The sequence below is a fragment of the Engystomops pustulosus genome, chromosome 11 (assembly GCF_040894005.1).
Source record: "Engystomops pustulosus chromosome 11, aEngPut4.maternal, whole genome shotgun sequence".
Classification (NCBI taxonomy): Eukaryota; Metazoa; Chordata; class Amphibia; order Anura; family Leptodactylidae; genus Engystomops; species Engystomops pustulosus.
This window is the reverse complement of record NC_092421.1, coordinates 25755894-26278218: the sequence shown is the minus strand read 5'-3', so window position 1 is coordinate 26278218 and position 522325 is coordinate 25755894. Positions and strand designations below refer to the sequence as shown.

The 522325-nt window shown below is 42.5% G+C and overlaps 2 long non-coding RNA genes across 3 annotated transcripts; one reads left to right on the top strand and one right to left on the bottom strand.

Moving 5' to 3' along the window:
* Positions 1–85727: 85727 nt before the first annotated feature.
* LOC140105611 (uncharacterized) lies at positions 85728–86400 on the bottom strand. The gene is made up of 3 exons (XR_011850610.1): positions 86275–86400; positions 85906–85940; positions 85728–85816 (listed from the first exon to the last, which is right to left on the bottom strand). It is a non-coding gene; the product is annotated as an uncharacterized lncRNA (long non-coding RNA).
* A 54561-nt stretch (positions 86401–140961) lies between these two features.
* On the top strand, positions 140962–502295 carry LOC140106223 (uncharacterized). Of its 2 annotated transcripts, XR_011850737.1 has the most exons (4): positions 140962–141010; positions 398419–398520; positions 490364–490426; positions 501847–502295. It is a non-coding gene; the product is annotated as an uncharacterized lncRNA (long non-coding RNA). The 2 variants fall into 2 exon arrangements; XR_011850736.1 differs by lacking the exon at positions 490364–490426.
* Positions 502296–522325: the final 20030 nt, after the last annotated feature.

Here is a 522325-nt window from a genome sequence, read left to right as displayed (position 1 = left end):
CCTCCATACACAGCACTTGATCTTTATTAGTGGTTGCATTTGGTATTACAGCTCAACCTATTAGTCTATCAGTTTCATATCATTAACTCACTGTAGAAAATACAATCTGAAGGCTTATTCAGACTGCCATTTGTATGGTCTACAAGAACAGCATACTTTGTTAACTGAAATTGAACACACACTATAGGGAAGGGGAGAAAAAAGTGGTAATGAAGATTGCCAGTGCAAAGAATCCACAATAATGTAATTAGCCTTCCCTGTAATACTACTCATGGGGCTTGTTGGAAAACATTAATCAGAACCTATCTTTCAACCCCCAAACAAAGAGGGGTGAAAAAGACCAACATAAACAGCCGGACAACGTTATTAACCCCTAGGGGACTCAGCCTCTTTTGGCCTTAAGGACGCGCTCCCATTTTTCAAATCTGGCCTGTGTCACTATAAGTGGTTATAGCTTTGGGGATTTTGAGATTGTTTTCTCATGACACATTGTACTTCAAATTAGTTTAAAAATTTGGATGAAATCTTTTGCGTTTAGTTATGAAAAAAAAACAAAAATTGGCAAAAATTTGGAAAAATTCTTTATTTTCAATGTTCTAAATTCTCTACTTTTGATGCAGATAGTCATAGCACCCAAATTAATTCATAACTTACATTTCCCAAATGTCTGCTTTAGGTTGGCATGGTTTTTTAAGATTCCACATATTTTACTAGAATGTTCTGAGGCTCAGAATTTAGGTATCATTTTTCACATTTTTTGTAATATCACCAAAACCCGTATTTAGATGGACCTGCTCAACTTCTAATTGACACTGAGAGGACTAAATAATAGTTAGACTCATAAATTACCCCATTGTGGAAACTACACCCCTCAACGTATGAAAAACCACTTTTAAGAAGTTTGTTAACCCTTTAGGTGTTTTATAGGGGTTAAAACAAAATGGAGGTGCAGTCTGCAAATTGTAATGTTTTTTCACAATACACTCATTTTGGGTGGAAAATTAAACATTTACAATGGATTAAATGAAAAAAGGCTCCACAAAGTTTGATACCCAATTTCTCCCGAGTACACGGATACCCCATATGTGGTGGTATCCTGATGTATGGGCGCACGGCCGGGCAGAGAAGGGAAGGAGGCGCCATCCAGATCAGATTTGCTATGTCACATTGTACAGGCTATCATTTTTTTCTTTTTTTAATGAGGACCTATAGGGGCTTATTTCTTTTGCCACATGAGATGCACTTTTCTGGTACGTAATCTTGGGGAATCTATAGCTAATTGGTGAGATTTTATTAACTCTTTGTTGGTGGAGGAAATGAAAATTATCAATTTTTGGGAATGTTTTTTTTTGGGCTGTTAACCATACCATAAAAATAGTATATTATTTTTATTCTATGGGTCACCACGATTACGAAAAGACCTCATTTATATAGATTTTTTATTTTTTCCCATTTTTACTGAATAAAAAGTAATTTGGCAAAAATGTTGTTAATTTTAGCATCACCGTCTTTCATATGCATAATTTTTTTATTTTTCGCCTCACAAATCTGGTTAAGGGCTTATTTTTTGCGAGAAGGATTGTTCTTTTAAGTGGTCTTATTTTATAGTGCATAACATTTTTTAAATTACTTTTTATAGCATTTTTTATAGGGTATTAATTGAAAATTATCTTTTTTTTGGAGCTTTTTTGGGTTGTTTTTTTTACGGGGTTCACTTTGCAGATCTAATAACGATTCTGTTTTATTATGCAGATTGTTACGGACGCAGGGATACCACATATGTGGGGGTTTTGTGTATTTTATTTAATTGTACTGAATAAAAACTAATTTGGAGAAAATCTTGTTCATTTTAGCATCACCATCTTTTCATATGCATAACTTATTTATTTTTTGGCTGACAAATCTGGTTAGGGGCCTATTTTTTGCGAGAAGAGTTGTTCTTTTTAGTGGGCTTATTTTAGAGTGCATAAAATTTTTTAAATCACTTTTTAGAGCATTTTTTATAGGGTATTAATTAAAAATGATCTTTTTTCGGAACGTTTTTGCGGGTTTTTTCCTCCGGCGTTTACCGTGCAGGTCCAGTAATGATTCTGTTTTATTATACAGATTGTTACGGACGCGGCAATACCAAATATGCGGGGGGTTTTGCGTTTTTGTGGTTTTTATACTTTATTAAGTGTTTTTATGGGAAAGTGACATTTTAGGGGCTTATATTTTAATGTATTTATTTTTTATTTATTATAATGTGTAGTGTTAACTGTTTTTCACCTTTTTTTACTTATACTTACTTGAACTTGAACCAGTGATGCTCTGATCACTGGTTCAAGTTCAATACACTGCTCTACAATACTATTTTATTGTAGAGCAGTGTAAACTGTCTGAGCAAGCTTGCTCATGCTCAGACACTTTACAGTCAGACCCGGAAGGGGTCTGGCTGCCATGGAAACCGGGCAGCTCCGGGGCACATGCCAGTCCTCGGAGCTGCCCAGAAGTGGATCGGATCCCCCGGTAAGCGGCACGGGGGATCCGATCCACAGCGCAAACACCCTTACACGCCGCGGTCATGCTTGACCGCGGCGTGTAAGGGGTTAACACCCGCGATCGGAGTCGGCTCCGATCGCGGGTGTTAGCGCAGGCTGTCAGCTGTGATAGACAGCTGACAGCCGCTGCTTCTGGTGCCGGCTCCGTTCGTGAGCCGATGCCAGAAGCAGGACGTTATAGCACGTCCCCGTGCGCTTAACATGTAGCCACGGGGACATACTATAACATCCTGGTGCGCCTAGGTGTTAATAGTACAAAGTATAAATTTTATTGGGTCAAATGACAACAAAAGTGGTTTAAAAGTGAACCCACTATGGGAGGGGACACAAGCAAGAGTTGCATCGCAGGCAACCGATCATAACACCTAGATGAATAATATGTAAGGGCAACAGTGGCCAAATGGGGATGTAAAATCAATCATAATGGGAAGCGTGGAAAATAAAGAATTGGTAACCTAAAAATCAATACATATGAATCCTTGCCCAGGATAGCAGCAACCCCGACGCGCGTTTCGGCTGATGAAACAGCCTTCGTCTGGGGGTGTCGTCTGACACCATTACCATTATGATTGAATTTACATCCCCATTTGGCCACTGTTGCCCTTACATATTATTCATCTAGGTGTTATGATCGGTTGCCTGCGATGCAACTCTTGCTTGTGTCCCCTCCCATAGTGGGTTCACTTTTAAACCACTTTTGTTGTCATTTGACCCAATAAAATTTATACTTTGTACTATTAATAACGTTGTCCGGCTGTTTATGTTGGTCTTTTTCACCCCTCTTTGTTTGGGGGTTGAAAGATAGGTTCTGAAGAACAGCATACTGTATGCTGTAATTCATGTGACTGTCCTTACAGACCTACCATTATAGCATGCACTAGAAAGCCCAATGTGGATTGAAGTAGATTTCCAATCTATGTGCCAGTTCACTTCTGCACCCTTATTAATGTTATGCTCTTTTATAGCAGAAAAGCGTAAAACAAACAAACTAAATATTTCTATTCCCCATAGAGTTCTATACATGGAGGGGTATCATATGTTTATTTATTTTTTTGCTTAAAAAGTTATGCTGGATGCAACATTTGACAGAACCTACCACAACACTGCTGGGAATTCAGCCTGAGAATTTTATGTGTTTTCAGTGTTAAAGTACAACTGTAAAGTATTAAAACTTACGCCTAACTCTGCACTTCGCAAAAATAATCAATTCTCAAATTGAATGTAATTAGCTATCTGCTATCACCTTGTCCCCTCAGGATACTTTCCTTTTCTCATGCTTTCTTGCAACCATGGAACACCTTATAGGATGGCTGGAGAAGAGAGGAGGCTTGTTGGTAGGGGCAGTAGTAGAGGAGTGCAAGAAAATAGGACCTGGAGTGATGTAACAAGCATGTGACTCATCACTTGTTTTAGGTCGTCCAATTACAAACATGCTGGCCTGATTCATATGAATGTCCTCAGTGCTCTGGCCTCAATGCCCTTAGCTGATTTCACAAACAGGAAGTGCCGCCCACTTCAGGAATAGATTTTGAATATGATTTTAAAAGAATATCTCAGAATAGGAACAAGAGAGAAGCATTATATTGGCATCTTTGTAATTGTTATCAAAGTCTCTTTCCAGTCTCACTCTCTGTGCTAAAACTATTTTTTGGTCAGTAACTTTACATATATCAGATGGATAAGTTTAAACTGAAATTCAACAAACTTTGAACACTTTGCTTTCGGTTTGTTGACCATGCATTTATTTAGGTTTCCTTTTTTGAGAAAATGTATTTTAAAAAATCTACAACATAGAATAGCATAATATAGCATAAACATCCAATTATAATAGACAGGAGGGGCGGTGTTGTCAAGGCTTGTTAACCAGCATGTGACCAGGAATTGTGACTCTTACACCACCTCCACAACAAGTAGTCATGGAGGGATGTGTAGTGGGCTAGAGTCTCTTGATATATCCTGTGCAAGCAGACTTAACATCAGATAGGGACGGGATCACTATAATGTCCTATATTCTGGGAGACTCAGAAAAAGAACGTTAAAGAGAACCGGTCACCAGGACCCTCCTCCCACAAACCACACAAAGTACTGTATAGATCTCTTTATACATGCCCTACTGATGACTATCCATGGGATTAGAGTTACCATTACTCTCTAAAAAAAAACTTTTATTGATGTCCACTGTTACTAAAAATGCAGTCATGGAAGCAGTAGAGCTCCAGCAAATAATGGACACTGACGTTGCTAACTCAGCACTCCTCGTGAATGAGGGAGTTGAGAGAGACATTGGCCCACATTTACTAAGGGCCATGCACCATTTTTTGTCAGATTTTGCACGTTCTGTTAGGTGTCGCACGCCCCATGTTAAATGTTCACCGAAAAGAATAGGTGCACTCTGTCGGGGCAGTGTAGGGGGTGCCAGATTCATGAAGAATGTGCGCCACAAATCCTGAATCTGGCGCAAACTACACAGGCAAACTGCACATTTGTTTTTAGTAGATGTGGGCCATTGTGTTCATTACTGAAGAGTATTCGTGAGGGTGCGTTGAATCGGGTGGTTTAGAGACACTGGCTGTGTGACTCTCTGAAGAGAAATCAGCTCCCGTATTTTCTCCTTCCTTAGGAATTCTCTTCAGTAAGTCACGCACACCCAACATCTCTAACCCCTTCATTCACTTCTCCCTCAGTATTTCTTTTCAGCGAGTAACACACAGCATCTCCCTCATTCCTGAGGGGTGCCAGGTTAGCAGCGGAAGTTTGCGGTAGCTTGACTGTATTCAACACCCACTAACTCCCTAAATGGCTGGATCTTTTAATAAAAGAGGGCATCAATAAAAGTCTTTTCTTAATAGAAGAATGGTTGCTATAGTCCCATGGATAGAACATGTATAAAGACATCTAAAAAAAGGTTACTATGTGTGGGTTGTGGGAAAGAGGGTGCTGGCAACAGGTTCCCTTTAACTGAAGGTACAGGCGGTCCCCTACTTAAGGACACCCGACTTACAGACAACCCATAGTTACAGACAGACCCCTCTGACCTCTTGTGAAGCTTTCTGAATGCTTTACTATAGTCTTAGATTGCAATGATCAGCTGTAAGGTGTCTGTAATGAAGCTTTATTGATAATCCTTGGTCCCATTACAGCAAAAAACGTTTAAACTCCAATTGTCACTGGGGCCAACATTTTTTTTGTCTGTAACTACAATTATAAAATATACAGTTTCGACTTACATACAAATTCAACTTAAGAACAAACCTCCAGACCCTATCTTCTACGTAACCCGGGGACTGCCTGTAGTTTATGATGTTGCACTATATCTTTGGAAAATTATTGAAGCCAGAAAGGGAAATCCCAGGGTGACGGTAAAGTTCAGGGTTTTGTTTCTGTTTTACAAAATATAGCGGAACATAAGTGTGATCCTATACCCTCCTGACTCTCCACCTTTTTTTAAATTTTTTATAATGGAAATAATAATGCATCAGCCTGGGTTCTATTAAAGTAACAGAAGACTGATAACCAAAAGACACATGACTTACTAAGTGTAGAAGGTCACTGGTAGAGTGGATAATTCCTATACCACACTAGATTATAATCATACAAATGTACGGTCACACGGATATTAATGTAGAAAAATATGTATATAAAGATGTGATTACAATCCATATGCAGTTTCTTTACATTTTGTTAATAATTCTAATTTATTCTAGGTAAAGTAACAACGTTGCTACCACTCCAGCCGGCTACAGGTATAGAAAAAAATGTAGTTAAAAGACACAATAGTAAGTGAATTGACTGCCCTGCTGAGTCATATGATCCAGAAGTTTATCACACCTGCGTTGCAAAATTGCCTTTTTGCCTTTTCTAAGCATTTGCATTGCAATGCAATTGTGTGTTTTAACTTAACAGAGGATTCTGTTAGGAAACCAGGTAAGTCCTAGGGGTTGGGCTTTGGTTTGCATGCATTTCGAAAAACGCCACATGACTTGTCTGTGCTGCTCACTCCTCATCTCTCAGCCCCCACCTTTGTGCTCCTGTACAGCTCCTCCCTCCCACACTGATGTCAGCTCACCAGGCTGTGAGCTCTGTGAAGGAGCAGGAGGGAGGAGCAATACAGGAGCACAAAGCTGGGGGGCGGGGGGCTGAGGGCTGAGGAGTCTGCAGCACAGACAAGTCGCTTGTTTGTTTTTTTTAAATGCATCCAATACAGAGCCAACCCCTGGGACTACACAGAGGATTCAGGAGTCAGAGTGCAGGGTAAGTTATAACACCCAATTATATTGTAATGCAAATGCTTAGAGAAAGCAGAAAGGCAGATTTGCACTGCAGGTGTCATGGGCTTCTGTAGACTTTCTATACTGAAAAGGAGGTCCCTGGTGACAGGTTCCCTTTAAGCAAAATAATACAAATCGAAACAGGAAATATGTACATGAAAATTAATTTAGATTCATTAAATCACTGTGAGAATTCATGCCGAAAGGAAATTGAGTATTCAAAGTGACAATCCAGAAAGCTTTTCCATTTCTGACCTTCCGTAGCCAATCTCCTCCTCTCGTACATCTGAAACTACTATGATGACACTCCTGAAAGATTTTTGTGTACTGTAGATTGTGCTGTAGATGTGATTTGTTCTGCTATATAGCGTTTCAACTTTCGATCAGTGCTTCCCATGTATTCATTTTAGCTGCAGTACATGTACTAGATATACGATGTGATCATATTCACAATTAATAAATTAATAATTACAATTGGTTCAGCTTGCACCTGCGCACTTGAAACTGCCATGGAAAGTAAGCCAAGTGGCTCCAGGGGAAATATAATATTGATTAAGTGCTAACACTCTACCTAGAGATAAAAATGATAAAAATAGGTATTTGAGTGTTATTTAGTGGTGTTGTACTATTTATTATTGATATACAGTCCCCGGGTTACGCACAAAATAGGTTCTGCAGGTTTGTTCTTAAGTTGAATTTGTATGTAAGTTGGAACCGTATACTTTATAATTGTAACCCCAGTCAAAAATGTTTTGGTCTCTGTGACAATTGGATTTTAAAAAATGTTGGATTGTCATATGAATCAGGATAAACAATAAAGCTTCATTATAGACACCTGTGATAACTGTTACAGCTGTTTATTGTAGCCTAGGACTAAAGTACAATAAACTACCAATATCCAGTGGTCTGTTTGTAACTAGGGGTCGTCTGTAAATTGGGTGTTCTTAAGTAGGAGACCGCCTATATTACAATTCTCTTTATGTAGAAGTTCAGCCCTATTTTTGTGTGCCAAATTATGATTGTAGCCTTTGTTTGGGTGTCGATATTACTGGCATGAGTGAAGGCCGGCTCTATAGAGCCAATTTTTTTGGCTCTAATACATTCTCCTTTTGGCAAGTTTAGGGATTTGGTTTTTTTGAATGAGGACTGTCAATAGTTCCCCTTTCACTATTAGTTTTTTTTCCCTATGTTTTTAATTTGTGGAGGAGGGCATGGGTTGGCATGCGGAAACGTGTTGCCTGGTGTAGGCTTCCAATATAACATCTGAATGAATTTCGTTTATGATGGAATCACTTATGTTAATACATAAGTTCAAGGAAATACTTATTCCAAAGAACAATTGGTATGTAAATACTCTATAATGAACAGTATATCTTTTACAGACACTGACCAAATTGAATATATAACGATAATAAGGAACATAATTTTGGAATGGGCTATTTTCATGGAAGATGTATTGTTCTTCATACCACGCCATATATATATATATATATATATATATATATATATATATATATATATATATATATATATATATATAGTGGCCAAAGAAGGAGAAAAAATTTTAACCCATAAGGCATCCTTTGCATTAAACAAAAAATTTTATCTGAAAACACCTAAATAGCAGAAAATGCAAGTTGCTCCCATAGAGGAGGAGGAGACTGGTCAGCATTTGAATACTCGGTTTCCTTTTTGGCATGATTTCTTGCAATGATTTAATGTGTATATAAATTTATTTTCATGTGTATTTTTTCTGTTTCAGAATTATCTATTTTTTTTTTTTTGCTTAAATGTATTTTTTGGTATACCAGTTTCTATGGTCATATGACTCCGTGGGGCGATTGTTATTGTGTCTTAGGTGGCTATAATTATACATGTGCCAAACATTTTTTCAGGCTACGACTAAGAATCAAGGGGATTTAAAACTACATTTTTTTTTTATACCTGGAGTCTACTTTGCTGGAGTTTATGTTTATAGTTTATAGTTTTCTATGGATAAATACTGACCCTGGCTCAGCTTCCTTTATCTCCATGCAAAGAACGCTCTCAGCTGCAATGAATTGGGGTGAGCTGATTTCTCTATTTTTTTTTTCTATGTTTCTACCTGTGTGCTCAGTTTGTAGCTATAACAACCTCCACATTTCTCAATAATGGACTACATACTGGGGCACATTTATTAAGGGTCCGAACGCCGCATTTACGCCGGGTTTCGCGATTTTATCCCATTTTGCCCTGAATTGCCCCTGAGTTTTTGGCGCACCCAATCGGTTTGCGTCGCATCGCTGCCAGCTTGCATGCGACACAAATCGGGGGGCGTGAACGTCGGACAACTGATTCGGACAAACCGCAGAATTTAAAAAGCAAATTGTGTCGCAAGATCAGCACTCACATGCACCGGGAAGAAGAAGGTGAACTCTGGTGGACCTCAGCGGGGGAAGCGACACATGCAGGAAATTGGACGCACAATTTTACTGAATCGCGGCAGACTTGAATCCTTGTCAGACAACGCACAGCGGGGATCGCAACGGGTAATTAAATGTGCCCAACTGTGTGGGAATTTGTGCTCAAAAAGCCAAAATCAGCTGAAGTGCTTTGATAAGTTTATTGTGGATTGTCTCTAGTGGTCTGCACCGAACCCTGACCTGTATGGGGTAATACCAACTACTGACCCCCTCCGGCACCACGGCTGAAAGGAGTATTTGATGTGCCTGCGCTGTCACAATCCATTCATGCCCTTGGGGTCATTTAGTACAGAATATGTGAATACCCTTAAAATCACTTAATTTACACTGTAGAAAACATGCATAAATACCCAAAGAAAAATATAGTACAGCCAAGCATTTTGATCTTTTTAACCTTTTTCTTACACACATAAGAAATTTCCCAAAAAGAAACAAGTGACTCCATTAATCAAAACACTGGTACGCAAGTGAATGCAGCCTAATACCCTAATTCTGAACACCACTGGTATAGATACATTGATAAATTCTCTTTATTCACACCTGAACTATAAAGCTGGCTGCCTAAAGCCACCACTAGAGGGAGCTCAGTATATAAGCAAATCAATGGAAACTGTGAAAATGTCATGTCATGGCCAATATGTCACTGCCTAGCAAGCGAATCAGGACTTGCTGGCTAGGCAGTAATACCATGACACGGAGGAGGATTTCTCCACCTGCAGGCATTGACAGATAACTTTATGGCAGGCACCCTTGAAAAGTCATAGGATAGGACTGATGTCTAAGGGCCAATTGGAATACCAAAATGAAGATGCTACAATGTTGAGGGTTCTTTGCTTTTTAATAGACCCTGGTGAAACGTCCTCTATTTTTCTGCACTGTCCTTTCATGGACCACTAGTCAGTGATGAAGGAAGTCACTTCTCCAGCACAGAAATACAGAGAGGGAACTAGCTGTCAGCTGATATTCTGCACTAATCCATTGGAAAACTGAACATGGCCATTACTTATAGTTTATACTTAATAGGATAAAACATTTTTATGGTAAACACATGTTTAATGTTGATTTCTGTCTTTCATGGTGTAATAACTCATTCTGTACAGAGGATGTCATTTCCTAACACAACCAGTAGGTGGAAGAGTTTAGCTTATGATACTAAAAACTACGTTCTATTCAGAGAAGAATTTAACTACAGCGTACACATTTTTAGAACATATTCATATGTGAATATACTAACACACAGATATCTAGACTTTCTTCAACTTTTAGATAATTTGTCATTATAGGTAAGTACTTAAAGGAAATCTACCATCAAAATGCATTATACACCAGGGACACTCATAGATCGCGGTCTCATATTTATATCTTTCTAAAATGTACTTTTAAAATTATGCTAATGAGTCTGAGGGATGATCCTAGCCCCACTGTGATCTGGCTTTACAGGATGTTACACTGTCTCACCCTCCCCCTGCTACATTTTCTTCATATAAGTAGTCCAGATTTGTACATATTTTAGTGGAAATGTTGAATTGTCATGTGATTTTATCATATTTGGTTGCAAAGTTACATGAAGGTGGTTGCGTGTATTAATTATAAAGTTATATTTGTATACATGGTAAGCCGTGCTTTATAAAGAAAAATTAGATTTGGACAGGATTGGAACTTTTTACTTTGTGTGTCATATTTTTAACACATTTGTGGATTGCAAACAACTATGGTGTGGCATTTGGGTTCGCATTTCTGTGAGTGTAAATTCTTGTTGATGTTGTTTGTTGTGGTATACAGGAATCTGCTCACTTTGACTTATCATTTTTCAACCCTGTTTGGGCTTAAGTCTCCGCTTTGATGTTAGTTTTGTATGAAACCGTATGTTTTGGTATGAGCTGTCAATTGTTGACCATAACAAATGCAATCATAAGTCTGTCTGCTTTCAAAAACAATTAACCTTAGCGGTGGGGGTAACTAGGAGAGGAAAAAAAATATAGTATATAGCCAGCCCCCTGCCCCAGTATATAGCCAGCAGCGGGGGAAGCCGGAAAGGTGAGTTTTTGATTTTTTTTTTTACTCGAGTATAAGCCTAGTTTGGGTTTTCAGCACTTTTTTTGTGCTAAAAAACTAGGCTTATACTAGAGTATATGTGGTACATATTTGGATAATCACACATATATACACTTTTAAGTGGGCTCCTTAGTCAGGGGCGGACTGGCTATTGTACCCACCGGAAATTTTCCCGGTGGGCCGGTTGGTCCGGGGCCGGTCCGCACTCCCTACAACTTTTAACATAATCTATTGTACCTGCATTAATTAGCTCGCAAATAAAATCCAATATCCAGACAAGTCAGGAACAATTCATTATTCTTTATTTAGGCACATGTTTGAAATCCAAAGCGGGGAATCATGCTGACGCGTTTCGGACGGACTAGTCGTCCTTACTCATGGCCATGATTAACGACAGCTAGTCCGTCCGAAATGCGTTAGTGTTGTTCCCTGCTGGGGATTTTAAACATGGGCCTAAACAAAGAATAATGAATTGTTCCTGACTTGGCTGGATATTGGATTTTCTTCATGAGTTATACCGCCCGTACAGAGGGGCGATCCGTGCCACACTAGGACTTTTGTGCTTGCTGGATGGTGAGCTGATTTCTATCTCATATCCACTATTAATTAGCACACATTAGCACATTAATTAGCACCGCTGCTTCTGTGTCTGTGTATACATGTGTATACATGCAGCTACACAAGTTGCTCAACTGACGTCATTGCGCAACCTGTGTAGCGCGGAGGAGCGCTGACACGTACCGTGTCAGCTGTCAGGTTGCCTGCCTCCATGTAGCTCCGCGGAGGCGCGGAGCAGTGACGTCACTATCCCGCGCCTCTACAACAAGCTACCGAAGACCGCCCCAAAGAAGAAGAGGTGAGTATTATGTTTTTTTTTTTTAATTATAAAATGGGGGCATTAATTAATTCTATTTCTGGGGCGGGCAGGGGGCATTAATTATATGTATGGGGTGGGCTGGAGGCATTATTCTATATCTGAGACAGGCAGGGGACATTAATTATATGTCTGGGACGGGCTGGAGTTTCAATTTTTTTTTCTGTAATGTGACTAAGGATTATCAATAAAGCTTCATTACAGACACTTTACAGCTGATTATTGCAATATAGGACTATAGCAAAGCATCCAGTGAGCTTCACCAGAGGTCAAAGGGGGCAAAGAAGTCCGTCTTTAACTACGGGTCGTCTGTAAATCGGGTGTCTTTAAGTAGGGGACCGCCTGTACTGGGGTGGGTCGGGGGCTTAAGGGGGTTAAAGGAGAGAAAGAAGAAATACATTATCCTTAACATTACAGTGTGTTACATTATGGGGCACTATTTGCCTGGTACTAATATTTCAGGGGGCTCTATTACAGTATTTGGGGCGCAGTATTGGTGGTAGCAGAAGAAGGGACAATGGGAAAGTGCAGAACATAAGACGTCTGTGTGGTAAACTCTGCAGAAAAGCTCTGTACCTGGAGGAAGAGACAAGGTGATGGTGGAACTAATGGAGAACATGAGGAACGAGAACAATCCGAGGAGACGTCACCTGATGTCACTGGATGCAATAGGTAGGGATCTCGTGTTTTCTGTAGCTGTATATGAGAAATACCTATTTTTTTGTAGTATTATAGTAGTTATATTCCTGTATATAGGGGGCAGTATTATAATAGTTATATTCTTGTACATAGGGGACAGTATTATAATAGTTATGTTCCTGTACATAGGGAGTAGTATTATAGTAGTTATATTCTTGTACATAGGGGCAGTATTAAAGTAGTTATATTCCTGTACACAGGGGGCAGTATTATAGTAGTTATATTCCTGTACATAGGGGGCAGTATTATAGTAGTTCTATTCTTGTACATAGGGGGCAGTATTATAGTAGTTATATTCTTGTACATAGGGGGTAGTATTATAGTAGTTATATTCTTGTACATAGGGGGCAGTATTATAGTAGTTATATTCTTGTACATAGGGGGCAGGATTATAGTAGTTATATTCTTGTACATAGGGGGCAGTATTATAGTAGTTATATTCCTGTACATAGGGGGCAGTATTATAGTAGTTATATTCCTGTACATAGGGGACAGTATTATAGTAGTTACATTCTTGTACATAGGGGACAGTATTATAGTAGTTATATTCTTGTACATAGGGGGCAGTATTATAGTAGTTATATTCTTGTACATATGGGCAGTACTATAGTAGTTATATTCTTGTACATAGGGAGCGGTATTGTAGTAGTTATATTCTTGTACATAGGGGGCAGTATTATAGTAGTTATATTCCTGTACATAGGGGGCAGTATTATAGTAGTTATATTCTTGTACATAGGGGACAGTATTATAGTAGTTATATTCTTGTACATAGGGGGCAGTATTATAGTAGTTATATTCTTGTACATAGGGGGACAGTATTATAGTAGTTATATTCCTGTACATAGGGGGCAGTATTATAGTAGTTATATTCTTGTACATCGGGGGCAGTATTATAGTAGTTATATCCTTGTACATAGGGGGCAGTATTATAGTAGTTATATTCTTGTACATAGGGGGCAGTATTATAGTAGTTATATTCTTGTACATAGGGAGCAGTATTATAGTAGTTATATTCTTGTACATAGGGGGCAGTATTATAGTAGTTATATTCTTGTACTTAGGGGGCAGTATTATAGTAGTTATATTCTTGTACTTAGGGGGCAGTTTTATAGTAGGTATATTCCTGTACATAGGGGGCAGTATTATAGTAGTTATATTCTTGTACATAGGAGGCAGTATTATAGTAGTTATATTCTTGTACACAGGGGGCAGTATTATAGTAGTTATATTCCTGTACATAGGGGGCAGTATTATAGTAGTTATATTCTTGTACATAGGGGGCAGTATTATAGTAGTAATATTCTTGTACATAGGGGGCAGTATTATAGTAGTTATATACTTGTACATAGGGGGCAGTATTATAATAGTTATATTCCTGTACATAGGGGGCAGTATTATAGTAGTTATATCATTGTACATAGGGGGCAGTATTATAGTAGTTATATTCTTGTACATAGGGGGCAGTATTATAGTAGTTATATTCTTGTACATAGGGGGCAGGATTATAGTAGTTATATTCATGTACATAGGGGGCAGTATTATAGTAGTTATATCCTTGTACATAGGGTGCAGTATTATAGTAGTTATATTCTTGTACATAGGGAGCAGTATTATAGTAGTTATATTCTTGTACATAGGGGGCAGTATTATAGTAGTTATATCCTTGTACATAGGGGCAGTATTATAGTAGTTATATCCTTGTACATAGGGGCAGTATTATAGTAGTTATATCCTTGTACATAGGGGCAGTATTATAGTAGTTATATTCTTGTACATAGGGGCAGTATTATAGTAGTTGGCTTTTATTTTGTATATAGAAGGCAGGATTGAATGTGTTATTATAAATGTGTTATTGTAGCATTGTTCCTGTACATAGGAGGCAGTATCAATATATTATTTCTCTGAATTGTACATGTATGGTGCAGGGGAAAGGTATTTAAGGCAATGTGCTGTCACTAGAGATGAGCGAGTATACTCGTCCGAGCTTGATGCTCGTTCAAGTATTAGCGTACTCGACACGGCTCGTTGCTCGGACAAGTATTTCGCCTGCTCGAGATTGAGCATTTACTTAAGAAAACACAGTGAAGAACAGTGAAGAATAGAATGAACACAGTTAACACAGGATCATTTAAGTGAAAAACACACTGAAGAACACAGTGAAGAACACATTGCAGATGTTTCCGTAGATCAGCTAACTTATCCGAAGATACGTGCGCCACATTGTGAAGAACAATATGTGTGAAGAACAATATGTGTGAACAACACATTGCAGGAAACTACACTGCCTGTAAACCTATGGCTAGAATTATATGTCCATAAAACCAACTCCACGAAGTGTTACATTACCAGGATTCTGCTAATAATATAGGTGTCCCTTAGAGATGAGCGAACATACTCGTCCGAGCTTGATGCTCGTTCGAGCATTAGCGTACTCGAAACTGCTCGTTGCTCGGACGAATACTTCTCCCGCTCGAGAAAATGGCAGCTCCCGCCGTTTTGCTTTTTGGCGGCCAGAAACAGAGCCAATCACAAGCCAAGAGACTCTGCACTCCACCCAGCATGACGTGGTACCCTTACACGTTGATAGCAGTGGTTAGCTGGCCAGATCAGGTGACCCTGGGATAGACTAGCCGCTGCCCGCGCTGCTCGGATCATTCTGTGTCTGGATGCCGCTAGGGAGAGAGCTGCTGCTGGTCAGGGAAAGCGTTAGGGTGTTCTATTAGAATAGTGTTAGGCAGGAGTGATTCTACAAGAACCCAACAGCCCTTCTTAGGGCTACAATAACGTTCTACTTTTTTTTTTTTTATTTGCTTGTGGCTGGGCTTGCTGGCATTAGTAGTGCAGCTAGTACCATATTGTGAGGAATTTGCTGGGAGACCTGCGACCGTTGTGTTTAGCTCTTAGTGACATGCATATCCACCTCAAACACCGAAGTGGAACAATTTATTAGGGGTTTGAGTAGAATTAGGCAGAGTCTGCTGATTTATTTTTTTTTTAGCTGTATTTCATTTTATAGCTCAAACTCATCTTGCAAAGCAGTGTGCTCTCATTGTAGGCTACAAAATAGCCAAAGGAGAACCCCAACGGCTTACTTAGGCCTACAATAGCGTTATATTTTCCTTTTTTTTGTTTGCTTGTGGCTGGGCTTGCTGGCATTAGTAGTGCAGCTAGTACCATATTGTGAGGAATTTGCTGGGAGACCTGCGACCGTTGTGTTTAGCTCTTAGTGACACGCATATCCACCTCAAACACCGAAGTGGGACAATTTATTAGGGGTTTGAGTAGAATTAGGCAGAGTCTGCTGATTTTTTTTTTTTTTTACCTTTATTTCATTTTATAGCTCAAACTCATCTTGCAAAGCACAAAATCCAGTTGTGTGCTGTCAGTGTAGGTTAGAAACTAGCCATAGCAATAGGATAGCATCGTTTTGTTAAAAAAAATAAAAAACTAAAAAAAAATAAACACAAATTTTTTTTTTTCAAGTTTACACTTTAATTTTGAAAATGTTTAACCCAAGGGCTAGGGGTAGAGGACGAGGGCGTGGACGTGGGCGTCCAACTACTGCAGGGGTCAGAGGCCATGGTCCTGGGCAGGGTGAGACACCACCTGCTGATGGGGGAGCAGGGGAACGCCGCAGAGGTACACTCCCTAGGTTCATCATGTCTCAAGTTACTGGGACTCGTGGTAGAGCACTGTTGAGGCCAGAACAGTGCGAAGAGGTGATGTCGTGGATTGCGGACAATGCTTCTAGCCATTTGTCCACCAGTCAGTCTTCCACGCAGTCCACCCATGTCACCGAAATCGGCACTCCTCCAGCTCCTCCACCTCAGCCTCCTTCCCCCCAGTCTGCCCCCTCCCACCAAAATTTGGCATTTGAACCGGCATACTCTGAGGAACTGTTTTCTGGACCCTTCCCACAGTCACAAACCACTTGTCCTGCTGCTGCTGAGCTATTTTCCGATGCCCAGGTTTTCCACCAGTCGCAGTCTGTGGGTGATGATGACATTATTCACGTAGTGGAAGAAGTGTGTAAAGAGGTGTCGGACGATGAGGAGACACGGTTGTCAGACAGTGGTGAAGTTGTTGTCAGGGCAGGAAGTCCGAGGGGGGAGCAGACTGAGGGATCGGAGGATGATGAGGTGACAGACCCAAGCTGGGTTGATAGGCCGGGTGAACACAGTGCTTCTGAGACGGAGGCGAGTCCTATAGCAGAACAGGTTGGAAGAGGCAGTGGTGGGGCCAGACGGAGAGGCAGGGCCAGAGCTGGTGCATCAGCGCCAAATGTTGCCCGTAGTCAAGCTCCCGTGGTGAGGGCTAGATTTTCAGAAGTCTGGAGGTTCTTTAAAGAAACACCGGATGACCGACGGACTGTGGTGTGCAACCTTTGCCAAACCAGGATCAGCAGGGGTTCCACCACTACTAGCTTAACTACCACCAGTATGCGCAGGCATCTGAATGCTAAACACCCCACTCAATGGCACCAAGCCCGTTCACCTCCGGCCGGGCACACCACTGCTCCTTCCCCTGTGTCATCTGCTAGTCAGCCCCCTGCCCAGGACCCCGGCCCAAACACCTCCCATGCGAAAACCCCATCTTCGCCTCCACGATCCTCCACAGCATCCACCAGCGTTCAGCTCTCCATACCCCAGACGCTGGAGCGCAAAAGGAGGTATAGCGCAACCCACCCACACGCCCAAGCCCTCAACGTCCACATCTCCAAGTTGCTTAGCCTGGAGATGCTGCCCTATAGGCTGGTAGAGACCGAGGCCTTTCGAAACCTCATGACGGCGGCCGCCCCTCGGTATTCGGTCCCCAGCCGCCACTACTTTTCCCGATGTGCCGTCCCAGCCCTGCACAAGCACGTGTCAGAGAACATCCTCCGTGCCCTGACCAGCGCCGTTTCTGACAAGGTCCACCTGACCACGGACACGTGGACGAGTGCTGCCGGGCAGGGCCACTATATATCGCCGACGGCACATTGGGTTAACTTGGTGGAGGCTGGGACCGAGTCTGACCCTGGGGCTGGTCATATACTGCCGACGCCGAGGATTGCGGGGCCTACCTCGGTCCAGGTCTCAAAGGCCTACTATGCCTCCTCCTCCTCCCACCCCTCCTCCACCTCCTCCTCTGAATTACCATCCGTGGGCATGGCGCCATCAGTCGGTAGCTCTAGGCACAGCAGCAGTGCCATCGCTAAGCGACAGCAGGCGGTGCTCAAACTGCTGAGCCTAGGCGATAAAAGGCACACCGCCCAAGAGTTATTACAGGGCATCACGGCGCAGACTGATCTGTGGCTGGCACCGCTGAACCTGAAGCGAGGCATGGTTGTGTGTGACAACGGCCGTAACCTGGTGGCAGCTCTGCAACTCGGCAGACTGACACATGTGCCATGCCTGGCCCATGTGTTAAATCTCATAGTTCAGCGTTTCCTCAAGACATACCCCAATCTGTCTGATTAGCTCACGAAGGTGTGCCGCATCTGTGCGCATTTCAGGAAGTCCAGCACAGATGCTGCCACTCTCAGGGCAGCGCAGCGCCGCCTCCAACTGCACGCTCACCGACAGCGACGTGCCCACGAGGTGGAATTCAACACTAACCATGTTATCCAGAGTTTACCAGCAGCGCAGAGCGATTGTAGACTGCCAGATGTCAACTTCCACCAGAACTGGTAGTCAGGTCAGTCAGCTTCCTCAAGTCTACAATGAGGAGTGGACGTGGATGTCTGATATCTGTCAGGTGCTGAGTAACTTTGAGGAGTCAACACAGATGGTCAGTGGCGATGCCGCCATCATCAGCCTCACCATCCCGCTGCTTGGCCTGTTGAAAAACTCTCTGGTCAGCATGAAGTCGGAAGCTTTGCGCTCGTCACAAGAGACGGGGGAAGAAGATTCCCTTGTTGATAGCCAAAGCACCCTTAGGTCTGTTTCTCAGCGCATATCGGAGGATGTGGAGGAGGAAGAGGAGGAGAATGTTGGCGAGACAGAAGAGGGGACCATTGTTCAGTCCTTCACTGTTCAGCGTGTATGGGCAGAAGAAGAGGAGTTGGAGGAGGAGGAAATGGGCAGTCAGGCCAGTGAGGGGAGTGAATTCTTGCGCGTTGGGACTCTGGTGCATATGGCAGATTTCATGCTAAGCTGCCTATCCCGTGACCCTCGCGTTCAAAGAATTTATTCCAGCACCGATTACTGGGTATTCACTCTCCTGGACCCACGGTACAAGCAAAATCTTTCCACTCTCATCCCTGCAGAGGAAAGGAGTGTGAGAATGCATGAATACCAGGCCCTGGTGCACAAGCTGAAACAGTATTTCCCTTCTGACAGCGCAAGCGGCAGAGGGCGTACTTCTGCGGGACAAGTAGCGAGGGAGAGTAGGCGACCAGGCAGCTTGTCCAGCACTGGCAGGGGTACGCTTTACAAGGCCTTTGCCAGTTTTATGTCACCCCAGCAAGACACTGTCACCTGTCCCCAGTCTCGGCAGAGTAGGGCTGATCTTTACAGAAAGATGGTGAGGGAGTACGTAGCTGACCATACCATTGTCCTAAATGATCACACAGCTCCCTACAACTACTGGGTTTCAAAGCTGGACATGTGGCACGAACTGGCGCTGTACGCCTTGGAGGTTCTTGCCTGCCCTGCCGCTAGCGTGTTGTCCGAGCGGGTTTTCAGTACAGCTGGTGGCATCATCACCGATAAGCGTACACGCCTGTCGACTGACAGCGCTGACAGGCTGACGCTTATCAAGATGAATAAAGCCTGGATTTCTCCGCATTTCCATTCTCCACCAGGTGAAAGAAGCTGAACCTGAATAATGTATGCACTCCTCCTCCTCATTGTCCTCCTTCTCCTCCTCTTTGCACACTAAAGCAGAGGAAACTAGCTATTTTTTTGCCAGGGCCAACTGGCTCTGGCTATAGTACTCTATGTATTTAATTTTTCTGGAGGGCCAACTACCCTGTCCTCTGTTTTAAACAATTTTTGGGAGTGCCACATACAGGCACTCAATCTATGTAATTTTTCTGGAGGACCAGCTACCTGCTCCTCTGGTTTGAAAACTTTTTTGGACTGCCACATACAGGCACTCAATCTATGTAATTTTTCTGGAGGACCAGCTACCTGCTCCTCTGGTTTGAAAACTTTTTTGGACTGCCACATACAGGCACTATCCAAATTAAATTGTCTCCATAGCAGCCTCCACACGTCGTCTTTTTAGCTGCCTTCACACGTTGTCCCCATTGCTACCTCCACACGTCATCGCCATAGCTGCCTCCAAAAGTAGTCCATATAGCTGCCTCCATACATGGTCCCCTTATCAAACGAGCTGTGTCAGGCAGAATTTTGGATTGTTTTCATGGCTTCCATGTTAACTTTGTCGCCACCCTGCTGTGTAATCCAGAAAATATACTGGCAAACTTTTGTCATTTACCAATATTATTTCAGCGCTTCTTGCGCATCTGTTTACATTCCCCTCACCCGCCATAACCCAAACTTATAAGAACGCTACTACACTTGATCTTATACAAAAGGTTCTTAGAAGTGCTGTTTGGGGAGTAGCCTAGAGACAGGGGCTTGGATTGGAGAAAGCTCGCCTGGCAGCGGAGCGCCAGCTCCATCCCAAGATCCAACTAACATAGTTTTAACTGCAGCACCTTTAATCTACTACTAGTTCACTGCCTCCATACATGGTCCCCTTATCAAACGAGCTGTGTCAGGCAGAATTTTGGGTTGTTTTCATGGCTTCCTCATCAAACTTGTTAACTTTGTCGCCACCCTGCTGTGTAATCCACAAAATATACTGGCAAACTTTTATCATTTACCGATATTATTTGAGCGCTTCTTGCTCACCTCCTTTGGTTCCTCTCTGCCACCCATTGGTTTTAAGCCTGAGTCCATTTGGGGTATGTTGCCAAGACACTCTCTAGCCTGCCGCTGCTGCCTCTGCATGGTCCCCTATAGTGTCAGGGTCAATTATTGCATGTTTTAGATGCTATCTAGCCTCATTCGGTCACTCTGTCATGGCCATGCTGTTGCCCATAATTTTGGCATAATGGTGCGATTAAGCAGCCTCAGAGGCATCCATGCATGCTGCCCCTGCTGTTTCCTCTCCATTTCCGTGGTGTTTCCATCCTTTTCTGAGGTTCCCAGGTGCTTGGCCAAGCTTCCCTGTGCAGATCCTTGGTCCCCTTGAAAAATGCTTGAGTCTCCCATTGACTTCAATGGGGCTCGTTATTCGAGACGAGCACTCGAGCATCGGTAAAAGTTCGTCTCGAATAACGAGTACCCGAGCATTTTAGTGCTCGCTCATCTCTAGTGTCCCTCACTTCACTTCCAAACTTTTAGCAATTCATAACTTTTCTTCTAAACAGTTCAGGTCTCCAAGTCTCAATATAATGCAACACTTAAGTGGGAATACAGGTGGGGCCACAGTCTCTTTTAATATCTAAGTCTTATTTAATATCTAAGTCCCGGGTCCATGGTGTGAATCCTGAACAAAAGCTTTACCTCTCTGTAAATTAAATTTATTGTTGCTCTTGAAATGTTAAAAAGTTAAATCATCATATTGTATGCATCTAGGTAAAACACCGAGGACCTGCCTCAAAATATTTGAAAGTTGCATCTCCAATATTGGCCACTAGATGGTGCTCAGTAATTGCTATTTTCACTAGCCCCATTATTCCAGAATATCATTTTCATTGATTCACGTAGGAGAGTTCTGGTTCCAGTAAAGTTAATGTTCCCCTCAGTGATGGTAAATCCCCTGAGAAAACAAATTTGATAAATTGAGGATGCACCTTTTTTTAAATTTGTATCTATAGCATTATGCTTGCTACTGGTTGCCTTCTTAAAGGGGTTTTCCCAGGAAACAAATTAGGTCCTATCCACGGGCTTCCCCATTCATCTCTATGGAGCTGACAGAGATTGACAAAGCCCTATTACACAATCTCTGTCAGCTCTATTGAGATGAACGGGACAGCCAGACCTATGTGCGACTGTCCAGACTCCATAGGACCATCTCATCACTAAGACCCCACCGATCAGCACAGGATAGTACCTAACTTTTTCTTTGAAAAACCCCTCAAAAAGAGTTTTACAGGGGTTTTCCTCCGAAGACAGGTTAGGCACTATTCACGGGATAGGGCCTAACCTGCTGATCAGTGGGGGGCTCCGTGCTGAGACTCCGTGCTGAGACTCCCATAGATCACGAGAGCGAGGGGTCCATTGGACCCCTCGTTGCTCCGTCAGACTATTGGAGCTGACGGCCGCTCATGACCGTTATGCTCCATTAATCTCTATGGTGTCTCTATCTCCATTAATCTCTTTCGCTGATGGAGATTGGGGAGTGTGGTGCGCGGCGCTCGGCGATCTCCATCAGCTCCATAGAGATTAATGGAGCAGAATTATTACACGCGGCCGTCTGCTCCATTAGTCTGAGGAACGGCGAGGGTTTGGTCAAACCCCCCATTCTCGCGATCTGCAAGGGTCTCAGGACCGAGCCCCCCCACTCATCAGCATTTAATGGATAAGACCTAACTTGCCTGCGTGGGAAAATCCCTTTCATACGATAAGAAAATAAAGTGTAATTAACATAGAAACAATGAGGTTTGGGGGAGTTTTCACCAAAAACCTACATACGAGCCCAATGAGTTCTATTATGGGGATTTATCAGGGTTTATCAGCAGTGGGAGGGTATTGACCCTCATGATATACTAACTCACAGGTGAATGGGAATGAGCTGCGGTCAGGCCATGTCACAAAAGGATCCCCTGGCAGTTGTGGCAGTGTAGAGGGATAGAAAGTCGTGTGCCAGGAATTTTCAGTTCTCCGTAGCTCGTTTACCAGAAAACTTTCTACCATACTTCATATTTCAGAGGCTGCAGTACAGCTAGACAGCCTGATACATTGTAGCAAACTTCCAGAGGGATGAGAGAGGAGCGTGTATTAGTCTTATTCACAAACATAGCTCATCAAAGAATGAATGAATTTGTCACAATACTGCACTAATTCAGCTTTTAACTACAGTCACTAGTATACCGAAATTGTATATTTTCCCATTGTGTCCAGTGCTGACAGAGCTCATAAGACCATCTTTATGTGAATGGATGTAAACTATATGTCACACCTAAATATGTAATATTTATCTGCACAAAGACAATATAGTGCATGTATCGGCTCTATCATTACATGATTGTGTCTCACTGGTTTAATCCCAGACCAGTGGCGGTCTCTAATAGAGGCAGAGCCCACGGATGTTATAAGGCGATGGATCTGTATAATGGGCCATTCCAAGTACGGGCCTATGGGCCTACCAAACACCAGCAGGCCAGTACTGGAAAGGAAAGAATAAATGGTATCTGGGTCTTTAAGATACAGATACCATAGAGTGGAGGAAGGTGCATGCACAGAAACATCTCCATGACCTTCTCCTTGACCCAGATGGAGCAATAACGGCTCTCCATGTGTGCTTCCTCACACTACAGCCATGGCAGAAGAGCTGGATGCACAGTTTTCTTGTCAGCGCTGCAAGGGATCGCTGGAAGCCAGTACAATTTATTCTTTTTTTTTATTTGATTGTTGGCTGCATGAAAGGGGGCCCTGTACAGAGGAGTGAGGGCTAACTATACAGAGGGGAGGGGACTGTCCAGAGGAGTAAGGGTTAACTATAAAAAGAGGAGTGGATACACTGTAAAGCAGGGGTGCTGTATGGTAGAGAGGTTCTGTGTATAAAGTGACTGTGGTATCTTTAGGGGCGCAGTGTGGAGATGTGCTGCAAAAACCAAAGGCACCTGATGGCGAATTCATCATCATCAGTCACAGCCGGAAGAGTCGTTATGAAGTTGACACAGAAGAATGATGCGCCATACTACAGGGGGCACTACAGAGGCTCATTTTATTAATTTTTTTGTATTGTCTTTTATTCAACATGGCAATAATATTCAGTCACAATGTAGAGGTAATTTTAGGGTTCATAGTGTGGGGGTGTTATGCAGGCATGATAAGTTATCAGGATGAGTTCATGAATTATGGTTTGGCAGTAATTTTCAGACTTTGTGGAGGTAATGGTAGCGGTCATGGTGCTGTGGATGGTGGGGTCGTTTATGTATGATTTTCCTTGCATCATGGTTTGTTCAGTAGCAGTAGGGTGAGCAGTAATAGTTGCTCCATGTACAATGATGTTATTATTATTGTACATTATGGTAATTAGTATAATGGTATGAGAATTATTATTATTATGGTAACATTGGCCATAATATAGTGTTTTTTTTATTTAGAAACAGTATGTGTTCAGGAATAGTTTTTAAATTTGAAGTTTTATTTTACTAGTAGTGGTACTCTGTGATGAATCTAAGATCTTGGCACCACCTTCATCCCATCCAATACTAATGTATCAGATTATTTTTTTAAGCGAGTAGGTTTCTACTTGCTGTTAAGTGACACTATTTTTAGGTCTCAGATCCTGCTTTATAGCAGGTGACTTCTCCCCTAATTCTGCTCAACATCTTGCCTGAGGCAAGAGGCTCAACTTGCTTCATGGATGGTGTACCCCTGGTGGTACTACAGTCATATGAAACAGTTTGGGCACCCCTATTAATCTTAATAATTTTAAGTAATCAAAATTTGGGTTTTTGCAACAGCTGCCATATATACTCGAGTATAAGCCGAGTTTTTCAGCACAAAAAAATGTGCTCTGCAGATCCTTTTCTATACCGCGAAGCTCCGGCATCGGCTCCGTGTCCCCGCGCTCTCTGTCGCAGGGATCGTGACATCAGCCGCTCGGCACACAGACTGATGTCAGCTAACGGCTGACGTCGCGATCCCTGCCAGAGCATCGCGGTACAGACGAGGACCTGTCGGGGGGCGTCGGAACGTGAGTAAAGGGTTTGTTTTTTTTCCCTAAAGGAATTATACTAGAGGCAGGGGCTGGGCAGGCTGTATACTAGGGGCAGGGGCTGGGCAGGCTGTATACTAGGGGCAGTGGCTGGGCAGGCTGTATACTAGAGGCAGGGGCTGGGCAGGCTTTATACTAGAGGCAGGGGCTGGGCAGGCTGTATTCTAGGGGCAGGGGCTGGGCAGGCTGTATACTAGGGGCAGGGGCTGGGCAGGCTGTATACTAGGGGCAGGGGCTGGGCAGGCTGTATACAAGGGGCAGGGGCTGGGCAGGCTGTATACTAGGGGCAGGGGCTGGACAGGCTGTATACTAGGGGCAGGGGCTGGACAGGCTGTATACTAGGGGCAGGGGCTGGGCAGGCTGTATACTAGGGGCAGGGGCTGGACAGGCTGTATACTAGGGGCAGGGGCTGGGCAGGCTGTATACTAGGGGCAGGGGCTGGGCAGGCTGTATACTAGGGGCAGGGGCTGGGCAGGCTGTATACTAGGGGCAGGGGTTGGGCAGGCTGTATACTAGGGGAAGGGGCTGGGCAGGCTGTATACTAGGGGCAGGGGCTGGGCAGGCTGTATACTAGGGGCAGGGGCTGGGCAGGCTGTATACTAGGGGCAGAGGCTGGGCAGGCTGTATACTAGGGGCAGGGGCTGGGCAGGCTGTATACTAGGGGCAGGGGCTTGGCAGGCTGTATACTAGGGGCAGGGGCTGGGCAGGCGGTGTACTAGGGGCAGGGGCTGGGCAGGCGGTGTACTAGGGGCAGGGGCTGGGCAGGCTGTGTACTAGGGGCAGGGGCTGGGCAGGCTGTGTACTAGGGGCAGGGGCTGGGCAGGCTGTATACTAGGGGCAGGGGCTGGGCAGGCTGTATACTAGGGGCAGGGGCTGGACAGGCTGTATACTAGGGGCAGGGGCTGGGAAGGCTGTATACTAGGGGCAGGGGCTGGGCAGGCTGTATACTAGGGGCAGGGGCTGGGCAGGCTGTATACTAGGGGCAGGGGCTGGGCAGGCTGTATACTAGGGGCAGGGGCTGGGCAGGCTGTATACTAGGGGCAGGGGCTGGGCAGGCTGTATACTAGGGGCAGGGGCTGGGCAGGCTGTATACTAGGGGCAGGGGCTGGGCAGGCTGTATACAAGGGGCAGGGGCTGGGCAGGCTGTATACTAGGAGCAGGGGCTGGGCAGGCTGTATACTAGGGGCAGGGGCTGGGCAGGCTGTATACTAGGGGCAGGGGTTGGGCAGGCTGTATACTAGGGGCAGGAGCTGGGCAGGCTGTATACTAGGGGCAGGGGCTGGGCAGGCTGTATACTAGGGGCAGGGGCTGGGCAAGCTGTATACTAGGGGCAGGGGCTGGGCAGACTGTATACTAGGGGCAGGGGCTGGGCAGACTGTATACTAGGGGCAGGGGCTGGGCAGGCTGTATACTACAGGGGGCTGGGCAGGCTGTATACTACAGGGGGCTGGGCAGGCTGTATACTACAGGGGGCTGGGCAGGCTGTATACTACTGGGGGCTGGGTATATACAGGGAGGCTGTGACCAATGCATTTCCCACCCTCGGCTTATACTCAAGTCAATTGGTTTTTCTAGTTATTTGTGTTAAAATTAGTGGTCTCGACTTATACTTAGGTCAACTTATACTTGAGTATATAACTGATGGACACAGTAATATTTCAGGATTGAAATGAGGTTTATTGTACTTGCAGAAAATGTGCAATATGCATTAAAATAAAATTTGACAGGTACAAAAGTATGGGTACCCTTATAATTTGCTTGATTTGATTACTCATAACTACTTTTACTGACTTACTGAAGCACTAAATTGGTTTGGTAACTTCATAGCCAGGTGTATCCAATCATAAGAAAAGGTATTTAAGGCGGCCTCTTGCAAGTTGTTCTCCTATGTGAATCTCCTCTGAGGAGCAGTATCATGGGCTCCTCAAGACAACTCTCAAATGATCTGAAAACAAAGATTGTTCAACATAATTGTTCAGGGGAAGGATACAAAAAGTCGTCTCAGTGATTTAACCTGTCGGTTTCCACTGTGAGGAACATAGTAAGGAAATGGAAGACCACAGGGACAGTTCTTGTTAAGGCCAGAAGTGGCAGGCCAAGAAAAATATCAGAAAGGCAGAGAAGAAAAATGGTGAGAAGAGTCAAGGACAATCTATAGACCACCTCTAAAGACCTGCAGCATCATCTTGCAGCAGATGGTGTCACTGTGCATCGGTCAACAATGCAGCGCACTTTGCAAAAGGAGAAGCTGTATGGGATAGTGATGCGACAGAAGCTGGTCTTGCAAGCATGCCACAACCAGAGTCGCCTGAGGTGTGCAAAAGCATATTTGAATAAGCCAGTTTCATTTTGGAAGAAGGTCCTGTGGACTGATGAAACAAAGATTGCGTTGTTTGGTCATACAAAAAGGCGTTATGCATGGCGGGCAAAAAAACACAGCATTCCAAGAAAAACACTTGCTACCCAATGTAAAATTTGGTGGAGGTTCCATCATGCTTTGGGGCTGTGTGGCCAATGCCGGCACCTGGAATTTGTTATAGTTGAGGGTCGCATGGATTCCTCTCATTATCAGCAGATTCTTGAGAATAATGTTCAAGACTTAGTCTTTGAAGTTACGATGGAAATTTCAGCAAGACAATGATCCAAAACACTGCTCCAAATCTACTCAGGCATTCATGCAGAGGAACCATTACAATGTTTTGGAATGGCCATCCCAGTCCCCAGACCTGAATATCATTGAACATCTGTGGGATGATGTGAAGCGGGCTGTCCATGCTCGGCCACCATCAAACTCAAATGACCTGGAATTGTATTGTAAAAAGAGGAATGGAAAAAAATACCTTCATCCAGGAACTCATTAAAAGCTACAGGAAGCGACTAGAGGCAAAAGAAGGATCTACTAAATATTAATGTCACTTTTCTGTTGAGGTGGCCATACTTTTGCACCTGTCAAACTTTGTTTTAATGCATATTGCACATTTTCTGTAAGTACAATAAACCTCATTTCAATCCTGAAATATTTCTGTGTCCATCAGTTCTTAGATATATCAAACTGAAATAGCTGTTGCAAAACCCCAATTTTTGATAACTAAAAATGATTAAGATTAATAGGGGTGCCCAAACTTTTTCATATGACTGTATATGGTGGTAGAATGAATATACAGAGCAATAGGTTCTATACAATGCATAAGGGTTCAGCTCAGCTAAATTTTTATTCCATGGGGTGGGTGTAAGCCTGTCTTTTGCTATTGAGCCCATGACATCTATGTATGACCCTGTTCCAGGCATTACTCAAATTTGGATAGAGTAGTCCACAAAGTTAATAATCTCCAGAACAACTGTCTATATAACTCATCCTTCTAGATTTTGTCTGTCTCGTGTACCTAATAAACTCATGGGTCATTGAGGTAGAGGTTGTAACTGAATGGACTGCAAATACAGTAATAGGAAGACCACAATCCACATCCTGTACACAGGATGAATACTCAGTTCCCGCTGTGTCCTGCTTCAATTATGCAGAAGAAAGGTTGTTTCTCCCCAGACCCATCAAGGACGTAGTTAATCTTTCATTGATTTGGTGTATAATCCATGGTTTTCCTCCATATTATATGAGACTGATGCCTGTGGTGGGATGTCGCTGTTCAGGTACTCGCTGAATGATATCTTATTGCCTACACATGTGTCAGAATAAGATGATATTTAAGAACACTCCTGGCAGGGTCCATGGGACACATTACATTATCTTAGCGCTGCTTCTAGAACAATGAGGCCTGTGAGGCGAGTGCCGCCAGCATGGATGGTATTCAGCTTCTCAAATGCATCCAGCTGTACAACTCACCCAAATCCCATCCTAGGGGACTGACACCTTCTGTCACACTGTGACGCTGCTTGCTGTGGGGTTTTCTATTGATTTTTTAGTATGATTGAGATATAATTTAGCTAGAGGCAGAAAGGAAAACAAAATCTGGCCAAGCAAGGTGCTGACCGTATAATACCCTACAGTGCAGCAATACGATGGATAACAGACCATACAGCTGCTATGTATGGAGCAATAGCAATCGCACTAGAACAAAGTCATTACATGGAACAAGAGAACCAGCAGAATTAGGAGCACAGCAATGTCTAGTGATTTCTATTTATACACAGGGATATTGGCCTTTTGTGGCAATGTACTTCTGTCCTATGTTTAATACAGATACTAAGCTGAGTCATAATAGGATGCTAATTTAACCCCTTCAGGAACAAGGCGATTCTTTAAAAAATCTGCCAAGTGTCATTTTATGGAGTTATAACTTTGGAACGCCCCAACATATGCAGGAGATTTTGAGATTGTTTTCTCGTGACAAATTGTGCAAAAAATTAGTTGAAAAATTTGGATGATATCTTTTGACAATATCTTTCATTGGACCCCAGAGCTCCCATAGATCAGCACCCCCTGTGCCCTGCCTGGAGAGTGCCGATCATCTTGGTAATTCCCTACGGACACTGCGGTCACCATGACTGCAGCGCCTATAAGGTTAAGCAGCTGGGATCTTGACTATCGCAATCCCAGCTGCAATTACATACTGGTCAAGATATAACTGTACGTCATGGTGCAGTAAAAAATGTAAAAATATATATACATGAATATATACACACAGGCAGTTCTTTAGGCTTGTTTGTAATTTTATGCAAGTCAGAATAGGTTTATTTTATAATCGTAGCTCCAGACAAATTTTTTTTTGTCTCATTGACATTATCGTTAAAGCTTGATTACAGACACTGGTGGATTAAGTGGCCCTGGACTGTTCACACGACTTGGGCCCCCCACTAGCCTCCAAACCAACCTAACGCCCAGTTTTGGACTGGGGTGCCTGGGGCCCACCTGAGGAATTGATTCTGGGGGCCCACCATCATGCTACATAGAAACATTGAGACATATTTATCAGGGCCTCTGCGCCCTGAAATATTCCAAATGATAGCTTTTCCCTCTCCGCCACCTTCACGCCAGTGGGGTGTGAAGGAGCCTGGTGGGGTGGGGGGGGGCACGGGTGACCGAGCGGAGTGAAAGAATAAATGCTGCGCAGCCGCCTGCCCCTTTACATCAAGAGGCAGAAGCTTCCTATGTGCAAAAATATAACTACTATAATACTGCCCCCGATGTCGAGGAATATAACTACTATAATACTGCCCCCTATGTACAAGAATATAACTACTATAATACTGCCCCCTATGTACAAGAATATAACTACTATAATAATGCCCCCTATGTACAAGAATATAACTACTATAATACTGCCTCCTATGTACAAGAATATAACTACAATAATACTGCCCCTATGTACAAGAATATAACTACTATAATACTGCCCTCTATGTACCAGAATATAACTACTATAATACTGCCCCCTATGTACAAGAATATAACTATTATAATACTGCCCCCTATGTACAAGAATATAACTGCTATAATACTGCCCCCTATGTACAAGAATATAACTACTATAATAATGCCCCCTATGTGCGAGAATATAACTATTATAATACTGCACCCTATGTACAAGAATATAACTATTACAATACTGCCCCTTATGTACAAGAATATAATTACTATAATACTGCCTCCTATGTACAAGAATATAACTACTATAATACTGCTCCCTATGTACGAGAATATAACTACTATAATACTGCCCCCTATGTACAAGAATATAACTAATATATTATTGCCCCCTATGTACAAGAATATAACTACTATATTACCGTCCCCCAGTTCTAGTTCCTCTCTCCTTTCTAGTTCTCCCCCTGCAGCCCCTGGTTCTAGTTCCCTCCCCCCGCAGCCCCCAGTTCTAGTTTCCCCCCTCACCTCCTACCCCCAGTATTAGTCTTCCTGCAGCCCACTGTTCTAGTTAGCCTCTCCCCCATAGTTCTAGTTCCCCTGCTGCCCCAGTTCAAGTTCCCCTCTCGCCCTAGTTCTCCCCCAGTTGCCCCCCAGTTCTAGTCCCCCCCTGCTCCACCCAGTTCTAGTTGCCCTCTCCCCCTAGTTCTCCCCCTGCAGCCCCCCAGTTCTAGTTCCCCTGCCCCCCCAGTTCTCCCCCTGCTGCCTCTCAGTTGTAGTTCCCTTCTCCCCCCTACAGCCCCCAGTAGGTGCCGACCGCATCATGTTCTTTTTACTAGAACAGGACAAAGGCCCCTGCCATAGAGCCAGGTGCCGGGGCCCACCAGAGGATCCTCCAGCCCCCCCCCCCCCAGGGCCAGTCCGACCCTGCTCATGCCCTAAGGCCTATCTCCTTTGCCCGATGACACTACCACATCCGCTACTGAAGCGATTCCCAGCAGAAGACTGAGGAGGGCACTGTGATGCACGTCTGAAGTTCTAGTTCTAGTTCCCCCCCTGCAGCCCCCAGTTCTAGTTCCCCCCTGCAACCCCCAGTTCTACTTCCCCCCTCCCCTCCTGCTCCCAGTATTTGTCCCCCCCTGCATCCCCCAGTTCTAGTTCCTCCCTCCTCTCCTGCCCCAAGTATTAGTCAACCCCCTCCTGCCCCCAGTTCTAGTTCCACCTCCTCCCCCAGTTCTAGTTTCCCCCTGCAGTCCCCAGTTCTAAGTTCCCCCCTGCAGCCCCCAGTTCTAGTTTCCCCCCTGCAGCCCCCAGTTTTAGTTTCCCCCCCTGCAGCCCCCAGTTCTAGTTTCCCCCCCTGCAGCCCCCAGTTCTAGTTTCCCCCTGCAGCCCCCAGTTCCAGTTTCCCCCCTGCAACCCCTTACTTCTAGTTTCCCCCCTGCAACCCCTTTCTTCTAGTTTCCCCCCTGCAGCCCCCAGTTCTAGTTTCCCCCCTGCAGCCCCCAGTTCTAGTTTCCCCCCTACAGCCCCCAGTTCTAGTTTCCCCCCTGCAGCCCCCAGTTCTAGTTTCCCCCCTGCACCCCCGGTTCTAGTTTCCCCCTGCAGTCCCCAGTTCTAGTTTCCCCCTGCAGCCCCCAGTTCTAGTTTCCCCACTGCAGCCCCCAGTTCTAGTTTCCCCACTGCAGCCCCCAGTTTTAGTTCCCCCTCCCCTACTGCCCCCAGTATTAGTCACCCTGCAGCCCCCTATGTACAAGAATATAACTAATATATTATTGCCCCCTATGTACAAGAATATAACTACTATATTACCGTCCCCCAGTTCTAGTTCCTCTCTCCTTTCTAGTTCTCCCCCTGCAGCCCCTGTTTCTAGTTCCCCCCCCCAGTTCTAGTTCCACCTCCTCCCCCAGTTCTAGTTTCCCCCTGCAGTCCCCAGTTCTAAGTTCCCCCCTGCAGCCCCCAGTTCTAGTTTCCCCCCTGCAGCCCCCAGTTTTAGTTTCCCCCCCTGCAGCCCCCAGTTCTAGTTTCCCCCCCTGCAGCCCCCAGTTCTAGTTTCCCCCTGCAGCCCCCAGTTCCAGTTTCCCCCCTGCAACCCCTTACTTCTAGTTTCCCCCCTGCAACCCCTTTCTTCTAGTTTCCCCCCTGCAGCCCCCAGTTCTAGTTTCCCCCCTGCAGCCCCCAGTTCTAGTTTCCCCCCTACAGCCCCCAGTTCTAGTTTCCCCCCTACAGCCCCCAGTTCTAGTTTCCCCCCTGCAGCCCCCAGTTCTAGTTTCCCCCCTGCACCCCCGGTTCTAGTTTCCCCCTGCAGTCCCCAGTTCTAGTTTCCCCCTGCAGTCCCCAGTTCTAGTTTCCCCCTGCAGCCCCCAGTTCTAGTTTCCCCACTGCAGCCCCCAGTTCTAGTTTCCCCACTGCAGCCCCCAGTTTTAGTTCCCCCTCCCCTACTGCCCCCAGTATTAGTCACAGTTTTAGTCCCAGTTCAAGTTCCCCTCTACCCCTAGTTCTCCCTCCTACAGCCCCAGTTCTAGTTCCCCTCTCCCCCTTGTTCTCCCCCTGCTGCTGCCCAGTTCTAGTTCCGCTTTCCTTTCTAGTTCTCCCCCTGCAGCCCCCAGTTCTAGTCCCCCCTGCTGCTGCCCAGTTCTAGTTCCCCTTTCCTTTCTAGTTCTCCCCCTGCATCCCCCAGTTCTAGTCCCCCCTGCAGCCCCCAGTTCTAGTTTCCCCCCTGCAGTCCCCAGTTCTAGTTTCCCCCTGCAGCCCCCAGTTCTAGTTTCCCCACTGCAGCCCCCAGTTCTAGTTTCCCCACTGCAGCCCCCAGTTTTAGTTCCCCCTCCCCTACTGCCCCCAGTATTAGTCACCCTGCAGCCCACAGTTTTAGTCCCAGTTCAAGTTCCCCTCTACCCCCTAGTTCTCCCTCCTACAGCCCCAGTTCTAGTTCCCCTCTCCCCCTTGTTCTCCCCCTGTTGCTGCCCAGTTCTAGTTCCCCTTTCCTTTCTAGTTCTCCCCCTGCAGCCCCCAGTTCTAGTCCCCCCTGCAGCCCCCAGTTCCAGTTTTCCCCCTGCAACCCCTTACTTCTAGTTTCCCCCCTGCAACCCCTTACTTCTAGTTTCCCCCCTGCAGCCCCCAGTTCTAGTTTCCCCCCTGCAGCCCCCAGTTCTAGTTTCCCCCCTGCAGACCCCAGTTCTAGTTTCCCCCCCTGCAGCCCCCAGTTTTAGTTCCCCCTCCCCAACTGCCCCCAGTATTAGTCCCCCTGCAGCCCACAGTTTTAGTCCCTACCTTGCAGCCCCGGTTCAAGTTCCCCTCTACCCCCTAGTTCTCCCTCCTACAGCCCCAGTTCTAGTTCTCCTCTCCCCCTTGTTCTCTCCCCTGCTTCTGCCCAGTTATAGTTCCCCTCTCCATTCTAGTTCTCCCCCTGCAGCCCCCAGTTCTAGTTCCCACTGCAGCCCCCAGTTCTAGTTCCCACTGCAGCCCCCAGTTCTAGTCCCCACCTCCCCTCCTTCCCCCAGTTTTAGTTCCCCTCTCCCCCCTAGTTTACCCCTTCAGCCCCCAGTTATAGTTCCCCCAGCATGCAGCCCTTAGTTCTAGTTCCCCTTTACCCCTGCTGCCGCCCTGTTCTAGTTTCCTTCTACCCCTTTGTTCCCCCCTGCAGACGGCAGTTCTAGTTCCATTCTCCCCTTCCCCCTGTTCTAGTTCCCATCTCTCCCCCTAGTCCCCCCTGCTGCTCGCCTGTTCTAGTTTCTCTCTCACCTCACTTTTAGCAGCTGTGTTGCGCTAAAAGGTTCTCCAGCTTCCCCTCTATACAGCAGGTCCTGCAGCCCCTTATTGCACACATCTTTTATTACATTTTTGCTGCGAATCGTGGTAAAAATATAATAAATTTGCGGCCCTGCTGTCCTCCTTGCCCCTCCAACACCCCTCCAGTTCCCTGTGTCTTCTGCTCACCTGAGAGGACACTGGAGTGAATTCTCCTGCAGGGGACAGGATGTGTGGATGTGTGATGTCATCATTTAGTGGCCGCGCATCCTGTGTCAAAGTGCGAGATGCACCGGGAAAGTGTTGTCGCACTGTGACTTCAATGGCATCTTACAGATGCTTATGCCGTTGATCAAGTTCCATCAGGCAATGGTCGACGAGCGGCCGGTGCTGGCCCCATCGTGTTCTTTTACTAGAACTTTACTAGGCCTCCTATCGGGCCCCTGCCATAGAGCCAGGTTCCAGGGCCAACCGGAGGATCCTCCAGCCCTCCGCCAGGCCAGTCTGGCCCTGCTCATGCCCTAAGGCCTAATCTCCTTTTCCCGATGACACTACCACATCCGCTACTGGCACCCCCACCCCCCAGAAGTGGAGGTGCATAGTACTTTACTTTAGAGCAGCTATGTGTTTATAATACTGCTGGGGGAGGGAGGGGGGACTGTGCATAATACTGCTGGGGAAGGGAGGGGGGTTAGTGCATAATACCTCTAGTGGAGAGAGGTGGGACCTGTGCATAATACCCCTGGGAGAAGGGGGGGCTATGCATAAAACTGCTAGGGGATGAAGAGGCGGGGCTGTGCATAATTCTATTGGGGGAAGGGTGTGTGTGCATAATACTTTTGGGGGAGGAAGGGGGGCCTGTTCATAATACTGCTGGCTGGGGGGAGGGTTGGCCTGTGCATACTACAGGGGGAGGGAGGGGGTGTCTGTGCATAATACTATTGGTGGAAGGGTGTGTGTGCAAAATCTGTGCATGTCTAAAATGCCCCCTTTTCTGTTGTCTGTATATGTAAGAAGGGAACTACAAACAAAGAAAAAATAAGCAGAGTCCCCCTTTACAGAAATGTCCGCAGCAGAATCCCCCTTTAAAGAAATTGCCACAGTAAGGCGTTTCAACCCCCCTCCCTCTTTAATGAAATGTCTACATTTTCTTGGGAAAAAAACTCTATACTTACCTCCAGCTTCTTCTCTTGAGGCTTAAACTTCTTCTCTTCCTGCCTGTGTGCACGCACAGATGTCAAGGGGTTGTCGCGTCATAGTGTATGTGCGGGGGCAGGAAGAGAAGAAGATTAAGCCTCAAGAGAAGAAGCTGGAGGTAATTATAGAGTTTGTTTTTAAGCTTGGGCAGGTATGGGCCCCTTGGAAGCTGAGGGCGCTGGTTGCGCACCTATACAAAGATCCGTCATTGATTAAAGCTGATCATTGCAGCCTGGGAATAGAGTAAAGCATCTAGAGAGGTCACAGTTGGGCACAGAGGTCCGTCTTTAACTAAGGGTCATCTGTATGTCGATGACCACCTGGATATATGTATGTATGCGTATAAATTCACACTTACAAGATACACCGTAAAATACCAAAATCATCCATCTAATCTTATCCATTTACAGATATCTACAGGTAATACACAATATCCATAATACATAATATCCTTGCTCCTTATCTTTTTATGTGACTGTAGTAAATCTATGGGGCACATTTACTTACCCATCCCGCCGCGATCCCAGCCGTGCGTTGCACCACGAAGAATTCGGGCCTGCCGCGATTCACTAAGATCGCGCGTCCAAATTTCCCTGCATGTGTCGCTTCCCCCGCTGAGGTCCGCCGGAGTTCACCTTCTTCTTCCTGGTGCATGTGAGTGCTGATCTTGCAACACAATTTGCTTTTTTAAATTCCGCAGTTTGTCCGAATCAGTCGGGTTGTCCGGCGGCCACGCCCCCCGATTTGTGTCGCATGCAAGCCTGCGCCGATGCGACACAATCCGATCGTGTGCGCCAAAAACCCGGGGCAATTCAGGGCAAAACAGAAAAAAAATGCAAAACCTGACAAAAATGCGCCGTTTGGACCCTTAGTAAATGTGCCCCTGTATGTTTACTTTGTACCTTTTTGTTAGAAATAAACTGGTCACTCTAAATTCTGAGCACCCCAGATTTTTCACAGCGACAACATGAGAAATATTAAATTACACATTATTACAGCCGTCCGGAGACATAGACATGACACGGAGAAGCTATCTTCTCTGCCTCATGTTTGTTGGAGCACTTCGGTCATTTTTTTGTAAACGTGATTTAGGAAGGGTTGTGATAAAAACTTGGTTTTATAGAAAAGTATGTATACATCTTCTGTGTACTGCCCCCTTACTCTGCTGCCAATCTAGGTAAAGCAAGAGCAGAATGATCCCACTGATGTTCCTGTAGCTGCGGGGCACCAGAGATGATTACAGAGTCTGTGTCCCTGCAACGCTCGCAGCCATTATAACTCCAGTCTAAAGATCCCTGTGCAGCACTAGCCTGGCTTCCTTAATTGGTCTCATTTAGCGCTTGAAAGGGTGTTTCTTCTCCCTACCAGACATGTATTCACTGCGGGGCATCTAGAAGGCAAAGGATGCGATGCCTTCCCCTGTGCTCTGTCATTCCTGGCGGATACGCTGGAGATGATTACTACTGGCTTTCTGTCCAGATTATACAGCAATTAATGGCATGAAAACTAGCACTTTACTGCACAAATAAAATGCGGTGTCATTATGGAGGGTTAAAAGGGTAAAATTATTTTCATTTATGGATGTGAATCACTGATAAGATGGGGGTTTATTCTTTATGATGATTTCATATTCTAGATCTTGTGACAATGAAAGATTTTTTGCCATTCATGGCCACATCGTTGGTTGCTATGAACCTATGTCTAGCGAGGTGAGACTAGAGACAAGCGGCACATATAAAATTGGTCACTAATAGAATTCCCGGCCGCTTAGACCCATGGCAAGGTCAGCTAAAGGTAAGAGCAATCAGGGTGGAGAACAGGAACTGTTGTTTAGATGACTCATGTAAGACTTTTCTGATATGTTTAGATCAGTGTTGGCCATTACAGGGGTCTTGCCGGTATTTGTTATGTCCTGCAGTCAATTGCTGATCTCAGTAAAAACAGGTGGACTGTGACACTATCACAGCGGAGGCCAGCGAGTGTATGCAGTGGCCATATGTGGATAATGGGTACAGTGTCTGAGTGAGGTTCTGTTGCACCACCAAATGACATTATTCTGGGAGCCAATCTCCCTCAATCCTGAGGGAATTAGCAGCCTTCAAAATGGGTTCAGGGATCGCGCCGGGGATTGTGTCGCAAACTCATCAGCTTTCGCGCGACACAAATCGGGGGGCGGGACGTCGGGCGATCCGATGGATTCGGACAACAGGATTTAACATTTAAAATTGTGTCGCAAGACAAGCACTTACATGCACCGGGAAGAAGAAGGTGAACTTCGGGGGGCCTGATCGGGGAAGCGACACATGCAGGATATCAGGTGCATGATCTTAGTGAATCGTGGCAGACTTCATCCTCATCGAACATTCCGGATCGGGGATTGTGCAGGAACCGGGTAAGTAAATGTGCCCCATTATGATCCCTGTGTACTGTGTGCTGACAATGTGTTTAGATTATCATGGTACAGGTTTATCTACACTTTCGTTTATCTTCTGAACATTCACAGATTACAAAATTTGGGATTATTCAGTTTAGAAAAAAGACGACTGAGAGGAGACCTCATTACAATGTACAAATACCTGAACGGACAGTACAAGGATCTCTCCAAAGATCTTTTTATAGCTAGGCCTGTGACCAAGACAGGGGGGCATCCTCTACGCCTAGAGGAGAGGCGATTTTACCATCAACATAGACAAAGGTTCTTTACTGTAAGAGCAGTGAGACTGTGGAACTCTCTGCCGCAGGAGGTTGTTATGGCGGACTCTATGTACATGTTCAAGAGAGGCCTGGATACCTTTCTGGAGAGAAAAAATATCACGGGTTATGGGGATAAAACTATTTTTTAATTCTTAAAGGTTGGACTTGATGGACTTGCGTCTTTTTCCAGCCTTATATACTATGATACTATGATACTAGTATCTGATACATAGAAAAAGAGATGAGACAGATCAGAGATGAGATGATGAGTTCCATGAGATGGTTATAACACCCAATGACACAGGTTGAATCCAGGTTAAATAGGTCTGCTTCTATGTCCTCCTTAACTTCAAGAGGCGAATGGAGTGATACGTCACTTCGAATGCAGACAAGAAATACCGCATGGCATAAAAGGAAGAGGGATTTTGGTCCACCTAAACAACCCAAGAGACGACCCGATACTGGTTCCCAATACGGTTCCAGAACACAACCCAAGGTAATCAATTTATCAGAGTTCCAACTAACTCCCATCGATATCGATGTACTCTCCAGGGGTCTAACATTTGTGCCTTCTTCTCCTATCGATCTCTTTACAGTAACTAAAGATTTGCATCTTTTTGCCCGTCATCTTATACTGAAGAGATGGTTTTTTAAGGACGATGACACAAATTTAAATTCATACATCGATCAGCTGGCGGTCAATACTTTACAAGATCTATACGACGAACAAAATATCTCGCAGGAGGTAAGTGACGTGAATGTTAAACACGATCTGCATAGACTACCAGCGTCCATCAAACCTAGATCGACTACCTTTCCTGCTTTCTCCACCTGTCCCGCGATAGATACTTTTGTTAAGCTGGTCTCCAAAGAACTGATGTCTATACCGAGAGGCATTCAGAGGGACAATCTAAGTAAAAATGAACGCGAGAGTCTTTCCAAATTAAAAGCCCTAAAGGGAGTATTAATAAAACCAGCCGACAAAGGCGGGAACGTTGTGATCTGGCCTGAGACCGCTTATAAAAAGGAGGTATTTAGACAGCTGAAAAATCGTGATTGCTACAAGAAACTTACATTCAATCCTCTTTCATCTTTTAATCTACAGATTAAGCTGCTCCTAATGAAGGCGGTAGACGATAATATCATTTCAAAAGCGGTAGCAGAAGCTCTCTTCATCAAGGATCCCATGATCTCAACCTTATACCTGCTGCCTAAAATCCACAAAAATCCGACCAATCCTACTGGAAGACCCATTATCTCCGGCCGAGGTAATTGCACTGATAATATCTGCAAGTATATCGACACTATTTTACAACCTTTGGTGAAGGGTCTCCCTTCCTATCTTCAGGACTCTACTGACCTATTGCGGAAGCTGGAGGGGATCCATTTGGACCCTGGCCAGCTCCTGGTCACCTGCGATGTGGAGTCGCTGTACACGTCCATCAAGCATGATGACGGTCTGAGTGCGGTCTCATATTTTCTACGCCTGTCACAATATGAGGACAGTGAGGTTTCCTTCATTTTGACACTCCTTGAGTTCGCACTCAGACATAATTTTTTCACCTTCAATGGGTCCTTCTACCTGCAGCTCCAGGGCACGGCTATGGGGGCGGCTTGCGCCCCCTCATATGCCAATCTGTTCCTGGGGCTGTGGGAGAGGGACCTCTTCCTGTCAGATGGTGGAGATGCGATGTGCCGCGTCCTTTTCTGGGCGCGGTACATCGATGACATCTTCATCATCTGGCAGGGAGATGAGGATGGATTGAAATCCTTCTTTGATGGGTTGAATAATAACCAACGGAATATCAAACTTACTTGGTCTTTTGATTCCAACTCCATAGATTTCTTGGATATTCGTGTCATGAAGGATTCCTCAGGATATCTTCAGACGGACGTCTTCAGGAAAATTACATCAACTAACAGCTTACTACATGCTACCTCAGCTCACCCACCTCAGACCATCAATGCTGTACCCATTGGTCAATTTTTACGTATGAAGAGAATCTGCTCTTCTCCCGAAGAATTTGAAAAGCAAGCTGAAGATCTCTCGAACCGCTTTCTCGAACGCGGCTATAGCAAGAGAAGTATTTCCAAAGCATACAAAAGAGCTAGTACTACTGATCGTAACTCTCTCCTCTACCCTAAGAAATCTGGGAAAACGGTACAACCCCCTCGATTCATCACCACTTACCATAACCGGTGGAAGGATATGCAGCACATCTTTCAGAAATTTTGGCCGATTCTTACTTCGGATCCCATTTTGGAAAAAATAATAACTCCCTTTCCATCTATTGTGTCCCGCAGAGCACGCAACCTCAGGGACTCACTGGTGCATAGTTATTTTGTTCCTGATCCACCTACACGAATTTTTGGAGCACAACCACCAAAATGGGGCTGCCTTCCGTGTGGGAAATGTATTGCATGCCCAAACGTGGAAAAATCAACACACTTCTCCCGATCAGATGGCACAAGACAGTACAAGATCACATGGCCCATCAACTGTACTACTAAGGGCGTAATTTACTATGCCACATGCCCATGTGGAAAAATTTACGTAGGCATGACGACACGGGAACTTAAACTCAGGGTACGTGAGCATGTCACTGGGATCCTGGCCTCATCAGCTGTGCTCCAAGAGGAGGACATTCTGAAGCTTAAACCTATACCCCGGCATTTTAAACAAACCCACCACTCGGATCCATCAGGTTTCAAGGTAATAGGAATAGACCATGTTAACCTAGACCTTCGTGGTGGGGCTCTAAAACGGAGATTACTCCAATTAGAGTCAAAATGGATTTGGACACTCCACACAGTGTCCCCTCACGGACTAAATGAGAACTTCGGGTTTTCTGCCTTCCTGTAGATATCACTTATCTACAGGCTTATCCCTTTGCCTTTTTCTGCCGCTCTCTGTGTCCGTCTCTTGTGGTGCTCCTTCATGTTTTTAATTCATTTGTATGTTAAAGATTTTAACTCACTTTGTCTCTTTTCATTTTTTTCTTTTATTTTAGAACGTTAAGTCTGTGCCGGAAGACTTGGAAGCTACTCATGATTATTGCCCCTCCGCGATACGGGACCATCGATGAACTGACTTTGTTTCTTCATTTGCCAGCCACTAGGACTGCGATGCTCTGATTTTCCTATCCATTTTTCCACCCTGTCTCCGCCTTACCTTTTCACCTTTCCCACGGACTATCACACTCTTGCCCTTTGTGTTTTCTTTTCACGTTTGCTCTTTTGGCACTTTTTGTTGCTTTCCATACACCATCCCTTGCACATCCACCTTTGTCACTCAGTGTCACCCTTCGCACCATATCTTCATCATCACGCCTTTGTTTCAATCTCGCACTAATGCACTTGCGACATTGATTACATGCTGCATATGCCCCTGCAGCACCACCTTTGCTCATTGCTCTCCAGGACCTCTTACCTGTATATGGTTCCTGTATACTCACCCCACATCACATCACTTTTCCTTTCAATATATTCTTCTCCGCTGCACTTCACGTTTTTCCGCACTTGCGGCTTCCATCCGATGACGGTCCTCTTCCTGCAGTTTGCATATTTACTCACATTTGCATACTCACCATTGCACATTCACCTCACACCACCCACATCACTCACATCGCATTCTGCACATCACACACACCTCATTATTCACTTTTCATTTAATTGGCTGGGCTACTTGCATCTTCCTTTGCCAATATGTACAGTACTCGATTTCTGCACAATCTTTGTATATATACATATTTTACCATTCCGTTTCAAGGAACTGTTGATACACTATTTCATCCCATATCCAACATGGCGTTTGAAGTCTCTAGGTGTAAGGCGCGCATGCCCGCTGACCGCTGTGCGCCTGCGCGTGTGGGCGGCGGCTCATGTCGTCATCCGGATCATGTGATTTGCTCCGGGTGACGCACTTGTCCCGCCTACCCACAGCGCGGACGCACAAGTCACGGATCATGCGCCCAATATATTTCACCTTCTGCCTAATTGGCGCAGGTGCGCCTTGGTTCTCCCACTGGTCAGCTTCCATTATTTAATCTTTCCGCGCCGTCTACAGCACCACCCCTTGACAAAGTCCTGTGAGGACGAAACACGTGTCGGGGAGGTGCTGGGCAGCTTTCCTCTTATGCGCTGGTGATACTTTATATTTGTAGGTATAACTGCTCTATTTTTTCCATTTGCGCTTCTATTAACTCATTCAATATTGACTGATTTCCAGGATTTTGCACTATGCACTTTATGATGTTATTTAATATCCTGTCTATTGTCTACTAATTATTTGTGCTGCCCAGCACCTATCTTTGGCTGTTTGCCTTGTAACTACCTGGTATTATGTGATTGTTTTATTTTTAACGCATATCAATAAATTTCATGTTTTAGTAACGCATGCTCATTTTTGTTGCTTTTTTGGTCATTCACCCAATGACACAGTCAGCTCTGCTATAACTCCTTCCCCTGCTATAAAGATTTTATGTTATCTGTAGTTTGTAGATTCAGTCTCATCACACTGCTGCTTGATGGAGGGAAGTGTCTGTGTGTGAGCGTGTCTTGGAAAGGAGGGGGGATTGGCTGATACAGAGAGAGACCACAATGAGCAGAAAGGAGAAGATATTAATGAGAACAATTTTCCATGCCCAATTTTCCATCCCGGGGCAAAAAAAATTGTATACACCCAGACTGAATTATCTGTGAAATTTGCTGTATATTTGTTAACAACCGTGAACTAGAGAATGCGTTACTTTATCATCCTGATACACATTGAAAGTGCTGCTGTATCAGGCATGTGACTACTGGAGCACCAGAGGAGGTAAGCATAAGATTTGCATTGTTTATACAATAGCCTCCAATCCTGACAATCCCTCTCTAGCCTAAAAATCTAACCCAACCGGAATTATTTTGAAGATTATTTCCCAGTGTAATATTTTTGGAGCATGGACCCTAACAATCATGTTGGCATCCATGGTGCTCAGTTTGCTGGGATATTGGCAGTAGATAACAACAGATTATCTTGTAGAGACATAAGACACACAACTACAACAGCACAATGCCGTCACAGACAAACTGAACATTGTAGCAGATGTGCAAGTACAATTGAAAGAGCTTTGCAGGAAATTTTTAAATTTCTAATTGGCCACCCAAGATGAGACATGGACCACAGGACGAAGAAGTCCTTAGTTGAGATACAATTATTTGTTTGATCTAAAAGATATATCTCTGCTGGTTGACCATACAGTATTATCAGTGAAGTTCCACAACTGGCAGGGGGTAAGATTCAACACTTTTTTACTCCACATCTTAAACAATAACACCTATTTTTTTCAGAAATCTTCCAGTCTGTGAATATTAAACCTGGTTTAGTTAAACATATGTATATTTATTTTGAACGTTACATAGTTAGAACGGCTGAAAAAGACATTTTTCCATCAAATTCGAGCATGATCTTTACTTATAATGTGATGATGCTAATTTTGACTATTATTTTGACTTACCTTATATACTCGAGTATAAGCCTAGTTTTTCAGCACAAAAAATGTGCTGAAAAACCCAAACTCGGCTTATACTCGAGTCAAAAAAATAAATCAAAACTCACCTTTCCGGTGGCCCCCGTAGATCTTCTGTGTGATCCATCCGCTACAATGGTATTGTTGTGCTGCACAACGGGGGGTTATATACACTGGGGCAGGGTCTATCAGGCTATATACACTGGGGAAGGGGCTGGCAGGCTATATACTGGGGAGGCTGTGACCAATGCATTTCCCATCCCCGGCTTATACTCGAGTCAATAGATTTTCCCATTATTTGTGGTAAAATTAGGGGCCTCGGCTTATACTCGGGTCGGCTTATACTCGAGTATATACGGTAACTTTTGGTTTTCAGATTTCTATTTTTTAGAAGATAGCTTATCCATATAAAACAGCATCATTCTTATGATAAGTAGAAGTCCCAAACCCCCCAAAATCAAACACTTATCATCTATTTCGTGGTACTGGGTCAAACTCTTTCACAAACAGTAAGAGTAAGTTAAGTACAGGGAAGAGGCAGCCAAGACTCTTTTTTCTGTCCACATTAACAGTACGTCTGATGTTCTTGAGGCCCTCGCTCCGAGGCCATCATTCATTTCTATTTGGAAAGAAATGCCTGATTGGATAAAATAATGATCAGCTCTGCAGTCTGGTAGCTGAAGGATACAGAGCCTTTATAGTGAGTGATGTGACTGCTGCATTTTAATAAGAGTTGGGTGAGAGGCTGGGAACTCAGCAATTGATTGTAAAAACTACATTATTTCTGCTAGCTAGACATTTACGGCAATTCAACTCTAGTATTACAAAGTCATAATTCACTGCAGTACATAGAACCTCCTGCCCCAAAGTAACTGGCATCAAAAGCAAATACTAGCAAAGAGAAGAACAGTTCCAACTAGGCTGCACACTCCTTAAATGAAAACCCTACTAGTTAGGAAACTATTGTAGAAGAAAGGATTAAATAGCACACTCCAATGTCCAATGTTCAGGATATTACACCTACCACTTCTATTATCCAGACTAACTACAGCAAGAATTACACAAAATGGGCTATTCAGCGATACTGTACACACATAGAAAGAATAAATTAGGATAGGACAACATGACTTCCAAATATCCCATATCCCAGAGCTATTAATTCTCCTGTGGAAAGGGAGTGCAAATGCACCAAATCAGCTACAGATTTTCTTTAACATCAAGCATAACTTTCCTAATGACATAATGCAGTACGGTATTTAAAGTCAAACCAGTATATCTATTCCAAGAGGAACAGATTCCAAACTGTACTGTTGTGATGTGGTTTCATCTCTTCAGTCTAGAGTAGGAAACTGGTTAAGGTAAGTAAGAGCTCTGGAGACTTTGCCACTTAAGGCTGCCTTGTCCTTCAAGAATAGATATACTGGTTTGGCATTATTCCTGCATCGTGTCATAAGGCTTCCTGAAAGTCATGCTTGATGTTAAGAGGGCGGCCTTACAAGGTAAATAAAGTTGCATTGTTTTCCTTATCCCATTTTGGAATACATATTTGCATATTTCCCAGAATCCAATAGTGGAACATCAATGGCTTTAAGTTTCCACACCCTTGCAAGGATGCCTTAATTGGCAAAGTCTCTGTAAGTAGAGGTTAGGAGCAGGGGTACACCCACCATGAGGCCAGCCCGCACTGAGCATCCGTGTAGCCACCGGCACTGTGCTCCGACCCCCACCTCAGTCGGGCACAGTATTCCTGACCGCTGAAGGCACTGTGCTCCCGCCCCCTGCCAGCTGGTACCAAGCTTCTGACGGCCGCCGACACTGTGCTCCCGACCCCCACCGCCCGGCATTGAGCTCCCGCCTCCCAAAACAGCTTCCAGTCCTCCATCCCGCACTGTGCTGCCGGTCGCCCATCACTCCCCGCATACCTCCGTTCCTAGTTCCCCCCTCCCGTTTCTGCCCCACCCGTTCTGCTCCTGCCCCTCCACTCCCACCACCCCTACGGCTCCTGCCTCTCCCACCCTCCTGCTACGCACCTGCCCCATGCTACGCAAACGCCCCCCGCTCTGCTCCCGCCCCTCCCATGCTCCGCTCCCCCCCACCCTGTGCAGCCTCCCCCTCCGCTCCCATCTCCCACCCCCCTCCACTCCCGTCTTACCCCCTCCGCTCTCATCTCGAGTTGTTCGACGAAGATTCGGGTCTGCTGCAGTCAGGATAATTTCCAACACTCCCATGCTATTGAATGGAGTGGATACATGCTTTACTTCCATATTGTTAGGGTTCCAGTTTTCGTGATCATGGGGGAACCCAACAGTTTAACTAAAGTTAAATTAAATCCATTTAAACTTTTGTGAAGTTAAACCAATTCAAGTGTTAATCCATTTAAAAATGAAAAATTTTTCTTTCCTTCACTTTTTAAAGTATTGTAAAAATCTGAGAAAAAGCTGCCTATACCAGTGTTCATTAAACTATAACATGTCATTCAGGCCTGTAGCTAGGAGGCTGTGACAAGTTTAAAAGCCTGTATTCTAGAGGGAAACTCTGCAGGGTTTGATGTTGGAGTTAAAAACACAATAAACAGAAGGCAGTTTCTTCAGATCGTGTAATGTTTCCTGATTAATAATGTAGCGATAGGCGCATCTTTTTACGTATTCTTTTTGATCTGTCCCCAAAAATGTATGTGGCTCTATTTATTCTACAGCAGAAGGCTGCCATGTTACCTTGTATTCTCAGATCCATGTTGGTCTATGCTTTTTCCTTTGATCCATGTTTTCTAGTGCACTATTCACGACTTACGGTGAAGCTATGTTATGGGAATTTCATAGGTTGAAATGAAAATGAACTAACTGTGAGTTACCCCTTTCAGAGATCAAACTACAACCTAAAGTAAACAGGGCATTGTGTATAATGTATAGGCTTTCCAGACATACTGATAAATAGGAAAAGTAATAGAAAAGTAATCACTTATTTAAGAGAAAATTAAAATTTTTTTACTTTATGCAAAATTAACTTTTTGGTGTAGTTTCTACTGGTGCACTTTTTTTTCATTCTATAGTTTTCTTCTAGGGCAGGATGAGAATAGAGTGGGCATCAGCTGCTGAACCAAGAAGCTTGTTTGCTTACAAAACTTACAAAAAAATGACATTTCTCAAAGATGATAGATCACTGGGAAATCAAAAAAGTTATATCTGATAAACCTATAATTTGTGCAATAGTGGGTGTTACTTTGGGGTGATTTTGACATTCATACATCATAAAATACACTTAACAAAATCAGATCTGGAAAAATGGGAATGACGACTAGACCAGACTATATGGCAGTGGTGGCGAACCTATGGCACGGGTGCCAGAGGCGACACTCAGAGCCCTTTCTGTGGGCAACTGAGCCATCACCCAAGCACACAAGACAGGACTCAAAGAATCTAAAGCTAAAAGATGTTGCTTTCAGTCTTATTTTGATACTTAATTCGCCCCTGTCTACTCATTCTCCCTCTTCCTATAGTCCCAAGTAGCGAAGTATCTTTGGAAGACATTCTGCTAGCCCCAAAATTCTGTGTACAGAGGGGCACTGGAAAGAAGCTAAAATGATGCAAATTTTCCATTTTGTCCTCAGGAGGCCAATATGATCAAACATTGTTGAAGAACAGGGAGCAATAAATTACTGCTTTAATTTTTGGTTGGCACCTCACAGTAAATAAGGGGGGTTTTGGGTTTCGGTTTGGGCACTCGGCCACTAAAAGGTTTGCCATCACTTTGTATTCACGCCATAGAAATGATGGGTCATCCTCTACTATTACTACTTCATTGTGAATAAAGAACTTTTGAAATCATATGCACAAAACAGAGATATTAATAAGGAATAGTCCTGTATTTGTGTTTTATGCTCTGTTAGCACTTTGAAAACGAGCAATGACACAGGAACATATGAGGGCCCAGCAAAACAGTAGATGAAAAGGTAATTTACAATCCTGTATTTCCAGTAGCTGTGGCCTGGTGCCCTGAAACAAATTATCAAGAATGTCTGTTCTGTATAAAGCTTACATTGAGTCTAAATAAAGCTTTGACTTTCTCTTTTAGCAGTGTTACAAATGATTTTTTAATGATTGAAAAGATAGTGGTTTGGAAAATAAAGAAATCAGACCAACATAATCCTTTGTATCAAAGCTTCAGTCATTGTGTGGGGTATCGGTGTACTGTTCCTGCACTGATGAAGGTAATGTGCCCAAAGTCCAACAGAATTATCAATTGTTTGAAAATCTTATTACATTAGCCACTTTTAGAAATAAAGTTGTCTTTTCTCTTCTACCACTCTTGTCAAAAGGCTATGACTTGCACAGAATGGTATTGGAGAAAATCAAACACTTGTATAGGCATTTTTCTACAAAAGATTGCTAAAAAACTTGACTCGTTTCCCACTTTAGCTATAGCTACTATATCTAAGGCTAAGTTCACACTATTGTTAAAACCTCTGTTAAAAAAAAATATAGAACGGAGGATGGAATAAGGAAAACCACACCTTTTAGCACTGTTTCGACTTGATTAGGTCTCCTCAGTACAGTGTAGGAAACTGGTTTGGTTGAGTGAGAGGCTTGTGACTAGGGTCGGGAACTAAGAGTTCTCCATACAGAGGCTGCCAATTAAGGCCACATCAAGCATGACCTATAAGAGGCGTTATGACATGATGCGGGATTAAAACCAAACCAGTCTATCTATTCCAGAAGGAACAGGCTCCCAACTGTAGACAGCACTGTTTTGACCTGATTAGGTCTCCTCAGTACAGTGTAGGGAACTGGTTTGGCTGAGTGAGAGGCTTGTGACTAGGGTCGGGAAGTAAGAGTTCTCCTTACAGAGAGAACAAGCATGACCTACAAGAGGCCTTATGAAATGATGTGGGATTAAAACCAAACCAGTCCCCTACTTAAGAACACCTGACTTTCTGTACTTTAGTCCCAAGCTAAAATAAACAGATGTAACACTTATCAAAGGTGTCTGCAATTAAGCTTTAGTGTTAATCCTGGTTCTTATGACAATCCAACATTTTTAAAATCCAATTGTCACATAGACCAAAATAAAATTTGATCAGGGTTACAATGATAAAATATAAAGTTCCGACTTAAATACAAATTGAACTTAAGTACAAACCTGCAGAACCTATCTTGTACGTAACCCGGGGACTGCCTGTATATCTATTTCAGAAGGAACAGATTCCAACTGTAGACAGGACTGTTTCGACCTGGTCTCTTCAGTACAGCGTAGGGAACTGGTTTGGTTTTAATCCCGCACCATGTCATAAGGCCTCTTGTAGGTCATGCTTGATGTCAAGGTTGCCTGACAAGGTAGCTAAAAGAGGCATGGTTTTCCTTATCCCATCCTGGAAAACTTTCCAAGAATCCTCTAGTGGAGTATCCATGGCAATAAGTTTCCACACACCTACAGAGCAGCCTTAATTGGCAGTCTCCATAAGGAGAATTCTTACTTCCCAACCCTCTCTCTTCTTGTAGACATATAATAAGAAACGATGGATACTGGCACATATAAACATGTAATTGGAAAGTGTAAAAGGAAAAGATGAGAAATAACACTTCAAAATAATACAATGACTAAACTGAGGTGATGGACAGCAGGAATTTCTAACATAATTAGAAAACCAACTGTAAAAAACTAAAAAAATTTGTATCCATTCAAATATAATAAACCATGTGAGCTGCATTATAAAACCTTGTTTATTGCCTGACATTTTATTTCAACCTCATCTACTATGAGACTATGTTGTCTGAAGATCAGTGAAGTCTAATGCAACTGTCTACCAAAATGTGTGATTTCTCTTTCCATCACGTATTGGATGTGTACAGATCACCGAGCTGAAGAATACATAACATAAGGGATATACTGTAGTTAAATACTGTATATAGCTAAATATTATAAAGTACAATTACTGTTACATATGGTGCAGATTTAATGATCCACACATACATAATGTGCTTCCCTTCATGATGTCATAAGAAAACGGGAATGATTCAGCTTTTTTCTGGAAATTGATGGCTCCCATGTGACATGTTACTTTATATTTCCGCTATATGGTTCCTGACACAGCACCCTAACACCTAAATGGATGGATGTTTATTGACTTACATGTAAAGCATTTCCCTAAAAGCTAGATGTCACCCTCACTGAAGCATTTTATGTGTACGCCAATTTTTATGACACTAGTGTGAAAGGTAACATTGTAGACATGTCACACCTCATACTACATACAGCATGAAAGCCCAATCAATGTGAATTGCATCAATATAGGAAGAGGTCAAATATTTATGTCCTACATTATCGAACATCCAATATATTGAATTAGATGATAAAGTATAACTCTTTAGGCCGAATATATTACCCTAGGAGCTGTACCACAAATAACATTTTTATTTAATTTAGTTTAATCTTTTTCTACATTATTCCATATATTAGGTTGTAACATGTGACATTGGGTTATGCTATAAAAATTCTTTTTAGCAGATGTAGTGCTGTATACATGTTTTTGTTTTGCTGTATTGTAGTCTGGTCATGAATGTGATTGTTTGGGGGACTGAGCACAGAACACAACCCACAATTCAAACCAGCATTGTGTAGGGCACATTAGAAGTTTTCCAGGCTCAACTTTCTGTTTTCCTATGATTTGCCATGTATATACACACAGTGGGGCACATTTACTTACCCGGTCCAGAGGAGATCCCAAAAGTGCATTGTCCGACGACAATGCACTGTGCTGCGATTCAACAAGATTGTGCGCCCAACTTGCTGAATGTGTCGCATCCCCGATCAGGTTCGCCAGAGTTCCCCCATCTTCCTCCCAGTGTATGTAAGTGCATGGCTTGCGACACAATTTTTAAGGTAAATCCCGCGGTTTGTCCGAGTCCGTCGGATCGTCCAACGGCCCGCCCCCGATTTGTGTTGCATGAAAGCCGGCGCAATTTGCCAAAATCCGATCGAGTGCAACACAATACCCTTTTAAATGTGGCGCAATTATCCAACGTTTGTGCGGTCCGCGGACCCTTAGTATATGAGCCCCAGTGTGTAACAAAAAAAATCAGGTTGTTGGAATATCTTGCAAAATACACATCTCAACAAAAAGCTAAACCTGGGAGTGCGGTGGGGAGCAACTTTAAAATCTTAAACATTTTTTATTGCAGATTCGGGTTCCCCAGGAAGAACTACCGTACATTGATTTAACTTAGGTCTTTTTCAATTTTGGTGACAGATGGTGCTGTAATCTCCCAAAAAATTTAAATGTGTGCAGAAACATTGAAAAGGGTTATTAAAAAAAAAAAAAGCATCAGATCTAAAATCGGAAAATAGAAATATGCAATGTAGAGCATTTGGTATTTGGAAACTTTGTAGGCAAAGAGAAAAATCCCCATCTTCAGAGGAGTGGAGACTTAAATTAATAAAGCTTTCTGATGTGTGAGAGCCCTGGGACTGAAATTACACCAGACAACTATTTAGTTCTTGCTGTTGTTCCTGAGTTTTGCTGAATGTGGTTTCAACATAAAAAATAGACTCCCCCATCTCACCCCTGGTGGGTGAAAATACAGGGTCTACCTTAGTATCGTTGGATAGATTTTATATGAATTTTTTGTCACATATATTTTTCTTTTCCAATGTGAATTTCTCACTTTTGATTTTTTTTACATTTTTGGTTAATACAGCACCATCTGTCAATGAAAATGAGTTGAATCCTATTTTGAATCAATGTAATTTTTCCTGGGGGATTTGAATCAGCAATAAAAAGGGGTCTCTATTCTGACTGAATAACCTGGCTGTAAGCAGGTGTTTATAGATAGTCTTATATCTTTGTTTTAACCAGTACTTACACCAAATCAATTTTCGTCAGATAGTGTCAACTCCATTGAAAGAAGCATGTGGGAAGATTCCAGCTTTATTTAGTGCAGAAATCTTGAAGAAATGCTGGTTACAACGGTGTGAAAAGGATATAATTTGCCAGGGTAGCAGAGACATTCAGATATACACTTTTCCTGACAAAGATGGCTGCATACATGAGGGAGAGGGGAGGAATTACAATACTGCAGCTAGGGGACAGGAAGACAGGAGGGTCAAAAGGCAAAGCAGTATAACACATATACATGTCAATGAATAGAAACAAGTCCTGGGACATGACACTCCCCGTCTGAAATCTTAAGATTTCATAATATACCAACATTGAAAGAATGTCGTATGAGTCCATAGGTTGTTCTTAAAACCTGTAAACAAGAGAAAAAACAAGATGCAAACAATAACAATAAGTCCAAATCTTGAGGTTGAAGATTTGAAATCCTGATGCGAAACTGTGAAGAAGTTCAAGTAAATCCATCTTCGGATTGGGGAAGACGCAATCAGCAAAACTTCCACCAACCCACACTGTAATCCACAGGTGATATCATAGTCTATGGCGGTATGCTCCCCGCCATAAGCTGAGTGGGTATCCAAGTCACTCATGTAGCTTCTTCTTTTGGTAGCAGAAGCACTAGCTCATGGATAGGACGGAAGAAAACCTTTGCGGAACCTCCCTTTGTTACCTTGACTTCCACTTTGTGAATCTTTCCATCATCGCTAGGCATGACTTTAGTGATGAGACCCATGAGCCATTCATTACGATGAGCTTCTTTATCCTTTAATAGAACAAGATCACCTTCCTGGAGGTTAGGTTTTGAAGTCTGCCACTTTTGACGGCTTTGAAGCATATGTAGATACTCTCTCTTCCACCTATGCCAAAACACATTAGACAGATGTTGGACCTGTTTCCACTGGCGTCTGTAGATGTCACTGTGGTCAAAGGTGCCTGGAGGAATATCAGCAGTTCCGATCTTCTGAGTAAGAAGTGTTGCAGGAGTAAGAATGATTGGAGAATCAGGGTCTGAGGAAACTGGAACTAAAGGCCTTGCATTGATTATGGCAGATACTTCAGCAAGGAAAGTGACCAATGTCTCATGAGTAAGCAAGGAAGACTTGTTGTCCATTAGCATTGATTCAAGTATTCTGCGTGCAATTCCAATCATGCGTTCCCAGGATCCTCCCATATGGGATGAATGTGGTGGGTTAAACACCCAAGTACATCTATTGTTGGTTAAGAAGTTTTCCAATTGTAGTTCCTTGCAAACTCCCACAAAGTTGGAACCGCAGTCGGACCTCAACTGTTTGACAGGTCCACGAATGGAGAAGAATCTTCTAAGGGCATTGATGAAGCAAGAGGCATCCATGCATTCAATTACTTCAATGTGTACTGCTCGAATGCTGAGACAAGTAAACAGTACTGCCCATCGCTTGCTATTTGCAGCTCCACCACGGGTTCTACGAGTAACTACTGGCCATGGACCAAAGACATCGACCCCAACATAAGTAAATGGTGGATCAGTACTTAGACGGTCTGCTGGTAGGTTTGCCATTTGCTGCTGTTGCTGTCTCTTAACTTGTGACACTTAACACATTTGTGGAGTACAGAGGAAATACATCTCTTCATGCCCACAATCCAGAAACCAGCTGACCTGATGACACCTTCAGTAAACTGCCTGCCTTGGTGCTGTACTAGCTCATGATGGTGTCTGATCAGCAATGTAGCAATGTAATGTCCACCTGGTATGATGATAGGATTTTGTTCCTTGTTACACAGGTCAGATCTCTCTATCCGGCCGCCCACTCTCAGTAACTGGTGGCGATCGAGCACTGGATTGAGTTTGTAGAGTGCACTACTCTTGGACAAACTGATGTTTTTTTATATAAAATTTATCTCCTGATGATACACTTCTTGTTGAACACAACAGATGATGACTTGTTCAGCATGTTCAAGGTCTGAAGCAGTAGGGTGTTCCTTACACGTATGCCACCCATGACACTGTGATGGTGTGTCCTTAGCAAAGCAGCGAGAGATGTGAACCAATCTGGCAATAGCTTGCACAATGGATGACCAAGTTGAGAAACGCTCGAAGCGATGTGACTTCAGCTTGACCTTTGAAGTTACAGAAGTGTACAACGTGGAGGCTGTGGGCCTGATTTCCTTATCAGACTCAGGATCAATTAATTCAAAGACATCATTGGATGGAGTCAGACAAGTTTCCTCACACAGAAACTTTGGAGGAGATAACCACATGTGATCTAAAAGACGTGCAATTGGTGCAGGTCTTGTTCCTCGATCAGCAGGGTTAAGTTCCGTGGAGATATACTGCCACTGTTCAGGCATAGAAAAACTCCTGATGCGTTCTACTCGGTTGCTGACGTACATGTAAAACTGTTTAGTCTGGTTATGTATATAACCGAGCACGACTTTGCTATCAGTGTAAAAGGTAAACGAATCAATCAAATGTCTATTTCGTCTCGTATTACTTCAGCAATTTCAACTGCTAGCACGGCTGCGCAAAGCTCAAGTCTCGGTATAGAGTGTGCGGGTTTTGGAGTAAGTTTTGCCTTACCTAAGACAAATCCGCAATGTGTCTCATTGCTGGCTCCTGTGGTCTTCAGATAGGCTACTGCAGCTATGGCTTCCACCGATGCATCAGAGAAGATGTGGACTTCCCTTCTGATGGCTGTTGAAAGGGAGCTGGTTGAATAACAACGTGGAACTTGGAGTTGCTCTAACACTTCTAGAGACCTTTTCCATTTTTCCCACCTTAGTTGTTTCTCAATAGGTAGCGGAGAGTCCCAGTCCGTATTTTCAGTGGTAAGTTGTCTTAGCAGTATCTTGCCTTGGATGGTGATGGGCGCAATGAACCCAAGAGGATCATAAATACTGTTCACAACAGATAAAACTCCTCGCTTGGTGAAGGGTTTATCACAAGCAGACACTTGGAAAGTAAAAGTATCTTGTTCAATGTTCCAGAGCAACCCTAGGCTGCGCACAGGATTAGCGTCAGAACCGAGATCAAGACTCTTCAAGTTGATTGCATGATCTTCTGAGGGAAAGGCTTTCATTACCTCATGGTTAGTGGAGATGATCTTGTGAAGTCTGAGATTCGCTGCAGACAGCATCTCTTGTGTTCTGGTAAGAAGATCAACTGCCTCTTCACTTGTGGGTAAAGACTTAAGACCATCATCAACATAGAAATTTCTCTCAACAAACTGACGAGCATCAGAACCATACTCCTCCTCACCTTGTTGGGCTGTTCTTCTGAGTCCATAGATTGCTACAGCAGGAGATGGGCTGTTGCCAAAGACATGCACCTTCATTCGATAATCTATGACTTCCTTGTTGACGTCGTTGTTTTTGTGCCAAAGAAACCGAAGATAGTTTCTGTTGTCTTCTTTAACAATGAAGCAATGGAACATCTGTTGAATGTCAGCCATTATTGCAACAGGTTCTTGTCTGAAGCGCATTAGGACCCCTAGAAGACTGTTGTTGAGGTTAGGACCAGTGAGGAGCATCTTGTTGAGAGACACTCCCTCAAACTGTGCACTAGAATCAAACACCACTCTGATTTGGTCTGGTTTCCGAGGGTGATACACACCAAATGATGGCAGGTACCAACATTCTTCTCCTTCCTTTAGTGGCGGTGCAGGTTCTGCATGGTCTCTATCAAACACCTTCTGCATAAAGTCTACAAAGTGTTTTTCCATCTCTGGCTTTCTCTTTAAGGTACGCTTTAAAGAAGAAAATCTTGAGGCTGCTTGCTGCAGATTGTTTGGTAGTTTTGTTCTTGGAGTATGGAAAGGTAAAGGTGCTACCCAGCTGTTGGAATCATTTTGAGTAAATTCCTTATCCATTACTTTGAGAAATTCTTTATCTTCTCTAGCAGGTGCCAACTTGTTGTCATCACTTGTGGTGTTGAACACTGTAGATCCAAGGCTATCATCCCATGGAAGGCAAATGTTCATGTCTTCTTGCTGGTCATGCTGCCCCTTACAGTTACTCATCTTTTCTTTCACCTGGTAATGACATGGGCATGGCTGAAAATAAGTGCTGCGACCATTTGGCAATATATGAGTCTTAAATGAGGATATCTTGGTAGGCCTTTTCATTCGGTCAATGCAGACGTTGCCTATAATAACCCAGCCTAGGTCAAGGCGCTGGGCAAATGGTGCATCATGTGGACCATTGATTTGCTGACGTATTTTGTGCACTCTGAGAATGTCCCTTCCCAGTAAAAGCAGGATCTCTGCATTTTTGTCCAGAGCTGGTATTTCACTGGCTATGGTCCTTAGATGAGGATGATGGAGAGCAGCTTCTGGTGTAGGGATCTCCTGTCTGTTTGATGGTATCTGGTTGCATTCAACAAGTGTGGGCAAAGGTACCTCTAGATTTCCCATTAGAGAAGCTACTACAAGTCCACTGGCTCTTCTCCCTGATACCTCTGTAATGCCACTACAAGTGCCCAAGGTATATGGGTAAGCATCCCCCTTTAGGTTAAACAGATCAAAAAGTTCTGACCTTGCAAGTGATCGGTTGCTCTGGTCGTCCAGGATGGCATACACCTTTAAAGTCTTTTCTGGCTGACCATTAGGGTACACCTTGACTAGGCATATCCTTGCGCAGGACTTGTCACAAAGATCTTCTCCGCAGACTTCTGTACATGAAGAGGATACTGTAATAGACCTTGCTGCTTGATCCGTGTTCTCCCCGCCATACTTTGCCGGAGGAGGGAGATCTGTAGATGGTGTAGGGCTGGACTGAGAGGGGTGAAGAGCTTGTACGTGGTTCTCACTGTCACATTCTATGCACTTTATAGTGGTTTTACAGTCCTTAGCAACATGTTCAGTGGAAGCACAACATCGGTAACATATTCCAAACTTCTTTAGCAGCTCCTTGCGCTCTTGAAGTGGCTTCTTTCTGAAGCCAATACACTTCTTGAGAGGATGTGGCTTCTTATGAATAGGGCATAGGCGATTGGGGTTCTCAATCTTTTCACCTTGGTTGTTCTTACAGCTGAGCTCCTCAGAAGCTGATGAGGTAGTGGGAAGAACATCAGTCTTTTTTACTGACACTGGACCTCTGTGTTTTCTGTACTCGGAGCGTGGGCTGTCATATTTAGATGGTGGTGAACTGAGGCCGCTGGACTCACCGTAGGAAAAGCTTGGGTCATTCTTGGACTCTGCAATGTTGCTGACAAACTGACAGAAGTAGTCAAATGGAGGAAAACAGACTTCATTCTCTCTTTTGTATCTTGACCCAACTGTAGCCCATTTTTCTTGAATGTTAAGTGGCAGTTTGGCAACTATTTGGTTTACCCCACGAGAAGTATCCAGGTAGCTGAGACCAGGTAGGTGAGGGTCTGTCTTGGCTAGTTGGAGCTCTGAAAGTAGGTCACTAAGCTCTTGAAATTTTTGGTTGTCCTTGCCAGATAGCCTTGGGAAACTTTGCAACCGTTTGAAGAGAGCACTCTCAATTGCTTCAGGACTGCCATAGGTTCGCTCTAGTCTCTCCGAGGCAGCTGTAAGACCTGCTGCAGGATTACCAATGTGAACAGACCTGAGTCTCTTAATACGTTCTGTGGACTGTGGGCCTAGACATCGGATCAACAGATCTAGCTCTTCAGCAGCAGTGATGCCGAGGTCACTAATTGCGGTTCTGAAGGCACATTTCCAGCCTCTGTAGTTCTCAGGCTGGTCATCAAACCTTGTGAGTCTGGTCTAAGTAAGTTCACGGCGTAACATGTATCTTGCAAACTCTGACATGTCTGTTCGTTCTGAGCTTGGACAAGGAAATGTTGGCTGAGTAACGTTGGTCACGTTGTTCTCGGCGTTCTGGCTAAGAAACACGGGTGTAAATGAGGCGGCATAGGCGTTCAGCCCAGGAGGTGGCTTACTGTCCATAGGATTAGCTGTGGCTTGGTATGATGCAAGGCCATTGTTAGGGTTAGGCGTTTTAGTTGTTGAGCGTGCTGGGGTGTAGGGCCGTGGTGATTTATGTAGAGTGAAGAATCAGGATGATGAACACGCAAAGTGTTGTACTGACCTTGACTTTGGGATATTGCAGGAGGAATTATGTGTTGTCGCTGTGAAGACATATCTGCTCTGTCAGGAACAGTAGTAGCAATCTGGGGTTCACTGCTTTGTCTTAACACATAGTCTCTAGTACGCTTGAGAGGATCCTCTGCATCCATTCCGCTCAAGGCAACACTGTCTCTTTCGCTCCCACTGGCTGCTTCTTCCAGAACCTTCACCCTCGCCATGGCTGTAGCATGCTCACATTGTTTCTGAAGAGCTTCTATTACTGCCTTTCTTTTTGCTGCATTTGCCTCCATTTCAGCTTTCTTTTGCGCTGCCTCTGCTTCCATTTCAGCTTTCTTTTGCGCTGCCTCTGCTTCCATTTCAGCTTTCTTCTGCGCAAAGGCGGCCTGAACCTTAGTCGCCTCGGCTTCTGCACGCGCCTTTATAAGCTGCTCACTGAGTGTTGAATATTTTGAAGATTGCGACCTAGACGTGCGTTTAGAACGTCTTGTGGACTCAGAAGTACAAGATGTTGTTTCTTGAAGTTGCGCAATTCTTGCCCTTGTTTTTGACAAAGTTTCATATATTAAGCCGTCTCGTTCAGCATTAAGATGCTGGAAGTTTTGCAGTTCTTCTAGACTATCTTGTGTATTGATTCTTTTCAGAATGCTTTCATATTCTTGACACTTCAGCATGTATTGCTCATGCATAGTGGACAGTGTCTCTAAAGCTCCCTCTAGAGGCAATACATTATGTTCAGGCAAGGAAATGGTGAAGACATGTGCCTGTAAATTTTTCCACAGATTCATAATGTCTGATGAAAGTTCATGTTGCAGGCTTTCAAGGTTCTCTCTAACCTTCCATGTAGGCTTAACAGAGCGTTTGTCCTTATCGCTGGACAGCAGACTGGGATCCATGCCTCCCTGTACTGAGTGTCCCTCAGCCATGATGATGGAATACACACAGGATGGATTACTCTTAGGAGGGATGGCTGCTATGACTGTAGCTGTAGCTGAGTCTTTGTCCCCACGGCTGGGACTGGCAGTCTATGATCCTTTTCACTATTCTGACTCAATAACCTGGCTGTAAGCAGGTGTTTATAGATAGTCTTATATCTTTGTTTTAACCAGTACTTACACCAAATCAATTTTCGTCAGATAGTGTCAACTCCATCGAAAGAAGCATGTGGGAAGATTCCAGCTTTATTTAGTGCAGAAATCTTGAAGAAATGCTGGTTACAACGGTGTGAAAAGGATATAATTTGCCAGGGTAGCAGAGACATTCAGATATACACTTTTCCTGACAAAGATGGCTGCATACATGAGGGAGAGGGGAGGAGTTACAATACTGCAGCTAGGGGACAGGAAGACAGGAGGGTCAAAAGGCAAAGCAGTATAACACATATACATGTCAATGAATAGAAACAAGTCCTGGGACATGACAGTTTCCACTTTCAGATCTTAAAGTTGCGCCCCTCCCCACCCCCCAAGGGGTCGAGTTTGGCATCATTGGATAGATTTTTGAAAATATTTCTGACACATATTGTCAGGTTTGCAGAGGAGAACTCTGGGAGTTCTGGTCTTTCCTCCAATGCTTCTGGTGGTGCTAGCAGCGTTCTCCAACCTCCTGCGCGTCTCCACGCAGACTCCCACTCTCATCCCCTACCAGTGGTCTCTGGCACACGCTCCAGGCAGTGGCTGCTAAGACCTTGCACTGTTTAGGGGTTGTGTTCTGGACTGCTGGGAGTTGTGGTACCTCTGCATGGTGTTTGCAATTGTGCTTTGTTGTTCTGCACCATGAGGGGTTAATTCCCAGAAGTTGTCCAGCTCCTATCAGGTTCTGGAGGTGGGGTTCTGGCTGCATAAGTTGCAGCTTCACTAGTCACCTGTGCCAGTGTTTGAAATCCCTTCATCACTTGCTCTCTGCTATAGGTTTGACCTGCTCATGTTCTGTATTGTTGTGATCTCGACTAGTTTTTGACGTTAACCCTTTTGCTTACCGATTTTGCTCTTGACGTACCCTCTCGTTTTGACTCCGGCTAGTCAACTACTCTTTTGTGTTTTATGTTAGTAAGTCAGTTTGTGTTGTTTCCTTCCCGCACTTATCTAGTGTATTCCGAGTCTTCAAGTAGTCGCCCCACTCTTTAGCGTGGGGGGGGGGGGGGGCTATAGGAAGAGACAGAGGTTGGGGCGAGCTCAGGGTACACTATCCCCTGTCTTCAGTGTTACCCAACTCCAACTCATATATTTTTAGTTTTTCTTTTCAATGTGTATTCCGCTACATATTCCACCATCCCGACCTTTTTATTGCTCCCTGTATGTGTCATTAATAGAAAATTACATTTGAAACTTCGTGAGATTTGGCTTCTCCGTTGAGCAGGGGCGTGTCTGTGCCCGCTAGTGCACCTGTTTTTCTTTCTATGCTGCCATTCGAGGACAGTTCACTGCTGCAGCCAATCATAGGCCTCAGTGGTGACATGGAACATCATGGACTTCTAACTACAGCAGTTATGTGGCAAGTAACTACACATCAACTGAATGAAAATACAGAAGCAGTAACTATGCATCCGATGCAGGAGCTAAGGGTCAGGTTACTTTATTTACTTTAAAAAAATATTGATTTTAATTTACTTAGACAATCCCTTTATTACCCCCTCTATCCTGCTCCAGACACTTCTGTCCTATGAGTTGCAATTATCCAGTCTTCTAAATATTATGCATTCATTCCATACACCCTGATTCATCAATGAAAAAAAAAATAAAAAATCAAAGTAAGAAAATATTTTTTTATAGAAACTGAATAACATTAATGTTAACGCCAAGACCGAGGACTATAGCCTAAAGAACACCATTTACTGTTGCTGTCAAATCATAAGAGCATAAACAATTCACAGTTTCCAAACTTTACAGTAAAATGAATCTTTTCCATTTCAGCTCATCTAAGGAAGACTTGATAGCTCGAAAATGAATTCAGTTACTATGACAACGTGAATAAATGAAAAAAAATAACAAATGTATAATTTTTTTTTTTCCCCGTAGCTTCGCTTTGACAATTTCAATTAGGCCAGACAGTCTGTGCTCCTTATTGATGGGAGCCTAAGGGTTGACTTCTCCTCATCCAGAAATGCTCCTTCATGCTGAACCTTGCAAGGCGAGGAGACTGTTTTGCTTCAGTAAGTTCCTTCTTCACCCACTTGTGAGCCACTGCTCAATGAATAGTGAATCCCCCTTTATCTCTTGTACAAAGGAGAAGCTTGACGTGAGGTTAACAGCAGACAAAGTCTCTATTTGATCTTTACAGACTGACAAGACACTTTGACCTTCATTCTGAACATCTGTAATTTCCCGGCCACCCTTGCTACGCTGCAAAACCCAGCAGATGTTATACACCTAATAGCTATTCTTTTGCTATTATGTTTTTTGTTTTATTAATCAGACTCCTCATTATAGATTTCATGGAAAGCAAATCAGTGGAAACCAAGGCGTATGCACAGTATATATTTTCTCATGGCAGAATCATATTATTGTGTTCTCATTTCTCCAAATTAAAGCTTGGTTCTCCATGGTTGGCTTAATGAATGTAATTATATTAAAATTACAATTTCCAGCTGTTCTGCTTGCAGCAATGTATGTGCTACACATAATAGCCCTAAATGCATGCTCCTCAACTCTATGCTGAGGAAACCTGCTGAGACTAGGATTCTGGGATATTCAGAATTAGCTAGCACATGACTAGAGATGAATGATAACATCATATAAACTCTAGTTATTCCTCTCTGGGAAAGATGCACCTGAGGTTGGCCTATGGTTAGTTATTAGAATTCCAGATTTGTGTCTTTGATGTTCTGTTCCGGCAAAAGGAATCATGGATGAGTTTTAATTGTTCAGTGTTCTGTACTGCATGTCCCATCGTCATTGCAATACGATGTAATGTACATATCGCTTCATTATATTGTAACAAAGGACAAGTAGAATAGTATAGCAGCTACATAATCACTATTCAAATGTGAAGGTAAAGACATCAAATGTATAGCTTGAAAATATATTGAAACTGAAGATTAATTAGTTCAGCAATCAAAGATGAGGTTAATCTTTGATGCTAATTCCACTGGGCAAAGAATAAAGTGTGGAATAGACCTTATTTATATAACACATAAATTTTGCTTCATTTGTTTTAAAATATGAATTATCAAAACATGTAAATGATAGACAAAAAGTTAGACAACCACCCCAGCTGCAGATCAATCTGGAGACACCTCACAAAAGGATGATGAAAAAGCATGTCACACCAGCTATAGGCCAATATTAAAACCAGGCCCTATTTGGTTTTACTGGTTCTTAACGCGTTCAGCGCTTGGTGTTTATCCAAATCCGGTCCCTATGTTTTGATCAACAAGTTGGGTTTGAATCAATAGGCTTCAAGGTTCACAAGGAGTTAGCGGGAGGAGAGGGGAATGGGTACGTGTAGGGTGAGGTAAGCCTGGACCCATATGAGAGGGTATGCCTATGTGGAGGTGTGCTTGCTGTTGACTGATATCTATCACCTATCCCTATTATACTCTGTACATAGACATAGCTATTTACTCCTATAGTTCTAACCTCAGAGTGAGCATCCTTGAAGGCTGCTCACCGACCAGAACTTTGCTCAAAATATGATGCCCTATTGTGCCACTAGTTTACCATTGGTGGTCCAAGGGGCTTCATATCGTACATATGAAGCCCCTTGATTTGGCTCTTCTGGGGAGGTGGTACCACGAAAGGATAATTCTTACAAGTTAGAGCACTTAAATGTTGTCACAGATGCCTATAAATAATACTGTAATGGTTTCTACAATGTGTCAGCAAGCGGCTTCCACAGGGACTGTATTTGAAACAAGCAGACCTCATTGTATTGCAGGTTATTAGAACTGCCTATGCAAAGGATGACACACAGCCCGTAGGGTCCTGTCAAAGTCGGGATCTTACAAGCATTTACTATGGACAGCCCTGGGCTGTTTCCTCAAACTCCAGGATTGCCATAGCACTGATCGGAGCCCCTGAAAATGCTTAGTGGGAACTGATCATGCAGGGAATTTAAATGCTGTGGTCGCTGTGGTATGTAAATGGTTATCACCCGCGTTCAGAGCTGACTAGATTACCGTCTACACCCTGATCCTACTCCAGTGCGGAGCTGAATAGGCATCAGCTCCAAGCCATTTTTCTTGAGATCCAGCGCAGCCAACTGAATAGTAGATCGCAATCATACTGCAAGTCTTGTGATCATACTATTGTGGTGACGTCATTGCCTGTACGCACCTTAGCAGGTGGGACGAGAGGGGAATATTGATAACTGGGGACGTAGATAATTTATAAGCTGCAGGATCCAAGAGGTGCTCTGGTGACATTGGCCCGAGAGCCTCAGGCTCCTTTACTTATTTCTATGAAGTAGATTTTTCCCTAATATAGCCCTTCCTGAAATAAAAAATCCCCTCTATCATCCCCTATACTAGACAGTAAATCTGATGGTAGATGCCCTTCAGTATCAAGCAATATAGTGGAGGGCTAATGATTTTGGCTTGTTTTTCTACCATAGGACTTAGGAATAGGACATAGGAATTTATTAAGACTGCTGTTTTGAAGGCCAGACTTAATAGTGCCCCCTCTAGCCCAGGCAGCCCCTTAGGCTGGAAACTCTTAGTAGATCCACCAATTGCTACATCGCCTTATTGAATGAAGGGAACAATGTCCTGACATCATGATGTCATACCCACTTTCATCATGTTGAGTGTATTCATCTGCCATGCCCACAATTTTACAGGCATTTGTTACTGTCAATCAATTAGGCAATGTCCTGATTGGTGGATACTCCTTTAAAAGCAATGGCACACCCCCTAGATCAGTGATGGCTAACCCATGGCACTGGTGCCAGAGGTGGCACTCAGAGCCCTTTCTGTGGGCACTCAGGCCATCACCAGAGATGACTCCAGGTATCTTCCTGCAGTCCCAGACAGCCCAGGACTTGCTATGCACAGAGCTATTTTAAAGTGACAGCTCTACCTGGGACTATTTTCTGCTTTATTGGTGTCCTCAGGTGCTGGTATCAATGAAATCTGTGACAGAGAAGGGAGTATAAATCACAAATTAAATTTCTGTGTTGGCACTTTGCGATAAATAAGTGGGTCTTGGTTGTAGTTTGGGCACTCGGCCTCTAAAAGGTTTGCCATCACTGCCCTAGATGAAAGCAATGCCAAAATGGGCATTGGGTTCAGGTCTGTACACATGTTTTGTGACATTGTGATGTAATTTACACCTTGCTATTACAGAAGGTCCCCTACTTAAGGACACCTGCCTTACAGACTACCCCTTGTTACAGACGGACCTCTCTGCCCACTGTGACCTCTGGTGAAGTCTCTGGAAGCTTTAGTTTAGCCCCAGGCTGCAATGATCAGCTGTAAGGTGTCTGTAATGAAGCTTTTTTGATAATCCTTGGTCCCATTACAGCAAAAAAATTGAAAATCCAATTGTCAATGGGACAAAATTTTTTTTTGTGTGGAGCTACAATTATAAAATATAAAGTTCCGACTTATATGCAAATTAAAGTTAAGAACAAACCCAAAGAACCTATCTTGTACAGGCGGTCCCCTACTTAAGGACACCCGACTTACAGACGACCCCTAGTTACAGACGGACCTCTCTGCCCACTGTGACCTCTGGTGAAGCCTCTGGAAGCTTTAGTTTAGCCCCAGGCTGCAATGATCAGCTGTAAGGTGTCTGTAATAAAGCTTTTTTGATAATCCTTGGTCCCATTACAGCAAAAAAATTGTCAATGGGACAAAAAAATTTTTTGTGTGGAGCTACAATTATAAAATATAAAGTTCCGACTTATATGCAAATTAAAGTTAAGAACAAACCCAAAGAACCTATCTTGTATTTAACCTGGGGATTGCCTGTATAGGTTATCCATCTCCTGGGTATCCTAATGCCATTTTTCCTAATTCAACTACTCAATATTGTGCACTACTTTTAACACTTGTACTTGTGTCATATCTACAGCTTAGAGATTTGAGATACCTCCCACATTAGTCAATTGTTGGATTTTCATTCAATCCCTGTGTCAGTCTGGTTTTCACTGTGGACTGTGGTTTTTGTAATAATTATGCCATATAGTCAGGCACATTTATTGCACTGATAGTTTTCTATGTAACCGTTTCATGTGCTTGTTATTCTTAGTAGATCCAGATATCTGCCAGGTCCGACCAGTTTAGAACAGGTCTCACCTGACTGAGATTTTAGTAAATATGACAGGAAAATCTAAGAAATTGGTAAGGATGGGGCTTTATAAATGGCTTTTCCTCCAGAAAACTGACAGACAAGGCTTTATAAATTCCCCCCACTGTGTATTCTTCTGTATATAAAATTATTTAAATGTGAGGACATCTGTACAACACCTAAAACTGCGGCATACAACAGGACAATCATCAAATCTACAACAGAATGATTAAAAAAATTAAAAAAAAAATCAATGTGTCACAATGGCCCCATGAAAGGACAGACCATAGTCCAATGGAAATGCTGTGGAAGAAGCCGATATGTGCATAAACTAAAGGCCCCAAACCTAAAACACTGCAACAACATTTTAAAGCAAAATCGGCTGAAATTCTTTCAGAGACCGATTAAGTTGTATATGATAAAGTTGGTTCTATGAAGTTTTGAGTCATGGTGATCACTTAGTTTTTTGGATTTTTCATATATAAATGAAACAGATATTGAAATCTGTTGTGTTCATTGTCATTACTCAATTTTAGCCTATTTTACGTTAAGACTCTATGGAAAGGGCTCATGGGGTTTTTCATAGGCTGAGTAATTAAAAGGTTGTACTACCTTTTTCTCAAGACTGTATCACCGGCCATACGGGGTCAATATATATTTATAATATATAGTATAATTTACAATGCTGAGGGCTGTGTGTAGGTTGAACAAGAGCAGTATGAGTGCACTGTATATTGTATGCTTTGCTGTAGGGGATATACAGGCGGTCCCCGACCTAAGAACACCCGACTTAATTACGACCCCTAGTTACAAACAGTCCTCTGGATGTTGTTAATTTACTGTACTGTTGCCATAGGCTACAATAAACAGCTGTAACAGTTATCACAGGCGTCTGCAATGCAGCTTTATTTTTAATCCTGGTTCTTATGACAACCCAAAAGTTTTAAAATCCAATTGTCACAGAGACCCAAAAAAATTCTGTCTGGCGTTACAATTATAAAATATACAGTTTTGACTTACATACAAATTCAACTTAAGAACAAACCTAAAGAACTTATGTAACCTGGGGAATGAATATATACTATAAGGAGGACTTTGTAAATAAGTGTGAGCTAAAGTCACAATTTTACGTGAGTTATAATTGCTACAGACATTTCTCTGCCAAACCGTAGCTGAAAACCTTTACGTTAAAAACCTACAGGATACAAAGTAATCCCTTTAAAACTTTTTTTTTTTCTAAGTTCATTCTTTAAAACAATGACATTTTTTTCCAGTCTCATGCAGTTTGACTGTGGCCGGGGTTATTTTTCAAGATTAAAAAAAATAGAAATGACACTAGCCTGAGGCTTTTGTATCAAAAGGCTCATTCTGCAGTCACACCTCTTCATGCCATGCTGTGCACATCGAGGTATGAGAAAGCACATTACCCCAAGGCAGTATTTGGATGCAGTTATGATAATATTTTTTGATGGAAACAATACTTTGACAAATATAGTGAATATACAATGAGTACTACACCATGGGGTCAGATACAGTATATGTTTAATTATCTGTCCCACTGGTTACAGACGTCTAACAAAGTCAGGACTTTGAATCAGTAGAATAAAATGATGCCAAAAAGTATGGAGTGTTTCCGATGGTCTGTGCTCTATTCTTACTTATATCAGTTATTTTCTATCAAGAATCTATAGAACATATGGAATGTATAGTACATTCCATTTATTGATATACTTTACATTTTTTTTTTAAATACTTTTTATTGGGTCCAAATATGCATATACAAAACAGTGGAACATTTAAGTGAAAGCAAAAACTTGCATTACGTATTTTATTGGGCATATTTCAGCCTTACACACTGTGCTACTATGTAATTTGCTGCTCTTTACAAGTGAAGCATAATAGAAAGAAATGTTTATTGAGCTATTAAACAAAATTGAGCCACTTGCATGGCAAATTATTGCCGTTTAGGATCCCAGACAATACGTCTATTATATTACGCTTTACTCAAATGGGGGTTACCTATTGTGATGACAGATTCACAAGACATCTCAAATCTTAATCAATACGATCTTGGACATTCAGTGGACTGGTGAACATGACCAGCAGAGATCACGTGTAACCAACCAATACTGAACCACCAGAGGGAGACAAAGCTTGAACTTATCCTGAATTTACATTAAGTCCATACCAGTGTGGAGAGTAATAAATCAGTCAAACAATATCCAGTGCAATGTTATGATACCGGACAGTAAAATTGAAATGACTTTGAAAGTTCATAAATATGAAATGGTGAAAGTTTTTGTTAGTATTACATAGGCCGCATATATTATCAGAACCAGTAAACTTCACAAGGCTGTTGACAACTATGGATGTGATAAAGTTGGAAGAGGCCATTATTGTGAATGATGTCTAAGCACAAGGTGGCCCCGTATCATAGCCCTATTTTTGGTAAATAGTCCACTGCTAAATAGGCACAGCCTTTTTTATGGTTTATAGGACTAATGTGCAAGTAAGAAAGTAATAACAAAAACACTGTAGAAAAAAGCAAAAAGCTCAAAAGCAATAGAACCATTAGAATCATTAAGATCCGAATAGAAATACTGCCTTCTAGTTACAAGAATATAACCACTATAATACTTCTCCCTATGTATAATAATTTACCTACAATAATACCGCCAAATAGAGCACCAAATCAATGATCTTATTATCATAAATACAGCACCGTAATAATGACCTTAGTATAAATACAGCACCAGAACAATGCTTGTACCATAAATAGAATACCAAAACAATGCTCTTACCATAAATTGACCTCAAAAAATTATTTAAAAATAAAGCACTAGAATAATCATCCCATAAATACAGAACTAGAACTATACTTATTCCATGAATACAGCAGCAGAGAAATGCTTGTGCCATAAGTACAGCACAGAGCCAAGCTCAGTACATATATTCTACCATGTGCATAAACAACTCCAGGCACGCATAGTAATAAATTCATTCCATAATTATCATTACATTGAATTTTTTTTTATTCGTAACTAGAAAAGAGGTAAAAAAGAAGTGTCACCAGGTTCATGGTTATTAAACATGGGCAGAATGAAACACAGACAGGCTCCTTATTTATCGTCAACTTGTATTTTAGAATAACCAAATATTAAGAGAATACTCTTTCCCTCTGGCTTCTCCTTGCCTTGCCCATCATGATTGACTGATCACTCGTCATACACAAATAGTAAGAGACCTGTCAATCATTCCGGATACACAAAGGGAGAGTCTTCTGACAGGTTCCCTTTAAGTCCAGTGCCTGGAGTTTAGTGATTACTCATTAAACTAATTCAATACAATATCACAATGTGCTAAAGCAAAAAGGACTTCCTGATCTTCAGAAGAGGACACTATTAGGACGCTGAAAGCCATGCTTATAGCAAAATATTATCGCTGACCAAGTTTGTCTTCCTTAAAATAATCAATTTATTAAAATTCCATCTAAAACGTTTTCTAAACTCTAGTAATTTGGAGTTACCATTTAAGCTTTTCAAGAGGAAGTGGTGGTTGGGGTATAAAACAAAATAAAATATCCATTCATTATATCATTATCCATAAATTATATTCACATATAAAACACTGTTTTAGTATTCTATGGAATTTTTAAAACATTCTAAATAATATAAGGTAGTCTCGTAATTGATCCATCGGTAAACTGTAGAACATTCTAAAAAATAAAATTAACTGTCCCATGATCCTTGGAGATTCCCTATCTACAGAAGCCAAGATTAATCACAAGGATTATGGTCTTTGTAGTGTTACACCTCATCATATTGGAAGAACTCAGCATTGGTTGTTTGAGAAAACATTGGGGCACATTTACTTACCCGGTCCAGTCGCGATCCAGCAGCGGGTTCTCCGGCGCTGATTCGGGTTCTGCCGGGATTCACTAAGGTCCGTGCGCCGATATTCACCATGTTTCGGTGCTGCGCCGAGGTCCGCCGAAGTTCACCTGCTTTTTTCCGGTGTATGTGAGTGCTTGATCTTGCGACACAAATGGCTTTTTAAATTCTGCAGTTTTTCCGAATCCTTCGGGTTGTCCGGTGGCCACGCCCCCGATTTCTGTCGCGCGGAAGTCGGCGCGATTGCGCCAAAAATCAATCGCGTGCGCCACAATCCAGTGAAATACAGCGCAAAGCAGAAATATTCGGGAAAAACCCGATGGATTCGCGGCTGCGGACCCTTAGTAAATGTGCCCCATTGAGTCTCATGTTCTATGTAGTTCTGAAGAATCATACCTTCATCTAAGTGGAACCTTTCCACTTATCTTGGCTTCTGTAGATAGGGAATTTCCTAGGATTATGTGAGATGTAGTTTTATTTATTGGATGTTCTAAAATTTATCCATGGATCTATGCCTAACATGTATCTATTAAGAAGACACCACCTGATGTTTAAGAATATTTTAGAAAGTGCAAAAACACTGTCATTTATGAATATAGAATGTTTTACTAATAAAAGGATATTATATTGTTTTATACCCCACCTACCACTTCATCTTGAAGTATAACTAATAATTCTATATTACTGTACCAGGTGAAGCACTAAGACATGGAATTTGTAATAAATGGATTATTTTAATCTGAGACAAACTCAGCCAGTGGTAATATCCATGGCTTCATAGTGTCCTCTTTGGTTCAGAAGATCAGGATCAGACATGGAGGATTGGACATAGTTGCAGACCCCACATTTAAACATTGTCAATAGTGTTGTGTCTGACTGCACAACTGTCCAATGTGAGTAGATATTTACCTTTACAACGTCTATTACAGTCTAGATAGACTACACCAAGGCGACGTCCTTGTCACTGCTCTTTTTGTTTTACAGCATGCTACTAATAAACTTTTGGTGGCCATACAATGGTTAAGCCTTTAGAGTGCTTATGGGCAAAGCTTCCCCATGGTAGTATGTGTCTATTCTATTATACAGCAGATACTTGCTGTTAATTGCCACAGTCGGTTCCTGGCAATGATTTTGGAAGGTAACATGCTACCATGCCAATTGATATGACAGCCGGGAGGCTATAATGGAAGAACCGTTGTCTTGTAGTATATTGCAGGAGGGATTAGATTCCCTTGGAAATATGGCCCACCTTTTTTTCCGGGGATGCATTTATAAATAAACAAATAATATTGTAAACATGTAAGGTACCCCCCCCCCCTCATCTAAAAATATTTGATTAATATATTTTAAAATGCTAAAAAAACCCAAATCTAATCATACACACAATATCAACGATGCTGACCCTTCACAAATAGCAATTTACAATGAGTTCACCTTCTTCTTCCAGGTGTATGTAAGTGCTGATCTTGCTGATCTTGCGATACAATTTGCTTTTTAAATTCCGCGCTTTGTCCGAATTAGTCGGGTCGTCCGACGTCCACGCCCCCAGATTTGTGTCCAATCGCGTGCGCCAAAAACTTGGGGCAATTCAGTGCAAAATAGAAATAATCGCGAAACCCCCCGAAAATGTGGTGTTCGGACCCTTATATATATATATATATACATATGGGCTTTTAGCACATCATTGATTTGATTATAATTAAATAATCCTTATTTATATAGAGTCATTCTAATTTTTAGCACTTTGCAGATCATGTGGTACATATACAAATAAAATAAGCTATTACAGAGCAAAAACATAATCATACGAAACCCTAAGTGTGAGGATAAAAATATAAAAAATATAGTGTTTTATGACAGCTGAAGGGAAGAATATTATTAAACTCCAGTAGTTATTTACTTGCTAATGACGCCAGTGTAGATTTATGAAAACCAAGCAATAAAAAACTAAATGCATGCAAAAAAAAAAAGTGCGGCACAAAGCTCTGCAGCAAACCCATAGATGGAGGATTTTCAGCAGAAAAAAAGGAAACTTGGACAAAAAGTAGCTACTTTATATCAGACACGGGAAGCTGATCCTTTTATGTAGAAGAGGATTATTCTAGTTTGGCAAAAGCCGGCAAAATGTGCATAGTAGAAGACATTGTAAATCCTCCCGATGAAGAATTATTGGAAGAACTTTTGCTATATACTGGCTCAATGTGACTTAATGACTGCTGTGCTCGGCGCTCATCTGAGCTCTTTAAAAAAATATTGTAGAGGAAAGTTGCTAATAAAAAGGCTATTTGCTTGTGGTAATCTTACAGCACTGGCGGAGAATACAGAGCGCTGCTCCGGCTACTTGTTCAGAAAGGCAGAATTTTAAAGGTCACTCTAATCCTTTTGAGTTAATACCCACTTACAGAATATGTGTGAGAAAAGACAGAGTTCACACTGCAGCTGGTTCTCGGCTGTCAGAACCCAAGCTCACTACACTGAGCAATGTGTCAAATTCATTTTCACAGTTAAGGCTATCTATGCAAACAGATGAAGCTTTTTTTTCCCAGTTTTTTATTTTTTTTCTCTGAATGAAATCCTTTAGCAAGTCACAGCTACAGAGAAGCCTGTAGTCAGCCCCTGAAGCTGCCCCAGTGGGTTTTAATAACCGGGATCATATAGTTGATAAGTGGATGGTTTAAGTCTCGCTTTGATGCCCAGGCCGTCATCCCCAAGGGTGGTGGAACCGTGACGTTCTTTCTAACATTTGGCTGGCTTATCCCAGTACAACAGCTAATGGAAAAAAACTGTAAGGATTCACTATGCTCTCCATCGTTTTCATCCCTCCTGCTGGATTTGTATGCGTCTCCCTTTGTTTCCTACTTAGCTGCTGAAGTGATAACGGTACTGGAAGGGACGTAGGGCGATGTTGGGTGCTAATCTCTGCCTCTCAACTTCTTCCGTCAGTCTTTTTTTTTTCTGAGACCCCCAAGCAAATGAATCATGGGATTTGCCATCAGAAGTCTGTTTATCAAATGCAGGTGTTGCACAAAAATTATTGGTTTACTTTTAAAAAAAAAACAACAACAAATAAATGCCCAAAAAAGTCTGGAAATACCAGAGACTGCTTAAACATCATCTGCAATTTAGTACTTTGTGTGCTAAAGTTTAATACTGACCTCACAAACTTGTATATTCAAGTGCAGGCCCAAACATCAGAAGATAACCACTTATGTCATATATAGTTATCCTTTAAGCTTGTTTCTTATGTTGTACTTTATTCCTGTAATGCAAATTGGAAGCAATTGATGATCTCAACTTCGTCAGTGTTTCTATAGATTAAAGTTGATTAGTTTTTTCCCTAGCTTCCAATAGAAATGATAGAAATGTCTTATTGGTGCAAAACTCGCTCGCTTTCGATGTTCTAAATAATGTGCACTGATAAAATAATAGCTGGACAATGTATTGTCATATAAGCTATAAAAAAGTCATAATTCCTGGCTTATAGCCAGGAATTGCGACTTTTCCCTCCCTTACGCCATCTCCACACCAGGTGGAGGGGAAGGGGCACCGATTGTCATTAAATTATTAAAAAAATAATCTGGAGTGCTACAGACTGAAAGTATGTAAGCTTCAGCAATGAATAGAAATCCAATATTTGTTTGGAATCTGACAGCGGTTGGGTCAGGCTATGGAGGTCACATTGTGTGTGTTTGTATTGTGTAGGTCCAGCTGTAACATCTGTTACTGGCTCATCTTTTATGGTGGCGCTCTGCCACATGACAACAAAAACTTAATGGAGGGGGGGGGGGGTAGTGTTAGGGCTTTGTTTAAAACAGATGCATATTAAAAATAAAAATATATGTTTTCACCCCCTCACATTTAGAGGTCCTGTGGAAGTGCGGCACCATAAAAGCACCTGTGCGTCACCCCCTGAGTATACTTTTGTGCAGCTTTCCCAAGACTGGACCACAGTAGACCACAATCATATCTTCACACTGAGCAGGGTGTGACAAATAGTTAAGTAGGGGGTAGCGGGACAGTTATTTTTATATTAAAGACAGTTCCAGAATTTTATCCGCACTGTAAACTGAACATGGCTTTACCATGTATTATTTAATTGAAAGTATCACAATTTGGTAAACAAAAAGTTCTCCCTTCAATGTTGTTTTAGCATGTTTCATTAGATGTAGGTTTCTTTTAACCAGAGGAAACCATATTTTTGCTGCTGTTACCAAATCCATTAAGGATATTTATTTTGGTGTTTATTAGATTCCATCATCTAAAGTTCTTACAGTCTACTTCTACAGGGATTAAACCTTGAAGCTTTGTTTTTCTACTTTGCAAGTCATACTATTCTGACTTTGAGCCAGAATGCAGGAAGTGATTAGAGTAATAAATGTGCATTTAATTGACTTTCAACTCTAGATGATCTTGGTTATTCAGTCTCTCATCAGCATGTTGGCTTTTCGTGTTCAGTTTTTCATATAAATCTACATATTCAGCACTTTGTGGGTGTCACCGCATTTATGCGTCTTGCAGGTCAATAAAAGTAGTGAATTCATTATCTGTCACATTTTTTCTTTACAACTAGTACTTAAGGGATTGTCCAGGTTTATAAAATATTTTATATATGTGAAACATCACCCAATTGGGGCCTAGCCTTTCTCGTGGCCTGGATGAAACTGGGGCCAGGAATACCAGAGTGGCTGACTGTTGTAGCCTTAGCCATGGGATGGTCAAATCTAAAAGGGCCAGTGCGCCGTTAATGGTGCTGGCCAGCTCCCTGCCCTTATATGTTCTACCCACTTTCTATGTTCCCTGATGGATCTTTGTGAGAGAAAGCTATATTCCAAGCCCTCTGCATTTAATTCAGATTTCCCCTTGTGACCTCGATTCCGTTCCTGACTCCGATTCCGTGCTGCCTGCCCTGACCTATTGCTATGTCCCGACTCCGATCCTGTGCTGCCTGTCTTGACCTCCTTCCTGTCCCTGACCACGAGTTTGCCTCACAATTCTGCACTACGTCTTGGCCACCACCATGGGCAAAGTCACGCCTGTGGAATGACCTGGTGGTACCACACCGCAAAAAGTCCAACCTGCTTTGTGGCGGGCTCTGGTGAAAACCGGGTACCACTTAGACTCCGGTCCCAGGTGTCGGCTTACATCATCGCCTGCAGTGGTACAGAGGATCCACTACCTCTGATCATGACAATGGTTGCTCTCAGCCTGGATAATGACTTCAGGCTGGGCTGATAATAATGGGACAGAGTCCTGATGGTGGATCTCTGTCCTCAGGGCCTAGTCTCTTGAAAATGGCTAATGTGTCAGGCAGCAGGTCTGAGACCCCTCTGCATCCTGGTCTGGAACACTGACTGACTCAGCAATTCTGACCATGTGCGCCCACCCACAAGGGGTTTTAACGATTCCCCCTTATAAGGTGGCAGGCACTTGTCCAACCAGCACACTCTTTCCTTCATGGCAATGACAGAGCATATCATTGGTTAGAACAGTTAACTACTTCTCTGAGCTCCTGTTCCCTCCGAGCTCTGCCTGTCACTGCTGTGTGTCTGTTTGTATTGTCCTGACTACAGCTGCATTACTTCTACAGAATCGGAGTGAAACTTTCACTTACAGAAGCCCAACTTCCTTGTAGCAAAGAAACCCAACAGACTTGTTGTGTCCAACATTCATTTTTGAATTACCTATAATGGTTTATGCCATCCATCATCAAAAAAGCATTCAGTCAGGGGTGTAACAATTTTTGTTTTGGTTCAGTTGTGGTGAGTTAAAGGAATTCTACCATAAAAATCCATCATGATAAACCAGGGACACTTACTCATAGATCGAGGCACCGTGACTGTGGTACTCTTCACATATTTGTTATCCCTGGCCCACTTTCTTCAGGTCTCACTTTCCCCCTGCTCTCTCCCTTCTCCCTCTGCCTGTATAATCTAGTAGCAGCAGGAAGTGCAGGGGGGAGGAGATATCAGCTCTGCTCATTGTAATAGCCTGCGAAACTAAAGCACTGAGGGACTCTGTAAACAGGTATCAGAAACCTTCAGGCTCATTTGTACATTTTCGAAAGTTTCTTTTAGAAGGAAGGATGCCATGGATCAAATATAAAAAGATTGCCAGGGACCACAGGTGCCTCAGGCCACTGCCTAGCACCCAGGGAAAGTCAGGAGACTTAAGCCCCAGAGCAGAGGTCCCCAATCTGGACTCGGCTCCCTCTCTACCATCCCAGCCTGAGGCTACTACCAGGCTGTGTAAAACCTTCCTGTGGACCAGTCATCCATGACTCTTCCAGCTTTCTGAATTTGCTGCCATTGCTTGCTGTTGGTAAAGAACTGTAAGTTGATTTGAACAACGTTGCCTCAGTCTAATTACAGAATAAGGCCACCATCCATCACCCAGGGATTCCTCCTACAGACACTTCGGGGGTTACCCAAGGAGAAACCATTGCATCAGCCTCGCCCTCCATATTTCTTGCACACACCACCTGCTGGAGACCTGCCAGGTGGTCCCCATATCAAGCACCGTGACTATAGCATGCCCAAGGCCGCATTAGCCAGCCAATCCGGTATTCTGGGCCCCAGCTGTCTACAACCACTAAAGAAAGCCACTTAAATTTCTCCTTTCTTCTAAATCCACTCTTTGGCTCAAAAAGGCACAGGAAAATTTTCAAGTTTACTCAAAACAACAAAAATGACATGCGTTTCTCCTGCTCTAATGGCACGAGCCCCGGATGTCTCTGCCTGCTGTCCAGCAGATTTCTTCTCTCTCATCTATATTTGCATCATCTGGACACATAAAGAGATGATTATTGTAGTGCCGTCAGCATCTTGCTTCACTACTGAGCCTATGCAGCAGTACTGTGGAGTTGTGTGCTGTGCAGGAGGCCATCATGGCATTGCTATATTCCTGCTTCAAGCAGCTCTCTATAGTAGCCTGGAGCAGGAGTCGCTGTGTAGTGACATCACCACAACCCGTCCTGCAGACAGAGGAGAAGAGGACAATTATGAGTGAAGAAAGGTAAGTGACTGTTTAATTTTTAAATTATAACCAGTTTAATTTTTTTTTAATTATCACCATATTTTGGTGAGTGTGGGACTATGTGATGTCTTTAAGTGAGCTGAATGTGGGGGCTTCTAGTGTGTGGGAGGCTATTAGTGTGTGTGGGGGACTATTTTCGAGTGTAGGGTGGCTATTAGCAAGTGGAGGGCTATTACTGAGTGTTTGGGCTATTACTTAATGTAGGGGCAATTAGTGAGTCTGAGGGGCTATTACTGAATGTGGGGACCTATAGTGGTTGTTGTGTTCTGAGTGTGTGGGGGACTATTACTGGGTGTTTCTGGAGGCAATATGTGAGTATGGAGGGGCTATTAATTAGTATTAGGGGGCTATTATTGAATGTTGGGGTTATATTGGTTGTTTGGCTATTAGTGGGTAGGGGGGGGCTAATAGTGAGGAGGTTATTAGTGATCATGAAGAGGCTATTACTAAGCATGTGGGGGGGGTTACTAAATGTGAGAGTTATTAGTAAGGGTTGGGGTCTATTAGTTAGTGTAGGGGGCACTTACTGTGCAGGGTCTATTCCTGAGAGTAGGTGGAATTATTGCATGTCAGGCCACATTTAGTGTTCATTATATGGTGGGTGACCACAAGAAAGTGGTGTAGAGGTGGGGTGTAAAGTTTGGTGCCTCGCACTGTATGTGGCTGTAATTGGGGCTTAATTGTAAAATGTGTAGTTTACATTGGATTTTATAACGTGTTATACTAGGAAGCATTATTTACACGTTACTAGTATTTTTAGGACGGCTTTATGTGTAGCTCTATAACATTATTTGGGGAAGAGTTTTAGGGGTAGAAGAACGATAACACTTTTAGGGGACAAAGATTTAAGGATAATAGAAAAGAGCTAAACATAAGATATTTGTGTTGTAATCTCCATAGGGACAACGCATGGCTGGAAGAAGAACAATGGTGATGGTGGGCTCAATGTAGAAAATGAAGAACATTTACTCCAGTCACTGGATATAATAGGTTTCAGGTGCAAGCGCATGGGGGGCTATGTACAAAAGGGAATGCATTGGGGACACTAATTAATTTCTTTGGTTGTTGAGGGACATCGAATGGCAGCAGGGTTATAAACTCATGTCAGTCAATGTACAGTAGAAAGCTTATATACAAGAATCCTGCACATAGTCGGAGTTGACAGTATAAGAACAATATTAGAAGCAGCTAAAAAAAGCCCAGAGTATATCTCCTTTATTTGTGAGGCCCTGACAATGCGTTCCAGTTTGAGGGAAATGGTACGGCCAGAAAGAGGGTACGGCGATGGGGACACCAGTCTCCTGTACTTACGCCAACCTCTTTCTGGCCGTAATAAAAGATAGGTATATATACCACAGAAAACCAATATGCACAATACATACACACATATCGAAGATATGTTGATGATGTGTTCATAATCTGGACAGGGACAGTAGCAAAGTTTGAGGAGATGGTGAGGGACCTCAATGACAACAATAATATGAATATGTTTTTTACATATTAGTCAGGACTCAACATGTTGGAGTTTTTTTGATGTATTAGTCACAGTGGAAAATAATAAGATAGATACCAAAGTTTTTAGGAAATCTACAGTAAAAAATGCATTACTTCATTTATAAGATCCATCACCCGGGCCTCGTAAAGAAGGCCCTCCCCTATGGGCAGTACAACCACCTCCACAGGAGGGTTATGAACAGACGGAAGACCTTAGATTATTGAATAGGAGATACCCTAGACCCATTATACAGGATGCCTATAAAAGGGCCAAGCAAGAGGATAGGGAAAAGGTTTTAAGAAGAAGCATTTGTAGATCACAAACGAAAGAAGAAGAGAGATTTTCCTTTTGTTTTGATTTTTCGCCGATATAATTCGAAAAGTTCTGAAAAAACTGGCATATTTTGGAACATGAGTTAGACTTAGGGGAAGGGGTGTCAAGAAAACCACTAGTTACATTTAGAACAGGCAGAACTGGTTAAAAAGGGCAATTCCAAAAGGAGGATATAAGTGTGGGAATTGCAATAAAATCAAAGGTATTAAGATTTTGGAACCAAATGATACAAATACGTCAATTCCTGAACTGCAAATCACAGTTCGTGCTATATGTCATTCTGTGCCCATGTGGGCCTTTCTACATAGGAGAAACTATAAGGCATCTGTACATATGGTTTAGGGAGCATATGAGATTGATTAGAGCAGGAGAGGGTGCCACATGGCTCATTGAAAATGTAAGAAAAAAGCATAATGCAAACCCAGCTGTACTTAGATTTGCAGCAATTGAACAAGTACCCCCGTTGATAGCAGGAGGCGACTGCCAATGAATACCATTGCAAAAAGAAGCAAGGTTTATTACGGAAGCAGAAGCACTTGGTCCGGGAAGCCTAAATGACCTCCTGGATCTCAGTGTGTTCTTGTGATTTAAACTTGACCTACCTTATATAGTGGCATTAGTTAAAAGATATTGAAATTCTTTAAGACGTTGTGTAAAGTAACATGATCATGTTGTAAAAATAACTTCCTGTTTTTAACCACATAATGGTAAAAGTCGGGTATGTCATTATATGTCAAGACCCACATTTGCAATTTCAGTCTTGATTTCCTCTCACTAGCCCCTCCTTCCTTCCTTCCTTCCAGAGAATATAACGCATTATTATTGTTATAATATTGAAACCCCTCCCCTCTGATTTTCTCAAATTCTTTAGCAAACATGCAATTGTCACTTTATTAAGAGAGTAATCTGGGGTCTATATGTAACCACCGGGACTTGAGAGCATATAGCGGCTGCCATTTTGTTGTAGTCTTACACTCTTGAATTTCTAGACCAACAAACACTACCCACGGAGAAAACTCAGTTGCATACATTCTGGGCCATCTTGTTTTTCTGAGGCATGGGCTGGTAAGCAGATCTCAATTATAATGTGTCACAGTTTTAATATAAATACCCTGTAGGATAGTTTTATTGGGGACGGTTGTAGTAAAATTGGAACATAATTGTTTGGTGGGAGTAGTTAGGGAAGAGGAAGCTTCCCATAAGAATGTGTGGTCTAGGGTCACATGGCAAGCCGGAAAGTTCATACCGTGCAAAACGGCCGGCGCTGTTTTTGCTGTGTGCATCACTCGCTCTCCCCTGGCATGTAATGTTTTTGTTATCCCTCCGGTTTTCTTTATCTCTATATAGGATGCATTGGGGCCTGTGCTCTGGATCATGTGTGACCCTAGCAACACCCCTACCTAATGGAGAACCTAAAGAGTTTATAATCAACTTTTTATTGCTTAAAATATCCCATTACAGTTTTTCCAAAGCCAGAAGTATAATCAATAGGACAGTATAAATACTTCCCTTATATTTCCCATTTCGTTTTAAATCAGTTCTGACTATTTAGACAAAAAATGCATTGTGTATCCAAAAATGTTAACTGTACTAAAGCCTGAAAAATAATATGGGCCATTGTAAAATGAAGGTGCCTGTCTTTGTCTGATCACAGACATTAAACAGACAAAATTCTATGAAAAGGTTTGAACATCATGTAATTTTTTTCTAGTGTTTAAAAACACTACGGATATCTGTATTGGAGAATAACTGGGAGTCGCCATTACAGATTTTGTTAAACATACCTGATGCATGCTGCACTTGTTTGGTCAATTACCTAACTTCATGACAGAAACCTGACCCGTTGTAATCTAAGTGGCCGATTGGGTTTCTGTCATCTGATCTGGTGCTTTTGTTCTTTTGTATCCCCTTAAGGACGCAGCCATTTTGTAGCCTAAGGCTCAGTCCGATCTTTTGGATTCTGACATGCGTCTCTTTATATGGTTATAACTTTTGAACACTGTTACTTATCAAAGTGATTCTGAGATCTTTTTTCTCCACATGTTGTACCGTATATACTCGTGTATAAGCAGAGTTTTTCAGCACAAAAAATGTGCTGAAAAACGTCCCCTCGGCTTATACACGAGTCAATATACTTAAGTATAAAGAGTAAAAAATACTTTAAAAATAATAAACTTACATACTCGCCCTCCGGTTGCCCCGATGTCCGCGCGGCTCCTCTTCTTGCTTCCGCGCCGTCTTCTTTCTTCTGCTGGGTGCCGCCATGTTTTCCCCCTGGGCGGCGCCTAGTATGACGAGCCGCGTAGACATCGGGGGAGCAGCGCTGCACATCGGGACCACCGGAGGGTGAGTATAGAAGTTTTTTTTTTTTTTAATGCATGGGACATGAACAAGCAAACATCTGATTGCTTTTTCATGCTAATACTCTGCAATACTCATGTATTGCAGGGTATTAGCAGTGTCGGTCTATGCACTTGCATAGGCTGGCACTGTGCCAGTAAGATGACGTCACAGACGCCATCTTACCGGCAGTTCTTGCAGGCAGTGCTGGGGACCACTGCCATAACACTGATCGGCGCCCTCCGAAAACTGTTTGGGGGGGGGGGGGGCGATCGTGGGGGAAAGACCCCCTAGAGCAGTGATGGCTAACCTATGGCACGGGTGCCAGAGGTGGCACTCGGAGCCCTTTCTGTGGGCACCCAGGCTATCACCAGAGAGGACTCCAGGTATCTTCCTCCAGTCCCAGACAGCCCAGGACTTGCTGTGCACAGAGCTATTTTAAAGTGACAGCTCTACCTGGGACTACTGGAGGAGTGGGACGGAGTAGACAGATCTGGATTATCATTGTAGCTCCTGCTCCGGCCCTGACAATTCTTCCTGTTTATGGGACCTTGAAGGGAAACTACAATGATTATCCAAATTTCTTCTATTTTCTGCTTTATTGGTGTCCTCAGGGTGCTGATATGAATGAAAGCTGTGACAAAGCAGGGAGTATAAAACACAAATTAAATTTCTATGTTGGCACTTTGCGATAAATAAGTCGGTCTTGATTGTAGTTTGGGCACTCGGCCTCTAAAAGGTACGCCATCGCTGCCCTAGAGGCATGCTAGATGCCACGGTCATGCTGAGCCCACTCTGATCGCGGGTGTTACACTGGGTGCCGGCTATATGTTACAGCCAGCACCCCATGTTTTCCGATGCCGGTTCGGCTCAGATCTTGAGCTGAAGTCACCGCGCTCAATGTCCGATATATCTGACGCAGTGCGGGAATCGGGTATTCAGCTCTTGTGACAACATTTGTGTTTACTTGTTTTAATCCTTTGCTTCAGCTGAGAATTAATAAGGCACTGTTGATCAATTGCTTTGTTTTTTTAATTTTATGCATAGGGCTGCCATCAGGGGGAGTTTAGATGGGCTCAGTTAAGGGACCCAAACAAGAGGGGCCCCAGGCATCTCGGTATCCTTTAATCCCACCCTTCCCACATGATCTGCAGAGGCGGGTTCTGACAAGGAAAACCTGATTCCCAGACAAGATCCCACCTCTTAGTTTTAGCAGTGGCTCAGGGGAGCTTTTAGCTCTTTGCGCCACTGCTCTACATCCATCTCACAAACCACATGCTAGTGGCCTATGAGATGGAGGAAAATGCAGGCGGCGTTAATGACACATACACCTTTGCTGTGTGGTGTGAGCCCATCTTGTCATCACTCACTATTGAAGCTCATGATGCTCCGCAGGAAGATGGTGGCAATAAGAAGAGAAAAAAAAGAACTAATGGAGTATTTTTAAAAAAATGTTTACTCTATCAAGGTATAGTAACTTTTGGTGGTGGTTACATTAAACAAGGGGGACAAAGTGACCTGGCCACTCTCTGGGAAGTGGCCCTGTGACGTAAATACTATGTGACGGTGCGAAGACTTGGATACTATGGGGAAGATGGGACTTGGCTACTGTGAATCATTGACTATTTGTGGTGGCACTGTGACAATTTGTGTGGCTACTGTGGGTGCTTTGTGACTATATTGGCTACTTTGGGAGCATCTTGACTATATTTGCTACTTAGCACCCTTGCTGTAGTGTCTATTATGGGGACTTTGTTACTTTGATGACTGCTGTGGGGGCATTGTCACTATATTGGTTACTATGGTGAAAATGTCACTATATTGGCTACTGTGGTGGCACTGTTATTTTCTACAGTAGGGGCATAATAGTGATTTTAATAGAAGCAACAGAACAGTAAACACTAAATCTACAGAGATTGATTGTAGTTGGAAGAAGCACACATGGTGGCCAGGTAGAAGAAGAAGAAAAGAAGAAGCAGTCCTCTGATCAAAGTCCTCATCTGTCACAAGATTTACTGTAAGTGATGGTGTAACACATGATCGCAAAATTCTGCTGCATTTCCTCTCTTCTGTGACTCTCTTATCTTGTCATATGAGGGAAGCTACATGGAGACAATCTTCTACTTCTTTATATTTAGCTATCACCATCAGAACTAATAAATCTGGTGCAGTATAAGGTTGTCCGTCTCATTTTGCTTGTTTCTGGTTCTGTATCCATGTAGGAAGATATTGTTGTATTTTTATGTAATAGGCTTGGTTCTGGGAATTTATCTATGAGCCATGTAGTAAACACCGTTCTGGTAACATATTTGTGTAATAATCTTGGTTCCATTAAGATATACGTAGTAATTTTGGTTCTAGAGCTGTATTTATGTAGTCATTTTGGTGCTGTTCCTGTATGTGTACAGTAATCATGGTTCTAGTAACATTTCTATGTAGAAAGCTTGGTTCCTTTTATGTATCTATGTAGTAAGCTTGGTTTTGGTTTAGTCCCCATTTAATACGTTTAGTTATACAGGCAGTCCCCGGGTTATGTACAAGATAGGGTCCGGAGGTTTGTTCTTAAGATGAATTTGTATGTAAGTTGAAACTGTTTATTTTATAATTGTAGATCCAGACAAAAAAAAATTTGGCCCCAGTGATAATTGGAGTTTAAATTTTTTTTTGCTGTAATGGGACCAAGGATTATCGATAAAACTGCATTACAGACACCTTACAGCTGATTATTGCAGTCTGGGACTTTAGTAAAGCATTCAGAAAGCTTCACCAGAGGTCACAGTGGTCTGTCTGTAACTATGGGTTGTCTGTAAGTCGGGTGTCCTTAAGTAGGGGACCGCCTGTATTATTATTTCTGTGTAACAAGTTGTGTTATATTACTGGTTTTATTCACTGAACACCAGATTAAAAGCTCTAGACCATTGGGAGGCCACCATCTCTTTACAGCCCAAGCTCAGTAATAGTCTTTAAAGACATTTACCATCAGATTTCCTGATAGTACATGCTTACAACTCACCTCCCCAGAGAACTTTTTTGTATCTTTTAGATCGGCCGCGTTTCATCGTAATAACGCTTTTTAAAATATGCAAATGAGCCTGAGGTGCTCTGCAAACATAGCATTTTCTTGCTACATTCTGCTATGTTCATGCATACAGGTTAAATGGGGTGTTCCCATTTCGGCAAATTAATGTTATTGTTTGTATGATGAAAAGTTATATAATTTTTTAATATACTTTCTGTATCAATTCCTCATGGCTTTCTAGATCTCTGCTTACTTTCCTGCTATAGAAAGCTTCTATGTTTACTGCCAGTGGATGGAAATCTGACAAAGGTCACACAGGTGCACGGCTTGTTATATCCCAGACACAGAGAAGCCGCGACACAAAACTGGCGCAGACACTTTATAAATACACATGGAAGCAGTTTGCGCATTGTTTTCAGTGCAAAGTCAGGCAGAAAACGGGTGCAAACACTTTAATAAATGTGGGCCATTGTTGATAAATGTACTGTGATTTTCAAAATAACTAACTTACTATTTCTGCCCAATATGCCATTTCTGAGATGTTCCAATTTTAATCTTTATGGTAATAAGAAAGTTGGTGTAGCAAGGTCATGTCGTCAGCACTGCTACTCTTCCCTCCCATTCCAATGTCAAACCCATGCATCGCACAATACAAACCTCCTGCTTATCTGAAAGAAAGGGCAGTGGTGCAGCCAGGAATTGCAGTTTCTAGTTACTGAGGAAACACCCGGGTTCACCAACGGCTGCATTTGCATATGGATTAACATGGGGATTGTTCAGAAAGAAAATCTAATATTTTTAAAATCTTAGTACATTCCTTACAACATGCTGACACTTGTCACTATTTTAGCGCAGCACAGTGCACACACATACACAAAATTTACATATGTCAAATACACCATTCTGGGTATTATGTAAATTCCCCACCAGGAAAACCAACATTCACAAGCCTACTGCATTCATTTGTCAAATCAACCATGGATATTTTTTTGTACTGGTATAACATTGCAATCCCAGCATTGTATTCAGTTAAGTGTTTGATTCAATGATTGATACACATCCGCATAGATTGATAGACATAGGTCTGGCGTATGTAAGATGAGGGATGGTCTTTTTTTGACGTCTCATTAAAAGTCTGAAAGATATGGTCTAGAAACCGCTTACTCAGCTTTATATTTAGCAACTGAGACCTTTTCGATAGTTGTATTGCCTTATTTATATGCATGTCACATTCACCCTGGTTCAGATTCCAAATTGTAGAATCATTTATACACCTCAGAAGATGGTGTAGAATTTACAATACTTTATCAGAGGTGGTTTCACTGCTGGCTTTGTGTATTAAAATAGAGACATTCCGAGTATAGTAATTACAGCGTTCCACTTTGTTGCCATTTTTCTGTTCTTTGTTGTCACCAGAATTTTTGTTGTCAAGCTAAAGTTTCTTTAGCTCAACACAGAAAATTGATATATATATAGTGATGAGCCAACCCGAACCATGACATTCAGATCTGGGTTTGGGTTTGTACTTTGGGTTCAACTAGAAAATCCGGTTGATGAGCTGTACAGCAACTTTTAGTCTTATAGCAACCACAGCCATGCCCAGCAACCGGCTGCAGCACCAGCTGCACCAAGGCCACATCCCTGATCCTTATTTGCGGCTTTCTTTATTTTGCAATTTTTGTCGCTGCTTGTAAGACAGCATGGAAATACACACATGATCCAGGATGTTCTCCTTGTGTACCCAAGACCTCTCCTCTGGGCCGAACCCCCTCCAGTCGACAACATAGAATCATCTCCCTCTGACCATCTTCATATAAAGGACCTCTTTTACCACGAAGACATCAGAAGCATCAACTTGGAGCCACGCAGGTAGTCAAATGATTAACGGCAACGGATAGCGGTTCTTAACGTGATCCTTCTTGGTCACGAAAAAGAAGCCTGCACCAGCTGGAAAGGAGGACTTACATATAAATCCTCTCTGCAGGTTCTCTTGGATGTACTCCAACATTTCTGCAGTCTCGGGAGCTGAAAGCGGATACACCCGATCCCGGGGAAGGGAGGCAACCGGCAGGAGATCCACAGGACAGTCATAGGGACGGTGTGGCTGCAAAGTCTCTGCTTGTTTCATAGTATCATAGTATCATAGTATATAAGGCTGGAAGGAGACGCAAGTCCATCAAGTCCAACCTTTAAGAATTAAATAAATGTTTTATCCCCATAACCCGTGATATTTTTTCTCTCCAGAAAGTCATCCAGGCCTCTCTTGAACATGTACATAGAGTCCGCCATAACAACCTCCTGCGGCAGAGAGTTCCATAGTTTCACTGCTCTTACAGTAAAGAACCTTTGTCTATGGTGATGGTAAAATCGCCTCTCCTCTAGGCGTAGAAGATGCCCCCTTGTCCTGGTCACAGGCCGAGGTATAAAAAGATCTTTGGAGAGATCCTTGTACTGTCCGTTCAGGTATTTGTACATTGTAATGAGGTCTCCCCTCAGTCGTCTTTTTTCTAAACTGAATAATCCCAAATTTTTTAATCTGTCAGTGTATTCTAGTTCCCCCATTCCCCTAATAATCCTGGTTGCTCTCCTCTGCACCCATTCCAGCTCTACTATATCCTTTTTATACACTGGTGCCCAAAACTGTACACAATATTCCATGTGTGGTCTGACCAGGGATTTGTATAAGGGCAAAACTATATCTTTATCATGAGAATCTATTCCTCTCTTGATACATCCCATTATTTTATTTGCTTTAGCAGTAGCCGCCTGGCTCTGGTCACTAAAATTAAGTTTACTATCCACCCAGTGGCGTAACTAGGAATAAGTGGGCCCCATAGCAAACTTTTGGCTGGGCCCCCCCCCCCCCCTCGCCGATGACCACGGCACCTTTTCCCATTCCCTGCCCATTTTGAACATATATAAGGGTTTTTTATATTGTAAGTATACAGAGTAACTAACACAGGAATAACACATAAGGCATTTATAGTTTAACATATTTTATCACTTAGGTCATAGTCATAACTTACCTGAAACCCAAAGCACCGTGTTTCCATCTCTTCTTGCTTGATATAAATTTTAACTTTAAAACATCTAGGAAGCACCTAAGCACAAAAATGATAGAGGTTAATCTTGCATAAAGCTATATAACTATTTGTAAATATAGAATGGTATAAAATTTAATAAAAATTTGTGTCTTAACTTATATGTAATTCGTCAAAACTTACTTGGACAGGAAGTATCATATTCAACTAGTTTGCATCTTCTGAAAAGATATGTTGTTTTTTTCGAACATATTAAATATATGAAAAACTCGCCAACCTGAAAAAAAAATATAAATAATCCAAATTCTGTTCATGTTTCTCCAATCAGCATTGATTATAAAATAAATTTCAAGTTTTCTAACTTACATTAACAAAACCAGAACTTTCAACGGATGATCATCCTAGGGAAATCAACAAAAATAATATTTATTAGAGGTTTTACTTTAGCTGTATTCATTGTTAAAGGAGTAGGCAAGCAAATCACAAGTTCTGCTTGTTCACTCCATAACCATAAACTTTCTGACAGATTTATCAAGCAGTCTGAAAGTCAAAATATTTCTAGTTGTCCATTGCAACCAATCAAGGCTCCCCTTTAAAATATTCATGAGCACTAGTAAAATGAAAGCTGAGCTGTGATTGGTTAACATGGGCAACTAGAAAGATTCTGACTTTCAGACAGCTTGATAAATCTGCCCCATAGTGTTAATACATAGTTTTAAAGTAAGCCATACTCACTTTTGTCCAGATCCTTCTATCTCTATAGATTGTAGGATACGTAGCTTTACTCTTCTCTTTTTCTCTTCAAGTTTTGATCACTGTTTGGCCTTCACACTTCACGTAATGCTCTTCACAATAAAATCTAGGAAAGTAGAAAAAAAGAAAATGGCTCTGAGCAAATGGGTGTTTAATATTCATAGTCTACCATAAGGATAACTCATTTTTAAAAATCAGCATAGAATAGACAGATGCGCTTTAAGCTGATGACTAAGAGTAATTCTTTCCATATGCAGTGACTATTTGGCCGGGTCAACGTACGGGCCTGTTTCTACTGGTTGATAGTGTACATGAACTCTTTCACATCAGAACAGAGTCCATGTGCTCCATCTAACGCATGCTCATCTCTCTATGGCTAAATAGGAGTCCATGCAATATAGTGAACAATAGTCCTGAAACATGGGGCTCCTGTGTGCCAAAAAGCAAAGGGGTTACTAGTATTCATTGGTCGATATTTGAAAGTAAACTAATGAACTCTAAAAGCTTAACACAGATTATTGAAGAGTAACAGTATTCATATACTGGCGGTCCCCTACTTAAGGACACCCGACTTACAGACAACCCCTAGTTACAGACGGACCCCTCTGCCCCCTGTGACCTCTGGTGACCACTCTGGATGTTACTATAGTCCCAGACTGCAATGATCAGCTGTAAGGTTTCTGTAATGAAGCTTTATTGATAATCCTTGGCCCCATTACAGCAAAAAATATTGAAACTCCACTGGGGCAAAAAAAGAATTTTGTCTGGAGTGACAATTGTAAAATATACAGTTTCGACTTACATATAAATTCAACTAAAGTACAAACCCAAGGAACCTATCTTGTACGTAACCCGGGGACTGCCCGTATTTTATTAACCTTTTTTATAAAATGCTTTTCAGATCTGTAAATGGTGTATACTTTGCCTTATAAAGTGGAGTACTTTAGTTATGTGGATAGTTTGTTTTAATAAAATGGTTGACAAGGGTGCGTCGGGGAGGTTTTATTTTAATAAAAAATATTTCCTAAAAAATGTTGTTTTTTTAACTCAAAACTTGCCTTAGTAATGGTCCTGGACTGGGGCCTTGTGTTAGCTGGTAAAAAAGGCTGATATTAACCCCCTTATCATTACCCAGGTACCTACTGCCAACAGAGGTGCTGTAAAGAGCTGGATACAATCCAGTACCTGACCGTCTACAGATGATCCGGTACTAAGGCGGTTGCAGGCTGGTATTGGGCTCTGCCCAAAAACAGTGGGTGCTCAGATTCAAATAATATCAGGGTGCTCCAGCTGTATTGCATCTGGCTGGTTATAGAAAATGAGTCTCCATACCCTTTTTGTAAAACAAGTTTTAAAAAAAAAATGACGTGGGGTTCCCCCTCATTTTCATAACCAGCCAGATACAATACAGCAGCAGCACCCTGACATTACTGGGGTGTGAGTGCCCATTGATATAGGGCCATCACAGCCCAATAATACCAGCCTGCAGCCGCCCCAGCACCTGACCATCTATAGATGGTCAAGTTCTGGATTGTACCCAGCTCTTCCTGGCACCCCTGGTGGCGGTGGGTACCAGGGTAATGATTAGGGGGTTACTGTTAAGCCTTTTTTACCGGCTAACACTAAACCCCGCTCCTAGTAATGGGCGACGTCTATTAGACAGCACCATTACTAAGGCAAGTTTTGAGTAGAAAAAAAACACACAAAGAAATATATTTTATTAAAATAAAAACTCCCCAACAACCCCTTGTTAACCATTTTATTAAAAAAAATAATCCAGGTCATTGATGTAGTCCAACGAATCAGGCGAAGTATGAAACAGCATACCCAGATCTGAAAAATAGAAATACAGAAAAGGCATCAAATAATTATTTATATACACACACACATATATATACATATATATATATTTAAATATATGTTATTAGTGAGGGGGTGAGGGGAGACACCTCACTAAAAACACGCCCAGCAGTGGCCTCCCCTCACTAATGACATGGCCCCTAGGGCCTCCCTTAACTAATAAAAAAGCTCCTAGGGCCTCCCTTAACTAATAAAAAAAGCCCCTAGGGCCTCCCTTAACTAATAAAAAAGCTCCTAGGGCCTCGCTTAACTAATAAAAAAGCCCCTGGGGCCTCCCTTGACTAATAAAAAAGTCCCTAGGGCCTCCCTCAACTAATAAAAAAACCCATAGGGCCTCCCTTAACTAATAAAAAAGCCCCTGGGGCCTCCCTTGACTAATAAAAAAAGCCCCTGGGGCCTCCCTTGACTAATAAAAAAGCCCCTGGGGCCTCCCTTGACTAATAAAAAAGCCCCTGGGGCCTCCCTTGACTAATAAAAAAGCCCCTAGGGCCTCCCTTAACTAATAAAAAATCCCCTAGGGCCTCCCTTAACTAATAAAAAAGCCCCTAGGGCTTCCCTTAACTAATAAAAAAGCCCCTGGGGCCTCCCTTGACTAATAAAAAAGCCCCTAGGGCCTCCCTTGACTAATAAAAAAGCCCCTAGGGCCTCCCTTGACTAATAAAAAAGCTCCTAGGGCCTCCCTTGACTAATAAAAAAGCCCCTGGGGCCTCCCTTGACTAATAAAAAAGCCCCTGGGGCCTCCCTTGACTAATAAAAAATCCCCTAGGGCCTCCCTTCCCTAATAAAAAATCCCCTAGAGCCTCCCTTCCCTAATAAAAAATCCCCTAGGGCCTCCCTTCCCTAATAAAAAATCCCCTAGGGCAGCGATGGCTAACCTATGGCACTGGTGCCAGAGGTGGCACTCAGAGCCCTTTCTGTGGGCACTCAGGCCTTCACCAGAGATGACTCTAGGAATCTTCCTACAGTCCCAGACAGCCCAGGACTTGCTGTGCACAGAGCTATTTTAAAGTGACAGGGCTACCTGGGACTATTTTCTGCTTTATTGGTGCCTCAGGTGCTGGTATCAATGAAAACTGTGACAGAGAACGGAGTATAAATCACAAATTAAATTTCTGTGTTGGCACTTTGCAATAAATAAGCGGGGCTTTGTTGTAGTTTGGGCACTCGGTCTCCAAAAGGTTTGCCATCACTGCCCTAGGGCCTCCCTTCTCTAATAAAAAATCCCCTAGGGCCTCCCTTCTCTAATAAAAAATCCCCTAGGGCCTCCCTTCCCTAATAAAAAATCCCCTAGGGCCTCCCTTCTCTAATAAAAAATCCCCTAGGGCCTCCCTTCCCTAATAAAAAATCCCCTAGGGCCTCCCTTCCCTAATAAAAAATCCCCTAGGGCCACCCTTCCCTAATAAAAAATCCCCTAGGGCCTCCCTTCCCTAATAAAAAATCCCCTAGGGCCTCCCTTCTCTAATAAAAAATCCCCTAGGGCCTCCCTTCTCTAATAAAAAATCCCCTAGGGCCTCCCTTCTCTAATAAAAAATCCCCTAGGGCCTCCCTTCCCTAATAAAAAATCCCCTAGGGCCTCCCTTCTCTAATAAAAAATCCCCTAGGGCCTCCCTTCCCTAATAAAAAATCCCCTAGGGCCTCCCTTCCCTAATAAAAAATCCCCTAGGGCCACCCTTCCCTAATAAAAAATCCCCTAGGGCCTCCCTTCCCTAATAAAAAATCCCCTAGGGCCTCCCTTCTCTAATAAAAAATCCCCTAGGGCCTCCCTTCCCTAATAAAAAATCCCCTAGGGCATCCCTTCTCTAATAAAAAAATCCCCTAGGGCCTCCCTTCCCTAAAAAAAATCCCCTAGGGCCTCCCTTCCCTAATAAAAAATCCCCTAGGGCCTCCCTTCTCTAATAAAAAATCCCCTAGGGCCTCCCTTCCCTAAAAAAAATCCCCTAGGGCCTCCCTTCTCTAATAAAAAATCCCCTAGGGCCTCCCTTCTCTAATAAAAAATCCCCTAGGGCCTCCCTTCCCTAATAAAAAATCCCCTAGGGCCTCCCTTCTCTAATAAAAAATCCCCTAGGGCCTCCCTTCCCTAAAAAAAATCCCCTAGGGCCTCCCTTCTCTAATAAAAAATCCCCTAGGGCCTCCCTTCCCTAATAAAAAATCCCCTAGGGCCTCCCTTCTCTAATAAAAAATCCCCTAGGGCCTCCCTTCCCTAAAAAAAATCCCCTAGGGCCTCCCTTCCCTAATAAAAAATCCCCTAGGGCCTCCCTTCCCTAATAAAAAATCCCCTAGGGCCTCCCTTCTCTAATAAAAAATCCCCTAGGGCCTCCCTTCCCTAATAAAAAATCCCCTAGGGCCTCCCTTCCCTAATAAAAAATCCCCTAGGGCCTCCCTTCTCTAATAAAAAATCCCCTAGGGCCTCCCTTCCCTAAAAAAAATCCCCTAGGGCCTCCCTTCCCTAATAAAAAATCCCCTAGGGCCACCCTTCCCTAATAAAAAATCCCCTAGGGCCTCCCTTCCCTAATAAAAAATCCCCTAGGGCCTCCCTTCCCTAATAAAAAATCCCCTAGGGCCTCCCTTCCCTAATAAAAAAGCTTTCCCTATACAAATAATAAACACATACTTACCCACCGGTGATGTCTTCTTCCGTATACCTTCACCTCACGGCTAGTCGGAAGAAAATGGCGGCTCGGCTCCTCCAGGTTGCACCGCGCGCCTCTGGTCACGTGACTTACGCGACCTGACGTCAGGTCGCGTCAGTCACGTGACATGGGCCGCGCGGCGCAACCTGGAGGAGTTACAGAACAGGTGGGCGGATCGCCGACGCAGGACTGGTAAGGAGGGGGCAGAAACAGGGGCGGGCGCAGGGACAGATACACAGGGGCGGGCGCAGGGACAGATACACAGGGGCGGGCGCAGGGACAGATACACAGGGGCGGGGAGGGGCCTTATCGTGCCGTAAAGCAGGGCCCGGGCCCCGGGCCTCGGTCGGACCGGGTCGGTAATGCTGCGCAGCAGACATTGTAATGTGCCGCCCCACGGGCCCCTGAAGCTCCCGGGCCCCGTAGCAACCGCTACGGCTGCTACGGCGGTAGTTCCGCCACTGTATCCACCAATACCCCCAAGTCCTTTTCAGCTCCAGTTTTACTAAGTAATTGACCGTTTAGAACATAATTATACTTTTAGTTTCCATGGCCCAAGTGCATAACTTTACATTTATCTACATTAAACCTCATCAACCATTTCTCTGCCCACCCCTCAAGCTTCCACAAATCCCTCTGTAATGCTAAACTATCGACCTCAGTATTTATTACTTTACACAGCTTAGTATCATCTGCAAATATTGAAACTTGACTGTGTAAACCCACTACAAGGTCATTAATAAAAATATTAAAAAGAAGTGGCCCCAATACTGACCCCTGTGGCACTCCACTGGTAACATCAACCCAATCTGAGAATGTGCCATTAATGACCACCCTCTGTTTTCTATCACTAAGCCAATTACTTACCCAAATACACAGATTTTCTCCTATTCCCAGCAGTCTCATTTTATATACCAACCTTTTATGTGGCACGGTGTCAAATGCCTTTGAAAAGTCCAAATATACAACATCTACAGCATCCCCCAGATCCAGTCTTGAACTTACCTCCTCGTAGAAACCAATCAGATTAGTCTGACAGGACCGATCTCTCATAAACCCATGCTGACGCTGGGTTATAAGGTTGTGCACAGTGAGATACTCCAGGATAGCATCTCTAATAAACCGCTCAAATATTTTCCCCACTACAGCAGTTAGACTCACGGGTCTGTAGTTTCCAGGATCACTATTTGATCCTTTTTTGTATATTGGTACCACATTTGCTATGCGCCATTCCTGTGGAACATAACCAGTCCTCAGTGAATCTTCAAATATTAAAAATAACGGTTTTTCTATCACCGTACATAATTCATGCAGAACCCGGGGGTGTATGCCATCTGGCCCCGGTGATTTATCTATCTTAGTGGTTGCGAGGCGGCGCCGTACCTCTTCCTGGGTTAAACTGTTGACATTATAAAAAGAATTTACATTATTCCTCATTGTGTCTTCCACCAGGGGATTTTCCTGGGTAAAGACAGTTGAGAAGGCGACATTCAGTAGATTGGCCCTTTCCTCATCTCCTTCCACCATGACCCCCATGTTATTTCTAAGGGGACCCACACTCTCTGTTTTTAGTTTCTTATCATTTATATACTTGAAAAATAATTTGGGATTATTTTTGCTCTCCCTGGCAATATTTCTCTCAGTCTCTATTTTTGCGGCCTTTATCTGCTTTTTACAGGATTCATTTTTCTCTCTATAATCCTGTAATGCCTCATCGCTACATTCACGTTTTAGCACCTTAAACGCTTTATCTTTCTCGCTTATTGCTTTCCTTACAAGACTAGTTAGCCACATAGGGTTTTTCTTGTTCCTTTTATGCTTTTTCCCATAAGGTATGTGTTTCTCACAGGACTTTTTCAGAATATATGAGAAAAAGTCCCATTTTTGGGGGGGGGCTTTTGTCTTTGAGAACATTATCCCAGTCTATGCCTTTAAGGTCTTCCCTTAGTTGCTGAAAATTTGCCCTCCTGAAGTTTAGAGTGTTGGTTGCCCCTTCACTAACGCTCTTAGTAAAGCGTAATACAAAATCAATGATATTATGATCACTATTCCCCAGGTTCCCCCCAACCTGTAGTTTTGATACCCTATCAGGTCTGTTGGTCAGGATAAGGTCCAGCAGTGCCCCCCTTCTTGTTGGCTCCAGGACTAGTTGCGACAGGTAATTGTCTTTTGTTGTTGACAAGAACCTGCTGCCTTTGAAGGACCTGCAGGTTTCTGCCCCCCAGTCAATATCTGGGTAATTGAAGTCTCCCATGATAAGTACTTCACCTTGCTTTGAAGCCGCATCCATTTCACTTATCAGCATTTCCTCTGCTGCCTCCATTATATTTGGAGCCTTATAACAAACCCCTAGTAATATTTTATTATTCTTTTTCCCTCCTCTTATCTCAACCCATAGGGACTCCACATTTGCGTTACTGATGTCATCTCGCAGGACGGGCTTGAGGCAAGAATTCACATATAAACAAACCCCTCCACCTTTTTTATTTATATGATCCTTTCTAAAAAGACTATAACCATCTATAGTAACAGCCCAGTCACAGCTACTGTCCAGCCATGTCTCGCTGATACCCACTATATCATATTTCCGCTCCAACATCAAGAGTTCCAGTTCCTCCATTTTGTTTGTGAGGCTTCTGGCATTTGTGTACATACACTTTATATGGTTTTCCCTGTCCGTATTCCTTTTGTCCTTATTCCCCAATCTCATTCCAGCCCCCCTTCCTCCCCCATGGACTATGACTCTTCCCAGCTCTCTATGTACACTGTCTATTTGCCCTGCACAAGTGTAGTTGCCCTCCCCCCAGGTCTCTAGTTTAAACACTCCTCCAACCTTCTAGCCATTTTTTCCCCTAAAACAGCGTCCCCCTCCCCATTGAGGTGCAGCCCATCCCTACTGTAGAGCCTGTAGCCGACAGAAAAGTCAGTCCAGTTCTCCATGAACCCAAAACCCTCCTTCCTACACCAACTTTTGAGCCACTTATTTATCTCCCGCTGCCTTTCTGGTGTGGCACGTGGTACAGGCAGTATTTCGGAGAAAATTACCTTTGAGGTCCTTGCCCTGAGCTTATGGCCTAAATCTCTGAAATCATTTTTAAGGACCTTCCACCTACCTCTTACTTTGTCATTAGTGCCAATGTGGACCATGACCGCTGGTTCCTCACCAGCCCCTCCCAGTAATCCGTCAACCCGATCCGCAACATGCCGAACCCGAGCACCCGGAAACAACACACTGTTCGGTATGCACGGTCTTTGTGACAGATTGCCCTGTGTGTTCCCCTAATAATGACCTTGCCTGTGCTCCCATTACCCTTCTTACTGGAGCAGACATTCCCCTGGTTGCTAGCGGCCACGACTTTCTGCAGCATTGCTACCCCAGAGCTGATATCCCCCTCATCCGCCAGCCTGGCAAACTTATTGGGGTGCACCAGATCAGGACTAGACTCCCTACAACTCTTCCCTCTACCCCGCCTGTTACCCAACTAGCTGCCCCCTCACTCTGCACCTCCATACTTCCCTCCCCACACCCATCTTCCCCAGAGAGTTTGTGCTCCAGGAGCAGCAAACTTTGTTTCATATTATCAATTGCCCGCAGCCTTGAAACTTGCTCATTTAGATCCAGAATCTGGGCTTCCAGATGAGCAATTTTCACACACCCCACACAGCAGTATTCCCCCTCGAACGGCTGTTCAAGGAAAGCATACATGGCACAGGATGTACACCGTGTAGCAATGCCACTTATGGAGTCCATTATTCTAATGGGGATTACAATAGAAATATGCACAGAAAGAAGAATCTACAGTCAAAGTAACACAAAACACAGCAGTTACCTGCTAAAGCCCCTCAAACTTAAGTCCCTTAAACCTAAGTCACACTTAAGACACTGCACACACTTGGGATCAATGCACATTCGTCGCCAAGCTCACACACTCGCTTTTCTGATGCTTTTTTTAAAGGTTATCTGCCTCAAAAATCTGCAGAGCTCACTGCAACAAGATCTGGCTGCAAATCTTGGAGAACACATCTGCAAAGTCCTGGTAACACGTTGGTAGGCACCCACAGGCTTGGAAGCTACAGAGAACACAAGGACAGGTACTGGTAGAGGCATCACCATGCAACGAGACTGGCACTCCGGACCCCAACAACGGATCTCCCCTGTCTTCCAAATAAGGACTGGTGCGTGAAGCTGCAACCACCGAAGGCCCAGTAGTAGAGACGAGTTGGAGCGAGGCAGCACGTAGAAAGACAGTCTCTCTTTATGAAGAGCTCCGACCTGCAGTGAGATAGGTTCAGTGCGGTACGGGACCGGGTCAGAGAGGATTTGTACGCTTACTGACCAGAGGCTTCTCGAGGCAGACCACAGGAATGTAATGCTGGGAGAACAGAGCAGCATCCACGAAGTTCCCTGCAGAAACAGAGTCCAGAAAAGCAGCGACCTGAATCTGGGTGCAAATGCCAATGCTGAGAAGCACCGGAATAGTCAGGCGTGGAGAAGCTTTGCTTACACCTAGGGACGCTTCTCCAAGAACCCTAGGTGCTGGCGTTTCCTGGACATTGGGGATGGACAGGACAAGACCCAATGAAGTGCTCAGGACTAGCAGAATAAAGGCAGAGGTTTTCCTGATGTCTTCTGAAATGCTCCTGGGAAGAGAGTCTGGCTCTGTCTACCTCCATAGGCTCCTCTGCAGATGGTAAGACCAGAGGCTGGAGCGGCATTTGGAAAGCAGGTGCCAGGTGAGAAAGACGACATAAGCGGAATTGGGGTTTTTCAAGGCGTAACTCTTCGGCATTCTCCTTAAACCACACGTCAATCCAAATGGCTATGGTGATGTGACCACTCAGGGTAGATGGCAGATCAAGAGCGGCCAGAGCATCCTTAACCTGAGCATTGCTCTGCCGGAGTCCACGCTGGATCACGGCGAGGTGAGTAACTCGCTGGAGGACTGGGGCAGCACAGAGGGGCATGGGTGCGCCTGTGACCCAGATGATAGCTCACAGGAGCACCCAAGACAAACTCTTTATTGAAATACCGGTATATACCCTATTTATCAAAAGGCTAAAAGAGTCATAAAAAGGAGAGACTGAATTTACTATTTATAATGACAATGCAAAATCTATCTGGACATTGTAAGCAGATTCTATATTCACTATAGTTCATATTCATGCTGCATTTATCACAAGATCTAGACTATATATGCAGTATTTAAATATACATTGTTTGCACTCTTTATTCAAACTCTATCAAGACTGTATTCATTATATACCTGGTCACTGTATAGAATTTATCCTTGCACTCAAAGGAATATTAGAATGTTGTATACACTATTGAACTGGACAATCTAAAACACATTTTTAAATGTTGTATGTATTGTGTAAAAAATGTATGTACTATTTACTTGCTGATCAGACAGTCCTTTTTAGCTGGTATACAGGTTGGTGCCTGTTCGTTAAGGCTCTTGTATACTTGCAAAGCGGTGCTTATTTTTTCTTATGATTCTGGTTTTAGATGTCCTTTAATTATAGATTATATTTGTGTGGTTCACAGGTTGATCAGTCATGTTCTCAGGTAGATATATTATTTAGGATCACAGTGTGGGAGCACACATCTGTTATCTATGGGATTCTATACTGTGACTATGATATTTTTAGGGGTGCAGTGTGGAGATGTGATGCAAGTGTTAAAAATCTGTAGGCTTTAAGTTATGTTTGGGAGAAATTTTTCATGAAGTTCTGGCCATAAAAGAGCCCACTGTTACCTGGCAGTTTCTAGACGCCACTTGACAAACCTTCTGGTGTGTGAGACTAAGATATGTATATGTCACAGTGGTAGACTAAAATACAGCCAGCATACCACTCAGACGGCTGCCTCATCTCAATCATCTGAAGTCTTTGAAAGGACTTTAAATGTTGACCTGTCAAATGTATTAAGTAGTTGGGCCGCTGACAAGGGGATCATTTAGTTTATTTTTAATCCCTGTAGTCTCCCTGAAAGAAGCAAACTATCACACACATGAATACTTAATGTAAAAATGCTTAGAGCTCCATTGTTGTAGTCTCACTGCTTTTATGTTTGTTCAAAAATTAACAATTTGCCTAAATTAGTAACAGAAAAAGAGCGGAAAGGGAACACATAAAAATTAAACAAAAAAATTATAATACTAAAATGGCATGATAATTGCTAGTGAAAAAAAACACTACACTAATGATTTGTAACAATTAAAGTGTTGCCCACTTTCAGAAAATAATTAATATTGTTTGTGTAATGAACAGTGATATAGTTTTCCAAAATAATTTCTATATCAATTCCTCAAGATCTCTGCTTGCAGATATGTAACAGGAGGTTTCATAGCTGGCTAGAATAACTGCACAGTAATTGGAACCATAACGAGTCATGCAACTGTGCGACATCACATGACATGACGTATTTATCCACAGGAAATAACAATGGGGCTTCCTGTTGAATGACAACAAGTAGAGATTGGAAAACTGTCTAGTTTTTCATTCCACAAACAAAATCAATATTTTGCTGAAAGTGGGCAACCCCTTTAAGGCTGGTTTTACAAAGGGATCCTATCATAAGGATCACACATTTTTACCTTTTGACAGGTTATATCACGAGGTTATTTTTGGCTGATAAGCCATGTGCGGTTTAGTCAGCCACGGGTCAGTATATGTTTGTATAGTTGGCATATCTTTTCCCCTGTTTTAGGTTAGGTTTTTTCTGGGCCTGTGCAAAACCCTTTAGCCTGTAAGGTTTAATTTTACACTACCTCTATATAGATATATAATGAAAGTTAAACTTTTATGTGTACATGATGCAGTTTACCAACGGGCACAATTTTTTCAGTCTATGTGGGCATTTTATTGCAATGTTTCATTAGTTTGTTAGTTTATTTCCCCTATATTTCCGTTCCCCTGTAATTTTATATAGGTGCTTTTTTTCCAATAGCCTTTTTAATATTACTTCCCAATATGCTTTTATAATTAATATTAATAGTTCCACTCACTTTTAAAAGTTGATTAAAAGTGTATCTGGCTCCCTGCTAACTAATTAACTAATTGACTTGTCTCACTTGGACATTCCCTGTCTCGTCATCATCATTATATTCTCTCTGCTAATTCTCTCCCTCCTGCAGACATCAGCTTGAAGCACAGGTCAGCTAACAGCTGCATGAGGGAGAAAGCTTAAAGAGCAGAGAGGAGATAATGATGATGATTGCAGCCTGCGATTGTGATCCTCTCAGGGGGAATAAGTAGGAAAGGATGGGTCCCATAGTAAGATTCTGGTTGGGCCCCCTTTATTAAAGGGTTTCTCCTTTAAATCCACAAATCTATCAGAGTAAACCTGTACAAGTTGTGTAAAACCTGCAGATTTGCAGCTCGGCTTTTCCATGTGGTAAATCTGCATTGTCATACAGTAGCAGCGTGTTGCTTGAGATTTATGACAATCCTATACATACATTGAAGTTACATTGAAAATGATTTATGATCTGCAGCACTTAAATGGGGAACTTTTACAGTTTTCAGGCGTAATATAGAAATAATCCCAATCATTAGTGAACAACCAGTGATTTGCGATTATTTTTTAAACCTTTCGGCCAAGTGGTTGTTAAGGGGAGTGCAGCAAGTGGCGGATTGGACCATGCGAGATGTTCCTGCCCCGCATCCGCACAAGCTATAGTTTAGGTAGTTCCGGTCTATGCTTGGAAACATTTCTGATTTTTGTTTACTATTTTTGATGGATATTACTGATGTAGCATACATAGTTAATTTGGATTATATTATACGGTCTGAATTGGTAATAAATATTTTTACTTTTTTGAAAGAAATTACTATTTTTCTTTAAAAATTATATTTTGGTCTACTAAGCAAAGAACATTCTTGTGTCACATCATGAGCAGCATTTTACTACAGGTAGTCCCCAGGTTACGTACAAGATAGGTTCCATAGGTTTGTACTTAAGTCGAAACTGTATATTTTATAGTTTTAGTTCCAGACGAAAAAAAAATTTCCCCAAGGACAAATGGAGTTTCAAATTTTTTGCTGTAATGGGACCAAGGATTATCAATAAAGCTTCACTACAGACACCTTACAGCTGATCATTGCAGCGGGGGATTATAGTACAGTATTCATAGAGCTTCACTAGAGGTCACAGTGGGCAGAGGGGTCCATCTAACTAGAGGTCATCTGTAAATCGAGTGTCCTTAAGTAGGGGACCGCCTGTATATCTATTTGGAATTGTTTGTCCAAATTTTGTGGATAGTAAAAACTGTAACAGAGAAAAATGTGAGACTTTCAAATGGGGCTAAATATCTGTATTTTGCCATAAACATGCTACTCCCGTTGGCCATATACACTATGGTGATAGAGCAGTGTGTCACTACCATTACTGTTGCTATTTGTTATGGATGTGTCCATGAGCATTAAGGGGGTTTACAGGAATCCTAATAACTCCTCTGTAGGCCAAGATGGGCAAGAAAAATAGAGTGTACATACCATGTCACTTTCTTCTTTGCAGAAATCACAGACAAGACAGACAGAATCTCATTAAAATGTAGAAGATGTCACAACTTATGTACAACTATCTGCACGGAGCATGTCTAGAAGAATCTTCTATAAACCACAATGAGAGGGCTGCAGTTGACGTGGCTGTTGAATGAGGCTATCAATCAATGTTTTTACTCAAAAAGCTTAGTATTTTATTCTAGATCTGAGAAATGGGCAGTGTATGTGTTGTTGGCCTACGGCACCTGCACACGCAAGCTCATGGCTGTCTATGACAAATACCAGGATGAAACTTTCCAGATGAGTAGATACAGTATATGGAGCTATATGCCTTTAGGAAATGTACCCCCTACCAAGGATTGTAACCAATATTTCAAATTAAAATGACAACTATATTAATCTATCCTCGATGAATGCTGTATGCTATAGCTAATTTATTATTCATGTGCCTACTATATGTCTACAAACTATAACTCAAAGCCTAGAGAGTCAAATTGTAATATTTTACAGAAAGAAATCCGAAATCAGGTTGCCATAGCAACACCACGTTTCTTCCAAAACACAGTAATAATACAGGGTAGAAGTGACTCCATTGAAATGCAAAATAAATTATTCTACTTGTATAACCAGTAATAAGCTTTACATCTAATGAAAGGAGGTGTTGAATGCGCAAAAAACTCACAAGACTTATTTTTACTTTAATTGTAATAAATGCGGACTATGAGATCATATCAACTGAATTATGCGAATGTTCTATAATGCTGCAGGTACAAAACATAAAAGTCTAAGAAATGAGTAAAGATGAATAGTTAATCAATGTGATTAGTTATGTGAAAAAGTAACAGTATAGACAAATTGTAAGAGTTGTGCCCCTCTCATATGAATATTCTTGGGACAGGGCATACATGGCTGCAATTCACAACATTGGATAGCTTCACATAGCCATATATATAGATCTCGCTGTGGGACAGATATGTGAGGAACAGTATTGTCTTAAATATCCTATAGCACACAAACCAAGACATTCCCAGGAAAGGTAAGGAAGTACACATTAAGGCAAAAATATATTAATATCTACAGTAAGCATCCCATTATAGGTGCTGGGTACATACCACAGAGACTCCTACTCTCAGGGACTCAAATACCACAGTTTGTTTCGGGAAAAACTTTCTAGTCATATTGGTTTAAACAGCATTTTAGGTTATGGAGTTTGAGAGCAGTAGAGGTTTTTCTTAGGCACACTACAAGTCCTGGTAAGACTCCTTGGGGGAGATTTATCAGAAGTGCCCGAGGTAAAGCGGTTCTAGTTGCCCATTGAAACCAATTAGAGCTCAGCTTTAATTTTATAAACAGCTGTGGCAAAATGAAAGCTGAGCTGTGATTGGTTTCCATGGGCAACTTAAACAGTTCTGCTCTTCTGATAAATCTCACCACTTGTGTTTGTTCAAAATACAATGGGGTACATTTACTAAGGGTTTGACCTACGCATTTTCGTCGGGTTTTGCAATTTTTTTCCATTTTGCACTGAATTGCCCCGGGTTTTTGGCGCATGCTATCGGATTGTGGCTTGTATGTGACACAAATCAAGGGCCGTGGACTGATTCGGACAAACGGCGGAATTTAAAAAGCAAATTGTGACGCAAGATCAAGCACTCACATACACCGGGAAGAAGAAGGTGAACTCCGGTGTACCTTAGCGGGGGGAAGCGACACATGCAGGAAATTGGATGCATGGTCTTAATGAATCGCGGAAGACCCGAATCCTCGTCGGACATTCCGGATCGGCGGCGTCAACGGGACGGGTAAGTAAATGTGCCAGAATATCTGTGATTTACTAATATCGTGGACTACTTTTTTTGTGGTTATCCAAACAGCCTTTGCCATAATTGAACTGTTACATAAAAATCGAAAGTGAAATACCTGTTTGATGCTGACCAGGCCACTCCATCCATCTATAAACATATACACACAAGACCGAACACACACAGTGACATTTATGTGTTTATTTAGCCTTCCTTGTGGTTTCTTGGTCATGCAATATTGAAACTTGATAACTGCAACCATAATGAAAACCACAATCCAAAAGATTTCCCATTAACATTAATTTTACTTTAGGGAATGTGTTGATCAGGACCAGGATAGAAAATTACAGTTGTAATAACTGAACACCACCCCTTCATGTTTTATATTTTACCTGCTGATTGCCAGATGCTATAGCCTACAGCAGTGATGGCGAACCTTTTAGAGCCTCAGTGCCCAAACTTCAACCAAAGTGCAAAGTGCCAGCACAGCAATTTCAGCAGTAATTTATTTCTCCTTGTTCATTGACAACTTTCAATCCTTCAGCCTCCCAAGGACACCAACGCAGTTGAAAGGAGGAGGGCAAATTCATCTCTCATTGTAGGAAGATTCTGCAGGCAGATTCTTTGAGTTCTGTCTGGTGAACTTCATTATGGGGTGATGGCCTGAGTGCCCACAGAAAGGGCTCAGAGTGCTGCCTCAGGCACCAGTACCATAGGTTCGTCACCACTGGCCTACAGTATGTTTTAATCAAAAACACTTTTTCTGACATTTAAGTGACCAAAGAATCAACACAATTTATGTTAAAGTAAAAAAAAATTGTGGCTGAGATTACAATTACTTAAGAGCAACGCTAGTAGACTACTTACTAGTAGTATACTGGATTCATGTCAAAAAACATTCACAGTAGAAAGTTCTGAAAGATTGGATGAGTTTTCAACTTCAAACACCATTCTCGGTGATTACCTTTCTTGCTGTAAACTTTACAAAATAATATCATTTTCAATTCTTTTCTATACACCATACATTTCAATATTCAACATAACATAAACTCCTGTGATACCAAACCTTTTCTTGACCGCAGTTGTACTGCGTAGTGATTGACATTGTTTTTAAGTACAGTACAAATATATTAATAAATATTATAATGTATAAGAAATATTTAAAAAAAAGGGAATCTGTCACAATCAAGTTTGTGGTGTTTAGAAGACAAAATAAATAACCTTAAAATGTTATTCGCTGGGCCAAAACATCTATGATATAAACATTAAAAAGAAAATTATAAGACATAAAATTTTCACTTGGGATGTCTGGGGACTTGTTTTCTGTGCATAGACCCGTAGTTTTCTATTGGGTTGGTCATAGGCCAGCCACGTGTGTACTTTCATATCACATGATGATATAGGATTGTCTGCATTACACAATCTTTTTCCCAAAAGTATTTTCACAGACAAATTATATGTGCACGGGGCGCCATGTCACATAGTGTATGGACCCATAAAAATAGACTGTCAGAAAGGTTTAAGAAGGTGCAAATACACGAGAAGAAGAGAATTTATTGCAACCACAAAAAAAGCAAAAGGATATAAGAATTTGTAGCAGGGATTAGGTGAAGAACAGTTAATCTTTCTCCTTTACAAAAGGCAACACAAAGCTGAGAAACATGGATAGATTTTTTTTATCCTTGCTTGGAAAGAAAGTTGGCTGATATAAGGATGATCATGATGATTTCTTAAATGCTTGTTAGTTCTATGCAATTTAACAAAGCAACTAAAATCAATTAAAATTCATTTCATTGCAACTATTGTATTCTACAGTTTTTCAGATGAAATACCGTATATTCCGGCGTATAAGATGACTTTTGAAGACTGAAAAATCTTCTGTCTGGTCTGGGGTCGTCTTATACGCCGGTAATGTTTCTTCTCACCTTTCCCGCGATCCACCGAAGCTCCGCTGCCACACTCTGGCCGCCGGTGACAGCTCCATGGGTGCCGGCGTCGCAGAGAATATGACGTCGGCACGCGGCTGACGTCATTTTCTGTGAGCCGCCAGCGCTCAATGAGCTGTCACCGCCGGCCGGAGTGTAGCAGCGGAGCTTCGGTGGATCGCGGGAAAGGTGAGAAGCTGTTGTAATACAACGTGGCCGCCTGCCCGTTACCTTGGACCCCTCAACGCTGCTCCCACGGCCTCCCGGCACGCTCTCCGGTCCCGAAGCCGCCCGGTAGGCTTCCTGGTCCCGCGGCTGCCCGGTAGGCTTCCTGGTCCCTCAGCCTCCGGCTCTCCACACTGCTCCCAAGGCCACTCACCAAGTTGCTGCCCGGCCAGCACACTTCCTAGGCTCGCAGTATGCCTCCTAACCGACCCACCCCACTGCAAGTCCCTATATATGTATGTATCGGTAATGAATGTATGCTATATGTGCGTATTTGCTTACAGTATGTAAGGGGTATGGAAAAGGGGTAGTCTTATACGGCGAATATATCTTAAACTCTTGATTTAACAGGAAAGTAGGGGGGTCGTCTTATACACCAGGTCGTCTTATACGTCGGAATATACGGTAAAAGATAAGCTACTACAAAGCAAATGTGTAGCTAGAAAAAACAATGGGGTTGATTGAATATGGCTTACCGACCGGATTCTGACATATACAGGTGGTTGCCTACTTAAGAACACCCGACTTACAGACGACCCCTAGTTACAAACGGACCTTTGGTAATTGGTAATTTACTGTACTTTAACCTTAGACTCTAATAAACAGCTATAACAGTCAAAGGTGTCTGCAATTAAACTTTATTGTTAATCCTGGTTCTGATGACAATCCAACAATTTTAAAATCCAATTGTCACAGAGACCAAAATAAATTTGGAGGGAGCTACAATTATAAAGTATACGGTTCCTACTGCCATACAAATTCAATTTAAGAACAAACCTACAGAACCTATCTTACGTATGTAACCCGGGGACTGCCTGTTCAACAACAATATTACATATGTGTGCCTCAATAATCTATAACAGCATGGAAGCTGACAGGTAGTCATGTCCTACTACACAGGTAATTACTTCCCTGCAATGGTTCCTGGGATTCCACTGAAATACACACACTTACATACATACATCAGACTGAGGCTGACAACCAAGACAAGGAGGCATCCTATACCCTATACGGTTCTACCATTACTGTAGATTCTTTACTGTAAGAGATAAGAGACAAGATAATGAAACTCCAAAGGTTGACAGTACACATGTACTGTGATGGTTAATACACTGGACAAGTTCGAAACATGGCCTTGTCTTTCATGAAAGCAAAATAATTACCATGACTGCCATATTTTGGGGTTAGAAGAATATTTTTCCACACTATGGAGCACTCCGCCTTGACATGGATTACCATTGTAGGGATGTACAGTAGTTTTAACCTGCTGTACCTACATGTTCATTTAACCTTCTTTTTAGTAATAATTCCTTTATTTATATTGCGCACACAGATTATGCAGTGCTGCACAGAGCTTGTCAAATCAGTCTCTGTTCCCAATGGGGCTCACAATCTAATCAACCTACCAGTATGTTTTTGAGTGTGGGAGGAAACCGGAGGACCCAGAGGAAACCCACGCAATCCGTGCAAACTCTTTGCAGATGTTGACACTGGGACTTGAACCCAGGTCCCCAGCGCTGCAAGGCTGTAATGCTAAGCTCTAAGCCACCGTGCTGCCCAATACCATGATACTACTTAGTTTCATAGTTTATACCGTTGAAAAAAAAAATACATGTCCATCAAGGTCAACCAAGGAAGGGATTTAGAGATAACAATTCTACATAACAGACCGTCAATGTTGTTTAGGTGTAAAAAGGCATCTAGACTAGAGATGAGCGAACATACTCGTCCGAGCTTGATGCTCGTTCGAGCATTAGCGTACTCGAAACTGCTCGTTGCTCGGACGAATACTTCGCCCGCTCGAGAAAATGGCAGCTCCCGCCGTTTTGCTTTTTGGCGGCCAGAAACAGAGCCAATCACAAGCCAGGAGACTCTGCACTCCACCCAGCATGACGTGGTACCCTTACACGTCGATAGCAGTGGTTGGCTGGCCAGATCAGGTGACCCTGGGATAGACTAGCCGCTGCCCGCTGGGACTCGTGGTAGAGCACTGTTGAGGCCAGAACAGTGCGAACAGGTGATGTCGTGGATTGCCGACAATGCTTCGAGCAATTTGTCCACCAGTCAGTCTTCCACGCAGTCCACCCATGTCACCGAAATCGGCACTCCTCCAGCTCCTGCACCTCAGCCTCCCCCCCCCCAGTCTGCCCCCTCCCAGGAAAATTTGGCATTTGAACTGGCATACTCTGAGGAACTGTTTTCTGGACCCTTCCCACAGTCACAAACCACTTGTCCGGTTGCTGCTGAGCAATTTTACGATGCCCAGGTTTTCCACCAGTCGCAGTCTGTGGGTGATGATGACCTTCTTGACGTAGTGGAAGAAGTGTGTAAAGAGGTGTCCGACGATGAGGAGACACGGTTGTCAGACAGTGGTGAAGTTGTTGTCAGGGCAGGAAGTCCGAGGGGGGAGCAGACTGAGGGATCGGAGGATGATGAGGTGACAGACCCAAGCTGGGTTGAGAGGCCGGGTGAACACAGTGCTTCTGAGACGGAGGAGAGTCCTCGACCAGAACAGGTTGGAAGAGGCAGTGGTGGGGCCAGACGGAGAGGCAGGGCCAGAGCAGGTGCATCAGCGCCAAATGTGTCACGTAGTGAAGCTCCCGTGGCGAGGGCTCCCACGGCGAGGGCTAGATTTTCAGAAGTCTGGAGGTTCTTTAAGGAAACACCGGATGACCGACGGACTGTGGTGTGCAACCTTTGCCAAACCAGGATCAGCAGGGGTTCCACCACTACTAGCTTAACTACCACCAGTATGCGCAGGCATATGAATGCTAAACACTCCACTCAGTGGCACCAAGCCCATTCACCTCCGGCCGTGCACACCACTGCTCCTTCCCCTGTGTCAGCTGATAGTCAGCCCCCTGCCCAGGACCCTGGCACAAAAACCCCATCGTCGCCTCCACGATCCTCCACAGCATCCACCAGCGTTCAGCTCTCTATACCCCAGACGCTGGAGCGGAAACGTAAATATAGTGCAACCCACGCACACGCCCAAGCCCTTAATGTCCACATCTCCAGATTGCTTAGCCTGGAGATGCTGCCCTATAGGCTAGTAGAGACCGAGGCCTTTCGCAACCTCATGGCGGCGGCCGCCCCTCGGTATTCGGTCCCCAGCCGCCACTACTTTTCCCGATGTGCCGTCCCAGCCCTGCACCAGCACGTGTCAGACAACATCATCCGTGCCCTGACCAACGCCGTTTCTGACAAGGTCCACCTGACCACGGACACGTGGACGAGTGCTGCCGGGCAGGGCCACTATATATCGCTGACGGCACATTGGGTTAACTTGGTGGAGGCTGGGACCGAGTCTGACCCTGCGGCTGGTCATATACTGCCGACGCCGAGGATTGCGGGGCCTACCTCGGTCCAGGTCTTTCAGGCCTACTATGCCTCCTCCTCCTCCCACCCCTCCTCCACCTCCTCCTCCGAACTACCATCCGTGGGCATGCCGCCATCAGTCGGTAGCTCTAGGCACAGCAGCAGTGCCGTCGCTAAGCGACAGCAGGCGGTGCTCAAACTGCTGAGCCTAGGCGATAAAAGGCACACCGCCCAAGAGCTATTACAGGGCATCACGGCGCAGACTGATCTGTGGCTGGCACCGCTGAACCTGAAGCCAGGCATGGTTGTGTGTGACAACGGCCGTAACCTGGTGGCGGCTCTGCAACTCGGCAGACTGACACATGTGCCATGCCTGGCTCATGTGTTAAATCTGATAGTTCAGCGTTTCCTCAAGACATACCCCAATCTGTCTGATTTGCTCACGAAGGTGCGCCGCATCTGTGCGCATATCAGGAAGTCCAGCACAGATGCTGCCACTCTCAGGGCAGCGCAGCGCTGCCTCCAACTGCCCGCTCACCGACTGTTGTGCGACGTGCCCACGAGGTGGAATTCAACATTAACCATGTTATCCAGAGTTTACCAGCAGCGCAGAGCGATTGTAGACTGCCAGATGTCAACTTCCACCAGAACTGGTAGTCAGGTCAGTCAGCTTCCTCAAGTCTACAATGAGGAGTGGACGTGGATGTCTGATATCTGTCAGGTGCTGAGTAACTTTGAGGAGTCAACACAGATGGTCAGTGGCGATGCCGCCATCATCAGCCTCACCATCCCGCTGCTTGGCCTGTTGAAAAACTCTCTGATCAGCATGAAGTCGGAAGCTTTGCGCTCGTCACAAGAGACGGGGGAAGAAGATTCCCTTGTTGATAGCCAAAGCACCCTTAGGTCTGTTTCTCAGCGCATATCGGAGGAGGTGGAGGAGGATGAGGAGGAAGAGGAGGAGAATGTTGGTGAGACACAAGAGGGGACCATTGTTGAGTCCTTCACTGTTCAGCGTGTATGGGCAGAAGAAGAGGAGTTGGAGGAGTTGGAGGAGGAGGAAATGGACAGTCAGGCCAGTGAGGGGAGTGAATTCTTACGTGTTGGTACTCTGGCGCATATGGCAGATTTCATGCTAGGCTGCCTATCCCGTGACCCTCGCGTTCAAAGAATTTATTCCAGCACCGATTACTGGGTATTCACTCTCCTGGACCCACGGTACAAGCAAAATCTTTCCACTCTCATCCCTGGAGAGGAAAGGAGTGTGAGAATGCATGAATACCAGCAGGCCCTGGTGCACAAGCTGAAACACTATTTCCCTTCTGACAGCGCTAGCGGCAGAGTGCGTAGTTCTGCGGGACAAGTAGTGAGGGAGAGTAGGCGAGCAGGCAGCTTGTCCAGCACTGGCAAGGGTACGCTTTACAAGGCTTTTGCCAGCTTTATGTCACCCCAGCAAGACACTGTCACCTGTCCCCAGTCTCGGCAGAGTAGGGCTGATCTTTACAGAAAGATGGTGAGGGAGTACGTAGCTGACCATCGTCCTAAATGATCACACAGCTCCCTACAACTACTGGGTTTCAAAGCTGGACATGTGGTACGAACTGGCGCTGTACGCCTTGGAGGTTCTTGCCTGCCCTGCCGCTAGCGTGTTGTCTGAGCGGGTTTTCAGTGCAGCTGGTGGCATCATCACCGATAAGCGTACACGCCTGTCGACTGACAGCGCTGACAGGCTGACGCTTATTAAGATGAATAAAGCCTGGATTTCTCATAATTTCCAATCTCCACCAGGTGAAGGAAGCTCAACCTGAATAATTTATGCACTCCTCCTCCTCCTCATTTTCCTCCTTCTCCTCCTCTTTGTACAGTAAAGCAGAGGAAACTGGCTATTTTTTGACAGGGCCCACTGGCTCTAGCTATAGTACTTTATGCATTTAATTTTTCTGGAGGGCCACCTACCCGGTCCTCTGTTTTAAACAATTTTTGGGAGTGCCACATACAGGCACTCAATCTATTCAATTTTTCTGGAGGGCCACCTACCTGCTCCTCTGGTTTGAAAACTTTTTTGGACTGCCACATACAGGCACTCAATCTATTTCATTTTTCTGGAGGGCCACCTACCTGCTCCTCTGGTTTGAAAACTTTTTTGGACTGCCACATACAGGCACTCAATCTATTCCATTTTTTTTGGAGGGCCACCTACCTGCTCCTCTGGTTTGAAAACTTTTTTGGACTGCCACATACAGGCACTCAATCTATTCCATTTTACTGGAGGGCCACCTACCTGCTCCTCTGGTTTGCAAAGTTTTTTGGACTGCCACATACAGGCACTCAATCTATTTCATTTTTCTGGAGGGCCACCTACCTGCTCCTCTGGTTTGAAAACTTTTTTGGACTGCCACATACAGGCACTATCCAAATTAAATTGTCTCCATAGCAGCCTCCACACGTTGTCTCCATTGCTACCTCCAAAAGTCGTCCATATAGCTGCCTCCATACATCGTCCCCTTATAAAACGAGGTGTGTCAGGCCGAAATTTGGGTTGTTTTCATGGATTCCACATCAAAGTTGTTAACTTTGTCGCCACCCTGCTGTGTTATCCACAAAATATACTGGCAAACTTTTATCATTTAACAATATTATTTCAGCGCTTCTTGCGCATCTGTTTACATTCCCCTCACCCGCCATATCCTAAACTTATAAGAACGCTACTACACTTGATCTTATACAAAAGGTTCTTAGAAGTGCTGTTTGGGGAGTAGCCTAGAGACAGGGGCTTGGATTGGCGAAAGCTCGCCTGGCAGCGGAGCGCCAGCTCCATGCGCATCATGCGCTTCTTGCGCATCTGTTTACATTCCCCTCACCCGCCATATCCCAAACTTATAAGAACGCTACTACACTTAACTTGGTGCAGGCTGGGACCGAGTCTGACCCTGGGGCTGGTCATATACTGCCGACGCAGAGAATTGCGGGGCCTACCTCGGTCCAGGTCTCAAAGGCCTAGTATACCTCCTCCTCCTCCCACCCCTCCTCCACCTCCTCCTCCTCCGAATTACCATCCGTGGCCATGGCGCCATCAGTCGGTAGCTCTAGGCACAGCAGCAGTGCCGTCGCTAAGCGACAGCAGGCGGTGCTCAAACTGCTGAGCCTAGGCGATAAAAGGCACACCGCCCAAGAGCTATTACAGGGCATTCCACATCAAACTTGTTAACTTTGTCGCCACCCTGCTGTGTAATCCACAAAATATACTGGCAAACTTTTATCATTTACCGATATTATTTCAGCGCTTCTTGCGCATCTGTTTACATTCCCCTCACCCGCCATATCCCAAACTTATAAGAACGCTACTACACTTGATCTTATACAAAAGGTTCTTAGAAGTGCTGTTTGGGGAGTAGCCTAGAGACCGGGGCTTGGATTGGCGAAAGCTCACCTGGCAGCGGAGCGCCAGCTCCATGCGCATCATGGGCTTCTTGCGCATCTGTTTACATTCCCCTCACCCGTCATATCCCAAACTTATAAGAACGCTACTACACTTGATCTTATACAAAAGGTTCTTAGAAGTGCTGTTTGGGGAGTAGCCTAGAGACAGGGGCTTGGATTTGCGAAAGCTCGTCTGGCAGCGGAGCGCCAGCTCCATGCCAAGATCCAACTAACATAGTTTTAACTGCAGCACCTTTAATCTACTACTAGTTCACTGCCTCCATACATGGTCCCCTTATCAAACGAGCTGTGTCAGGCAGAATTTTGGGTTGTTTTCATGGCTTCCATGTTAACTTTGTCGCCACCCTGCTGTGTAATCCACAAAATATACTGGCAAACTTTTATCATGTACCGATATTATTTGAGCGCTTCTTGCTCACCTCCTTTGGTTCCTCTCTGCCACCCATTGGTTTGAAGCCTGAGTCCATTTAGGGTATGTCGCCATGCCACTCTCTAGCCTGCCGCTGCTGCCGCTGCCTCTGCATGCCGTCCCCTATAGTGTCAGGGTCAATTATTGGAGCTTCATTCTGTCACTCTGTCATGGCCATGCTGTTGCCCATAATTTTGGCATAATGGTGCGATTAAGCAGCCTCAGAGGCATCCATGCATGCTGCCCCTGCTGTTTCCTGTCCATTTCCGTGGTGTTTCCATCCTTTTCTGAGGTTCCCAGGTGTTTGGCCAAGCTTCCCTGTGCAGAGCCTTGGTCCCCTTGAAAAATGCTCGAGTCTCCCATTGACTTCAATGGGGCTCGTTATTCGAGACGAGCACTCGAGCATCGGGAAAAGTTCGTCTCGAATAACGAGTACCCGAGCATTTTAGTGCTCGCTCATCTCTAATCTAGACCCTTCTTGAAACTTTCTGCTGTCCATACTGTGTGCAGCGCCTTAGGCAGGCTATTCCACAGATTGACAGTTCTCATAGCAAAAAAGCCTTGTGGCCTCTAGTGATTAAACCTTGTTTTCTCCAGATGAAGACAGTGCCCCCTTGTCTTTTCGTTTGACTTGGGTTACATTCACATGACCGTTGTTGCCGTATATACAGTCCCCCATAGGCCAGCAAAGGGCGCACAGAGCGATACGTCCCCGTGGAAAAGATAGGGCATCTAAGACATCTATCTTTCCCCATATTACACCATTTATCTTTATGGAGTGGGGAGGGAGCGAGTAGTGCTCACCATCTCCTCCTCTCGTGTGCGCCTACGTGTGCCCTAGTTGTTAAATTATTTTCTTATACCTGAGACCCTCCATCGCCCTTATCATTTTTTGTGGCTCTTTGTTGTACCCTCTCCAGCTCCAGGGCATCCTTTTTATGGACTGGTGCCCACAACTGGACGGCATATTCCATGTGAGGCTGTAGCAATGCCTTGTACAGTGGTTATATTACATCCCTATCCCGAGAGTCCATACCACTTTTGATACATGACAAGATTTGCTGGCTTTAGAGGCAGCTGATTGACACTGCATGCTGTTAATCTTATGATCTACTAGTATACCTAGGTCCTTCTCAACATGGGACTCTCCCAGATTTACTCACCCCAGGGACATAGGTGGAATGTGGATTATTAAACCCCAGGTGCATTACCTTACATTTATCCACATTGAATCTCATATGCCGAGTGGATTATCAAACACAAAGACTTTGTCTAAGTCACCCTGCAGCCTATGCACATCCTCCATAGACTGCATTACACTACACAACTTGGTGTCATCTGCGAGAATAGACTCAGTGTTATTGTTTCTTATAAATAAATTAAATAGCACAGAACCCTGGGGTACACCACTTATAACTGGTGACCATTCTGAATCCAATTACAAATTATACCTTCAAAATCAGGTGTCTATGAGGGACAGTGTCAAATGCCTTTGCAAAGAACTTTGCTGTGGAACACAATATCCACAGCTGCTCCTCCATCCAGGCACCTGCTCACCTCTTCATAGAAGCAGATCAGGTTAGTCTGACAACTTCTATCCTTAGTAAACCCATGCTGGATGTCACTTATTATACTATGTGATGTCACATACTCCAGTATATAGTCTTTTACTAACCCTTCCAATATTTTCCCCACAATTGCAGTTAAGCTTACAGGCCTGTAATTGCCTGGCAAAGTTCTAGAGCCTTTTTTTTAATATTTGCACCACATTTGCCTTGTGGCAATCATTTGGCACCGTACCAACCAGTCATCATGAAACCTCTGAAGATTTTAGACAGCGGCACAGCAAAAGCAGAACTGAGTTCTTTAAGAACTCTGCAGTGTAACTCATCTGGTCCAGGAGCCTTGTACACATTGATTTTATTGAGCTTAGATTGGATCATGTCTACATTCAGCCAGTCTAGTATATAACAAGATACATGACCCCCACTGGCACCACCCATGTCAGAATTTCTTTCTTCTATTGTATAAATGGAGCTAAATAACCCATTTATTATCTCTGCCTTCTCTTGGTCTCCAGTCACCAAGGCCCCATTTTCAGAATATAGGGGTCCAACCTGCTCTGACACATTTTTTTTCGCATTGATATACTTAAAAAATTTCTTAGGATTTGTTTTGCCATCTTTGGCCACCTGTCTTTCATTTTGTATTTTGGTTGATTTTATTTCCTTCTTACAGATTTGGCAAGTGTTTTGTATTTACTGAAAGCCTCAGGTGACCTGTCAGATTTATATTTTTTGAATGTCCTCTTTTAACCCCTTAAGGACGCAGCCATTTTACAGCTTAAGGCTCAGCCCGATTTTTTGGATTCTGACTTGCTTCGCTTTATATGGTTATAACTTTTGAACACTGTTACTTATCAAAACGATTCTGAGATTGTTTTTTCCCCACATGTTGTACTTCATTTTAGTGGTAAATTTTGGCAGATAAGTTTTGCGTTTATTTACAAAAAAAAGAAAATATGATAAATTTTTTGAAAAATTTGCCATTTTCGAAATTCTAAATCATTGCGTTTTCAGGCAGATAGATTTACCACCTAAATAAGTTGCTGAATAACATTTCCCATTTGTCTACTTTACATTTTCATAATTTCTGAAATGTCTGGATAATTTATTTTGATGTCACGCGGCTTACAAATAGAATAGCGCTTTTCCGGATTTTCAGAATTGACTATTTTGGGGATAAATACAGTTTTGAATGAAATTTTACATATTTAGCATCAAAACCCCCCTATATAATCTACCCATTTTCAAATCTGCACCCCTCAAGCTATCAGAAACAGCTTTTACGAAGATTGTTAACCCCTTGAGATCTTCATAGTAATTGAATCAAAATGGAAGTGAAATTTAGAATGGTCATACTGTTCCCTTATACGTTCATTTAGCACTAAAATTTACACATTTCCAAAATATAAAAAGAGAAAACCCACCATACAATTTGTTCTGCAATTTCTCCTGAGTACAAAGACCCCCCACATGTGGCCGTGACTTGTTTTATGGGCGCACAGCGAGACGCAGAAGGGAAGGAGAACCCTGCAGCTGCCAGGATTTTAGTTTCCTCATTGGCCCCTTTTGAAGGCTATAAAATTTTCGCTTTTTCGTTATTGGGGCCATGTGACGGCATTTTTTTTGCGGGATGAGATGCTTTTTCCATTGTTACCATTTTGGGGTTGGTATCACCTATTGTTGAAAATTTAGGAACTTTTTTTGAGGGCAGGAGTAGAAAAGCATCAATTCTGTACTGGATTTTTGACTTTTTTTTTTTTGGTGTTCACCGTATAGACTAATAATCATGTTAGCTTTATTCTATGGGTTGATACGATTACGGGGATACCAGACATGAATATATTTTCTTACGTTTTACTAAATTTGTCAAACAAAACCCTAATGTGGGGAAAAATCTATAATTTTTGTATTGCCATCTTCCAAGTGGCATAACTTTGTTACGTTTTTGGCTACGGAGCTGTTTGATGGCTTGTTTTTTGCGGGACATGTTGTACTTTGCACCAGTATCATGTCGGAGTACATATGGTTTTTTGGTCGCATTTTATAGCATTTTTTGTGGGATTGAAAAGGTAAAAATCATAATTTTTGGAGGGTTTATAACAGTTTTTTTTTACGGCGTTTATCGTGGGGGTTCAATAATGATTTACTTTTATTCTACGGGTTGTTACGGACGCGGTGATACTATATATGTGGGGTTTGTGTTATGATTTAGACTTTTTTTTTGAGTTATATGTCTCTTTATATGTTTTGGGGGTTTGGGGCATTTTTAGTGATTTATGACTTTATTTTTTTATTGAATAACTTTTTTTTTTACTTTTTTACTTTTATACCATGGGATATGAACAAGCAATCCTCTGATTGCTTGTTCATGATAATATTCTGCAATACTCATGTATTGCAGAGTATTATCAGTGTCAGCCTATACACTTGCATAGGCTGGCACTTTGCCAGTAAGATGACGTCACAGACGCCATCTTACTGGCAATTCTTGCTAGTAACTCTGGGGTCCAGATCGGACCCCAGAGTTACTATAGCAACGATCAGCGCCCCCCGAAAACGGTTCGGGGGGGCCGATCGTGGGGGAAAGACACCCCAGATGCTTGTTAGATGCCGCGGTCGCGCTGACCGCGGCATCTAAAGGGTTAAGCACCCGCGATCGGAGACAACTCCGATCGCGGGTGTTACACTGGGGTGCCGGCTATTAGTTACAGCCGGCACCCCGTGTTTCCCGATGCCGGTTCGGCTCTGATCCAGAGCCGAGCCGGCATAGGCGCCGTGGCGGATATATCCGCCACTGAGCGCTAAGTCACTGCGCTCCGTGGCGGATATATCCGCCGCGGAGCGTGAAGGGGTTAATCATTAATTACCCTGTTAGCTATAGCTGTAAGTCAGGTGGGGTGTAATCTAGCCCACCTATACTTGTTACCTATAGGAATAAATTTAGAAGTATAATGACCTAGGATACATTTGAATGTCCATGAACCCAAGGCACTAGGGTGTCATGGCTATTCAAACAGTTATGTCCTAATTACTAAGTATTGCAGAACACCCATCATCTGGGAGGAAGCCTTTGATGAAATCTTTCCATGCAGTTGGGGAATAATAACATCCTTTTCTGTGTTTGCTTTTCACAAACCCCTCGAATAAAAAGTTAAGGATGGAAATGCTCTCGGTAATAACAAATGACAGGGAGCCGTCACTTCTCAACTGAGATTCACTTCCCAGGAAGTCTTTGGGGAACCTTGTGGAAAACACCTGACCTTCTCAATTAATGTTATTGAAGATCACGGGATTGTCTCTTGTCACACACACTACTAAAATATAATAAACTGTCGTGTTTACGAGGGGGCTACAGAAAACCATTTAATACTTTCTCCTTTACTGGGAATTCAGCTACAAATTGATTGCTCTCATCTCAGAACACTGCTTGTTTTTAGAACACCAGCTAACTTATTTCCCTTCATACACTAAATTTTCTGAATATAATCTTTTTTAGTAATGTCAAATTTGCAAATAAAATATGGGTTCCTGTAAATGGAGTTGGATTGGAAACCAAATTAAACTTTCTACTATATAAGTAAACTATTCAGTAGACCAAGGGTAGGGAACCTATGGCTCGGGAGCCAGATGTGGCTTTATTGTTGGCTGCATCTTGCTCTCAGACAGATCTTTAATAAATAGTGATGACTGCTTTGTGTGTCTTAGACTGATGACTGGACACAGGCAGCGATGTTACCGCTGCCTACGTCCTTTGTGCGACCCAGGTGTCATCACCGCCATCGTCTAAGCCTGGGTCAAAGAAAAGAGTGATGAGGAGCTGGCTGCAGGGAGCGCAGGTATTTGAAAATTCTTTTTTTTTTTTGCTGTGACTACCAATTTACTTGGGGGCATGTGCTGTGGCTCCCTATCTACTTGGGGGCATGTGCTTTGGCTACCTATCTACTTGGGGGCATGTGCTGTGGCTACCTATCTACTTGGGGGCATGTGCTGTGGCTACCTATCTACTTGGGGGCATGTGCTGTGGCTACCTATCTACTTGGGGGCATGTGCTGTGGCTACCTATCGACTTGGGGGCATGTGCTGTGGCTACCTATCTACTTGGGGACATGTGCTATGGCTACCTATCTACTTGGGGGCATGTGCTGTGGCTACCTATCTACTTGGGGGCATGTGCTGTGGCTACCTATCTACTTGGGGGCATGTGCTGTGGCTACCTATCTACTTGGGGCATGTGCATATTGTATGGCTCTTACAGAATAACATTTTAAAATATATGGGCGTTCATGGCTCTCTCAGCCAAAAAGGTTCCTGACCCTTGCAGTAGACTATTTAAGGTCCTCAGTCCAGTGCAACATACAGATAAGTGTCAACATGCAAATGAAGTTGCAAAACATAGCAAAACTACATAAACTTGGCAAAAGTAAACTGTAAGTACAAAATGAGAAAAAATCTGCCTAATATAAAGTGCAGTTTCATTTACGCTATTTTAATTTTCACAAATTTTAGATTTTTTTCTATATTACTTTCGGGTGAACGAACCAAAAACGGCAAACCAGAATTTGTTTTTTCAGGAGTATAAATATCATAAGATTTTCTGCAGCACTTCATACTTAGTAAGTGCTTGTTTTAGTCCTATGAAAAGGGTAGGAGTAGCATATACCTTATGTGTGCTGCCTTTTTTGTTTCTTTTTCCGAGCTATTGAGCTGAGAATAAGCTGTTGTGTTTGTATATGACTGATAACAGCTTTTTTGACCATTATATTTCACTTTTCTCCTAAGGTAGCTGCTTTCTCACCTTCAGTAAAGGTAAAAGCTCTGAATATGCAAGGTTCAGGAAGAAGGTGCTGATGGTGGTGGTGTTGATGGGAGACTAGCCCACACATGTTTCTTTTATCACTTTTAAAGGGATATGTGTTTCATTTAATTTGTAAGTGTTGAAAAACAATTTTAGGTTCGAATGTGACAATTTTTTTTTGTTCCTCATGGAGTTTAACCGTACAATAACTAGAGCACAAATCACATGCATGAGTGCCGGAGTAGGTTTGTACATGAAGTTTTGATGGGGAAGTTTGGAGTAGTGTCAAAGTTTCTGGAATTGGTAGAGGACTAGCTAGTTCACATGTTCTCATATTGTGGAAGCACTGAAATATGTTTTATGCATACATAATGCAAGAGTAAATAACAAGACATAATTTCCAATTACAGTCCACCCATTATAGTACTCTGCAGAATCTTCATGAGTCTCATGGAATATATCAGAGTATACAGAGAGGAAGACTTTGCTTCTTATAATACATAGTTTTGTCTATAAAGTTATTTAGTAACTTATTGGAGTTAAATGGGTTTTCACATGGCAAAAATATGTCATGAATAAATTATATTGGATTTTAAAGGACATCTATCACCAAATCAGGCATTGTAAACCAAGTATACAGACATACTAGTGTGCACCCCCTCTGGTAGGATCTGCTGTTCTATTAGATTTTTATGCCCTTGTTTTAAAAAAATGGCTTAAAATATTATGCAAATTGAGCCAGGCTCAATTAACTCCTATGGAACCTGAAGCCCCTCTGGCTCTGCATAAAACAAGGGCATAAAAAGCTAAAAGAACAGCAGATACTGCCAGAGGGAGCACACACTAGTATGTCAGTGTGCTTGGTTTACATTACTTGGTCTGGTGATAGATGTCCTTTGAAAAGAACTCAGCAGTGCTGAACCATGAACAACTGTGTACTCAATTGTAGGTTTTTTTTTAATGTACATAAAATTAAAAATGATTGTGCCATAACGGGGTCCATATCCTTCACAAGTTTTCTAGTATTACCTGGGCAAAACAATCTCGACATAAAAGAAGCCCTACAGAAGACTGAACTAAGTCAGGGGTAGCTATCTAAGCAAAATACACTAAAATTCTAATTAAAGCTTAAATTACACCAAAAAAAAACTGTATTGTTATGTGGCAAAAATTTGCAATATCCACAATTCAATTTTAAGGTGTGGACTAAGACAACTTAGGTGTTGGTAATTATAATAATTCCTTTATTTATATAGCGCACACAGATTACGCATCACTACCCAAATCGGCGTTGGTGACAGTGTAATAGTGCAGCAGATTCATCATTCACTTTCAGATAGTGTGATACATCTGGAGAGGTAAAAGAGTGTCTAGTCTGTCTTTGCACTGTCCAACTTTTGTAAATTTTTAGTACATCTGCCCCAGACTGTGAATAAACCCAGATACTGTGCGATCCCTATAGAAATAATATATTGTATTATAGTCTTAATAATTATTACTCATGACACTGTTCCCTTAAATCAAGGACAGCTGCTTCTCTCTGCAGGCTATGTAATATTCATATCATTGCACAAGTGATGGTGCCTTATACAATGAAAAGGAAGGTTACACAATATTTTTATTCCATGTTGGTAAAATCCTATGAGCCAGTAACTCACCCGGTAACATTGATGGGGGTCTTTGAGCTGGAGCTGTTCAGATGCTCTGAGTTACTTTTCCATGGTGTATCTTTATGCCACCCATGGCATAGTTCAACAATGGTAAACATCTACAATGAACATATGGATATAAAACAGTTGAGGGATTAGGAAACATAAAAACACATCTATCAAATATTACAGAGATGCTTCAGTGTGACATCTTATCTCAATCATTATAATTTACAATGGAGCATCAGGGAAGACAACATAAATTGTCTTACTGCTGGAATTCAGTAATATTTCAATATTCATTATCTTATTGAACATTTTACTTTCAGAAATACAAAGGTAAATAGGAAAACAAGGGTGCCATTTTCACTGTTCTATACATCATATACTGTACTGTTGTGACACCACATTGTGTATACCGGTATGTGTGTATATTTATATAGCAGTATATTTATTATGGTTAACTGTAAACTATATAAAGAATATGCCCTTTAAATCAGAAAGAACTCTTGAAAAGTGGGATACTCTATATATAGCTAGTAAAGCACATGGACAACATGGGATTGTGGGGTCTTTTTCAACCCTAGTCATTGTATAGAAGTACTAGTAACTGGTTATTACTGGATTTTGTGCATTTTGACATAATGATATAAGGTTGCATTTTTATGCAATATATTTTACTTTATAACTATTCAATATAAAATTCAACTATTTAATACAGCTATCTTGTTCCTTGCTGAGAAAATAATACGGCTTGGTAACTCGGGGGTTCACGGCACAATCTGTATTTATTGCATCACGCCATTATTCATGCTTGCTGGGAGTTAGAAAGGTGTGAATGCAGGCAGAGAGGTAGAAAGTCATACACACTCCAGGTCTGAGTGACAGATTCTTTGAGCCGCTTCACCAATATTTCCTCATCAAACACTATGTCACTGACACTTGAAATCGCTCTACAGGAGACAATTAAATGTTAGGTTACATGGCATTAAATTATACAGCTTGCAACAATTAATGCCAGAGATTCTACAGCTCCTGCACCCTATAAATATGCAAGTTATGTGAATCAAGACTAAATGAAAACCCAATGATTTGTGCTCCAGAACGGATGAGAATGAAGCACAACAAAATCTGTCAAACCTTGGCAGAAAATGGAACAGTTTTGGCTCTACAAATTGAGAGGACCATAAATATACTGTACTGATCCTCCGACATATTGTATTACATTACAATAAATATAAGACAGTGGAACAGATGGACTTTGCAGCCGCAGTGCCATAAAAACCAGTATATTTTGTGCTAGAGGAATGATGTATTGTAGGACTTTCATGGTTCCTAACAATGTTGATAGAAAATGTATGTTTGGAATTGAAGTAAATATGGGAAGTGTGCCTAGTGTGTTGCAAAGATCCCTTGGGTGACCCTCTTGACATTTTTATCTCCTATGTAGATTTCTAAATGTTTTAAACATCTGTTATATCTTTACATTTAATGTACATGGGCAGTAAAATATACGCAAATTGCTTTATGTGATAGCAGAACATAAAGGGATTGTCCCATAAGACCCACATATGTTTCTTTGCCCTACTGGGCAAACAGCAGCTCCCTAGAGGGCTCAGACCTAACATGTATTACAGCCATGCAATGTTATATTTCCCTGCCTGCAGATTCACCAAACAACAAAAATCTAATTATTAAATCTAATATTTACACTGGTAGACACAGGTGTCTATATATAGCTATAGTATAGTAAGACAGCGTAACCTTACACACAGGGGCATCAACACTGGGTTAGTAGGTGCCATGGGACCCCCACATTGTCAGGTGCCCTGGCATCTAACACACTAAATAATGGCACAGTACACAGCTGACCCGGAAGATCACATAAGAAATGCTGGAAGATAGGGACAGCAGGACGCAAAGACTAGAAATCGCTAATCCTGCCATCTACTCCTCCAATATGGTCCGCAGCTCCCGGGACAGTACTGTATAAGTGTATAAATGTATATATCAGAATGTAAATGCATATATCAAATGTGTCTGCATGACTGTATAAATGTGTGAATATATAAAAATACATTTTTTTTTGAGGGGGAAGAGGGTCCCCATTCAGAAGTCTGCTATGGGGCCCTGCCTTTCCTAGTTAAGCCCCTGCTTACACAGGCAATCTGGAAATGTATCTGGTGTATATACCACAATAATGTGGGCAGTTCTTTTAGCAATTAACATTGCCAAATATCATTGACATTGTCATTGACAAATATACTTATTCATACAGGGAACATTGACATCAAGTAGGACTGCAAAGGGATTACCAAATATGGAAAGATATAAATAAATGAGACGCTATACTGAGACACCATGACAGGTTCCTTTTATGAATTGGGCAAAAAAAGTGTGTATTCCCGGGCCACAAACAATAGACACATAGTCAGTTGTTTGCGGCTCATGTTTCATTAAAGGTCTGTTCTTGCGACAATGAAATAAGTAAATGAGATAAGGATCCAGGAACTCTGTTATGGTTAAAAAGTATGGTTTTTATTCAACAAAGATTTTTCAGCAAAGAAAAAGTGAAGTTTCGATCGTTAGTAGAGATGAGCGAGCACTAAAATGCTCGAGTGCTCGTTATTCGAGACGAACTTTTCCTGATGCTCGAGTGCTCGTCTCGAATAACGAGCCCCATTGAAGTCAATGGGAGACTCGAGCATTTTTCAAAGGGACCATGGTTCGGGAATAAAATGTGTTAATTAATTGAAAAAGAATGTCTTCTGATAAGTTATCAGATGTATGCAAACATCTGCAATCTATTCTTCACTGTTCCGCGCGTATATTATCTCCCGACAAGTTAGCAGATGTGAAGAACAGTGAAGAATAGAATAAAAACAGTGAACACAGTGAACACAGGATCATTTAAGTGAAAAACACAGTGAAGAATAGATTGCAGATGTTCGGCACATCTGCTTACTTGTCGGGAGATACGCTGTCCCGGGATCCGCTGCTCTTCTTCCACTGAAGTCTCCCCGATGTCTCCATGCCGCTGCCCGATGTCTCCATGCCGCTGCCCGATGTCACCGTGCCGCTGCCCGATGTCACCGTGCCGCTGCCCGATGTCACCGTGCCCCGATGTCTCCGTGCCCCGATGTCTCCGTGCCCCGATGTCACCGTGCCCCGATGTCACCGTGCCCCGATGTCTCCGTGCCCCGATGTCTCCGTGCCGCTCCGTGCCACTGCCCGATGTCTCTGTGCCGCTCCCCGGTGTCTCTGTGCTGCTCCCCGTGTTCTTCAATGTGTTCTTCACACATATATATTGTTCTTCACATACTATTTTGTTCGCACCGTTCCGCGCGTATCTTCCGACAAGTAAGCAGATGTGCCGAACATATGTAATCTATTCTTCACTGTGTTCTTTACTGTGTTTTTCACTTAAATGATCCTGTGTTCACAGTGTTCACTGTTTTTATTCTATTCTTCATTGTTCTTCACTGTGTTTTTTTAATTAAATGCTCGATCTCGAGCAGGGGAAATACTCGTCCGAGCAACGAGCCGTTTCGAGTACCTTAATACTCGAACGAGCATCAAGCTCGGACGAGTATACTCGCTCATCTCTAATCGTTAGACCACCTTCAGACACAGTTTGCATACAACGATATGGATCAAGAGAGCTTGTAGCTGTATGTAGTGCCTATGTAAGTAGAAACACAGATGCTTGGGAATGGCATTGAAGGAAGAAAAGACTGGCCAGAAATTTGGGCAGGAATAAGACCTGTTCCAAAATTTACCACTCAAGCACGGCCGTGTGTATGAGCTCATAGAAATACATGATTCTACAGCTAGCTCCCATCCTTCGCACTGTATTTGGTGAGAACAGACCTTCACAATATATAGCATACGTCCAGGGGCGTAACTTTAGGGGGTGCAGTGGTTGCGATTGCACCTGGGCCCAAGAGGTTTAGGGGGCCCTTATGGTGTCACTTTCCCATATGAGAATACTATTAAAGAGAACCCGTCATGCAAAATAACCCCCTAAACTAAATATATTTTCATAAACTGCCATTAGAGAGCATTGCCTCTATCCCTTCATTGTCCCTCTACATGCCTGTAAACCTAAGCAATGAGGTCCTAAAGCTGTATGCAAATGTCCTGTGAAATGTCCAATGAAGCTGTCCACTCTATTCATGAGTGGGAGGCAGAGCCACACCCCCAGTGCATGACTGACAGCCTGTATAATGATGTGAGGCTGTATAATGATGTGCTTCCTGGTTCTGGTGGCCACGCCCCCTGCAGCCTGTGTGTGTGTGTGTGTGTGTTTAGGAGAGATACAGCAGCTTCAGGCAGCCATGTTACAGCAGAACATGTCAGATTCATGTGTAGCTGATGTCTGTGTCTCTCACCTGTGTATTAGGAGGATGCAGCATGTCCGCAGATGCAGCACACACACTAGCCATGCTTTACTATACATTACACACAGACATGAGCAGGGGGAGGAGAGGGGAGGGGGAACAGGGGTGACATCACTGCCTCTGACCATGTGACCAGCCTCATTTACATGAAAAAGAATAGAAGATTTTACAATGAATAATGTATGAAATAACTAGATAAAGGCTGGGATGGGATCCTTGTGAGCTGCTCCAACAGGTAGTAGTGACAGGACAAGTGACACAGACCTGATGACAGGTGTCCTTTAAGGTACATTATAGTCGGGGCCTGGCACAGACTTTGCACTGGAGCCCATTAGCTTCTAGTTACACCACTGCATATGTCACTGTCTCAAAATACAATGTATGTAATGATTTGGTTTACAAATACATTAGGAATAGCATGGGCATAGAGCCAAATCTACGTAGAAAATATATGATTCAAATCACATGTAACATGTGCTACACAGGTGAGACAAGTAAAGATTAGCAAAAATATTACAAAATATGATAACGTGCAAACCTGGGAACCTGTTACGAGGAATAAGATCCACAAAGCGTTCCAACAGTGAGGGGATGAGTGTCCTTTTATATTCCAGGAGCATTATGGAGAAAACCATCTTTGAACTCGTAAGTCAGTCATATTTATTTTACAAAGTTTTGTAACATGTTTACTTATTCCTACCCAAGGTAGCACAAGACAATCATTTTTAAGTATGTTATAGAATAAAGGATACCAGTACTGACCTGATCAATCCTAACATATATCCATAGACTACACTAGCAGGTGGAGGCATCCTCTTTGCCTCCCTCTGAATAGTAACATTGCATCCATAAGGAAACACTGGATGAAAGAATGCAGTAGGCTTCTTCCTATTGGGGAGAACAGCTTATGCTCAGCAGAGGCCAATAATAACATATGGGGGACAGATACAACTGCATCCATTCCTGGACTCTGCTGAGCTGTTTACCTGGTGATGTAATTGTCCATGTGACCTTTTATAGGGGGTGGATCAGGATGATATATCCTACAGTGAGAGCACACAGAGGGATACATCCTAGCCCTCTGTTGTGTAAATGTCTTATATAAGTCAATCCCTTTAAATATGGTTGTTGTGTGATACAACTGCTGGCATTTCAGGTTGGAAAGGTATAGTAGATCTGTAACAAAAACCCACTAAACCTTGTAAAATAAATATGCAATGATCATTATGGATCATGTCCTAATGTCTATGGACTTTAAAAATAGTCTATTTGAATGAAACTGTATATACAGCCTGGTCACATGGGATAGCAAATGAGGATCTGTTGGTATGGCTTTCAACATAATTAAGTCATTTCCCACAGACTAAGTTGTGTTGATGAATAAGAGGACACCGCAGGAAGCCTAAATGCTGGAAAGTAATCCACTCTTCTCAACTTTGAGGATAAAGTGCTGAGTTTTCACTTAAAGGAAGCACAACAGTAGCGGTATTAAGAACCCACTGAGTACAAATGTATGAAGTATTTATTGGGAAAATTGACCTGTAGCTGAAAAAAAATTAAAACCTTCATGAAGACACATAACCCATTAAGTTAATGAAAGTAATTGATAATTGAGATAAAACCAACAGCTCTGGAATAAGCTATTGCTCTGTGCGGTGTCGAGTAGAAGCTACATTTATAGTTCATTTATAAGAGTAGTACCATGGTACTGTGCCCAAATATACGATGAGTAGTAATCGTTCTGTGCAGTGCCAATATACAGCATGCAGGGTAACAGTATTACTGTGCTGTGCTCTTATATACATAATAGGAGTAGTACTGTGCTCATATATAAAGAAAAAGATTAGTATTACTATGCAGTGCTCAAGTTTAATATTAGTAGTACTGTACTGTGGTCATATGCTGTGTACAAGAGAAGAGTAGTAAATCTAAGGAGCATAGGGCTAGCATCTCTTCCCCTTAGTATCTCTAAAGGGCACTTGGCAAGTGGTGCGGGCAATTAGTGCCCCAGGACACTTGAAACCCAAAGTTGCTGCCCAAACTTCCTCATATTATAATCTATACGTGCAAGTAAATTTGAAGTCTCTTCCACTATATACACATTAGAACTTTGCTTTTCATCTTATAATTCTTCCATATGAGAATATACTCTTGGGTTCATACTTGAGTGTTATTTACCAATAGCTAAAGGAGCATTGTGCACAAATTTATACTACGATTTTGTGGTTTTCAATCGCCTTTTGATCAAATAAAATTAAAAAAATGACTACTTTTGCAGCAGGTAGAAGTATAGCGGTCTTAGCTGGGTATGTATACCGTACAACTTTAACTGATGGGCGAAACCAGACGTGAGCAAATTGCAGCTGCAGTTCATATATTACAATGGCAAATCGTTAATATCTTCTAGAGTCAGCTTAAACGAGCGTTCCGCCGTATGCCATTGCTCCGAAAGTGTGGCATTTAAATTTAATGTTCCTGATATTTTTTAGACATTTTGAAAATGTCATTTACTTTCACTGCATTACAGTTTAAAATCACCAGCTTTAGCAATATTAAAGTAAATAAAATATCATCAAGTCCTAAAAGTAGTTCTCTATATTGTTTACAGTGGTAAGAGGCAGTCATTTCCATTGTGAATATGAATAATATAAGAAAGGTAAACTTTATTATCCAATGGATGTTTGTAGTTTTCTGTACTTGAGAATAATGTCTCATTTATATAATATATTTCAGTTGTAGCCAAGGAACTTGAATATTTAACCCCTTAAGGACCATGCCATTTTCATTTTTTATATTTTTTTTTTATCATTTCCATTTTTCACTCCCTGTCTTTAAAAAAAAACTTTTTTATTTTTCTGTTTATGGAGCTGTAGGAGGACTTGTTTTCTGTGTAACATATCGTACTTCCTAGTGACAGCGGTTCATATTCCATGCGGTGCACTGAGAAGCTGGAAAAAAAATTCCAAATGCAATGAAATTGTAGAAAAAAAACATTTTTCGCCATTTTCTTGAAGATGCAGGTTTTTTGGCTAGCACTGTACACTTCAAATGACATCTCTTCTTTATTTCTTGGGACACTAAGATCACACAGATACTAAATGTAAAAAAGGTTTTATTATTAAGTTTACATGATGAAACATGATGATGTTTACATCGCTACCATTTTGGGGACTGTATGATCTTTTGATTATAATTTTTAGTGTTGCAAAATGGCGAAAAAGTTACGTTTTGGACACTTAGTTGCTTTTTTCCATTATGAGGTTCACCACCAGGAATAACTGTATATATTGATACATCAGGACTTTTGGGACGTGATGAGGATTTATTTTTATATCAGTTTATCATCAGAATTTACCATTTAAGGGGAAACTGGCAGGGAGGTAATTTTTACCTGAATATAGGTTCCAGTAGTCATTTCTAAATGCCTTTGTCAGTAACATGAATAAATCCAGGGATTCTTAATCAATTATTCTATATTACTTGGCTCCCTTCTAGCAGCTTGTTGTGAGTCCCGGGTCAAAAGGGGGGCAGTTCAAATGGCATGAGTCATCTTCCCCCTCAATCTCTTCTCCCCTCATTCTCACCAAGGGAGCAGTGGAAAAGATGGAGAGAGGGCCATGGGTGAGGAGGAGCGGAGGGATTGAGGAAAAGGCAACTTGTACAATTTGAACTCCCCATCCTGGGGGAACCAGAAGCATTGGATTTATTCATATTTCTGACATAGACACTTTTTAAATGAACATGCCATAGGCTATTGAAACCGGGCTCCACAGTGACTGACACTCCAGAAATAACATAAAAAATGTAGATTGTTTTTTGTTGTGAACAATAAAGCTGACATTTAAATACAATTAAATAACCTGCAGGTATAGAACACTTCCCACCCAAAGCCTGACCTGCTTTTTATATCTGAAAATGCCTTTAAGCTAAGTTTGTGACAAATGTATGTGTGTAAACTAACGAATTGCAATGTGAACACTGTGCTGGATGAAATCACATGAAGAATGAATAACCCTGAGGAAGCTTTACCAAACAATATGGATAGGGTGAGGGTGTCTTGGCGTTGCCAAGTATGCTTTTCTTTTTTTTAATGCTATTTTTGCTATCTGCTATTGTTTGTGCTTCACCAGTCAACCAATTCAGTATGCATATATTATATTTTATCAAGTGTTTTCTTGTGTTGGCCATTTATATAATGTTACTAGAGATGAGCGAACATGCTCGTCCGAGCTTGATGCTCGGTCGAGCATTAGCGTACTCGAAACTGCTCGTTGCTCGGACGAATACTTCGCCCGCTCGAGAAAATGGCAGCTCCCGCCGTTTTGCTTTTTGGCGGCCAGAAACAGAGCCAATCACAAGCCAGGAGACTCTGCACTCCACCCAGCATGACGTGGTACCCTTACACGTCGATAGCAGTGGTTGGCTGGCCAGATCAGGTGACCCTGGGATAGACTAGCCGCTGCCCGCGCTGCTCGGATCATTCTGTGTCTGGATGCCGCTAGGGAGAGAGCTGCTGCTGGTCAGGGAAAGCGTTAGGGTGTTCTATTAGCTTACTGTTAGGCAGGAGTGATTCTCCAAGAACCCAACAGCCCTTCTTAGGGCTACAATAACGTTATACTTTTTTTTTTTTTTATTTGCATCTAGTACCATTTTGTGAGGAATTAGCAGGGGGACTTGCTACCGTTGTGTTTAGCTCTTAGTGGCACACATATCCACCTCAAACACCAAAGTGGGAAAATTTAGTAGGAGTTGGATTTCAATTAGGCACAGTCTGCCATTTTTCCTTTTTTATTTTACGTTTATTTTGTTTAATAACTCAGTGTCATCTCATCTGGCATAGTAGTGTGCTTTCATACTTGGCTAGAAAATAGCCATAGGAGAATCCAAACGGCTTACTTACGCCTACAGTAGCGTTATATATTTGATTTCTGGTTGATCTGCTGGTGGCTGTACTTGCTGCAGTGCATCTACTAGCCAATTGTGAGCAATTTGTAGTGAGACTTGCGACCGCTGTGTTTTGCGCTTAGTGACGCACATATCCATTGCAAAGACCGAAGTGGGAAAATTTAGTAGGGGTTGGATTTCAATTAGGCACAGTCTGCCATTTGTCCTTTTAAATTTTACGTTTATTTTGTTTAATAACTCAGTGTCATCTCATCTGGCATAGTAGTGTGCTTTCATACTTGGCTAGAAAATAGCCATAGCAATAGGATAGCATCGTTTGGTTTTAAAAACTCAAAAACACACAAAAAAAAAAAAACACAAAAAAAAGTTAAAAAAAAATTAAAGCTATAACTCTCATTTTAAAAATGTTTAACCCGAGGGCTAGGGGTAGAGGACGAGGGCGGGGACGTGGGCGTCCAACTACTGCAGGGGTCAGAGGCCGTGGTCCTGGCCGGGGTGAGACACCACCTGCTTATGAGGGAGCAGGGGAACGCCGCAGAGCTACACTCCCTAGGTTCATGTCTGAAGTTACTGGGACTCGTGGTAGAGCACTGTTGAGGCCAGAACAGTGCGAACAGGTGATGTCGTGGATTGCTGACAATGCTTCGAGCAATTTGTCCACCAGTCAGTCTTCCACGCAGTCCACCCAGGTCACCGAAATCGCCACTCCTCCAGCTCCTGCACCTCAGCCTCCTCCCCCCCAGTCTGCCCCCTCCCAGGAAAATTTGGCATTTGAACCGGCATACTCTGAGGAACTGTTTTCTGGACCCTTCCCACAGTCACAAACCACTTGTCCGGTTGCTGCTGAGCAATTTTCCGATGCCCAGGTTTTCCACCAGTCACAGTCTGTGGGTGATGATGACCTTCTTGACGTAGTGGAAGTGTGTAAAGAGGTGTCCGACGATGAGGAGACACGGTTGTCAGACAGTGGGGAAGTTGTTGTCAGGGCAGGAAGTCCGAGGGGGGAGCAGACTGAGGGATCGGAGGATGATGAGGTGACAGACCCAAGCTGGGTTGAGAGGCCGGGTGAACACAGTGCTTCTGAGACGGAGGAGAGTCCTATAGCAGAACAGGTTGGAAGAGGCAGTGGTGGGGCCAGACGGAGAGGCAGGGCCAGAGCTGGTGCATCAGCGCCAAATGTGTCAACTAGTGAAGCTCCCGTGGCGAGGGCTCTTGCGGCGACGGCTAGATCTTCAGAAGTCTGGAGGTTCTTTAAGGAAACACCGGATGACCGACGGACTGTGGTGTGCAACATTTGCCAAACCAGGCTCAGCAGGGGTTCCACCACTACTAGCTTAACTACCACCAGTATGCGCAGGCATATGAATGCTAAACACCCCACTCAGTGGCAACAAGCCCGTTCACCTCCGGCCATGCACACCACTGCTCCTTCCCCTGTGTCAGCTGATAGTCAGCCCCCTGCCCAGGACCCTGCCACAAAAACCCCATCGTCGCCTCCACGATCCTCCACAGCATCCACCAGCGTTCAGCTCTCCATACCCCAGACGCTGGAGCGGAAACGCAAATATAGTGCAACCCACCCGCACGCCCAAGCCCTTAATGTGCACATCTCCAGATTGCTTAGCCTGGAGATGCTGCCCTATAGGCTAGTAGAGACCGAGGCCTTTCGCAACCTCATGGCGGCGGCCGCCCCTTGGTATTCGGTCCCCAGCCGCCACTACATTTCCCGATGTGCCGTCCCAGCCCTGCACCAGCACGTGTCAGACAACATCATCCGTGCCCTGACCAACGCCGTTTCTGACAAGGTCCACCTGACCACGGACACGTGGACGAGTGCTGCCGGGCAGGGCCACTATATATCGCTGACGGCACATTGGGTTAACTTGGTGGAGGCTGGGAGCGAGTCTGACCCTGCGGCTGGTCATATACTGCCGACGCCGAGGATTGCGGGGCCTACCTCGGTCCAGGTGTTTCAGGCCTACTATGCCTCCTCCTCCTCCCACCCCTCCTCCACCTCCTCCTCCGAACTACCATCCGTGGGCACGGCGCCATCAGTCGGTAGCTCTAGGCACAGCAGCAGTGCCGTCGCTAAGCGACAGCAGGCGGTGCTCAAACTGCTGAGCCTAGGCGATAAAAGGCACACCGCCCAAGAGCTATTACAGGGCATCACGGCGCAGACTGATCTGTGGCTGGCACCGCTGAACCTGAAGCCAGGCATGGTTGTGTGTGACAACGGCCGTGACCTGGTGGCGGCTCTGCAACTCGGCAGACTGACACATGTGCCATGCCTGGCCCATGTGTTAAATCTGATAGTTCAGCGTTTCCTCAAGACATACCCCAATCTGTCTGATTTGCTCACGAAGGTGCGCCGCATCTGTGCGCATTTCAGGAAGTCCAGCACAGATGCTGCCACTCTCAGGGCAGCGCAGCGCCGCCTCCAACTGCCCGCTCACCGACTGTTGTGCGACGTGCCCACGAGGTGGAATTCAACACTGACCATGTTATCCAGAGTTTACCAGCAGCGCCGAGCGATTGTAGACTGCCAGATGTCAACTTCCACCAGAACTGGTAGTCAGGTCAGTCAGCTTCCTCAAGTCTACAATGAGGAGTGGACGTAGATGTCGGATATCTGTCAGGTGCTGAGTAACTTTGAGGAGTCAACACAGATGGTCAGTGGCGATGCCGCCATCATCAGCCTCACCATCCCGCTGCTTGGCCTGTTGAAAAACTCTCTGATCAGCATGAAGTCGGAAGCTTTGCGCTCGTCACAAGAGACGGGGGAAGAAGATTCCCTTGTTGATAGCCAAAGCACCCTCAGGTCTGTTTCTCAGCGCATATCGGAGGAGGTGGAGGTGGAGGAGGATGAGGAGGAAGAGGAGGAGAATGTTGGCGAGACACAAGAGGGGACCATTGTTGAGTCCTTCACTGTTCAGCGTGTATGGGCAGAAGAAGAGGAGTTGGAGGAGTTGGAGGAGGAGGAAATGGACAGTCAGGCCAGTGAGGGGAGTGAATTCTTACGCGTTGGTACTCTGGCGCATATGGCAGATTTCATGCTAGGCTGCCTATCCCGTGACCCTCGCGTTCAAAGAATTTATTCCAGCACCGATTACTGGGTGTTCACTCTCCTGGACCCACGGTACAAGCAAAATCTTTCCACTCTCATCCCTGCAGAGGAAAGGAGTGTGAGAATGCATGAATACCAGCAGGCCCTGGTGCACAAGCTGAAACAGTATTTCCCTTCTGACAGCGCTAGCGGCAGAGTGCGTAGTTCAGCGGGACAAGTAGCGAGGGAGAGTAGGCGAGCAGGCAGCTTGTCCAGCACTGGCAAGGGTACGCTTTACAAGGCTTTTGCCAGCTTTATGTCACCCCAGCAAGACACTGTCACCTGTCCCCAGTCTCGGCAGAGTAGGGCTGATCTTTACAGAAAGATGGTGAGGGAGTACGTAGCTGACCATACCATCGTCATAAATGATCACACAGCTCCCTACAACTACTGGGTTTCAAAGCTGGACATGTGGCATGAACTGGCGCTGTACGCCTTGGAGGTTCTTGCCTGCCCTGCCGCTAGCGTCTTGTCCGAGCGGGTTTTCAGTGCAGCTGGTGGCATCATCACCGATAAGCGTACACGCCTGTCGACTGACAGCGCTGACAGGCTGACGCTTATTAAGATGAATAAAGCCTGGATTTCTCATAATTTCCAATCTCCACCAGGTGAAGGAAGCTCAACCTGAATAATTGATCCACTCCTCCTCCTCCTCCTCATTTTCCTCCTTCTCCTCCTCTTTGTACAGTAAAGCAGAGGAAACTGGCTATTTTTTGACAGGGCCCACTGGCTCTAGCTATAGTACTTTATGCATTTAATTTTTCTGGAGGGCCACCTACCCGGTCCTCTGTTTTAAACAATTTTTGGGAGTGCCACATACAGGCACTCAATCTATTCAATTTTTCTGGAGGGCCACCTACCCGGTCCTCTGTTTTAAACAATTTTTGGGAGTGCCACATACAGGCACTCAATCTATTCCATTTTACTGGAGGGCCACCTACCTGCTCCTCTGGTTTGAAAAATTTTTGGGACTGCCACATACAGGCACTATCCAAATTAAATTGTCTCCATAGCAGCCTCCACACGTTGTCTCCATTGCTACCTCCAAAAGTCGTCCATATAGCTGCCTCCATACATCGTCCCTTTATCAAACGAGGTGTGTCAGGCAGAAATTTGGGTTGTTTTCATGGATTCCACATCAAAGTTGTTAACTTTGTCGCCACCCTGCTGTGTTATCCACAAAATATACTGGCAAACTTTTATCATTTACCAATATTATTTCAGCGCTTCTTGCGCATCTGTTTACATTCCCCTCACCTGGCATATCCTAAACTTATAAGAACGCTACTACACTTGATCTTATACAAAAGGTTCTTAGAAGTGCTGTTTGGGGAGTAGCCTAGAGACAGGGGCTTGGATTGGCGAAAGCTCGCCTGGCAGCGGAGCGCCAGCTCCATGCGCATCAGCCGCTTCTTGCGCATCTGTTTACATTCCCCTCACCCGCCATATCCCAAACTTATAAGAACGCTACTACACTTAACTTGGTGCAGGCTGGGACCGAGTCTGACCCTGGGGCTGGTCATATACTGCCGACGCAGAGAATTGCGGGGCCTACCTCGGTCCAGGTCTCAAAGGCCTACTATACCTCCTCCCAACCCTCCTCCTCCTCCGAATTACCATCCGTGGGCATGGCGCCATCAGTCGGTAGCTCTAGGCACAGCAGCAGTGCCGTCGCTAAGCGACAGCAGGCGGTGCTCAAACTGCTGAGCCTAGGCGATAAAAGGCACACCGCCCAAGAGCTATTACAGGGCATTCCACATCAAACTTGTTAACTTTGTCGCCACCCTGCTGTGTAATCCACAAAATATACTTGCAAACTTTTATCATTTACCGATATTATTTCAGCGCTTCTTGCGCATCTGTTTACATTCCCCTCACCCGGCATATCCTAAACTTATAAGAACGCTACTACACTTGATCTTATACAAAAGGTTCTTAGAAGTGCTGTTTGGGGAGTAGCCTAGAGACAGGGGCTTGGATTGGCGAAAGCTCGCCTGGCAGCGGAGCGCCAGCTCCATGCCAAGATCCAACTAACATAGTTTTAACTGCAGCACCTTTAATCTACTACTAGTTCACTGCCTCCATACATGGTCCCCTTATCAAACGAGCTGTGTCAGGCAGAATTTTGGGTTGTTTTCATGGCTTCCACATCAAACTTGTTAACTTTGTCGCCACCCTGCTGTGTAATCCACAAAATATACTGGCAAACTTTTATCATGTACCGATATTATTTGAGCGCTTCTTGCTCACCTCCTTTGGTTCCTCTCTGCCACCCATTGGTTTGAAGCCTGAGTCCATTTAGGGTATGTCGCCATGCCACTCTCTAGCCTGCTGCCGCTGCCTCTGCATGCCGTCCCCTATAGTGTCAGGGTCAATTATTGCATGTTTTAGATGCTATCTAGCTTCATTCTGTCACTCTGTCATGGCCATGCTGTTGCCCATAATTTTGGCATAATGGTGCGATTATGCAGCCTCAGAGGCATCCATGCATGCTGCCCCTGCTGTTTCCTGTCCATTTCCGTGGTGTTTCCATCCTTTTCTGAGGTTCCCAGGTGTTTGGCCAAGCTTCCCTGTGCAGAGCCTTGGTCCCCTTGAAAAATGCTCGAGTCTCCCATTGACTTCAATGGGGTTCGTTATTCGAGACGAGCACTCGAGCATCGGGAAAAGTTCGTCTCGAATAACGAGTACCCGAGCATTTTAGTGCTCGCTCATCTCTAAATGTTACCTTTCATTATATTGTACTGGCATTTTGGTTACCTGTGTAACGCACTGTTCACAGCTACCTTTGTATTGGCCAGATAAAGAGTGGTTGGGGCCACTGGGCGCAAACTGGTGGGGGGCCTCCCCACAATTTTTTTTAATAAAGGAAATGCTGCTAGTAATATATACAATCCCCCAGGAATTAATATATACAGCTAGCACATATCTATATAAAATGCTTATTCTATATACATATAATTTGATATTGGTTGTTTTCCCATATTGTTAAATCCGGGTGCAGGCCACCGTATAACATTAGCAGCTCCCCATTTAGGAATAAAGACCATTGATGATTGCGCGTGTGTATTCTAATATTTATGGTCATGCAAAAGAGCATGTCAGCATTCAATCATTGTCAGTTTCAGGGAGATGCAACCAGTTTTGTAGAGCTGTCCAGGATTTTAAGGGCTCTCCGCCGGGTATTTTTTTGCCAATCTTATTAGTAAGAGGCCTGTTTTTCTTTATTTTATACCTTTTTTGCTTTTATGTATATTTGTTCATTTAATCTTTTTTGTAACCTATAAGCATTGGGCCTTTTGCATATTAAATGGTTTAATAATGCTTTAATATGTTTATGCATTGTTGCTACATACGTTCCCATACCTATGGAGAGGTGAATTACCACTAAGTTATTACCCTGTGAGCTAGCAGTTAGCTATAAGACGCTTAGTAGCAGAGAAAAGATGGCCAGGTCGAAGAGTCAATAGTTTAATACTGTATGGGAAAAGAGCTGTTGGCTGTGCTATATATAAGCACAACACTATTCAATGCATCAATATGTAGCTTCTGGTGCTGCCCACAGGATAATTATCATCTGTGTTCAGTTGCCACACTGGACAGGATTCTCGCATTAGGAAGAAGGGTACAGGAACTAACCAAATGGCACACTCAGAAGTCATAAAATAGTCTTCACGTAACAACGCATTTCGGGGTGTGTTACCCTTTTCTCAAGTGCAAAAATAAGACTGAAGCTGTGGTTATCAAATGGTTTTGCCAAGAGCGTTGTGTCTTTAAGAATATTTTATGAAAATAAAAACCTTACCATTAACTTCATTCGGTGTGTGCCATTCTGTTAGTTCCTGTACCCTACTTGTAAATGTCAGTAGTTAGCTATAAGCAGTGTATGTCCAGGTGCACTGTACGGCACTGGTAGAGCGAGGAAGTGTATTGAAATAGCATGTAGCTGTATTGGGGAGTAGAGTGGCTCTGTGCAGCAACCTTCCATAGACATGTAAGTGGTTGGGTGATACATAGTGTGTTTGTGTGCCCCCTGGGCTGTGCGTGTGTGGTGTGTAGGGTCAGGGATTCTCATGCGTTTGGTTTCCCTGACAAAATCTGGTACTTGGTGGTAGGGAAGTAGAAGCAAAGATAGCATAAGTAGTAGCATAAAGATGCCATCTTGCGTACGTGGGATGAGTTTTATGTGCTAAATTGTGAATTGATTCCTAATGCAAGAGACTCCAAGATTGAACTTGAGAGTGGGGGTTCCTCACAGTCATCAATATCAATGACCCAGAAAATCCTTTTAAAAATCCTTAAAAGCAGTTTTTCAGATATAATATTTCTTTACGAAATGTACATCAAGACTGCAGAGTATTCAATAGGTTCAGTGTAGAATTGCTACTATAATTGGTATATTACAAAATCTTCCCTGCAGCAGGAAGGTACAATGCATAAATTACAGTTACCCGTTTGACAGCTTTAAACTTGATCTGATAAATATAGGTACTGGCTGTGTGCCTATCAAAAGAGAAAAATTAATTTATGTTAATGATCCCTAGAATTTAGCTAATGAAGCTCATTTTTCATTCATCATTAGTATTAGGCTATCTGGTAAATCTGCTCTGTTTATTGGCTTGATCTTGAAGGTAGAAAAAGCATCAACACTTTCATAAATGTTCTTTCTGCTGGAATTTTAACTCCTTAAGGATGCAGACTCGGTCCCATTTTTTTTGGATTCTGACTTGCATTTTAGTGGTAAATTTTGGCTGATGAGTTTTGCGTTTATTTACAAAAAAAAAGAAAAAATTATGAAATTCAAAAACATTGCGTTTTCAGGCAGACAGATTTACCACCTAAATAAATTTATTTTGATGTCACGAAGTCAAAACCCCATACAATAAACCCATTTTCAAATCTGCACCCCTCAAACTATCAGAAACAGCTTTTAGGAAGATTGTTAACCCCTTGAGATCTTCATAGTAATTACATCAAAATGTAGATGAAATTTAGAATGGTCAAATTGTGCCGGTTATACGTTCAATTAGCCCTAAAATTTACACATTTCAAAAAGATAAAAAGAGAAAACCCACCTTACAATTTGTTATGCAATTTCTCCCGAGTACAGAGACCCCCCACATGTGGCTGTTACTTGTTTTATAAGCGCACAGCGAGGCGCAGAAGGGAAGGAGCGCCCTGCAGAAGGCCCCTTTTGTAGGCTGTAAAAATTTTGCTTTTCTGTTATTGGGGCCATGTGATGGTATTTTTTTTTTGCGGGATGAGATGATTTTTCCCGTGTTACCATTTTGAGGTTGGTATCCCCTATTGTTGAAAATTTAGGAATATTTTTTTGAGGGCAGGAATAGAAAAGCATTAATTCTGTACTATGATTTTTAACTTTTTTTTTTTTTGGTGTTCGCCGTATAGCCTAATAATCATGTTATCTTTATTTTATGGGTCAATATGATTATGGGGATATCATAGTTGAATATTTCTTCTTAGATTTTACTAAATGTGGGGAAAAATCTATCATTTTCACATTGCCGTCTTCCAAGTGACATTTAGACTTTTTTGGATATGTAGCTGGTTGATGGCTTGTTTTTTGCGGGACATGTCGTACTTTATAACAATATCATTCTGGAGTACATATGTTTTTCTTATCACTTTTTATTGCATTTTTGTGGGATTCAATAGGTAGAAATCATAATTTTGGGTGGGTTTTTAACAGTTTTTTTTTACGGCGTTCATCATGCGGCTTCAATAATTACCTACTTTTATTCTATGGGTTGTTTTTTAGTGTTATATGCCTCTTTATATGTTATGGGGTTACGGCATTTCTATTGATTTATTACTGTATTTTTTTATTGAAAAACATTTTTTTTCCCTTTTTCACTAGTTCCACCATGGGACTTGAAGAAGTAATCATCTGATTGCTTGTTCATGATAATACTCTGCAATACTGATGCGTTGCAGGGTATTAGCAGTGTCAGCCTATGCACATGCATAGGCTGACACTGTGCCTTTAAGATGACGTCATAGATGCCATCTTTCAGGCAGTTCCTACAGGCAGCTCTGGGGTCCCGATCGGACCCTAGGGCTGCCATAGCAACAATTTGCGCCCCCTGAAAACGGCGCTGGGGGGGAAAGTCGATTGTGGGGGAAAGCCCCCCAAAGGTATTTTAAATGGCGTGGTCGCGCTGTCCGTGGCATTTAATGACATTTAACAACCGCGGGTGTTACACTGGGGTGTTGGCTATTATTTATAGCCGGTACCCCGTGTTTCCGGATGCTGGTTGGGCTCAAGCTTAACCGGCATTAGCGCTGCATCCAATATATCGGACACTGAGCGCCAAAAGGTTAAGTTAAGAGAAAATTATTTCTTTAGTTGAAATGGGTTCAAAATGCTGTTCAAATACATAAAATCCTTGTATAGTAAAAATTATTCATTCCATTTAAATTACTCAAATGTTAAAAAAACCAATATGAGTTCACAACTGAGGCACAACTAAGGCTAATTTCACACTACTGTCAGGATTTCCGTTTATTCACCTCCATTACAAAAAGATAACGGAGGGTAAATAAACGGTAATACAGCATCTATCCCGGGTGGCATCTATAGACATCTCATTTCTACATAACTATCAATCTTGATTTGCTATCTATCTACCTACCTATTGATCTCTCATTTCTATTTGCCTACCTATTTTTCACTCTATACCTCACATTTTTCTATAATCTATCCACCATCTATTTTTCTGTCTATGTCTATCTATCTCTATTTCTTCATCTAAAAAAAACTGTAAAAACTGACACTTACTATCAGTCCCCATTGATTTCAATGTAAAAGATAATAATGTCATCCGTTACGGTGAGTTAGACATTGTCTGTTACACAGTTATAGAAACAAAGTACCACAAGCTCCGTTTTTTTCCATAAAAATAAACATTTACATAAATTCCAATGAAATGTATAATGGTTATGTTCAACTTCCCTTTTTCATTTTTTTTTAAGCATAAGGTAGAAATGGAAAAGCTGACGGTAGTGTGAACTTAGCCTAACAGGTCAAGTCCTGTGTGGTCAATTTTGGACATGGAGTTGTTTTATGCATCCCACCATTTGCTCTTAGTCTGATGGATCCAAGCCACCATTGTGTAACATTGAAAGATAATAAGTTTGTGGGTATAGCCAACTAATCAGGTTGTTATAATGATGAAATATCATTGATTTGGCTCAAATACAAAATCTAGAAATTATGTATTATTTATATTAGATATGAAAATGAGTGTCTCACATACCCTGGCTTGTCCTGGAACAGTGGAGGCTTGCATAGACAGAGTGTGCACGTGTTGCTGGCTTTGTGCATAGGCAATCAAAAAAAGGAGTTTCTCGTAGCACATCCAAATAAAATGTACATTCCTTTATTCTTCATCCATTAAAAATGTACAACAGTATACAAGTAGGTGAAAAAACCTACGCATTTCGGCTACATTCCAAGCCTTACTCATAACTAAGGCTTAGAATGTAGCCGAAACGCATAGGTTTTTTCATATTATTTATGATACTAGTCTTCTCATATGGGAAAGAGACACCATATGTACCAGCTAAGGCTACTGGGGATGAGTATGGCAAAAGCCACGTAAAACCCTCAAGTTAAAGATTAAAGAATAACTCTGAAGTTACTAGGCCAAATATAGTTTTGGCAGAGCTGGAGAGAGACTTTGACATCAATTCCAATTTCATGGAGCTCATTTTGCAGGACTTTGCAGCCGCTCCTACTGTTCCTTCTTTCACAAAGAAAGTAGCAGTCCTTTCTCCTGGGTTGTTTCCCTCCTGTGGTTGCCCATGTCTTCTTCTTATCTACTGGCGTGTCTCCTGATATCTGCTCCATGCTCTGGACCCTGTGCTAACCTTATTGCCACTGAAATACATGAGCAACTTCTGGGTTGTAGACACCCCTCTATGCTACCTCTGTAGCAGTGATTTTCAACCAGTGTGCCGCGACACATGGTCGGGTGTGCCGCGGGGAAAGTTCCCCAAACTATTGTGCCCCCTGTGTTTTGTTTCCCGGCGATGCGCAGTCTTGGCTTCTTACAATGTAGGAGACGTGTACAATAACACATGCGAAAGCTTTGAACCTCGCGCGACAAAATGACGTCACCGAGGCCGGCGCATCATCCTGAGAGCGGAGAGACTCTCGCATTTGCCCACCGCCAAGGTAATGCCCGCCAATAATGCTGACTATATGAGCTTTTGCCTGAGTATATGAACTGTTGGCAGAATACTCAGCATATGAGCTGGTACTTGCAGTACTCCAGCAGTATACTGCATATAACAATGAGAAATACTATAGTCATGAGGCTGGAGTACTACAAGTACCAGCTCATATGCTGAGTATATGAGCTGGCACTTGTACTCTGGTCTCATGGCCATAGTACTTCTCATTGTACCCCTTTATATTGCAGTATATGAGCCACATAATAATCAGCACCAAATACTAAAAACAGGGAGAAACTGAGAACTTTTGGGGAAGAGCTTTGTGTGTGTCTTTCCACCATTCCTGTCAGGATATCCCTTTTGTGTTTATCGGAGCAGGCCCAGGTTTCACACTGAGTGAGTAAAATAAATTTGGAATCTATATTATTAACTATATGTATAATATGACTGTTTTAGTGTCATTTGGGCTATTTTGGTTGGTGGTGTGCCCCAGGATTTTCTAAGTATAAAAAGTGTGCCGCAGCTCAAAAAAGGTTGAAAATCACTGCTCTAGGATGGAGTCACACTGTCCTGTGTATTTTGTATAGTGACACTGTGTATTGTGTGTCCTTTATGAATCTGTTGTCTCCATTTTGCTCCTGTTTTTGTCCGTATTATGTACGTGATGCTTCTGTTGCTCTGTTTTTTCACATTGGTGCACGGACATGAAAAAAAAGCCATTGTGAAAGAGCCCATAGGGGTTTTCTTGCTAATTCCCTATTATTTCAACCTGTTGTCTGTTCTATATGCACAAAAGTGGGAGAAAATGATTCACAATTAATGATGATTCATATAATTCATGCAGATAATTAAATACTGTCGCAGGGTCTTCCATTATTTGGCATACCCTGCACTGTTCTTAAAGTGTGCACCATCTTTTTCTAGGTGCACCACTAACAACAATGGGGACGATTTACTTAACCGGTCCATTCGCGGCGCATTCTCTGTGGAGGATTCGGGTTCTTCCGGGATTCACTAAGGTAGTTCCCCCGATGTCCACCACCAGGTGTCGCTGCTGCGCTGAATTCCGTCGGAGTGGCTGAAGTTCACCAAGCCAGGCCGGGTGCAGGTAAGCGTGTGTCAAGTGACACATTTTTAAAAAAATATACGGCGGTTTCTCCGAATCCGCCGGGTTTTTCGACGGCCACGCCCCCGATTTCCGTCTCGTGCATGCCGGTGCCGATGCGCCACAATCCGATTGCGTGTGCCAAAATCCCTGGGTAATTCAGGGAAAAACTTCGCAAATCAGTCAAATTTGGGTAAAACTATGTAAAAACGCGATTCGGCCCTTAGTAAATGACCCCCAATGTGTGACTCAATTCTTTTGAGTCGCTGAATTAAATGTGTTGCAAACTCCGACTAAGCACTAACAAATCCCTTTTCTGTCTTGCAAGACACAGTGCAGCAGCGACACAAAACTGGAGCAAACACTTTTTAAATACATGTGCATGTACAGTTCCAAAAGGTGTTCTTACAAGTTCAAAGTCAGACAGAAAACTGCAGCGCAGCTAGTTAAAAAGATATAGCCCATTGAGTGTGAAATATAATCACAATAGAATATTTATTAAATGCACAATAAAATAATCAGATTATGCAGGGCCTTTGCATTCTTTACAAAAGCAAAACTGCTGAGCAAAAAAAAAAATAAATAAATAAATAAAATATATATATTGTGACAAGGTCACTATTGAATTGGAGAGAAAATGAGTGTTTATGTGTATTACAGCGACCACAATGTGAATTGGGTCAAACTGGAAGCTGTTTTCCATTTGTTGGCCTCTTGGAAGACCTGGTACAGGACCTTAGTTGCTGGAGTAGAGACAGAAGTGTGATCACTGCTCCAGACCAAAGCTTCCAGATTCTAATGGGTTTAACAATGCACCAGGTGTGCAATCCCTAGAAGGGTGTGGAGCAGTCTGAAGTCACTCTCTACCTGGAGACACAGAAGCTGGACTGTGTGAGTGACTACGGCACAATGTATGAGACAGACTTTAATAGGTGTTGCAAACATATATATGGTAAATGTATATATGTGTAGTCCAATTTAAGCCTCCTGCACATGAATGTGAGGAGCAGGATAGCCACAATTTGTAGACACCTTGGGCACCCGGTCACGTTGCGGTGAGCACTCGCTGTCTTACTGCACAGTGGCTGAGCACGAAACAATAAACATTTTTATGTATTAGGCACTGAACACTCTTGTGACTGACTGCTTTTCTTCCAATAGACAGGGGAAGGGTGAGGAGCGCTCACCCCTCCTCTCTCCTTTACACTACTGTGTGCATACATTTGTGTGCAAGGGGCCTTAATCTGAGAGGTTTAATGTGTGAGATGCCTCTAAATTGGCTCTCTTAGGCTACATTCACATGATGTATGCCGCCGTACCGTAGTACGGCAGGCATACATCGGCGCTGCGGAGAGGAGCAAGGGATATCGCCGTATCACGGGAAAAGAAAGGTCATGTCGTATCTTTTCCCGGGCTACGGAGCGGTACGGTGCCGCACGTGTTCCGCACCATACCGCTCCTGTACAGGGCCGTGAGCCCATAAAAGTGTATGGGGGACGTATATCGGCCGTATTTATACGTCGGCCGTATATACGTCCCCCATACATGTTTGTGAATGTAGCCTTAGTCGACAGAGACTCTTTGTTTTGACTTATTGTGTTGACATAAATAAGCATAAGAACAGTTCAGTAACATTACGTTTATTTTACATTTTCAGAACACTAGATTAGGCTACGGGCACACGGCAGCGCGGGGAGAGGAGGAGGTGAGCGCCGCTCACCCCCGCCCCTCTCCATAGAAACATATGGGGCACGGCGCCGTAATACGGGAAAAGATAGGACATGTCCTATCTTTTCCCGGGCTATGGAGCGGTACGGTGCCGCATGTGTGCGGCACCTTACAGCTCCTGTACCATGCCGTGAGCCCATAGAAGTGTATGGGGGGACGTATGTCGGCCGTATATACGTCCCCCATACATGTGTGTGAATGTAGCCTTAATCCTGAAAATTTCCAGGATTAGAGCACAGATTGATCTTTCCACTACACTTTGATGCCTCTTAAACATATTTTCTATTTCCTAATTTTGGTTACCTAATGCTGCTTGCAGCTTTGTATGGCAAAAACTGATGACAGATTCCTATTGCACTTTGTGGGTTCAGTGTAAGCTCTTGTGAGCGCAGGGTCCTCATTCCTAGTTTATCATCTGACAATGCTATTGTCTATTAGTTCTTATTTTATTTATGATATTTATTTATAATATGATCTGTAAAGTGCAAGGGAATATGGTGGTGCTATATAAAGTTTTACATATTTACAGTATATGCTGTCTGCAATTGCTGGCATTATTCTAGTGTATTAACAGCTAGAAGAACAAACATCAATTTTTAATAATTTTTTGACAGTAGAGAGTGCATATTACATAACTCAACCGCAAATCAGTACTACGGGCCTAAGGGGAAACCCAATAACCTATGAGGATAAGAAAAAGGACATTGCCGTTTCCAAAAATTTTGAGCGGGGGCTGTATAAATACATTACAAAGTTGCTTCAATGTTAGTTTCAGTTACAGTAGGTAATAGTGAAGTCAAAGGAACCATTTTATATTTATCTACCTAACATTAACGAAATAGAGATTCAACAATAGATGGAAATTTTTCTTGAAATTTTGGATATCTTAATCGTCCAATGAAATTGCAAATTCAATATCATGAAAAACTTGACTACATATTTTTTCCTGGATTACTTTGTCTGTATTGACCCCCATGGAACATGAACAGCAACTAAGAAAGCAGAAATCAGAGTAATTATTTTCAATAGGTTTAATATATGTCTTCTAGTGCACAATTTTCTCTGGTTTTCTGCAGTAGATGTCGCCTGCTGAGATTCTCTTGGGAGCACAATGCACTCTTAGGATAGTAAGCTATCAATAATAAAGACATCTTGTGATGCTAGCTTTCTCATTATTGACTGGCTGGTAAAGTGTTTGCTGTGGAAGCACATACCATAGGAAATTAAAGCCATCTTGGAATAAGTACAGAAATAAAATGTAGTTTTTTTTAGATGGGAAAAGCAACAAAATTCTACAAATTTTGAATTTTAAAAATAAAAACATTCTCTTTTATATCAAACTTCTCTCTCTAGTTGTGACTATTATTCCTACGGATAAATACATTAGGATTTGTATCTGAATCTCAGAGATGAAAGTATGTGTTGAGTTTTCTGTGAATACTACAGAGGATGTCTTTTTTCCAATTGAGAAATGAAGAATCGCGATGGAATTTGATGGCGCTATATAAATAAAGATTATTATTATTTATTATTATATTATTAAGAACCCCCTGTGCATCTGCAACAAAAAATGGACAAACTGCAGATTGAAAACCTGCAGCTCATGTCAATTTCCATGTGGAAGTATTGTGATACACATACCATATATACTCGAGTATAAGCCTAGTTTTTCAGCACAAAAAATGTGCTGAAAACCCAAACTCGGCTTATACTCAAGTAAAAAAGATATAGGTTTTACGAGGTTTTTTTGTAAAATTAGGGGCCTCGGCTTATACTTGGGTCAGCTTATACTCGAGTATATGCGGTACATGGAATCTTTAAAATCATATGGTACTATAATATACAGTGGATTATTCTTGCAGAAAATCAACTTCATATCTGTATTATGTTCATCTTCTCCTACACTGCACACCTCAGCAGTATTAGTTTTTGTAGGGGAAACTTTATCCTTCATGTTACTTTCGGTTAAAGGGGTTTTCCCACCAAACAAGTTAGCGGCTATACACAGAGGTACCTCCATTGGACCCCTTGTCACTTCACGAAATGAGCACTCCACCTCCTCTATCTGCACTAACCACCCCACTACTTTATGACTTTGACGCTGACTTATGTACCTACCAACATCCTACTTACCTGTAATGTACGACAGCATCTGTATCTGAGTGATCCACATCTTATTTACCTAACTGGTTGGTTCTATTTGGTTAATCAGATTGGTGCGGTTTTTCATACTTATCGGATATTGGTTGGTACTTTGGTTGTTACCTATGTACTTATTGATGTACTATTAGGGATGGGCTATGAATAATCTATTGTTAGAGGAGGTGTATTGTTGGTAACCTCACCCGGTTAATCCAACTACTCGTTTGGGACTTGTAGTTCTGGACATTTTCAATTGCTTACTATCTCTTTGTTGGGGATATTTTACGATTTTGTTTAATAAAGATTTACAATATTTTTATTATTTGGTCGTATGGCACACATCTTTTCTCTTTGTGCAGTACTGATTCATATACTGTGTGTTGGCACATATTATTCATGATTTTTGGTTGCGCAGGGTCCAATATTGAGTTGTCATCCACGAGATGAATGGAGTGGAGGGCCTCACATGTCCATTCTGCTCCATTCATCTCTATGGAGCCGACGGAGATTAACGATCTCTGCACTTTAATTGACATTTTTACATTTGCAAGCTAAGCAATACAAAGAGATTTTACAATACAAAGATTGTTAATTGGCTTCACTATTCACTGTAAGGGGCACATTATGTAATCTATACATACAAACATAATCGCATCACCTAGTGATGTGACTATGACTCACTCAGCCTACCTAGGGGAACCATGGCCACCCAAACCTCCCACCAAATTTTATACCAAGAAGGACCTTCACCCATGAAATCCTCATACATTGGTTCATGCTCTCAATACACATGTACTTAAGAGCCATTTTAGGTCCTTAAAAGGTCCTGAAACCAGGCTGAAAGGAAGCATCCTCTTTTCCCCAAAAAGCTTGATTCTAGTACCATATGTCCCTGGATCCCAGTAACTGGTCATTATGTATTGTGTATAGTGTATATATATATATATACACATATATACAGAGATACTGTGTAGAAACAACATTTATTGTTGTAATAATGTATCTTAAGATGTGCTGTGAAATTCATAGGTACTGCATTAAACCCATGCCAAGACTTGGGAACAGCTAATTGGTAGTCAGGTAACAAGTGATTCTCTTTATCCAGAAGTTCAAGCTCACGTTAGCTGTTGATGATCCTGTTTGTTAAAATTTACAAAACTAGGAAAATAAAACAACCCAAGGTCAGTCACAGATGATAGACATGGAATAGATAAAATGAAAACCATATACCACTAAGTACAGTTAATTCACAATGGAAATGGATGTAAAATAAAATAGAAGTGTAGATATGTGTGTATGTCCGCTAAAAGAATCTGATCAAACTGCAATGGAACGGTATGTAGCATATGAACATATGATCAGCCATCATTGTTGAAATGTACAGTCTGAAATGGCCTTCCTACACATTATCATAGCCAAAAGATTGAGGAACGATAAACATGGCCTTATTAATCACTGGAGATGAAAAAGTTTAAGCTACTTCTTAAACATCAGATTTAAGAAGCTAAGTGAAGATACAGATCTGACCACTTGTTGTGACGCAAACCTTCCATACTTTATAGATCCTGGGACTCTAAGTTAGGGAATAGTTGATATAGGATTGGGAAATGTATACCCTCGGCGTATTTCATTTATTTGACCTTCTTAAAATATTGGAAATATTCTAATTTAAAAACAATTAAAGCAGGTTTTAACCCATAAGTGCACCAGGGCATAATAGTACGTCCCTGCGGGAAGATGACTATGACTTTCTGTAGTAGAGAATTTAGAACTTTGAAAGTGAAGAATTGTTCGAAAATTTTGCCAAATTTCCATTTTTTTTCATAACCTAACACAAAAGATATCATTACAATTTTTTAACTAATTTGAAGTACAATGTGTCACGAGAAAAAAAAAAAGCTCAAAATCCCCTGGATAAGTTAAAGCATTCCAAAGCTATAATAACTTATAGATTTGGAAAATGGGGCTGTGTCCTTGAGGCCAAAATAGTCCTGAATGGGTTAATAAACTGTTAAGAGAGAGATCATCAGTGATATGTTCTAAATGGTTTGCTTTCTGCAAGCTGCCTTTTTCTGCTGCTTCTCAATGCCATGTTGACAGCCTGATGAAGAGAGTGGCAATTAGGGAAAAAGAACATATTTTTCCCACTCCTTGTATCCTCTTTGCCAGATCATCCAGAGACTACTAGAACTCTTGTATTTGATAGATGATATAGGCAGAGCACCTTTAAGTGAATGATGCTCTTGGTCTGGGGGATATTTAATGATTTTAATGTATTTATTTTGTACCAGTATATAACTTGTCAGTTTATTGTTCAGTGTATTCAGGATCACCGTCAGTGTTGCTTTGTTTGTTGTGTTATGTTTGATAAATTTTCAAACGAGCATTGGAAGCAGTTCAGACAATATAAACAATGAATATTTGTCCCAAAGTAGAAGGTTAGACCATTGAACCAGTACATTGAACTCTGTGGAGTAATATATAGTTCAATTGTAAACCCCAAATATTTACTGATTCTACCTATGGAATTGCAGGCTTCAAAGATTCACCTTTGGGCGTCAACTCATGTGTTAAAGGGTGTTAAGTGGTGACTTCTATGCATTAGCAGTATTTGATATTACAGGCAGTCCCCGGGTTACATACAAGATAGGGTCTGTAGGTTTGTTCTTAAGTTGAATTTGTATGTAAGTCGGAACTGTATATTTTAACATTGTAATCCCAGACAGAACTTTTTTGGTCTCTGTGACAATTGGATTTTAAAAATGTTGGATTGTCATAAGAATCAAGATTAACACTAAAGCTTCATTACAGACACCTGTGATAACTGTTGCAGCTGATTATTGTAGCCTAGGACTAAAGTACAATAAATTACCAACATCCAGAGGTCCGTTTGTAACTAGGGGTCGTATGTAAGTCGAGTGTTCTTAAGTAGGGGACCGCCTGTAGTTTAAAGGTTGTAACTGTCACGGGTGTTCCCGCAACCTATATCGCGGGTCTCGGACTCACCCATGTCCTCCGCTACCAGCAGGCACAGCGCCACTCACCTGTCCCCGTTCCTGATTCGTGTCCTCGCTCCAGGAAATTTAGAGGGCCAGTGGTTATTTAAACTTGCCTCTCCCATTACACCCTGCCGGATCTTTGTGCCTACGCGTTAGAGAAAGCTCCCCAGCGATGTTCCTGTGTGTTCCTGCGTTCCTTTGTGTTCCTGCTCCAGAGTTACCGTGTCCTGGGTTCCTGTGTTCCGTGTGCCTCTGTTCCCATTCCCATCTGCCTGGACCTCCCATTTCTGACCTTTGATTGGACTTGACCTTGCATCTCTGCCGCCTGCCCTGACCCTGTGCCTGAACCTGACCACAAGACTGTCTCCTGCTAAGGTACCTCGACCTCCGCTGCCACTGTGGGCTAGTCGCTCCTGTGGAACGACCTGGTGGTACCCTGTCGCAGAAAGACCATCCCGCTTCGGGGCGGGCTCTGGTGAAGACCAGGTGCCATTTAGATTCCGGTCCCAGGTGTCGGCTAGTGCCACCTCCCGCGGTGGTCCAGAGGATCCACTAATCCCGAATCCTGACGCAAACAATTTTTTCCAATGATATGTATACTATTCATTCATGTTATAAGGTTTTTAAAAAAAAAAAACAAAAAAAAACAACAACTTAGTAGTAGTGAAGAAAACGTGTTACTGATCGAGGAGAGGGTCAAACATACACATAGCACTCTGAGCAACAGTTTACCACAGGCACCCCATATCATAGGACACTAGCTCATGGACAAGGAGAGAGATAAGTAGAAAGATTTATCAGCACCACCACCACCACAAAGTGAGGAACCAGGAATAACGGGGTAAAAGCCCCAGTAAGTAGGCATTAAGGGCCTACAGCACAGACTACATATATTTTGGCCGGGAGGACCTAGAGATGAGGCTTACAGGACCTACAGGTAGAGAGAACCCTGAAAGGGTCAAAATAGGACATACTACAATAGGAACAGTGAATATAATATAAATACACACACACACACTCTTTATGCAGTGAATATTCTTTGAACTCCAACGGCCTGAGTTACATTATATCCGAGAACATTTGCAGTGATCGGAATACCACATTCAGTCTCTGTGGAGCACATTGTATATCTCCATAATCTTGTTCTCGAAAGGCAAGCCCTACGACTAAACCCAATAGATGGGAGAGTGCTCTTGAACCAAGTTTAAGGCTCTTAATTCCTTACAATAGCGCTTTCACTTTTCACATTGACTGATTTCACAGACCAGTGGATCGCAATAGAAGTCTATTCAATAGGTCGCTGCTTTTTATTTCATTTTTTTCTTTACTGTAGAAGCTTAGTAATGTGCTTTCTATAATTTGCAGACCTAAGCAATGCACTTCAGAAGAAATATGCTCTCTCCTATTTTGCAGCCTGTGCTGTGAACCCATTATGACTCTGAAAAAGAGTTGAATTTACAGGCAAATTTACTCTCACTCCAATTTGTAGCTGGAAAAAATCATATATATATTTTATTGTATTTTTTTTGGTACGGAAAGATGCAAATCAGAAAAATAGCTGATGATGTCCATTTGTCTGGGACACATTTGGCCAAAGCAGAATGTTACTACATTTTCAAGTAAAAATCCTTTAGAAATTTTGAATGTAAGTGAGGGGTCCAACTTAATGTATTTTACTTTGTTTAATATTTAATTTTAAGCCCTGTTAGTGTCAAGCTTTTAAGCGGATGTTCAAGCAGGCATAAATTTAGCTTGGATATAGTTTGTAGAAAGCACTACTACTACAGTTTACCACCTCCTCATCAAAGGCCGTGCCAACATCGGAGAACCCTCGGCACTGTGCACGGATGGCCACTGTCTGGACTCCAGGACATCCACAACATAAAACCATATATAAATTTTGCTTAAATTGGCAAAACCTTTTCAATAAAGCCCAATAGTACAAACTAAAAAAATTCATTGAAATATATTTTGTTCAATAAAACAACTTATTTTTCCCTTTTTCTATTCCTCAATCTTAAACTGACATTCACATGGAAATATCAACCGAACCCATTAATTCTATATTGTCCTCTATGATTTTCCTTATGATTCTGAGAGAAAACCTTAGAAGAGACAATTTTCTTAATCTGTGTACATTGTATGGGAGACATCATAGTAGATAGTCTCCAATTTCCAGCTCAATGGCAACTAAGAATAAGAAAAGGAAAATTAATTACATAATATTTCTAACAAATAACGTCGGACCGTGCAACACATTTATTATGCACAGTCCAACAAAAGTGAATCACACTTCCCATGTTAAAGGTGCACAAAGTTGGTGCACACATTCATACAGAACGGGAGCCATTATTCCTAAATCTAGCGCCTTCTGCACACTACACAGGCAAACTGCTCCTAGTGCATCTTTGCACTGTTTTGATAAATGTGCCCCATTATCTCCCTGTTAACCCTTTCACGACCCGTGATGTAATAGCACGTCACAGGTCGGCTGCGGGTGCATGGAGAGGACACACGGTCTGTGCCCTCTCCATAGCCGGTAAACCTTTGCTGCATATCGCAGCAAAAACTTACCGGTAACACCCGTGATCGGTGCTAGCACCAATTGTGGGTGTTAACCTGCACACCGCTGCCAGCAAGGCGCCTCCATCTTGCCGAGGATCGGCGCTCCCCGTGACGTCTTCCGAAGGCTGTCTTTCGAAGTCTTCCGAAAAATCCTCATACACTGCCATACAGTAATATGGCAGTATATGGGTAGGATCAATCGGACAACCTAGGGTTAAAGTACCCTAGCGAGTCTGAAAAATAGTAAAAGTAAAAATTTAAAGTTTTAAAAAAAAATGTAATAAAAAAATCCTAAAACCTAAAAATTCAAATCACCCCTTTTCCCTAGAATAGATATAACTATAAATAAACAGTAAAAATCACAAACACATTAGGTACCGCCGTATCCGAAAATGCCCGTTCTATCAAAATATTATAACCGTTTTTCACTGCATTGAACCGCGGAACGGAAAATAGCGCCCAAAGTCAAAAATTCCACTTTTTTGCCATTTTGAAAAATATTTTTTAAAAAATCAATAAAAAGTGATCAAAAGGTCGTACAGTCCTAAAAATGGTAGCACTGAAAACTTCATCAGAAGTCGCAAAAACATGACACCACCCACAGCTCTGTACACGGAACTTTAAAAAAGTTATTAGCGCCAGAAGATGGGAAAAATTTTTTTAAAAATTCTACACGAGTTTTTAATTTTTGTAAATGTAGTAAAACATTGTAAAACCTATACAAATTTGTTCGCACCGACCCAAGGAATAAAGTAGACATGTCATTTGTGGTGCACAGTGAAAGCTGCAAATTCCAAGCCCGCAAGAACCCGCTGCATATTTGTTTTTTCACCAATTTCACAGCATTTTGAATTTTTTTCCCAGTACACGGCATGGAATAATAAATACCATCACTATGAAGTGCAATTTGTTGCGCAGAAAACAAGCCATCACAGAGCTCTTTATGTGTAAATAAAAAAAAAAAGTTATAGAATTGTGTGGGGAGTGAAAAATAAAAAGGAAAAAACAAAAAAGGGGGGGTTCCTTAAAGGGCTAAGGCACATAGTAATTGTCTATCTTCCAGGGAAGACAACAAAAATAGAAGAAATGTGTGCAAAGTACATTGGCTACACCTAGTTTTGTACTTCTTTGTCAATAATTCTTAGGATGAGGGGCATTATGTGGGTCAGTTTGAGCACCATTTTCTTCATAAGCACTTTTGTGTGCCCAGATGTATTTTTGCACAACATTTCTTAACCATTCCCGTTAATAACCTGCCAATTTGGCTGTGGTGATTCTTTTCTTTGTTTGTGACAGGAAACAAGTAAGGCTGAGGGCAGGGACGTAACTACAGCGGTAGCAGCCATAGCAGCCGCTATGGGGCCCGCAATGTCAGGGGGCTCCGTCATCCGACCTGACACAAAGAATGGAGGATTTGCACCATTATATCTATATTGTACTGCACATTGTCCAGCATAATATGTAAATAACATATACTGTGAAGTAGTAAGTAAGTGGGAAAGGGGGCCCCATGCAGTAGCCTGCTAGTGGGCCCTGTCTCTCCTAGTTACGCCACTGGCTGAGGGGTTCTCGAGATCTGTGGGGGTCTCATCACCTAGACTCCTACCAATCAGCAAATTAGGCTGTGGATAGGGTCTAACTTGTTTCCTGGGAAACACTCTAAGCCTTTCTGGGGGAATTAAAACAATCCTTGTTAAAACCATGTTAAATGTATTCTATGGGTCAGATTCCGTATAAACTATGATCCCAATTTACACTCACCGGCTACTTTATTAGGTACACCATGCTAGTAACGGGTTGGATCCCCTTTAGCCTTCAGAACTGCCTCAATTCTTCGTGGCATAGATTCAACAAGGTGCTGGAAGCATTCCTCAGAGATTTTGGTCCATATTGACATGATGGCATCACACAGTTGCCGCAGATTTGTCGGCTGCACATCCATGATGCGAATCTCCCGTTCCACCACATCCCAAAGATGCTCTATTGGATTGAGATCTGGTGACTGTGGAGGCCATTTGAGAACAGTGAACTCATTGTCATGTTCAAGAAACCAGTCTGAGATGATTCCAGCTTTATGACATGGCGCATTATCCTGCTGAAAGTAGCCATCAGATGTTGGGTACATTCTGGTCATAAAGGGATGGACATGGTCAGCAACAATACTCAGGTAGGCTGTGGCGTTTCAATGATGCTCAATTGGTACCAAGGGGCCCAAAGAGTGCCAAGAAAATATTCCCCACACCATGACACCACCACCACCAGCCTGAACCGTTGATACAAGGCAGGATGGATCCATGCTTTCATGTTGTTGATGCCAAATTCTGACCCTACCATCCGAATGTCGCAGCAGAAATCGACTCATCAGACCAGGCAACGTTTTTCCAATCTTCTACTGTCCAATTTCGATGAGCTTGTGCAAATTGTAGCCTCAGTTTCCTGTTCTTAGCTGAAAGGAGTGGCACCCGGTGTGGTCTTCTGCTGCTGTAGCCCATCTGCCTCAAAGTTCGACGTACTGTGCGTTCAGAGATGCTCTTCTGCCTACCTTGGTTGTAACGGGTGGCGATTTGAGTCACTGTTGCCTTTCTATCAGCTCGAACCAGTCTGCCTATTCTCCTCTGACCTCTGGCATCAACAAGGCATTTCCGCCCACAGAGCTGCCGCTCACTGGATGTTTTTTCTTTTTCGGACCATTCTCTGTAAACCCTAGAGATGGTTGTGCGTGAAAATCCCAGTAGATCAGCAGTTTCTGAAATACTCAGACCAGCCATTCTGGCACCAACAACCATGCCACGTTCAAAGGCACTCAAATCACCTTTCTTCCCCATACTGATGCTCGGTTTGAACTGCAGGAGATTGTCTTGACCATGTCTACATGCCTAAATGCACTGAGTTGCCGCCATGTGATTGGCTGATTAGAAATTAAGTGCTAACGAGCAGTTGGACAGGTGTACCTAATAAAGTGGCCGGTGAGTGTATATCGAATATCATTTGCGTGAAAATTTTTCCTACACCCTATGCTATATATATTTTTTAATGTTCCTTTTTTTTTGTTAGCCCTGCTATAAAAAAAGAAATTGACTGCACACAAGGTGTGAAGAGTTTTTCCATAGAAATGAAAATGAGCTACTCATTTTAAAATCCGCAGGATGACAATATAAGGCTGTGGATTCAGCACAGATCAATTCTGTAGGGGAGGGAGAGGAGAGATCCTCTTTAAAATCTGCAGTAGAATCCATATCCAGAAATCTGCACTCATCAATTTGTGGCTGACTGCGAGTTCCAGGTTTAGGTGCAGATTATCCGTGAGCAGTTATCTTAATACAGCATTGTTGTATCATGCCCCTTGGTCGGCATTTATCATGGCTTGTATGCCAGTTTTCTGATGTACAAGTCATGAAAAACTTACAATTCCTGGAACACTGCAAAGAATTGCCACTTCTTTCCCCCCTATACCACCTCCAAATGCATCTGTTAAGGAGTAGGTATGGAGAATCGGGAAGTAGGACACTCCTGATCCGGCACATTGGGGCACATTTACTAAGGATCCGTCGGATGCATTTCCGTTGGGTTTCGCTAATTTTTCCGATTTGCCCTGAATTGCCCCAGGTTTTTGGCGCACGGGATCGGATGGTGGCGCATCGGTGTCGGCTTGCATGCAATACAAATTGGGGGGGGCGGGACGTTGGACAACCCGACTGATTCGGACAAACCGTGGAATTTAAAAATGAAAATGTGTCGCAAGATAGCACTTACATGCACCGGGAAGAAGAAGAAGGTGAACTCCGAAATTGGACACACGATCTTAGTGAATCACGGCAGCTCCGAATCCTCATCGGACATTCCGAATCGGCGTCAACGGGACGGTTAAGTAAATGTGCCCCATTGTCTGTAGCTTGTACCAGGATTGTGGTGCAGGCTATGGAAAAATTCCACGCCATGCAGGACCTAGCATAGAATTCATTAGCCAGCATGATTGTACACCTGATATATCGATAAACTGGAATCCCATAGCATTGCATTACCATCTCATGCTATCTATAAAACAGAACACAGGTATTTATAAAGAGGTTGGTGGATATAAATTACAAGCTTTATTTGTTAAATGTTATGATGCTATTGTTCCTCTTTTGTCTAATTTCCTACCAGCAAGGGAATTTGTCTGTGGGGTTTTGGAGCAATGTGCAGGAGACTAATAAAACATACATATTTTTTTGCATGTTTCCTTAGAGATTTGTGCACTGAAAAGAAAAGCACTGACTGGCTAATCAAATTTTGTTTTGATGAAAGGCATTTAATTATATAATTTGCAATGCAAATTTAAGATGACTAATTTCATTTCTCAAATGAGGCATTGGTTTTTGCTTGTGTAACTACTATTAATAACTACTATGTTATTAATCAATAAATGGACTATTTCAGTATAAAAAAAAACTATAAAAATGGTGGCTGTAGAAATTACATAGGTCTGCTTCTAGTGATTGACTGGTGAACATATAGTTTCCCATTTGCCACATTTTCCTACCCTTCATGGATTGTTAGGCAATGCTCTCTCGAGTGATGTGATATTTGATCTAGAAATCTAATAGTCAAATCAACATCAGGTAAATGGTTGAAGAATGCTCGTTACTGGAATGCATAATGTCAACTGTAAAGGGGCTGTTCTTCAAGGTTTGGGATAATATTCCAAATTCAAAGGAAAGTCAATGTTAAAGGAAATCCACCAATTGAAATGACAAAAAACCCCTTAGAAATACTCACCTTCGCCCCTCCTGATGTTGATCCCGGCTCTGTTCTCTGCTAGTTTTGACATGCCGCGACAAGAAACTTAAAATTAGCAGGCCGCAGCGCGGAGATAAGATGTCTCACTTACTCCCAAACCCATTTGAAGATATCTGTACACACAATGGAATTGCTTCAGAATTTACCCCAAGCATCAGAGACCAGCCAAAACATGTTTTATGCCACAACTCTGCCATGGTTGGGGTGCAAAGATCAATATTGGCTCTGCAAAAGGTTGATTTCAGCAACATATTCTGCAACAATTAAAATACATTCTTCAAATCATAAACACCCTTTGCCACAATGGGGGAGATTTATAAATGCACTTGCGCCACAATTCTGGTGGTTTTGCACCAAAGTTATCAAGGCTTTTAGACCTTTTTTTTGGCACTTTCCCCACTTGTGCGATTAAGGGAGTGTGGCCTTTGGAAGATGGGCGTGGCTTGCAGGAAATCGTCCATGTGCCCAAAATTCTGGTGCACAGTTTTTACTAACTAAAAGTAGGTCTGACAGTCTTATACTGCACCAGAATTCATCATCACAGTGATAGATCTGCCACAGCAAAAGACAAGTGTTTTCCAACTACAGATTGGTGGAACCTGAGAAACATTGTTAAATCCCCCCAAATGTGTATATAGAATCTCAGTATTGGATTATGATTAGAGATGAGCGACCATACTCGTCCGAGCTTGATGCTTGTTCGAACATTAGCGTACTCGCAACTGCTCGGACGAATATTTCACCCGCTTGAGAAAATGTCATCTAGCGGCGTTTAGATTTTTGGCGGCCAGAAACAGAGCCAATCACAAGCCAGGAGACTCTGCAGTACACCCAGCATCATGTGGTACACTTCCATGTGGATAGCAGTGGTTGGCTGGCCTGATCAGGTGACCCTGGAATATACTAGCCGGTGCCCGGATCATTCTCTGTCTGGATGCTATTAGGGAGAGAGTTGCTGCTGGTCAGGAATAGCGTTAGGGTGTTCTAGTAGATTACTGTTAGGCAAAAGTGATTCTAAAAGAACCTTACTGTTAGGCAGCAGTGATTCTCCAAGAACCCAACAGCCCTTGATAGGGCTACACTAGCGTTTTTCAAAAGTTAAAGTGACACACTCAGTCACAGCACAAAATCCTTTTGTGTGCGGTCAGTGTCGGTTAGAAACTAGCCATAGCAATCATCTTCTGTGGTTGCTGTCTGATTTCTTCTGCACATTTTGTTCGATTAAAAAAAACACAAAAAATACAAAAATAAAACAAAAAAAATGTACAGTTTATATTTCTGGTTTGTCTATATAATAGACTTTCATTTTGAAAATGTTGAACCCGAGGGCTAGGGGTAGAGGACGAGGGCATCCAATTATTGCAGGGGTCAGAGGCCATGGTCCTGGGCGGGGTGAGACACCACCTGCTGATGAGGGAGCAGGGGAACGCCGCAGAGCTACACTCCCTAGGTTCATCATGTCTCCAGTTACTGGGACTCGTGGTAGAGCACTGTTGAGGCCAGAACAGTGCGAAGAGGTGATGTCGTGGATTGCGAACAATGCTTCAACTAATTTGTCCACCAGTCAGTCTTCCACGCAGTCCACCCATGTTACCCAAGTGAGCACTCCTCCACCTCAACCTCCTTCCCCCCCAGGAAAATTTGGCATTTAAGCCAGCATACTCTGAGGAACTGTTTTCTGGACCCTTCCCAAAGTCACAAACCACTTGTCAGGTTGCTGCTGAGCTGTTTTCCGATGCCCAGGTTTTCCACCGGTCACAGTCTGTGGGTCATGATGACATGCTTGATGTAGTGGAAGAAGTGTGTAAAGAGGTGTCGGACGATGATGAGACACGGTTGTCAGACAGTAGTGAAGTTGTTTTCAGGGCAGGAAGTCCAAGGTGGGAGCAGACTGAGGGATTGGAGGATGATGAGGTGACAGACCCAAGCTGGGTTGATAGGCCGGGTGAACACAGTGCTTCTGAGACGGAGGCGAGTCCTATGCGAGAACAGGTTGGAAGAGGCAGTGGAGAGGCAATGGTGCATCAGCGCCAAATGTTTCACGTAGTGAAGCTCCCGTGGCGAGGGCTAGATTTTCGGAAGTCTGGAGGTTCTTTAAAGAAACCATGGATGACGGATGGACTGTGGTGTGCAATGTGTGCCACACCAGGATCAGCAGGGGTTCCACTACTACTAGCTTAACTTCTAGCATATGAATGCTAAACACCCCACTCAATGGAACCAAGGCCATTCACCTGCGGCCGGGCACACCACTGATCCTTCCCCTGTGTCATTTGCTGCCTTTGCTAGTCAGCCCCCTGCCCAGGGCCCCGGCATAAACACCTCCCGCGCTAAAACCACACCTTCGCCTCCACAACGTCCACCAATGTCTCCATGCTCTCTATACCCCAGACGCTGGAGCGCAAGAGGAAATATAGTTCCACACACCCACACACCCAAGCGCTCAACATCCACATCTCCAAATTACTCAGTCTGGAGATGCTGCCCTATAGGCTGGTAAAGACCGAGGCCTTTCGTAACCTCATGGCGGCAGCTGCCCCTCGGTATTCGGTCCCCAGCCGCCACTACTTTTCCCAATATGTTGTCCCAGCCCTGCACCAGCACGTGTCAGACAACATCATCCGTGCCCTGATCAACGCCGTTTCTGACAAGGTCCACCTAACCACAGATACGTGGACGAGTGCTGCTGGGCAGGGCCACTATATATTGCTGACGGCACATTGGGTTAACTTGGTGGAGGCTGGGACCGAGTCTGACCCTGGGGCCGCTCATATACTGCCGACGCTAAGGATTGCGGGGCCTCGCTCAGTCATGGTCTCTCAGGCCTACTCCTCCTCCCACCCCTCCTCCACCTCCGAATTACCATCCATGGGCATGGCGCCATCAGTCGGTAGCTCTAGGCACAGCAGCAGTGCCGGCGCTAAGCGACAGAAGGTGGTGCTCAAACTGCTGAGCCTAGGCGATAAAAGGCACACCTCCCAAGAGCTATTACAGGGCATCACGGCGCAGACCGATCTGTGACTGGCACTGCTGAACTTGAGGCCAGGCATGGTTGTGTGACAACAGCCGTAACCTGGTGGCGGCTCTGCAACTCGGCAGACTGACACATGTGCCATGCCTGGCCCATGTGTTAAATCTCATAGTTCAGCGGTTCCTCAAGACATACCCCAATCTGTCTGATTTGCTCACGAAGGTGCGCATTTCAGAAAGTTGACCACAGATGCTGCCACTCTCAGGGCAGCACAGCGCCGTCTCCACCTGCCCGCTCACCAACTGTTGTGCGATGTGCCTATGGGGTGGAATTCAACATTAACCATATTATCCAGAGTTTACCAGCAGCGCAGAGCGATTGTAGACTGAGATGTCAACTCCCACCAGAACTGGTAGTCAGGTCAGTCAGCTTCCTCAAGTCTGCAATGAGGAGTGGACGTAGATGTCAACACAGATGGTCGGTGGCGTTGCCGCCTTCAGCAGCCTCACCATCCCGCTGCTTGGCCTGTTGAAAAACTCTCTGGTCAGCATGAAGTCAAGCATGTGTGCTTGTCACAAGAGATGGGGGAAGAAGATTCCCTTGTTGATAGCCAGAGCACCCTCTGGTCTGTTTCTCAGCGCATATCGGAGGAGGTGGAGGAGGATGAGGAGGAAGAGGAGGAGAATGTTGGCGAGACAGAAGAGGGGACCATTGCTCATTCCTTAACTGTTCAACGTGTATGGGCAGAAGAAGAGGAGGAGGAGGAGGAGGAAATGGAGAGTCAGGCCAGTGAGGGGAGTGAATTCTTGCGCATTGGGACTCTGGCGCATATGGCAAATTTCATGGTAGGCTGCCTATCCCGTGACCCTTGCGTCCAAAGAATTTATTCCAGCCCCGATTACTGGGTATTCACTCTCCTGGACCCACGGTACAAACAAAATCTCTCCACAATCATCCCTGTAGAGGAAAGGAGTGTGAGAGTGCATGAATACCAGCAGGCCCTGGTGCACAAGCTGAAACAGTATTTCTCTTCTGACAGCGCTAGCGACAGAGGGCGTACTTCTGCGGGACAAGTAGCGAGGCAGAGTAGGCGAGCAGGCAGCTTGTCCAGCACTGGCAGGGGTACGCTTTACAAGGCCTTTGCCAGTTTTATGACGCTTATCAAGATGAGTAAAGCCTGGATTTCTCAGGATTTCCATTTTCCACCAGGTGAAAGCAGCTCAACCTGAATAATTCTCATGTATGCACTCCTCCTCATTCTCCTCCTTCTCCTCCTCTTTGTACACTAAAGCAGAGGCAACTGGCTATTTTTTGCCAGGGCCAACTGGCTCTAGCTATAGTACTATATCTATTTAATTTTTCTGGTGGGCCACCTACCCGCTCCTCTGTTTTGAAAACTTTTTGGACTGCCACAAATAGGCACTATCCAAATTTAATTGTCTCCATAGCAGCCTCCACACGTTGTCTCCATTGCTGCCTCCACACGTTGTCTCCATTGCTGCCTCCACAGGTCGTCTCCATAGCTGCCTCCAAAAGTCGTCCACATAGCTGCCTCCAAAAGTCATCCCCTTAGCAAACGAGCTGCGTCAGGCAGAACTTTGGGTTGTTCTACCAGCTTCCATATCAAAATTGTTAACTTTGCTATGTTATCCACAAAATGTAAGCGCTAAACTTTTATCATTTAACCAATATTATTTCAGCGCTACTTGCGCATCTGTTTACGTTCCCCTCCCCCACCATAACCAGGCCAATTACTTATAAAGCAGTACTACACTTGATCTTACACAAAAGGATTTTAGAAATGCTGTTTGTAGCCATCCGCCTGCTTTGAAAATTATTATTTTTTTTAAAAGTAAACGCTTCTGGCCCTCAGGCCCTTTTTGGGTGGGTGCTGGAGACCTGAAGTTTCAATCATAGCGGCGCAATATGGATGCCGTCTCCATACCGTCTCTCTTAATCATGGAACCATTCCTAAAAAAAAAAATAGAGCCGCTATGCTATTCCATTATTCCTAGATGAAGTATTCAAACGACCCGGCCTGCTTTGAAAATGATAATTTTTTCAAAGTAAACGCTTCTGGCCCCCAGGCCCATTTTGGGTGGGGAGGAGCCGAGAGGCAGGGACTTGCAGCGGGCCGCCAGCTCCATCCTAAGATCCAACTAACATCGTTTGAACTGCAGCAACCTTCAACCTACAACCTATAACCTTTTACCTCTAAAATCTATCTTTTCACTCCTCTTTTCTCACCTTGGGTGCCATAACCATCCCCATTGCCTCCACACGTCGTCTACATAGCAGCCTCCACATGTTGACCCCTTAGCAAACGAGCTGTGTCAGGCTCATTTTTCGGGTGTTTCACCAGATACATTATGGAACTTGGTCACTCTGTCGCCACCATGCTGTGTTATCGACTAAATATACTGTCAACCTTTTGTTCACATAGGAAATCATTTCAGCGCTTCTTGCGCACCTCCTTTGGTTCCTCTCTGCCACCATAACCAGGCCAAATACTGATACATACAGTGCTACACGTTATCCTTGCCAAAAGGAATTTTTTAAAATTGGTTTGAAGCCTGAAGTCCATTTGGGATATGTCGCCATGCCACTTTCTAGCCTGACGCTGCCTCCACATGCCATCCCCTATAGTGTCAGGGTCAATTATTGGGTGTTTTAGATGCTATCTCGCCTCACTCGGTCACTCTGACATCGCCATGCTGTTGCCCATAATTTTGGCATAATGGTGCGATTAGGCATTTCCGTGGTGTTTCCATCATTTTCTGAGGTTTCCAGGTTTTTGGCCAAGCTTCCCTGTGCAGAGCCTTGGTCCCCTTGAAAAATGCTCGAGTCTCCTATTGACTTCAATGGGGTTTGTTATTCAAAACGAGCACTCGAGCATTGGAAAAAGTTTGACTCGAATAACAAGCACTCGAGCATTTTAGTGCTCGCTCATCTCTATTTATGATGGGTGGTAGGCTGGGCCAAGGACAATTAAACCACCCACCAAATTTTACACTTCATGAAATCCTGAAATGCAAATGTAAACAAGAGCCATCTCAATGGTACTTAATTCTAGTACTATATGTAGGAAGTAAATTCTAGATTTGTAAGGGCCATAATAATTATACAGCCCAGGGCCCATGACAGTCTTACTCCACCCCTGTATAGGATATTCATAAATCTCATACACTACTAAATTCACAGCTAATACGCTATGTGTTTCAGGCAACTGTCTAGCGAAGCCTTTACATTTTATTTACACAATAAATAAGTCATAACTGGTAATCTGTAGCTCTAAAATATAAAAAGTTCTAAATTTAGTTTACCTTAGACAAAACTAAATTTCTTTTTTTTTTTTTTTACCTTTATATGCAAGCCAAAGAAAAGTGATTTTAAAAATCATGCTTTGTACCTTCTTAGAAGGTCATGTGGATATATGTACAATGTATTATAAAGCATAAGATGAAGCGAGGTGAAACGATATAGCCCCGAACAATGTAAAACACACTTTGGAGATTCACCATTCATTGACAAAATTCTAAAGGTAAAGTCTCTTCGGGCTTGCACAGAAATGTATGAAGGTTAAGGATCTATGGGTGCATACAGTGTTGGCATAACTATGGAAATCATAATGCTTTGTAGTTCAATGAAATGTACAAGGGACAATGTACTTTAGCGGCAGCAAATTCAGTTAAGTGACTACTATACTACCGATTTTTATAAAGAGGTTTAAAGGGGTTGTCCACTTTCACCAAATACTTGGTTTGTTTAAGGAAAAGTTGCACAATTTTCCAATATACTTTCTGTATCAATGCCTATCAATGTGTAGCAATGCTGTAGCATGACAGCAAGTCCGCATATCTGGCAATTTAAACCCTCCTTTCTCATAGGGCAATTTTAATATATCCCTCTTAAGTCTTGGTTGTTTTCCTCTCCACAAAAGTTCTGAAAAAAGGCTCTCCACTATCTTAAAAATTTGAGGTACATTGGGGAGGCAGACAATCCATACAAAATTTTTGGCTCTAACAACATCTTTATCGAGGCTATTCTTCCCACCATATTTAGAGGTAAATTTTTCAATATTTTTAACTTTTTCTTCATGTAATCAATTACTGGAATGATTTTTAAGTTTACGTATGTAGCCTTATCCACCGATACATTTATCCCTAAGTATTTTACACTCTCTCCCTTAAAGGGAACCTACCACCACGAATCTACCTATAAAAGGTAGATAGGGTGGTAGGTGGATCAATATGACGTGAGGATAGCCCTCTAAAGGGCTAGTCCTCATGTCCCCGCAATGTTTTGAAATGTTTTATTGCCCCAATATTCAAATTTCCTTATGTGGCTACTGGGGCATGGAGTAGCGGCATCTGATGTTACACGAGGCGGCTACTCCATGCACTGGTAGCCTCTTTTCCCCTCCTACCGAAAATCTTCGGCGCGCAGCTACAAGGAGCTGCGCGCCCTCGTCCGACGAATCTGCTGTCTGTGCACGCGCAAAACAGCAGGCCCATGCCTGCGCGGTCACTGCTCCGAAGCCGGAGCTGCACAGGCACGGGCCCACTGTTCTGCGCATGCGCCGAAGATTTTCGGTAGGAGGAGAAAAGAGGCTACCGGGGCGTAGAGTAGCCGCCTTGTGTAACCTCAGATGCGGCTACTCCACGCCCCAGTAGCCGCATAAGGAAATTTGAATATTAGGGCAATAAAACTTCTCCAAACATTGCGGGGACGTGAGGATTAGCCCTTAAAAGGGCTATCCTCACGTCCTATTGATCCACCTACCACCCAATCTACCTTTATAGGTAGATTCGTGGTGGTAGGTTCCCTTTAATTTTACTAGCGGAAAAACCATGAAATTTATCAAAGTGTAGGTAAACTCATTTATGCCTGTTTATACTTAACCCAGAAAACTGGCCATAATTCCCGAATATCTCAAAAACTCTATCAATTGAAGTATAAAATCCTATAAACAATAACACGTCATCCGCATATAAAGAGATTTTTTTCATGTACATCTCCTTGCCCGAAACCTATAATATGGGGGCCCTGCCTTATTTTACAAGCCAGCGGCTCTATAGCTAACGCAAATAATAAAGGCGATAAAGGACAGCCCTGACGACAGCCTCTACCCAAGTTAAAAGATTCAGAAAGTATATTGTTTACCAAAACCCTCGTCATTGCTCCTTTGTAAAAGAGCTTTATCCATGAAATATATTGTGACCCAAAGCCAATCCTTTCTAATATTGCCCATTAAAAATTCCATTCTAATGTGTCAACAGCTTTAGATGGGGCTCAATGTCCGGAATTAGAGGGGACCACCTGCAGGTTTAGACATAATCTTCATATGACCCTCCAGGCATAAAACCTCTTTGATCTTCATGTATAATTTCTCTAATATAAGTCTTTCTGACATGATTTTGGATAGTAATTTATTGTCGGACGGTAGGAGTCTACCAATCTATTATTCTTATCAGGTTTAGGAAAGAAAATTATTAGCGCCTCTCTCATTGAAGGGGGTAAGATTCCTTTACCCAGTGAACTATTCCAAACCTTAATTAACTGAGGCAATATTTCCTTTTTATTCAAACTATAGAACTCTGCAGAGATCCCGTCCAATCCCAGAGAACTACCCCTTGCTGATTTTTCCAAAAATTTCCTGGAATACCCCTTTAGCTCTCTCTTTTCACCAGCCAACCTTGTGTACTCTTTGATATCCTGCAAGCACTAGATACCAATATACAGACTCTTCTACAGCCCTATTTACCTTGGACTGTATTTAAGATGGTGGCTGATGACTGGTTCACACAAAAATTGTTCTAAAAATCTCTTACTTCGCTTATACTCAAGTCTATAAAAAAAATTAACACTGTATTCACCTTTCTGATGCACCCGCAGATCCTCTTCTTGCTTCGGGTGCTTCTGCTCCTCTTTGGGTTCCTCCGGCTCCTCTTCTGGTTTCTCCGTCTAATTTAAGATTCCAGGGAAGCACAAACAATGACATCTGCAAGCGGCTAATGTCATTGTGTGTGCCAACAACGTGTGGGGACCTGAAGGAACCCAAAGAGGAGATGGAGGACCCGAAGATGGATCCTGGAACACCGAAAGTAGAAGAGGACCTTCAGGTGCGTCTTACCGTGTTAATATTTTTTATAGGCTTGGCATACTATGGGAAGGGGCTGGTCGGCTATATACTTGGGGGATGAGCTAGCTATATACTGGGAGGCAGGGTTTGGCAAGCTATAACCTAGGGTGGCAGGGGCTGCTGGCTTTATACCGAGGGCAGAGGTTAGCATATAGACAGAACGTCAGCTCACCCTGATGATGTATTTCATAGCACCTCGAACCATCCGAGCAAGGATCACTCCTGTATACTGTGGAACAGGGGCTAGCAGGCTACATAGTGAGGGGCAGGGGCTGGCAGGCTATATAGTGGGGGGTATGGGCTGGCTATATACTGGAGGCTGTGACCAATGCATTTCCCACCCTAGGCTTATACTTGAGTCACTAGGTTTTCCCAGTATTTTGTGTTAAAATTAGGTACCTCATCTTATACTCGGGTCAGCTTATAATCGGGTATATACAGTAATTTTTCTGATTCCCAATAAAGAATGGATGAATCATGGTACTATCTCTTATTCCTTCGGCCTCATCCCTTCCTCGAAGATTGTAAGCTCTTGCAAGCCGTACCCTCACTCCTTTTGTTTCATATGACTATTGTAATACTCTGTAAGATCTTATTTTGTTTGTATATGTACACCAAAGTTTGTGCTGCAGAATATGATTGCATTATATAAATATTTATTATTACAGGGATACAGACATTCCAATGTTTCTATTGCAATTTCTGTATTATTCTGTTGTGCACTAAAAACATCTTTTATACCTCCTCATTTGACTCAAACATCCAGTCACGGAGACAATGAGAGCTCTTACGTCTAGTCTAGCTCTTCTTGCCTCCCGTCTGCCATCTAGCCACCTAAACCCACACCACTGCACTGCCCCTCGGTCCTGCCCCCTTCTCCGTATCACTACCCACCCATCTCAACGGTGATGCATGCAAGGTGCGCCTGTATCTTTGAAGCCGGCTTGCTCGTCTCTGGCTACCTCCTCAGGTACACCACACCATCTTCACCACGTCACTACCTACCTCTTCCTCATGGCGGGGCATGCGCAGTGAGCACACATTACAGGCGCACCGCTCATGCACCATTTGGAACAAGCAGGAAGTGAAGTGGATATGAGGGCACAGTCTACCTAAGGAGGTAGCGAGGGACAAGCAGGCCGGCTTAAAAGATACAGGTGCACCTCTTTAATAAAAAACCTGCCTGATGAGTTTTACATTGAATAGGGCAAAGGAGCCTGCAATGTAGAAGAATACTTGCAAATTGCAGGAAAACATTTATTAATAATATCAAGATACAAACATTATTCTTAGTGTAGAGTTCATGAACTCTCAAAAATTAGTCAGCAGGTCTATATATATTTAAAATATATATATATATATATATATATATAATATATATATGCTATATATACACAAGTGAAAAGTAAGATATAGGAATGAATATGTTGATCTTTGTAATGGTCATGACTGCAGTACAGAATGAATGCAGAAGCTCTGGGCCTCTCGATGAATAACTGCCCAAGATCCCTCTATTATAGTTAGCAACTGAGGCTGAAGCTTTCAGTACATACTGCACACATATTGGCTGCATTGGCTGTACAAGAAAGATGGCAAATATGTTTTTTTAAGGCCATCTGCAGGGACTGCAGTTTTTATGGTCTTAGTGAAGGATTATAGTATTTGTCCAATGACCAAAACTGCCTATTCTTCTATCAAGAATGGTATGCCAAAAGTAAACTTCAGTTATCTGTTTTTTCTATAGGCATTTTTGAATGTATAGAGCTTTTATGATGGAAGCCAAAAACAAAAAATAATACATAAAACTGGTTGGCTTGGTTACAGACTAGTTTAGGCAATTACTTTTCACATGTTCATCACAAGATTAAAAATGATAAGATACAACAATAAAAATATAAGATGAGCTGATCTGGACAGGACAAATATGTTTTCAGGGATGGCATAAGGAAAACCACGCCTCTTTTAGCTAACTTGTAAGGCAGCTCCTTTGACATCAAGCATGACCTACAAGAGGCCTTAAGACATGATGCAGGATTGAAACCAAACCAGTATATCCATTCCAAAAGGAACAGACTCCCACCTGTGGATGACAGTCCTCAGTACAGCGTATGGAACTGGTTTGGCGGAGTGAGAGGCTTGTGACTAGGGTCGGGAAGTAAGAGTTCTCCTAATGGAGACTGCCAATTTAGGAAGCCGCGTAAGGGCATACAGTCTCACAGCCATTGAAGCCACACTAGGGAGATTCTGGGAAAATATGCCAAGTTTTCCAGGATGAGACACGGAAAACCACGGCTATTTTAGCTACCTAAATCTAAGGTAGCCCATTATCTATCAGATCTAGGTGTGCTTTAGCCTTGAGCTAGCCACACAAACAGCAGCTAACTGGCAACCCCTTTGCTTTCTATTGGGCATGTTCACAAAAAATAGGGCAGGGCCTTAATGAACAGTTAATGATTACTTTGATCGATGCAGGATCATGTTGGGAATCCCATTGCTCTTTGCTTGTTAACAGTTTTGTGCAGTTGACTATGCTTTAAAGGGGTATTCCTGGAATAAGCATAATTCATATACAAATGGGTACTCAAAATATAAGCTAATGTGTAATTAGTTGTTATTTAAAATTTTGCTCCCCTTAGCAGAAAATGCTGGTGACATACACTGTGATGGAGAATTAAAATGCTATCGGTCCTTTAATCAGTCCGTTAATTTCCTCTGCGTGGTCCATTGCAGAGCATACACAGGATAGAAGATGGCCGCTGGTCCCATGTCCACATCACATGTCCTGCACCTGCCTGGGAAGATCATGTGATCACCACTACGTTTGGCTGTAGTCGGTTGGTTGCAGTGTACCCATCATGGCCGGTGTTGTAGTGATGGCAGTTACATATCATTACTATGGTAACAGAGCAAGAAAGTCTGTTATATCATCACTGGGAGCAGAGCATAAGAGGGAGGAGGAGTTACTGAGAACTAAAGGATCATGGAACTTGTAGTTTCCAGTGGCGGCCATCTTGGTGATATCTCCACCTACTTTAGAGAGGCCATAAATTTTGTAAATCATAAAATCAAACTATTTAAGCTCAGATTTGTGACTAATGACATTGAGTATTGTTGTATTCTTTTATTTATATCATCATGGGTTTTTGTGTCAGACGTTCATATTCCCAGAATACCCCTTTATGTTTGCCCCAGTATGTTTATCTTTTTAGCCTGTAATGACACATGTAACTCATGACATTTTTATATGCATTACAGCTATGGAGTTTGTTGTAGAATGCAGTGATAGTGGAGTGGGCCCCATGATTATTGGTTACGCCCTTGGGTGATTGCATTCATCACTGATACTACACTACATCACTATGGAAATTATACTATTCTGTCTTCCACAGGAAAATAAGAAATCTGGAGAAGGACAACTGTTTAGATGAAAGGAGCCTGTAGCAAATTAAGGTGCTGAGTTTAACCCCCATCTACTCACAACAACTTGGACTGTCTGTATTTTTAAGAAAAGTTGGTCCTGATTGCAGCAGCAGCAAATTATTGTCTTCTTAGTCAAGAATCTTAGAGTATGATACTTTGAAAGCCAAACGTAGCATGTGAGAACTAATGTCTTCATCTCCCCTGCTCTTAATGGCTGCTTTGATATTGAGCTCCGATAAATTTGGTATCACAGAAAATCAATAAACATCCACAATCGTGTGCAAAACATGAAGGATACTGCCAGTAACTACAATCTATGTCTGTACTTCATGGGCGATTAGATAGAATGGGGCAGATTTATCAAGCAGTCTGAAAGTCAGAAAGTCACAGGCATGTGGTGCGTGGGCTCTGACTTCTTGGAAGCCTTCAGTGGCTATAACATCTGGGACCCTTCTGAGGATCACTTACAATACAGTTGCATCAGCAATCATACCCCCTAGGGATCAATCCTTTAGGATGGGCTAAAAAATACAATTGTAAAAAAAAAAGTATACAATTTATTAAAAAAATTAAAACATGGAATTGCTAATAAAAAATTTAATAAAAAGTGATCAAAAGGCCATACAGTCCTCAAAGTAGCAGTTCACCTATACGACAATAAAGACTCCTTACAACAAAGTGTGAACAATATTCTTCACAAAAGATTTAAAATTTTTAAAGATATTAAAACATTAAAAAAAACTATATACCTTATATACTCGAGTATAAGCCTAGTTTTTCAGCACAAAATTTGTGCTCAAAACCCCTAACTCGGCTTATACTCGAGTCAACTAAAAAAATAAAGACAAAACTCACCTTTCTGACGTCACCCGTAGGTCCTCTTCTGTCTGAGACAGAAGAGGACCTATGGGGGACGTCGGAAAGATGAGTACAGTGTTATTTTTTTTCCTACTACAGGGGTTGGGCAGGCTGTATGCTACAGGGGCTGGCAGACTATATACTGGGAGGCATTTGCATTTCCCACCCTCGGCTTATACTCGAGTCAATAGGTTTTCCCAGTTTTTTGTGTTGAAATTGGGGGTCTCGGCTTGTACTCGGGTCGGCTTATACTCGAGTATATACGGTAAATGTGGCATCTATGCTATCCTACTAACCCAAAAAGTAAAGAAAGTTTCATTTGGACAGTTCAGTAAAAGTTGAGAATATGATTCTCATTAGAAAATGGCTTGGAAGAAAGCAGTACTGTAAAAATGTGCAACCAGGTGCAAGCCCAGAACTTACAGCAAAGTCCATCAGTATAACATGAAGAAAACAGCAGCAATATGGAAATTCGGTGAAAATTTTTTAGCACACTTTTATTACCATGTGTCACAGCAATGTTTCGACTAATCCACACTGTAAGCTTTCTCAAGGCTTGACAAAGACTCCAGTGGGGAGGAGTCTAAATGTTGCTTTGACAAATAGGGGCTCATTTACTAAGGGTCCGCGGACTGTGCAAACATCGGATATTCAGTCGATTACTGTTTTACGCTGTATTTAAAAGCAGATTGTGGCGCACAAGATCAGATTTTGGCTCAAACTTTCATGTGCCAGAAATCGGGGGCGGGCCAAGCTGACGGATTCAGACAACGCACAGTATTTAACATTCAAAATTGTGTCGCAAGCCATGCACCTACATCCACCGGGAAGAAGAAGGTGAACTCCTGCGGACCTGAGCAAGGAAGCGACACATGCAGGAAATGGGTCGCATGATCTTAGTGAATCGCGGCAGCTCCGAATCCTCGTCGGACAATGCACCTCGGGGATCGCGACATGACTGGTAAGTAAATGTGCCCCTTGGTAATAAAAGTGTGCTAAAGTTTTTTTCACTGAAGATTAGAGAATTATAAAACCATATATGATCATTTAATTTTTCTAGAAATAATGTAATCTACATTGATCAACATTTGATGGACTTTTGTACACTCTGCTACTAGAATGGTGTTTTACAAAATTACTAAAGAATATCAACTTAAAACCTTTATTTAGCAAAAAATGTGATGATCATAATTAGAGAACAGTGACTGTAGCTCAAAGATTATAATCACATTTTCTGAAGGTTATAGCAGTAACAATAGTAGGAAGTACACAAGCCTTTGCTTTGAATGACTTTAGTGGCCACAGGGCATCACTGCTCTGGTGTGATTTTGGTCCACTCTTTTTGCAGTCTCTTCCACAGTTATGTGACTATTGCGGATTTCATGACCGTAACTTTGTCACTAAGGATTTTCCTGAAGTTTTCTATTGAGTTTAGATGAGCGGCCATTTCATTGTTTCAAGTAACTGCTTTACCCATTTTGCTGTGTGATAGAGGGCATTGACCTGCATGAAAATTTCTGGCTGATGAACACAAGGAAGAAAACATGTGTTGCATTCACTCTGCCATGTAGCTGTATGAGAGGTCAAAATCCTTCTGCAGAAAACATTCCCCAAATCATGACACTTGCTCTTCCACTTTTCACTGACTTGTTTACTCACTTTTGGTTCAGTATTTTCCCAGTTTGTTGACAAACATAATGATCCATCCGATCCTATTATATTAACCCTTTAAGGATGCAGTCAGTTTACAGCTTCAGTCAGAGCCCCATTTTTTGTATTCTGACATGCGTCACTTTACATGGTTATACCTTTTGAACAAAAGTAACCTTTTGTTACTTATCAAAGCGATTCCGAGACTGTTTTTTCCTCACATGTTGCGCTTCATTTTAGTGGTAAATATTGGCTGATAAGTTTTGCATTTATTTACAAAAAAAGAAAAAAATATTAATTTTTTTAACAATTTGACATTTTCAAAATTCTAAATCATCATGTTTTCAGGCAGATAGATTTACCAACTAAATAAATTGTTGAATATCATTTCCCATATGTCTACTTTACATTTTCATGATTTTTGAAATGTCTGGATAATTTATTTTGATGTCACGCAGCTTACAAATCAAATATTGCTTTTCCATATTTTCAGAATTGACTAATTTGGGGATAAATAAAGTTTTTTTAATGAAATTGTACATATTTAACATCAAAACCCCCTATATAATCAACCCATTTTCAAGTCTGCACCCCTCAGAAACAGCTTTTAGGAAGATTGATAACCCCTTGTTCTGCATCAATTCTGTACTGGATTTTTGACTTTTTTTTTTTTGGGTGTTCACCATATAGCAGCTATAGAAATCCAAAAGGAAAAAATGGTCCAGCGCATAGGGTTAAAAGTACCTCATGTTACCTTGTGTAACGAGCTCAAAACGCAAAGGCTTGAGCCTGTAACCTACCTCTCGGACGCAGTGCTGTAGTGCGTTTCTCTATGTATTGCCTTGTCTGGAGTCTACAATAAAACTTTGAGGTACTTTTAACGTTATGCGCTGGACTGTTTTTCCTTTTGGATTTCTATACCTGCTGAACACGCTGGTCACGTGAGGATCCGTGCTGCTCGATTGGAAGTCCTCCCTGAAAACCATCGGAACGGGTGAGCTCTACATACCTTCCAGGCATAATTTTTTCTATAGAGTTCACCATATAGCCTAATAATTATTCTATCTTTTTTCTATGGGTCAATATAATTACTGGGATACCATACATGAATATTTTTTCTTACGTTCTACGAAATTTGTCAAATAAAATCTATCATTTTTGCGGTCTTCCATACTATATATGTTGGGTTTGTGTTATGATTTAGACTTTTTTTTTTGCGCTTAATGTCTCTTTATATGTTACGGGGCTTTTGGGCATTTTTATTGATTTATTACATTATTTTCTATTGAAAAACATTTATTTATTTTTTTACATTTTCACTATTTCCGCTATGGGACATGAACAAGCAATCATCTGATTGCTTGTTAATTATAATACTCAGCAATACTGATGTATTGCAGGGTATTAGCAGTGTCAGCCTATGCACATGCATAGGTTGACACTGTGCCTTTAAGATGACGTCACAGACGCCATCTTTCAGGCACTGCCTACAGGCAGCTCTGGGGTCCTGATCAGACCCTTAGGCTGCCATTGCAATGATCGGCGCCCCCTGAAAACAGCACAGGGGGGAGGGGGGGTTATCGTGGGGTAAAGAACCCCCAAAGGCAAGTTAAATGCCGCGGTCGCAGGGATTAATATTTCCCAGTTGCTTAACCAATGCTATTGCAAACATTGAACTAGAGGGTATAGATGCATTCTGAATAATGCTTTTCTATACTCACATATGAAGTATGATTTTGGGGTTGAAAGCTGCAGATACCCAGGCTGACATTATTAGTGTGAAGTGAAGCCCCCTATGCACAGATCTGCTAGCACTACCTTTGGCAAAATATGCTAAGTTTTCAAGGATCAAATAAGGAAAACTGTGCCTCTTTTAGCTACCTTATAAGGCAGCTCCCTAGACATCAAGCATGAGTTTATTAGAAGAGTAACACAGTCATGGTGCCTTGATCTGGGTGTAAGTGCCCCTGGTTTATCATGCTTGATTTTGACGGTAGATTTCCTTTAAGTTGTATTCTTTTTAAACACAAAGAAATGTATAGTAAAGTTGGTGGTGGGGTGCCCTAGGTTATGGACTGCCAAGAACACAAGCCATTTTAATTGTACATTTATAAGAGCAGAACTGTAAACGACACACACCCATCCAAACACTCAGACATACATATGTATATATCTATTTATACACACTGTACGTTCAGCGTTTTCGCTAGTAGATACTTCGCGCATCGCTGCCTTATTAAAATGTCACCTCTTTGAACACAGTTCTTTAAGTTCTAGTAAAGCAACACGTTTTGTAGTAGCTAAAAGGCTGCCAAGTGTTCTGAACTTGTCTGCTCTGATACGCACTACTCAGACATTTCCTTTTAGAGTAGCCATAAAACAGGCATCAATAAACATGGTTTTTGCTTGGCTTCTAATTGAGCAGTCATGGGGAAGAGAGCATTAACCTTTCTGCTATAGAAGATAATTGCTTGCGGTAATTAACCATTGCTTAAGGAATAATTAAACACTAATGTACCTTTTAAATGTTGACTTTTTTCTACATAAACAAAGTTACCATCCCGCTGCTTCTGACACACACGCGTTAAGGTATAAGATATTCGCCTTCACTTTAACAAGTCATTAAAAGTAATTGTTCATAGTTCAGGTAGAGATTCTTTGTCCTGTCTCCTGATGCTTGAGCTATTTATATTGATGTAATACAGGTCATGTAAAACCTAAAGCCCAAGGTGCAGTAATCATGCAGACAGAGAGATACCATTAGGCCCCAGGAAATGAAGGCTTATCATTAGAGATGAGCGAACATGCTCGTCCGAGCTTGATGCTCGGTCGAGCATTAGGGTACTCGAAACTGCTCGTTGCTCGGACGAATACTTTGCCCGCTCGAGAAAATGGCAGCTCCCGCCGTTTTGCTTTTTGGCGGCCAGAAACAGAGCCAATCACAAGCCAGGAGACTCTGCACTCCACCCAGCATGACGTGGTACCCTTACACGTCGATAGCAGTGGTTGGCTGGCCAGATCAGGTGACCCTGGGATAGACTAGCCGCTGGCCGCGCTGCTCGGATCATTCTGTCTCTGGATGCCGCTAGGGAGAGAGCTGCTGCTGGTCAGGGAAAGCGTTAGGGTGTTCTATTAGCTTACTGTTAGGCAGGAGTGATTCTCAAAGAACCCAACAGCCCTTCTTAGGGCTACAATAACGTTCTACTTTTTTTATTTTAATTTGCATCTTTTACCATTTTGTGAGGAATTAGCAGGGGGACTTGCTACCGTTGTGTTTAGCTCTTAGTGGCACACATATCCATAGCAAAGACCGAAGTGGGAAAATTCAGTAGGGGTTGGATTTCTATTAGGCAATAACTCAGTGTCATCTCATCTGGCATAGTAGTGTGCTTCCTTTGATACTTGGCTAGAAAATAGCCATAGGAGAATACAAATAGCTTCTTGAAGCCTACAGTAGCGTTCTATATATTTGATTTCTGGTTGATCTGCTGGTGGCTGTAGTTTCTGCAGTGCATGTACTTGCCAATTCTGAGCAATTTGTAGTGAGACTTGCGACCGCTGTGTTCTGCGCTTAGTGGCGCACATATCCATAGCAAAGGCTGAAGTGGGAAAATTCAGTAGGGGTTGGATTTCTATTAGGCAATAACTCAGTGTCATCTCATCTGGCATAGTAGTGTGCTTCCTTTGATACTTGGCTAGAAAATAGCCATAGGAGAATACAAATAGCTTCTTGAAGCCTACAGTAGCGTTCTATATATTTGATTTCTGGTTGATCTGCTGGTGGCTGTACTTGCTGCAGTGCATCTACTAGCCAATTCTGAGCAATTTGTAGTGAGACTTGCGACCGCTGTGTTCTGCGCTTAGTGGCGCACATATCCATAGCAAAGGCTGAAGTGGCAAAATTCAGTAGGGGTTGGATTTCTATTAGGCAATAACTCAGTGTCATCTCATCTGGCATAGTAGTGTGCTTCCTTTGATACTTGGCTAGAAAATAGCCATAGGAGAATACAAATAACTTCTTGAAGCCTACAGTAGAGTTCTATATATTTGATTTCTGGTTGATCTGCTGGTGGCTGTAGTTTCTGCAGTGCATGTACTTGCCAATTCTGAGCAATTTGTAGTGAGACTTGCGACCGCTGTGTTCTGCGCTTAGTGGCGCACATATCCATAGCAAAGGCTGAAGTGGCAAAATTCAGTAGGGGTTGGATTTCTATTAGGCAATAACTCAGTGTCATCTCATCTGGCATAGTAGTGTGCTTCCTTTGATACTTGGCTAGAAAATAGCCATAGCAATAGGATAGGATTGTTTGGTTCTAAAAACTCAAAAAAAAACAAAAAACACAAAAAAACACACAAAAAAAAAAAAAAAAAGTAAAAAAAAAAAAAAAGTTATAACTCTCATTTTAAAAATGTTTAACCCCAGGGCTAGGGGTAGAGGACGAGGGCGGGGACGTGGGCGTCCAACTACTGCAGGGGTCAGAGGCCGTGGTCCTGGGCGGGGTGAGACACCACCTGCTGATGAGGGAGCAGGGGAACGCCGCAGAGCTACACTCCCTAGGTTCATGTCTGAAGTTACTGGGACTCGTGGTAGAGCACTGTTGAGGCCAGAACAGTGCGAACAGGTGATGTCGTGGATTGCTGACAATGCTTCGAGCAATTTGTCCACCACCAGTCAGTCTTCCACGCAGTCCACCCATGTCACCGAAATCCCCACTCCTCCAGCTCCTGCACCTCAGCCTCCTCCCCCCCAGTCTGCCCCCTCCCAGGAAAATTTGCCATTTGAACCGGCATACTCTGAGGAACTGTTTTCTGGACCCTTCCCACAGTCACAAACCACTTGTCCGGTTGCTGCTGAGCAATTTTCCGATGCCCAGGTTTTCCACCAGTCACAGTCTGTGGGTGATGATGACCTTCTTGACGTAGTGGAAGTGTGTAAAGAGGTGTCCGACGATGAGGAGACACGGTTGTCAGACAGTGGGGAAGTTGTTGTCAGGGCAGGAAGTCCGAGGGGGGAGCAGACTGAGGGATCGGAGGATGATGAGGTGACAGACCCAAGCTGGGTTGAGAGGCCGGGTGAACACAGTGCTTCTGAGACGGAGGAGAGTCCTCGACCTGAACAGGTTGGAAGAGGCAGTGGTGGGGCCAGACGGAGAGGCAGGGCCAGAGCTGGTGCATCAGCGCCACTGTCAACTAGTGAAGCTCCCGTGGTGAGGGCTCTTGCGGCGAGGGCTAGATCTTCAGAAGTGTGGAGGTTCTTTAAGGAAACACCGGATGACCGACGGACTGTGGTGTGCAACATTTGCCAAACCAGGCTCAGCAGGGGTTCCACCACTACTAGCTTAACTACCACCAGTATGCGCAGGCATATGAATGCTAAGCACCCCACTCAGTGGCAACAAGCCCGTTCACCTCCGGCCGTGCACACCACTGCTCCTTCCCCTGTGTCAGCTGCTAGTCAGCCCCCTGCCCAGGACCCTGCCACAAAAACCCCATCGTCGCCTCCACGATCCTCCACAGCATCCACCAGCGTTCAGCTCTCCATACCCCAGACGCTGGAGCGGAAACGCAAATATAGTGCAACCCACCCGCACGCCCAAGCCCTTAATGTGCACATCTCCAGATTGCTTAGCCTGGAGATGCTGCCCTATAGGCTAGTAGAGACCGAGGCCTTTCGCAACCTCATGGCGGCGGCCGCCCCTCGGTATTCGGTCCCCAGCCGCCACTACTTTTCCCGATGTGCCGTCCCAGCCCTGCACCAGCACGTGTCAGACAACATCATCCGTGCCCTGACCAACGCCGTTTCTGACAAGGTCCACCTGACCACGGACACGTGGACGAGTGCTGCCGGGCAGGGCCACTATATATCGCTGACGGCACATTGGGTTAACTTGGTGGAGGCTGGGACCGAGTCTGACCCTGGGGCTGCTCATATACTGCCGACGCCGAGGATTGCGGGGCCTACCTCGGTCCAGGTGTTTCAGGCCTACTATGCCTCCTCCTCCTCCCACCCCTCCTCCACCTCCTCCTCCGAACTACCATCCGTGGGCACGGCGCCATCAGTCGGTAGCTCTAGGCACAGCAGCAGTGCAGTCGCTAAGCGACAGCAGGCGGTGCTCAAACTGCTGAGCCTAGGCGACAAAAGGCACACCGCCCAAGAGCTATTACAGGGCATCACGGCGCAGACTGATCTGTGGCTGGCACCGCTGAACCTCAAGCCGGGAATGGTTGTGTGTGACAACGGCCGTAACCTGGTGGCGGCTCTGCAACTCGGCAGACTGACACATGTGCCATGCCTGGCCCATGTGTTAAATCTGATAGTGCAGCGTTTCCTCAAGACATACCCCAATCTGTCTGATTTGCTCACGAAGGTGCGCCGCATCTGTGCGCATTTCAGGAAGTCCAGCCCAGATGCTGCCACTCTCAGGGCAGCGCAGCGCCGCCTCCAACTGCCCGCTCACCGACTGTTGTGCGACGTGCCCACGAGGTGGAATTCAACACTGACCATGTTATCCAGAGTTTACCAGCAGCGCAGAGCGATTGTAGACTGCCAGATGTCAACTTCCACCAGAACTGGTAGTCAGGTCAGTCAGCTTCCTCAAGTCTACAATGAGGAGTGGACGTGGATGTCTGATATCTGTCAGGTGCTGAGTAACTTTGAGGAGTCAACACAGATGGTCAGTGGCGATGCCGCCATCATCAGCCTCACCATCCCGCTGCTTGGCCTGTTGAAAAACTCTCTGGTCAGCATGAAGTCGGAAGCTTTGCGCTCGTCACAAGAGACGGGGGAAGAATATTCCCTTGTTGATAGCCAAAGCACCCTGAGGTCTGTTTCTCAGCGCATATCGGAGGAGGTGGAGGTGGAGGAGGATGAGGAGGAAGAGGAGGAGAATGTTGGCGAGACACAAGAGGGGACCATTGTTGAGTCCTTCACTGTTCAGCGTGTATGGGCAGAAGAAGAGGAGTTGGAGGAGTTGGAGGAGGAGGAAATGGACAGTCAGGCCAGTGAGGGGAGTGAATTCTTACGCGTTGGTACTCTGGCGCATATGGCAGATTTCATGCTAGGCTGCCTATCCCGTGACCCTCGCGTTCAAAGAATTTATTCCAGCACCGATTACTGGGTGTTCACTCTCCTGGACCCACGGTACAAGCAAAATCTTGCCACTCTCATCCCTGCAGAGGAAAGGAGTGTGAGAATGCATGAATACCAGCAGGCCCTGGTGCACAAGCTGAAACAGTATTTCCCTTCTGACAGCGCTAGCGGCAGAGTGCGTAGTTCTGCGGGACAAGTAGCGAGGGAGAGTAGGCGAGCAGGCAGCTTGTCCAGCACTGGCAAGGGTACGCTTTACAAGGCTTTTGCCAGCTTTATGTCACCCCAGCAAGACACTGTCCCCAGTCTCGGCAGAGTAGGGCTGATCTTTACAGAAAGATGGTGAGGGAGTACGTAGCTGACCATACCATCGTCCTAAATGATCACACAGCTCCCTACAACTACTGGGTTTCAAAGCTGGACATGTGGCACGAACTGGCGCTGTACGCCTTGGAGGTTCTTGCCTGCCCTGCCGCTAGCGTCTTGTCCGAGCGGGTTTTCAGTGCAGCTGGTGGCATCATCACCGATAAGCGTACACGCCTGTCGACTGACAGCGCTGACAGGCTGACGCTTATTAAAATGAATAAAGGCTGGATTTCTCAGAATTTCCAATCTCCACCAGGTGAAGGAAGCTCAACCTGAATAATTGATCCACTCCTCCTCCTCCTCCTCATTTTCCTCCTTCTCCTCCTCTTTGTACAGTAAAGCAGAGGAAAATGGCTATTTTTTGACAGGGCCCACTGGCTCTTGCTATACTTCATGCATTTAATTTTTCTGGAGGGCCACCTACCCGGTCCTCTGTTTGAAACAATTTTTGTGAGTGCCACATACAGGCACTCAATCTATTCCATTTTTCTGGAGGGCCACCTACCCGGTCCTCTGGTTTGAACAATTTTTGGGACTGCCACATACAGGCACTCAATCTATTCCATTTTACTGGAGGGCCACCTACCTGCTCCTCTGGTTTGAAGAATTTTTGGGACTGCCACATACAGGCACTCAATCTATTCCATTTTACTGGAGGGCCACCTACCTGCTCCTCTGGTTTGAAACATTTTTGGGACTGCCACATACAGGCACTCAATCTATTCCATTTTACTGCAGGGCCACCTACCTGCTCCTCTGGTTTGAACAATTTTTGGGACTGCCACATACAGGCACTCAATCTATTCCATTTTACTGGAGGGCCACCTACCTGCTCCTCTGGTTTGAAACATTTTTGGGACTGCCACATACAGGCACTCAATCTATTCCATTTTACTGCAGGGCCACCTACCTGCTCCTCTGGTTTGAACAATTTTTGGGACTGCCACATACAGGCACTCAATCTATTCCATTTTACTGGAGGGCCACCTACCTGCTCCTCTGGTTTGAAACATTTTTGGGACTGCCACATACAGGCACTCAATCTATCCCATTTTACTGGAGGGCCACCTACCTGCTCCTCTGGTTTGAAACATTTTTGGGACTGCCACATACAGGCACTCAATCTATCCCATTTTACTGGAGGGCCACCTACCTGCTCCTCTGGTTTGAAACATTTTTGGGACTGCCACATACAGGCACTCAATCTATTCCATTTTACTGCAGGGCCACCTACCTGCTCCTCTGGTTTGAACAATTTTTGGGACTGCCACATACAGGCACTCAATCTATTCCATTTTACTGGAGGGCCACCTACCTGCTCCTCTGGTTTGAACAATTTTTGGGACTGCCACATACAGGCACTCAATCTATCCCATTTTACTGGAGGGCCACCTACCTGCTCCTCTGGTTTGAAAAATGTTTGGGACTGCCACATACAGGCACTATCCAAATTAAATTGTCTCCATAGCAGCCTCCACACGTTGTCTCCATTGCTACCTCCAAAAGTCGTCCATATAGCTGCCTCCATACATCGTCCCTTTATCAAACGAGGTGTGTCAGGCAGAAATTTGGGTTGTTTTCATGGATTCCACATCAAAGTTGTTAACTTTGTCGCCACCCTGCTGTGTAATCCACAAAATATACTTGCAAACTTTTACCATTTAGGGATATTATTTCAGCGCTTCTTGCGCATCTGTTTACATTCCCCTCACCCGCCATATCCTAAACTTATAAGAACGCTACTACACTTGATCTTATACAAAAGTGCTGTTTGGGGAGTAGCCTAGAGACAGGGGCTTGGATTTGCGAAAGCTCGCCTGGCAGCGGAGCGCCAGCTCCATGCGCATCATGCGCTTCTTGCGCATCTGTTTACATTCCCCTCACCCGGCATATCCTAAACTTATAAGAACGCTACTACACTTGATCTTATACAAAAGTGCTGTTTGGGGAGTAGCCTAGAGACAGGGGCTTGGATTGGCGAAAGCTCGCCTGGCAGCGGAGCGCCAGCTCCATGCGCATCATGCGCTTCTTGCGTATCTGTTTACATTCCCCTCACCCGGCATATCCTAAACTTATAAGAACGCTACTACACTTGATCTTATACAAAAGTGCTGTTTGGGGAGTAGCCTAGAGACAGGGGCTTGGATTGGCGAAAGCTCGCCTGGCAGCGGAGCGCCAGCTCCATGCCAAGATCCAACTAACATAGTTTTAACTGCAGCACCTTTAATCTACTACTAGTTCACTGCCTCCATACATGGTCCCCTTATCAAACGAGCTGTGTCAGGCAGAATTTTGGGTTGTTTTCATGGCTTCCATGTTAACTTTGTCGCCACCCTGCTGTGTAATCCACAAAATATACTGGCAAACTTTTATCATGTACCGATATTATTTGAGCACTTCTTGCTCACCTCCTTTGGTTCCTCTCTGCCACCCATTGGTTTGAAGCCTGAGTCCATTTAGGGTATGTCGCCATGACACTCTCTAGCCTGCTGCCGCTGCCTCTGCATGCCGTCCCCTATAGTGTCAGGGTCAATTATTGCATGTTTTAGATGCTATCTAGCTTCATTCTGTCACTCTGTCATGGCCATGCTGTTGCCCATAATTTTGGCATAATGGTGCGTTTAAGCAGCCTCAGAGGCATCCATGCATGCTGCCCCTGCTGTTTCCTGTCCATTTCCGTGGTATTTCCATCCTTTTCTGAGGTTCCCAGGTGTTTGGCCAAGCTTCCCTGTGCAGAGCCTTGGTCCCCTTGAAAAATGCTCGAGTCTCCCATTGACTTCAATGGGGTTCGTTATTCGAGACGAGCACTCGAGCATCGGGAAAAGTTCGTCTCGAATAACGAGTACCCGAGCATTTTAGTGTTCGCTCATCTCTACTTATCATCCTTTATCTTAAGTGCTTTCTCATAGATTGCACTGGGTATGTGGACCAGACTAATGAGGTGCATAGCATGGATATAAAAGGCATAAATCGTGGGCCACAGCCCGCAAGGTCATCACTTTTAAATCCTATGTTAAGGCATAGAAAGGCTAGATACAGCGGGGATTTGGGGGCATCTAAAATTCAAATTCTAAAATACAGGAGTTTTTTCCGGCATATACACAGAGTATACAAAAAGTGAGGACTGTGCATTCGTAGAACACAACCATTGAGGCGTATTTGGCAGCATTAAAACTGTATACACATCAACTGTAAGCAAAAGTAAAATAGAAAATTTTAAATTTTAAACCTAAAAAAATTGGGCTAAACACTAGATTCTCGGGTAAATAGCAAGGTCATCCAAGGATACTGTCACGGGTGCCCCCCGTAAACCCCAGAGCCTGTCTACGGGAGAACTCGCCTCTCCTGGCTCCAGCGGCGGTCTCCACGGCTCCCCTGTGTCCTAGGGCACGCGCCGGCTTGCAAAGATTTAAAGGGCCAGCTCACAGATGATTGGCGCTGGCCTTCAGCTTTCCTTGATAAATCCACAGCCCCTTCCTATGTCCCCTGCCAGATCTGTGTGTTTCTATGCCTAAGAGAAAGCTTTGTTCCATGTCCTCTGCAATTATCCTGATTTCCCTGAGTGCCAGTCTCACTGTCTCTTGGTTCTTCGGCCGGTGTCCACCATGTCTGCTTGGTTATCCTCTAAGCCTCAGGTCGGTCTTCCTGCTGCTTATACTTTGCCGATGTCTTCTCGGAGCAACAAACAGAGACTCCGTCTTTATGACTGCCCTATAGAGCTGCAGCCGGCATGTCTCCACCACAAGATCATTTTCAGAGACTTCTTATATACCCATGTCATTGTCTACTTGGACAATATCCTAGTGTTCTCTATGGACCTCGAATCCCATCAGGCCCATGTACAAGTTTTCAGACATCTAAGGGCCAATCGCCTATATGCAACTACTCGAGAAGTGCCAGTTCTACCAGAAGAGTCTTCCATTCCTCGGGTATATCATTTTTGACAAGGTTCTACAGATGGGTGCCACCAAGTTGTCCGCAGTTCTTCACTTGCCTCGCCCAGTAGGACTAAGAGCTATACAGAGATTCTTAGGCTTTGCTAACTACTACCGGCAGTTCATAACACATTGCTCCTCACTTGTATCACTATTGTGGCGTTAAAAAAGAAAAATGCTGATCTTAAGCTCTGAAGAAGCATTTTTTAAATTGAAGTCTGCCTTTGCCTCGGCTCCTGTTATCACGCGGCCTTATACGGAGAAACGGTTCCAGCTTGAGGTTGACACTTCCTCTGTACGAGCTGGAGTCGTCCTCACACAGAAAGGGCTCAATGCCCAAACGCTCACCTGTGGTTTCTTCTCAAAGACTTTTTTTGCTGCAGAGAGGAACTATTCCATAGGTGATTGGAAGCTTCTGGCCATAAAACTTGCCTTGGAAGAGTGGCGTTATCTGCTGGAAAGAGGTCTTCATCCAGTCTGTATCTACACAGATCACAAGAATCTCCTATACCTCCAACCCTTGACAGGCTCGTTGGTCTCTCTTCTTCTGCTGTTTCAATTTTATGATACACTTCCGTCCAACCAGAACAAGCTCCTCATCATATTGTTCCTCCAGAACGACTAGTTGTTGCCACTCCCGTGGATCTGCGGCAGCTTCCTCCTGGCAAGACTTATGTCGACCTTAGGTCTTAGGTCTGCCGCTCTCATATCTCGTTACTACTGGTGGTCAGATCTGGTCAAGGATGTTAAAGACTTTGTTCCTCCACTTCCTGTGCCCGTATCAAGTCTTCATGCCTCAAGCCAGCAGGTCTGCTCCTGCTGTTGCTGATACTCAGTTGCCCGTAGTATCACATAGCCATGGACTTTGTTACAGATTTGCCTTCTTCCGGTAATACAGTCATCTGGGTGGTAGCAGATCGCTTCTCCAAGATGTCCCACTTGGTGCCTCTGCCAGGTCTGCCGTCATCTCCTCGTCTTGCCAGCCAGCTCTTTCTTCATATTTTCCAGCCACATGGTCTTTCCCTACACATTGGGGCACATTTACTTACCCGTCCGAGTCTGAGTGCCATGATCCACGTAGATCCTGCACCAGATATCCTGCAAGTGCTGCTCCCCACTCAGGTCCGCCAGAGTTCACCTTCTTCCTGGTGCATGTAAGTGCTTGGCTTGCGACACAAATTTAAATGTTAAATCCTGCGCTTAGTCCGAATCCGTCGGATCGTCCAATGGCCTGTCCCCCCCCCCCCCCCTGGCGCGATTGCAACACAATCTGAGTGCGTGTTACACAATCCTTGGTGCGACCCCCGACAAAAATGCGGCCGGGGGACCCTTAGTAAATAATCCCCATTGTCTCGGACCGTGGGTCCAGTTTGTTTCCAGTTTCTGGCATTCCCTCTGCAATCAACTGCATGTCAAACTGGATTTCTCCTCTGCATATCATCCTCAGTCTAATGGGCAGGTGGAGAGAGTCAACCAGACTCTGGGCTGCTATCTATGGCACTTTGTCTCTGCCCGACAGGACGATTGGTCCTCCCTCTTTTCTTGGGCAAAATTTTCTTATAATTATCTAGACTCTGAATCTGCTGGTGCTGCTCCCTTCTTCATGGTCTACGGACAACTTCCACGCCCACCTCTTCCTTGCCGTTCCTTCTGATGTTCCTGCTGTAGAAGAACTGGTACAAGATCTTAAGTCCATCTGGGAGCAAAGTTGCCATTCACTACTTCTGGCATCCGCCCGCACCAAAACGCAGGCCGACAGGAAACATGGGCCCCCTTTAGTTTTCTCGACTGGAGAAGTGTGGCTGGATATTCCAGATGTCCGTCTGTAGATCCCCGGCTACAAACTCTGTCCTCATTTTCTGTGCCTATTCGAGGTATTAAGGCGCATTAATCATGTGGCTTATAAACTTCATCTGCCTTCCACCATGCGCATCCCAAACTCCTTCCATTTCTCCCTCCTGAAACCGGTCATCTTGAATAGTTTCTCCCAACAAATAGCTTCTCCTGCTCCTGTGGCTGATTCCACCAATGTATAAAGTCAAAGATAGAGGGAGACGGTACTTTCTCGCTGACTGGAAGGGGTTCGGACCAGAGGAGAGATCCTGGGAGCCCGAGGACAACTTCCTGGATCGTACTCTTCTGTGCAGGTACCTCCAGTGGTACTGGCGGGTGGTACTGTCACAGGTACCCTTGAAACCAGTATCCTGGGTCGCAGGCACACCTGTGTGCTTCCCGATGCCCCTAGAGCCTGCTTGCTGGAGAATTCACCTCTCCTGGCTCCAGCGGCAGTCTCCACGGCTCCCGCCGTCCGGAGCCCGTGTCCCCGTCTCCTAGGACGCTGGCCTGCTGCCTTCCTTAATAAATTCCCAGCCCCTTCCTGTGTCCCCTGCCTGATCTTTGTGCTTCTATGCCTAAGAGAAAGCTTTGTTTCATGCCCTCTGCGATTTATCCCGTTTTCCCGTTGCGACCTCGATTCCATTCCTGACTCCGATCCCGTGCTGCCTGTCCTGACCTACAGCTACGTCCCCATCTCTGATCCTGTGCTGCCTGACTCAACCGCCTGCCTATTCCTGTGCTGCCTGACGATTTTGTATTATGCCTTGGCCGCCACCGCGGATAAAGTCGCGTCTGTGGAACGACCTGGTGGTACCACGCCGCAACAAGTCCAACCTGCTTTTTGGCGGGCTCTGGTGAAAGCCGGGTACCACTGCGGTTCTAGGTGTCGCCTTACGTCATCGTTCGCGGTGGTACAAAGGATCCACTTCCTATGATTCTGACAGATACATTCACTTGAAATTCACTTTGAAAGCAAATTATACAAAAAGCCTATCAGTGTCACAGTGTACGCACAATGCCATGGGCACTTATCTGAGGTGAACACCATTGTTCAGCAGGTTCTGTTCCACTTTTAATATCAATAAAAATAACGCAGTTAGGATGGACTAAATTTGGCATTGGAAACAAAGGGTCAGTAAGGCATCAGTGAAAAATCATTACAGCCAGGAAGAGAAAACCAATCTTTATGTGTTTCTTTCATGGCCCAGATGATGGCAACTCTAAAAAATCAACTTTGAAATGAGATGTAAAATTGGTTGTATAAGGTCCTGCAGTTGGAGAGCTTAGCTTAACTGTCCCTGCCTAAAAATACCCCTCTGCTGTCATGGACTTCATTCACCAGACATTGTGAGAGTCATCCCTGAATACAGGATCATCAATTACAAGGAAAGTGGCATTCCTAGCTGACTTCATTGCTGACCACTCCTTTCCTTTTTATAAACATTTTACTTCTTACCTCAAAACATTTTTTTTTTTTTTTGATGATGATATCACCATGCTGAACCATCAAAGAATCATGATCTGGAAGGTGTCAGGATTCTTGACAAATGTGGCCAGCTCATGGCTACCATTAAAACCGGTGGAGACCTATAGCAAGAAACCAAACTGGCATAGACAGCGCTCATATTTACTAAGAGACAAAAGCCGGGCTGGACTGCCAGTAGGGGGGAATTTTAAGACTGGCATTCAAAACCCCAGTATTATTGAATTCCCCCCATTGTTCTAACAGGGGCGCCCTCTGCTATTGATCAATGATTTTATAGACGATACATTTAAGGCAATTTGTAGACTGTAATAGATACTTGTAATATCCATGCCGGCATCATCCTCTGTCCGCAGATTGCGGCTAAGAAGATGTTGAGGTCTGTTGGTGTCTCCAATGTGTGAACCGTGGTTTAGCCTTTTTTAATTTTTCAGCCATACCCAGCTCCCTTTAGCTTAGTCCTGTCCGGCAGAGGGTTACTGGTCCGATAGACAGCTCGACCACTCTGCTGTGGGAGTTGTCTCCGGGAGTTCCATCAGACCTTGCTGGTTATAGGTTAACCTCTGCTCTGTTCTCTGTCTGTGCTTTTTCTATTATTGCTCTATTGTTTGTTCTGGTTTTTGAATAGATGCTGGGTCCGAGTATTCCTCTCGGAGTGGTAGGAGGATCAGGGATAAAAGAGGAGACAAAAAAGCGCAAAGAGACTCAAGTGTTTCTCCAATGGAACAGTGATGCGATGCTAAGTGTTGACTCTCACCTGTGTTTGGAGGAGTCAGAGCGTGATGATAAGCAATTCTGCTGTTGAAAATGTTTAGATGTTTTCGGGCATCCGGAAAGCTTGCGGCCACGAGACTGGGTGATGGTCCGTTCTCCCAGGAAGATGGACCGACAAGCAGATACAGGTAGTACACGTGGAGTGGGAAATCTCGTTAATCACGGCGCTGCATGTCCAGAAGCCACTCACGAACTCTTTCTTAAAAACGTATTTATTAATTCACTACGCGTTTCGGTCCCGGTCTGGGACCTTCCTCAGGTGTAAAATACATCTACTTTTGGATGTCTTTGCATCCAGATATATATACAATGGGTATTGGCTGACGTCAGAGTGACGTTTGGCGGAAATGACATCGCAAACCAAAGGACACAATTTCTAAAATAAATATCAATGTATAAAAACATAGAAATACACATTAAGATACATAAAAATACATAAAACCTGTAAGGTTATATTGAGGTTGCGGTCTCGTATTGATAGGGTGGCATGAGTTCGTGTGCTCGGCAATTTGTTTGCAGTAACTAAGCAACTGTCATGTGTTGTTGGGCTCACGTGATTCCGTGTTTAAATGGCTGTGTCGGGCTTTTGTGAGACCTTGATGGCAGTGGGGGATTGTAACACTGCTCGATTGTGTGGTATGTATAAAAAGTCTTCTCGCTATCAGACAAATTCTATTATTTCGTTCAAGCCGTCAGGTTGGAGGCTCTTAAGTTTATAAATCCAGAAGGATTCACGTTTATTTAGTTGTTCCTGTCTATTTGTTATGTTTTCTGGAATCTGTTCGATGCCCATGATTTTGATATCATGGGAACATTTTTTGTGTGATATGGTCAGGTGTCTTGAGAGACTTTGTTGGAGGAACCCTGTTTTCGTTTTGAATCGATGTCCATTTACTCTCATGCGGAGGGACTGAGAAGTTCGTCCCACGTATTGCATGCCGCAACTGCAATTGATCAGATACACCACAAATGTAGAGTCACACGTTATGTGGTGTTTGCAGTTAAATGTTTCCCCTGTGCTGGTGGATTTAAAAACACATTTTTTGTGTTCTATTATATTGCAACAGAGGCATTTCTTTTTGAAACATTTAAATGAGCCCGGTGTTTTGCCTGGGTTGTTTACTGCACTTTCTTTTTTGGTTGTTTGAATTTTACTCGGTGCTAGAATATTGATCTGGCTTTGCGGAATGTAATTTTGGGTATCGAGGGTAATTCTTTTTTTAATACCGGGTCTTGTAAAAGTATATGCCAATGCCTCTGCAGAATGCCTCTGATAGCTGTGTGGCCCCTATCAAATGTGGTGGTGAAATTATAAATGAATGCATTTTGTTTCTTCATTTGATTTTTGTTTAGTTTTGAATCTATTATTTTTCTCCAAATTTTGCTGATATGCTTTCCTGATTAGTTTTTTGGGGAAATGTTTTTCAGTGAATTTGTTCTTAATCATTTCTGCTTGTGATTTATAGTCTTTATCAAGAGTGCAATTCTTTCGCACTCTAGAAAACTAACTAAAAGGTACATTGTTTAGCCATTTTTTGTAATGGGCACTATTGTAGTCTAGATACCCATTACTATCGACTTTCTTGAAATGGTTTTTTGTCACAATTTTTTCCGACTGATGGGTTATCTCTAAGTCTAAAAAAAACATTTTACTTTGGTCTATATTGGCCGTAAAATTTATGCCCCAGTTGTTGTTGTTCAGGCTTTCAACAAATGTTTGTGCTTCTTCTATTTTGCCTTTTACGATTATAAAAATATCGTCGATGAACCGGCGATAGTAGATGATGTGTGTTTCCCAGAAGTGGGTGTTGTAAACCATTTGGGACTCAAAGTGGCCCATGAACAAGTTTGCGTAACTCGGCGCCACTCGAGTCCCCATGGCTGTCCCCAGCAACTGGTGGAAAATCGTTTGTTGAAATGAAAAATAGTTATGTGTTAGAATAAATTCTAATTAGAGATGAGCGAACACTAAAATGCTCGGGTACTCGTTATTCGAGACGAACTTTTCCCGATGCTCGAGTGCTCGTCTCGAATAACGAACCCCATTGAAGTCAATGGGAGACTCGAGCATTTTTCAAGGGGACCAAGGCTCTGCACAGGGAAGCTTGGCCAAACACCTGGGAACCTCAGAAAAGGATGGAAACACCACGGAAATGGACAGGAAACAGCAGGGGCAGCATGCATGGATGCCTCTGAGGCTGCCTAATCGCACCATTATGCCATAATTATGGGCAACAGCATGGCCATGACAGAGTGACAGAATGAAGCTAGATAGCATCTAAAACATCCAATAATTGACCCTGACACTATAGGGGACGGCATGCAGAGGCAGCGGCAGCAGGCTAGAGAGTGGCATGGCGACATACCCTAATTGGACTCAGGCTTCAAACCAATGGGTGTCAGAGAGGAACCAAAGGAGGTGAGCAAGAAGCGCTCAAATAATATTGGTACATGATAAAAGTTTGCCAGTATATTTTGTGGATTACACAGCAGGGTGGCGACAAAGTTAACATGGAAGCCATGAAAACAACCCAAAATTCTGCCTGACACAGCTCGTTTGATAAGGGGACCATGTATGCTTACAGTTCATGCCAGTCGCTGCACTGGCTGCCAGTCTCCTTTCGAATACAGTTTAAAATAATAATAACCCTCATCCATAAAGCTCTGTATAATGCTGCACCCCCCTACCTCTCCTCTCTTATCTCAGTCTATCGCCCAACCCGTGCTCTTAGATCCGCCAGTGATCTTAGATTAACCTCTACCCTAGTGCGGACCTCCCACTCGCGTCTCCAAGACTTCTCTAGAGCTGCACCAATTCTATGGAATGCTCTGCCCCGGACTATCAGACTAATACCTAACCTCCAAAGTTTCAAACGTGCTCTTAAAACCCATTTCTTTAGGCAAGCCTATAACACTCATTAACTGCATGAAGTTTTAACTCTTCTACTAACCCGTCCTGTGTCGTCCTCCCATCTGTTATCCAGCAACCAACAGGCACCAGACTTCTCTGCAGTCCCATTCACCCTGGACCTGGTATATAAGATGACGGCTGAGTGGTTCAAGTGACAGCAATTCCATTTATTATATTTTTTTCTATTCCCTAAGAAGAATGGCTTGACCATTAAATATTCTTTTAACCTCGTGTTACCCCATCATCTTCATAAACCGTAAGCTCTGGCGAGCAGGGACCTCACTCCTGTTGTTCCATACAAATGTTGTGCTCTGTTACATTACATTTGTATTTGTTTCCTATGATTTGTAAAGCGCTACAGAATATGATGACGCTATATAAATAAAGATTATTATTATTATTATTATGGAGGCAGTGAACTAGTAGTAGATTAAAGGTGCTGCAACTATGTTAGTTGGATCTTGGGATGGAGCTGGCGCTCTGCAGCCAGGCGAGCTTTCGCCAATCCAAGCCCCTGTCTCTAGGCTACTCCCCAAACAGCACTTCTAAGAACCTTTTGTATAAGATCAAGTGTAGTAGCGTTCTTATAAGTTTAGGATATGGCGGGTGAGGGGAATGTAAACAGATGCGCAAGAAGCGCTGAAATAATATCCCTAAATGGTAAAAGTTTGCAAGTATATTTTGTGGATTACACAGCAGGGTGGCGACAAAGTTAACAACTTTGATGTGGAATGCCCTGTAATAGCTCTTGGGCGGTGTGCCTTTTATCGCCTAGGCTCAGCAGTTTCAGCACCGCCTGCTGTCGCTTAGCGACGGCACTGCTGCTGTGCCTAGAGCTACCGACTGATGGCGCCATGCCCACGGATGGTAATTCGGAGGAGGAGGAGGTGGAGGAGGGGTGGGAGGAGGTATAGTAGGCCTTTGAGACCTGGACCGAGGTAGGCCCCGCAATTCTCTGCGTCGGCAGTATATGACCAGCCCCAGGGTCAGACTCGGTCCCAGCCTGCACCAAGTTAAGTGTAGTAGCGTTCTTATAAGTTTGGGATATGGCGGGTGAGGGGAATGTAAACAGATGCGCAAGAAGCGCATGATGCGCATGGAGCTGGCGCTCCGCTGCCAGGCGAGCTTTCGCCAATCCAAGCCCCTGTCTCTAGGCTACTCCCCAAACAGCACTTCTAAGAACCTTTTGTATAAGATCAAGTGTAGTAGCGTTCTTATAAGTTTAGGATATGCCGGGTGAGGGGAATGTAAACAGATGCGCAAGAAGCGCTGAAATAATATCCCTAAATGGTAAAAGTTTGCCAGTATATTTTGTGGATAACACAGCAGGGTGGCGACAAAGTTAACAACTTTGATGTGGAATCCATGAAAACAACCCAAATTTCTGCCTGACACACCTCGTTTGATAAAGGGACGATGTATGGAGGCAGCTATATGGACGACTTTTGGAGGTAGCAATGGAGACAACGTGTGGAGGCTGCTATGGAGACAATTTAATTTGGATAGTGCCTGTATGTGGCAGTCCCAAACATTTTTCAAACCAGAGGAGCAGGTAGGTGGCCCTCCAGTAAAATGGAATAGATTGAGTGCCTGTATGTGGCAGTCCCAAAAATGTTTCAAACCAGAGGAGCAGGTAGGTGGCCCTGCAGTAAAATGGAATAGATTGAGTGCCTGTATGTGGCAGTCCCAAAAATTTTTCAAACCAGAGGAGCAGGTAGGTGGCCCTCCAGTAAAATGGAATAGATTGAGTGCCTGTATGTGGCAGTCCCAAACATTTTTCAAACCAGAGGAGCAGGTAGGTGGCCCTCCAGTAAAATGGAATAGATTGAGTGCCTGTATGTGGCAGTCCCAAAAATGTTTCAAACCAGAGGAGCAGGTAGGTGGCCCTGCAGTAAAATGGAATAGATTGAGTGCCTGTATGTGGCAGTCCCAAACATTTTTCAAACCAGAGGAGCAGGTAGGTGGCCCTCCAGTAAAATGGAATAGATTGAGTGCCTGTATGTGGCAGTCCCAAACATTTTTCAAACCAGAGGAGCAGGTAGGTGGCCCTCCAGTAAAATGGAATAGATTGAGTGCCTGTATGTGGCAGTCCCAAAAATTTTTTAAAACAGAGGACCGGGTAGGTGGCCCTCCAGAAAAATGGAATAGATTGAGTGCCTGTATGTGGCACTCACAAAAATTGTTTCAAACAGAGGACCGGGTAGGTGGCCCTCCAGAAAAATTAAATGCATGAAGTACTATAGCAAGAGCCAGTGGGCCCTGTCAAAAAATAGCCAGTTTCCTCTGCTTTACTGTACAAAGAGGAGGAGAAGGAGGAAAATGAGGAGGAGGAGGAGTGGATCAATTATTCAGGTTGAGCTTCCTTCACCTGGTGGAGATTGGAAATTCTGAGAAATCCAGCCTTTATTCATTTTAATAAGCGTCAGCCTGTCAGCGCTGTCAGTCGACAGGCGTGTACGCTTATCGGTGATGATGCCACCAGCTGCACTGAAAACCCGCTCGGACAAGACGCTAGCGGCAGGGCAGGCAAGAACCTCCAAGGCGTACAGCGCCAGTTCGTGCCACATGTCCAGCTTTGAAACCCAGTAGTTGTAGGGAGCTGTGTGATCATTTAGGACGATGGTATGGTCAGCTACGTACTCCCTCACCATCTTTCTGTAAAGATCAGCCCTACTCTGCCGAGACTGGGGACAGGTGACAGTGTCTTGCTGGGGTGACATAAAGCTGGCAAAAGCCTTGTAAAGCGTACCCTTGCCAGTGCTGGACAAGCTGCCTGCTCGCCTACTCTCCCTCGCTACTTGTCCCGCAGAACTACGCACTCTGCCGCTAGCGCTGTCAGAAGGGAAATACTGTTTCAGCTTGTGCACCAGGGCCTGCTGGTATTCATGCATTCTCACACTCCTTTCCTCTGCAGGGATGAGAGTGGAAAGATTTTGCTTGTACCGTGGGTCCAGGAGAGTGAACACCCAGTAATCGGTGCTGGAATAAATTCTTTGAACGCGAGGGTCACGGGATAGGCAGCCTAGCATGAAATCTGCCATATGCGCCAGAGTACCAACGCGTAAGAATTCACTCCCCTCACTGGCCTGACTGTCCATTTCCTCCTCCTCCAACTCCTCTTCTTCTGCCCATACACGCTGAACATTGAAGGACTCAACAATGGTCCCCTCTTGTGTCTCGCCAACATTCTCCTCCTCTTCCTCCTCATCCTCCTCCACCTCCACCTCCTCCGATATGCGCTGAGAAACAGACCTGAGGGTGCTTTGGCTATCAACAAGGGAATATTCTTCCCCTGTCTCTTGTGACGAGCGCAAAGCTTCCGACTTCATGCTGACCAGAGAGTTTTTCAACAGGCCAAGCAGCGGGATGGTGAGGCTGATGATGGCGGCATCGCCACTGACCATCTGTGTTGACTCCTCAAAGTTACTCAGCACCTGACAGATATCAGACATCCACGTCCACTCCTCATTGTAGACTTGAGGAAGCTGACTGACCTGACTACCAGTTCTGGTGGAAGTTGACATCTGGCAGTCTACAATCGCTCTGCGCTGCTGGTAAACTCTGGATAACATGGTCAGTGTTGAATTCCACCTCGTGGGCACGTCGCACAACAGTCGGTGAGCGGGCAGTTGGAGGCGGCGCTGCGCTGCCCTGAGAGTGGCAGCATCTCGGCTGGACTTCCTGAAATGCGCACAGATGCGGCGCACCTTCGTGAGCAAATCAGACAGATTGGAGTATGTCTTGAGGAAACGCTGAACTATCAGATTTAACACATGGGCCAGGCATGGCTCATGTGTCAGTCTGCCGAGTTGCAGAGCCGCCACCAGGTTACGGCCGTTGTCACACACAACCATTCCCGGCTTGAGGTTCAGCGGTGCCAGCCACAGATCAGTCTGCGCCGTGATGCCCTGTAATAGCTCTTGGGCGGTGTGCCTTTTGTCGCCTAGGCTCAGCAGTTTGAGCACCGCCTGCTGTCGCTTAGCGACGGCACTGCTGCTGTGCCTAGAGCTACCGACTGATGGCGCCGTGCCCACGGATGGTAGTTCGGAGGAGGAGGTGGAGGAGGGGTGGGAGGAGGAGGAGGCATAGTAGGCCTGAAACACCTGGACCGAGGTAGGCACCGCAATCCTCGGCGTCGGCAGTATATGAGCAGCCCCAGGGTCAGACTCGGTCCCAGCCTCCACCAAGTTAACCCAATGTGCCGTCAGCGATATATAGTGGCCCTGCCCGGCAGCACTCGTCCACGTGTCCGTGGTCAGGTGGACCTTGTCAGAAACGGCGTTGGTCAGGGCACGGATGATGTTGTCTGACACGTGCTGGTGCAGGGCTGGGACGGCACATCGGGAAAAGTAGTGGCGGCTGGGGACCGAATACCGAGGGGCGGCCGCCGCCATGAGGTTGCGAAAGGCCTCGGTCTCTACTAGCCTATAGGGCAGCATCTCCAGGCTAAGCAATCTGGAGATGTGCACATTAAGGGCTTGGGCGTGCGGGTGGGTTGCACTATATTTGCGTTTCCGCTCCAGCGTCTGGGGTATGGAGAGCTGAACACTGGTGGATGCTGTGGAGGATCGTGGAGGCGACGATGGGGTTTTTGTGGCAGGGTCCTGGGCAGGGGGCTGACTATCAGCTGACACAGGGGAAGGAGCAGTGGTGTGCACGGCCGGAGGTGAACGGGCTTGTTGCCACTGAGTGGGGTGTTTAGCATTCATATGCCTGCGCATACTGGTGGTAGTTAAGCTAGTAGTGGTGGAACCCCTGCTGAGCCTGGTTTGGCAAATGTTGCACACCACAGTCCGTCGGTCATCCGGTGTTTCCTTAAAGAACCTCCAGACTTCTGAAGATCTAGCCCTCGCCGCAAGAGCCCTCGCCACGGGAGCTTCACTAGTTGACACATTTGGTGCTGATGCACCAGCTCTGGCCCTGCCTCTCCGTCTGGCCCCACCACTGCCTCTTCCAACCTGTTCTGGTCGAGGACTCTCCTCCGTCTCAGAAGCACTGTGTTCACCCGGCCTCTCAACCCAGCTTGGGTCTGTCACCTCATCATCCTCCGATCCCTCAGTCTGCTCCCCCCTCGGACTTCCTGCCCTGACAACAACTTCCCCACTGTCTGACAACCGTGTCTCCTCATCGTCGGACACCTCTTTACACACTTCCACTACGTCAAGAAGGTCATCATCACCCACAGACTGTGACTGGTGGAAAACCTGGGCATCGGAAAATTGCTCAGCAGCAACCGGACAAGTGGTTTGTGACTGTGGGAAGGGTCCAGAAAACAGTTCCTCAGAGTATGCCGGTTCAAATGCCAAATTTTGCTGGGAGGGGGCAGACTGGGGGGGAGGAGGCTGAGGTGCAGGAGCTGGAGGAGTGGCGATTTCGGTGACATGGGTGGACTGCGTGGAAGACTGACTGGTGGTGGACAAATTGCTCGAAGCATTGTCAGCAATCCACGACATCACCTGTTCGCACTGTTCTGGCCTCAACAGTGCTCTACCACGAGTCCCAGTAACTTCAGACATGAACCTAGGGAGTGTAGCTCTGCGGCGTTCCCCTGCTCCCTCATCAGCAGGTGGTGTCTCACCCCGCCCAGGACCACGGCCTCTGACCCCTGCAGTAGTTGGACGCCCACGTCCCCGCCCTCGTCCTCTACCCCTAGCCCTCGGGTTAAACATTTTTAAAATGAGAGTTATAACTTTATTTTTTTTTTTACTTTTTTTTGTTTTTTTTTGTGTTTTTTGTTTTTTTTTGTGTTTTTTGTTTTTTTTTGTGTTTTTTGTTTTTTTTTGAGTTTTTAAAACCAAACAATGCTATCCTATTGCTATGGCTATTTTCTAGCCAAGTATCAAAGCACACTACTATGCCAGATGAGATGACACTGAGTTAGTGCCTAATTGAAATCCAACCCCTACTAAATTTTCCCACTTCGGTCTTTGCTATGGATATGTGCGTCACTAAGCGCAGAACACAGCGGTCGCAAGTCTCACTACAAATTGCTCAGAATTGGCTAGTACATGCACTGCAGAAAGTACAGCCACCAGCAGATCAACCAGAAATCAAATATATAGAACGCTACTGTAGGCGTAAGTAAGCTCTTTGTATTCTCCTATGGCTATTTTCTAGCCAAGTATCAAAGCACACTACTATGCCAGATGAGATGACACTGAGTTAGTGCCTAATTGAAATCCAACCCCTACTAAATTTTCCCACTTCGGTCTTTGCTATGGATATGTGCGTCACTAAGCGCAGAACACAGCGGTCGCAAGTCTCACTACAAATTGCTCAGAATTGGCTAGTACATGCACTGCAGAAAGTACAGCCACCAGCAGATCAACCAGAAATCAAATATATAGAACGCTACTGTAGGCGTAAGTAAGCTCTTTGTATTCTCCTATGGCTATTTTCTAGCCAAGTATCAAAGCACACTACTATGCCAGATGAGATGACACTGAGTTAGTGCCTAATTGAAATCCAACCCCTACTAAATTTTCCCATTCGGTCTTTGCTATGGATATGTGTGCCACTAAGAGCTAAACACAACGGTAGCAAGTCCCCCTGCTAATTCCTCACAAAATGGTACTAGATGCAAATTAAAATAAAAAAAGTAGAACGTTATTGTAGCCCTAAGAAGGGCTGTTGGGTTCTTTGAGAATCACTCCTGCCTAACAGTAAGCTAATAGAACACCCTAACGCTTTCCCTGACCAGCAGCAGCTCTCTCCCTAGCGGCATCCAGACACAGAATGATCCGAGCAGCACGGGCAGCGGCTAGTCTATCCCAGGGTCACCTGATCTGGCCAGCCAACCACTGCTATCGACGTGTAAGGGTACCACGTCATGCTGGGTGGAGTGCAGAGTCTCCTGGCTTGTGATTGGCTCTGTTTCTGGCCGCCAAAAAGCAAAACGGCGGGAGCTGCCATTTTCTCGAGCGGGCGAAGTATTCGTCCGAGCAACGAGCAGTTTCGAGTACCCTAATGCTCGACCGAGCATCAAGCTCGGACGAGCATGTTCGCTCATCTCTAATTCTAATCCTTTTAGTATAAAATTTATTTGTTCTTCTGGAATGGTTTTGTCACTGCGGAGGTGATGTTCCGTGGCCCTTAAACCTAATTCGTGAGAAATATTGGAATATAACGAGGTCACATCTAACGATACGAAAACGAAGTCCTGCTTCCATTTTAAATTTTCCAGGTCTTCAATTAAATGAGTGGAATCCCTGAGATAAGAGGGTAACTGTTTGACTAGTGGCTGTAAAAATAAATCCAAAAAATGGTAAGACAGCCAATACCCGAAATTATGGGTCGTCCCGGAGGGTTTATTTCATCCTTATGGATTTTAGGGAGGTGATAGAAGAAGGCCAGGTTGGGTTGGTCAATTAAAAGAAAATTTCTTTCTATTTTATTTAGTATATTTTTTTCGATTGCTTCTCTTATCATTTCATTATATTCCTTTTTCCATTCAATCGTTGGATTTTTCTGTAGAGTCTTATAGTATTTTCTATCTGTGAGGATTCTTAATGCTTCCTGGATGTATTTTTCTCTGTCTTGTATGATAATCCCTCCCCCTTTGTCCGCTGCCCGGATGATTATTTGTTCATCCATTTGCAGCTTTTTTAGGGCTATTATTTCTTTCTTGGTGAGATTATTTTTGGTATTTTGTTTTGTTTTTATAGATCTAAACTCATTAGAGACCATTGAATAGAAGGTTTCTAAATGGTGTCCTCTAGAGTTGACGGGATTGAAGGAGGATTTTTTTCTTACTTTTTGATGAACAAATGGGTCTGTAGTTTCTGTGATGTTGGGATTTTTATTTTGATTTTTCAAAGAAAAAAAGCGTTTTCTAGATAAATTTCTAACGAAGTTATTTAGATCTAAAAATAGTTCGAAGTCGTCCGTTGTTTTTTCAGGGCAAAAAATTAGACCTTTCGTTAGCAGTGAGGTTTCATCTTCCGTTAAATTTCGTGTAGATAAATTGAAAATTTTTATCAAGGACGAATTGTCATTTTTATTTTTATTTTTGTTTTTGTTTTTATTTTTATTTATATTTTTACATATGGATTTTCGTTCCTCACATCCAACAGAGACTTGAGACATTAGAACAAGAACTAATAAAGAAAAAAATGCAAAAACTAAATAATAATAATTCACGAGAAAAAAGAAAACACTACAAAAACAACAACACAACTGATAAAACTGAACACTCAAGAATACAAACAAATACCCACCACACACAACATAGAGAGGGTAACATAAACACAACATGGAAAAATGCAACAAGAAGCAACACAACCCATTTCAAGAAGACCGGTAAACCCAATATACCCTATAAAAATATGCACTCCACTAGAATTTTCACCAATTCAAGAAATCCAGTACAAGAAAAAAATACCGCCCAATATATCCCAGGATTCACAACCAATTTAGACAAAGGTTCCATCCCAATGAGAACAATTGAAAAAATGCCAATACTCACAAATGAAAATACCCCAATGCCAGTACATGACCTCACGTTGAACAACACTCTATTCACCATCCATGACACATCCACACTAGACCAGAATTCCCACAAATTTCCATCTTTCAGTTCAGATATAGAAGAAATTGATCTTGAACTGATCCCGTCCCCTCTGTCAGATTCATTTGGCTCAAATGCTTCTTTTTTAGAATTGGGTCCAACCAGACCTATTACTCCGTTAAGACAACTAATGGATCCAAGCAGTCCCATTCCAGTAAATATTACAGCAAAGATCACCCAACCACCAAAGATCCTGACAACACAAAACAGTTTAATAAAATTCTTTGTGCCCCTACAATCTCCACACCCCACACAGAACAATACCAAAAAAAGAAAAAACAGAGAGGCTGTAGAGGTGGCAGGAGAAAAAACAACAACAAAAAAGAGAAAGAACAAACACCAGTAGTCACTAAAAATACATGTGAGGAACGAAAATCCATATGTAAAAATATAAATAAAAACAAAAACAAAACTAAAAATAAAAATGACAATTTGTCCTTGATAAAAATTTTCAATTTATCTACACGAAATTTAACGGAAGATGAAACCTCACTGCTAACGAAAGGTCTAATTTTTTGCCCTGAAAAAACAACGGACGACTTCGAACTATTTTTAGATCTAAATAACTTCGTTAGAAATTTATCTAGAAAACGCTTTTTTTCTTTGAAAAATCAAAATAAAAATCCCAACATCACAGAAACTACAGACCCATTTGTTTATCAAAAAGTAAGAAAAAAATCCTCCTTCAATCCCGTCAACTCTAGAGGGCACCATTTAGAAACCTTCTATTCAATGGTCTCTAATGAGTTTAGATCTATAAAAACAAAACAAAATACCAAAAATAATCTCACCAAGAAAGAAATAATAGCCCTAAAAAAGCTGCAAACGGATGAACAAATAATCATCCGGGCAGCGGACAAAGGGGAAGGGATTATCATACAAGACAGAGAAAAATACATCCAGGAAGCATTAAGAATCCTCACAGATAGAAAATACTATAAGACTCTACAGAAAAATCCAACGATTGAATGGAAAAAGGAATATAATGAAATGATAAGAGAAGCAATCGAAAAAAATATACTAAATAAAATAGAAAGAAATTTTCTTTTAATTGACCAACCCAACCTGGCCTTCTTCTATCACCTCCCTAAAATCCATAAGGATGAAATAAACCCTCCGGGACGACCCATAATTTCGGGTATTGGCTGTCTTACCAGCCAATTGTCCCATTTTTTGGATTTATTTTTACAGCCACTAGTCAAACAGTTACCCTCTTATCTCAGGGATTCCACTCATTTAATTGAAGACCTGGAAAATTTAAAATGGAAGCAGGACTTAGTTTTCGTATCGTTAGATGTGACCTCGTTATATTCCAATATTTCTCACGAATTAGGTTTAAGGGCCACGGAACATCACCTCCGCAGTGACAAAACCATTCCAGAAGAACAAATAAATTTTATACTAAAAGGATTAGAATTTATTCTAACACATAACTATTTTTCATTTCAACAAACGATTTTCCACCAGTTGCTGGGGACAGCCATGGGGACTCGAGTGGCGCCGAGTTACGCAAACTTGTTCATGGGCCACTTTGAGTCCCAAATGGTTTACAACACCCACTTCTGGGAAACACACATCATCTACTATCGCCGGTTCATCGACGATATTTTTATAATCGTAAAAGGCAAAATAGAAGAAGCACAAACATTTGTTGAAAGCCTGAACAACAACAACTGGGGCATAAATTTTACGGCCAATATAGACCAAAGTAAAATGTTTTTTTTAGACTTAGAGATAACCCATCAGTCGGAAAAAATTGTGACAAAAAACCATTTCAAGAAAGTCGATAGTAATGGGTATCTAGACTACAATAGTGCCCATTACAAAAAATGGCTAAACAATGTACCTTTTAGTTAGTTTTCTAGAGTGCGAAAGAATTGCACTCTTGATAAAGACTATAAATCACAAGCAGAAATGATTAAGAACAAATTCACTGAAAAACATTTCCCCAAAAAACTAATCAGGAAAGCATATCAGCAAAATTTGGAGAAAAATAATAGATTCAAAACTAAACAAAAATCAAATGAAGAAACAAAATGCATTCATTTATAATTTCACCACCACCTTTGATAGGGGCCACACAGCTATCAGAGGCATTCTGCAGAGGCATTGGCATATACTTTTACAAGACCCGGTATTAAAAAAAGAATTACCCTCGATACCCAAAATTACATTCCGCAAAGCCAGATCAATATTCTAGCACCGAGTAAAATTCAAACAACCAAAAAAGAAAGTGCAGTAAACAACCCAGGCAAAACACCGGGCTCATTTAAATGTTTCAAAAAGAAATGCCTCTGTTGCAATATAATAGAACACAAAAAATGTGTTTTTAAATCCACCAGCACAGGGGAAACATTTAACTGCAAACACCACATAACGTGTGACTCTACATTTGTGGTGTATCTGATCAATTGCAGTTGCGGCATGCAATACGTGGGACGAACTTCTCAGTCCCTCCGCATGAGAGTAAATGGACATCGATTCAAAACGAAAACAGGGTTCCTCCAACAAAGTCTCTCAAGACACCTGACCATATCACACAAAAAATGTTCCCATGATATCAAAATCATGGGCATCGAACAGATTCCAGAAAACATAACAAATAGACAGGAACAACTAAATAAACGTGAATCCTTCTGGATTTATAAACTTAAGAGCCTCCAACCTGACGGCTTGAACGAAATAATAGAATTTGTCTGATAGCGAGAAGACTTTTTATACATACCACACAATCGAGCAGTGTTACAATCCCCCACTGCCATCAAGGTCTCACAAAAGCCCGACACAGCCATTTAAACACGGAATCACGTGAGCCCAACAACACATGACAGTTGCTTAGTTACTGCAAACAAATTGCCGAGCACACGAACTCATGCCACCCTATCAATACGAGACCGCAACCTCAATATAACCTTACAGGTTTTATGTATTTTTATGTATCTTAATTAGAGATGAGCGAACATGCTCGTCCGAGCTTGATGCTCGGTCGAGCATTAGCGTACTCGAAACTGCTCGTTGCTCGGACGAATACTTCGCCCGCTCGAGAAAATGGCAGCTCCCGCCGTTTTGCTTTTTGGCGGCCAGAAACAGAGCCAATCACAAGCCAGGAGACTCTGCACTCCACCCAGCATGACGTGGTACCCTTACACGTCGATAGCAGTGGTTGGCTGGCCAGATCAGGTGACCCTGGGATAGACTAGCCGCTGCCCGCGCTGCTCGGATCATTCTGTGTCTGGATGCCGCTAGGGAGAGAGCTGCTGCTGGTCAGGGAAAGCGTTAGGGTGTTCTATTAGCTTACTGTTAGGCAGGAGTGATTCTCCAAGAACCCAACAGCCCTTCTTAGGGCTACAATAACGTTCTACTTTTTTTTTTTTTATTTGCATCTAGTACCATTTTGTGAGGAATTAGCAGGGGGACTTGCTACCATTGTGTTTAGCTCTTAGTGGCACACATATCCACCTCAAACACCAAAGTGGGAAAATTTAGTAGGGGTTGGATTTCAATTAGGCACAGTCTGCCATTTGTCCTTTTTTATTTTACGTTTATTTTGTTTAATAACTCAGTGTCATCTCATCTGGCATATTAGTGTGCTTTCATACTTGGCTAGAAAATAGCCATAGGAGAATCCAAACGGCTTACTTGCGCCTACAGTAGCGTTATATATTTGATTTCTGGTTGATCTGCTGGTGGCTGTACTTGCTGCAGTGCATCTACTAGCCAATTGTGAGCAATTTGTAGTGAGACTTGCGACCGCTGTGTTTTGCGCTTAGTGACGCACATATCCATTGCAAAGACCGAAGTGGGAAAATTTAGTAGGGGTTGGATTTCAATTAGGCACAGTCTGCCATTTGTCCTTTTTTATTTTACGTTTATTTTGTTTAATAACTCAGTGTCATCTCATCTGGCATATTAGTGTGCTTTCATACTTGGCTAGAAAATAGCCATAGGAGAATCCAAACGGCTTACTTGCGCCTACAGTAGCGTTATATATTTGATTTCTGGTTGATCTGCTGGTGGCTGTACTTGCTGCAGTGCATCTACTAGCCAATTGTGAGCAATTTGTAGTGAGACTTGCGACCGCTGTGTTTTGCGCTTAGTGACGCACATATCCATTGCAAAGACCGAAGTGGGAAAATTTAGTAGGGGTTGGATTTCAATTAGGCACAGTCTGCCATTTGTCCTTTTTTATTTTACGTTTATTTTGTTTAATAACTCAGTGTCATCTCATCTGGCATATTAGTGTGCTTTCATACTTGGCTAGAAAATAGCCATAGGAGAATCCAAACGGCTTACTTGCGCCTACAGTAGCGTTATATATTTGATTTCTGGTTGATCTGCTGGTGGCTGTACTTGCTGCAGTGCATCTACTAGCCAATTGTGAGCAATTTGTAGTGAGACTTGCGACCGCTGTGTTTTGCGCTTAGTGACGCACATATCCATTGCAAAGACCGAAGTGGGAAAATTTAGTAGGGGTTGGATTTCAATTAGGCACAGTCTGCCATTTGTCCTTTTTTATTTTACGTTTATTTTGTTTAATAACTCAGTGTCATCTCATCTGGCATATTAGTGTGCTTTCATACTTGGCTAGAAAATAGCCATAGGAGAATCCAAACGGCTTACTTGCGCCTACAGTAGCGTTATATATTTGATTTCTGGTTGATCTGCTGGTGGCTGTACTTGCTGCAGTGCATCTACTAGCCAATTGTGAGCAATTTGTAGTGAGACTTGCGACCGCTGTGTTTTGCGCTTAGTGACGCACATATCCATTGCAAAGACCGAAGTGGGAAAATTTTGTAGGGGTTGGATTTCAATTAGGCACAGTCTGCCATTTGTCCTTTTTTATTTTACGTTTATTTTGTTTAATAACTCAGTGTCATCTCATCTGGCATAGTAGTGTGCTTTCATACTTGGCTAGAAAATAGCCATAGCTATAGGATAGCATCGTTTGTTTTTAAAAACTCAAAAACACAAAAAAAAACAAAAAACACAAAAAAAAGTTTAAAAAAAATTAAAGTTATAACTCTCATTTTAAAAATGTTTAACCCGAGGGCTAGGGGTAGAGGACGAGGGCGGGGACGTGGGCGTCCAACTACTGCAGGGGTCAGAGGCCGTGGTCCTGGGCGGGGTGAGACACCACCTGCTTATGAGGGAGCAGGGGAACGCCGCAGAGCTACACTCCCTAGGTTCATGTCTGAAGTTACTGGGACTCGTGGTAGAGCACTGTTGAGGCCAGAACAGTGCGAACAGGTAAAGTCGTGGATTGCTGACAATTAGAGATGAGCGAACATGCTCGTCCGAGCTTGATGCTCGGTCGAGCATTAGGGTACTCGAAACTGCTCGTTGCTCGGACGAATACTTCGCCCGCTCGAGAAAATGGCAGCTCCCGCCGTTTTGCTTTTTGGCGGCCAGAAACAGAGCCAATCACAAGCCAGGAGACTCTGCACTCCACCCAGCATGACGTGGTACCCTTACACGTCGATAGCAGTGGTTGGCTGGCCAGATCAGGTGACCCTGGGATAGACTAGCCGCTGCCCGCGCTGCTCGGATCATTCTGTGTCTGGATGCCGCTAGGGAGAGAGCTGCTGCTGGTCAGGGAAAGCGTTAGGGTGTTCTATTAGCTTACTGTTAGGCAGGAGTGATTCTCAAAGAACCCAACAGCCCTTCTTAGGGCTACAATAACGTTCTACTTTTTTTATTTTAATTTGCATCTAGTACCATTTTGTGAGGAATTAGCAGGGGGACTTGCTACCGTTGTGTTTAGCTCTTAGTGGCACACATATCCATAGCAAAGACCGAAGTGGGAAAATTTAGTAGGGGTTGGATTTCAATTAGGCACTAACTCAGTGTCATCTCATCTGGCATAGTAGTGTGCTTTGATACTTGGCTAGAAAATAGCCATAGGAGAATACAAAGAGCTTACTTACGCCTACAGTAGCGTTCTATATATTTGATTTCTGGTTGATCTGCTGGTGGCTGTACTTTCTGCAGTGCATGTACTAGCCAATTCTGAGCAATTTGTAGTGAGACTTGCGACCGCTGTGTTCTGCGCTTAGTGACGCACATATCCATAGCAAAGACCGAAGTGGGAAAATTTAGTAGGGGTTGGATTTCAATTAGGCACTAACTCAGTGTCATCTCATCTGGCATAGTAGTGTGCTTTGATACTTGGCTAGAAAATAGCCATAGGAGAATACAAAGAGCTTACTTACGCCTACAGTAGCGTTCTATATATTTGATTTCTGGTTGATCTGCTGGTGGCTGTACTTTCTGCAGTGCATGTACTAGCCAATTCTGAGCAATTTGTAGTGAGACTTGCGACCGCTGTGTTCTGCGCTTAGTGACGCACATATCCATAGCAAAGACCGAAGTGGGAAAATTTAGTAGGGGTTGGATTTCAATTAGGCACTAACTCAGTGTCATCTCATCTGGCATAGTAGTGTGCTTTGATACTTGGCTAGAAAATAGCAATAGCAATAGGATAGCATTGTTTGGTTTTAAAAACTCAAAAAAAAACAAAAAACACAAAAAAAAACAAAAAACACAAAAAAAAACAAAAAGAAGTAAAAAAAAAAAAAAGTTATAACTCTCATTTTAAAAATGTTTAACCCGAGGGCTAGGGGTAGAGGACGAGGGCGGGGACGTGGGCGTCCAACTACTGCAGGGGTCAGAGGCCGTGGTCCTGGGCGGGGTGAGACACCACCTGCTGATGAGGGAGCAGGGGAACGCCGCAGAGCTACACTCCCTAGGTTCATGTCTGAAGTTACTGGGACTCGTGGTAGAGCACTGTTGAGGCCAGAACAGTGCGAACAGGTGATGTCGTGGATTGCTGACCAATGCTTCGAGCAATTTGTCCACCACCAGTCAGTCTTCCACGCAGTCCACCCATGTCACCGAAATCGCCACTCCTCCAGCTCCTGCACCTCAGCCTCCTCCCCCCCAGTCTGCCCCCTCCCAGGAAAATTTGGCATTTGAACCGGCATACTCTGAGGAACTGTTTTCTGGACCCTTCCCACAGTCACAAACCACTTGTCCGGTTGCTGCTGAGCAATTTTCCGATGCCCAGGTTTTCCACCAGTCACAGTCTGTGGGTGATGATGACCTTCTTGACGTAGTGGAAGTGTGTAAAGAGGTGTCCGACGATGAGGAGACACGGTTGTCAGACAGTGGGGAAGTTGTTGTCAGGGCAGGAAGTCCGAGGGGGGAGCAGACTGAGGGATCGGAGGATGATGAGGTGACAGACCCAAGCTGGGTTGAGAGGCCGGGTGAACACAGTGCTTCTGAGACGGAGGAGAGTCCTCGACCAGAACAGGTTGGAAGAGGCAGTGGTGGGGCCAGACGGAGAGGCAGGGCCAGAGCTGGTGCATCAGCGCCAAATGTGTCAACTAGTGAAGCTCCCGTGGCGAGGGCTCTTGCGGCGAGGGCTAGATCTTCAGAAGTCTGGAGGTTCTTTAAGGAAACACCGGATGACCGACGGACTGTGGTGTGCAACATTTGCCAAACCAGGCTCAGCAGGGGTTCCACCACTACTAGCTTAACTACCACCAGTATGCGCAGGCATATGAATGCTAAACACCCCACTCAGTGGCAACAAGCCCGTTCACCTCCGGCCGTGCACACCACTGCTCCTTCCCCTGTGTCAGCTGATAGTCAGCCCCCTGCCCAGGACCCTGCCACAAAAACCCCATCGTCGCCTCCACGATCCTCCACAGCATCCACCAGTGTTCAGCTCTCCATACCCCAGACGCTGGAGCGGAAACGCAAATATAGTGCAACCCACCCGCACGCCCAAGCCCTTAATGTGCACATCTCCAGATTGCTTAGCCTGGAGATGCTGCCCTATAGGCTAGTAGAGACCGAGGCCTTTCGCAACCTCATGGCGGCGGCCGCCCCTCGGTATTCGGTCCCCAGCCGCCACTACTTTTCCCGATGTGCCGTCCCAGCCCTGCACCAGCACGTGTCAGACAACATCATCCGTGCCCTGACCAACGCCGTTTCTGACAAGGTCCACCTGACCACGGACACGTGGACGAGTGCTGCCGGGCAGGGCCACTATATATCGCTGACGGCACATTGGGTTAACTTGGTGGAGGCTGGGAGCGAGTCTGACCCTGCGGCTGGTCATATACTGCCGACGCCGAGGATTGCGGGGCCTACCTCGGTCCAGGTGTTTCAGGCCTACTATGCCTCCTCCTCCTCCCACCCCTCCTCCACCTCCTCCTCCGAACTACCATCCTTGGGCACGGCGCCATCAGTCGGTAGCTCTAGGCACAGCAGCAGTGCCGTCGCTAAGCGACAGCAGGCGGTGCTCAAACTGCTCAGCCTAGGCGATAAAAGGCACACCGCCCAAGAGCTATTACAGGGCATCACGGCGCAGACTGATCTGTGGCTGGCACCGCTGAACCTGAAGCCAGGCATGGTTGTGTGTGACAACGGCCGTAACCTGGTGGCGGCTCTGCAACTCGGCAGACTGACACATGTGCCATGCCTGGCCCATGTGTTAAATCTGATAGTTCAGCGTTTCCTCAAGACATACCCCAATCTGTCTGATTTGCTCACGAAGGTGCGCCGCATCTGTGCGCATTTCAGGAAGTCCAGCACAGATGCTGCCACTCTCAGGGCAGCGCAGCGCCGCCTCCAACTGCCCGCTCACCGACTGTTGTGCGACGTGCCCACGAGGTGGAATTCAACACTGACCATGTTATCCAGAGTTTACCAGCAGCGCCGAGCCATTGTAGACTGCCAGATGTCAACTTCCACCAGAACTGGTAGTCAGGTCAGTCAGCTTCCTCAAGTCTACAATGAGGAGTGGACGTGGATGTCTGATATCTGTCAGGTGCTGAGTAACTTTGAGGAGTCAACACAGATGGTCAGTGGCGATGCCGCCATCATCAGCCTCACCATCCCGCTGCTTGGCCTGTTGAAAAACTCTCTGATCAGCATGAAGTCGGAAGCTTTGCGCTCGTCACAAGAGACGGGGGAAGAAGATTCCCTTGTTGATAGCCAAAGCACCCTCAGGTCTGTTTCTCAGCGCATATCGGAGGAGGTGGAGGTGGAGGAGGAAGAGGAGGAGAATGTTGGCGAGACACAAGAGGGGACCATTGTTGAGTCCTTCACTGTTCAGCGTGTATGGGCAGAAGAAGAGGAGTTGGAGGAGTTGGAGGAGGAGGAAATGGACAGTCAGGCCAGTGAGGGGAGTGAATTCTTATGCGTTGGTACTCTGGCGCATATGGCAGATTTCATGCTAGGCTGCCTATCCCGTGACCCTCGCGTTCAAAGAATTTATTCCAGCACCGATTACTGGGTGTTCACTCTCCTGGACCCACGGTACAAGCAAAATCTTGCCACTCTCATCCCTGCAGAGGAAAGGAGTGTGAGAATGCATGAATACCAGCAGGCCCTGGTGCACAAGCTGAAACAGTATTTCCTTTCTGACAGCGCTAGCGGCAGAGTGCGTAGTTCTGCGGGACAAGTAGCGAGGGAGAGTAGGCGAGCAGGCAGCTTGTCCAGCACTGGCAAGGGTACGCTTTACAAGGCTTTTGCCAGCTTTATGTCACCCCAGCAAGACACTGTCACCTGTCCCCAGTCTCGGCAGAGTAGGGCTGATCTTTACAGAAAGATGGTGAGGGAGTACGTACCATACCATCGTCCTAAATGATCACACAGCTCCCTACAACTACTGGGTTTCAAAGCTGGACATGTGGCATGAACTGGCACTGTACGCCTTTGAGGTTCTTGCCTGCCCTGCCGCTAGCGTCTTGTCCGAGCGGGTTTTCAGTGCAGCTGGTGGCATCATCACCGATAAGCGTACACGCCTGTCGACTGACAGCGCTGACAGGCTGACGCTTAGTAAGATGAATAAAGCCTGGATTTCTCATAATTTCCAATCTCCACCGGGTGAAGGAAGCTCAACCTGAATAATTGATCCACTCCTCCTCCTCCTCATTTTCCTCCTTCTCCTCCACTTTGTACAGTAAAGCAGAGGAAACTGGCTATTTTTTGACAGGGCCCACTGGCTCTAGCTATAGTACTTTATGCATTCAATTTTTCTGGAGGGCCACCGACCCGGTCCTCTGTTTTAAACAATTTTTGGGAGTGCCACATACAGGCACTCAATCTATTCAATTTTTCTGGAGGGCCACCGACCTGCTCCTCTGGTTTGAAAACTTTTTGGGACTGCCACATACAGGCACTCAATCTATTCCGTTTTTCTGGAGGGCCACCTACCTGCTCCTCTGGTTTGAAAACTTTTTGGGACTGCCACATACAGGCACTCAATCTATTCCATTTTTCTGGAGGGCCACCTACCTGCTCCTCTGGTTTGAAAACTTTTTGGGACTGCCACATACAGGCACTATCCAAATTAAATTGTCTCCATAGCAGCCTCCACACGTTGTCTCCATTGCTACCTCCAAAAGTCGTCCATATAGCTGCCTCCATACATCGTCCCTTTATCAAACGAGGTGTGTCAGGCAGAAATTTGGGTTGTTTTCATGGATTCCACATCAAAGTTGTTAACTTTGTCGCCACCCTGCTGTGTTATCCACAAAATATACTGGCAAACTTTTATCATTTACCGATATTATTTCAGCGCTTCTTGCGCATCTGTTTACATTCCCCTCACCCGGCATATCCTAAACTTATAAGAACGCTACTACACTTGATCTTATACAAAAGGTTCTTAGAAGTGCTGTTTGGGGAGTAGCCTAGAGACAGGGGCTTGGATTGGCGAAAGCTCGCCTGGCAGCGGAGCGCCAGCTCCATCTCAAGATCCAACTAACATAGTTTTAACTGCAGCACCTTTAATCTACTACTAGTTCACTGCCTCCATACATGGTCCCCTTATCAAACGAGCTGTGTCAGGCAGAATTTTGGGTTGTTTTCATGGATTCCATGTTAACTTTGTCGCCACCCTGCTGTGTAATCCACAAAATATACTGGGAAACTTTTATCATGTAGCGATATTATTTGAGCGCTTCTTGCTCACCTCCTTTGGTTCCTCTCTGCCACCCATTGGTTTGAAGCCTGAGTCCATTTAGGGTATGTCGCCATGCCACTCTCTAGCCTGCTGCTGCTGCCGCTGCCTCTGCATGCCGTCTCCTATAGTGTCAGGGTCAATTATTGGATGTTTTAGATGCTATCTAGCTTCATTCTGTCACTCTGTCATGGCCATGCTGTTGCCCATAATTTTGGCATAATGGTGCGATTATGCAGCCTCAGAGGCATCCATGCATGCTGCCCCTGCTGTTTCCTGTCCATTTCCGTGGTGTTTCCATCCTTTTCTGAGGTTCCCAGGTGTTTGGCCAAGCTTCCCTGTGCAGAGCCTTGGTCCCCTTGAAAAATGCTCGAGTCTCCCATTGACTTCAATGGGGTTCGTTATTCGAGACGAGCACTCGAGCATCGGGAAAAGTTCGTCTCGAACAACGAGTACCCGAGCATTTTAGTGTTCGCTCATCTCTAATCTTAATGTGTATTTCTATGTTTTTATACATTGATATTTATTTTAGAAATTGTGTCCTTTGGTTTGCGATGTCATTTCCGCCAAACGTCACTCTGACGTCAGCCAATACCCATTGTATATATATCTGGATGCAAACACATCCAAAAGTAGATGTATTTTACACCTGAGGAAGGTCCCAGACAGGGACCGAAACGCGTAGTGAATCAATAAATACGTTTTTAAGAAAGAGTTCGTGAGTGGCTTCTGGACATGCAGCGCCGTGATTAACGAGATTTCCCACTCCACGTGTACTACTTGTTCTGGTTTTTACTTAAGCTCTTGTACCCTCAACTATCCCTATTGACTACGATTCTGTACTGTACCAGTAAATGGGTAGGTGCCAGCTTTGGGGGGCTCAGCTTAGGGTTCACTGTCCTGTCCGTCATCCTCCATTCTCTTGCCACCTTCCTTACAACACTATTATGTTACGTTTTTTAGCTATAGTTCACTCTCCCTGCTGTTACTACTGCATCTTTTTTGCCTTATCTGATAACTAGGCCTAATTTTAATACACTGCACCTCTGTAAAGTATGTCATTTCCCTTTTCCTGCAAATAACTTTTTAAATCAAGTCTGAATCACCTTGGTATACATTAGAACTAGGAAGCTTAAATAGAAATGCCCACAAGGAGAAAAGTGTAAGGCAGACATATCCACATAAGTGGTTCTGACTTAGTATTTATTCTATGCAGTAGATTATCTAGCATGAACGCTTTCCCTGCAGAAGCTTTCAAAGTCTGCATGGTGCCACCTCAGAACACAAATGAGTTTTGCATCCAAATGTACTTTCCCTGGTGTGGAGACATTAGTTGTGACAGCTGAAATAGTACACAGGAGTTCGGGGGATAAAAAAATCATCTTTTTGAGAAGAGCAAAAAGGTACTGATTTATAAAAATGTTAATAAGTGCTGAATTACCCCTAGGCACCTTCTGCTGCGTAAAAGCTTCGGACCCTTTTATGGTTTATATTAATGGATTTTTTTTTCTGGTTATTCTGCTACTTCCAGACAAGATGGATCTATCAAGTATGGGTATTGAGCCCTGCACAGTGCATCCGCAGGCAAGATGAATGGCATCATTACCAATATGGCATGCATGGGATTAACCCTAAGAGTTGAATGGGCACAGTGGGATAGTCAGCCTCAATAACACATGCACCATTATGACTTGATCAGTCAGATGATCTATATAACTTTGCTGCAGGAGGAAATAGCACAAGGAGATGTTCCTATATTTGTGGAATGAAGTGCAAAGAAGTTTAAATTACATTGTAAACTGACATATTAGCAACATTTTAACTAAGCACAATCTGTGCAGTCTTTGGCACTTTATAATTGTCTAGCACTTGCACATTTACTTACCCGGTCCTGTCGCGATCCTGCGTTGCGTTGTCCAACGAGGATTTGGGTCTGCCGCAATTCACTAAGGTTGTGCGTCCAATTTCCTGCATGTATCGCTGCTGCACTGAGATCCACCAGAGTTCACCATCTTCTTCCCGGTGCATGTTTAGTGCTTGATCTTGTGACACAATTCCATTTTTAAATTCCGCGGTTTGTCTGAATCCGTCGGGTTGTCAGACGGCCCACCCCCAAATTTCTGTCACAGGCAAACCGGTGCCGATGCACCACAATCCGATCGCGTGTGCTAAAAACCAGGGGCAATTAAGGGCAAAATGGAAATATTCGGGAAACCTGTCGGAATCGCGGTCGGCGGACCCTTCGTAAATGAGCCCCTGTATGTATTTCATTTTTCTGTGAATAAATTGTCTAATGTCACCACTTATTAATCCTTTAAGGACCCAGCTCATTTTTACAATTCAGATCTTTCAAATGTGACGTGTCATTTTATGTATCAATAACCTTTAATGATTTACTTTTTTAGGTGATTTTAAGATAAAAGATCAAAGTGACACATTGTCCTCCATGTTAGTGGTAAATTTTGTATTATAAGTTTATAAATTTAGAAGTTTGAGATTCTATTACATGTTCGCAAAACTCTTGAGGTTTCCAGGACAAGGAAACACCAAACCTAATTTAGAAAACCATATCACTTATAGTTAAATGAGTGTTTTACCCTACAGGTATTTCATAAAATGTATCAACATTGGCCAGAGCTCTTGTAGAACTCTCAATGGGAGCATAGTAAATAGGACATGTTTGGTCTCAAAATACAATGAAGGTCTGGACGGTTTTGATGGCGCTGGAACCCTAGTCCTTTTCATTGGATTGTTTAGACTTTTTTTTTCTCCACTTGTAATCTACATTCTATCTCATATGTCAACAGTACATATAATAATTCCTTTATTGATATAGCGCGCACAGATTATGCAGCGCTGCACAGAGCTTTCCAAATAAGTCACATATATTCTCTTGTGTGCATTGTTTTGTCTATTCTAGTATGCATTGTTTTGTCTAGTATGGTAGGAACCCATTAAAATCGAGCATGGATAAACCAGGGACACTTACTCATAGATCCAGCAATCGCGAGTATGATAATTTTTCTAAGATTTATTATCCATAGCCTTTGAATCTGCAAAACAGAGGGGCTCAGAGGACCACCCAGTAGCCTTTCAGGCGCATTAGTATAATTTTAAAAGTTTAGTTTAGAAGGAAGCAGGCCATGGATAACAAATACAAGAAGATTACCACAGTCAGGGTTCCGATCTATGAGTAAGTGTCCCTGGTTTATCCATGCTTGATATTGATGGCAGATTTCCTTTAAGGCAATTAAATTAATACATTTAACCTGTGTTGTTCTTTTAGCTGAATCCACGAATCCTCAAAAACGGAAATGCCTCATATTCGGTAATACATTGCTGTAAGGCTGCAGGGCTTGGAATGAGCACTATATGGCTTTTAGAGGACAGTTATGGCTCTACTGGATTTAGTTGTTTTGTCACATTTGCAGAGCCCTTGAGGCAAGAGAAAAGTGAAAATCCTCAAAGAGTGACATTTTGGAAAGTTAAGGAGTTTATAAAGTAGTACACAGAGAATTTTACTCTCACATGTATTTCATAGAATTTGTTACATATAGCTTAAATACCCCGTAAAAATATATTTTCCAATAAAACATTGATCAAAGGAAATCTACCACCAAAATCTGTCATGATTACACAAGAGCACTTATTCATTGATCCAGGCATTGCGAGTGAGGTAAGCTTCTTACATTTGTTATCCCTGGTCCCCTTTCTTCCAAAATCAACTTTTAAATTTATGCTAATTTTGGTGGCACAATTCTTTGGGATCACTCAAAAGCATTCTGCACCTTGATATAATTATATGTTAAGTAAGTTAGTACAGTTGATCTATTTCCAAATGAGCCTTGTAACACTCTGTTCCTCCATCTTAGGGTACATTCACAAAATACATAGGACATGTCTTATATTTTGCCGTGCATGGTCACAGTGCGGTGAGACAATGGGGCAGATTTACTTACCTGGTCCATTCGCAATCCAGCGGCGCATTCTCTGTGGTGGATTCGGGTCCGGCAGGGATTCATTAAGGTAGTTCATCCGACGTCCACCAGGTGGCGCTGCTGCACTGAAGAGCATCGGAACGCACTCAAGTACACCGGCCTATTCCTAGTGAAGGTAAGTGCAAGCTCCATGACATTTTTTTTCTTAAATGCGTCAGTTTTTCCGAATCCGTCGGGTTTTCGCCCCCCCCCCCCCTCGATTTCCGTCGCGTGCATGCCAGCGCCGATGCGCCAAAATCTGATCGCGTGCTCCAAAATCCCAGGGCAATTCAGGGAGAATCGGCGCATATCGGAAATATTCGGGTAACACGTCGGGAAACCGTGAATCGGGCCCTTAGTAAATGACCCCCAATGTGTGCTCACCACACAGTGACCGGGCGCCATAGACATCAATGGGGACTTGTATGGTCCCCATTATGTCTGTGTGAATGAGCCCTTACCCTGTATGTCTATTAGTCAGATCATCAATCAGGAGAAAAGGAGTCCTTAATTGCCCAATGTGAGTGGTGATGTTTACTGCATTCATTTGCATGGGACACTCAAGGATCCATTGGGTCCTGTGAAAAGGAAGAACCCTTATTAGAGCTTCTATCTCTGGCAACAAAGTTGGGGCATAAAGGTTGGGGATTAGGGGATAAGTGTTTATATTTTTTTGGTGTCTAAGAGTGTCCAATTGGACCAAAACTGTTGGTAGTGGGCTATATCTAATGTTCACTTCCTCAATCTCATGTTGCTGTGTCTCAACTGGTGTCCGCACAGTAAGAAATGGAATAAATATATTAGCAATTATACATTTATATACATTTCAATTAAAATACAATTTGGTTATTAACTGTGACTAGTAACCAAGACGTGCTTTTTCATTAGTATTCTGCTGCCTACGCATATCTTACAGTCTGTATTGCCTGGGAGTGTAATTTTATTTTATTAACAAGCTATACCATCATTCCATTATTTAGTTTATACAGAAGCTCTAGCAGCGATTCACTGCCAATTCACTCTCAAGTGGCACATCCTCACATGCCTCAGTTAAAGAAGTCTCTAGGCTCTTATTAGAGCAAATTATAGCACCAAAACTCTAAGAGGGCAAAGTAGTTAACCTTCACCTTTTGGTTGTCATGGAAAATGCATGGCAGGAATATTTCAAGGTTTATGTTCAATGGGGTTTATGTTTGATAGATGGTGAGAAACTACTTACATCAATTCTCATGCTCAACACATTTTTACCCCCCACCAGAGCGCCGGTCTGATGAGTAAAGGAATTTGGCAATCTCCTACTGAGATTGCCTTTAATACTTCAGCAGCTTTTCTGCAAGTTTACTGTATAGTAGTTGGAAAGTTTTGGCTTCTACGCTTGGGCTTGATGCTGTGCAATTCACAGTCCTACGTTAGCATTGCCTGCATTTACACAATAGTTGTCACTTTGTTATACGCTAAAACCTAGAACATTGGCTTATTGTATATGAATTACTTAGTAGAAGCAGTTTGCATTGCAGTAGTGGCATATTTTGTGAGTAATGAAGTGTTGTAATGTAATTCAGCGATTGTTAAGTGAGCAAAGATTGCAATTGTAAACAAGCAGGAAAAGATTGGCTTTACACGTTCAATGTTATTAGATTGATAAATCTTTTATTTTTGTTGTAACCCTTTTTTCCCCCTCAAACCTGAATTGCTTGCAAACGGTTTTACAGAATTTATCAATGTCTGGCTAGACAGCTTTATCCATTCAAATGGAACATAAATTACTAAAAACATATGGTTACAAAATACCACCTGTCACTAGAGAAGACACATAGAGATATAAAGAGTAGTTAGAGTAGTAGTAGATAGATGTCAGCACCTGTCCAGCAGCTGCCCAACCACAACCAGGCTTGGCGCTGGCTGTCAGACTAGGTAAGCGGTGGCGAACTCACTCTGCTAAGGCCCTGCTTAAAGCAGATAAACCCCCCTAATACGGGCAAACCCACTATCAGGAACATAACTGACGGTACCTGAGTGACCCTACAAGATGACAAGGAAGACTTACTTCATCTGGCAGCTGCTGGATGGTGGAGCGGACAGGTAACCGGAATACAGGTATAGACCAGTGTTCACACTGGTACAGAATCATACAGCAATAGAATGGTCAGTAGGCAAAGCAAAAGTCAATACACAGAATAGCAAGAAATGCAAGAGCACTAGAGAATACAGGAGACTGAATAACCAGCACCAGATGAAGGGCTGGGCAGAATATATAGCAGTAATGGACACTGCCTCCAGCACTGACTGGCTCAGCCGTCCATCACTCAAACCGCAGCTGCAGACAAAACAAGTTCAAAGAACACCCAGCTTTCCTAGGATCAGAAATGGAGCTGTCAATCAAAGGCAGCTCGGGGTGTGTTTTTTTTTAGAAATTGAGCAGGTCATAATAGTAAACTTTAAAATATATACATCATTAAGCAAAAAAACGTATCTGTTAATTTTTTTTCTGCTAATTTTCCATATGGTGGACAGTGTATCTGAAAGCCTTCAGATGTCAGTCCACTGCTGACAGATAAAGACAGGATTTATAACTCTTTTAATACCTACAGAATATTTCTCTTGATGATTTAGCTCTCTGAGAAGATTAGACTATCCAAGGTCTGTCTGTAAAGAGGTAAGAGACCTTTATCAGGTTCCTTTTTCTTGCATTCTGCCAGTAAATACATGACAGAAAGCTGATTTACACAAAATAAGGAAGAAAGGCAGGGGAAAAAGGACACATTTTTTCTTTAACAAAGTATATTGTAAAGTTTACTATTATAATCTGCACTATTCTTGTATGCAATTTTGTTTAGTTAGGATTTAAGGGTTAGAAATCTGACCATGGTCACACAGGTGCACGGCTCATTATATCACAGAAAGTAATCAGAACTGTGTGTGATAATGAGCACTGAAGCTCCCTATAAAAAGACAGCAAGCAGAGATCTAGAAAACCATGAGGAATTGATACATAAAGTATATTGGAAAATTGTATAAGTTATTATAATACAAAAAACAACAAATAATTTGCTGTAACGGGAACACCCCGTATATACTCGAGTATAAGCATATAAGCGAGACCCCTAATTTAACCACCAAAAGCTGGGAAAAACTATTGACTTGAGTATAAGCTGAGAGTGGGAAATGCATTGGTCACAGCCTCCAACATATAGCCAGCAAGCCCCATGTAGTATATAGCCAGCCAGTCCCCAGTAGTATTTAGCCAGTTTTCTGTAGTATATAGCCAGCCCACAGTAGTATACAGCCTGCAAGGCCCCATGTAGTATACAGCCTGCCAGCCCCCATGTAGTGTACAGCCTGCCAGCCCCCATGTAGTGTACAGCCTGCCAACCCCCATGTAGTGTACAGCCTGCCAGCCCCCATGTAGTGTACAGCCTGCCAGCCCCCATGTAGTGTACAGCCAGCCAGCCTCCATGTAGTATACAGCCAGCCAGCCTCCATGTAGTATACAGCCAGCCAGCGCCCATGTAGTATACAGCCAGCCAGCGCCCATGTAGTGTACAGCCAGCCAGCGCCCATGTAATGTACAGCCAGCCAGCGCCCATGTAGTGTACAGCCAGCCAGCGCCCATGTAGTGTACAGCCAGCCAGCCTCCATGTAGTGTACAGCCAGCCCCCATGTAGTGTACAGCCAGCCAGCCAGCCTCCATGTAGTGTACAGCCAGCCAGCCTCCATGTAGTGTACAGCCAGCCAGCCACCATGTAGTGTACAGCCAGCCAGCCACCATGTAGTGTACAGTCAGCCAGCCTCCATGTAGTGTACAGTCAGCCAGCCTCCATGTAGTATACAGTCAGCCAGCCTCCAGGCAGTATACAGCCAGCCAGCCTCCATGTACTGTACAGCCAGCCAGCCTCCATGTAGTATACAGCCAGCGCCCATGTAGTGTACAGCCAGCCAGCCTCCATGTAGTGTACAGCCAGCCAGCCTCCATGTAGTGTACAGCCTGCCAGCCTCCATGTAGTGTACAGCCAGCCAGCCTCCATGTAGTGTACAGCCAGCCAGCCTCCATGTAGTGTACAGCCAGCCAGCCTCCATGTAGTGTACAGCCAGCCAGCCTCCATGTAGTGTACAGCCAGCCAGCCTCCATGTAGTGTACAGCCAGCCAGCCTCCATGTAGTGTACAGCCAGCCAGCCTCCATGTAGTGTACAGCCAGCCAGCCTCCATGTAGTGTACAGCCAGCCAGCCTCCATGTAGTGTACAGCCAGCCAGCCTCCATGTAGTGTATAGCCAGCCAGCCTACATGTAGTGTACAGCCAGCCAGCCTACATGTAGTGTACAGCCAGCCAGCCTCCATGTAGAGTACAGCCAGCCAGGCCAGCACATAAAAAAAATAAACTTACAAACTCACACTCTGGCGTCCCCAATGTTCCACATGGCTCCCAGTCCTCGACACGGCTCCCGGCAGCTCTTCATCTGTCTTCTCTGTGCTGTAGTAGGCAGTGGAGACGCGTCTAAGCTATCTGCCTGCGCACACCGTGACGTCATCAGCGGCGACACCACCGCATCATAGTGCCGCCTACTACAGCAAAGAGAAGATAGAAGAGGAGCCGCCTGGAACATCGGGGAGGCCAGAGGGTGAGTATGTACGTTTTTTTTAATTGACTCGTGTATAAGCGGAGGTGAGGTTTTTCAGCACATTCTTGTGTTGAAAAACTCCGGTTATACACAAGTTGGTAACAAATGTAAAAATAAACATGATATTTATTGTAAATTTGACTCTCTGCAGCTATTGGTAAAAGGTTATAATAGTATTAGAATGTATTATCCGAATGTCCGCTAAGTGTGCCAGTTCTTTAATAGAAGTTGAAATTAATTGTATGACTATGAATAAGTTATGAACTGAGCTGTCAGCCTGTGCAGAACAGATACGGTATTTCATTTACTCTACAGTCCTGAAGAGAACTCTCTTTTTAAATTAATTCCAACACTAACACAGCATGATGAAAAAAAGACAAATTAGTGCAGCAAAGGCTAAATGATAATGGCATTCTGTAACAGAACGACATATGCCATCCCGCAAGCACTGTATACTTAAATATATGATCCTAACACATTTATGTCGTACATTTCTGAAATACTATTGTGAAGGTGGAAACAGATCAACTTAACTTCCCCCGGATAAAAGATGAATATAACCAGCGCTAAGCAGCTCATTGCTCACTGTTACATATTAGGAATAAATGCTCAGCATTTTCAACATTTCCTACAGCAGATCTGTCATAAGACAGACCCCTTTAATAAAAGGCATCCGTTCATCCTGCTCATAAAGTTAAAGGACAAATGTAGGGCAGTGCATCCTAGAGAAATTAGATTTGCTAATGCCTGCTGACACTGCTTAAAGAATGTTATCCCTCAAACCAGCTGGTAAGGGGTTAAACGTCCTCCCTATAGAACCTAAAATTATCTTCCCCTGAAACATTGTACTTTGATTACAGCGAGTGAGTAGAAATGAGTCAACTTTTTAAAGGGGCATTCCAACTAAGACAAGTTTCTTAAATATACTCAGGATAACAAAATAACAATCCCTGATTCACGTTTATTAACGAAAATACAGCATTTTTACAGATATAAGTCCAACTCTTATCTATATCAGTCCTGGTGTCCACAATTTCAGTTGCCCCTGGACACGAACCTGTAACTTCTGACTTTAGGGTTGGCAGCCATCTGGCCGGGGCTTCACAGAACTTGTCTTTCTGTCTCTGCTCCCTGCACTCTAGCCCACCCCCTGCATCCCAGGATGGAGCTAACTGACACAGACACAGACTGCCTGCCAGCAGCAGCATGAGGAGTACTGCAAGCTAAAGACAGCTAAGTTCTGTATCTTGGGGGGCACAGCAGACATATAGTGTGTTGTGGAATAGCAGAGATGCAAAAGACTGACTGTCATTGTGTGCAATAGGCATCTTATGGTTCTCCTTATCTCTCTGTGTCAGATACTAGAACAATGTTTAGGAGCCAGATGTAAACCCTGTACCCTTATAATGTAAGATTAAATTTTTTTGAATTATAATAAAACATATTTGAAATTTGGACCACTTCAATTTATCTGTGATTTATGCATTGCTGGTATATTGGTAATGTATTCACTGCAGGTACATATGTACTGTATATGCCTGTATAGCATACATATAGTGTATTTGTGCATATGTAGCATATATATGGTATATGAAGCCCCGATCCAATGTTTTCAGCTGGAACTAATGGAGTCTTGTTATACCACTTTATATGGGCTGGCATTGTTTGTTTCCCAGAGATGCTTTAAATTCCTAGTTCAGTTCTGCTGAAGATTTAGTAACAGGTAGTAAATTAATAATATGGATGCACTTTCATTATTCTTGATGGATACTAAACAAAATATATTTTCAGAGGAGAAAAAGATAAGCGGTACTCACCATGACTTGTGCAATCGGTATGTTTATTAGAGGCTTGATGATGCGCCGGTAGGCGCGAAACGACTCGTCGCCAGGTCCCGCTCCTCCCTGTACCTGCACCTCTAATAAACATACCGATTGCACAAGTCATGGTGAGTGCCGCTTATCTTTTTCTCCTCTGAATATCTATTGGACTGTTCTTCACATGAGCTGAGCACCACCGTTAATGCTATATTAAGAGGAATCGATCACCGGAGTCTATCTGCAGTGAATGCTGTTATCCCACAACTGGTTCGTGTTTGCCACCATAATAATTTGTATTGTGCCGAGTGCTATCTTTTCTTTTCTTTTATGCTGAATTCTAAACAAAATATATGATAAAAAAAACCCTAATTGAATTGAAATTTTAAAACAAGATCATTTTTTTTTATTTCCTTCTATTTAAACAAAATTACCCACCATAAAATTACTGGCCAGCACTATGTGACAGCTGTCATTTGTCTACTCTGGCTTTCAGAGTATTAAGGATTTTGTCTGTGTGTCTTAACCAGGATTGTTAATAAGAAGTTTATGATAAGAATTTACTGGTTCATTAGCTAAATAATTGTTTGTTAGAAAAAAGCGCTGGTTACAAAATGTTCACCATGTATGCATCTAGGAAACATATAAACTACTTATTTGCAATAATTACAGACCAATTGAATTGTGGTGTATATTTGGTAAAATATGGAATTAATAACACACAATGAATGGATTTAATTACAAACTTTATATGGTGCAGCTTATTGAATGTACATGAAGTTATGATATATTAATGTGCTTTCATCTTTATTCAGAAATATTTAGTTCATATTTTTTTTTCATTTTCTGTCCGCTCTCATCGTCTTGTGTAACGTGTCTGAATCGAAGAACCCTGTTGTGACTTTACTGCAATGAGATCCCCCCCCCCCTTTTTGCCACATGGCTACAACCTAAGTCCCTTTAGTCTTGTACTGAAAGCCTGGGGGATTCTGATGATCTTCCTCATCCATGTACCAAATGTATATCATTAGAATATTCTTGTTAATGACATTGCCACCATCTGCCCCTGGGGTGTCCCTTAGACCTTCCAGACAGATATTACAGACCTTACATGCCCACAGGGGATATTTGCCCTTTATGAAGTAGAATACAATACCTTTCTGGTATAAATTATTCTGGGTTAGTCTTTTTATAAAGTAATGTGGTGCAAGTGGGTCCCTTTTACCAACTGTATCTATATAGAGAGAATGTGATTCCCAAGTAATGTCCACCTCCTCTAAATGGCAGCATAAATAATCTATTGGACAATTTTTGGGCAATTTTTAAGTAATTTTAAGGAATGCTTTTTTTCAGTTGTAGACATTATGTGGGCAGCAAGGTAGAGAGGAAGTGGAATGATATGGTAGTGCCAGGAGGTAAATAATTCGATCATTATATCTTTTACTTAAAATTGGGGACAGATAATCCACACTTAAAGATCCTTCCTGCACTGGTGATGGCGAAAAGTTCTCACAGGCAATGACCATGGGCACAAGTGGTGCTCTAATTATAATAGGTGCAGACACTCCCCTTCACTCCCATAAGAGGGTTCTAGGAACCCTCCTACCTCGGATCAGGTCCAAAATCTTGGAGGATTTCTAGCTTCTCAATGGGAAGTCATAGCGTCAGGGTTCTGGTCTCATGGGATCTGCATGAATCCCTGAATCACATTGGTACCAGACATGACCCATTTTTTATGCTCCCATTCAGTAATATTTATATCTGTGTCCAAGAATGCTAGAACCTAGTTAGGTATCCTTTGTAACCCGATTCCAAAAATGTATCTGGCCTTTGGCCGAGATGGATCATAAGTCTGATCATAAGTCTGAAATTTAAATGACCCTTTGTCTGAAGGTGGAGGCAAAGGGTACCAAAAGTTTGTGCCAGCACGTCTCAGGAAATCCTTTGATGCTATACCTCCTGGAGAGTTAATGACACTCTAGCTTTGACTCAATTTAGGTATTCAAGATGAGGCTGGAGAAAGTGGGTGACTAGTACGAGCATTGATGACGGGTACTAGCACTGATAACTATAATGCCCCCTCCCCAGGTACATGTATTTTCCTATAATTTCATCACACCCCAATAAAATATTGAAATAGTACATAATGAATAATATATTTTATACATATATTCATCCCCAAAATTTAATTTATTAATGTAAATTATTATCCATTGTCGCCCATTATGAATACTAATTTATATTGTCCCTATGATAAATTGCAACTCACATAGAGTAATTGAGGGGACTAAATATATTCTAATTAATTAGTGAGAACTACATCTATTATTATTCATGAGAAGGGGAAATAAAATGTAAAAAAAAAAATTATCAAAGTAAGATAAAACAATTAATTGGTATAGCGGCAAATCGATATTCATATATATGGGAAGCAAGTGTTAGGAGTATATATATATATATATATATATATATATATATATATATATATATATATATATATGATATTAATGGGAGGGGACACAGCATTGTCAGTTGTAGTGTGAGGTGTATACACAGAAAATGAAATCGGCATTGAACAATTCCCAATAGTATCATAGTATCATAGTTTATATGGTTGAAAAAAGGCACTTGTCCATCAAGTTCAACTAAGGAAGAGAAGGAATTTAGGGGAAACAATTCTATACAACATAACCATCAATGTTATTTAGGTGTAAAAAAGCATCTAGACCCTTCTTGAAGCTCTCTGCTATCCCTGCTGTGACCAGCGCCTGAGGCAGGCTATTCCACAGATTGACAGTTCTCATAGTAAAAAAGCCCTGTCGCCTCTGGTGATTAAACCTTGATTTCTCCAGACGGAGACAGTGCGCCCTCGTCTTTTGATTTGATTTAATCTGAAACAACTTACCACCATATTTTTTGTATGGACCATTCATATATTTATATAAATTAATCATGTCCCCTCGTAGTCGTCTCTTTTCCAGACTAAATAAATTTAGTTGTTTTAATCGTTCCTCATAACTAAGACCCTCCATAAACCTTATCATTTTTGTGGCTCTACGTTGAACCCTCTCCAGTTCCAGGGCATCCTTTTTATGGACCAGTGCCCAGGACTGGACAGCATATTCCAGGTGAGGCCGAACCAATGCCTTGTACAGTGGTAATATTATATCCCTATCACGAGAGTCCTTACCATTTTTGATACATGACAAGATCCTACTGGCTTTAGAGGCAGCTGATTGACATTGCATGCTGTTATTCAATTTATGATCTACTAGTACCCCCAGATCCTTCTCAACAAGGGACTCTCCCAGATTTACTCCCCCAAGGACATATTTTGCCTTTGTATTATTAGCCCCCAGGTGCATAACCTTACATTTATCCACATTTAATCTCATTTGCCAAGTTGATGACCAAAAATTCAGTTTGTCCAAGTCACCCTGCAGCCTATGAACATCCTCCATAGACTGTATTACACTACATAGCTTGGTGTCATCTGCAAAAATAGACACAGTACTAATAATTCCTACCTCTATATCATTAATAAATATATTAAATAGTAGTGGGTCGAGCATAAAACCCTGGGGTACACCACTCATAACTGGTGACCATTCCGACTAGGAATCATTGACCACAACTCTCTGGATACGATGCTTCAGCCAGTTCTCAATCCAATTGCAAATGATTTCTGCTAAACCAATAGCCCTAATTTTACCCATCAGGCGTCTATGAGGGACAGTGTCAAATGCCTTTGCAAAGTCCAAGAACACAATATCCACAGCAGCTCCTCCATCCAGGCATTTGCTCACCTCTTCATAGAAGCAGATCAGGTTAGTTTGACAACCTCTATTCTTAGTAAATCCATGCTGGCTGTCACTTATTATATTATTTGATGTCACATACTCCAGTATGTAGTCTTTTACTAACCCTTCCAATATTTTCTCCACAATGGAAGTTAAGATTACAGGCCTGTAATTGCCTGGTGAAGTTCAAGTGTCCTTTTTATATATTGGCACCACATTTGCTTTGCGCCAGTCACTTGGCACCACACCAGACATAATGGAATCCCAGAAGATTTTAGACAGCGGTACAGCAATAACAGAACTCTTTAAGAACTCTGGGGTGTAACCCATCTGGTCCAGGAGCCTTGTACACATTGATTTTATTGAGCTTAGATTGGATCATGTTTACATTCAGCCAGTCTAGTATATTACAGGATGCATGACCCGCACTGGCACCCCACATCACAAGTTCTTTCTTCTATCGTATAAACGGAGCTAAAAAACCTATTAACCCCTTAACGACTTGGCCTTTTTTAGTTTTTTCACTTCCATTTTTCACTCCCCACCTTCAAAAATCAATAACTTTTTTATTTTTCCACATAAAGAGCTCTGTTATGGCTTATTTTCTGCGTAACAAATTGCACTTCGTAGTGGTGGTATTTAATATTCCATGGCGCGTACTGGGAAGCGGAAAAAAAATTCCAAATGAGGTGAAAATGGTGAAAAAACACATTTGCGACGTTTTCTTGTGGGCTTGGATTTTACAGCTTTCACTGTGTGCCCCAAATGACAGGTCTATTTTATTCTTTGGGTTGCTACGATCACAGGGATACCACATTTGTACAGGTTTTATAATGTTTTCATACATTTAAAAAAATTAAAACCTCCTGTACAAAATTTTTTTTTGGGATTTTGCTAATAACTTTTTCATACTTTGGTGTACAGAGCTGTGGGTGGTGTCATTTTTTGCGACTTTTGATGGCGTTTTCATTGCTATCATTTTTAGGACTGTACGACCTTTTGATCACTTTTTATTAATATTTTAATATTTTCCAAAATGGCAAAAAAATGTCATTTTTGACTTTGGACGCTATTTTCCGTTACGGGGTTAAACGCAGTGAAAAAACGTTATTATATTTTGATAGATTGGACATTTTCGGACGCGGCGGTACCTAATGTGTTTATGATTTTTACTGTTTATTAATATTAATATCAGTTCTAGGGAAAGGGGGGTGATTTGAATTTTTAGGTTTTTTTAATATAATTTTTTTTTTTTAACTTTTTTTTACTTTTACTTTAACTATTTTTCAGACTCCCTAGGGTACTTTAACCCTAGGTTGTCTGATCGATCCTACCATATACTGCCATACTGCAATATGGCAGTATATGGGGATTTTACTCCTCATTCATTACAATGTGCTGATAGCACATTGTAATGAATGGGTTAAAACGAGACAGCATCGGGCCTTCGTGAGACCCGATGCTGTCATGGCAACGGATCACCGCTCCCCGTGACGTCATCGGGGAGCGTCGATCCGCGGCAAGATGGCGGCGCCCATGTGGCGCCATCTTTTTGAAGCCTCCGGCAGCATTGCCGGCGGCGATCGCCGTGCTAGCACCGATCGCGGGTGTTACCGGTAAGCCTTTGCTGCAATATGCAGCAAAGACTTACCGGCTATGGAGAGGGCTCGGCCCGCGAGCCCTCTCCATGCAGCGGGACCCGGCGCGCGCGCCGTACTAGTACGGCGCGCGTCGGGAAGGGGTTAAGTATATCCGCCTTCTTTTGGTCTCCAGTCACCAATGCTCAATTTTCAGAATAAAGGGGTCCAACCTGTTCTGACCCATTTTTTTTTTTTGCATTGATATGCTTAAAAAAATTCTAGGGATTTGTTTTGCCACCTGTCTTTCATTTTGTATTTTGGCTGATTTGATTTCCTTTTCACACATTTTGGCATGTTTTTTGTAAGTATTGAAGGCCTCAGGTGACCCGTCAGATTTATATTTTTTGAATGCCCTCTTTTTCTCACTACTTGCCCTTTTAAGTGTAGCTGTGTAGTGTAATCTCACCCGTCTATACTTGTTACCTATTGGAATAAATTTAGAAGTATAATGACCCAGGACAGATTTGAATTTCTCCCATTTAACCTTTAGTATCATCATTTGACAGTATTTGGTCCCAGTCTATATCCTGTAGTGCAGCCCTGAATTTCTGGTGTGTGTCTAGCATGGAAACAAACCATAAATGTTCATAATGGGGCACATTTACTTACCCGTCCAGAGGAGTTCACAGAAAGTGAACTTGAAATTGTCCGACAATAATGCACTCTGCCGCAATTCATTAAGATTGTGCGCCCGATATCCTGCACCTGTCGCATGACAGCCAGTGCAGCTGCACTTCTATTCTTTAAAAATCTGTAACTTTTTATTTTTCAATTTACAGAGCTGCATGAGGGCTTGTTTTCTGTGTAACAAATTTGCTTGACAAAGATTCATGGTGAATCGAAACATTGCTGCTATTTTTCATGCCCATGTGAATAAAGGCGTACAGCCTCCTTTAAACTGCATCGGATGCTGTGGCCTTTCCTTATTTTATAAATGGGGTTCACAGACTACGAGGCTACACAGTCTATAATAGGGTTAACATGGTATTATTTTTTACAAAATCTCCTTTGTGAGATCTTTTAGGGAGCACCTGGTCGTGACTACATTTTTGTAAAATGCTATTTACACTTCCAGTTCATGCCCTCACACTATACTGTGGTATGATGTGTACTTTGTGAACAAAATATAACAAATATTTTATGCAATTTGATGATGGAATTATTGACATTTTTCACACACCTGTACTTTGCAGCTCACCCATCTTCTATAGATTCCTGAGGGTGCAAATATAACACAGCATCTCTTATGCATCTTTAATACTGTTTAAAACTGGCTTGATAATTGTCATGGATTGCTGCATACACCCTCACGTATATAACCTCCATCTTCTATGTTAAAATATTCATTTCTGGTACATTAAAAACTCAATAATAAGTACACCACCTTTGTAGACCTTGGAATAAGTACAAAATTGTCAGAGGAGCAATACTCTTGGCTCCCGCAAGCCATTCTTTCCCTTTTATGTTAATTGTACCCAATGGATTCTTTTTTCTTTTGAAGTGTTTTATGCTAAATTCACTAGGTGTGAGTTGCGAAAATGATGTCTTTTTTAATGGCTTAAAAGCAGTTTCTTTGACATTTCATGGTTAGTATTTACCTCTGCTTTTTGCAAAAACGGCCAAGGGGAGATCCTAAATAACCTTTGCTTCATATAGTAGAAGCCGAAATTGTAAATGAAAGAATTATAATTACCATAATTTTGGGCTATAAGATGCTCTGTACTAAAAGATGCATGCTAGATTTAGTCATCAATAAAAGGAAAAATATATCTCACACCAAGAAACTATTTCCAGTTGGTCACATACACAACAATGCTACATCTGTTCACTCACACAGCTCTGCTGCATCCATTCATTCACGCATCGAGCACTGCTGTATCTATCCATTTAAACACACAGTTCTGCTACATACATTCATTAACTTACACATATTTTATAAATACCTAGTCCCAGTGGAAGTATAAAAAAAGCTTTCCCTCATACCCCTTGGCTCTGTCCCAACCAGCAGCATGAAAAGGTTTAAAGAGGACCTGTCACCCTAAAAAACACTCTAGGAGCTATAGCAGTGTTAAACTGCTAGCTTTATCTGAACCTTCCAATAAAGCTATCAAACACTGCATTGCCATAGCCTCAGAATGCCGGACCAAGCTTACAGCAGTCTGGAGTATTCATGGGGGTGGCAGTTCGAGGAGGCTGTGAAGCCTCCATGAAGCCTGGCAGTCACTTTAGTAAGCAGCTCCTAGACCTTTTTATAGTGTGACAGGTACTCTTTAAGGAACTTACAATTCAGAAGCATGGTGCCTTTCACATGCTTCTGATATCATCAAGATCCTTAACCTCCTTCATGCTGCCAGAAATATTAGGGAGAGAGAGAGATATTAGTACATAAGTGTTGCTTTCTCAGAGATGGAATGAAGACCTTCAGATAACTAAATAATAATACCCAGTTAACCCTATTTATACACACTAGCCTTTATAGCCTGCTATTCTGTTAACCCTATTTATACATACTAATTCTACTTACATTAGTAATTTCCTGGGCCCTGAATAGCATATTTCCTGGGCCTTCTTCCCGTCTCCATAGAAATCACTGTATATACTCGAGTATAAGCCGACCCCAGTATAAGCCGAGGCCCCTAATTTAACCACCAAAAACTGGGAACACCTATTGACTCGGCATTGGTCAAAGCCTCCCAGTATATAGCCAGCAAGCCCCCAGTAGTATACAGCCAGTCAGCCCCCAGTGGTATATAGACAGTCCCCTTTAGTATATAGCCAACCCCCTTTGAAATACAGCCATCCTCCTGTAGTATACAGCCAGCACCCTTTAGTAGTCAGCCAGCCACCTGTATTAGCCAGCCAGCCCCCTTTAGTATACACCCAGTCCCCAGTTTGCACTTAAAAAATATAAGCTTACATACTCACATTCGGGTGGTTGCAATGGTGGGTGCGGCTCCCCGATGCTCAGCACTGCTCCTCTTTTGTCTTCTTTGCGATGCTCCGCCCCCCGCAGCTCCTCGTTTGTCTTCTGTCTGCTGTAACAGCCATCAGAGCCGGGGCTCTGACAGCAGACAGAAGACTGAAGAGGAGCCGATACTGGACCATTGCGGAGAAGACAGAAGAGGAGACGCGCTGAGCATCGGGGAGCTTTTTTTGTGCTGAAAAACTCGGCTAATACACGAGTGTATGTGGTAGTTTTCCCTTTTGTGTTTGCAATGTGGTGTGGTGGCAGTATAAAATTAAGATTATCAAGGCCCCTGGGCTACAAAGAGATTTCTGGGCCGATGACTGGAGTTCCACTATTCCCTCCTTTATGGGGGATCCGTATATCACAATGGGAGTGTGAGAATTAAAAAGAAATGCACACTGTGTATTTGACAACAGTAGTATTTGTATATCTGTTACTTTTAATATATCACAAGTCATAAGTGTAATATATCAAGTGCAATGAATCATACAAAAATATATTAAACAAATGCAGTTCCATATTCCCACTTAAGGTGGTAGATACAGCATGCTGGCCCCCCGGTAAACTGTGCAAGGTGAATATAAAATTAGAATGAAAGTGATTAAGAATTTTGTTTTATTTCATTATTGCTTTCTAATCCATGCATACAACGTAGATTGTAAAATTTTACTGCATAGAGAAATCATTATTTATTGCCAAACAAAAACTAGTTTATTACATTAGTGTTCCTTTCCAGATTTCATTACTCTTTATCAGCAAGCTGTAATTTTTCTGTAGGAATATCAAGTCAGAGGCACAGCAATAGGTGCAGGTGCAAAGAGGCAGAGGTAGCAGGCACAACAAGCAACAAAATATTAGTGAATAAAGAAACTTTTAAAATCACCCCAAAAAAGTCAGAATTCTAAAATCATACATTAAGGAAATAAACAACAAAGAAATGGTAAATACTGTATTTTAGAAAGTATATCTGAAAGTCGGCACTAAGGTACTAGCCATATAACCAAAGGGGACGTGCTCTGTGTAGACCGTGTGTCACTTGGCCTTAATAAATGAATAGACTTGTAAGATATTGCAATGGCACTGTCACACAACTTAAAATAGATTTGAAATGTATTTCAATCTTGTGTACTCTTAACAGATCATATAAAAACCCTAAAAATAAATTACATTCATTATATAGCTACCGGTAAAATGTTATATTAAAATTGTGTAATGTATTTGTCTATTCAATACTTGTTATTTGGGCACCTATTTTCCCAATATTTCATATGTTGAGAGAATAGTCCACAACAAACTATCAATTTGCATATTCTAGATCAAACAGTAGTGTAATAATCCAGCATCATGATAGATATCATTGTTGCTTATATTCAATAAAGCAACTTTCAATGGGATTCAGTGCTGCAGTTGTATCGCACCCCAAATCCTTCTAGACATGTTTCGGAGCTGCAAGCTCCTTCCTCAGCATTCTCAGGGGTTGCTTTGTCTCAATCTATCCATTTAATAAAGCCTCCTCAGGGAAAATGGGAAATTTTACACAATTCGATCTGAAATCTTTCCAGAATCTAAAACACAATCCCAATCCCATTTAAAGATAACCTTGTGTTTTAACCTTTAACCTCTTAATGTTATGTATTTATTTATACACAATGGCGTAACTAGAGTCCACTGGGCCCCGGGACAAAATTCCTAATGGGGCCCCCCCCAAAATTATACCTAAAAAAACCCCCTCAAAACCCTTTCTGCTAACCGACATTTCAGTGATTACATATTCCCCCCCCCCCCACAATTAATAATTTAATATTCTCCCCCCACACAATGAATTATTTCCTATTCTGTCCCCCCCACAATGAATAATTACATATTCTGTCCCCCCCCCCACAATGAATTATTTAATATTCTCTCCCCCCACAATGAATTATTTAATATTCTCTCCCCCCACAATGAATTATTTAATATTCTCTCCCCCCACAATGAATTATTTAATATTCTCTCCCCCCACAATGAATTATTACATATTCTACCCCCCCACAATGAATTTTTACATATTCCCCCCCATACACACAATTAATTTTTACATCAAATTAATTATTATATACAATAAGCCCCTTTTACAATTGATTGATTAAAAAAAAAACCCTGTACACTCACCTCTTGCAGCAGGTCCCGCGTCTTCGTTCTTCAGCCCGCGGCCAGACAGGAAGGGGTGCGCGGCAGCATGATGACGTCATCACGCGGCCGCGCATGCTAGTTCATGGAGCGATGTGCGCCGGGGTGGTTTTCCGGCCACATCGCTCCAGTAATAGTCCTCGACCGGCCGGAAACGGCCACATCGAGCACTATACAGTGACGGGCAGGAGCTTCCTGTCCGGACTGACGGAGGCCCCTGCCCGACTACCAGTGGCGTACCGACCGCTGTCGCCATTGATACGGTCGCCCGGGCCCCCCCGTCCGATGGGCCCGGTCTTAATGGCGACCGCTGCGACCGCGGTCGGTACGCCACTGTTTATACATAACACGTCAGTCGCACGTGTTTGGAGAGTGCTCCGTGGCTGTGCCCTCTTAATTGCAGCAAACAACCTCTGTTAACTCCTCTTTTTTCTGTGCAAAAATATTGTATTCAATCAAAACATAACTTAAAAAAGGAGCGATCTTACAAAGTTGGATTTCGACTTCAGGATATGTGACCTTGTAGGAAACCTCAGAGGGGAATATCTAAGTAGACTCAGCCTAGCGCTGTAGGTCCCTATAGCCCCATTTGCTCCTGCCCTGACAAGGACAGTACCCATGTCAACCTTAAACAAATGCACTGTATTTCCCTATTGTATATATCATACATGCTCCCCGTCCTTCCCTTCCCTACACGTTTCATCCCCTGTTCAAGTGAAACGTCAGGGGACTATTTAGGACTACAAAACAAAGGGGGAGACACCTAGGTGACCCTTGGAACCATGGATTTAGGTTAAACACATGGTTGTTTCCTCATAGGTGGATAGACAATCATTCAAAGAGTGGTATACATGGCTCGTGAGTGCCGTTAATAGCCATTATGTAATTAGCCCCACCCATATGTCTGCCAAAGGGCGTTTCTTAATTTTTGGTGGTTATTACCTCAAAATCATGCTTTCCATGCCCTATCCGGATGCCACCAGGACTGGTCGCGCTCCACATGTGTAACGCATAATAGTGGCACCTACCACCAGAAGTACCATGAATCCATAATGGCGGAGTCTGTTCACCAGAAGTGATTGCGCTATACTGGAAGCGGTCACAATCCTTTTTTGGAACGCATGATTATGGCGCTTCCGTGCCAAAAGTTCATGCAATGCATTTGTGGAACGCATGATTGCGGTGGTAGCGCATGGTAACAGCGTCTATGTGATCGGCCAGTTGAAGTTTGATGAAAGAAAGGGGGGGGGGGTGATCTCTAATGGCAGGTATAACTCCACAGATAATTTGAGAAAGACATAATCAATTTTATACAGAATTTTATTTATTTACAAAAGAATCTCATTCTCATCATGGTTCATAAGTGACTATTGCAAATTGAGTGCTTTCGAAGTGCTGTAATATGTAAATATTAAAAATAATAAAAAAATATTATTTGTGGATCACTATCTTCTATACCCAATCTTTAGTTATCAGTATGGGTATCAGTTGGTGTCACCTCTCTCTAAGGTGACATCAAATAAACACAACATGTTTAATATGGGCCTTCAGTAATGGGTCGATTATAAGTTAATCATCTCTTTATTACATATGTGGCCTTTTAAGACTATACAAGTTATTTGTTAGAATTTTCCCAATTAGGTCTCATCTATCACAAAAAGCCTTGAAATTCAACTTTTCATTAAGTTTGTTGGGGCTAGGTGTGTAGTTCGAAAATCCATTGAGACTCCCTTTGTAGAGTAATTTGTTCCCAATTACCCCCTCTTGGTGACTGTTTGACTATGTCAATACCCATAAAGGATATGACTGTGGTATCGCCTCCATGTTTCTGATTTACATGTCTCGCTACCGGTGTCATTATTTTTGTCGATGTCCATTAAACGTTCTCCTATCCTTCGCAATTCCCTATTCGTCTTCCCTATGTATTCCATTCCACATCTACACGTCATCTTATAAATTATTGTACTGGTCTTGCAATTGATGAAATGCCTGAAGTGAAAGTCTTGCTAACCTTCATATAGGGGCAAGCAATACACCTGCTGCATTTAAAGTTCCCAGTCGGGGTCTTTTGTTCAGCCAGGTGGTGTATTGAGGGGATACATTATGACTTCAAACCAATCTGTCTTTCAGTGATCTACTCTTAGACTTTGGGACCTTTCCTAATATATCTTGGATCTCTGGGTCCATCAACAGGATATCCCATTGTTCCCCTTTATCCCATTTGTATTATTTTGGAAGCCTCTTTTGCCCCATTATCGAATGTTGTCTGATCGTCCCCTTTTCTGTTGGGGCTGAATCTTTGTTCTGTAATATCTCACGTCGATCATGTTCAAATGCTGACTTATAAGCGTGTCTTAAAACATGATCTGGGTACCCTCTCTCTCTAAATCCTGATCTAAGATCCTTTGCTTGGGCCCTAAACTCCTCGTTTGTAGAGCAGTTTCGTCGTAATCTGTAGTATTGACCCTTTGGTATGCCACTTTTAAGAGGGATTGGATGGTCACTCTCCCATTAGTGCATTAGTAGAGGTAGGTTTTCTGTATACCTTTGTACTTAATTTTCCTAGAATTTATAGAAGTTATAGTTTTTTTGAAAGTGGGTGTTCGGCATCTCAGCGGAAGCCACGAATGTTTAGTGTGGACTCATACATGGACTATGGCATATCTAGCTGAAGATTGGTGATGTACTTATGCCTTTATGTCTTTGAATGAAGCTATATATAAAAGAAGACTTGAATATATGTATGGTCTGTGTAGTGTTTTGGATCGGAATTGAATAACGGGGACTGAGAGTCTTGTATTACTAGACCAGTGTTCACACCAAGCAAAAAAGATGGAGCTTTTATATTGTTTCTGTTTGGAGTTAAAAATGAAGCACTCAAAAATGAAAATGGTCCTGGTTGTTAAGGGGTTAAGATTGCCTTAAAAGATGACTATTGATGCATCCAACTCAGGGGCCATTGAAGATGACAGAATACAAAGACCATTATGGAATACACAGTGCATCTGTCAGAAACATTATCCTCCCGGAAATGAGATGATAATAAATGAGCTATTCAGTTCACCATGTCATCCAGCTCTGATTGTACATATGCCTGAAAGGACAGACAATGGTGACCTGCTTCTGACAGGACTACCGTACAAATTAATGTAACATGCAGTGCTGCTGCTACCAATTTCCAGTGCAAGATGTTTTATATAATAGTAACCCATCTCTTACCACTGACTTTCCAGATCCTGTAGGGTACGCCAGGGTCGGACTGGGGTGCCTGGGGCCCACCAGTGAAATTGATTTTGGGGGCCCACCTACTACCACATAGAAATATTCTGGGATGAGGGAAGCAGATCCCCCTCACTGCACCCCTAAAAATACCACAGTTACTTACAGTATAATGTCACCTGGATAAAACAATGTCATACACACTGCCCCTCCCCCCAGATTTTATTAAGGCCCCTGAGACACACTGCCATCCCCCCCCTCCATATTTTATTAAGGCCCCTGATACACACTGCCACCCCCCACCCGCTCCATATTTTATTAAGGCCCCTGATACACACTGCCATCCACCCCTCCATATTTTATTAATGCCCCCGCCCCATACACGCTTCCGGCCGCATCGAGTACTATTGCAGCCATTGGCCTCCCATGCAGGGGTGAAGAATTTAAGCCTTTATGCTGCCCGAGGCAAGCCATAGAGAGACCCCCCCCCCCCATATATGTAATATATAAGGGAGTGTCAGGACCAGATCCATCATATTGGTTTGGTGTGAAAATAAAGCAATGCAAAATGCATACAGAGTACCGCCATTTAGTACAAAATGCATACAATGTACCACCATGTTATATAAATACATACAGAGTACCGCCATGTAGTATAAAATTCATAAAGTACCGCCAAGGAGTACAAAACAGATACAGCCAGGACCGGATTAAGGCAAAGCAATATACAGCTCCCCCAGCAATCACTATATACAGCTCCCCCAGCAATCACCGTATACAGCTCCCCCAGCAATCACTGTATACAGCTCCCCCATCAACCACCGTATACAGCTCCCCCAGCAACCAGCGTATACAGCTCCCCCAGCAACCAGCGTATACAGCTTCCCCAGCAACCAGCGTATACAGCTTCCCCAGCAATCACTGTATACAGCTCCCCCAGCAATCACTGTATACAGCTCCCCCAGCAATCACTGTATACAGCTCCCCCAGCAATCACTGTATACAGCTCCCCCAGCAATCACTGTATACAGCTCCCCCAGCAATCACTGTATACAGCTCCCCCAGCAACCACTATATACAGCCCCCCAGCATCACTATATACAGCTCCCCCAGAAATCACTGTATACTGCTCCCCCAGCATCACTGTATACAGCTCCCCCAGCATTCACTATATACAGCTCCCCCAGCAACCACTATGTACAGCTCCCCCAGCAATCACTATACACAGCTCTCCCAGCAACCACTATATACAGCTACCCCAGCAATCACTGTACACAGCTCCCCCAGCAATCACTGTACACAGCTCCCCCAGCAATCACTGTACACAGCTCCCCCAGCAATCACGTATACAGCTCCCCCAGCATCACTATATACAGCTCCCCCAGCAATCACTGTATATAGCTCTCCCAGCAATCACTATATACAGCTCCCCCAGCAACCACTATGTACAGCTCCCCCAGCAATCACTATACACAGCTCTCCCAGCAACCACTATATACAGCTCCCCCAGCAATCACTGTACACAGCTCCCCCAGCAATCACTGTACACAGCTCCCCCAGCAATCACGTATACAGCTCCCCCAGCATCACTATATACAGCTCCCCCAGCAATCACTGTATATAGCTCCCCCAGCAATCACTGTATACAGCTCCCCCAGCAATCACTGTATACAGCTCCCCCATCAACCACTGTATACAGCTCCCCCAGCAATCACCGTATACAGCTCCCCCAGCAATCACCATATACAGCTCCCCCAGCAATCACTATATACAGCTCCCCCATCAACCACCGTATACAGCTCCCCCAGCAATCACTGTATACAGCTTCCCCAGAAATCAGTGTATACAGCTCCCCCAGCATCACTGTATACTGCTCCCCCAGCAATCACTATATACAGCTCCCCCAGCAATCACTATATATAAATATACACACACATTACATATTACACCTATATATAAACCTATTTCATGTTATACCTGTATATACACACACATATACATATATCACATGTAAAACCTGTATATACACATACATGACACCTATATATACACACCTTATACATGTTATACCATTATATACACACATATAGAACACATTACACCTATATATACAGCTATTACATGTTATCAGTCTATATACAAGCACATGACATGATATAGATATATATATATATAGATAGATATATATATATATATATATATATACACATACACATACACAGGGAAGACACACACATATACACATTACACTTACCTGATATTCAGCAGCAGGTCCAGGTCAGGCAGGGGATACATCATGGCAGTGGATGGAGCTGTCTCCTCTGTGCAGCAGGCCCGGACTGGTGGGCGGGGCTTCTCCTGTCAGCTCTGCCCGGGCTGCACCTCCAGGGAGACCAGCCACAGATTTGAATGTGGTGCTCCCGCGCCTCCTCCCCCTCGCTCCTCCTCCTGTTCGCTCCTCTGGCTGCTTCTGTGGTAGTGACACAGGAAGCGCTAGCAAGTGCTTCCTGTGTCACAGCAGCGCCGCACAGGAAGTCCTGCACCGCGCTGTAAGCAATAGTACTTGCATCTGAATGATGCAAGTACTATTGTTAGTAGTAGAGGAGCAGCCTCGATTAAAGGCCCATGCCATAGTGACAGGAGTCGGGGCCCACCGGGGGATTCACCGGCTCCCCGGTGGGCCAGACCGACCCTGGGGTACGCAAGGTCAATTAATTATTGTTTTTACAGACACTCCCTGAAGGCCTGTGTTCCAGGGGAACAGGAAGTGATTTAGAGCTGTCCACACAACCTCCTGTATGGCACAACACTCGCTCACAACCCTGATTGGCTGCAAGTCTCCTTTAAATACCCTCATTGAAACAGAGTCTTATCAGAAAGTAGACTGCCACTGTCATTTGATATAAACCCGGTCCGTAATGAGATTAGATCAGGTCATAAATCAACCCAGTAGCTTATTTATAACCAAGACATTGATGTGGGGATTCATGGATCGAGATAAAATAACATTTTAAATGTATTGCCTAAATGGTATTAGAGGAACAGTTAGTTGTAGTTGGTGTAGTGGAAACATGGCTAGATGCATCACATTTTAATATTCAAAGTTTTACACTCTTTCAAAAAGACAGGGCAAAATAGGAGAGGAGGTGGTGTATGTCTGTATGTCAGAAGAGACTTAAAGCCAATTGTGAATGAGACAGTGGTCTCAGCAAAGTGTGAGGAGACTGAAACTCAGTTGGGTTAAGATTCAAAGCCAGGAAAGATTTGAGAAAATTATTTTTGGTCTAATTTATAGACCTGTAAGAAGCAAAAACATGTGGGAAAATCAAAAACATTGCACTTTAACCTGTTAGCAAAAACTATAGTAATTTTACCAAATTATATTATGTGATTCCCCCTTTGAAAACAAACAATGATGCAATGATGCCTACTTCGTGCTGCTCGGCCTTTTCTTTCCAAAGTTATGGAATTTTCTGTTCTGAAAGCGTTTGACAAAAATCTTTCTCGGTAAAGGTGGGCAGATACTAACGACTGTCAGTCTATGCCCTCAAGCTGAGGCCAGGTAGCTTGCCCACAGATCCCATGATGCCTTGTGTACTCTCTCAAAGTAATTTACCATTAAATCCATTTAGTTCCCCACAAGTAAATCCACTGAACACTGCACAGTCTACATGCTGGATGTATATAGTGACAGCCTGGCAGCTTCCATCACATGGAGGAGCGAAAAAACATGCACAGTGCACATACAGGATGTATATGGTGACAGCCTGGCAGCTTCCATCACATGGAGGAGCTGGGACCATGCACAGTGCACATACAGGATGTATATGGTGACAGCCGGGCAGCTTCCATCACATGGAGGAGCGAGGAACATGCAGAGTGCACATACAGGATGTTTATGGTGACTAGCCTGGCAGGTTTCAACAAATGGAAGAGCAGGGAACATGTAATAAGTGGTAGAAATAATTAGTACATGCAGTCTATAGCCTGTTCTGTGTGAGCACTAAGTGCTAATAGCACAGAGCTGATACTGCCAATGACAAGGTGGGGAAAGGGATCAGCATGAGGAGAGAGAAAGTTATATAGAATCACAGTCTGGGATGGAGAGACCAATAGGGTACAGGGGAGATCTTGTAGCTCACTATTCCTAGCAGGAGACATCTGCATTCACACACCCATCTCTGCTACATACACAGAGAGCTCTATCACATGACCTCCTCCTCTGTGAGCAGGGAGCAGCAGCTCCTCCCCTCCTTTGAAACTGTATCAGAAACAAAGTGTAAACAAAGTACATGGAGAGGAAGCAGCTATTGAAGCAATGAAGTAATCTGTGGGGGATAGCAGGGAAACTGCTGAATATACCGTAGGTAAAAAAGATAAAAGGCAAAGTTGTTTTACATCACAAGAGCTATTGATTTGTGGAGAAAAAAAATGAGTTACTGCTTAACACATGCAGTTCCAAACACATCATAACAGTTGAGAAGAGCAGATTTTCCTAATTGCATTGCTCTCAACATGGCATGGAAGCTGGGCATTTGCATTGCATATGTACAAAACCCACATCTTCATTATGCTACATAATAGGACCGGGCGTTAATCCCGCCACCTTCTGAATAGGGAACCACCCCTAAACATGATCATGATCAAAGAAAAAGGAGCCACTCAGTTCTCAAATATAAAATTACAAAGAAATTTATTCCATAAAATTAAAAGACAAATTGGTTACAATGGATGTTTAATGGAAGATATCCAATATTACAGGTCCGAGTCAACTAGACCCCTGCATAACACTATGGGGTACAGTATATCCACCAATCGAATAACACGTAACCAAATTAGTGCCTCTAAAAACTTCTCCAATGTACATAGATCCTGAACTGATATGCACTACTTACCCATTTTGTGATATAACAGGGGAAGCCCTCAGACACCCCAACGTGCGTTTCGCCCACACTTCCTCAGGGGGTACAAAACTCATGCCGTGGAGCCGGAACTTATATACTTACATAACCGGATGAATACTAATGGCGCATGCGCCTCGATGAATCGACGCATGCGTTGTAGATGTCTTCGGCCGAAAGACATTTCCCCACGGCGTCTTTGGGCGCACAGCGCATGACCGGAAGTCCGATAGCGCTGTCTGGCTCTGAGCATGCGTACTAGCTCCCTGACGCCAGAAGTGGGGCATGTCGCCGTGCCAGGGGATTGATTGAGGGGCATGCGCCATTAGTATTCATCCGGTTATGTAAGTATATAAGTTCCGGCTCCCCGGCGTGAGTTTCATACCCCCTGAGGAAGTGTGGGCAAAGCGCGTGTTGGGGTGTCCGAGGGCTTCCCCTGTTATATCACAAAATGGTTAAGACACTGGTCTCTTATTTCTAATTTCACCATCTGTATATACCCTAATTAGTAGTGCATATCAGTTCTGGATCTATGTACATTGGAGACGTTTTTAGAGGCACTAATAGGATTATGAGTTATTCGTTTGGTGGATATACCCCATAGTATTATGCAGGGGTCTAGTTGACTCGGACCTTTAATATTGGATATCTTCCATTAAACATCCATTGTAATCAATTTGTCTTACTTTTATTGAATAAATTTCAGTGTAGTTTTATATTTGAGAATTGAGTGTCTCCTTTTTCTTGTGGTATTGTGCATTGCATATGTAAATGCAAAGCAAATGACACATGTGGTCGCACCGTAAGACATCAGTGGAACTGGATCACGGAATAATTCCTATATGGGATTTGGACCCTATCCAAAGCACTTAGCAATCCTAGATGCATACTCAATATGCATTTCACTATGACTAGGGCAAGGATCTTAATAGCCCTCTATCATCATTAGCTGATAGGTTACAGGAACACTGTCTTTAACATTAGTAAGCTACCAGTACTCTCAGGTGGAGTATGACATGGCCTTCCAGCTTTTCTTCTTGCTTTTGGTATCATATTAGATACCAGGAGTAGCCTGGCGCGGGGCGTTACTGTCCCTGCACCGGCACACTCACTGCTGCCGGCAACTTTTCAGTATCGCTCCACGAGCGCCGGCATAATATAATAAATGTCCCCCTCTATCTGCTTGTACCTTACAGATAAGATTCTTTCCTTTAAAATAATAACATGGTTCTAGCTACAATAATACCTCAGATGGTTATATCTGAAGTAATGTTTCTCTTCCAGCCTTAAAAGAGGCAAAAGGTTACTCTTCTACTGCATGGTACTCCACATGACCACCATCTTTGTTGGGGTTTGTCTTCAATGTCGAAAATGGAAAATGTGTTGGAGAAGTTTCAATAAAAAATATCTGATTTAAAAAAAAAAAAAAAAGCAATTTGTTATTTTGTAATATTATTTTTAATTTATTTTTTAAAATTAGCTTTCTATTTGAACTTTTAACCATTTGACTTAAGTTAATAAGTCCCACGTGGGGATATGAACGTGTGATCATTTAATCTCATGTATAATACACTGTACAACATAGTATTACGAACATGCAGCCTATTAGACCCTGCCTCTGGTAAGGAAAGACCTGAGGCCCTTCATTAGGCCTTCGGCTGTCCTGCAGTGTAGAGGGCACCCCTTGATCTCATTGCATAGTATTAGTATTATTTTGAAAACGTTGTGTATTCACGTCCTAATAGAAACAGTACCATCTAGATAGGAGGTGAATAAGCAGAGTAGTGTGTGCAGTGCAAGCAGTATGGATATAGAAAGTATATGAGAAAATTGTATAGTCTTGTACATACTGATCATTTTCCAGCACTTAAAGACCTGCATGTACTTATTATTTAGCAATGGTGGACCACCGTCTAGTCTCACGAATCACGAGATAGCACTAGGATTTACTATGGAATGGAAAAAAAGCAAAAACAGGCAAGGAGGTCACTGTTGTGCCCGAAAATCTTTGGTCTCATCATGCATGTGGTTGACATAAACCACCAATAGAACGCAAATGTCATTAATGCAAAGTACACCCCTTTGGGTATCAGTACCAGTGCCTCAATAGCAGTGTCAGGATAATATATCTGCCACACTGCAGAAACCATACAAGAATGGTTTAAGACATGACAAGGATTTCAAGGTGCTGACCATCATCATTTTGAAAATTATTTCAAACGCTACATACATCCCCCAAAATATTCACATAATAGATGAAAGAGCTACATTAGAATTAAAAAAAAAACACTACATTGATGACAATAATAATTATTATACACATTGAAATTGCCACTGGTACTAACTTGAAAGAAACTTCTGCGACACCAATACAGGGAGAACACAATTCCCCTTTAGGAATATGTAATTGCTGCTGACAGTTTTCACTTTCTTGTTAGCCGAGTATGAAGATTTAACAAATTCTAGGGCTGCAGAGAATTTCTTTAGGGTGTAATTGAAATGTAGGTTGGAAAACAAAACAGACTAATTTGTCGGTAGGAATATTATTCCAAACCTGGCAAGTAAAATGTGACAAATAAACACATGCACACACAGGCCTTCGGATGCTCTCTTTAGGCGCTAGTTCCCTCTTGTCTGAAGTGCACTTGACTGGAAGCTCTTAACTGTGGCTTCCCTGAAGCTCAAATAAATTACTGCAACATAATTTAATTTAACATATTAAGTGTTTTTTTGCAAATTGGAGGAAAGCTTAAGAGACATTACTAGGTACTACCCAGCCAAGCCACAAGACTGCCGTGTGCTTTATAGGTCTCAACCATACTCTATAGGTCAAGTAATATTAGTAAGAAAGTAATAACGATTTCATAGGGCAGAGCTCTCCAAGGGAACACAAATGGTTAGACCAAATGCTTTCATATCCAGCCACTTATAGACAAAGCCATTTCTCGAAACTCCCATTTTTATGCTTTTCCATTAATATGAGAACCTTAGTTTTTACATGATATTAGGACAAGCATGGCATTAGCACTGTACCTAAATGGACTATTCCATGCTGTAAGCACAGACATCCCTTATAAAATAAATGGATTCTTGAGGTCTCTAATCTAGGTAAAATGGGGCAGGAAGGATGAACAATAAAAAGAAATGGACAAAAAGGTAAAATAAGAACTTAATTGTAAACCTGCGTCAAAGGTAATTTAACAGGTGAATATAAGACCTTTAAAATGTTTATACCATTCTCTCTCTATTCCGAATAAATAAATCAAAAATGGAACAAAGGAGGACGGTGCCACATGTGATATCATCAAAACAATAGTGGTGTCTGGGTGAGCAAAGTACAATTCTTCACTTGAGAAATTGCAGAATAAACCCAATTCGGGGTAGGGTATCCACTGTAGGTGGTTTTATCATGGGGCACCAACAAACTGATTTGGTGAGGTGACAGCAACAGAAAGAAAAAAAAATGGTTCTACTCACACCAGTAACATTACAAATTTATTGATATTAAAAATGTAAAATTATATATGTAATTGACCCCCCAAAAAAGATGCATTTTTGTCCTTATCAAGTCTGATGAAGGGTGTTCCCCGAAACACATCATTTTATTTGGGCAATTTCATGTATAATTTTTCATGTATAATTTTGAATATCAATTATTTGTGTTGTTAACCCCTTAGTGACATAGCTCATTTGCGCCTTGATGACCAAGGCCTATTTTTCAAAACCAGCATGTGTCACTTTATCCGGTTATTACAAGAAGGCTTTAACTTAACAAAGTGTTTTTGAGTTTGTTTTTCCGTTAAATTTTGTACTTCAAGTTATTGGGAAATTTTTGTTGATTATATTTAGCATTAATTTATGAAAAAGGGTGAATGTGGTTAACATTTTGAAAAAATGGCTATTTGCAAACGGATAGTCTTACTACCCAAATTGGTTACAAACTAACATTTACCATATCTCAGCTTGTGTTGGCGTTATTTTAAAAGTGTCCTTTTGTTTTATTACGACACTAGAAAGATTAAAAAACGAACAGCATTCTCTAAAATTTTCAAGAAAATTTTAGAACCAAATATTTTAGGGACCATTTCATTTTTATAGGGGTTTTGGAAGCTCTGTTAATAGAAACCCCCCACATATCACCCTGTTCAATTAACTTCACCCCTCAAACTATTCAAAACAGCAGGTAGGAAGCTTGTTTACCCTTTAAGTATTTTACAATAAAAGTAGAAAATGCATCTAGGAATATATTGTGCAGCATTTTCCGAGAGGACACCCCACATGTTCTGTTTGAGCACATGGCGGGGCACGGAAGGGAAGGAGCCATTAAACGTTTATGGGGCAGAATAGTTAAACATTGTGCCAAGTCGGCAGCGTAACGGCATGACGTAGCGCGTGTACGTCGCACCGCACACGCGCCCGTCCTTCCTCCCGCCCCCCATGCTGGCCGGACCTGAACGCGGGACCTAAGTTGGTCTGGGAAGGTAGCGGAGGGTCCAGGTCGAGGCGTCCCGATCGGCGTACGGTGATGCCGGCCGTACTCTCTCCTTTGCCCGCCGCTCGCTGATTGAAGGAGCTGTTTCTGGCGCGGTTTCTGGCGCATCTTTGGCGCGTGTTTTGACGCTTGGACGCCGAGGACAGTGTGGCCCTGTGGGCTGGCAGGGCTGTGAGGACAAGCGAGGACCCGAAGTTCTGACGAAGGCTGGTGCCGGTGACGCGCTGACCCGGAGGTAGGCGCTCTGAGATCGCTGTCGAGGCGGCGTGGTTGGAGAGCTTTCCTGGAAGTCGGCGTGACCGGAGACATAGGCTGTAAGAAGATCGTGGTGTTTGGTCCCTGCGCTCCAAGTCCGAGAGGAATCCAAGTCATCTGCATGGATGGGTGAGATGTACCGGCTCCTGTACCTGGTCCGACAAATCCTGTGGTTCTTGGAAGTCCGTCTGGATGGGTGAGATGTACCTGGCCCTAAACCTTGCGCTACCCCGTATTAATCCGTCTCCATATGGTTCTAACCTTGTCTTGTCGCTAATCATGTTTGCTTCGGCTTGACTTTTTCCTGCCTATGGTACTAACTCTGACTTTCTGCTAATTATATTAACATCCGCTTGACATCAGTCTGCTACCAGTGTGCACTTTGCCGGTTCTATACCAGCTATCTGTATCTATTACTTATTCGTCTGAACTCGGATAGTGCTAAGTGTATTTTTAGGATTTTGTTTTCACCGGGACATTACGTCGCCAAAAGATAAATCAACATTTTCAACGGGGCATTGGTGGTATTCGAACTTCGCACATAATAGGCTGGTTAAGAAAGTGGTTAAGAAGTCAATAACCATTACGTGTTATTTCTGAAAACTCTGTACTCAAAGCGGACTTGTTTTTGGACATCCCCTCGGGGTAAACGGTCCTGGTTTTGGCTACCTTTGTTTTTTTTTTCCTTTGCCTTTTCAGCTTGCAGAATATCGTGCGATCTTGTGTCAGCTTTTTATATAGCCCCTATTTTATAACGACCTGTATTTTGTCTATTGTAATAACTTAATTTCGATTATTGTTATCTGCTTAGTATATGTGGTCCAATTGATAGGTCGCTTAATCTGAGTCCACGGAGATTTATCCGGTTCTTTAACACTGTATCTAGGGTGCATTTACTGTATTAGGTATGCCTCCTAAAAATGCCGCAAGGAAGTCCTTGGGGGCTTCTTCCCCCAAGGAGAAAGAGAAAAGTGGGGTTAAAGGAGAAAATTCCACAAAGTTAGATAAACTATGGAAATCCCCCCCTGTTAAAACACGTACAGGATCACTGATACAGAAAAACTCGGAAAATGAAGTTGCAGATCCTAAAAATAGACCACAGGGCTCGAGACCGGGCACCGTAGAGGGGGAGGAACAGGACGAGGGTGAGGCAAACATGAGGGGTGAAAATGAAATGTTAAAAGAGATCCTAGATTCCATAAAAACCTGTAACTCAGCAATATTGGGTCTGACAGATCAGGTTGGGGCCTTGAGAGGAGATGTCTCCCTAATGAGAGAAGAGCTGAATAGGCTAAGAGACAAGCAAAAAATGTCAGAAGATAAAATTACTAATATTGAGAAGGAGGTGTGCACTCTCAAAAAAGTCACATCCCGTCTGGAGGTAGAGAATAAGGCCCTGAAAGGGAAAATGGCGGATATGGAGGATCGCTCAAGAAGAGCAAACCTAAGACTAATAGGGGTTCCAGAAAAAGCTGAGGGGGAAAACCCGGTAAGCTATATTAAAGATTGGTTTTTGAAAGAAATAGGGAAGGAGCATCTCTCCCCGTATTTTGATATTGAGCGGGCCCATAGAATCCCGGCAGGCCCCCATATTCCGGGGAATATTCCCCGCACTCTTATCTGCAAAACGTTACTCTCGAGAGATCGGGATATGATATTGAAACGAGCACGTGATTTAAGAGATCTAACAATCCAAGGGGCTAAAGTCGCAATATACCCGGACTTTTCTAAGGACACTCTCCAGAAGAGGAAGAGCTTTCTGGAGGTGAAAAAAAGGTTAAGAGACAAGGGAATCATCTATTCTTTAATGTTCCCGGCCAAATTAAAAATTATTTATCAAGGCCAGTCCCAGTTTTTTAGTACTCCAGAACAAGTGTCAGACTGGTTGGATCTTAAGGGTCTCTGAACATGAATACTTAGGCCTTGATATCTGATTTCGGGTCAGCAATGGGGAGGATGGGGGGGAGGGGGGGCGGGAAAGTGGCTGAAGTAGGAAGAGTTGTACTATGGTAGAACAGGTGGTGGGAGTTGGGGGGGGGAGGGATCTGCCGATGCTGGGGAGGTTGCTTGGTTATAGTAAGCTGTTGCGCCTTTATTCCGGTTCTCCGTGTAGTTAGGTTAGATGGGTACTAGGTTCATAGTATGGAACATAAGAGGGCTAAAAGACCGTTTGAAACGTTGCATCATTTTCGATTATATTGTGAAACAACTTCCAGCCATTGTTATTTTATTGGAGACACATCTAGACAAGGAATCTACGCCTCTGGTAGAAAGGAGATGGGCAAGTCAGGTTTACAACTCTGTTTTTTCATCATTATCCAGAGGAGTTTCTATTTTGGTCCATAGAACCGTGGACTTTCAAGTATCAGAGGTTAGATGTGATCCAGATGGAAGATATGTATTCCTATCAGGTGTTCTGGATGGCATTAAATGTCTGGTAGCAGGAATTTATATACCTCCCCCTTTTAGATACGAGGTTTTGATAAGTCTACTACGGTTCATGGGAAAAGTGGGTGAATGCCCGGCCTTTATCCTTGGCGATTTCAATGCGGTGATGTCGGATAGGATAGATCGGATAGGGAAGAAGAACCCGGGAAGTATAGAGAAGGGAGACACCCCCTTTGCTAGATTCTGTCAGGAAGTGGGTTGGAGAGATTTGTGGAGAATCTTGAAGGGGGAGCAGCAGATATTTTCATGTTACAATCGATCCCATAATACCTTCTCCCGGATCGACTTAGCGTTGGTTAATGACTTGGCCTTGGATTATGTGGGGAAAATCCGGTACGATAATCGCTCGGTATCTGACCACTCCCCGTTAGTTTTCGAACTGAACGGATTGAGGAAACCCCCCGCTAAGTTTTGGAAACTTAATGCGCATTGGCTAATGTTATTACCAGATGAGGATAAAATCAAGGAAGAGCTATGTAGATTTATTGCCTCGAATAGATCTGGGGGTAATCTTGGTCTAATGTGGGATGCGCTGAAATCCTTTTTAAGAGGGATTTTAAACTCAGAAATTATATACCTACGGAAGCAATGGGCTAGAAAGGAGAGACTCCTAAACAAAGAGGTTAAAGAAAAAGAGCGGGCCTTTCTAGAGAATGGTTCAAGAGAGCGGCTGGACAGTTTTACTAGGGTACAAGAGGAATATAATAGACTTATGGCGGATAAGGCGACGCAGAAATTATTTTTTTTGGATCAAAGGGCTCACTGTGAGAGCGGTGTTCCTTCAAAGGGGCTACTGCAGAAAGTTAAAAAACAACAAGAGGAAAATAGAATAACAGCTATTAAAAACAATTTTGGGGACATAACTACTAATGCCGAGGAGATTAGAGATACCTTTTTAAAATTTTTTCAAGGTATATATACTTCAGATCTGGAGGTAACAATAGATGATATAAGACTTTTTTTAGATAATATCCAAATCCCTTCTCTCTCGAGGGAAAGAGCAGAGATGTTATCACGCCCGATTACGAGTGTAGAGCTTGAGGAGGCCCTTGCCTCCTCTAGACGTAACTCCGCCCCGGGTTTGGACGGGCTCCCCTTAGAAATTTACAATCGATTTGGCTCTATTCTTCTTCCCGTTATGGTTGAGATCTGGGAATTTGCGCAAAGGGAGGGCAGGTTGCCTGAGTCGTGGTACAATGCAAACATAGTTCTGATTCGAAAAAAAAATAAAGATCCTCTGGAAGCGGAATCCTATAGACCGATTTCGCTTATTAATGCAGACGCTAAGCTGATGGCCAAGTTGATCTCAAATAGATTGAAAGAGTTTGCTCCAGCTCTTATACACGAAGATCAATGCGGCTTTCTGACTGGCCGTCAAAGCAAGACTAATATAAGTCGGCTCTTTGCGGGGCTGCAGTTAGGCCGGGGGGGGTCTCGCTCCATCCTGTCATTGGATGCCTCTAAGGCCTTTGATAGGGTGGAGTGGGACTTCCTCTGGGAGGTCCTGTATAGATTTGGGGTGGGTGCCCCGTTTGTGGATTGGATTAGACTTTTCTATAAGTCCCCGAGGGTATGTATCCGGGTTAATAGCAACCTCTCCCCCTTCTTTACACTGTCCAGAGGTACTAGACAGGGATGCCCCCTGTCCCCGCTGTTATTTGCGTTCTTTATAGAACCTCTGGCAATAAAACTCAGGGCAGACAGGGAGATAGAGGGGGGAGGATTAGCTGGGCCTGAGGATAAGATAATGCTATATGCTGATGATGTACTTCTTCTCCTCAAGGACTCCGAAATATCGGCCCCAAAAGCCCTAAAGGTCATTCAGGAGTATGGCAGGTTTTCAGGATTTGAGATAAACACCCATAAGTCGATCTTGGTCCCTTTGGATGACGACCCTCACTCTAATTACAGGCAGTTTGATCTTAAGGTCTCCTCTTCATGTGAATATTTAGGTTTAAAGATTACGGCCAAGGTGGATGATTATATCACCCTGAATCTAGTCCCTTTATTAAAAATTAAAAATAAGGTGAATACTTGGAATACGTTACCTCTAAATCGCGCAGAGAGAGTTATACTGATAAAGAGCGTACTGCTTCCTCAAATATTATATGTAATAACTAATGCGCCCTGTTGGATTGGTAAGAAATGGTTTGGGATGATTCGGGCGATTATAAATAAATTACTTTGGGGGAGAAAAAGGGTCCGCATTAAACAAGAAACTTTAATGCTTAATAAGGAAAGGGGCGGTTTGTCACTACCATCCTTCTATCATTATTTTTTGGCAGCCCAGACCCAGTTTATTTTGGAAAATAGGCAGTCTAATATTTTTTACGCGCTTGTCGCGTTGGTGGAGCGTAGATATGACTCAATCTTGGCTCTATTAGAGTCTGGTCAACTGAAGCGTCTGAACGTTAGGAGATTCCCTCTGGCTCGGCTACTGGAGTGTACCTGGAGAGATCTTAGGAGCCTATTTGATATTAAGGGAGGCTTTAAGTTTACTCCGCTGTGGGGTAACCTGAATTTCGCAGAGCTTGCTAAAATGGAAGATGTTGGGTTTTGGGAAAGAAAGGGAATCAGGTGCCTGGAGCAGTTTGAAGAAGATGGGACACTACCCTCCTTCCAGAATTGGTGTCTTAGGGATATATTGGAGGATAGAGATTTTTTTAGATATTGTCAAATTGAGCACGCATATAGGAAAGAATTACAGCACGACAGGTTTAAAATTCACTCAGGGGGTAAATTTAAGGATATATTGGATTTAGAGGTAACACAAATTAAATTATCAAGTATTTACGGTGTGTTTAGGTTTACTATAGATCAGAAGTCTAGCCATGTTACTCAATTGAAATGGGCAAACCAGGTTGGCTTCATCACGATGGCACAATGGTGTGAAATTTATAAGAACGTCGTAAGATCAACGATCAACTTAAATCACAGATGCACACAACTACACATATTATATAGAATATATTTTTCACCAGATTTAATGTTCAAAATAGGTTTAAGAGATAATTCGAATTGTAGGAGGTGTAATTGTTCCCAAGCCGATATCCTACATGTTCTATGGGACTGTCCGAAGTTTAACACCTATTGGGAGGAAATATTTATGAAATTAGAGGACCAGTTCCAATGCTCATTCCCGCGAGTCGCTACCTTTGGGGTTCTGGGCCTGCTCCCGATTTCTCTAAATAATAGATTAAAAAGTGACTTGGCTCTGAAGACTATTTTCCTCGCTAGATTAGTACTAGTGAAACATTGGTTAGATGAGAAGCCCCCTTCCGTGAATGAATGGAGCAATTTAGTTAAACGTATAAAATCATACGAATGTGCGTTTGAGAAACGTTATAGGAAAGGCAACAGACTTAAAGATATTTGGACTCAGTGGAGTTTATAGAGGTCTCTCTGTAATCCACTGTGTTTCTACCGTGTCCATTCAACGTCTCCAGCATCGGTAGAGGGTGGGGAGGGAGGGGGGTTTGGGGGGGGGGAGATTACGTGTATTGATATCTGGATAGGTTGTTTTTTGCGATAAGATGGTAATTGTTTGTAGAAGCAAGCTTATGTACAGGTTGTTACTTACATCATGACATGTAATGTCTGAATGTACTATGGATTTTATGTCGCAAAAAATGTCTTGTAATATTATATGGAAAAAATAAAATATTAAAAAATTAAAAAAAAAAAAAAAAAAAATGGGGCAGAATAGTTTTCAGGTGCTATGATGTGTTTGTAGAGCCCCTGGGGCTTCATTCACACGTGGCATTTTGGTTGCGTTTTGAAACAAAATCCCAAAACTCCACCTGTGATCGCATGCTGAGGTAAGATTGCATTTCCTTCGAGTTTAGTTAGCATGCTGAAAACGCAACGTGCTGCTCTTCCCTGCACTGGGGACCCGTACACACCTTCCTTGGAGAAGCCTATTTCATCAGAGGTTATTATTCTGGCTGCCGAACTATGACGTTATCTTTATGTATTAAGTTCTAGTTTTCTGGTTTACCATGCAACAAAATTTTCCTTTGTAAATCAAGCATGACATATCTGTGACCAACACTCCTTTTACTTCTATGGGGCCCTAGATGGTGATCTCATGCAGCTCCAAAGTAATGAAGGAAACTTCAGTCATGCACATGTAAAGAATTTCAGAACCCCAGCATCTAAAAATTATCCCCTAACTTATGGTACCTTTTGGATCCATACTCAATCATGGGTGTTGTTTTTGGAATTCAAGTGACATGGGTCATCAAGTATGGCTATGTTAGGCTATGTTAGTGTAACAAACAGTTTTAAAGGTGAATACTAAAGTGGCAAAAAATTATTCCATTCGGTCAAAGAAAATGGTGTGAAATTGTTATTAAGATTCTTTTTGACTTTATTCTACCCTGTATCTAGCATCCTATCATCAGCTATGTTTTTCTATTTTTGTGTTTTGCCTTTCACTTCAAAGTTTTCTAAAGAATAAACACTAGATTCTTGTCAAAAGAAATCAAGAGGGTCGGATGTAATTGGTTTTCTTTCAACACTTCAATCACAGTTAAAAAAATAATGAGACTGACCTTCTCTTTGAAGGTATCAAAACTTCATTCACTTGACTTGCTCTTCCATATAACATACCCAATATACAAAAGCAGAACTAAATATAACAGACTAGCCCTTGTGAAAGTATATAGGGCACTATAGAGGTTTACACAGAAGCTTCAATTCAAAAAATATATCAGGAATAACTTGGCCTAGAATCTAAGACAGAGGTCCCAACAACTGGGCCACAGCCCAAGATATAACATCACTGCCAGCTCCAGAGCCTTGGCAGGAAGGAAGATAGGACTGCAGCAGGGGAACGGATAAGAGAAGAAAAGGTTTAGTTTTTCAGCACAAAGAAAATGGTTGTGGGCGTTTATAAAGGATAACAGCTAGAGATGAGCGAGCACTAAAATGCTCGGGTACTCGTTATTCGAGACGAACTTTTCCCGATGCTCGAGTGCTCGTCTCGAATAACGAACCCCATTGAAGTCAATGGGAGACTCGAGCATTTTTCAAGGGGACCAAGGCTCTGCACAGGGAAGCTTGGCCAAACACCTGGGAACCTCAGAAAAGGATGGAAACACCACGGAAATGGACAGGAAACAGCAGGGGCAGCATGCATGGATGCCTCTGAGGCTGCCTAATCGCACCATTATGCCAAAATTATGGGCAACAGCATGGCCATGACAGAGTGACAGAATGAAGCTAGATAGCATCTAAAACATGCAATAATTGACCCTGACACTATAGGGGACGGCATGCAGAGGCAGCGGCAGCAGGCTAGAGAGTGGCATGGCGACATACCCTAAATGGACTCAGGCTTCAAACCAATGGGTGGCAGAGAGGAACCAAAGGAGGTGAGCAAGAAGCGCTCAAATAATATCGGTACATGATAAAAGTTTGCCAGTATATTTTGTGGATTACACAGCAGGGTGGTGACAAAGTTAACATGGAAGCCATGAAAACAACCCAAAATTCTGCCTGACACAGCTCGTTTGATAAGGGGACCATGTATGGAGGCAGTGAACTAGTAGTAGATTAAAGGTGCTGCAGTTAAAACTATGTTAGTTGGATCTTGGCATGGAGCTGGCGCTCCGCTGCCAGGCGAGCTTTCGCCAATCCAAGCCCCTGTCTCTAGGCTACTCCCCAAACAGCACTTCTAAGAACCTTTTGTATAAGATCAAGTGTAGTAGCGTTCTTATAAGTTTAGGATATGCCGGGTGAGGGGAATGTAAACAGATGCGCAAGAAGCGCTGAAATAATATCGGTAAATGATAAAAGTTTGCAAGTATATTTTGTGGATTACACAGCAGGGTGGTGACAAAGTTAACAAGTTTGATGTGGAATGCCCTGTAATAGCTCTTGGGCGGTGTGCCTTTTATCGCCTAGGCTCAGCAGTTTGAGCACCGCCTGCTGTCGCTTAGCGACGGCACTGCTGCTGTGCCTAGAGCTACCGACTGATGGCGCCATGCCAACGGATGGTAATTCGGAGGAGGAGGAGGTGGAGGAGGGTTGGGAGGAGGTATAGTAGGCCTTTGAGACCTGGACAGAGGTAGGCCCCGCAATTCTCTGCGTCGGCAGTATATGACCAGTCCCAGGGTCAGACTCGGTCCCAGCCTGCACCAAGTTAAGTGTAGTAGCGTTCTTATAAGTTTGGGATATGGCGGGTGAGGGGAATGTAAACAGATGCGCAAGAAGCGCATGATGCGCATGGAGCTGGCGCTCCGCTGCCAGGCGAGCTTTCGCCAATCCAAGCCCCTGTCTCTAGGCTACTCCCCAAACAGCACTTCCAAGAACCTTTTGTATAAGATCAAGTGTAGTAGCGTTCTTATAAGTTTAGGATATGCCGGGTGAGGGGAATGTAAACAGATGCGCAAGAAGCGCTGAAATAATATTGGTAAATGATAAAAGTTTGCCAGTATATTTTGTGGATAACACAGCAGGGTGGCGACAAAGTTAACAACTTTGATGTGGAATCCATGAAAACAACCCAAATTTCTGCCTGACACACCTCGTTTGATAAAGGGACGATGTATGGAGGCAGCTATATGGACGACTTTTGGAGGTAGCAATGGAGACAACGTGTGGAGGCTGCTATGGAGACAATTTAATTTGGATAGTGCCTGTATGTGGCAGTCCCAAAAAATTTTCAAACCAGAGGAGCAGGTAGGTGGCCCTCCAGTAAAATGGAATAGATTGAGTGCCTGTATGTGGCAGTCCAAAAAAATTTTCAAACCAGAAGAGCAGGTAGGTGGCCCTCCAGAAAAATTGAATAGATTGAGTGCCTGTATGTGGCACTCCCAAAAATTGTTTAAAACAGAGGACCGGGTAGGTGGCCCTCCAGAAAAATTGAATAGATTGAGTGCCTGTATGTGGCACTCCCAAAAATTGTTTAAAACAGAGGACCGGGTAGGTGGCCCTCCAGAAAAATTAAATGCATAAAGTACTATAGCTAGAGCCAGTGGGCCCTGTCAAAAAATAGCCAGTTTCCTCTGCTTTACTGTACAAAGAGGAGGAGAAGGAGGAAAATGAGGAGGAGGAGGAGTGGATCAATTATTCAGGTTGAGCTTCCTTCACCTGGTGGAGATTGGAAATTATGAGAAATCCAGGCTTTATTCATCTTAATAAGCGGCAGCCTGTCAGCGCTGTCAGTCGACAGGCGTGTACGCTTATCGGTGATGATGCCACCAGCTGCACTGAAAACCCGCTCGGACAAGACGCTAGCGGCAGGGCAGGCAAGAACCTCCAAGGCGTACAGCGCCAGTTCGTGCCACATGTCCAGCTTTGAAACCCAGTAGTTGTAGGGAGCTGTGTGATCATTTAGGACGATGGTATGGTCAGCTACGTACTCCCTCACCATCTTTCTGTAAAGATCAGCCCTACTCTGCCGAGACTGGGGACAGGTGACAGTGTCTTGCTGGGGTGACATAAAGCTGGCAAAAGCCTTGTAAAGCGTACCCTTGCCAGTGCTGGACAAGCTGCCTGCTCGCCTACTCTCCCTCGCTACTTGTCCCGCAGAACTACGCACTCTGCCGCTAGCGCTGTCAGAAGGGAAATACTGTTTCAGCTTGTGCACCAGGGCCTGCTGGTATTCATGCATTCTCACACTCCTTTCCTCTGCAGGGATGAGAGTGGAAAGATTTTGCTTGTACCGTGGGTCCAGGAGAGTGAACACCCAGTAATCGGTGCTGGAATAAATTCTTTGAACGCGAGGGTCACGGGATAGGCAGCCTAGCATGAAATCTGCCATATGCGCCAGAGTACCAACGCGTAAGAATTCACTCCCCTCACTGGCCTGACTGTCCATTTCCTCCTCCTCCAACTCCTCCAACTCCTCTTCTTCTGCCCATACACGCTGAACAGTGAAGGACTCAACAATGGTCCCCTCTTGTGTCTCGCCAACATTCTCCTCCTCTTCCTCCTCATCCTCCTCCACCTCCACCTCCTCCGATATGCGCTGAGAAACAGACCTGAGGGTGCTTTGGCTATCAACAAGGGAATCTTCTTCCCCCGTCTCTTGTGACGAGCGCAAAGCTTCCGACTTCATGCTGATCAGAGAGTTTTTCAACAGGCCAAGCAGCGGGATGGTGAGGCTGATGATGGCGGCATCGCCACTGACCATCTGTGTTGACTCCTCAAAGTTACTCAGCACCTGACAGATATCAGACATCCACGTCCACTCCTCATTGTAGACTTGAGGAAGCTGACTGACCTGACTACCAGTTCTGGTGGAAGTTGACATCTGGCAGTCTACAATGGCTCGGCGCTGCTGGTAAACTCTGGATAACATGGTCAGTGTTGAATTCCACCTCGTGGGCACATCGCACAACAGTCGGTGAGCGGGCAGTTGGAGGCGGCGCTGCGCTGCCCTGAGAGTGGCAGCATCTGTGCTGGACTTCCTGAAATGCGCACAGATGCGGCGCACCTTCGTGAGCAAATCAGACAGATTGGGGTATGTCTTGAGGAAACGCTGAACTATCAGATTTAACACATGGGCCAGGCATGGCACATGTGTCAGTCTGCCGAGTTGCAGAGCCGCCACCAGGTTACGGCCGTTGTCACACACAACCATGCCTGGCTTCAGGTTCAGCGGTGCCAGCCACAGATCAGTCTGCGCCGTGATGCCCTGTAATAGCTCTTGGGCGGTGTGCCTTTTATCGCCTAGGCTCAGCAGTTTGAGCACCGCCTGCTGTCGCTTAGCGACGGCACTGCTGCTGTGCCTAGAGCTACCGACTGATGGCGCCGTGGCCACGGATGGTAGTTCGGAGGAGGAGGTGGAGGAGGGGTGGGAGGAGGAGGCATAGTAGGCCTGAAACACCTGGACCGAGGTAGGCCCCGCAATCCTCGGCGTCGGCAGTATATGACCAGCCGCAGGGTCAGACTCGCTCCCAGCCTCCACCAAGTTAACCCAATGTGCCGTCAGCGATATATAGTGGCCCTGCCCGGCAGCACTCGTCCACATGTCCGTGGTCAGGTGGACCTTGTCAGAAACGGCGTTGGTCAGGGCACGGATGATGTTGTCTGACACGTGCTGGTGCAGGGCTGGGACGGCACATCGGGAAAAGTAGTGGCGGCTGGGGACCGAATACCGAGGGGCGGCCGCCGCCATGAGGTTGCGAAAGGCCTCGGTCTCTATTAGCCTATAGGGCAGCATCTCCAGGCTAAGCAATCTGGAGATGTGCACATTAAGGGCTTGGGCGTGCGGGTGGGTTGCACTATATTTGCGTTTCCGCTCCAGCGTCTGGGGTATGGAGAGCTGAACGCTGGTGGATGCTGTGGAGGATCGTGGAGGCGACGATGGGGTTTTTGTGGCAGGGTCCTGGGCAGGGGGCTGACTATCAGCTGACACAGGGGAAGGAGCAGTGGTGTGCACGGCCGGAGGTGAACGGGCTTGTTGCCACTGAGTGGGGTGTTTAGCATTCATATGCCTGCGCATACTGGTGGTAGTTAAGCTAGTAGTGGTGGAACCCCTGCTGAGCCTGGTTTGGCAAATGTTGCACACCACAGTCCGTCGGTCATCCGGTGTTTCCTTAAAGAACCTCCAGACTTCTGAAGATCTAGCCCTCGCCGCAAGAGCCCTCGCCACGGGAGCTTCACTAGTTGACACATTTGGCGCTGATGCACCAGCTCTGGCCCTGCCTCTCCGTCTGGCCCCACCACTGCCTCTTCCAACCTGTTCTGGTCGAGGACTCTCCTCCGTCTCAGAAGCACTGTGTTCACCCGGCCTCTCAACCCAGCTTGGGTCTGTCACCTCATCATCCTCCGATCCCTCAGTCTGCTCCCCCCTCGGACTTCCTGCCCTGACAACAACTTCCCCACTGTCTGACAACCGTGTCTCCTCATCGTCGGACACCTCTTTACACACTTCCACTACGTCAAGAAGGTCATCATCACCCACAGACTGTGACTGGTGGAAAACCTGGGCATCGGAAAATTGCTCAGCAGCAACCGGACAAGTGGTTTGTGACTGTGGGAAGGGTCCAGAAAACAGTTCCTCAGAGTATGCCGGTTCAAATGCCAAATTTTCCTGGGAGGGGGCAGACTGGGGGGGAGGAGGCTGAGGTGCAGGAGCTGGAGGAGTGGCGATTTCGGTGACATGGGTGGACTGCGTGGAAGACTGACTGGTGGACAAATTGCTCGAAGCATTGTCAGCAATCCACGACATCACCTGTTCGCACTGTTCTGGCCTCAACAGTGCTCTACCACGAGTCCCAGTAACTTCAGACATGAACCTAGGGAGTGTAGCTCTGCGGCGTTCCCCTGCTCCCTCATAAGCAGGTGGTGTCTCACCCCGGCCAGGACCACGGCCTCTGACCCCTGCAGTAGTTGGACGCCCACGTCCCCGCCCTCGTCCTCTACCCCTAGCCCTCGGGTTAAACATTTTTAAAATGAGAGTTATAGCTTTAATTTTTTTTTAACTTTTTTTTGTGTTTTTTTTTTTTTTTGTGTTTTTGAGTTTTTAAAACCAAACGATGCTATCCTATTGCTATGGCTATTTTCTAGCCAAGTATGAAAGCACACTACTATGCCAGATGAGATGACGCTGAGTTATTAAACAAAATAAACGTAAAATAAAAAAGGACAAATGGCAGACTGTGCCTAATTGAAATCCAACCCCTACTAAATTTTCCCACTTCGGTCTTTGCAATGGATATGTGCGTCACTAAGCGCAAAACACAGCGGTCGCAAGTCTCACTACAAATTGCTCACAATTGGCTAGTAGATGCACTGCAGCAAGTACAGCCACCAGCAGATCAACCAGAAATCAAATATATAACGCTACTGTAGGCGTAAGTAAGCCGTTTGGATTCTCCTATGGCTATTTTCTAGCCAAGTATGAAAGCACACTACTATGCCAGATGAGATGACGCTGAGTTATTAAACAAAATAAACGTAAAATAAAAAAGGACAAATGGCAGACTGTGCCTAATTGAAATCCAACCCCTACTAAATTTTCCCACTTCGGTCTTTGCAATGGATATGTGCGTCACTAAGCGCAAAACACAGCGGTCGCAAGTCTCACTACAAATTGCTCACAATTGGCTAGTAGATGCACTGCAGCAAGTACAGCCACCAGCAGATCAACCAGAAATCAAATATATAACGCTACTGTAGGCGTAAGTAAGCCGTTTGGATTCTCCTATGGCTATTTTCTAGCCAAGTATGAAAGCACACTACTATGCCAGATGAGATGACGCTGAGTTATTAAACAAAATAAACGTAAAATAAAAAAGGACAAATGGCAGACTGTGCCTAATTGAAATCCAACCCCTACTAAATTTTCCCACTTCGGTCTTTGCAATGGATATGTGCGTCACTAAGCGCAAAACACAGCGGTCGCAATTCTCACTACAAATTGCTCACAATTGGCTAGTAGATGCACTGCAGCAAGTACAGCCACCAGCAGATCAACCAGAAATCAAATATATAACGCTACTGTAGGCGTAAGTAAGCCGTTTGGATTCTCCTATGGCTATTTTCTAGCCAAGTATGAAAGCACACTACTATGCCAGATGAGATGACGCTGAGTTATTAAACAAAATAAACGTAAAATAAAAAAGGACAAATGGCAGACTGTGCCTAATTGAAATCCAACCCCTACTAAATTTTCCCACTTTTGTGTTTGAGGTGGATATGTGTGCCACTAAGAGCTAAACACAACGGTAGCAAGTCCCCCTGCTAATTCCTCACAAAATGGTACTAGATGCAAATAAAAAAAAAAAAAAGTAGAACGTTATTGTAGCCCTAAGAAGGGCTGTTGGGTTCTTGGAGAATCACTCCTGCCTAACACTATTCTAATAGAACAGCCTAACGCTTTCCCTGACCAGCAGCAGCTCTCTCCCTAGCGGCATCCAGACACAGAATGATCCGAGCAGCGCGGGCAGCGGCTAGTCTATCCCAGGGTCACCTGATCTGGCCAGCCAACCACTGCTATTGACGTGTAAGGGTACCACGTCATGCTGGGTGGAGTGCAGAGTCTCCTGGCTTGTGATTGGCTCTGTTTCTGGCCGCCAAAAAGCAAAACGGCGGGAGCTGCCATTTTCTCGAGCGGGCGAAGTATTCATCCGAGCAACGAGCAGTTTCGAGTACGCTAATGCTCGAACGAGCATCAAGCTCGGACGAGCATGTTCGCTCATCTCTAATAACAGCATCAAAAAAAGGATATTATAAGGGGGCCTCAGAGAAGGGGGTATTATTAGTTGGGGGCTGCTGGAAAGTGGATGCTGTACAAAAGGGAGACAGTAAGAGGAGGAGTATTAAACTTTGTGACCCACAAGGAGTTGGGATCAGGTATGGGGTAACTGATGGACATTTTTTTCCCCAGGGACTTGGGCAGGAGGGGCACCACATCAGTCACTGAAAAAAAAAGTTTACATGCAGCAATTCCCTAGTTTGATAAAGACCTTCTGGTCAAAACATTGTATCACGAATAAAAGAAATCGGTGATCTGTTTTTGAGAGCTGCTGCTATTTTTCCCTACAGCATTTACCAGGATTTTGTCAACTTGGATCTTTATACTTATTGCTCCCATCTATACGCGAGTTTACCCATGTTTTGGGTCATATTGGATGCTGTCCCACATTCATTTTTATGCACCATTGATTGAAGGCATCTGACAGTGGTTGTATACTCACTTTATGTTATGTTTATGTCCCACTACTTAACTACTACAGGACGCAAGACAAAAATGTTGGTTGACATTCTCAATCAGGATGATCTTAAAGATGCAGCAGGGATGAAGCTGTACACAACAGCCTGTTTGGTACTTTTACATTACTACTGCATCTGCCCTAAATAGAGAAAGCTCAGTACAGAATAGTTAAACCCCTTAACTGCTGAGATCAAGGTTGATTGTGGCAGCTAAAACAGAAGAAAGAGGCTCTTCCTGTTACCCCCTCAGACCCCCGGCAACGCGACTGCAAGGTGACAGGGAATGCCATCAGGGCCTCCTATATACAAAAGCCTATTAGTCAGAGTCCAAAGCTTCAGCCTATTGCTGCAACCCATTTCCCCTCCCATATACTAATTTCTCTATACCTTACCCTTAAACAACCCTGTACTGACGACAACTCCAAATCATCTCTTTAATTTTTTTCTAACAAATGCCACTGTTCATTCTTCCTTTAAACTTAACAGGTCTCAAACATTTTTTCAGTTTTTCCTCACCACCTTCAAAAAGTCCTAACTTTTTTGTTTTCTGTTTACAGAGATGCAGAACAAACAGTACTTTTTAGTGTTGCCAATTATGCTGGAAAAAAAATTTCAAATGAAATGATCATGGGGATTTATACGTTTATACTTTTTCACACTTTGGTGTCTGGAATTATGTAAGATGTCATCTTTGGAGTGAAAGGCTGATGTTTTAATAGAATTTTCAATTTTGGGAATTGCATAACTCTTTGTTCACTTTTTACTTAATTATTTATGGGTAGAAAAATGTCTATAAAGCAGATCTGGACAATATTTTTGTTAGAATATTCATGGCATGTGATAATCATTTTAATATTTTAATATATTGGACCTTTTGAGACATAGGGATGCCCAACATTAATAATTATTAATATTAGTAATAATTTGAGTTCATTTTTTATTTGTATTATAGGGAAACCAGGGTGATTGGCTATAATTTCAGGCCCCCTAAATTACCTCTACCCTAGCGGGTCTGATCGCTCATGCAATATAATGCAAACTATATTAAGTGGGGGGTGCCAATTGGTGTCAATATGGCGGCACCCACAGTCTCTATTTTATGTGCTGTGATCACGTTGACTGTGTCAGTTAACAGCAGGTGTCAGCTGAGGTCCGATCAGGACCCCAGGGACGTCTGCAGGCAGTGCCTGAAAGATGGCATCTGTGACTTCAGATGATTGCTTGTTCATGTACCATGGTGGAAATAAGTAAAAAAGTTTAAAAAAAATGTTGTTCAATAAAAAATAAATGAATCAATAAAAATGCCCATAAGCCCCAAAACATATAAAGAAACATGTAATGCTCAAAAAAGTCAAAATCATGATACAAACCCCACATATATAGTATCACCGCGTCCGTAACAACATGTAGAATAAAAGTAAATAATTATTGAACTCCTACAATGAGCGCCGTAAATTATCATTTTTACCTGTTAAATCCCACAATAAAATGCAATAAAAAGTGATTAAAAAAATATGTACTCCAGAATGATACTGTTGCAAAGTACAACATGTCATGCTAAAAACAAGCCATCAACCAGCTCTGTAAGCAAAAAAGTATTCTGATTCTTTTCTACTCCTGACCTCAAATAAAATTAATACATTTTCAACAATAGGGGATACCAACCCCAAAATGATAACACTGGAAAAAGCATCTCAATCCCGCAAAAAAAATGCCATCACATGGCCCCAATAACGAAAAAGCGAAAATGTTATACAAAAGGGGCGAATGAGAAAATTAAAATCCTGACAATGGCAGGGCGCTCCTTCTCCCCTCTGCCTCGCTGTGCGACATAAAACAAGTAACGCCCACATGTGGGGGGTCTCTGTACTCGGGAGAAATTGTATAACAAAATGTTAAAATGATTATTCTCTTTTTATCTTTTGCAAATGTGTAAATTTTAGGGCTAAACGAAATGACAAATCGGTCCATTCTAAATTTCACCTCCATTTTGATTCAATTACTATGAAGATCTCAAAGGGTTAACCATCTTCCTAAAAGCTGTTTCTGATTGATTATGTAGGATGGTTTTCATGCTAAACATTTAAAATTTCATTCAAAACTGTATTTAGCCCCAAAATAGTAAATTCTGAAAATACAGAAAATCGATATTTGATTTGTAAGCCGCGTGACATCAAAATAAATTATCCAGACATTTCAAAAATGATGAAAATGTAAAGTAGACACATGGGAAATGTTATTCAGCAACTTATTTAGGTGGTAAATCTATCTACCTGAAAAACACGAGGATTTAGAATTTTGAAAATTTTTGAATTTTCATTATCCGATTCATAATTCAAATCGATTCATAATTTCTTTTTTTTTTTTTGTAAGTAAACGCAAAACTTATCAGCCAACATTTACCACTAAAATGAAGTACAACAAGTGGGGAAAAAAATCTTTTTGATAAGTAATAGTGTTCAAAAGTTATAACCATATAAAGCGACGCATGTCAGAATATGGGGCTGAGCCTTCGGTAATGCCACACATAGCGTTTTGAACTTGTTTTTGGTCCGTTTTTAAGAAGTCCGTTAAAAAAATACATCTGTTTTGACAGGTTATTAGAGATGAGCGAACACTAAAATGCTCGGGTACTCGTTATTCGAGACGAACTTTTCCCGATGCTCGAGTGCTCGTCTCGAATAACGAACCCCATTGAAGTCAATGGGAGACTCGAGCATTTTTCAAGGGGACCAAGGCTCTGCACAGGGAAGCTTGGCCAAACACCTGGGAACCTCAGAAAAGGATGGAAACACCACGGAAATGGACAGGAAACAGCAGGGGCAGCATGCATGGATGCCTCTGAGGCTGCCTAATCGCACCATTATGCCAAAATTATGGGCAACAGCATGGCCATGACAGAGTGACAGAATGAAGCTAGATAGCATCTAAAACATCCAATAATTGACCCTGACACTATAGGGGACGGTATGCAGAGGCAGCGGCAGCAGGCTAGAGAGTGGCATGGCGACATACCCTAATTGGACTCAGGCTTCAAACCAATGGGTGTCAGAGAGGAACCAAAGGAGGTGAGCAAGAAGCGCTCAAATAATATCGGTACATGATAAAAGTTTGCCAGTATATTTTGTGGATTACACAGCAGGGTGGCGACAAAGTTAACATGGAAGCCATGAAAACAACCCAAAATTCTGCCTGACACAGCTCGTTTGATAAGGGGACCATGTATGCTTACAGTTCATGCCAGTCGCTGCACTGGCTGCCAGTCTCCTTTCGAATACAGTTTAAAATAATAATAACCCTCATCCATAAAGCTCTGTATAATGCTGCACCCCCCTACCTCTCCTCTCTTATCTCAGTCTATCGCCCAACCCGTGCTCTTAGATCCGCCAGTGATCTTAGATTAACCTCTACCCTAGTGCGGACCTCCCACTCGCGTCTCCAAGACTTCTCTAGAGCTGCACCAATTCTATGGAATGCTCTGCCCCGGACTATCAGACTAATACCTAACCTCCAAAGTTTCAAACGTGCTCTTAAAACCCATTTCTTTAGGCAAGCCTATAACACTCATTAACTGCATGAAGTTTTAACTCTTCTACTAACCCGTCCTGTGTCGTCCTCCCATCTGTTATCCAGCAACCAACAGGCACCAGACTTCTCTGCAGTCCCATTCACCCTGGACCTGGTATATAAGATGACGGCTGAGTGGTTCAAGCGACAGCAATTCCATTTATTATATTTTTTTCTATTCCCTAAGAAGAATGGCTTGACCATTAAATATTCTTTTACCTCGTGTTACCCCATCATCTTCATAAACCGTAAGCTCTGGCGAGCAGGGACCTCACTCCTGTTGTTCCATACAAATGTTGTGCTCTGTTACATTACATTTGTATTTGTTTCCTATGATTTGTAAAGCGCTACAGAATATGATGACGCTATATAAATAAAGATTATTATTATTATTATTATGGAGGCAGTGAACTAGTAGTAGATTAAAGGTGCTGCAACTATGTTAGTTGGATCTTGGGATGGAGCTGGCGCTCTGCAGCCAGGCGAGCTTTCGCCAATCCAAGCCCCTGTCTCTAGGCTACTCCCCAAACAGCACTTCTAAGAACCTTTTGTATAAGATCAAGTGTAGTAGCGTTCTTATAAGTTTAGGATATGGCGGGTGAGGGGAATGTAAACAGATGTGCAAGAAGCGCTGAAATAATATCCCTAAATGGTAAAAGTTTGCAAGTATATTTTGTGGATTACACAGCAGGGTGGCGACAAAGTTAACAACTTTGATGTGGAATGCCCTGTAATAGCTCTTGGGCGGTGTGCCTTTTATCGCCTAGGCTCAGCAGTTTCAGCACCGCCTGCTGTCGCTTAGCGACGGCACTGCTGCTGTGCCTAGAGCTACCGACTGATGGCGCCATGCCCACGGATGGTAATTCGGAGGAGGAGGAGGTGGAGGAGGGGTGGGAGGAGGTATAGTAGGCCTTTGAGACCTGGACCGAGGTAGGCCCCGCAATTCTCTGCGTCGGCAGTATATGACCAGCCCCAGGGTCAGACTCGGTCCCAGCCTGCACCAAGTTAAGTGTAGTAGCGTTCTTATAAGTTTGGGATATGGCGGGTGAGGGGAATGTAAACAGATGCGCAAGAAGCGCATGATGCGCATGGAGCTGGCGCTCCGCTGCCAGGCGAGCTTTCGCCAATCCAAGCCCCTGTCTCTAGGCTACTCCCCAAACAGCACTTCTAAGAACCTTTTGTATAAGATCAAGTGTAGTAGCGTTCTTATAAGTTTAGGATATGCCGGGTGAGGGGAATGTAAACAGATGCGCAAGAAGCGCTGAAATAATATTGGTAAATGATAAAAGTTTGCCAGTATATTTTGTGGATAACACAGCAGGGTGGCGACAAAGTTAACAACTTTGATGTGGAATCCATGAAAACAACCCAAATTTCTGCCTGACACACCTCGTTTGATAAAGGGACGATGTATGGAGGCAGCTATATGGACGACTTTTGGAGGTAGCAATGGAGACAACGTGTGGAGGCTGCTATGGAGACAATTTAATTTGGATAGTGCCTGTATGTGGCAGTCCCAAAAAATTTTCAAACCAGAGGAGCAGGTAGGTGGCCCTCCAGTAAAATGGAATAGATTGAGTGCCTGTATGTGGCAGTCCCAAAAATTTTTCAAACCAGAGGAGCAGGTAGGTGGCCCTCCAGTAAAATGGAATAGATTGAGTGCCTGTATGTGGCAGTCCCAAAAATTTTTTAAAACAGAGGACCGGGTAGGTGGCCCTCCAGAAAAATGGAATAGATTGAGTGCCTGTATGTGGCAGTCCCAAAAATTTTTCAAACCAGAGGAGCAGGTAGGTGGCCCTCCAGTAAAATGGAATAGATTGAGTGCCTGTATGTGGCAGTCCCAAAAATGTTTCAAACCAGAGGAGCAGGTAGGTGGCCCTCCAGTAAAATGGAATAGATTGAGTGCCTGTATGTGGCACTCACAAAAATTGTTTCAAACAGAGGACCGGGTAGGTGGCCCTCCAGAAAAATTAAATGCATGAAGTACTATAGCAAGAGCCAGTGGGCCCTGTCAAAAAATAGCCATTTTCCTCTGCTTTACTGTACAAAGAGGAGGAGAAGGAGGAAAATGAGGAGGAGGAGGAGGAGTGGATCAATTATTCAGGTTGAGCTTCCTTCACCTGGTGGAGATTGGAAATTCTGAGAAATCCAGCCTTTATTCATTTTAATAAGCGTCAGCCTGTCAGCGCTGTCAGTCGACAGGCGTGTACGCTTATCGGTGATGATGCCACCAGCTGCACTGAAAACCCGCTCGGACAAGACGCTAGCGGCAGGGCAGGCAAGAACCTCCAAGGCGTACAGCGCCAGTTCGTGCCACATGTCCAGCTTTGAAACCCAGTAGTTGTAGGGAGCTGTGTGATCATTTAGGACGATGGTATGGTCAGCTACGTACTCCCTCACCATCTTTCTGTAAAGATCAGCCCTACTCTGCCGAGACTGGGGACAGGTGACAGTGTCTTGCTGGGGTGACATAAAGCTGGCAAAAGCCTTGTAAAGCGTACCCTTGCCAGTGCTGGACAAGCTGCCTGCTCGCCTACTCTCCCTCGCTACTTGTCCCGCAGAACTACGCACTCTGCCGCTAGCGCTGTCAGAAGGGAAATACTGTTTCAGCTTGTGCACCAGGGCCTGCTGGTATTCATGCATTCTCACACTCCTTTCCTCTGCAGGGATGAGAGTGGAAAGATTTTGCTTGTACCGTGGGTCCAGGAGAGTGAACACCCAGTAATCGGTGCTGGAATAAATTCTTTGAACGCGAGGGTCACGGGATAGGCAGCCTAGCATGAAATCTGCCATATGCGCCAGAGTACCAACGCGTAAGAATTCACTCCCCTCACTGGCCTGACTGTCCATTTCCTCCTCCTCCAACTCCTCCAACTCCTCTTCTTCTGCCCATACACGCTGAACAGTGAAGGACTCAACAATGGTCCCCTCTTGTGTCTCGCCAACATTCTCCTCCTCTTCCTCCTCATCCTCCTCCACCTCCACCTCCTCCGATATGCGCTGAGAAACAGACCTGAGGGTGCTTTGGCTATCAACAAGGGAATATTCTTCCCCTGTCTCTTGTGACGAGCGCAAAGCTTCCGACTTCATGCTGACCAGAGAGTTTTTCAACAGGCCAAGCAGCGGGATGGTGAGGCTGATGATGGCGGCATCGCCACTGACCATCTGTGTTGACTCCTCAAAGTTACTCAGCACCTGACAGATATCAGACATCCACGTCCACTCCTCATTGTAGACTTGAGGAAGCTGACTGACCTGACTACCAGTTCTGGTGGAAGTTGACATCTGGCAGTCTACAATCGCTCTGCGCTGCTGGTAAACTCTGGATAACATGGTCAGTGTTGAATTCCACCTCGTGGGCACGTCGCACAACAGTCGGTGAGCGGGCAGTTGGAGGCGGCGCTGCGCTGCCCTGAGAGTGGCAGCATCTGGGCTGGACTTCCTGAAATGCGCACAGATGCGGCGCACCTTCGTGAGCAAATCAGACAGATTGGGGTATGTCTTGAGGAAACGCTGAACTATCAGATTTAACACATGGGCCAGGCATGGCACATGTGTCAGTCTGCCGAGTTGCAGAGCCGCCACCAGGTTACGGCCGTTGTCACACACAACCATTCCCGGCTTGAGGTTCAGCGGTGCCAGCCACAGATCAGTCTGCGCCGTGATGCCCTGTAATAGCTCTTGGGCGGTGGGCCTTTTGTCGCCTAGGCTCAGCAGTTTGAGCACCGCCTGCTGTCGCTTAGCGACGGCACTGCTGCTGTGCCTAGAGCTACCGACTGATGGCGCCGTGCCCACGGATGGTAGTTCGGAGGAGGAGGTGGAGGAGGGGTGGGAGGAGGAGGAGGCATAGTAGGCCTGAAACACCTGGACCGAGGTAGGCCCCGCAATCCTCGGCGTCGGCAGTATATGAGCAGCCCCAGGGTCAGACTCGGTCCCAGCCTCCACCAAGTTAACCCAATGTGCCGTCAGCGATATATAGTGGCCCTGCCCGGCAGCACTCGTCCACGTGTCCGTGGTCAGGTGGACCTTGTCAGAAACGGCGTTGGTCAGGGCACGGATGATGTTGTCTGACACGTGCTGGTGCAGGGCTGGGACGGCACATCGGGAAAAGTAGTGGCGGCTGGGGACCGAATACCGAGGGGCGGCCGCCGCCATGAGGTTGCGAAAGGCCTCGGTCTCTACTAGCCTATAGGGCAGCATCTCCAGGCTAAGCAATCTGGAGATGTGCACATTAAGGGCTTGGGCGTGCGGGTGGGTTGCACTATATTTGCGTTTCCGCTCCAGCGTCTGGGGTATGGAGAGCTGAACGCTGGTGGATGCTGTGGAGGATCGTGGAGGCGACGATGGGGTTTTTGTGGCAGGGTCCTGGGCAGGGGGCTGACTATCAGCTGACACAGGGGAAGGAGCAGTGGTGTGCACGGCCGGAGGTGAACGGGCTTGTTGCCACTGAGTGGGGTGTTTAGCATTCATATGCCTGCGCATACTGGTGGTAGTTAAGCTAGTAGTGGTGGAACCCCTGCTGAGCCTGGTTTGGCAAATGTTGCACACCACAGTCCGTCGGTCATCCGGTGTTTCCTTAAAGAACCTCCAGACTTCTGAAGATCTAGCCCTCGCCGCAAGAGCCCTCGCCACGGGAGCTTCACTAGTTGACACATTTGGCGCTGATGCACCAGCTCTGGCCCTGCCTCTCCGTCTGGCCCCACCACTGCCTCTTCCAACCTGTTCTGGTCGAGGACTCTCCTCCGTCTCAGAAGCACTGTGTTCACCCGGCCTCTCAACCCAGCTTGGGTCTGTCACCTCATCATCCTCCGAGCCCTCAGTCTGCTCCCCCCTCGGACTTCCTGCCCTGACAACAACTTCCCCACTGTCTGACAACCGTGTCTCCTCATCGTCGGACACCTCTTTACACACTTCCACTACGTCAAGAAGGTCATCATCACCCACAGACTGTGACTGGTGGAAAACCTGGGCATCGGAAAATTGCTCAGCAGCAACCGGACAAGTGGTTTGTGACTGTGGGAAGGGTCCAGAAAACAGTTCCTCAGAGTATGCCGGTTCAAATGCCAAATTTTCCTGGGAGGGGGCAGACTGGGGGGGAGGAGGCTGAGGTGCAGGAGCTGGAGGAGTGGCGATTTCGGTGACATGGGTGGACTGCGTGGAAGACTGACTGGTGGTGGACAAATTGCTTGAAGCATTGTCAGCAATCCACGACATCACCTGTTCGCACTGTTCTGGCCTCAACAGTGCTCTACCACGAGTCCCAGTAACTTCAGACATGAACCTAGGGAGTGTAGCTCTGCGGCGTTCCCCTGCTCCCTCATCAGCAGGTGGTGTCTCACCCCGCCCAGGACCACGGCCTCTGACCCCTGCAGTAGTTGGACGCCCACGTCCCCGCCCTCGTCCTCTACCCCTAGCTCTCGGGTTAAACATTTTTAAAATGAGAGTTATAACTTTTTTTTTTTTTAACTTTTTTTGGGTTTTTTTTGTGTTTTTTGTTTTTTTTTGTGTTTTTTGTTTTTTTTTGTGTTTTTTGTTTTTTTTTTAGTTTTTAAAACCAAACAATGCTATCCTATTGCTATGGCTATTTTCTAGCCAAGTATCAAAGCACACTACTATGCCAGATGAGATGACACTGAGTTAGTGCCTAATTGAAATCCAACCCCTACTAAATTTTCCCACTTCGGTCTTTGCTATGGATATGTGCGTCACTAAGCGCAGAACACAGCGGTCGCAAGTCTCACTACAAATTGCTCAGAATTGGCTAGTACATGCACTGCAGAAAGTACAGCCACCAGCAGATCAACCAGAAATCAAATATATAGAACGCTACTGTAGGCGTAAGTAAGCTCTTTGTATTCTCCTATGGCTATTTTCTAGCCAAGTATCAAAGCACACTACTATGCCAGATGAGATGACACTGAGTTAGTGCCTAATTGAAATCCAACCCCTACTAAATTTTCCCACTTCGGTCTTTGCTATGGATATGTGCGTCACTAAGCGCAGAACACAGCGGTCGCAAGTCTCACTACAAATTGCTCAGAATTGGCTAGTACATGCACTGCAGAAAGTACAGCCACCAGCAGATCAACCAGAAATCAAATATATAGAACGCTACTGTAGGCGTAAGTAAGCTCTTTGTATTCTCCTATGGCTATTTTCTAGCCAAGTATCAAAGCACACTACTATGCCAGATGAGATGACACTGAGTTAGTGCCTAATTGAAATCCAACCCCTACTAAATTTTCCCACTTCGGTCTTTGCTATGGATATGTGCGTCACTAAGCGCAGAACACAGCGGTCGCAAGTCTCACTACAAATTGCTCAGAATTGGCTAGTACATGCACTGCAGAAAGTACAGCCACCAGCAGATCAACCAGAAATCAAATATATAGAACGCTACTGTAGGCGTAAGTAAGCTCTTTGTATTCTCCTATGGCTATTTTCTAGCCAAGTATCAAAGCACACTACTATGCCAGATGAGATGACACTGAGTTAGTGCCTAATTGAAATCCAACCCCTACTAAATTTTCCCACTTCGGTCTTTGCTATGGATATGTGCGTCACTAAGCGCAGAACACAGCGGTCGCAAGTCTCACTACAAATTGCTCAGAATTGGCTAGTACATGCACTGCAGAAAGTACAGCCACCAGCAGATCAACCAGAAATCAAATATATAGAACGCTACTGTAGGCGTAAGTAAGCTCTTTGTATTCTCCTATGGCTATTTTCTAGCCAAGTATCAAAGCACTACTATGCCAGATGAGATGACACTGAGTTAGTGCCTAATTGAAATCCAACCCCTACTAAATTTTCCCACTTCGGTCTTTGCTATGGATATGTGTGCCACTAAGAGCTAAACACAACGGTAGCAAGTCCCCCTGCTAATTCCTCACAAAATGGTACTAGATGCAAATTAAAATAAAAAAAGTAGAACGTTATTGTAGCCCTAAGAAGGGCTGTTGGGTTCTTTGAGAATCACTCCTGCCTAACAGTAAGCTAATAGAACACCCTAACGCTTTCCCTGACCAGCAGCAGCTCTCTCCCTAGCGGCATCCAGACACAGAATGATCCGAGCAGCGCGGGCAGCGGCTAGTCTATCCCAGGGTCACCTGATCTGGCCAGCCAACCACTGCTATCGACGTGTAAGGGTACCACGTCATGCTGGGTGGAGTGCAGAGTCTCCTGGCTTGTGATTGGCTCTGTTTCTGGCCGCCAAAAAGCAAAACGGCGGGAGCTGCCATTTTCTCGAGCGGGCGAAGTATTCGTCCGAGCAACGAGCAGTTTCGAGTACCCTAATGCTCGACCGAGCATCAAGCTCGGACGAGCATGTTCGCTCATCTCTACAGGTTATCTTATCTTAATTAAAACTGGTCAAAAACCGATGCGTTTTCAAAAACTGATGCGTTTTTTGGACAGACCAAAAACTGGTTCAAAACGCCACGTGTGGCATCACCCTTAAGCTGTAAACGGGCTGCATCCTTAAGGGGTTAAAATTTTTAAAGCACCTCCTCCCCATATATAAAAAAAACGTATTCCAAAACAACCTCTTTAAATGCTGCCAATCAGTTGTACATAAGGAACAATAAATCTTTATTGTTCACACTGCTCTGTACACGCCCACTAATCATGTAAATGGTCTAACAAAAGGCCATTAATTTTATGAACCCTAGAAAACCCCTTTAAATAGGTAAATAATTTTGCCTTCTTTCCTGCTTTATGGAAAACACAATGAACCATGTAAAAAAAAAATCAAGGAATGGTTGTAATAATGAAAGACTTGCGAAAGATCTCTCTGTGTGATCTGGTATAATATATTTAGCTGATAATTGTGTCTTGACAGATTCATTTATAAAGAACTGTATCAAGTTGGTGGAGGTGGAGTGTTCTCCCGGCAGTACAATGAGACATTCAGGCTGTCGAAATATGAATATGTTTCCCAGTCACTGTATATATTGTCTACATTGCAACTTGTCAAGTGTCATTCTTATAAAGCGATTTTCACACTTTCTGTGACAGTGCCCCAATTCATTTCCCAGAATCAAAGGATGGATTGCTGCATTAAAAGCCACATATTCATAATCAAAGAGCATGACGCACTCTCTAATGTGGCTTTTCAGCTTTGCCTCGAGCCTGTTAATGATCCTCTCATTTTGTCAATGTTTTAGGGCAGCATTAGCAGTCACAAATCTCTGTGGACATATGCAAAGGCCTTGATGTTGTTTATTAGAATAGATTCATTCCATATTAAAGCCTTTTTAGAAGTCTGTCCATTTATTCTCCTTTAACGAAAGCATAAACACTTCAGCCTAACACGTCCGGAGAGTTTTATGTCGCACATTATCACAGATAATTAAAAAATCTCACAAGTCTCCGCTTCCTGCTGCTGTGGGACCGGTGTCAAATCTATAGATCCAAAAGTAATTTTAGGCTGTCTGCTTCAAGCAGCGGTAATATGAGATTATGACAGCACAATAACTCCTGGTCCTGTTACCTATGAAATAAGTCTCTCATGTTTGAGAACACATTTGGAAATTCAAAGACAGAGGTCATTCCACAATTAAAAGTGGCCCCTCCCCCTCCATAGGCAAAAGCGGCACACAGCCGCACACACTCGGGAAAAGATAGAGCATGCTCTATCGTTTCCCAGTGAACGGCGCGGTACGGTGTGGCACTGTACCCCCGCCGGGCCAACATTGCTGCCTATGGGGACATATATGCAGCCGCAAATTTGCCGCCTATAGATCCCCACAGATGGTCGTCTGAATGAACCCTCAGGGAAACTATTTTTCCAGTTTACTTGAAATATTCCCAAATATTTAATATTATTTACCAAGACAATAACTAGCATTCTGTGAGCAAACGATGAGTCAGTGACACGGCTGCACCAAACCTTCTGCTGCCTACCTGACGCCCCCTCCCCCATATAGACAGTTTCAGTGGTGAGTTGACACTAACCAGAATTAGAGTGAGAGCACAGCATGTACAAAAATATGGAAAGAAACAGCGAAACACCTAGGTCTTTGTAAGTGGCTCTCCTGCACGCTCTCCTGCCTCTGTACTTAATAAGCTACATCATGTCCCACAGTAATATGAAACTCTGTTCTTTCTAAGTGCCTGTGATTTGTTTTCTAGCTTCCAAGTACATTTCAAGGAATATTAATACCTTAATGTAACATTACTATGTAGTACATCATTGTGACGCACTGAGCCCTTTTATACTTTCCAGGCATTTGCCATTTGCTAGAACTGCAATAAAAATAAACTTAATAACTATAAACATTTTGGTATCCCCACAAGAAAAAATTCTTCATCAAAATATAAAAAAAACATCCCAATTTACAAATAATACCACAACAAACCACTAGCGTGTGTCAAAATACAAAAAAAAAAAGCATTTCAATATACACATAATACCTCAACAAACCACATAGAATATGTCTATGGAGGCAGCATAAGCTCACATCTATAGATGAGAGAGATTTCTTTTTAAGTTCAGATCCAGGGTTCGGGTGCGTACTGTGTAACCTGGACATATTGCCGGATTGGGAGCCCTGCAGGGCGTCTCCCCTGGCCAATCACAGCCATGACTAGTAGTTAAAGGCTTTAATTTGCTGGATTGGCTGCAAATCCGCCAATCTGGCAATATGTTTGCGTCATGTGGGAAGCACCCAAGGATTAACCCCTTCACTTTTGCAGCCTGTTTCTTTAACAAGTAAGCAGAATTTCTGAAGTATATTAGAAAGATGTTCACAACACTCCCCCTACACAATATATAAAAAATCATCTAAGATGACAGCTAAGCTTCAAGTCTGGTTTTCAACAAATATCTGATACTGTAGATAAAGTATCAGAACAAGAAGCTTTTGTGGGTCATATTATGGGAATTGATGACACTATGCATCTTCACCAGTGCTGTATTCTGATTAATTCTTGCTTTCAATAGTGTTTTTACTGTCTATTTTGAAGTAAAAATATTAAGATATGTTTTTTTCATTTTTTCACACCATTGTTCATCAAATGTATCTAAGTTCCAATGATGAAGAAATCATTTTGAACACTTTATTTTTCAGGAGGGCATACCCATCATTATCCTCAACTCAGTTTCTATCACTGCATTTTACAACATCATATCTGTAGGTAGCAAATGTATGGAACCTTTAGAGTCAACTATTTTAAACCCAGGTGTTACAATGTGACATGTTTTATTTAAAGAACAGAAATCTTTTAAAGATGGATTTTCACAACACATCTTTGTGGAAGTGCATTGTGGCACGAACAAAGGAGATTTCTGCGAATCTTACAAGAGCTTTTAATGCTCAACAGGTGAATAAGGTTACAAACACATCTCTAAAGAGATTGGATTGAACACTCAATGTTGGAAATGTAAAGTAGAACCTGTGTTCTGGAATGTCATTTTTAGCTGGTGACAGGTTCTTATAGCCTATGCAGTGCTCTCCATTTTCAGGCCCCTCATCTCCCCATTTTCTGGCCCCTCATCACTCCCTCCTCTCCTCTCCCCTTCCTTTCTTTGTTTTAAATGTATTTTTAAAAAAATGTATAAAACACCACATACTTACCTATCTCCATTCCCCATCAGCTCTTCTTCTTCTTTTCTTATCTTCCCCTGTAGATGTGATGCCGGCAGATGATGACATCTCTCCACGCCTGCCGTAAGCTACAGGGGTACGATAATGAAGGTAATGAAGAGTTCTGATTGCTCTCTGCATCATCATGATATTAAACTCTATCTGTGTCTCACCGAGGGACACAGAGTTTGAAGTCCTGGCACATGTGACAGGGGTGAGCTAGCCCTAAGAAGCCATCAGAGAGGGGTCAAACGGCTTCAGGGGCTACTGGATGTGTCTACGGCACACCAATCACCCTAGCAGTAATTAGGCTGGCGTGAGGCTAGGGAAATTGAACAAATAGAGAGAAAGGACAGAAATCCACAGTAGTCCCTCCTGGGGGTTGGTGCTCGCAGCTGGAAGTTCAGGCGTTCAAAAAACTTCAATCACAGCAAAATCGAAGGAGGAAGCCACAGCACCGAGGAGTAAATTATGAAGTGATCTTTATTGGTTCAAGCATGCTTGAAAAAGATTCACACTTGAATCGAAACGTTGCATTTTTATACCCGGATGATGTACCAATAAAGATCACTTCATAATTTACTCCTCAGTGCTGTGGCTTCCTCCTTCGATTAGGCTAGGGAAATTGAACATTATGATTTAAGGGGGGTGGCAACTATTTTTTCACACAAGCCTTGTATGTTCTGATTCCTTTTTTGCTTAATGATAAAGAGCTTCATTTAAAATTCCAATTTGTTTTACTTGTGTTGTGTTTGTTAAGTATTTACATTTGTTTAGTGATCTCAAAGTGTGGAAAGCATCCAATAGAAATCAGCAAGGAAGGGTGTAAACAAGGCAAAAAAGGGGAGAGGGCATGACGGGGATTTAGAAGATATTACCTACTTTTTCTAAGTCACTCCTCTTTCCTCAATGTCACCTTCCATTTGTCATGCAAAATTTAAAAAGTGTCTAACAACTGTTTAGAACACAAGCATTTTAGATGCTTTTTTGGTGCTAATTAAAAGGGAACATATCACCACTGTTTGAAAAAATTCAGTTGCGGGCAGGTTCCCATAGAGCCCTTATAGCATAAGGGCAAGCTTTCTTCAGCTAATAAAATCGCCGGCAGAAAAGGAAAAAATTTTAAATTTACTCTCTGCCTGGTAACCAAGCAGAGAGTCTAGCGAGTCAAGGTGGGCGGATACATAAGTGCGAGTCCTGCGGTTTGCTCACCTCCTTTCCCTACGTCATCCAGCTGTCGGCTGAATTATAACACATGCCTACGGCGCATGCACGGCTTTACTGCTTAGCTTCTTGCTTCCGCGCATGGCAGTGTAGGCATATGTGTGACAATTCAGCGGACAGCCGAATGACGTGGGAAAAGGAGATGTGAGCAAGCTGCGGGACTGGCACGCATGTATCCGCCCACCTCGACTCTTTGCCTGGTCACCAGGCAGTATGTTAATTATTTCCGCGTAGCGATTATATTAGCTGAAGAAATCTTTCTCTTATGCTATAAGGGCTCTATGGGAACTGAATTTTTTCAAACAGCGGTGACCGGTTCCCTTTAAACGACAATTCTGGTGCATTTTGCTTTGTATTTCTCCCCAATTAAGTTTTCTTACCTGTACAAACAGCGTCGCAGAATATTATGCTCCATTTCCACCTGCTGATAGATGAGAAAAAAAAAACTTCAATTATATATAAGCTATTCAGGCATACTCTGTTCTGCCTTAATCTATCCACATATTTTATCACTGTGATATATAACTGGATGCTGAGCATAGGGTTACAAACTACCTGATAAAGCTGGTAACAATACCGTAATTCAGGTCTCCGAGACCTACAGAAGAATATTTCTATTACTTATCTGATTAAGCCTCAACTGTGCGGCACTGTAAATCAGAGATATTAATAATTTGCAGCTGGCGAGCTAATTCTACATCAGCCAATGCGACTGCTGCTTCTGATTATGTCGTCGCTGCTTTATTGTTCTGCTTTTTATCTCTTAGAAATGCAAACTCAATAATATATAATGAGGATTGAATGCTTGCCAGAGCATCGCTTTCTCTTGTAAAGCAAAAGAATAGCAGATCTTCAGTGTCACATTAATAGAGCTTCAATAGCACTATGTCAGTTTTGAAATCTTTTTCATAAATCTTATTTTACATTGTGAACACCTGCTTAAGTGATATTATCTGCTAGTAAATACTTAAAAGACTAGATCTTATTGATTAAAGTAAAAAAAATATATAAAATTTGTGGTAATTTTTCAGCCAAGTGCTCCTTTTAACTCGGATCTCGCTCTTTCTCTTCCATTCTGAAAAAATCTGTGCATCACAATAGGATGAGGAATTGTCAAGTCTATCTGTGTCTGTCAAGGCATTGTGGGAGACTCCCCAAAGATCAAGTATTCTAAGGGGCTTAAAAAAGAAAAAAAGCACATAATATTTTTTTTTTAAAGTTCAGAAAGAAACCCTAAAATTTCAAATTGGCCCCCATCCCTAAATATGATATAAAAATAACCAAACATAAACATTGCCAGATTCAAAAATGGCCCAACTTTTAGAATATAATAAAATATTCCTGGCGTTAAACCCTGTAGCAGTGTACAAATATCTGAACTGACACATTTTCACAAATTTCACAACACACAATAATTTTCATAAAAAGGTTGTACAGTCCCAAAATTGTAGCAATGAAAATGTCAGCTTGCCCTGCAATAAATTACTCATTACATAGCTAAAGTATGATAAAGTTGATGACCCCAAAATATGCCTAAATTAAGATTTTTTTATACAAAAGATTTAAAAAGAAAAACTTTAAAAATATAATAAAATCTATATAAATGTGTTATCTCCATGACCATACCAACCAATAAACACTAGGTATCCTTTGGAGTGCACACTGAAAGATGCAAAAACAAAGCTCACAAGTAAATCACTGGATTTGGAATTTTTTTCCTGTATCCCAGAACTTTGTGTGGGATATTAAATACTGATACTAGGAAGTACAATCTGTCCTGCAAAAAACAAACCCTCACTTTCTTGAAGAATATTTGTGATTAAGGGTAGGACTTCTAGTCAGTAAGGTCTCCTAACCCTATGAAATCTGTTATAATATATGCTTCTTAAAGGGAAACTGTCACAAGGGACTTCATTTCCACTAGACACAGGTTGCAGAAGCTCATCACACCTGCATTGCAAATGGCTTTCTTTAAGCGTTTGCATCACAATATAAATGGGCATTATAACTTACCTTGGACCCTGACAGAATCCTCTGTGTAGTCCCAGGGGTTGGGCTTTGGCTTGGATGCATTTCAAAAAACAAAATGTGACTTGTCTGTGTTGCAGACTCCGCAGCTCTTGGCTCATGTACAGCTCCTCCCCACTGATGTCACCTCACCAGGCTGTGAGCTCTGTGAAGGAGCAGGAGGGAGAAACTGTACAGGAGCACAAAGGTGGGGGCCAAGATCTGAGCAGTCTGCAGCACAGACAAGTCACATGTTGTTTTTTGACATCCATCCAAACTAAAGCCTTGGGACTACACCGGGGATTCTGTCAGGGTACAGGGTAAGGTATGATGGGCATCTACAACCAGTCCTTACTGAAAATGAGGTTCCCATTGACAGGTTCCCTTTAACCCCTTCCCGATGCGTGACGTAATAGTACGGGTCCTGGTGCAAGGAGAGGGCTCACGGGCTCGGCCCTCTCCATAGCCGGTAAGTCTTACCGGTAACACCCGCAACCAGTGCTAGCATCGTTCGCGGGTGTTATCGCAATTGCCGCCAGCGGCTTAAAAAGGATGACGGCCCATTGGTGATCGACGCTACCCGTGAATTTGTAGTATGGCAGTATATGGTAGGACTGATCAGACAAGCTAGGGTTAAAGTACCCTAGGGAGTCTTAAAAATAGGGAAAAATAAGATAAAAGTTATTTAAAAAAAATTATAATAAAAGAACCGAAAAATTATAATCACTCCCCTTTTCCTAGAACTGATATAAATATAAATAAACAGTAAAAATCATAAACACATTAGGTATCCGTGCGTCCAAAAATGCCTGATCTATCAAAATATAATAGCAGTCTTTCACTGTGTTTAACCACGTAACGGATAATAGAGCTCAAAGTTGAAAATGGTACTTTTTTGCCATTTTGAAAAATATTTTTAAAAAAATCAATAAAAAGTGATCAAAAGGTTGTACAGTTTTAAAAATGGTAGCATTGAAAACATCATCAAAAGTCGCACAAAATGACACCACCCACAGCTCCGTACACCATCACAGAGCTCTTTACGTGTAAAATTAAAAAAGTTATAGATTTTTGAAGGTGGGGAGAGAAAAATGGAAATAGCTTGACACAGCTATTGTCAATTTGCATTAAAAGACTTCTGTTTATATCACAACCCAAATACTGTACTCATGACAATCAGTTGAGAAACAATAATTCTATGATATTTCTTCCATATTGAAAAGAGTTATGACGGCTATGCTATGCTGGATTAGCTTTTACATGGATAGTGACAATTCCTTGTGGGCCCTATTGTTAAATAATAATGTCTGTCATGGGTTCACATATTTAAAAGCCAGACTGGTCTTTCCGACTATCTATTCTGGTATCAGTCATTATAGTGCCTGATGGACCCCATTAATGACATCAATTATGATACGAGACCGAAATTATGTCTCAAAATGATGTGCACAGTGGACCTTTAAACTAAGTTGAGCTGATTTTCTGGTATTTTTCCTAATACTCTAAGTTACTTCTAAAAGTTTTTGTAAAAAGTTACCGCATAAAGCAATCTTCATCTTGATAGGGGATTTGCAGTCTTTAGGGAGTTGTAGACCTTTCAAAGTCCTTTAGATGTCTGATATTAAGCAGTGTTCTCTTTGGGTCTCTGAAAGCTCCGGATAATCTCTAATGCCTGTATGTACCTGCATTCTCCATTTCTAAACTATTTAGCAAAATAATTGCTACTACTGTCTAGGGGGAAGAGTGATACATTCTAAAAGAAACTAGTCTTCCATATTTGTTTTGCTGAAAACTTGATGGTACAATGTAGTTCGTTATAATTCAGTAAATGAATTATGAAGTTGGATATAACCAAGAAGTCCATCACAAAATATAGATGTGAATGAAAAAAATATATTGTAAGCTAAATATTTGCAAACATTTATTTTGTTATCAGGACTGTGCGTTTGAATAGAGATGAGCAGACCTAAACTTTAGGTTTGTCGCGGCGAGGACGCAGCCGCCTCGTCACGTGACGTGGGGTGCAACTGTACGGGTTAATTTAGCCTACTCAAACTTGCGCTCACCTTTCTCTCAGGACCCAAGTTGAGCATAAATCACACCTCATACAGCTCCAGCACCAGAACCGCTGCCACCACTTATTGCATTTATACTGGGACCAATAAGTATCCCACTCTACATCAACTCTTCCTTCTCAGGCAGTCACCTTGTCACACCACTACACATGCACACTCAGCACTTTAGCCATAACACAACTAACCACACTCTACAAGGCTATGAGTTTGCAGAGCATACAGGGACCAAAATTAAAGTGAAAAACTTAAATTACAAAAAGTTGATCAGTGCATTAAAAAAGATATTAAAAACAAAAGAATTACAAAATAAAATGACACACAACATGGCAAAACAGTTATAAAATAAAAAGAGAAAAATAACAGAAACTTACAAATTAAAGAAAATCCTGATTCCCTGGAGGTGGGAGAAATAAGGAACACACTCAGCTTGTCAAGCAGCCCCCAAAATGTGAACACCAATTCCTGGATTTCATATTGTTTTATATCTTCTCAGTTTGGTTCAGGTTTCAGAACCTCCCATTCATTAATTAGTCCAGAGGGTCATTCAGGATTGGGCAAAGTTTTAATGAGGGGGGAGAGTCCAAGAATATTAAACAGTTCTTTGTTTCCAAATCCCTAGATGTAGGGGTGGGGGTAGGTGCAGAGAAGAGGAGACCAAATGGCTTTTGAGGTCACCACAGAACATTCTGCAGGTCAGAGTTTATCAGGTTGTAAGTAGAGATGAGCGAACATACTCGTCCGAGCTTGATGCTCGTTCGAGCATTAGCGTACTCGAAACTGCTCGTTGCTCGGACGAATACTTCGCCAGTTCGAGAAAATGGCATCTCCCGCCGTTTTGCTTTTTGGCGGCCAGAAACAGAGCCAATCACAAGCCAAGAGACTCTGCATTCCACCCAGCATGACGTGGTACCCTTACACGTCGATAGCAGTGGTTGGCTGGCCAGATCAGGTGACCCTGGAATAGACTAGCCCCTGCCTGCGCTGCTCGGATCATTCTGTGTCTGGATGCCGCTAGGGAGAGAGCTGCTGCTGGTCAGGGAAAGCGTTAGGCTGTTCTATTAGAATAGTGTTAGGCAGGAGTGATTCTACAAGAACCCAACAGCCCTTCTTAGGGCTACAATAACGTTATACTTTTTTTTTTTTTTGCTTGTGGCTGGGCTTGCTGGCACTAGTAGTGCAGCTAGTACCATATTGTGAGGAATTTGCAGGGGGACTTGCTACCGTTGTGTTTAGCTCTTAGTGACACACATATCCACCTCAAACACCGAAGTGGGACAATTTATTAGGGGTTTGAGTAGAATTAGGCAGAGTCTGCTGATTTTTTTTTTTTTTTTAGCTGTATTTCATTTTATAGCTCAAACTCATCTTGCAAAGCAGTGTGCTTTCAGTGTAGGCTACAAAATAGCCATGGGAGAACCCCAACGGCTTACTTAGGCCTACAATAGCGTTATATTTTCCTTTTTTTTATTTGCTTGTGGCTGGGCTTGCTGGCACTAGTAGTGCAGCTAGTACCATACTGTGAGGAATTTGCTGGGAGACCTGCGACCGTTGTGTTTAGCTCTTAGTGACACGCATATCCACCTCAAACACCGAAGTGTGACAATTTATTAGGGGTTTGATTAGAATTAGGCAGAGTCTGCTGATTTTTTTTTTTTTAAGCTGTATTTCATTTTATAGCTCAAACTCATCTTGCAAAGCACAAAATCCAGTTGTGTGCTGTCAGTGTAGGTTAGAAACTAGCCATAGCAATAGGATAGCATCGTTTTGTTAAAAAAAATAAAAAACTAAAAAAAAATAAACAATTTTTTTTTTTCAAGTTTACACTTTAATTTGGAAAATGTTTAACCCGAGGGCTAGGGGTAGAGGACGAGGGCGTGGACGTGGGCGTCCAACTACTGCAGGGGTCAGAGGCCGTGGTCCTGGGCGGGGTGAGACACCACCTGCTGATGGGGGAGCAGGGGAACGCCGCAGAGGTACACTCCCTAGGTTCATCATGTCTCAAGTTACTGGGACTCGTGGTAGAGCACTGTTGAGGCCAGAACAGTGCGAAGAGGTGATGTCGTGGATTGCGGACAATGCTTCTAGCCATTTGTCCACCAGTCAGTCTTCCACGAAGTCCACCCATGTCACCGAAATCGGCACTCCTCCAGCTCCTCCACCTCAGCCTCCTTCCCCCCAGTCTGCCCCCTCCCACCAAAATTTGGCATTTGAACCGGCATACTCTGAGGAACTGTTTTCTGGACCCTTCCCACAGTCACAAACCACTTGTCCTGCTGCTGCTGAGCTATTTTCCGATGCCCAGGTTTTCCACCAGTCGCAGTCTGTGGGTGATGATGACATTATTCACATTGTGGAAGAAGTGTGTAAAGAGGTGTCGGACGATGAGGAGACACGGTTGTCAGACAGTGGTGAAGTTGTTGTCAGGGCAGGAAGTCCGAGGGGGGAGCAGACTGAGGGATCGGAGGATGATGAGGTGACAGACCCAAGCTGGGTTGATAGGCCGGGTGAACACAGTGCTTCTGAGACGGAGGCGAGTCCTATAGCAGAACAGGTTGGAAGAGGCAGTGGTGGGGCCAGACGGAGAGGCAGGGCCAGAGCTGGTGCATCAGCGCCAAATGTTGCCCGTAGTCAAGCTCCCGTGGCGAGGGCTAGATTTTCAGAAGTCTGGAGGTTCTTTAAAGAAACACCGGATGACCGACGGACTTTGGTGTGCAACCTTTGCCAAACCAGGATCAGCAGGGGTTCCACCACTACTAGCTTAACTACCACCAGTATGCGCAGGCATCTGAATGCTAAACACCCCACTCAATGGCACCAAGCCCGTTCACCTCCGGCCGGGCACACCACTGCTCCTTCCCCTGTGTCATCTGCTAGTCAGCCCCCTGCCCAGGACCCCGGCCCAAACACCTCCCGTGCGAAAACCCCATCTTCGCCTCCACGATCCTCCACAGCATCCACCAGCGTTCAGCTCTCCATACCCCAGACGCTGGAGCACAAAAGGAGGTATAGCGCAACCCACCCACACGCCCAAGCCCTCAACGTCCACATCTCCAAGTTGCTTAGCCTGGAGATGCTGCCCTATAGGCTGGTAGAGACCGAGGCCTTTTGAAACCTCATGGCGGCGGCCGCCCCTCGGTATTCGGTCCCCAGCCGCCACTACTTTTCCCGATGTGCCGTCCCAGCCCTGCACAAGCACGTGTCAGAGAACATCCTCCGTGCCCTGACCAACGCCGTTTCTGACAAGGTCCACCTGACCGCGGACACGTGGACGAGTGCTGCCGGGCAGGGCCACTATATATCGCTGACGGCACATTGGGTTAACTTGGTGGAGGCTGGGACCGAGTCTGACCCTGGGGCTGGTTATATACTGCCGACGCCGAGGATTGCGGGGCCTACCTCGGTCCAGGTCTCAAAGGCCTACTATGCCTCCTCCTCCTCCCACCCCTCCTCTGAATTACCATCCGTGGGCATGGCGCCATCAGTCGGTAGCTCTAGGCACAGCAGCAGTGCCATTGCTAAGCGACAGCAGGCGGTGCTCAAACTGCTGAGCCTAGGCGATAAAAGGCACACCGCCCAAGAGTTACTACAGGGCATCACGGCGCAGACTGATCTGTGGCTGGCACCGCTGAACCTGAAGCCAGGCCCATGTGTTAAATCTCATAGTTCAGCGTTTCCTCAAGACATACCCCAATCTGTCTGATTTGCTCACGAAGGTGCGCCGCATCTGTGCGCATTTCAGGAAGTCCAGCACAGATGCTGCCACTCTCAGGGCAGCGCAGCACCGCCTCCAACTGCCCGCTCACCGACTGTTGTGCGACGTGCCCAAGAGGTGGAATTCAACACTAACCATGTTATCCAGAGTTTACCAGCAGCGCGGAGCGATTGTAGACTGCCAGATGTCAACTTCCACCAGAACTGGTAGTCAGGTCAGTCAGCTTCCTCAAGTCTACAATGAGGAGTGGACGTGGATGTCTGATATCTGTCAAGTGCTGAGTAACTTTGAGGAGTCAACACAGATGGTCAGTGGTGATGCCGCCATCATCAGCCTCACCATCCCGCTGCTTGGCCTGTTGATAAACTCTCTGGTCATCATGAAGTCGGAAGCTTTGCGCTATTCACAAGAGACGGGGGAAGAAGATTCCCTTGTTGATAGCCAAAGCACCCTTAGGTCTGTTTCGCTGCCTCTGCATAGTCCCCTATAGTGTCAGGGTCAATTATTGGATGTTTTAGATGCTATCTAGCCTCATTCGGTCACTCTGTCATTGCCATGCTGTTGTCCATACTTTTGGCATAATGGTGCGATTAAGCAGCCTCAGAGGCATCCATGCATGCTGCCCCTGCTGTTTCCTGTCCATTTCCGTGGTGTTTCCATCCTTTTCTGAGGTTCCCAGGTGTTTGGCCAAGCTTCCCTGTGCAGAGCCTTGGTCCCCTTGAAAAATGCTCGAGTCTCCCATTGACTTCAATGGGGCTCGTTATTCGAGGCGAGCACTCGAGCATCGGGAAAAGTTCGTCTCGAATAACGAGTACCCGAGCATTTTAGTGCTCGCTCATCTCTAGTTGTAAGGATCTCCAGGATGTTGTAAATGAGGCCTGGACGCTTCAATGGATGCCATATATTTCAACAAAGTTTGTAATAGCCCAATAGTTCAACAAATCTTACACATAAAGAATAATATTTCCTTGACAAGGTTCAAAGAAGGACATTTTTGTTTCCAGCTCTAGGAAGGCTTTCTTATAATGAGGTTCCGGTTGCATGGAAGGAAGATGTTGGGCCGTTCCGAGTAGACATGAAGATCCAAACAGAAATAATTCCAAAGTGGGACTTAGTAGACATTTATTTCTTATTCATAACTGCGTATCAACACCTACTCAATTTGTGTAAAGAAAATATGATACCAAAGGGTAACAAAATTCAACAATCTTTATTAAATGACTGAAAGCTTCCCGTAGGGATAAAATGGACAACACAAGGACAACAACAGGCTAACACACAGTGCCTCATAGCCCGGATGTAACACCTGATTATCAATGGTATTATCTCTGAAATTTAATATATGCTGTGAACAAAGACTATAGTCAGTCAGAAACATTTTATAACAGTACCCTATACCCTTAATGCCCAGTTGTCTGAGGAGTCAACAGGAATGAAATAATGATGCCAATAAATGCAGAGAAACGACCAGTATAAAATATACAGACCACGGTCTGAGGTTTGGTGCTATTATACAATGTTTCTGACTAACTATAGTCTGTGTTCACAGCATATATTAATTTTCAGAGCTAATACCATTGATAATCAGGTGTTACATCCGGGCTATGAGGCACTGTGTGTTAGCCTGTTGTTGTCCTTGTGTTGTCCATTTTATCCCTACGGGAAGCTTTCAGTCATTTAATAAAGATTGTTGAATTTTGTTACCCTTTGGCATCATATTTTCTTTACACAAATTGAGTAGGTGTTGATACAAAAACAAGGGGGTGGTTGCGTTTAACCCAACTTAGCCATGTCCACAAATTTTTGGTGTACTCATAACAGCGTATGTTGCAAGGTGGAACACCTGAACATTTAAAGCAGTAAGCATAATGGGAAACTGTATAAAAGGGGGAGGAAATATACATAAATACTAAACAGCTAGTTAAGATGCAATATGTCTACTCTAAGATTCAGTCCATGTGGGTAACTAGTGTTTAGTGTTAAAAACCAATGAGATCCTGTGTTAAAACAGCCCTTATCCATTTGCCTCCACTTTTGGGCATAGAAAGAGTCTTTGTAATGTTGAGTGACATGTGGGTGAGGGATACTCTGTGAGTATGTCTGAAGTTTTTAGATACATTACATAAATTACGTTTCAAGCTCGATTCAGTAGTATAAGTTATTGTTACTCATTGAAGAAACACTTAACATGTTCATATATTCTGTTTTTCAGTCAACATATTGTAGCCAACAGCAATTGCAACTGACCAGATAAACATGCTCAATTGTTAAAATTGCCCAATTTCTTGATGTTATAGGACAGTGGTGGCGAACCTATGGCACGGGTGCCAGAGGTGGCACTCGGAGCCCTTTCTTTGGGCACTCAGGCCATCGCCCCAATTTCACTAAACAGGACCAAATCCACCATATCTTCCTGCAGTCCCAAACAACTTAAAGGATGCTGCTCTCAGTTCTATTTTAAAGTGACACATGTCTTTGGAGGTCATCCTGTTGGACCCACCATTCTTCCTGGAGAGAAGCTACAATGATGGTCTGAATTTGCCCACCTTCTTTCAACTGTATTGGTGGCCTTAGGAGAGCCAATACAATTGAATGATGTTGTAGAAAAGGTAGCAATAAGTTACTGCTTGAAATGCCATGGTGGCACTTCATGGTAAAAAAGTGGATTTTCGTTGTAGTTTGGGCACTCGGTCTCTGAAAGGTTCGCCATCACTGTTATAGGAGTTGTAGTAGTTTTTGACATGTATTTACAGTTGCCACACCTAGCATAGCATAGCCACATGCATAATTACCATTATTTATGTCTTCTTTTTTAGGTTTTCTTCTTTATTGTACGGTTTTGACGGGAGTATGTTACCAAGGGTGGGGGCCTTTTTAGCCACAAACCTGATTTCGGAGCATAAAATTTATCTCAAGATAGTATCCAGCGTTAGAACAGTTAAGTTCTTTCCAATAATGTCCACAATATTATTTAAATTGAGATTTAAATGAGTAGCGAAAGTTATGTGTTCCTTTATGGATGTATTTTTTTCCCTGGAACTGTACAGGTAATATTCTCAATAACATGTTCATATATTCTGTTTTCCATACTGTACAGCTAACATATTGTAGCCGACAAAAACTGCAACTAACTGTTACAATTGGCCCATTTGGAGTTATCAGTGTAGAAACTAGTAAAAAATGTGGATTTTGACATGTATTTACAGGTGCTTATGGGTGCCACACTTTCTAGACTTCTGTAGGTAGGGAGTTATGCAATAGAGTTACAAAACTTTTTCCAGACATCTGGAAAGTGATCCAACTTCCATCTTTAGAAAAAAATATTAGTGACATTTTAGTAGAGGGGGTTTAATTTTAATATTTTTGATCAACAATGCAGACTATACGTTGCCAGAATTTCCTATGCATTAAAGTTTTTACGATTTGCCCAAAACAAATAAGGAACTCTTTCCTCCTCTACTACGTCCTATAACATCATGGGTTGGTTCACTTACTGAAAAACTGGGAAAACGGCTCGATTGTCTCCTCCAACCCCTTTTTAAGATATACTCCTGGCTATATTTAAGATAGCAGAGAGGTTCTCAAGAGGTTGGAGAATATTAAGTAAAACACCTAATATGTGTTTTAAATCACCTAAATCTAAATACAGTAATTACTCCGACACATTGAAAGAATACATGTTGTATGAACTTATAACTTTTTTACTTTTTATAGACAATTTAATCTGTACATGTCATAGTGAGAAACAATATATGTATAGTACCAACAATCCCTTTTAATCATCTATCAGATTGAGAATTTGGTACATAGAGGATCGAATCATCACATGGACAAATTCCCCATTGAAAATACCTGATATATAATAAGATATACAAATAATAATGACCACAACCTTGTATTTACATTGCTTCATGATCTATACCATATCCACTTTTTGGTCGTCACCATTGACTTTGGGACTTAAAATTACCGCTGTGAAAACCCAACCCCAAACCCCCCTTCACTCATTAATGGGCGTACACAGTTGTTGGGTGTAAGGCCACAGCGGCCGCATTTATTATAACAAAACATCATCATTAATCAATAACATTGCATAACATTACAATTTACATTAAATTCAACTAGCAAAGGGGTTCCGGGGGGCATCTAAATTGCCATCAAATCCGTTGTCACGAAGTCTCACTTGTCCCCAGCCGTATATGCGCCTGACCAGGGACCCAAAATGGAGACTTCCGCACCTCCTGAGATCCTTGCTCCCAGGAATTCACCATATCTCTGTTAAACAACTATTCGGGGGACTGGACACCCCCCGTGTTACCAGCTCCCCCGTCTCAACACCTCCTTTTTGCCCCCGAGAACCCCTCCTAAATCCGCCGCTGCGACATTAGTTTTGGCCCCCCATCTGCATCCCCAATTTTTACAAAAGGGGCGGGTGGGCGGGAAAATTGTTCTTTTCTCCCCAGATTCCAGTGACAGACTGACACTACCTCGTGTCAGTATATTTACAAATATTCCCAAACCCTCCCCTGTACGTGACTGCTCCAGACTTACTGTAAACATCTCCCCCTCCCATCTCTGACCTCCACCTAACCCCTTAGATAGCTCCAATTTAACCCCTTGTCATGCCGCTATTGCGTTACATTGCATTCACTTCATTGCTCCTTTCTGCACACTCAGACACTGGGAAAATTACAACCAGTCTATATAGAAAGCAAACTTGGGCAACACCACACTGCAAGAGACGAGCCCCAAACATGTCGAGAGTGTAGAAAACACATCCATACAGGAACACGTAACTTTCGCTACTCCTTCTAGTCTCAATTACTATAATATTGTGGACACGATTAGAAAGAAATGAACTGTTCTAACCAAGGGTACCATCTTTAGACAAATTTTATGCACTGAAATCAGGTTTGTGGATAAAAAGGCCCCCACACTTATTAACATACTCTTTCCCAATATGTATATTAGAGAAGAAAACCTAAGAAAGAAGACATAAATAATGGTAATTATAAATGGGGCTATGCTAGGCTTGGCACCTGTAACTTCATGTAAAAAAATACTAGCTTTACTAGTATCAACACAAGTAACTCCTATAGCCTCAAGAAATTGGTCAATTGTAACATTGTCAGCATGTTTATCTGGTCAGTTGCAATTTTTTGAAAAATAAAATATGTTGTCTGTACAGTATAGTAATTAAAAAACAAAATGTATAAATATGTTAAAAGTGTTTCTATGTTCACATGAATACTACTGCATTGAACTTGAAACATTAGTTATCTAATCTATCTAAACACTCAGTTGTCAGATGGCATACACCCCCCGGTTTTGCATGAACTATGCACCGTGATAGACAGACCATTATTTTTAATATTTGAATATACCCTAAGGACTAGTTTTGTTTCACAGGACTGGCGCATAGTAAATGTGGTACCATTATACAAAAAAGCATCAAAAAGCGATCCTGGAAACTACAGACCTGTGAGGCTAGCTTCTGTGGTGGGGAAATATTTAAGGGGTTTGTTAGAGATGCTATCATGGAGTATTTCACTGTACATAACCTTATAACCCAGCATCATGGGTTTATGAAGGATCGATCCTGATTGGCTTCTATGAGGAAGCGAGTTCCAGACTGGATTTGGAGGATGCTGTGGATGTTCTATATCTTGACTTCTCCAAGGCATTTGATACCGTGCCACAAAGAAAGGAGACTGCTGGGACTAGAGGGAAATCTCTGTATTTGGGTAAGTAATTGGCTTAGTGATAGAAAACAGAGGGTCGTCATTAATGGCACATTCTCAAATTGAGTTGACGTTACCAGTGGAATGTCACAGGGGTCAGTATTGGGGCCACTTCTTTTTAATATTTTTATTAATGACCTTGTAGAGGGTTTACACAGTCACATTTCAATATTTGCAGATGATACTAAGCTGTGTAAAGTAAATAATACTGTGGTCGATAGTACAGCATTACAGAGGGATTTGTGGAAGCTTGAAGAGTGAGCAGAGAAATGGTGGATGATGTTTAACTTATGCACTTGGACCGTACAAACAAAAAGTATAATTATGTTCTAAACAGTCAATTGCTTGGTAAAACTGGAGCTGAAAAGGACTTGGGGGTATTGGTGGATGGTAAACTGAATTTTAGTGACCAGAGCCATGCGGCTGCTGCTAAAAAAATATAATTATGGGATCTATCAAGAGAGGAATAGACTCTCATGATAAGGACATAGTTTTGCACTTATACAAATCACAGGTCAGACCACACATGGAATATTGTGTTCGGTTTTGGGCACCAGTGTATAAAAAGGACATAGTAGAACTGGAAGGGGTAAAGGGAAGAGCAAAGATTATAAGGGGAATGGGGGTCTAGATTACAATGACAGATACAAAATTTGGGATAATTCAGTTTATAAAAAAAAAGTCAGCTGAGGATAGAGACCTCATTACTATGTACAAATACCTGAAAGGACAGTACAAGGATCTCTCCAAAGAATTTTACATACCTATTCCTGAGGCCAGGACAAGGGGGCATCCTCTACGTCTAGAGGAGAGGCGATTCTACCATTGCCATAGACAAAGGTTCTTTACTGTAAGAGCAGTGAGACTATGGAACTCTCTGCCGCAGGATGTTGTTATGGTGGACTCTATGTACATGTTCAAGAGAGGCCTGGATGCCTTTCTGGAGAGAAAAAATATCACAGATTATGGATAAAAAACATGTTTAATTCTTAAAGGTTGGACTTAACGGACTTGCCTCTTTTTCCGGCCTTATATACTATGATACTTCAGAGTATCCCTTACCCACATGTCAGTCAACATTATAGAGACAGAGGGGAGGATGCTATTGGAGAAGAGCTGTTTAACATGGGAAATTTTATTGTATTTTAACTTTAAACACTAGCCACCCACATGGACTGAATCTTAGATTGCATTTTAACTAGCTGTTTAGTATGTTCATATACACTCACCGGCCACTTTATTAGGTACACCTGTCCAACTGCTCGTTAACACTTCTAAACAGCCAATCACATGGCAGCAATTCAGTGCATTTAGGCATGTAGACATGGTCAAGACAATCTCCTGCAGTTCAAACCGAGCATCAGTATGGGGAAGAAAGGTGATTTGAGGGCCTTTGAACGTGGCATGGTTGTTGGTGCCAGAAGGGCTGGTCTGAGTATTTTAGAAACTGCTGATCTACTGGGATTTTCACGCACAATCATCTCTAGGGTTTACAGAGAATGGTCCGAAAAAGAAAAAACATCCAGTGAGCGGCAGTTCTGTGGGCGGAAATGCCTTGTTGATGCCAGAGGTCAGAGGAGAATGGGCAGACTGGTTCGAGCTGATAAAAAGGCAACAGTGACTCAAATCGCCACCCGTTACAACCAAGGTAGGCAGAAGAGCATCTCTGAACGCACAGTACATCGAACTTTGAGGCAGATGGGCTACAGCAGCAAAAGACCACACCGGGTGCCACTCCTTTCAGCTAAGAACAGGAAACTGAGGCTACAATTTGCACAAGCTCATCGAAAATGGACAGTAGAAGATTGGAAAAATGTTGCCTGGTCTGATGAGTCTCGATTTCTGCTGAGACATTCGGATTGTAGGGTCAGAATTTGGCGTCAACAACATGATAGCATGGATCCATCCTGCCTTGTATCAACAGTTCAGGCTAGTGGTGGTGGTGTCATGGTGTGGGGAATATTTTCTTGGCACTCTTTGGGCCCCTTGGTACCAATTGAGCATCGTTGCAACGCCACAGCCTACCTGAGTATTGTTGCTGATCATGTCCATCCCTTTATGACCACAATTGTAGAAAAACCCGAATGGGGGCAGGAGTGTTGGCGCTTAGAAAATCCTCGATAGGTAAGTATAAATGGCTCAAAAAGAGTACTTTTTTATTTTACAAAATTTACATCTTTCCCCTTGTGCATTACTGTCTTCACGAGGTTGCGCTTTCTCTTTTTCTTCTCTCCTCTATTACACACCGATTGGATATCTTCTGACGAGGTGTATATAGAAATCCCAGTCTCAAGCAATTTATGACCACAATGTACCCAACATCTGATGGCTACTTTCAGCAGGATAATGCGCCATGTCATAAAGCTGGAATCATCTGACTGGTTTCTTGAACATGACAATGAGTTCACTGTACTCAAATGGCCTCCACAGTCACCAGATCTCAATCCAATAGAGCATCTTTGAGATGTGGTGGAACGTGCGATTTGCATCATGGATGTGCAGCCGACAAATCTGCGCAACTGTGTGATGCCATCATGTCAATATGGAAAAAAGTACAAATGGTGGAGGTCTAGTTTTGTCAATAAGTGGTGTTTATTTGTAATGAATAATAGGAAAAGTTAGTGAAAACAAATACAGTAGTAGCGTACAAGCTGACGGTCAAAAGACCTGAGGGGCACACCGGCAGCTGTGCCTGTTGAGAAGGATGCGGGAGCATCGGCCGTGTTGTCAGCAGAGGTGGATGCGATGCTCCGTAGTCAATCTGCGTAGTTGCTTCGAGAGTGGGTGTATCACGGGCTGGACAGGAGGAGCCAAGTGTGGTGTCTGTGTCCAGGCGGTAGTGTACACTCTATAGTGTATGTACGCAGTGTGTGAGGGAGGGGGGGGGGGTTGCACTCGTGGGTAGCAGAGTGCGAGGGGTCCCTAGTAGGCCCTGATGGGGCTGAGTGGGAGCCCTAGAAGTCCCTGGTTGGTCCTAAACTCGGGGCGGCAGCCCTAGGTGGCCGTCGTCCCGACTGGAACCTGCCCCTGTCCTCGGCCGAGTAACCCTAGTTACGGCGGGGAGGGAAAAGGGGGTATATGCAGGTTAGGACAAAGACTGTGGGGATCACAGTAATCTGTCGCAGGTAAGAGACAAGTGCAAAAGGTAGAAGAGTAGGGTGAAGAGGAAGGTTCAAATACAAGTTTAAGGTACGAATCCCTTAATGTAGTATATGACTGTGCGTGGTGTGAGTCGTGCGACAAGTTACACCATGCGTTAATGAGGTCAATCTTCCCAAGAGGAAGGTTCAAATACAAGTTTTTAAGGTACGAATCCCTTAATGTAGTATATGACTGTGCGTGGTGCGAGTCGTGCGACAAGTTACACCATGCGTTAATGAGGTCAATCTTCCCTACATGCCATGTTTCACCTATTGAATATAGGCTCATCAGGGGAAATAAGACCCTTGTAGTGTGGAAGTTAGCAACATGCCTAGAGGGATTGGGTTGGGGTGCACCGGAGGCGAGTCTGGGGTCTAGGTGTAGGTCAAAGAAGTTCTCCAGAGGTAGGTGCACTGGCAATGGAGGCGACAGTATAGTGATGCTGTCCGCGTGAGCGCTGGGACACACAGTGTCCCAGCGCTCACGCATGATGTACCTAATAAAGTGGCCGGTAAGTGTACATATTTAGTTAATTTTGTTTGTGTATCCATGAATATGCTAACTTCCTATTTCTCATTATCATATTTCCTCGCCCTTTTTTCAAGTTTCCCATAAGGCTTAGTGCTTTAAATGTTCAGGTGTTCCTCCTCGTAGCATACTCTGTTATGAGTAAGAACTAAATGTTCTAAATGCGTCAACAGACGTTCATCTTTTCTTCTTGTTTCATGTACATGTGATGTTTTTAATATTTATGAATGTTTTTGTTTTTATATTTTCCTATCAAGTTAAGCGCTTGAAATTTTCGACTATTAGGTTCTGGTGTGTCCTGCACAACCCCATCATATTACTAGGATTAGCTTCTGAGCCGGCAAATTGATACCCTTATCTACTAATCAAGCATAAAAAGATATCCCGCTAATCTTTACTCATTAACATTTTCTGTATATATTTTAAAAGAAACCTTTTACTATGTAAATGCAGTGTTATATGTGGGCACAATGTTGTAAACCAAGAAACTATTGATAGGTCAGGGTGAAAGGGTTGGATTTTCAGTGATTTACAGTTATCTCATTAAGCACAAAAGAAGAAAGGAGGCAATCACTAGTAGCTTCACCTTCCCCCATAAAAATAAAATATTACCGTAAGTGAACAGCATAAAAGAAAAAAAAATTAACTTGAGGGTCTGGGCATCTTTAAAATACTAATTAGCAGATAAGTAAAAGCAGCATTATGTAGGGCACTGTATTAGCTTTACAGACATATTGTCAGATACCTGTCCATCAAACAGCGCAACCACAACCAGACATGGCCCAAGCTGCAGACTGAGTAATTGGTGGCAAACCCACCCTGTGATGTCCCTGCAGGCTACAGCCCTGCCTAAAGCAGTTATACCATCCTGAGAAGAGAGAACCTGGTAACAAACACTAAAAGACCCTGAAAGTGATTAGGGAGAATTTACTTAATCTGTCAGCGAGAGACAGTCTAGCGTACGTACAAGGACACAACGCATACAGACAAACAAGCGGATTCGTACAGAACGAGGCAAAAGCCAAGATAGTGGTGAAGGCACAGAATAGAATAACTAGAGAGAGGTAGAGTAAAGGTAGCAGAGATCGGATACACAGAATAGCAACATAATAACTAGCAAAAACTGGGAAAGGCATGAGGAGCATAGAATCACGAGGTGTAATGGAACTGGCCAGGTATATTGAGTTCTTGGATGCCGCTCCCAGCAACTGACTCGATCAGCAGTGCATCACTCTAGTAACCATTGCTTGACAGGGTTGAGATGCAGAGGAACTGAGTGTGGAACAAACAATCCAAACACAGCAAATATGAACGTCTGACACAAAAACCCATGATGATATAAATAAATAAATACAACAATACTCAATGTCATTAGTCACAAAATGGAGCTTAAATAGTTTGCTTTTATGATTTAAAAAATTTATGACATCTCTAAAGTAGGTGGAGTTATCACCAAGATGGCCGCCACTGGAAACTACAAGTTCCATGATCCTTTAGTTCTCAGTAACTCCTCCTCCCTCTTATGCGCTGCTCCTGGTGATGATATAACAGACTTTCTTGCTCTGTTACCATAGTAATGATGTGTAACTGCCATCCCTGCACATCACCACAACACCGGCCATACTGGATACACTGCAACCAACTGACTACAACCAAACAAAGTGGTGATCACATGACCTCCCCAGACAGGTGCAGGGCATGTGATATGGACATGTGACCAGCGGCCATCTTGTGTCCTGTGTCTGTTTCACAACGGACCGCGCGGGGGAAATTAACAGACTGATTAAAGGGCCAGTAGCATTTTCATTCTCCATCACAGTCTATGTCACCAGCATTTTCTGCTAAGGGGAGCACAATTTTAAATAACAACTAATTACACATTAGCTTATACTTTGAGTACCCATTTATATATGAATTATGCTTATTCCTGGAATACCCCTTTAACACTAACAATAAAGACCTCAGTGCCGACAATAATTGTAATGGAGACCCAGAGCGGACAAAAATAATGGTGACTCAAAACCAGATAATAACTATGGAGACCCCAGAAAATAATAATAATAGGGACCCCCAGAGCAGCCAATCATAACAATTGTTACCGCAAAGTGGACAATAACAATAATGGCAACCTCAAAGTAGACAATAATGACGGAGACCACAGAACAGAAAAGTTATGGAAGAGCTCATTGCTTATCATGCTGCGTGGCAGGAGGGCCACGACTGAGGCCAACACTGCAGGCTGCTGATGATGGTGTGCCTCCAAATTGTGCACTGCTTTTTTCTGTATGGTGCGGTATAACATCAAGTTATGTTACAAAACACAGCAGTTTATTCTACTATGTCAAGCTGTAAGGTAAAATCAGAAATTGGACAGAAGCTGTAAAATTACTGATAATCTGGCCTTGGGGCACTTTAACAACAATAATATTTAGAGAAGTGACATTTGATAAAGGGCAGCAGAAAGATGTAAATAGCAAGACCAGAAAGCTTACAAATAACTGCGCATTACTGCTATTGCTGGTATCGAGATGGAGAGAGAAATCCACTCAGACAAATTGAAAAGTCTGTGTTTACAGTATGGATTTTTAGATAAATGTGTTTTGATTTCCTTTGTTTGGTAAGCTCTCCTCTTGCACTGAGGCTTAGGCTCCATACACAGCAGACAGGGATAGCTGGGGATTTAAGTCTGAAAAATAGTGTATAAATAACTCAAATTAAAAAGAAAGTTTTGCCTGGCATCAGACACTGTCTAAAGCAAATTCCACTGGAATAAAATGATTTGTTACAACAATAGAATAGCGGTGTTCAGGTTAAACCTTTGCTGTTGTAATTTGTGAGATTTGGAAATGTTCTAAAAATGCCTCATTCAGACTTATTTACTTCTTAATTTGTTTTATGGAGGCAAATGTAGTAAACACTATGCATTGAAAGGTCAAGTCTAAGTTATGGAAAAACTGCTGTGCAGCATTTTGTATGTGTTAACTAAAACCAAAAGTACAGAATGAACACAAAACTATCCATTACTTTTTTATTGCCTTTCAATTTTGTGGCAAAATATGTAATATGAGGACAGGGCGTAGTCACACCTGGTTATAGTTGAGGCCAAGAGGTCATTTTGTAACATAAGGAGGCACAGATGGCACATGTTAAGTTTGGGCATTCCCACAGATTTATTATTGGCCAAAATGACTCCTACTGGTACTGAAAGTAGAGATGAGTGGGTTGGTCGAACATGAACCGCGGGCTGAAATCAATGAGGACCTGAATTTTAAAATGACTTTAAAATGGGGTAGCAGGCTGAAAATGGGGGAAATAAGACAGTTGCCCTGATCAAAATGGGCTTTAGAAAGTATTTAAAATAATAACATAAAAATAATTTTTAAAAATAATAAAATGCTCATAATATCAAAGCAATTGTGGAATAGTACAATCAACCAGCACTTTTCATGGCAGAGGAGATAGCTTAAATAAAAGTGCACAGCCATGTCTCCTTGCCACAGGCCATAGAGAAGTCACTAATGCTCTGTCATAACTCTCCCAGCTGGGATTCCAGTGGCCATTCACCTGTCCCTTAACCAGTTGCAGACAGAGTTCCCAGATGGCCATCAACTTGTGTTGGAGGATTAGGATGTGGACAGTGGACCATCGCAAGACATCTACCAAGATGGTGAAACCAAGGTCCCAGCTTTCTGCAATGCGGAGAATGACAAGGAGGCTAGTGGTGAGGGCATGGTCGAATTAGATCTGAGGGGTGATGACGATGTGCTAGACCATATATGGCTCAAGGCAATTATCGTTTGCAGAAAGAGGTAGTGGTCACAAAGCTGTAGAAAGCCAGCAGAAGGTGCGGAAGGGTACAAAGGCGCATTGGGTAGCCCATGGCCATGGCTTGGCCTGCTACTGCCAACATGCCCAGGGCTGAGCCTGCAAAGGAGAGGCATGTTTTTAACCAATTTGTAGAAGACAAAACATGTGTCTCCTGTCCCCAAAGTGAGCAACAGTATGAGCACCACGTGTATGACCAGGCACTCGGCAAACAAAATATGAGCTGCAGTGGATAACACACCCAAAAACATGGAAATCCCTGAGGCTACCTCGGCTGATTCAGTTTTCTAAGCCTCTACCACCGTCTCCGAAGTGACAAGGCTATCTGTCACCTCACAAAGGGAGGACGTGATACCACCATCATAAAGTCTACACAGACCATCTAAGGGAACCGTTAAGCTTTCCATGCCCCCAAACAAAGAAGAAAAATCATAAGTTTGTCCCATCTTGCCCACAAGCTTTGGTTTGGTCGATGGCCTAAAAAAAGCTGTCATCCTTGACAGCTTTGAAAATCTTACGGCAGTGGCTGTCTCAAGTATGACAACTGATTTGTAGATAATTAAAAGGGCAGGGACGTTACAGGTACATAGCTTCCCACAGTGTTAACTTAGTGGTTATTGGTCCGAGGCAGGAGTCTCTTATGCTCAATTTCTACCCCCACATAGAGTTGACGAAAATCATGCATCCTTCTCCACTACCTTTCTCTTCGTCCTCATCCAGGCCATTGTCAGACCGGCACCACCAGTACTATAAAAACAGAAACTTGTTTCGAAAAAATAAAAACATTTTAGAAAATAAATTTTGTGGAAAAACAAACCCAATCCAGGGTTCAGCATGTGCTGAATTTGCTGATACAAAGGTTCCTGGCTCACTACACCGACCTACTCATAATAAAAAAACATTAGAGAATGCACTAGTGGCAGAATTCCCATCTGACATTGAGGGCTCAGTGGCAGCACAAGGCCAAGGAGCAAGAAGTCAGCAAACCAGCAGGGGCATTAGGGGAGCTATAAAGGAAAACCATACCAGGAAGATGTAGGAACCAAGGCTGCATTTATGTTTTGATAAATTCATTATTTAACAAATTTTATTTTTATATGTCTACATTTGCATATAAAAAACTAACACAATCCATTTGTACATAGTATACTTATTTCTCTACCCTCCAAAACAAGCAAAAGAAAAAAAAAGGGAAAAAAAAAGGAAAAAAAGGGTCCCCCCCCCCCCCTAAAGACCTATCCTCTTGTTTTTTTAACAAGTTATAAAGCATTACACATCAAATGTCTCTTATATTCTATGGATGATTAAAATCCAATCCATATTCCCCGGGTCCCCTGGGTCACCCTCTCATATAAGATGTTAATTCTTCCATCTTCTTTACCTCCTCAACTCACATAACCCATTCTGTACATGTAGGAGCACATGTGTTCTTCCACTTGGAAAAAATGCAAGCTCTTGCTGCATTAATTACGGGACCTAAAATTGAAGTCTTATACCTCTCTATTGGGATCTCGAAAATATGAAGAAGACAGAGCGATGGGTCTCGTTTTATTTCCTGCTCATACGTTTGACTTGTGATTTGTCCCACAGTGTTCCAAACAGGGCGAATTCTTGGGCAATCCCAAAAATATGTATCAGAGAGCCCCATTCTTTCCCATATGTACAACAATTTGGTTAAACAGATGGATACATTTTATTGTCCCTATGGGTGATGATAAGGGAATGGAAAAAGAGTAATAAAATATTACTGGGGGTTTGTTATGAGGCTCCAAATATAATGGAGGCAGCAGAGGAAATACTGATAAATCAAATGGATGCAGCTTCAACCTGGGTAATAATGATCATAATATCATTGACTTTGTATTACGCTTTACTAAGAGGGTTAGTGGAGGGGCAACCAACACTCTAAAAATAAAAAAAAAGTTAAAAAATTATAATAAAAAAACCTAAAAATTCAAATCACCCCCCCCTTTCCCTAGAACTGATATAAATATTAATAAACAGTAAAAATCATAAACACATTAGGTATCGCCACGTCCGAAAAATGCCTGATCTATCAAAATATAATAACGTTTTTTCACTGCGTTTAACCCAGTAATGGAAAATAGAGCCCAAAGTTGAAATGGCACTTTTTTGCCATTTTGAAAAATATAAAAAAATTTATAAAAAGTGATCAAAAGGTCGTACAGTCCTAAAGATTATAGCAATGAAAACGCCATCTAAAGTCATAAAAAATGACACCACCCACAGCTCCGTACACCAAAGTATGAAAAAGTTGGCGTCAGAAGATGACAAAATTAAAAAAAACATTTTGTACAGGAGGTTTTAATTTTTGTAAATGTATGAAAACATTATAAAACCTATACAAAATTGTTATCCCCGTAATCGTACCGACCCAGAGAATAAAGTAGACATGTCATTTGCGGTGCACAGTGAAAGCTGTAAAATCCAAGCCCACAAGAAAACGTCGCAAATGTGTTTTTTCACCATTTTCACTGCATTTGGAACTTTTTCCCCCTTCCCAGTACACTGCAGGGAATATTCAATGCCGTCACTATGAAGTGCAATTTGTTACGCAGAAAATAAGCCATCACACAGCTCTTTATGTGGAAAAATAAAAAAGTTATAGATTTTTGAATGTGGTGAGTGAAAAATGGAATGACGTTTTTTGAAAACGCATGCGTTTTTGACCAGTTTGAATTAAGATAATTGGTCAAACCTGTCAAAAACGCATGCGTTTTTTACGATCTGAAAACGCACTAACTAAAACGGCCTAAAAACGCCACGTGTGTCTTCACCCTTAGGCCCCTTCCACACTGGCGTTTTTCACGCGCGAGTTCTGCGTGTGCATTTGTCGCGCAGAACTTGCATTGCACTCTGTCCCATTGTATTCAATGGGTCTTTCTTCATTAGCGTTGGTTTTCACGCGCGTGCTTGCGTTCGTTTTCACGCGCGTCAAAATCGCAGCATGCTCTACTTTTGCGTGTCACGCGCGTTTTTCCCGCCCCATTCAAGTCTATGGAGATGCATCAAGAACGCATTGCACTCGCAATCATTGCAAGTGCAATGCGAGTGCAATGCGTTTTAAACGTAAGGGTTGCTAGGTGACCAGAATAACAGTATTTCCCCTGCTCGCGATCGAGCATTTAATTAAAAAAACACAATGAAGAACAGTGAAGAATAGAATAAAATCATTGAACACAGTGAACACAGTGACCACAGGTTCATTTAAGAGAAAAACACAGTGCAGAACACAGTGCAGAATAGATTACAGATGTTCGGCACATCTGCTTACTTGTCGGGAGATACGCGCGGAACGGTGCGCCCAAAATAGCATGTGAAGAACAATATATATTAGTGAAGAACACATTGCAGATGTATTTAAACATCTGCAATGTGTTCTTCACACACATATATATTGTTCTTCACATGCTATTTTGTTCGCGCCGTTCCGCGCGTATCTCCCGACAAGTAAGCAGATGTGCCGAACATCTGTAATCTATTCTGCACTGTGTTCTGCACTGTGTTTTTCTCTTAAATGATCCTGTGGTCACCGTGTTCACTGTGTTCAATGTTTTTATTCTATTCTTCACTGTTCTTCACATCTGCTAACTTGTCGGGAGATAATATACACGGGGAACAGTGCAGAATAGATCGCAGATGTTTGCAACTTATCAGAAGACATTCTTTTTCAATTAAATAACACATTTTAATCCCAAACCATGGTCCCTTTGAAAAATGCTCGAGTCTCCCATTGACTCGCGCTGAAAACGCAAAAAACGCTAACAACACACGCGTGAAAAACGCAAAAACGCTAATTACTCCAAGGAAAAATGGAACAAAAACGCAGCCAAAAACGTCAGTTTTTCACGCATTGCACCCTGACATGAAATGCAACGCTAGTGTGGAAGGGGCCTTAGTGAGTAGTAGTACTCATTAAGCAAAGCACTCCTCACCTTAAAGGAAACCTACCACTTGAAGTGGCAGGTTTAAGAAGAAAACACCGAGCACCAGCTCAGGGTGAGCTGGTGCCGGAGCTTATTTTTGTTAGTGTTTTAAACCGCCATATCGCGGTAGGTAGGTTTTAGAGATGAGCGAGCACTAAAATGCTCGGGTGCTCGTTATTCGAGACAAACTTTTCCAGATGCTCGAGTGCTCATCTCGAATAACGAGCCCCATTGAAGTCAATGGGAGACCCGAGCATTTTTCAAAGGGACCATGGTTCAGGAATAAAATGTGTTATTTAATTGAAAAAGAATGTCTTCTGATAAGTTAGCAGATGTATGCAAACATCTGCAATCTATTCTTCACTGTTCCGCGCGTATATTATCTCCCGACAAGTTATCAGATGTGAAGAACAGTGAAGAATAGAATAAAAACAGTGAACACAGGATCATTTAAGTGAAAAACGCAGTGAAAAACACAGTGAAGAATAGATTACAGATGTTCGGCACATCTGCTTACTTGTCGGGGTGATACGCTGTCCCGGGATCCGCTCCTCTTCTTCCACTGAAGTTTCCCCTGCTGCCCGATGTCTCCCCGTGCTGCCCGATGTCTCCCCCGTGCTGCCCGATGTCTCCCCCGTGCTGCCCGATGTCTCCCCGCGCTGCCCGATGTCTCCCCCGCGCTGCCCGATGTCTCCCCCGCGCTGCCCGATGTCTCCCCCGCGCTGCCCGATGTCTCCCCCGCGCTGCCCGATGTCTCCCCCGCGCTGCCCGATGTCTCCCCCGCGCTGCCCGATGTCTCCCCCGCGCTGCCCGATGTCTCCCCCGCGCTGCCCGATGTTTCCCCCGCGCTGCCCGATGTCTCCCCGCGCTGCCCGATGTCTCCCCCGTGCTGCCCGATGTCTCCCCCGTGCTGCCCGATGTCTCCCCCGTGCTGCCCGATTAATTAAATGCTCGCTCTCGAGCAGGGGAAATACTCGTCCGAGCAACGAGCCGTTTCGAGTACCTTAATACTCGAACGAGCATCAAGCTCGGACGAGTATACTCGCTCATCTCTAGTAGGTTTCCTTTAACAAAGACAACTACTTTATGTACAAAAGATAATGAGAAAGTTTTGACTCACCCTGAGGAACTTGCTGACTATGCAAGCTCAAGTCTGATCCATACTGAGAAATGCAAGAATCTGATCAGGTGTGGGATAATCAGTCACAACAATCTACCACATCTCGTTCTGAAATGCAATTCAAAAGCTGTGTTCGCAATTTGCATTTTCAGGGCGCATTCACACGATGCGTTGCGTTTTTGACGCATGCCAAAGGTTACATCGCGTTTTAGCAGATGCAGTGGAAACACAATGTAACCATGAATAAACACAGACACACGTTGCGTTTTTGCCGCATTTCTGCTGCAATTTGAAAACACATGCATTTTTGAAATGTTTGTTTGCATTAAAAACACAATGCTTGATGTGCAGTAATTGCAGACAGGGATGAAAACGCCAAAGTTAAGACACTTTAAAACTAAAACCCATTGAAAAAGCCAATATGGAAGTATGATGCAGTTTTCAAGGACGGAAAAACGCAGTGGAAAAAATACAACAAAAATGCCCTGTGTGTCACCGTCTAATATCGCATCAGTTTTACATTTTGGCTTCTTAAATAGTTTTTTGTATAAAGTCTCTTAACTGTGCGTTTTCTCCTGTGCGTTTTTTGACTATGTTTTTGATGGCGCGTTCACACGTTGCGTTATGTCCTGCGTTTTCATTGCTTTTGAAATGCATTATAACAGCTGAGGAGAGGTGATTACATTACTGTTTACATTAGTTAACACAATGTTAACGCATGCGTTATCAAAACGCATGCATTAATGCAATGTTAACGCATGCGTTAACATCACATTTACAATGCATTTTGTAAACATAAACGTTAACAGTAATGTAATTAGGCAAATCAACTCATCTCAGCTTTTGTAATGCGTTTTAAGACGCAATGAAACCGCAGCAGCGGCTGCGTCTTTTTTTAAATGCATGCATTTGTTGTCTGCTTTTTGACTCACATGGGGTTACATGCACTAACAGCAGGGAGAACAAGGTCACAGCGTTTTTACAAATTACAATCCTTTAGTTCCCCAAATATTTTTCAATTTTAACTGAACCCAGGCCCTTTCCTGTTTTTTCATGTCCATTTTTCACTCCCCACCTTCAAAAATCTATAACTTTTTTATTTTTACACGTAAAGAGCTGTGTGACGGCTTGTTTTCTGCGTAACAAATTGCACTTCATAGTGATGGTATTAAATATTCCATGCCATGTACTCGGAAGTGGCTAAAAAATTCCAAATGCAGTGAAAATGGTGAAAAAACGCATTTGCTCCATTTTCTTGTGAGCTTGGATATTACGTCTTTCACTGAGCGCCCCAAATGTCAAGTCTACTTTATTCTTTGGGTTGGTATGATTAAGGGGATACCAAATTTGTATAGGTTTTACAATGTTTTCATACATTTACAAAAATTAAAAACTCCTGTACAAAAATTATTTTTTGGGATTTTGCCATCTTCTGGCGCTAATAACTTTTTTATACTTTGGTGTACGGAGCTGTGGGTGGTGTCATTTTTTCCGACATTTGATAATATTTTCAATGATATCATTTTTAGGACTGTACAACCTTTTGATCACTTTTTATAGATTATTTATATTTTTCAAAATGGCAAAAAAGTGCCATTTTCGTCTTTGGGCGCTATTTTCCGTTACGGGGTTAAACACATTGAAAAACCGTTAATATGTTTTGATAGATCGGGCATTTTTGGACGCGTTGATACCTAATGTGTTTATGATTTTTACTATTTATTTATATTTATGTCAGTTTTAGGGAAAGGGGGGTGATTTGAATTTTTAGGTTTTTTTTATAATTTTTTTTTTTTAACTTTTTTTTATTTTTACTATTTTTCAGACTCTGTAGGGTACTTTAACCCTAGGTTGTCTGATCAATCCTATCATATACTGCCATACTACAGTATGGCAGTATATGGGGATTTTCCTCCTCATTCATTACAATGTGCTATCAGCACATTGTAATGAAGGGGTTAAAACGAAATAGCCTTGGGTCTTCGGAAGGCTACCATGAAGATGGATCGCCGCTCCCTGATGAAGTCACGGGGAGCGAGGATCCCAGGCAAGATGGCGGAGCCCATGCGCCTCTATCTTTTTGAGGCTGCCGGCAGCTTTGATAACACCCGCAATCGGTGCTTGCAATATGCAGCAGAGACTTACCGGCTATGGAGAGGGCTCAGCCCGTGAGCCCTCTCCATGCAGCGGGACCCTACCGCTGCCGTGAATACACGGCGGGTCGGTTGCGAACCAGTTAAATGGCCCTAATATGCAAATTTACTTAGGCCATTGGCACACGTGGCGTTTTGAACCAGTTTTTAAGCCGTTTTTAAACGGATCCATTTTTGACCCACTTTACTTAAGATAATTAGTAAAACGGACTGTTTAAAAACGGCCCAAAAACGGGTTCAAAACGCCACGTGTGCTGCCAGACTAAAGAGGCTACTGGGGCATGGCGTAGCCGGAGATGAGGCTTGTCTGCGAAACAAGATTCTTTGCATGCGCAGTGCACACAGCTCCTTCTAGCTGTGCCCTGAAGCTGGCATCACGGGTGCTCCTCTTGGGTCGCTGGCTCACCCGTGCCCCTTCAAGTACGCTGGCCCAGTGCCCGCGCTTTTTACTTGTCTCTGCTCCTGATCCCGGTCCTCTGGCTGTGCATGCGCGTCCCCATCTCCTAGGGCGTGCGTGCGCCAGCTTCAGAAAATTTAAAGGGCCAGCGCACCATTCATTGGTGCTGGCCATTTCACAGAATTCTATATAAACCTGCCTCTCCCTGCACACCCTGCCAGATCTTTGTGCCTTGTGCCTCTGAGAAAGTTATTTCATGCGATTTGCTCTGATTCCGAATTCCTGTTGTGAACCCGGTTCTGTTATTGACTCTGATCCCTTGCTGCCTGTCCTGACCTACCACTACATCCCCAACTCCGATCCTGTGCTGCCTGTCTTGACCTCCTGCCTGTCCCCTTACGTTTCTCTTATGATTCTGTACTTCATCTTGGCTGCCACTGCGGACAAAGTTGCGCCTGTGGAACGACCTGACGGTACCACGCCGCAACAAGACTAACCTGCTTTTTCGATGGGGTCTGGTGAAAACCGGGAACCACTAAGACTCCAGTCCCAGGTGTCGGCTGACATCATCGTCCGTGGTGGTACAGACGATGCACTACCACTGATCCTGACAGCTGGATTGGTAGGCGGATCACAAGAGGCTACTGGGGCATGAAGTAGCCATGCCATGTAGCCTCAGCTCTAGCTACTCAATGCCCCAGTAGCCTCTTTTACTAAATTTGCATATTAGGGGCATTCAAAATTATAAAAGATTTGGGCCACTAAAGGATAAGTCCTAAAAAGGGCTACACTACTATAGATTAGAGGAACCTGCCACCGGATCTACCTTAATAGTATTGAAGATACTGTTGAAAGTAAATCCGTTTAGGACAAATGAAATGATTAAAAACAAAACATTCTAAAGTTTTTCTATTATTGATTATTTAAAGGAACTTATCCAGAATGAGTGGAGAGCGCTTCAGAAGCTCTTGTCAGTCCCGAAAGAATTTATGAATAGTCTGCTGTTTGACCCACCAGATTCTTCTATATGGGATAATACTCCTAAAATGGATTCCTCCATTTCTCAGTTACTATAGTTGTTTCTTCCTTTCAAAGATTCTTCCCAACTACAAGATCCTATGAATTTTTATCTTTTAAAAAGATCAGCCATGTTTAATGTCAAGACCAACATTACAGCCACCCATGTGACTCTATTTGAATCCATACCATTACCAAGATCTGCTGCGGCCTTCTCAGCTTGTGCCTCGGGTGAGAGAGGTCATAAATCAGAGATGGAGCCCTCTCAAATGCTGCCAGAAGGGCAATCTGGCTTAAGCAAAATATTTGACATTGAGTCCATAAACTCTTCTTCCACTCTTCTTATTTCTTAAATTTTCAGTAATGTGTACAATATATTTAAAAGACATTTATTACGATGTGAAAATCTACCATCTGATTTCATGAATTATGAACCAAACGTACCTTGAAAATGCTGTAGTTACACTAATTCAGAAACATATCTTGTTTAAAAAACAATTATAAAATTATGATAATGCAGCTCTCTCACTCCTTTACTACCTCATGTGTGTCATTGACCACTGCAAATCCAGTGTAGAACTGTCTGGGTTAAACCATACCAAAACAAGCAGTCTGGGGACCCTCTCTTTCTCATGCTCTACCGACTGAGCTAACCAGCCAAAATGACTGGAGTGGAGACTTCGCTCTTCAATTTGTGTCCACTATGTCCCAGATGGCCATGGCAGGAGAAGTGCCTGGAGAGGAGGATTATACTGCCCTGTTGAAGAACCAGCCAGATAACAAACCTGTGAACTATGTGATTTTAGTATGCAGACCTGTAACCCTTGAGTAAATGGTCTCTGGGGAATCTGGTGAAACCTCAAAAAGTCCAGCAGGTGAGGCTTTAGTCCACCTGAAGGTACCTGGAGTTTGAGGAGGTTGCTTGAGGAGGTTACAGGTCATGCAAAACTAAAAAGGGGGAAATATGAGAGATATCATATTTCTCTCCAGACGCCATATTGTTCACCTAGATGCCATCTTGTTCACCCGCCTATTGTTCCCGCATATTGTTCGCCTAGAATTCATTAGGGAAAATAGCTTAAGGGGAGGTCTGGTATATTCAAGCTAACCTATAGCATTTCAGTATTGTATCAACCTTTCACGCCCGCTGCAAATTGTTTTCTGTTTCCTATGTACACGGCTATGAGCCTGGAATAAAGGGTAATTTGAGTGCCGCATATGACCAGGTATCTGTGTCTTTCTGTTATACTCTGTCATCCCGATACAGGCAGCCATTTTGTTTTCCATTACAACAACTCATTTGGAGATCACCTTACAACTTAGGTAGGGTTGTTGAAGCCCGGGATGCAAAAACTCTAATAGCACCAAGACCTTCTTCCAGAAAGACCACCCTTTGGTGGCTTCCCATTCCATGGGAATGCCTTAACAACGCCACTTAACCCATTGTGTGCTGTAGACCAAGGTCCTACCTGCTACAAATAGATCCCAGGCACAAAAAACTAATCTACAGTTGAATGGCTGTAAAAGAAAAATAATCAAAAAGATTTTCAATTGCCAAGCTACAGTGTATGTGGCACAAGTTTTTCCACATGGCTTCTCCATTTGGATTTTTTTCAAGTAAATAATGCAATCTGTTGTATGTTATTGTTGAACTCAGTGTGTATTTATCTAATTTTACCACCATTTAGAGATCAGATTTTTTTGTAATGTTCTGATATGAAAAACCATAGAGCTCTCTTTCTTGTGACTGTATTGATTATTGTCCATATCGACTTGAAGTAAAAGCTGTAGAACTCTGAAGGGTTCCTAAGAAGATAAAAAGATTGATTGCTGAAAGCTCAACCACTCCATTGTGCAATTGTACTTTTTTAACTAGCTCTGACAAGGTTATTCAGTAAATATCTTGGGTTGCGGGATCCCTCTGAATATTTCAAATAGAATAGGAACTGGGTACAATGGGACAAATTTGATTTACAGTACAGTATTTGCCATTGTCCGTACCGTACCTATAATACAAATGCAAAGAAGAAACTATCATAATATACTGTAGATATTGTATAAAGAAGAAAATGCATACAAAGAAGATTAAAGACTATAATGTAACCTTTATATTCCTTTATCTCCGGTTTAAAGAAAAAATCCCTCTGCCTGCTTTGCAATTGATACGCACTGAATGTAACTCCAACACTTTAAGGGAACAAAGGTCACTGCACTTTCTGTGGATGACCTTAGTGAATTGGCATTGTTATGGGTCTCCAGACGAGTATAAATCAATAGGGTTAAAGAGGGAGGAGGGCTACTGAGTGAATCATATGCAAAGATATTAAAGCTGCAAGCTTGACCTTTCACACTCTTGCACTTTCCTTGATTGCTCACTCATAGTGAAAGTATTGTTTAGGATTAATAAAACTTGCATTCGGAGCAGACTTCTGCAAGAGGATACATTACATTGATCTATTAGTCATATTTGCTATCGTTGATGATAGTGACATCTCTATGACCTCTGCCAGTTATTCATTTCCATTTGCTTTCTTAAATACATGCTAACTTGGCATTTTTAGATTTGCATTGTGGAGAATGAACTGGCTATACAATCTTCTCTTTTTTTGCTGTATAATTTATTAATTTTCTATTTTTGGACAGTTCAGTTACAAATGAAAATGCCCACATTTTACTTAACATAATTTATACATTCACTTTTTAACTCATTACAGAATTTGTTCTTCCACAGTAACCCCTAAACGACGCGTGCCATAATAGTATGGCACGTGTCAGGTGCGGGTGGATGGAGAGGGCTCACGGGCATCGCTGCCATCGGCTTCAAATCGTCTTGGTGACAATCGTTGTTCCCCATAACATCACTGGGAGGGCAGCAATCGATTGCAGTGACCCAGAGAATAAATTAGACATGTCATTTGGGGCGCCCCACCTCTGTATAAAAAGTGATCAGCCAGTGAGACCTCTTCATACAGTCCCTGGACCTCTGCACTGTACATAGGTTAATGTATATTACTATGATTAATGTGTATTATTTATAATTAATAAAATTACACTACACATAATAGAAAGAACAAAATATGTTGATAGTGACATGCTACTTAGTAAACTCCTGGCCTAAATAAACAGCACATGTCCAAAAACTGGGGATTGGTTTAATGGTCACATGTGACATAGGTCACACTGAACTCTCCTCTGACCGTGACAAGTGATTTTAGCTGCCACCACTAGTCATCTATAAAGCTGACGAGTCACCTTGCATAGACTATGCCAGAATGCAATATTATACTCACTAATCAAATAATCAAATTAGGTAAGGCTTTTTATGAGTTTATGGAATCGTTAGAACACAAGAAGGCTTTTATTAAAGTGATTTAATATAAATCTTATTAAAGTGGTTTACTATAAAAAAGGCAGTGCTTACAAACAAGAGTAATCATAAAAATGGTAGCATAAAAAACTGACAAAAACATAAAATGCAAAAATTACAGTTTGATAAAAATTAATGGGATAAAGAAATAGAACTTAATACATTAAAGGGCACCTACCACCACAAATCTACCTATAAAGGTAGATCGGGTGGTAGGTGGATGTATGGGACGTGAGGATAGCCCTTTTTAGAGCTAATCCTCACGTCCCCGCTAGCATACCATAAACTTTATTGCCCTAATATGTTAATTTAATTAAGCGGCTACCGGGGCGTGGAGTAGCCGGACACGAGGCTACACGGCGCGGCTACTCCACGCCCCAGTAGCGTGCGCAGTAACTCCGGCCTCGTTCCCGAGATCGCGCATCTTGGCCGGAGTTACTGCGCATGCGCAGAACTCCGGCTTCTCGGACGAGGGCGCGCAGCTGCCAGGAGGTGCGCGCCGAAGATCACAGGGTAGGCGGGGGAAAGCAGCTACTGGGGCGTGGAGTAGCCGCGCCGTGTAGCCTCGTGTCCGGCTACTCCACGCCCCGGTAGCCGCTTAATTAAATTAACATATTAGGGCAATAAAGTTTATGGTATGCTAGCGGGGACGTGAGGATTAGCTCTAAAAAGGGCTATCCTCACGTCCCATACATCCACCTACCACCCGATCTACCTTTATAGGTAGATTCGTGGTGGTAGGTTCCCTTTAAGTGACAATATTAGTCCAGTGCCTATGGAAGCAGAAATCAATCAACCTATCCGCTAGGGATTCCTAAATGAATGACAATTTCTAAATGGAGTGATCATGAAAGGAGATTCCAACAATTCTTGAGATTGTTTTTTATATAGGTACATAGTCTACATACACATGTAACCCCATTTCTATGAGAACATGAGGAAGGAGTTTGACAAGGAGTATGCTAATGGCCTTTTATGACCCAGGGTTCTTAAACACCCTTTATGCATCAAAATCTTTATATGATGATATCTTGTCATGTGTTTATCAAAAAAAAAACTTTCCCTCATAATGTCCCATACACAGTACACATAATACAACAATACGGTAGCAGTATTAATATTTTGGGAATTATTTAATTTCTCCCTGTTGCTAGAAAGACATTTAGTGGCCTTTGACAAAGTAACATCAGAGATCTGGGTAGAGATATTAGGGAATAGTGTGTGTGGTCGAAACATGAAATGTACCACATATTGCTTTGATGTGTTTGGCAAGATGGGGGTTTCTAGATGTGACCTCCGTTACATGCATAACCTTTTACTGACCTCAGTAATGGATGTTACTAGCATCCTCTCATCAGGGCATTCGATTTTATGATATTTTTTGATTTAGGGAGAAGTATTTCAAGAGATGGGAACTTCCTTCATTTTGAAGTTTCTCTATCTTTATCACCAAATGCACAAGGAAAATGGCATCAGTACTTCCAGTCCCATAGGACCAAAACTACTGGAGATAAAATGAGTGCATGAGTGCAAATTCTTTAAATAGTTTTTTGCTACAGTAAGCCAAAAAATTATAACAGTAAATATTTTAATAGAAATCAAAGAATAACGAACACTTGAGCAGCCTCTATACGCTGACAATATTAGTCAGTTTTTTACACTGAAGTAAAGCAGATGTAGCAAATCTTTGTATGTCCATTAATACTAGTTGTTCTGTACACCAGGTGTTCTTGTCTTAAATAATGCCTATCTCTTTACTTAGCATATAGCTTATTAGTACACAGCAAACACTGTTTTGTTTTTGAAACAGTTGTGAGGTCACATGCACTTAGTGGAAAAGAGCTTACCATGGGGACTAGTTAATATGCAACACCAAATATAGTATCCTTTCCCCCCCCCCCCCCCAATGCTGTAACTACTTATTAAGTTACAATGCTGTTACTACTTAAACAATAAAAATGACTTAACTTTCTGAGATCCCCTGGCTGTCTCTTCTCCCACTTCTTCCTCCCGAGTGCATACAATTGCCGTAATTGCACCGCCTATCTCATAGAGAGGCCCAAGCAGAGGTTTCTCTGGTGTGCCACTCTCTAAATCTAAAACTTCTCAAAGGCAGCAATACTATTTATTCAGTTATCAGAGGTATTAGCCTACCAAATAGCTCTTGGTAGGTGTTTACTTATTTGGACCACCTGATCACCAACATTACGATCCACCATTTGAATCAGTGGCTAACATTGCTCCATCTTCAATGTACAATTTAATAATCCAAATATTACTGGGTTTCCAAAGACTATGAGGCATAAGTAATTTTCTCATTATATTCAGTACTGCACACCACATCAGATTCCTGCCATTAAAAGAGGGTTTAGGGATGTGAAAAGCTAAGTGGCACGACCATTGTAATGAGTACTAAATCAAGCAATGCCTTATCAGAGTCCTTTGTAGAAAAAATAAAGATGAAATTGAACATGTACCTGTTCTAAAGTGCCTGTTCAATTATTCATGGATGATGTGACTAGCATAAGGATTCTTACAATCACAATAGGAAGGATGTTTAAGTGTGTTTGTCTGCTTGATAACAGTTGAGAAGAATCGATGGATATTGCAAGCTAGGGCCTAAGAGAGATCAGCTGAATGTTAGCTAGACAGTAATGGCCGATAGACTCACAGCCCCTGTGCATTATTTATGCTTCTAGACATCTTTGTGTAGCAGATACCCCTTGTGTATTGTGAAAAAGGGAGGAATGACAAAGCAAATAATATATTGCTGTTCAAATAAAATATATCTGGAATAAAGCGGTGAGGCTGATGAGGTCCAGCATGTGATGGATTACGGCAACCTGTCATCTTTCAGTGTTCCAGACTCAGCCCAGAATAAAAATAGCTGGTGGTCCAATTCATCTAACAGTAGTAATTTAATTATCCAGTCTACAAAGCAGCTCATCAGCATAACTGCGCTGCGCTGTATAAGCATCAAAGTTATAATATCAGACATGTATTCTCATTTGGTTTGTTATGCTAAATGACTTCTTGATTGTGTTCCAAAATGTGCAAATGGCAATAGATGTAATGTCTTCTTTCGTATTTCAGAAGGGTGGTCCACTGTGAAGTGACTGGGAAACTTACATCTTCTGTAATCAGGGAAAAAATTAGAAACAGAGTAATTGTTTGTGTTATTTTTCTCATTATACATTGCCGAATACCCCAGGTACTAATTTTTGGAGCAAAAGAATATCATAGTCGCTTACATGGAGCTGGTCATTTTGATGAAAAGTATGGTCGGGGCCTACCAGACATGCATGCTGTATTACCGGTAATTCAATGAGGCCATTAGTTCTGATTTTAAAAACTGTCAATGTGTTTCCCGGGAAGTAAACGTATTCCCTATCCATAGGATGAGGGTTTAAATGCTGGTGGCTCAACTCCTGGTACCACCACAATTGCAAAAATAAGTGCCTTTGGATTGTCCATATGAAGCACTCCTTTTTATAGGACCTTGAGGCAGCTATCTTTTGAACCCGATAAAAGATAAAAGCATACACTTCAATGTGCAACAGTTCTCATGTTTACTGGTGTCCATAGGTTGACATTAGGCACTTATTGACTATGATGTGGCTAGGGGATAAGTATTACTAAGGGAGTGGGCACTTTTTTGGTTTTTCATTGTGTCTTGGCTCTTGCTGATCTTTTGTTAAGATTGTAAATTTCTATTGTAAATTTCCAAATGAAAGCTCTGCTCCTGGCTACATTCCTGCATCTGATTATTTGATAGGTACAACACAAGTTGTTTTAGTTCCAGTTTTAACCCTTGCCCCAATTGCTGACCCTTGTCTTCTGCTAATAACCAAATCACTGTTGTATTGACCCTGTATTGGATATTTATGACACATTATGGCCAAGACTTGGTTATTTTATAGCAACCAAGTCCTGAGTCTATCATTTTAAAACAATTCAGCTGGTAGAAGTGACATGTCAGGTACTGGATGAGAATGAAAACATGTTAGAAAAAAATGTCTGAATAAAAAAAATTAGGATTACTTCAGCTTGTGTTTTGTTTATCCTTTCACTGATCTTGGATGAACCACTGTTTACCAAGCAAAATAACCCCAAAACATGCTTAAAACCCTGAAATAAACCCCTAAAATACAGGTAACTGAAATTTGTAACCCGTGAATTATGTGTCTCCAAATTTCAGTAATTGTAACTGTAAGGCTGCATTCAGATGTCCATTGGGGGATGTATATACGGCCAATGTATATACGTCGGATATACGTCCCCCTTAGGTCAGCAATGGGTGCACCCGGGAGAAAGATAGGACATGTCCTATATCTCCCTGGAATACGGCGCCATGCGCCATACATCACTGTGGGGAAGGGAGAGGTGAGCAGCACTCACCTTCTCGTCCTCTCCCATGCTACGGTACGGCAGGCACTCGATCATCTGAATTTTGCGTAAGCCTGTAACCTATAACAACATGTCCAAAACAATTTTCCTTTGGGGTCATTATATTGTGTATCGTATAAAAGAAATTGATGACCTATCATAACATAACATATCATCAATATCAGATCTGTGGTACTCCAATAATCTAACCTATGCCAATTTGCTTATTCCAGAACACCTGAAAATGTTGGTTGGATATAATTGTGTAAGACAAGTAAATAGACTTGTTGACTGCGCCTTAGGACTTCAGGATAACCATCACCCATTATCATAAGATGTTTTCGCATGCAGCTACCCACCATTTCCGTTCAACCTTATCTACTTTTCCCTTCACTTTAATTTTCCTAGGCCATAAAGACAGCAATCAAAATGACGTATTAGAAACACTCTTTGTGGATAATTTGTGAGCCGAAACTAAGTATCTTTGGAGCTATAATAAGTATGCTGTCTTGTGTTACCATGGGGATAGCTAGCATGCTGGGAATGATTTCAGCTTGATGGGACGTCTATTGACGTGATCCGTGATCACTCCTCAGGAGTCACTGTGTACTATAAATTTGAAAAAGCTGGAATATTAGAACCAGAGATTTACTGAGCACTTTTTTAAAAGGTATGCTGAAGTTTCATTAAGATTAGGAATTCTTTTAAAACAGCATCAAGCAGCACTAGTTCTCAGAAAAACCATCTGCTGAGAGATATATGATCGGTAACTTCCAGCTTACCCAAATATTTTGCCACTACTGTGACTTCTTTGCATTCTTTGCATTCTTTTTCACGCACACGCACGTTTTTTTTTAACGCGCGTTTAAATCTCGACATGCTCTACTTTTGCAAGTCTCACACGTGAAAAACGCACCATACAAGTCTATGGAGATGCATCAAAAACGCATTGCACTCTGAGACAGTTGCAAGTGCAATGCAAGTGCAATGCGTTTTTCACGCATCAATTGCCATAGAAAAGCTAGAGCTCAGTCCTGAGTCCATTTCACACGCATTTTCTGCGCATGAAAAACGCATTGAAATTGCATTGAAATTGCATCAAAAACGCGCGTGAAAAACTGAGACACTGAACAAACTCTGACTGAAAACTGATTGCACTCTGATGCAAAATGCGTGTTTTTCACTGACCAAACCCTGATCGCACCCTGATCAAACTCTGACGTGAAATGCAACGCGAGTGTGGAGGGGGCCTAAGGCCCCTTTCACACTTGCGTTTTTCACGCACATTTTCTGCGCTTGCTTTCAATGCGCAGAACTTTTCAGACTTGCATTTTTTTTCACGCACACACGCACGTTTTTTTTAACGCGCGTTTAAATCTCGACATGCTCTACTTTTGCAAGTCACGCGCATGAAAAACGCACCATACAAGTCTATGGAGACGCATCAAAAACGCATTGCACTCTGAGACACATGCAAGTGCAATGCGTTTTTCACGCATCAATTGCCATAGAAAAGATAGAGCTCAGTCCTGAGTCCATTTCACGCGCATTTTCTGCACGTGAAAAACGCATTGAAATTGCATCAAAAACGCGCGTGAAAAACTGAGACACTGAACAAACACTGACTGAAAACTGATTGCACTCTGATGCAAAATGTGCGTTTTTCACTGACCAAACCCTGATCGCACCCTGATCAGACTCTGACGTGATCTGCAACGCAAGTGTGGAAAGGGCCTAAAAGAGGCACCAAATAAAGTATGGAGACAAAGTATGGTTTTTCTTAAGCAGGTGCGTTTCAGATCATTGTCTTGCTGCATAACTCAAGTGCACTTCAGCATGAGCTCACAAACAGAAGGTCTGACATGCTGCTTTAGAATTTGTTTGTAGACAGTAGAATTCATGGTTCCATTGATCACAGAAAGTCTTCCAGGTCCACCACCATGTTTTATTGATCATATGAAATACTATGTTGCTTCTACATCAGATGTAATGGGAATTACATCTAGGAGGGTATACAACCTCGACCATGCTCTGCCCTGGCAGATACGGGCCCCAGAGAAGATATAGATAATTATTTCTATGTGTGTCATTGATACACTCATAGAATTGATTCAGTGACACAGGAGGGCATGTCCCCACATTTTGCCTGTGCCCGTGTGGACAGTAAAATATGGGGGGGGGGGGGGGAGTTATAAAAGGCACTCCTGGAAAGTATATTATTGTGGTGGGAGAATAGTCTTCTGGACATTATACTATTAGGGGGAAAATTGGCTCCTGGACAGTATATTATAAGGGAGGCTCCTGGACTGGCCACATCTGACTACATATGGATTGGGGAGGTTGTGCTGTTCTGCTACTTTAATTAATGATGGGGTGTAGGGTTGGATATCATCTGTGAGGAGCCACCAAAAGACCATGGCAGCCCTGGTTTGAAGTACATTTTTTGGGGCTATATAGTAATGTGCAGTAAGAGGGTATTAGTGTAGGTATATATCTATATTTATGTGCACCTATAATTGAGTGTTTCATTTATATGGTTTGGGTGTATTTGTATTTTATGTGTAATATATATATATATATATATATATATATATATATATATATATATATGTATGTGTTTATATGTGTGTTATGCATATATGGTGTATGTGTTTTCTGTAGAATAATTTCTGTGGAGTGTATATATGGTATATGTGTTTTTTGAAGAATACTATGCGGGATGGGACAGGCAGGGATGGGTTAGGTAGATGAGGGCCTCGATTCTAATTTTACAGCGGGACCCACTAGGGTCTTTTTCCAAAAGTCTTGTGGGTCATCAAGATAATTAGCCTTTTCCAGACTGATAGATCTCAATGACTTTGTTCCTCATTTTTTTCTGATCTCCTCATGATGTCTTGCTTCTGAGGATCTCTTGGTATATTTCACTTTGTTAGGCAGGTCCTATTTCAGTGCTTCCTTGCTTGAGAACAGTTGTGGCTGAAAATACAGTTAACTAATGTTCTTAGAGGAGGGGGCAATTACTTTTTGAGATAGGTCCCTGTAGGTTTTGATTTCCTTTTTCCTTCGTGATAAAGGTCTTAACCCTTTGAGGCCACTTTTGGCCTTCAGGATGTACATGTCCTTTTTCTGGTGTTTTCCAATGAAAACACTATTCTAAAAATAAATCAATAGATTTTGCATTACATATATATATGTATGTGTTTATATGTGTGTTATGCATATATAGTGCATATGTCTGTGGAGTATATATGGTGTATGTGTTTTCTGTAGAATAATTTCTGTGGAGTGTATATATGGTATATGTGTTTTTTGAAGAATACTATGCGGGATGGGACAGGCAGGGATGGGTTAGGTAGATGAGGGCCTCGATTCTAATTTTACAGCGGGACCCACTAGGGTCTTTTTCCAAAAGTCTTGTGGGTCATCAAGATAATTAGCCTTTTCCAGACTGATAGATCTCAATGACTTTGTTCCTCATTTTTTTCTGATCTCCTCATGATGTTTTGCTTCTGAGGATCTCTTGGTATATTTCACTTTGTTAGGCAGGTCCTATTTCAGTGCTTCCTTGCTTGAGAACAGTTGTGGCTGAAAATACAGTTAACTAATGTTCTTAGAGGAGGGGGCAATTACTTTTTGAGATAGGTCCCTGTAGGTTTTGATTTCCTTTTTCCTTCGTGATAAAGGTCTTAACCCTTTGAGGCCACTTTTGGCCTTCAGGATGTACATGTCCTTTTTCTGGTGTTTTCCAATGAAAACACTATTCTAAAAATAAATCAATAGATTTTGCATTACCTTGTTCCTAAAGTGGTAACCTTTTATTGTTACACCAACAGCTAGTAGAGTAGGTTTTTTTCGTGTGACATGCTGTTTTATTGGTACTATTTGGTAGTTTTTACCGGTGTTTTGTATGCGTTTTAAAAGGGGTAGTCTTATACAGCGAATATATCTTAAACTTTATATTTTAAACAGGAAAGTAGGGGGGTCGTCTTATACACCAGGTCGTCTTATACGCCGGAATATACGGTAATTTTTTGGGCTGGTCATTATATAAGGCAAACCCTGGGGACAGACAGATGACACAGACAGTGGGCCCTGGTGCTAAACCCACTCCCCAGCTATTCTTTCCTGTTGTCCATTTCCCCTTAAGTAGGTGCTAGATAACTAAAAGATGATCCTTCCTTATGTCACATGGAACAATAAAAAAACAAAAAACAAAAACACAATATGGCGGAGACAAATCCTTTTAAGTGCATTGATTTTGCACTTAAGTGCATTGAAGATGCATTTTAGCCCCAACACTGTAGGCCGATTACAGTTTAGTTTAACATTTTGCTAATAAAGTAAAAAAAAATTAAATAAATAAAGACAAAAAAATGTGAAATTCGTTCCTACGAATCACTATAAACTTTGGCTTCGTGCAGAATCGAAGTTTTCCTGAAATTCTAAACAAATTTAGAATCGTTAAAATCGATTTGCTCACCAGCCCTATAATGTATTATCTGAATATCGAGACATCAAAAGAAGACAATAAGCTCATTGAAGTTGTTAAGACCTAGGGGTCCCAGGACATTAAATGGTGAAAAATAAGTATTTGGTACTTTGTTATATATCCTTTGTTGGCAAAGACAGAGGTCAAACGCTTTCTGTAAGTCTTCACATGTAGATCTCCTCTAGAGTAGTGATGTTTTTGGGGCTCTCGCTCGAAAACACAGACTTTCAACTCCCTCCAAAGGTTTTCTATGGGGTTGAGATCTGGAGACTGGCTAGGCCACTCCAGGACCTTGAAATGCTTCTTACAAAGCAGCTCCTTCGTTCCCCTGGCAGTGTTCTTGGGATCACTGTCATACTAGAAGACCCAGCCACGTTTCACCTCAGTCACCTTGGAACAGTCACCTTGGTCCTTTTTCAGAGACACAGCCCCAAAGCATGATTTTGCCACCCCCATACTTCACAATAGATATGGAGTTCTTTGGATCCAACTCAGCCTTCACTTTCCTTCAAACACAACAAGTTGTGTTCCTTCTAAATATGATATTCTCACAATACTCTTCTGGATCATTCAAATGCTCTCTAGAAAACTACAGACAGGCCCTGATATGTACTGGCTTAAGCATGGGAACATGTCTAGCACGTCAGGATCTGAGTCCCTGGAGGTGTAGTGTGCTAGTGACGGTAGCCTTTGTTATGTTGATCTCAGCTTTTTGCAGATCATTCACTAGGTCCCCGTCATGTGGTCCTAAGATTTTTGTTCACCGTTCTTGTGATCATTTTGACCCCAAAAGGTGAAATCTTACAAGGAGTCCCTGATCAAGGGAGATTATCAGTGGTCTCCATGTCTTCCATTTTCTAATTATTGCTCCCAAAGTTGATTTCTTGAGGCTGTGAACTTGTGTTTTTTATACTGATAACAAGTTGAAACAGGAGCCATTACTACAGGTAATGAGTGGAGGACAGAGGAGCCTCTTCAAGAAGAAGTTACAGGTCGGTGAGATCCAGAAATCTTGATTGTTTGCAGGTGACCAAAAACATTTTTTTTCAATATAATTTGCAAATAAATTCTTTAAAAATTAGACTATGTGATTTTATTGATTTCTTTTAACACTTCGTCTCTCATAGTTGAGATCCTCCTACAATGTCAATTACAGGTCTCTCTCATCTTTTTAAGTGGGAGAACTTTCACAATTGGTGGCTGACTAAATGCTTTTTCCCCACTGTATAAAAGAGGAATATTATACTAAATTTGTTAATGAAATGAAGGTGTTGTCTGGGTCTTGTCACAATATTATATCTGTTAAAATGTAACTTTTTTTAAAAAACTGGACATAGAGACTTAACAGAAAAGGTGACTATCATGACTAGGCGAAAAACTAAACTAAAACCAAAATTGAAAAGTATAGTTTACAACTTTGCTCCACCTAAATAAGTGTTATTTTCTTCAACGTTGTGCTCTATCAACAGCAGTAAGGGAAAATCAATGAATCCTTGTTACCAATGATTTAATCTTTAAGTGCTGCACTCTAGTTCCTGGTTGTTAGGAAGAATTTACTCTGACTTTAGCAGTCATGCTACTAATAGCTCCAACCGACTGAATACTTGATTTATTTTTATTCACAGACACAATAGAAAATGAAGAATATAATTACAGCTTCTAAAATCCAAAATTAGTTTTGGCTTCATTAGTTTTCTTTTCATTGAATGCCTAAGCAATGTAATTTTTAAATATCCATCCGCGGCATACCGAATGTTGAGCAGCTATATCAGTTTTCAGCCCTTGCAGAGAACTTGCAGCAGAGATACTGACCCTCAAGAAGGGTCAGCTTAAACCACAAGAGCAACCAGAGACATTATTCAAAAAAATCAACCCTCAAGCTCCTTTCAGGAAAATGTAATCATAAAAATATAAAACAATCACTGTATAAATACAATTACATCACTGTCTATTAGCTGGAGTACTTTTAGAGCTTTTTTTTTCTACAATTTGGAAAATAATAAAATATTTTATTTTGTTCAATATTTATTAATTTATTTATGTAACCATTTGCCACTAGAGGGAAGGTCATCTAAGTACTGTATGATTGAAAGGCACAGGACACAGACCATTTTTACATGATTATGTCATGATTGGGGAGTAGGTGTTTGCTGCATATTGCTTTTGGCAAAGCTTCCAGTGGCAATGTTATTAGCATCAGAAGATGACGAAATGAAGACCTTTTTTATACAGAAAGTTTTAATTTTTTCAATGTATTAAACCACAACGAAATCTGTATAAAGTCTCAACAAGAAGGCAGGGGTGGTGTTGACACCCTCCCAAGGAGACGCCGGCACTACCAATCCCGTATATATACAAATGGGAAGGCAAGGGCACATTTAACCTAATGCTGGGTGTAATCAAGGATATCGTGGCGGTGCTCAGCCGGCTGCAAGGGTAATACATCAACGTACTGTAGTAGAGGAAAGAAAGCGGCACTCACCAGGTCAATCTTCTTTTATTGAACAACCATGGGCAGGGAGGTATGACAAGGCATCACTCACAGACCTGGTTGTTCAATAAAAGAAGATTGACCTGGTGAGTGCCGCTTTCTTTCCTCTACTACAGTACGAAATCTGTATAAAGTTGATATCCCCATAATTGTAACAACACAAAGAATAAAGGACACATGTCATTTGGTGTGCACAGTCAAATCTGTAAAATCTGAGCTACAAGAAAATCGTTAAAATGCATTTTATTCACCAATTTCTTTGCAATTTTAATTTTTGTTTTACCCAGTACACAGCATGGAATAATAAATACGGTCACTATGGGTACAGTTTGATATCCAGAAAAAAATACCATAACACAGCTCTGTACACTGAAAAATAAAAAAGTTTGTATAGATTTTGTAGATTGTTGATGGTGGGGAATGAAAAAAGCTAAAAAACAAATAAAGGTCCAAATCATTTTAAAGATACATTTCATTTAAGCGCAATCAACAACCACACTAAATAGTTCAAGGGATTTGATAGTACTGCAATGTCTATTCAGAATTCAGGAATATTTCTAGAAAATCTTAAGAGTGTTCCTTCATGCATTTGTGTAAATGTGAGTATTACTTTGAGTTATAATTCAAGGTAACAAAAACATAATAAATTGCCAACACATCTGGCAGTATCTCTACTTTGTTAGGAAATATGTGAAATACCAACAGTCCAGATAAACCTTACCGTATCCTCACTCCCAAGGACACAGACAATTATTTTTTTGCAGGTGGCCATAGATAAGTGACCTATAGCCCATTAGGTTGGAATGTGATTGCAGAGCTCACTACTTCTATCACTGTTTTTAAATAATAGTACAATTCTCCCATTTATATAGAATAAAGGAACACATAAAATTATTGCTTTTCTTAAAGGTATAGGGTTGCTTAAAGGTATAGGAAAGGTATAAGCATGACATTGGGGGTCATTTACTAAGGGTCTGACGCCACACTTTCATCGGGTTTCCCGAATATTTGTGATTTTCGCCGAATTGCCCCGGGATTGTGGCGCACGCAATCAGATTGTGGAGCATCAGCGACGGCTTTCACGCGACAGAAATCGGGGGGCGTGGCCGTGGGACAACCCAACGGATTCGGAAAAGCCGCGGAATTTAAAAAAGAAACACTTCAGCCAGCATGGTGTGCCACAGGATTTCATTATGTTTGATTCTCCCAAGACCTCTGTAGGACAAGTTGTTAGCCAACTACTCCTATATTGCTGACCCCTAACACCTAGCAACAACTAGATAACAACAATGCAACTACAATGACCACTATTATTTACTTGGTGTAATAATGGTCTTTATAACAACAAGTTTAAATGTATCTTTAGTTAGGCACCATCATTTTAAGGTCTCATGCAACGCCCAGGCCGGGACCCAGGCGCATCATACGGCCGACTGGCTTCTCACCCCTCCCCTCTCCATCAGGAGCCATGCAGCTGCACCTAATTTCCGGCAAAACATAGAGGACACAGCTGCGGCATGGTACTGTGACTCATGTTATGCTCAACGTATCATGCTGTGCACAATACACTTCTATGCCGGCCATATGCTGGCTAGTGTAAAGCCACCATAAATGCTTGTGTGCATGGGACCTAAGCAGTTGCTCAGTTAGGGTTTCAGCACAGGAGGGCAAAAAAAAGGAATGGGGCCCCTGTCCTGGGATGCTTTTACAAAACGTCAGTAGTGTTGCTTTGTGGTGCCCTAGGCAAAATTATGCCAAATAACCCCCCACCATACTGTAAAAAAAAAAAAATAGAAACAAACCAGAAAAATGTGCTGAATGACACCACTCGTCAGAGTAATAGTCAAGGATAACGGTGTTTAGCAGATATGTGTTGGTCATGGGTCAGGTCTGTAGGAGACAGGTGATGCTCTGATTCTTTAGCAAAGTGCAAAAATCCATATGAAAAAAACAGAAAAAGTAGAATGGCACTCACCGAAGTAGCTCCTTCCAATCCAGTTTATTGGTAATACTCACAAACAAACATGACGTGCAAAAAACATTACAGCAGGGAGGGAGAGACGCCGGGACTCAAACAAGGACAAGGTAACTGACAGCTGCTTCGCACCCACGGCGCTTCATCTGACTTGGCAGGCAAGTCAGACGAAGCACCATGGGCGTAAAACAGCAAAGCCAAAAAAAATGAATACTCAACTGCCTGCACTCCCTGCAGCCGACTCTGTGGTCCCAAGATCTTATGGTCCAGGCACTGATATTATTGCTTAGGTGATGGCACCTTGGTCATATGGCAATGAGCCCTGGGCCCCCGCTCCTCCTGCAGGAGCTATGCCACTGGGACAAAGGGAGCTCAAACATTGGAATCATTTAACTGAAACCTCCTTAAACTTCCTTAAATTTATATTCCATTTCTTTCAATTGATGTAATATGTTTTTCTCTAGTATGCACTTATTCCAAGATGCTCACGGTATGGTATGATAAATAACTGATAACTGTGAAGATCAGTATAGGTCACATGTGTGATGTCATACCAAGGACTTGATAACAGGAATGTAGAACTAAAATGGTCACCAGTATGCAACTCTCTCCTTTACTCACATAAATGCTCTACAGTTTTTAGGAATTATAATGTAATCCAGCATTGCTTTTCATAAGTTAGCACTGGTATAGGATAGCCCTTAAATTAGTCACACATATAGGCCCCTTTCACACTAGCGTTTTTCACTTGCGTGTCCTGTGCATGATTTTATCGCAGCCTGCACTCTGTCCAATTGTATACAATGGGGAAATTCATTATTCCTCCTGCACCCAAAAATCACAGGTTAGCGGCCCAAAAAACGTATAAAATGCCTTACGACACATTTATGCCGGCTTTTACACAATTTTTTGGTTATTTTCTGACTTTTCAGACAAAGGGAGTGCGGCCTTGTGAAAGGGATAAAGGGGGCTTAGTCATATGGAAATTAGTCCATGCGCCAAAAAATTCATGAGGTTGAACCAAAATGTTGCGCACAGTTTAGACAAGCTAAAAGCAGGTCTAAAAGTAGAACTCGGCAGTCTTATACTGTGACCTATTCATTATCAGAATGATGAATCTAGTGTTCACCAGCTCTGCACTGCCTAATGTCCAAATATAATTTCCCCCTTAATATAATGGCCAGAGTAGGTGTAATATGGGAAACATTACTGGCCGTTTTATGGTCATTTAATTTAGCCCTAATGCAGAATACCCTGGAAGTCGATGTCTACCACAATGACAATATTATTCAACCAACTTTATTACAAGTTTTTACTATATAACAAAACCCAATGTTATATAATCACTGCTTTGTTTAAAACTTTTGTATTGTATGCTGCATTATCCTAGTAAGTCATTGAATAATGGTCTGGATGGTCAAATTTGTCTTTATTAAGCTGAGGAGACACTGTGCTTCTTTTTTATCTATCTGTTAACCCAGCAGTAAATCAGACTCATCCTTCTTGAGATCAGCACATGGTGCTCATGATAGAACTTGTGCCACTGCTAAACAGCAGATAAATGCCAGGAACTATTGATCTCTCGACTCTGTGATTAGGACTCTGGCAGAAGTGCTGCAGTAAATGAATTAACCATGAACTCCCCAAAACTCTTAGATGTCTTTTTGGATGCAAAGTGACTATAACATTATACTATTGTATAAAAAAGTAAATAAACTAAAAGTGCCGGATAAGGGAATGGACTGGAGACACAGATAGAGACAGTGGTCCCTGAGACTAAACCGCCTTTTCAACTGTCCCTGCCTGATTGCCCAGCCAACCATAGGTGGTAAGTTGACAACTAGTCGGTGTTCTATACCTGTCCAAAAGCGTAAACTCAGAGACGAAGACAAGATAATACAAACAGAGGAGAATAGTTGACAACCAAAAGGATTGTCAGGAATACCAGAATACAGATGAAAGAATAACACAGCTCACTAACTATAGCAGGCAGTGTACTGATCCATTATATGAGAATCCATAGCCCCAATCCATAAGGTGATTGTATCAGTTCTCTGGAATCAGACAGCATAGCAATGGGAGTGAAGATAGACACAATCATAGCAGGTTAACTAGTAGTGAACTAGAGCAAAGTCTGCAGAGCAACTAGCTATTGCCATAGCAGCCAGCTGCACTATAGCCTTATATACCCTTACAATAACAATATTGTCTTAAGTAATTAGTATTTTAATGTTTATGTAATATGTGTTATAATTCCATATATGCTATATAAGATTAACTAGCTGGTAAAACTGATGTAGTTACTAAAGCTGAAATATATTGTAAATAAACATGTACAGAGATACATTTGACAAAAGACATTAATAACATTAGAATGCAATGCATACTTGAATATATCATGAAATTAGGTTTTCTACATATAATAAGAGTATGTTATATATTTGATTATGATCAGAATCATGAATAACCTGTTACATCAAGTAGATTACTTTATTTCATTATGTCGTTATTTGAATACATCGATATCAGTCAGCGTTTGCAGACTTGTACCTACTGTACATATTACCTACATATTGGGGCACATTGACTTACCAGGTCCATTCGTGTTCCAGCGGCGGCTTCTCGGACGAGCGTTCGGGTCTTCCGGCGATTCATGAAGGTCCTGCGCCCGATGTCCACCAGGTGTCGCTGCTGCGCCGAGGTCCGTCGAGTTGCGTCGGAGTTTACTGATCTCTTCCTGGTGCATGTGAGTATGGCCCGTGCGACCAATTTTTTGTTTTAAATGCGGCGGTTTTTCCGAATCCGACGGGTTTTCGTTCGGCCACGCCCCCCGATTTCTGTTGCGCGCATGCCAGTGCCGATGCGCCACAATTCGATCGTGTGCGCCAAAAATCCGGGGCAATTCATGGAAAATCGGCGCAAATTGGAAATATTCGGGTAACACGTCGGGAAAACGCGAATCGGGCCCTTAGTAAATGACCCCCATTATATTTTGAGTAATGCATGATTCAAGCTAATATCCTACAAAGCACATTTGGGGATTCATATTAAAAATGTACTTAATTGAAATCTGCTTAACCCCTTCACACTCCGTGACGGATATATCCGCCATGGAGCTGTGAAGGTTGTATGAAGAAGGCTCACGGGCTGAGCCTTCTTCATACAGAGATGGGCTTTGCTGCATATCGCAGCAAAGACCCATCGCTATCACCCGCGGTCGGTGCTAACCTTTTCTTTGCCACCGGCAAAGTCACCGGCGTCACTTTAAATTTGGCGGCGCACGGGCGCCGCCATCTTACCTCCGATCGCCGTTCCCCCAAACGTCATCGGGGGGCGGCGATCGGTTGCTATGGTAGCCTCGGGTCTTCATTTGACCCGAGGATACATGGCTTCTGCATATGCATTACAATGAGCCTGTGGCTCATTGTAATGTATAGTGAGCAGAAATGCCATATACTGCGATACAGTAGTATTGCAGTATATGGCAGGAGCGATCAGACCATCTAGGGTTAATATACCCTAGAGGGTCTAAGAAATAGTGGGGAAAAAAAGAAAAAAAAAAGTTTAAAAAATGTAAAAAAATTATAAAATATTAAAAGTTCAAATCATCCCCCTTTCCCTAGAACTGATATAAAATATAATAAATAGTAAAAATCACAAACATATTAGGTATCGCCGCGTCCCAAAATGCCCGATCTATCAAAATATAAAAACGGTTATTGACGGTGGTGACCTCCGGAACGGCAAATGGCGCCCAAATGTCCAAAACGCGACTTTTACACCTTTTTAGATGACATAAAAAATTTAATAAAAATTATCAAAATGTTGCACAGTCCTCAAAATGGTAGCAATGAGAACGTCGGCTCATTTCGCAAAAAATTACACCACACACAGCTCCATGCGCCAAAGTATGAAAAAGGTATTCGCGTCAGAAGATGACAACATTTTTTTTTCTTTTTTGTACACATTCGTTTAATTTTTGAAAATGTATTAAAACGCAATAAAACCTATATAAATTTGGTATCACCGCGATCGCACCGAACCAAAGAATAAAGTAGACATGTTATTTGGAGCGCAGAGTGAAAGTCGTAAAAACTGAGCCCACAAGAACATGACGCACATGCAGTTTTTTTCAATTTTCCCACATTTGGAATTTTTTTGCGGCTTCCCACTACATGGCATGGAATAATAAATAACATCACGGGAAAGTAAAATTTGTTACGCACAAAATAAGCCCTCACACAGCTCTATACACGGAAAAATGAAAAAGTTATGGATTTTTGAAGATGGAGAGTGAGAAATTAGCGAAAATACCCTGCGTCTTTAAGGGGTTAATAGAGATAAGCAATGGATAAGTTTTTCTCTGACAAATTCCTATGACAGAGCCATTTCTGCAATTTATAATACCAACTGAAATTAATTAATATGGATGGAAATAATGTTTCAAATTTAACCCTGCAGTAAAATCAATATAAATTCATATATACTACATATATACTATGGTCTACATCAGTGATGGGCAACCTTTTGAGTTTGGCGTGTCAAAATTCGCCAAAAAAACGAGCATAACTCGGGTGCTGTGTCACCTTTAGGAAAAACCTAATTTTGTAATAACATGTCCAGCAGCGGCCTCCCCTTATTAATAACATGTCCAGCAGCGGCCTCCCTTTACTACTAAAATACCCCTAGCGGCCTCCCTTTACTACTAAAATACCCCTAGCGCCCTCCCTTTACTACTAAAATACCCCTAGCGGCCTCCCTTTACTACTAAAATACCCCTAGCGCCCTCCCTTTACTACTAAAATACCCCTAGCGCCCTCCCTTTACTACTAAAATACCCCTAGCGGCCTCCCTTTACTACTAAAATACCCCTAGCGGCCTCCCTTTACTACTAAAATACCCCTAGGGGCCTCCCTTTACTACTAAAATACCCCTAGCGGCCTCCCTTTACTACTAAAATACCCCTAGCGGCCTCCCTTTACTACTAAAATACCCCTAGCGGCCTCCCTTTACTACTAAAATACTCCTAGCGGCCTCCCTTTACTACCAAAATACTCCTAGCGGCCTCCCTTTACTACTAAAATACCCCTAGCGGCCTCCCTTTACTACTAAAATACCCCTAGCGGCCTCCCTTTACTACTAAAATACCCCTAGCGGCCTCCCTTTACTATTAAAATACCCCTAGCACCCTCCCTTTACTACTAAAATACCCCTAGCGGCCTCCCTTTACTACTAAATTACCCCTAGCACCCTCCCTTTACTACTAAAATACCCCTAGCGCCCTCCCTTTAAATATAATATAATAATAAACTTACATACTTACCCAGTGATGTCTTCTTCCCTGTAGCTTTACTGCAGGCGGCTCGGCTCCTCCAGGTTGCACCGCGCGCCTCGGGTCACGTGACTGACGTGACCTGACGTCAGGTCGCCTCAGTCACGTGACGAGCAGCGCGCATTGCAGCCTGGAGGAGCCGGAGGAGTTGCAGAAGATGGGCGGACCAACGCGGCGCCGGACAGGTAAGCAGGGGGCAGAAACACAGGGAGGGGGGCGGGACATTACCACAGGGGCAGCACATTACACAGGGACTTTAACACAGGGGGAGCACATTGCACAGGGACAGAAACACAAGGACGGGGGCGGGACATTAACATAGGGGTAGCACATTACACTGGGGCAGCACATTACACAGGGAGGAGGGCAGACAGCGGGCGCTGTGCGGCCGCGTGTCAGCAAAAATGACTACGCGTGTCAGTGCTGACACGCGTGTCATAGGTTCGCCATCACTGGTCTACATTTACTAAAAATAGTTACCGTAATATTTCTATGTATTTAACATATTGAAAAGATGTGAAGGAACAGTAATAACATGTTGTTGTGCACTTCCAATAAATATCAGTGTGGATTCTAAAACAAACAAACAATCAGAGTTAAATGGACATAGGACCACAGAAGATAAAAAATTTACCCACACTAATTGAATAAAAGTAGAAAATGCATCTATGGAATATATTGGGCAGTTTTTTTCCCAGAAAGGGGACACCACACATGTCGAGATAACCCACTGTCAGGGCACATGGCGAGGCGCGGAAGGGAAGGAGAATAGTTTTCAGAATAGTTTTCAGGTGTTATGATGTGTTTGTAAAGCCCCTGGCGCCACGTTCACACGTGGCATTTTGGTTCTATTTTGAAGGTAAGATTGCTGAGGTAAGATTGTTTTTTCCTTTGCGTTTAGTTAACGTGTTGGAAACACAATGTTACTAAAATATGTGATCAAGAGTAGAGCCTTTGTATTGCGTTTCCAAACGCAACCAAAATGCCATGTGTGAACGTGGCCTCAGGTACCACAAACCCTTATCCCAAAAAATTTGTAAACTTTGTGGTAACCCCTTGCTGCTGGCTTTTTCCATTTTACTTTCTGTTTATGGCTCCCTACTTTCAAAAATCAATAACTTTTTTATTTTTATGTGAGGGCTTATTTTCTGTGTAACAAATGGTAGTTCCTATTAAATGTATTTTATATTTCATCCTGTGTACTGGGAAGTGGAAATACAATTCAAAATGAGGTAACATTGCCCAAAAAAACGCATTTGCGCCATTTTCTTGTGGGCTTTGTTTTTACATCTTTCACTGTACACTCCAAAAAGTATCTCTAATATATTCTTTGGCTCAGTACGATCACAGCAATAACACATTTATATAGGTTTTATATGGTTATTATTATACCATATTCTTCTTTTTTTACTAATCATGGTTTTATATGTTTTAGGGGTTTTGGGCACTTTTTAATGAATTTTGTTTTTATAATAATAATAATTCCTTTATTTATATAGCACACACAGATTACGCAGCGCTGCACTGAGCTTGCCAAATCAGTCCCTGTCCCCAATGGGACTCACAATCTGATTACCTACCAGTATGTTTTGGAGAAAATACAAACTCTTTGCAGACCAACTTCTCTTTCTAAGGCTCATAGGGTCCACACCCTGCCCTTCAGCTAGACACTTTGGTATGACACTTTGGAATGACACACCATTTTTATGTTTTATTTATTTTTTATTTTTTGTGGGGTTTTTTGTACTTTTTTTGTTTTTACATGTGATCACTAGTTCATACTAATGCACTGGCAGAGTGTCAGCAGGCATGTGCAGAAGGCAGGACAGGGGGCTTTCATTAGGTCCCCAGCTGTCCAGATATGAAAATAAGATGTGATCGGAGGGTGCTGTGGGAGAGGGAGCCTCCTCCCTCTTCAGGTGTGTAAATCCCACGGTCACTACATTGACTTTGGGATCTAATGGGTTAATGGAGTTCCGATCTGGGCCACTGCTCCTTCCTGCACAGGGGGCCCCTTTGAAACCTTAGGTTAGGCCAACGGAGAAACCCATCAGCCTAGCCTAGGGCCCCTTAGTAACCACTGGAGAAATCTGTATGGGTGGTCACTAGGGGGTTAATATTGATCCAACTTTTTGGAATGCGGTATAATTTTCCAATATTCTCCTAATTTCTCTTTTGATCGATGTAGTTTATGAGAAAACTATCATATTTATATTTTTGTATTTTGTCTTTACTTTGGGTATACTTTGTTGCAAATCTTTGTTCTAAAAATTTGGCTTGTTCTTTGTAAGGGTGTTCCTGTGAACAATTTTTCAAAATTTGCTGAATGGAGCTTTACGTGTCTACTTGTTAACAGGGTTTTTCAAAGTTGTATTTCAGTGTTCTCATGAGAAATAAGAAGATGTAAAAATACTATTTATATTTTACTTGTGTGGACCGAAATAGATTAATGTCCCAGTTGTTGGTATTAAGGTAGTTGCAGAACTCTAAAGCTTCTAATTCTGTTTCTATCCACAGGAGGAAGAGGTCATCAATATATCTTATAGATCTGAAATAACTCGATTGCCAAAGCTAGGGGCCACTCAAGTCCCCATAGCGGTGCCAACCTCCTAGTGTTATGTTTTGCCATTAAAACAGAAATAATTGTTCTTATGAATATAATTTAGGCCTTTCTAACAGAAATTATCTCTGGACAGGTGAATAGGGGGAATATTTAAGGTAAGTTTCCATGCAATTTCAACCTAAAGTATAGACACATCTATGGTAATGAACAAAATTACTTCACTCCATTTTTGATTGGCGAGTCCAGGTTAAACTATGTTGAATCTCTCAGAGAGCTTGATAAATTTTATCTAATTGTATTTATGTATCTAAAAACTGATAGACGTTACTTAAGTTAATACACAAAATTATGGTGCGGTCGGGTGGATTTTCTAAAAATATGGTTGTGCCAGATTCTCAATAAGAATAAAGGCAAGAGTGGCTGCTGAATTACGGTTTGGAGGTGCTTGGGCATGGCACTTCTGTTCCACTTCCCATGGTACCATTATAGTTATACTAGTATTGTAAGCAGTGGGAAGCATGCAACAAGAAACTTCCACACCTTTAGTTAATAGCTACTCCTGCTTCATCCCCCTACACTTCCAAGCAAACTCCCCCTACACTCCCAACACCATTAATTAGGAGGAGGATCATCCTGGGCAGTAGCTAGTGTGGGAGATTTGGCCCAGTAGAGTCTGAGGTAGCGGGGTTTTGTGATGCAGTTCAAGACAGTGACACCAAAACAGGTCTCGCCTGCGTTTATTCCAGGAGCAGGTACAAAATAAAACAGCCTTCACATTCAGGCATCAAAACAAACAAATATCCTACCCGTCTGGGTGCTAACTAAACAGAGTTTCTCTAACTCACTACTAAAACATAAAATATGTCGCTGCTCCAGGCACAGAAGACAGGGCTGTGTGCGCTCTCCAGCCTCCTTTCAGAGAGACAACGCTTTCAGCTCTGCTCAGCAGCTTTATGCAGGCTGATTAGGCTGCTACCTCCACCTGTGTCCAAGGTGCTGGACAACACAACCTCAGCACTAAGGCCTTGCATAGTAGGAAAACCTAGGGGAAACATACCGCCCATCCACAGTTAACCCCCTTCAGTGTCTCACACTGGATAGAACCACTCTTGCTCTGGTCTAAGTAGAATATCCATGTGTTACAAGAGTTTACGGATTTCAGAAAGAAAATGTTATGTTGCAGTTGAACCAAACACTTTGCTACCAGCTTTCCCCACAGATTATACTTTAAGTGAGGGCCCTTTTGATCATCTTATCCTTAGAAGACCTAAGGATAACAAAAAGACCTATGACAAAAAGAAAATGTCCAACACTCTCTGTGTTTGTGTATACAGCTGCTATGCATTTCTTCATAAGTTTGTACTTGACTGTTGCTTTCTGGCTTCTGTTAACTACTATTTGTATGAAAAGATGACAATGTGCTGCTCTGCAATATTGATGGATGTAAAACTTTATTTGGTAAATTCTTGTATATTCGAATAAACATTCTTTTTTTGACAAATTGTGGATTCTGCTGGAATGAAATCAGTAAGAAAATGTGATTGAAACACGTTTCAATTTGTACAGATGATGAATAGACTGTGAAATTCATTATGAATACCAGAATCTTACCTCAGCTTGTCCTCAAGTAACCCAATACTGAACCATGATTTCAACTTATGACCACGGTAGGATTTGTCTTTCCATTACCCTGACTAATAAGCCAAAACTATAAGAAGATTTCATATGAAACAGCGGAAGAAAACGGATATATTAATCTGGCAGTTGTGGACTGTGAACTATTTTTAAGACATGTACTATTGTAGCTTTGCCTTTTTCTTTGCTGAAGAAGCCAAACTTAGAAAAATTAAAAAAGTCAGGTTTATTTGCTATTAAACTAACAGCCAAATTATGTTCATTCTTTTTCCTAAACCACTTTCCAATTTGTGATATCATTCTTTTGCTAATACAGGCAATCCCCGGGTTACATACAAGATAGGGTCTGTAGGTTTGTTCTTGAATTTGTATGTAAATCGGAACTGTATATTTTATCATTGTAATCCCAGCCAGAACTTTTTTGCTCTCTGTGACAATTGGATTTTAAAAATGTTGGGTTGTCATAAGAATCAATATTAACAATAAAGCTTCATTACAGACACCTTTGAAAACTGTTATAGCTGTTTATTGTAGCCTAGGGCTAAAGTACAATAAATTACCAATATCCAGAGGTTCGTTTGTAACTAGGGGTCGTATGTAAGTCGAGTGTTCTTAAGTAGGGGACCGCCTGTATGTGCCTCTCATTTTCCAGCTTGTATGCTTAGAAATAACATTCATGCTTTATGTATGATGTAAAAAAAAATGTGGGTCTGCAATATAGCTACTTACACAGGGCACTGACACCCTTTATTAACCCCTTCGGGACCTTTGGTAATTGGTGTCTGGCTGTCCAGGTCAATTTTTACAGTTCTATTATGCCCTTCTTTAAATGATGATAATATCTCTGGAAAAGCTTTACATAGCATACCAATACTTACTTAGTTTTTTCATAATATGTGAGACTTACTAAATAGGATAGTTCTATCAATTGCATATTTTTTTCTAGAAACACAATTCTGGTTTCATATTAAACAGGAGAGTCCGATTTATATGATATATGGATTGTGTATGAATGCTTAACAGAACCAGAAATATCAACTCTTAAAGTCACAATCAGAGAAAAAAAGCTCTACTTGAAAATCTTAATTTTGTGTTTCTAGGTGCCAGGGTTCAGGAGATTTTTATTTTGGCATATATAAATGTCCTTTCTGCACGGTGCATGTGCAAATAGGATGTATATAGCTGTTTGGCAGTAGTGAAGGGGTTAAAGAATGTGGTGTATGCAGAAGTAAGTAGGGTCACCCAACTATTAAGAATAATCATAGAGGTGGTAGATCTGCAGCAATATTAACATTATTATTCACATTGCCAACATTGGATTGTCCTCATCTTAACAATGGATCATCTTTGCATTAAAGCATTTCTTTCACTCCATGGAGTGTTTGTACCAAGGCTTACAAGCAAGTTCTCTGGTTTACAAGCCTTAAGTAATCACAAATCCTTGCGCTCAGCTGAGAATTGAAATGATTTACTTCTTTATACCACCTTCATACCAAGTGGATATGGAGGGATGTATGAAGGCAGGACTTGAAATTGTCCACCAGAGCAGCCATCTGCTTGATATATATCAGCAAGGTCAGACCCTCTAGATATATCCAGCACAACGGAAGGGGCGGAGGGAAAATCCGTGCAGACCAACTTTACTTGCTAAAGTATTTACTTCCTTTTTGATGTATGAATTAATTGTATTGAAAAATGTAGACAACCATGTTAAAAAAAATAACTGTATGCAACTGTATGCAATAGCATAACCATCTGCGCTATTCCATGTAGCCTAGAAGTAAACTCTATTGATTAATATAATATTATGGTCTTTGAGCTGCTGTTGCATAAATGAGGGGGTCTATGATTTTTTTTCATCATTTGTTTTAGGAGCTTTGACTATTTATATTACTGCTTGTCAATGAGTAGTCACAACACGCTAATAATCCTATATTTTATTGCTCAGTCATTAGCTTAGCTGTGTAGACTAGGACTGAGTCTGCAGATGGTGGGGATATAATGACAATGCTATATCTATTGCACTGCTAAGGGCTTGCATAAAAGTGGCTGTACACAATGGATGTATAAGACCTTTTCTTTTGCGGATGTGGCTTTTCCTACAGACTACCGGTATTGACATTTCTACAACCAATAACTTTCACTCTTTATTGTTACCATAAGAAACACATACAGGCGGTATTAAGAGCACCTGACTTACAGACAACCCGGTAGTTACAGACGGACCTCTGGATGTTGGTAATTTACTGTTCTTTAGCCGTAGGCTATAATAAACAGCTATAACAACTATCAAAGGTGTCTGCAATTAAGCTTTATTGTCAACCCTGGTTCTTATGACAACCCAACATTTTTAAAATCCAATTGTCACAGAAACTAAAAAAAAATTGACTGGAGCTACAATGATAAAATATACAGATCCAACTTACATACAAATTCAACTCAAAAACAAACCTATAGAACCTATCTTGTACGTAACCCGGGGACTGCCTATATTGCTATACAGTAAATTCCTGAATAAAATGTGTATCCCCTACTTAAGAACACTCGACTTACATACGACCCATAGTTACAAACGGACCTCTGGATATTGGTAATTTATTTTACTTTAGTCCTAGGCTACATTAAAGAGCTGAAACAGTTATCAAATGTGTCTGTTATGAAGCTTTAGTGATAATATTGATTCTTATGACAACCCAACATTTTTAAAATCCAATTGTCACAGAGACCAAAAAAGTTCTGGCTGGGATTACAATGATAAAATATACAGTTCCGACTTACATACAAACTCAACTTAAGAACAAACCTACAGACCCTATCTTGTATGTAACCCGGGGACTGCCTGTATTCCAATTTGGCTGCCACATGAATGTTTTAGAAAAATAAATATGGCACATAAACACATTTTTCTACTACAGACTTGCTTCTAGTTAATAAAAGTAAAATCAAATACATTTCATTTAAAGAACAAAGATTAATTGTGAAATTGCTCCTTTAAATTTACTTTACGGAACAGAAAAATTAGATGATTATAAATGTAGGTAATAGGAGAAAATGATAGGCAGTTGAGAGCTATTTGTACAGGTTATTCTATCATATTCTTCTGAACAGATCACAGATGCCTTATACTGCAGTCCTATGAGTAGATTGGTGATATAGGAAACATTTCAGATGATTGACATTTAATGAAATCCTCAGCAAAAAGGGAAATGCTGTGAAGGCCTTTTCACACAAGTGCAGTCATTGGAGTGGCAGATGATTTGGGCCACAAGGCAGAAGTCTAGGTCTCCCTATGTCTATGTCTGCCTTTCCTTTAGATAGATAGATATGAATAAAGATTGTCATAAACAGATTATTCTTTAAAATATGAATAGAACTTGTTATGAAACTGCACAATATAATGATAGACTTATGATTCTTGTATAAGCCATAAGAGTTCCCTTATGTTAAGCCAGTAAGCTGATACTAGGGTATCTTGATGCTCTTAGCATTTCTTGATAATGTATTGAATACATTTTAATGAGGTGTTGAAGTCCTTAACCAAATTCTGGGAAAGACAAATGTGGACAAAGCTGTTTTCCTCAGTTCTGAACTGTTGAAAGATTGTAAGCTCTAGTGAGTAGGGCCCTATGTCAATTTTATGTTACAGGCAGTCCCCGACTTACGACGTTCCGAGATACGTACAACACGTAGATACGAACGGGACTCTCAGCGCCTTGCGCATGCGCATTGCACTTCCGCGCTGAAGCGCGGATACGGAGATGTCGAGAATCAGGTAACTAACTATGCGATCTCATGCATCGTAACTACTTCCCGTACTTACTGCATAGATCGGCAACCCGTATGCGATCCCTGGCATCACCGTGGCTTGTTTTAAGTACTTTACAGCAATATTCAATGTTGCCTCCTCATTGGGCACAGTATCCTATGCCATACAAAACAAAAAAAATTGTCTGGAGTTACTGTACATCTACAAAATATACCAGTTCCGACTTACATACAAATTCAACTTAAGTACAAGCCTCTGCTACCTATCTTGTACGTAAACCGGGGACTGCCTGCATTGCTCTGTAATGTCTCATTTTATTTATGTAAGCACCAAATGATCTGTAAAGCATTTACTATGAAGGTGTTATATAAATAAAATGCATCGGTATTATCATTTCTTAAATATCTATATTCTATTATCATATCTTAAAAAGGTGGCCAAAGTTTTGAAGATGGAGGTAGACCACACAACCAAAGGTGCCAGTGAGCCTTAAAGTATAAATTATTAAAGGTACAGAACTGCCAAAAGCTGAATACAAACAAAAATGATCAATGGTATGCATGTCTTTATAATACCATTAATCGGAAAAGCGATGTAGCAAAGAAACCTATGAAAGCATCGTCTCAATGAAATGAGGTGGTGCAATGACGTCACCAAGTAATTGCATTGTCTATTTGTTTTATCATGGGGCAGATTACCTTCCATAAATTGTATCATCTCTTAGGTTCCTAGAAGATAAATGGTTATCTTCAGAGATACAACCTATTTTCTCTTCAGCTGCGGTTTGTTTGCTATATATAGATCTCTGGCTGAGTTCTTATGTTATCAGGCTTTCAACACAAGCTTAGGTTTATTTAGTAAAGTTTCAAGAAAATATCTATTAAAGGATTTGTTCCAGAGCTTTTGCACTTCTAGGATGAGTCAAGCTTGTATAAATGAAATTTGAGTTGTTAAAAGAAGTGTTAAATAATAACTATGAAATACCCATGAAACTAAATAATGCTGTAAACTATATTTGATTGCATATTTTTTAACCTTATACAATAAGTTTGGGAACACATCACAGACAGAGATCTTAAGTTGTGAGGCAAATTTCTTTTGCAACTGCCCTTGCCCATTGCCTCAACTAACCCTAGGTGGTAAGAGACAACTAGAAGTCCTTCCCTTCCTGCACCAAAGTGCAAAATATAGAGACAAAGACAAGAAAAACACAGAAGAATAGTCTCTATTGCCGTGTCACAACAAAGAGGGAAAATGCAGTACAAAATCACAAGAGCAGAGAGTAGTCTAGACACACGCCTAAATTTAGAATACTAGGAGACATCAGATCAGAAACACAAGACAATCAGAGCGTACTAGGAAACATCATTAGCAGGCACCCTATTTGCATTATATCAGCATCTCAGAGTTCATATTATAAAAAGTTAATGTTGTTCAATAATGTCTCTAGTGAAGTACTTGTGTAGCTACATCAATCTATTGATTAATTTATTCTGAAAACCCTGATTTGACATAAATAGACCTGCAATAAGTTTGCCTTCATCACTCCATTTGTTTTTACTGTAAGTCCTTCATTCTATTTGACTCTCTGTAATCATGTTATAAATATTTTTCTCTATAATAAGAGCTATTCATATATCACGCCTGTCAATAATTTAATCTGTTAGGGACCAGGGCTTTTAAAGATATTGCCAGGTTTGAGGCCGTTGCATGTGTTAGGAATTACCAAATAGATAGACCATTTTACTGCTCTTGTAAATTCTTAATATACCCTAGTCATTGAGGATTGGTAAAGTTATAAATATAAAATGCAGAAATAGAGGGATAGAAGACTGGGTACACATATTATTATATAAAGTATGTGAGAAAATGATAAGTCAAAAACAGCAAAACAGAAATTCTTCCTCTAAGTCTTGTTAAGATACAAAAGCTACAACATAGATAATACAGGATCTATCATTCACAATAGGTTTTGGTCACTGTTTACCTTCCTCCATCTCCCTGTATAGGTCACAATCCAAACCTAGAAAGATAGCCTATAGAACACAACAAGTGTTTTAGTATCTTCCTTTGATATATTAAAAATAATAAAGGTAATACATTCCCTAAATAAAATAGACAAGTATTTGAGGATCCCTTAAATGCAGGGTTTACTCCACACGAATAACGTTTTGTAAATGTGATACCAATATTTAAAAAGGGATCAAAAGGTGAACCAGGAAGCTGGTTGTACCACTGGGGTCAGTTTTGGTCCCATTTCTATTTTGCTTTAATGATCTCATATAGGGTTTACAGAGCAGAATGTTGATATTTGCCAATAATACTAAACTCTGTAAAGTAATTAACACAAAAGAGGATTTAATAATATTACTCTTACACTTCCTAGTGCCAGGTGTTGGGCCCCCATCAATTTGATCTCCATCAAGCTTGTCTATATTAGTACATTGTATGATTTCTATTTCACATGGTCCATGCCTTATATTTTCCCATTTGTGTTTACTTTGCATTTCACTTGCTACATGTTCAATGTAACTATTAGCTCATAGAAAGGTAACCATCGTATGGCTTGTATTAAAATCGGGTTATAAAACCTTGTATTTGTGTACATGTAATTTTTTACAAATATTCTATAAGAATGAAGGACAGAAATCTGTATAGCACATCCATAAGTTCTGACGCACTGTAAATGAAACCAACCATCACATATCTACCTAATAAGGTAGATCCGGTGGCAGTTTCCTCTAACCTGATGTAGCCCTATGCTTTATTTAACTAAAACTGCATTGGCCTAGAACTTAATAAATCTTTTATTTGATGTATATGCAAATTTTATTAAGAAGCTACTGGAGGGTGGAGTAGCCACGCCATGGAACGGTAACTACAGCTACTTCATGCTCCAGAGGCCACTTTTGTTGCCTCCTACCCCAGTCTTCAGCGCACAGCTGGCAGCAACTGCACGCACTCGTATGAGGAGATAAGTGCACTCAGCTGCTGCGCAGAACTTTGGCTCCTCGAACAAGTAAGTTCAGCTGCTGCAAGCTGCGCTTTGAAGACTGGGGTAGAAGGGATCAAAAGTGGCTTCTGGGGTGTGGACTAGCTGTAGCTCCTGTTCCACAGTAGCGGCTTCCACAGTATTCTCTTAATAAAATTTGCATTTACATCAAATAAAAGATTTATTAACCCCTTAAGGACGCAGGGTTTTTCGGATCATTTCTCGCTCTCCAACTTCAACTTTTTCATTTTTACGTGTACAGACCTGTGTGAGGGCTTATTTTGTGCGTAACAAATTTTAATTTCCCGTAATGTTATTTATTTTAACATGCCGTGTACTGCGAAGCTGAAAAAAAAATTCAAATGTGGAAAAATTGAGGGCTTGAGGGCTCAGTTTTTATGACTTTCCCTCTTCGCTCCAAATAACATTCCTACTTTATTCTTTGGTTCGGTGCGATCGCGGTGATACCAAATTTATATAGGTTTTATTGTGTTTTAATACATTTTCAAAGATTAAACGAATGTGTACAAAAAAGAAAAAAATTTTTTGCCATTTTCTGACGCTAATAATTTTTTCATACATTGGCGCACGGAGATGTGTGAGGGGTAATTTTTTGCGAAATGAGGCGACGTTTTCATTGCTACCATTTTGAGGTCTGTGCGACATTTTAATCATTTTTTATTTCATTTTTTATGTTATGTAAAAAGGTGTAAAGCCAGTGGGCGAAACACGTGTTGGGGCTACACAGTGCACACCCGGTATCCTGGTATGGTAATGACTTTCTAGTATTGTTTTAGAGCTGTCCATGTTAGCAAGCTAAGGCTTGTATATAGCTGTTTTCTACCTCTAGTTACTAGGTTTCCTACTCCATACTGATTCATGTTATTCCCTATGGCACTTTGCTTGTTCTATATGTGGCTATGCACTGTTTTTAATCATGTATTCCCATTGTATAACTACCATGCTATGTAAATCTGCTGTTATTAATAATTTTTTGCATAACTAATAAAATGTATTTAATATTTACAATTGTTTGTGAGCATAGTACCAATTTGTATTTTTTGATACTTAGATTTTGGGGCACAGGATTTTGCAGTGGCATTTGGATTTGGTGCCCATATCCTTAGCTCCCCCATCTGTTGGATTTGAAAAAGGTGTAAAAGTCCCATTTTGGACATGTGGGCGCCATTTCCCGCCTCGGAGGTCACCGCCGCCCGTAACCGTTTTTATATTTTTATAGATCGGGCATTTTGGGACGCGGCGATACCTAATATGTTTGTGATTTTTACTGTTTATTATGTTTTATATCCATTCTAGGGAAAGGGGGGTGATTTGAACTTTTAATATTTTATTAATTTTTTTTATTTTTTAAACTTTTTTTTAAATTTTTTTTTCACTATTTCTTAGACCATCTAGGGTACATTAACCCTAGATAGTCAGATCGCTCCTACCATATACTGCAATACTTCTGTATTGCAATATATGGCATTTTTGCAGCACATTCATTACAATGAGCAATATGCAACAACCCCCACCTCTGTATGAAGAGGACTCAGCCCGTGAGCCCTCTTCATACATCCCCTATACCTCTGCACCGTAGAGCTACGGCGCAGAGCGTTAAGGGGTTAAGTTCTAGGCCACTACACTTTAGCTAAATAAAGCATAGGGCTACATTAGATGAGAGGAACCTGCCATCCGACCTTCATTATTAGGTAGATCTATGATGGTAGGTTTCCTTTAAATATTACAGACTTTTCTAGGTGTTGGTATGCAGTATATCAGACAAATAGGCACAGTTTGTACATGTTATATAGAACTTCATCCCCACCAGATTGTAAAAGGAACTAACTTTCATATAGTCACGAGTTGACATCGTCAAATGAACGTTTGCCAATTGTGTCAGCAGATTGTCCATTTCCACCATACTGCATCACTATTCCATACATTTAAAGGGAACCTACCACCAAAATTCTACCTATAAAGGTAGAACGGGTGGTAGGTGCATGTATGGGATGTGAGGATAGCCCTTTTTAGAGCTAATCCCCACGTCCCCGCTATCTTTTTAAAATCTGTATTGCCCTAATATGTAAATTTTGTAAAGTGGCTACTGGGGCGCGGAGTAGCCAGACATGAGTCTACACGTCGCGCTACTCCATGACCCAGTAGCCTCTTTGTTCCTCCTACCCTGACATCTTCGGCGCACAGCTACTGCAGCTACCTCGTCCAAAAAGCCGGAGTTCTGTGCATGCACAGAACACTGGCATCTCGGACGAGGGTGTGCAGCTACGAGGAGCTGCATGCCTAAGATCTCAGGGTTGGAGGAGCAAAGAGGCTACTGGGGCATGGAGTAGCAGCGACGTGTGAGTATTAGCTCTTAAAAGGGCTATCCTCACATATACATATGCACCTACCATCCGTTCTACCTTTATAGCACAATAACTGTATGGTACATAAGACCTTATATAAAGTAGTGCTAAAAATATTTTGCAGAAAGACAAACCTTAAACATACAAGCAATGTATTTAAGAATTATTTTCAGAGTAAACATAACAAGGAGTCTTGGAAGAAATTATATGGCCCTCATATAACCCGGATCTCTACATAACAAAGTTTCCTTACTAGTGATGAGCGGCACCGAACCCAAACCAAGACATCAGCTAAAAGTTTGGGTCCTGGTTCGGTTGTGCTCACCCCTGTTTATGCCCGTGATAGATGCCGGTGGCATTCAAATCCGTCATGAGCCTCATTGATTTAAATACTCCCGGGGGTTTTGCTTGACAAATTTTAAACATTTGCTGGGGAGTTATGGGGCGGGTTCTGTACCTGGACCTGAACGGATTTAACTGGTCCATTAATGACCACATAAAGAAATCGATTGATTTGAGCATCCGTGTTAAATTCCTAAAGATGTGTGGAACCACCATCCTGTAAAATTCGTTGACTGTGCGCAAGTGTAGCTGGAGGAATACCGTAAGTGCTGTGTTGGAGTTAATGAGTGGTCACACCAAATATTTATTTACATTCGGCTTCTCTTTTAGTTATTCATTTAGCATTTTATGAATTGATGTATATATTTGCAAACTATTATTTTTCACAACTGTTGCCAATTTTTGCACATTACTGTATTTTATGTAAATGTAAAAAAGTCTTAAATTTTAAAATGCCACATAAAAATACATTTAATGAAGCTCTTATCAGGCTGGGGAACCCAAGTTACATTTAAATGTAGAAGTGTTGAATGCCAAATTTCTGCACACAGACACTTTTATTTCAATTTTTCTGCTTCTTACAGAACACAGTAATCAATGTTCTGTTCCTCTTGTCAATTATCTTAATGCACTCATTCTTTGAAATTTCTAACAAAGATATAGGGAACAAGCTGTGTACATCTCTAGCCGTACTGAGCATCTATAGCCTCATCTTACGTTATTAACATTAAATGTGTCTGACATATATTACTTTGTGACATGCTGTAAATTTGATAGACAAGTGGTTTACCGGATCCATGAAATGAGAACATCTTTTGTGTGTTTGCTTTACAGCATGAGCTGTCTGAAAAAGGACCTAGATTTAGTGCTCATCAGCTTTCTCTGATAATACCCATGAATTTTCAGGGCTCTACAGTGAATTCAGGCCCCTAAATCATGCTGGTTAATAGAAGTTTCAGGCTGAGAATAGGGAGCCAGGGGATCTATCACTACTGTAAAGTGTGGGCTGCAAGCTTTGGGAGGGTGCGAAACATATTGCTGGTAGCACAGAGCTGTAATATAATGCTCAGTTTCCCTAGTGTCATACATTTTCATATCAACCATGCAAAAAAGAAAAATACCCTCAATCACAATAATTGTTTAGTTCACAGAAAATACATACAGATAGGGAATAAGTAATGTATTGTTTAAGATGCGGTAAACAAGAAAGAACACATGCAAATATCACTGCACTACCTACAATAGGGCTATTCTGTAAGTATAATATGTAAAACAAAGGGAAGTGTTGTTTCTATAAAACTAACATTTACAATAGATATTGAGGATTATTTGGTATAGATATTGGGTGTATGATAGCCTTGCCGGAGCAGCCCCCCGTATGATAACCCCGCCGCAGCTGGATACAAGAAGAGGCACTGGCTGTATGCTATTGATGTATCAGGCGGGGGACCGCGCAACCTTAATTAAATGTATTAAATAAATGCAGCTGGCGAATTTCCGAACATTCTGAACGCACTGGGCCATTTTATTCCCCACTGGCCGTGCCCAGCCTCCGGCTGACCATGCCCGCCCATTACGCCCATTCACGCCCCCCTGGCGTGGAGGTGGCAGAAAGGAGTTCTATTAATAAGCTAGCATTTGCAATTATTTCACTGGCGTGACGCACTGGCGTTACGCAGAAATCTTGATAACTACCCCCATTGCGGGGGATTTACCACAACTCTGACGGGTCTAGCATTAATGTTTTTACAGCCAAAAAGTTCCATGTCTTTAATTCCGCTATATAAAGTATGATGTACAGTGATTTTCATCTGTGATGAAATATTAAATTAAAATACTCCCAGATTGGTCATCTACGGGGCAATTAGCTTCTCTGAAGCGCAGTTTATGACAGGCTTGTGTAATACACAAACTTGCTTTCACCATTAAAATGAACTGTGGACCACGTCTCCACTGCCTACACAACATGTTCCCCAGCCACGGTGAGTGTAATCTTTAGATTTTTTCTGTTACTGAGAGGTTTGGTTACTGCAGCTTTTAGTCTAAATGCTCTGAAATGACATCTACCACCAGGATGAAGGACTGTAGGCAAATGAGCCTGAGGGGCTCCAGGCTCCATTAACACCTATGGAGCCTGGAACCCCTCAGGCTCATTTGCCTACAGTCCTTCATCCTGGTGGTAGATGCCCTTTAAATGTCGAAACATTGGGGCATATTTACTTACCCGGTCCTCTGCGGTGGATTCGGGTCCGGCCGGGATTCACTAAGGTAGTTCCTCCGCCGTCCACCAGGTGGGGCTGCTGCGCTGAAGTTCCCCGGAGGCGCGCTGGAATGCCCTGAAATTCACCGGCCTATACCTGGTGAAGGTAAGTGTAATTTTCGCTACACATTTTTTGTCTTAAATGCGGCGGTTTTTCCGAATCCGTCGGGTTTTCGTTTGGCCACGCCCCCCGATTATCGTTGCCTGCATGCCAGCGCCGATGCGCCACAATCCGATCGCGTGCGCCAAAATCCCGGGGCAATTCAGGTACAATCGCCGCAAATCGGAAATATTCGGGTAACACGTCGGGAAAATGCGAATGGGGCCTTTAGTAAATTACCCCCATTGTTTGACAAGACAGATCCTTACCCTGTTCAGTGTTGAACTGGTGAGCCATTCCAGCTGCAGCATTGAAACTGCAGGTATCTGAAAGTGTTCTCTATATTTGATCAGTGATCTTTTACAATTATCTCATTTACATTTTTAATTTGTGTTTTAGAATAAATTCAATGTATGAAATAAGCTTAACATACAGCTTTCTTGCTCATGTTAGGATATATTCACAAAGGACTACAAAATGACTCCAGGCCGTCATGGCAACTGTCATGGCTTGACTACAGAATTTAAATGGCTTAACAGGGTTCTCGCCCCCGCCATGATGCCCCCCTTAGTGTTCTCATTGCGCTTGATCATTGCTATGGTAACCCTTGGGTCTACTCCATAATGGTACAATAATAAAAAACAACAGCTCTGTAGACAAAAAAAAATCAAAGTTTTATGCCTCTTGGAAATGGCGAAGCAAAACTATTGATTTTTTTTCACTATACTAAGTGTTATTCTATGAGTTTAGTAAAATGTGAGACACAATATCTAAATATGGTACTGCCGAAGTCGTACTGACCCATAAAATAAAGGTAACATGTTCATTAGGCTAGACAATGAACACAAGAGAAAAATGTCAAAAATAAATTACAGAAGGAATGTTTTTTCTACTCTAACCCACATAAAAGTTAATACATTTTCATCAATAAATTGTAACCACTGCAAAATACAGGGTGGGCCATTTATATGGATACACCTAAATAAAATGGGAATGATTGGTGATATCAACTTCCTGTTTGTGAGGGAATTTTTTCAAGATGAATGTTGACCATGGCGGCCATTTTGAAGTTAGCCATTATGGATCCAACTATTTTTTTTCAATGGGAAGAGGGTCAATGACACAGACAAGAAGAAAGCTATATTGAAATATTAAATGAAATCTACCACTGTTAAACAATGGTTATTATGAGCAGTGCTCACTTAAACACTGCTGAGGTTCTCCAGGTGAAGGAGCTGTAACGCTGAAGCCCAGGAACAGTTTGTTCATGAAAAAAAAAAGACTTGATATCCTTGGACTCTGCAGCCCTAGAGTGCCCAAGGGTAGCAGAGAACAGCTTTGGCGCTCCCAATACGATTCAGAAATGCACAGTTCCTGAGCTTCAGAGTTACAGCTCCTTCACCTGCAGCACCCCAGCAGGGTGCTGCTCATAACCATTGTATAGCAGTGGTAGATTTCCTTTAATGTGATAAACCATAAACATCTTGATTGATCCAAATTACACAATTATAAAAATATTTTACAAATACACACACAACTTGATAACACAGCACATGTCAGATAAGTATATACTACCATAAGTACAAAAATGTGCATGGAAGGGAAACACTTCTCTATAACTCAGAGCTGCAGAGATAAAGTTAGGGTTCAGTAGTAAACAATGTAAGAAAGTTTACATTTCCATGTCGCATAAATTACATAAAGATGGTGGATAGAGACCAAAACTGGCACCAACATTACACTTGGTCTGTATCTATGAACTTTCCATACTGTTTTTCCACACTCTGCCTGATTTGTGTACTTCTCTTTAGTCTGACATTTTATATTGTTTACTTCTGAGCTCTACAATAATCTCTGCAGTTGTGAGTCATACAGAAGTGTTTTCCTTTCATGCACATTTTTGTACTGATGTCTGCTGCCTAGTCATGTTTTTATTATTGTGTCATTAGCCTCAAAGTTACATGATATAGTTTATTATATTAATATTCCTAGATAAATAGCATGACAAAGATGACTAAAAATAGTTTCCCTCAGATCCCCATCTAATCAATTCTATAATTTTACCTGGCATACAGCGATATCTATAGCGAATAGAGGGGAGTGTGGCCTCCTCAGGCTAAATCCAGCAGTTCATCCTTTTTCTCACTATGCAGCAGTAATGTCATGTGGCCAGGGTGACATCATCTCAGGTCCTTTAGCCTCCTAACACAAGCAAACTGTACACCATGCATGTATCTGTCATATGAATGCCTCCATGGACTTCTACACCTCACCATGCCTTCATGTAGGTATGCTGTTATTTCATGTGATCAGATACATGCATAGTGTAAAGTTTGCCATTGTTAGGATTCTAAAGGACCTGAGATGATGTCACCCCAGTCACATGACATTACTGCTGTATACTGAGATAGGGGATGAGCTGCTGGATTTTTAGGAATTTTTTTAGATCTTTTTAACAAAGTTTTTAACTTAGTTAATATGACTGTATATGAAGCTGCAACTAGCTGTATTTGTGAAAAAATGTGGTGGCAGGTTCCCTTTAATAATAGATATCAGGTAATATTAGCATATGGATGTACAGTAGTGGGCACCATGAAAAGAATTTACTTAAGAACCCAGATTCTGCACTCGAGCAATGCATGTACCTATTTAGCAAAAAAGCATAAAATAAATAAATATATATATATATATATATATATATATATATATATATATATATATATACACACATATTTATAGCTTTATTTGGTAATCAAAATCACAAAAGGAGTGGGATAAAAAGAATAGTAAATGTTAGTAAATTGTAAATGTAACTGGACTACAGAAGAAAAACCTTCACACCTCTACAATCTAAAAAACATTCACTGCCAAAATATGACAGTGGGAACATTAAAAAAGACCCATAATAGTAGGTAAAGAGGTTAAAGAGGACAATGATAAAGACTAAAATAACGGTAATAATGTCATTTTTTTAGATATTGTGACTGTCTATTTTACTTTGTGTTCTCTTTAAATCCTAATGCATACTTGGTTGAATAAATACGCCATTGAAGAATGCTCTGCCATTGTGTCAAGTGCCCCCTGGCATACAAGCACTTCAGTTTCCAAGTCTGTGACTTATACATAGAATATTCATAGGTCAGTTATGTAACCTTTCCCTAGGTAACAGAAACTCACTGATGCACATTTCTTGTTTATACTAAAATCCATTCTGCCTGCACATACCAAACATATCCGAAGACTAGAAGTCCTCCAGTCTAAATATTTATTGATACAGGGTATCCATAGGAGCTTAGAGTCCAGCATTTTCTGTATACATTATATGATGCAATTGCAGATGTTGCTGGACATCCGAGATTAACCTGACAGAGCAGAGCCCTGGTGTTCATTGTTTTTTGTAAATAAATATTAAATATACTAACGGCTTTGTATTTTCTTTGTCCATTTTTACCATTTTAGATAGAAATGGAAGTAATACCATGGCCCAGGTTTTAATACTTTTATTTGGGGGGGGGGGATTCTTGGGGTTTTATTTTAACAATATATAAAGTAAAGATATCAAACAAATACAGGAGAGCATACAGAATATGCAGTACAGGCAATCACTGCAACACCTAGGAGTGAAGAAGTCCAGGCCTTGCTGGTCCCAACTTTTTGTAATGACTTTCAAGGTCCTGTCCCAGACAGGAAGGGAATTGTCATCTTAAATGTATGAAAAACACCAAGCTCTTCTTTTCTGGGTGAAATAATAGTACCATAATTTGGAGCTTAACCAGATCAAGGCCCACATAGACGTCTTTAGCTCCTGGTCATGGTGTGGTGAATACACAGGGTCAAATTTATCAAGTTGTCTGAAAATCAGAATATTTCTAGTTTCCTATGGCAACCAATCACAGCTCCCCTTTAAAATATTCATGAGCACTGGTAAAATGAAAGCTGAGGTGTCATTGGTTGCCAGGGGCAGCTAGAAATATTCTGACTTTCAGACAGCTTGATAAATCTGCCCCACAGTGTCTCATTGCCCCGTGACCAAGTGGGCTGAAGTGCCACAAAATATAGGACATGTCCTACATTCTGCTGGATTTTGCGGCATGGCCACTCAGCTTTCAATGGAAAGGGGAGGGGTGAGGAGCTTTTTTTTTAATAGAAGCATACGGTTGCTGGTGCTTTATGTTTCAGGGCCAAAGTTCATGTAAGTATAAAATCATATCCCACCATTAAGTACTTAACTTGTGGGCCCTCTTAGCAGGACAGTAAGGTAACTAATGAAGGCCCTCAGGTCTCTCTTAGCAGGACAGTAAGGTGACTAATGAAGGCCCTCAGGTTTGTCCTTAACACATGACTATTAGACATTGCTAGAGGCATGGTGTCACGCGTGGTTCCTGCGACCCATATCGAGGGTCACGGCCTCACCCGCGCCCCTCCCTCCCCGCAGGTGCAGCGCCAGTGTCTCATACCTGTCCCCGCTCCCAAGTCCCGGCCTCGCTCCGAGTGTGCTAGTCCGCGTGTCGTAGGGCGCGCGCGGGGCAGCTTTAGAAAATTTATTGGCGCTGGCCATTTCCCATGAGGCTATTTAGACCTGCCTCTCCCATCACACCCTGCCGGATCTTTGTGCCTCACAGCCTGAGAGAAAGCTCTGTTGTGATTTCCCTGCGTTCCTGTGTCTCCTGCGTATCTGAGCTCCTCCGTGTTCCCGTGTACCAGTGTTCCTCCGTGCTGCTGTCCTGTGTGCTGTGTTCCCGTACCCCTCTGCTTGGACCTCCTGTTGCTGACTCCGGGTTGGACTCTGACGTTGCATCTCTGCCGCCTGCTCTGACCCTGTGTTTGGACTTTGACCTCGAGATTGACTGCCGTTCCTGTACCTCAATCTTGGCCGCCACTGCAGACAAGTCACGCCTGAGGAACGACCTGGTGGTACCACGCCGCAGCTTGTCTAACCCACCTTGCGGTGGACTATGGTGAAAACCGGGTACCACTTAGACTCCGGTCCCAGGTAGTGGCTTGAGTCATCGTCTGCAGTGGTCCAGAGGATCCACAACCCGCTAGCCTGACACATGGTCCAATAGGCTGCCTCTCAATAAGTACAGAAGTGCATTGTATTATTCAAGTGATCAAATGAGATTATTTTAATGTGGGGCTAATAAAAACTGAAATAAATGTTACATCAAATTTTTATATAAAAAAAAATTAAAGCAATAACGGGGAAAAAAATTGATTGGACATTTACGTTCAAAATTGGCTGTGTGCTGCTGGGATTGTGTGCAGGAATGGACTTCTTTCTTATAGATTTAATCAAACAGAACATTTTACTTTAACCTGAAATTGGCAATGACTAACATGAATTATTTTTTTTAAACTAATAACTAGACATATTATTACTTTCCCAAACATTAAATACTTTTTAGGCCATATTTTTGTATTAGTTTGTCTTTGTATGTAATAATGGTGGCCATTTAACCATGCTAGTATTTCTTTCTCATTGGAATGTGTTTACAAAGTGTTTTTGGGGAAAGAACAAAAAGAAAGAATGCTTTGTGAAAGAGGCTTCACATCAATAGGTCAGTTGCACAAATTAGTAGCCATAGTAGCTAATGATTTGAAGATACGAAGACAAAGGCAGAGACAGGGCTCGGGACTTTCAGCTAAAAACCTTTCAAGATTTCAGTTTCAAATTGATCAAACACAGTCTTGGGAAACATAAATCTATCATGTCTTTATCCACAGGCAATTATGCAACAAGAGGGTGATATGAATGTATTGATCTATCTACTACATTTTGGCCCACTACATCAAGACAAAAGGAAAAGTACAGAGGAGAACAGAAATATAAATCACATAAAACCAGTCACAGAGGGAAAGCAAATGGCGAAGGAGGGAGGAAGAAAAGACAAAAAATAATAAAGGCTATAGGGTCAAGAGAAGGATTGTGTAGATAATATGTGCAGTTTCTTCACAAGCTAAAAAGTTGAGAGGATTTACTATTCTCATTCTCAAGGAATCAGAATTATTGAGAGTATACAAAATATACTGTAGAGACAATCGCTGCAATGCTATGTGGGCCTAAGAGTGAAGAAGTCCAGGCCTTGCAGGTCCCAACCGTTTTTTGTAATGACTATCAAGGTCCTGTCCCGGACACTGTGATGAGGAGTTTCATAGTAAGAAGAGAAGGGAAGGGTCATCTAAAATGTATGAAGAATAAGAACACCAAGCTCTTCGTTTAGATATTCGCTTAGGGCCTCCTAACTCTTATGCACATACCTGCAAACTGCACAATTGTCTGAAATGTCATTATATCAATGAGTTTTGCAGATCATAAACCCACCAAATGTCAATCTTGAACCTCAGCTTATATAGTAGCATATGAAGTCAGACAGAAAATTCCTCCTTCTGGCATTGGTTGTAGACAGGATTTTAATAAACTCATCCAGCAGTAAGGATCACATATCAAGGTATGCTGGGTTAAGTATTATGGTTTCATTTTTCCAGCTTTGGGTTGGTGGCACAGAGGTAAGAAGTCAGTGCACATTTCATTCCAGCAGCTGTGTGCCCAGTCTAGATAATTAAAGCCAGCTGCCTGGGCATTGATTCAATAGCTTACCCACAGCTAGCGAGCGGCAGCCAGATACATGATTAGTAGCTCAGAATTTTCTCAGCTGTTACAGTGTTGTATCCTACATTGCCATTCATCAGTGTTTACAGACAACTAAGCGTGTTGCAGTCTTGAAAACTGTACTTTTAGACTGAAATAACATATTGGGGCATATTTATCATACGCCGGCGCTCGTGCGTTTTCGCAACGAGATACATCAAAAGGCGTATCAGGGCAGGCGGCTGGCGTAGAAAAGACTGCAGACGGCAACTTTTCACATGCCTTGGCGCAGGGACAGTAACGCCCCGTGCCGGCCCACTCCCGGCCGGTCGGCCTCCCCCTCATGCCCCTTCACGTCCCACTGGCGTGAAGGTGGTGAAGAGGGTAAAATAATCACAAGTGCTAGCAATAAGCGGATGTGTCCCTGATAAATATGCCCCATTGACTGCATTGAAAATTTTATTTCAAAATGCCGAATGAAAGGCAAATGCAAATGGAAATCAGAAGAAAAGGCATACATTTAATCAACTCTCCAAAGGTAAATATGTGGCTCCAAAAAAAGTTTTTGAATTTTGAGCATCAACTATCTGATGTTATTTGGTTAAAGGTTCCGTTACAATGCATGACAAATGCTTAAAACTGATAATCGAGATATGAGTTGCTGAGATTGGGAGAGTGCCAAATGACTGGGAGTCATGCTCATCTCTGAAAAAGGTTTCCTAAGTACTTAAACCTACCACATGAAATAGTAGGTGTAAGCTGCAAATACTGAGCACCAGCTGTATTGCGGTTTAAACACTTTTTAATCTTTATATCTGAAGCAGCTTCGGCGCACCAATCGCACGAATGGGCACGTAGGAAGTGCCGGAGAGCCGGTGCTTCACATATAAAGATTAAAAAGTGTTTAACCCCTTAAGGACGCAGGGTTTTTCGGCTCATTTCTCGCTCTCCAACTTCAAAAATCCATAACTTTTTCATTTTTACCTGGACAGACCTGTGTGAGGGCTTATTTTGTGCGTAACAAATTTTACTTTCCCGTGATGTTATTTATTTTAACATGCCGTGTACTGCGAAGCTGAAAAAAAATCCCAAATGTGGAAAAAATTTTTTTAAAAAACGCACGTTCTTGTGGGCTCATTTTTTACGACTTTCACTCTTCGCTCCAAATAACATGCCTACTTTATTCTTTGGTTCGGTGAGATCGCGGTGATACCAAATTTATACAGGTTTTATTGTGTTTTAATACATTTTCAAAAATTAAACGAATGTGTACAAAAAAGGAAAAAAAAATTTTGCCATCTTCTGACGCTAATAACTTTTTCATACTTTGGCGTACGGAGATGTGTAAGGTGTAATTTTTTTGCGAAATGAGGCGACGTTTTCATTGCTACCATTTTGAGGTCTGTGCGACATTTTGATCATTTTTTATTTAATTTTTTATGTTATGTAAAAAGGTGTAAAAGTCGCATTTCGGACATTTGGGCGCCATTTCCCGCCTCGGAGGTCACCGCCGGCCGTAACTGTTTTTATATTTTGATAGATCGGGCATTTTGGGACGCGGCGATACCTAATATGTCTGTGATTTTTACTGTTTATGTTTTATATCCGTTCTAGGGAAAGGGGGGTGATTTGAACTTTTAATATTTTATTAATTATTTTCATTTTTTAAACTTTTTTTTTTCTTTTTTTTTTCACTATTTTTTAGACCATCTAGGGTACATTAACCCTAGATGGTCAGATCGCTCCTACCATATACTGCAATACTACAGTATTGCAATATATGGCATTTTTGCAGGTCATACATTACAATGAGCCACTGGCTCATTGTAACAAACCTGCATAAGCCATGTAGCCTCATGTCAAAAGAAGACCCGAGGCTACCATGGTAACCGATCGCCGCCCCCCGATGACGTTCGGGGGCGTGGCGATTGGAAAAAAGATGGCGGCGACTTTGCCAGTGGCATTTAGAGGGTTAATAGCCGCGATCGGTGCAAGCACCGACCGCGGTTATTAGCGGTGGGGGTTTTGTGCAAAATGCAAAACCCCCACCTCTGTATGAAGAGGACTCAGCCCGTGAGCCCTCTTCACACATCCCTTATACCTCTGCGCCATAGAGCTACGGCGCAGAGCGTTAAGGGGTTAAACCGCGATTCAGCGGTTTATGACACAAACGAAAATAAGCTCCGGCACCAGCTCACCCTGACCTGGTGCTCGGTTTTTGCAGCTTACACCTACTATTTCATGTGGTAGGTTTCCTTTAACAATCTATTCTGTAAATAGGTTATACATGTAATTTGTAGAAAATTCTGAGCCTATAGTGATTTCTGGACTTCTTGACGTATAGCCAGATTATCTGTTTGATTCTGTACTGCCCTGTCTTCCTGGTTTTGACCCTATGTTTTGGGCTGTAAATAGCAGTAGTGTTTTGGGGTCCCTTTCTCATATTTAGCCCCACTTTGTCTAAAACCGTCCGTGTTTCCAAGAATTCCTTATCAGAAGTAAATTTGGAATGCTGACAGTTGTAGCACAAAAGCCGAACAGGATTAGTTATGCTGACTGGTAATATGGCCATATCACTTATGGATGTGATGACTATCCAAAGTCACATAGTGGAAACACTTGTTGACTATGAAGTGATGGCAATCTATGGGTGTGATGGACAAGATGAGACCAGATGTTAACATCTGTTGTCCAGGGCTCAAATAATAAAATTTTATTAATGTAGTGGTCATTTGGGGTTCTCAAAATATAGAGGGATTTTTTTTATAGAAAATGCTACTTTATAGTCCCTCAGATTTTTCCCTGTGATAGCCCCTTTCTGCAGACGGTCCCTTTTAGACAAAATATAAGCAACTGTAAGAAATCTACAGAAAGGGTTTGTTTTTTTAGAGTCTCTTAGGCCGTGAATATGCATATATGCCAAGGTCAATACAGTATAGGTAACAATTGATGTGTCTTATGAATATATCCAGTACTAGAGATGCTTGTCAATGGGGGCGCATTTATCTTTAGTTTGGGAGTTTGCACCCATCTATTTTTATCTTTTGAGTTTTGGTTGGGATTGCTTTATTCATGTTAGAGGTTGATGTATAAGGCAGTTGACTTTGTGGAGTTTTGCGACTTTTTAAAAAGTAGCACAAAAGTCGTAGATTATTGAGCTACCCATACAATTCTATTGCCTATGTCTGTTTAGGACTGGACTTTATTTGCACAAAAAATGTGCAAATTTTTAAGCGACTTTGTCCACATCTGGATTTTAAACATATATTAGGAGCAATAATAATAATAATAATAAATAAAACTGGCAGCAATATTTGCTAGGCGAGTAAAAATATGCAAAACTAAGAAACAAAGAAAAGCCTATGAAAAATTACCCGTAATGTGTTGCATTAAATATGGCGTTTTAACAACATGATTATAACATGACTCTAAAAGTACCTAAAATAATAAAATACCATGGAGCTACTTTAGAACTCAGGTCAGATAGGTCTTAGAAATTTGCATTGTAGGAATATTTTAAGTTAATATTTACATGCATTTTGGGGAAGGGCATTTTTCCATCCACAAGTCAGGCTCAACTTTATTTAATCTCTAACAAGATTGTTTTAACTTGTGATGCCTGCTGGGAATAATGTGTGACCTTCCAAGGACTTTAGACTGTCACTTCTGTAATGAAAAGTCATGGTACATTGAGAGGGAGCTCCTGGAGAGGCTCTGTCAATTGTAAGTTATAAAACAAAAAACAGAGGAAATTTGTCATTATGGAATCTACAAATTGTACTTACAGCTCATGTTCCAGTACCTATGGCTTTTGGTTTTTACTTAGGTAAGTTATGATACTTATTGTAAAGTCATTCAGAGTGACATAGATAGATACATAGATGAAGTACATATAGAGAAATAAGGGGTCATGTATCATTGGGTTTCCTGGGCGTTTGTGGCATAAAAAAAAGTCTCAGAGTAGTCGCATTGAGGTTTTTTGAGACTTTTCACTGATAAAAGGTTCATTAACCTGGTGTAAACATAGAACTAGTGCAACGAAAGAAAATCATGACTTGAGACTTTTGCAAAAAGTCTCATACAAAGTCTCATAGTTACTCCAGTTCCCTGCTGGTCTATGTGCTGTGTCTTTTTATGCATTTTGAGACTTTTTGGGACTTTTTGAAGTCACATGTGCCCCCACTGTAACCAATCATTGTCAGTGCCTCCACTGTAGCCATTATATTCACAGATGCCCCCACTGTTGCCAATATATACCCTGTTTCCCCTAAAATAAGACATCCCCCGAAAATAAGACCTAGTACAATTTTGTTCAGGCTAAGAAATATAAGACCTCCCCTGAAAATAAGACCTAGCGGCAGTCATTGGTACAGTTCCCCCCACACCATACATTAGTATTAGGAAATCTTTCAGATGCTGCAGAAGGTTGTGACATGGGGAAGAATTCATGGAATTAGATCACTTGCTGTTTTGCTGCAAATGTGATCCCAGCAGCCGCCAGGATAAGAAGGGGTCATTTATGGAAAGTGCTTTTACTAAACATGAGAAATTGGGGGCAATGATTGTAATAGAAATGGAGTCACAAGAAATACAGCATGTAATTCAGAGTTTGGAGAGTTATAGGAATGTTAGAGAAGTAGATTTTTTGTTCAACGATAAATGTAAATTCTTGTTCATGGGAAAATAAGACGTCCCCTGAAAATAAGACCTAGTGCCTCTTTAGGAGCAAAAATTAATATAAGACACTGTCTTATTTTTGGGGAAACAGGGTATCTACTTGAAAGTAGTTATATATTGTTTACCAGTGTTTTACCACATTTATGGTAACATAGTGAGGAAGCACAAACCTGTTGAACTGTAGCCAATATATTTACAGGTGCCCCCACTGAAGCCAATAGTCACAGAGGCCCACACTGTAGCCAATATAATCAGAGGTGCCCCCCACTGTAGCCAATACAGTCACAAGTGCCATGTTGCACCCTGTTTAGATAGAATGTGCATCTCTTAATAACACTGATGCTATTAATTATTCCACCACCAGGAATAGTACTCAAGCTGCTAGTTTAAGGGCCTCTGATGGGAAAGAAGGCCCCTGACAACCCCAGCAGCTGAAGGCCCGACACTTGTCGGGGTATGCTGCGCCGTTAAACTCTCTAACCCATCTGTGATAAATTTGGTGAGGAGGAAGGGGCCTTTTACGCCTCAGTGTTGGTTCGAATTCCCTCTTGCCTCCAGCTCATCTTGATTAGCCTAATTGTTATCAAATCTCCTGGAGGTAGAGCCTCAAAAGACCTTTTCAGTCGCAGTGGCACTGAGGCTTCCCTCCATTTTGTTTGACAAGAGACAAAGGTTCATAAAAATCCCAGACCAATATGTTGGTTAGGGACAGTTATGGAGATATGATCCACTTCAACCCAAGGCAAGATACATTTTTGGCATCTGTATAGCCAGGGGATCATATAGATCTGAGTAGATTCTAGCATCATTGGATACAGAGATACAAATACCTCTGAATGGAACCATAGCAAATGGGTCAGTTTTGGCATCAATGTGATCCAGAGATTCACCCGGATCCAATGACACCTCAACCCTGACATTATTACTTCCCATTGAGAAGCTAGAACTCCTCCATTGTCCTGGATCTAAACACAGGTAGGAGGGGCCCTGGAGCCCTCCTGTGGGTGTGCGGGGGTGTGCCTGCACCTGATATAATCAGAACATCCCAGAACATCATTCTTCTGAGGAACCGTGTCATCACAAGTGCAGGAAGGATTTTAAGTTGTGGACTATCAGTTCCCATAAGGCCCACACAAGGTAACTAACATACTGCATACTGTAGTTCCACCTGTGTATTTTGTACTCTGCTAACTGTATATATATCTATTGTGTTTACTGTTTATCTAGCATGCCCTTAAGACAATTTAATATAAAATTTAACATGTGTTGCTCTTTTATCTCGATCCACGCATCCCCATGTCTGTGTCTCGGTTAAAATCCATGCTACCGGGTTGGTTCCTCACCCTATATAATCCCATTACGGACCAGGCTTATAATAAAGGAGAGTTGATGGTGGCTCATTTAGTTTGATAATAAGGGTTGTGATTTATTGTTGTGCCATATCTGGAGGTTGTATGGACAACTCTAAATAACTTCCTGTGCCTTCCAGAACCCGTGCATTCTGAGAGTGTCTATAAAAGGATAATTAACTGACCTTACGTACCCCTCAGGGGTCCGAAACATCACGTTTTCCTCACACCAGCCTATGTCCTCCTCCCGTCTGTTATCCGGCAAACACCAGATACCAAGCTCCAGGCTTCCCTGCAGTACCATCAACCTTGGACTTTGTACATTTGATAGCTGCTGATGACTGGTTATGGGTATTCGGGCCAGACAATGCAGTAAGCCCACGATGGCTACACCCTACGGGTGGCTACATTTCCTTTTTTTTTTACAGAATACATGCATCATTAAGTAGTGTTAAATGTTAAAATACCAATTCACATTTTGTTTGAATAAAGCGACTTTGAAATTTCTAAAAAATTCTGAAATTGTTTGTCGATTTTGTCATTGTAAGAAGCCTATACTGTAAGACCATGCTGTATGACTGAGAGCTACAAAGAGCACAGTCAAGAAGAACTGTGGCGATGAAGGGGATCTTGCCTGCGTGTGAGACTGAATGCTGCAAGCTTTTCTTCACTGTAATGTGTGTAATGTGTGATAGAAGTAGAGCTGCAGTCAATAAATTTACTGACTAGAAACTATGGCCCTGAATTTTAAGCAAGAGGGAGGAGCCATTCACTCTGGTGGTTCCTATCCTAAATGCCAAAAATGATGCTGTAAATCAGGATAAAGCTTTGCCAGCAGTATAGCGGAGGAGATGATGTATTATGATTATTTCTCTCCTATTACAACTGCAGATCTCTGAGTGGTTTGCACAGAGGACTTGTTGCTGTGCCTCAGAATGAAAGAGAAGTACATAGAAGATGCCACTGACGGATAAAACATAGACTTTTGTGTCTAAAACAATGTAAATGAATGGTTAGGTCATAGTGTCCATCCGGATGGCATGAATGAAGCGGTAGACTGGAGCAATTTTCCTTGTAATCCTTATGTTCCACATGCTACTGAACTGCTATCTGTCAGATCTTATCTGCTTGAATTACATTGTTAACATGGATCTGTATTCAGTCAGTGTCCCTGCTTGTTGTCTGCATTTTATGGCAATTCTCATTTGCATTTATAATAAATTATTACACAGAAACTTAATTTTCATTTTATGAACAAAAATAATATCTTTTTTACTACTACAGTTCCTACTCTTTACTCTTTTACAGTATATCAACTATTTCTTATAACTGTATCTACAACAAAAAAGAATTCTGCAATGATACAAGTAGAGATGGTCGAATTTGTTGAAATTCGGTTCAACCCGATTCGCCAAATTTTTTCAAAAAATTTGGTTCGACACAAATCTAACCATAACGAATTACATTAAAAAACAGGTATTTCCTGGCTGCAGAGAGCATGTAGGGTGTTGTAGAACGTTGTGCCATGCTTAAATATGCATAGGGTGCGCGGTATGGTCTTCAAACAATGCTGTGTTTTAGTACGACATGCACATGACAGCCACCGCTCTTAAAATCGTTTCACTCTTTAATTTCATGTGCACTTACAGAGGCCAACTTCACCAAATTAGCGAAAAGGGAACGACGCCTGAAAAGGTAACGTCTGTGGCAGCTCAAAAGGACTGAGCTGAGGGCCAAGATCCCACTGTAACATGAAATAGTGCACTCTTTTTACACTGACATCAGATGATTCCATAGATTACAATAGAACCTGTTCTGTTAAAAGCGGATACATGTAGAAACCCCCCAAAAGAGTGCAGAGGGTGTCAGCAGTAATTCTGCATTGACGTCACTGATCCTTTTGCCCTTCATTTCATCCGTCTGCTTTCAATCGGTCAATAATCCATCATCAGTATTGCTAAAGCCAAAAACAAACAGGAGTGGATCCAAAACAGAGATGACCAGTAAATGGGATATTTGCATGTCGTCTGTGTTCTGTATCCACTCCTGCTTTTCATTCCTTCTGGCAGATTAAATGAAGGGGAAAACTAAACACAGTGGCAAAGTCATAGAGTGATGGAGGGTGAAAACAGCATTATGGAAATCACAGGGTGTTCCAGGGAGACAGCAGTCAGTTGGCAGCAGCATGAGTAGGCCGCAAAGTGGCACAATACCCGCAAAGTGGACTGCAGTACCAACAATTTGGAAAAGAGCACAGTCAGCTTCTGCACCTTAGGATGGCTGAATGCATAGTGTTGTCTCTTTGTAATCACGTCTTTCAACGACTACTGGCACCATGCGTATCGAGGAGCAGGATGATCTGGACTGGGAGAAGATGTCAAAGACAAACAGCTCCATTCAGCAGAGATGCTGGAGCCTTGACTGGCTGAAATGGCATGTGTGCCACTAGGTGCTGATGCTGTTGCTGCAGCGGAAGGATGGACCACCACATCTGAGACACGCATGGGATGGTGATGCTGCATGTGTTGACACAGGGCTGTGGTGTGCCAACGTTAGCTCCCTGGCCATGCTTCACTTTCTGCCCACAGATTCTATATCTACACACGTTCGGCTCCTCTGGTGTCAGTAAACGAAAACAAAGAACTGCCACACCGCCGAGCCCCTGTGTCACTGCTTACTTGGACCCGCAAAGCCGGTTTTGTACACCATGGCCATTTGGCTCCCGTCATCGCACTTCTGCCACCCTGCTGACTCACGCCCACAGTAGCGACTTGCTGCCTGCTTCGCTGCCTGATGTGCAAGCTGAAACCCTCTTCTTCCGACGATGATGATGAAGCCCTTGCTTCCCTTGGCTCCCAAGAGCGATCAGCTACATCATCATTGATTTGCATTTCCCTGTCACTGCTATTCTCCTTAACGGTCTTAGTATGCACAGCCTGACTACTTGCAAGTGCAACATAACCTCCCGTGCCACTCTCCACATCTCTACTTTCCCGCCTAGTGCTAGAACCAGCAGATGTCTGCCCCACCTCTTCACTGCCAAGCCGCTGATGACTGTCCTCAAAGAGTTCATCCTCAGTGAATAGTGGCGCTGAGCCCAGACCAACCAGAAGATCTCTGGCTGAGGGAAATGAACAGGACAGTGGCTGGTTGAGGACAGGTGTGGGCCGCTTACCTGCTCCTGGGCCATGCCAACTAAGGGGTGTGTCTGGCTGGGGTTGTCAGATGTCCTTTGGGAGGATGACCTACTCACTCGGAACCCTCTGTGTGGGCACCCAGGCCATCACCCCAGAATGAAGTTCACCAGACAGAACTCAAAGAATCTGCCTGCAGAATCTTCCTACAATGATAGATGAATTTGCCCTCCTCCTTTCAACGGTGGTGTTGTCCTTAGGAGGCTGAAGGATTGAAAGTTGTCAATGAACAAGGAGAAATACATTACTGCTTAAATTGCTACACTGGCACTTTGCAATAAATAAGTGGCTTTTGGTTGAAGTTTGGGCACTCAGGCTCTAAAATGTTCGCCATCACTGTGATAGCGGGTGTTCCTTTCTTCTCTCCAGAGTTCTCTGCCCCATGTAACATGTTATGCTCGCTTTGCTAATAAAGGTGAAAGACAATTTGTTCCCTCGACTCACCGTAAAATTCGGATTCGCGCCAAACCGAAGTTTTCCTGAAATTCCAAACAAATTCCGATTCGTTAGAATCGAATCGCCTATCTCTAGTAATAGGCTTTGTTTTGGTAATTTACAGAGGAGAAAATAACAGTGCCAATTTTGCAAGTTTTCCCACCTACAAAGAATGGAGAGGTGGGTGGGTAGAATCTAAAACAATTACAGGAAATTGCACTTTATTGTAAATAGGGTGAAATTAATACATGTAATAAGTATAGCTGAAAGGAAAACGAACAGGGCTAAGAGAAGCAGAACTCATGTTGCTTGGCAATTGATCAAATACTTATTTCATGCAAAAAAATACTAATTCATTAAAAATAATTCAGTGTGATTTTCTGAATTTCTTTAGATTCTGTCTATCACAGTTGACGTGTGTTATGTAAATGAGCCTGAGGGGCTCTGGGCTGCATAGGTGTTAATAGAGCCTGACCAGTATGTCAGTTTACTTGGTTTACAATCCTTCATCCTTGTGGTATATATCCTTTAAGGTCGATGATCACATTTGAATGTGCCATCTTGGCCTGTATATAGTAATTGGTTAAATAAGATGTTCCTTTGGACTTCAAACCCCCAAGTTAAGAAGTAAGAAAAATCCTATAAAATTTTAAAGTCCACTACAATGTATTTATATACACCAGCCTCCTTTGAGAGATCCCCTCGGGCATGTTTCAACCCACTGCAAGGGCGTAGTAGTACAAGGAAGAGGAATACAAATCCAGCTCATGGAGATCTTTCGAAATGCATTTTTATTTGCGCTTGTATAACATCCAGATGTACAGAAACATAAAAACGTCAACGCGTTTCGAGCAGTTTAACTGCTCTTAATCATGACTCCAGAATCCAGAGGTGGGCTTCTGTCTACAGTTCCACTATAAAACCCTACCCCTAGATATCTCTGGCCTATTTTGTCATAGAGATTTTTATTGGAGCAATGTGAACCCACTTTTTGGCTTCTTTAACTTCTTTAGCCATGAAATTAGAACAGATTAGTATAAATATTAAATATTAGTAAGATATTAAGCAGTCCTTTATTGTATAAATAAGATATTTGCATAGACATATAACTAACATATGTAAACTTGCCATTTCTAACTTTATGATAGTCAGTCACAGAGCCATCATAAGTTATTTAAGTTGAAAAAAGTCTTGATATTCCAGTTGTGACTGGCTATTCACACTGTTCACACTCTTCGCACATATTTATAGTGTTGATTGTGATTAATTAAACTTTTTGTTCTTTATGACTAAAAATATGTTTATGAACTGAGTTGGCAACATATGCCATCATATTCCCAAGAGCTTTATATTATTTGTTGACACTTCAGTCAATGGAATAAATTAATAAAAATCAATTTCCCTTTTGTTGTCAATCCACTAGTTGTACTGAACCCCCTTCTTGACGAGCGGCATAATAGTATGGCACGGTGGGAAGGTACTTACAGACACGTACTGTATTATTTTGGTGTACATTATGGTGCCAGCTCACATACTGAAAAATGGCAATGCTTAAACAAATGTGATATTCTTTATTTTAGTTTTTCTTTAGTAAAACGGGACACATAAAGATAACTGTATATATCAATGTAATCGCAGAGATCCATAAAATAATGATAATGTATTATTTTTAGGGTAAATTGAACAGTCCTCCAAAAAATGCTAAAAATTTGAAAGAAGAATTGATGATTTTATTCCTCTGCACATTAAAGAGTAAATAAAGTACATTTCATCCTGCAAAAATAAGTCATATGACAAATTTGGCAAAAAAAATATAAAGGGAAAATGCAAATATGCTCTGAATGGCGTTGCTTCAAACTTTGTGGAGCGTTTTGAATTTTATTCATTGTAAATGTGTACATTTTTTTAAAAAAAATACATTCATTTAGCCAAAATAATTACATTTTCAAAATTTAACTGTTTTACTGTTATGTGTCGGAAAAGTAGAAAATTTGGGATTTCAAAAATCAACATTTTTTCCAGATTTTTGCCATTTATCGATTCTTTCCATAAATGAACGCATCACCCAAATTTTTCAACAAACACAAAGTGCAATGTGTCATGAGAAAACAATCTCAAAATCACCTGGATATGTCAAAGTGTTATACTTACTAATAGTGACATATGTCAGAGTTGAAAAAAATCAGCCATGTCAAGAAGGTGCAATATAGCCATGTCATTAAGGGGTTTGCCTCCAGTGCATGCATGAAGAAATTGTAGATATACATCAATAAAACAAAAGTGAAGACAGGCACTACCAATGTAAAATAGTAATCAAGTTTCTACCAAAACCAAATAACTATATTGATCAAAATGAGAAAAGACAGTTAGATGTGTACACAGGACTAAACATGAAAAATCAGGTTTATTCATATACAGAAAATGAAACAAACATTAACCACGGGACAACAATTAAATAAAAACACTTAAAAAGTACATCCAACAGGTTAACACAGCTGCCAAGGGCAAAAATGTGCCCAAAACACAATATCTTAATCTGCTTGAATGATAATAACCAAATAATTCATAAGTATAAATACCAAAGTATGGATGAGACAAGGAAGTGACTTGTGCAAACGAGCCTTAATGCAAATGTGCCCACATGACTAATATATACAATACCCAGGCTAATTGCATGGCCAAATAAGGGAGGCAGGCAGGCATGGTCAGAGAGAGGGGAAGATGAGCAGACCCCACACTTATCGTCACCTTTAGGTGACTTTCTCAGGGGTAAGTGACAAAGTCTGAATGATGTCCCGACTATATATGGAGGTTCCCCCTACCCACAGGAGCACAGAAAAAGTAATTAAACCAATTGTAATCTGCATGTCTGCGACGTGTGAGGATTCAGTCCGCACATCTGTGGAAGTCTGCAGATCACTTGAGCAGTCACATGATCAGACCTTAGAGAGATACACAGACTAGAGTAAGCGCATGCGCTATGAAGAGCCAGGCTACAGGTAAAGCATGAAGTTCCAAAGTACATAGAGTTCAGGCGCACAAGCCCTTAAAAAAAAAATAAATGTAACAATTCATAAATATAGCCCCCCTTCATACAAAGTAGATATATATGAAAAAAAAAATATATATATATATATATATATATTATTAATTACGGTAAGAGCCTCCTTGGGCACTATAGATAAATATAATAAATAGATAAAAAAAAGAGATAAAAAAAAACTGATATCTACAGTAATGTTCTGCATAGCTAATAATCCACTTATCTACTTATAGAATAGAATGCTTTATTGTCCCCATAGGGGAAATTGACTTTGTCACAACGACAGCAGCAACACCTCCATTCATGATCACAGATATACATATACAAACAGAGTAAGATACAACATACTTTACATATAGATAATAACAGTTATTTTAAAAGAATCAATAAAAAGTATAAAAAGAAGAATAACACTGTGGTTACATATTAATTACTTGCCCATGTTAACTAATGCAATTGCCCTCGGTATAAAAGAATTTTTAAAACGATTCGTTCTACATTTCATGTGCAAAACCCGATCACTAAATGTGCTACGTTGGCCCATCAGTTTGTTATGTAATGGGTTTTTCTCATTACATACAATGGATTTAAATTTGGAGAGCATACGTGCACACAAGACTGACTCCCAATTGTCTTAGTACCAACAATTGAGTTCACCTTCCTGACCAATTTCTTAAATTTGTTCAGGTCAGTCGTGCGAGCATTATTTCCCCAACATACCACCGCATAAAATAAAACACTTCCAATTACAGACTGGTAAAAAGACAGCAACATCCTACGGTCCACATCAAAGGACCTGAGCGATCTTAAAAAGTACAGTCTCCCGGACGCCTTTTTATACAATTATAAGTCTGGGTGGAGAAGGCTCTCAAGTTGTCCATACAGGACGGGACAAGACAGGTGTCTGCTGTATTGTACAGCAGACACCTGCTGTTGATATTGGCGATCAGTGCTGAACCTATAACTATTATCATATAAAAATAATTATAACATAGAATGGAATTCGGTAAATGGGGAAAAAGTTCTTAGAGTATGCCCCAGTGCCCTAGGAATTCATCTGAATGCTGGGGATCCCAGCAGTCAAACTGGACACTGACACTTTCCAAAGCCTGCGAAAAGGGATAAGTATCTTTGATGAAGGAACCCCTATATTCCTCTAAGAATCCTCAGGGTGGCCTGCCTAAAGGCATATTTACTGTTTCAGCTAGGGCTATCCATTTCCTCAATGTTTTTGAAACCACGGCTCAATGCATAATGGATGTTCCTAGTGTTATCTGCAAATTAAGACACGTAACAGAGAAGGCCAGGCCACACAGCTGGATCATAGATGGACTTGTGCAATTTTTCTTATGTGCTGGAAGAGACCCCAAAAGTGGGATTTTAATTTATTGTTTCTACTTTGATCATATAAAAAAAGGCAAATCACATTTCATGCACTTCACTTCTTTGAAATGTTTATCTCGATTTCAAAGACATGATGAAGGTGACAGACTTGCTAATGATGCTGAAAATCTTAACGATTCAGTGACAAAAAAAAACAACAGTCAGCCTTAAAGACGCACTCAAAAATCTATTGCTACATTGAGAGAGTTTAACAAAAGTCAACCAGGAATTAACCACTAATGCAGTGATGGCGAACCTTTTAGAGACCGAGTGCCCAAACTATAACCAAATTCCACTTATTTACCGCAAAGTGCCAACATTGCATTTTATGCAGTAACTTATTGCTACCTGCTCTTCAACATCTATCAATCGTATTGGCCCCTTGAGGCCACTAATACAGTTGAAAGAAGGCTGGCACATTCAGACCATCATTGTAGTTTCTCACCAGGGACTCCCTGTACAGTAAGAATGTAGGGTCCAGTAGGATGACCATCAAAGATACTGCAGCTCTATCAACATTTTCTCACTTTTACCACAGTTCCAAACAGCCAATGAAGTGTCATTTTAAAATAGCGCTGATTGCAGCATCTCTTAAATTGCCTGCATCTGCAGGAAGATTTGGTGACTTTGGTCCTGTTTGGTGAGCTCTGTTTTGGGGTCAATGGCCTGAGTGCCAACAGAAAGGGCTCTGAGTGCCACCTCTGGCACCAGTGCCATAGGTTCGCCACCACTGCACTAATGCAATCTAAGCATGGTCAGATAGTGTTGTTATGAAGATTATAAAAATGCCTGTAAGATAATGGCCATAATACTCTAGCGAGCGCTATGGGTTTAGAGCTTTAAAGATTTGTCATAAAAAACTTGTTCAAGCAAATCAAATATTACGGGCAGCATGGTGGCTCAGTGGATAACACTCTTGTGCTGGAGTCCAGGGTTCAAAGCTAACCAAGGGCAGCATTTTCATGGTATTTTTATTTTATTCCTGTGTTTATTTAACATTTGCCTTTATGGTGAACACTCTATTCAAAACCTGTACCATGCAGAACGCACCCCCCAATGATGCACACAGAAATAGTGTGGCACAACATTGCACAGGTGGGAGTTAGGTGCCACAGTTTAATGTACGTCATATTGGTCAAGATTGGACAACCTCCTCTCCATCACTTCTTCATCGGGTAGAACATCAAACAAAATGCACTAGAACTAACACAGATACACTATTTTGGCAATGTACTGGAACTCACTAGTATTGTAGTATATTGTTAGAGAAAACAGAATCCCCTAGGGTTTGAACACCCAAAGTGGCCTAAACAATAAATCTTTTGGGTATGTAAGGATGGCGTACACCATTATGCCATCCTCATTTTTCAACCCTTACCTATCATGTCCCCCTCCTCCTCATTTATCCTGCACCGCTATGTCTCCCTCCTTCTTACACAGCCTGACTTCCATGTCTCAATTGTTTCTCACACAGCCAGCACCCCAACACCCCCTTATGATCCTGATTTGCCACCTTCTCATACAGCCTGCACCAGAATGTACCTGTACATTGGATTATAAATGGAGGAGATACAAAATTTGGGGGTGGCATTATAAGACAAAGGGATAGTAATCTAATTAATTATTTCCTATTCTGTCCGCCACCTTTAATTATTTCATATGCTGCCCCCCACCATTAATTATTTCATATGCTGCCCCCCACCATTAATTATTTCATATGCTGCCCCCACACCATTAATTATTTCATATGCTGCATCCTAGTTTATGGAGCGATGTGCGTCGGGGTTGTCTTACGGCCACATCGCTCCAGTAATAGTTTCCGGCCGCATCGAGCACTATACAATGACGGGCAGGAGCTTTCTGTCCGGACAGACGGAGGCTCCTGCCCGACTGTCGAATGCCGCGGGGGAACGGCGCTGGCGTGCCAAGCGTCGGGGGCCGGATCAAAACAGCCCGTGGGCCACATTGGGGCAATAAAGAATTGTACTTTCTATATTTTGGTACTGGCACATCAGGTTTGATAAATTAACCCTAATACAGTAATTTCATTTGCTGTTTATCCTTTAAGGAAAATACTTCTATTTCATGATGTTTATTTTCACAAACAAAACTGTGGAATGTGATTGTTCAATTTGCAAGAGTTTCAGATCAGCAGTTTACTAGTTAGAATTTCCTTCATTTTCTTCTGAGTATGCTGCTACGCTTGGAGATTATTATAAGAACAACCCATAATTAGAGCTTCTACTTCTCCATGTACAGGTTATGTAAAAAAACAGATGGAAGTTTAATTTCCATCTGCATTTATTTTTAGAAGCCGAATAAGCAGAAAAGTGTAATAAAGATTACTGCGGCAAATCATCCATAGGCAATAAGAAAACGTTTTTTAAGATCTAATTCTATAGAAATGAGGTTGTGTTGGTGATTTTTCATTTATTAGCACTATAATATTATGTATAATTCATTATCATATATTATTATATAGAGTTATAATAATACCTTACACATGAAGGGACTTATAGGCAGGTATGGATAATACATAAATTTATGACAAATGAGTTAAAGTAAATTGTAGCGAGACAAATTCACAAATAAATCATTATAACTAGGACGCCTGAGGGTAAATTGATTACATCTCTGACACATACGGTGCTCATACCTAGGAGAGGAATGATACCTTCTGCAGAGGAGTATAATGAACACCACTGCTGCAATAAAATGGTAAAATGTTTACTAGCCTTTCATTTTCGCAGGTGTTATTTTTTTCTGTCACTTGTGTCCATTAACGGTTTTGAATCTGATGTCTTATTTCACAAATTTAGTTAAATTTTGTGTTCTAGCAAAACCCTGGGTGACGTATTGTTGCAGCTGTGCATTTTACCTGTAGATATTAAACTTGGATTTGAAAAGATTTAAAACCGTGTGGGGACTGTAGAGAAACCTGCAGGGGAAATTTGTATGAGAACACATTGCAGAATTTCCTGTGTTCCCTCTTTGGAGCCTAAAGGGGCCCAAGAAAACACAAAGCAAATAGCAAGATACAAAGCAAATACAGGCGGTCCCCTACTTAAGAACACTCGACTTACATACGACCCCTAGTTACAAACTTTAGTCCTAGGCTACAATGATCAGCTATAACAGTTATCACTGGTGTCTGTAATGAAGCTTTAGTGTTAATCCTGATTCTTATGATAACCCAACATTTTTCAAATCCAATTGTCACAGAGACCAAAAAAGTTCTGTCTGGGATTACAATGATAAAATATACAGTTCCGACTTACATACAAATTCAACTTAAGAACAAACCTACAGACCCTATCTTGTATGTAACCCGGGGACTGCCTGTAGTGGAACTGACCCAGAGCTAATGTCTTGTTAAGAATCTTCCAATTGTAAAAGCCTCAAAGGGCTATTCCCAACTCACTTAGTATATTTTATTCAATCACTAACACACAAAAAAAATATTTCTTCAATGCCTTGTTTTTTTTAAAAAAAAAAATGATATGCATGCCCATAATATAGCTTAAATAGGGCTTACCTGCCACCTAGCAACGGGCCTGTGTTGACACTAGATACGGCCACCGGCGCTCATTAGCAGTGGTGGCCACGCAAGCGCATGGAAAGAGACTTCCCGGCCTCCGATCCTGCTGGGAATATGTGTACGTGCATAGCGAGCATTCACTTAGAGCATAGCAAGCTCGCTAGAACAGGACGACTGTCGGGCCGCATGCTCGGCAGCCTCCCTGTTCTAGAAAGCAAGGTGGCCGGGATATGTAAACTGCACATGCCCTTGCTATGCTGGTTCACATTTTCCTGGTGGGTTCAGAGGCCATATCTAATGTCAACACAGGGCCCTTGCTAGGGTGCAGGTAATCCCTATTTACAGTATATTATACTTGCACTTTAAACATGTGTTTTTGGTGTCACATTAAATATATGCATCTCATCTTTAAAATTAATTACATCATTTAGAAACCTCAAAACTGATGTGATCTGAAGATTCTTATCTTTAATATGACTCCAAAAACCTAAATCCACGTTTATAGCACCCCCTTCAACCCCTAAAAGTGACTCATCTCAGGGAGTATATGACTGTTCTCTATCCAAATATGTAATGTAATGTGATAATTAGCAAAGCAAACAAGCTAATTTTCACACAAAAGGAATTCTAGAAAGAACATGTCATACCCTAACTGAATGAACTTTTAGTTTAATGGGGTGAAATCCCTTTAAAAACCATAGACTTCCTTGCATCTATTCAGATATTATCTCAGCTGCAATTTTTACCCCTTCTACCCTTATGAAAAGATCCCCCACATATCCAATGAACTGCTTCATTGAGCTAATTATTCAGTCACACCCCTTTAAAAGATTACATATTAGACTAAAAAAATTGTGGGGGAAGATGTCAAACATTGCACTACTAAATTCTTGCTTTACAAGATGGTAAGAAAACTATCTCAACTATCAAAGCTAATTCCCACCAACATTTTGGATTTTTACATCACTCACAAACACACTTTTATGAGAGTGAGATATGGCTATCCCAGCTGTCTGTAGAAATATGACATTTTCAAAACTTACAAAAACTGTTCCATAATTATTCCAGTAAGTGAAAAAAAACATTTCAATGCCCAACTTATAGAAGCGCCAAATTAACAAAAATGTATTAAACAATGACTTTACCATTTATCAATCAATCAATTATAGAAACTATATTCATAGCTTACAGCCATTGTAGGGGAGGAATAATCCATAGCTGTTACAGTAATCTAAACATCTTACAACATAGTGAGAAGATCTACAGACGCGCACCCCAGCTAAAAGCACAAGGAGGGGAAAGATCATCTACAGCAGATCACAGCTGGCGGGGTAGGTAGAGCTAAAAGCCATCACACAATACAGTGTGATGGAAAATCTTCTACTACAGTTCACAGCCAGTGTGTGTGATGCGGGATGATCTACACATCTGATAGCTGCATAGCCATGTATTTCTGACTGTGTAAAATATCCAGGGGAGGGAGGAGGTTCCTTTATAAAAAAAAATATAACATGTGACAAATGCTATAGAATCGCCTAAAGCTTGAATATAGAATGGTGCAAACCAGCTATAGGAGTGGGAGAATAAGGAAGCTCACAGTCAAGAAAACAGATTGTGCTTTTTTTTAGCAAGCTTGTGTCTATTAATTTTTCATGCACATAGATGTCCCACAGCGTTGAATAATGAATATGAAAAAGGCCTATAAAATAAGCACAAATTGGTTGATATTATAAAACATAAAGGTAATTTTTCTGTGTTGATTAAAAAGCATCTAAGATAAAAGAGCGGTGCTGTAAATTTACAGACAAAGACCAATTCCAAACGATTTAAAGGGGCAGTGTCACCAGCTTATAAACCATACCCAAAAACTGTCTATTCAGAAGATTGTTTAAAACATGCCGTATTTTTCGGACTATAAGGCACAAAAAATCCTTTGATTTTCTCAGAAATCAAAGGTGCGCCTTATAGTCCAGTGTGCCCTATATATGAACCATAATTACAGACAACAGCTGCCTTGAATTGTGCACAGGTCTGCCACCTGCTGGTCATTCATCCTTATAATCGGATGCACCTTATAATCCGGTGCGCCTTAGAGTCCAGTGCGCCTTATATATGAACCGTACTTACAGACAACAGCTGCCTTGAACTGTGCACAGGTCTGCCACCTACTGGTCATTCATCCTTATAATCGGGTGCGCCTTATAATCCGGTGCGCCTTATAGTCTGAAAAATACGGTAATTTTTAAAAAGAACACAAAAACAAAACAAGCGCCTCGGTAATATCGTTTGGTTCAAAGCCGTCAGTAATATACTTCAGGAAATGGGCTACTTGATTGTTGCAGATAGACCAAAGCAGGTGACCCTAGAACAATATCGAATCCACACATGAAAATATTCCTTCAGTTTGATGATAAGTGTGGCAAACTAACAAGCTGGGATGGTCAGAAAGCAGGTTGGAAAGACAAATGCTATTGAAAAAAAAAAACAAATAAAAAACGTACCCGTGTTTTTATCTATAGCTAAATAAAATTTTAAAATTGCCACTGTAAACTTTATAGTAAAAAAGTTTATTTCAAGTAAAATTGATGCGTTTCAAGCTTTCTGTATTGATAAGCCCGAAAAGCAATAATTCAATTTTATATTATTTGGAATTAACTTTTTTTTTTAATAAGGGGCTTGCATAGGTAATTTTAAAGTTAATTTGGTTAGTTGAAATGTACTTTAAGTGCCCCCTCTTTTTACTTTGTTTTTTTATTGCATTTATAAGATTTTATAACATAAGTAATCTACTTTTCTATTTCTCCACACGCAGGTTTATTTTTGAAGAGGTAACAAAGTGTGCCTCTGTATCCGTCTCATCACCGATCTTCTCCTGTCTTAATGCACATCTTCAGATGCTCAGGGATGCTGGTGATTACACTGGTATTATATGCAATTAGCCTCTTCACTTCTTCTCTCCAAGGAAAAGTCCATTCTGTGATCTGAGTGTTAGAACAAGCTGCCCTGAAAGGCAGCCAACATCCTCTAGGCAATTCTATCCCTTGACCATGTTCCACAATTCGCAGCCTCAGAAATGCTGCTCCTGTGGAAAGAATTGATTCCCTTCTTGTTTGCCTTCCTCATATCGGAAACTTCATACAGAAGTTTCTGTGCTCTTAGTATACGATTACAGCCCTAATGAATTCATCAATCAAAATAATCAGATGGAATTGATGGCAGTGAAGGGAAGAGCAGCAAGCAGATGATAAGAATAGATTATTCCAAGATATATGAGATATCCAATTAGTGATTGACTCACTCAGCATTTCAATGAAAGCCTTTGCAGGGAGATTTACAAGCAACAAACACTATAAATTATATGATCTGCTGAAAGCAAAAGATAGGTGTAAGCTGTTGAAATAAGACGTGCAGACAGCTAGGAACAAATGTTGGCTGTGGATGAATATAATCATTTCTGTGAGAGGGTGAGAGGATAGCAATGTACATGAGGAATGTCTGAACAGCCAAATCGGGAGGAGACTCCTGGTTATTAATTATGGCTGACTGTCAAGTTAATTCACCACTAACAGTAATTCACATAAGTAGGGTCACTTACTAAGGCCATATAATAGGTTACAAGGACTGAACATCCCTTAACCCCTTAACGCCAAGGCCATTTTTGTTTTTTTGCATTTCCATTTTTCACTCCTATTTATTATTCCATGCTGTGTACCTGAAAGCAGGAGAAAAATTTCAAATGCAGTGAAATTGGTGAAAAAAACACATTTGCATTGTTTTTTTTTTTTGTGGTCTTGGATTTTACAGCTATCACTGTGCGTGCCAAATGACATGTCTAACTTATTCTTTGAGTCGGTGTGTTCACAGGGATAAAACATTTTTATCAGTTTTATAATGTTTTCATACTTCTACAAAAATTAAAACCTCCTGTACAAAAAAAAAGATATTTTGCCATCTTCTGGCGCTAATAGCATTTTCATACTTCAGTGTACGGAGCTGTGGGTGGTGTCATTTTTTGCAACTTTTGGTGACATTTTCAATGCTTCAATGACAATTCAGCAATGACATGAACTCATCTTGATATTATGAGTAATAATGCTATATAGAATGCGAAAGTATTTAGTTTTGTACCTTTCTTTTCAGAATTCCTAAGGGGAGGGGTTAAATAAAGTAGACAAATTCATAACAATAGTTAGAAAAAGATCTGGATCGCACAATCGCACATCCACACTGCAGATGCTGCATGTGATGCCACATCCAGTAGCGTAAGGATTATGCAATCTGGTAAAAAAAAATAGCTAAAAACCTTGAGATTGTTTTGTTAACGTAGCTTAGTGGCAAGCGATCATTGTATAATGTGTAAATGTGCGGTCCAGATCCTTTACTCTCCAAATGCAGAAGAATTTAAATTGTTTTAAAAATACAGTAAAATAGTTTTATAAGTTATAAATGGTATAAATTAGAATACTGTGTAAACATCTTAAAAAGGCCTACTTCACTCCCGCCCAAAAAACAGAATAATATTGATCAAAATGTAATGTGTGCCCCAAAACCATTTGCATTAATACTGCCCTCACATGACTTCAGTGGCAGAAATATAAAAAAGTTCCAACATGTAGCAGATATTAAAGTTGAATTAGTAATACTATATAATATGTGGTCGATATTTCAGTACTTAATTTATAGTGTCATTTGATATTGCACAGGAAGTGAGGGGGTGTATCTAATTACTACCCAGCCAGTACATAAGATCAAATGTGTGTTATGTGCGTTTTCTTGGTTAGAAAAATGGCCCTTGCTCTGGTGTCTTAGTCTTCAAACTCTACTGAAAATGCGTGCTGCCAATGGGAATTACCCATGCTCAGGGCCGGTGCCAGCACTGGGCATACCTGGGCAAGTGTCATGGCCTAGAGCTGTTGGGGGGAGCCCACATACTGGATGCATACGGGGCTATTTGGGATGATAAACTAGGGAGTGTTTTAGGGAACAAGAGACTGTTTTAGCTTCCGAATTTTAAATGTTTTTACGTAAGTTCACTGCAAAGGGGCCCACTGAGGCTCTGTCACCCAGGGGCCTGCTGAAACCTGGAGCTGACCCTGCCCACACTAAATAACATGGTAGCATAACATGATGCCTGAGAGTACAAATTGTGACAAAATACATTGTGAATACTAAAGTCAGTCACTCCAGGAAAATATTTTTGCATTAACTTAGGAAAACCATAGCATCTTAGGCTTCTAGTTTTATTTCAATCAAGATTTGTGTGCTGTTTAATGATTCTATAAACACATATGGCACCTGCCTAAACAATTGAATGACACAGGCTAAGAGGGACAGTGTAGCCTTCCATCTCCTGAGGGCTTTGTACTTTGGAGGCGGGAGAGAACCATTAAATTAAATAGACCCCTGGCATGAATTGTAATTTTATTAAGTAAGACTTCATTATAGAACAAAGCAGCACAGCTGAATATTGCAGTTCCCTTCCAGAATCCACACTGTTTTGTGGTAAAGAGGCCAAGTGCTAACATGCATTACTTTAGGTCTAAGACTATTGATTATATAAGCCATTATTTAATGTCCATTGTGGTTAATCAATAATAACAATGAATAGACTCTTTCTATAATCATATGCTGCTTCTGTGGCCTAGATATTATTTAAGTGAATTACTTGGTTGTAAAAAAAAACATTCACATTGGGTATTTGCTTGTATTTATTAACAGGTCCTTGTGGCCAGAATAAAGATTTACATCCATTTTTGTTATCATTGAGAAAACAATGATTTGTCAATGATATTTAATCTTTCTGGATGATGTTGTGGTCTATACTTGAAACTTTCTGCCAAAAACTTACTTAGTTGTTCCACTAAGTTGGTTTCTTGATTATTTTTCGAGTACGGATCTCTGACAGTTTTATAAAAATACATTTGAAAAAGTATTGATTCATCTTTTTTATAACTATTATTTATGACAGTACATTGTTTATACTAGTTTTTTTAAAAATGTTTGCTAAGCAAACACAAAACTAATTTCTTGGAATAATGATTTGTTTTTCCTTTCCCTTGTTGCGTTTTTTATTTTTTGAGGGAAAAGCTGTTTTGCTCATATTTTTACAGACTTGCTATTTATATTATGCTATACTATTTTTACTGTGTTTATGGAACAGGATAAATAATGGGTTAAAATTATAGTATGTGCCTTATTGTTGTCACGGCTGTGCCCCTGATCCTCGGTACGGATCGCGGGTACACCCGTGCCCTCCTACGTGGCACGGTGTTCCCTCAGCCCCTACTCACCTCTCCAGGCTCCTGGCTCTGCTCAGGTCATGGCGTGTAGGCCGCATGCCCCCTTCCCTCCAGGCCGCGCTGACTTCTCAGGACTTAAAGGGCCAGCGTCCTCCTGATTGGAGTTCGCTAATCTGGCCTCCCCCTTATAACCCGACACCTCCCTTCACTCCCAGCCGGATCTTCAGCATTCTAATGGAACTTCCAAGGTTTCCACACCTCGCTTTCCACACCTCGCGGTTCCTGTTGAAGTGATCAGCGTTTCCAATGCTCCGGTCTTACAGTGTTTCCAGACGCCTCCATGACTCCTGTCTCCAGTGTTCCCATACGCTCCTGGTGTGTACTGTCTTCCAGCGTTTCCTGACGCCTCCGTGTCTTCTGTCTCCAGCGTTCCCAGACGCCTCTGTGTTCCTGTGTGTCTCCAGCGTTCCCAGACACCTCCGTGTTCCTGTGTGTCTCCAGCGTTCCCAGACACCTCCGTGTTCCTGTGTGTCTCCAGCGTTCCCAGACACCTCCGTGTTCTTGTGTGTCTCCAGCGTTCCCAGACACCTCCGTGTTCCTATGTGTCTCCAGCGTTCCCAGACGCCTCCAGTCTGTGCCAGCGTTACCAGTGTTCCTCCGTGTTCCTGTTGTCATCCCAGGCCCGGACTGTTTCCTGCATATCCTTTACCTTGGCTGCCACCATGAGCCTCATACCATCTCCAGCGGTGGTCCAGAGGGTCCACAGACTCTTCCCATAGAGACTTTCCTCACGGGTACTCCCATGTACCTTCTGTTGTCTGTGTGACCATTACAATTATGACTTTTATTTTTTGACTACTAGATAAAGTCACCAAAGGTCATTATAGTATGAAACATTAAGATTCTATACAAAAGGGTGTAACCCGTGCAAACCAGTTGTGTGCAGTCCACGGTTTGTGAAATAAAAGGCCACAAGTTTTATGGATCAAACTCTTGGCCACATTGTCATAGACTGGTTTATCCATTAAAGTTAATAAGTTTGTAAAAAAAAACACTGGATCAAACATGGGCTGATTCCTGGTGCAGATGAAAATCAGATATGTTTGTGAGCCTAAGGAGCCCATGAAATTAAAGTGCAAGTGTTTTATCAATTTAACTATATAGGTATGAACAAAAAAAATGTATTTGGAAACTCATGTTTTTTTTTCTTCCAAGTTTTCTTATTGTAATACAAGTATTTCCTCTTTATTTTTGTCCCATATTTGGTCATAATGCAAGTCAGAATCTTGTGTCTGTATAGTACTAAAAGTATTCCCAATGAGCAGTTACAAAAAACAGCCAGAAATAGGAACACTGTAAAAAAAAAAGGGATATACCTACTTTTTTAGTCAACCTATTCTAATATACTGTGAATCTACTATGAATAAATCCCTGATTGAACCAAAAGATATGACCACCAACTTGTGATATTTTAACTTTTATAAACGGCATTTTAGGGTTTCATAAACATGTGTTATGTATCAATCACTACAACTTGCAATGACATATTTATTGATCCTGAACAATGTCTTTAAGACTATGAACAAACCTGTTAATGTTGTAATCATTTCACAGGAAACTTGGTGAGCACCAGTCAGCGCAATTCGGGACACTAAATGAACTACAAGCCCATAGGTTTAGTCCTTTATTGTATCATGGCTATAAAAAAAAAACATCATGCTTACTTAGAGATGGGACCTATACTGTGAATGAAAATTTATCTCTGGTGCTCTTGCCACCTGGACATACTTTGAATGTTTCAAAGTACACCCTGGCTTCATTGCCCATGCTCCGTACCCACAGAACATGTGCAGTGAAACCTTCGCTTTACTAAGAGGCTTTACCTTTGCGGGATCAGAAAGTAAAACAAACCTGTCCATAAGGACCATATCCCCTTACCGTACTAAATTGTTAAGTCTCCTTAATAGAATTAGTTTTTATAGAAACCGTCATTTGAGATCATTTTTTTATAATGTGTGTAGGGATGTGGTGAACATTTTTCTAATATACTTCATTAACAGATTTTGCTTAGCTTGTAAAAACAATCAAGAAACTCCCTCCCATAGAGATGTCAATTACAGCCTGTATAGTGTATGTATATGGAGTCTTCATGAGCACATGTCTACTCTTCCTTTGTGTGTTTAAACAGCACTGGCAGTGAGGATGAAGCCCTTTACTTTCAGCTTGATCTTTGATGATACTGATCTTAGCATATTGAGAGAACAAGAATGGTTAACAAACATACATTCTGTTCACTATTTTTCTGCCCCCTCCCCGCCCCCCTTGGGTACTTTAATGCTTGGTGGGTTCTATTCATTCCTACCATTCAGTTTTGCCATGCATCTGTAACAATGTGCCACCAGCACATTGTTACAGATCTGTATAAGTGACAGGTCCTGGAGTCTTATATAGACTTCAGGCTGCCATGGCTACAGATCATTGTTTCCCAATGATGTCACAGGTAGTGACGATCTGAGCCAATACGGCGGCGCCCCCACATTGCTGGCTTTTAAATGCCTCTGGCAGCATTGCCGGATGCATTAAACAGGTTATCACCCGCAATCAGTGCCAGCAGGCGAATAGATAATCTAGGCTTATCTTTTACTAGACAACACTTAGGTTGGAAAGAGCAGGCTTAGACTCTACTGCATGATACACTCTCAAAATAATCCCATGTATGAAAAGTTTTATAAACTCAACAGACTTGGATTTCCATTCTAAATGGTGGCTACACACAGGGGGTGACAGTAATCATTACTGTATCTGGTACCCACAGAGAGAATTGCACCTAAAATAATCTGGTTACATCTCTTACTATTCAAAGTAAAGTATTACTTCTACATATACAGGTGGAACTGATCTGCTTAATCGCTAATAATACATAATTATGGAAATGACTTAACATCTATTTACAGTGCAGAAATAACGCGACAGGACTACAATTAGTTTCACTCTGCTGCCCTGTAGGTAATTTCAGCAGAATATAGGCTGCTGCTCACTACTAAACTTTTAAGTTCTTAAAAAGGATGTATTGCCAATTTTCATTTTTGACAGAATAAAACCAGATAACAAAATGTATTACTTTTTATTTTTTGTTTTCTGTTTGTAGAACTTTATTTCTATTATTTGGGGCTGCCATCTTGCCTGAGCTCTATTAACAGCATTTAGTGATACACTTTACAGCAGCCTAGTACCCATCGGCCGCAGCCGTCCGTAGCCAACTCATTAAGGTCTATGGAGAGTTTTCTAGGTGCAGATAGATAACAGCTGTGATGAGCTTTTAGAAACAAAATTAGGAAACTTTGGCAGCTTATTTAAATTGTTGTCTCTAGCACTATAGATAATACCTGTGATAATAATGATTGATAATGTTTATTCCCTGTAAACAAGCCATTTATATTACCTCATAAGTTACACATAAGTATTTTCTCAGTTTTACAATGCAGCAGAAACTCATTTTTGTCGTGACAGTCTTTTACTGTATTTTACTTCACTTCAACAAGCACACAGCAATTTGCCTGTCACCCAGATGAATGAACGTAGGAATCCATGTTTTTGTGCCAACATGTGGCCATCATTATAGCAGCAGGCGTTTGGCATTGTGTTTTGCTGGAATGCTCATTTTTTTGTGATTAAGGATCCATGAATGATTCAAGGTTCTAGAGATAATAAAAAAGCTGTGTAGATATGTATCATCCCACGTTGAAAAGTAAAGCATAATTTGTATTATCATTAATTGTCAAGTTTTTGGAATAACCCATTAGCATTTTGACATGATAAAGATTATTTCGTTTTCTTTGCTGCAGTTCATCTTTTTAAATGCATAAAATTATTTAAACTATATATCAAACTGTAATTGAAGAATAGGTATCACAGTAAGGTATCAGGATTCGGGATGTATGGATCCACTGGACCATCGCGGGAAGAGGTACTAGCCGACACCTGGGACTGGAGTCTAAGTGGCACCTGGTCTTCACCAGAGCCTGCTTCAAAGTGGGTTGGACTTGCTGCGGCAGGATACCACCAGGTCGTTCCACAGGTGCAACTAACCCACGGTGGCAGCCGAGGTCGAGGTACCTTAACGGAAGTCTCGTGGTCAGGTCCAGGCACAGGGTCAGGTCAGGCGGCAGAGATGCAAGGTCAAGTCCTAGGACAAGGGGACGCGCACGGAGTGAGGCTGGGACTCGGGAGCGGGGACAGATGAAAGGTGCTGGCGCTGCGCCTGCGGGGTGCGAGGGGCACGGGTGAGCCCATGACCCGCGATATAGGTCGCTGGACCACCCATGAACTTAAGGCTATATTGACACGATCGTAGGGGGATGTAGATACACCTGCAAGCTTGCGGACGTACATATACATCCCCCATAGGCCTGCAATGGGCGCACAGAGTTGATTAGTCCGGTCTCCTTTTACATTATTCATCTGGAAAGAGCTAATATAGATTTAAGACTAGAGATGAGCGAGCACTAAAATGCTCGGGTGCTCGTTATTCGAGACAAACTTTTCCAGATGCTCGAGTGCTCGTCTCGAATAACGAGCCCCATTGAAGTCAATGGGAGACCCGAGCATTTTTCAAAGGGACCATGGTTCAGGAATAAAATGTGTTATTTAATTGAAAAAGAATGTCTTCTGATAAGTTAGCAGATGTATGCAAACATCTGCAATCTATTCTTTACTGTTCCGCGCGTATATTATCTCCCGACAAGTTATCAGATGTGAAGAACAGTGAAGAATAGAATAAAAACAGTGAACACAGGATCATTTAAGTGAAAAACGCAGTGAAAAACACAGTGAAGAATAGATTACAGATGTTCGGCACATCTGCTTACTTGTCGGGGTGATACGCTGTCCCGGGATCCGCTCCTCTTCTTCCACTGAAGTCTCCCCGTGCTGCCCGATGTCTCCCCCGCGCTGCCCGATGTCTCCCCCGCGCTGCCCGATGTCTCCCCCGCGCTGCCCGATGTCTCCCCCGCGCTGCCCGATGTCTCCCCCGCGCTGCCCGATGTCTCCCCCGCGCTGCCCGATGTCTCCCCCGCGCTGCCCGATGTCTCCCCCGCGCTGCCCGATGTCTCCCCCGCGCTGCCCGATGTCTCCCCCGCGCTGCCCGATGTCTCCCCCGCGCTGCCCGATGTCTCCCCCGCGCTGCCCGATGTCTCCCCCGCGCTGCCCGATGTCTCCCCGCGCTGCCCGATGTCTCCCCGCGCTGCCCGATGTCTCCCCCGTGCTGCCCGATGTCTTCCCCGTGCTGCCCGATGTCTCCCCCGTGCTGCCCGATGTCTCCCCCGTGCTGCCCGATGTCTCCCCCGTGCTGCCCGATGTCTCCCCCGTGCTGCCCGATATCTCCCCGTGCTGCCCGATATCTCCCCGTGCTGCCCGATATCTCCCCGTGCTGCTTGATGTCTCCCTGCTGCTTGATGTCTCCCTGCTGCCATTCCGCCCGTATCTTCCGACAAGTAAGCAGATGTGCCGAACATCTGTAATCTATTCTTCACTGTGTTCTTCACTGTCTTTTTCACTTAAATGATCCTGTGTTCACTGTTTTTATTCTATTCTTCATTGTTCTTCACTGTGTTTTTTTAATTAAATGCTCGATCTCGAGTAGGGGGAAATACTCGTCCGAGCAACGAGCCGTTTCGAGTACCTTAATACTCGAACGAGCATCAAGCTTGGACGAGTATACTCGCTCATCTCTATTTAAGACACAACACAGATTTATTACATTGAAATGAATGCTGCTCTATGCTACATATAACTGGTAAACTTTACTGTATATTTACATACAAGGTCTTTCAGGTCACTTTATATGAGTCCCCAGAGTTTGCAGAATAGATGACTAATTGCATACAAGTCATTTATTAGCATTATTCAAATTCTTCTGATTACTGTTCTCAAGACCTATGAGTTACATCCATCCTGCAATCATGTTGTCTGTGTACTTGTTCCTGCCGCTTTATACCTGTGAGTATAGAGTATGGATAATTTGCTGCTTTTGATTGCATTATGACACTGAGCTGCTCTGAGACTAAACTCTTCAGGACCAAAGCTATTCTTGAGAACTGAACAATTTGGGCCCAGTTTATTAAACTGGCTGCGCCAGTTATATGTCTACTTTGCACATGTATACTGGTACATGGGCAAAGTGTTTGCACATTTATTTATATATTTTTTATATTTATAAGTGTTTACTCCAGTTTGTGTCATGGCTGCATGGTGTCTGCAGCACCACCAAATTCTGCACCTCCCTATTGATAAATGGGGCCCATTATATCATATTTCTATGTCACAACTTTGCATCTGTATTGCTCTTTTATATCAAGAAGTGCATCTAAATGTGTCTTGAAAGTGTCACAGAATTCATAGCAAAATGCAGAAAACAGAATTTGTTTTTTTTATTCGGTAAGACTAAAAAGTTATTTAACTCAAATGTTATTATCTCAATGGAAACTTAAATCCTGCATAGATGGCTTAGATTTTCATGTGATGCATTTTAAAGGAAACCTGGCATCAGCATCATATTTTTACCTATGACAGGTTCCCATATCTTTTACAATTCCTAATCTGCTTTTATTAACATTACTGCTTAAACTCACTTTTAAAAGTATATAAAAGTATAAATAACAATAAAAAAAATAATCAATGGTGTGGAAGCAAGGGAGCTTCAGCTTGAAGGCAAATCCACACTACAAGAATTCTATACAAAAAATCAAATGCCAAGCTTCGGCCTTGAAGGTTCCAAAGGATCCAGATTCTTTCTTAAAGAGGACCCGTCACCCTTAACCCCTTCCCGATGCACGCCGTGCGCCGAGTCCCGGTGCATGGGCGCCACCATCTTGCCGCGGATCGTCGCTCCCCGATGACGTCACGGGGAGCGGCGATCTGTTGCCATGACATCTTTGGGTCTCACGAAGGCCCGAAGCTGTTTCTGTATCAATTCCTCACTGTTTTCTAGATCTCTTCTTGCTGTCCCGCTATAGAAAGCTTTTATGTTTACTTCCTGTGGACAGGAATCTGACCATGGTCACACAGGTCCGTGGCTCGTTAGTGTCACAGAGTAATCAGAGCTGTGTGATATAACGAGCCGCGCACCTGTGTGACCATGGTCAGATTTCTGTCCACCGGAAGTAAACTTAAAAGGTTTCTATAGAAGGACAGCAAGCAGAGATCTAGAAAACCATGCACAGCTCATTATATCACACAGGTGCACGGCTCGTTATATCACACAGTTCTGATTACTCTGTGACACTAACGAGCCACAGACCTGTGTGACCATGGTCAGATTCCTGTCCACAGGAAGTAAACATAAAAGCTTTCTATAGAATGGCAGCAAGCAGAGATCTAAAAAACAGTGAGGAATTGATACAGAAAGTATATTGGAAAATTTTGTTACTTTTTATTGTACAAACAAAAACTTTTATTTGCTGAAATGGGAATATCCCTTCAAGCTTAGGCCTACGCTTAAGGTTGACTTTATTTATCTAGATGGTAGTAGATAAATAAGTAAAAATGTAATTTTTGATTACTGACTGTGTTATGTTGTCTGAAATGTTCAGATGCTTAAATCTAATTAACGTGTGGCTGCAAAAAGACAGCTTGATGCTTTCATACAACCTTAAATGAGAAAACTCAACACTATAATGCAAATTAACCATGTAATAAGCGGTACATGATTCAGAAGGTCATGTCTGCACTGAACAAATTAAACCAATTTAGACAGCCTGGCCTTGGATAAACACTTACAATCAGGGTCCAGCAGAAGAACATGTTTTATTGCTGTTTTTATCAATGGGGCGAAATAGCACTTACAGAGAGTAGGTGTTCATCTGATTACAGTATTTTAGCATCCCAATGAAATATGTTGTTACTAGATTGCCGGATATGTACAGAAATAAAACTAGGAAAACTAGATCCCTGATTTACAACCTGGATATAGGCCGGTAATTACTGAAAATGCATACTCCTGAAGGTTCTTACATCTTGTTAGATTAAATATTCTCAATATTCTCTTATATTCTCAAGGAGAGACATGACTTTTGGAGTCAGAGGACATTATCAAGTGCACTTGTCTTATATATACTACATTCATTTATAAGTACATCTCTGTATGTCTCAGAAAAGAATAGCACAAAATCTCGTCCTGATGATAAGACTGCCATGCTATGTCATGAGTCCCTCTTAGTAAAGAGGGAAATATGAAATCTTAAATGTGTTCTCATGTAACCATTGGGTACGAAGAAACTCAAGGTACATCATGTAACCTAAGTGCCCTTCTTAATTCAATCCACATATATGCAAAAAATGGTTCAATTTGGACTCATCAGTGTAGAATTCAGATGGAGATGGTAAGGCCGGTTCCACACTTGCGAGTGTGATGCGATGAACTCGCATCACACTCGCAACGCATGCTGCCGGGAACGCATGGCCCGAACGCTGCACACCGGGAGTGAACTGACATGCTGAGTTCACTCCCGTGGTGCAGCGTTTGGGCCGTTTTTAGTTAGAGTGTTTTCAGATCGTTAAAAACACACGTGTTAAAAAACGCATTAGTTTTTTTTTAAAACGCATCAGTTTTTTGAAAACGCATGCGTTTTTTCCGTTTTTCCGAAATAGCGCAATAAAAAACGGACAAAAACGCATGCATTTTCAAAAAACGGATGCATTTTTTAACGCATGCGTTTTTAACTATGTGAAAACGCACTAACTAAAAACGGCCCAAAAACGGCCTAAAAACGCCACTTGTGTCTTCACTAGAGATGAGCGAGCACTAAAATGCTCGGGTACTCGTTATTCAAGACGAACTTTTCCCGAAGCTCGAGAGCTCGTCTCGAATAACGAGCCCCATTGAAGTCAATGGGAGACTCGAGCATTTTTCAAGGGGACCAAGGCTCTGCACAGGGAAGCTTGGCCAAACACCTGGGAACCTCAGAAAAGGATGGAAACACCACGGAAATGGACAGGAAAATGCAGGGGCAGCATGCATGGATGCCTCTGAGGCTGCTTAATCGCACCATTATGCCAAAATTATGGGCAACAGCATGGCCATGACAGAGTGACAGAATGAAGCTAGATAGCAGTTAAAACATCCAATAATTGACCCTGACACTATAGGGGACGGCATGCAGAGGCAGCGGCAGCAGGCTAGAGAGTGTCATGGCGACATACCCTGAATGGACTCAGGCTTCAAACCAATGGGTGGCAGAGAGGAACCGAAGGAGGTGAGCAAGAAGCGCTCAAATAATATCGGTACATGATAAAAGTTTGCCAGTATACTTTGTGGATTACACAGCAGGGTGGCGACAAAGTTAACATGGAAGCCATGAAAACAACCCAAAATTCTGCCTGACACAGCTCGTTTGATAAGGGGACCATGTATGGAGGCAGTGAACTAGTAGTAGATTAAAGGTGCTGCAGTTAAAACTATGTTAGTTGGATCTTGGCATGGAGCTGGCGCTCCGCTGCCAGGCGAGCTTTCGCCAATCCAAGCCCCTGTCTCTAGGCTACTCCCCAAACAGCACTTCTAAGAACCTTTTGTATAAGATCAAGTGTAGTAGCGTTCTTATAAGTTTGGGATATGGCGGGTGAGGGGAATGTAAACAGATGCGCAAGAAGCGCATGATGCGCATGGAGCTGGCGCTCCGCTGCCAGGTGAGCTTTCGCCAATCCAAGCCCCTGTCTCTAGGCTACTCCCCAAACAGCACTTCTAAGAACCTTTTGTATAAGATCAAGTGTAGTAGCGTTCTTATAAGTTTAGGATATGGCGGGTGAGGGGAATGTAAACAGATGCGCAAGAAGCGCTGAAATAATATCGGTAAATGATAAAAGTTTGCAAGTATATTTTGTGGATTACACAGCAGGGTGGCGACAAAGTTAACAAGTTTGATGTGGAATGCCCTGTAATAGCTCTTGGGCGGTGTGCCTTTTATCGCCTAGGCTCAGCAGTTTGAGCACCGCCTGCTGTCGCTTAGCGACGGCACTGCTGCTGTGCCTAGAGCTACCGACTGATGGCGCCATGGCCACGGATGGTAATTCGGAGGAGGAGGTGGTGGAGGAGGGGTGGGAGGAGGAGGAGGTATACTAGACCTTTGAGACCTGGACCGAGGTAGGCCCCGCAATTCTCTGCGTCGGCAGTATATGACCAGCCCCAGGGTCAGACTCGGTCCCAGCCTGCACCAAGTTAAGTGTAGTAGCGTTCTTATAAGTTTGGGATATGGCGGGTGAGGGGAATGTAAACAGATGCGCAAGAAGCGCATGATGCGCATGGAGCTGGCGCTCCGCTGCCAGGCGAGCTTTTGCCAATCCAAGCCCCTGTCTCTAGGCTACTCCCCAAACAGCACTTCTAAGAACCTTTTGTATAAGATCAAGTGTAGTAGCGTTCTTATAAGTTTAGGATATGCCGGGTGAGGGGAATGTAAACAGATGCGCAAGAAGCGCTGAAATAATATTGGTAAATGATAAAAGTTTGCAAGTATATTTTGTGGATAACACAGCAGGGTGGCGACAAAGTTAACAACTTTGATGTGGAATCCATGAAAACAACCCAAATTTGTGCCTGACACACCTCGTTTGATAAGGGGACGATGTATGGAGGCAGCTATATGGACGACTTTTGGAGGTAGCAATGGAGACAACGTGTGGAGGCTGCTATGGAGACAATTTAATTTGGATAGTGCCTGTATGTGGCAGTCCAAAAAAGTTTTCAAACCAGAGGAGCGGGTAGGTGGCCCTCCAGTAAAATGGAATAGATTGAGTGCCTGTATGTGGCAGTCCAAAAAAAGTTTTCAAACCAGAGGAGCAGGTAGGTGGCCCTCCAGAAAAATTGAATAGATTGAGTGCCTGTATGTGGCACTCCCAAAAAATGTTTAAAACAGAGGACCGGGTAGGTGGCCCTCCAGAAAAATTGAATAGATTGAGTGCCTGTATGTGGCACTCCCAAAAATTGTTTAAAACAGAGGACCGGGTAGGTGGCCCTCCAGAAAAATTAAATGCATAAAGTACTATAGCTAGAGCCAGTGGGCCCTGTCAAAAAATAGCCAGTTTCCTCTGCTTTACTGTACAAAGAGGAGGAGAAGGAGGAAAATGAGGAGGAGGAGGAGGAGTGGATAAATTATTCAGGTTGAGCTTCCTTCACCTGGTGGAGATTGGAAATTATGAGAAATCCAGGCTTTATTCATCTTAATAAGCGTCAGCCTGTCAGCGCTGTCAGTCGACAGGCGTGTACGCTTATCGGTGATGATGCCACCAGCTGCACTGAAAACCCGCTCGGACAAGACGCTAGCGGCAGGGCAGGCAAGAACCTCCAAGGCATACAGCGCCAGTTCGTGCCACATGTCCAGCTTTGAAACCCAGTAGTTGTAGGGAGCTGTGTGATCATTTAGGACGATGGTATGGTCAGCTACGTACTCCCTCACCATCTTTCTGTAAAGATCAGCCCTACTCTGCCGAGACTGGGGACAGGTGACAGTGTCTTGCTGGGGTGACATAAAGCTGGCAAAAGCCTTGTAAAGCGTACCCTTGCCAGTGCTGGACAAGCTGCCTGCTCGCCTACTCTCCCTCGCTACTTGTCCCGCAGAACTACGCACTCTGCCGCTAGCGCTGTCAGAAGGGAAATACTGTTTCAGCTTGTGAACCAGGGCCTGCTGGTATTCATGCATTCTCACACTCCTTTCCTCTCCAGGGATGAGAGTGGAAAGATTTTGCTTGTACCGTGGGTCCAGGAGAGTGAACACCCAGTAATCGGTGCTGGAATAAATTCTTTGAACGCGAGGGTCACGGGATAGGCAGCCTAGCATGAAATCTGCCATATGCGCCAGAGTACCAACGCGTAAGAATTCACTCCCCTCACTGGCCTGACTGTCCATTTCCTCCTCCTCCAACTCCTCCAACTCCTCTTCTTCTGCCCATACACGCTGAACAGTGAAGGACTCAACAATGGTCCCCTCTTGTGTCTCGCCAACATTCTCCTCCTCTTCCTCCTCATCCTCCTCCACCTCCACCTCCTCCGATATGCGCTGAGAAACAGACCTAAGGGTGCTTTGGCTATCAACAAGGGAATCTTCTTCCCCCGTCTCTTGTGACGAGCGCAAAGCTTCCGACTTCATGCTGATCAGAGAGTTTTTCAACAGGCCAAGCAGCGGGATGGTGAGGCTGATGATGGCGGCATCGCCACTGACCATCTGTGTTGACTCCTCAAAGTTACTCAGCACCTGACAGATATCAGACATCCACGTCCACTCCTCATTGTAGACTTGAGGAAGCTGACTGACCTGACTACCAGTTCTGGTGGAAGTTGACATCTGGCAGTCTACAATCGCTCGGCGCTGCTGGTAAACTCTGGATAACATGGTCAGTGTGAATTCCACCTCGTGGACACGTCGCACAACAGTCGGTGAGCGGGCAGTTGGAGGCGGCGCTGCGCTGCCCTGAGAGTGGCAGCATCTGTGCTGGACTTCCTGAAATGCGCACAGATGCGGCGCACCTTCGTGAGCAAATCAGACAGATTGGGGTATGTCTTGAGGAAACGCTGAACTATCAGATTTAACACATGGGCCAGGCATGGCACATGTGTCAGTCTGCCGAGTTGCAGAGCCGCCACCAGGTTACGGCCGTTGTCACACACAACCATGCCTGGCTTCAGGTTCAGCGGTGCCAGCCACAGATCAGTCTGCGCCGTGATGCCCTGTAATAGCTCTTGGGCGGTGTGCCTTTTATCGCCTAGGCTCAGCAGTTTGAGCACCGCCTGCTGTCGCTTAGCGACGGCACTGCTGCTGTGCCTAGAGCTACCGACTGATGGCGCCATGGCCACGGATGGTAATTCGGAGGAGGAGGAGGTGGGGTGGGAGGAGGAGGAGGCATAGTAGGCCTGAAACACCTGGACCGAGGTAGGCCCCGCAATCGTCGGCGTCGGCAGTATATGACCAGCCGTAGGGTCAGACTCGGTCCCAGCCTCCACCAAGTTAACCCAATGTGCCGTCAGCGATATATTGTGGCCCTGCCCGGCAGCACTCGTCCACGTGTCCGTGGTCAGGTGGACCTTGTCAGAAACGGCGTTGGTCAGGGCACGGATGATGTTGTCTGACACGTGCTGGTGCAGGGCTGGGACGGCACATCGGGAAAAGTAGTGGCGGCTGGGGACCGAATACCGAGGGGCGGCCGCCGCCATGAGGTTGCGAAAGGCCTCGGTCTCTACTAGCCTATAGGGCAGCATCTCCAGGCTAAGCAATCTGGAGATGTGGACATTAAGGGCTTGGGCGTGCGGGTGGGTTGCACTATATTTGCGTTTCCGCTCCAGCGTCTGTGGTATGGAGAGCTGAACGCTGGTGGATGCTGTGGAGGATCGTGGAGGCGACGATGGGGTTTTTGTGGCAGGGTCCTGGGCAGGGGGCTGACTATCAGCTGACACAGGGGAAGGAGCAGTGGTGTGCACGGCCGGAGGTGAACGGGCTTGTTGCCACTGAGTGGGGTGTTTAGCATTCATATGCCTGCGCATACTGGTGGTAGTTAAGCTAGTAGTGGTGGAACCCCTGCTGATCCTGGTTTGGCAAATGTTGCACACCACAGTCCGTCGGTCATCCGGTGTTTCCTTAAAGAACCTCCAGACTTCTGAAAATCTAGCCCTCGCCGCAGGAGCCCTCGCCACGGGAGCTTCACTAGTTGACACATTTGGCGCTGATGCACCAGCTCTGGCCCTGCCTCTCCGTCTGGCCCCACCACTGCCTCTTCCAACCTGTTCTGGTAGAGGACTCTCCTCTGTCTCAGAAGCACTGTGTTCACCCGGCCTATCAAGCCAGCTTGGGTCTGTCACCTCATCATCCTCCGATCCCTCAGTCTGCTCCCCCCTCGGACTTCCTGCCCTGACAACAACTTCCCCACTGTCTGACAACCGTGTCTCCTCATCGTCGGACACCTCTTTACACACTTCTTCCACTACGTCAAGAAGGTCATCATCACCCACAGACTGCGACTGGTGGAAAACCTGGGCATCGGAAAATTGCTCAGCAGCAACCGGACAAGTGGTTTGTGACTGTGGGAAGGGTCCAGAAAACAGTTCCTCAGAGTATGCCGGTTCAAATGCCAAATTTTCCTGGGAGGGGGCAGACTGGGGGGGAGGAGGCTGAGGTGCAGGAGCTGGAGGAGTGCCGATTTCGGTGACATGGGTGGACTGCGTGGAAGACTGACTGGTGGACAAATTGCTCGAAGCATTGTCGGCAATCCACGACATCACCTGTTCGCACTGTTCTGGCCTCAACAGTGCTCTACCACGAGTCCCAGTAACTTCAGACATGAACCTAGGGAGTGTAGCTCTGCGGCGTTCCCCTGCTCCCTCATAAGCAGGTGGTGTCTCACCCCGCCCAGGACCACGGCCTCTGACCCCTGCAGTAGTTGGACGCCCACGTCCCCGCCCTCGTCCTCTACCCCTAGCCCTCGGGTTAAACATTTTTAAAATGAGAGTTATAACTTTAATTTTTTTTTAACTTTTTTTTGTGTTTTTTTGTTTTTTTTGGTGTTTTTTAGTTTTTAAAACCAAACGATGCTATCCTATTGCTATGGCTATTTTCTAGCCAAGTATGAAAGCACACTACTATGCCAGATGAGATGACGCTGAGTTATTAAACAAAATAAACGTAAAATAAAAAAGGAAATGGCAGACTGTGCCTAATTGAAATCCAACCCCTAATAAATTTTCCCACTTCGGTCTTTGCAATGGATATGTGCGTCACTAAGCGCAAAACACAGCGGTCGCAAGTCTCACTACAAATTGCTCACAATTTGCTAGTAGATGCACTGCAGCAAGTACAGCCACCAGCAGATCAACCAGAAATCAAATATATATAACGCTACTGTAGGCGTAAGTAAGCCGTTTGGATTCTCCTATGGCTATTTTCTAGCCAAGTATGAAAGCACACTACTATGCCAGATGAGATGACGCTGAGTTATTAAACAAAATAAACGTAAAATAAAAAAGGAAATGGCAGACTGTGCCTAATTGAAATCCAACCCCTAATAAATTTTCCCACTTCGGTCTTTGCAATGGATATGTGCGTCACTAAGCGCAAAACACAGCGGTCGCAAGTCTCACTACAAATTGCTCACAATTTGCTAGTAGATGCACTGCAGCAAGTACAGCCACCAGCAGATCAACCAGAAATCAAATATATATAACGCTACTGTAGGCGTAAGTAAGCCGTTTGGATTCTCCTATGGCTATTTTCTAGCCAAGTATGAAAGCACACTACTATGCAAGATGAGATGACACTGAGTTATTAAAAAAATAAACGTAAAATAAAAAGTAAATGGCAGACTGTGCCTAATTGAAATCAAACCCCTAATAAATTTTCCCACTTTGGTGTTTGAGGTGGATATGTGTGTCACTAAGAGCTAAACACAACGGTAGCAAGTCCCCCTGCAAATTCCTCACAATATGGTACTAGCTGCAAATAAAAAAAAAAAAGTATAACGTTATTGTAGCCCTAAAAAGGGCTGTTGGGTTCTTGGAGAATCACTCCTGCCTAACAGTAAGCTAATAGAACACCCTAACACTTTCCCTGACCAGCAGAAGCTCTCTCCCTAGCGGCATCCAGACACAGAATGATCCGAGCAGCGCGGGCAGCGGCTAGTCTATCCCAGGGTCACCTGATCTGGCCAGCCAACCACTGCTATCGACGTGTAAGGGTACCACGTCATGCTGGGTGGAGTGCAGAGTCTCCTGGCTTGTGATTGGCTCTGTTTCTGGCCGCCAAAAAGCAAAACGGCGGGAGCTGCCATTTTCTCGAGCGGGCGAAGTATTCGTCCGAGCAACGAGCAGTTTCGAGTACGCTAATGCTCGACCGAGCATCAAGCTTGGACGAGCATGTTCGCTCATCTCTAGTCTTCACCCTAAGAGTGGGGAAAAAGTCCTAATTCCGGGATATGAGGAAAGAATTGATATGTTTTTATGCTATAAAACTGTTTGGTTAATGAATTAACAAAAAAGATGCAAATCCACATCAAAATACAATACAAAAAAAAACCAAATATACTTTCTGCTTCCTTATTTGCAGCCACAAAGTGCATTAGGCTTAAAAAGGGTTGGACACTTTACCTCATGTTTTTTGTGTGTGTGTGGGGGGCAGGATATTAGGTAATTTACCTTTTTACATCTATTAAACATTTTGCTCCACTTTCTTGATATGTGAAGTGAAGCCTCAGTCAGACATTCCTGTCCAAAAAATGGCTGCAGATGCAGGCTCATGTGATCTCTATATGTCCGTGAACATTCGCCAGTTAGAGATCACATGACCCTCCGTCTGCGGCCATTTTATGGTCAGGAATGTCTGGCTGATGAGGTAAAAGACAGGAGGCTTCACTTTACATATCAAGAAAGCTGAGCAGAACTATTAATAGATGTGTATTGGTAAATTACCTAATATCCTGCCCCCTCACACTTATGCACACATTACAAAAAACATGAGGTAAGTGGTCAACCCCTTTAAGCCCATATTCCTTCACATCTTCTGTAAAGAAGGTCCATTACAGAGGCAATTTACCTCACAGCTAGTGCACAGTTCTGTTCTATGGAACAGGAATTATGAGAGGTGCTTATATTTTAACCAGTGAATCGGCCAGGATTTACCACAGAAAAATTATTTTAATAATCTGCAGACGCCAGTACAGTATACACAAGTAGCAGCCATCCAAGGTAAGTATGACTCAATTTAGACTCGAGCAAAAGCAGTATCAGCCAATCATGTTATATCTCACAAAGTTACAAAGTTTATATCCCATATAAATGATTACTGTGATGTATAATAGTCAGAAGAGACGTTTTTAGTCATTCTTACATGGAAATATCTTTTAGCAATCCTAAAGTCATTGTCTGATTAGAAATAAAGTGTTAGGCCCCTTCCACACTTGCGTTTTTCACGCGCTTGTTCTGCGCGTGCTTTTGACGCGCAGAACTTGCATAGCACTCTGACCCATTATAATCAATGGTTTTTTCAGACTTGCATTTTTTTTCCACGCACAAACGCACGTTTTTTTTTAACACACGTTTAAATCTCAGCATGCTCTACTTTTGCAAGTCACGATCGTGAAAAACGCACCATACAAGTCTATGGAGATGCGTCAAAAACGCATTGCACTCTGAGACACATACAAGTGCAATGCGTTTTTCACGCATCAATTGCCGTAGAAAAGATAGAGCTCAGTCTATCATGCATTATCTGCGCATGAGAAACGCATTGAAATTGCATTGAAAATGCATTAAAAACTCGCGTGAAAAACTGAGACACTAAACAAACTCTGACTGAAAACTAATTGAACACTCATGAAAAATGTCAGTTTTTCACTGACCAAACCCTGATCGCACCCTGATCAGAGTCTGACGTGATCTGCAACGCAAGTGTGGAAGGGGCCTTATGTGTGCATGAAAAACGCATTGAAATTGCATTGAAAATGCACATGAAAAACTGAGACACTGAACAAACTCTGACGGAAAACTGATTGAACTGCAACGCAAGTGTGGAAGAGGCCTTACCAGAACATAAGGAAATACGTTACAAGTATTATCAATGCCAACTTACTTTCTGCATTAATGGAGGAGAGATCTGAAGGAACGCTGTGGTAAATTTCCAAAGAAATTGCTGCTCTGTCTGGAAAAAAGTCCCGGATGGACTGAACCGAGTGATCCATTCACAAAATGTCATGGGTGAGCAGAATACAGGCCATCGTAGTGTTTAGTTCAGTAGAATCACAGAATTATTGCTAAATAATGTTTTTGAGGAAATGGTTTATGGAAAGGAATTTCTGTCGTCTATGGGTCTCTATAGTTTCAGGGAGTATAACTGGGATTATCACCTCATGTGCATCTAAATACAGGTAGCCTGAAACAACCTTTCTTTACCAGGGCACAATATAATCAAGGCCCTGCCCTTGTACTTGAGTAGTATCAGTATCTACCTTAGGCCCCTTCCACACTTGCGTTGCAGATCACGTCAGAGTCTGATCAGGGGGCGATCAGGTTTTGGTCAGTGAAAAACTGATATTTTGCATCAGAGTTCAATCAGTTTTGTTCAGTGTCTCAGTTTTTCATGCACATTTTCAATGCAATTTCAATGCGTTTTTCACCCGCAGAAAATGTGCGTAAAATGGACTCAGGACTGAGCTCTATCTTTTCGATGGCAATTGATGCGTGAAAAACTCATTGCACTTGCATGTGTCTCAGAGTGCAATGCGTCTTTGATGCATCTCCATAGACTTGTATGGTGCATTTTTAACGCGCGTGACTTGCAAAAGTAGAGCATGCCGAGATTTAAACGTACGTTAAAAAAAACATGCGTGTGTGACAAACGAATGCAAGTCTGAAAAAAACCCATTGATTATAATGGGTCAGAGTGTAATGCAAGTTCTGCGCATCAAAAGCACGCGCAGAACACGCGCGTGAAAAACGCAAGTGTGAAAGGGGCCTGAGATGCGTTTTTGATGGGTCTCCATAGACTTGTATGGTGCATTTTTTACGCGTGTGACATGCAAAAGTAGAGTATGATGAGAATAAAACGTGCGTGTGTGTGTGAAAAAAAATGCAAGTCTGAAAAAGCCCATTGATTACAATGGGTCAGATTTTGATGCAAGTTTTGCGCGTCAAAAGCATGCGTGAAAAACGCAAGTGTAGAAGGGGCCTTAAGAGAAAATTTTACCACAGAAATTAACAAAAGTTTCTAATATATCAATACTGTAGTTGTCCCCATCTAAAGACTTAATTCACCTCTCCATTTCAGCATGTGTGTAGGGTGTCTTTTATTAAACCCCCTATATTAGCCCCTTACCTCTGCACCTGTTTTCTACATTACAGAACAGGCCATTTTTTCAGTAAGTCACAATAGCTGTCACCATAGCTGTATTTTTTTTTTTTTCAAGACAAAGTGTAGTTTTTAATAGCATATTTTAGGTTTCGTCCAACTACCAGTGAACTTTTATTAAACCTTTCTGTGCAGTATAGTTAAAAAAGAATGCAAATCTGAAGTAGTTTTTCATAATAATTTACTTTCTTTATCGTCAATCCTGACTAACATAAAATTTGTGGGGAACATTTTAAGCTAGGGGCTGTGGGGGGCATAACATACTCGAGCTATAGGGGACATTATATACTGGGGGCTGTGGTGGACATATCATATTGGGAGCTGTGGGGGACATTATATTTGGGAAGCTGTGCAGAAGATTGAATACTGGGGGCTTTGGTGGACATTATGTAGTGGTTGTGTGGATTATTTAGTGTGGAGTCATTTTTTAGTTTAGGGGCAATAGCAGAGGCCATGGGTATTAGAGGGGTATTCCCATCAGGGAATTTACATTTAATTAAATTCATTTCTTCAATTGGATGTTAATTAGAGATGAGCGAACATGCTCGTCCGAGCTTGATGCTTGGTCGAGCATTAGGGTACTCGAAACTGCTCGTTGCTCGGACGAATACTTCGCCCGCTCGAGAAAATGGCAGCTCCCGCCGTTTTGCTTTTTGGCGGCCAGAAACAGAGCCAATCACAAGCCAGGAGACTATGCACTCCACCCAGCATGACGTGGTACCCTTACACGTCGATAGCAGTGGTTGGCTGGCCAGATCAGGTGACCCTGGGATAGACTAGCCGCTGCCCGCGCTGCTCGGATCATTCTGTGTCTGGATGCCGCTAGGGAGAGAGCTGCTGCTGGTCAGGGAAAGCGTTAGGGTGTTCTATTAGCTTACTGTTAGGCAGGAGTGATTCTCAAAGAACCCAACAGCCCTTCTTAGGGCTACAATAACGTTCTACTTTTTTTATTTTAATTTGCATCTAGTACCATTTTGTGAGGAATTAGCAGGGGGACTTGCTACCGTTGTGTTTAGCTCTTAGTGGCACACATATCCATAGCAAAGACCGAAGTGGGAAAATTTAGTAGGGGTTGGATTTCAATTAGGCACTAACTCAGTGTCATCTCATCTGGCATAGTAGTGTGCTTTGATACTTGGCTAGAAAATAGCCATAGGAGAATACAAAGAGCTTACTTACGCCTACAGTAGCGTTCTATATATTTGATTTCTGGTTGATCTGCTGGTGGCTGTACTTTCTGCAGTGCATGTACTAGCCAATTCTGAGCAATTTGTAGTGAGACTTGCGACCGCTGTGTTCTGCGCTTAGTGACGCACATATCCATAGCAAAGACCGAAGTGGGAAAATTTAGTAGGGGTTGGATTTCAATTAGGCACTAACTCAGTGTCATCTCATCTGGCATAGTAGTGTGCTTTGATACTTGGCTAGAAAATAGCCATAGGAGAATACAAAGAGCTTACTTACGCCTACAGTAGCGTTCTATATATTTGATTTCTGGTTGATCTGCTGGTGGCTGTACTTTCTGCAGTGCATGTACTAGCCAATTCTGAGCAATTTGTAGTGAGACTTGCGACCGCTGTGTTCTGCGCTTAGTGACGCACATATCCATAGCAAAGACCGAAGTGGGAAAATTTAGTAGGGGTTGGATTTCAATTAGGCACTAACTCAGTGTCATCTCATCTGGCATAGTAGTGTGCTTTGATACTTGGCTAGAAAATAGCCATAGGAGAATACAAAGAGCTTACTTACGCCTACAGTAGCGTTCTATATATTTGATTTCTGGTTGATCTGCTGGTGGCTGTACTTTCTGCAGTGCATGTACTAGCCAATTCTGAGCAATTTGTAGTGAGACTTGCGACCGCTGTGTTCTGCGCTTAGGGACGCACATATCCATAGCAAAGACCGAAGTGGGAAAATTTAGTAGGGGTTGGATTTCAATTAGGCACTAACTCAGTGTCATCTCATCTGGCATAGTAGTGTGCTTTGATACTTGGCTAGAAAATAGCCATAGGAGAATACAAAGAGCTTACTTACGCCTACAGTAGCGTTCTATATATTTGATTTCTGGTTGATCTGCTGGTGGCTGTACTTTCTGCAGTGCATGTACTAGCCAATTCTGAGCAATTTGTAGTGAGACTTGCGACCGCTGTGTTCTGCGCTTAGTGACGCACATATCCATAGCAAAGACCGAAGTGGGAAAATTTAGTAGGGGTTGGATTTCAATTAGGCACTAACTCAGTGTCATCTCATCTGGCATAGTAGTGTGCTTTGATACTTGGCTAGAAAATAGCCATAGCAATAGGATAGCATTGTTTGGTTTTAAAAACTCCAAAAAAAACAAAAAACACAAAAAAAAACAAAAAACACAAAAAAAAACAAAAAACACAAAAAAACCCCAAAAAAAGTTAAAAAAAAAAAAAAGTTATAACTCTCATTTTAAAAATGTTTAACCCGAGGGCTAGGGGTAGAGGACGAGGGCGGGGACGTGGGCGTCCAACTACTGCAGGGGTCAGAGGCCGTGGTCCTGGGCGGGGTGAGACACCACCTGCTGATGAGGGAGCAGGGGAACGCCGCAGAGCTACACTCCCTAGGTTCATGTCTGAAGTTACTGGGACTCGTGGTAGAGCACTGTTGAGGCCAGAACAGTGCGAACAGGTGATGTCGTGGATTGCTGACAATGCTTCGAGCAATTTGTCCACCACCAGTCAGTCTTCCACGCAGTCCACCCATGTCACCGAAATCGCCACTCCTCCAGCTCCTGCACCTCAGCCTCCTCCCCCCCAGTCTGCCCCCTCCCAGGAAAATTTGGCATTTGAACCGGCATACTCTAAGGAACTGTTTTCTGGACCCTTCCCACAGTCACAAACCACTTGTCCGGTTGCTGCTGAGCAATTTTCCGATGCCCAGGTTTTCCACCAGTCACAGTCTGTGGGTGATGATGACCTTCTTGACGTAGTGGAAGTGTGTAAAGAGGTGTCCGACGATGAGGAGACACGGTTGTCAGACAGTGGGGAAGTTGTTGTCAGGGCAGGAAGTCCGAGGGGGGAGCAGACTGAGGGCTCGGAGGATGATGAGGTGACAGACCCAAGCTGGGTTGAGAGGCCGGGTGAACACAGTGCTTCTGAGACGGAGGAGAGTCCTCGACCAGAACAGGTTGGAAGAGGCAGTGGTGGGGCCAGACAGAGAGGCAGGGCCAGAGCTGGTGCATCAGCGCCAAATGTGTCAACTAGTGAAGCTCCCGTGGCGAGGGCTCTTGCGGCGAGGGCTAGATCTTCAGAAGTCTGGAGGTTCTTTAAGGAAACACCGGATGACCGACGGACTGTGGTGTGCAACATTTGCCAAACCAGGCTCAGCAGGGGTTCCACCACTACTAGCTTAACTACCACCAGTATGCGCAGGCATATGAATGCTAAACACCCCACTCAGTGGCAACAAGCCCGTTCACCTCCGGCCGTGCACACCACTGCTCCTTCCCCTGTGTCAGCTGATAGTCAGCCCCCTGCCCAGGACCCTGCCACAAAAACCCCATCGTCGCCTCCACGATCCTCCACAGCATCCACCAGCGTTCAGCTCTCCATACCCCAGACGCTGGAGCGGAAACGCAAATATAGTGCAACCCACCCGCACGCCCAAGCCCTTAATGTGCACATCTCCAGATTGCTTAGCCTGGAGATGCTGCCCTATAGGCTAGTAGAGACCGAGGCCTTTCGCAACCTCATGGCGGCGGCCGCCCCTCGGTATTCGGTCCCCAGCCGCCACTACTTTTCCCGATGTGCCGTCCCAGCCCTGCACCAGCACGTGTCAGACAACATCATCCGTGCCCTGACCAACGCCGTTTCTGACAAGGTCCACCTGACCACGGACACGTGGACGAGTGCTGCCGGGCAGGGCCACTATATATCGCTGACGGCACATTGGGTTAACTTGGTGGAGGCTGGGACCGAGTCTGACCCTGGGGCTGCTCATATACTGCCGACGCCGAGGATTGCGGGGCCTACCTCGGTCCAGGTGTTTCAGGCCTACTATGCCTCCTCCTCCTCCCACCCCTCCTCCACCTCCTCCTCCGAACTACCATCCGTGGGCACGGCGCCATCAGTCGGTAGCTCTAGGCACAGCAGCAGTGCCGTCGCTAAGCGACAGCAGGCGGTGCTCAAACTGCTGAGCCTAGGCGACAAAAGGCACACCACCCAAGAGCTATTACAGGGCATCACGGCGCAGACTGATCTGTGGCTGGCACCGCTGAACCTCAAGCCGGGAATGGTTGTGTGTGACAACGGCCGTAACCTGGTGGCGGCTCTGCAACTCGGCAGACTGACACATGTGCCATGCCTGGCCCATGTGTTAAATCTGATAGTTCAGCGTTTCCTCAAGACATACCCCAATCTGTCTGATTTGCTCACGAAGGTGCGCCGCATCTGTGCGCATTTCAGGAAGTCCAGCCCAGATGCTGCCACTCTCAGGGCAGCGCAGCGCCGCCTCCAACTGCCCGCTCACCGACTGTTGTGCGACGTGCCCACGAGGTGGAATTCAACACTGACCATGTTATCCAGAGTTTACCAGCAGCGCAGAGCGATTGTAGACTGCCAGATGTCAACTTCCACCAGAACTGGTAGTCAGGTCAGTCAGCTTCCTCAAGTCTACAATGAGGAGTGGACGTGGATGTCTGATATCTGTCAGGTGCTGAGTAACTTTGAGGAGTCAACACAGATGGTCAGTGGCGATGCCGCCATCATCAGCCTCACCATCCCGCTGCTTGGCCTGTTGAAAAACTCTCTGGTCAGCATGAAGTCGGAAGCTTTGCGCTCGTCACAAGAGACAGGGGAAGAATATTCCCTTGTTGATAGCCAAAGCACCCTCAGGTCTGTTTCTCAGCGCATATCGGAGGAGGTGGAGGAGGAAGAGGAGGAAGAGGAGGAGAATGTTGGCGAGACACAAGAGGGGACCATTGTTGAGTCCTTCACTGTTCAGCGTGTATGGGCAGAAGAAGAGGAGTTGGAGGAGTTGGAGGAGGAGGAACAGGAACTGGACAGTCAGGCCAGTGAGGGGAGTGAATTCTTACGCGTTGGTACTCTGGCGCATATGGCAGATTTCATGCTAGGCTGCCTATCCCGTGACCCTCGCGTTCAAAGAATTTATTCCAGCACCGATTACTGGGTGTTCACTCTCCTGGACCCACGGTACAAGCAAAATCTTCCCACTCTCATCCCTGCAGAGGAAAGGAGTGTGAGAATGCATGAATACCAGCAGGCCCTGGTGCACAAGCTTAAACAGTATTTCCCTTCTGACAGCGCTAGCGGCAGAGTGCGTAGTTCTGCGGGACAAGTAGCGAGGGAGAGTAGGCGAGCAGGCAGCTTGTCCAGCACTGGCAAGGGTACGCTTTACAAGGCTTTTGCCAGCTTTATGTCACCCCAGCAAGACACTGTCACCTGTCCCCAGTCTCGGCAGAGTAGGGCTGATCTTTACAGAAAGATGGTGAGGGAGTACGTAGCTGACCATACCATCGTCCTAAATGATCACACAGCTCCCTACAACTACTAGGTTTCAAAGCTGGACATGTGGCACGAACTGGCGCTGTACGCCTTGGAGGTTCTTGCCTGCCCTGCCGCTAGCGTCTTGTCCGAGCGGGTTTTCAGTGCAGCTGGTGGCATCATCACCGATAAGCGTACACGCCTGTCGACTGACAGCGCTGACAGGCTGGCGCTTATTAAAATGAATAAAGGCTGGATTTCTCAGAATTTCCAATCTCCACCAGGTGAAGGAAGCTCAACCTGAATAATTGATCCACTCCTCCTCCTCCTCATTTTCCTCCTTCTCCTCCTCTTTGTACAGTAAAGCAGAGGAAAATGGCTATTTTTTGACAGGGCCCACTGGCTCTTGCTATAGTACTTCATGCATTTAATTTTTCTGGAGGGCCACCTACCCGGTCCTCTGTTTGAAACAATTTTTGTGAGTGCCACATACAGGCACTCAATCTATTCCATTTTTCTGGAGGGCCACCTACCCGGTCCTCTGTTTTAAAAAATTTTTGGGACTGCCACATACAGGCACTCAATCTATTCCATTTTACTGGAGGGCCACCTACCTGCTCCTCTGGTTTGAAAAATGTTTGGGACTGCCACATACAGGCACTCAATCTATTCCATTTTACTGGAGGGCCACCTACCTGCTCCTCTGGTTTGAAAAATGTTTGGGACTGCCACATACAGGCACTCAATCTATTCCATTTTACTGCAGGGCCACCTACCTGCTCCTCTGGTTTGAAACATTTTTGGGACTGCCACATACAGGCACTCAATCTATTCCATTTTACTGGAGGGCCACCTACCTTCTCCTCTGGTTTGAAAAATGTTTGGGACTGCCACATACAGGCACTCAATCTATTCCATTTTACTGGAGGGCCACCTACCTGCTCCTCTGGTTTGAAAAATTTTTGGGACTGCCACATACAGGCACTCAATCTATTCCATTTTACTGCAGGGCCACCTACCTGCTCCTCTGGTTTGAAACATTTTTGGGACTGCCACATACAGGCACTCAATCTATTCCATTTTACTGGAGGGCCACCTACCTGCTCCTCTGGTTTGAAAAATGTTTGGGACTGCCACATACAGGCACTATCCAAATTAAATTGTCTCCATAGCAGCCTCCACACGTTGTCTCCATTGCTACCTCCAAAAGTCGTCCATATAGCTGCCTCCATACATCGTCCCTTTATCAAACGAGGTGTGTCAGGCAGAAATTTGGGTTGTTTTCATGGATTCCACATCAAAGTTGTTCACTTTGTCGCCACCCTGCTGTGTTATCCACAAAATATACTGGCAAACTTTTACCATTTAGGGATATTATTTCAGCGCTTCTTGCGCATCTGTTTACATTCCCCTCACCCGGCATATCCTAAACTTATAAGAACGCTACTACACTTGATCTTATACAAAAGGTTCTTAGAAGTGCTGTTTGGGGAGTAGCCTAGAGACAGGGGCTTGGATTGGCGAAAGCTCGCCTGGCAGCGGAGCGCCAGCTCCATGCGCATCATGCGCTTCTTGCGCATCTGTTTACATTCCCCTCACCCGCCATATCCCAAACTTATAAGAACGCTACTACACTTAACTTGGTGCAGGCTGGGACCGAGTCTGACCCTGGGGCTGGTCATATACTGCCGACGCAGAGAATTGCGGGGCCTACCTCGGTCCAGGTCTCAAAGGCCTACTATACCTCCTCCCACCCCTCCTCCACCTCCTCCTCCTCCGAATTACCATCCGTGGGCATGGCGCCATCAGTCGGTAGCTCTAGGCACAGCAGCAGTGCCGTCGCTAAGCGACAGCAGGCGGTGCTGAAACTGCTGAGCCTAGGCGATAAAAGGCACACCGCCCAAGAGCTATTACAGGGCATTCCACATCAAAGTTGTTAACTTTGTCGCCACCCTGCTGTGTAATCCACAAAATATACTTGCAAACTTTTACCATTTAGGGATATTATTTCAGCGCTTCTTGCGCATCTGTCTACATTCCCCTCACCCGCCATATCCTAAACTTATAAGAACGCTACTACACTTGATCTTATACAAAAGGTTCTTAGAAGTGCTGTTTGGGGAGTAGCCTAGAGACAGGGGCTTGGATTGGCGAAAGCTCGCCTGGCTGCAGAGCGCCAGCTCCATCCCAAGATCCAACTAACATAGTTGCAGCACCTTTAATCTACTACTAGTTCACTGCCTCCATAATAATAATAATAATAATCTTTATTTATATAGCGTCATCATATTCTGTAGCGCTTTACAAATCATTGGAAACAAATACAAATGTAATGTAACAGAGCACAACATTTGTATGGAACAACAGGAGTGAGGTCCCTGCTCGCCAGAGCTTACGGTTTATGAAGATGATGGGGTAACACGAGGTAAAAGAATATTTAATGGTCAAGCCATTCTTCTTAGGGAATAGAAAAAAATATAATAAATGGAATTGCTGTCGCTTGAACCACTCAGCCGTCATCTTATATACCAGGTCCAGGGTGAATGGGACTGCAGAGAAGTCTGGTGCCTGTTGGTTGCTGGATAACAGATGGGAGGACGACACAGGACGGGTTAGTAGAAGAGTTAAAACTTCATGCAGTTAATGAGTGTTATAGGCTTGCCTAAAGAAATGGGTTTTAAGAGCACGTTTGAAACTTTGGAGGTTAGGTATTAGTCTGATAGTCCGGGGCAGAGCATTCCATAGAATTGGTGCAGCTCTAGAGAAGTCTTGGAGACGCGAGTGGGAGGTCCGCACTAGGGTAGAGGTTAATCTAAGATCACTGGCGGATCTAAGAGCACGGGTTGGGCGATAGACTGAGATAAGAGAGGAGAGGTAGGGGGGTGCAGCATTATACAGAGCTTTATGGATGAGGGTTATTATTATTTTAAACTGTATTCGAAAGGAGACTGGCAGCCAGTGCAGCGACTGGCATGAACTGTAAGCATACATGGTCCCCTTATCAAACGAGCTGTGTGAGGCAGAATTTTGGGTTGTTTTCATGGCTTCCATGTTAACTTTGTCGCCACCCTGCTGTGTAATCCACAAAATATACTGGCAAACTTTTATCATGTACCGATATTATTTGAGCGCTTCTTGCTCACCTCCTTTGGTTCCTCTCTGACACCCATTGGTTTGAAGCCTGAGTCCAATTAGGGTATGTCGCCATGCCACTCTCTAGCCTGCTGCCGCTGCCTCTGCATGCCGTCCCCTATAGTGTCAGGGTCAATTATTGGATGTTTTAGATGCTATCTAGCTTCATTCTGTCACTCTGTCATGGCCATGCTGTTGCCCATAATTTTGGCATAATGGTGCGATTAGGCAGCCTCAGAGGCATCCATGCATGCTGCCCCTGCTGTTTCCTGTCCATTTCCGTGGTGTTTCCATCCTTTTCTGAGGTTCCCAGGTGTTTGGCCAAGCTTCCCTGTGCAGAGCCTTGGTCCCCTTGAAAAATGCTCGAGTCTCCCATTGACTTCAATGGGGTTCGTTATTCGAGACGAGCACTGGAGCATCGGGAAAAGTTCGTCTCGAATAACGAGTACCCGAGCATTTTAGTGTTCGCTCATCTCTAATGTTAATAAACAAAATGTTCCTGTGTGAAGATAATTTCTCATAAATGTAGTCATGTTGACCCTTAGAAATGAGAGAGCTTCCTTGGATACGACCACCTCACACTCTGGCAGCGGTGGCCAGACTTGCGTTATAGAGTCCTGCCGGACACGAGGATTCAGCAATCATTATCATAGGACGGCTGCAGGACATGCAGTAACTCCCGGACATTTCATATACAAAAACTTTTCGTTTCTTTGTGCAATCACTGCAGCAGAGGTGGCCGTATCCGAGGAATCTATCTCGTTTCTAAGGGACCATATCAGTACATTAATGAAAAATTATCTTCACACAGGAACATATTTTTTAATAACATCTAATTGAAGAAATGTTTATATATGGCAGATTAATGAAACTGAATATGAGTGCCCAGACGAGAATACCCCTTTAAGTTTGGATTGTATTATAACATGTCAGGCCAAATACAACATGTTGTTCTAGTAAGCACTTATTATTTGTGTATTATTTTTGGGAGGACATTCTTTATAGATATATTAAAGTATTTGGGGGTGGGGGCAGTGTTAGAATTAGCAGGATAACACTGTTAAGGCATCAAGATGTTGGGCCAATGAAGAGCATAAGATGTCTGTGTGGTAAACTCCACAGGGATGACGCTTGGCTGGAGGCTACATGATAACGCCTGGTCTAATGGAGAACATAGAGAACAGCTACAAACCGAGGACAAGTCACCTACAGTCACTGTAACAAGTAAGTGCTTCTCTTGTGTTTTCTGTAGCTTTATATGACAGTGGGAGTTATGTACAAGAATGGATTCGAACATATGCATTGGGGTCCGTGCCTCAGATCCCATGCCCCCACTTTGCATACCATAATACTAAAAAATGTCAATTCTGCCCCCTGAGGAAGCTTGCGGTAGCAGGCTGAACACGTGGGGATTACTGTCCCCGGTACCATGAATCTGCACTTTTATTATGTATTGATTGCACTTATGCCACACTTGTGGACAAAATTCTATATTATATATGTGACTCATATTGTTCTTTGTATTTGTAATATAGCCTATTTACAACTATGCCTCGGAGTACTGAGGACATTAGTTTGGTTTAAAGGGATTATCCGGGTATACAAATTTACTTATGTGGAGGACTGTTTAAAAATAATAAACGTGTACTTACCTCCTCCGGTGCTGCTGATGTCCCGTGCCATGGTCCGTCTCATCTGTGTGCGCCGGTTTGTATTCAGGGGCCGGCCGGAAGCTCCCATCCGACACCTTCTCCCAGCGTTTGCAACGCTGAGAGATAGGGACAGATGGGAGGAGCCGGCCACATTGCGGACCGGAAGTTCCCTGTGCGCGGCTTCTGTTCCCCTTTAAACAAACAGGGCACGGATCAAACGGACTATGGCGCGGGACATCAGCGGCGCCGGAGGAGGTAAGTACACATTTGTTATTTTTAAATAGCCCGGCCTAGCCCGGCCATAAGTAAATTTGTATACCCGGATAAGCCCCTTAAGCACCGATAATTATATAATTAAATAATTATACATATTTGTTATTTAAACTATAAATATCACAAAATTATGTTTTTTTTCCCAAGGTGACACACCACCCGAGTTATTTCGTTATTTCGTTTTTTGGCGAATTTTGACACACCAAGCTCAAAAGGTTGCCCATCACTGCCTTAGACACTGCTGTCCATGTTTGACCGGAGTGTCTAAGGGGTTAAACAAACGGGATCCAAACTTTCCCAACCCTGGGTGTTGGTTTCTGATGCTGCTCCAAAGAAAGGCACTGCATTAGAAGAAGTACCCTTAACAACCACCGTGAAAAGCCAAAGCAATGGTCATTAAGGGGATAAACTATAGTATAATTTAATAACTAGATTGTGATATTAGCAAGTAATCAGCGTGTTCCATTTATTACTAATATTGCTCATTTCTAGTGAACTGGCATTAATGTACTGTACTGTAATGTACTGTAATGTACTGTACTGTAAATTGAGCAACTAATATGGTTTCCCATGTTCCAAAATCACAGATTTGAAAGTCAAATGTGAAACCTTTCCATGATTGTATGCTTCCGTAGTAATTGTACACTCTGTCCAAGTATAACATCTTTTCGACTGCTTTGATTTTATTGTCACACACTTGTCTTGGGTTAACTGCTGCGAAGGGACATTTGAGTTGTTGCTGTCAAATTATAGTGATGTATTTCGGTGACCCTGGTTTATACCAGCTGGGAGGCTTCATGCCTAAGGAAACAGGTTTCTTTTTTCGTATCTCATTCATTTGACCCCCATCACCCCATCACCCACATCTCCTCCCTGTTCATATTTATTAAATCTACCTCAATGTGCAGCAGGGCAATCTTGGTTTCTGCAGGGGGGGTTGGCAGACTCACCCCAGCTCTGCCCTAATCCAAGCAATTCAAGCTCTGTAGCCCTTCTATAAACCAAGAGATGTCTCTGATTTAATGGAGCAGCATTAAAACCTCCCGGGCATGTTCTGTCTGGACTATTTAACCTTTTAAATGCACCATTCAGCCAGTTTCGATTTACACGGCCGAGGCTTATGGAGAGTGAGAACTACATGTGTTGAATGTAAATGCAGTTTAATTATAAAGGTAAAAACTCAGATTGAAATATTTGACATTTCCAATGAAATGACACATTTCATAGAAGTTAAAATGTGTAATTAGATGCAGGTTGTTTGACTGCTGTTAAAATTTAAATGTAAAACACTCGGGCTAAAGAGCAGCCATTGTAGGTTTTAGGAGAGATTTAAGAACTACCACAACGCTAATTAATTGTTTCATGCAAGAGATAAGTGGAGCCAGACCGAAAGGACAGTTGCATAAATTGTCAATGTATGTTACATTAATGTGAGTCCAACCTACCTTGACCAGCTGACTATCTAATGGTGTCTCCACATGCTTCCCTATGAAAATGTCTGGGGAAACAAGCCCAATACCTTAACCCCTTAATGACTTGGCCTTTTTTAGTTTTTTCACTTCCATTTTTCACTCCCTACCTTCAAAAATCTATAACTTTTTTATTTTTCCACATAAAGAGCTCTGTGATGGCTTATTTTTTTTGCATAACAAATTGCACTTTACAGTGACGGTATTTAATATTCCATGCCATGTACTGGGAAGCAGGAAAAATTTCCAAATGCAGTGAAAATGGTCAAAAAACGCATTTTTGACATTTTGTTGTGGGCTCGAATTTTAGTATATGTAAGTGCACAGGGCAGATCTCACGGCCCAACCACAGTGCAGAGGATGGGACCCCGTGTATCAGAAGAACAGCACCACACTCAAATAATTATCATACTACTATGGAAGTATAAAAAGAAGGGACTTCTTGTTATATATTACTATGATTCTATGACACATAGTCCTAACTTCTGCATCCTCTGTGGTGGGGTTGTGTTTTTCTGCCAGTACACTATCCATTTTCACAGACTTACCCCCATTGTGTGCTTCAGGCCATATACTCAGGAAAGATAAGGCTGAGTCATAGGTGAGGCCATGACTTTTTTTGCCAGGGATCTGTTTGAATATTGGGGAGTCAGAAGGAAGATCCGAATGCTCAGCTAAATCAGAGGGCACAGCGAAACAATCATGTCTACAGTTGGGAATCTGTTGCTGCTGGAATAGATACACTGTTTTGGTTTTAATCCCAAACCATATCTTTAGGCGTCCAGAAAGTCATGCTTGATGGTAAGCGGGCTGCCTTACAAGATAGCAAAAGAGGTATGGTTTTCCTGGTCCCACCCTAGAAAGCATATTTGGATATTTCCCAGAATCCTCATTGGCTGCAAGTTTCCACATTCTTACAAAATGGCCTTTATTGGCAAAGTTTTCATAAGAAGAACTCTTAATTCTTGACCCCAGATATATCAAAAGCATGGCAAGCATTACTCCAATCTTCCCATGAAAATAACTAGCTAGCAGTACAATAAATACAGGGGTGGCCAATAGTAGTGGCACCCCTGCAATTTGTGTCAGTTTTTTTTTTCCAAAAAATTATTGCAATCAGAAATTCTTTGGTATTATTATCTTCATTTTATTTGTCTTCAATGGAAAACCACAAAAAGAACAGTCAAAAAGCCAAATTGGATATAATTCCGGCCCCCCAAAAAGGGGGTTTGAAATATCATGTGATGCTTCTCTAATTTGTGTAATTAACAGCACCTGTAACTTACCTGTGGCACCTAACAGGTGGTGGCAATAACTGTTTTTCCAACCTGGTTGTGTCTCTTAAGTACATACAGCGAACGGAATTGGTTTGGCTGTGTGAGAGGCTATTGACAAGGGTCAGACGGTAAGAGTTCTCCTTATGGAGAGTTTGCCAATTAAGAGACTTAAAGACATAGATGCTCCACTAGGGAATTCTGGGAAGTATGCAAATATGTTTTCCAATGTGTCATATTGAAAACAATGCCTCCTTTTGCTACCTTGAAAGGCAGCCTTGTAAGAACTCTTACCTTCAAAATTAAAATCAAGTATGATAACCCAGGGACACTCATAGATCCAGGCACAGTGACTGTATTAATCTTCTTATATTTGTAATCAATGGCTCCTTTCTTCTAAAATCAACGTTTCAAATTATGCTAATAAGCCAGAAGGCGTTACCAGAGCCCCTCAGTACTTTAGATTCTCCCATTCCCCACCCCCTGCCCTCCACTGTGTAATGAAACTTCCTCTGCTGCCCTGAGATTACATCAGGCAGAGGAATGATGTTAAATTTAAAAAGTTGATTTTAGAATGAAGGAAGTAATGGATAACATATATAAGATCACCACAGTCACATTGTCTGGATCTATGAGTAAGTGCACCTTGTTTATCATGCTTAATTCTGATGGTAGATAAGGTAAACAATAAAACTGTTGGTTGTCATTTCTCACATTCACCTGCTGAATAAAATACCTTTTCGAATAAATCTTCACATCAGTCACATTCTTGAGTAAAAATTTTATGTCTAAACATAAGTTCCGCAGGAACTGCTCGTGTATGTAATGGTGTTACCCATACACCCTTTGTCACATTGGCAGTTTATTTCAGTCTTTTTTTTTGGAGTTTCCCAAAAGCACATTTTATCTGTTTCCCCTTTCTGTGGAGCAGAAAAAAGATTGATTAGCTCTTATATGCATTGTGATAAGCTTTATTGTATTCTCACAGTGTCTTTAATCAGTTGCCATGGTGTCATTTGTCTCACTCGTTCCCTATTTAGAATGTTCTTTGCCTGTTAAACAAGCTCCACTGGGGGGGATTTGGAGGCTGCTGCACTTTTCCACTTAGTAAGGAGGACAGTGAAGGGCGTAGTTGTTTGCAGATTAGTTAAACTGTAATTTTTTTTTTTCGTTAGATATATCTTAAACGTTCATCCTTTAGTTTGTATCTCTGCATACATTCTTCCTCCAGATAAGCAAAGTAAATGTAGTTAAGGATGATATCTATATCTTTAGTGTCATTTCCAACGGTTCATACTGATAGCATTTATAAGCTGTTGCTAGGCTACTTTAGTGTTAGAAAGTGACATATAACGGAATTCTGAACAAACATCAATTTGCTTCTAATGTAATTAAACTACCTGCTACATACATCATGTCACATCTCCTCCTGCACAGTATGACTGATTTACTATCCCATTGAATTTAGATTGGCATTGGTACAGAATATAGATTCACTTATTATGGGGCAATAGTTCTGAGTCTTGGCTTTCACAATGAAGGTCAATAGATTCTGCTCACCTCAAGCATCATTTAACATGAGTTTTCTTCAAATTAAATTGGCAAATGAGTTGGCAGTCTACAGCTAAGTGTGAAAGCAGAAGATGATGGGAGTTGTAATTCATCCAAAAGCTTATCGAATGCCATAAGGTCATTGACTGACTAAAAACCATGTGACTTGTATCCTTGTTTATTCCTTCATTCAAATTATAAAATCTTAGAAACATGTTAAAAAGGTTATCAGATATCAGACGTTTTTCCCTATATATACACCCCAGGAGGGTATAAAAAAATATATACCTACCTTTCTCTTATGCTGGCCTCTGTTTGTCTGTAGAGGTATACTGTAGCTGTGATATCACGTCAACTGGCACCCAACTACTAAACTGTGCAACTACTGTTGTAATGGGTGCATATTACCGACACAGGGGCACATTTACTAAGGGTCCGAACAGGGCATTTTCGTCGGGTTTCGCGACTTTTTACCGTTTTGCCCTGAATTGCCCCGGGTTTTTGGCGCACGCGATCATATTGTGGGGCATCGGCGCCGGCTTGAATGCGTCACAAATCAGGGGGTGTGGACGTCGGACAACCCGACTGATTCGGACTAAGCGCTGAATTTAAAAAGGAAATTGTGTTGTAAGATCAGGACTTACATGCACCGGGAAGAAGAAGGTGAACTCCGGTGGACCTCAGCAGGGGAAGCAACAGATGCAGGAAATTGGACCCAAATCCTCGTCGGACAACGCCCAGCGGGGATCGCGATAGGACAGGTAAGTAAATGTGCCCCACAGTGTCAGCTTTTTGAGGCAACTATCGGGTGTTTGTTAATTTTATGTGGGGCCCATATAACAGGACACCTGATTTGGACAACTGCTTTAAGATATAAATTAGACATTTTAGGAAAAATTAAAAAAAAAAATGAATTTAAAATTAATTTGATTACTGTAAGGCAGAATGCACGGTCCACCCCCCCCCCCCTCTTTTTCCCTTCCTCTAACCCTTAAATCCTTGTATGTGTTGTCTTGTCTTATGTTTGACACCCAGTTTCATGTTTTTCAATTACCTTTGACAGGCCGTATGGTCGTTTTGATAATTGTTGTTGTTGTTGTTGTTCTTAAAAGTTTACACTTTTCACCAAATGCGATGTATACCACTATAAAAGTACATATGCACCAATAATGTAAATGTATACGTATTTCTACATGTTGCAAACCAAACAATATATTGCTACTTTTTGTATCACCATTAGAGATGAGCGAGTATACTCGTCCGAGCTTGATGCTCGTTCGAGTATTAAGGTACTCGAGACGGCTCGTTGCTCGGACGAGTATTTCCCCTGCTCGAGATCGAGCATTTAATTAAAAAAACACAGTGAAGAACAATGAAGAATAGAATAAAAACAGTGAACACAGTGAACACAGGATCATTTAAGTGAAAAACACAGTGAAGAACACAGTGAAGAATAGATTACAGATGTTCGGCACATCTGCTTACTTGTCGGGAGATACGCGCGGAACGGTGCGAACAAAATAGTATGTGAAGAACAATATATATGTGTGAAGAACACGGTGAGCAGCACAGAGACATGGGGCAGCGGCAGCACGGAGACATCAGGGAGCGGCACGGAGACATCGGGGCACGGAGACATCGAGGGGCACGGAGACATCGAGGGGCACGGAGACATCGAGGGGCACGGAGACATCGAGGGGCACGGAGACATCGAGGGGCACGGAGACATCGAGGGGCACGGAGACATCGAGGGGCACGGAGACATCGAGGGGCACGGGGAGACATCGAGGGGCACGGAGACATCGAGGGGCACGGAGACATCGAGGGGCACGGAGACATCGAGGGGCACGGGGAGACATCGAGGGGCACGGAGACATCGAGGGGCACGGAGACATCGAGGGGCACGGAGACATCGAGGGGCACGGAGACATCGAGGGGCACGGGGAGACATCGAGGGGCACGGAGACATCGAGGGGCACGGAGACATCGAGGGGCACGGGGAGACATCGAGGGGCACGGAGACATCGGGGCACGGAGACATCGAGGGTCACGGAGACATCGAGGGGCACGGAGACATCGAGGGGCACGGAGACATCGAGGGGCACGGGGAGACATCGAGGGGCACGGGGAGACATCGAGGGGCACGGAGACATCGAGGGGCACGGAGACATCGAGGGGCACGGAGACATCGAGGGGCACGGAGACATCGAGGGGCACGGGGAGACATCGAGGGGCACGGGGAGACATCGAGGGGCACGGGGAGACATCGAGGGGCACGGGGAGACATCGAGGGGCACGGAGACATCGAGGGGCACGGGGAGACATCGAGGGGCACGGAGACATCGAGGGGCACGGAGACATCGAGGGGCACGGAGACATCGAGGGGCACGGGGAGACATCGAGGGGCACGGGGAGACATCGAGGGGCACGGAGACATCGAGGGGCACGGAGACATCGAGGGGCACGGAGACATCGAGGGGCACGGAGACATCGAGGGGCACGGAGACATCGAGGGGCACGGAGACATCGGAGCTCATCTCTAATCACCATGCAACAGTCAATAAAGCCTGATGTTGAACCATAAAATTAATTTGATTACCTATGAAGTTTTGTCAGTCTTTTAAGTCAAGATGTCTTTTTGCGATATTTAAGCAAAACAGAATTTTTTCTTTGACTAGATGTGATGTACTTTTTGCCTTAAAAACAATTTCAGTTATGGAAGAAAGACGCTGTTACCATCAAAAATCATAGATTGAAGGAGAGCATCCTTTCATCATCCGTAAGGCAGTGGAAAGCAAGAGTGCATTGATGAGTCTTCTTAGCCAGGCATCTGACGATCAAACAAGGTCCAATATCTGCAAAATTGGAGTAAACATCTCCTGTATTTTGAATAAGTATAAATATAACTGTCTATTAAGCAAATCTGATGATTGCTTTTTATAGTATGAGAAAATATTCTGAGGGAGTAAACAGTGAAAGCAATCTGAGCCTGAGTTTCCTAGAGGGCCATCAAGACTTGAACACCATCAGCATACATACATACAAGTATGAGCAGTCCCACTGATTTTGGGTTGATCAGATGGCTATCCTGTATGTATAAGGATCCCCAACACTCCTCTGACATTATCACAACTCCTACATTTTACAAACCTGAAGATTTGGCTCTCAAAAGAGAAATGAGCATGCATGTTTATTAGGGGGTTGGACAACTGTTCAGTGATGGAAAGTTATGTTCAGTTATGGAAAGGTATGTAGACACATTACAATAGTAGCATGTAAAACGTCATTGACTTTTTTCAATATAATTTTTATAAAATTTTAAAATTTTATAACAAAAGAACTATACAAGTACTATACAGTTAATCTCTACACTGCCCGAAACCACCAGAGTTATAACCCCTTTATTGTTAATGCATTGTATATCAATTGTGGGAGATTTGGCCCAGTAGACACCGTGGTAGCGGGGTGCTGTGATGCAGTTCAAGACAGTGACACCAAGGTACAGTCCAAAACAGGTCTCGCCTGCGTTTATTGCAGCAGCAAAATAAAACAGCCTTTACATTCAGGCATTAAACAAACAAAATCCTACCCGTCAAGGTGCTAACTAAACAGAGTTTCTCTAACTCACCACTAGTACATAAAAATAAGTCGCTGCTCCAGGCACAGAGGTCAGGGCTGTGTGCTCTCCAGCCTCCATTCAGAGAGACAACACTCTCAGCTCTGCTCAGCCACTTTATGCAGACTGATTAGGCTGCTCCCATCACCTGTGTCCAAGGTGCTGGACAACACAACCTCAGCACTCAGGCCTTGCATAATAGGAAAACCTAGGAAAAACATACCGCCCATCCACAGTTAACCCCTTCAGTGTCTCACATACCCTCCCCCTCTGTTTGACCCTGTGGGGGCGAACACTTTTGGCCATCAGACAGTGGGTACGAGACAGGGCATCGGCATTCCCATGCAGCTTTCCTGCTCGATGTTCTACCGTAAACTTGAAATTCTGCAACATTAGGAACCACCTTGTGACCCTGGCGTTCCTCTCTTTGGCCTGACTCATCTAGGTGAGGGGAGAGTGATCGGTCACTAGTGTAAACTGTCGCCCTATCAAGAAATACCTCAGGGATTCCAGAGCCCATTTAATCGCCAAGCACTCCCTCTCAACTATGCTATAGTTCTTCTCAGGGGGTGTGAGCTTGCAGCTCAGGAATGTCACAGGATGTTCCTCACCCTCCACTACTTGGGACAGGACAGCCCCTAAACCCATGTCAGAAGCGTCAGTCTGTACAATAAAGGTCTTGGTGAAGTTAGGGGTGATCAGTACCGGTCCCTTGCACAAAACCGTCTTAAGTCGCTGAAACGCCCCCTCAGCCTCCTCACTCCACTTTACCATTACCGACCTGCTACCCTTGGTCAGGTCAGTCAGGGGTGCCGCTATTGTTGCAAAATCGGGAATAAATCGGCGATTATAGCCCACTATGCCTAGGAAAGCCCTCACTTGCTTCTTGCTCATAGGTCGTGGCCACTGCTGTATCGCCTCCACTTTATTTACTTGGGGTTTGATGACACCTCGCCCAATACGGTACCCCAGGTAACGGGCCTCTTCCAGACCAAGTGCACATTTTTGGGGGTTCGCTGTCAACCCTGCTGTCCTCAGAGAGTCTACCACTGCTTGTACCTTGGCTAGATGACTCTCCCAATCGTTACTATAGACTATGATGTCATCCAGGTAGGCCGAGGCATATCTCTGGTGAGGTTTTAGCACGAGATCCATTAACCTCTGGAATGTGGCGGGAGCCCCATGTAGCCCAAAGGGGAGTACCACATACTGAAAAAGCCCATCAGGAGTAACAAAAGCGGTCTTCTCTTTGGCCCTGTCAGTAAGGGGTACCTGCCAATACCCTTTCGTCAGGTCAAGGGTGGAGAAGAACCTAGCCTGTCCAAGTCGTTCTATCAACTCGTCAACTCTGGGCATAGGATAAGAATCAAATTTGGACACCTCGTTCAACTTCCTAAAATCATTGCAGAACCGTAGGGAACCATCAGGTTTGGGAATCAACACAATAGGACTCGACCAGTCACTTTTAGATTCCTCGATAACCCCCAGGTCTAACATCTGCCTGACTTCTTCGGATATGGCAAGCCGGCGCGCTTCAGGGACCCGGTAGGGTTTTTGGTGTACCCGGATGTGGGGTTCGGTTATGATGTCATGCTTGATGACTGAAGTACGTCCCGGTAACTTAGAGAACACATTAACGTTTCGGAGCACAAACTCCTTCGCTTCCTGAATCTGGGCCCGGGAGAGGGACTCCGAGATCCGTACTTCAGGCACCTTGGCATCGGGTACACCTACCTCCGGTGTCACCTTCTTGGGGACAGACGCTTTTTCTACTCCCACGGCCATCAGGGACTCTCTTTCCCTCCATGGCTTTAGGAGGTTCACGTGGTATATCTGTTCGGGTTTCCTCCTCCCCGGCTGAGATACCTTGTAGTTTACCTCCCCCACTTTCTCCATGACCTCATATGGTCCTTGCCATTTTGCCAAGAACTTACTCTCAACGGTGGGCACCAGAACTAACACTTTGTCACCTGGGTTAAAGGTCCTGAATCTGGCTGATCTATTGTAGACCCTAGACTGGGCCTCTTGTGCCCTTGTCATGTGCTCCTTTACAAGGGGCATTACCGGCGCTATGCGGTCCTGCATAAGGGAGACGTGTTCAATCACACTACGGTGGGGGGTCCTCTCCTGTTCCCAGGTCTCCTTAGCTACATCCAAAAGCCCACGTGGGGAACGGCCATATAACAGCTCAAAGGGTGAAAAACCCGTGGAGGACTGGGGAACTTCACGTATGGCAAACATCAAATAAGGCAACAAACAATCCCAGTCCTTCCCATCTTTGCTGACCACCCTCTTTAGCATCCCCTTCAAGGTCTTGTTAAACCTCTCGACCAGGCCATCTGTCTGAGGATGATATACAGAGGTGCGGAGCTGTTTAACCTGCAGTAATTTACACATCTCCTTCATTACTCTAGACATGAATGGGGTTCCCTGGTCAGTCAAGATTTCCTTGGGGAGGCCTGTATGGGAGAATACCTGGAACAGCTCCCTAGCAATGTTTTTGGAGGAGGTGTTCCTTAACGGGATTGCCTCTGGATACCGCGTAGCGTAGTCCAGGATAACCAGGATGTACTGGTGCCCCCTTGTGGACTTGACTATGGGGCCAACCAAATCCATTGCAACCCGTTCAAACGGCACCTCTATGATTGGTAACGGTACCAGAGGACTCCTGAAGTGGGACACCGGGGCAGTAAGTTGGCACTCAGGGCAGGAGCTACAATACCGGTTTACCTCCTCCCACACCCCGGGCCAGAAAAATCTCTGCAGGATCCTCTCTCGGGTCTTCTCAGCACCTAAGTGACCTCCCAGCACATGTTTATGTGCCAAATCTAGCAGCAGCCTACGGTGAGTTTGGGGTACTACAAGTTGCTCAACCTCCTCTCCCCGTACCTGGTCAACCCTGTACAACAGTTACCCAACAATCACCATTCAGGGATATATTTTGTCAGCCCCTGGTATTTGGAGTACCCCATTTATCACCTTAACATTCTCCCGTGCTTTAAATAAGGTAGGGTCCTGTAGCTGTGCAGCCCCAAAATTTTCACGGGAAATCTCAAGGTCCGGCATGTCGGCCACCTCCTCGTGGCCCTCAACCTCACCAGCTAGGACCTCTAGGGGAGAGAATTCATCACATGGGGTCACCCCTACTGCTGGTGTGGGTACATTGGCCTCAAAGGGTTCAGGGGCCAAGGCCGGACACACCTGATGTCCATTATCTGCAACAGCACCTGAGGTGGGTCTTCGTCTCCAGAGGTCCCAAAACACCGGTAAGTCTCTGCCAATAATAGCCTCATGAAACAGGGTCCCCACCACCCCCACTTCATGGGTGATAGTACCACAAGGTGTATGTAGGTTGATGACGGCAGTGGGATATTCGCGAGTGTCCCCATGTATACATAGCACTCCCACTTTACGCCTACTGTACAGTCCAGGATCAACCAAAGTTCCCCGCACCAGGGTGACCAGACTGCCTGAGTCTAGCAAGGCTTCCACCGTGTGACCACCGATTGTGACCATACACACTTTGGGTTCTGCATCCGTGACTGACTCGGCCGCCAGAACCGGCCGGGCAAACAGTGACACTCGCCGGGTCTGGTTGCAGTCCATTGGCTCCACTGACAGGGGACAGTTGGCAGCAATATGGCCCATTTCATGGCATCGCCAGCACTGGATACGGCTATGACCTCTGTCACGAGCCTCACTGGGTTTCTGTGTATCCAAGCCCCCCAATGAACCCCCTCCCAACCTGACCTGTTTCCCCTTTTCTGCAGTAGCAGTCTTACCAGATGGTTTAGTGGCCTTGTCACTGGCACTGCTTCGTGTGGGAGAGATAAGTAGAAGATCCTCTGTAGCCCGATATCTCTCTACTAGGGACACGAGTTCCTCAGCATTTGTGGGACCGGCCTGTCCAACCCATCGCTGGAGCCGAGAGGGCAGAGAACGGGTGAACTTGTCAAGAACCACTCTCTCGACCATCTGTGCTGGGGTGCAGTCCTCTGGTTGTAGCCACTTCCGGACAAGATGGATCAGGTCATGCACTTGGGAGCGCGGGGGTATTTTTTGCTGAGTATGCCCACTGGTGGACCCGGCTGGAACGAACTTGTATGGTGACCCCAAGACGAGCCAGAATCTCTGCCTTTAGCTGGGGGTACTCACGGGCTTTTGTTTCACTCAGGTCGAAGTAGGCCTTCTGCGATTCGCCTGTCAGGAACGGTGCCAGGACATCTGCCCACTGCTCAGCTGGTAACTCCAATCGCTCTGCTACTCGCTCAAACACAGTGAGATACGCCTCCACGTCGTCCGTCGCCGTCATCTTTTGTAAAGCCTTTTGTACTGCAGCCCGTGCGGAACGCTGGACAACCGGGTACCCTTGCAAACCAGTATGGGACCCCTCAGTAGCCATTTCTTGCGGTGCTGCCATAATGCCAGAAAACTTTTCCATCATCAGCTGGAACATGACTCGGGACTCTTCCTGCTGCTGGCGGGACCTCTCCTCCTGCTGCCGGAACATGGCTTGCTGCAGCTGCCGATTAGCCTGGGACTCTTCCTCCTGCTGGCGGGACCTCTCATCCTGCTGCTGGAGCATGGCTTGCTGCAGCTGCCGATTAGCCTGGGACTCTTCCTGCTGCTGGCGGGACCTCTCCTCCTGCTGCTGGAGCATGGCTTGCTGCTGGCGGGACCTCTCCTCCTGCTGCTGGAGCATGGCTTGCTGCTGGAGGGATCTCTCCTCCTGCTGCTGGAGCATGGCTTTAATAAAGTCCTCCTTATTTGCTTTATCCTGCAATTTGCCTGCTGCTTTCACCCAGGCCATGCAATGTTGCAGGATGTAGCGAGCCTTTCATGTGTGTGTCTTTTGAACTGCCCGCAATCCGAAGCACCATATGTGGGAGATTTGGCCCAGTAGAGACCGTGGTAGCGGGGTGCTGTGATGCAGTTCAAGACAGTGACACCAAGGTACAGTCCAAAACAGGTCTCGCCTGCGTTTATTGCAGCAGCAAAATAAAACAGCCTTTACATTCAGGCATTAAACAAACAAAATCCTACCCGTCAAGGTGCTAACTAAACAGAGTTTCTCTAACTCACCACTAGTACATAAAAATAAGTCGCTGCTCCAGGCACAGAGGTCAGGGCTGTGTGCTCTCCAGCCTCCTTTCAGAGAGACAACACTCTCAGCTCTGCTCAGCTCTGCAGACTGATTAGGCTACTCCCATCACCTGTGTCCAAGGTGCTGGACAACACAACCTCAGCACTCAGGCCTTGCATAATAGGAAAACCTAGGGGAAACATACCGCCCATCCACAGTTAACCCCTTCAGTGTCTCACACAATGTAATATCAACACTGAATATTATTATTTTTATATAGTAAAATAATGGTTTGCAATATGGCAAACACATTGTTATAAGAGCACGCTATGTGGCAGTATTATATGTATATTGCATTAGGTATATTATTTAAAGGGAACCTACCACCACGATTCTACCTATAAAGGTAGATCGGGTGGTAGGTGGATCTAAGGGACGTGAGGATAGCTCTTTTTAGAGCTAATCCCCATGTCCCCGCTAACTTTTAATAAACTTTATTCCCTTAATGTGTAAATTTAGTTATGCGGCTACTGGGGCATGGAGTAGCCGGGCACGAGGCTACACAGCGCAGCTACTCCACGCCCCAGTAGCCACGTTACTCGTCCGACAAGCCGGAGTTCTGTGCCGGAGCAACGGGCCTGTGTTCTGCGCAAGCTTAGAACGCCAGCATGTCAGACGAGGGCGTGCAGCTACGAGGAGCTGCGCGCCGCACACAACAGGGTAGGAGGAGTAGCGTGGCTGCTGGGGCGTGGAGTAGCCGCGCCATGTAGCCTCGTGCCCGGCTACTCCACGCCCCAGTAGCCACATAACTAAATTTACATATTGAGGGAATTAAGTTTATTAAAATTTAGTGGGGATGTGAGGATTAGCTCTAAAAAGAGCTATCCTCACGTTCCTTACATCCACCTACCACCCTATCTACCTTTATAGGTAGAATCGTGGTGGTAGGTGCCCTTTAAACAGTGTATGTTGGTATTCTTTCTGCAATTATATTAGTATGCAAGTATTATTTGATGTTAAACTGCATTTGTTTCCAAGATACAATATTGATTACAATTTTTTTTACACAAAGATATATAAGCAAATGTACTCACTATATTTTCTAATTTGAAAGAAATGCATTCACTTTCAAGATGTGAATAAATAAAACGTACTGTAGAAGTATGTTGCATCAGTAACCAAAACCGATATGCAAATGTATTTTTGTGATGGTAATTTTTTAAGCACATCTATTATCCCATTCTAAATTTTCCTGTAATATTTCTGTAAATCTGCCATCCAGATTTGCTACAAAAGAAATATAGTAGCCAAAGCTTAAAGCACAGAATGAATATGCAGTTTTTATATAGAAAGACTCATGGGAAATCTATATTTGTAAATTGCAACAATCAATGATTTTTGTGCTAAAATCTATATTTAATAAGACTCTATGAGCTATGTATTACAGTCACTGAAGCAAATGACATTTGCATAGATTATATTCTCTCCCTTTCTTCACCACGTTGCAGTTTCTCATTTATTGCCTGAACCAGCCGAAATTGTAGAACATACAGTGTTCCCCCGGATCTGTTTCATATTCACAACGGCAGTCATTTGTTCTATTTGGTCCTATGTGAAACTGCACCTATTCAAGTCAGTTTATAATAACGTCCATCAAGCATCAAAAATATGGAGCAAATCTCTGGAGGCTAGGGAATGACTGACGGAGGCAGTGTGTCATCCTGTCACCTCGCACAAGGGAACATACTGAAATATTTATAGCTCCTTTGATCAGTCTTTGGAAGTGTATTTCTGATCCCTGATTAACCATCCTGAAATGCCCATTAATAAATATATGGGAGAGTCATTTGCTTGTAACAACAAGACTATTAGCATTTTCTGTAACTGAGGACTGCACCGCAGCAGCACCCCAGCAGCTGGTGCAAAACACAATGAGGAAAATGACCAAGGAGGAAGATGTAGAGGCTTTCCTGGGCACCTTTGAGTGCATTGCAGAGAGTTCCCGGCTTCCTGAGGACCAGTGAGCAGAAGTGCTGGCCCCCTTCTTTACAGGTGAGCCCCAGAAGGCTTATTTTAATCTTAGGGTGCAGGATACCAAGGTGTACAGAGATTCTACCCTCCCAAGCCAGCGTGGTCACAATAAATGGCTGCAGCCAGAGGAGATTACTGCAGCCCAAGTTGTGGAGCGGGTTGTCTGTGACCGCTTTGTCCGTGCCCAAGTTGTGGAGCGGGTTGTCTGTGACCGCTTTGTCTGTGCCCTGCAACAAAGATACAGAGGTGTGTTGGGTACTCAGACTCAAAAATTGAGGATGAGCTGGTGTCCATAGTACAGTTCTTTACAACTACAGAGGAGTATCTCTAGGTGCTGTATCCCACAACCCCTAGGAACAACATAAAACCATCATCCGGTAAGACTGTTCCTTTTTCTAAAGACTGTCATCTAAAGAGGGTGGGTCACACTCTTGTGGTCCTAGTGACAAGCCTGCAAGTCCAAAACAGGACTCTGTGTTGAAAGCCAATGGTCAGGTAGTCTGCTGGCGCTGCCAAGGACAGGGACATATTGCTGCTAACTGCCCGGTGCTAAAGGAGCCTATGGAGTGTGACATGGGAAGGCGTGTGTCCTTGTTTGCTCGACCTTCTTGTGCTGTACATATGGACAATGCAACTGAGAGACAGACCTGTGTGGTACAAGTAGAAGGTCTTCCTGTGTTGGCATTGCTGGACACTGGGAGTCTGGTGACTTTGACAAACTCCAGACTCACCACATGGGTGTAATTTGTATCCATGGAGAAAAAAAGGACTATCCCACTGCTGTGATATTGGTAGAAACTACTTGTGGGACCTTTATAGCCAGAGCAACCTGATAATTTTCCTTTAGAGGTCCTTGTTGGAAACAGTTCCTGATTTAGAACTTTCCCAATTACAAATCTCTAGGGGAAACTTTAGTACGGAACAGCTGAGAGATCCAAATCTTGTTAATGCCTGGAAAAATTTTAAATTCATTAACGGTGTACCCAAGAACCAGGCGTTGAATTGGTGTATCCCCACTTTATGTACTCAATGACTTATTGTATAGGGTGAAAAAACCTAACTGATGTAATAGAGCAGCTTGTTGTACCCCAGTGTTTTGTAAAAACGATATTGGGGCTAGCTCATTCTCATGTTTTAGGGGGACATCTAGGGGTTGAGAAAATCAGAGAGCGAATTGAGAGAAACTTTTTCTGGCCGGGTATTTATAAAGCGGTTGATGTATTTTGTCAGTCCTGCCCTGCGTGTCAAATTAACACTCCTCGGCCGGATTTTCGCAACCCACTCATTCCCCTTCCAATTATTGAAATTCCTTTTGAGCGTATTAATATGGATCTTGTGGGTCCACTTCCTAAATCCGCCAGGGGTCACCAACACATCTTAGTGGTCCTAGACTACGCAACCCGCTATCCAGAAGCAATACCGATCAGAAATACAGCATCTAAGGTGATTGCAAAAGAGCTGTTCCAAATTTTCACCTGAACTACTGTATGAGATTATTGAAAAGGTTAATGAGGTTAATTATAAGGTATGTCAACCAGGGAAAAGAAAACCCTACCACATATACCATGTTAACTTAATTAAACCTGATAAAGCATGATATTGTGTCTCAGCCAGGAGAAAAGGATAAGCTATGCCCATATTGTGTACCCGAAGCCAAGAGACAGGCAATCTTGGAGGAAGTGAAAATGATAGAAAAATGTTGGACCTTGGGGTTATTGAGAAATCACAAAGTGGTTGGTCTAGCTCAATCGTTCTCATTCCCAAACCTGATGGTACCCTCAGATTTTGTAATGACTTTAGGAACGAGATCTCAAAATTTGATGCCTACCCTATGCCCAGGGTTAATGTATTGATAGAAAGCTTGGGTCCAGCCAGGTATATAACTATACTGGACCTTACTAAGGGCTATTGGCAGGTGGCATTAACAAAAGAGGCAAAGGAAAAGACAGCTTTTTCAACACCAGAAGGCCACTTTCAGTATAAAGTACTCCCTTTCGGCCTACATGGTGCAACAGCCACTTTTAGAGGTTAATGGACCTAATTTTGGAGCCTCATAGAGAATATTCAGCAGCCTATCTAGATGATGTGGTTATCCTTAGCCCAGATTGGGAATCTCATCTAGGGAAGGTGCAAGCAATTGTGGATTCCTTGCGTGAGGCCAGCTTAACCGCCAACCTGAAAAAATGTAAAATAGGTCTAGAGGAGGCTAGATATTTTTGGGAAAAAGGTGCAAAATACCGGCACTTCAAGAAGGACGTCACAGGGTGCAAATAACAAATGTTTCCTTTATTGGTTTAAAACGCCATAGACACGAGGACTACTAGGTTGACGCGTTTCGACGGAGACCGTCTTAATCATAGCAGGCTTGAAGTGCCGGTATTTTGCACCTTTTTCCCTGGATCTGCTACATGACTATGGACTAGTTATCCGAGCACCAGAGGACTTTCACGGAGTGTGGACAACCAAGACGGTCTGATGGTTGGGTGAGCCGGCTTATTTTTCTACTTTCTTCTACACAGTAGTGAAAGTGTTACATTTTTTCTAGATATTTTTGGGGTATAACATTGAAAGAGGAGTCATCAAATCCCAAAGTGACAAAATTGACGTGATTGAAAACTGGCCTCAGCCCATTTCCAAAAAGCAGGTCAGAGCCTTCTTGGGCATAGCGGGTTATTACAGGAGGTTTGTGCCAAACTTTTGCTATTGCTGCTACTCTCCCAGACCTTACTTAAGGCTCCAAGTCCAACATAGTAAAGTGGAATAAGGAGGCAGAACAGGCTTTCCAGCTATTGATGGAGGTGATATGTAAGAGGCCGGTACTGATTTCTTCTTATTTTAAGAAGGAGTTTATTCTGCAAGCAGATACCTCTAATGTTGGGTTAGGTGCTGTCTTTTTTCAGGTAATAAATGGGGAAGAGCACCCTGTAATGTACCTCAGCAGAAAACAAACATCTGCTGAAAAAAATTATGCGATAATTGAAATGGAATGCCTTGCTCTTAAGTGGAGAGGTGACAGCTACAGATAAGACACACATTGTTATGGACAACTATGTCTGTATGTACTGGTCTTATGTACACAACTTTTAACCTGTCAGGGCGATTTGGGACACCAACCCAACTGTGACCTGAGGTTTAGTGTCCTAGATTGCCCTGTTCAGGTGGTCCCCAATTTACTTGGTGAAGCTCTCTGGATGCTTTACTTTAGTTCCAGGTTGCAATGATCAGCTGTAAGGTATCTGTAATGAAGCTTTATTGATAATCTTTCTTCACATGACAGCACATAATTGGGAAAATGCAATTTTCACTGGGACAAAGTAAAAATTTGCCTGGAGCCACAATTATAAAATATACCTGTTCCGACTTACATATAAATTCAACTTTGAGCAAACCTAAAGAACCTATCCTGTATGTACCCGGGGACCGCCTGTATTGTGTTGTTCCATGCCAAGAGCCTGGGACCAAGGAAAGCATCAATTATTTTTCTTTGCAGGAATAATATAGGATGATTTGGGACACTAAACCACCAGTCCATAAGGACTTGTGGTTTAGTATCCCAAAGCCCCCTGACAGGTTCCCTTAAATGTTCTACTGGAGTCAAAGTTATTGCATAGTGTGTTTCATGGTATTGTGCATAGTTAGAATAAAAACCCAGAAATATTAAGGAATTTCCATTCCTGTTTTATCTAGTTTGGTTGCTACCTTTTTACGGTACTGTTCCTTGTTTACTGATTAATATCATTTTGTACATTTTCACCGCATTGCGCATAAACACCAAATGTTTTTGACTTTAAGAACAAACACAAGACACGATTGTAAACCTCCAAGCACTGTATAATTATACGGGCAATGACAGGTTGGGATTGTTGTGCTCATACTAAAAGCAATTTGTGGCAAGTCTGCATTCTTCTCTTTCATTTCTTTAGACTCTGCATTGTTGTTCAGATGTGAAAGGGCATAATAATAGATACATTTTCTATCCAGATACAAAAAAAATAAATGTTTTTTTTCTGTTTTTATACAATGTCATCCAGGCTGTAAATGAAATATTATTTTTTAAAATGTAAGTATGATAATAAGCATAAATTTAGCTCGTTCAAATCGATGTACTAATGCAATGTAGAACATTTTTCCACCTACATCTTAATGAGCTGAATTAGATATATCAAAGCCAGCTCAATTATTTTCCTGCATCTTACCTGGATAAGTATTTATATGCAGTTTCAACCTTGATGTCCGTAATGGTTTTGGGGCTTAAGTTTTACAATACAGAGGACATCACATCAGACATCACTTCTAGAAATATATATAGAGAAATATAATATGTATATAAGTTCATATAGACACCAAGAAATGCATTTTTTTGTATGAGGCTCATACTAAATATTTTTTTGACAATTCTGTTACAAATAGTAAGATTGATATCATAACTGTCTCCGGAGGGACATCTTTCATCATTTAGCCCAACTTGTCAAGATAAGGAGTCCTATGTAATATGTGACCTTGAGATTTCTGCTGATTACTTTTTAAGGACATAACCAAACTATACATTTTTTTTAATCCTATGTTATAAATACTAGAGGGAGATTGATAAAAATTGACAAAATATACATATGATACGCATGTACTAAAATGATAAATTACAAGGTTGTTGCTTGGTCATTTAAAAGCTTCACAAATGTACTTTATCTCCCACTTTATTTGACAGCCAGATGATTTCAAACTGACTCATTAAAAATAAATGGATAAAATGAATTTATAGTTCAGGATCTGTTTACATTTTCACAAATCGGCACAACAATAAAATTGACAGCATTGTCAGATCCATCGCATGAGAGATATCAGCAGTGCCTGACAGACCTCATTGACTAGAATGGGGTCTTTTGCTTTTCAGTCATGGGGTCTGTCATTTTACTAGACAAAAATAGAGAAGCACGCAGCACTATTTTGTTTTCTTTTTTTGATGAAATCAAGATGGACCCTCTAATGTACATACAGTATGCACACAGACACAGTCTACTCTGTATAACAAAATATTAAAGGTAAAGATCAGCCTTCCTTTTAAGGGGTATTCCCACAAATCACAATATTGACATATACACTCACCAGCCACTTTATTAGGTACACCTGTCCAACTGCTCGTTAACACTTAATTTCTAATCAGCCAATCACATGGCGGCAACTCAGTGCATTTAGGCATGTAGACATGGTCAAGACAATCTCCTGCAGTTCAAACTGAGCATCAGTATGGGGAAGAAAGGTGATTTGAGTGCCTTTGACCGTGGCATGGTTGTTGGTGCCAGAAGGGCTGGTCTGAGTATTTCAGAAACTGCTGATCTACTGGGATTTTCATGCACAACCATCTCTAGGGTTTACAGAGAATGGTCCGAAAAAGAAAAAACATCCAGTGAGCGGCAGTTCTGTGGGCGGAAATGCCTTGTTGATGCCAGAGGTCAGAGGAGAATGGGCAGACTGGTTCGAGCTGATAGAAAGGCAACAGTGACTCAAATCGCCACCTGTTACAACCAAGGAAGGCAGAAGAGCATCTCTGAACGCACAGTACGTCGAACTTTGAGGCAGATGGGCTACAGCAGCAGAAGACCACAATGGGTGCCACTCCTTTCAGCTAAGAACAGGAAACTGAGGCTACAATTTGCACCAGCTCATCGAAATTGGACAGTAGAAGATTGGAAAAACGTTGCCTGGTCTGATGAGTCTCGATTTCTGCTGCGACATTCGGATGGTAGGGTCAGAATTTGGCATGGATCCATCCTGCCTTGTATCAACGGTTCAGGCTGGTGGTGGTGGTGTCATGGTGTGGGGAATATTTTCTTGGCACTCTTTGCGCATCGTTGCAACGCCACAGCCTACCTGAGTATTGTTGCTGACCATGTCCATCCCTTTATGACCACAATGTACCCAACATCTGATGGCTACTTTCAGCAGGATAATGCGCCATGTCATAAAGCTGGAATCATCTCAGACTGGTTTCTTGAACATGACAATGAGTTCACTGTACTCAAATGGCCTCCACAGTCACCAGATCTCAATCCAATAGAGCATCTTTGGGATGTGGTGGAACGGGAGATTCGCATCATGGATGTGCAGCCGACAAATCTGCGGCAACTGTGTGATGCCATCATGTCAATATCGATCAAAATCTCTGAGGAATGCTTCCAGCACCTTGATGAATCTATGCCATGAAGAATTGAGGCAGTTCTTTATCTAAAATGTGCCCCCCTTCAAAAACAATCCCCATCCCTGCTGACATCCAGACTTTATAAGCTATAAGCTGAAAAGATTCTGTAATTCCCAATAATGTGATATAAAAATAGTATTTAAAGTATACTTCGATGGGAAACAGTGTAGCTCTGGGAACGAAGCTACCAACTGTACCTGACTGCACATGAAAGTCTAGAGTTGTCCGTGAGTGGGTGAGCCAAGACACAAGGTTCGGTAGGTCATTTTAGAGGCAGGTGCAGTCCCAGAGGATATACCTGCATCTGTCCCATATTATGACATAATAATGAAAAAAACATGAAGGTTATTTGAAAACCATTCTAAAGCGTAATCCTGAACTCTCAATGTTTGTATATCTAAAATAGTACAGTAAACCATACATGAATAATCACAAGAACTTAGGTCAAATTTTAGCCATAAAATGCTTAAAGAAACTCTATGATCAAAATCCATCATGATAAACCAGGGAAACTAACTCATAGATCCAGGCAGTGTTTATGTGGTAATCGTCTTATATTTGTAATCAATGGCTTTCTTTCTTCTGAAATGAACGTTTAAAATTATGCTAATGAACCTGAAGTTTGGGGTGTTAAAAGAGCCCCTCCATGCTGCATTGTCAAAGGCTGATACACTCCCCTTCTGCTCCCTAAGCACTTCACTCCACCCTTTGCCTGATGTAATGTCACAGGGGCAGAGGAGGTTTCAGCACATAGTGAGAGGAGAGAAGTGCTCCTGCACAGTGTAACCGCCTGTGAAGCCACAGCACAGATAGGGATTACCACAGATTACCACAGTCATGCATGCTGAGTTTGTTTCCCTGAAACTGATGTAATTGCCTGAAATTGATGGTTGATTACCATTAAAGTCATGAACTGTCATTATATATATTAAATTCTACTAAATGTAGCCAATAAACTTTTTTAAAGTGGTAATAAATTGATAAGAATGAACAATCACAATATTAAATAAATGTATATACAGGCGAAATAAATGTATATACAGGCGATCCCCTACTTAAGCACACCTGACTTACAGACAACCCCTAGTTACAAACCGACCTCTAGATGTTGGTCAGTTTCTGTACTTTAGCCCTAGGCTACAATAAACAGCTGTAACAGTTATCAGAGGTGTCTGCAATGAAGCTTTATTGTTAATCCTGCTTCATATGACAACATCCAACATTTTTAAAATTCAATTGTCACAGAGACCAAAAAAAAAATTGCCAGGAGCTGCAACTTACATACAAATTTAACTTAAGAACAAATCTAAAGAACCTTTCTTGTACTTAACTGCTGGGGTTGATTCTGCAACAGGCACTTAGTGCTTACACTCTCTATTGCTGCCATCAAGTTAAAGTCTCTGCCCATAACCCTAGAAGCGAGAAGTGCTGGAACCAGGAGGAGGTGAGAATGATATTTGTTTTTTAAATGATCCCATTGTTTTTCCCTTTTTGTGTTTTAGATCCATGATCACAGATTTTTTGGGTTAATCAGGATGTTTTGGGGACTTTATTTTAATAAAATGTTTTTTTAAATATGGATTTTAACTTTGATTTACCTTAGTAAAGACGGTATCTAATAACCTGAACCCATTGGTAAGGCCCAAGCTTACATTAACCCCCTTACCATTAGTCTGGGACCCACAACAACCATGAGTGCCATGAAGAGTCAGGTACAATTCAGTTCCAAACCATTTATAGATGGTCAAGGTTGGGGGCAGCTGCAGGCTGATATAATTCAGCTGGGAAAGCCCAGAAACCAGAAACTCTCACACCCCAAAAAAAGTGAAGTCTGCTGATACTTAATTGTACTACTTATGGAAAGAAATGGGGGGGGGTCATCAATATTGTTCAATTAAAAAAAAATTATGTGGGCCATCCTGTAGGTGCCCCAGTATTTGTCCATCTGTGGATGGACAAGTACTGGATTGTACCCCATTTTTCCTAGTACCCTGGCATTAGTAGCATTAGCCTATTTTACTGGTTAATACTAACCCTGCCCCCCTCCATTACTAAGTTGCAATTCAAGTAAAAAAAAAAAAAACACAATTTTAAAAAATATGTATTTTATTGAAAAATAAAAACTCCCAACGCACCCTGATTAGTCATTTTATTTGACTCATTGAAAGAGTCCGCTTAATCCAACTGTATACACTAATATGTGGATGAAAAAAAAGCATTAATCATGTAATTAATTTGAAATGCTTAGAGTCTCCTGCAGTACATGAAAAGGGTATGTAAACACATTTTGGATTTCTTATACAGTTTTTGAAGCCCAAACCAGAGGGGGTAGGAAATATTACAATTACCACCACTGGATAATCTTTCCAATGATCCACTTCTAGCTTTAGCTTCAAAAACTGGTTTCGGTTGTGTTTTTGAAACGAATTGGACAAAACGCATATGTGCTTGATGATGCGATTTTCCCAATGCATTTGCTTAGCAAATACATAATAGAATGCAGCCTCTGGGAACATAGATGTATCCATCGACCTCAAAACATTAACCCTAAACCCACTAGACCCAAGCTCATGAACCCTAGTCTTACAAACCCTAAGCCACTAAGCCTAGCCCATTATCCCTCAGCTACTAACCCTAGACCAATGACCCTAAGCTACTAAGCCTAGACTACTAACCCTACTCCACTAAGCATCCAATATATTGGACGCAGAGCTGATGCCGGCTTAGCTCAAGGTCTGAGCCGAACCAGCATCGCGATACACGAGGTGCCGACTATAACTAATAGCCGACACCCCAGTGTAACAACCGCGGTCGGAGTGAGCTCCGATCGCGGGTGTTTAACCCATTAAATGCAGCGGTCAATGCGATCACAGCATTTAACTTGCCTTTGGGGGTCTTTCCCCCACGATTGCCCACCCCACGCCGTCTTCGGGGGCGCCGATCGTTGCTATGGCAGCCCTGGGGTCCAATCAGGACCTGTAGGCACTTAGAGGCACAGTGTCAGCCTATGTGTGTGCATCTACTTCCCCCATGTGGTCAGCCACTAATTGGATATATCTGTGGCCTCTGACACCATCCTGGGATAGGAAAACTCCCTGACATTGAGTATGTGTGTATAAGTGTATAAATCAGTGGCGTAACTACCGCCGTAGCAGTTGCTACGGGGCCCGTGAGCGTCAGGGGCCCGGGTGGTGACACAATCACAATGTCTGACTTTATGCTCAATACCATGGCCCGCCGCCCTCTTTGTTAAGTCCGTCACAGTGTCTCTGTCCCGTCCTGCCCCGCTGCTCCCTCGGCCGCCCGGCCGGTACTTTGGTTCCGCGGCCGGCATACTGGTACAACAGCTGACTGCCAGCCCTCCACACTGCTCTTGCGCCCCCGCGGGTGCCCGGCCGTAATCTCAGTCCCGCGGCCGGACCACACTGGTCCCGCAGCTGCCGCCCTCCACACTGCTCCCACGGCCGCCCGCCATGTTGCTGTCGCGGCTGCTCAGCCGGCACACTTCTTAGGCTCGTAGGAGGCCTCCTAACCAACCCACCCCACTGCAAGAAATGTAAGTCCCTATACCTGTATGTATAGTTAATGAATGTATGCTATATGTGTGTATATGGTGTATGTATGTGTGTATAGGCTGCATATACTGTATGTATATGCTGCATATACTGTAAGTATGTGTGTATAGGCTGCATATACTGTATGTATGTGTGTATAGGCTGCATATACTGTATGTATGTGTGTATATGCTGCATATAATGTATGTATGTGTGTATACGCTGCATATACTGTATGTATGTTTGTATAGGCTGCATATACTGTATGTATGTGTGTATAGGCTGCATATACTGTATGTATGTGTATATGCTGCATATACTGTATGTATGTGTGCATATGCTGTGTGTATATGCTGTATATACTGTATTTGTGATTATATGCTGTATGTATATGCATTTTGTGTGTATATGGTGTCTTTATACTGCATGTTTGTGTATACACATTGGGAGTATACCGTATGTAAAAGAATATGATGTATGTATATAAACTGTATGTATGCAACTCTGATGCATATATACTGTATGTATGTACAGTGAGTTTGTATATACTGTATGAGTTTGTATATACTGTGTGCATATGAGTGTATACCTATGTATGTGTGGACGAGTATATAAAAGTGAGTGAAGAATGTTATGTTGTGTATAAATGTGTGTGATTGTATAAACGTGTGTGGATGTATGAATAAGGGGGGGGGGGGGGGGGGCATGCAAAAATCTGCTATGGGGCCCTGCCTCTCTTAGTTACGACACTGGTATAAATGTATGTATGTTAATATCTGATGTCAATATGCTGTGTGCTTATGTGATGTATATATGCTGCATATGTGTGCATAAGTTCTATATATATGTGTGTGTGTATATATATATATATATATATATATATATATATGTATATTATATATGTTTATATGGTGTATATACTATATGTATAACACCTGTGCCAGCATTGTCTTCTGTCCACAGATGGTGGCTTAGAAGGCCTTGATTCCCTTCTGCTTATTGTGAGTGTAGATTGTGGCTAAAGTAACAGAAGGCCAATCCAAGTAACTGCTGTGGGTGGCATCCTGGAACTCCTTTATACACCTGTTACTTGCTATTTTGTGTATCCAACCTCTGCTATGTTTACTAGACCTCTCTTTAGTGGTACAATTCTCTACCTTCCCCTCTGGGTCAGTTGTTTGTCCCTCAGTGTCCTACTCTGAATGGTGGTCTATCTCTGACATCTTGTTACTAGAGATGAGCGAACATGCTCGTCCGAGCTTGATGCTCGGTCGAGCATTAGGGTACTCGAAACTGCTCGTTGCTCGGACGAATACTTCGCCCGCTCGAGAAAATGGCAGCTCCCGCCGTTTTGCTTTTTGGCGGCCAGAAACAGAGCCAATCACAAGCCAGGAGACTCTGCACTCCACCCAGCATGACGTGGTACCCTTACACGTCGATAGCAGTGGTTGGCTGGCCAGATCAGGTGACCCTGGGATAGACTAGCCGCTGCCCGCGCTGCTCGGATCATTCTGTGTCTGGATGCCGCTAGGGAGAGAGCTGCTGCTGGTCAGGGAAAGCGTTAGGGTGTTCTATTAGCTTACTGTTAGGCAGGAGTGATTCTCAAAGAACCCAACAGCCCTTCTTAGGGCTACAATAACGTTCTACTTTTTTTATTTTAATTTGCATCTAGTACCATTTTGTGAGGAATTAGCAGGGGGACTTGCTACCGTTGTGTTTAGCTCTTGGTGGCACACATATCCATAGCAAAGACCGAAGTGGGAAAATTTAGTAGGGGTTGGATTTCAATTAGGCACTAACTCAGTGTCATCTCATCTGGCATAGTAGTGTGCTTTGATACTTGGCTAGAAAATAGCCATAGGAGAATACAAAGAGCTTACTTACGCCTACAGTAGCGTTCTATATATTTGATTTCTGGTTGATCTGCTGGTGGCTGTACTTTCTGCAGTGCATGTACTAGCCAATTCTGAGCAATTTGTAGTGAGACTTGCGACCGCTGTGTTCTGCGCTTAGTGACGCACATATCCATAGCAAAGACCGAAGTGGGAAAATTTAGTAGGGGTTGGATTTCAATTAGGCACTAACTCAGTGTCATCTCATCTGGCATAGTAGTGTGCTTTGATACTTGGCTAGAAAATAGCCATAGGAGAATACAAAGAGCTTACTTACGCCTACAGTAGCGTTCTATATATTTGATTTCTGGTTGATCTGCTGGTGGCTGTACTTTCTGCAGTGCATGTACTAGCCAATTCTGAGCAATTTGTAGTGAGACTTGCGACCGCTGTGTTCTGCGCTTAGTGACGCACATATCCATAGCAAAGACCGAAGTGGGAAAATTTAGTAGGGGTTGGATTTCAATTAGGCACTAACTCAGTGTCATCTCATCTGGCATAGTAGTGTGCTTTGATACTTGGCTAGAAAATAGCCATAGGAGAATACAAAGAGCTTACTTACGCCTACAGTAGCGTTCTATATATTTGATTTCTGGTTGATCTGCTGGTGGCTGTACTTTCTGCAGTGCATGTACTAGCCAATTCTGAGCAATTTGTAGTGAGACTTGCGACCGCTGTGTTCTGCGCTTAGTGACGCACATATCCATAGCAAAGACCGAAGTGGGAAAATTTAGTAGGGGTTGGATTTCAATTAGGCACTAACTCAGTGTCATCTCATCTGGCATAGTAGTGTGCTTTGATACTTGGCTAGAAAATAGCCATAGGAGAATACAAAGAGCTTACTTACGCCTACAGTAGCGTTCTATATATTTGATTTCTGGTTGATCTGCTGGTGGCTGTACTTTCTGCAGTGCATGTACTAGCCAATTCTGAGCAATTTGTAGTGAGACTTGCGACCGCTGTGTTCTGCGCTTAGTGACGCACATATCCATAGCAAAGACCGAAGTGGGAAAATTTAGTAGGGGTTGGATTTCAATTAGGCACTAACTCAGTGTCATCTCATCTGGCATAGTAGTGTGCTTTGATACTTGGCTAGAAAATAGCCATAGCAATAGGATAGCATTGTTTGGTTTTAAAAACTCAAAAAAAAACAAAAAACACAAAAAAAAACAAAAAACACAAAAAAAAACAAAAAACACAAAAAGAAACAAAAAAAAGTTAAAAAAAAAATAAAGTTATAACTCTCATTTTAAAAATGTTTAACCCGAGGGCTAGGGGTAGAGGACGAGGGCTAGGGGTAGAGGACGAGGGCGGGGACGTGGGCGTCCAACTACTGCAGGGGTCAGAGGCCGTGGTCCTGGGCGGGGTGAGACACCACCTGCTGATGAGGGAGCAGGGGAACGCCGCAGAGCTACACTCCCTAGGTTCATGTCTGAAGTTACTGGGACTCGTGGTAGAGCACTGTTGAGGCCAGAACAGTGCGAACAGGTGATGTCGTGGATTGCTGACAATGCTTCGAGCAATTTGTCCACCAGCAGTCAGTCTTCCACGCAGTCCACCCATGTCACCGAAATCGCCACTCCTCCAGCTCCTGCACCTCAGCCTCCTCCCCCCCAGTCTGCCCCCTCCCAGGAAAATTTGGCATTTGAACCGGCATACTCTGAGGAACTGTTTTCTGGACCCTTCCCACAGTCACAAACCACTTGTCCGGTTGCTGCTGAGCAATTTTCCGATGCCCAGGTTTTCCACCAGTCACAGTCTGTGGGTGATGATGACCTTCTTGACGTAGTGGAAGTGTGTAAAGAGGTGTCCGACGATGAGGAGACACGGTTGTCAGACAGTGGGGAAGTTGTTGTCAGGGCAGGAAGTCCGAGGGGGGAGCAGACTGAGGGATCGGAGGATGATGAGGTGACAGACCCAAGCTGGGTTGAGAGGCCGGGTGAACACAGTGCTTCTGAGACGGAGGAGAGTCCTCGACCAGAACAGGTTGGAAGAGGCAGTGGTGGGGCCAGACGGAGAGGCAGGGCCAGAGCTGGTGCATCAGCGCCAAATGTGTCAACTAGTGAAGCTCCCGTGGCGAGGGCTCTTGCGGCGAGGGCTAGATCTTCAGAAGTCTGGAGGTTCTTTAAGGAAACACCGGATGACCGACGGACTGTGGTGTGCAACATTTGCCAAACCAGGCTCAGCAGGGGTTCCACCACTACTAGCTTAACTACCACCAGTATGCGCAGGCATATGAATGCTAAACACCCCACTCAGTGGCAACAAGCCCGTTCACCTCCGGCCGTGCACACCACTGCTCCTTCCCCTGTGTCAGCTGCTAGTCAGCCCCCTGCCCAGGACCCTGCCACAAAAACCCCATCGTCGCCTCCACGATCCTCCACAGCATCCACCAGCGTTCAGCTCTCCATACCCCAGACGCTGGAGCGGAAACGCAAATATAGTGCAACCCACCCGCACGCCCAAGCCCTTAATGTGCACATCTCCAGATTGCTTAGCCTGGAGATGCTGCCCTATAGGCTAGTAGAGACCGAGGCCTTTCGCAACCTCATGGCGGCGGCCGCCCCTCGGTATTCGGTCCCCAGCCGCCACTACTTTTCCCGATGTGCCGTCCCAGCCCTGCACCAGCACGTGTCAGACAACATCATCCGTGCCCTGACCAACGCCGTTTCTGACAAGGTCCACCTGACCACGGACACGTGGACGAGTGCTGCCGGGCAGGGCCACTATATATCGCTGACGGCACATTTGGTTAACTTGGTGGAGGCTGGGACCGAGTCTGACCCTGGGGCTGCTCATATACTGCAGACGCCGAGGATTGCGGGGCCTACCTCGGTCCAGGTGTTTCAGGCCTACTATGCCTCCTCCTCCTCCCACCCCTCCTCCACCTCCTCCTCCGAACTACCATCCGTGGGCACGGCGCCATCAGTCGGTAGCTCTAGGCACAGCAGCAGTGCCGTCGCTAAGCGACAGCAGGCGGTGCTCAAACTGCTGAGCCTAGGCGACAAAAGGCACACCGCCCAAGAGCTATTACAGGGCATCACGGCGCAGACTGATCTGTGGCTGGCACCGCTGAACCTCAAGCCGGGAATGGTTGTGTGTGACAACGGCCGTAACCTGGTGGCGGCTCTGCAACTCGGCAGACTGACACATGTGCCATGCCTGGCCCATGTGTTAAATCTGATAGTTCAGCGTTTCCTCAAGACATACCCCAATCTGTCTGATTTGCTCACGAAGGTGCGCCGCATCTGTGCGCATTTCAGGAAGTCCAGCCCAGATGCTGCCACTCTCAGGGCAGCGCAGCGCCGCCTCCAACTGCCCGCTCACCGACTGTTGTGCGACGTGCCCACGAGGTGGAATTCAACACTGACCATGTTATCCAGAGTTTACCAGCAGCGCAGAGCGATTGTAGACTGCCAGATGTCAACTTCCACCAGAACTGGTAGTCAGGTCAGTCAGCTTCCTCAAGTCTACAATGAGGAGTGGACGTGGATGTCTGATATCTGTCAGGTGCTGAGTAACTTTGAGGAGTCAACACAGATGGTCAGTGGCGATGCCGCCATCATCAGCCTCACCATCCCGCTGCTTGGCCTGTTGAAAAACTCTCTGGTCAGCATGAAGTCGGAAGCTTTGCGCTCGTCACAAGAGACAGGGGAAGAATATTCCCTTGTTGATAGCCAAAGCACCCTCAGGTCTGTTTCTCAGCGCATATCGGAGGAGGTGGAGGTGGAGGAGGATGAGGAGGAAGAGGAGGAGAATGTTGGCGAGACACAAGAGGGGACCATTGTTGAGTCCTTCACTGTTCAGCGTGTATGGGCAGAAGAAGAGGAGTTGGAGGAGTTGGAGGAGGAGGAAATGGACAGTCAGGCCAGTGAGGGGAGTGAATTGTTACGCGTTGGTACTCTGGCGCATATGGCAGATTTCATGCTAGGCTGCCTATCCCGTGACCCTCGCGTTCAAAGAATTTATTCCAGCACCGATTACTGGGTGTTCACTCTCCTGGACCCACGGTACAAGCAAAATCTTCCCACTCTCATCCCTGCAGAGGAAAGGAGTGTGAGAATGCATGAATACCAGCAGGCCCTGGTGCACAAGCTGAAACAGTATTTCCCTTCTGACAGCGCTAGCGGCAGAGTGCGTAGTTCTGCGGGACAAGTAGCGAGGGAGAGTAGGCGAGCAGGCAGCTTGTCCAGCACTGGCAAGGGTACGCTTTACAAGGCTTTTGCCAGCTTTATGTCACCCCAGCAAGACACTGTCACCTGTCCCCAGTCTCGGCAGAGTAGGGCTGATCTTTACAGAAAGATGGTGAGGGAGTACATAGCTGACCATACCATCGTCCTAAATGATCACACAGCTCCCTACAACTACTGGGTTTCAAAGCTGGACATGTGGCACGAACTGGCGCTGTACGCCTTGGAGGTTCTTGCCTGCCCTGCCGCTAGCGTCTTGTCCGAGCGGGTTTTCAGTGCAGCTGGTGGCATCATCACCGATAAGCGTACACGCCTGTCGACTGACAGCGCTGACAGGCTGACGCTTATTAAAATGAATAAAGGCTGGATTTTTCAGAATTTCCAATCTCCACCAGGTGAAGGAAGCTCAACCTGAATAATTGATCCACTCCTCCTCCTCCTCATTTTCCTCCTTCTCCTCCTCTTTGTACAGTAAAGCAGAGGAAAATGGCTATTTTTTGACAGGGCCCACTGGCTCTTGCTATAGTACTTCATGCATTTAATTTTTCTGGAGGGCCACCTACCCGGTCCTCTGTTTGAAACAATTTTTGTGAGTGCCACATACAGGCACTCAATCTATTCCATTTTACTGCAGGGCCACCTACCTGCTCCTCTGGTTTGAAACATTTTTGGGACTGCCACATACTGGCACTCAATCTATTCCATTTTACTGGAGGGCCACCTACCTGCTCCTCTGGTTTGAAAAATTTTTGGGACTGCCACATACAGGCACTCAATCTATTCCATTTTACTGCAGGGCCACCTACCTGCTCCTCTGGTTTGAAACATTTTTGGGACTGCCACATACAGGCACTCAATCTATTCCATTTTACTGGAGGGCAACCTACCTGCTCCTCTGGTTTGAAAAATTTTTGGGACTGCCACATACAGGCACTCAATCTATTCCATTTTACTGGAGGGCCACCTACCTGCTCCTCTGGTTTGAAAAATGTTTGGGACTGCCACATACAGGCACTATCCAAATTAAATTGTCTCCATAGCAGCCTCCACACGTTGTCTCCATTGCTACCTCCAAAAGTCGTCCATATAGCTGCCTCCATACATCGTCCCTTTATCAAACGAGGTGTGTCAGGCAGAAATTTGGGTTGTTTTCATGGATTCCACATCAAAGTTGTTAACTTTGTCGCCACCCTGCTGTGTTATCCACAAAATATACTGGCAAACTTTTACCATTTAGGGATATTATTTCAGCGCTTCTTGCGCATCTGTTTACATTCCCCTCACCCGGCATATCCTAAACTTATAAGAACGCTACTACACTTGATCTTATACAAAAGGTTCTTAGAAGTGCTGTTTGGGGAGTAGCCTAGAGACAGGGGCTTGGATTGGCGAAAGCTCGCCTGGCAGCGGAGCGCCAGCTCCATGCGCATCATGCGCTTCTTGCGCATCTGTTTACATTCCCCTCACCCGCCATATCCCAAACTTATAAGAACGCTACTACACTTAACTTGGTGCAGGCTGGGACCGAGTCTGACCCTGGGGCTGGTCATATACTGCCGACGCAGAGAATTGCGGGGCCTACCTCGGTCCAGGTCTCAAAGGCCTACTATACCTCCTCCCACCCCTCCTCCACCTCCTCCTCCTCCGAATTACCATCCGTGGGCATGGCGCCATCAGTCGGTAGCTCTAGGCACAGCAGCAGTGCCGTCGCTAAGCGACAGCAGGCGGTGCTGAAACTGCTGAGCCTAGGCGATAAAAGGCACACCGCCCAAGAGCTATTACAGGGCATTCCACATCAAAGTTGTTAACTTTGTCGCCACCCTGCTGTGTAATCCACAAAATATACTTGCAAACTTTTACCATTTAGGGATATTATTTCAGCGCTTCTTGCGCATCTGTTTACATTCCCCTCACCCGCCATATCCTAAACTTATAAGAACGCTACTACACTTGATCTTATACAAAAGGTTCTTAGAAGTGCTGTTTGGGGAGTAGCCTAGAGACAGGGGCTTGGATTGGCGAAAGCTCGCCTGGCTGCAGAGCGCCAGCTCCATCCCAAGATCCAACTAACATAGTTGCAGCACCTTTAATCTACTACTAGTTCACTGCCTCCATAATAATAATAATAATAATCTTTATTTATATAGCGTCATCATATTCTGTAGCGCTTTACAAATCATAGGAAACAAATACAAATGTAATGTAACAGAGCACAACATTTGTATGGAACAACAGGAGTGAGGTCCCTGCTCGCCAGAGCTTACGGTTTATGAAGATGATGGGGTAACACGAGGTAAAAGAATATTTAATGGTCAAGCCATTCTTCTTAGGGAATAGAAAAAAATATAATAAATGGAATTGCTGTCGCTTGAACCACTCAGCCGTCATCTTATATACCAGGTCCAGGGTGAATGGGACTGCAGAGAAGTCTGGTGCCTGTTGGTTGCTGGATAACAGATGGGAGGACGACACAGGACGGGTTAGTAGAAGAGTTAAAACTTCATGCAGTTAATGAGTGTTATAGGCTTGCCTAAAGAAATGGGTTTTAAGAGCACGTTTGAAACTTTGGAGGTTAGGTATTAGTCTGATAGTCCGGGGCAGAGCATTCCATAGAATTGGTGCAGCTCTAGAGAAGTCTTGGAGACGCGAGTGGGAGGTCCGCACTAGGGTAGAGGTTAATCTAAGATCACTGGCGGATCTAAGAGCACGGGTTGGGCGATAGACTGAGATAAGAGAGGAGAGGTAGGGGGGTGCAGCATTATACAGAGCTTTATGGATGAGGGTTATTATTATTTTAAACTGTATTCGAAAGGAGACTGGCAGCCAGTGCAGCGACTGGCATGAACTGTAAGCATACATGGTCCCCTTATCAAACGAGCTGTGTCAGGCAGAATTTTGGGTTGTTTTCATGGCTTCCATGTTAACTTTGTCGCCACCCTGCTGTGTAATCCACAAAATATACTGGCAAACTTTTATCATGTACCGATATTATTTGAGCGCTTCTTGCTCACCTCCTTTGGTTCCTCTCTGACACCCATTGGTTTGAAGCCTGAGTCCAATTAGGGTATGTCGCCATGCCACTCTCTAGCCTGCTGCCGCTGCCTCTGCATGCCGCCCCCTATAGTGTCAGGGTCAATTATTGGATGTTTTAGATGCTATCTAGCTTCATTCTGTCACTCTGTCATGGCCATGCTGTTGCCCATAATTTTGGCATAATGGTGCGATTAGGCAGCCTCAGAGGCATCCATGCATGCTGCCCCTGCTGTTTCCTGTCCATTTCCGTGGTGTTTCCATCCTTTTCTGAGGTTCCCAGGTGTTTGGCCAAGCTTCCCTGTGCAGAGCCTTGGTCCCCTTGAAAAATGCTCGAGTCTCCCATTGACTTCAATGGGGTTCGTTATTCGAGACGAGCACTCGAGCATCGGGAAAAGTTCGTCTCGAATAACGAGTACCCGAGCATTTTAGTGTTCGCTCATCTCTACTTGTTACCTATCCACTCCACCATTCAGCACCTGCCAGACAAAGTAAGTTTTCCCTGTCACCTTGCATGGTCTCTAAGGGTCCATTTGTTTGGTTCTTAATTGTGGGTTCTCCCTTTATCAGGGCGGTTTATCTGCTTTAAGCAGTAGGTAGCCTGCAGGGACACTGCAGGGTGAGTTCACTTACCCAAGCAAGTGCTAAGTCTGGCTGTGGTTACGTTGTTTGCTAGGTTGACAATATGTGTGTATATATCTGTGCATAAATGTGTACGCATGAGTGTGTTTGTATGTGTGTAAGATTTTATAAATGTGAATGCGTGAAGAGCTGTAAGTGTATGTATATAATTACATAAATGTCTGTGTATATATGAGTTTCTACATGTGTGTGATTGTAACTAATTTGTGTGCATATACAAATATGTATATTTTTTATGGGGGAAGGGAACCCCATTAAGAAGCCAGAAGCCTGTCTATATAGACCTGTTGTGTAGTGCCTTTATTGCCATCATGAGGTCACCATATACAGTGCCCCCATAATTATTACACACAAACGTTGCACACTTCTTAGCATATTTTCAGCGTTAATCATTCACTGAGCAAGAAAAGAAATGTTAAAATAGAACCAGCTCTGTATTGACTTCACTTATGTCAGAAGCATCACTAAAATACATGTTTTAATTTTAGTATTAGTAATATGAAGAATTCCAATTCCAAGAATTAACCTCTTAGTGACCAGCACCTTAATGGGAGACCTAATAGACTGTCCTACCTGAAGACTAAGCAACCACATCTAGATCGATAGGTAGATAGAAATAAGACATCTATAGATCACATCTATGAGGGATAGATAGATAGATAGATAGATAGATAGATATAGAAGCCAAAAAAAGAAAAAAGACAGCAACCAATCTATTTAGCAAAAGCTGTTTGTTTGATGCACGCAGCCCAGGGTCCTAGTGTGCAGGATCCATAGTCCAAGACAAAAAGGGGAGAGAAGGCCACAGCATCCAATATGATGAAAAAAGGTTAAACCTTTATTCACACAGGCATAGAAAAAAGTGCAACGTTTCGATTCACAATGAATCTTTGTCAAGCATATAGATATAGAAGCCATAGATAATTGTGTTGAAAGCAAAAGTAAAGTGTTTATTAATGTAACGGAGAATGCCATATGTTATGTTTAGTTGTATTATCGTTTATTTACCATCCGTTTAATTTTTGTAATGTAGGTAAATAAACGTAAAAATCCTAGTAGTGTGAACTTAGCCTTACTATGATTGGCTCTGACTGGGACAGTGGGAGAAAGTTCTGAAATATTTTGTCTGGCACTCTGGGAGCACTATGACTGACATAATAGGGGCATAGTATAGTATAGTAGGTTATATATGTCATTTACTTGCTTCTAGTGTCTTGCATTGGGGTTCAACCATTATTTGGGATTTCAGGACTAGGGGATATGGTAATATAATACATGTTGTGCTTGATTAGCTACAGTAAAAGCTGACTCATAGTTTGCATGAACTTAGCCTTAGCTGTCAGCTTGAATGTAATCACAGTGACAGGTAATCCACTAATGATCTGGTATAGGTGAAACCAGAATTAAGCTTCCCAGGAGCCAAACCATTCTCCTGACAGCAGATATAGAGAATCCAAAATATAATGAGCTTTTCTCAAGAATGGTATATACAAAGATACAGCTTCCCTCATACAGAGAACAGAGAAAAGAAAGTGACAGCACCAACCTATTACCAGGAATAACAGGTCCTTTTTCACATGTACTGTCTAAAACCCATAAACTGCAATTATTCCTAGATTATCTGTAAATCCCTATTGTTAACAGGAAACTATAACATTATTATACAGAATTTCCGACCAATTACATATTTTGTTTATTCATCAGAGCAAGTACAGAAGTGCTGTTTCTGTGTTCTCTTTACAAAGCTATCATGAATGATATCTGCACATACAGTTTATTATTTTGTAACAATATTAAGACGAGGAAAGAGGAAATCTGGCTGATTTTAGAAGACATTAAGGCCGATGTATTAAAGGAAATCAACCATTAGAAACTTGATGTTGACCCTGGCGCTGTCCTCTGGTAGACTTGACATGCTTGAAACTTTTATAATTAGCAGCATGGAGCACAGGGACAAGTTGTCCGGTGCTCTGGGCTGCTAATTATGCGGGTTGCTGATTATGAATTCACGCCCCTCATGTGCTATCACCTCCATCTCCCATGCTTTAGCAGCCCGGAGTGCTGTACAGCTTGTCCCCGAGCTCTGTGCTGCTAATTATAGGTTTCTTTTCTAGGAAATCAAGACGAGCAGAGGACAGTATTCCTCGTTTATTTGTTTTTTTTTCAAATGGTTGATTTCTTTTAAGCGACATACCAGAATTAATAAGGGTTTTGATTTAGTAATTTCCCAGCCTGGCATAGACTTCAGCTATAACATGTGTCCCTATCCCTGCCCTGTCAGTATACGTGTATGCACCAGTGATTGGGATTGTTAAACGCCTTATAATCCAACTAACTTTATCCCTCTCATCCACTTGAAACTTTAAGGGCGTTTTAGCATGATAGTGATATTTTCATCCTCTGCAGACATATTACATTACAGGCTATTTGGCAGAGGAATAGAAGTCAATGAACAGCACTTTTAAGGTAAAGTACGTTTTATACCTGTTATTTATTTTTAGTTAAAATTACTATTGTTTTATCATATCTATGGTTTATCAATGTAATATTCTTTGTCTTTTGAAGGTATGAACTTCCCACTTTCTTTTCAGTTAGCACATAATATATTGTTGCTAAAACTGAAAACACCACTATACTTTCCTCATAGGATAGGTCATCAATATGGCATTGTTTCTGATTCCTAAAGTTAAGCTGATTACACCTGCCTCCAGAGCCATTACTAGCAAATAAATAGAGCAAGAAGGAAAGCTCTATACTCTGCTTCTGTTCATATAAAAAGAATTCAGCTAAATTTACTGTGTAGCTAAACCACTACACATTTGAGCTGAATTGAGCTGCCCCCCCAGATCTGTTCTCTGTGCAGATTTGGGTGTCAGATGCCCCCCAACAATCTGATAGGTCTCCAATAGTATTAAAGGTTGGCTTAAAATGTTTACTATGGTAAGTACAGAGTTATCAGTAACTCACTGCTTTCACAACTCTTCTTCCTCCTTCCCCAACCCCCATGCAGACATGAGCTGACCCCGTCCTGCACTAAAATCTCAGATCACATCTGCATGTGGGAGGAGAGAGGAAGAGGAGGAGTCAAAATAGTTGTGAAAGCAGTGAGGAGATAATGATGATGACACAGGGACTCCAGAAGCCCTCATGACTGGCTGCAGTTTTCTGACAGGAAGCCATGTTTACTTTTAACAACATTTAAAAGTGTGTGGAACCAGTTAATTATAGAAGCAGATTGGGAATTAGTATGAAAAAAGCTATGGGAACCTGTCATTCGGTTAAAAATGTGAAATCCTGAGGAATGGTGCCCTTTATGCTCCTATTATAAGCAAGCTCAGTCGCCTTTGCTATAAGTATAAATAAGAAAAAAAGGAAGGACACAGCTCACCAAGGAAGAAAGAAGTATATGCATATGTATTGGTGCAACTTATTTTGCTATATGTTATTAAACAGGATGGTCATCTATCCGAAACGTGGCAACTGTTTTTTTTTCATGCTTCTGTACACACCATGAATTTGTTTAAACGATATTGAATACAGTTTCTAAGTGTTAACTGGTCATGCTGAAGCTACCATGTGTTTTCTACCAGTGCCATAAGTTCTTCATCAACAACATTATTAAACATTTGCTGAAAATATTTTCAATGAATGAAGTAAACTACTTAATAATTCAGTAGCTTTCAGCGGAAAAGCATTAGGTTTTATGTGGTTTCCATTTCATCACTTTGCTGGATCTGCATTTTTCAAGTTCACTTTCTAAACTTACCTTATGACATTGTGTGTTCTGTGAGAAAGTGAGAGGTGTAATGTCCATACTGGGCCTGCTTATTATGGAGTAGGGGTAGGCCGGTTGTGGGACTCCTACTCCATCTGGGCTTCAGTCCTGGGTTTCTGTATAGCCCACAGGTGTGGGTCACAGACCTCATTAGCCTGATTTAGACTGCAGACCAGAAGCAGTAGGAGAACCCCGTTCACAGAGAAAAGGTAACTGAGTGCCTCCTGATATTCTGCTTACCAAGAGCATGTGCCAGACAGCAGTACATGTATAGCTAGGTGCTGTTATTGTATTAGGCAGTGCCCAGCCGGGCAAAAACATAAAAAACCTACAAATTCTCACCTCCGGTCCTCTTCATCTTAATCCATCACTAGTCTTGACTCTCCGGAATCAGCTAGAAAACAAATTTATAATTAGCAGCACTGAGTGCTAATTATGCATGCCCTCGCCACCTCTTTCTTTCATGCTGGGAGAGGGAGGTGAAGTCACCTCGCATGACGTCACCTTGCTCTCTCCTTCTCCCAGCATGGGAGAGGTAGGTGCGGGGGCATGCATCATTAGCAGCCCAGAGCACAGGATATCTTGTCCCCAAGTGTTAGCAGCAGATTATTCAGATCACTCTCCAGTAGTGGAATAGTAAAAAGGAACTTTATTTATGAACAGAACTCCCAGAATTTCTCAGCATACAGTATAACATGTCTGTACTGCTATCTGTCCATCTGCAGCAAGCAAGGAAAGATGTCTGTGCTGTCTCTTCCTGTCTCAGAGAGTTTTTTTTTTTTTTTTTATTTCTATGACAGCCTAACTTTATTAACATTGACAACATCCCTAGACAAAGGCTCATACATGTAATACATACAAAAGTAGTTGTTGCATACAGTATTATTATTCCAACACCCCCACTCAACAATTACTTATCCAGTCAGTCCCATCATGTTCCTGAAATCTTCAAACTTGGTTCTTGGCAATGGCTTTGTCATGGCATCCGCTATCATCGTGTCAGTTTCGCAGTAGACAAAGTCAATGATACCTCGTTCCACTAAATCACGCAGGTGGTGATGTCTTACATCAATGTGCTTGGTCCTGGCATTGATCCTTTCACTGCTGGCAAGTTTAATACATCCTTGGTTGTCTTCATAAATGGTAACAGGTTGAGTTGGAGTTTCACCAAGATCCTCTAATAGTTGGTTCAACCAAATTACTTCTTGACTGGCATGAGCTGCCGAAATATATTCTGCCTCTGTAGATGATAAAGCAACCGACACCTGCTTTCTGCTTGACCAAGAAATTGGACTTTCTCCCAATTTGAACAAGTAACCACTTGTTGACTTTCGATCACTTAAGTCTCCAGCCCAGTCTGCATCCACGTAGGCTGTGAGCTTTAGATCACCATTTGCAGATATCCTTAGATTCATGTCTTGAGTCTGCTTTAGATATTGGAGGACTCTTTTAACAGCATTCCAGTCTCTTTGACGTGGCTTACTTACACGTCTGCATAAAATGCCCATTGTCGCTGTGATATCAGGGCGAGTAGTAGTGGCTATGTACAGTAGTGCCCCCACTACTTTTCTGTAGCTCTCATTATTAGGTAGTAAATCATCTTCTCCTTCCAACTTTAGGTAAGATGGATCCATTGGTGTTGAAGCGCCTTTGGCTTCTGACATCCCAAACTGGTTGAGAACTGAGACAATTTTAGATTTCTGGTTGAGAAGGAAACTTCCATCATCTTCTCTCTGAATCTGGATTCCTAGATAATGTGACACATTTCCAAGGTCCTTTGTTTCAAAATGTTGGTTCAAAATTGTTCCTACCTTTGTAATTTCAGATTCTTCTTGATGAGCTATGATAACATCATCAACATACAGAAGAACGTACATCCACTTATCTGCTATACATTTTGTGTATAAACACGGATCAGCTTGACTTCTTGTAAACCCCTCTTTCAGTAGAACATCATTCAGTTTAGTGTTCCACGCTCTTGCTGATTGTTTTAGACCATAAAGAGATTTTTGCAGTTTACACACAAGGTGTTCTTCTCCTTTCTTAATATAACCTTCTGGTTGAGACATATAAACCTCTTCTTCTATGTCACCATTTAGAAAAGCCGTCTTAATGTCTAAATGTCTTACTTTCATGTTTTGCACAGCTGCTACAGACATTAACACTCTAAATGTTGTTTGTTTTGCAACTGGAGAAAATGTAGCATCATAATCTTCTCCATATTTTTGCAAGTACCCTTTTGCCACTAATCTTGCCTTAAATCTATGCACTTTACCATCAGAGTCATACTTGGTTTTGAAAACCCACTTACATCCGATTGCTTTCTTACCCTGTGGTAGTTTGGCAATCTTCCATGTCTGAAGCTGTTGAAGGGATTCCATCTCTTCATCTGCAGCTTTAATCCATTTCTGCTTTTCATGGAGTGGCAGTTGTTGCATCTCATCCCATGACTGAGGCTCTGACTCACAAAGTGTCTTCGCTATGTAGGACAGGCGTTTAGCTGGAATACCTTTGTTTGATCTGTTGGATCTCCTGACTGATGGTTCAGCTAGTATTATAGTCTCTTCTTCAGTAGTCTGAGAGCCGATCCACACTTCAGTGTCTTCTTCATTGTTTCCTTGAATTTGTGACTGTTGCTTAAGTGGAATGATTGGAGTAACTTCATGAAATTTGAGTGATACAGAGTTCTCATCTATCACTATATCTCTGCTGATTGTCACCTTGTTGGTCTCTGGGTGCAGGATTCTGTATCCTTTTTGAGTTTCACTGTAGCCTACCAGGATTCCTTCCTTTGCATGAGCTTCCCACTTTGTACGCTTTTCCTTAGGAACATGCACAAATGCTTTACTTCCAAATATTCTTATGTGCTTTAGTTCTGGCTTCCTATTATTCCATAGCTCATATGGAGTTTTCTTTGTAGCTTTCCCTGGTAATCTGTTTTGAAGATAGCAAGCGGTCATTATTGCTTCTCCCCAATATGTTGTTGGTAGCTCAGCATCAAACAGCATACTTCTTCCACTTTCACAAAGAGTTCGGTTCTTTCTCTCTGCTATACCATTCTGTTCTGGGTGGTATGGTATGGTGGTCTGGAATACGATTCCATTTCTTTTTAATATAGCTTGTGTCTTACCACTTGTGTATTCAGTTCCATTGTCAGCACGTAGTATCTTTGGCATTCTTCCAAATTTGTTGGATACTTCAGCTATGTACTCTTCTAGTTTCTCTGCAACTTCATCTTTGCTGTGAAGCAAATAGACAATTGTATATCTTGAATAATCATCAATAAATGTCAGAAAATATCTCTTCTTTCCAGGTGTTTGAGTACTCATTGGCCCACACACATCTGTATGAATCAAGTCCAGTGGCTGTGCTGATGTAATGGTGCTGTGTTTAGGAAATGATTTCCTTGTCATTTTACCTTTAAGACAACTAGTACATTTCATCTTTTGACTGCATTGGTCAATTGTAACGCCCTTAGCAAGCTCTTCCTGAACTAGCTTTCTTATTGCTTCCGGGTCTCTGTGCCCAAGACGCCTGTGCCACACATGGATGCAATTCTCATGTTGTTCTTGTTTGACAGTATAAACAGCCTCTTGGTGTTGTAACTGGTACAGTTCATCTTTGATTTTTCCTTCTGCAAGAGTATGACCCTCTCTTGTGATTATGCAGTTGTCATCCTTAAAAGTAACTACATTCCCTTCTCTTGTGAGTTTCTTCACTGATAACAAGTTGCTTTCAAGACTTGGAACATAAAGAACATCCTTTACTTGGATCTTTCTGGTTTCTGTTGGAGAGACTTGGCAGTGGAGGTAGCCATCTCCTATTCCTTCTGAAGTTATATACTGACCATTGGCTAAGATGACTTTTTCTGATCTGCTTTGGTCTAGCTTAGAAAAGAAACTTCTGTTATTTGTCATATGACTTGTAGCACCAGAGTCTATACACCATACATGCCTTGCTGATTTGCCTGTACTTGTATTAAATGCTGATTCAACACACACAGTGTCCTTTTCATCTTTAATAGCACTTCTGGCCTTCTGATTATTCCCTTTCCCTTTAAGCTGATTCATTTTTGCTTTCCAGACTCTGCAGTTTGCCTTTAAGTGACCGGGTTTCTTGCATACAAAACATTCACGTGTTTCCTTTACATGACTCTTATGTGTTGTATACTCCTGAGTCTGTAATGCAGATTCTGCGGTGGACACATCACTGCTGCTTGCACTCTCTGTTTTTCTCTTGTACTCATCCACAAGTTTGCCTTTAACATACTCTAATGTGAGCTCATCATCTGGCCGTGCATCCAGTGCGGTGACAAGCGTGTCATAGCTTTCTGGAAGACCGCTGAGTAACAGTGCAGCAACATGGAAGTCTTTTATGTCTTCTCCTATACCGCGCAGACGCTCCACTATTTCTAGGGTGTCTCTGATGTAGTCCTGCATATTCTGGCCCTTGCTTAACTTAGACTGATACAGTTTCCTCATTAGATAAAGCTTATTGCTGAGATTTGTTCTTTCATGCACTTTCTGTAGCTCCTCCCACATGTCCTTTGCAGTGTTACATTTGCATATGTGTACAATCTGGTCATCATCTATACTGAGGGAGATAGTGCTCTGTGCTTTCTGATCCTTCTCTATCCATTCATCTGATGGAGGATCAGGCTTGGGCTCCTGTGTATATTTCCACGTACCTTCTCTTATTAGAAGCATCTTCACCTTGAATTTCCAGGATTGGTAGTTCTGGTTTGTCAGGCTTGGCACTGAGAACTTCACAGGATTGCTGCTGGAAGCCATCTTATCTTTCTCTGTTATCTTCTTACTGTTCACACTTTACTACTGTACTGTGATACTGGAATACTTGGATACTGGGCCCATAACCTGTTAGCAGCAGATTATTCAGATCACTCTCCAGTAGTGGAATAGTAAAAAGGAACTTTATTTATGAACAGAACTCCCAGAATTTCTCAGCATACAGTATAACATGTCTGTACTGCTATCAGTCCATCTGCAGCAAGCAAGGAAAGATGTCTGTGCTGTCTCTTCCTGTCTCAGAGAGTTTTTTTTTTTTTTTATTTCTTTGACAGCCTAACTTTATTAACATTGACAATATCCCTAGACAAAGGCTCATACATGTAATACATACAAAAGTAGTTGTTGCATACAGTATTATTATTCCAACACCAAGTTACGTGCTGCTTATTTTAAGTTTGTTTTCTAGGCGATCCCGGCATGTAAAGACAAGTGACGGACAGCGCAGGATTTATGATGAAGAGGAGGTGAGTATTTGTAGGTTTTTAATGTTTTTGCAGTGGTTGATTTCCATTTAATAAGTTATTTTAGGGGAAAGTATTTTTAGCTGTGAGCGATAAAAAAATTTAATTAGACTGTTTAATTAGACTGAAACATGAGATATTCCAATTTTGTTCAGTTAGCTTATTCATACATTGTTCTTTCAATTCAGATGATATCAGAAGAACCAAAAAAGTATTGGGTCCAAATGGAGAATCATATTCCATGATGTCAGACAGGAAGTGTGTGATCAGTAAGAGCCCAAACCTTGGGTAACCAGTCAACCAGCAGATATGGTGTACATGCCAGATCTGCACACTGACGGTAATCTGTCATGTTGAGGCTTATTCAGCATTATGGCAATTTTTTACAGAAATACAGTTGCATTTCATAATCTAGAAGAATCAAATGGAAACATACTTGTAGAGAAATATTGTAATTTTTTTATGATATTTCCTAATGAAGCAACTAAGGGCTTATATCCTGATAGCAGGCTTGTTCTCTGTACATGGTATGGTATGTAAAACATATGATTTACAGTGTAAATAGCTCATAGAAAAGTAGCTAGATGTCTTTTTGGAACAATGAAAATCATGCATGATATTTATCTTCTAAAAATATATATTTAGTGATTTATTAAATCATATCCAGTAATTATAGTCACAATGGTTTATCTTGTTGTTCCTTATGATCTCAAGACAGCAGAAGATGGGAGGTGTAATTAAAGAGCATAGGAATCCACTCTGTTTAAAAGATATTGAGACTGTTTGTTGAGAACAGATGTTACAAATCTCTAAAGCCTTCTCTCAAGCTACCCAAGCATGGAATTACAGTAAGCTTAAAATATTTCCTGGCATTGAACCTATCCCCTTAGGAAAAGAGAAGCTTAAAGATGGAGAGGGAGCAGGTAGTTCTGAATTTAGAGGATCGGCCATGTTGAGAGCAAATAAACAGAATATTGGAATGTATTCTCTCTCCTCTGCTGACCTTTCAATGAGCTGCAGACTTTTCACTTAAAATGTCTGAGTTATGGATAAGTTCATGCTTTAGGCTACTTGAATGTCCACTCCAGCCGATAGCTGAGTTTAGGAATACTTGCACATACGAAGAGGAAACAACTCCTCCTTATAGCAATAGGTGAATAGGATATAAAACATCTGAATGTTACAAACAACGAATCATAAAAATATATCGCAGATCAAATAAACTCTTTGTTCTAAACTTTTTTTTCCGCCATCCTACATTTCATCATCAGTTGTAGTCAACAATTTTTGACCAAAAGATTAGAAGCTCACGTGTATATAAAAAACAGTTCATATAGAGCAGTGATGGCGAACCTTTTAGAGTCAGAGTGCCCAAACTACAACCAAGTCCCACTTATTTATCACAAAGTGCAAACTCAGAAATTTAATTTATGAATCATACTCCCTGCTCTGTCACAGCTTTCATTCATATCAGTACCCTGAGGACACCAATTAAGCAAAAGCTAGAAGAAATTTGGATGATCAATGTAGCTTCCCTCCAGGGTCCCATAAACAGGAAGAATTGTCAGGGCCGGAGCAGGAGCTACAATGATAAATCCAGATCTGTCCACATCTTTCCACTCCTCCAGTAATCCCAGGTAGACCTGTCCCTTTAAAATAGCTCTGTGCACAGCAAGTCCTGGGCTGTTTGGGACTGTAGGGAGATACCTGGTGATGGCCTGGGTGCCCACAGAAAGGGCTCTGAGTGCCACCTCTGGCACCCGTGCCATAGGTTCGCCACCACTGATATAGAGCATTGATTAACCTTCATATAATATAAACATTAGTATAAGGTTTGTTTCAGATCACCGTGTTTGGTCATTGAGACACCAGATCATATAACAGCCATATTTTGTGGAATAAACTGCACAGAAGGGAAGGAAATGAAAGCATCACAGTTATATATCTGATGCATTGAGTCTTTGCATCCTCACAGGACAGCGGTGACCTACTGGGATTATGCTTTCAGCCCCCCAATTGCATTATATATAACTATTCTGCATTCATGGAGCAGTGTTCAGTCTGTGAAATGCAACAATCTGTGTCTAACAGACCAAACACAGTCGCTGAAACTAGCCTAATATAAAGTTAGAAGAAAAATAAAAGTATTATATTTCCACTATTATTTTATTTCAATATTTTTATTTTATTTTTTGTATTTGCAGTAATACAACCTAGAGATGAGGGGTAACTATCCTAGTGTCAAATTTTAAGGTGTTGGGAAGGCTTATTTAAAACATTTCATCTAAAAAAAAACACTATATGGTGTATAACAGTAATTAATTGTCTGTGTGCTATCTGTTTAATTAATGGGTAGGACAGAGAAAACAACAATGTTCATGTGCATGAGGGTTAGGCTTAAGATGCACAGTTTTTGTTGTGTTTTGATGCATATTTTGCTGTAGCTTTTTGTGTAATACCAAGAAAGTAGCTGATAAAGCAAATCAGAAATTGAATGGAAGCACGTATACTTCTCCCTCTGAATCCACTTCTTACTCCCAACTTCAACTATATGGGAGCAAAAATAGATGTGTGGGGGAATTGGCCCAGTTGAGACTGAGGTAAAGGAGCTTTGTGGTGTAGTTCAAGACAGTGACACCAAAGTTCAGTCCAAAACAGGTCTCACCTGAATTTATTCAAACAGCAGGTACCAAACAAAAAAAAACAGCCTTCACATTCAGACATAAAACATAAAAAAAAAAAAATACCTGTCTGCGTGCTTGCTATACAAACGATTCCCTTAAATCACTACTAAGACATGTAGTCACCTCGTAGGGTTATCACCATGGAAGTCAGGGCTATAGCACACCCTGTCAGCTTCCTTTCAGACTTTCCCTCTGCCGCCTCGCTCAGCAGCTTTATGCAGCCTGACTAGGCTGCTTACCACCACCTGTGTCCAAAGTGCTTGGCGACACAAAACCTGACCTAGCCCAATAGAGAGGTGGAATGGACCACCCCACTTCCAGCCTACGAATCCATTCCATACAAACCCGGCCCGGAGAGAGGTCCTGTTGACTTAAAGTAATATTTTACTGTCCCTTATCATTAACATAACCATTTTTGTTACAACCAAGTCATTCATTGTTTTGTGGCGATGCTACCTGTACAGGTACATTACATAAACATATAAAAATAGCATTCTGCATTATAGTTACAATCTTTTCCCATTCAAAGACAATCGTACCTTAGCTGCAACAAATTAACTTTAATTGCTCTAAATGATTAAATAGCCAACAAACATACCTTTTATACCAATAGCTTTCTTGAAGCTGGCTGTGCCGTGTTGGCCTAACATAAAAGTTGTGAACTAATGTTGTTACTGTCAGTGTGAGAAATGGCAGAAATTAAAATGGCCAGTTATGTGTTCTTCCTAGAAGAGTCTTATAGAATATGTATAAAAATATGACAGCTCTTTTGCAGGAATATAGATGTGAACAACTCAGATTTAGTGGTGTTTTTCACTTTGGCTTTAAACCAAAGTAACAGATGAAAAATCTACTCATCACTTTCTGCAACATTTTGTCATAATTTGGGAATTTTTGTCAGAAACTAAAAAGAGGACCATGAAGAATGTCACTAAATATATCACAAATTCATTACAAATTAAAGGAAATCTACCAACAAAATCAACCATCATAAACCACGGTCACTTACTCATAGATCCAGGCACTGTGACTGTGGGAATCTTCTTCTATTTGTTATCCATGGAGTTTTCCTTCTAAAATCAACTTTTAAATTATGCAAATGCTCCTTAAGGGCTCTCAAGGGTGTTACCAGAACCCCCTTGTGCTGCAGATTTATGGGCTATTACACTAAGGAGAAGCACTACTCTCTCCCACTGTGTGCTGCAACTTTCTTTGCTGCAGTGACATTACATAAGACAAATGGAGGGGGAAGTGCTGAGAGAGCAGAAGGTTAGGGGAACACTGTGTAACAGCCTGTGAAGTCTGCAGCAGGGAGGGCCTCTGGTAACACCCTCCAGAGCCCTTAAGGCTCAGTAGCATTTGTAAAAGTTGATTTTTGAAGGATGGAAGCCATGGATAACAAATATAAGAAGATTACCACATTCACAGTGCCTGGATCTATTAGTAATTGGCCCTGGTTAATCATATTTGATTTCCTTTAAAGGACTGGGATTTGACCAAGCTTGGTGGCCAGACATATAAAGGAAGGACTGCCATCCAAACTATGTTGATGGCACTGTAACAGTTGTTACAGTTTGGCGCTGCTGACAAGGGATTGCATTATATTTCTATATGATGCACAGACTCCCATCCCAACCAGCACAAGGATCTGTTTCCACTGGCCGGACACATTTATGTCCAATTGCCCTAAGAGAGACGTTCATGTGAAAATAAACACATATTTATGAATCTGATTTAGGGATGAAGGCTTGGGGGATATTTATCATACGCCGGCCCCTTGATGTATCCGGTGGGGTGCTGCCCAGAATTTATTTCTACGCCAGGCCCTTCTATTGAGGGCCATTTAGAGGGTTAATACTGGCAATCAGTGCCAGCACCGCTCACAGGTGCTGAACATCAAACCCAAACATTGGGGTTCAGGTCCACTCATCCCTAATTAGCACAACTTGTGCCACATTTATCAGAGGTTTTAGACACTTTTTAAACATTTTATATTTTATGCACCAAAAAGGAATTGCGACTAAGTCCCTCAAAATCTATCAAATTTTTTTGGCATAAACTAAGTTAAACGAAGTTAAGAAATTAGACTCAACAATCTGAAAATTATAGGACCGGCCCTTAAATTGTTTTGGGTTATACTAGAAAGGGACTGTACCACTCACCTAATTGAATCTGTATGGTGAAGCAAGATGAGTATTATAAAACTTAACATTTATTCAAATGATATTAAAAACCACTAAATACGTAAATGACAATACATCAACACCAATATATACAATAAAGGGTCACTGTGCTGTAAGGTATCTACAAGCACAGGGCCCAATAGAAAATACCGTCAAGGCTGCTGATCAACTGAGGTCAGGTGTACATGAGGTAATACACGCCAGGTTCCAAGCTGGATAGCATCAAATGCACGCCATAAGCATAAAACCCTGCCAGTACTGCAGCCGGGTTCTGCTATCGTACACAAAAGTATTATTGGTAAAGGTATATATTACAACAATGGTAGTAATGACAAGAAGGATTAGTGTGTAGGATAAAAAATGGAGTATTCTTACCAATCCTGGGTATGAAGTACAGGCCAGATGGTACTCACGGATACTGGAGGACCTAAATATCCCTTGTACATTGTGCTCACACCTTCATGTTGTCCATTAACTCCCGTCCTGACAAGGACGGTCCACAGCTGTCCCTGGCGTTATACTGACCCTTTGCTTTTATAGTCCCACGTCCTCAGATGATCTTAAAAATATACAAAATGTCCCAACGCGTTTCTTCCGCTGTCCCGCGGATTCATCAGGGGATATACATATCATGGATGTCGGTAAATCTGGAGTTTTGTAGATTATATAGTGGTAGAGACTTGGCGGTCGTTTCCTTTGTCCCTAAAGCATGCGGCTTAGTGAAGCCTCCATACGGCGACTGGCGTGTGCAGTAGTTTACTGTGAGATGCCGGGTGTCTTTTAACACATCCGGCTCACATACGCCAGTGGCAACGCCCCCTTCCGGTTAGTGCCGATCATGTGACCTGATCATATGATCAGTCAGATGGCATCCCGGAGGCGGCGCGTTGTGCTGTGACGTCAGGAGAGGAGGGAGGACTCTCTCCCCTCAACCTGGTATATCGATACACCATATCGTCACAGGGATAAGTATAGTATCGCCGCTAGTAGTTAGAGGTGTACAGCGAGCCCATGATAAATAAAAGGTGGCTCAGTGCCTGTAAACTCAATAATCGGCAAGTATATACACTTAGAGGGTACTAAGTATGATATTTCAGGCAGGATTAAGATAAAACATTAAATATAGAAAAAATGGCTATGAGGGGGAGGCAGGGAGTTGGAATTTTCCCCGAGAATTTGGATACTGTTGCATGAAATTTTTATTATTATTATAGTTTGCTACTTTTGTTGGGATCCTTTCACCCATGGGGTTACACGTCAATAAATGATGCGAAACTTAACGTTTCGTTTAATCCGTTGGGAGTAACCGTATCTAACCTATAAATCCAACGGGTCTCAGTTTGTAATATTTTTTGGTTCCAGTCACCACCTCTAGTGTTTTGGGGTACCTGAACGACACCATGAAATTTCAACACATCCGCACAGCCATGATGATGTTCATGGACATGTTTGGCTATCGGGGTGTCTCTCGAATGCCTGATGTCGGCCAGGTGTTCACCCACTCGTCTACGAAATTGTCTAAAGGTTTTTCCAATGTATTCGATGCCACAAATACACACCACCCTGTAGATCACACCCTTAGTTTTGCAATTGATAAAGGAGTTGATCTGAATTTCTTCCCCAGTCACATTTGCCACAAATTTCTTTGTGACCAAGATGTGGGGGCAGGCTATACAGCCATTGCATTTGAAGGAGCCCTTTGGCTTCATCGTGTCCAGCCATGTATTTTTTGAAGTGGTGGAGAAGTGGCTGTGTACCTACCCTTCCGATAGGTGATGGATGGTCTTGGTGTCAAAACGTCAGTGATGTCAGTATCCATCAATAGGGTCGACCAATGTCTTGAAATGATCTGTCTTACCATGTCAGAGCCATTGTCAAAGGTGGTGATGAAACGTACCAAATTATCCGAGTCCATTCTAGTTTTAGGGACCAAAAGGTCCTTTCTCTCTTTGTTCAGGGCATTATGAAAGGCACTCCTTAGTATCTTATCCGGGTAGCCTTTCTGCAGGAATCTCGCTCTCAAGTCATCGGCCTGCTTGAAAAACGAGTATTTGTCAGAGCAATTCCTACGTAAACGAAGGTATTGACCCCGAGGTATTCCTCTTTTTAGGGGGACTGGGTGGCTACTCTCCCACCTCAATAGGGAGTTGGTTGCAGTCGCTTTTCTGAATACCTCGGTCTGTAGGAGGCCATCCGGTCCCTTGGTAAGGAGTAGATCCAGAAAAGCCAATTTTTTGCCACTGATTTCATGGGTGAATCTGAGACCGATATCATTATAGTTTAGGTGCTCAACAAAATTTGAAAACTCAGATTCAGACCCGTTCCAGATAATTAAGATATCATCAATAAAACGTAGCCACAGTACTATATGCCCTTGGTATAAATCGTTTACCGATGAAAAAACCATGGTGTCCTCCCACCAGCCCAGGAGCAAATTGGCGTAGGTTGGCGCACATGGCCAACCCATCGCCGTGCCCCTGAGCTGGTGGTAGTACTCCCCATTAAACAAGAAGTAGTTATGTGTCAAGCAGAACTGGAGAGCCTTCAGTACAAATTCATCATGTTGTCTGAATTGGATCCCTCTTGTACTCAGAAAAAAGGACACTGCCTCAAGCCCTCTATTATGAGGAATGGAGGAATATAAAGCCTCAACATCAATAGAGGCAAGGAAATATCCCTCATCCATTGTGATGCCCTCCAGTCTCCTTAGAAGATCCATGGAATCTTGTATATACGAAGGAAGAGATTCTACATAGGGTCTCAAAATTTTATCTAGGTAAATTCCCAGATTTTGAGTGATATTCTTAATGCCTGATACGATTGGTCTGCCCTTCAGTGGCTCCAATCCTTTATGGATTTTCGGGAGTCCATAGAAGGTGGCAGTCATGGGGGCAGTGGGTTCAAGAAACTTGAACTCATTTATATCAATTGTCCTCCGACTGAAGGCCTCACGGAGTATAGTTCTTAACTCTCCCAGGTATTGAGATGTTGGGTTCAAGTTCAATATCTCGTATGAAGACCTATCAATCAGAAGGTCCATACACATCTTCCTATACATTTCGGAGTCCATAACCACCACGTTCCCCCCCTTGTCTGAGGGTTTGATGGTCAGGCTCGTATCTTTTTCTAATTTCCTTAGAGCCTCAATTTCAGACCGTGAGCAATTGAAAGGCACATAATTAGTATGCATCTTTTTTATGTCATTACTGACATCCCTCAAAAAAACGTCAATGGGGGAGGTATCCGAGATGGGGGGGGACCTCGTGCTCTTCAATCGTAAATCGGTGAATGGACCTTTTCCATCCGTTACGGGACCAGAGTCTTCAAGACCATATAATAGTCTAACATCTTGTAATAAGTCATTTGGAATACCTAACTCCCTGCACATTTTTTTATCGTTTTTGGTAAAGTGCTTTCTCCACTTTAGCTTCCTCACAAAAAGATGAAGATCTTTTACAATTTCGAAAGTGTCTGGTTTATTGGTTGGTACGAAGTTAAGCCCCTTAGATAGTAGCCCTATCTCAATTTTAGTAAGGGCTCTACTGGAGAGGTTGATTACTTGGGACCCGTCGTCTGGGTTGGAGGGGGCCTGCTTTTTGCTCTCGTCAGGTAAGGTTGGTCTAAAAAATCTGATTTAGCTTCCCTACCTCTTTGATTCCCTCTGCCTCGTCCTCTCCCCCTTCTCGTTTTAGAGTGTTTATTGAAAGAATCCGTATCCGAGATATCAGTTTCGGATGACGATGCTTCCGTTTCAATGTACCTCTTATTGTAAACCGATGAATAGGCCTTGTTTTCCCTGAAGTCTTGCAGATCACGGAGGAACTGAGTGTGTTTCCTCTCTTTTAGATGATACTGGTATTTCTCAATCGTTAATTGTAATTGGTTTTCCTTCGTTTTAAAGTCTGGTTCAGACTCAAATTTCTTTGTGATCTTGATTTGTTCAGTCAGTTTACTTTCTAAATTTTGTAAAGTTATTTTTTCTTCATCTAATAGGATCTGCATTAGTCTGAGGGAGCTATTAGTTGCCTCCTTTTCCCATCTTTTCATCAGATTTGGGGTTCTGGATCTCCCTGCTGGTGTTATCGGAATACGGAGGCCCCTGGGGACAATTGAGTTCTTAATATAATTTTCAAGGGAGGAAAGCTCCCACCAAGATGTGATTTTGTCTTTATATACTTTGGTCAGCTCTTTGAAGGCAGCATTAAACGTGGGCGTATATCGTTGTTGAGTAAATTCTCTATCGGAAAAGACTTCCTTAGCCTCCTCCAACCATGTTTGTGTATTTAGTCCTGTAGTCAGGAAACCCGCCATATCATAAATAAAGAAGATTATAGGACCGGCCCTTAAATTGTTTTGGGTTATACTAGAAAGGGACTGTACCACTCACCTAATTGAATCTGTATGGTGAAGCAAGATGAGTATTGGTCGACCCTATTGATGGATACTGACATCACTGACGTTTTGACACCAAGACCATCCATCACCTATCGGAAGGGTAGGTCCCTTGGGGACCGATTGGTACACAGCCACTTCTCCACCACTTCAAAAAATACATGGCTGGACACGATGAAGCCAAAGGGCTCCTTCAAATGCAATGGCTGTATAGCCTGCCCCCACATCTTGGTCACAAAGAAATTTGTGGCAAATGTGACTGGGGAAGAAATTCAGATCAACTCCTTTATCAATTGCAAAACTAAGGGTGTGATCTACAGGGTGGTGTGTATTTGTGGCATCGAATACATTGGAAAAACCTTTAGACAATTTCGTAGACGAGTGGGTGAACACCTGGCCGACATCAGGCATTCGAGAGACACCCCGATAGCCAAACATGTCCATGAACATCATCATGGCTGTGCGGATGTGTTGAAATTTCATGGTGTCGTTCAGGTACCCCAAAACACTAGAGGTGGTGACTGGAACCAAAAAATATTACAAACTGAGACCCGTTGGATTTATAGGTTAGATACGGTTACTCCCAACGGATTAAACGAAACGTTAAGTTTCGCATCATTTATTGACGTGTAACCCCATGGGTGAAAGGATCCCAACAAAAGTAGCAAACTATAATAATAATAAAAATTTCATGCAACAGTATCCAAATTCTCGGGGAAAATTCCAACTCCCTGCCTCCCCCTCATAGCCATTTTTTCTATATTTAATGTTTTATCTTAATCCTGCCTGAAATATCATACTTAGTACCCTCTAAGTGTATATACTTGCCGATTATTGAGTTTACAGGCACTGAGCCACCTTTTATTTATCATGGGCTCGCTGTACACCTCTAACTACTAGCGGCGATACTATACTTATCCCTGTGACGATATGGTGTATCGATATACCAGGTTGAGGGGAGAGAGTCCTCCCTCCTCTCCTGACGTCACAGCACAACGCGCCGCCTCCGGGATGCCATCTGACTGATCATATGATCAGGTCACATGATCGGCACTAACCGGAAGGGGGCGTTGCCACTGGCGTATGTGAGCCGGATGTGTTAAAAGACACCCGGCATCTCACAGTAAACTACTGCACACGCCAGTCGCCGTATGGAGGCTTCACTAAGCCGCATGCTTTAGGGACAAAGGAAACGACCGCCAAGTCTCTACCACTATATAATCTACAAAACTCCAGATTTACCGACATCCATGATATGTATATCCCCTGATGAATCCGCGGGACAGCGGAAGAAACGCGTTGGGACATTTTGTATATTTTTAAGATCATCTGAGGACGTGGGACTATAAAAGCAAAGGGTCAGTATAACGCCAGGGACAGCTGTGGACCGTCCTTGTCAGGACGGGAGTTAATGGACAACATGAAGGTGTGAGCACAATGTACAAGGGATATTTAGGTCCTCCAGTATCCGTGAGTACCATCTGGCCTGTACTTCATACCCAGGATTGGTAAGAATACTCCATTTTTTATCCTACACACTAATCCTTCTTGTCATTACTACCATTGTTGTAATATATACCTTTACCAATAATACTTTTGTGTACGATAGCAGAACCCGGCTGCAGTACTGGCAGGGTTTTATGCTTATGGCGTGCATTTGATGCTATCCAGCTTGGAACCTGGCGTGTATTACCTCATGTACACCTGACCTCAGTTGATCAGCAGCCTTGACGGTATTTTCTATTGGGCCCTGTGCTTGTAGATACCTTACAGCACAGTGACCCTTTATTGTATATATTGGTGTTGATGTATTGTCATTTACGTATTTAGTGGTTTTTAATATCATTTGAATAAATGTTAAGTTTTATAATACTCATCTTGCTTCACCATACATCAACAATCTGAAACGACACCAGATTTATCATTAGAGTAAAGATTGGGTTATACAGGTCTTAAATAATTCAATTCAATAAAAGTGCCTAAAACTTTAGCTGGCTACACATGAGCCAGTTTGTTCCGAATGACCTTCTGAGAATGACATGCTGAGTTCAGTCCTGCTGCTCAGTGTCAGGGCCCTTCTTTTTGGCAGTCACACACCACCATTGTGAATGAGCAATGGCTCAATGGTATAACAATTTTTAACGTCAACCATTCAGATACACAGATTATATACAAAAAAAACACATTGTTACAGTGGTCATTGGCTTGATGATGCGCCAGTAGGCGCGAAACAACTCGTCGCCAGGTCCCGCTCCTCCCTGTACTTGCACCCGAAATAAAGATATCGATTGCACAGCAATGGTGAGTGCCGCTCATCCTTTCTTCCTTGAATATATACAAAAAAACACATTGTTACAGTGTGAACAGATTAATGAATAGCCTAACAATAGGATAAATATGTCTTGTTGATACTAAATTCATCTTTCTACAAACCTTTCATGAGGGAGTTGTGACTTGTACAGTAATAGACATTTTGTAACATAACAAGGTCCTGCTCTTGATCTTAAAGAGACAAAATATATAAAGGGAAAACAGTCTTAAGTTCTTAAGTAAAATTTAAAATCTATAACTATAATCTATAAACTGCTAAATATATAAATGTTGTTTTATGCAGTTTTAATTGCACCCAGTGGTACAGTGTAAATAGACTGTAATTCAGCTGATTTCTACACTTGCCATCTATTAATAGAATTGCTGTAACCGCACGATCAATGTGTCCTGGAAGATCCACAGTCTCAGACAGTCATAAATCTCTCACCTGCATCTCCTTCATGGTCATTGTTGGATAGAATTATCCTGTATCATAATATCATAATAGCTATATTACTACTTGTTAGTGTTCACATATTTAAATAATGTTCTGTTTCCCAGTTGTACAACCTTGGAACAATTTTTTTCGCCAAAAAACACAACCAAAGAAATTAGTATTGTCCTTGATAACAGCTGTTTGCTATCCATTCCTATAGAAATTATGATTCAAAATATCATGTCTTAAATAAGGTGGAATTGATCCAAAACAGACCACTCTTTCCAATAACAAATTTTAAGTACCGTATGTACTTGTGTTTTAGCAAATATAAGTGAAGCCACCTAATTTTACCCCAAAAAACTGGGGAAATATATACTTGAGTCATCAAGTATAAGCCTAGGGTGGGAAATTCATTGGTCACTGCCTCCCATGACATTGTGTATAGAAATGCAATGCAAATGCCTGGGGAAAGTTTCAATTCAATTTAATTGTATTAATTATATACTTAAAAAAGTATATACCAGTGCATTAAAGGACATCTACTACCATTTTTTTGGTGGTAGACTGTCCTATAGCATACCCTTGTTGCCTGCAGCAAATGACTGCGCCTTTTTTAGCTTCCCCAGGGGCCTCCGCCAGAGCCAGAAAATAACGTTGTAAAAAAATGTAATGAGCCGGAGGCACAAAGGGTACCCGCCTAGCACCTCCTGGATCCTCCGTTACCTAATTTATGAATGCCCCCCTTCATTGTTATGCACCCCTCCCAGCCGGAGTGACCAGGAGGGTTGTAATGATTATTATAAGACATGAGAGGAAGTGCGGACAGACTTACTTTCCAGCAACACATAGGTAGAGGCTGCCTCACAGCAGAACACCCTGTAGCCATCAGTAGGCTTAGGGACCTTTACTGACATCACGGCTGAGTGATCAGTCACATGTATATCAGCCGGTGACATCACCTGGCTGTCTGGCCGCAGAGAGTGCTGGGAAGGGTGCAGTGCAATGAAGCGTGGGGCGTGCATAAATTAGGTATCGGAGGAGCCCAGAGGCGTTCGGCCGAAAGGACCCTGAACGCCTCCGGGTCATTTGAATATTTTTATAACCTTATTTTTTTGGCTCTCATGGAGGCCCCAGAGGAAGCTAATAAAGGCTCAGTCATCCCCAGCAGGTAACGTGTTATAGATGGTGGTAGATGTCCTTTAAGCTTGTGTAACAATGTAACTCTATGGAAGCACTAGTGAAGCTCTTAGTTAGATAAAATACTTCTACTGACAGCATAGGCTTGTGGTTAAGATCCTTATATTTCTATGGAATGCTATAGAGTGTAGATTGTAGATTCAAATCTCATCTGACCCAAAAATGTATTTATTAAATAACATTAGAAAATCTTAGAGACCTTCAACCTATCAATTATCTAGAGTTCATCAGTTGCTGCTTTCTTATAGAGGGGCTCTTACCAATTCTGGCTTTAGGTAAAGTTCTAAGATGCACCATTCTGTTATTCCCCCTAGTATTATAGATAAAGATTGACAAATTGGTGTTTTCATTTTGGGTTGCCCTTAGCATATTTTTAGAGTGTCCCATCATTGCTGCCAGTTAGTGATACACCTGTTTCACAATGTAGAGTTATATGAGAAGATGTTCATAGATTGGTTGACCACATTAAAGATCCATGTAGAAATCCAGGTAATTCCAAAAGATTATTTACATTTTCTTGCAAATCTTTATCAAATGTCTAGTTTCCCTTACATTATTTCACTTAAGTTATACAATAATCTGTGATAGCTGGACAATTTAATGTTACATAAAGCCCTTTGCTACATTTATTAGGCAGGGACAGAATATGAAGGCACTTGTGTCTTTATTTTACCTCCAGCATATCTTGTACAGCTTACTTATTTGTCTATGACTCCATGCTTTTAAATAAGTCGCAATACTTACATTACAGGAAACAGCTGGCTGCATATGTCACATTGTAGAACTCAGCTGAATGGATGTACGATATGAGATGTGCATTGCGGATACCTGATACTTCATTGCTGCTTGTTGTATTACATAAGGAACATATGGCTGAAACATGATGCATTAAAACACCTTTCACACTGGAGCAAACATATGACTGCAAGATTGTTTCTTAAACAATATGGGATCACTGGTAAAAGCATTAACTGCCTCAGCTGTTTCTAACTCTAATGATGATAATTACTATTCTAGAGGGATGTTTTTATTGTATTGCTGTTTCAGCCGTATTACATTAAATGCTATCTTATATAAACCTCAGTTGGCTTTATCCTTAAGCTGTGCTGTATCTGTCTATGTTTTTATCGATAACATAGACAGATAGAGTATGGCCTGAATGTGCTGTCTAATTAACGATAACCAGTTCCAATTTGGAACCATGATCGAATGATCACTGAGTATCGTGCCCAGGGTTTCGCCAGTAAAGCCAAAGCCATTCAGACATATCTGTTGAAGTATTTAGAATAAATGGTTTTACATTTCTCATATGACTTCAAGGCTGGGATAATGGGCCAGCAATGGATTGGTGCATTGCTAATCTGAAAAGTATCACATAAGAAAAAAATAAACATGGTTCATGGGAGCATGAAGAGTATACATGGACAAAACATATATGCCTTGTAACTGGTTGTTTGATTTTGTTCTTAGGTTGTGTGCTGTCCTTAACAGTTAAATTAGCTGAGATGAACAGATTGGGGCTTATATACTGAGGGTCGTGGATCACACTTTCCTCGGACTGTTTGCAGTTTTTTGGGATTTGCACAGCTTTGACAGGTATTTAACAGGGGTTTGTGCTGGGATTGTGTTGCATAGGATCGGATTGTGGCGCAGCTGCGCTGTCTTTCATGTGACAGAAATCGGGGGGAACGATCCAACTGATTCGGACTGAGTGCGGGATTTCACTTTCAAATTGTGTTGCATTTACATGCACCAGGATGCTATCTGGAGCTAGCTAGTGTTTATCTTGACTTCTGTAGTTTGGATTTCTTGACCCTTAGCATGTTTTCTTAACATGATTTTTGCCTATTGATTTTGTACTGCATAGTCCTCTTGGTTCTGACCATATATGTCTCTACTACTACTACTACTACTACTACTACTACTACTACTACTACTACTCTTTCATGTTTGTTTTGCCCTTCTTTGTCTCCATGTTTACACTTTAGTGCAAGATGGGAACATTGACCAGTTGTCACCTGGACAATTAGGTAAGAGGGATATTTATCTTTAGCGCTCATTGAGGCAGATTTAATTACCTGGTTCAGTCACTATCCAGCGGCGCTTTCTCCGACGCTCATTTGGGTTCTGCCGGGATTCACTAAGGTCGTGTGCCCGATGTCCACTAGGTGTCGCTGCTGCGCTGAAGTCTGCCGGAATTCACCTCCTCCGTCTCGGTGTATGTGAGTGCTATTTTTGCAACACAATTTTTTTAAAAAATTCCGCTGCTTTTCCGAGCCCGTCGGGTTTTCCGATGGCCACGCCCCCCAATTTCTGTTGTGTGAAAGCTGGCGCCAATGCACTACAATCCGGTCGCGTGCGCCAAAATCCCCTGGCAATTAGTCGCAAATCGGAAAAATTTGGGAACAGCGGTGGAAAACGTGATTCGGAACCCTAAGTAAATGTGCCCCATTGTCTTTGTCTGTTTTTCCAATCCATCACAGACATTCACTAACTGCATTAAATGCCTTTTCAATGCAATGTGATTATGACAATGTTGCTTTTAACATGCTAACTTTACTGTCCAGTGAATTGTAAGATTGTATAATAAAAATGTGGAATTATTTTTTAACTCCCTACAGACCGCCCGCTGACTTTAGTTGTCAGAGGGGTCACAGGTCTAGAGTCTGCAGCCAACTACTGCTCCCGCACTGGCTGTCAGAGACCCCCAGAGACCCTAGGAAGAAGGGAGGTGCTATTCATTACTTCTTCTCCCTTCTCCGCTCCTCACAGAATCACACTGAAAGAACATGAATCACAGAGGAGCAGAGCTAATTAGACCCAGTCCAGCTCTGATCAGAATCCCCAGTCACAGGTGTTCATTCCCGCTGAGACTCTTATAGATGCCTCAGTTACAGGGGAAAACTTGTAAAAAAAGAAAAACTGTCAAAATGGCCCCTAGGGGACTTTTGTGACCTCATGGGGGACATATAAAGTTAAAACACACACACAAAATATGGATAAATATTCATTAAAAAATGCAATCACATTTAAAATTAAATTAAAAAAATACTCTCCCACTACACTACAAAAAACACCGCCATAGTTGCCTCTTTGCCCGAAACTATACATATTATAAATCAAAATGACCGAAACAAAATAGGGAATTCATTATTAATGCTCATTTTGAGTTAATTTGAAAATTTGAAAAAAATCTGTACTATAAAAAAAAAAAGCCTTTCTGCCCCGGTCACTAGAGCCTTTTCAGGTCGCGTCACTAAGGGCTTAATAAAACTCCTAAATCAAATTGGTTTCTCTTTTCTCACATGCACCTAAGTTTAGTGGTTTACAGCAAAAGTACCAGGTTTTTTTTACGCGCTACTCATAGATCAAAGACAACAATGAGATGTGTAGAGCAGGGAATCGGAATGATAGGATTGTGCTATTTGGGTAATGTGGGCTAAGTATCCGGGTGGATCATCTGGAGGCTTACTATATCTACCAGCGACTTCCATTTTCAGATATATCTATCCCTTCTCCAATGTCCCAGGTATCTTTGATGTCTAACAAACACCCCTGATAGTTCCAAGCAGATTTTGCTAGTAACATCTTAAGATAATTACCTTTACAGATACAGCTTATGCATGGTGTAGTTAATAAAATGTTTTAGAGTCTAATGCCGAACTGAGACTAAGCTTATTATAGGTGTAAGACATGAAACCCACACCAAATGAAAAAATCTTAATACAATTGAATGCCTTTGCTTGCACAGAGTCACAATGTACAATGTATCGGTTATTGTGTCATAGTGTTTCTTGGCTTACTTCCAAAGTCAAGCTGCTTTCGTTTTTTTTTTTTATTTTGGAACAGACCTCTTAAAATGAATAACCTCTGCCATGTAATCACTTCTGGCATTCTTACAAAAGCTACTTAAAGCTAAGAAAAGCCAACTCAAGTTGAGGCAACTAAGCACACATGCAGACCATATATTAATTGACTAATCAAACTGAAGAAAGGCTCCCAGTGCAAAGTATTCAATCTAATATATTAATAATATTTACACAGATTCCTGTTGTTAGGGTGCAGATTGTCTAGAAACTGCATACAACAGATTCCAGTAATAAAATCCATCAAATCTTACAGTAAGGCATTATTTATTTTAAAACATAATTATTATTCAAATTAGTGTAAACATTTTTGGACATATACTATAATGAGGAAGCTACAGGCCCTTTCATTTGTGCTGTTGTACCTTTCTCTCGTTGTAGCTGTTACAGGATGAAATATGGCTGCTCTCTGTGCTGGTCACATGTCATGTGATCTTTTCTATGATAAAGGCAGGGCTGTATTATAGGGAGGACACCCAGGACGCGTGCCTTGGGGCCCCTACCATTTTGCTCTTAAGAGGAGTTTATGGCGCATATCGAGGAAGCAGGAAAGGGTGAGTAGAGTGTTACTATTTTGTTATAATGTATATAATATCTATTATGTATTATCTGGGGGCTGTATATATATATATATATATATATATATCTATATATATATCTATATATATATATATATATATATATATATATTATATTACTGGGGAGCTGTATATATTTATTACTTGGGGGATGTATATACACTAATTACTGGGGAGCTGTATATATGTATTACAGGGGGGGGCTATACATATTGGAGAAAAAGTTCTCCTAATTAAAAAGATGAGAGACCTGTAATTGACATCATAGGTAGAACTCAACTATGAAAGACAAAATGTGAAAACAAATCCAGAAAATCACATTGTTTGATTTTTTTAAAAGAATTTAATTGCAAATTATAGGGGAAAATAAGCATTTGATCTCCTACAAACAAGCAAAGTGTTTGGCTCTCACAGACCTGTAACTTTTTCTTAAGAGGCTCCTCTGTCCTCCACTCACTACCTGTAGTAATGGCTCCTGTTTGAACTTGTTATCAGTATAAAAGTCACTTGTCCACAACTGCAAACAATCACACTCCAAACTCCACTAGGGTGAAACAAAATTGTAGACCGACACCAGGCTGGGAATACTGAATAGGCAATAGCCAAGGAACTTGGTGTGAAGAAAACAATTGTGGGAAGAGTAACTAGAAAATGCAAGACTGATAAGCTTTTCTCGGTCAGGGTCTCCAAGGAGGATCTCACCCTGTGGGGTCAAAATGATTTCAGGAATGGAGAGCAAAAAGTCCGGAACCACACAAGGAGACCTAGTGAATGACCAGCAGAAAGCTGGGACCAACGTAATAAAGGCTTCCATCAGTAACACACTACATGACCAACAGCCCATTTATAGAGGACCTGTCACCCAAAAACAAACGCACTAGGAGCTTCTTACTAAAGTAAGCAGCTCCTAGCGCTACCCCATTTTTATTAGTGATAAACGGCTAACTGTATCTGAACCGTCCGATAAAGCTAACAAACACTACAGTGTCGTACCTTCAGAACCTATTTCATAATTTATCTTTATACAAAGGTTCTCCCAACTTTTGTGCTGGAAAAAGAGGGACAGAAAATTGTGCAGTGGAAAATGTTTGTGTCCAAAGCCACAACTTTTGCCTTGCCCCTTATCTCACCCCGTAATAATCCCAAAAAAGTATGAAACCTAGTTTATTGACCCCTATATTGTATAGTGCCCCCTTTCCTGTAGCCCTACCATACTTTAAAATGCCCTTGCCCTGTAAAATGCCCCCAATGGTTGTAATAATTTCTTTATAGCATTATTGTTTTTTTGTATCAGAGGTACAATTATTGGATGCATCTTTGCTATGATGTCCAATTTAGTATATGTTTAGTCAGTCCTTTTACAATTATATCTTCTCTGCTACTTCTATATAGGCCTACATTACACAATATAATTATTATATACACAGTATACATTATTATTTGGAATTATTTATGTATGATTTTATGTTTATACAAAATACAAAGTCTTAATACCAGTTGGTCATCTACAAACAAGCATATTACGTTCCAACATGCCTAATGCTACTTTTCCCTGACATTTGCAATTGGTGGGAGGTCAGGATATCTGCAATGTAAGTAAATGCATATTCCTTACATATAAATCCTCAATGTCTCCATATACTCTAATGTCCATGGCACATTTACAAACCATATCACATCCTAGAATGTAATAGAATAAAACTTTATTGATCCAAAAGATTATTTATTATAATGAAAGCAGCAATTTACATAGAACATAAAGATTCTAAAATTCTAGAAAAGACCCATCAATCAAAAGATCAAAATACTAAAGAAGTTGGCCATATTTTAATTGTTCCTTATAATAATCTGAATACGAATCTGAATATTAATATGTATTCCACATTCATTTACAAATCTTTAGGAACATATACAGATAAAAGTAGAAATTACAGCGTGGTAAAAAAAATCACCCTCTGCTCCCTCAACATTTCAACCTTCCCTCTGCCTAATGAATTCACACTGCAGCAGAGGAAGTTTCAGGATCTAGTGGGATGGGGGAAGGTCTCCTTGCACACTATAACAGCCTGTGAATCTGCACACTGGAGGGGCTCTGCTGACACCCCCAGGTACCCTTCAGGCTAATTAGCATAATTTTCAAAGTTGATATTAGAAGGATGGAGGTCATGGACAACCATTATAAAATTATGACCACAGTGTCTGGATCTGTGAGTAAGTTTTCCAGGTTTATCATGATGGGTTTTCATGGTACATTTCCTTCAATACTTCTCCCAGCTTTATTACATGTTTCCTGCAGATAGGATACCATGTACAATCTACTTAGCTTTTCCTGCACTATAACAAGCCACATACAATATAACACTATGGGGCTCATTTACTAAGGGTCCATGGACCGCACAAACGTTGGATATTCCGTTGATTACCGCTTTGCGTCGCATTTAAAAGGGGATTGTGGCGCACGCGATCGGTTTTTTATCGCCGGATTGATTCGGACCGAGTGCAGGATTTAACATTTGAATTTGTGTCGCAAGCCAAGCACTTACATGCACTGGGAAGAAGAAGGTGAACTCCGGAGGACCTGATCAGGGAAGCAACACATGCAGGATCGCGCAAGGGACGGGTAAGTAAATGTGCCCCTATGTACAATATGCTCAGGTCCTTTTGTTCTGTAAAATGCTGTCTATAATATGCTACTTGAACCCTCCTAGACACCTGCCGCCCTATAACATGCTGTTCTAGGTAACAAGATCACTGATAGGAATACATGGCATTTCTCCTCCCCATAAGGTTGGAGATTGCGAAAAACAGCATAACACAGTGTTTCATGCTGTTTATGTAGCTTGAAACAACATAGCTCATTGTGCACTCTTTTTCTGTAAGCCTTCATCACACGGCCGTAATTGTGGCCGTATGATGTTACAAATTGCTGCTAAATGACACCTGGAGTTGGGTGACCGCTTGGATTTCCCTTCTTGCCTTCCCCATCTTGCCATGTGCTACACCCGGGATCTCGTCCACCCTGACTCACAACCCTGTGAATAAGACCTAATTCTGATTTACTACTCTGAGAATTATGGAAGCGTCTTAGAGCAATTACATTTCTCTCTTTCTGTAACTTTGAATCTCCTCAAATTATAACATTTTTAATGTGTATTGAGACAACCCAACTGTCCCCCAGCCAATAATAAATAAAGATGCTAAATCCATATTCCTCCCTGCTAAAACAAGGATTTATGCCCAGGCTAAATCCATAATTTCATTCACTTCTTCTTGCTTGCCCAGCCAATGTTTATGGGATTATCAGGAACCCAAATACTTTGATCAGAGCTATGCAATGATTCAGGACTATGTGAATGAGGCACAAAATCAGCTCTGAAGCTCAGTGTTGAGTAAAAAGGCTGTAAAATTTTTCGCTTTTTCTACTTTTTTTTATGGAGAATTGATGAATATTTTATCCAAAGCACTGCACCTTTGACTCCTCGGGACCAGGGGAAGTGCATGAAATACACTAGATATCTAATTATGACATTTTTGCCTTTGAAGTCTTAATGGTGGATCTGTCCTCTGTTGAGTAATACTGTCTAACATATTAAATATTGCACAATGTATTAGTAATTAACCTGGAAGAATTTTTTAGCAGCTAAAATGAATAAATTATAGATGTTACCAACAAAATAGGTACTTGTGAATATGCTGCATTTGGATTTTGTCGTGTTTTTCACCTTGTGCTTGCAAAAAATACAAAAACCAACGTCATTATCCATTTGAAAATATAATTTATATATGATATATATATATATAGTAATATATTTATATTTTCAGCACAATGTAGTTTTCTTTCACAGAGTATGAAAAAGTTACAGGCAATGCAAGGCTTTTTTGAAGAAGTTTTTTTAGATATGAAGAAAGTAAGATATAACGAAACTGTCCTGCAGATAACAAGCCCGTACATGGGGCATATGGCATGTATACCACGCATCCACCCCTTCGAGGTAGATCAAACCTTAAACTTACGTATCTGGTGCCACACATATGTTATCTATTGAATCATACCCCAGGACAAACTCATAAATGCGTCCAACAGCGGTATAGCCAATCATCTATGGCAGTGATGGCAAACCTTTTAGACGCCGAGTGCCCAAACTACATCCAAAATCCACATATTTTATGCAAAGTGCCGATGCGACAATTTAAACAGTAACTTATTACTCCCTGCTCTGTCACATGTTTAAATTGTTTAGGCACCTGAGGACATCATTACAGTAGAAATAAGGAGAAAAAGCTTTGGTTATCATTATAGCTTCCTTCTAGGGTCCTGGGCTGCCTGGGACTGTAGAGGTCTTGAGTTCTGTCTGGCGGAGTCTGCGGTGGGGTGATAGCCCATAAAGAGGGCTCTGAGTGCCACCTCTAGCACCCGTGATCTATGGGATCCTTATTAGAATAAACATATAATAAATAATTGTAGGCAGGTCATAGAACAAAAATAATAACTTACAATACTTGTTCCTTGGAGCACCAGTTATCCAAGTGATGTTTTGGCGCACCTACGCTTTCAAATGATAAAGCATGCGCGGGTAAGGAGACGAACGCACATGCGCTGATTATAACGGGATTTCAATGGGAAGCTATTATGCATGTGCAAGCCTTGAGGCTGCCGAGCAGACCTCTGCAGCACGCCTGTGCAGAAAAGCTGTGAATCGCAAGGAATGCACATACGCAAAAAATGCATGGGTGTTATCGATATTAAAGCTTGGGAGAGGAGCAACAGTATTATTATTGGATTCAGAACTAGATAGTAATATTAATAAATGATGGATGAATAAATGGTTGTGCCAAAAACAAAAGTGTCAAGTGCAGAGCGGCATACATCATAAATATTATATAATAACTAGAGATGGGTGAATCGATTTGGATGGGTGAAACGAAGTGGAATTCAGTTAAATTTTCACTGAAATCATTTTACACTGATTCGTGGGAACGAAGTTTCCCCCCACTTTTTAGCTAAATGGCCGGGAGCACAATGGGGCAAATTTACTTACCCGGTCCATTCGCGTTCCAGCGGCGGCTTCTCCGCTCTGGATTCGGGTCCGGCCGGGATTTAATAAGGTAGTTCTTCCGCCGTCCACCAGGTGGCGCTGCTGCGCTGAAAGTAAACTCATCGCGCCGGAATGCACCGAGCTGGACCAGGTGAAGGTAAGCGGTCCTTATGCGACACATTTTCGGTTTTTAAATGCGGCGGTTTTTCCGAATACGTCGGGTTTTCGTTCGGCCACGCCCCCCGATTTCCGTCGCGCGCATGCCAGCGCCGATGCGCCACAATCCGATCGCGTGCGCCAAAATCCCGGGGCAATTTAAGTACAAGCGGCGCAAAACGGAAATATTCGGGTAACACGTCGGGAAAACGCGAATCGGGCCCTTAATAAATGACCCCCAATGTGTTACATGGGGCAGAGAACTCTAGGAAGGAGAAAGGAACACCCTCGATGACATCTGCAGACCTGTAAGCCAATCAGTGACCGGCAGGCTTATGTGATGTAACACAGCCCTATAAAAACTGTCAGCCATTTGCAATCTCGGCATATCACACTGCATATGCTGTCTGTAGCGTCCAGCTGCTTCTACTTTACTGTGCTGTAGCGATTTCTGCTCCAATCCCAGGGTTTGCATTTAGGGGGCTCTGTATACCCTGAATAGCAGTTCTTTTTTGTTACTGAAGCCTCTAGGAAGAAATCTGTTTAATATCCACACAGCTGCTGTAGTAATTTCTGCTCCTCTCCCAGGGTGTCTGTTGTGGGGTATCTGGATAACGCAAATTCCCATACTTTTGTGTTGCTAAAGTTGAGAGCAAGAAATATGTGTCAAATCCACATAGTTGATTAACCACTATGTCAGACAGAAAGGTGGCAGGTAGAGCTGTCAGAGGTCGAAGCACCCAAGAGTCTGTGGGTTCGTCAGATACAACAATTAGTTGGCATAGCCCAGGAGCAGGTCCGCAGCCCTCACCTGTCCGCTGTCCTGTTCTTTTCCCTCAGCCATAGAGTTACTAGGTGGTCTGGACTCAGCGCCATTATAAAGCGAGAACGAAGTGTTTGAGGACAGTCAGCAGCTGCTTGGCAGTGAAGAGGTGGGGCAGACATCCGCTGCTTCGTGCAGTAGGCAGGCTGTGCACACTGACAACATTTGGGGGAATAGCAGTGACAGGGAAATGCAAATTGACGGTGGTGTAGCCGATCGCACTTTGGAGCTGGGTGTAGCAAGGGATTCATCATCGTTGGGCGAAGAGAGTGTCAACTTGCACGTCAGGCAGCGGAGCAGGCTTCAAGTCGCTACTGTGGCCGTGAGTCAGCAGGGTGGCAGCAGTGCGAGGACGGGAGCCAAGCGGCCATGGGGTACAAACTCAGCTTCAGAGGTCCAAGTAAGCAGTGGCACAGGGGGTCAGCGAGTCAGCGGCGTTAGTAGTCACTCAGTGCAGAGTGTTGTACAACAACCCCTGTACAACCTTTTGATCACTTTTTATAGATTTTTTTATATTTTTAAAAAAAAAGTGCAATTTTTGACTTTGGGAGCTATTTTCTATGCAGGAAAAAAATGTTATTATATTTTGATAGATCTGGTATTTTCGGATGCATCAATACCTAATGTGTTTATGATTTTTACTGTTTATTTATATTTATATCAGTTCTAGGGAAAGAGGAATGATTTGAATTTTTAGTTTTTTTTATTATAATTTTTTTTTTACTTTTTTATTTTTACTATTTTTCAGACTCCCTCAGGTACTTTAACCCTAGGTTGTCTGATCGATCCTATCATATACTGCCATACTACATGGGGATTTTCCTATTCATTCATTACAATGTGCTGATAGCACATTGTAATGAAAGGGTTAAAACGAGACAGCCTCAGTTCTTCAGAAGACCCGAGGCTGTCATGGCGACGGATCACCGCTCCCCGATGATGTCACGGGGAATGGCAATCCTCAGCAAGACTTACCGGCTATGGAGAGGGTTCAGCCCGTGAGCCCTCTCCATGCACCGGGACCCGACGTGTGCTGTGGTTACACGGCGGGCGGTGGGCAACCAGTTAAGATCCACTAATTGTTTTATGGCCTTTTCTAATTCCTTGCTGAAAACCAGCTACATAGTGGACTTACTCACCCATCCTTGTGTTTCTGCTGGCTGCAGCGCTTTGTTGGTCGCTATAACTGTACATCTATTCACTTAATATCAGAAAACAAACACAAAACAGCCACAATGGAACAAAATGTTTTTATATCAATACATTTCCCACTTTTTCCACATTGTTTGTTTTTGTAGCACCATAGTGCCATCTGCTTGAGTACAGACTGCAGCAATTAGAGTTTCATTTTAGCAGAGCTAATTAAAAAAAATCAAACCATTACATTCGATTGTGGAAACCAGCGCGAGAAAATTACATGTTTAAAACTTTAATTGAGGCACATGGGAGATGTAGTGGTCATGTCAACGTGTATACTCAGCATACCATACACAAAGGCTCGGAATCATGATTTAAGAAAGGAACATGATGTCTTTGCATGAAGTGTGAGGTTATATATTTCTTTATGACCACAATCAATAGTTTGGTTTAAATACAATACTTAAAAGGGTTTTCTGGTCATAACCAGTTTTAGATAGCTGATCAGTAGAGATCTTAGCAGTGGGAAAAGTAGGCGGTCCTGTGCTCAGTCGAGCTGTGCGCCAGATTTAACATGCAAAGTCCAACAGAATTGTATTACAAGCCCTATGTTAAAGGTGCATCAAAAAAAATGCACTCTGCCAGATTCATGAAGAATGTGCCCCAGGAATCCTGAAACTTGTTTCCCTTGCACAATGTTCTTAGTAAATGTGCCCAAACATGCCTATAGTAGTAAAGCTAAAATATTCTATGTAACGTGGTAGCCAGTGGTTAAAGAGATGAAAGATGAGAGTCCTCAGTCATTATAGCTTTTATTGGCTAACTAAAAAGATGATAACAATTCCAAGCTTTCAAGACTACTCAGGGCTCTTCATCAGTCATATTAGAAAACAAATTTATACACAAATGGACACATTGGGGCACATTTACTTACTCGGTCTTGTCGCGATCCCTGCTGTGTGTTGTCCAACTATTATTGGCCTACGGCGCAATTTACTAAGATTTCCTGGATGTGTCGCTTCCCCGCTCAGGTCCGCCAGAGTTTACCTTCTTCTTCCCGTTGCATGTAAGTGCAATGTCTTGCGACACAATTTAAATGTTAAATCCCGCGCTCAGTCCGAATCAGTCAGTTTGTCCAGTGGCCCAGCTCCCGACTTGTCGCATGAATGCCAAAATCAGATTGCGTGCCCCACAATACCATTTTTAATGCACCGCAAATCGGTAATCATCGGACTATCTGAAGTTTGTGCGGTCCGTGGAACCTTAGTAAACGAGCCCCACTAAGACTATGGTTGATGAGACAAGTGATAAGAAACAGGACAATCAATGGATGAAGAAAAGTAAACACTGATAGCAATAATCTAGCACTTGGGGAGTGAGACGTTTATTGTTCCTTGTTTGAGATCTAGTCCATGGTAGTGATGACCCCACCAGGTCTGATAAGCAGATTCCTTAAGAGTCATAAAAATACATAAATCCACGTGACACATTCATTCCTGTTCTGATAGTGTCAAACGTTGTCATAAACTTATACTCCTTGCTTTCTCTATGAGATTTGAAATTGTCATTTAATACAAGTACTTTCAACTCTTCAATCTTGTGGTCAGGACTGCAAACAGGAAGATCTGTAGATATATATGTTGGAATTGTTGGCATTTATTTTCAACTTTAGTAACTGTTCAACACTGAGTATGTCAAAAATTGAAATTGTTTGTCCTTCAATCAACACAAAAGTTTCTTCAGGATGACCCTGAGCGTCAAATTCTATTTTTAAGGATACAAAAACACTTTCCATTACACTACTTGTTCTTGTAGCCATTACTTCATAGATATTTCCAATCATGTCTTTTTTTTACAGACGTGTTACATTTGATCTCACTTTAAAGAAGCTTTTCTCCTAGAGATGGTTCTATACTACCAAGTATGACTGGCTATAACTTTACCCAGATAACCATGAGAACTCAAATGTATATATCCCCTTCATATTCCAGATTTCTACTCTTAGGTAAAAACCAAATCAAGATTAATTTAATTTTTGAGTTTATTTTCCAAAATGGAAGGTGATGCTGGTCTTAAGCATCTGCTTTGAGTTAAGTTAGTTGGAGTTTGCTCTAAACACATGTAGAATGTTCCACCTGTGTTTTAGGGAATTGACTTCATATATGTGGAATTTAGCTCATGTTTCCAATAAGGAATTAGCAATGTTCTATGTATCAGCTTCATTCAGGTCCACAGCTGTGACCTCATACACCTCTGTCCTTTGCCCTATTAAAAGTTAGGATTATGTAATAATAACCTCATTTTATGATTCTAATCTACTCAGTGGAGCGTGTTTAATATGAAACATGTACAGAATATGCCAACAAACCAGTTGCACTTTTATCCAGTTGGTTAAGAAAAGTTAAAAAGAACTTTACCCCACTAAACTACCAGACCCTTCAAGTAGGGGATGAAATTTGCTTTACAGAATTTCCTCTTTTATAATAATAATAATTCCTTTATTTATATAGCACACAGATTACGCAGCGCTGCATGTAGCTTGCCAAACTAGCCCCTGGCCCCAATGGGGCTCACAATCTAATCAACCTACCAGTATCTCTCCCAAAGTCAGGCAAATATGACTCTTCTCACCTCATTTTCACATTAGATGAGTCAAGTTTAGTGGTTTCAGGGGCAGTGTCACGTCAGAAGTCCCTTTCTTCTGTTCTAAAGCTTTTAGATTCATATTAACCCCTTAACGCTCAGCGTCCGATATATCGGACGCTGAGCTCAATGACTTAGCGCTCAGCGTCCGATATATCGGACGCTGAGCCCATGCCGGTTCAGCTCAAGATCTGAGCCGAACCGGCATCGGGAAACACGGGGTGCCGGCTGTAACTAATAGCCGGCACCCCAGTGTAACACCCGCGATCGGAGTTGACTCCGATCGCGGGTGCTTAACCCGTTAAATGCCGCGGTCAGCGCGACCGCGGCATCTAACATGCCTCTGGGGGGTCTTTCCCCCACGATCGGCCCCCCCGAACCGTTTTCGGGGGGCGCCGATCGTTGCTATAGTAACTCTGGGGTCCGATCTGGACCCCAGAGTTACTTGCTAGAATTGCCAGTAAGATGGCGTCTGTGACGTCATCTTACTGGCACAGTGCCAGCCTATGCAAGTGTATAGGCTGACACTGATAATACTCTGCAATACATGAGTATTGCAGAATATTATCATGAAGAAGCAATCAGAAGATTGCTTCTTCATGTCCCATGGTATAAAAGTGAAAAAGTAAAAAAAAAAATGTTATTCAATAAAAAAATAAAGTAATAAATCACTAAAAATGCCCCAAACCCCCAAAACATATAAAGAGACATATAACTAAAAAAAAAGTCTAAATCATAACACAAACCCCACATATATAGTATCACCGCGTCCGTAACAACCCGTAGAATAAAAGTAAATCATTATTGAACCCCCACGATAAACGCCGTAAAAAAAAACTGCTATAAACCTTCCAAAAATTATGATTTTTAGCTATTCAATCCCACAAAAAATGCTATAAAATGCGATCAAAAAAACATGTGTACTCCGACATGATACTGGTGCAAATTACAACATGTCCCGCAAAAAATAAGCCATCAACCAGCTCTGTAGCCAAAAAAGTAACAATGTTATGCCACTTGGAAGACGGCAATACATAAATGATAGATTTTTCCCCACATTAGGGTTTTGTTTGACAAATTTAGTAAAACGTAAGAAAATATATTCAAGTCTGGTATCCCCGTAATCGTATCGACCCATAGAATAAAGATAACATGATTATTAGTCTATACGGTGAACACCAAAAAAAAAAAGAGTAAAAAATCCAGTACAGAATTGATGCTTTTCTACTCCTGCCCTCAAAAAAAGTTCCTAAATTTTCAACAATAGGTGATACCAACCCTAAAATGGTAACAATGGAAAAAGCATCTCATCGCGCAAAAAAAATGGCATCACATGGCCCCAATAACGCAAAAGCGAAAATTTTATAGCCTTCAAAAGGGGCCAATGAGGAAACTAAAATCCTGGCAGCTGCAGCGCCCTCCTTCCCTTCTGCACCTCGCTGTGCGCCCATAAAACAAGTAACGGCCACATGTGGGGGGTCTTTGTACTCAGGAGAAATTGCAGAACAAATTGTATGGTGGGTTTTCTCTTTTTATATTTTGGAAATGTGTAAATTTTAGGGCTAAATGAACGTATAAGGGAACAATTTGACCATTCTAAATTTCACCTCCATTTTGATTCAATTACTATGAAGATCTCAAGGGGTTAACAATCTTCGTAAAAGCTGTTTCTGATAGCTTGAGGGGTGCAGATTTGAAAATGGGTAGATTATATACGGGGGTTTTGATGCTAAATATGTAAAATTTCATTCCAAACTGTATTTATCCCCAAAATAGTCAATTCTGAAAATCCGGAAAAGCGATATTCTTTTTGTAAGCCGCGTGACATCAAAATAAATTATCCAGACATTTCAGAAATTATGAAAATGTAAAGTAGACAAATGGGAAATGTTATTCAGCAACTTATTTAGGTGGTAAATCTATCTGTCTGGAAACGCAATGATTTTGAATTTAGAAAATGGCAAATTTTTCAAAAAATTTATCATATTTTCTTTTTTTTTGTAAATAAACGCAAAACTTATCAGCCAAAATTTACCACTAAAATGAAGTACAACATGTGGGGAAAAAACAATCTCAGAATCGTTTTGATAAGTAACAGAGTTCAAAAGTTATAACCATATAAAGCGACGCAGGTCAGAATCCAAAAAATCGGGCTGAGCCTTAACCTGCAAAATGGCTGCGTCCTTAAGGGGTTAAAGACAAGAATCTCATCTTTCTGACTTTTCACTTCAGGCTTATGGTCAGAAATCTGTGTTCATCTCACGCACCCCCCATCGGTAAGACCCACGATCAATGTTGGCACATATTACTGGTGCTATCCTTTAGATGCTGCTGGCAAAGCCGCAGCACACATTTCTATTACCTTTTATTAATTACTGTATATGATTAGTGGGATAACCCTATTTTATATGCATATATAATCTAAAGGCTTTGCATGTATGTATATAGTATCATAATGTGAGTCTATGTAATAAATATACTGTATATATATATTTCTAGTGTTCAGATATCTAATATGTTATTGATGCAGAATGATTCTGTCTTCACTTTCTTTGAAATGTTAGAATTATGACAGGGCTGATAACATATTGAAGGCTGATTGTCTGCATGCATCCTGAGTCCTGATAAGCTTATTATCTCATACATTCAGTGCCACCATGCCAGATTTATCTTCATATGATAATTCCATTTACTACTTTAACAGATAAGTGATATTTCTATAATAATGATGTTTTATGCCATTTATTTACAGTAACTCACAACTGATGTGATCTGTATAGATTGTATGTTTTCCAAAAGCCATTAAAACTCAATGCACCTGGATACAAGCTACTTAGACATAATACATTCTATCCGTACCTAAAGTACAGACATATGTTGTTGTTGGAGATTTGGATATTTAAAAAGTAATATAGAGAAAAAGGAGTCTATGCATTTCTCCCATGGTATCAGGGCCACATCTGCCATGAGGCAAGATGAAAATCTCGCCTCAGGCGGCAGATGCGCAAGCCCTGAGTGAGGCGGCGAAATTTGGGGCCATAATGTGGGCGATTTAGGTGGCCATTGATGCCCGAATCGCCCACATGAAAAATCAATCGCACCTGTCTTTAAGAAACAGACCCGAATGATGTACAGAGCATCGTTTGACAGATCCATCTGTCCATGCCCTTCTGTTGCTTTGGAGGACTCAGGCAGTGTGCGATGACGTCATGCTGCCTGCGTCCCTTCACAGGTTTCAAGTCAGCCGAAGAGCCAGGAAGAGGACGCGAGCGCCGGCGGGGGAGCGTGACAGGAGTCAAGGAGAGTCATTGCTTTATTATATTTTATCAACTATATACTAGAAAACCGCGGGCTGTATAAACTAGAAAATGTGGGGCTGTATATAGTAGAAAATGGGGGGCTGTATATTATAGAAAAGGGAGGCTGTATATAATAGAAAAGGGAGGCTGTATATAATAGAAAAGGAGGGCTATATATAATAAAATAAAGGGCTACTTATTATATAATAAGGGGGGCTGTATATCATAATACGGGGCTGCGTATTAAAGAATAAGGAGGCTGTATATAATATAATAATGGGGCTGTGTATAATATAATAATGGGGGATGTATATAATATAAGGGGGCTGTATATCATATAATAAGGGGGCTACATATTATTTCAGGGGGTTGTATACTATAGAATATGGTAGCTGCTTATTTCATAATAAGGGGGCTGTATATAACAGAGGCTGCATATTATATAATAAGGGGGCTGTATATTATATAATATGGGAAGTGAGCTGGACATTATGTAACCTGGGGCTGGCTTTTAACCATAATTTAACTACATATTATATAATCAAGGTTGGCTGTATATAATATAACCTATGGGTAAAGCATTATATGGGAGGGGGCTGTATCTAATATCAATAAGGAAGGGGCTGTATTTAAATGGGAGGGTGGTTTATATAGTGTACTATACTGTAATCATGGGGGCATGATTAAAATAAAATTTGAGGGCGGTAAATCTGTATATTGGTAAATGTGGGAGAATCTGGATATAGGTCAGATTTTAATGAAACTATAGGAGTTGTATATAATTTAATTGGGGGAGAGGAGCTTTTATTATAAATTTTTAAATAAATGAAGAAGGGAGACATTTTTGATTCTTTATCCACTCTGTGTGTGTGGTGGGGGGGGGGGTAGAGTGGTTCATTGTGAAAGATGTACAGTATATGATTTAGGAGCACTGTTATTTCGGTGTCTTTATACGGTAAGTGACTGTGGTATTCTATTGGTGCAGTGCGGAGATGTGGTGCCGGGAGCTGGAGACATCTGCCAGCAAATTCAACAGTCCTGGCCGGGAGAGAATGTAATGATGTCCTCTTCCTGATGGAGCAGATTGTCACCTGTGAGGTACTAGATGCCACAATTGTCTGTGTCACTGACCGGCTAGTGGATGTTAGCATGTGTGGTGTCACAGAGGGACAGTTACTAATTTAAAATAATGCTATCAGCATTTTTTTTACCAGGTTGTAAATGCTTTTTAAAAATGTGGAAATTCAGTGGACCAAACATGTCCTAGAAGCATGGGGGGGATCTGGTGTTGGGGGAAGGGGGTGGCATTTAAATTTTCGCCTCAGCCAGCAAATACCCTAGAATCGGCCCTGCATGGTACTCCAACAGTTGTGCAAAAACAACCAGCTAGACAAGCACCCAGAAAAATGCCATGCCTTCTACCTTCATCAATTTAGATATCAGACTGCAGACTAACATGTGAAAACACAAATGTTCACTCATTGCCCCTATGAGGAACGAAAATATACTAAATAGCCTTTTCATGTACAAGTAATTACAGGATTCAAATAATTTTCACAAATTTTTTATCTATTGACCTGTTGCTATTGAGCTAAGTATTTATTCTAAGTTCTGGGGTATAAATTTAATAAGAGTATCATAGTATCATAGTATATAAGGCTAGAAAAAGATGCAAGTCCATCAAGTCCAACCTTTAAGAATTAAATAAATGTTTTATCCCCATAACCCGTGATATTTTTTCTCTCCAGAAAGGCATCCAGGCCTCTCTTGAACATGTACATAGAGTCGGCCATATCAACCTCCTGCGGCAGAGAGTTCCACAGTCTCACTGCTCTTACAGTAAAGAACCTTTGTCTATGGTGATGGTAGAATCACCTCTCCTCTAGGTGTAGAGGATGCCCCCTGTCTATGGTGATGGTAGAACCTCCTCTCCTCTAGGCGCAGAGGATGCCCCCTGTCTATGGTGATGGTGGAACCTCCTCTAGGTATAGAAGATGCCCGCTGTCTATGGTGATGGTAGAATCACCTCTCCTCTAGGCGCAGAGGATGCCCCCTGTCTATGGTGATGGTGGAACCTCCTCTAGGTATAGAAGATGCCCGGTGTCTATGGTGATGGTAGAATCACCTCTCCTCTAGGCGCAGAGGATGCCCCCTGTCTATGGTGATGGTGGAACCTCCTCTAGGTATAGAAGATGCCCGCTGTCTATGGTGATGGTAGAATCACCTCTCCTCTAGGCGCAGAGGATGCCCCCTGTCTATGGTGATGGTGGAACCTCCTCTAGGTATAGAAGATGCCCGCTGTCTATGGTGATGGTAAAATCGCCTCTCCTCTAGGTGTAGAGGATGTCCCCTTGTCCTGGTCACAGGCCTAGGTATAAAAAGATCTTTGGAGAGATCCTTGTACTCCCCGTTCAGGTACTTGTACATTGTAAGTGGGGTAAGACATGGGCCCGGTTTGTAGGAACAGCCAAGGCCTATACAGTTTCCTTGTGGGCACTGGACACACAGGAGCATGTCTTATTACAATACAATACAGAACGTACTCTAACAGGCTGTGGACAGATTATTTACTAATTCATACAAGTAGAGAACTTGAACATTGTGAAAATTTTCCAGTGAAAGTTGTATTAGTTTTCATGATGTAAAGAATAACCTTTACTTTATGAAAATCTCATATTCTTAAAGGAGGTAGCTTACTTTCATTAAAAGCATTATGAATACAGTATTATATTCAGTAAATGTCCTTTTGCAGATCTGCTTCACTGTAGGCAAGTTTCAATTAACTTTTTTTGCAGTTAACTTTTCAGACTGATGATTCTGCTGTTCTGGAGTTCTAAATTCGAGTAGCCAGCGGCTTTGTATTTGTACTTTCTGAGTAGTTTGTATATTAAAATTTGTACATATCTCTGGCTCAGACTCCTAGTATGAAACTTAATCCCCCACTCATTGGTTATGCATGATAATGTTCATTGTCAATAACTAGTGACGTGGATATCTTAAGTATAGTATTTTACTATAAAAGTGTTTCAAGCATGTAATGTAAGAGATCATAGCATGAGTATGAATGTATACTTATGGGATTAGTTCTCATAGTGAAGAAATAGCTTAGACGCACAAGACACAGCAGCTTTGGTATATAGAATATTCATCAAATATTCACATTTTCTCAAATTATATGCCCATAGACTATACTGGGCAAATGGTTGTATGTTTTGTGTAAGTCTGGCCTGAATAAGTTGTAAAACAAACACTGCTGGCAGACAAAACTGCAACACTTTTTAATGGTTCATAAAAAGTATAGCATGTCCTAGTCAGAATTTTATTATTGGATCCATCATAGACTATAGTTTTACCCAGAAAAACACATGGCACATTGATGCAAATCAGGCATTTTTCTAATATTTTTGTACATACTGTATACCGTATTTTTCGGACTATAAGGCGCACCATCAATAAATGCCTACTTATTATGTCTAAGTTTATATAAAAGGCACACAGGATTATAAGGCGCACCTGATTATAAGGATGAATGACCAGCAGGTGGCAGACCTGTGCACAGTTCAAGGCAGCTGTTGTCTGTAAGTACAGTTCATATATAAGGCGCACTGGACTATAAGGCGCACCTTTGGTTTCTGAGAAATTCTAAGGATTTTTTGTGGACCTTATAGTCCGAAAAATACGGTACATCTAAATTTTAGTGAGACTATTGCAAAAAGAGCCATGTCTTGCAATGGAGGGGCAGAGATAACAGTATTTGTGCAGACTGGAGAAGCTATTCATGAGAAGAATCTATCATGCCTGACCATAATTAGAAGATTTATGGTCAGATCCTGGTGCAACCAAAATTATAGACACCAGGACTGATAGAGACAGGTTGAAATTATACATGTGAAATGCTGTATTTTTGTTAATAACAGTAATTTAGAGAATGTGTTATTTTGTAATCCGGAGTATATTTAAGAATCTTGTCTTTGTGGGAATTATGTGTACATTATGTATACATAAACATTAAACATAATGTACAGATTTCAATCCTGTGTACGGTGTGCAGTCTGTGGAATTGGACCAACATATCGGTCCGTTTCCAGGGCTGCACACATACATGTGCATGTTTCCTTATGTATAACTCATTAAGAGTTTTTGGCTGAAAACTACAGTTTGCCTATAGCGGGTGCAGCGGGTGATAGAATGGTGCAGAACTTTTTTTTGTGTGCACTTGCTTCATTCTGCATAATTTCGGCGCACGACCCAATTGTGCACCCGAATGCCCATTTTGGTGCACATTTTTTATGTGTTGTCAGAAAACATTTCTTAAAACACTGGGAAAACTGTTCTTAAAAACACGTGGAAGCAGTTTGCACGTTCTTTCTAGTGCAAGATCAGACAGAAAACTGCTGCAAATGCTTTAATAAATGTGGTCCATTGGGCAACATTTATCAAAACAGTGCAAACTACACTAGGTTCAGTTTGCTTGTTGAGTGTTCAGCGTTCAGTTTAAACAAAAGTGGCACACAGTCTTCATTAATCTGGTGCACCCTGCACCAACTTTTTTTTGGTGCACCTTTAACATAGAGTTTGTAACACAATTCTGTTCAGTCACAACAATAAATGTGGTGCACGGTCCGACTCTGCACCGGAACACCCCTCTAGGTGGAGAATTTTGTGTTGCGGTGGACGCAGTGCAGCCACAATACAGTACTGGTGTAAATACCTTATATACTCGAGTATAAGCCTAGTTTTTCAACACAAAATTTGTGCTCAAAAACCCTAACTCAGCTTATACTACAGTCAACTAAAAAAAATAAAGTCAAAACTCACCTTTCTGACATCACCTGTAGGTCCTCTTTTGTCTGGGACAGTCTGAGACAGAAGAGGACCTATGGGGGACGTCAGAAAGATGAGTACAGTGTTATTTTTTTTCCTACTACAGGGGCTGGGCAGGCTGTATACTACAGGGGCTGGCAGACTATATACAGGGAGGCTGTAACCAATGCATTTCCCACCCTCGGCTTATACTCGAATCAATAGGTTTTCCCAGTTTTTTGTGTTGAAATTAGGGGTTTCGGCTTATACTCGGGTCGGCTTATACTCGAGTATATACGGTACTTCATAAATACTTGTTTGCATGTTCTTTTCAATGCCGGACATAAAACTGGTGCAAACAATTTAATAAATGTGGCCCATTGAGAATTTAGACATGTAGGTAGTATTTGTCAGTTTTTCTGCGCCTAGACACTGACCTGGAAGCCCTAAAAATAATCTCAAATGGTAGCTTACTGCCATACATTTGCATTTATTTCCCGCTGCGCAGGACATGAAGAGGCCGGAGCCTCTTGATTTATCCAACTACGCCTTATCGGCGGCAAGGGCTATCGTAAACAAGCGACAGCCTATGGAAATTCTATAACAGACAAGTCAACACATTTTTGTTTATACTTTTTTAAGTTTTTAAGAAAACTTTTGAAGACTTGTTATTTTGAACTCCTAAATGGTCCAGTGTGGGAGAGACAGCAATAATGTGATATAGTTTAGTTTTGCTTAGCGGCTTGCAACAAACATGTGGATCAGTCAAAAATAAATTTTTTGCCATTCTTATTTTAAAAACTTTCTGCCAGTTCAGAGCTCAGAGAATCATCTAGCTGCCAATTAGAACAAGAAAACCGCAGGAATAAGCAAGTATATACTTTTTATTCCTTTGCTGAATCTCCGACTGATGCACCCTTAGCCATTAAAACACATTACATCGGAATCCGTCAAAGAAAGAAAGTCACATAGCTGTTGCTTTGCAAAAGAGTGAGTAGGTGTATAAACACATCATTACAGCTTAATAATATAATACCAACAAGAAAACAGCTTACTTTAGTACTAACTCATATTTTTGGAGGAAATGTTTACTACTTAGGAAAACAACCAAGCAAAGTGAAGGGGAATCATCTGAGACATGTGTCTCTTTGAGTGCTTGTAGCTCATAGCAATACATATAGATGGGTTTAAATGTGAGTGTCTAGATGGTATGGTTCATGTTTGATTAGTCATTATGGATGTAGACAAATATGGCACAAACACCCGGTCAAAATCTCCTCTTCCTTATTTTTGTTCCCTTAATTCCAAGTGGTCTCGGTCTGGATTCCATATAGGGTATATTAGTGAGGGGGGTTCTGTCCATTAACTAGGGGTGACCGTGTACATAACAAAACTACTTTGAAAATTGCTGTATCTAGTACAGTAGGATGAGAAAGGAGACAGCAGCTATACCTGGTTTAATTTTAGACTAGAAAACACAAGTAGAGTAGTGGCTTGATCATCATGACCATGGAGTGCAGCACTCACCACTCCACCGTGGTAAAAACAGGAAGTAGACTGCTCCCCCCTAAGTGGATTAACTAGATTCATTCTAAAGATACAGGTCATTATTGATAAAAAATGGCACTTTATTGTTCAGTGTTTCATACAGGAAGATTCTTACCACAACCTTATATTAGCAAACTACTCTCAGGAAAATGAGTCTTGAATCTGGCATTTTCTATAGGGTAATAGCATTGTTTTTCAAAAACTTTCAGGGTATGCAAATATTAACTGGGCCCAGCTTGACTTAACATGGGCAACTCCAGTAGTGCCATAACGTTATGATTATTAGTATACCCAATAATGCGTGTTAGTGGTTTCATACTGGTTGCTTCTAAGACCACCCACAGCAGACCACCTTTCCAGGATTAAAAATGAGCCTGCAAAAACATCCCGTCCCTCAGCCATAGCCAGCTACACCTGCTGCTCCTTTCTTTAAGGTTATATCTGTCTCGCATGGCTATTATGCCTAACATGGACTGTCATTTTTGCTGCCCTGGCTTCAATTTGCCCGCTTCGCCTGCATTCAAATGAACAAACAAAGGGAGATAGAGGCTCCAGGATTAATGACTAGACTGGGAAACATTAGCTTACTGCTTTACTGATGAAGAGACACATTAACTCCTTGTATTTCACTCGAGCCAGTGTAAATGTGGTTTTTGCTTCACTGTTTTTCTTGGAAGCTGTCACTCATTGTTACAGTGCAGCAATGTAATGAGCCCAACATCTGCCATAGTCTACACAGATGACACAGAGCAGAGTCTTAAAGAGAGAATGTTCCCTGTCTGTAAATAAGGATTTGGTTTCTTCATAAATCACCAAGAATATATTTTTTACCCAAACATTCTGCTTTCTTGTAATTGAGGTATATATTTATTTAGTTTCCGTAGATTAAAGTGTCATTTTAGGTTTTCAATATGTCTGGACGAAAGAAAACAAAACAAGCCAGAAAAAGATAAATCAATGAAATCTTTCTTAACATTTTATGTGTATGAATAGAGCTTTGAAACATGGTAGGAAAAATTAAAAGAAGTCATTGGAATACATTTGATTTTAATTAGATAATTTTACTAAAATAGACAAGTCCCTGGTCAGGGTGACATACACCTTGAAATTGTCAGGAATTAAAATTTTTTGTGCTTACCTCACATACCCTCCAGTCGCACGTTATTAGCTCTGTCTGCCATGGAATGCACTGGTCCGCTGACCACAGGGGGGTGAAAGATGATGTTTGATGCGACCTGCATGGCTTTATAATATATACTGTAGGTCTTAGTAGACTTGTCTAAACAGCTTCTATAAGTAGGAAAGTTCAAGTCTAAGTGAGGCTGGGAGATCTATGTATGCCATAATGCGTTAAGGATGTTTGCAGAGGGCTCTTTGTACATAGTCGGTCTTGACTGCATTATGGGTTCGGTAGTTAGGGTGTTAACCATTTACATACTCCATCTTGGGTTGGATTGTTGCTTTCCTGTGTCTTGGTTGCTGCTGTGTTGTGATTGATTGATTGAGCCAAAACCAGGTCTCTGCAGCCTGTGAGTTACTAGAGTGATGGATGGCTGATCCATTCAGCTGCTGGGGGCAGCGTCTAGGAACTCCTTGCTGGTTCTACTTGTCTCGTTATACTTTTCCCTATTACTGATATGGGTATGCTATTCTGTGTAACCAACCTCTACTATAATTACAACCTCACTAGTAATTTAATTCTGTGCCTTCACCGCCATCTTGATTTTGACCTAGTTCTGCCTGACCTTACATTTCTGTCCATATCTATTGTTTGTCCCTATGGATCGTGTCTCTGCCAGTGTGTCCCTACATTCTCTGAATCAGCTTTGTGTTTTTGTCTTTACACATTTTTGTGTCCTACTGTGCACACTGTTCTGTATCTGACTTCCTGTTTCCTGTCCGTTCCACCATCCAGCAGTTGGCAAGTAAGTTTTCCCTGTCACCTTGCAGGGTCCCTCAGGGTCTATTAGTTAGGTTCCTGATAGCTAGTTCACCCTTATCAGGGTGGCTTATCTGCTTTAGGCAGTTTGGTAGTCTGCAGGTACATTGCAGGTTGAGTTTACCACCACTTACCCAGTCTAATAGCTTACACCAGGTCTGGTTGTGGCTGCGTTGTTTGCTGGACAGTTTTTAAAAGAAAATTTAAAAAAGGAGGACTTTGAGTGAAGGGGTCATGCTAATGATCCTCAATAACAGATGAGAATTTGGATTGTATTTGACAATATTCAGGATGTTTCATGAGAGCTTTGTGTTTTTGTCTTTACACATTTTTGTGTCCTACTGTGCACACTGTTCTGTATCTGACTTCCTGTTTCCTGTCCGCTCCACCATCCAGCAGCTGGCAAGTAAGTTTTCCCTGTCACCTTGCAGGGTCCCTCAGGGTCTATTAGTAAGGTTCCTGATAGCTAGTTCTACCTTATCAGGGTGGCTTATCTGCTTTAGGCAGTTTGGTAGTCTGCAGGTACATTGCAGGTTGAGTTTACCACCACTTACCCAGTCTAATAGCTTACACCAGGTCTGGTTGTGGCTGCATTGTTTGCTGGACAGTTTTTAAAAGAAAATTTTAAAAAAGGAGGACTTTGAGTGAAGGGGTCATGCAAATGATCCTCAATAACAGATGAGAATTTGGATTGTATTTGACAATATTCAGGATGTTTCATGAGTGCTGGTGATTTTGATATTACAGTATTTCTGTTGCTAGCACTCTTTTCGTACACTGTGCTTTTAGCAGAAGTATGATTACTAATCATTCGGATCCCTAGACTTCCTTGGGGAAATCCATTTTTCCTGTTTGTGTGTTTTTCATACTAAACAAACATTTACAGATATCAAGCAGTGTTGACTTAAGCAGACACAGACCAGCACAACATTTATCTGGTTCTCTGTTTTCCAATGCTATGGCGCATTAATATTTTAAAATCCATATACAAGACGTTTATAGTAGATATATGCATTTATATGCATGAAAAGAAGAGTTATGAAAATGATATAAAAATACTTCTTACATTATATGTTTCACAAGGCAATGAATATACTGCGATAGAATACTAATTTACTGAATTCCAGTATTTTCTTCAAGCTGTGAGCTTAAAGGGGTCGGCCACTTTTCTCACGTGTTTTTGTAATGTGTGTATAAGTATGGTGGCAGGATATTAGATAATTTACCAATATACATCTACTAAAAGTTCAGCACCACTTTCCTGATATGTAAAGTGAAGCCTCCTGTCTATTACCTCATCAGCCAGACATTACTGTCCATAAAATGGCTGCAGATGGAGGGTCATGTGATCTGTCCATGAGAAATTGCCCTACCAGGACCCTATGATAGTATTCATGAATATAAGATTAAGGTCCTGGCAGGGTGATTGTTCATGGACAAGTATAGATCACATGACCCTCCATCTGCAGCCATTTTATGGTCAGGAATGTTTGGATGATAAAGTAATAATAATAATTCCTTTATATAGAGCACACAGATTACGCAGCGCTGCACAGAGCTTGCCAAATCGGTCCCGATCCCCTGATGACGCTGGTTCTCCGGCGAAACATGTCGGGGGGGCTATTGTTTGGCTTTTAATTTGCTAAGTCTGAGGCTGTCTAATTAACGGTTCGCTGCAGGGACCCAGAGATAGATATTTATAGGCTGAGTTCACACCCAGCATTACTTATTAGAGTAGGACAGTTTACAGCCTCACACTTGCGGTTTTTAACCATGTGTGTCACAAATTTATGATTTAATCTTTTATAAGAAAAATAAAAGTTATATTTTAGGCCTGACTAATAAGGCTCCATTCTGTCTTAGGACAGTTCTGTCAATAAATTGTCCCCAATGGGGCTCACAATCTAATCAACCTTCCAGTATGTTTTGAATTGTGGGAATAAAAGGCATGAGGCTTCACTTTACATTTCAAGAAAGTCGAGCAGAACTTTTAATAGATGTTTATTGGTAAATATCCTGCCCCCCACAGCTAAACTCACATTACAATAAACATGAGGAATAGTGGCTAAACCCTTTTTAATGTGCATCATTTGGTCAACAACCTGACTCAGAAGTGATGTAAGTTTTTACTTGTCATTGCTTGTTTTACATCATGTTCTATACGTTATATATATGAAGTATTTATCAATAAAAATGTACCGGTACTTTAAAAATCACTTTGTATTAATAGACTATTAATTGTCATGTATTTTATATAACAGTAATTACATTTAAATGTTGCAGCTTTGTATGGCCTCCTATCCTAGATTTTAAAATAACCTAAACATTCAGACACATCTGGTGGATTTGCCCTACTATTTGGCAAGACATAGAAGGGAAAATTAGGTAGATATGATCTCCTGAACTTTCATTATCTTTGATATCTTTGGGACTAGAAGTGGGGGGAACCAGACTGTTCAAATTTAATCTCATTACTTATCTTTTAATTATGCTGATACCACTGGATACAGGATTCCCCCAATTGAAAAAAGATAATGTTTGAAAGGATGTGAAATCACCAGGTTGAGTTAATTATATTCCAAGCAGTGTCATATTCTACATAATGCAAACTCTGACTTGGATTCTTCCCATGCACCTCCGCCTTTCCCATTCCAAACCCACCTATTTCTAATGTTTTTTTATTAAATGGGTTGGCCACTTATTTACATGGTAAAAGTACACAGTTGCCTTTATTGCCATAATAATAACAATTCCTGAATGTTCATCAAGTGATTCAGCATTCCTGCTACTTACTTCAGTTCTGTCTGCAAACTCTCTGTGGATCATTGTTTGCATGTCTGAACACTGATGAATAGGAGGGCTCTGCAGCAGATTACGACTAATCCTGCTCTCCCCACTCTCCTCTCCTTGTATCCGTCAGTGTGACGGACTGTAAGAGAAAGAGTCTATATTGGTGATGCCATTAGGATGGCCTGAAGGAATGATAAACAGGAAGTTGTGTATATATGCAGTGGGTAGCATGGTGAGAACAGGGTAAGGCTGAATCTCTTAATGCAAGCAAAGGTACATGCAGAGAAATTTCTAATGTAACAGATTTATAGATAGATGGCCAACCCTTTTAAGGTGCAACCTTACAGTTCAGAGCAAATATTGTGTATTATTAGTAGGATTGCCCTTTATTGATAAAAGAAACGAATATGTGAATATCAATCTGGCAATTTGTAGGGGGGTGTTATTTATCATATGCTGGTGCCCTGCCACCACTCTGGCACAGCCGGACACATCAAAAGGCTTAGGCCGTTTTGATTCTATGCCAAGTCCTATCTGGCGTAGAAATAAGTGTAGCCGGAGACTTTTCAAATGTGAAAAGTCGCTGGCTATAGCTAGTGTGTCGTCGCGGCAATAGGAACTCCCTGTGCCACCCCAATGGCGGGGAGGTGGTAGAAAGGGAAAAAATTTGCAAGTGTTAGCGATTCTATGCCTTTTCTTGTGTCATAGAAGTCCATAAATACCCTCAGGTATGTTAATGTAGGTTGAAGAAGGGAATTAAAATTTTTTAATGACAGACTGAATTTCACAAATTAAAATTGCATTTCATTACAGCAGATTCCTTAACATTTCTTTATTAACCTCAATCCTATGTAACTGGGATTCCTTGAGTTATTTCATTGTCAGAAATATAAGATCTGGGGAAACACAATTATTAAGAATAATCGATCTCTTCCACTGGTAGTTAAAGATTCACATGGTGGTAGTGGATGAAGGGTTTAATTGCCTCGGTACTATCTGCTGAAGTGACCATAAAGTAGACTTCTGAAAATGAAAGAAGTCTCCAATAATGGGAATCAGTCTTGCCTCCCTTGTTTCCACAATGTCATCTCTGCTAAGAGCATTCAATGAATTTTAATGTACATCACAGTGGGAGAAATTAAACACACACTCCCTTACGGGACCCTATTGAGATTGCATTTACCTAGAACACGGGAGATATGGATTAATCTCCATTAATAGCCAGTCTGCTGTGTAGATGACTCAAAAAGCCCAACTTTCATGTATAAAAGACACTTTCTAGTGGCTTAGCAATGCCCAGTTCAGGGGGATTTCCATGTAGGCTTAGAAGTTATTTGCTGCAATAATTTGAAAGGATTATTAATATTTCAGTCTTTTTTTCTTTTTTTTATTCCATCTGCCAAGTTTGTGGAGAATGTTAGAGGGAATTTATTGCAAGGAAATAATTTTGTTTACATGACAGCACCGGTAATACTTAGCCAGGAGCTGTTTACACCAAATCTAAACTCCGCTTTATCCTTTGTCAGTGGTATTCTGCATTTTCTTGCTTTTCTATTTTCAGAAGCACCTTTTGACACTTATTTTTCCACTTTTTGATATAATGCATTGTTTTGCAATGAACATAGAGGTTACTGACCTACCCATTGCCTGTTGGGACCATTGATGACCTATTTAATTCCATGTCTCTTTTGAAGCAAGGCTGTTAAACTCCCGGTCAGTGAACATTCAATACTCTTTTTATTATTTCTTTCACAAAGTGTGGGAATTTTTAGTATAATTACACTCCAGCATATGAGAAAGGACAGCCATTGTCAGTACTGTTCATGAATCAAGAAACTTTACTCTACTTAATCAAATTGGACAAGGGGGCGTGGCTTAGTAGGAGATGTTGTGCCGAACCTTTGGATCAAGATTTTTCCACAAAGGGAATAAATCACTATGTAGGACATGTATTACTCCTATTGCTTTCTTTTTAATTTTTTTTGTCCGACTTTTCGCTGTTTGAGACTTTTTAGGTCCAGAATCAAGCAGCGTACCATAGTTCGCTGCCTGAAAGTTTTAATGCAGTGTGCTACATTTATCTTTGAAGCCCAGATGTTTGTAACACCCGCGGTCGGTGCTGACAATGATTGCAGGTGTTCACCATGTAAATGTCTCCGGCAAAGCTGCCGGATGCATTTAACTCGTGGTGGTGCTGTGACGGCGAGTAGCGATCAGTTGCTATGACAGCCTCAGGTCTGACGAAGACCCAAGGCTGTGAATACCAAAAAAGATAACCCAATACCAAATATCCAACTCCTACTACCAATCAAACACAAGCAATACCAATAGAAGTAGATAGGATACCCAAATAAGTACATCAATCTACAATAAAGTTAAATACACGATTTACAATAAACAATATATGTCTTTATTTAATCGGTCACCACAAAAAAACAGTTAAAAACTATACATAAAAACCACAAAGATGTGGCGGTGGTCTGAAATAACACAATACATAGTAAGTACACTTAAGTATCCAACCAATATCAGTAAATACAATTAGGCTGTAACCAGTTCCATTACCCACCAGGGTGTAGTATGTAGCCAAATAGGAATAGTAACTCTGACCACCGCCACAGCACCCCGACGCGCGTTTCGCCGTCGCTTCCTCTAGGCTGTCTAGGCTACCCAAGGCTGTCTAGTTTTAACTCAGAAAGTAAGAGTTCTCTAGAAGAAGCCAGGGTGACCTGGCGAAACATGCGTTGGGACAGTCTTCACTAATCAATGCTCACAGAATAGGGACAATTAACTGAGGGACAGTGCTAGCATACATACCAATAGTGAGCTAGTGCAGCGCTGGGTTCCTGCAGCTGATATAATTCATAACGTGTGTGAGTGCGCGGAGACTAGCTACAGCAAGCTGCTGCCGCACTGTATCGATACTAGCAACGAATCTGACACAGCGCGGCACTGTGTCTCTATTCACACATAGAAGCATTGTGCTCTCAGGCGGCCTGCAGATTATTAGCACCTGCCCCTGGATGATAATTATTAAGAGGACGTGACATTGGATTACAGAAGGACTGTTCAAACTAAGGGGACCTCCTCCTGTATTACTGTCCCAGGCTTACAGTATATAGCCACGGTGACATTGATTAAATGTGGTTTGCATTACCACACTGTAACCTCATGGTGTATGTAGACGCACACGAACGAGTCTTGGTTATTTTAATATAAGAACAAATAAAAGTTACATTTTAAAGTGATACACTCACAACTTTTCCCTCTTCCCCAAAACCCCCCCTTCATATATACTTTAATCCTTTGGTGGTGCACATCGTGGGTGTTTGCTCTGTATAGTGAGAACACGCTTCTACCCATTCAGTATATGGTAAGAGCAATCAGACAACCTGGGGTTTAAGTACCCTTGGGAGGGTTGAAAAATAGTCAAAAAATTTAAAAAAGTTTTAAAGAAAATTAAATTTTAAAAACCTTTAAATTTTAATCACTCCCCTTTCCCTAGAACTGATATACTGTATATAATCGAGTATAAGCCGACCCAAGTATAAGTCGAAGCCCCTAATTTTACCACAAAAACCTGGTAAAACCTATATTTTTTTTTACTTGAGTATAAGCCGAGTTTGGGGTTTCTGCACATTTTTGTGCTGAAAAACGAGGCTTATACTCGAGTATATATGGTAAATATGAATCAACACAAAAAATCATAAACATGTTAGGTATTACAGCATCCCAAAATGTCCAATATATCAAAATATAACAAAGTTTTTTCCTGGCGTTTAACCCAATAAGGAAAATAGCGCCCAAAGTCAAAAATGCCACTTTTGAAACTACTATTTTGAAAAATATAAAAAATTCTATAAAAAGTGATCAAAAGGCTGTACAGTCCTAAAAATGATTGCATTGAAAACATCACCAAAAGTTGCAAAACAAATGACACCTGACACAGCTGAAGTATTAAAAGCTCATTAGCGCCAGAACATGGCAAAATTAAGAATTTATTTTTTGTACAGGAGGTTTTAATTTTGTAAATGTAGGAAAACGCAATAGGTATCCCTATGATCGCACCAACCCAAAGGATAAATAGAAATGTCCTTTGGGGCACACAGTGAAAGACATAAAATCTAAGTCAAAAAGAAAATGGTGAAAATGCATTTTTTTCACCATTTTCACTGCATTTGGGATTTTTTTCCCGCTTCCCAGTACACGCCATGGAATATTAAATACCATCACTATGAAGTGCAATTTGTTACGCAGAAAACAAGTTCTCAAACAGCTGTGTATATCGAAAAATTTAAAAGTTATAGAACTTTGAATTTGGGGAGTAAAAAATGGAAAACTAAAAAGGGCCTTGGCATTAAGGGGTTAAACTATTACAATAGTGAATTGTTTAGTACCGTTTTTTCGGACTATAAGGCGCACTGGATTATAAGGTGCACCATCAATAAATACCTGCTAAAACTTCTAGGTTCATATATAAGGCGCACCGGATTATAAGGCACACCTGATTATAAGGATGAATGACCAGCAGGTGTCAGACCTGTGCACAGTTCAAGGCAGCTGTTGTCTGTAAGTATGGTTCATATACAACGTGCACTGGACTATAAGGCGCACCTTTGATTCCTGAGAAAATCAAAGAATTTTTTGTCCTTATAGTCTGAAAAATACGGTATTTAATATCCATATAGTTTTATATTTATTTAGGATCTATGTTTACTATATATCTCTAGCAATGTGCACAGCTGTAAAGAGCAACTTCATACTGTAGATGATATTGTTCAAGTGCACAGGAAATGTTTTTTTCATAACCTGCACTTAACATAGCTTCTATGAGCATCCTCTTTACCATTACGTTGTGCTATCCATTAGGCCTGCATATCATTGTAGTCTTCCACTTCAGCTATGTTACACACAGTTTACAGTTTAACTTTGATGCTGTCAAAATAAACAGAGTCATTGAAATGAATGTGCATTTTAATCTTCTATGGAAATTGTTTCCCTTTTACCTCCTAGCATTCAGATCTCTTTATTACTAAAATGACATGTTTTCTGCATTAAAAAGATATTAAAAAATAGAACGCCATTGCAGACACATCTCAGACTATATGATAGAATTTGTCAACATTACTTATTAATCTACACTTTATAGCAAAAGAGGCTTAATATTTACAAGGTGCCCAATAAATCTGGAGATCCAGACGTCATATTGTATTAATAATATTGTCGACTATTGGTGTAACTCTTCATTATTTAGATGTATTTTGTAAAGACAGAGAAATGGAGATTTTCATTAATAGAATCTTCCTCAGATAAGCAACTGAGAAGGAGTCGGCTCCAGGCTTGAAACACATTTTATTTTTATTTTTTTTATTGATAATTGTTGTATGCTTTTTACTAAAATAAAAACAAAGAGTTCTTGGTTTTAAAGGAAATTGGTTTTTAAGGAAATAAAGAAAAAAAGGTCTATAAATACACACCTCCGTTTCTTTTCATCTTGATCCCGGCGCTCTCCGTCGCTAGTCTTGACACGTCGGGATCACCCAGAAAACAAACTTATAATTAACTTCCTGGATCGCGGGGACAAGATGCCCGCACTATGGGCTGATAATTATGCACGCCCCTTGCGCCTCCCTCTCCCAGAATGAATTCAAGCCTCTCATAGGAGGGGGAAGTGGCAGGGGGTGTGCATAATTATCAGCCCGGAGCGGTTGACATCTTTTATGCTAATTATAACTTTCTTCCTTTAGGTGATCCCGGCATGTCAAGACTAGCGATAGACAGCGCCGGGATCAAGATGAAGAGGAGCGAAGGTAAGTATTTCTAGCCTTTTTTTTAAGTTGTTAATTTCCTTTTAAAAACATAAAAAAGTCAAATGAATAATAAATAAAAGAAAACTATAAACATGTCATGTATCCCCGTGTCCCAAAATGTTTGATCTAATAAAATATGAAAACATTTATTCCCCTTCCTGACCGCTCTAAAAAAATGTCAAAGTATACAAGGCATTTTACATCCCATAACATAAAAAAAAAAAAAAAGATCATTGAAAACGTCATCCCATCCCACAAACAATGACATCTTAACCAGATTCACATACCAAAGTATGAAAAAGTTATGGGTGTCATGGTAAGGCAACACAAAAGTTTGTTTTTAATGCAAAGTTTTTGACATTTTTTTAGATGCAATAAGACAATAAATTTGGTATACGTTCCGTGATCATAGTAAGCAAAAGAATAAATGGGATGTGTCATTTGGACTGCACAGTGAAATTTGTAAAATCAAATCCTTTAGAAAGTAGTATATTTTTACATGGGACGGAATTTTAAATGGTGCTGCTAGGAATTACAATTACAATTACAAGCACTCATACAGCTCTGTACATAGAAATACCAAAAAAGATAGGAGAAATGTAAAACTGAAATGCAAAATCCTAAAAAAAAAACATAAGCTTTCTAACGTGCATTCTGCCTTCACATTCTCCATTTATGGAGTAGCGTGCGCTAGGGTAGAACTTATGTAGACTCTGGTACTAGCCTGATCTGTACATCATTTTATATATGGGCCTAATTACTGTGAGGAGCCCACACTTTATACACACTGGGGCAGATTTATCAAGCAGTCTGAAAGTCAGAATATTTCCAGTTGCCCATGGCAACCAATCACAGCTCCCCTTTAAAATATTCATGAGCACTGGTGAAATGAAAGCTGAGCTGTGATAGGTTGCCATGGGCAACTGGAAATATTCTGACTTTCAGACTGCTTGATAAATCTGCCCCTATAGGTCAGTAGGTCCTGACACAGTTCTGGGGCTTATCAGAGTTCCTGACCTCCAATTAGCCAATTGTAAATAGACCCAGCAATCTTCCAATTTAGGTTGACCTTTGGGATCCAGCATTAGGTTAGAGCTTCAGCTGACCAGGTTATGCTCTGGAATTCTAGTGGACCACTTTGACACCAGTCTGACCACAGAAGCAAAGTGAATACTTTTTTTTTACGTCTTAGAAAAATGGCTAAGAAAATTTTTCTCTGTCCCCAAGTAAGAGAGCCCATTTAAAAAGAATGGAAACCCAATTTAAGATTTCATAAAATCACAGCTTTATTCCGCAAGTTTTAATTTAGTTATTAGTATTACTCATACCAAGTAAAAGATGCAAGGCATACGTTCAGGGTCAACAAAATCTATCTTCATGTGATCCCTAAGATGATAAATCATTCAAGTATAACATTTATCTGTTGGACTCAACCCCCCCCCCCCAAAAAAAAAAAAAAAAAATAAAGAGATGTAAACTAAAGTGGTAAAAATAATCAAAAAGCTATACCATGAAGAATATTATTCGAGGTTTTTAAGGGATCCACACTCTACATACAATAACCCCTCACTTCATCTGCAAAAAGTTGCCTTAAGGGAGAGTTTGCCATTACGGCTAATTCAAAGACTTTAAAGGCCATGAATGCCCTACTTGGGGCCTAGTGACATGACATAGGATAATTGCCAAACCAGTATATCTATTCCCAACTGTGGACAGCACTTTTTTGATGTGTCTGCATCTTCTCCGCACTGTGAAGGGAACTGGTTTGGCTCGATAAGAAGAAAGAGTTCTCCTTCTGAAACAATTTTAATTCCCACAATCATGACCTTTAGTAGGGACTAGTCTTAATGGTAAACTCTCCATAAGGAGAACTCTTTCTTCCCTGACCTGTGTTCACAGACTCTCAACCAGCCAAACCAGCTCCCTATACTGTGCTGAGTAGATGGAAACAGATCAAAACAGTGCTATCTACATTTGGGAGTCTGTTCATTTTGTATACTAGTTCATGCACTAGGCTTCTAAAAAGTCATGCTTGACAGGTCTTTTAGGTATCTTTGAAGCAATGTTTTTCTTATGCCACCCTGGAAAACCATTTGCATATTTAATTCCCATTTATATTTTAGGAAGTTTGTTGGTATGATCTTATGATTCCCAGAACCTGTCATGCCAAGACTCTATAACAATTTTTTTCTCTAAACCTACTGAAGTGGGAACATGATCATTTCCTTCTCTCTTCTTTGTGAGATGCACCAAAGAATGGTTTAAACCGGGAAAGTGTGTTCCATTTGCAATTAATAGATTTTAAATAATTATCTAACATATCAAGAGATAATATATATATATATATATTATATGAAGTGCAATTTGTTACGCAGAAAACAAGCCATCACTCAGCTCTTTACGTGTAAAAATAAAAAAGTTATAGATTTTTGAAGGTGGGGAGTGAAAAATGGAAATGAAAAAACAAGAAAGGGCCTGGTCCTTTTACCGCTTAAAGATAGTGGATCCTGCCAAACACTGGGTACACACCCAGTACACAGTGCTTGGTTTACAATCCTTCATCCTGGGGGTAGATGTCCTTTAAAATAAAAGGATCAGGAGCTAAAATTTAACTTGTACAATTATCGTTGGGCGAGAGAGCTGTCACATTCGTAGGTTTGGACAACTTTTGTCTTTTCTCCTACACAATTATATCTATAGGAAAAACTGGAAGCAAGTATTCATTTTTAATTTATGTATTATTTGCCAAATTTTTATAACCAGGCACTTATATCAAAGTTTTCTAAATAATATGTTGCTACTTAATTTCCTGTTCCATAACTCCTACAAGATTTCCTATAATAAGGACATACAAAGACAAAACTGCATAGTTCATCTGACATTCCCCCTCTGCAGCCATGCGGACAGCTCTGGGTTCCAGCATGAAAGATTGCTCTGAGCTTGGAAGATAGATCCAATGTAGAGTCACAAGACAAAGCTTTGACACGTCATGAAAAGCTCCAGTGAGATTACCAGAACAGAAGGATTTTGTCAGCTGACAGTTTCAGGTTTACAGAATGCAGATAATTCCAGAAGATAGACAAAAGGGACAAAAGTAAAAGTATTGTATTACCATTGGGTGTCTATTACTTTGTGTACTTCCTTTATACAGAGCATTATTACCATTACAATGGATTATTCTCCTACAAGAGTCTTAGTCTGATGTAAGATGACTTTCTCTAAACACAGGGGCTCACACACCGATGGTCCAGAATAGTTCATAGTGCAGGGAGCTATGATGTGCAAGTTACATGTACTGCAACGTAAGCCATGGACTGTGTCTGGTCATTGTTACTGATCCCTAGGCAATGACACATCCTGACATGTATCCAACATTTGTGATTATATTCAGAGAAGATTACAGCACTGTGCAGGAAGCCAGATGTTATACATCCTGAGTGCAGTCATGGCTACTTTATTAGAAATTTACATTGTGTATGCTTGTTTAGATGCACAGAAGATTAAAAGGGGGAAATAATGTGATTCAGCAATTTATGCAGTGACATAAGTAACTTATAACAATCAGATGTGGAAATTTAAATGGAAACGTTAATTCTTTAGTGTTGTAGATGGCGGTAGATTTGATACATTTTGATATTATGTATAAATACATAACCATATGCCTCTTGATTCGATCAAAATTTTCTGAATTTGCTATATTGCTGCTGTTAGGGAATGCACAACAAGATGAAAAAAAAAGGACAGGCAAGGGCAGTAAGCCTTAAAGCTACACCCAACCAAATGTTTTTATTTGTGTATCCTACCCTAGACGGTAAGTGACAACTTGTTGATGTTCCCTTCCTGTGGCAAAGTGTAAACACGGAGACAAAAACAAAACAAACATACACAGAAGAATGGTGATACAAATATAAGTCAAAGCCAAGAGGAAAATTTAGTACAGAACCAAGTGACAAACAGATGGTCAGAAGACAGAATCAAGGGTCAAAAGATCAAAGAATGCAGAAGTCTAGAAAATGCCAGCAAGCTCCAAATAAGACTTATAGCAAGTACTGGAGAGTCGCCAGACATTCCTCTTTTGAGAAATCAGAGTACTAGTCCAAAACATAATTTGGTCTACTTGCAAACCTAGACTAGCAGGCGAGTGGAGGAGGCCTTTATCTATCATAGTGAGCTTAACTGTCCTCAGCCCAAAACAAAGTCATAAGGAGACAGATGGGTGTGTTGGAAATCAATTAAGACAGACTTGTGCTGGACATAATGCAAACTAAGTACAAAATCACAGTCAGCAGTGCAGTTTTCTGTAGGCACAGATGTTACATTTGTGGCTATAATGACGGAAGAAGATCATTAGAGAAGAGGGTGAGTTGGGAAACTCTACATGATCATTCAGTCCCTCCAAAAATTGTGAATTCAGCAAGGCTTAATCTGTTAATTCAGAGTATATTACTTTGGAAATTAATATACTAATTAATAAACTAAGATTTACAGAACCTAGATAGGTTCTATTAAAAGAAAGCAACCACTGAAAAAACATTTTAAGAACCTATAAATACTCATCTTCAGTCATATTTATCTTCATTCTGCCGCTAGTCTAGACAGGACGGGAAAAGAAACTTATAATTAGCAGCACGGAGAGTGGGGACAAAATGTCCGGTGGTCAGGGCTGCTAATTATGCATGCCCTTGCCATCTCCCTCTTCCATGCTGGAAGAGCATGCCTCTCGCATGACGTCACCTCTTTTTCCCATGCTCCCAGCATTGAAGATGGAGGTGCGAAATGGTGCATAATTAGCAGCCCGGAGCACTGGACATCTTGTCCCGCAGCTTCATGCTGCTAATTATTTTCTTTTCTGGGTGATCCCGGCGTGTCATGACTAGCAGAGGACAGCGCCGGGATCAAGATGAAGAGTAGTGGAGGTGAGTATTTATAGGTTTTAATTTTTTTTTTTCCTGTGGTTGATTCCTTCTAATCAGTCAATTCCATTTTACAGGGATTTCATTTTTTGAGACACTGTTGGACAGCTATTATTAGAAACTAAACGTGTCCTTTGAACTGAATAGTTTTCTTTGTTTCCCACTGTAATTCTCAATACAACATATTTCTTAAAAAATATCAGTTCCTTTCATCAAAATAAGACAACTATTGCATTATGCATATTAATTTCTGCAAGTTTCATTCAGGAATCGCCAGATCTACTCACAGTCAATTATAACAAGATTAGCACAAGAGGGGGTGAGTATGAACAATATAAAATATAACTTTTAATAAATCGAATGATAAAAACAGTATATCTAGTGTCACATACCTATTTTTGGTTAGAATGACACCAATAGCAGAAGTAAAATACTCCAAGGTATAATGGTTATGCAACATCCAGGGAAAGCCACCTCAAAAAGGTAATAAGTAGTCTTACCGTGATTCGGACGTAAAGTGCATCGACGGGCAGGAGATCGGGATACCAAGGGAGGGGGCGGATATCCTTTCCCTATGTGGTCCGATATAGCTCCCGTCCTTACAAGGGCAGTCCACAGCTGTCCCTGTTAGACAGACGCATGCCCCCTAAAATACGCCAACATCCCTGACGCGTTTCGTATCAACTCTTCAGAGGGAATTAAAGTGTACTAGTGCTTTTGCCGGCCGTGGTAAACAAGCCTGGCATAAATTAAACACAATGTAGGCATGCAAAGAAACTAGACGGGATTGCGGTCAGCAAATATCCCATAAAGAAGACTGCGGGTCTCCGGTCACGGTGGTGGACCTGGTGACCTCCTATGTGTGGGCTGGCATAGTGATCGCTTTCAAATCAATGGGACAGTCACAATCATGTCTGCAAGATTCTGCGTGATAGCGTGAATCCACGCTATTAAGATATCTGCTGCATCCTGATACCTCTGATTTGGTCAAATTTACAAACTTCCATCATTTAATGTTATTTTATTCCTAAATTTTAATATAACTGAGCCATGTGCACAGTTTTAGTCTAATGTTTAGTGGAATGGGAGTCAGTAAATAGAGATGTCATTTGCAGTTCATCAAGTAACAGGACTCAGTATTATAATAGTATGTGCTTGGTTTCATGCATGCTTGGTTCCTCTGAAATCATCATTTTACTTGGTAATTGAACGTGACCCTTTTGCTCACGAAAATTACACTGAAGCGACAAAAATTTAAATAAACCATGCAAATGACCATGCCATCAGCCTGTGTAAACTTAGCTGTCATTAAAAAGGATCTCTCACAAGAGACCTATTTGTTATGCCTCTTCTGACGAGAACAGCAGCACTCCAGTATCAACAGTATTCTGAAGATAACATCATGGAATCATTTTGTGTTGCATTGGATAATGAGTAAAGACTCTTCTTAAAGGGATCGGTTAGCATGGAGTTTAATTGGCAATACTCCAAGAAATTTTAAAAAATATGCAAAAAATATTGTCTAATTAAAGTAAATCTACTATCCATATCAAGCATGATTAACTAGGGATACTTACTCATAGCTCCAGGCACCATGGTAATCGTCTTCCATTTGTAATTCATGGCCTCTTTCCTTCTAAAATCATCTTTTAAAATTATGCTAATTAGTTCGAAAGGCAGATTCACTGAAGCCCCATGGCACTGTAGCTACACAGGCTTCTACAGGAGCACTTCCCCCTCCCACTGTGTGCTGAGACTTCCTCTGCTGACAAGAGATTACACCAGACAGGGGGATGGGGTAAATGCTGGGAGAGAAGGACAAGGGTAAGATGTGCTCTTGCACAATGTGAATCTACAGCCCAAGGATCTATGATAACGCCCAAACCCCTCCCAGAGCTCTTCATTGGCATAATTTAAAAGTTGTTTTTAGAAGGAAGAATAGTAGATTTCCTCAAAATCTCACTACCTCCAATATGTGGCACTAGTGAGACTCTTTTTTTATTGATACACTATTTATGTGCAATTAGACCCATTATATTTACTTAGGAATTTTGGATGTAAGTTAGAGGATAATATTTTACAGTGCATTATTTACATTTAGGGATCCTCTAAATTTTCCTTTAGTGGATGTGTGGCTGATAATATTCCTCATGACTCTCCATTACACATCAACATTAGGCCTGGCAAATGTGCACATGTTCTCATTTGGAGCTTGCTTGAGAAATAGGAATTAGTTATGTTGAAATCCACACGTCTCATCCTTTTTTCCAGATATCTGCCACTAAGGGTTGGTAAGGACAACTCATATACATCAGATGACCATTCAATGCCAATGAAAATGCAGGTTCAGCAAAGATTCATCTGTAACCTAAAATGAAATCAATTAACGCCAGATTTCTGGTGCAGTAGTTCCAGCCAGGGCCGCTATCAGGGGGGGTTTAGTGTGACTGTTCAGGGGGCCCAAGGAAGAGAGGGCCCCAAGTCACAGAAAACCCTCCTCCTTTTCCAGGTGCAGGGAACATATTGTGTACATAGGGCTGGATTGGGGGTGTCCACAAAATTTGCCAGTTAGGGGCCCCTAACTTCTTAGTGGCGGCACTGGTTCCAGCAGTGATCCTGTGTTATCTGTTGAGTAATTATAACAGAGATTTTACATTTCACTGTGATTTCTATGTTACTCTATCCTATGTTACATAGTTTCTACGGCTGAAAAAAGACACTTGTCCATCAAGTTCAACCAAGGAAGGGTAGGGATTGGATGAGGAAGGGATTTAGGGGAAACAATTCTATATAACAATCAATGTTATATAGGTGTAAAAAGGCATCTAGACCCTTCTTGAAGCTCTCTGCTGTCCCTACTGTGACCAGTGCCTGAGGCAGGCTATTTTCACAGATTGACAGTTCTCAAAGTAAAAAAGCCCTGTCGCCTCCGGTGATTAAACCTTTTTTTCTCCAGACGGAGACAGTGCCCTCTCGTCTTTTGATTTGATTTAATCTGAAACAACTTACCACCATATTTTTTGTATGGACCATTCATATATTTATATAAATTAATCATGTCCCCTCTTAGTCGTCTCTTTTCCAGACTAAAGAGTTCAGAAATAAGTGTGAAATGTAAATGTATATTCTGAATATATTCTTCACAGATATTTACAGTTTTTTATGTATGGAATGTAGATTTGTTGAAGAAATATGTGTTGAACATAAAATCTTTTGATGTTAGAGTAGTCAATTATATTGTAGTGTATCTAATAAAGTGGAAGATCAGCGTAAATCACTATTATACCGTAGGACAAAAAACATCAAACTTGCGGGAAATGCAATAAATAAGAAACATATTTTTACTGATTTACTGTCATTCATGTGTTTTATCACTGCAAGATAGACATTTTCAGTCTTCTTCCCATTAGAGCCACACAATTTCACACATCTGGATGAACTGTTATTTACCTCATTTAGTCTCATTTCGGTGTGATAAATGCTTTGTCCTGTGTGAAATAAGGGCTTGGAAATATGTATTGTTTTACAGTTAAAGGAAATCTACTGTCTTAAACATAACTTATAAAGCAGTGTCACTGACACAATCGTCTTTGCACCTTCTTTGTCCTTTGTAATCGTTTTTTTATCGTCTACTTTTCCTAAAAATTATGTTTTAAAAATTATGTTTTAAAAGAGCTTTAAGTGCTCCAGAGGGCATTATATTGAGGGGTTTTGGGGAGGCCTAGAGGGGTTTTGGGGAAGCCCACTGGAGCACTTGCAGCTCATTAGTATATTTTTAAAAAAAATCATTTTTAGTAAAAGGAGACCATAAAAAGGCTTACAAATTATGATGAAAAAAGGATTCTGTCAGTGATTCTGCTTTATAAGGTATGAATTAAATAGCTTTCCCTTAAATGCTCTAGCAATGAGTATTGACACTTCACATTGTATTAATCAATGCTCCAATATATTTGGATCAATGAGTGCTTATAGAACAATGTTTTGTTTTACAGAAATTCTTGTTTCCAAATAATTAAGGATCTGGAAATTATGCTACAACAGAAACATTGCATAGTCAATAATATAGATTGTGTTTTGTGTGGATTTTGCATATTTGTTAAAACATAGTTTACTATAGAACTGCTGTGGAAAAAATATCTTTTAGTCAGCAGTGTGAATTGTATGTACTCATTTTATTTAGAACATATACTTCAGCAAATTATTGTTGTTGTTTGTATGATGAAAAATTATACAATTTTCCAATATACTTTCTGTATCAATTCCTCACGGTTTTCTAGATCTCTGCTTGCTGTCATTCTATACAAAGCTTCTATGTTTCCTTCCAGTGGACAGAAATCTGACCATGGTCACACAGGTGCACGGCTCACTATAACAGACAGCTCTGATTACTCTCTATGATACTAACAAGCTGTGCACCTGTGTGACCATGGTCAGATTTCTGTCCACTGGAAGTAAACATAGAAGCTTTCTGAAGAAGGATAGCAAGCAGAGATATAGAAAACCGTGAGGAATTGATACATAACGTATATTGGAAATTTTTATAACTTCATAACATTCTTGCTAAATTGGGAATACCCCTTTAAACACTTTCTCATACAACCATTATGTATGTAGGACACAAGACATAGAAGCGTACCAAAAACACAAACATAAAAGAAAAACATAAATAAATAAAACTCTTCTCCTGACTGAGGCCTATATTCCAGTGGATACAATAAGGCCAACTTTGATGCAGATGGCAGCCCATTGGTATTCAGCAACCTCCATCATAGAGCTTTAAATTTTGTTGGGCATTTCCTTTTTTGATTCTGCAAGGACCATCACTTTTAAAAATGTGTCTAATCATATGCAAAACTCAAGCCCTCTAATCTAGGCAACTTCCCCATGACCTAAATTAGTCCTGCTGCATCCATGGCACATTTAGGGCAACTGGGATCAGCTCATGCTCTATGCCAGTGATGGCAAACCTTTTAGACACCGAGTGCCCAAACTTCAACCAAAACCCACGTATTTTTCGCAAAGTGCCGATATGACAATTTAAGGAGTAACCTACTCTTTCACAGGTTTCACCTGAGGACACCAATACAGTAGAAAGAAGAAGTAGTTTGTATTATCATTGTAGCTTCCTTCTACAATGGCTGCCTGGGACTGCAGGGGGTGTGAGTCCTGTCTGGCGAACCCTGCCCTGGGGTGATGGCAAGGGTGCCCATTTATAGGGCTCTGAGTGCCACCTCTGGCACCCGTGCCATAGGTTCGCCCCCCCTTCACGCCCCTTCACGCCCCACTGGCGTGAAGGTGGCAGATTGGGGAAAATAATCGCAAAAGCTAGCAATAAGCTAGCATTTGCGATTATTTCAGGGCCTCTGCGCCACTGGCGGTGCGCAGAGGTCCTGATAAATATGCCCCTATGTGCAGTTTGCCTGCGTAGTTTGCAGAGGGCACTAGATTTAAGATTCTGGTGCCCTCTGCAGTGCTCCGACCAAGTGCAGCACTTTTTTTTTGTGCACTTTTAACATGGGTCGTGCAACACACTTCTGTCGGACTTTGCATGTCAAATCTGGCGCATGGTCCAACTGAGCATCGAAATGCCCATTTCAGTGTACACATTTGTGTCACATGATGACTCATGCAGCTGCACCACAAAGGGTTTGCAACTCAAATGTGGTGCAGGATTTTCTTAAATACATGTGCAAGCAGTTTGCACTGAAAAGAATGTGCAAAGTCCAACAGAAAACTGGTGCATGTCTACTGCTGCTGTTAGAGCTGCTACTGCTCCCCCCCATCTCCCCACAGCAATTTTTTGTTTCTCTGTCACTGCTATTCTCCTCAACAGTCTCAGTATGCACAGCCTGACTACTTGCAAGTGCAACATAACCTCCAGTACCACTCTCCACATCTCTACTTTCCCGCCTACTGCACAAAGCAGTGGATGTCTGCCCCACCTCTTCACTTCCCAGCAGCTGCTGACTGTCCTTAAGGAGTTCATCCTTGCTATATATTGGCGCTGAGCCCAGACCACCTAGTAGCTCTCTAGCTGAGGGAAATAAACAGGACAGAGGCTGGTTAAGGACAGGTGAGTGCCGCTGACCTGCTCCTGGGCCATGCCAACTAAGGCTTGTATCTGACAAACCTACTGACTCTTGGCTGGGGTTGTCAGATGTCATCTGGGAGGAAGTGGATGACCTAGTTAACAAATCGACAAAAAACATGGCTGTCTGTACAAGATTTTTAGAAATGCGGTGCTGCAAGATGCACCACCTGCAAATATGCAGAAAATAAAAAGAAATGGAAAATAAAAAAAGAAATTATATACCATTATCGTAAAAATTCCCTAAATAAAAAGTTTAACATTTTCATTCTGCAAGATTTTGGTATGTATAACTGTGTTGCTATAAGATCTCTTGTAAAATAATCCCTGGATATTATTGCTCTGCATTTGGTATTACTCTTTTTCATGAACACTCATCATGCTTTTATTAATACTTATTTTTTTGTTTTTAACTACAGGTTACCATGGGTTAATGGGTCCTCACAACAAGTAACCTGCCATTAGCATTGCCGAGATCCCACTATCTGGAATTCTTTCTGTGTACATTTTCTGGATGTTTATGGTCTCCCAGGTTCCATTTACTCCTGGTAACATCCCACGGATCATACATGTCAAGCTCACAATTTATTTTTTTTGTATGCAACACGCCGAGCACTATCAGTGTTAATCAGGTTCTATCCCTCTCTTGGAAGAAATGAATGACATCCTCTTCATGAATATTCATTAGTGAACTGGAAGTGGTGTATAGACTTGGGGGCAGGCTAACTTTGATCCGCAGGGTTTTTATTAGTTTGCTGTGTGTGTCATTATTATATGTAGTCATGATTGAGGTCGAGTGTTCCACTTGAAACGCGTTAACATTTTTGTATTTCTATGGACTGTCAATGGTAATTTTACCACAATAAAGATGTACCGTGTCGGGAATTTGGCTGGACCGTGACCTCATTTCGTGGTTTTTACATGCCTGAGCAGTTTCACGGGTGATCCCGCAATCCCTGTCTCGGATCGTGGGCGCACCCATGTCCCCCCACGTGTCCCCGGAGCCCAGCGGTACTTCCCATCCCTGGCTCCAGAGGCCGTCTCTGCTGCTCACGCGGCTCGGTGCACGCGTCCCTGTCTCCTAGGGCGAGCGCGTGCCGGCTCGCAAAGATTTAAAGGGCCAGCACGCTCACAATTGGCGTTGGCCTGACATAAATTCCTGCCACTTCCTTTAACCCGTGTCGATTCTTCAAGCCATCCCCTGAAGAGAAAGCTCCCCTCTGTATGCTGCATTCCTGTGTATCTTGCGTTCCTGTGTATCCTGCATGACTGTGTATTCTGTGTTCCTGTGTATCCTGCATGACTGTGTATTCTGTGTTCCTGTGTATCCTACATTCCTGTGTATCCTATGTTCCTGTGTATCCGTCCCGTGTGCCAGTCCGTTGCTGTGTTCCTGATCCATGTGCCAGTCCGTTGCTGTGTTCCTAATCCGAGTGCCAGCTCCTGTGATTCCTGACGTGAGTGCTAGTGTGCTATTCTCCCACTATCACCCTGGGTACAGACTTTGCTGCGGGTTCTGGTGATGACCAGTTGCCGCTTAGACTCCAGTCCCAGGTGTCGTCTAGTACCATCTCCCGCGGTGGTCCAGAGGGTCCACAAGCAGGAAGGTGGCCCGTGCCTCATCAGACACTTATGGTACAACATGAAAAGGTGAGCTGGAGTTTCCACTTATACTTCTGTCAGTCACTGACTGTCTCTGTCACTGTCTGTCAGTCTCTGTCACAGACTGTCTCTGTCTCTCTCTATCTGTCTCCCCATCTCTATCTATCTTACCTAACACATAGTTGTCTTATACTCATTGCCTATATTAAACAATTAAAGTTCAGAGCTCATGTTAATGACCTGTAGCAAAACAGCAACCAATCATGGCTCAGCTTCTAACTGCCACACCAGCAGCAAGCCAATAGCTCATGTATGTGGTAGTTAATAAGTGCATTTTGGAAAGCGTGGTGTTAAAATTTCAGCTCAAAACCTAGTCTATAAAGTTCCCTGAGTCACAGAGAGCGACTGTGCAAAATTTGGTATTGTAAACACAACGATGCAGATTCCTTTTGTGGACACACACACAGACACTCAGCTTCATATATTAGAATTATTATCTATTTATCTATCTATCTAGTGCCATTGAATGGCTATTACTTGTCATAATCACTGTTCTCAGGCTCTTTCCTGCTTTATTATTCCCTCTAACTCTGATAATACACAAGTGGCTCTACAACTCAGCAAACAAATGCATGGAGTCGCTTTTCAACTGAACACATATCATTCAGTCTAATTTTATAGCATAATGTGCTTATTGTATTCCCTATTAAAGAGCTTTGAGCTGTGTGTGGTTTGCCGTTGTAGAATAGAAACCAAAGATTGCATAATGGCTTTCATCTCTTTGAATACATTTGTATGGTAAAACACCAGACAATAACCTAAATATTTTCAACGCAAGATAGACAGCCTGCCGTTCTTGTAGCTGCTCAGACTTAAAATATAAAGAAAATCATAAAACAGAAGGCACATACTTACCTAAAAGTAACTTGAATTATATTGAAGGTCAGTTCACAGATTTTCTACATCATATTGTATAAGGCTTTTTTTTTGTTCTACATCATTTTTATGTATTAATTTTTTTAAAGCTAAGTATCTAAAGGCTATAAATACAGGCATTTAAAGGGACTCTAAAGGCTATAAATACAGGCATTTAAAGGGACTGAATAGTTTCCATACTCACTGTACCTCTCTCTACACAAAAACATATATTAATACACACCTGACTATATTCACATTCATACATATACACACATATATTTCACTTACAGGTTACATATATATAAATACACTAACCTGTCCTATTTCTGTGCCATTTGGCCTACGTCTGACGGTAGAAGTCAATTGGAACAGATGGTTAACAGTTCTTAATGTCTGTTATTCTATTCCATAGTAAATTAGAGTAATGGAAGCCAGGAGCGGTGGTATGAACTTAGCCTTATACAACAAATCAGACAATGTTGAGAACTAAAGTAGATAAAGTAATACAGAAAGATGTCACAACTAGAGAGCATTAAACATCACTGATTGGAAAATACTTCAAGAACTGGTATCTTCTCCACTGATCTAGTGGACCTGCTAGTCTGTAATTTTCCATTTCAGCCTCTGTTAATTCTTGTTCTGTTCTTTGGTGTATTTGCAGACAAGAAGTCTGCCCGTACAAATCACAGCCTTATTCCAAATATTTACTGAAAAGTCCATATACACACACAAAGAACAAGCCTGAAGATATTCCACCCCCTTTGCCAGTTTGTTTTCAATGGCATAAACCACACAAAATATGATATATCAGAGGAAGATTCTGAAAGTTCAAGTGTAATGACTCTCCAAAAGAGAATGATCCCCTCAAACATTCCCCAGCTCTCTAGGCAGGAAAGTCTCGTTAGTGTTAGGAACCAATGGGGAGGACTTGCTTTTGATTTACACCTCTGTTGTCACTCAAAAATTTTTGCAGGAGCCAAAGATGAAGGTTACTCACCCTCCCAAAAGGGAAATATGTGGTAACAGCAAGGTCAGACTGGTTCACCAGTGTGCCGATGAAGCCCTTTTTGCTCTGCCCCCTGCTGCCCACTGACCCACCCCCTATCGGCCGTCTCAGAGACTACAGCTATATTTGTGTTCTCCGGACACAGATATAGTTGAATAGCATGGTCAGCGTCTTGTAAGTAGCAACAAGTGTTTTTTGTTAACACAGCAAAACATTTAGGTCTAAACTCATCTGCGTTCAGAGAAGAGATTCTCCAGATGCACCTGAAATGCGTTTTAAAACACAATTCAATCGCATCTTGTGCACATGGTCTTCGGTTGCAATCATATTATGTGTTTAAAACACATTGCAAAAACATTAGGAAAAACACACCTCAAAATTATTACTACTGATGTGTTTTAAAATAAATCCAACTGATATTATATACGTGTAAAGTTAGCGCTCAAGGAACTTATTGGACCAGTGGTTCAGGATTGCATAAAATATTCCATTTATTATTAAGAAATGTGATGTGTATTGCTTGATGAAGGTCCTGGCCCTGGACCGAAAAGTCTCACACTTTTTAACCCCTTAAGGACGCAGGGTTTTTCCGCTCATTTCTCGCTCTCCAACTTCAAAAATCCATAACTTTTTCATTTTTACGTGTACAGACCTGTGTAAGGGCTTATTTTGTGCGTAACAAATTTTACTTTCTCGTAATGTTATTTATTTTAACATGCCATGTACTGCGAAGATGAAAAAAAATTCCAAATGTGGAAAAATTGAAAAAAAAACGTCACGTTCTTGTGGGCTCAGTTTTTTCGACTTTGACTGTGCACTCAAAATAGCACCTCAACTTTATTCTTTGGTTCGGTGCGATCGCGGTGATACCAAATTTATACAGGTTTTATTGTGTTTTAATCCATTTTCAAAAATTAAACGAATGTGTACAAAAAAGAAAAAAAAAATTTTGCCATCTTCTGACGCTAATAACTTTTTCATACTTGCACGGAGATGTGTGAGGTGTCATTTTTGCAAAATGAGGCGACGTTTTCATTGCTACCATTTTAAGGTCTGTGCGACATTTTGATCATTTTGGACCATTTTGGACATTTGGGCGCCATTTCCCGCCTCGGAGGTCACCCCCGTCAATAACCGTTTTTATATTTTGATAGATCGGGCATTTTGGAACGTAGCGATACCTAATATGTTTGTGATTTTTACTGTTTATTATGTTTTATAGCAGTTCTAGGGAAAGGGGGGTGATTTGAATTTTTAATATTTTATTAATTTTTTTTTTTTAAACTTTTTTTTTTCTTTTTTTTTCCACTATTTCTTAGACCATCTAGGGTACATTAACCCTAGATGGTCAGATCGCTCCTACCATATACTGCAATACTTCTTTATTGCAATATATGGCATTTTTGCAGCACATTCATTACAATGAGCCACTGGCTCATTGTAACGAATCTCCAGAAGCCATGTAGCCTCGTGTCAAAAGAAGACCCGAGGCTACCATGGCAACTGATCGCCCGCGCGCCACCATCTTTTATACGCCGCCGGCGACTTTGCCGGCGCCAATGACAGGCAATGACGGTGCAAGCACCGACCGCGGTTATTAGCGGTGGGGGTCTTCTGCAAAAACCCCCACCTTTGTATGAAGAACCCGTGAGCCCTCTTCATACACTCCTTGTACCTCTGCGCCGTGGAGCTACGGCGCAGAGCATAAGGGGTCAATAATAAATTGAATACTTTATGGAATCCTGTACCACTGGTCCAATAAGTTCCTTGAGCGCTGACTATACTCATATATAATAGACAGGGGAAAGAAAAAACAACAGGCGCTGCCTAGTCATTTTTATTCATCCGATTTTATCTGTATGTGTTTTATCCCGATTATAATATTAAATTGAGTCACGATTGAGCTTTACGTATAGCCACGATTCCTTGGGCTGCGCCAGAAGAAGTCCCTAATTTTTATCTGGTATCCATTACGGAAAATACACTCCACATCTTTTGGATCCATCTATGCATTTTATACTCATATGTAATATCAGTTGGATTTATTTTGGAATAACCAGGTGAGAGTCTCTGTATACACATAGTATGCAAACCTTGGTTATCAATTAATGCACGAGGAGAGCGCTCCTATTGTTCTTTTGTCTTCTATCACTTTCTATTAACTCTTGGAGGGCTGTGTGAGGTTGTACATTTACCCTCTTCCCAGGTTTGAGTTACTGATGTGTTTTGGGATGCGTTTTGTCTGATGTGTTTGTTGTGCCTTGAATGTTGTGTTGTGTGAATCAATGCATTACCTGCCTAAGAATATACAGGTAATATTTCCATGTAGCAGTAGGTGTCACCCAGAATAAATTTCACTAGTGGGCCCTAGGCCCCCCAGTCTGATCCTGGTTGCAGGAGGTTATGAACATCATAGTCAAACAAACTTCTAATGTCCAGAAGGATACCCTACAATGACAGCAAAATCCCACTAGTGCTGGATTTCTTTGGTGGTGTACCAGCCAGAGATGTCTACTGGAGACGGGAGGGGCATGACTGAGGGAGGGGTTGTGCCGTTTTATGGGATGTCTGCTGACATAAGGGTAGAAGTATCTTGACACTTATCAGGTGTATTGGCACATGCCACATATGATTTGTTGACTGCTGTTTATATTTGTTGAAAAACAATAGGCAGAAAAGAAAAAAACTATGGTACAAAGACTTTACGTAAGCAAGGATGTGCAATGGAAATGCACCAGCAAATATTAGTCACCTCTGTCCCCAGTAATTTATGGTACCTTGAGACTTTTAAACTAATTGATCACATGGGTCCAAATGTGAAGCCTGGGTATTCTACAGGTAGCCACTGGGGCACATTTACTTACCCAGTCCTGTCGCGATCCCCGATCCGGACGGTCCAACAAAGATGAAGTCCGGCGTGATTCAATAACACCGAGATCCTGCATCTGTCGCTTCCCCGCTGATTTCCGCCGGAGTTCACCTTCTTTTTCCTGGTGTATGTGAGTGCATGTCTTGGATGTTAAATGCCGTGTGTTGTCCGAATCCGTTGGATCGTCTGATGGCCCGCCCCCCGGTTTGTGTCGCGTGAAAGTGAGCGCCGATGCACCAAAATGTGATCATGTGAGCCGAAAACCCCAGTTAAATGCGGTGCAACACGGAAATTGTCGGGGAACACAACGAAAATGCGGTCCACGGACCCTTAGTAAATGAGCCCCATTGTGTCAATTCTGCTAACACTAGAAACTAAACCTCATGGACATGTCAACTGCAAAGAGCTCCAATATTATATCACAAGTCATCCGACTCAACAGCATGGACATATCCGTAATATTCATGACAGTCAGGAAATGTGTACATGAAGTACTAAAAGACCCAATGTAAACAATATAAAAGTCTATTTTTAAAGAAGAAGAGAGTCGTGAAGGTATAGGTTGTTATGGCTACCACCAAGATATTGTCAAGCAAGGACATCTTTCTTATGCAGATTATTTTAACTTAATGTATTTAATGCAAGAAAGTTTAATAAATTAACCATTGTATGTTCACATACAGCCAATAAAGGGGTTGTCCCGCTACAGATGCATGTCAATTACAAAATGAATTAACTAATATGAATCTCTAATTTTATTTACTATTGCTCCAGCACTGCAGCCTGTGTTGCTGATGATATTGTGCCTTCTATGGATGTGACTGCTGCCTCTGTAGTGCGCTGGGATTGTGTTGCACTTGATCGGATCTTGGCGCAGCTGCGCTGGCTTCCATGCAGCAGAAATCGGGGGTTGGGCCGTTGGACGATACGACTGATTCGGATTGAGCGCGGGATTTAAGATTCAAATTGTGTCGCAAGATCAATCACTTACATGCACCAGGAAGAAGAAGCTGAACTCTGTCGCACCTGAGCGAGGAAGCGACACATGCAGGATATCGGGCGCACGATCTTAGTGAATCGCGGCAAAGTGCATTATCGTCAGACAATGCACTTTCATGAACTCCGCGGGGTAGGGTAAGTAAAAGTACCCCTGTGTCTCCAGGACACCCTCTGTTTGTCTTATATATGTAACACTTTAACAAAAACAGATTATCTTAAGGTCCTTGCACACAAACGTATGCTCACCCGGGCATAGAGCCGTGCACAGGAGAGAAGTAAGCATCCGACACCATAATACAAGTATAGGACATATTTGTCCATGCACGGTGCGGTGAGACAACATGTGCTCACCACACCTTGACCAGGTGCCATAGGCATGGCACCTTAAATGGATGGTCCCACAAAGACAAGATTCTTTAATTAACTCAGCATAACAAAATGACACATACTCAAATTCAATGTTATTAACCCCTTCCCGACATGTGATGTACTATTACGTCACATGTCGGCTGTGGGTGTATGTAGAGGGCTCAGAAGCCGAGCCCTCTCCATACAAGGTGGGTATTTGCTGCATACTGCAGCAAACACCCATAGGCAACACCCACGGTCGGTGGTGGCACTGATCGCAGGTGTTAACCATGTAAATGCCACCAGCACATCCCGGCGGCAATTTTTTTGCGAATTTTACACAATTTTGGTTGCCCCAGAATCCGACTGTAAATCTTCTGACTATGCTCAAGGCAGTGCGGATTCTTCTCATGAATAGCTTCTGCTGCCTACACAATGCAGTTTGCTCTCTGTCTCCAGTTCCTCCCCCATGCTTTACAAGACCAGCTCACACACAGAAACTTTCTGCCAGCAAGCAGCATTTTACTGCAAACTACAGATAAGATAAGATCTTTATAGCAGGGGAAGGATGTATAGCTGACTGTGTGTTATAGCTGAGATGTAGCAGAGCTGGAGTCTGTCATTGTGTTTTATATCAATCTCATGAAACTCATCAAGTCTCATCTCTGATCTGTCTCATCTCACTATTTCTATGTGTCAGATACTAGTATAATGTTCAGAAGCTAAATGAACATGTAGATAAACCTGTACTCTGATGATCTAAGCACACAGCATCTTATATTACACAGGGACCATAATGTGTCTACTTAGAGAATCCCTGCCCACTGACACTGGCCATCAGGAAGTAAGAGTTCTCCTTATGGAAAATTTGCCAATTAAGGCAATTAAGGTGTGTGGAGACTTAAAGTCATTGGGAATTCTGGGAAATATGTAAATACATATTCCATACTGGGAAATGGATAACAATGACTCCTTTTGCTACCTTGAAAGGCAAGGATATCGCAGGGATATCGCAGGGGAGCTTTCTCTATGGCATAGGCTCAAAGATCGGGCAGGTGACACAGGAAGGGGCTGGAATTCAACTAGAACGGACAATTTTTGTTGTGCTGGCCCTATAAATTTCTTGAAGCTGACGCGTGTATGCCCTAGGAGGTGGATCACGGCAAGGTGAGTGAATCCCCAGGGGACAGGAGCAGCAGAGAGGGACACAGGTGTACCTGCGACCCGGGAGATGGGAGCACCCGTGACATAGGTGTGTGGATTGGCTTCATACGTAATGTTAAGGGGGATGCCTTTCAAGATCGCAAAAGAGGCATTGTTTTCCATTTCACACTTTGGAAAATGTATTTGTATATTTCCCTCCCACACTGACCATCACTGAGTTATAGAAGTAAAACATCAATAAAACTGAGTAAAATTGTAACGAAAGGGGGGTAAAATTTTATTTGTGTAAACATCACTAGGGGATTAAAATTTGAGAACTTTCTTTCATGGGCAAACCCCTTAAAGAAGAAAAATATACAGATGAGTTGCAGTGTCCCAGTATTCATGATTCATACCAGAATTATATATACACCAAGCGTTACAGATTAAAAAAAAAAAATAAGGCCTTTTTTTGTTCACATTTATCTCTCAGAATATCAAGTATCAAAAAGATTCCATACAGACCTTTCTATTCCACCCAAATGCAGATCTTGTTTCCTGCTGTATTGTATGACCTTGGTCTGTTCTACAGACTGGTGCATATTCTCAGTAGTGGCTGATCTGGCATCCTGACACTTATTAAAAATTAATAGGGTCATTGTCATCCCCCCTAATTTATGTGCTAAAAAAATGCCTTGTCAATTAGCTTACTTGTATTCAACATAGCTTAGCACCTTGGTTTATAAGCTCTGCTACTCCTGTTACAGGCCATGAATAGTGAGATGATTAGTAAAACAAAGGCAGTATATGAAAATAATTGCTACATACGTCATTGCCACGGTGTTCAGGCTCCACCAGGAATCCAAGTATAGTAATCCAAAGCTTTCTCCAGATACCATGTCCTATCATTTCTGCATGGCATTATGATATAGACTCAGGAAAAAAAAAATACATTTTCCAACACAATACAGATTCTCCAATGATTTGCAATTATTAAAGGTGCAGATGCATAAAAGAGTAGAAAAGCTGAAATCGATGTATTACTCCTTTGAGAAAGGGTAGCAAATGTATATTGTGGTATTAAGATGCATGAGCTGCATAAAAGAAATCACTCCGCCATCACTTTTATATTTATATAGATTTGATGTTACAAGCTCCATTAAGTCAAGTTCACATTAACGTTTAATGCTGGTTGTAGCCAGATGTTAAAAGTAAGTGAATGGGAATACATCAAAAATCACAGCATGGTCCTGTATACAGCATAAGTGGTGCGGTTTACAGCAGAGAACAATGTGTAAATCCAACTTCAAAAGGTCAAAAATATTGTGAAAAAATAGAACAAAAAAAACCATCAACTTCCTGCAAGATGTAAAACAGTATGTAAACTAGCATTGACACAAGTGGTCTATCTGCCCCTGTATCCTTTTATTTTTTATATTGTGATGCAATATAAGGTAGTGTTAAACCTCACTTGGTAGTAAACAGAGTGTTAAATTCATGTCCTAATAATACAAAAAAGAAGAGAAACCAGCTCACTAGTGTCCTCTATCAGAATGGTCATATGTAGTCAGAGCCTTTGCTCAGTATTGAGAAGAAGCAGCTTTTGAGCTAGTACCACCATGAATCCAGATCTGTACCTTGCCACAATTCTCTTCCAAAAGTCTCTGAGTTCCTTGGGCAGTTCCTTAGACCACATGATTCTCACATGCTCTGATATGCATTGTAAACTGTGAGGTCTTATATAGACAGGTGTGTGCTTTTCAAGTTCAATCAGTTTAAAAACTGCTGGACTCCAGTGGAGGAGTAGAACCATCTCAAGGAGGATCAGAAATAAATGGACAGCATGCGACATAAATATGAGTGTCGCAGCAAAGGGTCTGAATACTTATAAACATGTGATATTTCTGTTTTTCTTGTTTAATAAATGAGCAAAAAAGGCATTTACATGTACATTAAAGAGCAAAATAAAGAACTTTTTTGATTACCAATTGGCCTCAATGAAACAAAGAGTGAAACATTTAAAGGGGACGGAATACTTTCCATATCCACTATATATAAAACATCATAAAACTTTATTTTACTAAAATAGGATCATAATTAAAGAATAGCAATGACTGTAGCACATAGAAAGATTATATCTAATGTTTTCTGAAGGTTTACAACAGTAACCAATCAGTATTTAGTGTGAAGGCCTTAGCTTTGAATCACTTCAGCACATCTGCGGCCACAAGGCATAATTAGTCTCTCACACTTCTCTAGTGTAATCTTGGTCCACTCTTCTTCCAGTCACTTCCACAGTTCTGTGACTGTTGTGGGTTTCTCGTTTATAACTTTGTCAGCAATGATTCCCCAAACCACTTTCTCTACCACCTTTCACTGACTTCTTTACACACTTTTGGTTCAGTTTTCCCCAATCTTTTTTTTATGCTTATGAGAGGTTTAGTAACTGCAGAGTGGTCTGCAGTCCAAATGCTCTTAAACATTGGACACTGTATAATGAAATAGATCCCTACCCTGTTCTGTGCTGTACTAGTGAGCAATTCCAGCTGCAGTGTTGAAACAATTGCCCTTGGAGAAAATTAGCATTATCCTGTTCTCTCTTGCATTTGTCTTTGAGGGTGCTCAGCCTTCTTGGGACTTGAATGAGTTTGTGATGTTATAAAAATACAATTGGGCTCATTTACTAAGGGCCTGAATCACTCATTTTCGTCGGGTTTCCCGAAAATGACCCGTTTGTGCCGAATTGCCCCGGGTTTTTGGTGCACGCGTTCAGATTGTGTTGCATCAGCGCCGGGTTGCATGCAACGGAAATCAGGGACGTGGCCATTGGAAAACCCGACAGATTCGGAAAAACCGCGGTATTTAAAAAGAAAAAATTTGTCGCTTGACACGCACTTACATGTACCAGGTTCGGCAGACCTCAGCGCAGAAGCGACACCTGGTGGACATCGGGCGCACGACCTTAGTGAATCCCGGCAGATCCCGAATCCTCGTCGGAGAACGCGCCACTGGATCGCAACAGGACCGGGTAAGTAAATGAGCCCCAATATTCTAGAAATCACAGACCTAGAATGACCAACTTCTTGCTATGGCTGATAGGATCACCACTTTTTGGCTTTCATCTGCACAACCTGCTGCTGGAGGATTTCAGTCAACAGCACACCAGTTTTGTAAAGTCAGTGAAAACTGAAAACTTAGGTGACAGATTAGCACCAAAAACTTGGTATTTGAAAGTGTTCTCTAATTTTGTTCTTTTATAATTATTTCATTTCCTTTTTAATTTGTGCTTTAGAAATAATCTTAAATTACTGCTATTTTATACATGTTAAGATATATTTAAATACGACTTCACAATGACCCTGTTCTCAAGTGTATATATATTTCCTACAATATGTAAGCAAACATTAAAATTTAAAGATCATGTCGGCACAGTTGAAACAATATCCTAAAATAGTATTACATCTATCTATCATTTGTATATAAAGTTAAAATCTTACTTTATTCCAAAATGGTCAAAATTTACAAGTATGCATGCTTCAAGGAAAGGACCCCCATGCTTCAAACTCTAAAGGCAGTTCCTAGTCATGTCTTTGTCAGACCCATGGAAATTAATGGAAAGGCAGCTACCATCCTTGACCTGTTCTATTCATAAAGAACTAAAGGTACTATTTCTAAAAAATTTAGAATTTTATGAATTTTCTATTGTATGGCTTGTATTGTAAATATTTTTAACATGATAAAGGATGAATGTTTGTGATACTAACTCATGGTGGTCAGTTGTTTCTTCTAACTTGTTGTGGTGGACAGAATCCTTATCCTATCAGCGTTGGAACCGGGTTTCTGACATCACATTAAAGGTCCTGGAAACCTATCCTCAGTGTTTGTCATAGTTCACACTTGATCAAGCTCGCATTTATTCTGTCTGCTTATATGTGGTATCTTCTGACCCCTTGGCTTGTCTTCTTGGTTATGACTTTTTTCTATCGATTTGATAGTTTGTTGTCCTCTATCGTTTCTGACTCTGCTCTGGAGACTTTTCTTTTTCTTCTGTCTTGTCCTCACCTAGGAAGGTTTCAAGTAAGTAGGTAGTGAACGTCTGGTGGGTTCACTTCTACGGCTTACAGTCTGTGTCTACCATTCTCTTCCCAGTCTGCCCCTTGCACATGTTCTAGAGAACTGTGGGGATCCCAGAAGTCAGACAGGTACTGATTAAATACAGAACACCACTTATCTTTTGTAACTAACCCTTTAAGTGTTGTTTTACATATCTGTAAATAAATCTAATTTATTCCAGATTTAAATTCCTCTTCATATATATCTTGTAGCACAGATTTAGAATTTTTAATCCCTGACAGATTATAATTCCAAACAAAAAAAGTCAACCATACAAGGAGGTAAAAGGAGAAAACCATTGAAATTAGATAGATCTCACCAATTTGGAGAAAAATTGCTTAAACACCCTTGAAAAATGCAGTAGAGTAGTTTATGTATCCCCCATATATATATACACACTCACTGGCCACTTTATTAGGTACACCTGTCCAACTGCTTGTTAACACTTAATTTCTAATCAGCCAATCACATGGCGGCAACTCAGTGCATTTAGGCATGTAGACATGGTCAAGACAATCTCCTGCAGTTCAAACCGAGCATCAGTATGGGGAAGAAAGGTGATTTGAGGCCTTTGAACGTGGCATGGTTGTTGGTGCCAGAAGGGCTGGTCTGAGTATTTCAGAAACTGCTGATCTACTGGGATTTTCACGTACAACAATCTCTAGGGTTTACAGAGAATGGTCCGAAAAAGAAAAAACATCCAGTGCCACTCCTTTCAGCTAAGAATAGGAAACTGAGGCTACAATTTGCACAGTAGAAGATTGGAAAAACGTTGCCTGGTCTGATGAGTCTCGATTTCGTCCATCCCTTTATGAGCACAATGTACCCTGTAACATCTGATGGCTACTTTCAGCAGGATAATGCGCCATGTCATAAAGCTGGAATCATCTCAGACTGGTTTCTTGAACATGACAATGAGGTCACTGTACTCAAATGGCCTCCACAGTCACCAGATCTCAATCCAATAGAGCATCTTTGGGATGTGGTGGAACGGGAGATTCGCATCATGGATGTGCAGCCGACAAATCTGCAGCAACTGTGTGATGCCATCATGTCAATATGGACCAAAATCTCTGAGGAATGCTTCCAGAACCTTGTTGAATCTATGCCACGAAGAATTGAGGCAGTTCTGAAGGCAAAAGGGGGTCCAACCCGTTACTAGCATGGTGTAACTAATAAAGTGGCCGGTGAGTGTATATATATATATATATATGTGTGTGTATATAATATATATATATACGCTGATGTTGTTTGTTTGTTTGTTATTAAGTTTTCTTATTCTTTTTCCAACTTTACCTTACTGAGATGGGAACAAATCGTCTAGACACAGTAAAGGTGATTAAAAGTTTAAAACATACATTTACTGATGCCGACCATGGGTCACAGTGAAGATATCTAGACTTCTACTGCTTCAAGGAAAAGGTTAAGAACCCCAGCAATAAGTTAATGAATGCCAGTGTGATGCCTGACAGGTAAACATGAGATCAAAACGTGACATCACAGATGTCTGTCTTTGCAGCCAGAGGGTCTGCAGCTAAAAATAGGACATCTTAGATGTGGAGGAACATTCGACTCTGGCTATGAATAAACAATGTTCACCACAGGGGAATTTCAATGGCTTTAGACAAGAAACTTCTGCATTTCACTGCGAATTAGTTATACCTATGGCACTTATCTTCTACATAGTGGAATTGTTTACCTATAATATGATATTATCTTAAGAAAGGACTTAGACTCAATGAAAACATTTATAGATTGTTCTTCATCTAGAGCATATCATATGGATTGAGGCACAGGCTAGAAGAGAAGCATGAAACCAAGTTAATACATAAGTTATTTAAGATGATCCTGAATATCAATACTCTATCATCTTGTTCTCTGAGCATGTGTGTTTAGGGGGATTGGAAGGGAATAAAATATTTAACAAGAATAGACATTGCTGGATGAGCCACTTGACTTGGTTAAGCAATAAGGTCTAGGTCAATCTCCTGCTTGGGGGATCCGGGGCTGAGGGTTTGTTACCTGCAGGGTAAATTGTACTGTGCAGTGCCAGTATTTAATATTCCATGCAGTGCACTGGGGAAAAAGTTCCCAAATCTTGGGGTTGGGTCAGAGATTAGAGTGCTGCAGAATGGGGTTTGTGGTTGTTGTAGTTCCCGGTAAGGGTTGGGTTCTCTTTTAGTATTTAATGAATCTAGATTAGGGCTAGTGGGATACGGTTAAGCAGGTTAGCTGGGCTAGGTTTAGTGGCGTTGGGTAAGCAAGGATAGCATTAACAAGGTTATGGTTAGTAGGCTATCGTTTGCAGGTTAGCTGGGCTAGAGTTAATGTCATAGGGATAGCAGGGCTAGGGTTAGTGTAGTAGGAATAGCAGGGCTACGGCTAGTGTCTTATGGATAGTGCAGCTTTATTATGCAGGTAACTATTAAGGTATGAGCCTGAATAATCAAGGTATGATGTGGGTATGTTATCTCTCTCTCATCTCTATATCTATCTCATTGTAAGATATCTATATGATATCGATATCTATCTCATATTGCTTTTTCTAGTATCTTAAGTGTCAGGCTTAGAGGTTGTGGATCCTCTGAAGCACTGTGGATGATGACACATGCCACTACCTGGGACCAGAGTCTAAGTGGCACCCGGTTTTCACCAGAGCCCGCCGCAAAGTGGGTTGGACTTGCTGTGGCGTGGTACCACCAGGACGTTCCACAGGCGTGACTTGTCCGCAGTGGCAGCCAAGGTCGAGGTACAGGAACGGCAAGCAATTTTGTAGTCGGGGACAGGCAGGAGGTCAGGACGGGCAGCACAGGATCGGAGACGTAGCTACAGGTCAAGGCAGGCGGCAAAGGAGCAAAAGTCAAAGTCAGCTTTCTCTAGGGCTCTAGGCACAAAGATCTGACAGGGTGTGATGGGAGAGGCAGGTTTAAATAGCCTCATTAGAAAATGGCCAGTAATGGTGCGCTGGCCTTTTAAATTCCCTGAGGCCAGCGCGTGCGCCCTAGAGCACGAGGACGCGCGCACACGGAGCGAGGCTGGGACTTGGGAGCGGCAACAGGTATGTGGCAGTCAGATGCTAAATGAAAAAGTAGCTAAACCCTGGAGCAGGATAATCTAGTTAAAGTCAACACACTGCAGCAGAAGACAGGAAGCTCACGTGCACGAGATCAGCCAACAGAAGGATCAGGAAGTTTCTGGCCCATGTGGCTGCTCCGCAGCTGAACCTTACACTGAGCAGCTGCTGCAATGAGTAAAATTACAAAGTAAGTGGTTAAAATATCTAAATCGTGTTAGGATCACTAGGGGATAAAGATTTCAGTACTTTCTTTCATGGGCAAATCTTTTTAAGGCTTTCACTATGATCTTAATTGTGTAAATGGGCATAAACAACAAACTACAACTTCGCTCTACTATACTATTCTAAACTCATGTGAAAATCCAATCTTACTCCATTTTATGCCCTAAAGAGTTAAGTGCTGAAGTCTATAATCATTGACTTAACTCAAGAATCTCAGATAAACTTGTTACAATACCAGAAAGTCAATTACTAAATTAAAATAACACCATTAAATGAATTCTTCAATAGGCCAATGCAATTAAAGTCTCCATCTGATGGCAAGAAATATCAATTAAATAACAGAAACAATTTTAACGTTTGTCAAATACAAAATTACCAAATTAAACTAAAACTTTAATCGCCTTAGTAAATTAATATTAATATGAGCATCAAATGAGATGATTAATTTCAATGTAAACTCAAGTAATTTTCAGTTCGGGACAAACAGTATATATATATATTTTAAATGTGTTGAAAAAAATGTGTATGTTTGAAAAAAACTGAATATAATGGAGCATATTTACTTACTTGTCCAACAAAGTTCCACCGAAAGTGAATTGTCCAATGATAATGCACTCTACCGCGATTCACTAAGATCGTGTGCCTGATATCTTTCATGTGTCACTTCCCTGCTCAGGTCCGACAGAGTTCACCTTCTTCTTCCTGGTGCATGTAAGTGCTTAGGCTTGAGACACTATTTGAAAGCTAAATCCCGCGCTCAATCCGAATCAGTCGGATCATCCGATGGCACATCCCCTAATTTGTGCCGCATGAAAGCCAGCGCAGCTGCGACAGAAACCGATCGAATGCTACACAATGCCAGCGCAGACACCTGTTAAGTACCTGTCAAGGCTGTGCAAAACCCAAAAAGTCTGATGAAAGTGCTCATGCAGACCCTAAGTAAATAAGCCCCAATGCGTCAGTGTCCAGTGAAAGTATTCTAGCATGGAAATGTCTCTAACATAGGACAGGAACAGGCCAGAGCAAAACAACGTGTTTGCTGACGGTATATAAACACGTTACGTTATAGCATTATTTGTCAATCAAGTTATAGAACATCATGACGGCACTACTCCATTCACCAGTAAAAAGGGTACCATATCAAACTGTGGAGTACATGGATTCCATGGGAGAAGAGGTGGTGCTCAAATCCTTAAAAAAGACCAAAGTCCAATGGATAAGGAAAAAATATTGAAGGAAAGGATGGCATTCATCTACACTCATCTACAGCTTGGTGAGTGCCATCCTTTCCTTCTATATTTTTTCTACTTTATAATCTTACATACAGATATATGCTGACCAATGAATGATGGATAAATCTGATGTACAATCATTCTTTAACCATGCTTACCTCTTATGCCTAAGTACAGTAAAATGTGTTCAGAGATTTGTCAGCTTTTAGCAGTAGATTTACATTTAGGTCAAATTGAATTCTTTTTTTTTTACTTAGGAAATTTATATTACAGGAACATTCCCTGTAAACCTGATGTTCTAGCACAGTAACTGCTCTTTTAGTAAATGACATAATTTAGGAAATAGGGGAAACACTTCTCCCACCAGTGCAGTATATAGGCACCATTTCTGTTTGAAGACCCTATGTATTTATAAAGACATTATATAATGTACAAATGGTAGATTTCCTTTAAAGTGAACCTGTCACCAGGAATGTCATTTTTATTTGGTGACAGGTTTCAATTGCATTTGCTATTCTGATTTTAATAATGTCTTTATCAGTATTTTGTCATTTCACTACTTTATATAAGTTTAATTTACATTACCTGGCTCCCTGCCAGCAGTGCGTGGCTAGTCCCAGGGGAAGGGCTTGTGTCAGTTTCCTCTTCTGTGCACTCATGCAGCTACCTCCCCACTTCCTGTCATATTTGTTGAGCAGGAGAGGGAGGAGGGTGGTGTGGAGGAGAGGAAGAATGCAGGAGACACAGATGAAGGTAAAATAGGCTTCAGCTTAATCTGTTTGACCTCTATTATTTGGCTAGAAGACATAGGAATAGGCTGGGGCAGAATAGAAATTTGTGGCTGCACAAAATTAGGATTACAAACAATGGGGAAGATTTATCAATCTATCTACATCCAAATTCTGGAGTACTGTAATTTCAATATGAAATTTATTTAGGGTTTTAGACCCTAAATGCAGTTTTCCACTTTGTCAGAAAAGGGGGAGTGGCCTTGAGGAAAAGGGGCATGGCCTAGTCTGTGCCCCAGAAAATTAAGTCCTTAGCTAAATTAATTTAACTGGACTAAAGAACAACTCCACAGTCATAAACTACTCCAGATAAACCATCCAGCTTGATTACTCTGTAATTGTGGAGTCTGACTCTGCACTGGTCTACTCACCATCACTTTGTTAAATCCCTGCTAATATGCTAATCACAACTAATGATAGCAAATGTTATGTTTTTATGTGGCCTGTCATGTTGTGTCAGCTTGCAAATTCAATTAAGGGGATAGCTAGAGGGGGCATTCTGGTAATTGTTATCGGGGCACCAACAAGCCACTTTAAGGCATTGAGATAAAAAGTAACTGCAATGAACAGAACTTTTTCTCTGGGTGAAGTTATTTCTAGCTACAGCTGTGCATTACATCATGTGGCCAACATAATAAAACTTATCATACGTTAATTTGTAGATATGTTACTGTCTATCATAAGGAGGAACCCTGCCACTACATTGGAGGTCATTTACTAAGGGCCCGATTCGCGTTTTCCCGACATGTTACCCGAATATTTCTGATTTGCGCCGATTCTCCCTGAATTGCCCCGGGATTTTGGCGCACGCGATCGGATTGTGGCGCATCGACGCTGGCATGCACGCGACGGAAATCGGGGGGGCGTGGCCAAACAAAAACCCGACGGATTCGGAAAAACCGCCGCATTTAAAACAAAAAATCTGTCACGGAGCTTGTACTTACCTTCACTCAGCCCAAGCCGGTGAACTCCAGCGCGTTCCGATGCTTTTCAGTGCAGCAGCGCCACCTGGTGGTCGGTGGAGGAACTACCTTAATAAATCCCGGCCGGACCTGAATCCAGCGCAGAGAACGCGCCGCTGGATCGCGAATGGACCGGGTAAGTAAATCTGCCCCATTGTGTTGGTATAAAACATGGAAGCATATAAAGTTTATACATAAACTATTGACAAAATTCAGTCCCTGTTAAAAATGTTGTTGACAAATAGAAACCCTAAATCTTCCAATGAGATCTATAACCGCAAACAAAACCAAGTTTAGTAATCTAGTAGAGCAGTTGAAAACAGGCAAAAGAGGACACATACAGTAAATCAAGAACCTGATACAAGGAATCACTTTCAGATAGCTACATTTAGACTGAAGGATAGAACTGTCAACCTGAGATCAGATAACTACATCAATACATTCCACTAGTCAAAAAGCAATTGGTTGCGCTGTTATTATTGAGACAGATACTAACTTTTTGGAACATTAGTTATATGGACTAATGATAGTGGATTTACACTGAAAAAATTGCAGCTCAGATTCGGAGAGGCTTAATAAATTCTTCTGTGATGTTAAATACTTTTGTATAAAAAAATACAAATGTGTACAGGCGGTCCCCAACTTAAGAACACCAGACTTACAGACGACTCTTTGTTACAAACAAATAACAAGAGGAAAAAATGTTTTTCTTGATATATGAAATGACCCTGTACTTACAATTTTATTATGAACAACTGATCTGGGTGTGGAGCACATGAAAAATCCAAGGGCTTGGCCATATCCTGAGAATCCCACACAAAAACAGGCTATGCGCAGAGGAGCCAGATAACAAACTGATTGTAATCATTGTATACAATAAAACAAAAACTAACTAAAACCTAAAGTGTATGTGAAACATCAGGAATACAACCAAATAACATCTATGTTATGGATATCTAAAATAAAATCCATGGTCTGTGCGTATATCCTTTAACTCTCAGAACCTCAGTATTCCTAGACGCTGTCAGATGGAAATACATTCATCCTACATTAACGTAAAATTGTATTACGCCAGAGGAAGGTATGGAGAGAGCTCACATTACAGTATGTAATTTCATAACCCCTGGGGACAGTCAGCAGTGTTACTCACAATACAATTTTGCGGCTATAAGGAGCATCTTAATGTTGCCTATATACAGAAATTGAGAACCTTCTCCAGTCCTACTATAGGCTCAATATATAATATGATGGATGGGTGAATTCTATGCAATTAAAGAAGTAAAACTGTATATCAGAAGACAACAGGATGGGGTCATTTACTAAGGGCCCAATTTGCGTTTTTCCGACGTGTTACCCGAATAGTTCAGATTTGCGACGATTTTTCCTGGGTTTTTGGCGCACGCGATCGATTGTGGCTCATCGGCGCGACATGCACGCGATGGAAATCGGGGGGCGTGGCCGAACAAAAACGTGACAGAGAAACCGCCACATTTAAAAAAAAAAAAAGTGGCGCTGGACACTCACTTACCTTCACCAGGAATAGGATTGTGAACTCCGGAGGACCTCGGCGGACTTCAGCGCAGCAGCGACACCTGGTGGACGTTGGAGGAACTACCTTAG